Source organism: Odocoileus virginianus, chromosome 25 (assembly GCF_023699985.2).
Source record: "Odocoileus virginianus isolate 20LAN1187 ecotype Illinois chromosome 25, Ovbor_1.2, whole genome shotgun sequence".
Taxonomy (NCBI): Eukaryota; Metazoa; Chordata; class Mammalia; order Artiodactyla; family Cervidae; genus Odocoileus; species Odocoileus virginianus.
The window spans coordinates 46,404,522-46,981,237 of NC_069698.1; the positions used below are offsets into that span (position 1 = coordinate 46,404,522).

At 39.5% G+C, this 576,716-nt stretch overlaps 1 protein-coding gene across 7 annotated transcripts; it reads right to left on the reverse strand.

The window, feature by feature from the left end:
* Positions 1-13,116: 13,116 nt before the first annotated feature.
* GRIK1 (glutamate ionotropic receptor kainate type subunit 1) lies at positions 13,117-458,234 on the reverse strand. 7 transcript variants are annotated; one of them, XM_070455128.1, is made up of 18 exons: positions 456,872-458,226; positions 184,003-184,170; positions 179,682-179,939; positions 167,254-167,435; positions 140,856-140,909; positions 137,647-137,820; positions 124,888-125,031; positions 81,627-81,734; positions 78,893-78,937; positions 73,754-73,867; positions 70,002-70,205; positions 68,812-69,035; positions 62,839-62,957; positions 58,115-58,332; positions 40,259-40,484; positions 32,285-32,535; positions 13,989-14,075; positions 13,117-13,580 (listed from the first exon to the last, which is right to left on the reverse strand). In XM_070455128.1, the coding sequence occupies exons 1-18, from the start codon at positions 456,987-456,989 to the stop codon at positions 13,425-13,427; spliced, it is 2,850 nt and encodes a 949-aa protein (XP_070311229.1). In that variant the 5' UTR covers positions 456,990-458,226; the 3' UTR covers positions 13,117-13,424. The 7 variants fall into 7 exon arrangements, with proteins under 7 accessions (XP_070311229.1, XP_070311230.1, XP_070311231.1 ...); XM_070455129.1 differs by lacking the exon at positions 78,893-78,937 and having other exon boundaries at positions 456,872-458,225; XM_070455130.1 differs by lacking the exon at positions 13,989-14,075 and having other exon boundaries at positions 456,872-458,221.
* Between the last annotated feature and the right edge of the window lie 118,482 nt (positions 458,235-576,716).

Consider the following 576,716-nt stretch of genomic DNA (forward strand, 5'->3'; position numbering starts at 1 on the left):
CACAAACCCTGTGCTGGTTGCTGTCCACCATCCCTGCAGGGCCATTCTGTACACTTTTCTGTCCCACTTTGTGTACTGAAGGAGGCTGACCTCTCAGAGTGCAGCACTCACTTGGGCTCCCTGGCCATGTGCTTGTTCAGTCGTTAAGTCATGTCTGACTCTTTGCAACACTATGCCCTGCAGCACACCAGTCCTTCCTGTCCTTCACCATTTCCTGGAGTTTGCTCAAACTCATCATTAAGTCAGTAATGCTATCTAACCATTTCATCCTCTGCCACCCTCTTCTCCTTTTGCCTTCAGTGTTTCCCATAATCAGAGTCTTTGCCAGTGAGTTGGCTCTTCCTAGTAGGTGGTCAAAGTATTGGGAGCTTCAGCATTAGTCTTTCCAATAAATATTCAGGGTTGATTTCCTTTAGGATTGACTGGTTTGATCTCCCTGCAGTCCAAGGGACTTTCAAGAGTCTTCTCTAGCACTATTAGAAAGCATCAGTTCTTCAGCGCTCAGCCTTCTTTGTGGTCCAGGTTTCATATCCATACATGACTAGTAGGAAAAAACATAGCTTTGACTATACAGGCTTTTGTTGGCAAAGTGATGTCTCTGCTTTTTAATATGCTGTGTAGGTTTGTCATAGCTTTCCTTCCAAGGAGAAAGCGCCTTTTAATTCTATGGCTGCAGTCACTATCTACAGTGATTTTGGATCCGAAGAAAATAAAGTCTGTTTCTAGTTGGATTGTCCCTGTAGAAGGTGTAAGAGGCCATGTTGCATGACATTCCATAGTACCCTACTCCCTAATCATAGCTTATGCTGTCAACAGAGGCTGTGTTCTCTTACCTACAGCCATATCTCCTATTAGGTGGTTTCTCTCCTACGGTTAAAGCTGGCTTCTAGTTGCCTATTTGTCCCCAATGCCCCTTCTGGCTTAAGGGTGACATTGCCAACCCTTATTGGTTTTTCTCCTTCTTGCCCCCAGCCCTGTAAGCAGTCTCTTCAATAACAATTCTTTTAATTCCTTGAATGCACCATTTGTTTCATGCTCAGTTCCTGACTGAAGCACTTGTTGAAAGGCTTATCTGTGCCTCATAGATTGATGCTTTGGGGATGCTATAAGCTTAGGACAAAATCTTTCTATTCTTAGGAATCAGGTTACAACCAACCTGCTTTGATGTGCCCCAGAAATGCATGTTGCAATTTAATAATGACAGTGAACATGTGGAATACCTGCCTGAGCTTGCAGAAGCACCCCTTTATGATTCTGGAGGGGTGCAGATTCTTTGGCTACTGAATACTAGAGTTTAATTTTTGTTTCTATGTGGACCAGTTTTTTTTTTCTTTATTGGTTTTGTTACAATATTGTTCATGTTTCAGGTTTTTGGCCAGGAGGCATATGGGATCTTAGTTCCCCAACCAGTTACTGAGCCTGTACCCCTTGCATTGGGAGGAGAAATCCTAACCACCGGACCACCAGGGAAGTCCCTGAAGTTTAATTTTGAGCTGCATTTTGAACCTCATGGATGCTCATTGTGTTTTTCTGTAATTTTGCTTTGGAGCCAGATAGTGATTCCTTAGTAGAGTTTCATTCTATCCCTGTTAACTTCAGACTTTAATTCTAGTATATAATAATTATTGTTATATAAATAATTATAATAAAATATATAGTGATAATAGCATATTAGATGTCTATGCTGATGGCTCAGTGGGTAAAGAATCCTCCTGCAACGTAAGAGACACAGGAGATGCAGAATTGACCCTTGGAGAAGGAAATGGCAACCCATCCAGTATTCTTGCCTGGGAAATCCCAAGGACAGAGGAGCCTGGCAGGTTACAGTCCAAAGAGTTGTAAAGTGTTGGATACACTTGAGTGACTAAGCAGACAATAAACTAATGCTAATACTTTGTCTCCGGTACGATGTACACAGTCTTAACAGTCACACTGTTGACAGGAGGAGACTGAGGTCCAGGCAGAAGTGAGGTAATTTACACAAGCTCACACGTGTAGTAAGTGTCCCAGGAGAGACTCACCCCAGGTCAATCTAATTCCAGTTCTGCACCTTGAATATGGCTGTCTCCTTTCCCTTCTAGAATTCCCTATATTGATTTTATTCCACTCCTTTTTTCTCTCTAAGAAGCAACTTAAAATATTAGGTGTCTGTATGAGTTAAACTATATTTCAGGTGACATTGGATTTCACTTTGAAATCCCTAATAATCCTCTAGCTTTGAATGGTACTTATTACTTATTGATCCACATAAATCCCAATATAGAAGAAAAAATATTGTGCTGGGAAGTCTCTTTTTGCACCTCCACATCCATTTTTCAGCTTGTTCTCTAGTTTGGGAAATGATCTCTAGAGTCAGAACTAGTGGATTCTCTTGACTAGTGGATCAAATATGGGTACTGGCTGGATTGCGTCAATATGAAGAAATCAGAAAATCAGAGTTGTGAAAAAGTGATATCATGATTCTACTGGGTCCTTTCCACCTGGACCTCAGGTTTACAATGAATGTGTTTCTCTTCCAAAGGCCACAGGTCTTACTGGATGACCTTTCAAGGCAGCCTACAGGTTCCGGTAACTGGTCCTTTAGACTCGGGGATGGGTAACAGCTCTCCATTGTTGCTACTCTTAGTCCTGTCCACAACTCAGGAAATAAACCCTCAGGAAACTGCCTTAATCACCCAGTGGACAGTGTCAGGGAGTTCCTACATAAGATGAGAAAAGTTTATCTTTTATCCAAGCTAAATCATGAACAAATGAAAGCATAAAACCAAGATTCAAGAATCCTTCTGGGCCCTTGAAAGGAAACTGAAATGATCTAGCCAACTTTAAAGAAAGACTTCTATTGGGAAGAATATAAGTAAAAATCCCACCTAAGGACCAAATGTCCTTATGGTGCATCCACCAACTTCTGAAGCATCTCCTGTCCAGCTCTCCTAAAGGGGCTCAGCGGACCACCAACAAAAGTGGAGCTGATCATTTGGACCTCTTTTAGATAGTCACCTATAAAGTTGGCACTAAATATTTGTACAAAAGCAGAGTTTTAATATTCTGTACATATACTGATTCTATCTTTCCTCTGTTATCACTAAAACTCTCTGATGTCCTAATTGTGCTGGCAGTAAAAGGTAATTTTGACTTAACAAAATTGCCATCTTTTCATGATTCATAGCTAAATAAATAATTTTAAACTACAAAAGCAACGTACTTTGGAATGAAAATTTTAGGGCACAACACAAGGAGGGCTAACCATTGTCTTGGGGTCACATTGTAGACCCTGGAATAAGTATGAGGTGAAAAATGTCACTGTGGGTTCTATTGATGTTGGAATTAAAGATAGTAAAGTATCTAAAGATAATAAAGAAATATCTGAAGTGAAGAATAATGTTGTCTTAAAAATGATAGTTTGAGAGAAAATACTCTTTGATGAACACCAGCTTTTTCTCTGATTCAGCTGTTCATTTTGTGTAAATCACCAAACTGCTCTAATGTGTCCCCATACTAAAGTTCAAAGGCCATCTCCTCTGTAATCTTCTCCTTCATCTGTTCAGATGGTCACAGGGTCATCTGAGAAAGTCACCTGCAGAAGTATTTGGTGGGGAATGAAATGCATGTCTTTTCCCACAGAAGGCTCCCCATCTTCTCAGATGGTCTGCTTGGAGCCCCCTTCATGTGACTGGTGATAACAGTGGGGCAGCACAAAGTACCCACTTTCCCAGGTGGATACCCTGAAAAGTCTCTCCCATTTTATCTTTTGCACTCTGCTTTCATAGGCTGAAGAGTAGGAAAGGACAGTGGGAGTATGATTGGAGTGACTGTTAACAAGACCTGAAAAGTATACTTGGCTGCATGTTTTGTGGCATCCATTAGAAGTTTTCAGCCCTCCGTGCTAATTCAAGGGTAAAAAGAACAATCACATTTGATAAAATTAAAATGGCTTTTAAAGCCCCATAGAGCATTAAATCGATGCTTTTGAATTGTGGTGCTGGAGAAGACTCTTAAAAGTCCCTTGGCCTGCAAGGAGATCAAGCCAGTCAATCCTCAAGGAAATCAACCCTGAATATTCAGTGGAAAGACTGAGGCTAAAATTGAAGCTCCAGTACTTTGGCCACCTGATGCAAAGAACTGACTCATTGGAAAACACCCTGATGCTGGGAAAGATTGAGGGCAAGAAGAGAAGGGGACGACAGAGGGTGAGAAGGTTGGATGGCATCACCGACTTAATAGACATGAACTTGAGCAAACTCCAGGAAGTGGAGGACAGGGAGGCCTGGTATGCTGTAGTCCATGGGGCCACAAAGATTTGGACACAACTTAGGGACTGAACAACAACAAAGAGCATTAAAACTGGTTGGGGGTTTGGTTGATCTCATGGCCCATCTTTCTACTTTAAAGAAGCACAACATCAGCCATCTCAGACAAATTAGAGCCCCTGTAATTCTTTGATCACTGATGCTGGCATTTTATCACTACTGTCAGGAGTGTCCAACCCAGTCACCACCCACCTACTTCATCGTTGCTGTTTAGTCGCTAAGTCACGTCTGATTCTCTTGCAGCCCCATGGACTGCGACCCGTCAGTCTCCTCTGTCCATGGATTTTTCCAGACAAGAATACTCGAGTGGGTTCCCGTTTCATTCTCCAGGGGATCATCCTGATCCAGGGATTGAACCCACATCTCCTGTGTCTCCTACATTGGAAGGCAGATTCTTTACCACTGAGCCACCAGAGAAGCCCCTTTCAGTTACAGCTACAGTATAAGCCCCTCTTTTCTCCTTCCTCGGTGGAGAAATGCAACCACCCATCTCCACACCTCCAGTCTAGCATTCTGAAAAATGTGCAGGTAGTTTCTTCTTAGCCAAACCCAGGAAAACTTCCTCCTCCTCTCCTTCCTTGTTTCCCTCTTCCTCCCTTTTAGTCTATTAGTTCTAAACTTTTCTGCTAATACATCCTGTCGGTGTATAGTCACCTTTGCTAACATGTTACATTTTTTAGGGTCTGGGTTGTGCGTGCTACATGCTAAGTTGCTTCAGGCATGTCAGACTCTTTGTGACTCTATGGACTGTGGCCCCCCAGGCTCCTCTGGCCATGGGATTCTCCAGGCAAGGATACTGGAAGGGGTTGCCCTTTCCTCCTCCAGGGAATCTTCCTGACCCAGGGATCAAAGCCCCGTCTCTTACGTCTCCCACATTAGGAGGCAGGTTCTTTACCACTAGTGCCACCAACGTCTGGGTTACTCTGTGTCTGTTAAATTACAGACTACTTTTTTATATTTGTTTATTTTTAATTGGAGGGTAATTGCTTTACACCATTATGTTGGTTCCTGCCATACATCAGCATGAATCAGCCATAGGTATACATGTGCCCCCTCCCTCTTGAAGCTCCCTCCCACCTCCCACCCCATCCCTCCCCCCTAGGTTGTCACAGAGCATGGATTTGAGCTCCCTATACAGATGACTTCTGAAATTACCAAGGCAAATGCAAATGTTTCTTCCCAGGAAGACTCCCATGGACATGGATACTTGCTTGAAAGATTTGATGTGCTTTGTGAGTTTCTGGGCACTTGCAGTATTTTGTTATATCTTTGGGGAGAAAAATAGGACCTAGAAAACATAAAGGAAGAAACAAGGAGGGAAAATATGTATTCAAGTTCTTTCCAAGAAAGTTTAAGAGTGGAGGAGATGAGTCAAGTTTTATATTTGGGCAGTAATTTCATGATCTTGGGTGGATTCATTTACGCATTTAACAGGGCTGGTATCCTGAATTGTGTCAGCTAGTCTTTGGAAGGGGAGGTGGAGAAGCAGATAATAGGACTGAAACAAAATGCTGCACACATTTTGCCGCCGTGGACCAAATGAGTTTAAGGTCAAAGTGCTCCAGTGCAGGTAAAGATCACTGGAGAGGCAGGAGGAAACCAGGGAAGGTTTCAAGCACAGAGCCGGCCTTCCGCACCCGTGGGTTTTGCATGGAAATTTCACTCTGGGGTTGGCTGAATCTGCGGATGCGAAACTGATGTACATGGAAGGTTGACTGTGTTCACTGTTCTTCACCATTTTACAGAAAGGACTTAGCATCTGCAGATTTTAGTATCTGCTGTAGCTCCTGGAAACAGTCTCCTGAAGATACCAAAGAACTGCTGTCATCAGTGGCATTTGACCAGAGTCTTTAAGTCAAGTTTGGATATGGAGAGACAGAAGTGGTGAGACAGAGATGGAAAGAGAAAATTTCCACTGAGGTAGGAAGACAGGCTTCCCAGGTGGTGCTAGTGGTAAAGAATCTACCCTCCAATGCAGGAGACAGAAGAGACGCAGGTTTGCCCCTGGATTGGGAAGATCACCTGGAGGAGGGCATGGCAAGCCACTCCAGTATCCTTGCCTGGAGAATCCCAGGGACAGAGGAGCCTGGCGGGCTACAGTCCGTGGGCTCACAGAGAGTCTTACATAACTGAAACTGAGCACACACACCCAAGTAGGAAGACATGAGCCAGACACAAGCAGCAGATGCTGGCTGGTTCTGGTTCAACGAGATTAACCTGCTCTGTGGATTCTAATAGCATTATTTTCTGAAGGAAGTCCGAAGGAAATCATCCAGGAAATCTATGATGAGATCATTAAACATTTCAGTGAAAGATACCCTGGCAATTAATTTCATTTGCAACGTGCATGCTTATGAATCACTATTTGTTGGAATGTTGTGAAAAGGTCAAAACTAATTATGTTATTTGTTATGATGAGCTTAAAATTCTAGCTGTCATTTGTTATCTTGCTTCCCTTGAGAAAATGTAGACTCAGTCCCATTCCTGCATTGGAGTTCTGAGTGTCAATTTTTAAAGCTTTAATGAAAATGTTTCTTTCATCACTATAATTTGGCTTATTATGCTTAATGCCACTAAATTACTTTTAAATCTTGGCATGGCTTTATTAAAAATGGTCTCGTTTAAATTTGCTGCTTTGGGTACAGAATTCATCATGAAGACAAGAAAAAGGAGCCTGTCTCTTCAGAGATAGTTTGGCAGTAGCTTAATGACAGATATAAAAATACTGAAGACATTATCGACACACTTAAAATTCCTTCTGATGTTGGTTACTTGAAAACCTTTATCTTGTGTGTGTGTGTTTTCTGAGATTGTTACCTTTTTTGGTCTCTTACTGAGGAATTTGCCAGCATATATTCCTTGTGGGTACATTGGAAAGCAAATCCCAGAAAACACAATGGCATTCACAATTACAGTCTTTCAAAATCAAGTAGCCTAACAAAATTTCACCTTTGAAATTTGATCTATTCAATTCTCAGAGACAGGAGACAACATATAAAGGGTTACAGAGAGTTGGACATGACTGAGCTACTACTTAGCATGCACTTTCTTAGTCTTCAAGAGTTAGGAAGGGGGCCCTGTGTTGTGATGATGGAGCAGGATTATGCTGAACCACTTGCCACTTCATGGTTAAGTGACTTTGTGCAAGCAATTTAACCTCTCTGAATTTCTGTAAACAATACTTCCTCAGGGTTGCTGTGCCTATTACATGAGCAGATGTTGTGAAGTACACACCAGGCTCCTGGATTCAGCACACATCTGTTAAGTGAGAGCTGCTATCGCAGTTATTACCATTTGATAACACGACCTTGGTTATTTACTGAGAGCATGGTCCAAGGCAGACCACAGCAACAGGATCTAACTATCTCTACCTGTATTTCCATATATCCATATGTGTACAACTATTCTCATAATGTCCAAATTGAACTGTCAGTCCAACGCCTTCCAGTTCATCCTGGATTACTCTGATGGAGGGTAACAGGCCCTTGCCTTCATCTGGTGCCTTTAGATAAGGCTACTTTTTAACATCAATAGGGGTTTTAGGTTTATTGATGAAACTGTGTGGTTGTCAAGAAGAGAAACTTGAGACCAATAAGCAAAATATCCTATAACTGAGTGTCCAAATTGAGATACTCATATGAAGAGCAGGGGGAACCCAACTTATAGGAGTTCACAATTTCAGGCTTAATGAAGAAACTTCCAGAACAAACTATGATGTCTAGGGATTCTGCTAATGAAGAAAATGAGATAAGAAATGGGTGAAAGGAAGGAAGAAGGATATGAGTGCAAATAAACAAACAAATCAAAAAATATATGTCCATGAATCCATTTGGAGTCCCAGTTAACCTACTAGGTGTGTAAAAAGGGAGGAGTACTAGTCATTCAGTCGCTCAGTCATGTCTGACTCTCTGCGACCTGATGGATGGCAGCACGCCAGGCTTCTCTGTCCAACTCCCAGAGCTTACTCAAACTCACATCCATCGAGGTGGTGATGCCATCCAACTGTCTCATCCTCTGTCATCCCATTCTCCTCCTGCCTTCAATCTTTCCAACCATCAGGGTCTTTTCTAATGAGTTAGTTCTTCCCATCAGGTGGCCAAAGAATTGGAGTTTCAGCTTCAGCATCAGTCCTTCCAATGAATATTCAGGACTGATTTCCTTTAGTATCGACTGGTTGGATCTCCTTGCAGTCCAAGGGACTCTCAAGAGTCTTCTCCAACATCACAGCTCAAAAGCATCAATTCTTTGGCGCTCAGCTTTCTTTATAGTCCAACTCTCACATCCATACATGACTACTGGAAAAACCATAGCTTTGACTAGACGGACCTTTGTTGGCAAAGTAATGTCTCTGTTTTTTAATATGCTGTCTAGGTTGGTCATAGCTTTTCCTTCAAGGAGCAAGCATCTTTTAATTTCATGGCTGCCATCACCATCTGCAGTGATTTTGGAGTAATTTCTCTAATTGGCTATCTTGTGGGCAAAGCTTATAAGCAAGTTCCTCTGGAGCCCCTGTGACTTCCTGTGAGGACACTCACCTATAAAGCCAGTCTGTTTCTGGATTTATAAATGTCAACATGCCAAGATGGTTTATTTAATGTTGGTCATTTCAGTCCCAAGGCTTATGGGACTTTGAGTTATTACTTGTAAATGTAGTATGTATGTCTCCACTCTGGAGAATTTACCATTCCTATTTTGTCCTGCTTCTTTCCTCTCTGTGGTCATTTTTTAAAGAAATGTGACTTGAAAAAAGTTTCCCTTCATATGCAGGACTAGACATGAACAAACCAGAGAACTGGTTCTGCCTTTGATCAACTCTTCTGCACCCCAATAGACAACTTCCCTAAGCACTCCATTACTTCACGTGGAATGGCTTCCTCGCCTCGCCCTGTGCACTTCTGACACTCCTGTGACCATACTTGATCAGTGAACTTCTGTCCTCTCCTGATTTTCAGCTGGAGGATCCAACTCATAAATGACTTGAGCAAGTAGATTGTAACTTAAGCCAGTTTGTTACTTGATGCATTGGGTCTCTGATGATGGAGAAACTCTGGCGGGTTATACATTTCGGAACTGATAGACTTTGTGTTTCTTTTAAAATCACACTGCAGAAGATATTTCTTAGGGATACCTTTCTCAGAAGAGACACTCAACTTTATTTCCTTTTAAAACACATCACAGGAGTTTCCTAATTAAGAAATTATTTAGCCTTATGGACAGAGAAGGCTGGCGTGCTGCAGTCCGTGGGGTCGCACAGAGTCGGACATGACTGAGCGAGCGACTGAACTGAACTGAACTGAGGTCAAGCAAAGAGCTCAGTTAGGGACTTCCCTGGTGGCGCAGTGGATGGAACTCCACCTGCTAATGCAGGGGACGGGAGATCGATCCCTGGTCCAGGAAGATTCCACGTGCTGTGCTGCCCACAGAGCCGCCACAATGAGAGGCCCACACTCTGCAACAAAGAGTAGTCTCCGCTCCCCGCAACTAGAGAGGGCCACACCAAAAAGCAGTAGAGACCCAGCATAGCAAAAACAAACCAAAAAAGAGTTGAATTAAAGTTGTAACTGCCGAGAGACAGTAAAAGTGTTGGTCATGCACACTTTATCTCCATCTAGTTTTCTTGAACCCACTTTCTTCTTATTTCTGTCTCTCTCTCTAGCATCTTTTAAGCTAAGAATGGAAATCTCATGTATCAGCAACCCCATGGGGTCAATCAAGTAGTGGATGGCTTCTCTTCCCTTTTCTCCACGCTAAAGGCAAGAAAGGCCTAGATTTGAAACTTGAAAGGAAAATAAATCTTATCTGTTAACATCATCTTTCAATCAACACTGACTTCCCTCTTTCTTCCTGAATATTTCACCTGAGCCATCTTTTCCTATTAACATCAAGAAATTGCTGAAGGAAAAATGTTGGATCCAGTCTTTAATTAACTTTGCCATTGATTTCTACATAACTGTGTATGAGTCACTGCTTTTTACAGAAAGGGATGAAAATCTCAAAAATTAATAGTTGATCTCAGGGATTTTTTTTTCTGGACCAGCTTCCAGATATTCTGCAATTTCTTTTTTCTCTCCTCTGAACTCATTAGCTTACTTTTTTCTTTGCCCCGACACACAGAGACACATATGGAAACATATGCCTATGTGTGCACATCAAATGAAATTTCAGAATGAAAACATTGGGGGAAAAAGAAGGTGATTATATATTACATTTACTAGTTGACCAAAAAAGCTCTGTTCTGCATTTCTGCCTAGTTCAATATATTATGTGCCTTGAATAAACATTCAGTGATCAATAAGTGATTTTGAGCCTTAAAATATTTGTAAACCATATTGACGCACAATATATTTTACATATTAGAAGTTGCTATATTTCTTTTCCCATAAATTACTGTAACTGTATATAAAAAGATACAGCACTGTAATATTTCCTGAAATTAGAGAAAAATATTATTCTGTTACATTAGAAAATTAAACTAGAATTCCCTTAGTATAAGATTTAGTCAATTGAATAAACTATGTATTTCCCCTGTAATATTTTCACGTCATTCTAATTCATTGCCAGTCAGTTGGATTCATCATTTGTGAGTCTCAAATATAAGAATCTTAATGCATTTTTTTATGAACTACATTGTGTTCTTTTTGTTGTTAATAAAATTCTGATTGATTCCAAATCTGAGTGTTGATTACAAGCACAGAAAAATATATGTCCAGTATCTGTTACTGCTATTTTAAAAGGTCATTTTGTTTCCTCTTCACGTCTGGAACTATTTCTGTACTCAAATTCTACAGGGACTAGATTAAAAGTTTCTTTTAGTTGTAAAATAATCCTACAGAAACCAATGGGATTTAATTATGTGAAATATTGACCCAGTGCTTCCTCCTTTCCTGTTGCTGTTTCCTAATATCTCGACTCCCCAGCTAAACATTCCTTCCTCCACACCCACTCCTCTGCTCCTGAATCCTGATGTTTTCTTGAACTTCCTTTTCCTTCCCTCAAGACCACTCTCTGAACTCTGGCTGTGTGAATTGTGCCTCTAAGTTACCTCTGTCACGCAGAGCTCTCTGGCCTTCCTCTGTTGCTGTTCAGTCACTCAGTCATGTCTGACTCTTTGTGACTCCATGGACTGCAGCATGCCAGGCCTCCCTGTCCTTCACCATCTCCCAGAGTTTGCTCAGATCTCAAATTCACATCCATTGAGTCAGTGATGCCATTTAACCGTCTCATCCTCTGTCGTCCCCTTCTCCCTTGCCCTCAGTCTCTCCCAGCATCAGGGTCTTTTCCAACGAATCATCTCAATTCTTCAAAACAGGTGGCCAAAGTATTGGAGCTTCAGCTTCAGCATCAGTCCTTCCAATGGGTAGTCAAGGTTGATTTCCTATTGGCATTCCTTTAGCCCAAGCTACAGTACCCTTCCTCTGGGTTGCTGATCAAGGGACCCTCTCTCTCTCTTTTCCTCTCTTAGTCTTCTTTCCTTCAATTCTTTCTCTAACCTCAACCAGAGTGGCTATTACCTCTGGGCCCCATTGCACTCTTTGCATTTTAGCCATTAGACTCTTTTTTTAAATTTATTTATTTTTGGTCATTCTGGCCCTATATTTTCTTATGGCAGTGCCTTAGAATACACTGTTTTTTCAGCTGAAACACTTGCCTTCTCTATCTGATGTTTCTCCCTGGAACAGATTAAAATGCCCTTTTTCAGATTTTAGCTATACAGAAAATGCCCTCCATACAGACCTTCCAGTTGCGAACTTTCAAAGATGCAAATGTGCATTCCATCATCAGGCGTGAGTGACATTGCACGCTGCTAATGACCCTTTGGCTCTGCCATCGCCCCCGTGTCCTCTCCCTCCTCCAGTTGGTAACTTTTCTTGTCTGTTCACTCGATGCCAGCCCTTGTATACCAGCTGTTGTACTGTACTACTGTGCTTTACAAGGTACTGCACTGTAAGATTGAAATGCTTTCTTTATTTTTTGTGTTTGCCTTTTTATGTATTATTTGTGTGAAAGGTGTTACAAACCTACTGCAGCACAGTACTTTATAGCTGATTGCGTTAGTTCCGTTCCTAGGCTTCCTTTGTTGACCATATGAGCAGAACTGGACTAACAAATAGACTCTCGGAAGGGAGCACATTCACATGTAGAGGACTTACTGTGCCTTCCTCAAGGAAGACCTCCTTGTTCCATCCCAGGTTAAATGCTCCTGTGTGTTCCCGCAGCTTCTGACCTCCATTGAGGAAGTGCAATCCAGCTTGGGTTGCTTTTTGGAATGCTTTTCTTTTTCATTTTATTATAAACTGTGTGAGGGCAGGGACCATATCTGTTTTCCTCAACATGGTATCCCCAGAACCTAGAAGGGTGCAATCCAGCTTTGGGTTGCTTTTTGGAATGCTTTTCTTTTTCATTTTATTATAAACTGTGTGAGGGCAGGGACCATATCTGTTTTCCTCACCATGGTATCCCCAGAACCTAGAAGGGTGCCTTGAATGTGGTGGACCCTTTTATTTTTTAAATGAATTTTTCCTTTTTAGTATCCTTTTATGTTATAGTCACTGATCCAAGTACCATTCAAACTACTTATAAAATTAGACAATAAAACAAAAAGATGAATGGCTTTACTCTACTAGAAAAACAAGGTACTTGGTACAAACTAAAAAGATTTTTTTTTTTTTAACACAGCCAGAAATGGCTTTTTCAGGCTGAACAGATAAGAAGATTCATCAAAATAGCAAACTTGACAGCTGATAACACTTGGAAACCAAACACTGTGAATCAGAGCAAGTGATGGAAAACAAACCAACACTCAAACTCATTCTGGAAAAAAACCCTGTTGTTTTATTATTATTTAGAAAGCACACACAGCAGTTTATTGGGATGAAAGAGAAAAGGTAAAATAAGTGAGCATACAAATTCATTTCAAAAGAATCCGTGCCACTTCCCAAGTAATCTCAGTCTCTCTGAGCTTTTTAAACTTTTGTATTTCTTGTATCTGCATCCATAATCTGAGTTATGCATATAGACGTATGGAAAACATTGCACCATTGTTAGAAATCCTTTCTCCAAAAACCTGCAGGGAGCGTGCTTTTCTTCCTGAACGCTCACTCCAGGTGTGTTCCCGGCTCACGCCATCGTCTCTTTTCTCTGAGTTCGTCTTTGATGACAAGTAAGGATACTTGTGAAGGATGATTTCCCCTTAGTTCTTGACTTTTTCTTTAACTTTTTCTGATTTTTGAGTGAGATTCCCAGTTCTTCCATGATGGCATTGAAAGAGAGACACTGGAGAACATGAAATAATAGAGCATCAGTTTGATCCACTTGTCTCCAGCCTTCATTGATCTGTTTCCTGTCTAGGCTTTTAGGATTATGAGGTATTGGTTGAAGGTAACTCTGCTACAGGGTGAATCCCCAGCCATTTCCCACACCTCCTCCTCCACCCACTGGCCACCCACCTTTACTACTGGGGGAAACAGATTTGGCAAGTCAGCTGGGCAAACTTTGGGATTTCATTCACAAATGAAGTAGCAGAAAACTACCCAGGTAGGCTCTCAAAATAGAAAACTTACCTTTGCGGAGACACCAAAATAGAGTTAAATTAAGTCATTTCCCCCAGTGAGATGATCCAAACATTGATAGGATTATCAAGGCATACGGACACTTCAGTAATGCTATAGAAAATGAACAAACCTTCTCTACACCAAGGCTTTGTTTTTTTCTCCCATGAAACCTTACTTTGTTCCTAAAATAAAATCTAATTCTTGATGACTTTCCTTTCTGATAAAAAAAAAAAGAAAAAAAAAACAATTTAAAATTGTATATTTTCTCCAAAAAAAAAAAAAAAAGTAAATAAATGAATGAAATAAACAGAGATCTGGCAGCAGCAATGATGCAGCTGTGGTTGAAATGAAAATAATATGATATTGAACTGCACAGCAAAGACGATGGCATAATATGAAAAGAAAATGGAATTATGATTATAAAAAGTTATGCATATGCAGATGGCATATATGTGCATAGATGTGTCTATTATAATTATGCTATATCTGTTCACATGCACAATATATAAATAGCGTAATAAGACATAATTTGCCATCATTTTTTCCAGCCAAGAGAAGATCTTTGAGTGACAAATTTCTGCTTGTATAGGGATTTCTACAAAGTAGTGTTGTTTTTGGAGAGACTGCTCCTAAAATGCTCTCTAAAAACCCAAAGCCTTTGGTAAAGTTTATGGCAGTGCAAGCACTATTCCTTGACCACTAACTCACAAAATGCACAGAGTTGAAAGCCAAATGATCATATGCCACCAGCTGATTTCTAGAGGATGTGCATGTTCCTGACAGGAAGGAAGTGGTGGCCCTTGTGTGCAGAGTACAGAATGTCTTGTGTGGTCCTTCTGTACCAAAGGGCAACACGCTTTTCTGAAAACTGACACCCTACTTTGTTCCATAAAAAGGTGATGCATTTGAAACAAGTAGCATTTTTAATTCTTCTACTTGATTTGAGAATCAGACTTAACAAATTTAGATCCTAGGTGTAAATTACTGGCTTACCAGGCTCACACCTCTAAAAAACTAGCTGTTTGCATATTCGTTCTTGTTTCTTTTACACCTAAGTGTTTATAGGATTTGAATTTCATTTCTACTTTTCTATGGTACTAAAGAAAAAAAAAAGAAAATCCAGGTCAGGCATGTTAATTTTCTTTCACATGGTAAGTTGTGGCTTCAGTGAATTGAGAGGGTGTCACACCACACAAAGAAAAACTCAGAAATGTTTCCCAAGAATTATACTTCAAAAAATGTAACGGCAAGGGTGTCACAAATGGGATATAATTTTTGTGCCATTGTGTGATGTGGAATTTATGTATTGCTACTAAGATAGAATGAATATTTTATAGTGTCGCTGTGTTAGACAGTGCTGTATTGGGGTTTTGCAAGCTTTGTTCAGAAATTTATCTGAACGGAAGAAAGTGTTTTTGCGCAGGACTTTTCTGGTTTCAGAAAGTTCACTAAGATGGAAGGGAGAGAGAGAGAGAGAAGGAAGGAGTGCCAAGGAGTTTACATGCGCTCTGACACATAAACCGCACAACAGCCTTAGAAAGGAGTTACTATGCCCATTGAATAGCCGGGGAAGCTTACTATTAGAGGTATTTATTAGATAACTTGCCCAAGAAATATGATTCATAAGTTAAACAGCTTGTATTTGAACTCAGCTCGTTTGACTTCCCCAAATTAACAGCTTTCACTGGAAATCTCTCACACCATGATGCTTAATCCTTTTAATTAAGTCATTATAAAGCGCATTCTGTGGATTCTCTCCTGATAAAATATGTTAAGAACTATAATCTTTTGTTTCATTTGAATTCTTTAATGTTTGATTTTTTTTTCTCGACTTTTTTTTTTTGGCCACGCTGTGTGGCACGTGCTATCCTAATTCCCAAACCAAGCATTGAACCTGTCCCCCTTGCAGTGGAAGCTGGGTGTCTTAACCACTGGGCCACCAGGGAAGTCCCTCAGATGTTTGATTTTAGACAAATCACTTTGTTTTGCACAGAAAACCACCAAATTGGGCTTCTATTAATAGACATGGCTCATGTAGGAGATGCAACCAGAAAGGGACTCTTAAGTCTTTCCTTTCTTATTTTGGGTAAAGGGGCAATCACAAATCTTATCTTGATAATACCTATCAATCAAATTTTTCTTTAAAAACAAAACAAAATCCCCCTCCAATTTTTTTATTGCCTGAAAGTACAGCAAACATCTTCTTCGTTTTTTGATTAACCCTGGGTATTTATTTCTTCCTGCCTGTGTGAGAAAGCATATAAATATCGTTTTATCAGTGGCCTGGTTTCTCTGTCTTTGGTCATAAACTATGATTTCTTTTTGATTCTTACTCTGTCTCCAACTGTCAAAAGGAAAATGGCAAGATATTGGGGCTGACCTTTCTGCTTCCAAGTTTTTGCTATAGTCACAAAACAAGATGACCTTTAAGGCCCCTCCCAGCCATGAACTTGAGTAAACCACACACTCTCCTATCCACAGGAAAAGAAAGTGTGAAGGTCATCTTTCAATTCAGAGTAGCTTGGGAGAGGCTTGTCTTCATGAGTCAATTTGCCTATTGTAATCTAAGAACTGAAAATACATGTAACATATTAAAGACTGAGCTTCTGAATTAGGATCCAAATTATGGTAGCTTTCCAAGCTTTTACTTCCAGATTTGGTTTTATGAGCCCCTTTATGTTCATACAACCACACAGACACACACACACACACACACACACACACACACTCTACAGGTAAGGCGTGAAAGTGTAAATTTCTAAGCTCTTTTGTTAGAAAATACAAAGCATAAAAATGCCCACTAACTGCCTTGCACTAGAGACAGGAAACTAGAGGTAGGATACCGCAGCAGTGTCCTTCAGTGCTTTGCAGACTGGAAACCCCCTGGTGAGCTTGGATCCTGGGTTTTCCCATTTTTCTCTGGTAGATGGAATTCATGTTTTTAGTGGATCTACATAGATGACCATGAATTATAATTGTGAGTTTGCCCCTGGTGTCAGAACACTGGAGTTGAAGGTTAAGCTTACTGGACAGGTGTTTATTTTCTTTGACTCAGTTTTCTTGTCTGTAAACAGAATAATAGTAGAATACTCTCTTTTTAGCAAATAAAAATATTCCCCTGAGGAATCCTTTTCATAGAGCTAATATGAGACTCATTAACCTGACATATGTTAAACACTTAGGCACAATACCTGGCACATAGTAGTTACTCTCTGTCTTTAAAATAAAATGTGATGTATCACTGAAAATATTTTAAACCTATGGCACTTAGTGATCTATGTATCTATCTATCTATGAAATTATGTAGAGTCTCTTGGACAACAAGGTGATCAAACCCGTCAGTCCTAAAGGAAATCAACCCTGAATATTCACTGGAAGGACTGAGGCTGAAGCTGAAGCACCAGTACTTTGGCCACCTGATGCCAACAGCCGAATCACTAGAAAAGATTCTGACACTGAGTAAGACTGAAGGCAGGAGGAGAAAGGGATGACAGAGGATGGGATGGTTGGATGACATCACCAGTTCAATGGACATGAACTTGGGCAAACTCTGAGAGATGGTGAGGAATAGGGAAGCCTGGTGTGCTGCAGTCCATGGCATCATACAGGACATTACTGAGCCACTGAAGAACAGCAACAATCTATCATCTATCTGTCTATCATCTATTTTGTGTGTGTGTATGGAGCAGAGAAACAGTAAAGAAAGTTGATATTTCTTCAGTTTTAGCCTTTGCATGTCCTCCTTTGCACTAATTCCTTTGAATATTTTATAAACAGTGTTTTAGCTTAAGTAGGTTCTGTGCATGTTTAAAGCATAGAATTTTCAATGCCCATTATTACTTGTTTTACCCAGCCCATAACATGCTTTGGTGTTTATGTAGTAACAGGTTTTTATGACAGCTTGTATCTTGGTCATGATAGGTGCTCCTCTATAAGAAGGAAATGGAAACTAACTGCACTTCTCATCATTTAAATGTGTAATCGTCTTTGTGCCTATGGGCCCCCGTTTACAATGAATCACTATGATGATATGTTTGATGGGAAAATTCACTGATAAATGAATGTGTATAGTAATGAATGATAGTACTGCTCTCATGCTGTTCCTGACTCTATCCAAAGATAAAGTGGTGTGTGTGTGTGTGTGTGTGTGTGTGTGTGTGTGTGTGTGTGATTTCTCTTGTAGAAGAAAGGAAACTGAGAAATAGAAGTTAACCTATTAGAGACTGAAGCTGAAACTTCAACTAGCACTACAGCTTTCTTAGCTTTAAAAGAACAGGGACCCAAAGGTACAGATGAACATATCTGCAGGGCAAGAATAGAGATGCAGAGAACAGACTTGTGGACAAAGGGCGTGATGGGGATGGTGAATGAATTGGGAGAGTAGACTTGGCATATATACACTGCTATGGGTGAGACAGATACTAGTGGGAAACTGCTGCATGGCATAGGGAGCTCAGTTCAGTGCTCTGTGATGACCTAGAGGGGTGGAATGGGGCAGGGTAGGATAGGAGGGAGGCTCAAGAGGGGGAGGATATATGTGTACCTATAGTCGATTTACATTGTTGTAGAGCGGAAATCAATGAAACATTGTGAAGCAACTACATCCCAAGTCTTTTAAAAAGGAGCTATTGCTTCATTCTGCAGGAAGTCATTCCTCTTGTCCACCTCTTCAGTGTAGATGGTGTGTTCCATCAACTCCCCTTTCCTTCCCTTCTGCCTTGTCTTACCTCCTTTTCTGGCTTGTTTCTCTTTATAATTGCTGACTACTGTTAATTAACTGTTAATTAACTATTGTTAATCTTTGGATTAACCCCGATAATTGATTTCTTGGTACAGCTTCCCTGATAGCTCAGTTGGTAAAGAACCTGCTTGCAGTGCACGAGACCCTGGTTTGACTCCTGTGTCTGGAACATCTGCTGGAGGTGGGGAAGGCTACTCACTCCAGTATTCTGGCCTGGAGAATTCCATGGACTGTATAGTCCAAGAGACATAGATGACTGAATGACTTTCATTTCACTTCAGTGAGAATATGAACATAAATTATTCTCTCCTGACACCTTTATCCTATTATTGCAACTCTTTCCCTGGAAGGGTTGGGAGGAGCTAATTAAGTTCTTCGCCTTTTGTAACTAAAATAAAATGCCTCAGGAAAAAAAAAAAATCTAAGGTGGAGAATGTTTTTTACATGATTGAAAAAGTTGTGTGCCTGGATTTGATTTTTGATTACAATATTGAAAGAACCCAGCCTAAGCCATCTGGGACAGGCTTTCATATTGGTTGCAAACTTGGCATCAGGATGTGAATATCAGGTTGATTTCTCATTGTATATTCCATTTTTATGCATTCAGTGCTTTCATTCTTTAGTACTGTTTAGGAGAACTACTTTGAATATATAACTTCAAGGGTTTTTCTGACACATTATTTTTTAGAAGGTCGGGCCTACCCAAGAATATAATACAGGTTTTACATTTTGTATAGTTTTCTCCCTTTAATTTATTAGACTCCTTATTCAAAGACACTTGAAGTGATCTGTAACATTGTGTAATAAATTTTCACCTTATGCTTAGAAGAAGAGAAAGATATAGGTAATAATAAAGTCATTTTACTGCTGCAAAAATCTTTAATTTTATATACAGCCTTTAACTTAAAGGCAAGCTGTGATCTGAAGAAAAATATAGAGTATCAGTAGATATAGTAGGGAATACTTTGCTGAGAAATAATGTGATTATTACAACTATTGTTATTATTTTCTGGGTCAGCAGAGGCAGTGTCTCAGTAATTTTTTTTTTTTTTTAACAAGAAGGACTAAGCATTCACATCCTTTAATACTATTAAACTCTCAGGTCTCATGTGGATGTAAACCTAGTATGTTCAATATGCTCTGGGCCTAGAGTTCAAAAGTTTTTCAAGGAACATGACAGAAGACTCCTGCTCATGTGCTTGCCATCTTAAGGTTTTGGAAAGTCTGGTTGCCTATCTGCACAAGTGTTTTACTTCTCAGGATAATTGATGATCTGAGAACAGAGATCAGGCTTCAATATTCCACACTAATTACAGAAAGGAGAGTCTTAGAGGAACTATACATGCACCATTTTTGTGTGCAGTTCCCGTGTCCTAGAACTCAGAATCCGAGCATCATTTACTCTGGTTTTATCAGTTTTCTGAGTTTGTTCAGAAACCCTGGGTCATCTTTTATGTGACCATCCTTGGAGTTTTTTTAAAAAACGGATCTTTGAGGTTGAGAGTCACCACGGTAGCTTCCATAATAGTGGTTATGATGAACTGTGCCCTGGAGCTCATGAGGAAGTTGGTTCTCCTCTGAGTTTGTACCAAAACTCTCAAGTGGAGGAAATTTCAGCACTGAGTGAAAATGTCAAAGTGTGGTCCCCGCCCTTCTCCTCACCTGTGAACCTGTGACTCAGCAGCTACTGCTTTCATAGACCGCTTCACTGCTTTTTTTATGCTTTAAATGGGCTCTTCATAGGCACCAGCCCCTAGAGCCTGTCTTCTCTCACTTTGGCTGCAGCACATAGATGCCAGTAGCTCATGTTTCCTAGCTGCTTTTAATGCCATCTTTTCACCATCTTTATGTCCTTTTACCCTCTTTCTTCTGTATTTCATTTTTGTCCCCAGACATGAGGTTTCTTGCTGACATATTAGCTCTCTTAGGTTCTAGATTTAAGCTTCTAATTTCTTGCATGAAGGCATGCCCTGGAATTCCTTGTTTCTTATCCAAGGTCTTTAAGCTAAAATAAATATATCTATAGGGGAAGACAGGGTTACTTGATGGCATCAGATACACATGGATCATCTTTCTTGGGTTCATTTTTATTTAAGGATTTTATTTGGAATTTTTTTCCTTCCACTAAATTAAGTATAGTGTGGGATGTCATTTCTTCTCTCTCTCTTTTCACTTGATGTGACTGTCCACAATCCCCAAGCTCTTAGGGCAGCCGTCCCCAACAATTTTTGCATCAGAGACTGGTTTCATGGAAGACAATTTTTTCCAGAAAAATTGGGAGAGGGGAGATTCTAGGGCACACAGCCTAGAGCCCTCACAAGCACAGTTCACAGTAGGCTTCACGCTCCTGTGAGAATCTAATACCACTGCTGATCTGACAGGAGGTGGAACTCAGGTGTCAATGCAAAAGGTAGGGAGTGGCTGTAGATACAGATGGGCTCCGCGAGTGGCTCAGCTTAAAAGAATCCGCCTGCAATACAGGAGACAGACGACGTTTTGCTTGCTCGCCCCCAACTCACATTCTGCGGTGTGGCCCAGGGATTAGGGACCCCTTTCTTAGGATATAGAGAAGTTTATTTCCCTCTAACATTAGAGATGATTTCATAGAAAGTTTTGAAATACGAAGTTAACACCAAGGCAGAACATTTTAATACTAATCTACGTGCTTTTTCCAATTCTATATCTCAACCTCTCTTTTTCTACTTCTAAAGCAAGAGCTTTCATATGCATGGCCCTCAGGGTAGGGTTGACCAAGGGGAAAAAGAAGTCAAATTTGCAGCTTTGAGTTCTGAAATAAACTTGTATGGATCTATAGAAGCCATTGCTGTCTTTGAAGCTAATTAATTACAACAGTCAGGTGTTTGAAAGGAGAAAAAAGAAGGTGCCTGGAATTGTAAATGTTGAGAGCCTTCTGGATCCAGGATATGTGACTGGGCCAAGTGGGGAAGATTGGACTGTTCGGTATCTGCTTTCAAGGAGAAATGTCCAGCCAGGTTGGAGAGCCTAAACCCCAAGGGATACCTGAGAAGGGGCCCCTCACTTGTCACTGCTGGGATAAAACTCCCAAGGGGTGGGAGAAGGCAAAACAGCCTGATAGGTGGCGGGATTCAGAACACAGGGAAACTGTGCCCACTCTCGGGCCCAGACTCTCAGATGAAGCCATCACTTGAGTGGAGAAATGTCACTGGGCTACCAGGGGGTCAACTGGAGACTGTCTTCTGAGTCTCCCATGGCCTCTGACTGTTCTCAAGAGCAGCTGCCCCAGAAGAAGCACAGGAGTGGCAGATGGGTGTGACCCACCAAAGACCGCTGGCCAAAGAACAGAGTTGTTTCTGTAGTGAGAGCAGGCTTCAGGGGGGCTCACGTGGCCAGCCAGAGACGAGCAGTTCTCTTTGCCTAGAAGTGGCAAAAATATGTTTCCCTGCCAACCCAAAAAGTGTTCAACAGGGCCTTTTCCTCTCTGGCATCATTGTCAAAGATCAGTGTGAATTTCATCTCTGACCCTCTAGCTTATCTTTGGCTTCCTTACATCTCTTTGGGCTTCCCGTGTAGCTCAGTCGATAAAGAATCTGCCTACAGTGCAGGAGACCCGGGTTTGATCCCTGGGTTCAGAAGATACCCTGGAGAAGGAAGTGGCAACCCACTCCAGTATCCTTGCCTGGAAAATCTCATGGACAGAGGAGCCTGGTGGCCTGCAGTCCATGGAGTCCCAAAGAGTCGGGCATGACTGTGTGACTAACACTTAACACTTAACATCTCTTGAGTCTGCACCAGCCCCTCTGATAAGCTAGGAGGCTGCCCACTGCCTCTGGATATCAGTCTCATATAAATGTGCCCCGGCTCTGCCTGGCAGCCTGAGTTAATACCATGGAAACTGGCATCCGCTCACTTCACAGAGAAGAGGGCTTGGTCTTTCTGGCAACTCAGAGGCTGTGTTAGGATCATAAAAACAAGCTTCCAATATATTCTTTGCATGCCTCTTTTCATGCAGAGAATGACCCTGCCTTGGGGGTAAATGGACTCTGATGATGGCTATGGATACCATAGGGTCTGTGGGCACAGCACAGCGTGTCTCTGGGGTACTAGCATACACCCACATGTACTGAGTACGCATTTTTCTCAAGCTGCAAACTGGGGTGTGCAAAAAAAGTTGTGTGATGTCATTTAAAAAAAATAGCCACTCATCCTAGCCTAGAGGTCCCCATCTGCCAGTGGATCTTGTCAACTCAAGGTTCACTCACTTTGATTTAAAACCAAGCTTTCATTTGGTTAATGGCTCAGTTAATACAGGCCTCTTTCCACTTGTATTCTCCTTTTCTTTCCCGGGGGTGTCTGGGCTTAGCAGAGTTTGATCGAGGGCCTGGGTGTTGGTGATAGTGGGAGTGGCTGGTCCAAGGCCACTTGTGTCCTTTTGGCTCCCCCAGGGATGTGACATCCTGCCAGACCATGGTTGCTGCTCTCCATCTCTGCTGCATCCTCTGAGATCCCCTGAGGTTCCACTGTGGTCCCCATATCAGGACTATGTATTGAATCGTTTCCATTCCAACTTCAAGTCTCCTGATCCACTGGTTCTCTCAGGCCTTCCACAAGGCTCCTGGTTGGGAAGGGCCATGGATTTTTGGATGCTTGCCCTGGCATGCTCTGAGGTTAAGCAGGACTCTGAATGTGCTTTTAGGCTCACTGACTAGACATTGATATTTTGCCATTTAATAGACAGTTGGATGTATGATTTCTCTACAAGTCTTTCCATCTCCTGGATTACATACTAATAACCCAACAATGATACTTTCTGTTCGGGATTCCCTTGAGATTTTCTGATGTTTCTACTTTTCTGTCCCTCCAAACTGGGGCTTGGCTCAGAGACGGTCATGAGAGCTCCTCTCAGGGATTTGAATAGCACTTAAACTTAATGATTTCCCTCCAGTTGTCTTTCTAGTGGTCGAGAACTGGTCAGGGATTGGAAAAAGAGGTAGAAAATTACGTATTATGCATATTTCCTCAACCTTGACATTGTTCACTTGCTCAGTTGTGTCTCACTCTTTGCAACCCCATGGACCTCAACCTTGACACTCTGGGTTTTAGTTTTTGCTAATAAAGAGCTAGACTTTTTGAATTCAAACAACTAATTTATTCAACAAAACACCTAGATCTTGAGATCAAAAGCCATAGTTTTTAAGATTTTTGTCTGTTCTCCAAATCTGTAAAATCCATGTAAAATTGAAGACGTAAGAGTTTGAGTCATCTCTAGCTTGGGGACAATGCATATAAAAACCTTGATGCTGATGGTGAAGGAAGGAAGGAAGATAAAATCAGTGCAAAAAGAGGCACATCATCTTTTACTTTGTTTCCCTTTGTGTCTCTTTAGCAGAATTACTGAAGTTTCACTTAAAGATTAGAGACTTTCCTGGGCACTGCAGCCCCCTGGACTTCTTTCTAGAATTGGGACTGAGGCTGTAATCAGTTCCATAACTTTGAATAACTCCCTAGGTACATTTCCTTTCTTTTCTTTTCTTTTTCCTTTTTTATGCCTATTCTATAGGCTCACAAAAGAAAAAAATGATTCCACTTATATAATCTTTGCTGTATTTTTAATGATTCATTTATGATTTATTCGATGAGAACCCTCTCACTCTATGATGCCATGATAGCTATTTTTTCTATATCCAGAACCAAGCACTCTACCCCAAGTATTGAAAAGGCAAAGTAATTCTGTTTATGACAAGAATTTAACATGTTCAACATAACTACACCATCTTAATAAATATATATATATATATAAAATATTTATCATACCAAGTCAATCAATCCTAAAAAATAATCCTGAATATTCATTGGAAGGACTGAGGCTGAGGCTGAAGCTCCAATACTTTGGCCACTTGATGCAAAGAATTGACTCTCTAGAAAAGACCCTGATGCTGGGAAATGTTGAAGGCAGGAAGAGAAGGGGATGACAGAGAATGAGATGGTTGAATGGCATCACTGCCTTGATGGACATGAGTTTGAGCTCTGGGAGTTGGTGATCGACAGGGAAGCCAGGCATGTTGCAGTCCATGGGGCTGCAAAGAGTCGGACACAACAGAGTGACTGAACTGATATAGCTCAGTTCAGTCGCTCAGGCGTGTCCAACTCTTTGCGACCCCATGAATCGCAGCACGCCAGGCCTCCCTGTCCATCACCAACTCCCGGAGTTTACTCAAACTCATGCCCATTGAGTCGGTGATGCCTTCCAGCCATCTCATCCTCTGTCATCCCCTTCTCCTCCTGCCCCCAATCCCTTAATATATATTTATATATAAATATGTTAATGTGTATACATATGTGCGTATGTATATACAGGGCTTCCCAGGTGGTGCAAATCATAAAGAATCCAACGTAGGAACTGGAGGAGAGATGGGTTCGAACCCTGAGTTGGGAAGATCCCCTGGAGTAGGAAATGGCAACTCACTACAGTATTGTTGACTGGGAAATCCCATGGGCAGTGGAACTTGGCTGGTTACAGTCCACGGAGTCACAAAGAGTTGAACACGACTGGACACACATGCATGTTTGCACATATATATACACACATATATGTATGCACACACATGTATACACACATATGTATACACACATATACCTACACACAATATATGTATATACACATATATATGTATACACAATATATGTATACATACATATATATGCATACACACACACACACACACACATATATTCTCCAAGCTTTTTTCTCCTCTGCTTCTACACTTTATTTATTTATTTTTTATTTATTTTTTTTCATTTATTTTTATTAGTTGGAGGCTAATTACTTTACAATATTGTAGTGGTTTTTGCCATACATTGACATAAATCAGCCATGGATTTACATGTATTCCCCATCCCGATCCCCTCTCCCACCTCCCTCTTGCGTCTACACTTTAATTTTCTTCCCACTTTCTATGAGAATTTAAAAAATGCCATGGTTGGAAGAGAGTTTTAAGTCCAACCCCCTCATTTCACAGATGACCAAGTTAAGGAGGGAAGTACATACAATGCCTTGCCTAGGGACCTGACTTCTTGGCTCATGGTTCCCGAGTCACCTTCCCATTGGGCCACAGATGTCTTTCAGCGTTTGATTTACATGGTGGTGTCAACCTGTACACTGGAAAAGTTATTTCTAAATGGATGCTAATTGCTTCTTGGCCTCTCCGTTAATTAATGAATGTTTGGGTTTCCAGGCAAAGAAAAGCCTCTTTACACAATTAACAGAAATAACCTGATTAGAGAGACTTCTCCAAATTGCTTGCTAAGTAAGTTAATCAGACTATAGAAGAAATAAAGTCAAGGATGCTTGGAAGCATCTGATAATGTGCCAACTTTCAATGAGAAAACAGAATTACCAAATTGTGTTAGATCATCTCTAGACATCAGTTCTTTTAGCTCTTATGGTTGGTAAAGACTAAGTGATCAGAAAAACATTCTTATTTGAAGTTGAAAAATCTGAGTATTTGCAGTCTGAACACCCCAGTTGAAAAAAAGAAAGAAAATTCTGGCTAAGCTGAATTTAAAATTCTGATCACTAAGGAGAAGACAGTGGCTTCATTGCATCACTCAGGTCCTACTCACGGATTTTGTGCGTGTCTGGACGGATGCATTGTGATGTGGGAATGCATTGCAGTGCAGTATGGCCAATTAGCCATGTTTGGGCTGATGACGATGAAGCTTAGATTCTGCAGGGCGTGGAAACCACACAACACATTTGTATCGTTGGTTTTCTGTCACAAGAATGCCCTTCTCTTTACAAATAGAATTTCTTTGAAAACTTAAGGGAGAATCCCACTTTCCAAGATACCAGTCTCTGTGGAGAGGATTTAGAAAGCAAAAATGATTTTAATGTGCCTGTGCATCTGGACATAAAATTCTATAACTGTGAGAAGCATAATGAGATGGTTCCTAAAGGCAAGTTAAAACTGTAGCATTGAGCAGAGATTTTTCATTATCTATAAGAGTTAATTAATAATGCCATTTGGCACAGTTAGATGTGCAGAAAACAGTACAAGAAGTAAGAATGCTTTGTTTCTCTTTTGCTTTTCAAGGCTGTTCAGGCTGCTTTTAAATTGCTTACTAGGAAATAGACCTTAGAGCATAAGGGTCATGGGTTTGGAAACTAATTGGGATTCATTATTTTGCTGCTTTGCCACAGCTGGCTCACATAGAACATACCATAATGTGAGGCAAATGCCTTGAGGTATTTGGAAATAGTTTTCCTTGGATAGGTTTACAGTCGTATAATCTAGCTGATTTTCATAAAGTCACAGTCTCTATCCACCATATATTCCTTGGGTAGTTCTAATTTTGCTGGAAAAACTTTAAAATAATTCAATTTATAATTTTAGTCTAAAACAAAACAAGCTTTATTCTTTTTTTGCCTTATTGCATGAGGCTATACAAACTTGTTAAGAAATAAATTATACAACATTACATGCTCCACAGTTGCTTTTCAATCTTCTCATAGCCCGCCGCTCTCTTCTCAGGGTATCATGTTTGTGTTCAGTTGTTCAGTCCTGTCTGACTCTTTTGTGACCTGTGGACTGTAGTCCACCAGGCTCCCCTGTGCATGGCATCTTCCAGACAAGAATACTGGAGAGGGTTGCCGTTTCCTGCTCCAGGGGATCTTCCCACCTTGTATCTCCTGCATTGACAGGTGGATTCTTTACTACTAGTGCCCCCTGAGAAGCCCTTCTTAGAATATAATCCACAGATAATCTGCCACTGTTAGTAAAAACTCACATTTCCCATCTAATTTGAAGTCACACTGCTATATTCAAATTAATTTTAATAATAACTCATGCTTACCAACTACCTTTAAGTAGAACAACTGTATTTTGGGTTGTTGGGGAAAAGCTCATAAAAAAAATTAGTTTAAAAAACGATCCTTGTTTTGAAGATGATATCAATGGAAAGTCACATACATGGTCTAATTTTAGAAAAAACTGCTATATTTGAGCTATTTTTATGTAAACTAATGTGCACAACTCCTTTTAAGCATTCATTCTCAGATTTAGTTAAAAATGAGAATTCCTGGGCTATATTCACTGTGGAGGAATCTCTGGAGGTACAAACCATACTCTGTATCTTAAATAATTTCCCCAGGTGATTCTGATGTACAGTGAAGTCTGAAAACCAGAGACATGAAAAATAGAGTTTGAAAATTTTCTTGTATGTTCAAGTTATCTCTCTCTCTCTTATTTTTTCCCTAAATTCACTTAAAATGCAATGGCTCCTGCAGGGGTCATTGTGGCCTTAGTGGTTATTTACTTGATGGCAAGAATTGGTTGTCTGAGAGCACACATGAAATGAGAAAGAGGAGAATGTAAGAAACCAGGGTCTGAAATGAAGGACAGTTTCTCAAGGGAGGAACAAGGCCCGAGACAGAGCAGGAAACGTACCTACCTGAGTATCTCGAGTAGGCCTGCCACTTAGAGCTAAACAGGAAGATCATCATCTGAATATAATGGCTTTTCTACCTCAAAGATATGCATGGTTCCTTCTTCTCTCTAGAGAGGGTTTACTAAATATTTAATGCTAAATATATCTTGCTTGGAATTAACGATCCTGCGTCTAGAATAGAGAAACAGTAATAGCCTGAGTGCCTATTACAGACATAAGAGTATGCTTTAGGTCACTACTACATAGATTCTGTGATCTGACAGGTTCGAGAAGTGCTGGATAGTTTTCCAACTTGTCAGAAATTCTCAATGCATCCTAACATATTAAACACACTGAAATGTTTTGTAGTAAAGGGACATTTTTCCTGGTGTTCCCCTGGTTACTCAACCATGAAAATCTAATTTGAGATTTGGCCAATGAAAGTCATTTTCATAAACACTCCTTTAACTCAACCATGTGACCTAGAAACTATAGCCCCCTATTACATATAAGCAACCAAGGCTCTGAGAAATTCAGTTACTTGTCTACAAACATTTAGTATGTGGCTCCACTAGAACTTGAACCTAAGTTTGGCTGCTTTAGAAAATTCTCTTCTAAGAGACTGTTCTAGGACTCTGGGTCACTGTCTCATGTCTATTTCAGAGTCAACTGTTAGTAAAGCTGGAATAAAATTGTGGAAAGGATTAAACTAACACTACTGTATGTTAAAGCATTTTGAAACCATAAAATAATATATAACTATCAGAATTAGTTATGGACTTCTCCAGGCAAGAATACTGGCGTGGGTTGCCATGTCTTCTTCTAGGGGATCTTCCAGACCCAGGGATCGAACCTGTGTCTCTCATGTCTCCTGCACTGGCAGATGGGTTCTTTACTACTAGCGTCACCTGGGAAGCTACTTACAGTGTAAAGTAGTACATAAATATTAATTTTATCTAAGCCTCTGAATCATACTTTTAAATGATACTCTGTATAGAAAGCAAGTTTTGTTACCATCAATCCTGATCATCTATACCTCATCTATAACCCTTGAACTTTCTGGGTAGCATTTTTGGCTTATTATATACAATCCTTGGGAAAATAAGTTTATGTAATTGGTGCTTTCTATATACAGAATCAATGAATTATAAATTATATAATGTTTATCCAAATATCTGATTTTTTTTTTTATTATTAGGATGTGAGCTCTGACTTAGGGCAAACAGTATGCTGCTTTTACCTAAATAAATGTTAATAAATCTTAGTGTAATTTATAGAAATTTTCTTAAAAGTGTATTTATTTAAAGAAGAAACCAAGACTTAGAATCAGTCAGAGCAAGAGTCAACTTTCCTGAACATGCTTTACTGAAGACATATAATCGAAGAGACTTGCGATTCAAAAACTGGAACCCATTTAAAGCTAAGCAAAGAGAAGGCAAAAAGGTACATGATTGCACAGATGGCCTATGTCTACTTCTGAGAAATATATTTTGGGGGATCACTTCACATGTCAAAAGGTAACCCCATTAAGGAGAACAAAGACAGATGGATCCTGTATTGAGGGAAGATGAAAGGCATCTTCAAATCTCATTGTGAAGAGGAAACAAGCTCAGAGGGACAGCAGGCATCTTTTGTCACAACAAATTAAGTATGTTGCTGGCTTTCTATGTCACCAAGCTCAGTTAGAGTGAAAATTACTTACAGCATTTGAATGCAGGTGGAAAATAAATTTATAGAGATCTGTAACTGATGTATAGTGGAATTTTTTTTCTCTATTTTCTTCTCCTTGTCCTTCTCCCCAGTATACTTGGAAGGAATTGAAAATGGCAAAGGATCCAGAGAAATGAGTGTGAAAGCAGCAAGGCTCAGAAAGATTGCCACAAAAACAACCATTCTATCCTGGATGAGTAGGGTGGGAATGAAATAACATCTTGTGAAAAGATCTTCATCAGTGCAAAGAAAGAGGCCGGGTGAGTGGAAAATACAAGAGGCTGGGCATTAATTTCTAGCTTAGGAATTGGCTCGGAGGTTGCAAAAAATAATCTATAGCTTGAAAAAACACAGTTCCTTAAAGACTGAACATACTATCCATCTGAACCTACAGAAGACTCAATTTCTACAAATAAATGTTACTTGAGAAATCCCTACTCAGGGATCATTTTTGACTATGTTATGTCTTCCTGAGTGATGTTCAATTTAGCTAATGCTCTTCGTCTGTGGTGCCTGAGGTTTCAAGTTCAGTTTTCATTTTCTAGGTCTCTTTTTTGTATCTTTGAATTTCTGTATTAATGATACATTTCAAATAGTACACTCAATTTGAATTAGAAATTAACATTGTTAAGGAGTTATGAAAAGATGGGGCTTCAGATAGTGGGAAAGTGTGGCTTTACAGAGCATATGGTACAGAGAGAAAGAAAGAGAAGAAAAGTTTGACAAAGATGAGAAGACTGCCGCAAAATAACAATTTGTTTTCATGCTTTGCACTTCTGAATGGCTGAACCTACTTTGGTATGAGGAAAAAGTTGCTTAATCTTAATACATGAAAATACAACTAAGATAACCATTCTCTCAATGGTATAGCAAATTGCTGTAAATGCACATGTTTTGGAGTCTGTATACATCTAACATATCTCTGTTTCAACATCAAATGCACGTGTGTTTCTAGTGCATTGAATTCAATGTTCAGAGTACATGAGTTTTGCTATTTTAAAACAAGGGTAGGGGTTATGGCTATTTATGTTTAGTAGACACAGATATCATCAACAACACTAATTAGCAGAAACAGTTTCTACTGAGGTACACCTTTTTTTTTTAAATGATTACATAGTGTGAATTGAGGACTGTGTCCGAATCCCTTTCTCCTCTCGAATTAATTTGCCACATTCTAAATCCGTAGATAAAGTGGTTCCAGAAGTGGAGTTGGTTGGATGGGTTTGTTTACACTGCAGTCCATAAAAGAAACAAAAAGCCTTGCATGCAAAAGAAATGAGAAAAATATAGAAAAATGAATAAATCAGAAGCAAAAAAAATGAGTGTTTAAATGAAAATTTAAATCAAATGACAATTATGAGAAGCACATTAAAGCATAACATATACAAGCTTTTATTTTTCAAATTAGTTGCATAAAACAAGACACCTCAAGAGCAAATTGAAAGTTAAAACAAAGCAGATCAGTCCATTCTCCCTTTTAGTTAAGGACAGTTTTCTCTAACCAGGTCTAGGAAAGTGGTGCTTGATGTTCTCACAATTGCCTTGTAATTTCGGGAAAATTTTCATGATGAAAACTAGGTTATAATCAATCATCCCCATCTTTGGAGATGTTTCCACTTAAAGAAAGTGGGACTCTATGAGATTATTAATCAGAACTGGGTACATTATTTGGAAGCCCTGGAGCAAAACGGAAATGTCGAGCCCTGTGTTCTAAAGTTGTTAAGGGTTTTAAGACATTGATAGCTGAGCCTCAAATTAGCACTGTCATTAATAGTGCACAGTTTCAAAATTCTAACTATTTTTAAATTCACTGGGTACCAGACGCTCCACAATGGGCATGAACTTTGTGTTTAGTTTATTCTCATAGGTTTATGAAGGAGTTATCTTTAATCACCATCCTCTCATTCAGAATAGGGAAAACTCTTGGTGTGATTTTTCATTAAAGCTAAAAGTAGCAGGCAAAAAGGGTTGACTGTTGAAATCAACCATAATCCTAATTTGGAAAAATAAATTTTTTCATATTTTATTGTCATCCTGTGTTGTTCATCATTTTTTTTTTGTGAATTATTCTTTTACAAAACATACTTTGATAGAGGTAATGTTCAGTTTCAAAATATTGCATTTATGTCTTTATATAGACTGCTTTGCATTAGTACACGTGCTCAGTACCTAAACTAAGGAGATGCTAACATTTCTTTCAAAGATTTTTTTATAACGTTTCTAATTTTGGATTTATTTCTTCCTTGCTGTATCTAGGGTTTCTATCTTAAGAGCAAACAACTGTTGAGGAAATTAACTGAGTTTGGAATTTTTGCACTGTCATTTCAAAAAGTGCTAATTGGATTTAGTGTATAAGGTTGTTTCCTTCTTCTCATTAATAAATGATGGGCCTACAGTGCTAGCAGCACCTGGCAGGGATTCAAGAGCTCTTTGCTCTAATTCAAAAATGGCTCTTCTTGGTATCTAATTCAATAGTCTATTACAAAAAGGGCAAGCATCCTAAATACCCCTAAACTTAAGATAGATAACACAAACCCCAAATGAACCCATCTTAGAAAGAGATGACTCACCTGTTCAATGTCGCTGTTCTTTCGGGATTTGTATATAAATTCTCCAATGGCTACAAATACAGAAAGGACCAGTCCAGCAGCCAGAACAATGAAGATGCCCCCAATATTCTCTACTCCCAGAGCACTGGCCTCTTTGTTGTCTTCTTCTGGACAGCCATTTCCCCTCCACCATTTTTCTTTCATCATATGCAGTTTCCCCTCTTCTTGTAATTGAAGAATAGCAATAGTAATTTTATCCCGGTAAGGAGAGCCTGTGAGTGAGGACATTTGGATACTGGTCACCAAAAGGTTGAAGAAGATGCAAAGAAGGGTTATCATCTTAGAGGTTACTTGCAGGTAAATTACAGGTGTCTTAGAGATAACTACTCACAGCTATTGGAAAAACCCCAGTCTACAAATTGGTCAACAAAGGGCATGGAAGCTCAATCCTATATTTTGAAGGATCTAAATAATTGGAAAGGACAAAGCTGACATGCTGAGATGAGCTATTACCCAGATTGTTCCTTTTGAGTAAGGAACAGCTGAGCTGGGAAATCCATGGCATCCTGCTGTTTCTGGTGAGTTCCCTATGAATCCTTACCCACGTTAGAGAATTTCATCATTTCATTTCCATTTTTTCCAGGCTTTTGGATGTCTAATACTGTGACAGCCTGGCTAGATGATCACCTGTGCCATTTCTCCTTCCTATGGGAGTAGCTAGATATTTCCTAGTGTCTTTTACAATGCCTTGTGGTGATTGACCAATTCCTAGCCATTGGGAGCTAAAGCTCTGTATGACTATTCCCAGTCCTGTCTCATTAATCCTCCCAACATGATCCTCTACTCTCCCTCTCTTTCCTCAAATACTCAGCAAGGAGGAAACAATTTTAAGACACTAGGGATAGTGGAACCACTTGTTAGAAAGGGCTTGGGTCCCAGGATGACTGAATGAATCAGAATCCCTCTCTCAATCTGCTACTGGATGAAAACAAAGTCAAGAAATAAGCATTTATTGCCTTGGCCACTACAGACTTGAAGATGTTGATTAGAGTAACTAGTTCATACTGACTAATACACTTATTAAGATACTATTCAGATCACTAGCCCAGGTTGGGTGTATGAGACAAGTGCTCGGGCCTGGTGCACTGGGAAGACCCAGAGGGATCGGGTGGAGAGGGAGGTGGGAGGGGGGACCGGGATGGAGAATACATGTAAATCCATGGCTAATTCATTTCAATGTATGACAAAAACCACTGCAATGATGTAAAGTAATTAGCCTCCAACTAATAAAAATAAATGGAAAAAAAAATAGGTTTTGAATAATTCAAGGGTCTCACAAAATACAGCTAGATTTAGAAAGTTTGCAAGTACTTTATTGATTATTTATATTCTATCTTCTAGCAATGCCATTGGACTTTTAATTCTGTTAAGAGTAGAGAGCATCAACATCATCTTGCTGCAGCCACAGCTTGCCCAATACTGGATCCTTATGTTAATCAGAGCAAAGGAAGAGATAAAAAAAAGTGTAAGATTTCTTTATTCAATTTCTCCTTGAGTGCTAAGAGTTTTTGGAAGCTTTTTATTCTACTCAGTAGGTCTTTCTGTAAACTTTAATATTCTTCTTGGTGGAAAAAGAAAATTGAAAAAAAAAAAAAAGAAAAGAAAAGTAAATGTGGCCTCTTAGAACCAGAAGAGAGCTTCAGTCAGTTCACTTCAGTCACTCAGTCATGTCTGACTCTTTGAAGCGCCATGGACTACAGCACACCAGGCATCCCTGTCCATCACCAACACCCGGAGCTTGCTCAAACTATTGAGTCGGTGATGCCATCCAACCATCTCATCCTCTCTCATCCCCTTCTCCTCCTGCCTTCACTCTTTCCCAGCATCAGGGTCTTTTCCAATGAGTCAGTTCTTTGCACCAGGTGGCCAAAATATTGGAGCTTCAGCTTCAGCATCAGTCCTTCTAATGAATATTCAGGACTGATTTCCTTTAAGATTGACTGGTTAGATCTTCTTGCAGTCCAAGCGTCGTTCAAGAGTCATCTCCAACACCAAGCATCAATTTTTCAGCACTCAGTTTTCTTTATGGTCCAATTCTCACATTCGTACATAACTACTAGAAAAACCATATCTTTGATTAGATGAACCTTTGTTGGCAAAGCAATGTCTCTGCTTTTTAATATGCTGTCTAGGTTGGTCATAGCTTTTCTTCCAGGGAGCAAGCATCTTAATTTCATGGCTGTAGTCACCATCTGCACTGATTTTGGAGCCCAAGAAAATAAAGTCTCTCACTGTTTCCATTATTACCTCATCTATTCACCATGAAATAATGGGACTAGTTGCCATGATCGTAGTTTTCTGAATGTTAAGTTTTAAGTCAGCTTTTTAACTCTCCTGTTTCACCTTCATCAAGAGGCTCTTCAGTTTCTCTTTGCTTTCTGCCATAAGGGTGGTGTCATCTGCGTACATTAGGTTGTTGATATTTCTCCTGACAATCTTGATTCCAGCTTGTGCTTCATTCAGCCTGGCATTTTGCATAATATATTCTGCATATAAGTTCAATGATCAGGGTGACAATATACAGCCTTGACATACTCCTTTCCCAATTTTGAACCATTCTGTCATTCCATGCCCAGTTCTAACTATTGCTTCTTGACCTGCATACAGGTTTCTCGGGAGGCAGGTAAGTTAGTCTGGTATTCCCATCTCTTTCAGAATTTTCCACAGTTTGTTGTGATCCACACAGTCAAAGGCTTTGGCATAGTCAATAATGCAGAAGTAGATGTTTTTCTGGAGCTCTTTTGTTTTATCTATGATTCAACAGATGTTGGCAATTTGATCTCTGGTTCCTCTACCTTTTCTAAATCCAGCTTGAACAATTGGAAGTTCTCAGTTCACGTACTGTTGAAGCCTGGCTTGGAGAATTTTGAGCATAACTTGGCTAGTGTGTGAGAGGAGTGCAATTGTGAGGTAGTTTGAACATTCTTTGGCATTCCCTTTCTTTGGGATTGGAAGAAAAGGTCTTAGGATCCATATTATCCAATCCACTTATTTTTAGAACTGAAGAAAATTAGGATGTGAAAATGTGGGTGAAAATAATAACTACTGGTAGAATCAAGAACTTAACTAAATTCTCCTAACACTTTCTTAGTATTGTATTCATTAATGCTTCTCCCTCCACCCCCACCCCCTACCCCATGTTACCTACCTCTCTCTTGCATGTATCTTATGTTCTAAAGTATGGTTCAAAAAGCAGAAGATTAATATTGTGGCATTTATCACTTATTCCCATCCCTCCCAAGACTTCCTAAATTCATTGTCAGTACCTCAAAATTAAGTTTAAAAGAAGATCAAAATGTAGAGAAGGAGAAATACTATATGACATCCTTTACATATGTAATTTTAAAAGAAATGATATAATTGAACTGACTTACAAACAGAAAGAGACTTACAGGCTTAGAGAATGAATTTACGATTGCTGAGGCGGAAGGATGGTGGGAAGGAAGAGTTAGGGAATTTAGGATGGTGAAAGCAGCCATGAAACTAAAAGATGCTTACTCCTTGGAAGGAAAGTTATGACCAACCTATACAGCACATTAAAAAGCAGAGACATTACTTTGTCAACAAAGGTCTATCTAGTCAAGGCTATGGTTTTTCCAGTAGTCATATATGTATGTGAGAGTTGGACTATAAAGAAAGTTGAGTGCAGAAGAATGGATGCTTTTGAACTGTGGTGTTGGAGAAGACTCTTGAGAGTCCCTTTGACTGCAAGCAGATCCAACCAGTCCATCCTAAAGATCAGTCCTGGGTGTTCACTGGAAGGACTGATGTAGAAGCTGAAACTCCAGTACTTTCACCACCTGATGTGAAGAACTGACTCATTGGAAAAGACCTGGATGCTGGGAAAGAATGAAGGCGGGAGGAGAAGGGGATGACAGAGGATGAGATGGTTGGATGGCATCACCGATTCAATGGACATGGGTTTGGGTGGACTCCAGGAGTTGGTGATGGACAGGGAGGCCTGGCGTGCTGCGATTCATGGGGTCGCAAACAGTCGGACACGACTGAGTGACTGAACTGAACTGAAGTGACACACTGCTATATTTAAAATGGATAACCAAAAGGACCTGCTGTATAGTATGGGGAACTCTGCTCAATGTTATGTAGCAGTCTGGATGGGAGAGGAGTTTGGGGGAGAATGGATGCATATATATGTATGGCTGAGTCCTTTCACTGCTCACCTGAAAATGTCACAAATTGTTAATCAGCTATTCCCCAATGCAAAAGTAAAAGTTTTAAGCAAATGTTAAAAAAAAAAAAGGTCAAAATGATTTGGAGTTAGATTGTGGCTTGTCAGTTAAGACTGTGGATTTCTGGTGAGAAAATGACTCATGAAAGCCACATTAAAAGACATTGGCTACTTGCTTAAACACCTCCAGAATAATGGTTAGTGTCAAACTTAGCACAATTAACATACTCATAGTATGTGAGCATGAGAGCTTTACTTCAGTGTACAGAAAGGAGCTGTAAGAGTGTGAGAATGATCCTAGGGTGACAGTCGCAGCAGTCATCACTGCGGTGTACACGGCGGGCGCCCAGTAAATACTGCCTGCTGCTCCTTCTGCCTTCAGGCTGCATGCTGCCTAAAACAATTCAGACAGATGAGATCGGGTCTCTGTTTAAAGTTGGTCTCCAAGGAAGGTCATTTCCAGCTTCCTGGTAACCTGTTTAAGCCTTAACTGCTCTCATTCTCTGCAAGTTTTATTTTAAATCTCCCAGGAGGAGCATTTCCAGAGCCCTGTCCTGAGAGCCTGTAAGAAACAACGTTTTCAGTTTTGGGTTGTGACTGAGCTGATTTTGCCCGTCATTGACGGTGAGGAGGAACTTGGAGCCTTAAGGGAGCCAGCCAGGGCAAGACCAGCAGCATGTGGGAATTTTTTATATTTGAATGTATTTTAGCTTCAGTTGTTGTTGCTTACATGGGCTGAATGACATTGGAAGTGATTTATGACAAGTCACTTGAAAAAAATATATATGTACACACATGAATCTTCCTGAATAGCAAACTGATCTTTCTTAAAGAGTCAATTCATCATAGAAGAAACATCTCACAAATTTATCCAACAGCTGTATTCCCAATGGATGTATTCTCTTTGAGGTCTGCCATCTGTTCCAATTATTTCCTCATTGTTTTTGTTTTAAAAGTATGACAGGTTTATAACCACTATGAAAAATTCCTGGAGTGTATTTTTTTTTTTTTTTTCATGTAGGGAGGTGGAAAAACTCTTCAATTTTGGAATTTGTATGTCAGACACTGCATGAGGTTGGCAAAAGTTAGACTAAATTGGAACATTTAACTCTCTTTATATCATATTATATAAAATATAGTGATAATTATCACAGGGTCAGCTTCCTTCACATGGACGCATGGTCATTTTCAAAATGCTACATTGGATTTCCTGGTGGTCAGTGGACAAGAATCCACCTGCCAATGCAGGAGACATGGATTCGATCACTGCGCTCAGTCCTGTCTGACTCTTTGTGACCCCATGGAATGTAGCCTGCCAGGCCCCTCTGTCCATGGAATTCTCCAGGCAAGAATATTGAAGTGGGTAAGCCGTTCCCTCCTTTGGGATCTTCCTGACCCAGGGATTGAACACAGGTCTCCTGCAGTGATGGAATATAATATATATATCATATATAACATCTAGCTTCTTCCACCCTATTATCTAAAATGAGGTGACAAGGCTTAGTTAGGGAGATGAGACATTGCTTTTCAAATCAAAAAGAAGCATAGTATCCTTTTAGTTAATGTCTGACTATCCCACTGAGTCCCCTGAAGAGCACAGTTTAAGGAGAGGTAATCACTTGGTAAAAGTGTACACTTCACTTGAATATTGGCATTTTCATCAGGAAAAGTTATTATAAATAAAGGGGCAATAAGGTAGTCACATGTTGCCTATCCCAATCATGCTGCTGATTTATTTAAAGGACACACATAACAATAATAATAACATAGTTAATGTCTTTACTGCATATATTTCTAGCACCAGATGTTATTGCATAGAGTCAAATTGGTTATGTATTGACAGTAAAAGGTGAAGAGAGTTGACCTTTATGTGGTTAATCAAGTTAGTATAGATCAAAATTGAATACAGGCTACTTAGTCTTTTTGAAAAAATAAATTTGCTGCCAATTTAAAGTATCAGGAAAGTTCACCTAATATCTGTTTGTTTTCTCTTCATGAGAAATAGAAGATTTAACAACGTTGTGCCTGAATACCACAACCAACTGACCTGAAAGGCAGCTGATCCCATTATGAGTCATGTAGTCTCTAATTCTTCAAGGTTGCTACTGTTCCCTATTGCTTCTTCACACAAAGATTTATTCAGTTATGCCTGCTTGATCTCTCTAAGCATCTGAGTTTGATCCCTGTATAGTGTTGAGGGAACCAGATAATCCTTTTTGAAAGAGAAAAATAATAATCAACCTTGGGTCCTTAATTATCTGATGTAACTGTAACTTATGATTTCTTATTGGACTAACCCAGTGGTCAAAGACGGCCTCCAATTCCTCCTCTTTGGAATGCTTATCAGAAAATTGCTGCTGACTCACTTGAGAAGAACAGATCGACACCATACCAGAACCTTACACAATACAGTTTCTGTAGTGAGGGAAATAGGGGAGTTTTCTATAGGGAAGTCATTGACCCTTGAATATAGAATATAGTTCTAGATCTTGGACATGCAAGAAGACCTAGCTGTGTGGGTCTGTATGCCTACAAGGTAATAATAACCTTAGACTGTGAAGTGGTACAAAATCAAGAGCAGGACTATTTGGCAAATAGATGGGGAAAAAGTGGAAACAGTGACAGATTTTATTTTCTTGGGCTCCAAAATCACTGTGGACAGTGACAGCAGCCAGAAAATTAAAAGACATTTGATCCTTGGAACGAAAGCTATGACAAACCTAGAGAGCATCTTAAAAACAGAGACATCACTTTGCCGACAAAGGTCCACAACGCTGTGGTTTTTCCAGTAGTAATCTATGAATGTGAGAGTTGGACCATGAAGAAGGCTGAATACTGAAGCAATGATGCTTTTGAACTGTGGTGCTGGAGAAGGCTCTTGAGAGTCCCTTGGACAGCAAGGAGATCAAGTCAGTCAGTCCTAAAGAAAATCAACCCTGAATATTCATTGGAAGGACTGATGCTGAAGCTGAAGCTTCAGTACTTTGGCTATCTGATATGAAGAACTGATTCACTGGAAAAGATCTGAATGCTGGGAAAGATTGAGGACAGAATTAGAAGGGGGCAACAGAGGATGAGATGGTTGGATGGCCTTGCCAACTCAATGGACATGAGTTTGAGCAAACTCTGGGAGACAGTGAAAGACAGGGAAGCCTGGCATGCTGAGGTCCATGGGGTGGCAAAGAGTTGAACACAACTTAGCGACTGAACAACAAGGACTATTTGGAGATTTTAAATAGTTATTAATGATTGAATCTGGCATATTGTCTGAGCAAATTATAATTTAATCTTTGACCTTTTCCTTTTGATAGATAGTTTTGTTTTCGACTTACATGGGACACTAGCTCTTTAACTTTGTCATCTATATGCTTACTGAATTTTGCTGTATTTTAGTAAAATTTAATACAGAAAAAACTATATAGGCATGTATTGGAGAACATAATGTGAAGAGTGTTAATTTGGAAGATATTTTAAAACAATATTTGGGGTAAAATAATAAAATCTATGACAAACATATATGCAGTGGTAGAACTTGAAAGAAATAATGAGTTGAAAGTTTATTAGATTGAAGATCTTGGACTCTATTTCTAACGTGTCTATGATCTGTATGGGCATTGCCCTTTTAATTAGTTCATGGAAGGCATTGTAGACTTCCTCGGAATGTGGAGTTGATATATCTGAGTCCATTCCCTTCTATACTTTGTAATTAACACTCGCCATGTTGGATACTGCCTTGCCTTTCTTACCAATAGGCGTTCCCACTCCATAACCTTTGGAGTCAATGAGGCCCCCGATCTGGGTGAGGTTGCAGTTTCTCTGCGTCACATACTCAATGCTGGTGGATTCCATCAGCAGGGCATAGTCAGTGGTGAGCACTCGATGGATCCCCTCATCACTGTTTCTGACCAGGGCAGTCTGCTGCCTGCTACTCATGAAAGCCCACATCTTCTCATAGGTGGATATCTTCGATTTCTGCAGGGAAAAAAACACACCCACCAGCAGAGTGCTGAGAAAACAGGCCCTAAAGCTACTCAAAGCCCCGGGGATTCAAACTGTGTAGGGAGGGTTCTTCCTCTTTAGGTAGGAAACTAATATTGATGATCCTGGGACTTCAGTTTGGTAGTTGTCAAGGAAAAACACTTGGGGGCACTGAGGCAGCTATGGAGAAAAAAGAGATTCTGCCCCACTGATGTAAGACATTGCCCTAAGATTCTTTTGTTGATTTCAGAATGGAAAAAAGAACATTGATATCAATGACAGCATTTGCCTAATGAACTCTGGCCACTTAAGAATTAGACCTCAGAGCCCCACGGGCCAAAGGGTGACTAGATCACCCCAGGACTCTATTCATTAATTCCATTGCCTTCAACTACTTAACTTCAGTAGGCATTATTTTACTGTTCTGATATGTAAATTTTAACATTCCTTTGCAGGGACAGCCTTGGGATACATCCCAGAGTTTCTCTGCTTTATTTATGAAAGAACTGCTGATTACTCTTATCTTCTCTAGAAAACTTAGAGCAAATGCTCTTTCAGACTGAAATTCAGATCAGAAAACTCTTCTTACTGTCTTCTTATATGTCTTTTTTGTATATACTTAGTTTTAAGTTCCAATTATGCTTTAGATAATGAGGACTAAATATTCATTTGAAACTGTATGATTTTGTTTGCATTTTGTTTTGTAATTTCCATATTGCTTCAATTTTTTTTCCTGTATTTGTCTTCACTTGCATCAGCACTTCCCTCTATTAATTTGAAAGATGAAAGACACTGGGGGAATTACTGATAATTTCGAGCTATCTCCAGCGCACACATTGTATATGGTACACACACACACACACACACACACACACACACACACACACCCACACTAGAGCTTCCTTGTTAGGCACAGGGCTTATCATCTTACCATCTCAAGAGTGTGAAGATGCTTAAAACATGATTTGTGGTCATAAGCAATAAATGAAATACCTGTGGATTCAACGCGAGCGTGGTTACTCAAGTTCTAGTGCTCCTGGGGGCTCACTCAATTCCTAACTCTATTTAAGACCTGGGTTAATGCTGCAGGCTTTATGAGTTGAGGGAGGCCAGATGGCTTTATTCTGGGTTGTTAAGCATTTGAAGAGCCCCTTGAGAAAAGTCTCATGAGACAAATAGCAATTCAATAAACAGTACCTTCTAGATACTGGTGTGTTATGGAAACCATTTTGTCATGATCAGGCCTGTGTGAATTACTCCTCACTTTCAGAGATATCTGAAAGTTGGGGTTCACATCACCATGAAAAAGTGTGTCTTTGAGGTTGGGGGTCAGTGCCTAATTTGTTGGGTCATTTTAACCTAGAAGAGTCTGATGATGCTAAATTTATAATCAAGAGCTACTTGTGCAGGTACAAAGAGGTCAGTCTGTCTTTTGGCAGTGAATACACTGCCGGGGAAATTATTCCTCCATCACGAAACTTCCTTAAGGGAAAATATTTTTTTTCTTTTAGAATCATGAAATTTTAAAGTTGTCAAAAGACTTTAGAAAGTGGCTCATTCAAACCCCTGTTTTCATAAAGGAGGAAATTTTGGTACAGAAGGTTTGGAGACTGTGAAAGTCACAAAACTGGTTAGTACGTACAATAAGTAATACTGGACCTCAGTGTGAGATTAGTCACTAAGTTGTGTCCAAGTCCTTGGTCCTGTGGACCATAGCCCACCAGGCTCCGCTGTCCATGGGATTCTCCAGGCAAGAATACTGGAGTGGGTTGCCATTTCTTTCACCAGGGGATCTTGCTGAGCCAGGGACCGAACCTGAGTCTCCTGTATTGCAAGCAGATTCTTTACCATCTGAGTCACCAGGGGAGCCCCAGACCTCAATCCTGTGCAATCTAGTTCAATGGTCTTTGCATGCTTATTTTGGGTAGGTGAATGTCAATCTAGCTAAATTCTTCTGAGAATGATTTTCACCTTATGTGATATACTTGTGACACTATAGCATATATTCATGAACTCGAATTATGATCTGAAGTTATTTGTGATTTGATATCAAGTTAATGCAAACTAGGAGTTAGCCCCATAAAAAAAATCCCTGAAACATCTATTTTTCCATTACACTTAAATTTTATTCAAGATGAATATTGTAAATAGGTAGAAAACTGGATTTTTTGTGTATGGTCTATGGAAGCTATAGGGCTTTCCAGGTGGAGCTAAGTGATAAAGAACCTTCCTGCCAATGAAGGAGACATAAGAGACTTAGGTTTGATCCCTGGGTCGGGAAGATCCCCTGGAGGAGGGCATGGCAACCCACTCCAGTATTCTGGCCTGGAGAATCCCATGGAAAGAGCAGCCTGGAGGGCTACAATACGTAGAGTTGCAAAGAGTCAGTCATGACTGAAGCGACTTAGCTTGCATGCATGGAAGCTGAGGACAAAACGAAGTAAAAGATCAGGTCATTCATGAGAAATAGACCACCTGGGAGGAGTCCTTCTTGGAGTTTATGTATTGAAGGACATGGAAAAAGATGAGAAGATTCAACTGAGAACATATACACTTGTTATTGATCCCAATCAAGTGTGGTTCTCAAATCATCTGCAGTGAAGGACTGTCTATGTTTTCATTCCAGGCCAGACCTATCTGGGATCCTACTGTGTTATGGTAGGTAGGGTTCATATGCACTCATAACAGGTGTGACTCACCAGATTAAATTTTGACAGGCTTCAAAGTGGTCTATATTCAAGAATAATCCATTAGTCATGTTCTTGATGCCACCACAATATCTGAGAGCTACAGCACTGCTAAACTCTTACTCTCATTTTATTTTTTAATTTTATCACAGGTTGGTAACACAATGTTCCCTGAATCAACACATATCATATCACACTTTGATTGGCACCACTCTATAGAGCTGATGGGACTTCCCTGGCGGCTCAGTGGTAAAGAATCCATCTGCCAATGCAGGAGATATGAGTTGGATTCCTAGATAGGGAAGATGCCCTGGAGAAGGAAATGGCAATCCACTCCAGTATTCTTGCCTGGGGAATCCCATAGATGGAGGAGCCTGGCGGGCTATAGGCCATGGGGTCACAAAGAGTTGGACACAACCTACCGATGGAACGGCAACAACAAATATAGCTGAAGGTCATTAATTAATTTAGGGTCATGACCATGACCTTAAGGTTTATTTACTTCTTCCTTTTTGGAGTAGAAGGTTGATCTTGGCTTCAGTTCCCTGAGGTGCTAGAAGGGAAATCTAGCTGGCATGGACTGTGACTCATTGAGGGCAGAGCTTTTCCTCCATGGCTAATTCATTTCAATGTATGACAAAAACCACTGCAATGTTATAAAGTAATTAGCCTCCAACTAATAAAAATAAATGGAAAAAAAAATAAAAAAAATAAAACAAAAAAAAGAAATTATTTTGTAGGGTTCCTCTAAAAATAAAGCAATATGGAATAATAATATAGGGTCATTTTTCTGGAAAGCCTTGATATGCAAAGTGGCATTTCAACTTCAAAAAAAAAAAAAAAAAAGAAAATAAATGGTCACTTGGTGGAGGACTCGGTCAAGTAGAAGGCATAGGGAACATTCTAAATTTCTCTGGTCCCCTCCTGCTATGTTTGTTCCAGCCTAATGGTGGAAAGCATAATGGGTCAGAGAATAGCATCCTTCTGGTTTCATTTCAAGTTTTCTTTCCTTGTTTAGAAAGTTGTGGGACTGCCTTCTATTCTACATTTGAAAAACTGGGGAGCTTAGATAAAAAGACCCAGAATGTGGCTAAGAAATAATATTTTTAGCAGTTAAAGCTATTTGTAGATGGCTTTAGCACCTGAGGATATAGTGCATTTTCTACCACTGGAAACTTACAAGGAGAATTTCACTGTTGGACAAGTTTCACTTAAGGATCCTTCAACTAACTCCTAGGTACTACTCTTCAGATCAGCCTTCTTGCATTACTTATGCCGGTCCTGCAGTGAAGTGACACCCAAGTGTCATGTAAGGTCTCTTTCCCCCTTATTTTTGAATTCCATCCTCTGTTATACTATGTTTTGCAATATTTATTTTCTGTTTGGTCAGAAAGTACAATTTTAAGAGTAATTAAATTAGGTTTATTTTTTTAATAGACAATTTTTAAGATACAAATCCTAATAATTCTTAAAAATAAATACATGCTTTATGGAACATTGTCATAAATATTAAAAGATCAAGCAAATCATCTGAATGACAGTTTGGATATTTCTGCACTTCTAAATCTTCTATAGTCTCAGCCTGCTAAATTGCTCTAAATAATATATGTTTAAAAAGAAGAAACAGTGATTGCATTTTATTTCACTGAATATGTCAAAGGTTAATTAGAAGATTTGTAAAGTACTCTGAGCTTCTTATCAAAAATCACTAAAACTGAAAAGTCCTCATTTATTAAACCTGAAATTCTTTAGCTTTTCTTTTTTTAAATCATACAGGGGGCATCAAGGTTTAAATACATTTATTTTGTCTAGTTAAACTTGATTATATGGCTATTCTGATGCTGATGAAAAGTTGTTGGCAAAGAGTAAGTGTTTTTTTCATCTAAAATTTGTTTTAAGGGAGTATAACTATCACCATTTGATGACTTGTTTATTTCTCTTTTTTCTCTCATAATTCTTGCAAGTTAAACACTCAGTGGGAAATGATTTACAATTGGTCTCTGTGCGCTTAAAAACTGCTGACTGAAAATGGTAATAATAACCAGGACATGCAGTGTTTACTGTGTGCCCAGGACGATTCTAAGCACTTTGCATTATTAATCCATTGAATCTTCACAGTGTTCAGATGAGAAAGATATTATTATTTCTCGTTTACAGATGAGGAAACAGAATGCTGCACAAAGAAATGGTGAAACTAGGACCCGATCCTAGCAATCTGGCTCTAGGATATATATTCTTAACTAATAGGGAATCAACTATTTGTTTAATACACAGAACATCAAACTTATGACTTGGCTGACATTTTAACGTCATTAACACATTTTCTAAAGAAATAATTGCAGTAAAAAGCTGTGGCATTTTTCTATTATAACTCGGGCTGCTACAATTCTTGCAGTCATCACACAATGCATGGAAACAATTTACATGAATTTAGACAGCTTATATTTGTTTACACAAAAAAATTAGTGTTTTGGGAAGTGCAGCAGTTGTAAGAAATGTAGGTATTTGCAAAGAAATGTAGGTATTGTTTATATTTTTTTCTTTTAACAGCATTTTCTATTTCATATAGTTTCATTGGTTTCAGTTGCAGGATTTTTACTATAATAGGTAAAATATGTGTGAATTCTGGAGTGTAATACAATCTTAAGACTGATAGTATGTGCATTTTATAGACCTAGCCCTCTAATATTTTATTTTTTCTGAAATACACATTATCACATTATTTCTTTAACCAGGTTATAGGACTTCTACAGTAAAGATGTATAATCCCACTATTCAGTTAAGTGAATAACTGCAATTCTACTTCAGGCCAATAACAATAGCCAGGAATAAGAAAGCCTTCCTCAGCGATCAATGCAAAGAAATAGAGGAAAACAACATAATGGGAAAGACTAGAGATCTCTTCAAGAAAATTAGAGATATCAAGGGAATATTTCAGGCAAAGATGGGTTTGATAAAGGACAGAAATGGTATGGACATAACAGAAGCAGAAGATATTAAGAAGAGGTGGCAAGAAAACACAGGAGAACTGTACAAAAAAGATCTTCATGACCCAGATAATCACAATGGTGTGATCACTGACCTAGAGCCAGACATCCTGGAATGTGAAGTCAGTGGGCCTTAGAAAGCATCACTACAAACAAAGCTAGTGGATATAATGGAATTCCAGTTGAGCTATTTCAAATCCTGAAAGATGATGCTGTGAAAGTGCTGCACTCAATATGCCAGCACATTTGGAAAACTCAGCAGTGGCCACAGGACTGGAAAAGGTCAGTTTTCATTTCAATCCCTAAGAAAGGCAATCCCAAAGAATGCTCAAACTACCACACAATTGCACTCATCTCACATGCTAGTAAAAGTAATGCTCAGAATTCTCCAAGCCAGGCTTCAGCAATACATGAACTGAGAATTTCCAAATGTTCAAGCTGAGTTTAGAAAAGGCTGAGGAACCAGAGATCAAATTGCCAATATCCGCTGGATCATCAAAAAAGCAAGAGAGCTCCAGGAAAACATCTATTTCTGCTTTATTGACTATGCCAAAGCCTTTGACTGTGTAGATCACAATAAACTATGAAAAATTCTGAAAGAGATGGGAATACCAGACCACCTAACCTGCCTCTTGAGAAACCTGTATGGAGGTCAGGAAGCAACAGTTAGAACCGGACATGTAACAACAGACTGGTTCCAAATAGGGAAAGGAGTACATCAAGGCTGTATATTGTCACCCTGCTTATTTAACTTATATGCAGAGTACATCATGAGAAATGCTGGGCTGGAAGAAGCACTAGCTGGAATCAAGATTGCCAGAAGAAATATCAATAACCTCAGATATGCAGATGACACCACCCTTATGGCAGAGAGTGAAGAGGAACTAAAAATCTCTTGATGAAGGTGAAAGAGGAGAGTGAAAAAGTTGGCTTAAAGTTTAACATTCAGAAAACTAAGATTATGGCATCTGGTCCCATCACCTCATGGGAAATAGATGGGGAAACAGTGGAAACAGTGTCAGACTTAATTTTTTTGGGCTCCCAAATCACTGCAGATGGTGACTGCAGCCATGAAATTAAAAGACGCTAACTCCTTGGAAGGAAAATTATGACCAACATAGATAGCATATTAAAAAGCAGAGACATTACTTTGCCAACAAAGGTCCGTCTGGTAAAGGCTATGGTTTTTTCCAGTGGTAATGTATGGATGTGAGAGTTGGACTGTGAAGAAAGCTGAGCACTGAAAAATTGATGCTTTTGACCTGTGGTGTTGGAGAGGACTCTTGAGAGTCCCTTGGACTGCAAGGAGATCCAACCAGTCCATCCTGAAGGAGATCAGTCCTGGGTGTTCATTGGAAGGACTGATGCTGAAGCTCAAACTCCAATACTTTGGCCACCTCATGTGAAGAGTTGACTCATTGGAAAAGACCCTGATGCTGGGAGGGATTGGGGGCAGGAGGAGAAGGGGGCAACAGAGGATGAGATGGCTGGATGGCATCACCAACTTGATGGGCATGAGTTTAAGTAAACTCCAGGAGTTGGTGATGGACAGGGAGGCCTGGTATGCTGCGATTCACGCGGTCGCAAAGAGTCGGACTGAGCGACTGAACTGAACTGAACTGACTGATATATATATATACACCTATTTATACACTTATTTTTACATATATCCATAACCCCACACAAATACACTAAGGATAGATTATTGATATTTGATTTTTGTTATCTTATAAACAAATGGTCTTATAAATATGGTAAATACATACTTATAGAACAAATAAAATACCGAAGACAATTACATTTCAAAATGTCATCTCCAACTTACTTTTGTTTTAGATAAACATTGATTAAAAAAAAAAAAAAAGGGACTTCCCTGGTGGTACAATGGATAAGAATCCAGCCACCAATGCGGAGGACACAGGTTTGATCCCTGGTGCAGGAGAATTCCACGTGCTGTAGCGCAACTAAGCCTATGCGGCACAACTACTGAGGCCGTGCGCTGGAGCCGGCGCTCCGCAATGAGACGCCACCGCAGTGAGAAGCCCGTGCACCGCAGGCAGGGAGCAGCCTCGGCTCACCGCAACTAGAGAAAACCCACGCAGCAACAGAGACCCAGTGCAACCACAAATAAATAAATAATAAAATTAAGTTAAGAAAAAAGTAGAAACCTTAAAAATCAATCAGAGACACAGAAATTAGCCATGCAGGCATTCAGACTTATAAAGCAGATATATCAGAGGTGAACCGTTGCCTTAAAAGCAATCATTTCCCTTAACACACAACTGAAGCAAAGTGAAAGTTTCTCAGTCATCTCCACCTCTTTGTCACCCCACGGACTGGAGTCCACTAGACTCCTTTTTCCATGGGATTCTCCAGGCAAGAGTACTGGAGTGGGCAGCCATTCCCTTCTCTAGGGACCTTCCGAACCCAGGGATTGAACTTTGGTCTCTCGCATTGCAGGCAGATTCTTTACCATCTGAGCCACTAGGGAAGTTTAACACATGATTAGATACATTATTTCATTAAATAATAAGTTACCCTGGATTTTTAAAAAATATGATTTAATTTACAAAAGTCACTTTGAAGAAAGCATTCTCAGATGAAAGCATTTATGCTATAGTGAGGGGCCTTTATCTCAAATGTATTAATATATATGATCATTCCAGCTGATTATGCTCTTACCTTGAATTGACAGAAAGTTATGACATTTGCAGAATCTCCTAGGTTTTTAGAAATTCATGTGTTCCCTTTAACAATTTCCTTCAGTGGGATTTAAACACCTTTGCTAAAACATTTTTCATGTTTTTCTCCTGTTCAGAATTAAAAATTGGTCCCTTACAGGCAATGTATCAGGCACTGAAACAGGTTAACTTTAATTGACCTCATGGATTTCTCCCTAAGCAATACATTTTTAAACTATAGGTACTTGGCAGTTTGAACACTGATGGCAGGATTGGCTGGATCTTTCAAACAAGACCTAATAGCTCCTATGTGAAGAGTTCCTTGCTCTGCAGAGAAGTTTGTGAAATGTCTTTCATTTTGTGCTTCCTTACATGACTATTTCTGTCTGAAACCTGTCTGCCCATAATGGCTCATTGCTTCAGGTGCATTGGTGCAGGACTCAGTAACTTTCTTGAAATATCTTTTGAATTAATGAAAGCACCTAGCCACTCTCTGGAAGGAGATTATAAAGGCTAGAGACTCCCTTATTCCCACAGCAGGTCCAAAGTCCCCAGACCATGAAAGCCAGCAATGACAAACCTGTTACGATTTTTTAAAAAAATCTATTTTATTCAAGTCATTTTAGCCTGAACCATGATCTAATCTGTGTAATCCTGTGACTTGGGTCTGAGACGATTTTTACAAGGCTAGCTTCTACTGAGAGTCATTTTTTACATGAGTATTTTCTACTATTCTGGGTTCACAAGGACTTTCTCTATGTTCACACCACTTCCTGTCTGCATAAGGCATGCTACTTAATCACACGCTGTATTATATTTAACAGGTCTATGTGCAGCTTGTCTCTTTGTTGCTATTCAGGTCTTTAAGCCTTGAGCAAAATTTTGTATCCTCCCTTTCCTGTCTCTTACAGTGCCAACTTCAAGTACTGGTCAAAGTGGAGATCGTGGAAAAAAGTCTAAATTGAGCTGAATTGAGTTGAACTACCTCATTCTTCTCAGCTGAATTCCAGGGGCAGCCTCACCATCTGCTGCTTATCTATCATCTGGAAGTGGTTCTTCTGCAAATGCCTGTATGTGCTCAGCAAAGCTTCCAAGGACTAAGTTTTTCATCTGTCTTGGCCTCTGAAAGTCTTTGAGATTTGGGCACTGGCACTGTCTGGAATTTTCTGTCTAGTAGCAGAAGCCACACCACCTAGGGATCACGATGGTGAGGAATCTGAACAAAGACCAAACTGGAGAGGTTTGTTTTTTTTTTTTTAAATTCAGAAAGTTGAAATAGTAGGGCTAATAGCTAGGAATAAGGATTGGATGCTAATGGTGTTGTTGTAGGTGAACATTATAATAATCTTTAGCATTTTTTCTCTTTTTTATTTAACAGTTTTCTTGTTTATAATTTGCCAATTAGTATTACAAGCAGACTACCTCTATTAAGTTATGTATTTCTTAAAATAATATTTTAAGGTATAGAGGATTCAATAAATTATCAAGGTCTGCATAGCTAATGGGGCTTCCCCGGTGACTCAGCAGTAAAGAATCTGCCTGCAATGAAAGAGATGCAGGTTCCATCCCTGGGTCAGGAAGATCCCCTAGAGGAGGGCATGGCAACCCATTCTAGTATTCTTGTTTGGAGAATTCCACTGATAGAGGAGCCTGGCGGGCTACAGACCATAGGGTCACAAAGAGCTGGACATGACTGAAGCAACTGGGCACGTATGCACACATACAGCTAACAAGCAGTAATATCAGAATCTGAACCCAGGCTCTCTTGCTCCAGAACAAAGCTTTACTCTAAGTTTTAATTTTATACTAGTTATATCTCCTGAGAAGACTGGCTGAGATCCCTAATCTCTGAACCTAAATCATTATTTTTGGTTGATGGTTTGCAAGAGGCATTGAGAAAACCCTTGCTTTAGGCCTTAAATGGTTCTTCAACTTTTAATATGACAATTATTTCTTCACCTAGGAAAAAGAAATGAGTTGCTAAACTGTCACTGTGAGACCAAAGTTTGGGCTATTCCATTTGTCCTAAGGTAAATAATAGAATTAATAATTACAAGGATAAAAAGCAATTTGTTCACATGTCCTACTTTTTATGAGACATGGAGAAGATTAAAGATTAGTACCTTAGTGCTCTAACATAAAAGGAGAAGTTGTATTTGGGTGCCACTGCTCTCACCATTGTTGTGTATAAGAGAGGAAATGGCCTTAGGAAATCTACTCTCAGGTTATGTCCATAGATCTTGAACTGACTATTCTTTGTGTCTCCTAAGATGCTGGGTTGGTTTCAGACAGTGGGGAGGGCTGGAAAGTCTATCATTCAGGATTTTGAAACATTTCAAAGGACAAAGCAATTCAACAGCAGAGAACTGAGAAACCAATATAATTAATACCATGTTATCGATTAGTATTCTCCTAAGTAGAAAAATAACAGGAGAATTTGTTTAAAAAGTTCTCTTATATGAAGTCTCTTGAAGCTCTGAATTATTAGCATACTGATTTATAAAGAGATTCCATTTAAAAATTGATAGATAGCCCAACAAGGACAAATAAAAGGTCCCCTTATACTTGGAGAATCTCCTAAAACATCTTCGACAGTCCCTGGACAGTTGATAAAACACTCTGCCTTTCTTTAACTTTGACCTGGTAATTGGTCTACTGGTGACTGACACCCTGTCATCAAATAGGCATTATATCATCCACAGTACTGAAGTCTTTAAGACTCAGGGGCAGATGACCCTGAGGAAGTATAATACTTAATAAGCATCATTAACTAAATGCCCTTGGTTACAAAACTTAAAATTGTTCTTTTTTAATGGGTATTAGCATATAGGTATCTTGAAGTGTCCATCTATAAAACTTTGTGAATATATATGCATTTGAATTTATGATTTAATCCCAGTTCTTTGTGTAAATACAGTCCCTGGTGATCACTGTGATTGTTCCACATACAAATGGCTCTATGGAGGAAAACTATTTTGGCCTCCCTTGTCTTAGACAAGTAGTACCGTGATCCAGCACTTGATTAATAAATGTCAATTTATTCCCTCAGCCTTGTCTAAATTTAGATGATGGATAGCGAAACCTCATCTGAGCTATTTAAAAAAATAACTTTTTTTCATGTTGAAAATCAAATATCCCAAATCTGAAAAATAAGGCCAGGTTGTCTGCAAGAATAGCAGTCTAGATTAAAACACAAAAAATCAAAGACTTTGGATGGAAATTTTAGTGAGCAACTTCCGGTCACACTTTTCAAGCACTGTGCGTGTGTGTGTGTGTGTGTGTGTGTGTGTGTGTGTGGTATGCGTGTGTGCTCAGTCGTGTCTTACTCATTGCAACCCCATGAACTGTAGTCTCTCAGGCTTCTCTGTCCATGGGATTTCCCAGGCTAGAACACTGGAGTGGTTGCCATTTCCTTCTCCAGGGGATCTTCCTGACCCAGGGATCAAACCTGCATCTCCTGAATTGGCAGGCAGATTCTTCACTACTGGTGCCACCTGGGGAGCCCTTTGCCTGCAGAACTTCTACTAAAAGCAAACCCTGCTTGTGTCCCAGAGACCAAATGTGAAGGGTTAGTGCACTTTGTTTATGGATTTTAGTAATTCCATAGTCATTTTCAGCTTCCAACTGCCTATTCTTCAGCTGCGAAACAACTTAGAATCATCTTGAAAGCAAAGAGTCTGCTTCACCATTTGAATGTGCCAAAGGGATATTTTGAGGATATTGAGGGGACAAAAGTGCTTGAAGTTACACTGTGTGATGCAAAAATGCTTCTTATTAGAAATTTCCTTGTGACTGAGTATGAATGGAACCCATGTGAGCAAGGGTCATTACAGCCCCAACAGTAGATCAGAATGCAGGTAAGCTAGACCAGGTAAAGGAAGCTTTCCTTATTGATTCAGCAACCTCAGAGAGGATACGGTCTTTGATTAACAGAGAAGGGGAGGAGGGAGGCCGTAATGGCACAGCAGAGGTACTACGTTAATGCAGAGCCGGGTCAGAACTGAGTCCTTGTGACTTTACCTGCTGCACTCTGTGATGGGGTGGAACTGCCCTGAGAGCTAAAGGCTGGCACAGTGTCTTTCCCTTGCAGAATAATCCAGCTTAAAATCCCCGAGTGTGGATCCCTCTGAAGCTTTCTGACAGCTTGCCTCCCTCAAGGGGAAAATTAAATCGGATTTAGTCCTTGTTCTCTTTTTGCAAATAAATTCCTTCTTGATAGATAGGGTTGCTGGGCTACGAGATAACTTGTAAATCGAGGAACATAGGACGGCTTCTCTTCCTCTGTGGATCTCTCTGTATCCTTCCTGCTGTGGTCTGAATGTTTCCTCCCCCAAATCCATATGCTGAAATCCTGACCCTCCAAGGTTATGCATAAGGAGGCGAGGTGTTGGAAAGGTATTTGAGTCATGAGAATGGAACCATGAATGGGATTAGTATTCTTATAAAAGAGACTCCTAAAAGACCTTTGCCCGTTTTACCACAGGAGGACATAGTAAAAATCTGCAACCTGGAAATGAGCCCTCATTCAACCATGCTGGACCCTGATCTTGACTTTCAGCCTCTGGAATGGTGAGAAATAAATGTCTGTTGTTTATAAACTTCCCAGTCTGATGTTCTGTTATAGCAGCCTGCACAAATACACTTCTTCATCTCCCTCCCTTCTTCTTTTTCTTTTTTCTTTTTCTGATAGAATTCATCTCTCTTAGATTTCATCAGTGCATTTGCTCATTTATTAAAAACAGATTTTCTAAGTGTCTACTATACTTTACTATGTATCTACAATGTTCCAGGTACTGTTTTAGGTTCTGAGGATATAAATGACAAACAAAAGAGACCAATTGTCTATCCTCAAGATGCTTATCTTCTAGAACTCTCTGAAGTTTGACTGAACTCTGGCTCTCCCATCAATAGCTTTATAAATTTGTGGCGAGTTATTTAATGGAGCTATGCCTGATTTCATCCCAATCCCAAAGAAAGGCAGTGCCAAAGAATGTTCAAACTACCACACAATTACACTCATCTCACACACTAGCAAGGTAATGCTCAAAATTCTCCAAGCCAGGCTTCAACAGTACGTGAACCGTGAACTTCCAGATGTTCAAGGTGGATTTAGAAAAGGCAGAGGAACCATAGATCAAATTGCCAACATCCATTGTATCATCAAAAAAGCAGGAGAGTTCCAAAGAAACATCTACTTCTACACTATTGATTACGCCAAAGCCTTTGACTGAGTGGATCACAACAAACTGTGGAAAATTCTGAAAGAGATGGGAGTACCAGACCACCTGACCTGCCTCTTGAGAAATCTGTATGCAGGTCAAGAAGCAATAGTTAGAAATGGATATGAAACAACAGACTGGTTCTAAATTGGGAAAGGTGTACATCAAGGCTATATATTGTCACCCTTCTTATTTAACTTATATGCAGAATATATCATGCGAAATGCTGGACTGGATGAAGCACAAGGTGGAATCAAGATTGCCAGGAGAAATATCAATAACCTCAGGTGCAAAGATGACATCACTCTTATGGCAGAAAGAGAAGAGGAACTAAAGAACCTCTTGATGAAAGTGAAAGAGGAGAGTGAAAAAACTGGCTTAAAACTCAACATTAAGAAAACTAAGATCATGGCATCTGGTTCCATCATCACTTCATGGCAAATGGATGGGGAAACAATGGAAACAGTGAGAGACTTTATTTTGGGGACTCCAAAATCACTGCAGATGGTGACTGCAGCCACGAAATTAAAAACTCTTGTTCCTTGGAAGAAAAGCTATGGCCAACCTAGACAGCATATTAAAAAGCAGAGACATTACTTTGCCAACAAAGGCCTGTATAGTCAAACTATGGTTTTTCCAGTAGTCACATATGGATGTAAGAGTAGGACTATAAAGAAAGCTGAGCACCGAAGAATTGATGCTTTTGAACTGTGGTGTTGGAGAAGACTCTTGAGAGTCCCTTGGACTGCAAGGAGATCCAACCAGTCCATCCTAAAGGATATCAGTCCTGGGTGTTCATTGGAAGGACTGATGCTGAAGCTGAAACTCCATTACTTTGGCCACCTGATGTGAAGAACTGACTCATTGGAAAAGACCCTGGTGCTGGGAAAGATTGAAGGTGAGAGAAGGGGATGACAGAGGATGAGATGGTTGGCTGACATCACTGACTCAATGGACTTGAGTTTGAGCAAGCTCCTGGAGTTGGTGAAGGACAGGGAGGCCTGGTGCACTGCAGTCCATGCGGTTGCAAAGAGTTGGACATGACTGAGTGACTGAACTGATCGACTGAAGTGAACTGAACTGATGCCTCATTTACTTTCCTACTAGTGGCTCAGAAGGTAAAGAATCTGCCTGCAATGCAGGAGACCCAGGTTTGATTCCTGGGTTGGGAAGATCCCTTGGAGAAGGGCATGGCAACCTACTGCCATATTCTTGCTGGAGAATCCCACGGTAGAGGAGCCTGTCAGGCTATCATCCATAGCGTTGCATAGAGTGGGATATGACTTAAGTGACTTAGCATGCATGTATAGATGCCTCGTTTTCCTCTTCATAGAATGGGGATAATATTAGCTTTTCCCTCAGTCGCCCTTTATAAGGATCAAATGAGATAATATCTTTAAAGTGTTTAGGAGCGGAGTGTGTGGCTATGAGCTAGTGTGTAATGCATGCTTCTCGTCTCCCTGTCATTGTTTGTACTCTCATCATGGTGTTTCTCCCTGAGATGCTTATTGTCTCATTTGCCCGGCCACCCGAGAGACTTTTCCTTGTGCCTCAGGACCCGGGAGCAAGCAGGAGCTGGCTCTGAAAATGCCCAGGGAGCAGCTGTTGTGAGATTAGCACTGAATTATTTCAGTGAAAAGCACTATCCAAGAATACTTTAATGTGTTGACCCTAGGATCCTGCCAGGAAGATGTGGGGACCAACACCCTTTATACTTAGAAACACGTGAGCAGAAACAAATCAAAATGAGGTTAAAGGATACTGTGTGAATCCAAAGATTGATTGGACGGTGGCAAGAGTCAGATCTCTGGCTTTTTCAAAGCATAGCCTCTCCCTCTTTTTATATTTATGATGTGCATCTTAGTAAGCAGTATTCTTGCCAGGAAAATCCCATGGACAGTGGAGGCTGGCAGGCTACAGTCCATGGGGTTGCAAAGAGTCGGACATGACTGAGCACACGCTTTATGTATACTATACTATACCCCAGTAGTCATAGAATCTTCTCTGCTTCTGCTTGCCCATGTCCCAATACTTTAAAACTTTTTGATATTGGTGAAAGAGGTAAGTCATTTCAGACATTTTTTCAGATATACTCAATTCTACTTTAGCAGTGTCCCTCAGTCCTATATGCCTTGCAGGTCACTTTCCTGGTTTCTGACAAGTATTGTGATGAATTACTAGCTGGGGGTAGCTTGTGTTTCTTCACACTATTGATTTTAGGAAAATTCAAGCTTTCAGAAAGTTGGAAAGCCAATATTTAATGTCATTTGTCCTGAAAACAACACTTGTCCAAAAAAGAAACAGTCACCACACTTTATACCTTCATTAAATCAATGACATATTTCTTTTAAAAAAAAGTGTTTAAAAATATTTTTTTTAATAGAGGAAAAGAAAATCCTAACATTTTAAGATTACTCTGTTTCTTATAAACCTCTGGGTATAGTGTACTCTTTTTATTAAGATTTTGGTTTTGAAGTGGACCATTTTTAAAAAACTTTATTGAATTTATTAAAATATCCCTTCTGTTTTATATTTTGTATTTTTTTTTTTTTTTTTTGGTTCCGAGGCATATGGTATCTTAGCTCTTTGACCAGGAATCAAACCCACACTCCCTGCATTGGAAGGTGAAGTATCGACCACTGGATTGCCAGGGATGCCCTCTAGTTTACTCTTAAAACAAGTTTTTATTTGTTTATCTATTACTGTTGGTAATTGCTGAACCACATGCACTGCATAAGTAATAGATGGGAGCCTGGTGAGCTATAGTCCATGGGGTTGCGGAGAGTTGGACACAACTGAGCTATTGACATACACACATACACAATACCAATTTTTGTGAACTATTACACCTAGAAGTGTTCACTTCCTTTTACCCTTAATATTTTGTCTCTACATTAATATCCTCCACAAGTCAGAGTAGTCCACTTGGTCTTGGAGTGGTAGCTTCATTTTCATAATTCGGGTGTGAGATGTTGACAAAAGTGTTTTTAGAGTTTATTTTGGTTACAATTGTTGTTTTCCTTCCCCACTCCACCCTGGCCTCCCATGCATAATTACCTCTTACAGAAGGTTCTAGCCTATCTCTGTCTTAAGCCAAGTGTATGATTTTGAGCAGGTAATTTAGCTTCTGAGGGTTTTGTTCTTTTCATGAGTAATGTGAAGGTCTGAATCTTTCTGATCTCTAAGGTTTTTTGTCATCTCTAAAGGTTTCTGGATCTATTAAAATCCATATTTTCGCCCATGGGAGATACAGTATCTGAGATTTGATAATAAAAGTACTACAGTTTATTCTGTATGCAAGGCTGAAATCAGTTTCATTACTCCGGGTAAGTCATTAAAAGACATGAACTACAAAATGTACTTGACACTAAAACTATATTGATTCCAGCTTAAATCTCCTTTGGTGCTTCAGGAAGCTCTCTAGGCTATGGGAAGGCTTCAGGCTGCTCTGGGAGCACTGTCTCTGTTGGTGCAGATGAAATATTAGACTGGAGTCTCCTGGGATATTTTTGGATTTAATTGTCCAAATAAATTCCACTATCAACACATTTACTTGTTATCTGCTCCTGTCTTATCCAGTAGAGAACACAAAGAATCAAACAATGATATTCACATATTTTGATTGTCAGAATTTCAGATTAAGTAAACTTTATTTCGTGAGTTCCATACATGAGTCATTAATTAATGGATATAAAGGTAAGAAAAGATATTGAAGGTACTGATATGTGGAACTGAGTGTACTAAATTGAGGATAGAAGGATTGATATCTAAATGGTCTAAAGGCAAGAGAAAGATGTTGAAGGTCGAGATATGTGGATTGAGTGTACTATATTGGGGATAGAAGGGCTGATATCTAGATGAACTGAAGAAATTGCTTTACACTGACTGCCATGGGCACCTGGGTTCTTTGTAATCAGATTATATCATTAGACATTTTATTTTATAAAAAAATGGCCTAACAATTTTTTTATTTTTTGGACAGACTCCTATTCTACACCCTCTTTCCATTAGTATGAGATGACCATTGAGAATACACTGTTAGTTCCTTACCTTGAAGAAGGTCATTGTTGATCCATCTCTGACAGCCCCATATTCTATCTTGGTTTGTTTTGCCAAATCATCCGCTGAGTCAATGGGGGATTCCATTCGCTCCACTGTCAAGAAGGCAGCCAGATTGGCAGTGTAGGATGAAATGATGATTAGGGTGAAAAACCACCATATCCCTCCAACTATTCTGGTAGAGAGGGCTTTGGGCATCAACTCTGATCCTGTGATGGTATCATCAGAGTAAGAGTGTTAAACAGAGGTGTTAGAAGGGAGGAGACTCAAGATTCAACAGTCGTCTAGAGAGATAATGCATTTTTGTGACTCAAAATCATAAATCTATCAAGCATTTGTTCTCTTGTGTGTAGGTGAATAGATGTATCTTCTAGAAAATGAAGCAAAATCTAAATGATCTTTTATCATTTATCACTGCTGCTGCTTAAATGTGATCTATTTCCATTTGATGGTTTTAATAGTTTTAACCCTGAGATATCTTATGTCTAAAATTTACAAACAGTTTAGTTGCTTAGATTTGAGTTTGTTTGCTTGTTTTTGCTGAAAAATCCTCAGGGTTCTGGCCTTTTTGTACTGTCTAATATGCATCTTACTGTGTGAAATAAAATGTTCTAGGTTGTACAACAGTGAAAGCTTTAAAATATTAATAATATTTTATTTAATATTAAAGAATGGGAGAAACTTTCAAAAGATTTACATAGCACGCTATTTATCACATGCATTTGATAAAACACTATTTTACAAATCAAATGATATTGGATGCAAGTGTACTTGATGGCTGATGAATCATTTTTTTATTGTTTTATGTTATTTTTGAAGTCAAAATTATTTTTTTAATGTTGATTCTTGTTTAACTGAAAATAATATATTCACTGAAAAGGCACAATTTTGTCCTCGAATAAAGTACAATTTAATTATACTTCAAAGACTGGCTGTTTTGCAGGTGGAAAGGGGCCCTTCTTGGTAAAAACACTCATTTTAGGTGTTATCAGATGATTCCTGATTATTTGTATAAAGGTAGTACATACGAGGCATTTAATGTATTTACAAAAAAAAGAAAAAACATCTTTCTCTCTTGAAGAAAGGGTATATGGGCAAAGTTTACTTACACAAAGGACAAGCATCTGTGAAAGCTCTCTAGCTCAAAACTTTTGATCAAGCTGAGCTATGGAAGGCTATAAATACAGCAGCAGAACCGAAAGGGGCAGAAAGGTATATGCAGCCCTTACCCTAATTGTATTGATCCATGGATGGATTTTGGTTAATCTGCTTGCCTGAAATTCACCATTGTTTCTCTCTTGGCATTTTCTCCATAAACTTGGAGAAATGATAGAGTTTATGGGACCACTTAAGAAGTGAAAGGAAAACTGCTACTGCTAAGTCACTTCAGTCGTGTCCGACTCTGTGCGACCCCATCCCTGGGATTCTCCAGGCGAGAACACTGGAGTGGGTTGCCATTTCCTTCTCCAATGCATAAAAGTGAAAAGTCAAAGTGAAGTCGCTCAGACATGTCCAACTCTTCGCGACCCCATGGTCTGCAGCCTACCAGGCTCTTCCGTCCGTGGGATACACCCTAAGTTAAATCTAAAGTGTGAAGTTCAGCAGGTGAATTATATGGTTTAAAGTAGTCTTTCACTGTTCTGATTGTCTTGAAGTTTTGTCGTTAATGACTTAAGATAGGGAAATTGGAGTTTACCAGTCTACAAATACATGAATTTATGCTCAAGGTTAATCTGTAAACAAATGCAAATATTGCTCATGAAATCAGAGTCAGATCCAGGCTCATGATATGCAGATAAATGTTGGCAGAGTTTCTTAGCTTTGAATTAGCTATATTCTTCTAAAGCTATTCTTTGTACTTTATTTTCTTTTAATGAGGTTAATGGCTTCACCGTGGTTTTTATTTCTTTTTTTTTTTTGCTTGTTTGTTTGAATTTGAGTGTGTAATGTTACACAGATTTATAACAGTTTTCATCAAATTGCTTCTAAGGATTTAGTAAGATAGTGTGTTGCTGTTGTAATCTTGCAGTTTAATGGGATTTATATGCCTGTGGGTGTGTATGTTTAATGCCCAAGTTTGTTTCATATCTTCGTGCTGAATTGATCTAGCAGCCTCGTGGCAGTGTGATATTATTTTAGATCTTTAGTTGGCTATCATTAAAACACCATTTATTTCATAAAATACCCATAGGAAATAGGTAATACAGTTAGTAGACATATTTCCTTAGCTTATAGGTATAGATTTTCTGCTGTGAATTTATCCTTATTTTATTTGGTTGCATTTGTGAAAAGATCAGGTTTTAATTTATTATTTGTATAATTGTGTATTATATGGCAGGAAAACTGGGCAGACAGATGGATAACCAACTGTCTACATGCAATAATAAATTCACTTCTATCACACTTCAAAATAAAATGTATTTATACATTTGAATGAAGTTGTCTTGGAAATTAAAAATAATTGATAGGAACCTATTCGTACTACATTTAAAACCCTTGGTAGATGGTATGAATTTCTCAACACTTCATCTTTTGAAAAAATTCACACAGTTTTCTGACTTTCATGACTCTCAGTGTTAACTGATATACCTAGAAATGACTTCACTCAAGTAGAGATGATTTGTTAAAGTTCAGAACTCTAGAGGATGAAATCATGACAGTAATAAAAGTAGAATAAAACATCATCAGAAAATATTTGGGATGAGAGACAATACTTGCTGAAGTCTCTTTAGTGCCTTTTACGGCAGACATGACAGCCAATCCTGATCCAGACTTTGCTCACGCTCTGTAGAAAAGAGAAAGCCTGATCATCACATTAAAAAACAAGTTAAACAAAATGGTTTCCAATTGAGTACAGTGACAAACTTCTGCTAGCAAGAGCACAACAGTCAGTATAGAAGTTAGCTACCCGGTCCAATGCCACATGCTAAGGACAAATGCACCAGAATAGTCACCAGTCCGCAAATTTGTACATTGTAATATTTTTTTCACCTGACAGATACTTTAAACTTCTTGAAAAATAAGCAGAGTCTGGTTGGGGCTGACTGTCATGTACCCAAGGTCGTGGTAACTAGAAGACACTGCATCCCACGGTTTGCTGTGGATGATGGGAAACTCCAAACAGGTAGAGTATCAAAGAGAAATTTAGGGAGAGGGTATTCTCATATGATGGGCTTCCCTTGTGGCTCAGCAGTAAAGAATCTGCCTTCCAGTCCAGGAGACATGGGTTTGATCCCTGGATCGGGAAGATCCATGGAAAAGGATGTGGCAACTCCCTCCAGTATTCTTGCCTGGGAAATCCCAGAGGAGCTGGCAGGCTACAGTCCTAGGGGTCGCAGAGTTGGGCATGACATAGCGACTAAACAACAACAATAACGCTCATATGACAAAAGGCAGTCACAGTCACGTATACCTGCACAGGCGTGCTGCATACTCTAGGAAACCCAAGGCTATATTTCCCTATTCTAATGGCATAGGAAGGCAAGCTACTGGTGAGGAAGGACGTCTCTTTCACTCTTTGAAAGTGATTGCCCACAAGATAAATGCCTTAAAAACTAAATGCACTGGTAAAGCAGTATATGTCATCCAATGAGTTTTCCTGTGGGATTTATAGTTCTGTCTTATGCTTTAAACTCACGCAAGTGATTTCCAGTAAATCAGGTGCTGGGTCTGCACCTACTTTGCACTGCCTGAATAAACTATACTTAACTGCATGTTGAGATGATTTACTCACTTTGCTCAATTATTTGGTATTTCCACACTAGAAACCCTTGTTCTCTCTCCTCGGAATTTTTAAACACAATATAAACACTTTGGGTAGCATGATAACAAGTCCCTCCTGAGAAGCCTTAGGGTTTACCCCTAAGTAACAAACATCTTTAATATATATCCTAGTTGAAATTTCCTTTGCCAATTTATTTTGCAGCTTGTTGTCAAATAAGGAGATATTCCAAACACAACAGCATCTGTGACTGATGATTTTCTTAAATTAATGCATTTAATCTTGAGAAGTATTTTCTAGACCATACGCCTGGAATCAAAGCTGAGGAAAATCCACAGAAATGTTGGATTTCTTCCAAAGGTTAAAACAACTCACTCCTCCCTTCCCCACAAAATCAAAATCCTCCAAATCATAGAAAATGTACAAAATATATTACATTTCTGTGGTTTGAATTTCATTTCCTCCAACATCTCCAGTTTACTGTTGCTATGGTTACTAGCTGAGGGAGATTGTAAAAAGTTACTGGGAAACTAAGATAAATCCCAGTAGGGTTTGTCAGAGTGGTAATTAGGTGCCAGTTTTAGGGACTGTCATCTATTGGAAGTCTGTAAGTCAACCTAATTCTCAAAGGATTCAAATTTTATCCTTTTTCAAATTGTAACTTGTGAGGTAATGACTAAAAAGGAAAAGATAGATGTCTCCATCTATGCCAGTTTGTAAACAATTTCTAAGGTAATTTATCCTTTCCTTCCCTCTAGGAAAATTTGTATTTGTTGCTTGATAGAAGTTTATTTTAGATCTGTAGCAAAGGAATTCTGTTCCTGTCATATTTTTGTCTTTTTTATTTTTAGAACTGTCTAGGAAGCTGGGTTCAATCTTTTTAACTTCTGAGTTGGTTTTTAGCCTACTCCCTATCTTCTTCCTGGAGTTTACCAGCATAAAAGCCTGTCAGCAGACCGTGGGATGCGTGTGACAAAGATGGGCAACCTTGTACCTTGTTGCATGAGAGCTCCAACTCCAAACCAGAAACTATTTAGTAAAGTAAAATTGTTTTCCACCACGTCTGAGTCAGGGTTGCAAGGGTGGGGGTTATACCACTCGTAGGGTGTAAACCTGTGGTAGTTAACAGAAACAGTCTGTAAACATGAGGTAGATACTTGCGGCACCAGCAGAAATCCACTGAATGAGGCACCACACCCAGCAGCTAATGAGGGACGCATCAAACAAAACAGTAGGCCAGATTCATAAACTTATAGCTTTGGTGGGCAAAGTGCAAAGGAGACTCTAGACATTATATATTTACCAGACTTCTGATTTCTAGGCAAAGCCCATTGGTTGGCTGTAACCATATTCCTCAGATCTACGTCTACTGAATTTTTCTGAGTTTTCACTCATTTCCATTTTATTGAACACCTAGATGGACTGCAAAGGGAGGTCCACTCATCCCAAGTATTTACCCCACAGAGCAGCGGTGACAATGATACACACAGTTGCATACCAACTGTAATATCAAGATCCTGTGTCGCTAGGTGCTGAGGAAGACATGCGATACAGGGCTGACTGGACTTCAAGGGTTATTGACTGATAGATCAAAGGAGTCTATGTAGTCTAGTGATTTCATAATGCATCAAAGAAGTTGCAAGTTTCAAACGATTAGTCAACAAAAAGAAGGTCTGGATTGGGGTGTATTTGATGTTTTTATGATAGTATGTGGAGATAAAAATCCCAATCTTTAAATGAAGAGATAAAGTTCAAATTTAGAAGTACCCTGGCCCAGGCATCAGACTTCATTAATGTTAAGGCCAGAGCATGTCTGGACGGACAGTTTTAGATTCAGACTTTCCTCTAAGATTCATTTCGAATTGTTTCTACAACTGTGAACAGTGGTCATTTGATCACCAGCCCTAGTTGGTGAGGAAGTCAACCTTGAACAAGTAATTTAAACTCTCTGGCTTCAGTTTCCTTATTTTTAAAGAAGAAAGAATCCAGATATCTCTAAGTTGTGTTAAAATAAAAATTTGAGGGGCTGAAATGATTTTTGGTTCTTCTTCTATTTTCTAAACATCTGCCTGACCTCTACAAGTCCAAGGAGCTCCCTACTCTGCGGTTCTTTTTTAAGACTATCTTTCCAAGGGGCACTTATTTTTCCAAAAAAGACATTAGCAAGTGCTCTGTGAAGCTATCTGGAAATGATTTAAAATGCAGTAGTCCTTAGCACCGAAAGCTATGCCATTTGCCACTGGGTCTTTTTAATGCAAGCAGGAGTGTAAGAGTAATGTTCAAACCCCATAAAGTCAATGAGAACATATGGAATGCTCTCTGTCCATAAGGTTTCAGCAGTAAACAATAGCAGGTAGCTGACACGTGGTGGGGAGTTGGTGTTAAGGTGAATACATTATCTATAGCGAGAAGCGGGGCACACTTTGAATCAGGCACAAGGAAGTGGGCAGACAGTTCTAAATGAAACACCATGCTCTAAACCTGCAGACACCTTCTGAAAAGTATACAGGGTCTCCTCATCAAGTCTTAAGGAGGCTAAGATAACAGCTTCGTACTTTATCCCATAATAATGGCATCCAACTCATTACTGCGCCTTCTCCACAGCTGCAGGGCAAACAGCGCAGGTTCCTGTGAAGCTTATGAATAAAGCTTTAATTGACAATGCCATGCCAATACATTTTAATTACTGTTTCAACAATATAATTAAGTTTTGAATTTATACTCTCTTATAACCATAGAAGTTTGCTGAGCCGAAGAACCCGATACCAATATTAACGAACCTACTAATTGAAGCAGTATGCAGAGTAAAAATGCCACTACTTAAGCAGTATCATTGGCACTTGTACAATAATTTAAGAAAATTAATTGCAACACATTAGGAGGGCTGTGCCTTCCAAAGCAGAAGTTTTTCTAAACAGATCATAAAACCTGGCCACCACTAGCCCCGTGATATTCTGGCATTTCTCCTGTGTATGTGCTCTGATGAATGAACTCACCACTTCTTTGTTTGGAAAGCTGCATCTCACTCGGTCCTGTTCCAGTATTTCAGACTTTGCAGCTCTAAGTGAACAATTCATCTAGTTTTCTCTGGCAAAAAAGAAAACTGTCCAAACAGCAATGTGATTCTGCCTGCTCTGTGGAGATATTTTAGATTCTTTTTCTCTGGGATTCTGAGTGACTTGGAAAGAGTGTGGACTGAGGAATATTAAATAGTGATTTGATGCTGTACCATAGTACACTGATTTTCATAATGCAATAGATCTACCTGTTGCCTGGATGTAGATATTTCAGTTTGAAATTCCTAACGTTTGCTTAAAGATAGCCAGTGTGACAGCAATGTCATCACCAGGAAGCCTGGTAGAAAGATTAATTCATGGCCTGTACCAATGATATTCTGAAGCTGCTCTGCTCACCTGATTTCAGTTTTAGTCAAATGACAGAGAAAAGGACAAATGTGCTTAGAATTTATGTCAAAACTTGCATCTCGAAGAGTTATACTGAAATACAGAGGCTCATTTTGGTTTTATGTTCATATATGCCAGGCTTTTACTTGAATGGGAGATATAAAATGATGCTCATACTGAAGACTTCTAATTAAGGGATTCTTTTTATGACTGAGAATGGATATCAGGCTACATCAACAAGAGGGAGATCTTTTAATGGAGAAAGCTCTCAATCTTGTAATGTAACTGGCTGGGTTTATAGTATAACCGTAGAGCTACAGTAAAAGGTTTTCTTGATTTTTTCTTTGCCAGAAGCCAAATTAAAAAAATGTCCATTTTAAGAAGATAAACATAAATTGTAAGATGTAAGCAGACATTATTCTGGATATTTGGTCTATCTAAATTGTATGTTCATGATGGACATAATTCCTTGGGATTGAATACTTTACAAAAAGTAATTTATAAAATGTCAACCACAAAGCAAAAACACTGACAGGCATGTTTGTAGAAAGTCATAGTAACTAAAAATTTTTATATGATTTTCCTTAGTTTGTCTAACTTTATAAATCAATTCAGTTCAGCAAATGATTCATAAGCCTCTGTCTAGTGAGGACATAAGCCCCAAAGCAGTGATGAGCTCTATTTTTCCCCTCTAAAAGGACAAGAAAGGGTATACTTCAAAACACAAATTCAAAAGCCTCTCTAGAGCTAACAATGATTAGGAGATTAACTGTTTTTCATTTCTATTTCACTAACTTTGAATGCAAACCACTAAGGTGGTAACAGAAAGTCATTTTCCACCTTAGCTTACTGATGCAGAGTGACCAAGTTCATGGTCTCAGGGTATGATGATGGGAAGTCAAAGAGAATCGGCACACTTATTTAACCAGGATTTGTCTTGGGGAATCACATCCAAGATATATTTAGTGGCTTTATGAACTGGAAGCAGAAATGGATTCAGAGGTATGGAGAAGATGAATATAGTTGCGAATGCAATCCCCATGACATGCACCTGTGCACTGCAGGGAGTTATTTTTAAAATTTTTTATGTTTTACCACCATGCTGCGTGAAAGATTGTGTTTGATGACTGACATTCCACTTCCCCAAGACCCCGAGTGAGGAGAAAGACAGTGAGAAGGGAGTGAGAAGGGTAATAAGCTAAATAAAGAAAAAACTGGTCTACAAAAGGTACTGTTGGTGAGTAGGAATCCTCAGTAAATAGTGTTGATTGGGGGAGAAACAAGGCTGCTTCTTTTAATTTTTTGGCCACACTACACAGCATATGGGACCTTAGTTTCCTGGCCAGGGACTGAACCTGCATCCCTGCATTGGAAGCGTGGAATCTTAACTACTGAACCATCAGGGAAGTCCTGGAGGCTGTTTTCTTCATTGAAAGAGAATCAAGTTAGAAAATGTAGGGCTCTGGATCACCAGGAGCTTACAGATGAACAGATAACATAAGGAAGGGAAAGCTACTGAATGCTACATTGGTTTGGTGGTAAAAATAAGGCAACTTGAAGACACAGTTGGGGTCAGATGTAAACAAATACTTTCAAATCGTGTGTTTGTGAGAACTGCTGGATGCTGTTGACATAGTTTTCTCTTTTGCCAATTTGGGCCAAGTCAGTGTGATAAATAATGTAATTACTTGCTCATCAACATTGTCTTGACTACTCTATTTATCAGCATCACTGCCTAGATTTAAGCAGTGAACTGGGGAATATGGAACTCACTTCTCTGGTACCCTCTGCTGCTTGGATTGCCCCACTAGTCCTAAAATCACCCAGCAGGTGTGGGTCCCAAATAGAGGAACGGAACAACAAGCCAGCACAAGATTTCTTATCTATTGTCAGACGGCACATCACCTTGAGGCAATCATATATTAAATGACCATTTGAAGGGAGTATTTATTTCACTTAGGAGCAAGTAATGAGACATGCACCTCCGAAGGTGAGTGATTCGTCTTTGAAAATTAGACATTCCAAGCAATATCATCTCTAATTATTTAGAGCACAGTTTTTCCAACTTGATGCTATTGACATTTTGGGGATATCTTTTTGTCATAGGAGGCAGGACTGTTCTGCACACTGCAGGATTTCTAGCTACATCCCTGGACTCTATCTACCAGATACCAGTAGCATCCTCCACCCTCAGCTGTAACAATCAAAAGCTATTTCCTGACATTGTCAAATGTTCCCTGGGGGATAAAATCTCTCCTGGTTGAGAACCACTGATTGAGTATTATCAAAGGATAATATCACTCTACACACTGCCATTATATTATTTTCTGAGGTAAGACACATGGAAAGAATGCTTTGGTAATTATTTAAAATTAATATCTGGACAAAACTTGGAAAACAATCTAGGGTTTGGTAATGGTATAGTTTATGAGATATAGAGAACTTCCAAACGTTCATTTCTTATTGAATGTGTCTCATTCATATGAGAAAGTACACATTAATTTGCTTTGACTGTGTCTGCAAAGGATCTGTAAGACCTTTCTAAACTAGGTTATTTTTCTAAGTTTTCTTCATAATTATGCCAGAGAAAGAGTTACTTGGCATTAATCAAAATCATACAGTGAACAATGACAAAGGACTAGGGTGAAGAAATATTTCTTTTAGAAATTCCTAGAGGGAAAACAAAAATTGATTAGGAAAAAGTTCACTGAGTTTTGTTGAAAGATGAAAAAGATTGAAAATGAGTAGAGCACATAAAAATGCAATTATTTTTTTAACATGGTTTGTCCAGGGATATCAACTGTTTAAGCCAACAGAAAGATAAAACAGCTGTGTTTCAAACTCAGTATCAAAGGTATTTAGAAAATATGATCTACTGAATGGTATAAAAATCCTTTGAAAAATTGTGTGGAGCAGAATGGTTAAATGTAGAGTTGTTTCAGAAAATGAAATCTAAACAGAATCACCAGGGTAGCACAAAGATTTCATACCTCCAGATTGTATTTATATTTATTTCTAGAATTCTCTTGTTAACTGATTTTTAAAAAAATGAATTTTATACAATTTTCAAAGTGTTTGTCTTTATTCTGGAAGATTCCATGATCTTTTTTAATCCAGTGTTTCTTAATTGCTACAACAGTTCCTAGCTGACTTCTTTTTTCTATTTTGCTTATTACTTGCGAATATTCCAGGGGTCAAGTACCCGTACACCATTTTCCTCTCCCTGTTGAATCGCTTTAGACTTATTAGCTGAGCTACAGCTTTTGTGGCAATATAATTCATGGAAAATGGGTAAATAACCGTTGTATGTTGCTTTAAATACTGATAAAATTAAATTAGTATAAAACTTAATGATCTTACTATTTTTTAAAAGTACCTTTATAAATAATTAGAAGATATTCATTTACAGAGTGGCTTTTATGAGGGGGAACGTGACAGAATAGAACATCAGGCAAAACTAAATGAATACTTTGACGTTCATGATCTCTGTCTACCTCTAGAGCACACGGGTCAACCTGAGACTGACCTAGATCTGTTGGAAGTTCAGTGATTCTCTAACTTACCTTGCGATCACAAAAAGTACACAACTGACTCCTAAGCAGGCTAAGAGGACATACATCCAAATGTCAGGGGACAGGGGGTTGAGGAAAGAGAAGACCCCCGGATTAGTGCCATTGGGCTTCCGGTAGAGAATGCTGATGCCCAGGGTCATGAAGGGTTTGGAGAAGTCGATGACTTTTTCCCGCACGTAGGTGATGGTTAGAGGAGCCACTGCCAGGTCGGCCTTCTGCAAAAGCAAGTTTGAAATGGTTCCTTTAGCTGGCTAGCTCCTGAGAGAATGTCTAGACTTTCCCTGGGTGTCCTGATTCCCATTCTCAACTCCAAAAACTTCTCACACAAGTAGCTTCTATGATGATTGACTCTGACATAAAAACAGTTGACTACACAGTTATGTTTATGGAATGGTACTTTTTAGCAAAGAGAAAGCAGAAGGTGTGAAACATACACACAAGCACACACACACACGTATATATGTAAGGCAGGTGATATTTAGTTACTAAGTCATGTCTGATTCTTTCAACCCCATGGACTGTAGCCCATCAAGCTCCTATGTCCGCGGGATTCCCCAGGCAAGACTACTGGAGCAGGTTGTCATTTCCTTCTCCAATATATATGCGTTGTTGTTCAGTTGCTAAGTCATGTCCAACTCTTTGTGACCCCATGGACTGCAGCTCACCAGGCTTCTCTGTCCTTCACCATCTCTCAGCCTTTGCTCAAACCCAAATATATATGTGTTAAACTCAAATATATATGTGTTCCACATATACACACATATATGTGTATATTCTGGAACTAAATGGAGGGGGGAAAACTGCAGAAAAATGTCTTTTAAAAAGGACATGTGAGAAAAGTAAGAAATGAGCAACTTGGTCATAAAATTAGTTGATGAGATTTTGCTTCAAGCTGCAAACTTCAGAACTCCTTATCTAATCTAAGAATCACTCAAGTTAACTTCTTCAGTATAAAGGATGAGCCCATAAATTTTTATCCTCAATTTTCATCCCTGTTGCCCTCCTAAGTAAGGAAACTACATTTATAGGTGGCTTTCCCCCACTTTTTAGGTCATTTTTATGATTTAAAAAAAAATATGCCTTCTGACACTGACTCAAACATCTTTCTCTCTTCATGTACTTCTCATCACACATTTTTTAGACATTTAAGACCACGGTGCAGGAGACGCATTTCTGCTTACATGATCTATAAGCTCTTTGACCATTCCGTTCCACTCTCCCTTGTCATTCTGAGCTCCATATTTGCCGTCAGCGACGAGTTTAACATCGTAAATGAAACCCAGGATGTTTGACAATTCCTTCAACAGATCCAGGCAATATCCTTCAAATCTGTCATTCCCATACAGGGGCTTATCTGATTTCCTGTACATCACATAGGGTTCTTCCTATATGAAACAAATCACACGTGAAACCCTGCTGTAATGAAAGGCAGAATTTACTTACATGAGCTCCAACAACAGCCAGAAGATATAAAATATTTGAAAACAGTTTTCAAGATATGAGAATACTAAAGAAAGTCACTTCCTTTTCTGTCTTTACTAAGCTCATCTTTTGTGCATCTTCTATAAATATAGAACACTTCCTATGTTGCTTTCTCTCCCTCTTCTCTCTCTGAGAGTTTTTTCCCCTCCACTGCTGAGGGCAGAGCTGTGAGTAAATGGTGTGATAGAGACAAAATCATGTTTAAACCTTAGGTCCAGCTGAGAAGGCAGTGGAGGATCTGATGTCTGGCTGTCTGGTTTTCAGCCGTGCCTACACCTACGCTTCTAGGGCTAGACCCACCTACCCTCCTGGCTTATATCTATGAGCTTCACCTACTTACTAAAGGAAATCTAAATCAGCAAATATATTCTCTTATTTTTCAAATTTCCTCTCTCCTAAGTACTCGAAATATTTTAATTTTCTCATTTTTCAGCTAAATTGCATTTCAATTTTACTCTTCCCTTAATACTTACATATTTTTCCTGGTTTCCTTCAGGATATCTTATTCAAAGACTGTTTTGATGTCTCCTTTCATCATCAGTTACATTTTCTTATTTAAACTCATCCCAGAGATCCTGTCTTGTAAGTTCTTTGTTTATATGATAAATCCCCTATCCTATGAATAACGGACATTTCCTTACAATTATGTATCTCTAGCCTTATTAATTCTCATTTGACTAAGTAAAATTTTACTTTATTTTATAAAATCAAAATAGTTACTATGTTACTGATCCGTCCTGTATGTTTAGGCTTATTCTCAAACAAACTGATAGAAGTAGAAAACTCTATATTTCCATGAGAAAGTTGCAGAGAAACTAGTCACCAGAAAAAAAGTTTTTGTTTTGGATGAATGATTCTCAGAAACTGTTTCAGAAATAAATTTCACATAATGGAGTGAATCAAAACAGGAATGTCCACAAGTGATTTTAGAGGTGGCCACTCCTATATATTTTTTGGATTGTGTGTGTGCTAAGTTGCTCAGTCACTTTAGTCATGTATGACTCTTTGAGACCCCATGGACTGTCACCCACCAGGCTCCTCTGTCCATGGGATGCTCCAAGACAAGAATACTGGAGTGGGTTGCTATGTCTTCCTCCAGGGGATCTTCCCAACCCAGGGATTGAACCCACAACTCTTAGTTCTTGCATTGGCAGGCGGGTTCCTTACCAGCAGTGCCACCTGGGAAGCATCATTCTTGGATTAGGGAGGAGCAAAGAGGGAGGACCAACAGTTTGTGAGTGAACAGTGGCTGAATGGGGCATGACAGGATTGCCACAGGGAGCAGGAGCTGCCTTTACCTGGGCTTTTAAAGAGCAGTCAAGAAAGGACTTCCCTGGTGGCTTGGACGGTAAAGCATCTCCCTACAATGCAGGAGACCCAGGCTCGATCCCTGGGATCAGGGAGATCCTCTGAAGAAGGAAATGGCAACCCATTCCAGTATTCTTGCCTGGAAAATCCCATGGATGGACAAGCCTGGTAGGCTACAGTCCACGGGGTTGCAAAGAGTCAGACATGACTGAGCGACTTCACTTTCACTTTTCTTTCAAGAAAGGAGTGCAGCTAATAAAGGAGCAGTACAGAGGAATGAGCAGGCCAAGGGGATTTTGGATGCACACAGCAGCAACCAGCAGCTGGAAGAGAAACCTCAGCTCCCTGACCAGGAGTCCTAATTGCTAGACCACAGAGTCCAGCAACTAGGGCCTAAATTCCCAGTCCTCGCTTACCTTGACAAGAAAGAATTCTGATGAGGAGGTGGAAGGCAAAGAGAAAAGTAAAATGTTTATTGGAAAAGCAGAGTGCAAGCAGAAAGACACACGGGTGAGCTCTGCAAAAGAGGTGTGCCTTTGGGAAGTTTATATCCTTTATAAATGGATGGTTTTTCCGAGTCTTTGTCTTCCCACTGGCCAGTTGTGTTCTCCACCTGCCACCCCCCGACACCCGCCAGCTAATTTGTCTCAGGACCTTCCCCTAGGTGCACCTGGAAAAGATGGATTTCCATGCAAAGGCATCTGGGAGTAGAGAAGCAAGATTTATTCAGGCCTGGCATCCCCTGAATTTTGATCCCCAAGGCGCCTCTATGCACAGGTGTACTGTCTCCCTTGCCCAAGGAGAGGGGCTATGTGACCTCTTGATCCTTCGCTCAGGCAAGGTTTAGTCCCTCTCTGTTTCTGCATGATTGCTCTCTTAATATGTCCACAAGAGACAAAGCTGGGGTTTTCATTCCTGCTTCTGTTGTGCCTTCCATTTCAGAGAGCAAACAGGAGGCTGAATGTAAATTCCTAACCTGGAGCCCACTGATCTCCTGTCTCAGGCAATGCAAGCAGGAGGCCAATTTTAAGGGTCAGGCCTAAAGCCCATTTTTCCTGCCCCATGAAATGTAAACAGGGGTGCACATACGGGTACTAACTCGCTTCAGTCATGTCCGACTCTGTGCGACCTTGTGGACTGTAGCCCACCAGGCTCCTCTGTCCATGGGGTTCTCCCAGCAAGCATACTAGAGTGGGTTGACATGCCCTCCTCCAGGGGATCTTCCTGACCCAGGGATCAAACCCAAGTCTCTTCCATGTCCTGCCCTGGAAGGCAGGTTCTTTACCACGAATGCCACCTGGGAAGCCCCGTAAACATGAAGCTGGTTATAAATGTCTACCCTGGAGCCCATCTGTCTCCTGCCTCAAAAGCAACCAGCAGGGATGGTGGTGAAAGTAATAGGGGGATGTCGACCCTCTGTGCTAAATTGCTTCAGTCGCGTCTGACTCTTTGTGACCCTATGGACTGTAGCCCGCCAGCCTCCTCTGTCCATGGGCTTCCCCAGGCAAGAATACTGGAGTGGGTTGACATGCTCTCCTCTAGGCGATCTTCCTGACTCAGGGCTTGAACTCAAATCTCTTATGTTTCCTGCATTGGCAGGTGAGTTTTTTTTACCACTAGTGCCAACTGGGAAGACCCGCGACCAACATAATTAAGAGGCTAGGGCTAAGGCAGGAAGGGAGGAAGGAGTGGTTCAAGAGCACAGTGCAGGTAGAGTGCAGGATCAGTGACAGGAGAGAAGCCGAGGCTGTGAAGGACAGAGGTTCTGACCATGCCATTGGGAAGCAGGGGAAGACATTTCCTTGCATCTCTTTCTCCATCCACATCCCTGGTCTCTTACCAGAATCTCCCCCAGGTTGAAACCACCCACAGTCAGAGAGCAAGGGGAACAAGCTGGGGAGGACTGGGGAGTGGAGCGGAACATAGCTAAACATGGACCAGAGACTGGAGAGCTTCAGAACAAGGTTGGAAGTGGGTAATTCAGTCCACTACAGATATACGTAAATATATGCTTTTAGTGCCCCAATTAAAAATAGACATTTACAGACAGAGGTGTTGGCATGAAAAAGATAGCTGAGGAATCCTTCAAAGTCTAGAGTAAGAGTTTCGATCAGATGCCCTGGATTCCACAGACTCAACTTACCAGAATGGTGGTGACGATGAGCGTTCGGTTGGCAAGAGAGTCGGTGATATTATTGGACCTGTCTTTGTTGCCATCCGTCATGTTAAGCCCGCTGTTGGAGTTCCAAATCCCAATCTACACAGAACACATCACATCAGAGGCTGCTGACTGTCAGTGAGGGTGTTTATGCTAAAGAGAGGCCTCTTCTACACCAGGAATGGGCACAAAAGTCTGGGAAGAGGACAGCAGGCATTGCAGGGGAAGCTACTACATGTGGGAGCGCGAAACAACGGAAGGATGACTGCGTACGTGGAACAGAAAATTTGTGCTGTGTGGGGTGGAGGTAGGGGGAGGTCTTTTTAACTTATTAAGTTCAATGTTCTTTTCTAAATTAAGAATTAGTAAATGAGTATCAAATTTTCTTCCAATATGTATTTGTTGAACACCAACTTATAAACCAGGGATTCTTCTAGGCATTGGAGCACACAGCAATGAGCAAAAGAGACAAAGACTTCTGCTCTGGTGGAGCTCACATTAGACTGAGACAGATCTTATGTTGCCAAAGTATTACCATCAGTGCCTTTAAAATTTATGAGAAATGGGATGGAGGAGGCAGGGTGGACAGTGAAGAAGCTGGGCATCTAAAAGGGAAAGAAAAATGGAACAAAAAGTGTGGATGGGCAGGAGACCAAGTTCTAGGCCCGTCATTGAGGAACTAGTGCCGGGTGAGGGTGTCTCTTGTAGACGCTGGTAGAACCCTCTTCGTACCTCCATTGCACCTCTGTTACGGACCTTCTTCTATTCTTATCATCGGTTTATGTCTTGTTTGTTCACTTGACCATGAATGCCTTTAGTGAAGGTATTGCTTCTGTTGCTAATTGAACTTTCTGTCACAGAACCAACCAGTGGATTGGCAGCCAGTGAAGCCTATTGCTCTTTTAAGAAATGGTAACCGCAATTTCCTCCAGTGGCTTGGGTTATTAGAGTCTGTAGAAGTAGATTGATTTGTTCTGCCTCTAGGGACAATCTAGGAGCAGGGTCTTAGGGAACTGGTTCTTTGTCTGAAGTCTTCTGGAAGCATTTACTGACAGGCTAGTGACGTGGAATGCAAACCTGGTTGCTGGGTGACCTTGGACAAGATGCTAACCTTTCTGAGCTCTGGTTCTCTACCTATAAAATAATGTAAAGGGATGTTGAGAACATCAAATGAGTAGATGTATGTGAAAGTACTAGTATATGTTAAGAGCTGCATGAATGTTAACAATAAAGGGCATCAAAATGATTGCTCCAGTAATTTCTTTAAGCTTGCCCTGTTATGAAAGAACATGGAATCATTAGTGAAATCCTTTTTCCTTGAAATTTTTAAGCTGATAAAGGAGCTATGAAAAACAGGGACAGTTTAGGAAGACCAATACTTGGATGCAGGCTGCAGTGGACAGGGCAGACCCAAGCTTGATCTCTAAATATACTCTTCCACTGGGAGGTCATTGGCTGGCTGGACAAAGCATGAGCTTTTCAGACACTCTTGTCCAGACTCTACTTTTGAGATTTACCAGCAGTGTGACCCTGGGGAAGTTAGTTTTCTTACCAGTGAAATGCAGACAATAGAACTCTTCTGATGATTAAATAAAATTTCACCTGTAGGAAGGTTAGGCTTCTTTCCTTTTCTATTTGTTTAGTTTGATTTACTGCCCAAATGCAGCAGCTGAAAATTCATTTAGCCCAACAAATTTTCTTTTTAGAAATATAAATTCTTTGAGGTAGTTTCAAGGACTATTACAGATTTGTTCATCGGTGTGAACTATTTCAATTTTACTATCTTCTTTCTATGCTTAATAAGGGCTAGTTGGATAGTGAAATCAGGAGACAGGTCTAGGTTAATTGGGTTTGGGGGTAGTTTCTGGATTTGAAAGTATTTCGATCCTGTCTGTAGAGAGAGCGCTAGTGGAAAGATTAAGCTGTAGGATAACACCTTTAATAACCATTCAGTCTTTCCAGGATCAAGTGTCATATGCATCACTTAGAATGCATGAAACACATGCCTGCTGGTTGAAGAACCTTTACCTTTCTTTGGCTTTGAACTCAAGAAAAAGGGAAAATTTTTTTTTCTTCCCTCTCTTCTAAACTCCACCCGTCTTCTCACTTTTGGGGGGCAGGGACCCTTGCTTTCAGGAAATGTATCTCAGACTAACTACAGTAGGGAGTCTATGAATTTTTAGCCAAAACTATGGTTTAGGTTGTAAACAGTTGAATTCTAACTCTACGAAGACTGTGTTTCAATTGGGCCCTTGCTGTGTTTTTAATTAAACCTTGACTTAGGCACTGGGGAGAGGGGAACCTAATTTTTAATTAAATATTGAAAACTGGAGAAAATAACTGCATTTTAGCCAATTTGTTAGGTAGTGAAGTATGTGCTCAGTAACTCTTATTTCTATTAAAGTCAAATGTTTAAAAGACTTACACTAATATTTGAAATGGTAGGGCTGATTGGCCTTGCAACATCACTCTCTTTTAAAATACAAACTTGAAATTGTAGACAAATATATCCCACAGCTTAGCATCTGGATTTGCCTCTTTTACCAGCCTCACTAAAAAGTGTGGAAGGTATGATATCATTGCTGTTGCATTTGTAACCTAATGAGTCCCAAAGTACCCATCAGTGTAGACTTTCCTCCATAAAATAAGAAAAAGAAGAATTTTTCCTACTATTGGTGTAATGGAAGTGTCCTCAAATCTAGACTAAAAGAATATCAAGAAACAGTAAAGATCAAGTGATTCGTGGGAGGTGGACAGTTTACATATGAGGTTTGAATGATCTCAGCCTTGCATTTTCAAACATTTTAATCAGCAAAGCAAGTAGAGTGTGTATGTTTGCATACAAGGGTATGTGCATCTTTTAAACCAAAGTTGTCAATTGGCTTTGCCTTTTGTTTAACTGAAGTAAAATAACATGTTAACAAATGTCTCTTTCTGAAAAAGCAAGCTCCCATGATTCATCCGTGCTGGGAGGTTGTTGTTCAGTCAGGAAGTACTGGTGGGGGTAGTTAACCAGGTGCCTGGATATTTAGCATTTAGCCTTTCAGTCCTGTCCTCTGACCTTGGAGCATTGCCTCTAGGAAGCAGAACCTCAGTTTTCAAACTGTACAGCAAAAGTGGTCAGCAGTAATTTACCGTGAGAAGCAGTGGAAGGTGGATCAATTACTTGTGGGGAGGAACACTCAAAAGCTGAATAGTCTGGTCCTGTCTTCTTTCCCTTTGTAAACTGGCATGAGGGAGCAGTCATTTATCATCTAGGACTACAGAGGGAAGCATTTGAAAATGAGGACTTAAATGCAATTAAGCAGGTCTTTTTTAAAATAGGTAATGTGACAAAGGGATGCTCAGAAAGTGACTAAGATCCATCTCTCAAACCTGGTACGTGATTCACCTAAACTCAAAATCCAAAAGTGCTGAGTGAAGTAATCAAGTATCTAGGGGAAAGAGGTGACTTTGTTTCCCATATGATGAGTTTTATAAACATATATTTTAGTGATGAGCTTTGTAAAGACTGCCATATCCCTTTCTTGGAAAGAACTTCAGGCAGACTGTTCTCAACCGAAAAACGTCAGAGTGCAGAGAAGAGCTTTTGGAATCAGAACGCAAAGGGGGTGAATCCTCCTGCTGTAGGGGGGAATCTTGTAGGGAAAGGACAATGTGTTGGTTGGGTCTCAACAGGTCTCTTGTGCTAGAGCTCTGATTACTGCACATTGTTGATGAGGAGTCATAACATAGAACAGCACACCACAGTATATGCAGCTTGCAACGTGGCAACAATGGGTCAGCAGAAGGAAGAGGCACAAAGGCATGGAGGAAGGCGGAAAGCCAAGAAGTGCATCCTTGGGAAGTGGGGGTGATTATTGCAGTTTAGTGACAAATAAAGGACATTCCCCTCCCTTGAGAATAATTTCAGGGCTTGGATTTCATTCCTGAGGATATTTGGTTTGAATTAATTCAACATTGCAGAAAATGCCTGGAGTCTCAAGCTGGATTAGTGTAATAAGCTTTTTTCTGGGTACCAGTTAGTTTCATCTATGTATTAGCATAGAGGAGATGGGATTGTCTTCCTTGTGCCTTTGGTAGCCTGATTCATCGAAAATTAAAACACAGTTATTAAACCTGTGCTTATTTAAACTTTAAAAGCAAGACATTTTGGAGCTCATCTGAGTATGCTCCCAAAGGGAGACAAGGCTTCTGACTACAGGGAGAAACTGTTTACACTTTCTGTGACTTAACTCATAATTCAAAAGATTAAAGTGAACCTAACTAAACTGTTCAAGTTGAACAACCTGGAGCAATTTAAGGTCCATATGTCAATCAGCAGGTAGTTTAGCAAGTAGTTTGAGGGAGATAGAATGAAAGACCATGTTTGCATATCGCTGGGACATTTTCTTGATCAGAATGTTTGTAATGTCTAACTTTTGCTTCTGTAATAAATCTGTGCACATTCATTGACAACATAATACTGTACAATAAGCTGTGAGATAGTAGGTGTTGTGATTTACAAGACAATCTCATTTCCTTTTCAAAATCTCTAATGTTTTTGTCCTCTGGAAACTGTGGTTCTAAAGCAAATTATGAAACAATATGCACTGACAAGGTTTTGTTTTTCTGCATAAAATGAAGATGGTGTGTAATAAAATGGAATTTCTGAAAATGGTTCATATATTTTGGGGTGGTGACATTGAAGGAGATGTTCTGGCCCCTCAGAGCCTTAGCCTATCTGACTAGTCTGATGGATCAAATCTATTGTATTTTTTTTCCCCTTAGGGAAAAAATATTTAGAGTCAAGAAAGACTATAAATGGACCAGTGTCTGCTTCTGTTGAAGCTACCTGCTTTTAGTCCTAACAGGGACTGATCCTACTCAGGAGAAACAAAAATAATCTAGAGGGAAATATCTAATCCATCATTATTTAATCCATCTCAAGTCTGTTTCAATTCCCAGGCAATGTTGTTGAGAGACAACATATTCAATCACCCGTGTTTTCCCTTCACGTGGAATTTCGCCTCTAAACTGCAATTAGAGAGCTACTGGTCTGACAAAACTGGAAGGATGCAGGCTTTTCCTTTGGTAATCCCACCCCACTCCCAGATTTCCTGCAGGTTTTGTCCATGTACAAACCTTCTTCCACACTTTATATAAGTGCTTAGACACTTCGCCAGCAGCCTTGGTTTTCAGAGGGGAAAAATAAAAATAGCACTTAATTAAAATGGAGCATGGAGGCCAAAAGGCATCATGGCACGTGAGTGCTCACAGTTACATACCCCACCCATTGTTTGGAATCTTGCATGTTCATTCAACAGAAAGCCTGAGAATAGGTACAGTAAAGAAGGGACCAAGTCTTTGAATCCTACAGATTCAAGGACTTGAATCCTACAGAAGTTACTTCTCCTTGGTGGTGGAACCTGATATTCACTTTTGCTTTTGCATGCCAAAAAAAAAAAGGCAAAATTCTTTTGAATATGCACACCTATGCTGCAGAGCTTAAAGTCTCCGTCATTCCTGTTAAAGTCATTTATAACCAGATGGGTCAATCAACCAACACACACATTATTCCTTAGTGAGAAGAAAGTGTGCTTATTATTCTTTGATTAGGTGCTTCTGGGCATTAGAAACTTGAGTGAAAGTGAGAAAATAGGCTTTTTTTTTAAAGCAGTTTTCCTCCTGGACCCCGAAAGAGGCTGACATGAAAAGATGGGCGTTTCCTCCCTTGCCAACTGAGAGCGATAGGATGGCTTCCCTCACTGCCTTAAGGCTCAGTCAGCCTTCTCAGGACCTGAGCCCAAGTGACCTGGAGGAAGAAAAGTTATTGCAAACAATGAAGAGATAAGAAACAAATTGAGAAAACACTTTCATCTAATTCAATTTTGCCTTTGTTAGAAAAACACCACTAGAATCACCACTTTGTTAGAAAAACACGCATAATATTGCCGTGTATACATAGCTGGGAGAGCATAACAATAGCTCCATCTATTTCATCACAAGCCTGAGCCAAAAAGATGTTTCCTTAACAGACTTTCTTCCTGCTGCAGTTTGGTACTGTCAGTGCAGTGGAGAGGGAGAGAGAAAAGCATGTACAGAGAAGCAGACATTTTCTTTTAAAAAGAACTGTTATTGCCTTTTAGTCTGTAACAAGTATTCTTTTCTTTCCTTTTGTTCCCTGCAACCCAACGTCCACATTGCATTACAGAAGTTAGGTGGGTGCCTTGGGCTCTGTCAGAGTGGGCTAAACCAGCAAAAGGGAATCAGGGTGAAGAAATGCGAGAGAGAGAGAGAAAGAAACAGTGAGAGGTGCAGAGAGAGACAGAGAGAAAGAGACAGAGGAAGAGAAGAGATGAAGAAAGCGGGCATTTTTGAAAGGGGAAACCTGTATGACTAATATGGACTCTCAAAGTTGTGGACTCATTCTTCTCAAGCACTTCAACACTAGAGACTACCTTTTCCATTCAGCCTAATTCATCTTTGCTTGTTTTCAGTAAGCTCTTTGGCAGTGGGGCAAATGTGCCTCGGTGGCTTCCCTGGCGGCTCAGACGGTGAAGAGTCTGCCTACAATGCAGGAGACCTGGGTTCAATCCCTAGGTTGGGCAGACCCCCTGGAGGAGGAAGCAGCGACCTGCTCCAGTGTTCTTGCCTGGAGAATCCCATGCAAGGAGAAGCCTGATGGGCTACAGTCCATGGGGTCCCAAAGAGTCGGGCATGACTGAGCCACTTCCACTCTTTTTTTTCTTCCCCAAATGTGTCTCGGTTAACAAAAGCAACAAAACAGAAATGGAAACAGTATCTCATTTTAAAAATCAACCCCAAAGTAAAACATTGTTCCCAGAGATGTTCTTTTACATTAAGCATAACTTTTTGACCACTAAAAGTGGAAAAAAAAAAAAAAAAAGAAAAACAACACTGGATTATAGAGTTTAGGTGTTCAGACAATTGTTTGGGGGGGTTTCAAGATCTTTTATCCCTAAGGTTCTAAAAGTTAAAGTCTTCACTATAAGTGTTAGTTATCCCAATATATAGTGAATTCACATTATATATTGTGAATACTAAATTGGTGTAATAAAGAGAAGGCAAATTCTTTTATTATTATTATTTTTAAAAATCTTTGTATTATTATTATTTTATCTTTTGGCTATGCTGTGTGGCATGTGGGGTCTTAGTTCCCTGACCAGGGACTGAACCCTTGTCCCTGCATTGTGAATGCAGAGTCAACCACTGGACCACCAGAGAAGTCCCTATTATTATTATTAATCAATTAAATAACTTACATTTGCATTGCCCTAAATAGTAAGTTGAAACATTGAGAGGTTGAGAATTACAACTATAATAATCCTAAAATCAAACTCAACATTAAAATACATTGGTAAAGCATATTTCCTCATAAAATTAAGGATGCAAAGTTATTTTGCTTCAGTAAACCTTTTACATTCTACTTCATTCTGTCCTCTGTCACCCATCTCAAAATGGAGTACAATTAAAATTCATTTTTGACCATTGGGTGTCATTCCAAAGATAAATCATTGACAAGCTTCTGATTTTCCAAGTCTGAACTCAATTTCTTAGATCCTGTGAGATAAGGGGCTAATGCTCCCCACCCCTAGACTGTTTGTATGTAATAACAGAATCATGCTTGTAAATATGCCAAGCACTATGTAGCCATTAGCATTGCTATTGATAACACACACGATTTAAGAATCTAGTACATCAACATCAATTTGCAGATCAGAGAGAGGGAGCTAGAAAACTGGACATAAATGAATAGGCTGGAAAAATAGCTTCATCATTCCCCTACTTATTGTGCAAGTAAAATGCATGAGAGGTGTTTCTTTGTAATTTTCAAATTTATCATCAAGGAGGTTACCTTTTCAGTTCCTTCCTCTTTGAGACTAATAATGTCCAGATCAAAATCCTTCCTCAAGCCATCGGTTTTATTGAAAGTGATACGCCCAGTCAAGCCATCCCACTGAGCCTATGGACAAAAGGAACATGGTGTTACTGTTTAACACTTATAATCCTTAACACCATCAAAGTTGTAATACCTCAGATTCATCACAGTATCCAATTATTCAGCTTCATCATGGTGTTATAAACCATTGTGTTAGTTCAGTAACTTGATAGCAGAACACTTCACTATTTTATTAGCACTCATTTATTTCGTCAGTTCTAACATCTTCACATCAGTCAAATCTGTAATAGTCACACTCTAGATGGGGGAGTATAGAAAGATTGACTGTAAAAAGGTCTGCCCATGGACTAAACAAAGTCTGGGAAGCCACAATATTTGGTTTTCCAAGGTCAATCCAAATCCCTTTCAAGGGACTGCCAAGGTGAAGTAATGCCCCTTTTTGTTCTTCGAGAAAAGGATATAATCCATTGACCAAGTTTTTTTTTTTTTTTAAGCAAAGAGAAGCTGAGGAAGTTGGTTACCACTAGACCTGCCTTACAAGATATGTTAAAGGGAGTTTTTTGAGTGGAGGAAAAAGAATACTAAATAACATAAAGACATAAAAAAGACAGATGCTATGTGGTAATCAGCTCATTAAATATGTAAATCAAACCATTAGGCTCTTCATCTTAGACTTCACAGTGATTAGTCGCTAAGTCATGTCCGACTCTTTTGTGATCTCTTGGACAGTGCAGCCAAATAAAATAAAATAAAACAGATAAAACACAGTAGTCTGCTCTTCAGAGGATTCACAATGGAGATCTTAGGTCGTTTCATGAAATAAAAAATAGTGGCCCCAGAGGTTGTGAGTAATCACTAGGTTACTCTTGATAACCTTGCCTAATTTGAGCTGACTTACAAATGAGGATAAAGGAGAACTCAGTCCTTTGTATGCACTTAGCTATTTTCCCTCTCCCAATTTCACCAAATTCATTAGATATATGTAAGATGTGAAAAAGATCCTGAGAGCTATACCATATCCAGAGACTTCATGCCATGTGTGTCTGTTGAATATATTTACCCATTTGACCAAGAGACAGAAGCAATGCAGTGGAAAGAGCATGGGTTTATCACAGAGCTGGTTTTAAATCTCTGAAGTATGACTTCAAGCAAGTTACTTAATCTAAATCTGGGTTATCTCAGGCTTCCATGTTTATCCATACAGGGTTTTTGAGAGATTTAAATGGCACTTAATACAATTCTTACCACATTGAAAGCATTTAACATTTTAACGGAGATTATTTTTACAGCCATCTCTTATTTTTCTTCCCCACATTCAAAACTCGAGAATTTGGCTTTCACTACTGCTAATGTCAGTACTCACAGGTGTAGTCTTTTCTGGTCTCTTCTGCACTTCATTTTACAAATTAACATCAGATTCATTGTTCTGAAATATAATTTTCTATTTATGCAATTTCTCTCAACACATAAAGTACATAATAAATTAATGTCACCTATAAATGAGTCTAACCTTGACTTTACATTTGTAGTTATGCTTAATTTCATGTGTCAACTTTATTGGGTCATAGTATGTTGTTATCTGGTTAAATATCATCTCTAGGTGTGTCTGTGAGGCTGTTTCCATTTGAATTAATAGAGCATATTGCCCTCTCCAATGTGAGTGGGCATTATCTCATCCATCGAGGGCCTGAATAGAACAAGGAACAAACAATCTTTCTGACTGTTGAGAAGGGAGCTTCCACCGTTGGTGTTCCTGGTTCTCAGTTTCTTGGTGCCAAGAAGCATCAGGAAAGAGAACATCTAGTAGTTTACAGTTTAGTAGGAATAAGCATGTTAATGTATTTCAATGAAACACCCCTGTGAGGATAAACAATTTGCACATAGTAACTGAAGAAAGAAGTATGGATCCTACTTAAACCACTGCAAGAATAAAAGGACCAGGGAAACGTATTTTGAGGAAAGTAGGCCTGAACTCTCAAAGGATGAGAAGTGTGCTGTGCTAAGTTGCTCAGTCGTGTCCAACTCTTTGCGACCCTAAGGACTGTAGCCCACCAGGCTCCTCTGTCCATGGGATTCTCCAGGCAAGGATACTGGAGTGGGTTGCCATTTCCTACTCCAGGGGGTCTTCCCGATCCAAGGATCAAACACAGGTCTCCTACATTGCAGGCAGATTCTTTACCGACTGAATCACCTGGGAAGCACTTCATTGAGAAGTTAGTTGACCAAACAAAGATTCACAGCCTGAGTAAAATCTGAAACACAAGACAAGTTGTATCTGCCATGGATCCATCATGCGAGGTAAGGACTGATGAGAAACGAGCCTGGGAAGGAGCGTAGGTGCCTGTTCGTAAAGGTGTCCCAAGTCACGCTCAGCGGCTTGGACTTTGCTTCACAGACATTTGGGAATCACTGGAGTGTTTCAAGTCTATGGGTGTCATGGGCACATGTGCATTACAGCAAGACATTTTGGCAGAACTGAAGGAAAATGACTCAAGATTGTGAGCAGAAGGCTGGTAACAGGTAGTTCTCAAAGAACAAAATGTACGGAAATGTACTCTCACTTCCATGTATGAACACAGGGACAGCACAGGTCCTTCATTTCCCTGTCTCAACAATTGTACACCACAAATACCATCAGGTATTAATAGAAGGAGTTCTACAGCAGGATAGATAGAGTTTCTTGAAGAAAATGTTGCTATTCAAGTTTTACCTAAAGAATATGCTGTAGAATCAACTTGTCCAGAACCAACACAATTTGCACCAAATGTATTTTCTGGCTATCATTCAGATCGAATGGATATCATGAAGAAGTACACTTTATCACTTGATAATGCTGGAAGATAAATCAAATTAATGTCGGGAAATGATGTGTGGACATGAAAAGCCTACACCTCTCATCTAAGCTGCTTATATGGCCAAACTAGATGTGAGTTAAAGTGCTATGACCCATATAGAAAAATGTTTGTTTTTCTTTGGATCCTAGAATTTGGTCTTCAGAGTTCATCACCAAGAGAGACCATAATGTCAAACATTAGCTCCTACTTTAAAAAAGTGATGGTGTATTTTTAAGGTCAATTCTAGCGCCTGTTGTTAGACTCTCTGAGATATAGGTAATCTCATTCTCTGCAGTAGGACAAAAACATCAGTATGGACGACATGTAGGGAGCCTCCTCTTGTGTGTACTTAGACACACCTCCTGACTTTGTAATTTCCCCTTTCACCTCATCACATCCCAATCCTACTTTTTGTACTCAGGTCACTCCTCTGTATTTTGCAAGTCAAAGGCTGGCTTCACAGATTAATGGGTTAACTGAGAGTTGCTAAAATAAGTTATTGCATTAAGGTTATAGCAGTCGTGTGAGAGTAGAGAGCAATTTGTCTATGACTTTGGTTCAGTGCAAATCTCTACTGTGTTAAGGGTTTGGACTAAGTCAGTTTTCAAACCCCTTCTTCATGCTTCTAAAAACCTGCAGTTCTAACCCTCCTCCTGATATGTTTGGAAGGATGTAGTTATCTACATTAAGTTCTGTAGGATTTGCAGAAAGCTTTCTCCTAGAGGCAACTTTTCCTTCATGGGGGTCATGCTGTGAGTTAACTCGATACATTGTCCAGAGTTTATGGAGCTTTCTGAAAATGTACAGAAATTGGTGGCATTTATCTCTTGATGTAGCATATAGTTCATAGCAAGGTCTTAAAACCCCGTTCAGAAATCCAATTTTATTTCCACTAAGTGTGTCTATTGTGTCCTTTTGTTTGGATTCTGTGCTGCTGGTTATATTCCTGAGTTTTGTGCTCCAATCAGTGGTGCAGAGTAATTCCCACTTCTCATTTCTCTTCCCTGCTCATCCAAGTAGTAAAAAGTCCCCTTTTCATGCTCTGACAATGCTCTCTTTCCAGCCTCAATATCTATAAAGACACCCTGCCCAGTCCTTTACTGAACTGAAATATCTTTTGACCTTCAAAGTCCAGTTTCCCTGACTGCCAAAATTACCTATGTGCTTCTGCTTCCTGTCCCTAGATGAATATTTCTTATATATTCTTTTTTTGTTGTTTTTCAAACTAATTGTTGATAAGCATTTACTGAAACACCAATGCATTATTGATCAGGGTGAACAGACAATGACTATGATGAATAAGATCCATGAGGAATCCATTTTCTGAGACAAGCCTGAAGCATATGCAATTTAGATAATGATATATAATTATATTAGACATAATTACAATTTGCTTGCCTTATGTAGAAGCATTTGCACAGAGGACAATTATAGTATACTTAGCTGAAAACAATACTTAAACTATTGTCCCTATTTTAGGAAATCGCTTTAATTTCTACTCTGCGTTAGACCTCTTGATAACAACTGCTGATAGCAAGTGAGTCAAATGTTGTGACTTTCTTTCCTCTTATAAGATACGTTATTTGATGGCCAAGAGACAAAAATCAAGAGATGAAAGAAGAAAAATGAAAGTTTTTCATTTCATTTTCAAATGTTTTCATTAATGCTTTTTCATTTGTATATTCTTTCTCAAGATGATATACATTGTCCAAATAAAATAAAATTTTAGTATTGAGGAAGAAAGTGGCTAGCATTTAACTCTCATAAGAGTCAATTTTTAACTTCACTTGGTTAAAATGATTTCATTCTTTTTTCCTAAAGGGGACTTAAACATGTAAAAGAACATAAAGCCCCATTCCTAGAACTAGAATATTCCCTGACACACCCTGACACAATTTTCTCATTTTGTATATGGAGTAAATAGTTTCCTATTGAAAGACATATGACTTTTTTTTTGAGAACTGGATAGAAAGTTCTTTTCTCTGTTTATGCTTTTTTTCCCTTTCTGTTTCTTTTCTTCTGGTTCTGTTTTGATTCTGATTTTTGCTCAAGTATATCAGACTGAAAATATCATGCCTAACTCGTAGCTTTAGCTATTTCTCTTCCAAAACTGGCTGCCAAGACCAGTGGATCCACATCTGGTTGCAGACCATGAGCCGTCTCTGCAGCTCTCTTTCTGGTGCACAGTTAGGAGAGCTCTTTGTGGCTCAGAAGTGCCTGGTTTGGGCCATGACTAGGTCTCGGGATCAGTGGGTATTTTAAGAATATAGGCAAGCACTTTGTGTGTTTTTCCAGTAGTTGTGTACAGATGTGAGAGTTGGACCATAAAGAAGGCTAATCACCAAATAATTGATGCTTTTGAATTATGGTATTGGAGAAGACTCTTGAGACTCCCTTGGACAGCAATGAGATCAAACCAGTCAATCCTAAAGTAAATCAACCCTGAATATTCATTGGAAGGACTGATGCTGAAGCTCTAATACTGGCCACCTGATACAAAAAGTGATGCTGGGACAGACTAAGGGCAGGAGGAGAAGGGGCTGATTGAGGATGAGCTGTTTCAATAATATCACTGACTCTATGGACATGAGTTTGAGCAAACTCTGGCAGATAGTGAAGGGAGGTAAGCCTGGCATGCTTTGTGATACAATACTTTAAGCAAAATTTCCAAGTTCCTCTCTTAAATTTAAGACGTTGAACTAATGTTAAATCAAATTAATTGATGGGATGGATAATTTCTAGAAATCTAGATAGTTTCTAATAACATAATATAGACATATAGTCACCATTTTGTGTGTATGCACATATATGCATATATACCTTTATTGTTATTTTTATATGTTATAAAAAAAGCTGCACCTTTGGGTCATGCTAATGAATATGTTTATATACTATATTGAAAAGGTGTTTAAAAGATGTATGTGGCCCTATGGCGTTGCTTATATATATAAAGTAATGGAGTATCCTTTTGTTTATAAGGTAGAGAGAAAATATGTACCAAATTATGAGAAAGTATAGTGAACAGAAAAATATCAGTGTGGCTAGTATAGAAGGTTTGAAGGAACTCTTATTTGCACTGAAGTATGTTACTTGCATATAATGAGTCTGGGGGGAAAAAACAAAGAAATGTGTTAAAAATTTGGCAGTTTGCTCAGTTTTGACAGTTTATTAATAAGATACTTATTTTATTATTTTTTTGGCTAAGCTCACAACATGAGGGATCTTAGTTTCCCCCTGCAGGGATTGAACCTGGGCCCTGGCAGTCAACGTGCCAAACCTTAACCCTTGGACCACCAGGGAATTCCCAGGGGACGTATTTTAATTTTGTGACACTTTTATGCCAAATGCTATATGAATGTTAGAGTTTTATTTTAAAATGACAGTTGGTCTCAGAGTACTTAATCTGCTCTTAAAAGAAGGGATAAAAGTTTATAATTTACCTCCTATGTCATCTGCTCACCTGTTCTCATCATCAACAAGTGGTTTCTGCCTTATTCTCATGTTTGTCTGAAGACTTTGCTGGAAGCTATCGGCTGATAACTGGATATTTTTCAAAGAATAGCACTGTCAGAACTTCATGGAAAAATGGCACCCAATACTCTTACCTGTTGGTACTTTAGGAAATAGTCATTGGTACTGGTTTTGGAGCTTAAAGTGATATCATTTTGCCAACTGTGACTTAAGTCTAGAATAGAAGACCTTATGAATGCAGAAAGCTGACACAACATCTGGCTATATAAGACATAAGGAGGATTAAATGAATAGTGGGGGTAAATCTAACTGAGATTATTTGATTTTGAGTATTGCTGATATGTTTTTAAATGCTCTATTAAGGGAGTAAGAGATATCCTTTATCTTTAACCTTCAATGTAATCACCTACAAAAAACACATTCTTTATATGGTAATTTATTTCCCCTTACTCCTCAGAATTCAGTGTTAACTCACTAGTTTTTATGGTAATGTGTTTATTTGCATAAGATCAATAAACATCTGTCTTCTGTTTTCACCAGGGCACAGTTTAACAAACTGGTTCTGTAAGGAAGTTCCTGCCAAGGTTGCCACACCTGAGAACAAATCTTAATTAATTAGGTATAGCAAACCCAACATAAGAAACAAGTGTTGCTCTTCATATTTAAAATCAAGATCTAGTCCTCTTAATAAACCCACCTATTATTTGTTCTATGGTTTATAGAATCCTATGAAGAAGGTCATTTATTGGCAGGATAGGAAATGTACCAGAGTTTGGGCCATTCAAAGAAATTCACCAAAATGTGTAGGTACTGTGGAGATGAGTTTCTTGCGTTTAGTTTTTCATCTGTGCTTGGTAGGGTGAATAATGGTTCCCAAATCCCATGTTTTAATACCTAGAGCCTAGAAGGTAGCAAAAGGGATGTTATTAAGTTAGGGATCTTAAAATGAGGAGGTCATATTGCTTTATCTGGTGGGCCCAGTGTATTCACAAAGGTCTTTATAAGAGAGATCCAGGAGATGTCAGATAGAGAGAGGAGGAGGGAAGAGAGAAAGAGATTGAAAGGTGCTACATTGCCAGCTTTAAAGATGGGGGAAAGGGTCCACAAACCAAAGATTACAGGAGCCCCGTCACCCTCAAAGCTGTAAAAGTCAAGGATACTGATTTTAAGAATCTCCAGAAGAAACCCACCCTGACAACACTTTGATGGTAGCCCAGTGAGATTTGTGTCAGACTTCTGACCTCAGAGCTGTAAGAGAATAAACTTGTATTGTTTTAAACCACCAAGTTTATGGTGGTTTGTTTAAGAAGCAAGAGGAAATTAATATTCCAATAAGAGCCACTGAAACACTTCTGAAACAAGAGAGGCTTATGAAAATACAATCAGAGATTCCTTTTGAAATGTCCATGTAGAAGTCAATTTTCTGACCTTAGTAGCTTCTAAACAGAAGCTCTGAATTTGCTGGTCATACACAAAGAAGCTTATGTAGTTAATCAAAGCTCTTACTACACCACGTATATTAATTAGGTCCAAACACAATGACTTCGGACTCTTTGTAACATGAATAATCTTTAGAGATTATTGATGATACAAGAGGGACTATTGAGAAAATTATCTAAAACTTGGAAATAAAACAAAAGGATGACTGCATGTGCTTTTAAGGTCATTCACGGTCATTGTCTAATAGGCTCACCCAATGATGATTTAATTCTCTAGCGGTTTGTTCTTTTGTTTGTTTTACTATTTCCTATTGTTCAGGGTCAAGACTATGAAATTATATGTTAACTTGTAGACTTTCTGTCCAATAGAGATACAAATAATTTATGTCTGGTACAAGAGATAACTTCAAAGGTTATGGTTTTATTGTTCTGTAGGACAGAAATCAGTTTTGATTCTAACCCAGCATTCTTTTTTCAGTTAGCCTCTCTTGATGGACTGTATAATCAGTGTTTCTTTAACTTCTCTTTGAATCAGCTTCACTGTCCTTTTGGTTCCATCATTAAGGAATTTATTTCCATCACTATTATTCTATCAGTGTTTTCACAGCACATGTTTACATTTGTATGAAAGTCATGTTGATAACTTTACAAAGTTACATATCGACTATTGTTAAATGATATACCTGTATTACCTCCTTTGATTTTCACAGGAGGCAGTCAAGGTAAATAAGATTGTTCCCATTTTAATGAAGAGAAAAGAGATCCTACAGTTGGTAAGATGCATTGGAGGGATTCAAAACCATGTCTCAATCGCATTCTTTCTCCAGCACTATTCTTCATTCCTACAGATAAGGTCATGGGAAAGAAAATGAAGATGGGTGGGCTAATCTCTCTCATTATAAATCTTCATACATGGGTCCAAAGGAGAAGATATTCTCAAGCCAAGAAAATTAAAAAGATTTTTTTAAAAAGGAATTATAGCAGGTATTAAATCAGCATGAAAATTCTGACTTCCCTCTAACTCGGTGGCAGCCTGGGTTGCCCAAATTGACCCAACTTTAATCTGCTAGGTTTAATCAGAAAGACAAAAGCCTAGCTTTTGCCCTAGCTTCTAGGATCCTATTTCTCAGTTTCTGTGCTTCCTCTCTGCAGAGCAGCCTCTCCGGCAAGTTGGTATCATATGGCTAGAGACTGATGACAGCCTGCGTCAAAATAAACCAGCCATCAGCCTCTTCTGTGTAGCTCCCTTCTGGCGCTGGGCTGTGCTTAGTCGCTCAGTGTCTGTTTGCAACCCCATGGACTGTAACCTGCCAGGCTCCTCTGTCCATGGGGAGTCTTCAGACTGGAGTGGGTTGCCATGTCCTCCTCCAGGAGATCTTCCCAACCCAGGAATTTGCATGTAGAATTACTTTGCTTCTCATTTTACTTTTTTCCAAAGTTTTGAAATGTTTACAATGTTGTGCTGGTTTTTGCCATATGGTGCTTAATATTCAGGGCAAGCAGAATGTCTAGAAAATGTCTGAACTCTTGGTTTTATGTTAGTTTGGTTAAAATTCTCCTAATTTTCTCTCTATGACTGCCCACCACTGCTCTTCAGAACCTCATTCTACTTGCTTGCAGTGGGTTAAATGGGTCCCAGGATGGTCCTACTTCCTATGATTTCCATTTTGGATTTCCCTGTGTGTGGCTGTTCATTGACTCTTTATTGAAAATGTTGGTGACTTTTGCTGACTTAAAGCTGAAAAGACAGTGGAACATGTTTTAAAGTCCTTTATCTCCAGTCACAATGAGTCTCCTTCCTTGAAACTTTCTCCCTGGACAACCCTCTCTGATTCCCTTCTCTTTAGCATCTTTGTCTTCCCTATTTTTCATCAAGCATACCTCTTTTTCTTATTCTGGGGTAGCAATAATGCCTTGACTTTTAGAAAGCACATGGCAACATGTGACAGAATCAATTTATGGTCCAGAAAGCTAAGTGGAAAAGAAGTTTTCAAGTAAAGCAGGAAGATTTAATACAATCATAAATTAATATGTTTTCAGCAGCCTAACCAAAAAAAAAATCCCATATTGCATTTAAAAATTTAAAAAATACTGCTAAAATCCACTTCACTGGTCTTCATATACTGTTCATATACAAATTTTAGTCATAAACCCAGCATTATAAACAAGATGCGCTTCAACAGAGTGATAGTTTGTTTTAATTGTTAGCATGTTTTGATGTCTGAGTGTGGTGCATCAGGGAAGGTTTGACTTTGGGATCAAATGATGTGGGATTAGCTGGGTGACTTTGTATGTTGCAAAGAGTAGGGCAAGACTAACAATTTCACTTTCACTATGAGCAGATTACTTAACTTCTTCAACATGCATTTGCAAAAATTAACACTGTCTTTGACTAGTTGTTGTAAAGATTAAAGGAGACAATTCTTCAGAGCTTCTAACCAGGACCATCAGATGGAAGCTCAATAAAATTCCAGTTCCTTTCTTATCTTGACCTAGTTAAAAACTCCCCAACTCTCCCAACAGATACAAGGTCACTCATAGACCATTTTGCAGTTGATCCTTGCTCTGTGTTGGAGCCTGCCTTTACCCTGCTTGTCAGTGAAAAACTAACTGCCTTACTACATCATCAATTACATTAATGCAGTGGCTGTCAAATTCTAATGAGCACAAAACCATTGGGATACTTGGTTGATGTGAGAGCCAGGGATTTGCAATTTTTTTTTTTTTAATAAGCATTCTGCTTGCTTTTGCAGTCATGAAGAAGGTCCTCATACTATACTCTGAGAATTACTGAAACATGGCTCCAAGCTTGTCAACTCTGTGGACCCTATACTACCTGTATTTGTTGAATAATCTCACCAAAAATTACCAGTCACCAAACAATTATTGAGCTTGATTTCAGTGACAGACTTCACAGTCTGATGATTAAGGTACCTGTCTGTTTATCTATCTATCTGTCTGTCTGTCTGTCTAGCAGTCAATCTATTTATCAAAATGGTCAAAAAGTTTGTTTGTAAAATGTTACAGAAAAACCCAAATGAACTTTTTGGAGATCACAGTATCTATCTATTTATCATGTATTTATCTATCATTTATCTATATATAGGGAGTATATATTATATAAAATTGAAAAGTAAATGAGTGGGACTGATAAAATTTTATGGAATTGGGAAAAATTACTAATAAGTGTGGATGGTATAGCCAGTGAAGTTTTTAGAAGATGGAGATGGAACTAGTCATCGAATATAAACAACATTTGAAAAAAGGCATACACTTCAGTCTCTCAGTAAAATATTGAACTAGCAAAATCTGTTATCACACACTTTGGCATATATTGACTTGATCCTGTACTCTTATATCCCAAGAAATTTTGAGAAATAATACAGATGCCTCTGGGAGAAGACACTTGGTGTATTATAGGCAAAGAGATCTACAGAGTCTTTTCAAAGTCTGTGCTCTCCTTGAGAAAATAGATTTGTCCCCAAAGATCCTGATTGCTATAATTGTTCTTGGGGTCACACTGACCTCACAGGTCCTCTTTTGGAATCTAGACTCAATCCCTAGCAGGACCCCAAACCAGTTTGATTGTTGCCAGTGTTGCCTCAGTGGAATACTATCCTGATGAGAGATTAGATTCCTGGTATGGCCGCACAGTCCAAAGCTCATACATTAATGTGAAGCTGAACTAAGCCTGGAAATTTCAGCACTTTGCCCACAGTCCAGGGACTCCTGTGTGTTGCCAGACCTAGAAGAATTTACACTGATTTCTAGGCATTTCCCAGTGCTGCTACAAAACAGCCATTATAACAGTTGGAGGGAAAGCTATGACAAACCTAGACAGTGTATTAAAAAGCAGAGACATCACTTTGTCAACAGAGATCCTTATAGTCAAAGCTATGGTTTTTCCAGCAGTCATGTACAGATTGGAGAGTTGGACCATAAAGAAGGCTTAGTGCCAAAGTATTGATGCTTTTGAATAGTGGTGCTGGAGAAGACTCTTCAGAGTTCCTTGGACAGCAAGGAGAACAAGAGTCAATCCTAAAGGAAATCAACCCTGAATATTTGTTAGAAGGACTGATGCTAAATCTGAAGCTCCAATACTTTGGCCACCTGATGAGAACAGCTGACTCATTGCAAAAGACCCTGATGCTAGGAAAAATGAAGGCAAAAGGAGAAGGGGTCAGCAGAGGATGAAATGGTTAGCATCACCAACTCAATAGACATGAATCTGAGCAAACTCCAAGAGATAGTGAAGGATACTGTAGCCTGACATGCTACAGTCCATGGGGTCACAAAGAGTCAGACAGGACTCAGCGGCTGAAAAACAACAGCAACATACATGCACGGCTGTTTCAGAATCCTCTTTAGAGCACTTCCTTGAAACAATATTTTCAATTGCCTAGAGAATGAACCCCCACCTCTCTAACACAATATTTACTTCTCTTCCCTGCTGTTTCCTTCTTATCCCCATCTCTAGCCATGTTTTACCCCAAGGGTAAAACTCACATTTCAACACAAACTCTGTGCATATTCATAATTTACAAATTTGTTTAGAGTGTAAGCCTCCCATGGACATCTATTTTGCTCCATCCCCATCACCAAAGATAAGGCTTGACACCTAGTAAGCAGTACTCATTACATACTTACTGAAAGAGCAAAAGAATCTATCAAGGTCAGTTCAAATGTCTTTTTTTCTCTGACGCCATCCCCAATCCCTTCAGTTAGAATACTTTTTCTCTTGGATTAAATAGTATTATATTTATATACAATTTTAGCCTGTATTGCAATAGAGCTGTATCGCAATCAGATGTGTATATTTCCCTCCAGCTTATGACTTCCTTAGAGTCAGGGGCAGTGTTGTACTCATCATTTACTATACTTAGTACTGGGAAGGATTGAAGGCAGGAGAAGGGGACAACAGGGGATGAGATGGTTGGATGGCATCTCTGACTCAATGGACATGGGTTTGAGCAAGCTCTGGGAGATGGTGAAAGACAGGGAAGCCTGGCCCGCTGCAGTCCATAGGGTCGCAGTGTCAGACAAGACTGAGTGGCTGCACAATAGCAACTTATGAATTAATTGAATTTCTGAATAAGATCTTCCATAAAAACTTATCTGTAATACTACAACTTTAGAAGGTGTAAAAGTTACATTAATTAGAAATTCTTTGGAAGAGCTCCAGCTCTTCTCTGTTAAATCTTCCAGTGTCAGAGGCTTTTGGGGTTCCGGCTTTCATGTGTGCGCTGTCCTGTCTGACTCTTTGCAACCCCACGGATTGTGGCCAGTCAGGCTCCTCTGTTCATGGGATTTTCCAGGCAAGAATACTGGGGTGGGTTGCCATTTCCTTCTCCAGGGGATCTTCCTGACCCAGGGATCGAACCCCCACCTCCTGCATTGCATTGGCAGGCCAACTCTTTGCCAGTGAGCCACCAGGGATGCCCTCGGTCATAATATGAAAGCCCTATTTTGCTCAAGTTCAGTGCCCTGTAGTTTTGGTTTCCTTGCACATAGCAGGATTTCTGTTCTCTAGGATAATCATTTTACCTCACAGGCCTTCTGTGTCTTGTATAAATGAAGATTTTGAATGGAATAATATCTGAGATTCGACCATTCTAGTCCTTCCTCTGTCTGGTTTGGAAATTCGTGTAAATTCTCAGGCCATGCTTACTTACACAAGCCTGCATGCAACAGTCTTAGGAATCCATCCTGGATCTATTTGAAAATGAACACTGTGCTTCTGAAAGTCAAAGCAGAAAGATGGCCAGTCTAAGGAGGAATATCCAGGTCTCTAACAAATCAATTATAATGTAATGCTTAGAAATCCTTTTAAAATGAACTAAGTCCCCTCTTTCATCTCTCTACTCAACCTACTGCTTTCAGCTCCAGGAGACTTGCTGAATTTACTCTTTTCTTGACAAACATACTGCTTTCTTACCCACCGAGCAAGTAAATGTAGCTTTTTAAAAGATTATTTTTAATTTGAGCTCTAGGGGTCTTTTTCTTATTCTTTGACGGGGTCTTATACTTTAAATCCCAAGTGCTCACCTACCTGCAACTTCTTAACTAACCCTTTTGTGACTGTGCCCACTGGAGCACGAAGTAAATGGGATTTGCCTAAAGCAATATCATGATATTTTGGCAGAACTGCTGAGTAAGTCCTTCAGTTTTGTTTTTCTAACATCACATTAAGCAATACTATTTCAACTCAAATGCTTTGCAGCATTTATTTCCTCAGGATGAGGATTCTGGGGTTTAGATTCATTCAGCATCTCAAGAACTTCCAGTCGAGTGAAGAAATGAGTCAAATAAATCTCATGGCATTTCATGAAACTGCCTCAAAACTACAAGAGACTTAATTAGACTGCGGTTATTTGACTTAATGATGTTTTAAAACAATATTCACAAATTGTGGGTGAGAAGAAAAATTGCTTCATGCCATCCTTCAAAGCTGTCTTTTGCAGAATTGCTTTAAGCAGGAATCAACACACACTGTTCTGCCTATTGTAGAATAATTAAGTTCGAATGGTAAGGAGTCAATTGTTTTGATACCATTACAGTTCAATTGAATCATGTTGATTAGAATAGGTTGGGCATGTTCTCATTTAGATCCTTCTCTCTCTTGGTCTGGAGCAAAATTTATTATCGGCCATCACCGAATAAAGTCTTCTAAAAGAAGAAAAAACCAATTATGAAAGATGGGCTTTTCAGATCTCTAATTAGCCAACTACTTGGAAAGAGCATTAGTGAAAGTACACCTGTGGTTTAATTTTTAATAATGTTATTACTGCCACATTAAAAATACATAAAACCCCTTTCAGGGAAGGGGCACACAGCAACATGGGAGCGATGGAAGGGTCCCTGCTGCTTGATGCAAGGATGCACTTGGTTCTTTTCCAGTGTGAAGCCTCATCCTCAATGATACAGTGGCCAAAAGCCAGTCTCTTTGTTTCATCAGGAATTTGTGACATTATTACTAGTCCCCTTTAAGCTTTTGGCAGATTTATCCCCAGACAAGTTTGAGCAATTGATACTGAATCTGATTGATTCTGGAAGAGATGTGAAAAAAAAAAAATTACACGATCAAATAGTTTATAAAAAGATGCTCTTAAAAGATAGGCACCAGATACTGATGGTTTCACCTCTGTATGGCTTCTACCCTACCATCACCCAGGGTGCAGTGACCCTGGGCAATGCCTTAGAAACCCTCCTGGACAGGCCTGTTGCCAAAAGCTGCTTGCAAAGAGGTCACACTCCAATTACTAAGACAGGCTGCTAATTTCCATTTAATGTAAATTCGGTGAGCGTTGGGAATACACAGTCATGTCACATCTGCCATCAGTATTTTGCTTAGCATTAAAAGAAAATACGTATTGGCAAAGACTTGAAGTGTGGCATCAGATCCACATATCCACGGGTTCTGCATCTGCAGAGTCAACCAACTGTGGATCAAAAGTATCAGGAAAAATTCCTAAAGTTCCAAAAAGCAAAACTTGAATTTGCATGTAATGACAACTTTTTACATAGAGTCCACATTGTATTTACAATGAATTACATAGCATTTACTAAATACTAGGTACTTTAAGTAGCCCAGAGGTGATTTAAAGTATCCATGAGGGTGTGCATAGGTTATATGCAAATGCTACACCATTCACTACACGGTGACAGACTTTATTTCCTTGGGCTCCAAAATCACTGCAAATGGTGACTTCAGCCATGAAATTAAAAGACGCTTGCTCCTTGGAAGAAAAGCTATGGCAAACCTAGACAGTGTATTAAAAAACAGAGACATTATTTTGCCAACAACAGTCTGTATAGTCAAAGCTATGGTTTTTCCAGTAGTCAGGTATGGATGTGAGTTGGACCCTAAAGAAGGAGCACCGAAGGACTGATACTTTTGAACTGTGGGTTAGAGAAGATTCTTGAGAGTCCCTTGGAAAGCAAGAGATCAAACCAGTCAATCCTAAAGGAAATCAGTCCTGAATATCCACTGGAAGGACTGATGCTGAAGCTGAAGCTGAAGCTTCAATACCTTGGCCACCTGATGTGAGAGATGACTCATTGGAAAAGACCCTGATGCTGGGAATGATTGAACCCAGGAGGAGAAGGGGATGACAGAGTACAAGATGGTTAGATGGCATTACCGACTCAACGGATAGGAGTTTGAGCAAGCTCTGGGAGATGGTGAAGGACAGGGAAGCCTAGTGAGCTGCAGTCCATGGGGTCGCAAAGAGTGGGACATGACTGAGCAACTGAACAGCAATACCGTTTAAAGGAGATCAAGCCTGTCAATGCTAAAGGAAGTCAACCCTGAATATTCATTGGAAGGACTGATGCTAAACCTGAAGCTCCAATACTTTGACCGCCAGATATGAAGAGCTGACTCATTTGAAAAGACCTTGATGCTAGGAAAGGTTGAAAGCAAAAAGGAGAAGGGGCAGCAGAGAATGAGATGATTAGATAGCATCACTGGCCCATTGGACGTGAATTTGAGCAAGCTTCGGGAGATAGTGGAAGCCAGAGGAGTCTGGTATGCTGCAGTCCATTGGGGTAGTGAAGAGTTGGACATAGTTTAGGGACTGAACAACAACAACACCAACACCATTTAATATAAAGGAGTAGAGGATACACATATTTTGGTATCCACAAGGGTCCTGGAACTCATGCCTTCTGGATACAGAAGACTGCTGTATTTTTTCCTGTATCCTTGTAACTCAAGCCAAAGTGCCTTTAAAGGCCCCTTTGAGGTTGGTTTTGCATAGCCTAATGTTTGAGGATTTACAGTGGCTTATTTGTTTTAGTATGTTTATTCAAAATCTGTTTCTTCTTTATTGCTTCATGATCATTTGCATTTTCATTCCTTTTCATTATACTATGACATTTGGCTTAATTCTGCCTATATTTATTAACCTCTCCATTTCAGTTGATTGTTTACCCTGTCTGGGATGCTTGGGGTAACCTAGCATTTTGATAAGCTCTAATTGTCCTTTAGATTTTATGTTTTATGTTCCTTCCTCCAAGAAGCCCTAAACCTCAGAGACTGGGTTAGGAATTCTTCCAAAGCTTCCCCATTTGTTTAGTCACCAGGTCAGGTCCAACTCTTTATGATCCCATGGACTGTAACCCCCTAGGCTCCTCCATCCATGGGATTTCCCAGGCAAGAATATTGGACTGGGTTGCCATTTCCTTGTCCAGGGGATCTTCCCGACCCAGAGATCAAATCTGCATCTCCTGCTTGGCAAGTGGATTCTCTACCACTGCACCACCAGGAAGCCCACAGTTTCCATATAGTGCTTTATAATTTTCACTGTGAAAGTGTGCATTGGATTGGATTGCTCGCTTACTTGCCTTCCTCTCCTCTTTTACTGTTGATTCGTTGAAGGCAGTGTATCAATGCTCCATAAGACTTATGTCTTCTTATTGTTTGAAAGGCTGTCAGTTAAGCGTACTGAAGAACATTTCTTTAATGGAGGCAGTTTTGATATAAAACAAAGCAGCATAGATTTTGGCATCACAGAACCCCAGAGTTAACTCTTTCCTACATTTTATCAGTTGATCGAGTGGAGAAGGAAAGGGCAACCCACCCCAGTATTCTTTCCTGGAAAACCCCATGAATGGACGAGCCTGGAGGGCTACAGTTCATGGGGCCACAAAGAGTCAGATATGACTGAGCAAGTAGCACTTTCACTTTTCAAGCTGATCAAACCAACTGAATTTCACTTTTCTCATTTGTCAAATGGTAATACAAAAATCTGCCTTGCAGGAATGTTGTCAGGAAAAGCATTTTCATATCTAAGCATCAAAGGGTGACCAGAGGTGATCTGACTCTTTTTACCCCTCAGAGATTTCCATTAAGTGCAGGACTTGAATTCAATCCCTGTCTCTAGAGATGCTATGCTGTCTATAAAGTAAATCTTAGAAAGACAAACATTATGAAATATGTAGAAAGCATGTATGTTATGAAGTTATTTGCCAATTCATTTAGGATGTGTCCACCTGCAAACATGCTAGCTTGGCTGTGGATAGGAGCCCCAATAATACTGGGTAGTTCATCAGGTAAAAGCAAGCATCAGCTCTGTAGTTGTCAAGTGTTGGATATTTGAGATGTAGCAGGTACTTCAGTTCTGAGTTGGAATTTCTCTCGTAGCAAATCCTTAGGTGATCACATGCAAGGGTTACAGAAGTTTTCATGGGACAAGGGCATCACAGTGAAAGTGTTATAAGGGGAGAATAAAATTGGAATTGGAACCCAATCAAGCAGTTTGTTGAAAGAGATGACTTCCTTTTATCATGGCCCTTCTTTAAACTCCCTTGAAATAGAGGACATGCTCTAGCCTTTTGAGGGCAAGCACTTTATCAGACTTGCTCAAGAGAAAGCATTACTTGTTTTCATTCTTTTGGGGATTGTCTAGCCTTTTCTGAACTTAAATCTTAACTTGTGCTTTACACTGAGGCCAGAAGGTTGCCAGCCGTTCCTTTGGATCAGAAAACGCTGTAAAACAGGAACCTTACAGCATGATCCAGGTCCTCAGCTCTGATCAGAAATGGGCAATGTTCTTGGGAAAGACCTAGAAGTTAGGATAAAGTCAAGTGTTTACCTCCTTGTTTGATTGAAGCATGTCTTACTCACCTTCCCTCACTCCATTGCTGAGAAGGCGCTCTCAATAAACCGTACACATGTCCCCATCTTGGATTGTGCTTATAGGGCAGCGAAACTTTCCTGTAACTTGCGTCAATCTGTAATTTGCTAACATTATATTTAAAATCAGAAAGATCGCTGCCATTTACCTGGCCATTAATGTTAAAGATGATAGTATCTTCAAGATAATATGGAAACTTTTCATTAGGTCAGAGAGAGGGTAGGAGGGTTGGAATTAGCATAATGATTGCCTATGAGTTTATATCATCTCCTTTAATCAAGTTTTATCTCCTTTGTTACCCACAGGAAGCTGAGTCTCCTTAGGTCAAGGTTAACTGTTAGTGGGGAATCCAAGCTTAATTCAAGTTGTCTCATTTCAAAGACTGTTCTTACTGGTTTTTGTTTTTTTATTTTTCTGTCTTCCTTTACTTCTCCTTCCTTTTTCTTCCTCAGTTTATAAGGTCAGCTTAAAAATGATTAAGATACATTTATTTCACTGATAATCAATAATCTCATCAATAGTCAAAAGTCAAAATTGCTGGACTTGAGTTTTTCATAAGCTAGTTTAAAAATTCATCTCAGAAATAGCAAAAATAGAATGAATAAAAAAAGTTGCATAATTTAGTTGGTAAGTTTGACCCTGTGTAATCATCAACATATTATTCACAAAAGTCTGAGGTATGAATTGTAACAAGCTAGACATATGCAGAATCTAATGCTCAGGTAAACTTTCACAGGGAGACTTTCATTTACTGTCTTTATTTTCAAAATGTTTTGTTGGCAAATCTTATTGATAAAATGTGAGAGCTGCAAGGATAATTGCAGTTCTTGGCTAGATGTGTGGCTTTGTGTAAAGACATTCTGTTTCCATTTCTAATAGTAGCAAGATGAAAAGAAAATGTGTAATCTTTGAATGGGGGTTGGGGGGGCAAACTTCCTTCAAGTTCAAACTTAGGTCAACAATTTGCCACGTTTACAAATCTTGTTATTTCTTTAAAAGTAATACCTTGCAATTGTTGGAATTATCTTTTAAAATATTTGACAGTGACCACATTCATCACATATATTGATTCAGGGAAAAAAAAAGTTTATTTTTCAATTCCTTTCCTCAGAATTTTAATCACAAATACTGTCACTCCATGATTAGATTCTTTTATTTTTTGGTCATAAATCATGACTAGATTATTTGAGTAAGTCTAGATTCTTTGGGTAATTAAATGGTGTTGTTACCAGCCTGTTGGACTTTGGTTCAGAATATTTACTTTAAAAGGGTATAGGATATTTAGAATGAATTTTTTTTAAGAGTTTCTCTGAAAAGACATTACATTTACTGTTATTTATCATGCTAACATAAACTTTAAAGCTGTATTTACCATGGAATCAGTGAAAGGAAGGGATGAGTTAAAAACAAAAGCAAAAACAAAAAAACCCTCTAACATTTATACGCAAAAGGTCAGCTTCAGTTATTAGTGTCAAAACCTGACTTTCCAAGGCAAACCTTAGGCTCATCAATTTACATAAAAGCCAACGATGAACGCTGACATCCTTTTCGCCAAGTGTTCTTTCGTAGGCTGCACACCAAGGGAGTCAGTATTCACATGCTATTTTCCAGTGATAATTAGCCTGACATGGAAATCACTGGTTTGTAATTTCGATAATGTTGACAACTAAAGCCTGGTCGTGGGCTGAACTTGCTGTTTGGCCCAGATGGGCCCCGGGAGGAAAGGTGAAAAGATATCGAAAGGGACTTGCCCTCCTCCTCTGCGGCACCCACAGTTTTGCTTTCCTCTTGTCCCCATCTCTCCTGCTGTTCCGAAAATTAGGGGAAAAGAAAGGTTGGATCCAGGCCTTGCTTCTTTCCTTCCTCCCACTTCCTCTTCCTCCGCAGGAGTTCATGGCTGTTTGTGTTGCTTTGTTAGATCTTCACTTAGATCTGACAACTGGAGGGCAAGAGTCCTCGCTTATTTTGGCTTTGGTCTACTAATGTCTCTCTTAGTCTCTTCCCTACCGTGAACACTGGTGAAAATTTGCTTCTGAATAATGGTCCCATATAAAAAGCGTGAATATACCTCATGTCGTCAGTTAGGGGTGATTTATGCAAGATCCGAGGGACAGAGGAAGGGCCATGCAGCTCATGTCATCTTAATAGCTCAAATGCCATCTTTCTCACGCTGGCATAAGAATCATCCACGTCTCTGGAGGTTGAATGTGGGAAGTAGTTGTTCTTTCGGCGACTTCACCGGGTGATTTTGGTGCGTACTGTGAGTGCTGTGTGTTCCGTTGTTTCAGTCGACTCTGCGACTATGGACTGCAGCCCGCCAGGCTCCTCTGTCCACGGGATTCTCCAGGCAAGAATACTGGACTGGGTTGCCATGCCTTTCTTCAGGGGATCTTCCCCACCCAGGGAATGAACCCGCGTCTCTTGTGTGTCCTGCACTGCAGGCCGATTCTTACCCACTGAGCGACCTGGGAAGCTAGAGAACCTCTCACGTACAGAATTGCTCAGAATCATTTGCGCAGCATAGAAGCTACTCTCGTGAACTGGCATCTGCTCATCATTTACTATTCGACCTCCTACCGTAATTCACTCTCAGCCACCAGCAAGTCTCCAATTATATGGAATCAGAGTGCCCCTCCCCACCATGCCTCCAGCCACAGTCCAACTCATTCTCTAAAGCTGAGGCCAACCTTCATTTTCTCTGAGAAAGCTTTGAAAGCAACTCAGTGCTACCCTGTGACCCTCTCTGTTCACTGAAGAAGTCTTCAACCTGTAACTCAGCCCAGACGAAGGCATGTCTTTGCTTTCACGTCTTATCATTATATTGGAATCTGCTTTTATTGAAGTCACAGACCAGCTCTCACCTGTTTATGGAGACAATTCTGGTCAGAGCTCCTAGCCCTTAGCACGTCTTTCTCAACACTGATTACAAAGTAAATGTTTCAGAGCAATCTTTTTTTTTTTTTTTAGAGCAATCTTGATAAATGGTACATATTAGTATTTGGTCTATTAAATGGTTCTACTCTGGAAGAATTTTCAGATACAGGTGCTGAGGCTGATATCCATTTCTTTCACTGTTGTAAAGAAGTCTAACTGTTCACTTTAACTCTCAGCTGATGGTCTTGCTTTTATTTTTTTAACAGAACAAGCAGAAGGGCTACGTTTCTACCGTGTCCACTGACCTAAGAGCATCTATGCTTGTATTCCCTGCTTTCCCTCCTGTAGCTACAAATGAGCTCTCCGTGCGCATATGCACATGTGCACCAGACTTTCTCGCCTCTCACGTACACAGTGAAATTGTTCCAGCAGCTTCTCTCTCTCTCTCATTATCAGCTCGTTCCTGTCTGACTAGGTCATTCCAATCAGCATACAGACATTGCTAGAAAATATTTCATCTTTGGGAAACACTCTCTCCATCTCATGTCAAATGCACTAGACATTTTTACAATTGCTATTTCCTTTCATTCTTGCAACTGTGTGAAGTAAAAATCATTAGCCTTGCCTTATGAGATGAGGGTGTGAGGTTCACAGAGTTACTAAGGAACAAGGCATGGATTCAGACCTTTAATTTCTGACTCCAAATACAGCACTTGGCTGAGAAAATGACCCAGTGTATTAGAATAGTATCCAAGGACCAATATAGAGCCAGTGCCTGAGCATCCAAAATGTTCTTGCTGATCTGTTTTTGATTCTCAGAGACTGCTGTGCCTACTCCTCTATCTCAGTTTCCCCAACTGCAGTATGAGGGAATTGGGAAATTTGCCACATTCCCACTAACCTTGAACATCCTACTCTTCGATGATGCCATTTAGGAAGTATCATATAAAATAATTCTGCCAGAGGGGTCAAGTTGCTGCATCACCTAACTTTCAGGGAAGTTATGAGATACTGTGTTTTCAGTCTAAGGCTTTCTTTTTTTTTGCTATTCTTTAAGTGCAAATGAGAGTAATGAGAACTACAGTGGACACAGTCATATTTTGCATCAAAGAAGTCTGAATCATCACTGGTCCAAGGGAGCCAGATGCAGTAAAAACCCTGATCATATTCTTCAGGGCAGAGCAATACTCTTGGCCATGGGCATCAGGGCCTTCTCAGGCTCCCATGGGGCAGAAGCACAGCTACACCGCAGAGGATTCTGAAGAGCTTTGCTGATGCTGTGAATTCTACAGGATTATTTGAGATATTTCAAATATAAATAAAAGCATAGACATGAATAAAGTACAGTCACGTGTTTGGGGGAGAGTATGCTAGTTGGATACCACGGGGTAGAGACTAAGCCATTTCCTTCTCCCAGAGATCTTCCCAACCCAGGGATTGAACCCGGGTCTCCCGCACTGTAGGCAGATGCTTTACCATCTGAGCCACAAGGGAAGTCCCAAGGCTCTATCTAAGCATCTTCAAATTCTGAAATCTTAGAGAGGCAGTACATATAGAGACTGAGACCATTGACTTGATATTGTTTTAGCTGGATGGACGAAGTTCCATCTAGCAGGCTTCTGCAGTGACTCAGAGATAAAGAATCGGCCTGCAGTGTAGGAGACACAGGTTCGACCCCTGGGTCGGGAAGATTGCCCTGGAGGAGGAAATGGCAACCCACTCCAGCATTCTTGCCTGGAAAATCCCTTGGACTCAGGAGTCTGCGGGCTGCAGTCCGTAGCGTTGCAGGGAATGGGACATGACTGGGCACAGCATATCCACCTTGTAAACTCTGGACAATTATTCAAACTTGTTAAGCCTCTGTTTCTTCATGTAAAATGTAAATAACATTCATAAGGCTGTTGTGAGGATCAAGGAAGCGAATAGATATAAAACTCTTAAAACGTGCATTTCCTAATCATTCTTGTCCAATAGTTACTATTTCCCTGCCAGGCCTCTGAAGGCTCTCTTACCTCTTTCTAAGGTAACTGAGAGAGGTCTGCACCTTAAACCAACACTAAGTTTTGACATTAGTTCCTTTTTCTGATCAGTACATGAACTCTGAGGACAGTCGGCCTCTGGCACCTGGAAGGATGAAACCTACATCCCTCCTGCCCTTTAGGTAGGCAGTTAAACAAGAGGATTCTCTACCATTGAGCTCTAAACAGACCCCGGCTCATCAGAATCCATTTACCGGTCACCAACTGCATGTCTATTTTTTTTTTTTTTTTTGCTTCTGATAACTTCAATTTAACGTAGTCCAAGTGGACAAAGAGCTCCCAATGTGATTGACTTTCAATTCTAAAAGATATCATCTTTGTGCCAGTACCATACTGTCTTGATGACTGTGGCTTTGTAGTAGAGTCTGAAGTCAGGCAGATTGATTCCTCCAGTTCCATTCTTCTTTCTCAGGATTACTTTGGCTATTCGAGGTTTTTTGTATTTCCATACAAATTGTGAAATTATTTGTTCTAGTTCTGTAAAAAATACCGTTGGTAGTTTGATAGGGATTGCATTGAATCTATAGATTGCTTTGGGTAGTATAGCCATTTTGACAATATTGATTCTTCCAATCCATGAACACGGTATATTTCTCCATCTGTTTGTGTCCTCTTTGATTTCTCTCATCAGTGTTTTATAGTTTTCTATGTATAAGGTCTTTTGTTTCTTTAGGTAGATATACTCCTAAGTATTTTATTCTTTTTGTTGCAATGGTGAATGGTATTGTTTCCTTAATTTCTCTTTCTGTTTTCTCATTGTTAGTGTATAGGAATGCAAGAGATTTCTGTGTGTTAATTTTATATCCTGCAACTTTACTGTATTCATTGATTAGCTCTAGTAATTTTCTGGTAGAGTCTTTAGGGTTTTCTATGTAGAGGATCATGTCATCTGCAAACAGAGAGAGTTTCACTTCTTCTTTTCTTATCTGGATTCCTTTTACTTCTTTTTCTGCCCTGATTGCTGTGGCCAAAACTTCCAAAACTATGTTGAATAGTAGTGGTGAGAGTGGGCACCCTTGTCTTGTTCCTGATTTCAGGGGAAATGCTTTCAATTTTTCACCATTGAGGGTGATGCTTGCTGTGGGTTTGTCATATATAGCTTTTATTATGTTGAGGTATGTTCCTTCTATTCCTGCTTTCTGGAGAATTTTAATCATAAATGGATGTTGAATTTTGTCAAAGGCTTTTTCTGCATCTATTGAGATAATCATATGGTTTTTATCTTTCAATTTGTTAATGTGGTGTATGACATTGTTTGACTTGCGGATATTAAAGAATCCTTGCATTCCTGGGATAAAGCCCACTTGGTCATGATGTATGATTTTTTAATATGTTGTTGGATTCTGTTTGCTAGAATTTTGTTAAGGATTTTTGCATCTATGTTCATCAGTGATATTGGCCTGTAGTTTTCTTTTTTTGTGGCATCTTTGTCTGGTTTTGGAATTAGGATGATGGTGGCCTCATAGAATGAGTTTGGGTTAGGGTCACCTTATCTTCGACAAAGGAGGCAAGGATATACAATGGAAAAAAGACAACTTCTTTAACAAGTGGTGCTGGGAAAACTGGTCAACCACCTGTAAAAGAATGAAACTAGAACACTTTCTAACACCATACACAAAAATAAACTCAAAATGGATTAAAGATCTAAATATAAGACCAGAAACTATCAAACTCCTAGAGGAGAACATAGGCAAAACACTCTCCGACATAAATCACAGCAGGATCCTCTATGACCCACATCCCAGAATTTTAGAAATAAAAGCAAAAATAAACAAATGGGACCTAATGAAACTTAAAAGCTTTTGCACAACAAAGGAAACTATAAGCAAGGTGTAAAGACAGCCCTCAGATTGGGAGAAAATAATAGCAAACAAAGCAACAGACAAAGGATTAATCTCAAAAATATACAAGCAACTCCTCCAGCTCAACTCCAGAAAAATAAATGACCCAATCAAAAAATGGGCCAAAGAACTAAACAGACATTTCTCCAAGGAAGACATACAGATGGCTAACAAACACATGAAAAGATGCTCAACATCACTCATTATCAGAGAAATGCAAATCAAAACCACAATGAGGTACCATTATACGCCAGTCAGGATGGCTGCTATCCAAAAGTCTACAAGCAATAAATGCTGGAGAGGGTGTGGAGAAAAGGGAACCCTCTTACACTGTTGGTGGGAATGCAAATTAGTACATCCACTATGGAAAACAGTGTGGAGATTTCTTAAAAAGCTGGAAATAGAACTGCCATATGACCCAGCAATCCCACTTCTGGGCATACACACCAAGGAAACCAGATCTGAAAGAGACACGTGCACCCCAATGTTCATCGCAGCACTGTTTATAATAGCCAGGACATGGAAGCAACCCAGATGCCCATCAGCAGACGAATGGATGAGGAAGCTGTGGTACATATACACTATGGAATATTACTCAGCCATTAAAAAGAATTTATTTGAATCAGTTCTAATGAGATGGATGAAACTGGAGCCCATTATACAGAGCGAAGTAAGCCAGAAAGATAAAGACCATTACAGTATACTAACACATATATATGGACTTTAGAAAGATGGTAACGATAACCCTATATGCAAAACAGAAAAAGAGACTCAGATGTATAGAACAGACTTGTGGACTCTGGGAGAAGGCGAGGGTGGGATGTTTCAAGAGAACAGCATTGAAACATGTATATTATCTAGGGTGAAACAGATCACCAGCCCAGGTTGGATACATGAGACAAGTGCTCGGGCCTGGTGCACTGGGAAGACCCAGAGGGATCGGGTGGAGAGGGAGGTGGGAGGGGGGACTGGGATGGGGAATACATGTAAATCCATGGCTAATTCATTTCAATGTATGACAAAAACTACTGTAATGATGTAAAGTAATTAGCCTCCAACTAATAAAAATAAATGGAAAAAAAATAAAAAAATAAAAGATATCATCACTTGCCTTTGTCCACTTGTGAAAAATTTAAGGGTGTCCTCCTCTACTTTGATGGTCAAGACCACATTATCTCTGCATTCCTCACAAGAAAAGCACATCAAACTATTCGGTTGATAGCTCAGTTGATAAGAATCCGCCTGCAATGCAGGAGACCCCAGTTCGATTCCTGGGTCAGGAGGATCCACTGGAGAAGGGATAGGCTACCCACTTCAGTATTCTTGGGCTTCCTTTGTGGTTCAGTTGGTAAAGAATCCACTTGCAAAGGGAGACTTGGGTTCAATCCTTGGGTTGGGAAGATCCCCTGTAGAAGGGAATGGCTACCCACTCCAGTATTCTGGCCTGGAGAATTCCATGGACTGTATAGTTCATGGGGTCTCAAAGAGGTGGACACAACTGAGTGACTTTCACTTTCACCAGAGAAGAGAAACTTTATATCCTAGTGCTCCAAACTGTAAGCTGAGCTAATAGCTCTTATAACTGAAGGTGAATGGGGTATATCTGACCACCAAGTTTATGTAGACTTTATTTCAGTGGGTTGCCAATAGGTTGTGAGTCTATCACTCTGAACAGTGTTTCTACATTGTCTGACATGAGGCAAAGAAGAGACTTTAGGAGTTGATAAGACTATTAGGGTGAAAAAGTGGTTGATCAACCTCCCTTCTGTTTTTAGGACACTTTAAAGACATAGAATTTTGAACTCACAGAGACAAAATGTTGATGCAATTTGCTCAAAAGTCACATATCTCATCAATGATAGGGCTAAGTTGACACTGAACTGTTTCTTGATTTTTAAGACTCAAGTGTACTGTTGTGCGTGTTTGTGTGTGAATACATACATGTGTTACAAACACATCACCTTAACACATTATGACAGTCAAGAGAGAGTTGATATATATATAAAGCAATGCATATTATTAAGCTTTCTTTTTTAAAATGAGTCATTCTGCTCCAAAGTTATGAAAAGCAATTGACTTGCTAAGTCAAACACACAAATCTAACAAAGGAAAATAGTGCTCCTGACTTCTGGTTGTCTGCATTTAAAAAAAAAAAAATCTTAATTTAAATATTATTGTCAGAAACTTTTTTTTTAAACTATGGCTGCTATAGATTTATGAGCTGTAGGTGTCAGTATTCAACAGACCTGAACACAATTGGAAAACTTCACCTCTCTTTTTATTTGTAACTCCAATAGAGTTGTATTAGTGGGATAGTGTTTGACAATTCTCTCTCTAGGTTTTGTTAATGGATTCATGTACCTTGTTCATAAGTTTATTGATTAATATCAATGTTTCGCACTATCAATTTTTTATGCATTGTTGAGCACATGATTTCTAGTCTGGGATTTCTGAAAAAACAATCAATCAATTATATTAAATGAATCACCCAGCACATTTTCAATATTAACCTTTGGCAAGGAGTCTCCCTTTTTGCCTTGAGTGCCTGAATAATGGGTTCTATTAGCAATGCAGTATTTGAAAACAAAGGCTGCATATTGAAATGGCTGCCTGGTCACATTTCAGAAGTGTTGCCGTCATTAGGGGATTTATTCTCAAATGCTGTTCACATCGAAAGGGTAAAAACCTCAGAGTTATGAGATGTGAGTCTTAAAAAACATATATGGTTATGGTCTGTGCTACCTCTCTGGTATACATTATTAGGTCTTGTATTATGTTAACTATTATCTTAGTTATTGTATATGGTCAACTATTTATTTATTATGCCTTGAAACATAATAATTGTATACTATGCTGATTGTGTCCACCATCTTTTCTCCAATTAATTGTTAATTCCTTGATGGCAAGAAATGGTTTATCATCTTTGAGGTCCAATGCCTGCATTGGATAGACATCCAAAATATCGATAGGAAACACACTTGGATAAAGTAGCACTTCCAAAAGTTACACGCTTTTAAGTAGGAGAAAGGCAGAGGGAAGGTAGCAGGACCTGGGAATTAGGATTTTATTCCTACTGGTTGTGAGATCTGTGTGCCCCACTCCATCCTCCAATCCCCCTTCTCATCCAAGAAAGAGCTGGACAAGGAGACTGCGCAGCCTGCAGCTCAAAGAAGTAAAATCATGTGATCTTCTCAAGGTCATGATGCCTAAGGTCGGGGAACTGGAGGCACAGTCAGATTTAGTTTATTTGTGCCCCCCAAAATCAACTCTTATTTAGCAGTTCAACTCTAAGGAGATATTTCTTTGAATTTTGAGGGCTTTCCTAGTTTAGAAATTGGCCTGTGAATGTGCATGAAGAGAAATGATCCTTTTAAGCATTTACTGACTCCTGAATTAATACATTCATTCTTTTATTTAGAAAACCTTCATTTTGCTAACATTTTATCATGAAATACTAAGAGTAAGATCAAGAAATAAAGATACCTGGGGGGAGATGGTGCAGAGAAAAGAGAACAGAGAAAGAATTTATGTATTTCAAAAACTTGGCTGCACCTGATTCTGTCTCCTGAATTAAAGAATTAACAAACTCTATTCATTGTGGTATTATTTCATTTGTTTTTAATTAAAGGAGGCCCACTCTATATCCATTGTACAAATACAGCCTTGATGGACTAACTGTACACTTACTGTCTTACTCAGGCCCCTGGAGTATGATACAATGACAAATATCTGAAATTCACCCTTCATTTAAGCAATGTGAAATCTGTCCAGTCACCCACAATTTTAAGCCAGTTCTCAGAAAAGCTATTTAAAACAAAATCTAAAGTATACATAATAATGGTGAGGAAAATAAACATTAAGCAAAAGAAGAATTGATAAACATAACCTTTAGACCACATAACTTCTTTGTATGTCAGCTATTTCAGGAACTGAAATGATGCATTTATCATATTCTCATCTGTTCAATATATAATTATTTTAACTATTATGTATGTTGTTTATAACCCATTATCTTGCAATAACAGCTTGCATGGATCACTGCATGATTTAAAAATATAATGGCTTTCCTTGCCAATATTTGATTTCCAACTTTAAATCTGCTGACTTTAACTATATCTTTGCCATGAACTGTTTCTTATCTCCTAAGACTTCACCTCAGAATATGCACCTAGCTCTTCTTTTCTCATAAACTAATTTCCTTTGGCACTGGTTTGTGTGATGGCATGTTTTCCAAAATGGGGTGAATTGGCTTCTGTGCTTGCAAATCAACTAAATGGTCTTTAAACACAAATCTGAGACTCAGTGGGTGGGAAGTGGGTGGGAATAAGGTGCTTGCCTAATTATCTAGATAATGTGATCAATTAAATCTGGAAATCAAATCAGTCTGTCTTAAATTACTTTGGTCATATTAATCAAATTTTGTCTTTATTGGGTATATACTTATTGTAGTTAATCAACATGCTCTTTGTCAATGAAGATAAAAATTTGGATTCCACATGGGTTAGATTCATACCTTTCCCCAGTTAGCCTGATTGGGTGGGATATTGTATTAAGAAAACATATTTATTTAGTTACCAAGCTTATTGAGAACTTGAAATGTGGCTGGTAAAACTGAGGACTATAATTATAAGCTTAAAATTCAAACTGAATTTGAAAGACTTATGAAAATAGTCAAATAATTTATTACATGTTGAAGTAATAATATTTTGGATATATTGGGTTAAATAAAATGCATTATTAAAATTAACTGCATCTGTTTGGTTTTGGTTTTTAATGTGACTACTAGAAAATCCGTGTGATTCACATTGTATTTCTACTGAACAGTGCTATTCTAGAACAAATCTTGCATTTGTGCATAAGAGTATATTCCTTAGGATCCCTAGTAGCTCAGTCATAAAGAATCCACCTGCCAATGTAGGAGATACGGTTTTGATTCCTGGCCTGGGGAAGATCCCCTGGAGAAGGAAATGGCAACACACTCCAATAATTCAATGCTTGGAAAACCCCATGGACAGAGGAGCCTGGTGGGCAGTAGTCCATGGAAATTGCATAAGAGCCAGACACGACTGCGTGACTGAACAGCAATGGCATATTACTTAGATGTCCATCACAGCATTTTTTGAATATGTAAGAGAAAAGGAGGCAGCCAAAATATCCATTCATGGGGAAATGGAGAAATACTCTGAAGTATATTTGCTTGCTTAGTCATGTCTGACTCTTTGCAACCCTTTGGACTGTAGCCCGCCTGACTCTTCTGTCCATGGGATTCTTCAGGCAAGAATACTGGACAGGGTTGTTATTTCCTTCTCCAGGGGATCTTCTTGACCAGTATTCTTAATATGAGTTGTTCCTCTGCTTGGAACCTTTGCTCTCTTAACATTTACATGTCCCACTCCCTCTCTTCTTTTAGGACTTTGAAAGAAACTCAGAAACTTTCAGAAACTCAGGTTTCTCATTATCTATGAAGTGTTGTCTAACTGCCCCATGTAACACAGCAATGCCCATTTCTCTATTCGAGGACCTCTGGAAAGCTTACCCTCTTCAGAACTTTGTTTTTCTGATAGGCCTTATCATCATCTGCAGTAAAATGCCCCCTTTTAAGTATGCCTCATTCCCCCACTAGAGCATGAGAGCAAGGGGTTTGTTTTGCTCACCATGGCAACCATGGTGCCTAAGTGGGTGCCACATGCTTAGTATTGAGTAGATATTAGTTGAATGAATTAATGATGGAATATTAGATTTCAATGAAAGTGAATGAACTGGATAAATAATAAATACACATAACTGAGATATATTCCAAAACTTAAATAAGTTTGATTGGAAAAGCAAATTCCTAAATGAAATCTATATATGCACAAATATATGTAGGCATACACACAAAATATGCACACTATATATACATTATATATACACACAAATATGTACACACACATCCTCATAAAAATAATTATACACACACATATATGTATATACATACATATGCTCACACAATAGACATATATGTGTACATATGTGCATATATATATCTATAAAATGACATTTATTTAAATAAATAAAACACACATGTGCATGTACACATATACACATGTATACACATGCTTAACAGACTGAGGTATAGAAAGCAAATTCTTCAATCAACATTGCAGAACCAGGACATTAGCTGAATGGAAGGAAAGCGATAATTGACATGAGTCTTTGAATGTTATTTCATAGATAAAAATGTTATTTAGAATCACATAAACCAAGGAGAACATGGCAGAACCTCCCATTTTATGCTGACATCCCCTTTCAACTTTTCTGACAGGCGCTGGTTCACCTAGTTACTGACTGAATGTTTTAGGAGTAGGTCTCTTAGCACTTTAATGATAAATGAGATAACACACATAATTGGTTAAAACTGTAAACTTTGAACATTTAGGAACTGGTGTAATTTCTCTGTCCATTTTTACAGAAAACTGAGGCAGGGACCTGAAGAATTCAGTCTTCCTTTAGGTCCAAATGTGCAAAATGTGAAAGGGTGCTGGAGTGAATGGTTTTCATGTATACGGTGCAAGCTAGGAGTGAGAATGTAGGTAATTTTCAGTAGGTGCAGAATGAAGAATACAAATGGGCATTTGTCTGAAAAGTATTTAGAAATTTGACTGAGTTGGCTGCCAGGTCCAATGTCATCTAGTTAATCCAAGGGACAGCTTGTCCTGGCTATCAAACTCAAATGGCATGCAGTAATGGGAAGCATTACTCATTGGAACCACAGTAGGAGAAAATCAAGTCAGAGCTCATGTTTCCCTAGGGACTTCTTTTCCAACTCTGTAATTTTTTATCAGGATCCCATTTAAAAAAAAAAAAAAACCCACTCAATACTGACATTTTAAGTAAAAATCCAAATAAATATCGAAGCAAATATAGGTGCCTCAGTGGAGAATTTTATCTTTTACTCTTTGATTTTTAACAGCTTATCTTGAATATCTTGTTTATGTATTCAAATTTGTAATCTTCATTCCTTCAAAATAAATCAATAAATTGCATTTTCATAGCAAAACAGTGGCAGAAAGCTGCCCTTATTTTATATAGCTCTCAGTGATATCCCATATACTTTGGCATTTGAAATAGTGTTTCACTCTTATGTAGGAAATTTATTTTGGACTAGATCAATTAGGAACTATTCATATAGTTTAAAATTAAGTATCAACTCAGCGAAATTTAATAAAAGTTTGCTAGGTTTTAACTTCCTGGGCTCAGTTCAACAAGCATGTTTTCAATGCCTGTCACATACCACACAGCAATGTGAGGATACAGAGATAAATTGACTTTCTCCTTGTCCAAGGGAAAGATCTTACAGTGTCTGAGTGACGCATGTGAAGTGCTAAAAAAAAGAGACATACACGAACTATGAAATCCATTGGAGGACCTGTCCCCAAATAAAGGCTCAGGGGAGGCTTGTTGGACTAGGAAAATTAATTCTGAGAGAGTGTTAGCCCACGTGCAGAATGGGAGGCAGTGCTTTTCAGATTGAAAGGAGGATGACAAGATGGGTTTGTAAGATCAGTTTTGTCAAGAAAAGAGAAACTCATTTGTCTTCATTGTATGAGAAAAGCATGGCAGACATAGGTAACTGTAAGCAAGTTTGTGTTTCTAGAGGTTAGAACACCTACTACGCATATATGTACATCACTTTGCTTCTACGGGGAAAACAGCTGTAAAAGGGCTGACAGTCAAGATGTGGGACCCAGTCAGAGGCTCTTTTCAGCTTGCCTGGTGGCTCACATGGTAAAGAATCTGCCTGCAATGCAGGAGACCCAGCTTCGATCCCTGGGTCGGAAAGATCCCTTGGAGAAGGGAATGGCAACCCACTCCAGTAATCTTGCCTGGAAAATTCCATGGACAGAGCAGCCTGGTGGGCTACAGTCCGAGGGATCACAAAGAGTTGGACATGACTGAGCATGCCCACAACGTGGCACACACAAGGAGGTCCAACAGCTAAGAGTGTGATGAGGAAGTCTTCGAGGAAAGAAGGAAGACAGCCAACCATCCTTCCATTTCCCCAGAGTCTTCCAGCACAGGTCAGGCAGAGGAGAACTTTGATGTGAAATCAAGTTGTGCATTTGCTTAATGTTTTAACTACATATTCTAATTACTGTGTTGAAATTCAACTTAAACTCTAGGACTTCCATTATCTTAGTAAACAAACAAACAAACAAAAAAAAACAGTCTCTGTCCAATTTTCACCAAACAATTTTAAATGAGCAGTAGGAACAAAATAAATTGATTTTGTTGTCCCACTGGTTGTGTTTGTTTAATATACTGGTTATATCATAATTCACCAACATTGGACCTATTATAGCAATAATAAAGTTAATAGATAAAATGATGGATTCTATTTAGGAATCTGTTGATATGTGGATGGTAGCAGAACATCCAAGTGGATTTTTCCAATAGTGAAGCGACTGAATGAATTTATACCTAAATTCATTTTGGTCTAAATTTTGGAGAGAAATTAGGGCTATACTCAAGAAACATTTGTTTCTCTTGAACATTTTTTTTTTCCTTTTAGCTCTTTATGAGTGATGATTACTTCCAAACCAAGATATCTATATGAACCCACAATTACCGTGGGTTTATCTGTTTCTATGAAAGCTATAGGTGGCTACTAATAAAAGCTATCTAAAATACTATTTTATCTCAAGAACAGTAACTTCTTATCAACGCTTGATCAATTTTGAATTTCTCAGCAGGCAATTTCTACCAGTTGTCTCTCCATATTTATGTAAACTCATAGTTCACCATTTCTACATGGGATGACTCCATCTGAGCCTAACAGAACTCATGTTTCATTTATATTTTTGCTGTTCAACATGTTGAAACATGCTTTCAACAAAATCCCACCTTAAATATCCAGTTAAGATGCTCTTTTTTCTTTCTCACTGAAGTATAGTTGATTGACAAAGCTGGGTTCATTTCTGCTGTGCTGCACAGGGACTCAGTTATACACACACACTCCTTTTCATGTTCTTTTCTATCAAGGTTTCCCGTGGGATACTGAACATAGTTCCCTGGGCAGTAAAGTAGGACTCTGTTGCTTATCTACCCCATATATAATGATTTGCATCTGTTAATCCCAACCTCCCATTTCTTCCCTCCTCCCCTTGGTAACCACAATTCTGTTCTCTATATCTCTGAGTCTGTTTCACAGATATGTTTATTTGTATCTTATTTTAGATTTCACATATAAGTGCTATCATACAGTGTTTGTCTTTCTCTTCCTGACTTCATTTAGCATGGTAATCTCTAGATCCAACCAAGTTGCTGCAAATGGCACTATTTCATTTCTTATGATTTAATGATATTTCATTGTATATGTTTCCCAGTTGGCTCAGTGGTAAAGGACCTACCTGCCAAGTGGGAGATGCCGGTTTGATCCCTGTGTCAGGAAGATCCCCTGGAGAAGGAAATGGCAACCCACTCCAGGATTCGTGTCTTGGAAATCCCATGGACAGAGGAGCCTGGTGGGCTACAGTCCATGGGGTCATAAAAGAGTCAGACACAACTTAGTGACTAAACACAACAACAATATTCCACTGTATGTATATATAAAGGGCTTCCCAGCTTGTGTTAGTGGTAAAGAACCCACCTGATAATGCAGGAGACATAAGAAATGTGTGTTTGATCCCTGGATTGGGAAGATTCCCTGGAGCAGGGCACGGCAACCCACTCCAATGTTCTTGTCTAGAGAATTCCTTGGCCATAGGAGCCTGGCGGGGCTACAGTCTATAGGGTCACAAAGAGTCGGCCACTACTGAAACAACTTGACACACAGACATGTACACACACACACACACACTCATAAAAATATGTATGTATGTATGTGTATGTATATATGTGTGTGTGTATATATATGCCACATTTTCTTTATCCATGAAGCTGTTGATGGACATTTAGGTTGTTCTCAAGTCTAGGCTACCACAAACAGTGCTGCTATGAACATAAAGGTCTGTCTATCAAAGCCTTGGGTTTTGCAATAGTCATGTATGGATGTGAGAGTTGGACTATAAAGAAAGCTGAGTGCCAAAGAATTGATGGTTTTGAACTGTGGTGTTCACAGTTCACAGTCTTCACAGGAGAAAACTCTTGAGAGTCCCGTGAACTGCAAGGAGATCCAACCAACCCATCCTAAAGGAAATCAGTCCTAAATCTTCATTGGAAGGACTGATGCTGAAGCTGAAACTTCAATACTTTGGTCACCTGATGCGAAGAACTGACTCATTAGAAAAGACCCTGATGCTGGGAAAGATTGAGGGCAAGAGGAGAAGGGGACAACAGAGGATGAGATGGCTGGATGGCATCACCGACTCAATGGACATGAGTTTGAGTAGACTCCAGGAGTTGGTGATACACAGGGATACCTGGCGTGCTTCAGTCCATGGGGTCACAAAGAGTCGGATGTGACTGGGCCACTGAACTGAACACCAATTTACATCCGTACCAACAGTGTAGGAGGTTTCCTTTTTCTCCACACCCCCTCCAGCATTTGTTGTTTGTAGACTTTCTAATAACAGTCATCCTGATTGGTGTGAGATGGTAATTCACTGTATAACATGAATTTCAGGGAGCCCATCACACATATAAGATCCCTGAGATTGTAAGCATATTTGTATATCTTCTATGGGAATAATGATCCATGATTTAAATAAGTTTTGATATAGGGTCTATAACACAGAAAATAGCTAAAAACCACTGATTTAACCTAAAATCTGATTCACTTTGCTCTATGTATGCACAGTTTACTGCCCTTTCCAGCATCTGCAATTACTGGAAGACTCTCATCTTCCAGATGTTTTGACATGCTCGCTCCTCTAGAGTTGTTCCCACTGATTTCCGCATGGCTAGCTGGCATTTACTCTGGGTCCAGAGTAGCTCTTGTCACAGGCAGGAGAGTTTCAGCTTCCTCATCCCCCACATTCAGCTATAATTTCCTAGACTGACCTGAGATGTGATTTGCCAGACTTTTCTGTTAGCTCAGCACTCCTGATTGTTACCTAATAATGTCTTTGGGTCCCTCTGGAACAATCACATGTGTTTGATGATTGAAAGCTCCCTCAGTCCCTGGCATCATTGCATTTAGCCTCTGGTGTGCAGCATGCCAGTCTTCACTGAACTCCTGATTTTCCTCTGCCAGGTCCTGTCCTCCTTTATTACAAGCACTGTTACTTCATCTTGACTCAGTAATAACAATGATGACGCCAAATAACAAAAGCAAGACTGAGGCGCTTACATGTGCTAGGCAATATACTTAAGGTTTTAAATGTGTTGCCTCATTTCTTTCTGACAACCACTTTATATGGTATACATTTTTAACAAGTATCTTCAGTTAAATCTGCCTGCAATGCGGGAGACCTCGGTTCAATCTCTGGGTTGGGAAGATCCCCTGGAGAAGGGAAAGGCTACTCACTCCAGTATTCTGGCCTGGAGAATCCCATGGACTGTATAGTCCATGTGGTCGCAAAGAATCAGACACGACTGAGTGACTTTCACTCACACTCTTTTTGAGCAACCACTGTATGGCAGATATTTTGCTATGCTGTCCATATATTAAATGCAATCTTTACAGACATATAAAATGGATATTTTTATCCTCAATTTGTAAAAGAGTGAATTGAGAAAAAAGAGGCTAAGTGGGTCAGTTTACGCAGAAAAGAAACTGATTAAATCTCAGGGTCTGCATTCCCATTTCACGATACTATTGTTGTTTTTAGTGGCTCAGTTGTGACCAACACTTTGTGACCCCATGAACTGCATCACACCAGGCTTCCCTGTCCTTCACTATCTCTCGGTGTTTGCTCAAACTCATGTCCATTGAGTCGGTGATGCCATCCAACCATCTCATCCTCTGTCCTCCCCTTCTCCTGCCCTCAATCTTTCCCAGCATCAGGGTCTTTTCAAATGAGTCAGCTCTTCGCATCAGGTGGCCAAAATATTGGAGTTTCAGCTTCAGATCAGTCCTTCCAATGAATATTCAGGACTGACCTCCTTTAGGATTGACTGGTTTGATCTCCTTGCAGTCCAAGGGACTCTCAAGAGTCTTCTCCAGCACCACAGTTTGAGATCATCATTTCCTTGGTGCTCAGTCTTCTTTGCAATAAGGAGTTTATGATTTGAACTACAGTCAGCACTCAGTCTTGTTTTTGCTGACAGTATAGACCATCTCCATATTCAGTTGCAAGGAATATAATCAATCTTGTTTTGAAATTGGCCTTCAGGTGATGTTCATGTTTGCTATGACCAGTGCATTCTTTTGGAAAAACTCTGTTAGCCTTTCCCCTGCTTCATTTTGTACTCCAAGCCCAAATTTGCCTGTTACTTATCTCTTGACTTCCTACTTTTGAACTCCTGTCTCCTATGAAGAAAAGGACCTCTTTTTTTTTTTTTTTTGATGTTTGTTCTAGAAGGTCATGTAGGCCTGCATAGAACTGTACAACTTCAGCTTCTTGAGCATTAGTGGTTGGGGCATAGACTTGGATTACTATGATATTGAACGGCTTGCCTTGGAAATGAACAGAGATCATTCTGTCATTTTTGAGACTGCACCCAAATACTGCATTTTGGACTTTTTTGTTGACTATGAGGGCTACTCCATTTCTTTTAAGGGATTCTTACCCACAGTAGTAGATATAATGGTCATTAGAATTAAATTTGCCCATTCCTATCCATTTTAGTTCTCTGATCCCTAAAATGTTGATGATCACTCTTGCCATCTCCTGTTTGACCACTTCCAATTTGCCTTGATTCATGGATCTAATATTTCAGGTTCCTATGCAATATTGTATTCATTTCACATGCTAGCAAAGTAATGCTCAAAATTCTCCAAGCTAGACTTCAACAATATATGAACCAAGAATTTCCAGATGTTCAAGTTGGATTTAGAAAAGGCAGAAGAACCAGAGATCAAATTGCCAACATGTGCTGGATTATAGAAGAAGCAAGAGAATTCAAGAAAAAACATCTACTTCTGCTTCATTGACTATGCTAAAGTCTTTGACTATGTGGATCACAGCAAACTGGAAAATTCTTCAAGAGATAGGAGTACCAGACCACCACCTACTTGCCTTCTGAGAAATCTGTATGCAAGTCAAGAAGCAACAGTTAGAATCAGAAATGGAACAATGAACTGGTTCCAAACTGGGAAGAAACATGTCAATGCTATATACTGTCATCCTGCTTATTGAACTAATATGCAGAGTACATCATTCAAAATGCCAGGCTGCATGAAACACAAGCTGGAATCAAGATTTCCAGGAGAAGTATCAATAATTTCAAATATTCAGATGACACCACCCTTATGACAGCAAGTGAAGAGGAACTAAGAAGAGCCTCTTGATGAAGGTGAAAGAGGAGAGTGGTTTTGACATTAAAACTTAATATTAACTTAAAACTCAACATTCAAAAGATGAAAATCATGGCATCTGGTCCCATCACTTCATGGCAAATAGATGGGGAAACAATGGAAGCAGTGACAGGCTTTATTTTCTTGGGCTCCAAAATCACTGCAGATGGTGACTGCAGCCATGAAATTAAAAGATGCTTGCTCCATGGAAGAAAAGCTATGATCAATCTAACAGCATATTAAAAAGCAAAGACATTACTTTGCCAGCAAAGGTCCACCTAGTCAAGGCTATGGTTTTTCTAGGAGTCATGTATGGATGTGAGAGTTGGACTATAAAGAAAGCTGAGTGCTGAAGAATTGATGCTTTTGAACTGTGGTATGGGGAAGACTCTTAAGAGTCCCTTGGAGTGCAAGGAGATCCAACCAGTCCATCCTAAAGGAAATCAGTCCTGGGTGTTCATTGGAAGGACTGATGTTGAAGCTGAAACTCCAATACTTTGGCCACCTGATGGCAAAGAACTGACTCATTTGAAAAGACCCTGTTGCTGGGAAAGATTGAAGGTAGGAGGAGAAGGGGACAACAGAGGATGAGATGGTTGGATGGCAACATCAACTCAATGGACATGAGTTTGAGCAAGTTCCAGGAGATGGTGAAGGACAGGGAAGACTGTTGTGCTGCAGTCCATGGGGTCACAAAGAACTGGACACAATTGAGGGAATGAACAACACCCTCCTTTACAGTCTAACTCTCACATCCGCAGATGTCTAATGTCAAAACCATAGGTTTGACTATATGGACCTTTGTCAGCAAAGTGAAGTCCTGGTCTCTTCCTAAGACCCTGACTCACGGTTCCACTAGAATCTATGACTTCAGTAGATGAGTCTAGTCCAGGCTCTCATTTCTGCCTTACTGAATTGTGTCTGGATATGATATTCATGCATGGGGTGAATGGCTATAATATTGTTCATAGATTGTGTGTGTTCTTCAGGTACTTTGATGTTCATTTGTTCACTTATCCTCTCATCTACTATTTATTGGGTGCTCATTTTATGTTAAGTGTTGTGCAAGTACTAGGGAATCAAGACCAGAAAAGCACAGCTTGGAGACAGACATACAACCCACTATGATGATCTCACAACAGCTGTAATGGAGGAGAGGGGCCTGAATTTATGAGTTGGGGCCACAGTCAGGAGCTAGGGCTTGAATTAGATCATAAAGGGTGATCCAGAGGAGGCACTTCAATCAGAGGCAAGAGAATTTGGAAGGAGTATACGGCAAGTTCGAGGAGTCACAGTGAATTCAGCGAGTGTTGGGATGGAAGCAGGAGATGAGAGAGGCGGCATAGGAGGTCAGGAAGGGATCATTAAGGACCCTGCATATCCTGCTGAAAAGTGAGGGTTCAAATGAATGTGGATGAAATCTGCCATTCCTCCACCGTGTACTGATAGAATTTATATTGGTAGACAGTAGAAACCACATTTTATAATTTCAGAGAGATGTACTAAGTTGTGTGCTAAATCATTTCAGTCATATTTGACTCTTCGCAACCCTATGGACTGTAGCCCACCAGGCTCCTCTGTCCATGGGGATTCTCCAGGCAAGAATACTGGAGTGGGTTGCCATGCCCTCCTCCAGGGGGTCTTCCCGACCCAGGGATCGAACCTGCATCTCTTGTGTCTCCTGCATTGGCAGGTGGGTTCTTTACCACTAGCGTCACCTAAGTTAATATTAGTTGTATAATGGAGTCCTGGTTGTTGAGTGGGGATTATTAATCTCATATGTACTCATTTAGCAAAAACCCAAAGAGAGAACACTATAACCTACACTATCATGTTTAAAATAGTCTTTAACTCTTTCTCTCTTTCTGGTCAGCCTGAAACACTGAAAGGTTGCCAGCTTGAGAGACCAGCCTGAAAGGCTTCCTGACTCTAAACATGTGTGGATTGCCAGGGATTAGTGCACATTGCATATACCTCTCTGCTCCGGAAATTTACCTCCTGCGATTCATTTGATCTTCTCTCATACATGCAATCTGCTGACTTGCTTCTTTACGTTATTTCTGATTACAGTTTTGGAAATAGCTTAGAAAGTAACAGTTACTCAGAGAAAGGACCAAGGGACTTATGTTTCCTAATCAAACCTGATGGGCTTCCCTGGAGGCTCAGTGGTAAAGAATCCACCTGCCAAATCAGGAGATACAGGTTCGATCCCTGGGTTGGGAAGATCCCTTGAAGAAGGAAATGGCAGCCCACTCCAGTATTCTTGCCTGGAAAATCCCATCATCAGAGGAGTCTGGCAGGCTATACAGGCCATGGGGTCACAAGATTCAGACATGACGGAGAGACTAAACAACAACAGATCACATCTGATGGTTGCAAAGTCTTGTTGTATTAGGTGTTCATTGAAAGAAATATCTGCATTTTCTCACTTTTGCATGTTTTAGTTTGTCTTAAAATTCCCTCAGTGCAAGTCTTTCAACAGGCCAGGGCATCACTCTTTATCTGATTTTCCATCTTCTCTGCAGGTGCCTAAACCCTGCCAAAGGCAGTAGAAGACATCGTGACTCAGGAGACAAAAGAAAACATGAACTCGAGCTTTCTAATGCGTCTCCCCTTGTACCCCAGCTGTGGAGCCTGAGGATGGGGAATTTATTCTTTGGAGTAAATGAATGTAAAATGCTGTTTTGCTTTCAATGTGGTTCCTCCTCTTCGAGCTCATTATTTCTTTACACATATCTAAATACGACTTGGTAATTTCATCTTCGTGTGCAACTCAAATATAAGGAAAAAAGGTGCTTGGGGTGCTCCAGAGTGTTTGATACTAAATTGTAATATGGTCTCATGCCTCCTCTTGCTCTGGGATGAGATAAAAGGAAACAAGCTGTTTTGTTGTTAAAGATCAAGGTGGTCTGAATGGGCGATTCAGGACATAGCCATGATCACTATGGGGAAAGGAGAGGCTGTGTGATGTTTTCCTATTAGGCACAGTATGTCAGATTTCTGTAACTGTCAGAAAGGGTATTACATTTCATGCCCAATTGTGATTTCTTTGTTGCTGTTGTTGCTGTTGCCAGTTTTAGATTCCTGGCATCATCCTCAGTAAAACCGAATGAGGGCTGTTGTGAGCAGTCCTTTCCAATGGTAAGAGAATAGCTCATATTTCAGATTCTTATTATGTCCCTGTCCTGTTCTTCCCAAGAATTTTACTCGTTATCCTCATAATACTGATGTGAGATAGAAGGTGTTATTCCCATTTTACAGATGAGAAAACTGAGACACAGGGAGTCTAAATTACTTACCCAGGTTACATTGCTTGTACATGTCAGTGGAGGTGGAATTTAACCCAAATAACCTTGCCAGGAATAGAGTGAGGTAAGAGAGGTGCCCAAGGCACAAAATTCAAAGAAGCAGTCCTTCTCAGTCTTCTGCATGTGCAGGATTCAAACTTGAGAGTGAGTGCCTCCTTAGATTATGTGTCCAAGGCACTTTGTTGCTTGCCACACTTCAGCCTCAGCCTTGTAAATAACCTTGGTTATTTACAAGGAGCCTGGGTAGCCTGTTAACCTTCATACCTCCTGTCTCTCTGCTCCTGACCCTTATGGATCAGAGTCAGACTTCAAAGAAGAAGTAGATAGAGCCTGAAAAGGGGTCTGTAGGTGCACAAGCGACCAGCAAGATGAAGCCCAAAGTAGGCATCTTTCTTTAGATATCTCCCTTCCTCTTGACTGGGCATTATTTTCTTGAACTGTGCTCCCTGCCACTCTTCTCTGTTAAGGCTTTGTCTCACCCCAACCTTCTCCAGTGCAGAAAGGAATAAAGATACTCTTCACTTGAGAGGTAAATCTCTGATCCCATAGAGAAAGCATTAGAACAGCATCATAGCATATGTATCCTCAGTCAGACTCGCCTGCCCCCAAATACCTTATATCATCTTGTCAAGTCCAGACACACTCCGAGGTGTGTGTTGGAGTCAAAGATAATCCAAGAATACATACCTAGAAGGCATCTCAAGATCTTAGAACAGGATCCAGTGAAGAGAAATTAAATTGTCTTTGAGAAAAGGGAAGGGTGCGCAGGGTAAGAGTGAGAACTCACCTCCTCCCTAAACCCTGTACTCTTGAAAATCCTTCAGTACATGGCGTAGGTTTCGAAAGGTACCAGATTTTTCAGTTAGGTGACAATTGGTGACGTAATCAGTGTATCATTAGAACAAAGAGCGCCTTCTGTTCAGTCCTATAGAACCATGACTTAGGGAAACCACTGGGACTAGAGGCTGAGAATGGGGAAACTATCTCTGGTTCTCTTCAATGATGGACCGACCTACCCCATGACTCAACAGGCCATAGAAGAAGCACCTGTGAGTTCTTATGAACACATGTGGAGGGCCAGAAGTAGCTGGGGCCTGAACTGCAATAAAGGAAGGTGCATGTTATAATCCGGTAGCTTTTGAAAGCTTCTCAGCATCACACTAGAAAGTTCCTGGTAGTTCTTCTACACACATTTTTACCCGTGAATTCCCAGCAGACGGGTTGATGATGATGACTTCTCCTTTCTTATAGACTTCATGCCAACAAAGCCAAATGGGAAGGACCTCACCAAAAGACATCATGCCAACAGAGCCAAATTGGAAGACTTCATCATGTGAACAAGGCCAGAAGCACTAAGCCAGAAAAAGAGCTGAACTGTGAACAAGTGTCACTTGCCTCTTTGATCAGATTCATGAATCTGGGCCCAAGGCGCCAGGGCTTGTGTCGGTGGCACTGCAGGGAGCTGACGGTCAGCTGGGAAGCCCGGTGGGAGGCAATGGCCACTATGTACACAGCGTCATACATCAGAGCAGCTTCGGTCTGTGGAGGAAAGCACAAGCCACATCTTCAGCTCCACCTTTGCTCCCTTCCCTTTACCTGCGGCATGACTCTGCCCACTTCCTCATCTCCTATTTGTCTGATCTCAACAACCATTTATTCTCCAGCTGGACATCTTTCCTTCTCCCATAGCTATTTTTCTCTAAAATAATACCTTTGTACCCCAGAGTAAATTGTAGTCATGGCTCTGCTTCATTTCAAGTTCTTAAAAAAAAAAAAAAAGGAAGAAGAAAAGAAAAAAGCAACTTGGATCAGCCACAAAAGACTTCATTCAGAGAACCGGTATGGTTGGAGTGTCCTTTGTTAAACCCAGTGTTAAGATCAACTATCAATGCATTGAGTTAGAAGCTCAATATTTCTTTTCTTTTTTTTTTTTTTGAAAAGTACTAACTGCTTTATTATTTTTTTTCCATTTATTTTTATTAGTTGGAGGCTAATTACTTTACAATATTTCAGTGGTTTTTGTCATACAGTGAAATGAATTAGCGATGGATTTACATGTATTCCCCATCCCGGTCCCCCCTCCCACCTCCCTCTCCACCCGATCCCTCTGGGTCTTCCCAGTGCACCAGGCCTGAGCACTTGTCTCATGCATCCAACCTGGGTGATCTGTTTCACCCTAGATAATACATGTGTTTCGATGTTGTTCTCTTGAAACATCCCACCCTCACCTTCTCCCACAGAGTCCACAAGTCTGTTCTATACATCTGTGCCTCTTTTTCTGTTTTGCATATAGGGTTATCGTTACCATCTTTTTAAATTCCATATATATGTGTTAGTATACTGTAAGGGTCTTTATCTTTCTGGCTTACTTCGCTCTGTATAATGGGCTCCAGTTTCATCCATCTCTTAGAACTGACTCAACTGAATTCTTTTAATGGCTGAGTAATATTCCATGGTGTATATGTACCACAGCTTCCTCATCCATTTGTCTGCTGATGGGCATCTAGGTTGATTCCATGTCCTGGCTATTATAAACAGTGCTGCGATGAACATTGGGGTGCACGTGTCTCTTTCAGATCTGGTATCCTCGGTGTGTATGCCCAGAAGTGGGATTGCTGGGTCATATGGCAGTTCTATTTCCAGAAGCTCAATATTTCAATATCAGATTTTGTCTCTCAGTGTTTACCTATCTCTTGTCTATTTACTTGATTATATTTTGTAGAAAGAGAGTTCTGTGAGCAAAATCAACATGTGATTTCTAGATAAACATACTGATATTGGGCACTTCCATTGACCAGAGTCAAGAAGACTGTAGTCATAGAATGAAATTCAATAGCAGATTGGAAGAGACCCTCAGAAGAAGAGACCTTTGCAGCTTGCTCAGAAAACATGTGTTCTTGTTAGCACTTGCTTTCCTGATAGAAACTGGAACTAGCCATTCCTTTGGGGCCAGGGGGTTGGCTATGTCATTCTTAGACTCATGAGATTTCTCTCATTTGCAAAATTTCACATAATACTCTCAGTATTTTCTGAAGTACTGCCCTGTGCTTTTTTTTAAGGATAAAATCATATAATACCTTTGCATTTTACTTGAGGATTTTCATAGCAACTTCAAATATACTAGTTCATTTGAAATTCTCACCAGCCCCACAAAATAAACAGAACACATGAATCAAGCTATTATTATTTAGGAAACTCACCTCCAGGAAGTATATTGATTTGTGTAGGGTCATACAGATAACCAGTAATTTGTATAGTTAAACCAAAAATCTAGGTCATAGAATGAAGACTATGATGTAGTTTTCCAAAATAAGATGATTTATTCAGCATATATTTATTCAACATTTATTGAACATGTCTTGATGGAGGTAGAAAGAGAAACTAAGGGGAATTACATCTTGTATTCTATCAGTCTTTGAGTCCAGAGAATAAGTCTACTTTGAATACTTATTATTCTGGGCAATCTCTATCATTGCATTTTTCATATAACATATTAATCTTTTTATATCTCTTTCTCGATAAAAGTGCTCAACTTCATCTTTCAGTGGCTAGCACAGTTCTTGACACATGAAAGTTGTTTTAAAAATGTTAGATGAAGGAATTAATGTTATTTCATCCTTAAAATAATTTTTTGTGAAAACTGTATAATTCCAAGGTTTTATGATGTATTTCTAAGATTAATTGCTTCACTCACACTTAATATGAGTGATATGTAGAAGCCATGATGGTGATAATTGTTAAAGCTTAAAAATATTCTGATCATTTCAGTTCAAGGCTGATATAATCAATTTTACAGATCAGAAAACTGAAATTCAGGGAAATTAAGTGATTAGTCTAAGGTCTATCTATTGACAGAATGGGCCTTTTTAAAAGGCAGTCTATTGTAATAGCTGACATTTATAGAGCATTTATATGTCAGGGCTTCCTAAGTGGCCCAGCGGTAAAGAATATGCCTGTAATGCAGGGGATTCAGGCGATATGGGCTCGATCCCTGGGTGGAGAAGATCCCCTAGAGGAGGAAGTGACAGGCCGCTCCAGTATTCTTGCTGGGAAAATCCCATGGACAGAGGAGCCTGGCAGGCTAGCTACAATCCGTAGGGTCACAAAGAGTTAGACACAACTGAGCATGCACATACATTGGTTTATATGTCAGGTACTCTTCCAAATATTTTGCAGTCATTGTGTCTTCACCATAATTTCTACTCCTTTATGGATGAAGAATTGACACAGTTACATGTTGTCCCCAAACTAGTGATGAGAAAGCTAAGATTCAAACACAGGATGCTGGTGTTCGGGTTTATAGTCTCAACCACAAAGCTGAGTTGCATCTAAACCAAGTATTTGTATGGTGATTTAATGGTTTAACTAATAGGTCAACATGATCAATATCCATTGGCGATTAACTACATTCTAGACACTATAAGCATTTTACATGTTGTCTCCTTTAATTACCGAAATTAAACCTTCCAAGTAGGTATTTTCCCCATTTTGAAAGTGAAGAGTGAAAGTGTTAGTCGTTTAATCATGTCCAATTCTTTGTCACCCCATGAACTGTAGTCCACCAAGCTCCTCTGTCCATGGAATTCTCCATGGATGTAAGAAGACTGAAGCGAGCCAAAAGAAAAAAAAAAGAAAAGACATGAATGGGTAGCCATTTCCTTCTCCAGGAGATCTTCCAGACCCAGGGATCAAGCCCACGTCTTCTGCAGTGGCAGGCAGATTCTTTACCGCCTGAGCCACCAGGGAAACCCAAATACAGACAGAGAAACTGAGGCTTGAATGTACCAGACATAACTTTAATAATAAGTTGCCTAAAGTTATATAGCCAGTAAGGGAAGGAGCAAGGATTTCATCTTGGGATGAATGCTGAGTTCAGAGCGTATGCTCTCAACTACCATGCTATGGGGACCTGGGACTTTTGGGCCTTGGAATGTAGCTTTTTAAAATATACATTTGTTTGTATATTCACTAATTGGCTGATTGATGATTGATTTGATAGAGAAGTGTGAGGAGAGGAATTCCAAAGGTCAAACTTTTCTATACACTTAACTTAGTCACTCGGATTTCAACTTTCTTTGTCAAGGTTGTCTCTATACTGAGCTAGCTAATAACAAGATTCAAAACTATAGGCCAGATTGGTGCTTTCCAAATTCAAAGAAGAAAATCATCTATTCTGAAATTATGCTTCCCTTTTTATACAATGTTTTCTTAGATTGAGAAGACATTTAAGTACTTTATAGCACAAATAAACTAGCACTGAATTTCCTCCCCTTTTCAGTTTTATGCTAGAGGCCTGCTTACCAAACAGCAACTCTCAAGCCATTTTAAGTAAATATATACAAAAAAAATGGCCAGTGTTTCAAATTTTATTCTTCCAAATGTGTTTGTTTTCACATTCTATTTACACATAAAGCTTAGAAGACACCACATGCTCAGTGCCTCTAAAAGAATATTTTTACAGCACATGGATCACAAAACAGGCACATTGAAAGTGGGCTTCTACAATGAGGTACCATTACATGCCAGTCAGGATGGCTGCTATCCAAAAGTCTACAAGCAATAAATGCTGGAGAGGGTGTGGAGAAAAGGGAACCCTCTTACACTGTTGGTGGGAATGCAAACTAGTACAGCTGCTATGGAGAACAGTGTGGAGATTTCTTAAAAAATTGGAAATAGAACTGCCATATGACCCAGCAATCCCACTTCTGGGCATACACACCGAGGAAACCAGATCTGAAAGAGACACGTGCACCCCAATGTTCATTGCAGCACTGTTTATAATAGCCAGGACATGGAATCAACCTAGATGCCCATCAGCAGACGAATGGATAAGGAAGCTGTGGTACATATACACTATGGAATATTACTCAGCCATTAAAAAGAATTCATTTGAATCAGTTCTAATGAGATGGATGAGACTGGAGCCCATTATACAGAGTGAAGTAAGCCAGAAAGATAAAGACCAATACAGTATACTAACGCATATATGTGAAATTTAAAAAGATGGTAACGATAACCCTATATGCAAAACAGAAAAAGAGGCACAGATGTATAGAACAGATTTTTGGACTCTGTGGGAGAAGGCGAGGGTGGGATGTTCTGAGAGAATAGCATTGAAACAAGTATACTATCAAGGGTGAAACATATAGCCAGACCAGGTTGGATGCGTGAGACAAGTGCTTAAGGCTGGTGCACTGGGAAGACCCAGAGGAATCCGGTGGAGAGGGAGGTGGGAGGGGGGATCGGGATGGGGAACACATGCAAATCCATGGCCGATTCATGTCAATGTATGGCAAAAACCACTATAGTAAAGAAAAAAATAATAATAAATAAAGACCAGTTCTGCCAGTTTTCTCCTAAAAAAAAAAAAAATGTGGGCTTCTTTGCAGTACACAGTATTTTGGTGATTATAATGATGCGCAATAAAGGATTGACTCAGAGGACTTAGGGTGCTCAAACCCCTCAAATTCCAAAGAAAGGACTCGTCTTTGACTGACTTCTGGGAGATTGCCTCTTTAGAATATTCTGCCTAACCAGAGTGTCTTTGCATCACTGGGGTCGTGGGTAATGCAAATAGTTTATGCTAACAGTGTGACTCATGGTGATTGCTTCTTTTTGTTCACTTGGTTCTCTGGACCTTGTCACATCAGTTTGACCTCTGAAGTCTCTGGAGACTAACTGAAGCCAGCTAGGTAGGTGCTCTATGCCTATGTGACTGACCCCCCATAAAATCCCTGGACATTGAGGCTCAGATGAGTTTCCCCGGTTGGCAACATGTGATACATTTTGTCACACATCTTTGCTGATGTGTGCACTGTCAATTCAGACTTGGTCTTTGTGACTTTTGTTGATGTTACTCTGTATCCTTTCTCTGTAACAAATTGTAACTATGAATATAACACCTTTTCTGATTTCTGAGTCTTCCTAAATGAAAGTGAAAGTTGCTCAGTCGTGTCCGACTCTTTGTGACCCGAGGGACTATACAGTCCATGAAATTCTCCAGGCTAGAATACTGGAGTGGGTAGCCTCTCCCTTCTCCAGGGGATCTTCCCAACCCAGGGACCGAACCCAGGTCTCCCACTTTGCTGGTGGATTCTTTACCATCTGAGTCACCAGGGAAGCTCTTGGGGACCCCAATAAAGTGGCCTTGGGGACTCCAATACAAACCAATGAGATGCTATGTCACCTTAGGGATGAGAGCTAAAAGCCTGAGACAGCCTTATGGAGTCTCTACATTTTGCTCCCTGCCCGGCATGTTGCTGTTGTTGGAAAAACCTAGAGGAGGTCAGGGTGCTGAAGGGAGACCCACCCAGTCTTTGGAGAGCAAATATGTGAAATGTATGGATTTTCCATCTTCTCTCCAAATTTGGAAACATTCACATTACCCTGATATGGATAAACAAGTCATTTCTCTTAACAGTGAAATGCTTTCAAATAGTACCTCATCCCCCTCACTTCCTAGTTTCCTCTATTAAAATGTTAATATCTCACCCACACATAGAGCTAAGAGCAATTTGCCTCTTAGTATGAATTAGCTGGTCCTTCTTTTTTCTGAGACATGCCCCTTGAAACGAGGATTCTGATAAGGGTGAGAAGGCCCATGTTTTCGCTACAAGATCCCTGCAAGGGAGCACAAGCTGGTGGGGTGGATGCTTCTGAGGGAGCCAAAGTGCTAGGAGAGTAGGTGAGCACTCAGGTAAGTAGGGATGAGCAACTTGCAAGTGAGCATGGGTTTGGAAGAAGGTTGTGGAAGGTAGCAAAGATACCACCTTGTACTCACTGTCTAGAAATTGGGTAATTAGGAGAGGAGCTCTAGTGAAGGCTGGCACAGAAGTTGACATACTGAGAATCTCAGTGAGTATTTGCCAGCTTTTGAGAAAGACAAGAATAGGGAAAAGAGGACTTATGTGGAGTTGGGAAACAGAACTGGGTGATGCCATTGGTCATATAAGGTCACACAGATCCCAGGGAAGAGGCCATCTTGGACTAGACTTGAAAACAGAAGAATGTGTGTTTTTGTAGAGAATTGGACCCTGCCTTGAATAAGATAGAATCTCTTCTTTCAGAGAGCCTTTTGTTCTTCTTTCATTGAATACAAATTGGCAAAACAGCAGGTACCATTAAGTAAATTCAATATAATGTCCTAAAGGCTTTGTGTATGTTACCTAACTGAATTTGTAAAGTAACACTGTAAAGCATTATTATACAGAATGCAGATGAGCTAGGCAGTTCAGAGAGGCTACACAATTTAAGATATTTAGTTATTCAGGGACATAGGAAGGACTAAACTAGGTTTCCCTAATCTGGAAAGATCTTGATTTTTCCACTGAATCCCACTGCCTGTTGTATCAGAAGGGTAGACACGACGGCAGCAGACTCTCAGGGTGACTCTCAAGTTGGAGACCCAGAGTTGCCTTCTCTATGGATCATCATTACAGGAAACAGTTGCATGTGAGATGAGGGTACTGACTTAACTTCATATTGTGAATGCACTTGAAGAACTGGGAAGGCAGATGACAGATCAATGCTTTGCTGTTTCCATGGCTCTGTGTCATATTGAATCACACAGAATTTTGGTTCACAATCAGAGAAGAATCCATCTGAGAATGGGCCACTCCATTACCAAAGTCTATCCTCAAAACCCAATAGACTGAATTAGTCCAAGAGAGAAATTTAACCGTAGAGAAAAGAAATGAAGTACATTTTACAAAATCACTCTATTCAGTTAACTAACACTTCAGTTGGTAAAACACTCTTTTTAAATCTCAAGGTGTTTTTAAATAATGAGTTTCACTATTTTTGTACTCTTGACTCAGTAACAGTTTTCTTAATTAACTCAGTTTTGACCCTGTTTTTAATGTCAATTTTTTTATTATTAATATATATATGTCTTACCTCTGAAGTCAAAATTCTTGGATTTACATATTTTCAGGTTTGAATGTGTTCTGACATAATAATATGCTTTGAAGATATTTTTAGTGCATAATGTTCTAAGAAATTCTTGTTAAAACATTGAAAAGTAGATAAGTAGATGGAATGTCAAAATATATAGGTTTTTAAAAATATCCTATATTTTATGTTCATAAGGGCACCTGTACATGTACTTGGCATCCACAAAGATTAAGGACTACAGGGAGATTCACTTTGGAGAACAGTGAGGAAATGGCATGTGATTTTGGAGAAAGCAATTTCATTAAAAGAGTATTACTTAATTATCAATAGTGGTTAGTGTATGACTAATTTTTGAAATAATATTATTACTTTAGGATAACCTCTATTTTTATTAATCGTGCCCATTTCTCATTTATAGAAGCTCTCTTTGGACTTTTGCAGTATTATCTCAGGGCTACGTGCATATTTTTCATTTAATATCTTGAGTCTTAGTAGACCTCAGTTCATACATAGTAGACCTCAATTATTTAGTACATTAATTCTTTTATTAAATGCGTGTTTATTGAAGGTCTGTTTTGTGCCAGCCTCTTCCTAGTGTTGAGAACAGAGCAGAATACGAAAATACAGAATTTCCAGCTTCATGTATTTATATCCTTGCAGGTGATAGCACCAAACAAACAGATCTGAATGTGACCTATCGGCACCAGGGTCACAGAGAAAAGTAACACAGGCTAGCGGAGGAAGAATAAGAGAAAGAGGGGGTTCTAGACTAGGTAGCAGGCTCATAGACAGTGTCTTCAGGGATGTAACCTTTGAGCAAACCTGAATAGGGGAACATTAGCCCTGGAAGCAGCAAATGCTAGAGATGCAGGAATGAAGTAAGTTAGAAAGAGAAAAACAAATCTTTCATATTAGCCCAAAATGTGGAATCTAGAAAAATGGTAAAGATGAACCTATTTGCAAAGCAGAAGCACAGATATAGACTCAGAGAACGAACACATGGACACCAAGTGGGGAAAGGCACTGTGGGATAACTTGGGGGACTGAGACTGACCTATATACTCCATGGACACTGCATAAAGCATAACTAGTGAGAACCTACTGCATAACACAGGGGACTCGGCGCATTGCTCTGAATTAATGTAAATGGGAAGGAAATCCAAAAAAGGGGGCATATATGTATACGTATGCCGGACTCACTCATCTCAACGCCAGTAAAGCAATGCTCAAAATTCTCCAAGTCAGGCTTCAACAAGACATGAACTGTGAACTTCCAGATGTTTAGGCTGGTTTTAGAAAAGGCAGAGGAACCAGAGATCAAATTGTCAACATCCGTTGGATTATTGAAAAAGCAAGAGAGTTCCAGAAAAACTTCTATTTCTGTTTTATTGACTATGCCAAAGCCTTTGACTGTGTGGATGACAACAGACTGTGGAAAATTCTGAAAGAGACGGGCATACTAGACCATCTGACCTGCCTCTTGAGAAATCTGTATGCAGGTCAGGAAGCAACAGTTAGAAGTGGATGTAGAAAAACATTTCCAAATAGGAAAAAGAGTATGTCAAGGCTGTATATTGTTACCCTGCTTATTTAACTTGTGTGCAGAGTACATCATGAGAAATGCTGGGCTGGAAGAAGCACAAGCTGGAATCAAGATTGCTGGGAGAAATATCAGTAAAGCCTTAGGTATGCAGATGACACCACCCTTATGGCATAAAGCAAAGAAGAACTAAAGAGCCTCTTGATGAAAGTGAAAGAGGAGAGTGAAAAAGTTGGCTTAAAATTCAACATTCAGAAAACTAAGATCATGGCATCTGGTCCCATCACTTCATGGCAAATAGATGGGGAAACAGTGGAAATGGTGACAGACTTTATTTTGGGGGGTTCCAAAATCACTGCAGATGGTGATTGCAGCCATGAAATTAAAAGATGCTTATTCCTTGGAAGAAACGTTATGACCAATCTAGACAGCTTATTAAAAAGCAGAGACATTTCTTTGCCAAAAAAAGTCCATCTCGTCAAGGCTATGGTTTTCCCAGTAGTCATGTATGGATATCAGAGTTGGACTATAAAGAAAGCTGAGTGCTGAAGAATTGATGCTTTTGAACTGTGGTGTTGGAGAAGAATCTTGAGAGTCCCTTGGACTGCAAGGAGATCCAACCAATTCATTCTAAAGGAAATCAGTCCTGAATATTCATCGGAAGGACGGATAATGAGGCTGAACCTCCAATCCTTTGGCCACCTGATGAGAAGAACTGATTCATTGGAAAAGACTCTGATTCTGGGAAAGATTGAAGGCGGGAGGAGAAGGGGACGACAGAGGATGAGGTTGTTGGATGGCATCACTGACTCAATGGACATGAGTTTGAGTAAATTCCGGGAGTTGGTGATGGACAGGGAGGCCTGGCATGCTGCAGTCCATGGGGTCGCAAAGAGTCGGACACAACTGAGTGACTGAACTGAACTGATGCCTGACTCACAGCAGGAAATAACACAACATTGTAAAGCAACTATGCTTCAATAAAAATTTAGAAACAAAATAATAATGAATGAAGTATGGACCGGAGATATATAGACACAGTGGAATTGAAACCAAAGGAGTTTTTATCTTTAAGGTAGAGAAGGAGGAGTTTGAGTTCAGAGGCCATTTGAGAACAAAGACTTGTTAACACTGGGCCTGGTCTTGGGGGCCTGGGGTGTGCTCTCTTCACTCAACCATCAGTCCATCAGATGCCCTTATTGTTGCTGTTGTTCAGTTGCTAAGTCGTGTCTGACTCTTTGCAACCCCATGGACTGCAGCAAGCCAGGTTTCCCTGTCCTTCACTGTCTCATAGAGTTTGCTCAAGCTCATGTCCATCAAGTCAGTGATGGGCTATCCAATCATCTCATCCTCTTTTGCCCCCTTTCTCCTCTTGTCCTCCATCTTTCCCAGCATCAGGGTCTTTTCCAATGAGTCAGCTCTTCACATCAAGTGGCCAAAGTATTGGGGCTTCAGCTACAGCATCAGTCCTTCCAGTGAATATTCAGAGTTGGTTTCTCTTATTATACTTGCCCTTTAAGCTTCCTGTGACTGTTTCTATACTCCCAAATTAGCCAAAAGGAAACAGTGAACTGCAAAATGGACTCTTTGAAAAAATACAGGTCAACATATGCTTCACAGGATCAATGGCAAGGCTCTTAGCCAACTGAGAGTTATCACTGTTTTTCACCAGTAATGTCATAATCTAACATAGTTGCTCTGCCCACTTTTATAGCAACCTGCTGAGCCACCTTCTGTTCTAATAAAGGCCTATTTCCTTTTAGAGTTTATAATAATAACAACAACAGCAATGCTAATAACAGTGACTCCTCTGGTTAGATGAGAAGAGTATAGTAAACTCTAGAGAGAGTTTCTCATCCCTGGGGACCTGGGGCTGCCATGCTTCCTGTCCACAGGACTGGTGAGCCTGACTGGGTGGGAACTGCCTCATTCAATGCTTTGTCTCATCTCAGTCAATATGCACAAACTCTTCTGTCAGCTCAGTATAATTGAAGACAATGGGCAATTTTTGTTTTTGATAAATTAAGACATACTTGTGATGAATAATTAATGTCTGGCATGAATTCACATCTGTATTAAAGTAGGTCCAAGCTCTAACTCTTTCAGTGGTGCTCAAGGAACACAGGTAAAAATGACTTGCAATCTCATCCTGTGATAGAGATCTTGTTTGAGAAGTGGGGGTAAAGGGTGGACAGAAGATTTTGAACCGTATTTGAACACATTGGAATTACAACTCCAGGAGGAAAAATATACCAGCAACTGTTTTTTAGTCTCTCTCTCTCCTTCCCTCCCTCCCTTTCTTTCTCTTTCTTTATCTTCCCTTTCAGAAGTCTAGCATTTCCTTGGATATTTTCTACTTCTTATTCAAAGCAATGTTTCAAGTCATCCCAAGGCTCATTTGTACCAAAATGCTTTCCATCATTATCTCTCAGATCACTTTGTATATTTTAAGAGTTATTTCAGATTTGAACAAAAGACAGGGACCTTAAACATGGAATCATCGAGAACCACTTAATTCATTTCTTCTTTTTTTTTTCGTTTGTACCTTGTTCAAAAAAGATAGAAAAAGAAGAGAAATCCCAGGTTTATTTATCTGTGAGATGATGCCTTTCAGTTATCAGTAAATTGCATCTTAAAAGCAAGAGTGTTTCTCCCGATGATGGGAACAGAGAATGAAATACTATGCCAATTTAAAATGCTATTACCTGCCCGCATTCCCAATATCTTTTCCCTTGGATGACACTGTTCTGACATAGAGATTTTTTTTTTTATTTCCTGCAATTTTCTTCCATCACACAGGGAGCTTCATTAGAGAAATAAAGCTAGGGTAGGTGCATTTGACAACAAGAGACAGATGATGTTAGTGAGAAGCTCTCTGATGAGGCAGTTTGCAATTTATGTGTTAGCAGAGTACCTCTCTCTCCGTAGGAGGCAGGCTTGGCATCTGCTTTGAGAGCGACATATGGCTGGTGTAAAGCATTGTGAGTGCCTGCAAAGGTGCGCCTTCCTGCACCCTGGACAAGAAGAATGTGAACACTCCAACCGTATGGAAATCTGGATTTTTCCACGTGTGCCTCTGCTTGCTGAGATGTGGCAGAAGCAAGGAGAGCAAACTGATTCTGAAGGAACATCTACAGGCAGCTTGTTCCTCCTCTTTCCCTCTCTCCTTCCCAAGGCCACGTTCCCAGGGGTAACCCTTTTCCCACTTCCCCTTGTTTTGGTTTAAGCTTTGACCCCATTTAGCTGACAGTGGTGACAGTCTTGCATTTACCTTTTAATCTGAGGCCCTTACTGTCAGGAAGTTGAAAAACGCAGTTTTTGACAGTTGCCATGCCCAAGCTCTCAAAATCCATAAAAATCCTTCCTCCTCCTCGCATACAAGTCTAGGCACAGGTTATAACATGTTTCCTTTGCACGATAGAAAGCATGCTATCTGTGTGCTAAGTCACTTCGGTTGTGTCCGACTCTTTGCAACCCGCAGGACTGTAGCCCGCCAGGCTCCTCTGTCCATAGAAGTCTCCGGGCAAGAATACTGGAGTGGATAGCCATTCTCTTCTCCAGGGGATTTTCCTGACCTAGGGATGGAACCTGGGTCTCCTGCATTGAAGGCAGATTCTTTACCACCTGGGCTACCAGGATAGCCCATAGAAAGCATATGATATTCTTAACCTAACCCCTGAGGAAGTCAAACATCTCAAATAATTTTATTTAAAGCTACTTACTGTCATCATGCCATCCAAAAGGCCAGTCTCAGGCCTGGGTGGGGCCTGCAATCTCTCCATGGACCACTTCTCGATGATGGCAGACACGTGGGGGTTGTCAATATTTAGCAGCCGAAACCCAGTCATGTTTACACCACTGTACCTATAGAGTTCCAGATCTAAAGCAAATAAGTCCTGTGCAGTATTAAAAGTGATAAAAGTAGAAACAGTTAATATTTTCAGTGTTCTTGATGCAAAAGAGAGCTAATGCTTGCAGAAGCAACAAACAGATTAAAATAAGCATGGCAGCCATCATCACACTGGTTCTATGAAATAACATTTCCTGTTGTTCTTCATTAGCATGCTGCCTGGCAAATTCTAAGGCAGCAATAATTTTCATTTTCATCTATTTGTTTTTGCAATACTGTAAGAGTTTGTATAAACTGAGAACAGGAATTAAGCTGCCAATAATTAGCAAGCCCTTGGACACAGGATATGCCATTCTGAGAAGCTAGAGAATTTTAGTCCTAAGGATACAGTCCTCTGGGGAGTTGAAAGGGGCCTTTGTGTCCATTCGTACACTGCCTTTCTTTTCTAGATGAGGAAACTGAGGTTCTGAGTGGTGATGTGACTGGCCTGAGAATGATCCACTTGTAGTGGCAGTACCACCTGTCTCCCTAATAACTTTCTGCCCCACGCTGCAAAGGAGGTGAAGTTTGGATCTTGCATATACATTTGACAGGAAGATCACTCTCAGCAAAAACAAACAAACAAAACAAAACAAAACAAAAAAGAACACAACCATTTCCTGGCTCATGGAAACTAATCTATGTCTCATATAATGAGAGCATGAAAATTGCTCACTGGACACAAGCTTAGAATAAGAACCAAGGGTTCTTTTCAGAGAATAAACTAGAGCCTGTGGTTGTATGGATATGAATATCTTATCAGTAGAACTTGTTCTTTTTAGATAATGTTTCAGGGGAAAGAACTTGAACCCATCCTAGTATTTTCCATTGTATATGAGGGCTGAATTTAAACCAAAAATTTTGTTGGTTTGCATTTAAAATAGACTTAAGTGACCATTTCAACTTTTTTCTATAAAGAAGGGTTAGACTGTAAAGGATGTCATGAAAATATCTCACATTTCGGAATGAACCAAAATTTCAAAATAGTATTTAACAGTTAGTAAAAGAAAAAAAAACTTCCATAAAAATTTTATACCACTGTAACTGCTTTATTGAAAGCACAAGACAGCACATTATCTGTGATGATGGTTGTTACTAAGAGAGAAACTTCAGAAACATTTCATGATTTATATATGTGGAAGATAACTATGCATGTATTATTTTGAATAACTTTTTTCTGTATCACTACTTCCAAGATAACTTTAGATTAGACTGTGGAATCTTAAGAATGCAGTTCTGAATACCTGGCTCATGTGAGAAAAAATGCACTGCATTTTAAATTGCTATGCTTACTTCCCTTGCACTAAGTAACTAATTTTCTTTTTTCTTTAAGTTTCATTAGTACTCATGAACAAAAGTGGTAAGACAAAAAAAGCAAAGCATGGCAGAATGCAGATAAAACCAAAGGAAACTGCTTAAAGAAGTAAATTTAAAGAATAAGATCCAAGGCAGAATGATTCCTTTAGCACACTCAATGAATACAAGGAAAGTTACTCAAGTTACAGGGGGTCAGAGAGAAACTTCCAGGATGCATATTGATTCCCTTATTAATTCAACAGTACAGAAATACAATACACTCATGTGAATATGCTAAATACGTTGAAAATTCATTTGGTCTCCAAATTGTTTCTGTGCAAGACAGAATAAGGAGAGTTCTAGGGCCAATTTTCAACATCCCCTTGTTAGTGGAGGATGAGGCAACAAGTAAGAGTGTGAAGGCAACTGGTCTGTCCTTCCCTTGAAGAGTAGCCTTCTTAGGCTTCATTGTTTATATTTTTCTCAAATTTCAACCAAACTAACTCTTAAAGGCATATACACCAGGGAAGGATAGAAAGTTCAGAGGCAGACGGCCATCTCACCTTGAGTAAGACGTACACGTTCATAGTGGTGGGGATGGGCAATATTTGTGAGCAGAGTAAGACACTTTCTAGTTCTCAGGGTCTCCCTTGGCTCTTCTGACAGAGGACCCCATCAGGATGTCGACGAGGAGATGAAGACCACAGAAACTTCAGTTCAGGAACTTCCACCCTGCGTCCCACTCCCTGACCCCGAGCTCCGGAGCAGTGATGATTTTAACAGCTGCTCCAAAGCATTTGTCTTGTGATATCCCCTGCAGGCCTCCCTGCTCTCAGGAATGGAGTTTACTGCTTCCAGAAGTAGATGCTCGAGACCTGTCTGGTCCTTGTTCCAAAGGCTTTGATTTCCCTAATGCACCAGCTTGCTTTGCCAGATTCCTTTGGGAAAATGATACTCTTTATTGAATCTCACAAATCTGGGCAGATTTTAGCTGACACACTTTTACAGGTGAGAAATGGAGGTTGACCATGTGTCTTCTTATCATGTAAGAGGATGGAGCGTGTGTGCTGGGAGTGGTGCATTGGGTGTGTGGCTGAGAGCTAGCACATCATTCTGATGTGTTAAATGCTTCAATCATTCTTCCTCTATCTGATAATCTCTCAAAAGTTAAGGTTGTATAGCTTCTTTTGAATGTCTCAGGCTTAGAGCCATGGTTTTTCTTATGCTGAAGAATGTTCAATGTGGAAAGCCTCTACCAAGTTCCTTATCTTGATAGTCTTCCAAACACCTGACAGGTGACCCTTGGCTAAACCAGCTGTCCCCTGGACACAGGTTGGGAAATCACATCAGATAGCATGCCAAGATACACTTTAGTGTGTCCTTTAGTACATGTAGAAAATATAGATGAGTCTTCTTTATTAATAGTTTGTACTTTGGCAGCTCCTATTTAATGGAATCTTTATTTTAATTCCTTTCTGGATGCACATGCATTGATGCTAGTTAAGAAAAGAAAGAAGGGAGGGAGGGAGGAAGGAAAGAAAGGAAGAAAGAAAGAAGGAAAGGAAGGAAGGAAGAAGGAAGAAGGAAGGAAGATATTTGCTATTTACCATTTCTAGATTTAGAGGATTCTTAGGAAAATAAAACAAACCTCCATGACAGTATCCTGCCTTTGACACCAGGGCTGACTTTAAAATAAGCAAAGATTTTTTTGATAGTGTAAAATACATTTCCACCAGATATGCTTACCAGGGTTGTGAAAAAGTAATGATAGTATTCAGTCATCATGCCCATGAACAGGATCTGCCAAAAAGAAATAAGGGAAAAGAATCAGAAACAGAATTAGAAGAAGAAATAGATGATTAGTAGGTTGACTGCAGTAGCCTGAAGATGTAGATAGGAAGGAGCTTTGGAAATCCAGAGACTCAGTAGAGAGAAACATGAGACAAAGCAGTGATTAATGTGGAGCTAGGACCCAGGCCACTGACCTCCACCCTATGTGTTTTCATCACGTCATGCTTGACCTTCATGGGAGAAATTGGTCGGCTGATCAAATTTAAAAGTAGTTCATGATCAACATATTTTATATCTGGAGCTGTCCATAATGGCACAGAGTCTTACCTTTTCTGTGCTTGGGTTTCTGAGTAATCCCATGCTGAGATATATATATTTTATTGATCTTCTTAGCTTTAGCACTTATCATAATGCCTCAGAGTAAAACTCATTAAATGTTGAATTGGCAATACTGATATGTAGATATATTTAAATGAAAATCTATACATATTCATATCTCTGAAACTCTCCTCTCTACCTTTTCCCATCTTATCCCACCGAATGAATGTGGGAAAAGAGGGTTGTTTATAAATAGAAAGATGGAACTATTTTTGTACTTCTTCTCACTGCCTGATTAAGTCTGACTCTGTTACCTAACTGGGATCCTGGCAGTTGCAACATTCTCTATGTATGGTTTTTGTTTGGTGGGGAGGAGAAAAAAAGAGGCAAACAGAAAGGACAAAGATTCTAAATAGAGGTAGTTTCTTAGACTGTGGTCTTTCTCTTGGATTCCTGGAAATGTGTCCACTGAGATGAAAATGAAAGAGGAGAGTGACAAAGTTGGCTTAAAGCTCAATGTTCAGAAAACTGACCATGGCATCTGATACTATCACTTCATGGGAAATAGATGGGGAAACAGTGGAAACAGTGGCTGACTTTATTTTTTGGGGCTCCAAAATCACTGCAGATGATGATTGCAGCCATGAAATTAAAAGACACTTGCTCCTTGGAAGTAAAATTATGACCAACCTAGACAGCATATTAAAAAGCAGAGACATTACTTTGTCAACAAATGGCAGTCTAGTCAAGGCTATGGTTTTTCCAGTAGTCATGTATGGATGTGAGAGTTGGACTATAAAGAAAGCTAAGTGCCGAAGAATTGATACTTTTGAACTGTGGTGTTGGAGAAGACTCTTGAGAGTCCCTTGGACTGCAAGGAGATCCAACCAGTCCATCCTAAAGATCAGTCCTGGGTGTTCATTGGGAGGACTGATGTTGAAGCTGAAACTCCAATACTTTGGCCACCTGATGCAACGAGCTGACTCATTGGAAAAGAACTTGATGCTGAGAAAGATTGAAGGTGGGAGGAGAAGGGGACGACAGAGGATGAGATGGTTGGATGGCATCACCAACTCAGTGGACATGAGTTTGGGTAAACTCTGGGAGTTGGTGATGCACAGGGAGGCCTGGCGTGCTGCAGTCCATGGGGTTGCAAAGAGTCGGACACAACTGAGCAACTGAACTGAACTGAACTGAGAAGAAACAGCTCCACGTGCTTTGGAGGTAGGATTGTCATTAATCTTTTAAATCAAGAGTATCACTTTCTTAGGTTTCCCTGATGGCTCAGTGGTAGAGAATCTGCCTGCCAACCCAGGAGACGAGGGTTTGATCCCTGAGTTGGGGAGATTCCCTGGAGAAGGAAATGGCAACCCACTGCAGCATTCTTGCCTGGGAAATCCCATGGACAGAGGAGCCTGGCAGGCTACTGTCCATGGGGTCACAAAAGAGTCCAGTAGGACTTAGTGAGTAAGTGAGGACAGCATCACCTTCCTTGGGGCCGGTCACTGAAAGACTGGGTGCTGTGTTTTGGTTATCTGCATAGAATGAATGGAGAAGACTTGGAAATCAAACTTTCAAGACAGTTATCCCCATCACTCATAAATTCTGGATTCAAATGAGAATCCCCTCCAGAAGCTGTAACATCAGATATTCTTAGACTCCATCCCAGAGACCTCTTGAATTAGAATTTCTAAGAGTGGAGTTTCTGTATTTCACAGCAATGGTTGGGAATCACTGCTCTATGGAAAACATGTCCATTTGCATTATGGAACAAGGGCTTTCATAGCTTCAGTTTGTGAAGAGTGGATTGAAAAGGTCTTCAGAAAAGCAATACAAGTTATCAGAGCTTTTGGAAGGTGCCTAAGATATGCAAACTAGAATGATTTTACATCAAAGGGGAGGGAGCATTTGGAGACAGTGCATAACATACAGATCTGACACTTCCTGTGCTTTCACTGCTAACACAGAAACAAGAGGAATATTTAGTGAAATTGTAATGTCATGAAGGTAAGACAAATGACAGGAAACTCTCCCTATGAATCATAAGCCCACAGTATGTAAGTCACTCCTATGGTGATAACAAGACCAGGGGCACAAAAGGATTTTTAACAGGGTGGAATTGCTTTAGGGCCATCAATAACACTTAAAGGCATGCGTGGTGAGGGCTTGTGAGCTGATCTCTTATATCATTGGAGAATAAAGAGCTAACCTGCTGGGGTCACTCAGAATTCAATTTTTCATTTTGGTCATTAGTGTAATTGCAGCTGAGATTATCTCTTGAAAGGGAATTGGCAAGTTTTATGTCAAGATACAGACCTGGACACTGAGGTTTAAAACATTATTTCTGGAACTGAAAAAAACACGAAGGCACCTAAATTTTCAGCCTTTCATATGGGTGGATTTTTCTTTTTAAACTTTATTATGGAGGCATTTGACCACCAATTGAGATCACAGATTTTTTTTTTTCTTAAAGCAAACCTTCAACTAATTATTATTATTTGTAATTCCTGGAGGCAAATACTCATCTAAAATGTCTCTTATTTAATGTTAGAAAAGAGTTATGCAGATGCAGTGAATAAACAGCTGATGAACCTGCTTTTGTTGGTCCTGACCTTGGGTCTTCCACATATACTTTTTATTTGATATTCCACAAAAATTCCCATTCTTGACTTTCCTACCTAGAGCCTAGGTCAGTGCATCCTAGAATGAAAATTAAGACACAAATACAGTCATGGATTATTGAGCTGTCAACCTCGTGGACTCTCTAAGGCACAGGTGAATGAGAAACTTTTAGGTTGAAATAAAACTAATATCAACTCATTGGAAAAGACCCTGATGCTGGGAATGATAAAAGCAAAAGTAGAAGAGGGCGGCAGAGGATTAGATGGTTATATAGCATCACTGACTCAGTAGATACAAATTTAAGTAAACTCCAGGAGATAGAGAAGGATAGGGAAACCTGGTGTGCCGTAGTCCATGGGGTTGCAAAGAGTCAAACATGACTTAGTGACTGAACAACAACAACAAAATGTCAGTTTCACCAAAGGTGATGTTTTTTAAACAATTGTACTTATAATGATTTGTAGACTGATTAGGACTGGCTGCTCTGTTGTCTAATAGTTGTATACACTGCATTTTATAGCATTCATATAACGATTTTCTTTCTGTGTCAACACTGGTATTTCAACTAAAAGCCAATAAGAGATTATGAAAATGTCACATCAAGAGAAAAGTCGTTTTTTTAAATAAAGAGTGTAATCATGATATGGGGATTTTTAAATGGCTCTTTGCAAAACTGATATTTCCTAACAAACAATACTTTAAATTTTGTTACTGTGCTTTGCTGAATTGACCAGGAGGTGCTGACCTAGGCAGTGTATACTTTATCAAGACAGTATTGCCAGGGACTGTTTTTGGCTCTACTAAAATTAATTTTAATGGTGCAAAGCACATCACATCACACACACTAATAAGTGATAAACATGGCTGTCAATGCTCTTTATACTGATGCCGCATCCCCCTTAATTGCTTCCACCAATATTTTAATAATGGTTGTTTCCTAACAGAATTATTTTTATTAAATAAATCCTTGAGATCATATTATTGATGTAGATTGGTAGACGGTAAAAATCTAGCTCTTTCAATACCATTGTGTATCTTGATTTTGCAAGACCCACAGTGTACACTTCATTAGAGCCACTGCCGATTTTACAAATTGAAAGGCACGTGATAGGATTATATTTCTTGGGTCCTTGAGCTTGGGTGTGGTCATGTGCTGGTTTTGGTCAAGGAAGAGAGAAAGTGATTGATATATGTCACCCTTCTCATCCTGACAGAGATCTCACTCACCCTGATTAACATGTTAGGTGACTAACATGGTTATCAGTGCCAGGCAAACTGAGTTTGTTTTTTTTTTTTCTGAATAAATACAATTTTCTGTTTCATGAATACTGCAGAATATGTCATGTGTGTGTTTTGATTATTAGGGACTTTAGGGTCAAAATTGTGGGTCCTCCATTAGCAACTAATCAGGAAAAAGGATATATATTCTATGTACTAATGTCATTCAGATTTATGGTTTTCTTATCTAATTTTCCCCTTGATGCCAACTCCTCTCCTTTCTTAAAAAATATTTATGACTTTGTTTCAAATTATTTTTCTAGACTACTTTGATTCTTTGTGTAATAAAGACATAACATAAATAATCATGGTTGAGATAAGCTTAATAATTTTCTTTTTCCATAAAGAAAGATGAACTATTCAGATCTGATGTAACTGGGCTGGGTAACAAAAAAGGTCTCCAACAAGATACTATTCATAGTTAATCATACTCTATGTCCATACAGAATCAATTATAAGAACTCAAAGGTTTTCATAAATGGTGACAGTTCATGTTGTGTCAATTTGATTGGGCCAAGGGGTGCCCAGATTAAACATTATTTCTGGATGTATCTTTGAGGGTGTTTCCAGATAAATAAGCTTTTGATAAAGCAGATGATCCTCCCCAGTATGGTAGGCATCATCCAATCCCCTAAGAGCTTGATTAGAACAAAAAGGCAGAGGAAGAAGGAATTCACCCTTTTTCCTTCCTACCTGACTGCCTGAACAGGGACACTGGCTTCCTCCAGGCCTAGGGCTGAGATTTTCACCATTGAACTCTTCTGGTTTTCAGGCCTACAGTTTCAGCCTGTAATTACCCCACAGCTTTCTTGGGTCTCTAGCTTGTAGATGGTGGATTGTGATCCTTCTCTGTCTCCATGGCTCAACTGGTAAAGAATCTACCTGCAATGTGGGAGACCTAGGTTCGATCCCTGGGTTGGGAAGATCCCCTGGAGAAAGCAAAGACTACCCACTCCAGTATCCTGACCTGGAGAATTCCACAGACTGTATAGTCTGTGGGTTTGTTTAGGGGAAGCACACTGACTGAATCCACCTACCCTAGCCAGACACCATAGTGACCATTTCATGAGTTGTTTTATGACAGGAGGTCCTGGTAAGGAACACAGAACTAATAAGCCACCACCAACCAGAAGAGTTCAGGAAAGGTCAAAAGGAGACACCACATGTCCGACCACCTCCCAGAATCCTTCTCTCTGGCGTCCACTTGGCTGAACAAGGCGTGCACCACCAGGAAGGACTCTGAGTCAGAATGATTGGCTAAAGACAACCCGGAAACTAATCCCATCACCATAAAACCCGAGACTGTGAGCCAGGTGGCAGAGCAGTTATGGGTTCCCTCACCCTCCTGCTCTCCACCTGAGTGCCCTTTCCCAATAAAATCTCTTGCTTTGTCAGCACATGTGTCTCCTTGGACAATTCATTTATGAGCATTAAACAAGAGCCCAGTTTCAGGCTCTGGAAGGGATACCCTTTCTTGCAACAGAATTGTAAAGAGTCAGACAGGACTAAGCAACTTTCACTTCACTTCACTCCCATCTCCATAGTTACATGAACAAATTCCTCATAATAAATCTCTTCATGTACATTTCCTATTGGTTCTGTTTCTCTGGAGAACCCTGGCTAATACAGAGAACAATAGAAAAATACTAAAAGTCCTACATAGTCTGCATACTTATGACTCTTCATTCTATCTAGATAACACATTCCTTAAACCAGTGAGGGGAAGGGTGACTGACACGTACATGAAGGCTTTCTCTGTATCAGGCTACTACAGATATGCCACAAGACTATCCTATTGCTTCAGTGGTTAGAAAATAATTATAGTTTTCTTTTTTTGTAGTTAAAATGAATTATTAAGAGGCAGAACAAAACCCATTGCCAGTTGACTCTTGGAAGAACAATTCTAATAACTCCTCTGTTATTAAGATACTCTGAAATATCAGTTCAGTTCAGTTCAGTCGCTCAGTCTTGTCTGACTCTTTACGACCCCATGGACTGCAGCATGCCAGGCCTCCTTGTCCATCACCAACTCCCAGAGTTTACTCAAACTCATTTACATTGAGTTGGTGATGCCATCCAGTCATCTCATCCTATGTCATCTCCTTCTCCTCCCACCTTCAATCTTTCCCAGCAACAGGGTCTTTTCCAATGAGTCAGTTCTTCACATCAAGTGGCCAAAGTATTGGAGTTTCAGCTTCAACATCAGTCCTTCCAATGAACACTTAGGACTTATTTCCTTTAGGATGGACTGGTTGGATCTTCTTGCAGTCCGAGGGACTCTCAAGAGTCTTCTCCAACACCACAGTTCAAAAGCATCAATTCTTCAGCACTCAGCTTTCTTTATAGTACAACCCTCACATCCATACATGACTACTGGAAAAACCATAGCTTTGACTAGATGGACCTTTTTTGGCAAATTAATGTCTCTGCTTTTTAATATGCTATCTAGGTTGGTCATAGATTTTCTTAATAGTTCTTGTCCAATAACGATAATGGCACTACGCTGGCCCAGCTGCTCTCTAGAGTTTTTACAACAGAACCTCATGGCTCTGTTCACAATAGCACTGCCTCTTCTTGATCTAGCTCTGTTGTTCTTCGAAAAGACTACCTCTTGGATTTAGATCAGTAAATGTTATCACATACAGCCTGAGCATCACAAAGGCCATATTTTAGATTGTCTTGACAGCCTTCATTCAAGTCTAGGTGAAGATAGTTTGGGGGTCAAATTCCTGTGATTGGTGAGAGACTTGGTCTATAAGACACTTAGAAAGTCTCTGGGTAAAAGTCTTTCCATAATGTGTTCTGTTATCTTAAGATGCCTATGTTACATTTCAACTGAATTATTTTCCAGAAGGCAATGCAGAGATATGAAGACAGAAACTCAAAAACTCTCAGCATTCATTGCTAAAAGCAATTCATATGTCACAAATAATTGGCATAATGTTGCTACCATAGTAGAAGAACCTTAAAATGGAACCTGAAGTGCTCCTCAGCAATTTTGAGGGATTCTTGTAATATTTATAAGGGTTTTTATTACTGCATCTTTTCATTGAAAAATAGGTGTCTTTGAAGTTTATATTGACTAACCTGAACTGTATTGCTCCTTTTATAACCTTCTCAATATCAGGATAAATTCTAAACCATCAGACATGGTTGCTAGTCAAGAATTTCAAATGAACAGCTTCCAAATGTGTGACATGTGATGTGGCTAAAATAATTGCTTTACCCCAAGATAGAAATAAGTTATTTCAGCAGGAATAATCTTCAGGAAACAGTTGAATAATATCAAGCCTCAGAGAAGCAATTTTGAGAAGAAGGCTTGATCTCTAGGGTGTAGCTCTTTCTCGTTGCCAACTATAGTACTTCTGGCTGCAATTACACTATCCTTTGAGCAAAATGCACCTTGGACAACAAAATTTTTAACCCTGGTTATCAGTGGAACAAGATAGGTATAAGTAGGGCCTTAGATCAGTTTTTATTGATACAAAAAGGAAAAGACACTCATATTAATGTTTCCCTGGTGGCTCAGATGGTAGAGAATCTGCCTGCAGTGCAAGAGGCCCGAGTTCGATCCCTGGGTCGGGAATATTGCCTGGATAAGGAAATAGCAACCCACTCTAGTATTCTTGCCTGGTAAATCCCATGGACAGAGAAACCTGGTGGTCCATGGGGTTGCAAAGAGTCAGACACGACTGAGAGACTAACATTCACACAACACTAACTGACTATGACATATCCACAAAGGGAACAGAGGAATGTAAGAAAAATAGCACTGGATCCCTGAAAACCCTGATATACAGAAAACCACCCATCTCCTTAAAGAGTAGGCTGGATAATGGCCTGTTACACATGACCACATCCTAATTTCCAGAATCTGTTAATGTGTTACTTTACATGACAAAAGAACTTTGAGGATGTGATTAAAGATGTTAATTTATGGGAGATACTCTGGGTTAGGGCTTCCCTTGTGGTTCTGATGGTAAAAATCTGCCTGAAATGTGGGAGATCAGGGTTCAATCCCTTCAACTGAAGCTCCAATACTTTGGCCACCTGATGCGAAGAGCTAACTCATTGGAAAAGATTCTGATGCTGAGAAAGATTGAAGGCGGGAGGAGAAGGGGATGACAGAGGATGAGATGGCTGGATGGCATCACTGACTCAATGGACATGAGTTTGAGCAAACACTGGGAGAAAGTGAAGGACAGGAAAGCCTGGCACTTGGTAGTCCATGGGGTTGCAAAGAGAAGGACAGGACTTAGCAACCAAACAGCAACAACAACCCTGGTTTATTCAGATGGGCCCAGTGTAGTCACAAGGGTTCTTATATATGGAAGCTGATGTTCAGAAGGCAGAGAAGTGATGGGAAGATGGAAACAGAGGGAATACAAGGCAATGTGATGTGGGACCACAAGCCAAGAGACGAAGACAATGTCTAGAACTGGAAAAGGCAGGGAATTAGATTTTTCCCAAATCCTTCAGAAGGGATATAGCCCTGTCAACACCTAGATTTTAGACATGTGACATCCAGAACTGTCGGAGAATAAATTTGCCTTGTTTTAAGCCACTTCATTTGTGATCATTTGTTGCTAGCACAGCAACAGGAAATCAACACACCTCATTTGTTCATCTTTATGGCCTATAAGATTGCACAATTTTGGTGTATTGATATCAAGAGCATGTATTAAAAGGAAAAATGACTTGTTTGAAGTTGAAAACTTTCTGAATTTCTCTGTGCCCCTCCACTCACATTCATATTCTAACCACATGCATGTACACAGATACAAGCTAACCACAGAGAGACTCTAGGGTTTCCTTCCACTGGGAGATTGTGCCATGTGATTTATAAATCCAGGGCACTTTCCCCCTGCCTCCAAGTGAAAACAAAGAAAGTCAAAGATATTCCACCAAGTGTTGGTGAATGGAATACCTGTACTATTTGGGAGTGTCTTTCAGTCTTAAGTACTATATAAGCTTCCCTTTCCAGAGGTATGGTCAGAAGAAGAAAGGAAGCTGATACTAATAGATATTAATAAGTGAATTGGAGACCATGGGGTTTAGTTTAGCTTCAGAAGATCCTACTAGAAGAGCCACATGGCATCATCCATGTGCAGAAAGAAAAGATTATGTAATTTAAGGGGTATATGTTGCTGACAACAGGAGCAGGGGAAAAAAAAAAAAGATTCCCCCTGCCAAAATGAAATAGGCAACCTGGTGAATAGGAAAGAGTAAAACTTTTAGAGGATTACATGAACCCAAAGGATAAACTGTTTGCAACATTTGGGGGAAGTTGGTGGAAACCTGATGTGTAAGAGGACCAGAGCAGAAGAAAAAGTTTTAATAGCAAAGAACATGCAGCTGATTCACTTCATTGTAGGGCAAAAACTAACAACAGTGAAAGCAGTTATATTCCATTTTTTTAACAAAGAGCTGAATGAATCTAGAAGCTGGAAAGTTAACAGAGAATATGCTGCATACATTGCAATCTTTTCACAATAAGTTTCTTTCTTAATGGTGGTAATAAAAACTATACTTCAAATTTGCCTGAGGGTAACATTTTGAGGGAGAAATAGTGATGAAATCACTAAATGATGATCTTCTTGGTCTCATGATATCTTTGTAGCGTACAAAAGTTACGATCTGGGTCCTGTTTCTCTGCCTTTTTGGCTTCTTGGATGACTTTATTTTGTAAATTTATCTAATAGCTATCAGACTTAGAAAATAATTATTTATATCCGTGTTTTTCAGTGCACTAGACTCTCCAAAGAACTTTGTAGAAAACACCAATGCCTGTACCCCGTTACTAAATATTCTGATTTATTTGGTCTAAGGTATGGTCTAGGCATTAATATCTGTGATACTGATACTCTCCAGGTGATACATATAGCCAGAGCTGAGAATCACTCATTTATATCAACCAAGCATATTTTAAAGCTGTAACAATAATGATCAAACCTACTATTTGGTAGGGCTTCCCTGGTGGTTCAGACGGTAAAGAATCTGCCTGCAGTGCAGGAGACCCAGGTTTGATCCTTGGCTCAGGAAGAGTTCCTGGAGAAGGGAACGGCTTACCCACTCCAGCATCATTGCCTGGAGGATTCCACGGATAGAGCAGCCTGGAGGGCTACAGCCCATGGGGTCACAAAGAGTTGGATACGACTGAGCAACCAATACTTTCACTTTATTTCACTTCACCACATGTCCACTGCCATAACACGTTCTTTATCTGCTATTGGGGAGGAAGTGTCATCCTTAATTTACAGATTTGAAGGACAGATCATGGTTATAGTATTTGAACCCAAGTATGATTTCAATCCTGAACTCTTTATGCTCTATTTATAATAGGAGGTCAATGTGGGAACAAAGTCAGTGATTTGTACAAAGTCTTTCTAGACTTCTAGAACCCAAAGAAAAGCCTACGGTCCTTGGGAGAGCAAAGGTAGAAGGACAGGAATAGGATCTTTGTCTTAAGGAATGAATCCATCAAGCCAAGAAAGCTCAATAAGGTTGCCCACCTGATCCTTGTTCAAAGAGCTGCACTTCACTCTACAAGGTTGTACCGTGGGTGATGTTGCAGGTACCATGAGGAGCCTTACTAACTTTTCCTCCTACTGTCAGGAATTCAGACCTACATGGCTCTTCTACCCCAACATCTCTTTACATATTAGAATTAATTTGATCCTAATTTTAAATCCCTTTAGTGATCTATCAGGAACTTTAATCTCTTTAATGTAAGCAGTCTTCATCAAGAAAGGGGAGTTTGTAAAAGGAATAGTAATGAAATTGTTAAAATTGTGTAATACATACAATAATATTTGTGTGTTGTTGTTGTTGTTCAGTCGCTAAGTCATGTCTGACTCTTTGTGACCCCATGGACCGCAGCACTCAAGTTCCCCTATCCTTCATCATCTCCTGGAGCTTGCTCAAACTCATGCCCATTGAGTCAGTGATGCCATTCAACCACCTCATCCTTTGTCACCCCCTTCTCCTGCCTTCAATCTTTCCCAGCATCAGGGTCTTTTCGAAAGAATCAGCTCGTCACATCAGGTGGCCAAAGTATTGGAGCTTCAGCTTCAGCATCAGTCCTTCCAATGAATAATCAGGGTTGATCTCCTTTAGTATTGACTGGTTTGATCTCTTGTGTACTTGTTATAATGGTAATGTACACAAGGTGTGGGGGATTTTGCATGACATGCTAAACAATGTGGCCTTTGTGCTTAAGTCAGTAAGGGGGTGGGAGAGAGTACTCCGGAATTTCAAACATCAGAGGGATAAGATCAGATATTTTATCTAAAATGAACATTTTTTAAGGCTACAAGGAGACTGGATGGAGTCAAAGAGATGGAGGGGACTTGTGACCAAGGGATCAATTGTTCTAGTACAGGAGGAAGATGATGAAAGTGATGGAGAAAAGGAGGTAGAATATGGAACATACTTAGAAGGCAGAATCTTCAGCATTCAGTAACTAATAAATTGGAAAGGTGAGGGAGAGTCAAGGAGATTCCCAGGTTTCTGGCTTGAGTAATTGAATGGTATTTCTAGTCACCAAGACAGGGACCAGAGGAGAAACAGGTTGGTTGGAGGAAGATGTAATGTGTTAAGTTTGGCATGGAGATTGAATGACATTAGATGGGATCTTCATGAGATCACGAAACAGTCATTCAGGCTGAAGGAAGGTTTAGGAACCACTACTGTGATATGATGGGGGAGGTGACAGGGCTAGAATTAGGATTGGGAAGCACTGTATACTCTTGTAGTTTTTTCTACATACCGTACACCTAATAATGCTGATGATGATTATCTGTAACATGTGACATGTGGAATATTTCATGTGTCAGTGATGAGCCACTTAATGCCTTTAAGGCATTGTCACATTTAACTATTCTCAAAACAACATGAGTTACAGGCTGTGACATTCCCATTTTACAGATAAAGCAAATAGCAAGTCACTAAGTCCTCTACTAAACCTCATCTGATACACTGGAATTTTCCATTTTTTTAAAATTCATTTTTAATTGAAGTCTAGTTGATTCTCAATGTTGTGTTGATTTCAGGTGTATACCTGATATGTATATATATTTTATATATATATAAATATATAAAATATGCAATATATAATATATATATTATTTCTCAGATATCTAATCCTCTCCTTTTAAAATAAATTTTTATTGGAGTATACTTGCTTTACAATGTTGTGTTAGTTTCTCTTGTTGTTCAGTCACTAAGTGAGCTTACAGTAGGTTCTCATTATCTATTTTATACATAGTATCAGTAGTGTATATGTGTCAATCTCAAGTATTTTATTCTCCCTCTTTACCCCAGCACAGTCTTCAGCACATTGAAAACATACAACATGTGTTAGCTGAGTAAATGGTGACATTTACATCTTACAGGATCACCCTTAAGACAAAAAAAAAAAAAAAAACACGTGACTAGCAGTCATGGGGAAAGTAGGGTGGAAGGATCTTTTTGGTAGAATCTTGCCTTTATGATTTTGAATTTTGTATTTATGATTCTGGCAGCTTCCCTGGTGGCTCAGATGGTAAAGCGTCTGCCTGCAATGTGGGAGACCTGGGTTTGATCCCTAGGTCGGGAAGATCCTCTGGTGAAGGAAATGGCAATCCACTCCAGTACTCTTGCTTGGAAAATTCCATGGATGGAGGAGCCTGGTAGGCTACAGTCCATGGGGTCACAAAGAGTCAGACATGAGTGAGCAACTTCACTTTCACTTTGACTTTGCATTTATGAACGGTTGAAGAAGCAGATATGGTTTGCCGGGAGCCAACACATGAGACCCTACCCATGACAAGGCCGTAAGGGAGAAAACCTGACTGGCAAGGCGGATCAGGCTTTCAGGGGTTTCGAAAAGGCCAGCTCACGAGATCCCACCCATGACAAGGTCACGAGGAGAAAGCCTGACAGGCAAGGAAGATCAGGTTTTCAGGGATTCCGAAAAGCTGCCCTCAGCACTCACCTTAAAGATGATATCTTTCTGATGCCTGCCTCAATGGACTACTCCCTAATTTCTCTGACACAGGCAGGAAGGCCTTCCCTGATCTCTTCCCAAATAAGAATCAATTTAGAACTTTAATCAATAAGTTTCCCAGGTGGTGGTATTTTATGAGATTATCCAGGGTGAAAGGAGTGATTTAATTTAAACTCCTTTGCTGGTAGTTTGTTAGCCAAATACATTTATGCCCTGGGTACTAATATGCATGATTGCTATTAATATCCTAATCATAAAATAGCATAAAGAACCTTTTATAAAATAGCATATAAAAGCCCTAATAGACATAGAGCCCTTTTAAGGGGTAAAGGAGTCCTATTAGAAAACATAAGAAAAATTATTCTATAGGTGGTTATTGGGTTGAGATTTGCTTGCTGTGTTTTTGCTTTTAATGTGCTAAGGTTGTCTTATAGAAACCATTGTTAATATAGTTAAAGATCTAGAGAAATAAGGACTTAGCCCTAGTGTGGTAACAATGAGATGGTTGTTAATTGCCAGCCAGGAGTGCTAGGCAGAAGCTGCCTCACCAAAGTCGCAGAGTCAGTATGGGGTAAACTTCTTAGATAAATGCAACTGACAACTTTTGCAGAAGGATTAATTTTTGTATTAACAAGAATATAATTCTACTCTGTACTATTTCCCTATGAGACTGTTACCTTTCAGTTAAGGTCACCATAAAAATGGAAAATAGGTTTACATTCACCTGACCTGCATAAAATATTAATAGCCCCAAGGCCAGAAGATCATGTGCCAAGAATTACTATAGAATTAGAAAGCAAAAAACATCCTGCTTTTCCTAAAAAACAAAATTATGTAATACAATCCTGTGTAATCATGAGTAAGCATCTTGTACCTTGAAAACGTTCTGTGAAAGGGTATAAAACCGGTTGTCAAAAAGTAAAAACTTGGGCCTATCAAGGCTGGTCTTACGTGTCCTTTCTCTCTCTCTCTCTCTCTTTCTCGCCAACGCCGTTCATCCTGAGGGTACCCCCTGGATCCTGCCTAGGCTGGACCCCGGCAGTGGTTAACGTAACAAAATGATTTCTAACCTACTTCAGTATTCAGGCCTCTTTACGGAATCTGATAGAAGCTATTGATCCTTTCCTCTGAGAAAGGCATGCTGAGGGACACAGACATCCTTAAAATTTTAAATAGAGCTGAGGTTCATTTGTTGATCATGATGGCTACTCCATTTCTTCTAAGGGATTCCCACCCACAGTAGTAGATATAATAGTCATCTGAGTTAAATTCACCCATTCCAGTCCATTTTAGTTTGCTGATTCCTAGAATGCCAACATTCACTCTTGCCATCTCCTGTTTGACCACTTCCAATTTGCCTTGATTCATGGACCTAACATTCCAGGTTCCTATGCAATATTGCTCTTTACAGCATTGGACCTTGCTTCTATCACCAGTCCCATCCACAACTGGGTATTGTTTTTGCTTTGGCTCCATCCCTTCATTCTTTGTGGAGTTATTTCTCCACTGATGTCCAGCAGCATATTGGACACCTACCGACCTGGGGAGTTCCTCTTTCAGTATCCTATCATTTTGCCTTCTCATACTGTTCATGGGGTTCTCAAGGCAAGAATACTGAAGTGGTTTGCCACTCCCTTCTCCAGTGGACCACATTCTGTCAGACCTCTCCACCATGACCTGACCGTCTTGGGTGGCCCCACATGGCATGGCTTAGATTCATTGAGTTATACATGACTGTGGTCCTGTGACCATTATATCTACTACTGTGGGCAGGAATCCCTTAGAAAAAATGGAGTAGCCATCACGGTCAACAAGAGTTTGAAATGCAGTACTTGGATGCAACCTCAAAGACGACAGAATGATCTCTGTTCGTTTCCAAGGCAAACCATTCAATATCACGGTAATCCAAGCCTATGCCCCAAGCAGTAATGCTGAGGAAGCTGAAGTTTAACGGTTCTATGAAGACCTACAAGACCTTTTAGAATTAACACCCAAAAAAGATGTCCTTTTCATTATAGGGGACTGGAATGCAAAAGTAGGAAGTCAAGAAACACCTGGAGTAACAGGCAAATTTGGCCTTGGAGTATGGAATGAAGCAGGGAAAAGGCTAATAGAGTTTTGCCAAGAGAACACACTGGTCATAGCAAACACCCTCTTCCAACAACACAAGAGAAGACTCTACACATGGACATCACCAGATAGTCAACACCAAAATCAGATTGATTATATTCTTTGCAGCCAAAGATGGAGAAGCTCTATACAGTCAGCAAAAACAAGACTGGGAGCTGACTGTGGCTCAGATCATGAACTTCTTATTGCCAAATTCAGACTTAAACTGAAGAAAGTAGGGAAAACTACTAGACTCTTCAGGTATGACCTAAATCAAATCCCTTATGACTATACAGTGGAAGTGAGAAATAGATTCAAGGGACTAGATCTGATAGACAGAGAGCCTGATGAACTATGGACGGAAGTTCGTGACATTGTACAGGAGACAGGGATCAAGACCAACCCAATGGAAAAGAAATGCAAAAAAGCAAGATGGTTGTGTGAGGGGGCCTTACAAATAGCTGTGAAAAGAAGAGAAGTGAAAAGCAAAGGAGAAAAGGAAAGATATTCCCATTTGAATGCAGAGTTCCAAAGAATAGCAAGGAGAGATAAGAAAGCCTTCCTCAGTGATCGATGAAAAAAATAGAGGAAAACAACAGAATGGAAAAGACTAGAGATCTCTTCAAGAAAATTAGAGATACCAAGGGAACATTTCAGGCAAAGATGGGTTCTATAAAGGACAGAAATGGTATGGACCTAACAGAAGCAGAAAATATTAAGATGTGGCAAGAATACACAGAAGAACTATACAAAAAAGATCTTCATGACCCAGATAATCACAATGGTGTGATCACTGACCTAGAGCCAGACATCCTGGAATGTGAAGTCAAGTGGGCCTTAGAAAGCATTACTATGAACGAAGCTAGTGGAGGTGATGGAATTCCAGTTGAGCTATTTCAAATCCTGAAAGATGATGCTGTGAAAGTGCTGCACTCAATAAGCCAGCAAATTTGGAAAACTCAGCAGTTGCCACAGGACTGGAAAAGGTCCATTTTCATTCCAATCCCTAGGAAAGGCAATCCCAAAGAATGCTCAGACTACCGCACAATTGCACTCATCTCACATGCTACTAAAGTAATGCTCAAAATTCTCCAAGCCAGGCTTCAGCAATACGTGAACCGAGAACTTCCAGATGTTCAAGCTGGTTTTAGAAAAGGCAGAGGAACCAGAGATCAAATTGCCAATATCTGCTGGATCATCAAGAAAGCAAGCGAGCTCCAGAAAAACATCTATTTCTGCTTTATTGACTATACCAAAGCCTTTGACTGTGTGGATCACAATAAACTGTGGAAAATTCTTAAAGAGATGGGAATAACAGACCACCTGACCTGCCTCTTGAGAAACCTGTATGCAGGTCAGGAAGCAACCGTTAGAACTGGACATGGAGCAAGAGACTGGTTCCAAATAGGAAAAGGAGTACCTCAAGGCCATATTGTCACCCTGCTTATTTAACTTATATGCAGAGTACATCATGAGAAATGCAGGGCTGGAAGAAACACAAGCTGGAATCAAGATTGCCGGGAGAAATATCAGTAACCTCAGATATGCAGATGACACCACCCTTATGGCAGAAAGTGAAGAGGAACTAAAAAGCCTCTTGATGAAAGTGAAAGAGGAGAGTGAAAAAGTTGGCTTAATGGTTAACATTCAGAAAAGTAAGATCATGGCATCTGGTCCCATCACCTCATGGGAAATAGATGGGGAGACAGTGGAAACAGTGGCTGACTTTATTTTTTTGGGCTCCAAAATCACTGCAGATAGTGACTGCAGCCATGAAATTAAAAGACGCTTACTCCTTGGAAGGAAAGTTACGACCAACCTAGAGAGCATATTAAAAAGCAGAGACATAACTTTGCCAACAAAGGTCCATCTAGTCAAGGCTATGGTTTTTCCAGTAGTCATGTATGGATGTGAGAGTTGGACTGTGAAGAAAGCTGAGCACTGAAAAATTGATGCTTTTGACTGTGGTGTTGGAGAAGACTCTTGAGAGTCCCTTGGACCGCAAAGAAATCCAACCAGTCCATCCTAAAGGAGATCAGTCCTGGGTGTTCATTGAAAGAACTGATGCTGAAGCTGAAACTCCAGTACTTTGGTCACCTCATTCTAAGGGTTGACTCACTGGAAAAGACCCTGATGCTGGGAGGGATTGGGGGCAGGAGGAGAAGGGGGTGACAGAGGATGAGATGGATGGATGGCATCACTGAATCGATGGGCATGAGTTTGGGTAAACTCCGGGAGTTGGTAATGGAGAGGGAGGCCTGGCGTGCTGCGATTCATGGGGTCTCAAAGACTTGGATACGAATGAGCGACTGAACTGAACTGAACTGAACTGAGATTCATTGATTCTACTTGGGTTTAAGACATGCTTTGATACAGTCTTCAAACTCTTTATATGATTCCTTTTAAATTGCCCCCAATTCCATTGCAAACATAATTTCTCTTATTGCCTAATACAGCCAAATTTTGATATAGCTGGAATTAAGCATTTGAGCATTTTCTGATGCATATATGAGATTTTTATTACCTCTCAGTTCAGATTGAAACAAATCTAAGTCCTTTCCCAAATCTACTTGTTGAAGATTTTAGAGAATTCTCAAAAGGGATCTTGTACACTAAGAATATAAACAAATTGCAAACCGCTTCAGGAAATCATTGATTATTCATAGAGCTCAATTAATTCTTGTGTATATTTAATAACACACTCATATCTATGACTGTTCCTTACAACCCAAACTAACTATGTGCTCAGAAATTGTAAATAGATTTTAATATCAGCCCAAGAGAAACATAATTAGGATAGGAATGTGCTGCCAGAATAATTATATAACATACTACCAATTATCATGTAGTTAGTATAAATTGAGATTCATCACTATTACATTGTCAGAATTTATCAAAGTAATGAACTTATTAACAATTGAGTATCTCAAAGACTACTAAAGGACTCTAAAAAACCTTAAAAAAGAATGAACTGCTTAATTATTTCCCCATTTCTTTGAAAGTCAGCTAAGTACAAGGCCACGTGCAAGTTCTTTATGTCTAGACACTAGTAAGAGGATTCTTGCTCACTTGTGTGCATGGAAGCTCAGAGCCGAAGGGAAGATTAGCAACAATTAGAACAGAATCCAACAATCCTTTTATTACAGATGAGTTGACTGGGTTGAGAGGAATAAACAGACTTGTTCAGAGTAGAACATTAAAACGGTCTAAGAAATTCAGATCAACGGCACTTTAGACCCTGGTTTGAAATTCTAGCCCTAGCCCTGTAACCTCATTTTTCTCATCTGTCACATGGGATATTTTGAGACAGTAAAAAGATGTCATTTTAGTCAATACATAGCCTATTCTGACACACAATGTCTACCCAATAAATGGTGTCTATTTTCTCCTGTTAGGAGAAGACAAGAATTTGCAACTCACGACTTTCAGTCCAAGACTCTAGTCACAGTCCCTTACCACTTTGGAAATTAGCTTCGTGGTCTCCAACCAGTATATTGGCATTGGATAGCTAAACTCTTGTGACATTCAGTTTCAAGCTCTCTTTTTGCCTTAAAGTGGCAAACATTTGGGATTTTGTTATTGTTTTTGCTGTTGTATCTTTATCACCTTCAATCAGTGCTCGACAAATAGGTGTTGGATGAAAGAATGATTTGCTCTATCATGTCCCTGCAATGTTCACTACTGGGCTTCGATAGAAACAGCATTTCTTGCGGCCTTGTGTAAACTAGAAATGATTGGATGTTTGAGAATCAAGGGAAATAGCTGCATTCAAGAAGCAGAAAGCTTAATTAAAATGTGTTCCAGGTGCCATTACTTGGAGAATCATTTGACATCTTGATGTACACAACAGCAGTAGAATAGGATACTTTCTTTTCCTTTTAAATCCTGAGACAAGTTTCAAATCTCAGCCTAGCCACTAGCTAGTTCTGTGACTTTGGGTAAGTCATGAAACTCTGAGCTCTGTCAGCTTCTTGTATGCAGAATTTTCTCACACAAATTAAGTGAATGATTAATTTAACCTGCTTAGCACAGTACCTGGCACATGATATGTGCTGAGTAAAAGGTAGCTTCTCTGATCTTTGACTTATTCTATGAGTTCTGCGACTAGATATAATGGACTTGGGGATCTGACTTAGCGGATGTAAGTTCCAAATACAGGTGTGCAACCTCTCAGCATGTCACAGTGTATACTGATTAAGTTGATGTCTTCTGTCCTAAGACATGAAGACTGGTGGTGTTTCTGTCCTGTGAAAACGTGAAATGAAACCCATCTAAAACATGAAGTCATACCCATCGAACTACTTCCTCTTGCCTTAGTCACAGCTATTAGGCATAGCTTGTATGAGGAAAAAAAATCAACACACAAAATTATTTGATTAATCAGCATTGCCATTGCACTTCCTAGCAGAGGGAAGCTGGGCATTTAAAAAAAAATGCATTTTCTGCCTGGCCTCATTTTTATGTTAATTGAAACAAAAGGAAAAAAATAGCAACAAGAGCACACAAATGTTGACGGGAGAAAATGCAATATAATTCTACAAAATATTTTGGTACTAAAATGTTTTATGGAGACTAATGGCTCAATTATAGCTTAATGCTCATTGCCACGAGTGTTGTAAGGGGGGAAAACATCTCCCCTCTGATATACTTGCTCATGTTATGCAGGTTTCCTGAGTCAGAAACAGTATGTTCTCATTCACCTAGTGGCCACTCTCTGGCTCAGAAAATCGGTCCAGCCCTAAAGCAGTATCCCAGCTGGATGGAACACCATTGCATCCCCTCCCTCCCCATCAGAGGACCATTAAGTTCCCGCTACTATGCTTGAAATAGTGACTTGCTTTCTCAATCCTATTACAGGGTTTGAAAACAACTCTGCTCTTCTCCAAAGAGGCACATTTATTTTCAGGTCGTGAAATGCATTTTATTAGCTGAAACGTATCACAGTTAATAATACAGGACTTTGGGGCTGAATGAAACCTTCCTTTTGAGGAGACTGAGGCACAGAGGACTTGTTCACTGTGCCTGGCAGAGCTGAGAGTTCAGCATACTGAGTGGGGTAGAAGAAAGATTATTTATGAAGAGCCTCAAGCACAGTTCTTGGAACATGCATTTTATTTATTCATTCAATAGAAATGTATTGAGCCCTTATTGTTTGTTAAATAATGTAATTGGTATTGGGGATTTGGGAGAACAAGACAAAGAAGGCGTCTATCCTCTTATATAGAAAAGTATAGTAGGGGATACGGATAACAAATGGATCAATGTCTTTCATTGATTATAGATTTTTATTAGAGTTACAAAGCAACTAAGTAGAGTGCAAGGTCGCAAGGATCGAGAAAAGATTTCCTTCTTTGGGACTTCCCTGGTGACCTGCCTTGCAAGGCGGGGGATGTGAGTCCGATCCCTGGTGTGCTAAGTTGCTTCAGTTATGTCTGAGTCTTTGAGACCCCATGGACTGTAGCTCATCAGGTTCCTTTGTCCATCGGATTCTCCAGGCAAAAATACTGGAGTGGGTTGCCATCTCTTCCCCAAGGGGATCTTCCCAACCCAGGGATCAAACCCATGTCTTACATGTCTCCTGTATGGCAGACTGATCCTTTACCCACTGAGCCACCTGGAAAGCCTGGTGGGGGAACTAAAATCCCACAAGCTGTGTAGCAACCCAGCCTGCACGTTGCAATTGCTGAGCCCATATACTGTGACTAGAGAATCCGTGCACGGCAACAAAAGATCCTGCCTGTCACAACTAAGACCTGTTGCAGCCAAATAAATAAATATTAAAAAAAAAAAGAACGAGTTCTTTCTTCTTTATCTCCCAGTGATTAATCACAATGGCTTAGGTGAGGCCGACTTTGGAAAAAGGTGTCGGCAACAGCAAGTGCAAAATTCATATAGCAGGGAAAGAGGCCACGTTACACATCCAGGCAGAGTGTCCCTGAAATAGGGTATTGGAGGCTAGAGGGGGAGGGTGGGTTACCTTACATAGGTCACAGGAATTTGCATTAAAAGCATGTTCGGTTGATAAAATTAATACTGTCCCTGAGCTTCAATTTTTATTTCCAAAAAGAAAAAAAAAAGATAGTACCAGTTTTATCAACGGCTATAATGTTTATGAAAGGAGAATGTTGCTTATCACCCAGCATGGCACTAGACACATGTTTGGAATTCCCTACCCAGAGTCTCTACACTGTGCCTCATCTTTAAATTTATCTGCCATCAGCTACTCTCTTGGTAGAAGCACACTCAGTGGGAATGAGTGGAGGTGAAAATGTGGCGGACAGTGAGGAGTCATGGGGAGGAGAAAGAAACTGGAGGAGGTGGAAGCCAGGAGGAGCTGGTGACCTGGGATTTCGACATTAAAGGTGGATTAAGTGGCGCTCAGCATCCTCTGAAAGCAGCAGGATGCCTGCTGGGAGGTGGTGGGGGGACAGGGGGCGAAGAAGACTCTTAGTGACCTGATGGGCCCCATGTGTGTGTTGACGTTTGTTGGGGCCACTCTCAGACTGCAGAAATTCACAAAGACAGTGTGTTCACATGGGAGCCCTGCTCCTCTGTAGCCTAATCAAGTCTTGACATTTGAATTTCTTACTAATTTTTGGGAAATAACTTTTCAGATTCTCATCATATAGTACTTGTTCAATATGAATAGAAATAATTACTTTGCTGAAGTGATTAGCATGCCCAAGAATAACTATAGACTTTCTCCCAGTTTTTACTTTTAGATAAATGTCAAATATCTTCCTTAAAGTGCATTGAATTTCTCTTCTCTAAAGAATCATTGAAAAGTGGTAAAATATGATGAAGGTGAAGGGAAGTACCGAAAAATAATGAGAAATGTGCATGAGAAGAAAGCCAAGTCGACCCGGCAGAGAAAACTTTCTCGGCAGTGATTGTAGTCACCACAGAAGTAAAAGCTGACAATACTCATTTCATCTAAAAGAGAAGAGCAGTAAGTGGGTGTGTTTTCCCCAGACAGTGCTGGAAGCCTAGTTCAGAATGGAAGGCTTCTCCATTCTGAAATGGGGGCCCTTTATGGCAAAGTCAACTCACAACTTCTGAGATCAGGTCTGGAGACCCAGCCTGGCAGCTCAGGGAGTGACCTTGTATGAAGCATGTAACCTATCTGAGCGTCAGTGTTGTCAACTCTGAAGTGAGAATGCCAGATTTACCTCAGGATAAACTGTCATAAACCAGGAAAAAGCAGTCCATCCTAAAGGAAATCAACCCCGAATATTCACTGGAAAGACTGATGCTGAGTCTGAATCTCCAATACCTTGACCAACTGATGCAGTGAGCCTACTCATTGGAAAAGGCCTTGATGCTGGGAAAGATTGAGGGCAGGAAAAGAAGGGTATGGCGGAGGAGGAGATGGCTGGATGGCATCACCGACTCAATGGACATGAAATTGAGCAAACTTTGGGAGACAGTGAAGGACAGGGAAACCTGGCATGCTGCAGCCTATGGAGTCTCAAAGAGTTGGACATGACTTAGTGACTAAACAACAATAACAGCAAACTGAGATGACATGAGGTGACATGCAGGGTGTCAGATACCATCTTTGGCATCTCGATGAAGGAGATGAGTCTCTTTCCTTCCGTTCTTTCCCTCAGGAGAAAGAGATAGGGTAAGTGGTGGCTGGAATAGGACCCTAGACTCCTGAACCCTCAGACTCCCTAGATATACTCCGCAGGCATGCAGGAAAGGTCTCAGAAAAATCTTCTACATGTAGTTGCCCAGGGCTAATGGAGCAAGTTCAGCTGAATCACACAGAGTATCCACTCACACAGAGCGCCCCACTTCGATCAGAATAGAAGGTCCTAACGCCTTCTTTATAACTTTTCAAGACATAACTTCCTGGTGGCTCAGACAGTAAAGCTTCTGCCTGCAATACAGGAGACCTGAATTTAATCCCTGGGTTGGGAAGATCTCCTGGAGAAGGAAATGACAACCCATTCCAATATTCTTGCCTGGGAAAGCCCATGGACAGAGGAGCCTGCTACCAGGCTACCCTACAGTCCATGGGGTCGCAAAGAGTCAGACATGATTGAGCAACTTCTCTTCACTTCACTTCAAACCTAACAGCCTCTCAGAGGTTCAAATGAAGCCCATCCAACCAACCTGGGTCCTTTGCTTTGATTTCAAAAATGGGTAATATTTCTACCTGATGCAGTAAGATAAGGGTTTCATGTTGGAACATTTTAAAAAGGTTCCCCTCCCTGCCCAATCTTTTCAGGCCTTTGGTCTAGAACAAAGAGGGGATGAAGTCTCTTGAATTGCTTTCCCTCAGCTCCACAGCCAATTGTACCATTCAGACGAGTAGGGAAAGCAGGTGCAAGATAAAACGTGATGAGAGAGGATGGCGGAAGAAGTGTTTGGGTCAATGGCTTGGGCAAAACTGAACTGATCCTATTTTTCCTTGACCCTACCAGACAGTCCTTGAGAGGGCTTATCTTGGATGATTTTCTGTGTTTTTATTTTCATTTTAAAATTTTCCTTTAAATGATGTAACCTCTATGCTACAAGGAAAGAATCACTTGTATCAAAGGAACTTTATATCCATATTTAGCAAATAGAGAAGAAGCTAGCAGCCCCTTACATGACCACCAGGTGTTTCTCTTGTCTGTTCCAAGCCTGCCCTTTGGGAGAGATATGACCAGTTATGTGAGCCAAATAGATTTCTAACCAAGAGAAGCCTCATCAGCAAATCATCCCCTTAAATGTAACGGAAGTCCCTGGCTTCAGTTATAAAAGACTCTTGGGATAGGATGCTTCTTTGCATTTTGAGGGCTCTGCATAAAATCTGGGTATTTTTCTCAGTTCTGGTCCACACTCCATTACACACTTTAATGACTGCATTAAAATTCTCAAATGAAGCTTTGGGATAAAGGGCAGCTGATTATATTTATTCACCTTTCAGTGCTGACATCACTGCAATATGCTTGCTTTCTTTGCTGAAAGGTACTTATAATATCCAAAGACGTGTTAATGGAACTATAGTTTAGAAGTAAGTAATGGCTAGTCTGCCCAATTGGAGAAGTGTGTCACAGCAGAAAAACCACCAGGTGGGATAAAGGAGGCTGAGTTCTAGTTCCTGGCTGGGTCACTCTGGAAAATCATGTTACCTCTTATCAAGTGAGAGGATTAGCTTTGATGATGTCTATGATTGTTTTCAGTGGCAATTTTAAATGCATCCTGTGACTCAGTGGCTTCCAAGAAATGCCCTTCAGGTATTAGATATAAGACTGGAGAGTCAAGCAGGATGACTGTGTCAAGAGATCTCTTCCAAGTTACTCAGAAACCAAAAGCTCTGCATCTGCATGGAGGGGTTGGTCTACTTGTGAAATCAGTGCGCATTACCAGTCAACCACACAGCTCACCCAATACCTTTTAAACTAGTAAGTAAGTAAATAAGAGTCAGTTACTCAGTCATGTCTGATTGTCTGACTCCATGGACTGTAGCCTGTCAGGCTCCTCTGTCCATGGAATTCTCCAGGCAAGGTTACTGGAGTGGGTAGCTATTTCCTTCTCCAGGGGATCTTCCCTATCCAGGGATGGAACCCAGGTCTCCTGAACTGCAGGCAGATTCTTTACCATCTGAGCCACGTGGGAAGCCTGGACAGTGCAATAACACCTTGTGCCATTTTAGATAAAACATTGCCTTCGGTGAGAGTGACCGCTTGAAAAACACATAGTCACCGATTAGGTCACGCAACTCTAACCTGGCTATTTTTGCCTACTTTCCTCCAGTTCAATTCCCTGACTCTTATTAATGCTTCTATTTTATTATTATTATTTTATTAGCATTTGTTGAGGCAGAGTTGCTTTATAATGTTGTGTCGGTTTGCGTTGTACAACATGAGTCAGCTATATGTATATATATATATCCCCTCCCGCATGCATCCCGATGTTCACTGTAGCACTATTTACAATAGCCAGAGCTATATTCAATCTTAAATTGAATAGATAAAGAAGACGTGGTACATATATACAATTGAACATTACTCAACCATAAAAAGGAACAAAGTTGGGTCATTTGTAGACTTAGAGACTGTCTTACAGAGTGAAGTAAGACATAAAGAGAAAAGCAAAATATCTATATTAACAAACATATGTGGAATGCTTCTATTTTAAACACCTAACTTGCTTTTCCCATTGTCTATGCTAGAGTTTCTCAAGGCATTTTAGGCTAAATAGTCCTTTGTTGAGGATGGGGGAGGGGTGGGGGTTTTGTGCCTTATAGGGTGTTTAGCAGCATCCTTGGAGTCTAATTACTAGCTGTCAGTGGAGTGCCACTGTCCCCAATACGATGACCAGAAATGTCTCCAGACGTCAATAGAAATCCCTGAAGGGTGAAATCACTCTGATTTGAGAGCCACTAGTCTAGGTTTAATCTTTTTTTTTTAGTTCTGAACTTTCTTTCTTGGGCATAAGACCAATGTTATACATCCTGAAATGCCCGGAAAGTATTACTCTGTTGTTATCACTCTTAACATTACTAACATCTTTCATTTATATAAGGTTTCACAATTTATCAAGTGTTTCCACCCACATTATCTATGGAGATCAATGCACGGCAGCTCATTGTCTGGAACAAATGAGGAGAGAGAAGCATCTTTTCTGTGACTTGTCCCTGTTTCCCTTTTACGCTGCACTTGAAATCTTGCATGTTTGACAGAAGAGGTCTTGCCATGAGGGCAAGTCAGGCATTGTATAAATAAAATTTGGCATGTTTCTGAGACATTAAAAACAAAAAGAATGCTTAATCACCTTGAAATGATACTCATCTCATTGTCTGCTGGCAGGATCTATCAATCTCTCAAGAAGGACACAGGACCACACATCTGTAATTACATACCGACAGCTGGTTTCAAAGGAGCCTGAGGCCAATGGCTCTTTAAAAGGGTTCTGAACACTGTGATCTTCAGCCTGACTGAACTGCTGGAGTTTTAGCTTACCGCACTCAGTGATACCGGATGGCATTTTTGAGAAAGAGAAATGAACACATTCCCCTCCTTTTCTCTTCCTCCCTCCCCCTCTTACCTGCTTAAGGATCTCAGCGGCTGTTTCATGTGAGCAATCAAATATCACGTAGAACTCCTTGCCTTTCTTCATTTCCTTGAGTAACGGCTTAGCATCTTTATTCCCAGAGGGCAGCTGGCGGATTTTGATTTTAATATTATATCTGGAGGGAGCTTTGATGAGCTCTTGCAGGCGAATGAGACCTAGAAAATGACATTCAATCAGGCAACAGACTGTTCTGTCCAGAGTATTTGTTTATTGCCATTTAGAGTCAAACTCATATCATTCCCCCAATGTATCAAGAGGCTGCCTACCTAAAGGTTGCATTATTGACTGCTCATTTATCATTCCTCTTTCTATGGTGGTCATGCTATATTTTCCTTTTGTGGGTATGTGTGGCTAGAAACACAATTTTTCCAAGAGGATTTTGAATTTTTTTTAGAATGCAATTGTCCTCTCCAGCTTTTAACACAAATCTTTAGCAAATCAAGTCGATAACTGTAAAACTTTTGTAAACAAAATTTGCTTGATGTTTTCAAAGGTGCTTGAGGTAATGGATATACCGGCTTACTTAAAAACAAACAAACAAACAAACAGTAAAATACTAGAATTTCTTGGGACTATAAACCTCTGCAAACCTTTCATCAAATATTTATATATAACATACTGTTTGCAGTTAATTGCTTGGGCTGTTCTATATCATCCTTCAGTTCCTGCCATATTTATAAATGACTTACTTTTTCTTTCTAATTAATTGAACATTGAATGGGAAAATATTTTCTTGATTAAAAGAAAAGACCACTGAATATTTAAAAAATCATGATAATAAGGGAAGAAGCATATTCTTTAAAAATCTACTATTGGTAGTTATAGGAGTGTATACAGCTAACTAAACTAACTTGAGGAAGTATGTTTAATTCACCACAAAAATGAATCCAGTGAACTGCACCATTGTTTTAAACAGAAGTGTTTTACTAAGGCAAGACCAACAGCTATATAAAGCCTTAGTCTTATTTCCCCTAATGTTAACTGGTATTTGTTACACTGCATGATGTTGGCTCTTACTCAAGAACTCCCACTGGAAAATTGAATTTTTTTTTTTTTTATTACACAGTCTGTGCCTTCAGGATGTGTCAGCTTCAAGTAATCAATAGGAAATGTTAAGTTTTGTCACTATTCAGATAGAAATCATGGTACGCACCACGCAAGATACAGCATATACACGCCAGCTACCTCTGGACATGGGGCACTTCTTTTATTTATTTATTTTTTATTTAGTTATTTGTAAGAATCTGCCTGCAATGCAGGAGACCCAGGTTCTTTCCCTGGGTTGGGAAGATTCCCTGGAGAAGGAAGTGGCAACCTATTCCAATATTCTTGCCTGGGAAATCCCATGGACAGAGGAGCCTGGTGGGCTACACTCCATGGGGTCACAAAGAGTCGGACACGACTGGGCGACTAACATTCTCACTTTTACCCTTTCCCCCAGAAGCTGCATTTTTGTGTCTAAGATGTTATGAGTTCTCTCATACCTTGGGTAGGTGTGGTTCTGAAGTATAGTAAATTTGAGAAAAAGTTACTCTTCAGGGTCAAATGAACCAGGGCAAGGAAAGAAGGAGTTGTAGAATCATATCAAAATTTAGTGCTCATTATCCTTCTTAATTTTTTAACTTCCTGGGAACTTGCTTCTTTTCAAATCAGTGTGATTGAAGGCTCCCAGGTACTGATGTGGTTAAAGGCTCCCTATTACCTCACCTACTTCCTCAGTGGCTCAATGGTTCAGTAGGTAAAGAATCTGCCTGCAATGCAGGAGACCCAGGAGATGCCAGTTCGATCCCCGGGTTGGGAAGATACCTTGGAGGGGAAAGTGGCAAACCAGTCCAGTATTCTTGCCTGAAGAATCCCATGGACAAAGGAGCCACGGGCTATATCCACGGGCTATACGATCTGTGGGCTTGCAAAGAGCGAACACGACTGCGCGCCAGCACACACAGGCACGGATGGGTTACTCGGCCTCTTGCTTCCAGAATCACTTGTCCTGAGCACCTGGTGGGTAGCTAGTAGAAGAAAACGGAGCACGCTGACTGGTATATCTGTTCATCTTCATGCTAACCCTAGGAAGAAAGTGTGATCATCCTCATTATTTTAAGTACAAAAGCCAAGGCTCAGAGCAACGAAGTAACTTACTCATGGTTACAAAGATAGGAGGAGCCATGGATTCAAATTGCCTGTGGGTCCAGCTCTCAGTCTTTCCCTGTCACCATCATGCATTGTGAATACAAATTTGTTGATGCTTGAGGGAACAGGTATAACTTTGGATTATTTGATGGGATGGGGAAAAAGTTGAAAGAGGTACCCACCCTCCTTTCTTCTTTACTCTAGACTGCTTGTGAGTCTCTCCCATAATTTTTTTTCCCCTATTGTCCTCTTGCTTTACAATCAGATTTTTTTTTTTTTAATTTGAGCATGACCACAAGGGAGATCAACATGGGCCTTTAAATAAAATGAGCAAAAATTTTAAGAATTTCATTTCATATGCTGCCATGAGCTGCTCTTTTGTTCTTTGCTAAATGGAATGTCGGTCTTGAAGTGCATCTTCCTATCATGATGACTTAGACACATTAAGAGCCTTTAAAGTCGAATCCTTTCTCTTCCTTCATTCATTCATGTTTATGGGAAAACATTTCCTGGCTGTATGCCAAGTACCACACTAAGAGTTGGAAACACAAGAACACATCTTGCTTTAAGGTCTTCACAGCCCATAGAAGGATTTCATTCCATCAACTCTTGTGATGTACATGGACATCTCTTATTATGTAATTTCATAAACTATGACCCAAGGCTAATTGGGGCTGGACCAGCTTGCTCAACATTGTTTTAAGGCTAGTTATTCAGTCACTAAGTCATGTCCAACTCTTTGCAGCCTCATGGACTGCAGTATGCCAGGCTTCCCCGTCCTCCACTATCTCCCTAAGTTTGCTAAAGTTCATATTCACTGAGTCAGTGATGCAATCTAACCATCTCATCCTCCGCTGCCCTCTTCTCCATTTGCCTTCAATCTTTCCCAGCATCAGGCTCTTTTCTAATGAGCTGGCTGTTTGCATCCGGTGGCCAAAGTACTAAAGCTTCAGCTTCAGCATCAGTCCTTGCAATGAGTATTCAGGGTTGATTTCCTTTAGGATTGGCTGGTTTGGTCTCCCTGCTGTCCAAGGGACTCACAAGAATCCTCTCTAGCACCACAATTCAAAAGCATCAATTCTTAGGCACTCAGTCTTCTCTATGGTCTAACTCTCACATCTGTACATGACTACTGAAAAAATCATAGCTTTGACCATAAGGACTTTGTTGGCAAAGTAATGTCTTTACTTTTTAATGCACCATCTAGGTTTGTCATAGCCTTCCTTCCAAGAAGCAATTGTCCTCTAATTTCATGGCTGCAGTCACCACCTGCAGTGATTCTGGAGCTTAAGAAGAGAAAATCTGTCCCTGCTTCCACTTTTTCCCCTTCTATTTGCCATGAAGTGATGGGACCCGATGGCATGATTTCAGTTTTTTTTTAATGTTGAGTAAGGCTACTGGGTGACAGATTCAGGGCATAAAGCCAGGTCCAGCTCTGACTGCTCAATCCAGGGCTCTTTTCACCCCTCCTGACTATGAAATTTAAGATCAAATATTTAACTGACTGAATGACTAACTAACTATATGAATAAATATCTGTGTAAATAAATAGAGAGAAAGAACTTTAGACCAGCATAAAACCTTCAGTGTTTATTTGTCAAATGCATCCATTATTAAACAGGTTCCCTCCTCCTCCAAAAAAGTAGCTGTTAGCTTTCACAATTGCTTCATAAAATAAAGTTTTTAATACCAATAGAAGAGAAAGGAGAACTCAGTACAAAAGACTAGCTTTTCAGGCCTGGTGCACTGGGAAGACCCAGAGGGATGGGGTGGAGAGGGAGGTGGGAGGGGGGACCGGGATGGGGAATACATGTAAATCCATGGCTAATTCATTTCAATGTATGACAAAAACCACTGCAATGTTGTAAAGTAATTAGCCTCCAACTAATAAAAATAAATGGGAAAAAAAAAAGACTAGCTTTTAATTGGGCTAAATTTATCTTTTGGAGAAACTCACTACTAAACCCTAATTTACTCATTTTGTCCATATACAGGTGAATTTGCCTCAGGAAAGAGAGGATCAGCAGATTTAAAGATTACAGACCCAAGATGTAGAAAGAATAAAGAGCAAGGAAGGGGAGGTTTACATTTCTCTTCCAAAGCAATTGTTTGCTTTCAAAAAAGAAAAAAACAATCTTTCTGCCCTCATTAACAAACAGCAGAATTTACAATTCAAAAGGCTTTTTTAGTTCACAGGAGACAAAAATTTAGAGAAAGCCTTCCCTTTTGTTTGCATTTTGCAGCAATCCATTAATCGTTTACATTTCATTGTAAAGTTAAAACTTGTTTTTAAACTAGTCATTACTTCAGGGAAAGATAATCGATTTGGATTGCTGCTGCTGCTGCTAAGTCTCATCAGTTGTATCCGACTCTGTGCGACCCCATAGACGGCAGCCCACCAGGCTCCCCCATCCCTGGGATTCTCCAGGCAAGAACACTGGAATGGGTTGCCATTTCCTTCTCCAATGCAGGAAACTGAAAAGTGAAAATGAAGTCGCTCAGTCGTGTCTGACTCTTAGCGACCCCATGGACTGCAGCCCACCAGGCTCCTCCATCCACAGGGTTTTCCAGGCAAGAGGACTGGAGTGGGCTGCCATTGCCTTCTCCAGTGATTTGGACACTACTCCTAATTTTGCTGGGCTTCCCTGATAGCGCAGTTGGTAAAGAAGCCACCTGCAATGTAGGAAACCCCGGTTTGATTCCTTGGTCGGTGAGATCTCCTGGAGAAGGGAACAGCTACCAACTCCAGTATTCGGGCTGGGAGAATTCCATGGATTGTATAGTCCATGGGGTCGGAGAGAGTTGAACGTGACTTGACTTGACTTCACTTCCTAATTTTGCTAATGGTCCTCCTCTGTGTGGATGACAGCCCTGCCCAAGTCAGCCCAGTGCTTCCAGGATCGGAGTCCAGTTGGAGAGAATGGTAAGGGTGCATGCAAGCCTGGCACTGGTCATGGGTTTTCTAGCCCACTGCAGTAGTTTGTCATTGTTTAGTCATTCTGTCATGTCTGACTATTTTGGGACCCCATGAACTGTAGCCTGGCGTGCTCCTCTGTCCATGGGATTTTCCAGGCAAGAATACTGGAGTGGGTTGCCATGTCCTTATCCAGGGGATCTGCCTAACCCAGGGATTGAATTGGTGTCTCCTGCACTCCAGGAGGATTCTTTACCACTGAGCCACCTAGGAACCCCAGGGACACTTTAAAAACCTTAACAATGCAGAAATGGAGGCCACTAAACAAACCCAACTAGAGGACATTCTAAGGTAAAATTGGTGTGAACTCTTCCAAAATGTTAAAGTCATGAAAGACAAGGAAAAGTCAAATTGCTTTAGACCAAAGGAGACTAAAAGGACGTGACAAATAAATGCAATGAGGGATCCTGAATTTTTTAGAAATGCAATTGGGATAATTAGGGAAACTGGCATGTCATATATCTGTATTGATATTAATACTGATATAGATGTATAAAAATTGTATCAATGTTAAGTTTCCTGTGTTCAGTCATTGTAGTGTGGTTATAAAAATGGAAAATCCTTGGTCTTAGGAAATATATACTAGTTTATTTAGAAGTAAAATAGTCATGCTATTTGCCACTTACTTTCAAATAATTCAACAACACTACTACTTGTTATTGTTGTTGCTTTTGCACTGAGAGACTCATAGAGTATTAAATCAAATGTGAGCAAATGATGAGGTGAAGTGAAATTGCTCAGTCGCGTCCGACTCTTTGCGATCCCACGGACTGTAGCCTGCCAGGCTCCTCCATCCATGGAATTTTCCAGGCAAGAGTACTGGAGCGGGTTGCCATTTCCTTCTCCAGGGGATCTTCCCAACCCAGGGATCAAACCCTGGTCTCCCGCAATGCAGGCAGACTCCTTACCATCTGAACCACCAGGGAAGCGCAGGGCAAATGATGACAGCTGCTAAACTTGGATGTAGGAGGTATAGGAGTTCACTGTATATTTCCTGCCATTTTTCTCTAAGTTCAAATCATTCTCAATAAAAAGACAAAACATGAGCCTCCTTCCTCCACTCCCACCTCCAGCAATGCAATGATGGTAAACTGCACCTGTAGTTTGAAAAGTGTTTGCTTGAGAGCAAGGAGCTTGTTTATTCCCTATGAGTTTGAGCTGGGCTCTGCACGTAGAGATAAGTTTCAAAAGCGTCCAAGTGGCCAATTCTAAACACTTTCTTGGGCCATCTATCTGCTCTGTGCACTAAGACATGACACAGAAAAATGCTGATTTGCATGCACATCGACTCTGGGAACAGGTGGAGCATATGGAGGAGAAAAAAAGAACCAGCTATTTCCAGGAGAAGTTTAAAAATTCCCGTCTTCTCCTTAAATAATAATAAACTTTGCTATTTGCATTGCCCCTTCCTGTGAAGTATCCTACATGTCTTATAAATAGCTCAGTAAACCTCAGAAGATACCTCTGTGGTGGTTAGGTGTCAGTGCTATTTTGCAGTAAGGAAAGTGAGGTAGAGTGAGGTTAATTGTTTGAATTGGCCCTGAAAATGAGTCACAGATGCCAGGCATTGGAAGAGACTTAAAGGTCAAACCCCTCCTTGATGCATGAATCCCCTCTACACAGCTGCTGCCGAACACCTATTAGTTTGAGAAATTCTCTACCTCACTTTTTGCAGCTCAATCCATTTTTGGACAGCTCCAGTTATATTTAATGAGCAGCAGTTCAAAAGAAAAGTACCTAGGTTTTCTGGAGTCTTAATCCAATTCCCTGTTCATTTATATGTACTACATCAGTGGATTTGATATCATAAAAATTGAATGTGATGGGACCCAAAGATAAGATCACACATTTTAAATATTAATTTCATCTTCATGTGAACTTGGCAACATGCAAAATGGCATTTCACAAACATGTTGGTATATTAATATATCCAAATCTAATAGGATTCTTAAGGGGATCTATATACTCTCCAGAGGGGAGGAAAAAACCAGACTGAGAAACGGAGATGGTTAAGTGAGGGAATTACTTGGGGAAATACAGCACTTTTAAATGCAGATGTTCACACATACAGTTTTTCAAAAGGGCATCAAAAAAGGCTAAAGACTGCCCAAAAGAAAATTTGTGTCTCTTAATGGAAAAGAGCCCCATAGAAGAATCTAGTCAAAATATTCAAGATTAACTTGACTATGTGCAGGTTAGCTCCACCAGTATGTTTTGGTCCTGAATTCTGGTTAATATCAATGGTAGCTAAAAATAATGTCATCATAAAATATCTAAGGATTGGTTTCCTGAGCAGAAATCTGAAAATTTGAATGGGTTCTGGTTAGAGGATTAGAGTGGGTAAACAGAAAGGGTAGAAAGAATAAGGGTAGAAGGAAAAGAACTGTAATATATTATTTTGTTGGTACTGAGTGCCCAGGATTTTCCATTCTCCAACTACTTCAGGTAGGATTGTAGGAGGGTATGTAGCAGAGTGTTTTGGCTAGCACAGGTGATCATAACAACACAGAGATGTAAATTATGATTGCTAAGGTGAAAAATTCACTTATTCCTTTACTTGGTACTGACTGTTCATTTTTTGGCTTGACCACCTATGTCAAAATGTTTAATTTTCTTCAAGTCCAAATTTTAGACCTTTGTCAAGGTCCTTGCTTCTATACAGTATATTTCTATTTTCTTTGGGGAAATGAAGGAAAATATCATAGGCATAATAAACCCAAGTCACTGTTTATATATAGCCAAAGAGTGGCTATTGCACTTACTTACAGGGTGGTTGAGCATATTAAATGAGTTAATTACATTCAATAATTAGAATAGTGCATGGCAATCAGTCAGCACTTCGAGACTTTAGTTATTGTAATTTTTGTGGTCGTCATTTTTCTTGGGTTTTCTATCTGGATTTAGTGTTTCTTTCAATCACTGACATTTTTATACATGTTAGATTATTTCAAATGAATCCTCATTGTAAAACTTTGAGACTATGTTTTAAGTAGGTGACAGATAGTACTTCTTTATTGTAGGCTGAATTTTATAAATTTCATGCTCTGATGTGTTGAAAAAAATGACTTAAGGCAACCATGGATTAAAAGAAAAATCTTAAGTATTATGTTTTATGAACATATCTGGATGGAACTGACTTACCTGATGGCCTCATCTAGTTTCATCAATATCCTGAGGACGCTTGAGTTTGTATCCCGGTGTGCACTGCATTCCTGAACTCCAGACTCGTATATTAACTGCCTACTTGTCAACTACATGAGGAGGTCTACTAGACATTGCAAAATCAAAGAACATATTCATGACTGAAGCCCTGATATCCTTATTTCTCCAAACTATGTCCATGTATACCTTTTCACATCTCAGGAAAAGGAGAACTCCATCCTTTGGCTCAGGCCGAAAAGCTTAGTTATCTTTGAGTTCTCAATTTCTTTCATCCAGCCTATACTCCCTCAGAGCATTATGCTAGCTCAACATCAAATACTTCTAGTATCTGACCATTCCTCTCTCCTCTATTGCTATCACTTTCATCTCTTGCCTTGATTTCTGTAGGAGCCACTGATTTTATGCTTGCCTCTCTATGTCATTTTATTAATACAAAGGCCAGCATGATCTTTTTATGATATAAATTTGATCATGTCACTCCTCTCCTGAAAACTGCTATGGCTGCCCATTTCATGAGGAACCAAAGCTTGTTCCAATAATCTACAAAGCCCCCCATGATCTTTAAGGCCCACAAGTGTGACAGTCACATCTTCCCTCTCACTGCAATCCAACCACACTGGCTTCCTTATTTGCTGTAAATAAAGGTTTATTAGTGCAGTGCAAGTTGCTCAGTTGTGTCTAACTCTTTGGGACCCATGGACTTCACAGTGTATGGAATTCTCCAGGCCAGAATACTGGAGTGGGTAGCCTTTCCCTTCTCCAGGGGATTTTCCCAACCCAGGGATTGAACCCAGGTCTCCTGCATTGCAGGCGGATTCTTTACCAGCTGAGCCACAAGGGAAGCCCAAGAATACTGCAGTGGGTAGCCCATCCCTTCTCCAGTGGATCTTCCTGACCCAGGTATCAAACCGGAGTCTCCTGCATTGCAGGCAGATTCTTTACCAACTGAGCTATTAGGGATTCCAAAAGGTTTATTGGAACACACTATACTTGTCCATTTCCATACTGTCTGTGACTGTTTTCTTGCTACGTCAGCAGAATAGTTGTGACCAAGGCACTAGGGCTCATAAAACCTGAACTACAGGGTATTAATATCTAGCCCCTTTGAGAAAAAAGTTTGCAGGACCTTGTTCTACAGAACTGACAGCGGTTACATTTCACTAACATTGGCCTTGAGAAAGCAGAAACTGCTGAATATTCTCCACACTGCATTTGGTGCTCAGATTCTCAGCTCTTTTTGATGCATGTGGAGGGATGGAAGCCAGGCTTCCACCAGGAGTCTAATGAAACAGAGGGGATGACCCATGAGCAGCAGTTTCCCCCATTGCCTAGGGTAAGTGTGGAAGTCAGAGAGAAGTAGGTGACTGATGGGAAGAACATCCCAGCAACAGAGAGGGAGAGAGGAAGCGAGGCAAAACTTCACTCCCTGTAACTGTTCTCTGGGGTCTTTCTACACTTGCTCTTCTAGAGGACAGAATTCTGCCTACTAGCAGACAGTGATTTGGACTTTGTCCTCAGAGACACACACAGTGTTCCCGTTGACTTCAATGGGAGTCATGGACCATTTAGTCCCAAAGACATCTGTGCTGGCTTCAGGCTATTTAACAAACTCCTAAACCAATCCCAATGAAGAGCTCTGTTTAATGGGTTCTTAATTCTGGTGTAAAGGCGGGTGCTGAGCACACCTAAGTCCTTACTTTTCCTTCAGGTTTAGTAAGTTTTCTCCTTTTTATGGCTTGATAATTACTGCAACCAAATCCCTGAGTCAAGCAGTATTAAACCCACTCAGAGTCAAAAGATGTCTGCTCTTATTGATCTCAGTTGACCTGTTTACTCTCTGGGTTCCAATTTAATGGCTCAATTGATTATTCATTTACATTTTTAATGTCTTTGTGAGCAAAATCATTTTACCATGAATCATCTCTAACTTAATGGGCAAATACAAACTCATTTTGGATTTTTCAATTTTAATAAGCATTTAATGAGCAACTGTGCTCAGGTGAACTCAATAGGAATGAAGAGATTTCAGTTTCTTTTTAAAGGTAAGAGAAATGATAGTTCAAATTCCCTCTATGCAAAATGGCTGTCAGTTTTGAAATCTGAAGGGTGGTTAGGATATCAACTTTTATATCATCCTTTTGCAAATTATAATTTTTCTCAATATAATTTGCAGTCTGCAAGTTATGCCCACACCTTTAGTTAAACTTTCTTAAATTAAATCCAGATGCCTTAATATTATTCATTGATTTGTTTTCCTTTTAGATGGTTTTGTTTCACTGGAAATGGTAGAAATAATGAGAGAGAATTATGCAAAAAGTGTACTACATAATGGGAAATAGCATTTTTTTTATTAATTCATGGAATTCTCTATGTTCAAAGGTAGACAACATGAAAGGCCTTACGATACCTATATACAGTATATAAATCATGAGGCTTTTTAAGTATATGTATGGAGTTCATTTGATAATATATTTTCTTCCTTCACAGCAAGCAGGTGACCCTCTAAGAAGCCAATGCCACTGCCTGTGACTTATCCTTCCTAGTAGGACTGTTTCGAATTTGGTATTTATAAATTATATATACAGTCACCTAGTTCACTTCTTTCTAAAATGAGATGAGGTATAAGAAAATACATAAATGCATATTTCCAACCACAAAAGTCACTTTTATCTGACAGTTGAAAATGGGAACAGAGTTTAGCGCCAAATAGAGGAGGCTCCTTGTTTTTCTTCTGAGGAATAGTATCCATAAATGCTAGTATCTGGTGAGAAAGAGTAGAAAAGCGAGGTACTATTAAAAAGTTTGGAAATGTTTGGTTTGGTTAATTTTTGCTGATAATTTTATTAGCCTTACTACCAAATGTATAGATTAAGGAAAGGAGATAATTTCAATTCTTGAAAAAAAAGTTCAGAAAGAAAATAGTATTATTCTTTCCACACACAATTACTAAGCACTTCCTTATATGCCAGGACTGCGCTAGATAGCAGATTTTAAAAATAAATAAGATAAAATTCCAAGTTTTTGGAACTCCTAGTCTCATAAACATTTAAATAGATCATGGGAGCATGTAATATAATGCTTATATTTATAATGTGCTGTTAACTCCCAGTGTCTCAGAAAGCTTTAGAAAGAAAGGGGAGTTGAGTGTGATCATGGAGAGTGGGGGAACTTACCACCTTGGAGGTTATGTGGAGGACCTTCCAAAGTGAGGGGCCAACCTCAGAAAGAAAGATTTGGGATGGACTTCGGGGTGTTTAAGAAATGATGTGAGAGAACTGGGGATGTAGCTCAGTTAGTACTTGGGTTAGTGAAGATGAAAATGGTTAGATGGTGAAGAGCTTTAAATTAGAAGTACTTGGACTTTCCTATGTGGGAAGAGTTACTGGCAGAATTTAAACCACACAAAAGGGGTCTTTAACTCCAACAAACCTCAAAATGTAGACAGAAGGCAAGGGGGGAAGGTACCAATAAAAGAAACTTCCAATTGGGTAAGGTCAGAGAAATGTCTAGTGAGGCGCTCAGCATGTGTCTGTCCTTCACCTTAAAGTCAGCAGGTGGAACAAAGCAAGTTTCATTAAGGGCTCATTACTGGGGTTCCTAGTCCTTCCCCCACAAAATGATCAGATCTATCGGTACAACCTCTAACTGGATTCTTCTGTTGATGTACTTTATTTTTTATTAATTTTTATTGGAGTACAGTTGCTTTACCTACCTTAGAAACTTTTCAAGACATTTACATAGCTACTTATTGAATTGGAATCATACTTCGAAATGGTAGTTTCCAAACTTTCTCTGTTTTAATTAACAGTGGAGTTGTAGTCATATTTGTAATGGAGCTGGATTCATTAAATTGCACTTTTACTATTCAGATTGGATCACAACATATATCAATAAGGTGATATTTCTTTTTTTTTTAAAGTTTGATGATGAAAGGGTCATCAGAAAGGATCAACTCACCAAAAGGAATAGGAGCTCCCTACACATGGTGCTTCCAAACTAGAATACTCAATTAGCTTCATATAAAAGACCATCTTCATGCACTCTGCCTGATGAGTCGATGCCTAGAGAATACTCTGGTTCCCTTTATGCCAACCACGCACAGCCAGGTGAGGGCTTGTGTGAGTCCCACCCATACCTGTGCTATCTTCATACACCACGGTCACCGTCTTCCAGTTGTAATAGAGGACCAGATCCAAGACCGCCCTGCTGATAGCCGCGTAGTCGGGGTAGAGGTTGATGTAAAACAGGTCTCTGTTGTCGACGGAGGGGTGTTTCCAGCGAGTCTGTATGTGCGGAACCTCGAGAGCGTTGCAGATAGACTGCACAGCACTGACGGAGGAGCTATGGGAAGGACCAAAGAGAGCAGCCACACCAAGAGCCAGCTGGTCACATGCTGACGTCCATAGACAAGGAGGGAGTGGAGAGGGGAAGAGGGGAGGGAGAGAGAAAGAAAGAGAGAGTTCTGTGAATTTCATCTCCCCTTTCATGGTTCCTCCTTATTTTCACTATTGGAAACTTTCCTCCACTCTCCATATGTATGTTGAGGAAACATGCTTAATCCAACTTCCAACATCCCTGAGATATTAAATACTAGAGATGCAAATGTTGAAATGATTAGCAACACATCTCAGGGCCAATGCCTTGCAAACGAAAATGAGTTGTTGGTCTCACTTCATTACTTTTAATCAGATGGAGTTTAAATCTCCTGCCTGGTGTGATGCCACCCAGAAGCACTCAGAGTGACTATAAGCCATTTGCCAAGTGAATGTCATATGAATTCAATTCTGTCATGTGACAGTTTGGCAGTGAAGATAACTAATGTGGTCATTGAATCAGAAGCCTTTCTGGGTGGCTGCAGAATACTTTAGTTCCAGTCCTTCCCAAAATTCAGAAAAGAGGTCCAGGCTATTGAGAAATTGCTAAAGAGTGCTTAGTGATACTGATAATTAATTAATTACAGAATAAAAGAATAGTATAGCTTAAAAGGGTCTTAGAAGATATGTGGTCCAACCCACTAATGTCATGACCAGATACCCAGCTCAAGGGCGGGCCTATATCTACATCAACATTAGCCAACATGTAGTTGAACAAAATAAAGTAGATATGTACATAAAAATTAATTTTAACATTAATTTTTGCATTATAAGATTATATACACTCTTTGAGATAATTTGGAATATTGAAAATTACGAGAAAGTAAAAATGGCCCTGAAATTCCATAAACTTTGAATAATATCAATTCACACTGAGTTGGCTAAAAAGTTTGTTTGGGTTTTTCTGTAGGAGCTTGTAGGAAAATCCAAATGAACTTTTTGGCCAACCTAGTATTTTGGTATTCCAATTTACCTAAAAATTGAACATGATACAGATACAGTTTGATATATTGCTCTCTGTATTCAACACTAAATTTAACAATAAAAACACACTCTTACCCTCAAGTCATTATAAATTTTGCAAAAGTAATATTTTTAGTGGTGTAGAATAGCCTAGTCCATGATGCCGAGTGTCATTACTTATTTAACCAGTCTGGATTCCTGGGTTGGGAAGATTCCCTGGAGAAGCGAATGGCTACCCACTCCTGTATTCTTGACTGGAAAGTTCCATGGACAGAGAAGCCTGGTGGGCCATAGTCCATGGGGTTGCAAAGAGTCAGACATGGCCAACTGAGTGACTGGACATATGGTACTGAAATAAGTTGCTCCTAATTTTTGGTTATTATAAGTAATATTATAAGCATTTATCATAGTTCTTTTATTTTTCTCTAACTTTTACATTACTCTCTTAGAGTAGATTTTCAGCTATAATTAAATGCTATTGATATTTTTAACTTTCTTGATATATATAAACCAAATTCCCTTCCAGAGAGGTTAGGACAGATTAACTTCTATAACCTCATAAAATAAAAGTGTTAGTCATTCAGTTGTGCCTGACTCTCTGAGAACCCATGGACTGTAACCCATCAGGCTCCTCTGTCCATGGGATTCTCCAGGCAAGAATACTGGAGTGGGTTGCCATTCCCTTCTCCAGGGATCTTCCTGACCCAGGGATGGAACCTGGCCCGCCTGCACTGCAGGCAGATACTTTACCGTGGGAACTACCAGGAAATCCCTGTCATAGATATATGCTGGCATCACACATAAGTGTAAAAACATTTTAACTGTATATATTAATGCTCATTTAAAGGAATTTGGAACTGCTGAGAAACAATAGTTAAATATATGAATTAAATAATAGCAACATATATAAATGAAATTGTGTTGATTTTTATCAGAATGCCATTTCACAAGTAAAAGATAAGCAAAAAATAATATATGGCCTTGTCAAGCTTATCTGACTTGATTTAGAGAGAAAAATTAATACATAAAATTTTGAGAACCATATTTCACATATCTGTGAGACAGCAAGTGTACGCAATCATTCACAAGGTATTTTGTGACACTGTGCTCTTCATTACTGAATTATCACATGAGATATAAAGGCATAATTTTCTAATACTATAGGTGAAAACTGTCCTCAGATGCTAATTTTCTTGATTGCTTTCCCTGGTTAGCAAGAAAAAGTGAAGGCATGAGAGTATATGAATTCTTGTTTTGTCTAGCATCGGCAGTGGATTGAGATTTCTGCTAATATTTAGCTCAGGGATTCTAATATTACTTGACAGAAAATCAATCCTTTTGAATTCTGTTTGCCAGAAAATTACCAGTTTTAAGAAGCTTTGGGGGTGTTTAATTTATAAATATGGCAGGTACTTCGGGTCACAAAAATGCTTTGGATTTTATGTGGGTTGAAGTATTATTGTTGAATGTGGTTGGCTTTCTGGGGATATTTATTCAACAGTGTTTTGCATGAGTGTGTATGTGAGTGTGTGTGTCTGAGAGAGACAGAGAGAGGAGACAAAGAGACAGAGAGAGGGAAATACAGAGAGGAAGGGACAGAGAGAGATCTAACTCATAGAGATAATTTATGTGAAGATGCCTTACACACTTTAAAGTTCTGTATAAACATAAAGTTTTATTATTTGTTCACAGACAACTCTGACCTATATAGTATCTGCAACTTTATTGATCTTTAAAAAGGGAAATATTCTTACACTAATATGATGCTATAGATTTTTAAACAAAACCACTATACTATTTGATCTTCATCTGTACTCCCAGGAAAGCAAATTTCACTGTTTTTTTTTTTGGAAAGGACACAAGAATTTGGCAGAAGAGCGTGTTAAGTGAACACATCCTACAGTCCTATCCTAATGAGGTTAACTCTAAGTGGAAACAACCAGTGTTTAGTTACTTGGAAATTAGTGTGAACATGGCATTCATTGTATTCCAGTTAATTGTGTGTGTTTGTAAGTTTTTTTTTTTTTTAATGTGGACCCTTTTTAGTCTTTATTGAATTTGTTACAGTATTGCTTCTGTTTTGTGTTTTGTCTTTTTGACTGTGAGGCTTGTGAAATCTAAGTTCCCCAACTAAGGATAAAACCAGAACCCCCTGCATTGGAAGGCAAAGTCTTCACCACTGTACCACCAGGGAAGTCCCCACTTGTGTGTTTTTGATGGGCAAAGCTTTCCTCTAAAAGAGAAAGAGCCCTTCATATTCTGGGTTGATATTCCCAGACGAACACCTGTAGGGAAACCCAACAACTCTCTAGTTAAGAGTCTATCTTCAAGTATGTCAAATGTGGCTTGAAATGGTCATCTTGGAAGTGTTTGGAGGATTTGTAAATATGTCCCACATCAAAGACTCTTTCCATGAGACAAACCTTGCATCCTACATGCAAATTAGATTATTTTCTAGGAAACTGTCTTCTGTTCAGACAAAAAAGATTTTCTTTGATCCCATAAATTTCCCTGCTTTATTTATTTATTACACAGTTCCATTATTTTTTTTCTATTTTTTCCTTTTTTAAAAATTGAGGTATAATTGACATAAAATATTATATTAGTTTCAGGTGTAAAACATAATGACTCAATATTTATAATCTTCACATTTCTCTGATCTTGTGGAAAGGGAATAAGCTAATATTTGAGAGGACGCTAGGTAAACCCAGTGGCTTACAGCCTCTTAGAATTCAGATTGTGAATTCTGTGTGTTGTGGGCATTTCCACATGCTCAGTAGGTATGACCTTCTGCAAAGTTTTATTTGACTGCACTGTACAATTTCATGGTGGTATCTCAGCCTCAGGAAGGAAAAACAGATCAAGCTTGACATTTTCCATTCACAGCTGAACCAGTTAATCATACAGTGGAGGGCACTGAAGGGTAAGCTAATCAGAAAGGCCCAGAAAACAGAACTAGGCAACATCCATTAGGAGGGTTCAGATGGTGCTGGGCCGAGATCACCTGCAACTCCTTTGCACAGAGATGTCCACTTTGCAAAAGGGCAGGTAGCAAAGAGAAGGTGCTTGTGAAGCAGAAACATCACCCAAAGAAGCTTTTAAAAGTGTGAAAATAGTTACCTCTCCGTGAGGCTTCGAAACTATCAAAAAGGTTAATTTTCTGGATATCGTAGGTTAATGTGGTGTTAGGCATCAGGGTTCGATTTCTGTTAATGCTGGTGACTGCAAACTTGAACGCTAATTCTTCAACGTTAACGGGTTCATTTTCCACAGTTTCAAAAATCCCTCCTGCAGAAGCAAAAGAGATGCATGAAAAGCATTAGTTATATTATCCATGTGCATTCTTTAAAGAGAAGAATATAAGTGGTACAAGCAAAAGATCCAAATGAATCAAAGTAAGAATAATCAAAATAGATCCCAACCCCAGCTAAAAGTTACATTTATCAGCATATCAGATGCAGATAAAACTTCATATATGTGTGCTTAAGATTTCAAATCCAATACTGGACTGTGCAATACCTACCAGATGGTGAATGGATTCCAAATATTTAGTATCATATCAAGTATGATTGCTAATTTGATGGAGGATGATTTTCCACAGTGTGGACATAAATCACTCTGTGGTTGACCTAAGCACAATCTCAGCTGTATCTTGGTAGGACCATCTTTCTTTAGAATGAATCTCATTCTATTTAAAAAAAAAAATAGACATTCTCAACTCCAGAAGGATCATGCAGAGTTGAGTAGGGTCAAAATGAGTCATACGTGCACTTAGATTTATTTCAGAATGAATATACCTCTTCCTTGTGGCTCAGAATTCTGCAGTCATATCCTAGTACTTTCCAAAGGGCGTGGGCATAATTTAGAAATAATAAAACTGTTTTTGTGTTGCTTTGAGAAACTGATCCTGTTGCAGAGCAAACGTACGTTCTGTCTCTGGAGAGTGTTGAGTGTTCCTCCACTCAACAAACACATGCACTAAGTCTTTGCTGTCTTAAACATGAGGACCTCATCACAAGCAACAGTACAAAATATCAGTGCTTAAAGAGTCATCAGAGAATTCAGCTCTGATTTTGATGTTCATAAAGGCAATTTAAGTATTATTAAATATACATTCTAAATGTTCTTTAAAGGCTATCCTTGGATTCTCAACAGTCACAGAACATACAGTAGAGGCTCTTAACTGTTGGCCACTTAACTTGTTCCTTGATTATTCAATAGTCCTCAATTTATTTGGAAAAACATTAATTGGTGCCCATAGAAGGCTGAACACTTGTAACTAGTAGACTGCTATTTGTTTCCTCTCACCATTGAGACTGGTTTGCAAATGCTTCAAGTTTTCCCTCTACTTGAAACACACAGAAAAAACAAAACAAAAATCTGAGCGTGAAAATAACGAACATCACTGGCACAGGTACAACTTATGTTTATTCTTTCTAAGAAAAAGAGCTTCCATTGGCAGATTCTCATTTCAGAAAATGAATTGACTCTAGTTTGAAAGAACAGTAAACGAATACTCATCTGTAATTTTTAAGTTAAAATTATTTAATGAAGAGGCAAATTCTTTCTAAACTGACTTTCTATGTTGAATAATCAACTAGTGCCCATTTTTGAAAGCTAAGATATTTGATTCAAGTATTTTGGCTCCTTAGGAGATGCCTCTGGGTTTTTTAGACTGATGATGTGAGATGTGTATGGAGATTATTTCTCTCTTCTCTGCGGAACCAGAGATGAATAGGACTTGGCTTTGTTAATATTTTCCTATAGAGTCATATTAGATATTTATTCTGAAATTAACCTTAGGAAAAACCCTGCTCTTTTACTTTGCTTTTTTTTTTGTCAGACAATGGTAAACAGGTCCTAGGCTGGAGAGACTTTCAGATTCTCTCATTACTGTCAGTAGATGCTTGAAAATGATGTGATAAGCTCACACAGTAGACGCTTGTTCACCAGAAGATGGACATACAGGGCTTCCTGCCACAGTCCAGATGACCCACAACAGGAAGAGCCCCTTCTTAAGGTCAGAAACTCTTTGATGCTGGAATTTCCACAGTAGTTAATAGCAATTATTTGTTTACTTGTCTATCTCCCCAAGAACATGGTGAGACCCTCAGGAAGATGGACTGAATCAATGTCGTCATAGAGACCAAAGTATCTTAAGATGTTTAACCTGCAATAATAGTTCAGCAGTCCCCAAACTTCTCGGCACCAGGGACATGTTTCATGGAAGATAACTTTTCCACAGACCAAGGGTGAAAGTGGGGGATGATTTGGGGATGATTCAAATGTATTACACTTACTGAGCACTTTATTTCTACATATTGTTACATAAGCTCCACCTCAAGTTATCAGGCATCAGATCCTAAAGGTTGGGGACCACCTGGCTGAGAAAAGTTAACCATTGGCTAAGTCGAGAGGACCTTTAATCTGCTCGAGACAGACTGGTAGGAAAGAACAAATACATGTATTGGAATCAGAAGTTCTGAAGTCTGAACCTTGGTCTACCTATTTTTTCTTTGAGAAAGATTTTTAAGTACCAGGAAGAAAGTTTCTACAAAATAGCTCTTTCACTATGAATATTTCATTTAAAACTTATAACAATACAGGTAAGAGGTAGTATATTTGTGTTCATAAATGAAAACATGAACAGAGATATGACACATTTTGCCCAAATTATTCATAATCAGAAAGCCTTGTCTTTAAATATAAATATATATACTTCATGATGTACGTCATCTCTAAATGAAGTTAATGATGTGATAAGCTCACACAGTAGACGATTGCTTCTGTAAAGGGAATGGTATAATGCAGTGAAAGTAACCTGAACACTTAATCATGCCTCAGAAATGAGAATTATTATACATGGATAGAGTTTCCCTGGTGACTCAGCTGGTAAAGAATCCGCCTGCAATGCGGGAGACATGGGTTTGATCCCTGGTTGGGAAGATCCCCTGGAGAATGGAAAGGCTACCCACTCCAGTATTCTGTCCTGGAGAATCCCATGGACCATAGAGTCCATGGGGTTACAAACAGTCGGACAGGACTGAGTGACTTTCATTTCACACATGGATAATGAGGATAAAGAAAAGACTTGGCACTTGTAGAACTCCCCCTTCACCTCAAAACTGTGTATTGGTATAGAGTTGTGTTTTACATAAAGCTGGCTATACCTGCGTTTAAGAGAATATTAAGTGATTTTGTTATGTGCTTAGGTGGTATGAAGGGTCACTCTGTTTTGTCATTTTTGGGGCAATTTTCCTTCACTCCCTCACCAAGCAAGCATTACTAATGGTGTCTTTGGCTCAGTACCCCTCCACTCTCTCCTTTTTCCTTTAGTGCTAAGTTGCTTCAGTTGTTTCTGACTCTTTTTGACACTATGGACTGTAGCCAGCCAGGGTCCTCTGTCTCTGGGATTCTCCAGGCAAGAATATTGGAGTGCGCCATTCCATTCTCCTGGGGATCTTCCCTACTCAGGGATCGAACCCAAGACTCCAATATCTCCTGCATTGGCAGGTGGGTTCTTTACTACTAGTACCATTGGGGAAGCCCCAACCTTTTCTTTAGAGAAGATCGCAAATACCAAAAACCTACAGAGACATGAGGTACATACAAGACTGGGGAAGCACCAAGAAAGCGGAATATGATAGAAACAGGAGGAATATTAAAAGGTGCCAGACCTCAAACAGAAGCAGACACTTTCAGCATCAGCCAACTTCCTCTTTCCTCCCAAAGCTGCAGATTTTTCAAAACTGAGTTTCAGTGTCTTTGACAGAAGGATTAGAGGGACACATACCTAAAGATATATATGTATTATTACTATTACTATTATTAAACTGCTACTGTTATTTACTACCACTTCTATTATTATTACTATTTTTAGATGTGTAGCTGTGAGCTTGTCAATGAGACCTTTCAAGTGTTTGGGGCTCTCCATTTAGTCAACTTCTGGATGCCTGGGTTCCGTGGTTTCCAGAAGAGGAACCCCGAGCTTGTTCCTTCCGCTGTTTGTCTTCTTTCTGTGTTATTTTATCTCCTTTTGCTGTTCCCCTCCCTTTCCCTTTGTCCTGAGGTCAATGCTTCTCTCTGTTTTTATTATTTAAGCTGAGCTGAGCACGACTTCCCTTAAAAATTCAATGAACCACAGAAGGGTTAGAGAAAGCAAAACTAAGAAAGTAGCTTAGGTTCAAGGGAGAGTTAAGTGGCCACTCTCACCCCTGACTATTTTATTTTCTCTAAATTGTCTCAGTCAAGTCCGTGCATAAAAGAAGAAAGCAGGAATTTAAGAGTTCCTCAATGAAGGTAAGGAACCAAATGGAGTTGAAGAACCAGCTTTCTTTCTTTCTTTCTTTTTTTTTAAACTGTAACTGCTGTGAAGCAGAGCATGGCAGATGGAGTGCAGGAGGGTGATAAACCTCAAAATCCACGTGCCTGGCTTTTCCGTGTTCACTTTCATGACTTACAGTCACACCTCATATGTACCCTAAAGTTAAGAAGTATTGTTTGTACTTTTCACATACACTATTTTTTTTCTGTTTTTATTATGTGAATATATAAAAATATTTTCTGTTATGTGAATCAGACTGAGTACAGATCATAAATCATATCCAGGCATAGCTTGGATATATGTGACATTGTGATTTGCAAGAAAAAGTACAAATTTGGTCTTTGACCTCATTTCTGGCACCAAACGCCTAAAATTGCAGATTTCTTAAGTGATGAGAGCAATAAAGATGTCCTTTATTATATTAATGAAGTGTTTTTGGAAAATACCTAAGGATGGGAACTGATTGTCAGGAGAATCAGCCATATACTAGAAGACTGAAACTTTCAGACCCACTCCCAAGCCCACTCCTGACCTCTGTCTGGGAAGGAGAGTGGGGCTGGAGATTGAGTTCAAAGGACAATGCCTAATGGTTTAAATGACCAATACCTACGTAATGGAGCCTCTATAAAAACTCAAAAAGACAGCACTTAGAGAGCTGCTGGGTTGGTGAACATGGGGATTTGGAGAAAGTGGGGTACTGGGAGAGGGCATGGAGGCTCCATAATTTTTCCCTGTACCTCGTCTTATGTATCTCTGCCATCTGGCTGTTACCCAGGTGCATTCTTTTTAATAAGCCAGTAATCTAGTGCATGGGCTTCCAAGGTGGCTCAGATGGTAAAGAATCCGCTTGCAGTGTGGGAGACCTTGCAATGTGGGAGAATCTGATTCTGATTCTCTCTCCAGAGAGATGGTGTTAGGATTGAGTTGAATTTCAGGACACCAGGTTGGTTATCAGCTTCCCTGGTGGCTGATAGTAAAGAATATGTTTGCGATATAGGAGACCCGGGTTCAGTCCCTGGGTAAGGAAGATCCCCTGGAGAAGGGAATGGCAACCCACTCCAGTGTTCTTGCCTAGAGAATCTCATGGACAGAGGAGTCTGGCTATAGTTCATGCGGCTGCAAAGAGTTGACACGACTGAGTGACTGAGCACTCAGCACAGTTGGTTGGAGATTTGCTTGGAAGTGTGAGGAAATCCTTCCTCTTCCAATGTACATGGTGGAGTTAAAATCAGAATCCTTTTAATATGGTTAGGGATCAGTCTCTGTCTTATCACCAACAGGAAGTTTGGACAAGGGTCAAAGGTCATCATCAATATACAGCTCCCAGCTTCTTCCCAGCTCACCCCTCATTCTCAGCCTGAGGTCATGACAAATGATTATTTAGAATACATTGTCCAAGCAATATGAAAAGGTCAGAAAGTGGAAAAGCTCTTGTTTTATTTCGAGTCAGGTTCTGACTTCGTATGTGAATATTGGTGCCATTTAAAATGATAAAGGTGGGCTTCCCTCCTAGCTCAGGTGGGAAAGTGGTAAAGAATCTGCTGGTAATGCAGGAGACCCGGGTTTTATCCCTGGGTCAGGATGATAAAGGTAGCACATCAAATATTCTACACACAACAAAATTCTTTGTGTTCCAGAAAACATTTTGTTTTTTCTTAATGAATGTGGGTATTTAGGCTTTGTTCATGAGGGTCTAAGGTCTTTGTCTTGGTTTTTACAATTATACTCTGCGGGGAAGAATGGATGTTGATACAAACAAAGCTAATGTGAAAGACTCTGTCCCTTCTGCTCTGGATCTCTCACTTGAGAAAAGTCAACACACGTGCTCACTCGACAAAGAGTGTGAAAAAATATGTTTGTACATATTCTGAAGTAGTTTTAAAATTCAAAAAAACTTTTTTTGGTATGGGGCAACTCGGGCTATGTGGGAGCAGGGCTGTTCAGGGAATTTTGAGAGTGTAACCTCCTTGGACAAAGCTGTGAAGTGGCCTGATCATCACAGTGGGCCACTGAGTGCTCCGTCAAGCCATGTGCTCATTTTTGCTACTGCAGTGGGTCCAAATGGCAGAGCTTTGAGCCAAAGAGGATTATTCCCAAACCTTGGGCTCTCTTGGAATTCACCTTGTTTGCTTTCAGACTTCTTTGGGATCCATCACCTGTTTCTTTCTGATTTCTCCCTTTTGGAGTTGTAATAACTATTTCATGCCTGTCCCAGCATTGTATTTTGTAAATAACTTGTTTGGTTTCACAAGTTCATAGCTGGGGGAGAATTTTGGCTTGGGGTGAATTCTGCCTGGAGCCTCACCCATTTCTAATTTAGATGAAGTTTAGATTAGACTTGGGCTTTAGAGTTAATGCTGGAGCAAGTTAAGACCTCTGGGGCTGTTGGTATGAAAAATGTGCATTTTTATGTGAGAAAGACCTGAATTTTCAAAGAATTAAGGCTAGAATGCTACAGACTGAAAGTTTGTGATTCTCCAAATTCATATTTTGAAGGCCTAATGTGAAAATATTTGGAGGTCAGGACTTTGGGAAATAATGAGATCAGAAGAGTGGAGCCCATTATGGAATGAGCATCTATATAACAAGAAGAAAGAGCAGTCTCCATCATGTGAGGAAAGGAGGAAAGATAACCATCTACAAGCCAGGAAGAATGTTCTCACCAGACACCAGATCTGCTATCATCATCACTTGGACTTCCCAACAGCCAAACTGTGAGAGACAAATGTTTGCTGTTTAAGCCACCAAGTCTATGGTATTTATCACAGCAGCTCTTGCTGACTCAGATACACAGCATCTTCATTTTTTAGCCCAAGAGTTTTGAAACTGAAAATGGACAACTTAAGAGGAGTTACATCTATGCATGTACCATTCTCTTCCAACAGGATTCTGAATTCACGGCATAGTGGTTTACAGTAAGCGAAGAAAAACTGATCTGCAGTTGCCCGAAAACTTAGGTAGCAGTGTTTCTCTCTCTATTGGGTAGACTCCTGCACCGAGTTCACGTTAAGAAGTAGACAGTAGTGTTTTGTGACGATAGACACACAGCTGGAAACCACAGATGGCTACATCCTGCACATAGTAGGTTGCCTTCAGTGGGATATGGTGACGGGGAGACGGAAACCTGGTCAGAACTCATGGCTTTCAATCACATAGCTCCATCTAGACTTCCAAGAGAATTGTTCATAATCACAATGCCTACTGCTGTAGGGTCAACAGCATAAGACTGTAGGCAAAAGGCGGTGCTTTGAGAAGGCCAAGACCAAACGCTGTGCTTCTATAAGAATATCTAAGGTAAACCCAAAACAACAGTTGCCAAACATTCTCTAGACCCTATTTTACATGTAACCCCATAGAATTGTAATGTCAAGGAATGGGGTCCAGAAATTTGTATGTTAAAATGACCCAGCCTTGCTGTAGGTCCCATTGATTAAATATACTTTTTAAAACTTATTTTTACTTTGTTTCCAGGGATACTTAATAACCGCTTCCTAATCTGCTTTCAAATCATTGCTTTCCTTTTTCTCTGAAAGACCTTTTTCTCTGACTTTATGGCTTACAGAAATTTAGTTCAGTTCAACACACATCTGTTAAGTATATGTGTGCTTTCCCTGAAGAAAGCTGTGTTTAGTTATGACAAAAGAGAACTGGTCATTTCCTAGTTTTCTGTGGAGCAGGGAGGTATTCCAGCCAAGCCAGTGTAAGTATAAAATGGTGGAAATTAAGGTCCTTGTCACAGGCACATATTTTATAGAGAAGCTGTTCTATTATTGCCTATTGTTTCCACCCCAGCTCACTCAAGATGGATCCTGTTCTGGATGATGAGTGGGCAGTATGAAATGTACACCATTCTTCCCAAAAGGAATTTGAGAAAAACAATACTCCATTGTTCCAGAAATCCATCTGATTGATGATGAGAAAAAAAACAAAACAAAACACAAAAATAATAGCACTTGATCTTGTTCCTATAAAACAAATACATTGTTTTGATTCTACTTACCTGATAATGGTGAATATATTCCCATAACAACCATTTCAGAAATACAATAAAATTACACCCCACGTATATTTATTTGTTTTGTTGTTTTACTTCAGCTGGTCATTGCTTTATCATGTATATAACTATCGAAGAAGTCATTCATTCATTTGATGATTCATTCACTCATTTATTCATTTATTTATAAAATGCCTACCCTACTTTGAGCCAGAAACTGCTCCAGCCACATGGGATACAACTGTGAACAAAATAGGCAAAAATTTGACTGATGAGGTTTACATTCATCAACAAGAAGGCCATTGACATGTCAAGGTGAGAGACCAGGAAAGATCTCACTGAGGGGGCAACTTCTGAGTAAAAACTTGAAGGAGGTAAGGAAACTTCTCTGAAGATAATGGGAAAGCATTCTTGTTGAAAGGAATAGAATGTTCCACAGTGGGAATCACAGAGGGCCATATAGGCCAAAATAGGACTCTGGGTTTTAAATACTGAGTGAGATGGGAATCATTAGAAGATTTTGAGAAGAATAGTGATATGATATGACATATTTCAAGAGAATCACCCCATGTAATTTTGTAACTTAATAAAAGAAACATATTCTTTGGTCTTCATTATATTCTCTGGCACAGAAAAGGCTCCTAAAGCCTTTAGAATTACCTAAGTGGTGAGAGCAATCAATGTGTCTTTGTTATGTTAATGAGGTGACTTTGGAACCACCTCTAAGGATGGGGGATGGTTGCCAGCAGAACCAACCAAGGGATTAGAGGGTTGGAACTTTCAGTACTACCCTCTGACTTCCCTGGAGGAGAGAGAGGTTAGAGGTAAATCAATCATCACTGGCCAGTGAGCCCATCAATCATGACTATGTAATAAAGCCTGAAGGGTGGGTTTCATAGAGGTTCCAGGTTGGTGAACACATTCGTATAACAGGAAGGTTGTTTGGTTTGTGTTCGTTTAGTTGCTAAGTCACGTCCAACTCCTTGCGACCCCACGGACTGCAGCATGCCAGACCTCCCTGTCCATCAGGGGAAAGAGTTAAATTGCACTTTATCACCCTGGTAAACGTGAGTAAGCATTTCCCTGAGCTCTGTGAGCTGCTCTAACAAACAAATCCATGAGGGAAGAGGTCACGGAACCTCTGATTTGTAGCCAAGTTGAATGGAAGTTGTAGGTAGCCTGGGAACCTACCATTTGAGATTGGCATGTGAACCGGCAGGGAAGTCTCATGAGACTGAGCCCTTATCCCATGAGATCTAACACGATCTCCAGGTTTCATTGAGTTAACCTGTGGGACACCCAGTTGGCATCACAGAGAACTGCTTGGTGTGGGAAAACCTCCACACATTGGATGACCAGAAACGCCAGAAGTGTTATGAATGTGTCAGTAGTGTGAGATTAAAGGGGGTTGGATTTGTCTAACTCCTCCTTGGTTTCTGTATTAAGAATGGACTGAAGGGAAGGGAGACAGGAGCAGAAGGGGATGACAGAGGATGAGATGGTTGAATGGGATCACCGACTAGAGGCACATGAGTTTGAGCAAGCTCCGGGAGTTGGTGATGGACGGGGAAGCCTGGTGTGCTGCAGTCTATGGGGTCGGACATGACTAAGCGACTGAACAGAACTGAAGGGAAGGGAAGGGCAGGAACAGAAGCAGAGAGCTACTCCTGGAGCAGGTGCAGTAGTAGGTCATTTTAATAAGAGGCACTGAGATAATCCAGGTGAGAGATGATAATGGTTGGTACAGGTATTGGGGTTGAGTTCCAAATGGAAAATTGAAGGTAGAGCTGGCAGGATTTGCTGATGACCCCTAAGTAGGGGTGTTTGACTTGGACAGGCAGAGGTGTCAACCAGGAAGTCACAATATGCATCTGAACGTTATGGGAGAGGTCTGGACTGAAGCTAGAAATTTGGGAGTGATCGCCAAAGGTGGTAATTCAAGACTGGTTAGCATTACCCAGGAGCAAGTGAGGACAGAGAGGAGTAGAGAGACGAGTGATGTAGTCACAAGTCAAGGAATACCTGGAGCCATCGGAAGCTGGACAAGACAAGAAACTGAAACATTCCTAGAGTGAGTGGGACCCTACTGACAGCTTGTTTTTGGACTTCTGGGCTCCAGAGCTGTGAGAGAACGCATGACTGTTGTTTTAAACCAATCAGTTTGTGGTAATTTGTTATAGCAGCCACAGGGAACGAACACAGTATCCCCATTGTCTTAGGAGAGTTTTAATAGCACCTGCTTTTAATTACTGTATTCTTTCCCTCTTTGTAAAATGTTAACTTTATTCAGTACTTCAAATGATAATCTCTGGGTTTCCAACTTGATTTTGCCAAGAAAGCTAAATAGACATACCACACAAAGCATCAGGTTTCTTTGTTTATTACATTTTCCTTGAACATGCAATAAACATGGAAAGCAGGTTTTCCTTGAACTCTGCTTATTGTCTCAACTAGCTGCTATGTACCCGTTGTGATAAATTTCGAGGTCATCCAGGAAATAAGGGTAAAACTATTAGCTGACAATCAAGAAATGGAAAGCTTCAGAATTGTTGACTCCTGTTTTACATTCCTGCCGAATAATAGCCATTCCAGAAGCTATCAACGGAAAACAAGATGGAAATTTGATATATTCCTTTGTTGATGGCTGCTCCTTAAATATACAATATTATATTGCCTCTCTTTATTGCCACATCTATAATTCTAGTTTATTACATCATAAGCAATTTACTATAGGCCTATATTTACTGCACCTTTAATTTCAAGGCTACGCATTTAAATTCTAAGGTTCCCTTTGATAAATACTCTCTACCTATTCAGCTTAACCTCTTCTTGTTTACTTTTGGAGAATAAAATATTCTTGATGAAGATTTCGTGGTAGGTGAATTTGGAGGGGTAGCAAGTTTTCTTTACCTAATGGAGACTGAAAGGACAAGGGTATCTGAATTTTTATTTTTCAAGAAGTCCTGCGTGAGGACAGAGCTGTGGGTAAGGATGAGGACAGACTCAATGGTCTGGCTGTTGACCAAATCTGCTACAAGTGTCTTCAGATCTCGGTGTCCTTTGAAAAAGGACAATGGGGTATGGTGTCCCCCTTTGAGACAGTGACCACACCCAAGCCCTCTCCTTGATGTCTCAGAGAGAGCATGAATTCGGTAGGAATGGCCTTTGAGGAAAAAGGAAATATGTCTATGGGGTGAGGAATTTCTTCAAAGGGTAGCCAGTTCTGGGAAAGACTAGTTAAAGAAAGTTAAGATTAAACTAAAGACTAGTTAAGAAAACAGTTATGTTTTATGAACAGTTTAGCAGATGCCGCCAGTATTTTTTCTTAATAAATTCCAATTGCACATAAAAGAAAAAAAAGTACTCAAAGCTGAAAATACTCTTATACTAGTGATATTCAATATTCAATTTAATTCAATTTATTGGCAACATATTCATATCTAAGACCATGCTAGCTAGCCACAAAGATGAAAGTCTTTCCTGATTCTTCTTTGAGAGTTGAACTCTTCCCTCTCTTTTGATAACATATAATCTAGCTCATGGGGTTTCCCAAGCAGTGCTAGTGATGAAGAACCTGCCTGCCAGTGCAGGAGATGTAAGAGATGCAGGTTTGATCCCTGGGTCAGGAAGATCCCCTGGAGGAGGGCACTGGAAACCCACTCCAGTTTTCTTGCCTGGAGAATCCCATGGACAGAGAACCCAGCAGGCTACAGCACATAGGGTCTCAAAGAGTCAGATGTGACTGAAGCAACTTAACACACACACACAAAATCTAGCTCATATTTGAGGACTTCATTTTGGTGTAAAATTATAAGCTGGAGTCTGGGGTAGGGACAGTATTTGTTGATACTTGCCCTCTCTGCCAGGACTCAGTGCAATGATTTGAGCATAGTACATTGTCCCCAACAAAAGATCAATCAATTGAATTGAGTCTCTTTTTGCTTTAACATCTTGCCTGATAAAGGGGTAAATTATGCCAAGACCAAGAGGCTTATGAGAGAGGCAGGAGGTTGCTGAGGCAGTTAGATAAGCATGGCTTTCCCCATCACTGCATTTTTAGCAGTGATGACTCCCTCTCTCTCAACTATTATGGTCCATTGTCTCCAAGCACGTTCAGGGCTCTGACTCTCTCTAAACACTCACTTTCTTCAGGCTGCTAGTACCACCGCATCATTGAAGAATGGCTAATCTCCTATTCAGCTACTGATTTCAGGCCAAACCCAGGAATATTGCCAAAGGATTCATGCCAAAGTTTTATTCTTATGAATGTCTGTGATCATTCCAACATCTCTGGAGAGCAGTTACATTTTTAGCTTTTAACATATTTGAATGCTGAAAAGGCTCAAATTTCATTTATCTACTTATTAATTAAATCAATGAAATATGCCAAGTTCACAACCTGTAGTTCCAGGGAAGCTGTGTTAGACATTTCATCGTACTTTCCTGGTTTTCTTCCCCATCTCTTTCTGCTGTTCCTCAAGATGAAATTTCGTCTTGCTGAGAAGGAAATATTGCTATTATAGATGAGAACTGATGTCTGAAGCCCAAACAAGTGGAAGCTCACAGTTCTGACAGAGCAGTATTTACCAACATATGTCTACAGAAGTCACTCATGAGATGCTGCACACAAAAAGAGCTCAGTGGTCAAGTGTGTTTGGGAAGACAGCTGAATATCATTCCTTTTTGGAAATTCACACTGCATGATAACATATAAAATTCTCTGAGACGCTCTATAGTAAAGAAATCAATTTGATTCTGTTTAATCAAGTGTCCCTCAAATTCATTTGATTACAGAACAGTTTTCTTTGCAATTGGGACATGCAAACACACATCCTGAGAAACACATTTTGAAAAATGTGATACAATGACCTTCTTTCTTTGGGACTGAAATAATTTGCAGTCTTAAGTATTTTACTTTTGTGCTCATTTTAATGAAAAGTTAAAAAATTATTGATCAGAAATAACAAACCTTCTCTATGACATAGCTTTTAGAGAAATTAATATTGGATTTATACCAACAACTTTTATCTCTTTATCCATCTATAAAAATAAGAAGATGGTCTGTGTTTCTATGAAAAAAAAGGCACCTTTTAATTAGTCATTTCAGATATGCTGTAGTCAGGATTCAAGTTCTTGACATTTAATGCAGATATTTAAAAATGCAGAGCCCTCTGCTACATTTTCTTTTTCTTTTCATTCTTTTCCATTGGGTTTTAACATCTCTGCATATTTATTTGAAACATTAATAAAGCCTTTTAATGAAACTTTTCATTCACTGATTTAGAAGTTGTGCAAAATGGTATAACAGGCAATAATTATCATGTAGAACACCTGGAAAGGTTACAGAATCTCAAAATTAAACAACATATTTTACTACTGCCCTCTTCCATTAAAGAATTTCAAGTTGAAATTCTGTATTTGTTATTGTTCAAGTTTCCCAGAGTCTAGCAGGTATTTCTGTTGAACATACACTCCTAGATTGGCTCAGTCATATTCTCAGGTAAGACACTAAAAAAATGAACAGCTTGCCAAAGGAGAAAAATAATAATTTCAAGCTCTACCACTCAGAGAGTTAACAATATCAAGATTTAGGTGTATTTTCTTCCAATTTTTTCCCAATGTTTATATCTGTACTAGAATTATGTTGCATATAAGATGTTGGATTTTTGTGTTTTTCTCTTAATGACATTTTCTATGCTATTTAATATTTAGTAAAATAAAATTTTAATATGTATAATAATTCATCTCAAAAGACAAAGGTTTGTTTAGGTAACTCTGTTGCTAGATTTGTATCTATTTCCAATTCTTGCTATCCAAAATGTTTCAATAGATATATTTTCATGAAAAATATTGTCTATTTATGTCTTCAATTATGTTAATTTTCAAAGATCTTGATGCATATTAATTACCACCAAGAAAGCTTGCATCAATTTACATGCCTACATGAGTTATAAAAGGGTGTAATTGTCTGGATTTCTAAGCATTGTAAATTTAAAAAGAAATCAATTCCCTAGGCAAAATCTTTGCAATTGATGGTTATTTAAATTCACACTTTGTTGGCTATTAATGAAGCTGAACATTTTTCCACAATATCCTATTGTATTTCATTGCAATTGTTCTTTCCTCCATTCTTAATTTCTGGTTTTTGTCCATTTTTAGTGGGGTATCTATATTTATCTTATACATTTATTCATTAAAAAAACAAATTATCTTCCTATAATTGTTTGATATTCTTTCCATTTTACTATGATTTTTAATTTTATTTAACTTTTTTTTTCTGATCATGAAAGTTTTACACATTTTTGTAATTTTATCTATCTTTTTATAGGGAAGATATTTACTTCTTTTCTTCCTGGGAACTGTTCTCCACTCACACTTCCATACCATTCTTGTGGTGAGGCAGCAGTGGCCGTTTTATGCTCTGGTGACAACTGAGTATATGAAGAAATTCTAATCTCTTTTGCTGAACTTCCCAGGTGGCGCAAGTGGTAAAGAACCTGCCTGCCCATGCAGGAGATTAAGAGTTGTGGGTTTGATCCCTGGGTCAGGAAGATCCTTGGAGAAAGCAATGGCAACCCACTCGAGTATTCTTGACCAGAGAACTCGATGGACAAAGGAGCCTGGCCAGCTACAGTCCATGTCCCAAAGAGTTGGACATGACTGAATGACTAATGCATAATGCATTTGTTGGACTTTCATTATGAAGGTCAAGAGAAAGCAAGTCCATCTCTCTTCCTATACCCAAACTACAAAACTGGAAGCTCAACAGTGGTCAACACACTCACTGCCTTTCACCATATTGATAGAGAAACAAAGAGAACACATGCAGTGATTAGAATGAAGGAGTTATACAAAGGACACCAGAGATTAAAAATAGCTTAATGGGGTTCAGGTCTCTGCTTCTAGTTATTTCTGGGGTCCAGCCACATCCTTGCCTTTGCATCTCCATATATTAACACATGAGCTTCCCAGGTGGTGTTAGTGGTAAAGAACCCGTCTGCCAATGCAGGAGATAAGAGATGTGGGTTCAGTACCTGGGTGGGGAAGATCCCCTGATGAAGGAAATGGCAACCCACTCCAGTATTCTTGCCTAGACAATTCCATGGACAGAGGAGCCTGTCCAGCTACAGTCCATGGGGTTGCAAAGAGTTGGATATGACTGAGCGACTAACACATATTAATACATATAATAAGTTCTCCTTTTCAACTTAAACTAATTTCTTATGGATTTTTGTTAAATGCAACCAGAGTTCTAGCTGATATTTTATCTTTATGACATTTGTTTTATTATTGTAATGTTTAAAAACTTCTCTCTATTGTAATATCAGAGAAATATTGCCTACTCTTTTCTGTTGATTTTTGAATATTTAGTGTAATATCTTTAGAATGTATTTTGTGTATGGTGTGAGGTAAGCTTTTTTTATTTTGGTAATACATGAATACATTAATAAATAATATGCTATACTAAAAGAAATTCTAATTATTGTGGAATTTTAGACAAATGAATATTAAATCTAGATTGGGGGTTAAAATGTGTTTCCTGAAACTTTTGGTTTGTTTATGAAAGAGGCATAGAATTTTGAGATGTACAGAAACATAGCTAGAGCATTAGAAAAGACTTAAAATTTGGAAAATATTGGTCAATTTAGGACAATGTTCCTGTAAATAAGTTAAATTTTTCCGCTGCCTTTTTGTCTCCAGCTGTACAGGTTTCAGGTGTGGCTTCTCCTACTCTGTACTGCACTAATTTTAATCCCCTGTTTTGAGCTACAAGCCTGAACTCTCTTGTCTAATCTAGAGTCTCTACAACTGTACATGCATTGCACACACAAAGGTGGTCAGTGAAAGCTTGAGAAATGGATGCATAATGAAATGTGAATTTTACCCAGAAAGAGGAAGTGGGGAGATAACCCAGGGATTTACCTATGATGCTAACATGATCTAACTAGTGTTTAAAGCCCATTATTATACAGCTATAATTTTATAATATATATTTAGAACATCTTTACCTTTTTCTCCATTATATTTTTATGGTACAATTTGCTATGTACGTACTTCTTCCCAAAGTTGTCTTTGGTTTTTCAAAGTTGATCTCTTATCATGAAAAAAGTGAAAGTGAAAGTGTCAGTCGCTTTGTCATGTCCAACTCTTTGTGACTCCATGGACTCTATGTAGCCCGCCAGGCTCCTCTGTCCATGGGATTCTCTAGGCAAGAATACCGAGTGGGTGTCCCTTCTCTTCTACAGATCTCTCATCATAAATCCAAACTATTAGCTAAAAGTAACAGTTGATTCATTTCTGAAAATCAAATTCTGAAATCAAACAAGTGCACCTTATGTGAATCATTACAAATATGAACTAACCAGGAAGAATAATGAGAAAAGAAAAGTCAATGTGCATTTGTAACTTGGAGGATGTTTCTGGTTACCAACTAGGGTGACTAACCACTGTGGTTTTCCTGGGTTGCAGGATTTTCAGTGTTAAGGCCAGGATAGTATGTCACTCTAGATCGTGAACTCCTTATCGCAAAATTCAGGTCACTCTGTAACCTGACCAATATGAGCATCTTTGACTTCACCAAAATTAGGTGAATATCTGTGGGGAGCACTGGAGAGTGTAACTCATGCCATCTGAAAGCAATATGATATATTTTATTCTTCCAACTTTAGAAACTGGGGAGCACCCCAGGAAATGTAATTGCAAGGGCTAGGAAAAGGACTAAAGCAATCTCAGATGTAAAAGTTAACTCTAGCTGTAAATGCTTCTTATAGTTTTGATTCTAATTTCCACTGGGATTCTTTATAAATAAATCTCTCTATCCTTCAACTTTTTAACATATCAAATGGGACTGATAACACAAAATGTCAACAAGTAATGATAACGTGGAATGATCGAAAGCATTCTGTAAGCATCGTGCCAAATTTCTTCTAAAACCTAATCTGTGAGGATGGAATTTGATTAGATATTTTACTATTTTCCTTAGAATTCAGAGTCCAGATTTTCACAGGACAAGGGACAGTGAATTTGAATCTCATTTGGATGAACTCAAATATTCTTGGGTGTTGAAGATCACTGATGATGCTGTCTCTCACAAGCATCCTCTGAAGTTGGGTAGGAGTCCCTTCCCATTGCCATGTAACTGGACAGAATTCAGGATTACACGCCTGAGTGGAGACACTAGTTCATACTTGGGCACCACGAGTGTGTGCTAAGTTGCTTCTCTCAAGCCCGACTCTTTTTGATACTTTGGACTGCAGCCCACCAGGCTCCACTGTCCATGGGATTCTCCAGGCAAGAATACTGGAATGTATTGCCATGCCCTCCTTTAGGGGATGTTCTTGACCCAGGGATCAAAACTGTATCTCTTATGTCTTCTGTGCTGCAGGTGGGTTCTTTATCACTGAGCCAGCTGGGAAGCCACTGGGTACCACACACTGAGCTGAAATTGCACTCAATTTCATAGCACAGGAGGACTCTCTAATAACTGCTGATGGGGGCCTGAGGAATCAACAGTGACCTGGTGAGGGGAGCCCGAGGCCATCACAATCAACAGATGAAAGCTAGCTTCAGGGAAAAAGAACTAAAGAGCCAGGGTTGGAACTAAGGCAGTGGGAACACAAAAGAAGTCAGGAAAGGTAAACAATATTTTAATTCAATATTTTAAACATCTAAAATTAATGCAACAAGTCTCTGATGAATAAACTATCTGAATTGCCAGTAAAGTCAGACTCCTCTGCTGTCCTTGAAGTCTCACTCACTGGCCTCCCCCTGACCCTGACTCTGCTCAGGTCTATACTGGGAGGACCATGGGCTGCAGTCACATCAGAGAGTAGCCTTCTCACCAGCGTGTTCATGATGGTTGTGAATTCAGCCATCTGAACCTGAGTGTGTCTACTGCAGCGAAGTAAGAAAGTTAGAATAACTTTTCAATGTACCTACTTTCTACTAGAGAGTGGCTTGTGTGTGCTTAGTCGCTTAGTGGTGTCCGACTCTTGGCGACTCCATGGACTGTAGCCCGCCAGGCTCCTCTGTCCATGGGATTTCCCAGGCAAGAACACTGGAGCAACTTGCCACTTCCTTCTCCAGGGGATCTTCCTGACCCAGGGTTCGAACCTGTGTCTCCTCTGTCTCCTGCGTTGCAGGCAGATTCTTTACCTGCTGACCCATCAGGGAAGCCCTAGAGAGTGGCTTAGGCACTCAAAATATTGTTTTCATGTAAATTGAACACTCTCAGTGCCAACCACTGTGGTAAGTGCTTTATATTTATTGCAACATGTATATTATTTCCCCTCTGTATATTTTCCCAATATGTGTATTATTACAATCCGTCTAGTTAATTGTCTTCTGAGATTGATGCTGCTGTGCTATGCTTGGTTGTGCAGTGTGTCTGACTGTTTCCAACCCCATGGACTGTAGCTCACCAGGCTCCTCTGTTCATGGGGATTCTCCAGGCAAGAATACTGGAGTAGGTTGCCATGCCCACCTCCAGGGGATCTTCCCAACCCAGAGATTGAACCCAGGTCTCCTGCATTGCAGGTGGATCCTTCACCATCCGAGCCACCAGAAAAGCCCAAGAGTACCAGAGTGGATAGCCTATCCCCTCTCCAGGGGATCTTCCCAACCCAGAAATTGAACTGGGATCTCCTGCATTGCAGGTGGATTCTTTACCAGCTGAGCTACCAGGGAGGCCCTTAAATGCTACTGCCATCTCTAATTTCTAGAAGAGCAGACTAAGGTGATAAACAGCTTTCCACTGCCACATAGCTGGTAATATTAAAGTATGCTTGAAATTGGGCTGATATGGTTACAGAAGGCTTTTTTCCATTTATTACTCATCTGTTGACCCTATAAAGCATAGAATTAAGTGAAGTAGCTAATATCTTATAAGCAAGCACCCACGTGTGACTGAAGCACAAATAACTGAATAAGGAAAGAACCACATATAATAACTGAGATCTCTGGCAAATGTATCCTGAGAATTTTTGAAAGGCAAGAACCGAAATTTCTGCTAGTGTAAATCATTATTCAGAAATTGATAGCAAGAGTGTGTTAGTTGCTCAGGCATGTCCAACTCTTTGCAACCCCACAGACTGTAGCCCACCAGGCTCCTCTGTCCATGGGATTCTCCAGGCAAGAAGACTGGGGTGGGTTGCCATTCCCTTCGCCAGGGGATCTTCCTGACCCAGGGATCAAACCCTGGTCTCCTGCATTGCAGGCAAATTCTTCACAGTCTGAACCACCAGGTACTGTTGATAGCAAGAGGCAGGATTGTTAACAAGATGGTAGTGAGTGAGAGACTGAGTCGGGGTCTCAGCTTTAGAGCCAGTTTTCTGACTCAACAGTCCCTCACAGGGATGCCATAGACCTTGTATCTTGCAAAAAATTTTACCTTCATTATGCACTGGGCAGAGCTTTGAACGCAGTAGCATGGCAAAGTATGATCATATGTGCTGATCACTGACCACATAGACCTAAAGGGGTGAGCTGTTTTGAGAGTGAATATATAGTCTAAGTGCATGGTCAGAAATGTTCTGTTGCTGGGCATTCGGTACTCACAGTCTATAACATTCCTTATCCCATTTCTGGTTATTCAGTGACACTTTTGAATGTTTGCAGGGAGCAGTTAGGAAAGAGAAATGGTGAAACCTGTTTTTATAAAATATTATAATGTACAAAACTCACGGCAATATTTATTTTGCCTTTGCACTTTGCTCCAACTTCTGTTCAAGTCAAAATAGATTTTACTCTGGAAATATAAAAATGGATACAAAATGCATCCCTTTGGGCCAATATTTATAGTATGAAGGTATACAAAAGTGCTTACTTTATCCGGATGGAATATTTTTTCCCCCAGTGATAGTGTATTTTAGTCTTTCAGCTTCATTCACTTAAGACTGGAGGAATTGTCTCTTGAGTCTATTTTAAGAATCACCTGACAAGGCAAGATCTTGAAACTTCTGGGATTTTCTGAAGTTTTCAGCTTTAGGCGTAGCTCTCAGCTTTAGCAGGGCTTCGCAGGTGATGCAGTGGTAACAAAATCTGCCTGCCAATGCAGGAGACAAAAGAGATGCGGATTAGAACCCCTGGGTAGGGAAAATCCCCTAGAGGAGGAAATGGCAATGCATTCCAGTATTCTCACCTGGGAAATTCCACGGATGGGGAGCCTTTAGGGCTAAAGTCCATCATGTCGCAGAGTCGGACACAGCGGACTGAGCTCACTCACACATACACAATGCCTGCTGCCACTTGCTCACTTGCTTGCTTTACTGCTCACCTTTAGAGGAGAGTTTGTACCTTCACGTCCATTAGTTCTTTTATGTTTCTTTGTCAGAGTATAATTTTTGTAAAATTAGGACTTCGTTCTTTCAGAAAAACTTAAAATGTATGTTTTAAGTATTTAACTACATCTCAAAGTAGAAAGATAAGAACATGAGTTCAAAAGATTTTTTTTCCTCTAGTCAGAATGGTCTTCATTCCCTGTCAGAAATCTTAGCTTTAAAAGCTCTGCAGCATGTCCATAGAGCCTTTGACAACAGCTCCTGTACTATATAAAAATCTCATTATGCTTATTAAACAATGAATTTTACTGTTTCCCAAGGGAATCAGTTTGAACTAAGACATATTTCCCAAAGGACCAATTGGCATAATTCACATTTCGAGACTTCTAAGCAATCTGTTCCTCTTCCCTTTTTAACGAAAAAGGTTATTTATCTTGATTTACTTACATAATGTATTGCATAGACCATAGCCAATTTCAGAAATACGGGTTAAAAGCTAATTATATCAAAAATTCATCCTTGAATTTTCTTCTCTTTCATTTAAAAATACTTTTATGTAGAAAAGAAACCTGAGCCACTCAAGAATTCATTAAAATTTGGACACTCTGATTTCTAATTAGATTTCTTCTGATCATATTTCAACATTTTTAAAAAGTATAAAAAAATTATTTATCCAGGTAATAGTGCTCTTACTCTGGTTACCCAATCCCAAGCTACATTGGTCATAATTGTTATGTCATTAGATGTGAATGTGGTTGGGATCTTTTAAAACAGTGTGTGTGTGTGTATGTGTGTGTGTGTGTGTATTTCTCAGATAATTATTTTACTCTTATGTATAAAATACAGCTTCTTTCACTTTGAGTCATTTGAATTCTATGGCCATACTTTCTTGTTTACAAACTGGTGTCAATTATGGCATATGGCCCATTTCAGATTCAGAAAAATCCTCCTATCCCTAAGTGCCTCTACCGACTTGCATGTTTCTGGGGGTACAATTCTTTCCTATCAGAATATGAATTTGGCTTGTTCATTTTAAGTTGACAGAGCAACTGTGGACATGTAAGCTGCAATGGTGTCTGGAACTCGTTCTACTAGAATGAACGGAAGCCCTTGAAACAGTTGGTGGGCTCATGGAACATCAGGGATGCCTCTAAAAGATGAGAATTTGGTACCCACATGGAAAATTCAAGCCAAATAAGAATGTTCCAGAGGAGAGGTGGACAGGGTGACTGTCTGAAAATTCATCTTGCATGCTGATGCTTTCCAAATTAAACATGAGCACCTCAGGACTGTTGTTAGAATTCACATTCCAATGACGAGGATCTATTTTTATTAAGTTGAATATTTACTTTATGGAAGATTATAGTCAGAGGAACCTGGCAATCTGCAGCCTGTAGGGTCGCAAAGAGTAGGACATGACTGAAGAGACTTAGTATACACACATGCATACATGTGTAAATTTATAGCCATTTACCAGATAGCATGCTTGGTAATATTTAAGGCTTTGGGGAACATTTTTTTTATGAGCAGGACAGAGGGACTTGGCATCTTCTCTTAAAATGTTCATAGCAGGTTGCACAAACAGTGTTCAAAGATGTGAAAGGGTTCTAACTATTTATTTCACTCAAAGGGCTTTAGAAAGCTGAGTTGATAATGGGCAAGAGATGTAAGTGACTAAGAATAAATTCATTCATGGTAGATAAAGAATCAAAGAGAGAAGTAGAACATATAAATAAAGAAAGGTGGAGAAGAGCTAGGGAAAAAAAGTCACATTTTATGTTTCCTGAATGAAAAATATACAAACAAGCAAATGAACAAACAAAAACTGCTTTAGAAGCAGGGTGTTCCAGGCTCAAAAACTTGGAAGACTTCTGACTGGACTAAGAAAGAAATAGTCCTTACTCAGGACTAGTGAAATTGTCAAGTGTTTAAGCAGCCATTTGGAATGTTTCCATTTACCCTTGAATGGTTCCTCCAAATGTCTGTGCATTCTGCCTGACTCCCATGCTCATTTGCAAGGAATATAGCAGACAATTCAGGGCTGTATGATATGAGTGGGAAGCATGGAAGAAGCTACCAAATGACCCAATAATCCCACTTCTGGGTGTATGTCAGAACGAAATAAAATCAGCATCCTAAAGAGATATTTACACACCCGTGTTCATTGCAGCATAATTCACTATAGGCAAGATACCGAAACAACTCACAAGTCCTTTGACAGATGAATAGGTATATATTCATACAATTTATCTGATAAAATATTGTTGTTTTTGAATTGCGAAGTCATGTCTGACTTTTTTCGATCCTATGGACTGCAACACACCAGGCTTCTCTATCCTCCACTAGCTCCCAGAGTTTGCTCAAATTCACGTCCCCTGAGTCAGTGATGCTATCTAACTGTCTCATCCTCTACTGCCCCCTTCTCTTTTTGTCTTCAATCTTTCTCAGCATCAGGGAAAAATCCTGCTATTAACATGGATGAATCTGGAGGTCATTATGTTAAGTGAAATAAATCAGACAAAGACAAGTATTGTATAGTGTTGCTCATATGTGAGATATAAAGTTTTAAAAACTGATTTTATAGAAATATAAATAGTGATTGCTAGAGGCTAGGGGAAGAAAAATGTGGGTTGCCATAGTTCAAAGTGTATACATTTTCCACTATAGATGGATAAATTCTGAAGATTTAATGTGTAGCATGTATCCTAATGTGATAAAAGAGTATTGCATACTTGAAAGTTGCTAAGAGTAGATGTTAAACATTCTCACTGCACACATACACACAAATTTAACTATGTAAGATGATGAATGTGTTAGTTACCTTGATCTTGGTAATCATTCTCAATACATATGTATATCAAATCATCACATTTCACACTTTGAATATACACAGCTAGGCATGTGTTAGTCACTCAGTTGTGTCTGACTCTTTGTGATCCCATGGACTGTAGCCTGCCAGGCTTCTCTGTCCATGGAATTCTCCAGGCAAGAATACTGGAGTGGGTTGCTATTCTCTTCTCCAGAGGAACTTCCCAACCCAGGGATTGAACCCTGGTCTCCTGCATCACAGGCAGGTTCTTTACCATTTTTATTGACTATCGTTCAATAAGGGTACTAAAAAAGAGACTTTCCATGGTAAAATGAGTAAAGATAGTTCCCTTTCTTCATAGAAAAGGTGAAAAATACTTATTTTCTAAGCAATTCAGGTTTTTTAGAAGGCTCATCGATATGTTTGATTAAAATAAATCTCAGACCTTAGAAGGACTTGGGTGTGCTTATCCCTTACATAGCAACATATTCTGGGATATGCTGCTCTCTCTGTGGTCCTCACTGATAATGAAAGCTCTCATTAGAAGTAAGGCATTGAGCAAGGCAGAGAGGATCACAGGCAACTTTGTGACTGCTTCATTTCAAACAATAGCCTGGTTGGAGGGTATTGTCAGAAAGCCAAATTAAAAAATCAAGACTCCACATCTCTGCAAACCTAGAGTCTGTCATACAGAATGAAGTCAGACACAGAAGTATAAGCATATTATTTCATATATGTGGAATATGGAAAAGTGGTACAGATGAACCTATTTACAGGGCAGGAAGAGAGATGCGGACATAGAGGTCAGACGGGTGAACTCAGCGGAGGGGAAGAGGTGTGGGATGAATTGGGAGGTTGGGACTGACATCTGTGCACTGCCGTGCATAAAACAAATAGCTAGTGGGAACCTCCTGTATCGCACGGGGGCTCAGCTCACTCTGTGATGACGGAGAGAGACAGGATGAGGAGAGAGAGGCAGGTCCAAGAGGGAAAGGATGTAGGTGTATATGTAGCTGATTCACTTGAACAGCAGAAAATAACACAACATTGTTATGCAATTATGAAGTGAAGTGAAGTGAAAGTCAGTCAGTCATGTCCGACTCTTGGAGACCCCATGAACTGTAATCCATGGAATTCTCCAGGCCAGAATGCTGGAGTGGGTAGCCTTTCCCTTCTCCAGGGGATCGTCCCAACCCAGGGATGGAACCCAGGTCTCCCACAATGCAGGCGAATTCTTTACCAGCTGAGCCACAAGGGAAGCCCCAAAGTGATTATACTTCAATAAAAATTAATGTTTTTTTTTTTTTTAGAAATGAGACTCATCCTCTTATGTTCCTTTTTAGCTGTTGTAAAGACAAACTAAGATTAGCTGGTACTTGAAACAAAGATTTAAAGAATGAAAAGTACATGCTCTTACATACATTGTATGAAAATGATATGAAGGAGGGTTAGACAAAAAAAGTAGCATATTAGTCCTTATTCTGCTAGTTGCCATCATGCCCTTTTCTACGCTCCCACCACATGAGAGAAGAGAAAGGTTGAATTGAGATTTGTTGAGCAACTACATAATTATATTAATATTCCATGACTAAAAAAATGTATAGACATATACTCAATGAAATGCAGCAGTTAATTTTAGGAAATTGAATTATAGGTGATTTTTAATTTATCCTTTAAATGCTAACCTTAAATTTTCTTCAAGTAGAATCAATTATTTGGTAATGAAATATTTTAAAAATCTTTACTTGCTCAAAGCACAATTTGGATATATTTTTTAAATGAAAAATTATATCTGATTCATTCATTTAACTGCTTTTGAAACTTGTGAATGCTAAGGTAATCTTCAACAAATAAGTTGAAATATTAGCTAATGAAAAACTTTATCTTCATTATAGGGATGCCCTATATAGAATATTAACCTTTAAAATTAAAAATTAAGTTTTTAAGAAAAAATGCTATCATTTGATTTTTAATTTTGTTTTTCAGGTTTGGTAAATTATCTAACTTCATTTTCATTATCAGTAGTTTTAGAATATCTTTTCTCAAATTTCTCAGATGAAAAGAATCATGGGCATGGGGAAAAAAGAACTTATTAAGACATAATGGATAGGTTGACAGAATCTCCAAGGGAACCACCCAGAAATGTGCTTCTTGTTTACTTGTTTTAACAAGCTCCCCAGGTGATTCTTATCAAAGAAGTTGGGACGCACTACTTTAGATTGCACATTTCCTAATATTAGATAATTCTGTAAGCATGTTTATGATGAATGTATTACATGGAACAATGGACCAGTTTTTATATATATTTCTGTGACTGGATAGTGCAATGATTGTATTTCAGATATTTTTATTCTTTTCTTTTGTTTTAACTACAATATTGTCTATACTTTCTAGACAGCATATTAAAAAGCAAATATATCACTTTGCCTACAGAGGTTCATATAGTCAAAGCTATGATTTTTCCAGTAGTCATGTACAGCTGTGAATGTTGGTCCATGAGGAAGGTTGAGCACCAAAGAATTGATATTTTTGAATTGTGGTGCTGGAGGAGACTCTCGAGAGTCCTTTGGACTACAAGGAGATCAAGCCAGTCAATCCTAAAGGAAATAAACCCTGAAATATTCATTGGAAGGACTAATGCTGAAGCTGAAGCTCCAATACTTTGGTCACCTGATGTGAAGAGCTGAGTCATTGTAAAAGACCCTGATGCTGGGGAAGATTGAGGGAAAAGATGAAGGGGGTGGCAGAGAATGAGATGGTTAGATAGCACCACCGGTTCAACCAACATGAGCATGAGCAAACTCCAGGAGATCGTGATGGACATGCAGAGAGTCAGACACAACTTAGGGTCTGAACAACAATAAGATATTTTCTAAGGTCTCCCCTGGTGGCTCAGTGGTAAAGAATTTGCCTGCCAGTGCAGGATACACGAGTTCAATTTCTGGGAAAGAAAGATCCCTTGGAAAAGGAAATGGCAACTCACTCAGGTATTCTTGCCTGGGAAATCCCACGGACAGAGGAGTCTGGTAGGCTGTAGTCCATGGGGTCGCAAAGAGTCGGACACAACTTAGTTACTAAACAGCAACAACAACATATTTTCTAAGCTTACATAAGCAACTCTAAGCAAAGAAACTGCCTTTTCTTTCTCTGCATTTGCCTTGTAATTTCACTAGTATGTAAATTAGGCATTAGAATAACAGTTTGATCCATAGGTCTTATCCTTCACTTTCCACACACAAACCAACATAATCAACAAGAATAACCACCCGGAAATATTATGCCTAATTCGCTTGAGGCACCGTACCCTTTTTCAGAGATGTAATTACATAGGTAATTCTCTTGAGAGTCACTTGGCCTATGTATACAGAAGATACCTTTAATGTGAATATAACCTCAACCACCAAATCAATACTTATGGCCAAGGAATTAATCAGATAATTCCACTAGTACAAAATCAGACAAATAGGTTGTTTTAATGCCCCAAATTTTGCAACTGTCTCATTTTTATGATGTGGATAATTACAGTGCAATAATACCCTGTTAAAAAAAAGGTTACTGATATTTCCTATGTTGTAGGAAAGAGTTAGGTCAGTTGCCTGAGATTTGAGTTTTGTTGGGCAATTATCAATCTGGCAGAGATTGATCAATCTGGCAGCTCTCATCCACTGAGAGCTGTTTACATATTTGAAATTCCTCATTCTCTTCTTCATTAGTGAATTCTACAGTGCTGAGTGAAGACAGACTGCACCCCCCTCATTTGCAGCTTTTATGGAAGTGGTAAAATATGCAAGAACTGGGAGTACTTTAGATCCAAGCCAAATGGATTCTACAACCAAACATGGGTGAGATGTTTTTATGATGCATTGACTTCTTTTCAAAGAATACATTATATATTTTTTTAGAAGGCTGCATTTTCTCAGTAATGATTTAAAAATACTTAGCTCACATTGATGAAATAAATACTTTCCCAGCAGTGTGGAACCATTTGATAGAAGACCATATGGGCTCTAATTCCTATGCATAATAAGGCCTGAATTAAGGGGCTACAGAAACCCTAAGTTAAGTGCTTCTTCTTACATTCTTGCTTTGTGGGAACACATAATGTTTTCTTAGTGCATTTTTTTCTCAACTGGATTTTCTTCATTATTTTCTTAAAGGTCATTTAAAGGGGAAATTTGGCATTTAGTATTTAATTCCATTTTCATATTGTCATTTAATTCTTCATTGACTTCAGTGAAATTCAGTGTATTCACAAAACTACTGAAACCTTGGCCACTTTGTCACTTATAATAAAACTCTACTGCCACATGGGATAGTTAACATATATACAATATTCTGTGTATGATAGATACACAGCAGAGACCTACAGTATGACACAGGGAGCTATATTCAATATCTTGTAGCAACCTATAATGGAAAAGAATCTGAAAAAAGAATATATACAAATAACTGAATCACCTTGCTGTACACTTGAAAATACAACATTATAAATCTATATTTCAATAAAAAAATTATTGCACTCATGCATATGCAGTCTTATCCCACTGTGACCCCATGGATTGTAGTCAGCCAGACTCCTCTGTTCTTGGGATTTCCAGGGCAAGAATATTGGAGCAGGTTGCCATATCCTATTCCAGGGGATATACCCGACTCAGGGATGGAACCTGGGTTAATTACACATTATTCAAGAGTCTACTCAGCCAACACCCCAGCTGGAAAATGAGCTTTCACCAAATGCTTCAACTGCAGGAAATTGAGAATAAAGTGACTTTTCAACAGCCTTCGAATAAGAAATAAGAAATCAAAAGCATAATAAATATCATAAATACTGTGAAAAATGGCCCTGGCATACAATAATAGGTAATTTCTAACATGTAGTATCGGAGAGTAAGCAATAACAGGTCAACTCTGCTTTTCCATGTCAAGGGAAAAGGATGAGTGACTCACTTTGGTTTACGTTTTCAAACTTTCAGGTGTCTTCCTTGGCAAAAAGAACTTGAAATCACCAGGGTGAATTTTCTCTTTGATGGTTTTGCTGGCTCAGTGAGGCGAAAGGTATATAAGTTATTTAAATACAAATGGATTGATAAATTTACATGTCCTGCCGGAGCACAGTGTGAGGCAAGCAGCTGAAGTTTTAAATCCCACCCTCCTCCCCCTTCCCCCCACAACGGGTTTATAATAGAAAAACAGAGAGATTGCATACGACCAGGTGTAGACATAATGTAGTACTATTAGAGCGTTAGCTTCATTGTCAGAAACTTCATTTAAATGTCCATAAAAACATCCTGATACAAAGAACGAACTGTAATAGCTTATAATTATGATAGTGCATAAAGTATGCCTCACAGCCCATTACAAAGCCATAATTTTAGCATAAAAACCATAAACCAGGAGAACAAAACTTGAGAACTTCAAAATAAAATTACAGCTTTTGTAAAAGCCCAATAGAGCATACCTTTTTTCTCCACAATAAATGATTCTCATCTGATTCCCATATGCAAAACAGGAGTGGATTTCTGATTTTTCAGACTTTACACTATAACGCTTTCCCTAAAGTCTCTTTCGAACTGGAACATTAATACATTTTCAAAAGAGATTTTAATACCCTTTCGAATGAGATCTAGTTTCAGGTAGAAGGCTGGTTATTATTCACTCATGTCAAGATGGGGAAATTAGGAGGAAAAATCTATTGTGCTTGGTCTGCTTAAAAAGCCCCCTCCTTGTCATGAGGAAAGGGAAATGACAGTCTGGATCATGAAACTAATGCAGTGGGCCTGAATGAGATTTATGAGTGAATAGAGGAAAATGAACATCCAAGAACTGTATTTTATGAAAATAAGCTTGATTTCAATGCCAAAATATTTAACTTTTTGTCAGCTCTCTTGACCATTTTTAGGGTCTGATTTTTCTCATATAAGTGATGACAGTTCGCATGATGTTAACAAGCCAAAACCCTCCTTATACATAATCACATATATATCTGTATGTATATTTTTTATAAAAGTAAAAGTCAAAATATGCATGCTAAAAAATGCTTTTAAAATATACCATTTATTATTACTTTTGAGATAATATTATAATGAAGAGTAAATTAAAATCCCTTATAATTCCATCACTGAGAGAGAAACTTTTTTAATAATTTGAAGTATATATTTTGGATATATATTTTCAAAATACTGTTAAATTCTATATATAACTTTATATAGTTTATTTTTCAAAAAGCATTATATAAATTTATTGCAGTATATCTAATCCTTATGGACAAGTATTTAGATTGTTTATAGTTTTCTGATATGATTTACATATACATACATATTAACAGAGTCTATTTAGAGCTCTAATTATTACCCCAAAATCAATTTTTAGAAGCACAGCAAAAGATGTGTGTGCCTGCTCAGTCGTGACTGACTCTTTGCGAACCCATAGACTGTAGCCTGCCAGGCTCCTCTGTTGATGGGATTTCCCAGGCAAGACTACCGGACTGGGCTGTCATTTCTTCCTCCGGAGGATCCTCCTAACCTAGGGGTCGACCCCCTGTCTCCTGCCTCTCCTGCACTGGCAGGGAGATTCTCTACCACCGCACCACCTGGGGAGTCCCAGAGCAAAAGATAAGAACGTACTTTAGGTCTCAGTATAATTTGCTAAATAATATTGACAGTTTTTGAGGTTATTGTCTATCACATCGATTTTTTTTAAAGCATTTTATTTTGTGTTGGGGTATAGCTGATTAACAGTATTGTGATAGTTTCAGGTGAATAGCAAAAGGACTCAACCATGATATATATACATGTATCCATTCGCCCCCAAACTTCCTTTCCCACCCAACTTGCCACATAGCAGTTTCCTGTGCTACACATATGTCCTTGCTGGTTATTCATTTAAATAGATCAGAGTGTACCTCTCCATCCCAAACTTCCTAAGTATCCCTTCCCTCCTACCCTTTCCCCCGGCAACCATGTTTGCTAAGTCTTATCACATTGGTTTTTGAAAATGAAGTTTCAGGCATAGACAATATTAGAACTTTCCCTAATTGTAAAACATGATGTAGTGGTACTATATGTGGACAAGGACTTTAGAATCCTCTCCATGCGGTCTGGAGTAGAAACTAAAATCTTTGCTCTAACCCCATGGGATCCAACCCTAATAAGGGACATTTGGTCAGAATCTGGGGAACAGACCACCCAATGTGGGAGTGCAAAGGAGGCCCTGGTGTAAGGCATGCCAGGAGAGAGAAGTTGGTAAGTGAAGGCAGATGAAAGTTAACAAAACTCACACCTGATACTTTCCACTTTCTCTTCAAATGAAGAGATTTCTTTCCTTAATGAAAAGTGAGGGGGCCTCCCTCATAGCTTAATCAGTAAAGAATCTGCCTGCAAAGCAGGAGACCTGGGTTCGATCCCTGGGTTGGAAAGATCCCCTGGAGAAGGAAATGACAACCCACTCCAGTATTCTTGCCTGGAGAATCCCATGGGCAGAGGAGCCTGGCAGGCTACCGTCCATGGGGTCGCAAGAGTCGGACACGACTTAGTGACTAAACCACCACCAAGGAAAAGTGAAGGGGGCAGGGAAAGCTGGGAGGCTTGAAGAGTAAATGCCTGTAACTGTCCATGTAGAAGAGTAGACGACAGGAAGTAGAACATGTCAGTAAAAAACCCATCTAAGCACATTGAGGTCCCAGCTGAAGTTCAAAGTTGTAACACTATTAACAGCATGCACACAGTTAAATGTGGTACCATGTGCATTGGTGACTGGCCACTCAGGGATATAAGACATTCAAGGATGTAGGTTTGGGAAACTGCAGGATATTCATGATAGAAGGCCAAAAGGAGCAGGGCTTAGTGAACTGGGAAGTAGAATTTTGACATGGAAAGTGGGGTCTAGATTGAATAAGGAAGAAAGTAAGAATATAATGGCTTATAAACTTGGAGATGAGGGAAGGGCCAAAAGATGTGGACTTAGACAAGATCCACGAGCAAGTGCTGTGAGAGTGAAAAAGGGAGAGTTAGCCCTGTAAATCATATTTCAACGCTGTAAATTATGACCTCACATTGTGGATGAAGATGTATATTATAATAGCTCATAAACAGAGAATGTGATGTCAGTTACATGATTCACTCCTTCAGTCTGTCTGCTCAGTCGTGTCCGACTCTTTGCAAGCCCAGCATGGTAACCCACTCCAGTATTCTTGTCCGGAGAATTCCTATGGACAGAGGAGTCTGGCGGGCTACAGTCCATGGGGTTGCAAAGAGTCAGACATGACCAAAGTGATTTAGCAGGCACGCATGGACTGTAGTCGGCCATTCTCCTCTGTCCATGGAATTTTCCAGGTGAGAGTACTGGAAATATTGCCATTTCCTACTCCAGGGGATCTTCCCAACCCAGGGATTGAACCTGTGTCTCTTGCATCTCCTGCATTGGCAGGTGAATTCTTTACCACAACACCACCTGGGGAGCCCTTCACTCCTTCACTGAACATTCACCATGTGTCAGGCACAACTCTAGGTCCTGTGTAATGAAACAAAGTCCTCAGCATCATGGAGCTAATATTCTAATGGGACAGGAAAGATAAACAATACACAGAATAAATGCATAAAATATGCATCTGACATAAAATATCTCAAATGATGTTAAGGAAATCAGGAGCAGAGAATATCAGATATTGAGATAAGACATGGTATGCAATTTCAAATAACATGGACCCAGGAGAAGTAATTAGAATGATATGGAAGAAGAAGCAACAAGGATGTATAAGTGGAACCCAACTCATAAATGGGTTGAGTATGTTGCTTTACAAATTGTCATCTGTATTTTAATTAGTTGAACATAAGGGCTCCTTTTTCCAAAGAAATGAGGTAATTGATTGTGACTGGGCACTCAGGTGATCCTGACCCTCCCCTCCCTGAAACATTCTCTGATTGGTCATGAGCTATAAATACCATTCTTTGTAGCCCTATATATATTTTTAAATAATTTATTTACTTTTAATTGAAGGATAATTGCTTTACAGAGGAAGGCATGGAAACTCACTCCAGTATCTTGCCTGGAGAATCCCCACGGACAGAGGAGCCTGGTGGGCTACAGTCCGTGGGGTCACAAAGAGCTGGACATGACCGACAGACTAGGCACAATTGCTTTGCAATATTGTGTTGGTCTCTGCCATGTGTCAACATGAATCAGTCATAGATATACATATGTCCCTCCCTCTTGAACATCCCTGGATCTCTTTGTATCTGACTTCTAGTTTGTTTTATTATCTTCTCCTTCGCAGCCTGCCCCATTACCCTGGCTGTCTTGTGAGGTGTGTACCTCGTTTGTTTTACCATTCTTTTTTTCCTGTTCACTATTATTGGGTGATGTCATTTACTGTTATGATTTCACAGCCATTAACTACATCCTGACCTCCCTCTATCTCCTGTGCGATCTGTACTTTACTTTCGTTTTGGATCTCTACTGAGAGTAAGACGGCAACCAGCCGGTTTACTAGAGAGTGTCCTAGTTCAAACACTAAAAATCTGACATCCTAGGAAAGTTCCTCCACAAGGTGGGAAGAGTCAGGTTACAGGAGTTAGAAAAGATTGGGAGAAAGGTACAAAATCCATACGTGTGTGTATGTGTGTGCACGCGCACGCTTTGTTGCTCAGTTGTGTCTGACTCTTTGTGATGCCAAGGACTGTAGCCCACCAGGCTCCTCTGTCCATGGTATTCTCCAGGCAAGGACACTGGGGTGGGTTGCCATTCCCTTCTCCAGGGGATTTTCCCAGCCCAGGGATTGAACCCAGGTCTCCCTCACTGTAGGCAGATTCTTTACCATCTGAGCCACGAGGGAAGCAGACAAAACCCATATAGTACTCCCAAAATTAGGGGCTGAAAACAATACTGTGTTCAGTGTCAAATGAATACAGCACAGATTATCTACTTTTCATTACTGTCACTACTTTGGCTCTGGTCACTGAAGTTGGCAACCATGATTTTCAGTTCATGGTAATGAATCATTAATTGCTGATGCTCTTCAAGTGATGTGTCTTAAGAGGGCATTTAAATGAATTTCAATTAAGAGTGTTAATAATCCATCTTTGACTTTGCCAGTGAATTAACTGTTGCATTTTGTATTAAGAAACAGAGTTTTGATTTATTAAAGGTCAAAGGTGTAAAACATCTTGGAGGACTAGACCACTGGGCTTCCCAGGTGGCTCAGTGGTTAAGAAATCTGCCTGCAAATGCAGGAGATGCGGGTTGCATCCTTGGGTCAGGAAGATCTCCTAGAAAAGGGAATGACAACTCCAGTATTCTTATCTGACAAACCCCATGGGCAGAGGAGCCTGGCCGGCTACAGTCTATGAGGTCACAGAGAGTTGGACATGACTGAGAGACTTCCACTTCCACCTTTATTTTTAACATGACATATTTAATTATAAATTATATAATTTGACATGCCTCCCAGGATCACTGGGTGGTCTCCAGCTCGTCCTTCTGCTTCCCTCCTGCCTGCCACTTCCCTCCACTTCTCAACTAGAGTGATCCTTGTAACAGCCATGGGGAAGGGTAGAGTTCTTGTTTTCAAAGTTCTCCCAAGTCTTTCCCTCTCACTCAGAATTTAACCCAACACTCCATCCACTTCTACTGCCTCTTTGAGCTCCATTGATGATGTTTTGGTCTTGTTTTTCTCGTGACTCTGACGTTGGCTGCCACCTCACCAGCCTTCACGCAGTTCCTCCCACATACCCAGGGCTTCTAACTTAGAACCCTTGGCTCTTGCTTCCTTGACTTGGTATGCTGCCACTCCCTAAATTGCCCTGTCTCTATCTGACAATAAAATGTGTTCCCCTGGTCTGCTTTCTCCTCCATTACCCTACATTTCATTGTTTTTCAGAGCATGTATTGGAAACTATTAATGCTATGTTACATATTCATTCATTTACTTTCCATCTCCCCAGGAAGACATGCATTTCATTTAAAAAGGGACTTTGTTTATTCACTTTTGCATCCTGAAGGCTAGAAAATTGTCACATAATAAACACTGACCAGTATTTTTTGAAAGTATATATGACTCCTAATTGTTGTTGACACTGAAATTTGTTCTTTATGGTGAAGTCCACTACTATTCCACTCAGGATAATTTGTTCAGTGGGTCAAGGGAACAAAAGGGGCCGAGTTCCTCAAGTTACGTACTGCAATGTCCCCTCAGAGAAGGGTTTGTTTCCAGTTCTCAGGAAGGTGCCATATGGGCTAATAAGGGATCTGACTTCATCCCATTGAAAAATCACAACTCCCCTATCTTCAATATATTAAAAATTATTTCATAACCTAAATGTTTCTTTCTTCATTGTACCCACAATCTTCTAATGACTTAGGACAACTTTCATTTGCTAGCCACCTCTCTGGAAGAAAAGAGGATATACGAATATGACAAAGTAACCAGAATATCACATTTTTATTGAAAGGCACTTTTATTGTCTGTGGATAATTAAGAATTGGAAACATCTGTGATGTTAGTTCTTTGGAACTGCTAGTTACAAAGAAAAGATGATGGAGAGGAGTTAAAGAAAGGCTATAATTGTTTATAATATCGCAGGAAGGTTAAGTTAAATATGTAAGGGATCAAGCCAAATATTTTTCATTACTACAGCCCAGAAATGAAGTCTAATGTTCTAGAAAGCAATTAAAACTCATTATGATGAGTGCACTCACATTTATAAACAACATGGCCAGAATTTTGCTGTTGTCTCATTTTTTTGAACACGGTCTTACTTTTCTTATGGACAGAAAATCAAATAGAAGCATAAAAAGAGAGCAAGAGAAAGCTATCACGTTCCTGGTTTATTTTATAATAGCAACATGACCACAATATCAAGGGACAGTTTTCTCCAAAGTCTAAACTCTAAATGGCCGATTGTACATATTTCCTTTAAGATCTTGGTTTATTTATCTGTGAAGTGGACAAAGTAAACTTATCTCCTGTGAAAAAGTTATAAAAATCAGATAATATGTGAAAAAGAACATTATTAGGCTTAAAAATACATTAAATTTTAGTATTTATTAAATGGACATTTTTATGAAAAGGTATGTTTTCATAAAACTTTAATGATGCTTGCATTGCTCACAACAAACATTTATTATCATTCACTTAGAGAAATATGCATTGTTTCAAAGAATACAAGTGTTCATACCTTCAGATGTATTCTTCATTTATGTTTTATTCAATACTTTATAAAAGTCATGGATGCTTACCACTTTCAAAAAGCAGTTCACCTTTGTATTGACATGTACACACTTACTATATTTAAAATAGATAACCAACAACGACTTACTATAGGGAATTCTCACAGGGAACTCTGCTCCATATTCTACAATAACCTAAGTGGGAAAACAACTTGAAAAAAAGATTAGATACAAGGATGTGTATAGGTGGAGCTTCCTTGGTCCCTCAGAAAGTAAACAATCCACCTGCCAATGCAGGAGAGACAGGTTAGACCCCTGGGTTGGGAAGATCCCCTGGAGAAGGGAGTGGCAAACCACTCCAGGATTCTTGCCTGGAGAATCCCATGGACCGAGGAGCCTGGTCGGCTACAGTCCATGGGGTCACAAAGAGCCAGACACGACTGAGTGACTAACACTCTCACTTGTCACAGATAGAGCTGGATCACTTTGCTGTACTCCTAAAACTAACACAACATTGTTAATCAACTATACTCCAATAAGGCATAAATTTTTTTAAAAAAGCAGTTCATCTTTCCAAGAAGGCCCTCTTTAAGTGTGGCCTGCCAGACCTCACCCCGGTGACTTGTGTGAGAGTCTTGACAGAAGACTATGGCCTGGGTGATAATTCCGGCTCTGATTTTGCTGCCTAAAGCACAAGGAAACTGAAATCTTGTTTTCCATAGGATGGGGGGAGTTGTAGCTCTAACAGTCTAAAATTGGATTTTATTGGGTAATGCTTCAAAGCGCTCACTTTGCATTTCTGCTAACAAAGCTGAACATTCAGCCAAAATATTGGAAAGGAAATACTCATGCAGAATGAAATGACAGAGGCAGCTTGGGAAATGGGGAGCCAAGCCAAGAATGACAAAATAAAAGGGGGACATTCCAGAAGGAGAAGTGAAAGAGAAAACTGTTTTTAGTTCATTGGCTAGCATCTCCTCATCCCACAGCCATATCTGAATCTTGGAAATAACAAAATCTATAGCTGTTTTTTTAGCTTTTCCTCTCAAATACTCACTTAAAATCCTAGGGTATTACATTAAAGAAGACTTTAGGAGCCCTTTTGGGTAATCCAAGCTTTTAATACAAATTGGTGTTTACGAGTTAATGGCAGGTGCCACAGATGGAGGTCACAGGAAAGCTTTCTACCCCAACACTGGAAATAAAATGACTTTAGCTTTCATGCAATGAATAAAAGAGGTACTCTGCAAAAAAATTTTTTCTGTCAGAAGCAATCATCTGAAACACCGGTCTGGGAAGTATTTTAAGCCCCATACATGACTCTGAAGGTGAGCATATCTACCTGTTTATCTCCTACTAGGATAACTTTATTCATACTATATTGATTTTGCTGTAAGCTCTTCTGCTTCTTGAAAACCACTGTTTATTTGATCTTGGGAAGCCAATCCCACCCAAACTGCCTGAGTGGCTTATTTAGATCTGGCTGAGAGCAGTCATAGAGACAGCCCAGGAAGCCAGTTACAAAGGACAAATCAGAAAAGAGGACTGAACTAAGCAGATGTATGTGTTGGGTAGAAACAGAGGATTGGATGGATTGATTTCAGGAAGGTTCTGCATTAGTAATTTTGTCAATGATGTCTCTCTCATGCTCATAATCCCCCACCCCGTGTGTGTGTGTGTGTGTGTGTGTGCACTTTTGTTTTAAAAAATCATCTTTATAAATTATAACAGGTACCGCCTTTCCTGGCTTCCCTAGTGGCTCAAATGGTAAAGAATCTGCCAGCAATGCAGGAGACCTGGGTTCAGTCCCTGGGTGGGGAAGATCCCCTGGAAACGAGAATGGCTTCCCACTCCAGTATTATCATCTGCAGAAGTCCACGGATAGAGGAGTCTGGCAGCTACAGTCCATGGATTGCAGAGTCGGACACGACTGAGTGACAAACACCCACCCACGCCCCCACACACACGACTACACGCACACACACGCATGCACACACACACACACACACACGCCACCTTTCCACCTTAGACGAGATCCCAAATTTACATTCGGAACTAATTAACATGGACACTCCACTCCATCATACCTAAGAGGATGGCAATCAAATCTTCCTACAATGACTTGGATACTGTTATACTGTGATTTTTTTTTTTCAAGTCTCTAGCAGTACTAAACAACCCACAAAAATGAAACTGAAATTGCAAAAAAGCAAAAACTGATACTTTGTGCTTAAGACATGAGTTGTGTGAAAATGATTAACGCCAAATTTGAAAAAAATCGCATTAGCTTTTTTCTTTTTCTTTTAGTTTTTATGTCTTTAAGTGGTTTTTGCAGATAAGCTATATTTGAGAGAATAAGAATGTATAGATTATTATCTTTGTATAGGTGATTATTTTTAATGTATGCATTTGTCTTAAATTATCATAAAGTGCAAGGATTTAAAGGGGACTTGGTTATCTAGTAAACTTCTTATTTGAAACTTTGGTTCTTTTAGAAACAAAGCCATTTAGATATATTGCTAAAATATCTTCAGTTAAAGAGACTGGACATTGGCTCTTGTAACAATAACAGACTTTTTGTACTGTTTTCAAGTCAATACATATATATTGCAAATCTAAGCGGTACTGGGGATACAGAATTAAATATGACACTTCTGGTTCACATATGGATCCATTTAAAATGTTTATTGGGTGTCTACAATGTACCACTACTGATTTGAAGCAACATTACACAAGTGTAAAAATAAGTAAGACTAAATAGCTGTTTTGAAACTATAATGTAGTAGAAGAAAAAAAGACATTAAAAATATTTAATATAAGGACAGGCAGTGTAAAGTGCTATGCTAGCAGACAAAGTGGGCAAGGGATCCAGGGTGACAGGGACACGGTGCTCTTTTAGATAGGATGGTCCAGGTAGGCCCCTCTGACAAGGTGATGTTTTAAACATTTAAAACCTGAACGGGATGAGAATGAGAAGGAAGGCATTATAAGGAGAGAAATCCTGATGCCAAAGCTACCATAGTAAGGGAACAGAGCAGGTTGAGAATAGTTCCCTTGGCCAGTGCTCTCTGCTGAAATTGAGGGAAATGGGGAAATTGCAGAAGAGGAAGCAGGAAAGTGATTGGGGAGAGTGTTCGAAGCTCCGATACTTTGGCCACCTGATTCGAAGAGCTGACTCATTGGAAAAGACCCTGATGTTGGGAAAGATCGAAGGCAGGAGGAGAAGGGGATGACAGAGGATGAGAGAGTTGGATGGCATCACTGACTCAATGGGCATGAGTTTGAGCAAGTTCTGGGAGTTGGTGAAGGACAGAAGCCAGGCCTGCTGCAGTCCTTGGGGTCACAAAGAGTCGGACACAACTGAGCAACTGAAGAAAACAAGTCTTTCTGTATTATCTGCAGTGAACATGTACATATATTACTTATGTATAATTATAAATAGTCTAATCATAAGTTATGGTTATATAAATTATAAAATTTATTAGTTATAAAACCCATGTCTACTAAAATTAATACATAAGTATGTTGTCAGGGCTTTCCTGGTGGCTCAGATGGTAAAGAATCTGCCTGCAATGTGGGAGACCCAGGTTCGATTCTTGGGTCAGGAAGATCCCCGGGAGAAGTAAACAAGAACCCACTCCAGGATTCTTGCCTGGAGAATCCCATGGACAGAGGAGCCTGGCAGGCTACAGTTCATGGGGCTGCAAAGAGTCAGACATGACTGAGCAACTAACACACACACACACACACACACACACACACACATAAATATGTTGTGCTATATACCTATACACACACACACACACACACACACATGAATATAGTATAACATATTTCTGTGTGCTTGCATGCAAAGTTGCTCCAATCTTTTCCTACTCTTTGCAATCCTATGCACTGTAGCCCACCAGGTTCCTCTGTCCATAGGATTCTCCAGGCAAAAACACAGGCGTGGGTTACTGTGCCCTCCTCCAAGGGATCTTCCTGGGATCTTCCCAGAGATCAAATCCCCATCTCTTAGGTCTACTTGCATTGGCAGGTGGGTTCTTCACCAGTAGCGCCACCTGGGAAGCCCATAACATATTTATAAACATGTATTGATTTTAGTAAGTAAAATTCAATATAACTAACACATTTTATAATTTATATAATCATAACTTATTTATGATTAGACTATTTATAATTATGCGTAAGTAATTTATTTAGTTAGTATAACAGTAATAATAGCAATCCCTCGGGTGGTACTTGTTATGTATCCACTGCTGTTCCTGGCGAACTTCATATTTTATCTTAATTAGTTTGATCTTCACAACCAACCTATAAGATAGCTCAGGCATATTGTTCAGATAAACAAGGGGTGGAAAGGAGGGACTTTTGTGATAGCAATATCATTCAATTCTTTGAACATCTTCAGTGTCACAGGCCAAGATCAAAGAGTGAGCCACTATTAAAAGGTGCTATCTATTAGTCAATTCAATAAGGTAGTCTAATTTTTGATAGCAGAATATTTGAAAGCACTCAACCTGGAAAACAATCAGTTACTGACTCTCAGAGCCACAATTATCAGTGATAGCAGTTATTACACACCAATTCACTGCAGAAAGGCTAAACAGTAAGTAGGCCAGAGGTTGGCAGAGAAGTTTAATTAACCAAGGGGACACATTGACTGTGTAAGTGATCAGGTAGATTGGTTTTAGGAAAGGTTCTTATGGAAGCTGAACCTCCAGAACTCTACTCTTGGTCAGTTCTGATCGTTTACTTGTCACTTCGGTGAGGCCTTATTGAAGCGATGCTCACATACTCAGTTACTCAGTCGTGCCCAACTCTGTGACCCCATAGATAGTAGCCCGCCAGGCTCCTCTGTCCATGAGATTCTCTAGGCGAGGATACTGGAGTGGGTTGTCATTTTCTCTTCCGGGGGATCTTCCCAACCCAAGGATTGAACCCACGTCTCTGGCATTGGCAGGCGGGTTCTTTACCACTGACCTACCTGGGAAGCCTGGAGGGATGTTTGTTTGATGCACCTCTAAACTATTCTTTTTGTAGGCTTTCTTGTCCTTAAGAAACTTCTTGTCCTTTTCAAAATGTGCTTTTCACAATTTAGGAAAATACATTGTTAAGGTATTAAATGACTATCTCCTGCCATGATTTGAGACTAGAGACCAGATTTTTATTACTTTGATCAGATCTCTTAACAATATTCAGTCCTTGACATATTAATTTATGTCTTATTGGAGTATTGATCCATTTTTTTCTTCCTGTTAAACAGCAAAGTAGTATTTTAAAATTGTGCAGACTGTGAGTAAAAGTGGTTGATAGTGGCAGGGGGAGGGGACAGAGCTGAAAGATTATGGATGCAGCTGCTGTTAAGTATCATTTCACTCAAATAAAATTTTTAAAAATTGCCATAAGGGGAAAAAGCCTTTCCTATTTCTATCCTTGGAATCATTCTGAAGTCATATTGATGAAAAAAAAAAGATTTTTAAAATTTAAGCAGGCTACAGTCCTCCTAAAAGACACATATTTCTTGAAGGATACAGAAGCCATTTTGATGTATTAATCTTACAGCAGAAGTTTTCAAACCTTGCTGGTTGAATGATCTGTTGGAACATGACCATTTTGTATTAAACTGTCATATTTTAACTTATCCAACAGTTACTTTCTTAGTGCAAAATCTCATTAGGGATTTTACATGTCTCTACAGGTAGACTAGTGGAAAATTGATTGCTGTTGTTTCATTTGACAAATTCTTGGATCCTCATATATTTCCTTGCTTTTGCCCATCACCAGGAAATGGACTTTCCAGGCCTTTGCTACTGGAAGGAAACAGAGCCCTTTTGAAAGCTCTGGGTGATGTTTGTGAATATTTAACCATGGGGGTGGCACAATGGCCTCATTGACAGTGGTATGTCAAAATTAATTTCATGGCATTCTGTCAAGGAAAGAATCTTACCATATGCCCTCAAATAAAAATAAATGAGTTAGGAAAACTCTGACAAGTAGTTTGTTAATTCTGCAAAATCTTTGGACGCAAGATTCCCTTAAATGAAAATAGAATCATTCATGCAAACATGATTGAGTTTAATTTATTTCTGTTGTTAAAAAGGAATTAAAAATAAAAGGGGTTTCTATCTTCTTATGCTTCCAAATTCACACTGAATATCTTCAGTACAGAGTCTTACATTTTTATTAGAAACGCATGAAATGCAAAATTACGTGTGAAGACAGAGGAAGAGCAAGAACCTGACAGACATGCTTAGAAGGATGTCAAACACTTGGATTGGGGATACAATGAGCAGATTTTCAAAGTACAACATCCATTCCCTGGAACCAGACAACGTTACATGTCACTGAGTCACCCAAAAGATGTGTCATGGTAATCTCAGAGAAAAGAGCTTACCTCTGCTCGAACCCATGAAAGTGTAGTCACCACTGAATAATAAACCTCAGGGCCTGGTTCAAGAAACACATGCAATGCAAGTGTGTTTATGGATGAGCTTCTTAAAATTTCAGTTTTTGTTATGTGATGCTTTAATGTTTGGGATGCAGGAACATTTATCAGTTTTTGAAACTGTACCTGGATTTTTCTTTTTTACCCTTAGGTTATAAAGAAATTCACTTATTATTATTATTTTTTGGTATTATACTTTTTCACTTTTTGCATGCTGAAATCTAGTGCATTTGAAGTCTCTTTCTATGTATGGAGCGAACCCAAGCTTATATTTTTGAAATAGCTATTTAGTTTGCCCCACACCATAAACAAAGTAGTACATCTTTTCCTTACTGTTTTGAAATGTCACCTTTCTAACTTCTAATTAAAAATATATATATATATATTGGAATATAGTTGCTAAGCAATGTTGTGTTAGTTTCTACTGCACAACAAAGTGAATCAGCTATAAATATACATTTATCCTTTTTTTGAAATTTCCTTTCCATTTGGGTCACAGCAGAGCGTTGAGTGGAGTACCGCATGGTACACAGTATATGTGCATGATCAGTTGTGTCCAGCTCTCTGTGACTCCTGTGGACTGCAGCCCTCCAGTCTCCTCTGCCACGCCAGGCGAGAATCCTGGAGTGGGTTTCCATTTTCTCCCTCAGCAGGTCTTCCCAGCGCAGGAACTGCGCTCACATCTCCCGAGGCGCCTGCAGTGTCAGGCAGACCCTTTACCCCTCAGCCACCTGAGCCATACAATAGGCTCTCATTAGTTATCTCTTTTATATACAGTAGTGGGTAGATGCCAGCCTCAAGCTCCCAATCCATCCCACTCCCACACTTCCTCCCTTGGTATCCATAAATCTTGCTTCTAAATTTTCATTTGTACTACAGTCATTTTTTAGGTATTCTCTTCTCTATCACTGGCACATCTGTCTAGTCCTATTCTAGTACTATGTTGCATTACTTATAGAGGGTTTATTGTATGGTTCAATCCTGGATAAGGCTATACTTTTCTCACTCTCCTCCCTGCTCTTCTTTTCCAATATTTTTCTAGCTGTTTTTGCACGTATATTTAGAAGGACTTAGGGCTAAAGTATTTTAATTCGTGTAACCAACTTTGAAATAAATGTGTGTATATGTACACTTACACAGAGAAAGAGTAAAGCAAACGCAGCAAAATGTTACTGCCTGGTGAATATCGATAAAGGGCGTTTGTGTATTTTTCATAACAATATACTGCACCTTTCCTGGTCTGAAAATTTTCAAAATAAATATTCAATAAATATTTTGAAAAATATTCAAAATAATAATTGTGAGAAAAATCAAGTAAATAATTTTAATGGAAATCAAAGTGGTTTCCCATTAGCCTTTAGGGGAAAGATGGACAGACATGAGGGATCAGAAGGATGCTCAGTATGTACTTTGAAATAATACTTTGTTTTATTTTGCAAAATTGAAGTGTATTAGCAAAACAAAACATCAATAAAATCCAATTTAAAGCAATTCTCTATGAATTTGAGAGTTATGAGGTGGATTTCAAACTTTACAAGTATTTAGCATTGGGAGATTTAACAAGTATCAATGTTCTTGATAGTGGACCAGACCAGAAATCTCTGTGTCACTGGTCTGGCTCTGCCTGTTGTCCAGTAAACCACTGCTTTAGTGGGGCCAGAGATGGCCTCTCCCACCCAGAAAAGATGTTGCCAGAAACTCAGGTCCTATTGACCTCGGGATGATAATTCTGACTTCTCTTCCTACCCTCCTCCTCTCTCTAGACATTTCTGCATTAATTAAAAGCCTTGTGTGACAGTCTCTAGGTTCATCCATGTCTGTATCAATGACCCAATTTCATTCCTTTTAATGACTGAGTGGGTTTCCCAGATGGCACATGTGGTAAAGAGTCTGCCTATGATGCAGGAGACACAGATTTGACCCCTGGGTTGGGAAGATCCCCTGGAGAAGAAAATAGCAACTCACTCCAGTATTCTTTCCTGGGAAATCCCATGGACCGAGGAAACTGGTGGGCTACGGTCCATGGTGTCCCAACGAGTCAGACACCATGAAACGGCTGAGCACAATGGCTGAGTAATATTCCATTGTGTGTGGAGGGTGGGGGGTGGCAGGGACGCCCTGAGATGGAGGGGATATATGTACACATAGAGCTGATTCACTTTGTTGCACAGCAGAAACCAACACAATAGTGCGAAGCAACTACACCCCAATTTAAACAAAAGTCGCATGAGTGCAGCGTCTCTCTGTTGGAACTCGCTGGTGTGTGTGCCTCCAACATTCATTTTGCCTTCTTTCTGTGTCTCACCTTTCAGGCAGGAATGCCCAAGAGGAGAGGGGTGGTCCATCCTGCACAGTTCTCAGTCTAGCTGGTACCATTACTCTTTCTGGGCTTCCCCGGTGGCCCTAGTAAAGAACTTGCCTGCCAATGCAGAAGACATAAGAGAAGTGGGTTCGATCCATGGGTTGGGAAGATCCCCTGGAGGAGGGCAGGGCAATCCACTCCAGTACTCTTGCTTAGAGAATCCCCAGGGACAGAGGAGCCTTGGCGGGTTACGGTCTACAGGTCACATAGAGTTGGACACAAGTGAGGTGACTTAGCACAGCACACATCACTCTCCTGGTCTCTAGGGCTTTCTGTCTTCCTGGAATTCCACTCTCCTGCTTCTTGTCCTTCATCTACTTACTGCTGTCCTGTACCCAAACTTCAGTAGACTTTAGTTGTTATGAAAAGTCTGTCTATACTTTTCAAGACAGTTTTAAATTTTCCTCTCATGTCCTTCCATAGTTCTTTGAATAACCTGGACATAGAACATTTTATGGTTTATTGTAATTATCTAAACTATAACTAACATTTACTTGGTATTCACTATATGCTCAGGGCTTAAATGCGCTATTTGATTTTGAAGTCAATCCCATGACATAGGAGACATTTTGACTTCTATCTTAGAGAAAAAGGAAATAGGCTTAGAGATATTTATTTGCTGTAACAAACAGACTTTAAGATGAGCCCCAGTATGTGTAGACAAATTTGTCTACAGTGCATATTTGTCTATATAGCTAGACATATTTGTCTGCAGTTGTTGTTCAGTTGCTAACCACTCTTTACAATCCCATGGACTATAGTTTGAGAGGCTCCTCTGTCCATGGGGTAGGTGCAGACAAAGACTGTTTGATTCACTTATATGAGGTTCCTAACAGTCAAATTCAAAGAGTCAGAAAGTACACTGGTAGCTGCCAGGGGCCAGGGGAGGGGAGGGGGAGTGGGGGCTTAGTATTTAAAGGGGACAGAGCTTCAGTTTACAAAAGTGAAAAATTTCAGAGATGAATGATACTTACAGTTGCAAAACAATGTGAATGTACTTTTTGCCACTGAAACATACAGTTGAATATGGTTATTAAAATGGTTTGCTTTATATTATCTGACTTTTACAACAATAAAGAAATATTTTAAAAGAAGATGACCCCAATATTCACCACCTCCTGTTACCCACAGTTTTGTGTAATACTTGCCCCTTGCATATGGACTGAACATAGTACATTGTTTCTGAAAAACAGAATCTAGGGAAAGTGATGATAGTTACCTCTGTGACTTGATTTTAAATGACTGTGATACCTAATCTCGATAGTTGTTCATTGTTGTTCAGTCTCTCAGTTGTGTCTGACTCTTTGTGACTCGATAGACTGCAGCATGCCAGGGTTCCTCGTCCTACACAATCTCCCAGAGCTTACTCAAACTCATGTCCATCAAGTCAGTAATGCCATTTAGTCCTCTGTTGTTCCCGTCTCTTCCTGCCTTCAATCTTTCCCAGCATCAGGGTCTTTTCCAGTGAGTCAGCTCTTCTCAGCAGGTGAGCAAAGTATTGGAACTTCAACTTCAGCATCAGTCCTTCCAAAGAATATTCAGGACTGATTTCCTCTAGGATGGACTGGTTGGATCTCCTTGCAGTCCAAACCACTCTCAAGAGTCTTCTCCAACACCACAATTCAAAAGCATTAATTCTTCAGTGCTCAGCTTTCTTTATAGTCCAACTCTCACATCCATACATGACTACTGGAAAAACCATAGCCTTGACAAGACAGACCTTTGTTGTCAAGGTAATGTCTCTGCTTTTTAATAGGTTGTCTAGATTTGTCATAGTTTTTCTTCCAAGGAGCAAGTGTCTTTTAATTTCATGGCTGCAGTCAATATCTGCAGTGATTTTGGAGCCCAAGAAAATAAAGTCTCTCACTGTTTCCATTGTTTCCCCATCTGTTTGCCATGAAGTGATGGGATCAGATGCCATGATCTTTGCTTTTTGAATGTTGAGTTTTAAGCCTACTTTTTCAGTCTCTTCTTTCACCTTCATCAAGAAACTCTTTAGTTCCTCTTAGCTTTCTGCCATAAGGGTGGCATCATCTGCATAGCTGAGATTATTGATATTTCTCCTGGAAATCTTGATTCCAACTTGTGCCTCATCCATCCTGACATTTTGCAAGATGTACTCTGCGTGTAAGTTAAATAACCAATGTAACAATATACAACCTTGAGGTACTCCTTTCCCACTTTGAAAACAGTCCATTGTTGCATGTCTGGTTTTAACTGTTGCTTCTTGACCTGCATACAGATTTCTCAGGAGGCAGGGAATGTGGTCTGGTATTGCCATCTTTTTAACAATTTTCTACAGTTTGTTGTGAGCCACACAGTCAAAGGCTTTAGCATAGTCAATGAAGAAGATGTAGATGTTTTTCTGGAATTCTCTTGCTTTTTTTATGATCCAACAGATGTTGGCAATTTGATATCTGGTTCCTCTGCCTTTTCTAAATCTTGATAGTAGAATCTTTTTATTGATTTTTGGTTTGCACACTTTGATGAAGGAAGTTAGTATGTTTGAAATGTTAACACGGCAAGGAATTGAGAGTGGCCTCCAGCTAATTGCAGCTGAGGTTCTCAGTCCAACAACCCTCAGTGAATTGAATCCTGTCAACACTGCATGGGTACAGTTGGGAGTTGCCTCTTCCAGAGTTGACACTGCAGATGAGACCACAGTCATGGGTATGATCACAGCCTTGTGAAGGACCTTGATGCAGAGGGAGTCCTGACTCACAGACACTGTAGGGTAATAAATTTGTGTTCTATCAAACTATGGGGCTTCCCTGGTGGCTCGGTGGTAAAGAATCTGCCTGCCATGCGGGAGATGCTGGCTCATTCCCTGGGTAGGGAAGATATGCTGGAGAAGAGAATGATAACCCACTCGAGTATTCTTGCCTGGAGAACCTCACGGACAGAGGACACTGGTGGGCTACAGTACATGGGGGTCACAAAGAGTTGGACATGACTTAATGACTAAACCACCACCATGACCAAGTTGCTAAGTTTTGGGGCAAAGATAGACACTACAGATTGCTATCAATAGATAACTAATACACTTGACTGAAGTCCCACAGGTAGTGGGAGTACAGGTTTAAAATCTGGTGATTCTGACTCTATAAAGAATCCTCATGTCACGCTGCTGGGTGACTTCCTAACTGTTTTTTCTTCATTTAAACATATTCTCATCTTCACTCCTAGCATTTAGCCTGGTATTTTGTGTGTCTTTGAATATTTTGGGATGAAATGTGGGTCTATGGAAAACAAAATCTTGCGTGGTGAATCTGCCAGTCAAAGCAAAGTTTTTTCAACTTTGTGTTTCTTAAAACTTGGTAAGGAGAATAGATCCACACAACATAACATGCTGGTTTGAAATTTCTTCATGCAATTCTGCATGCTCCCTGTAACATTTGCAAATTCAATTTTAATATCTTTATGCCATAGAATAAGAGTCAGGGAGCAGGCATAGGCCTTAACTTGAAGTTAATTCCTTTATCAAACATTTTAAAAATACTTTCTGAATTTCTGCCTCTGTTTCAAGTCCTTAGAATACAAAATTTAATAGAACAATGTAAGGGGCAGGACCACATGCAAATAAAAATGTTATTGCGTGACATGAAAAGTGACTGAATTGAGGTTTGAATAAAGAACTGTGGGAATAAAGGATCAACGAAGAAGTGACCAGGGTGACCTTCCTTTGGTGTTTCTCTCTCTAATGCTCTTACTTTTTCTACACACACATGTGCTGAGTCCAGAAAACCATAAATATTCATACAGAAGAGTTAGAATTTTACTCAACGATTTTAATGATAAAGTGATTATGAGAAAAAGTTCAAGTGAAGCTACTTGGCTGATCTGAAGTAGGACACTATTGATTTTAGTGAATCACTGAGCAACAGAGGTTAGAGACTTGACATTAAAGGAGGTGATGCACAAATAAAAACTAGGGAAATGCCAACGAGGGGAGAACAACTGGAGAAGCGATTTCAGGTGTGTGGTTCTTCTGATGTTCAAAGTAACTTCTGATGGTTCTTACACACTCACAAATCTTTTTTCCCCTCCATGTTGAGATGCGTGCATGTGTGCTAAGTCACTTCAGTTGTATCTGACTCTCTGTGACCCCATGGAATGTAGCCCACCAGGCTCCTCTGTCCATGGGTTTCTCCTGGCAAGAAAACTGGTGTGGGTTGCCATGCCCTCCTCCAGGGGATCTTCCCAGCCCAGGGATTGAACCTGTGTCTCCTGTGTTTCCTATATTGGCAGGTGGGTTCTCTACCACTAGCACCACCTGGGCAGCCCCTTTATCAAGATACTACCACACAAAATTATCAAAAGAAAAAATCATCATTTGCAGTTAGCCATCTTCTATACCCCATTCGGACTTCCCAGGTGGCTCAGTGGGTAAAGAGCCTGCCTTCAATGCAGGAGTCACAGGAGATACGTGTTCGATTCCTGGGTCATGAAGATCCTATGGCTTCCCAGTTGGCACTAGTGGTAAAGAACTCCCCTGCCAATGCAGGAGACATAAGAGACATGGGTTCGATTCCTGGGTCAGGAAGATCCCCTGGAGAAGGGCATGGCAACCCGCCCAATATTCTTGCCTGGAAAATCCCATGTACAGAGCAGCCTGGCAGGTTACAGTTCATACGGCAGCACAGAGTCGGACACACTGAAATGACTTAGCACTCATGGATACCCCATTCATGTCACAAATTAATTTATTATTGTGTTTACCTACAAGTGAATTTGGGTGTTCCATCTCAATAAACTATTTTATAATGTTTCTTTTTGTCAGCCTGTATGGGATATCATCAACTGTCTTCCAAGAACTCTGAAAACGATGGAAGTAAATTGCTCCTCTGAGAGTCAAACAAATAATGAATAAAAGTGGAACATTGAAGTTATCTTAGACAGTGCTGCAAGACTTGATTGTGACTTGCCTGAAGGAATGATGGATGAATGAATGTGCTAAAGAAGGACATATTCTCAACAGGTCACCGTTCAGCCATAGCAGGATGAAGGAAGAGTCCCAGAAGCAATGTGGGCCATGCAATTTAAGCACTGTCTCAGCCGGGGAGCAAGAGTATCTTATTGAGCTGGATGCGTTCAGCACCTAGGCATTGGATTAATCACCCCAACTCTTACTATGTCCCTCTTTCATGTGCAGTAAGAAAACTTCCAGTTGCTATCTTACTTCCTGTATAGGTCAAGGTTAGTGAGACAGGCCCTGAGAAGAGGTGAAGGAGGAAACAACTTGTCAGTGAATTGGGGAAAATGACAAAAGTAGGAACAGTGATTGCAGACAACAATTTCAGTAGCTCTCAGCTTTTTTGCACTGTGAACTTTGTTTTTAAACTTTTCATTTTGTATTGAGGTATAGCCTCAATTAACAATGTTATGATAGTTTTAGGTGAACAGTGAAGGGACTCAGTCATACATACACATGTATCCATTCTCCCCCAAACTCCCCTCCCATCCAGGCTGCCACATCACATTGAGCAGAGTTCCCTGTGCTGTACAGTAGGCTCTTGTTGGTTATCCATTTTAAACACAGCAATGTGCACACGTTCATTCCAAACTTACTAACTATCCCTTCTCCCCAAGCTTCCCCCCCACTCCCCCTGGCAACCATAAGCTCCATCTCTAAGTCCGGAAGTCTCTTTCTGTTTTGAAATAAGTTCATTTATATTATTTCCTTTCAGGTTCCAAATACAAGGGAAGCCATATGATATTTCTCCTTTTCTGTCTGACTTACTTCATTCATTAAGACAACCTCTAGATCTATCCATGTCGCTTAAAGTGGCATCATTTCATTCTTTATAATAGCTGTAACTCTGCACTTGGATCAACCCATGAGAATTTAAATATATTTAATCCTCTCTCATTTTAAACAATAAAATGCAATAAACACACAACATCCATTTTTCCAAAAACATTTGCCTTCAGTCCCAGACTGATAATACTGTGAAATCAAGCTACAAGTTTATGAATTTAATTCATTTAACTTGGATTTATTTACCTATTGTTTCTCCCTAGCACTGAGAAAAGTGTTATTTGAATTTCCCAATTACATTTCAGTGGTCCTACACAGAGGACTAGCTTCCAAAGAGTTTATTAAGGAAGAGACTAACATCATCAGTAAAACCTCAGAGAATCACAGGGTAAGGTCAACCCCACAGTGTTCTGCTGCCTCTTGTCATTAAGAAAGTCTCCTTTTATGGCCAACTTTGTTAGTTTGCATGAATCCTTTTAGATTTTCAAGTTTGGAACCTTCCTGAGAAGCTTAAGAAAACATAAGATGCAAAATTTTCAAAATGTAGAAATAATCCAAATGGATAACTCCTTTTATCTTCATAAGTTTGGTCAGAAACATGACCACTTGGGCAACTGTGTGCAATGTTTTACATTTAATGACTTTTATAACTGAAACTCTTCTAGGCAGAATGGTGTAAACACTTGTAATCAATAGAAAAATAATCCACCTGATAAAAAATCCAAATTTCAAAAATCAGGTAAGATTGTATGTCTGAAGCTCATCAACATACTCGAATGCATAAGAGGGTGAAATGCTGGAGTAACCTGTGGAAACAGTGGCTCTTTTCCTTGCTATGAACAGGAGAGTGAGAAGCAGCAAAGAACCATCAATAAATGAGCACCCTTTTCTATATTTCTTGTAGCTACGTAGAATGGGCAGGGAAGAAAAATGCAGATAAGAAAATTAAAACCACAGGCTCCTGAGGTCCAGGGACAACAGCCTTCTGATCCTAATTTGATGTGGAGTTCAGAGTGCAGGGAAGTTCCGCGTTGGTTTCCTTCTCACGGCTGAGAGCTCCGACTTTTCTGGCAACAGCATTTCCCTGGAAGCTACACAAAGTCCCCTTTGATTGCCTGTGATCAAAGCCGTGAAGGAACTCCTGCAACATCTTAGCTTCAGAAAGCCAGGGAAATCAGAATGCTGAGAGAGTATTAATAATTTCTAAGCACGTTTTTAAGGTGAGTGGTGCTTCTGAGAGAACTTCATCATTACTAAAAATGATTTGTTTCTGCCCTTCTTGTTATACACCTGGGAAAAAGCTAGCTTTAACTCTCCGATTAGTAAATTGCATGTCATGGAGGGTATTGACAATACAGTAAGTCCCCTACATACAAACAAGTTCCACTCTGAGAGTGCATTTGCAAGGCCAACAAAGTGATCCTGGATATCCGACCAGCACAATTAATTGGCTCTCTAGCATGTAGTGTAATAGGTTTATAATACTGTTGATGCAAATAATGCACACATAAAAACAAACAAACCATTTTAAATTTTATAATACAGTGGTATAGTACAACAGGTGGCATACAGGGGCTGGCAGGCATGTTAACATCTTTGTAAGTTTGCAACTTGAGGGTTTGTATGTAGGGGGCTTACTGTACATTCAGTTGTTCTTCTCAGAATTTATGCAGCTGACCATGTGGAGACAGATAGGATTCAGTGATGGAAGGCTCTCTAGACTGCAAGTCAGGGCACTCAGCTTTTTCACTGATGAGCAGACTTGTCAAAGAGCCTTGGCCTCAGTATCCCCATCTGTAAAATGGAACTAGAAGATGGAGCTCCACGTTCTTGGCAGCTCCTTTGAAGCAACCTCAGTAATGAGGCTCCTGTTTGATTCCATACATTCTCACTTATGCCATGGATGACCCTTGGCAAGACTTTCTGAACTTTCTCTTTGGTGTTCTTTTTTCCTCTTTTTGTGCCCTTTCTGCCATGTTTGGTGCCTCTGTCTGCAGGAAAGATGTCTCAGTGTGAATTAGTAGGTAGCACCTAGCCAAGAAAGGTTGGTAATTTTTAAAAAGACAGCAAGAGAATGAGAGAGGAAAGAAAGAAAGGAAGGAAGGAAAGAAGGAGGAAGGGAAAGAGAAAGAGAGAAAGAAAGAGAGAAAGAGAGAAAGAAAGAGAGAGAGAGAAAAGAAAGAAAGAAAAGAAAGAAAAAAAGAAAAGAAATATATATGGAAAAGTGAACATGTTTTAAAGTCGGAAAATCTGCTTGTGTATTTCAACCGTGCAATTTATTATTTGTGTGAATTTCAGTAAGTCATTTGACTTTTCTGAGCCTCAGTTTCTTATCTATATAATAAAACCTAGCCCATAAGCTTGAGAGAAAGTGAGAAAGGTAAAGGGTTTAAGTGCAGGATAAGTTTATTACATAAAGTACATAATCTAAATTATGAGGTTTTTATTATGTTTACTATTTATTTAACGATTTCGTGAATTTTGGTAGTAGTGGTAATAGGGGAGTGTGCATAGGGATGGTTGCAGTGACAAGAGCTACCAAAGCGCTTTTTATTTTTTAAAATTGTTGGTGAAGTAGAGTTGATTTACAGTGTAGTGTCAGTTTCTGTTGCACAGCACAGTGATTCCGTTTCAAATTATTTTTTAATGATGGCACGTCATACACAGTGAAGAACCAAGGTGAAGGAATTAACCGGAGAGAAGATAGGACTTGTCCAATGCAATTAAAATATGCATGTCTGTTTCTAGTATAATGTAGAAACCAGATACCTGGAATATTTTTAAATTTTCTTCCCTCTATTCCTCCTTCTCTGCTCTCTCTCCCCTTCTCTTTCTTCCTTCCTTCTTTCCTTCTTTCTTTCTGTGGCACCCACTCTGCATTGACAAACTCCCATCCAACCCCTGATATACTCTAACAGAAAGGTAAGCTGACCGCAGGGTGAAAGCATCACCTTGGACCAGAACTCTGTGTCATGGTGGATTGCAGGGGCATCTGGTGGGGATGAGAGAAGTAGCTTTTCTACATGGAATTTGGAAGACTTGAGGCTCAGAACCAGAGCTGAAATTTGGAGCCCTCACAGAGGTGTACGGACAAAATGTGCTGCCAAAATTGTCCTAAGCAAGTGCTTGCAGAGGCAATTTGTTTTCAAAACATAGGATCCCTGGCAATATGGTTGAAACTCCTGCTCTTCTGATCAGAGTTCGCAGGGAGATAGCAGAGAAAATAGAATAAGAGAATCAAAAGTTGGAGAATGGTGGAAAGTTAGGCTCTCTAATAGGTTTTCAGAAGGAAAAGGAAAGCCCTGTGATAGTAACATAGATTTCAAAGAAAACCAGTATGCAAGAAAGCTTACTCCCCCAACCCAACCATAATCTCAACCTCTTGCACATCACCAGTATTTAAGCCACCTGCCTCTTTTCTGGGGGTTGGCTATTTCTTCCAGCTCTTCTCCTTCAGGCTGGCTCTTGATGCCACCTTTCCTCTCAAGGTGCCATCTGCCCCCTTGAGGCTAAAGGGGTATCATGACTTCATTTCTGTCCAGTGGAGTAGGCAGTGAGCACATGTGCTCTTGTAGCTATTTTTCAGCGATGGGCTTCCCTTGTGGCCCAGCTGGTAAAAAACCTGCCTGCCATGCGGGAGACCTGGGTTCGATCCCTGGGTTAGGAAGATCCCCTGGAGAAGGGAAAGGCTACCCACTCCAGTATTCTGGCCTGGAGAATTCCACGGACTCTATAGTCCATGGGGTGGCAAAGAGTCGGACACGACTGAGCGACTTTCACTAGTGATGGTTGAGGGGCCAGGGAACTCAGCTGCATGCTCCAGAAGCTTTTTATCCCTTCCAGCCACACAGCAGCTCTGCTGATGCCTGTCTGCCTAACAAGGTCAGTGTGTTAACTGCAAGAGGATTTTTACCGTAATGGGAAGGGATCTTTCCACGTTATCTGATTGTACTGGTACATCCAGATTTTTACATTGGTTGCATACCATTGAGTGTTTATTTAATGACCTTCTAAGGAACGTTTGCCTTATGACTCACTCCTTTCCATACCAATTCCCCCTAAGGGTGGTTTTCACTAGAGGAGCTAGCTGCCCGCCTGACCTGCGGGTTCACAAAATTGATGAACTCATGTGCACGTGGCAAGAGTGTCATCCTTTTATTCACTTCCAAACTGACTAGCATAGACTGTCTGACTTACAGAAAGCCTGAATGACAATGGTGAACTTTTACAGTCCCAGCAAGGGATAACAGTCACCACAGCTGTTATGGTTTCTGAGAAACCCATACTGTCTCCAACGTCTCTTTAGAGTTCAAGAATATTTCAATGTTTCTCAATCACTGCATCTTGTTTTTGTGACTCTCATTTGCCACAACCCGAATTAAGTTCTATTAGTATGATATTTCTTTCTATTCAAGCACTGATTATTGTTGCTTTTTAAAACCCCTTTTCTGCCTTTATTTACGGAAAGAATTTAAAAACTTATGAATTTGTGCTGCAGTTGGATTTCAATTGCCAAGGATTCTGGCCTTCAAATGCTCAGTTCTTCCCTCATATACTGGGTAACCTCATTGTGCCAGAACTTTCTTTCAGGGAAATTTAGCTTTATTGTCCTTTTGATCTCCTGGAGCTTTTCATTTTTCAGTAAATAATGATCTAGTGACTGCCATGAGATGAGGTCAAGGCTATAGTGGACTGTTACTTTGCTTTCATTAGCAAGTGTCTAAACACTTAACCTTGGAACCTTATCCTTTCCAATAGCTTTTCCCATTTGTTCATTTTCTTCCTAATTTAACTCTTTATAAGAGTGAAGAACTTTTTTGTCTTGAGGTGGATAATCAGAAAAGTGAAAGTGATAGTTGCTCAGCTGTGTCCAACTCTTTGTGACTCACAGACTGTAGCCTGCAGGCTCCTCTGTCCATGGGATATTCCAGGCAAGAATACTGGAGTGGATTGCCATTCCCTTCTCCAGGGGATCTTCCCAACCAGATCTCCTGAATTACAGGCAGATTCTTTCCCATCTGGGCAACTAGAGATACCCATAATCAGGAAATTGTACTCATTCTTGGGCTTTAGGCTGTGAGCACAGAGGACACATGAACATTTGTAAAAGAAAAAATCTGTTCCTTGCCTTTGAAAAGCTTATCATTGCTTGGAGGAGATCAAATACCCAGAAAAGAAAGGGGACTTAAAAATATTCTACAGAGCAAAATCAAAGAGAAAGTGCATGTGCCAAATGCATCTATGGCTGGGCACTAACAGGGAAGATGGTTGCATGAATGACTGGCGGAGGTGGGACCGGAGGTCTCTGCACAGGACACCCAGAGAGGTTCTTCCTTGATACAACAGGCTGCTCTAGTTCCTATCTGAACTTGGATATAAAGAATATAACACTCTGTGTTCTTATTACAGGATAACATGCCAGAGGCAGGAGCTCTTTCTCTAGCGAATGCTTGTAGTGTGTGTGTGTTTTATAAATTTGCATACTATCTTCTTTCATCCATTTGTAAGGGGAAAAACATATTGGCTCAGTATATGAGCGAATAATTTCATGATATAAATTATCTAGTGAAGTATAAGAAATAGATAACTTTTTCTTCATTAATGATAAAATATACTTTGATTAAAACCAACCAACCAACAAAAAAAACAAGCAATTTTTCATCTGCATTACACAAATAGGTAAGAGGTAATTAATGGGAAGATTTTTTTATCCCTTCAAGAAAAATCAATTGTATACTTGGTTTCCTCAGCTTCCTGTCAAGAAAACATCTTAACTCTCCCTGCACTGAGATGTCTTAGAGGCAGACAGTATGTGTGTGACATGAAGACTATGCGGGAATCAACCGCAGACCCTCCATGGACAGTGGGCCAGCTTCATGATGTCCTCTGGTCTAGACGGTCTTTGTATTACTGACAAGTGCCATAAAATTGTTCCTACAAAACCAGAGTGTTTCACCAAGCCACATATAGCTTCAGGGTAAAAAAAGAAGAGGGAATAAAATATAGAAAACAAATCACTCACTCTGTTCTAGAGTATAAAAACATGCTGTCAGGCTGTTTTTAAAACAAGTACCTTTAAAAACAACTCCTTTGCTTTACTAAACAGACGAGAAATTTTTATTTCATGTTCAGATGTACAGAATTTTTTAGGTCAATGGTATAAAGGTCTGGGGGAATAACCTATGTACCTCTGAAGGGATAATGATGCATACGATTGAATGATAGGATGATCTGTGCACTTGTGTAGAGGTGCATATAGTATCATACATGGACTGTATATATGTGTCCATATATGATACATATATGGATGACAGAGGATAAAATGGATGGATGGCATCACTGACTTGATAGACATGAGTTTGAGCAAGCTCTGGGAGCTGGTGATGGACAGGGAGGCCTGGTGTGCTGCAGTCCATGGGGTCGCAAAGAGTCGGACACAGCTGAGCAACTGAACTGAACTGAACTGATGGACTGTAGCCCCCCAGGCTCCTCTGTCCATGAGGATTCTCCAGGCAAGAATACTGAAGTTTGTTGCCATGCCCTCCTCCAGGGGATCTTCCCAACCCAGGGACTGAACCCCAGGTCTCCTGCATTGCAGGTGGATTCTTTTACCATCTGAGACACCAGTATCATATATATACTGGGTAAAATCCACCTGAATATGGATATACATATACAAATCTAGGTGAACCAGAAATAGGTGTTGGAATCCTTTCTTTTTTCTTTTTTTTTAAGGGGAAAATCCTTCAAAGTCAAATACACTTTCCTGGGTAAGTTGATTCATTACCACAACTGTACCATGTAGATAAGTCTAGGGTGTTCAGAACCTAACTCTGACATGGAGACATCCCCATTTATAAATTTGTCTGCCTAGTAAAATAGTCGCAATTAATCATCTTTCCTGCATAGTAAAATACCAACTGGAAACTCAGATTAAAATTTAAATGACTGGACACTGTTCCCATGGACCACTCCACTCCAACGAATTTAAGTGGAGACTTGGATGTTGTTGTTGTTGTTTAGCTGCTAAGCTATGTCTGACTCTTTCGCGACCCCATGGACTGTAGCCTGCCAGGCTACTCCATCCATAGGATTCTCCAGGCCAGAATACTGGAGTGGGTTGCCATTTCCTTCTCCGGGGGGTCTTCATCTTCCCATCTCAGGGCCTGAACTCACATCTCCTGCCTTGTTAGGTAAGTTCTTTACCATTGAGCTACCGGGGAAGCCCAAAGACGTGGATAGTACAAAACGATGGAGAAGTTCAAAAAAACTGATGTGAGGCTTTGGAATCTACCTGGAGAGAAATACAGGCTTTCCTGGTGGCTCAGCTGGTAAAGAATCCGCCTGCAGTGAGGGAGAGGGGAGAGACATATGGTCAGACATGTGCATCATGTCTACTGAAAGAGCCCAAGGTCCAGAGAAGAGCTCAAGAAAGTGGAAGGAAAAGCTGAATTTCCTACAGAAATTATATGTAAAAAGGGTTTTAGAGCCATGCAAGCAAGGGTTCAAATCCTGGGTTTTTCTACTTAGTCCAGTTACACATTATCTCAGATTGTAGAACGTAGCTTTTTCGCCTATGAAATGGGAATAATCCCTACCCTGTGAGATTTCTATGACGAATAAATACAAAAGCACTTGTATAACCCAGGTTAGTGTGATGGTTAGTTTTGCATGTCAACTTGCCTAGGTTATATTACTCAGTTATTTGATCACATATTAACCAATGTTAACCAGTGTTGCTGTGAAGATATTTTATAAAGTAGGGGAGCAGAATTTGCCAAACCAAAATATATCTCTTTGGTATTATTAATTATTTTAAACTAGTTACTTTTTTTTTTCTTAAAAGAAACATGGGCAACACTCTGAAAATTAGCCAAGAGTTAACATTTTGTAAGACATTTACATTTACATGGAAAATCTCCACTCATAAGGTATCTCCCTGACTATATCACAAAGAGGAGGATGACCGTATCTTTAGCAACTCTTATTCATGGAGAATGCAATGACTTAAATCTGACTAAACAACCTTACCCTTGTTTACTGTGCTTTTCCTGGTCAGCTTCTTAAGTGACAGTCAAGCTCTTTTATCTTTAGCTGAGGGGAGAATTTAAAGTGATGGTTTCTTGATAGGGATTTCATTGAATCTATACATTGCTTTGGGTAGTATAGGTATTTTTCACAGAATTAGAACAAAAAATTTCACAATTTGTATGAAAATACAAAAAACCTCGAATAGCCAAAGTAATCTTGAGAAAGAAGAATGGAACTGGAGGAATCAACCTGCCTGACTTCAGACTATACTACACAGTCGTCAAGCCACAGTCATCAAGACAGTATGGTACTGGAAGAAAGACAGAAACATAGATCAGTGGAACAGAATAGAAAGCCCTGAGATAAACCATGCATCTATGGACACCTTATCTTTGACAAAGGAAGCAAGAATATACAATGGAGAAAAGACAATCTCTTTAACAAGTGGTGCTGGGAAAACTGGTCAACCACCTGTAAAAGAATGAAACTAGAACACTTTCTAACACCATACACAAAAATAAACTCAAAATGGATTAAAGATCTAAATGTAAGACCAGAAACTATAAAACTCCTAGAGGAGAACATAGGCAAAACACTCTCTGACATAAATCACAGCAGGATCCTCTATGACCCACCTCCCAGAATATTGGAAATAAAAGCAAAAATAAACAAATGGGACCTAATTAAACTTAAAAGCTTTTGCACAACAAAGGAAACTATAAGCAAGGTGAAAAGACAGCCCTCAGATTGGGAGAAAATAATAGCAAACGAAGCAACAGACAAAGGATTAATCTCAAAAATATACAAGCAACTCCTGCAGCTCAATTCCAGAAAAATAAATGACCCAATCAAAAAATGGGCCAAAGAACTAAACAGACATTTCTCCAAAGAAAACATACAGATGGCTAACAAACACATGAAAAGATGCTCAACATCACTCATTATCAGAGAAATGCAAATCAAAAGCACAATGAGGTACCATTACATGCCAGTCAGGATGGCTGCTATCCAAAAGTCTACAAGCAATAAATGCTGGAGAGGGTGTGGAGAAAAGGGAACCCTCTTACACTGTTGGTGGGAATGCAAACTAGTACAGCTGCTATGGAGAACAGTGTGGAGATTTCTTAAAAAACTGGAAATAGAACTACCATATGACCCAGCAATCCCACTTCTGGGCATACACACCGAGGAAACCAGATCTGAAAGAGACACGTGCACCCCAATGTTCATCACAGCACTGTTTATAATAGCCAGCACATGGAAGCAACCTAGATGCCCATCAGCAGATGAATGGATAAGGAAGCTGTGGTACATATACACCATGGAATATTACTCAGCCGTTAAAAAGAATTCATTGGAATCAGTTCTAATGAGATGGATGAAACTGGAGCCCATCATACAGAGTGAAGTAAGCCAGAAAGATAAACACCAATACAGTATACTAACACATATATATATGGAATTTAGAAAGATGGTAATGATAACCCTATATGCAAAACAGAAAAAGAGACACAGATGTACAGAACAGAATTTTGGACTCTGTGGGAGAAGGCGAGGGTGGGATGTTTCAAGAGAACAGCATCGAAACATGTATATTATCAAGGGTGAAACAGATCACCAGCTCAGGCTGGATGCATGAGACAAGTGCTCGGGCCTGGTGCACTGGGAAGACCCAGAGGGATCGGGTAGAGGGGGAGGTGTGAGGGGGGATCGGGATGGGGAATACATGTAAATCCATGGCTGATTCATGTCAATGTATGACAAAAACCACTGACAATATTGTAAAGTAATTAGCCTCCAACTAATAAAAATAAATGGGAAAAAAACAAAGGCAACATAATCCCCGAATGTTGCTCCTCAGCACATGGGGTGAGTTGATTATGCTTATGTGATTGCCAAGGGGACTAAGTTCGTTATTTCAAAAGAAATGTCTCTGAACACTTATTTTGTTATAGGCAATTTTATGGGCATCAAAAAAATAATAATAAAGATGAACAACAACAACAAAAAAAGTGAAGGCTTCAGCCATCGTGGTGCATTACTTGGTTTTCCTGGGTTTCTCCCGTGCACACAGGTTATTAAATATTTGTTTTCTCTTGTAAGTCTGTCTCATGTCAGTTTAACTCTTCGATGAGCCACAGGATCCTAGATGGGTCGAGAAAAATTTCTTCCTCGCTGATGGTAGACGTAATTGGCATCCACAGTCAGCTGACTTTAAGTAGAAAGGATTATCTTCTGTAATCTGAGTGAATCGGATCCAACTCGTAGAGAAGATTTAAGAGAAGAACTGAAGTTTTCCTGAGAAAGGAGAAATTCTGCTAACGGAACACAGTGACAGCCCCTGCCTGAGAATTTCTATTCTGTACCTATCATCTGTCTATCTAATCTGTCTACAAAGCTAATATTATGATGGTTAAACTTAGTATTTAATTGTATGAATTAACCAAATTGCCCTATTTCTGTGAATAAAGATGTTTAGTTTATCTTTCTAAATTTGCCAAATGATTAAGTAATGCAACTAATATATTAATTTTTGTTATTGTTCAGTTTCTTTGTCATGTCTAACTTTTTGCCACCCCATGAGCTACAGGCTCCTCTGTCCTCCACTATCTCCCTGAGTTTTCTCAAATTCATGTCCATTGAGTTGGTGATGCTATTATGATAATGTCAATTAATTATTAATATAAAATGAATATATTTCTATATTGCTAAATATAGAAAATTTGAAACATAAATGGTGACTGCTTCTATGGCACTGATTTTTTTGTTAGTAGATTCTACTTTAAAAGACTGTTGGCCTTAGGATAGCATCATTTTTTTTCTTACGTTCTTGTTCAAAGAGTCAGCCAATCAATGAAAGCATATTGAATATTTACTAGATAATCACTCTTTCAGAGGACTTAATTTTAACCAGAGCCTTCCAACTTTGGCTCTAGTGACAGGCTAGATAATTCTTTGTTGTGGGGGTGGTCCTGGGATTTTGGATGTTTATCAACCTTCCTGGCCTCTGCCCACTAACATCACCCCTCTCCCCAGCTATGACCACCAAAAATGTCTCTGGATGGTGCCATAGAACCTCAGGGGAGAAAACTCACTCCCAAGTGAGAAACATTACTTTACATCCATGAAGTAGATTATGTTTGACATGAAATGGATTGCAGGCTGTCTGTGACAAACTCTCCCCAGAGCTTAGTGGCTTGAGACAATTAACTATTTTTTTGTTCAAATTAGAGTGAAGTAAGGGTCATTATACTGAGAAGAGGGAGCATGTCCATATTAGGGAGCCTTCCACCTTGCAATTGTTTGGGTCACTGGCCAGAATTTAATCCTGTGGACCCCCTAAATGCAACAAAGGCTGGGAAATATAGTCTAGCTCCTTTGCAAGGCAGACAAAGTTAAAGGTTAGTAAATAAGAAGTCTCTGCTGAGAAGCAAGAAGTTTTTGCCCATATATATTATACTAAAATGAGGCCAAGAGATTAAAACAAGACAGACAAATTAATGTGATGGCTTTGGAAGGGCTTCTCACAAAACATTATTAGAATTGTTTACTTCCAATCAAGGAAATCAGTAATTGCTCATATGGCTTTCAACCACTGAGTAAAAATATGAATGGATGATTTCAAAGCCAGGGCCTCTGCTTAAGTCGTTAGCAAGCATTTAGTGAGATACTGGAGTCTTTTCCAGTCCGATATTATCTTTGGGTCTTTTAAGACATCTCAGATCTAGGACGGTTACATCAAAAGTGGCGCTTCTGATCCGCTTTCTCTGGATTCACAAGAGGCTCATAAAAGCAACCAGAAAACAGAAAAAAAAAATAATAAACATATGGCTCTAATTTAGGGGAGTCTGCTAGGAAGGCTGCTCCACACCAGCACTCGAAAGGTGATAGATGAGCCCGGATTCAGATTTTGACTTCAGAAACAACTCTCTATGAGACCTTCAAGAATATTCTTAACTGAAAAGAGCTCAGTTTTCTGATTTGTAAAAGGAAAATGCTATGCTTTCAAGATTGTCATTAAGATCAGTTGAATTAACGCACATAAAACACCTAGTGAATAGAGTGCCTGGCAGAGCAGAATTTTTTTTTATTTGCTTCTTGCTTCTCAGCCATCATAGATGATGTATTACCTCCAAGCTGACTGACAGACATGATCAGAAGGAGAATAAAGAGAGGAGACCAGAGGGAGATCAGAAATCAGAAACCGGAACAAAGAAAGCAAGCATAGAAATACACATGGAAAAGTCAACTCAGCTCTAGAAGAGGGTTTAGTAGGAATGGAATATTGGGCTTACCTGTAAGTAGGATGCATTCTTAAGGGTTGAGAAAGAATAATATCATTAGCTTTATCTGGATTGTTCACTAGTGATCACTATGGGATGCCAGTTGCTCTTCCCTCTTTCATCAACTCTTATCCCCCCTTGGAAGACAGACAGTGACAGATGCTAAGACTGATTTGTTCTGGACGATCTTAACAAACACATGTTTTTCCTAGAGTATTTAAAAATTCTGAGTAAGCCAAAACTAAAACTTTTAGCAGTTGCTCAAGCTTTCTCAAATAGTAATAGAGTGGGTATAGAGTCTATATTGTTCAGTTGCTCAGTTGTGTCCAACTCTTTTGCAACCCATGTAACTGCAGCCTGCTCCTCTGTCTATGGGATTTTCCAGGCAAGAATAACTGGAGTGGGTTGCCATTTTCTCTTTCAGGGGATCTTCCTGACCAAGGGATCGAACCCACGTCTCCTGCAAGTCTCCTGAATTGCAAACAGGTTCTTTACTGCTGAGCCTCCAGGGAAGCCCATTTGTGGGAAGTCTCTAATAACAGTTATTATGGGTCTAAAATAATGTTTCCTATGTATCTATTCCACTTTTTACAGCTCCGTGCATGAGAAGGATTTATTGTCTTCCTGTTTTGGGGTGTGGAATAGGAGACCTAAAGAGGTTAAGTGGTTGGTCTTTGATTCTAAATTTTCTGATGTAAAGCCTTCCTTGTTCTCTCTAACATGCTGTCTGCCTGTCCCTGGTGTATGCAGCGTTGCTTAGGTCTGAGGTTGTTCCGGCACATCTTTTCACCTTCCACATGTTCGTATTCATGGCCTGTTTATCAGGTTGCATGCCTTGGAAAACCCTCACTGAGAGACAAGGTGAGTAAAGGTGGCACTTCCCTGGGTGACATGCCCCTTAAAGCATCAGTCCCCAACCTTTGGCACCAGGGACCTGTTTTGTAGAAGACAATTTTTCCACAGAGCTGGTGTGGGGGGTGGAGGTTGATTTGGGGATGATTCAAGTGAATTACTTTTACTGCACACTTTCTTTCGATTATTATTATATCTTTTCCACCTCAGATCATCAGGCATTAGACGTCAGAGGGTGGAGACCCCTGCTTTAAAGCATAAACCAAGATAGTGCCAGGCCTTTAAATAAGAGACAGCTGTTTTCTGTAGCTTAAATACAAGTGAGCTGAGGGATTAGAGAGGGAAGTTATTTTGAGCCTGACAGTGTTTTGAAACTTTCCCGTTTCACCATTAACAGTGGCACATGATCAAGTTAGTATTGAAGAGCAATCAGCGCTCCACGGGGTGGCTCCGTGGTGCATGGAGGTGCCTCATAGAGTTTAATTCTAACAGCTTCCCACAATAAAACTGTTACTGACTTTGAGAGTCATTGGGAGTAATTCCAGTAGGTCATGTTTATACACCATCTTGTGGTGGCATCTCAAAACCCAGTGGCTATAGGTTGAATCATTCTCTGCAGTTAAAGCTGTAAATAGAAGCACAGACAGAAAACTACATCTGTCAGTGGCTCACACTCCACACAACCTCAAGATGCACATTTCTCTTGAAAGAGATTCTAATAATTCAGATACAGAAATGTTCCGGATTCCAAGTGATTGCGCTTGGATATTACAAAGGAGCAGAGTCACCATTTTCATGGACTGACTTAGTTTAACAGCACACAGCCTTCCTGTATGTTGCTTGGAGAGTACAAAGCAATGGCATGCCTTGGAGAATCTACTGTACTATGGGCTAGGCAAGGATTGGTTCCACAGGGAGACCTAGGATTTGTCCAAGTTGTCAGAAACTCTCCTTTTCCCCATAAGCACTTTTCCAGGCTAGTGTCTATCCCTTGGAGCCACACCCCTCTTTCTATCACCCATTTGGTCTTTTTCCATTAGCATCTTACCCACGGCATTTGCATTTAATTCAAGCTTTGTTGTGGACCTCCAAACCAAAAGCCACATTACCAGACTTGTAAGAATCTTCAACAATCCTTGCCACCATACCCAGCTTTCTGGAAAGACCATAGCCCCAGTGTGGCAGAGTTCCAGAAAGATGGAGATGAATGCAATGAAATACTCTTTATTTCTCTGGGGTACTAAGACCAAGCCCACCATCTAGCCTTATTAAAGATGTGCTACATATGCTGAGAAAACATATCAGATAGTATTGTGTCATATAACTTGAAACAGGAAAACCAACCCTGAAATGAAAAAGAAAACAAAACATATGTATCAATGTTTATATATCTACCCTATGTGTGTGTGCATGCTAAGTTGCTTCAGTAATGTCCGACTCTTAGCAACCCTGCAGACTGTAGCCCGACAGGCTCCTCTGTCCATGGAATTCTCCAGGCAAGAATAGTGGAGTGGGTGGCTATGCCCTCTTCCAGGGGGATCTATCTTCCTAACCCAGAAGGGATCCAACCTACTTCTCTTATGTCTCCTTCATTGGCAGGCAGGTTCTTTACCACTAGTGCTGACTGGGAAGCTCATATCTACCATATATATTAGGGTAAATATTCAATTCCCCAAATTCCTTATTTTTGAAGAGGATTCACTATGTGACACCTTCAGTTAAGTCTTTCAAGCTGAATTCTGTTTATGCCTTTATAACTACAGCTAGACTTTTCAAAAAGCTTTTATTACATGAAATAAAGCTATGTAGTTCAACATTTTTCCACAAGGAGATATTTGAAATGTGGAGATCTTTTTTTTTTTTTTTTTTCATCTGTTCACTTCTTTCTCCATTCAGTACTCCATCCCAGTGAAGGGGACATATATGATTTCTCCAGTTAGCAGGCTTTAGAAATTACAACTCTCAGAACCAGTCTTCATATCTTCACTGCAAAGTGACACTATGTGAACCATTCTGAGATTTCCTAAAAGGCTAATTTAAAAGAAAAATCAGACATGTACTAGAGTTAATTTTTAAAATCACAGCCTTTCTTTCATTTTTCAATTATTCATTTATCCAAAAAGACAATGAGTCTGCTGTTTCATTCAGCAAATTGCTGGAAATTACTTTTGAAGGTAAGCAGGTCACCTACAAGTTATCCTTTCTAACCTTCAATTATGACATCTATTTAAGTAATAATTGCTATTTTAATTCCACTACAACTCCAACTGTGATTGGAAAAGAGATGAATAACTTTTCAGGAGTGCATATTCCTATGTGTTTGATTATCTAAGAGTCGGGAAGATAGCACGTGAGTCTGCCTGTGCAGTAAGAATTTGCTTCTAGTGGCCCCAGGAGGAGAGGACCACCTTGCATTCAGTTTGGGAGGCTCTACAAAGTCACCTCTAGACTGCACAGTGCTGCTGTTCTCCCAGAACCAGCCAGTCCCAAGTTTCTTCCTGTGTCCTTTGCTTTTGTTTCAAGGACAAGTCCTTGTCAATGCTCAGTGTCGTATTTGGTGTGTAGGTTCATGATGTATCACAAGGAGAGCGGAGATTTTCTTCTGAAGTTGGAAGATTCTGATTTATAAGGAAAAGATGTAAGACTAGATTTTGCTCCCACTTCCCCCAGACCCATAACTTGACTTTCACTTCTGAAAGGCAACCAACTTTTCTCCTGTAACTTGACATCAGGTTCCTATCTACTAAGGAGTCTGAATAGCCTTTAACATAAGCCCTCAGAATATTGGAGCTCTCTGTCCAATGATGATCAAATTATTTGTGGTAAGTAACTGGAGAGTTTGGGGTCAGTATTGAAGCTCATTAATGGCCCTATCTTGTGCTCTTGTGCTGCCTTTTGCCTTGTCCTAAAAGTGTCAGAGCCAGAAGGGTAAATTGCATCTGATGATGGAATAAGAACCAAATATGCTCCTGCTGCTTCAGGAAAGGGTGACACTTATGTGATTGCAATTTCAATCCTGTAAAACAAGGCCTGATAAGGAGATCAGAACAAGGCTGCGCTGAGCTGGGCTTGAGCCTCCCATGACATTAAATCATTGCCTTTGAATAACTGTTGCTAATAAAACTGAGTAAATAGACTGTATAACTGTGTGCCCCAAGTATGCACATGTGTGCTTGCTAAGTTGCTTCAATCATGTCCAATTCTCTGTGACCTGATGGACACTAGTCTTCCAGTCTCCTCCATGGGATTCTTCTGGCAAGAATACTGGAGTGGGTTGCCACATCCACTTTCAGGGGATCTTCCTGACTCAGGGATCTAACCCATGTGTCTTATGGGTTCTTTACCACTAGTGTCACTTGGGAAGCCCAAAGTAGACACTGCTACTGCTAAATCACTTCAGTCATATCCGACTCTGTGTGACTCCATAGATAGCAGCCCACCAGGTTCCGCCGTCCCTGGGATTCTCCAGGAAAGAACACTGGAGTGGGTTGCCATTTCCTTCTCCAATGCATGAAAGTGAAAAATGAAAGTGAAGCTGCTCAGTCGTGTCTGACTCTTAGCGACCCCATGGACTGCAGCCTACCAGGCTCCTCTGTCCATGGGATTTTCCAAGAGTATGCACAGTTGGATTTAAATTTAATTTCTGGCTCCAGTTAGATTTCTGTTTGGGATAGTCCCTCATTGTGGAAGTTGCCTATGTGAAATGAGATGTTTTAGGACTTATGTATTTCCTGAATGTCAGGTGGATGCCAAATAAAATGTTGGTTAAATGAGTAAATGAGTTAGTTCTCCAAGAAAGACATCAATTACTTTAAGACTCTTCTGCTATCTTTAAGAGATGTGTACAATTTCAGAAGCATAATTGACAGGGAGAAGGGATGGAGGGAAACATGGAGTGCGAGGGGTTCAGCCAGGGACTGAAGATGATACAAGGGGAGTTAGTTGAGAAGGCCATGTCGAGTGTCTGGAAACTGGGAGAAAAAGGCATCCAGGCTTCCTACCAGCAACAAGAAGAATAGAAAAAGAAACATGGATGGTTCAAACATTGTCTAAGATCAAGAACCAATTGCTAGTCTAATAGCCCAGAGAAAACGCTGTTTTTCCACTGAAGCTGAAAAACATTTATTTATTTCCTCCTTTCCCTAAGCATGAAAGCAGGGGCTTTGTAGTATTGTTGTTCAGTCACCAAGTCGTGTCCAACCCTTTACAATCCCATAGACTCAGCACACCAGGCTTCCATGTCCTTCACTATCTCCTTGAGTTTGCTCAAACTCATGTCCATTGAGTCAATGATGCCATCCAACCATCTCATCCTCTGTTGCTGACTTCTCTTCTTGCCCTCAATCATTCCCAACATCAAGGTATTTTCTAATGAGGTGGCTCTTAGCATCAGGTGGCCAAAGTACTGGCGCTTCAGCTTCAGCATCAACCCTTCCAATGAATATTCAGGGTTGATTTCCTTTATGATGGACTGGTTTGATCTCCTTGCTCTCCACGGGACTCTCAAGAGCCTTCCCCAGCACCACAGTTTGAAAGCATCAAATCTTTGGTGCTCAGCCTCCTTTATAGTCCAGCTCTCACATTCATACATGACTACTGGAAAAACCATATCTTAGACTCTACAGACCTTTGTCTGCAAAGTGATATATGGCAATGTGCTAATTTCATACACCTGCTGGGGCTCTTGCTAAGCAGAGTTAATTAGTATTAGGTAATAGCATTAGCTTCCCCATATCCATAAAAAAGTAATTTCTCTATTGCAAAGTCATCTAAAATTTTGTGTCAGCTCAGGCTCTCCTATGAATGTCATTCAAAGGAAACACCACCCCAAAGGGCTAATTAACTTCCAGATGAATGATCCAAAATTTGATGCCTAAATTCCCCAAGTAAGGTCAATATTGAAGCCCCTCAAATAAAACTGATAACCTATATGCTCATGCACTAGTGATCTTAGGGTAAAGGTCCTGAGTTTATTGATTTCTAGATATCTATAGTATCTAGTTAATTTCAGGAAAATACTTGCCCTTGAAGAAAGCATCAGAATTAAAAACATTGCAAATTCACTTTTTGGTGGTTTGGGCATAAAAATTAAATTTATTTTAAGCTTGAATAAACTTCATTTTTCCTAGTTTCACTAGATTAAATAATTTAATCTAGAGATATTAAATGTGGATTCAAAATAATCTAAGGATTTCAATATTCAGTTCCTAGACTATTTGTAAAATGTGTTCCAAACCTTCTTAGAGATATTATACCTTATTACTGGCTTTAAAATGAAAAGCTAATAGGTTGAAATGAAACATTCTTTTCAAACTGGAAAAGAAGTACTAAAATGCATTTCTTTGAGAAGACCATGACCTCTTTGCACTTCTGTCTCCCTTGTAATGACCCCCGCCTCTGGCAAAGACTGAGCTCTTAGAAGAACAGAGGAATATGCTGATGTAATGCCCAAAAGTCAGAGACCTCTATTTATTTTTAAGTTATTTGAGCACCTTGCATGTATTGCACTAGAGTCTAGCATTTTTTCCCTTTCCTATTATTTTATAATAAAATCTAATATGTGTATTTTCTGGCTTGCTTGAGGGTAGAGATTAAACTTTCAAGCAATGTGGAAATCTCACTTCTCCACTGTGCAATTTCCTTCCAATCTTTTATTTTCCCACCTTGAGTGGTCTCCTTACTATCTCCTGTTCTAAGAGATTACTCAGTGCTCCATAGAGACGACCACAGATTTATTTAGGCTATCACATTCCACCTTTCTCCTATCATTCAACTTCACAGTCTGTAAAATTCCTCTCATTCTGGGTCCACATTTAAGATTGTTTCCCCAGTAGTCACAGAGAGGCCCATCGGGGAAAACGATGCTCTCTGGACCACCATCTGCCTGAGGACAGCAACTTGTGCCTTGAAGGGGAATTAAGAGGGAGAAGGAACAACAGGTAGGGATCCTGTTGGCAGACAGAGTAAATTGAGATTAGACTTGTAGTTATACTGTAGTATAATAAGAACTCTGTTTTCTCCACCATTCCTAGCACAGAGCTTCTAAACCCCTGCAGGGAATTCTCTGTGGTCCAGTGGTAAAAGGCTTTGTGCTCCACTGCAGGAGGCACAGGTTTGATCCCTGGTTGGGGAAATAGAATCCCACATGCCACGCAACACAGCCAAAAATTAAAATAAAATGAAACCCCTGTAACTTCCTGAGTGATGGGGCGATAGGGTTATTTTTTGTCATAGTATTTGTTCAGAGTCCCAGTTCTTAACACAATTGATTTGAAGCTAATCTCTGGAGTGATAAGCATGTCTTTTGTGTGCTAATGAGAATTTAGTTGATGGGGGGGGGGGGTTCTAGATGGCTTAGGACTGGCGGTCAGAGAGACAGATGCTGTGTTTATAGGGTTGGAACTTTCAGCCCCATGTGGAACCTGGGAAGATAGATATGCTGAAGATTGAGTTAATCACCAACTGTCGATGATTTAGTCAATCACGCTTATGTAATAGAATGCATTGCGGTGCCAGTAAGGTTCCAGGCCCCTTTCCAGATACCATGCCCTGTATCTCTCTTCCGTCTTGCTGTTCCTGGGCTCTAGTCTTCATAATAAAGCAGCGATAGTAAATGAAGTGCTTTCCTTAGTGTTATGAGTCATTTTAGCAAATTATTATACTTGAGAGGAAATTGATGGGACCCCCAATATATAGTCAGTTGGTTAGAAGAACGGGAGGCCCAGACTTACGATGGGCATCTGAGAGGGGACTGAGCCCAGGAATTCTCTGGTAGTCCAGTGGTTAGGACTCAGCTTTCAGTACCAAGGCTGTGGGTTTGATCCTTGGCTAGGGAACTAAGATCCCACAGATGGCGCAACCAAAAATAAAATAAAATAAGACTGAGCTCATAAAGTATGGGATCTGCATTTACTCTAGTTAGTTAGCGTTAGAATAGGATTATAGGATGCTCAGGTACATTACAGTGTCCAGAGGCTTAGAGACGAGGTGGTGGTTGTTTTTTAGTGGCTCAGTCATGCCCTACTCTTTGCAACGTTATGGACTGTAGCCTGCCAGGCTCCTCTGTCCATGGGATTCTCCAGGCAAGAATACTGGAGTGAGTTTCCATTTTCTTCTCCAGGGGATCTTCCCAACCCAGGGATCAAAACTGTGTTTCTTGCGAATCTCCTGCATTTCAGGTGGAGTTTTAACTGCTGAGTCACTGGCGAAGCCCCAGAGAGATGAGGTTTATGTGGGGAAAAACAAAAACAAAAACAAAAAACCCCTATACATTTGGTGTCAGAAGTGTCATGAGTAAAAAACATTAGATTAGTATATGTGTGTTTGAACCAGAATCAGTGCTTCTCTATTTCCTGTCAATATTTCTTTATTCCTGGTCTGTTCAGTGATAAGAAAATTATTCTTTAGAGAACTCAGTATTCTCATAGCATATCTTATGTCCAGACCCATGACTTAAAACAAAATCCCTCCAAGAAAGATATTACTAACATAAAAGTGTGTGTGTTAGTTGCTCAGTCGTGTCCAACTCTTGGGGATCCCGTGGACCTTAGCCCGCCAGGCCCCTCTGTCCATGGGATTGACCAGGCAAGAACGCTGGAGTGGGTTGCCATTTCCTCCTCCAGAGGATCTTGCTGACCCAGGGATCGAACCTGAGTCTCCTGCACTGTAGGTTGATTCTTCACTGTCTGAACCACCAGGGAAGCCCTGCTCACATAAATATGAGATTTTAATCAAGGGTGATTCTCCTCCCCCCCACCAATCCTACTCCCTCCCTGCCCCCCACCAGAGATATCTGGCAGTGTCTGGAAATGGTTTTGATGATTACACATGGGTCGGTGTTACTGGTATGTAGTGGGAAGGGATGGGGATGTTCTTCCACACCCTGCAATGCACAAGACAGTCCTCACTAGGGATAAACCAACCCTAAATGCAATAGTGCTGAGGTTGAAAAACCATAGCATAGAGGTCTGACTCTCATCTCTGGAAGCCAGAAATTAGATCAGACCTTGTCAAGAGGCATGCAGAGCTTTTGAAATCATCATATTTTATACTTTATTTTACTGACAAAACAGAATTAGAAGTTGAGAGAGTCAATTCCGAGGCAGGTTGATAAGACGTCCAGGGTCTCCAAGGAGGAGAGAGGGGTCTGGGGCTCTCAAAGAGGAGATTGGGGTCTGGAATTCTCAAGGGGGAGGAAAGGACAAACATTTTTCTTTCTCTACATTCCTTAGTCTTAATCACATGAAACTTTTTGGGGGGGGGGGGCTGGAACTGATGATTACACAACAAACAACTCAGTTTAAACTCTGTACTAAGGCAATGTATATACAGTTTAAACTCTGTACTAAGGCAATGTATATACAGTTTAAACTCTGTACTAAGGCAATGTATATACAGTTTAAACTCTGTACTAAGGCAATGTATATACAGTTTAAACTCTGTACTAAGGCAACATAACAGCAATATATCCTGCTTGAGGACAGTTTTTCCTTCCTGAAAACATTTCTGGCTAATCCTGTTATCTTAAAGTGTAAATTATGGTAGTAGATCTAGTGAGATCTTTACAACCTTGAGACATTCTCTTGATTTATTGTAATAACTAATTTAAAAAGTATATAACTCCCTTGCTGAGATTAGCGAGGGGGGCATTCTCCATCCCCCTTCTGATGTCTATGTCAGAAGCTTTCTCTGTACCTTTTTAACTTAATAAAACTTTGCTATACAAAAGCTCTTGAGTGATCAAGTCTGGTCCCTGGTCCCGAAGTTAAATCTTCTTCTTTGGAGATCACAAATCCAACACTGTTCTCCGTAAGCTATTACAATTCATCACGACTTGAGAACACACATTAGCACTGGTACAGTAAGTAGCTACCTGCTTCTAAATATTCTATCTCACACAAGACAACTGTCCACAAGCAAGGTAGGATATGCCTATCATAGGGACACCTCTGAAAACTTATCTTTATAAGAGGAGAGAATAAAGTTTATTTTATCCCCAAGGGAAGTATGTGCTTTGAAAAGAGCTTCCCCCCTTCTAAATCTTCTTGAGGCTACAGTGCAGAGATTTTTCTTCAAAGTTTCTTCCATCTGTCTCTCTTAATGAAATAAGCTCCCCTAATGCGTGAAAGACTGTATTACTGCATTGTTTCCCAAAGACTAAGGATTCTGAGGGCTTAACTAGCTTAATTGTAAATTAGGAGTATACTTTGCAGGGTCAGCCTTTCCACAGCACATTCCATGGCAATATAGAACATGCCAAGGTAGCTAGGCAGCACCTTTCTTCTATGGGGCTGAGTGATATTCACATATACCTTATCCATAGGAGGGATAGAATTCACCCATGGAAATGACAGGAAGAGCATTTGAGAATTACACAGTATATTAAAGTCACCAAACCTTTGATTATTAATGAATCATAAAATCATGGGAAATAGATAAAAATATAGGACATGACTTTTTAAAAACTATTCTGTAATCTTAGGTCTTGTTCTAATTATTTCCAAGATGTCTATGGATGTCAATTGTAGTCAAAAGGTATTATTATCCATATGATAGAACATCTTAATGGAATACACAGCGATAATGGAATTTTTTGAACATCATCTATAATTAATCTAGATGGCAATTCATTCACATGTATAGCTTTTAGTACCACTAAGAGAATGAAGCCTCCCTGCATTATGGAACTTGGAGTGACCTTTGCAGAAAAAGGAGTTGTGCAAAAATAAAAGAATTTCAAAACAAAAATCTTCTATAAATCATAATCTTTTAAAATACAGGGCTCTGGACTTTGTGGGAGGAAGCACCTCATTAATATATTTATTTTTCTGAAGTAGAAATGTCTTCAGCATAATCAGACACAATTTTCAAGGTCTCCAAAGGCTCCATTGTTTAAACTTTTAATTGGATGGTGGCGGAGGCAATCAAGCAGGCCTGTCTTTGAGTCAGATGTCTCTACTCTTCTTTCCTTTCCTTTTGGTTCTAGTTAATTTCTCTTCAGTTGAAATTCTTGTTTTTTCATACAGTGGGAAAACCCTAAGAGACAGAACATTTGCATTTTACTTCCATAACTTGCTGTTTCAGTTTCACTTCAGATAAAATTATTCTTAAGCTCCTCTTAGAGAAAATTGCTCTGTGGTGTTGGCAGCTGGACTCAGCCACCCCTCCTCTGAGGCAGAAGTTAGGGTGTAGAAACGATCAGAACTGCTTTCCTGCATGCAAACTACTGTCAAGGGCTTATACTGGAAATGTGGTAAACGAGAGTTCTTAGGTTGGGTGAGCTCTTTTGTAGGGAAGATCTTCAGGAAGCCAAGAGACTTAGATGCTAATTCTGGGTTTGCTTGAAAGGGTGTGACTTTGGAAATGTGATTTATAAATCAGTTGTTTACATCTCCGGAATTGGAAAAATAACGTCTGATACCAAATGTCTTACACTAGGTACTTTTGAAAGTGAGGCATAAGTTCAAGGCTTGCATGCTAATGGTTTGCTTAGGACTGTGATTTTTGGAAAGCAGCAGCCTAGAACTGGAGTGAAGTCGGAAGAAGGGAAAGACAATAGGATGTATTACTGAATTGACCATCACTGTGGTTAACTGGTGTTTGACTCCTTTGGAACTTCGAAAGCCCCGTGAATGGTGTTTTAGAATTGTCTTTCCAGGAAATGAAAGGGGAAAGCATAATTTATTGGTTGTTATCCCCATGAGTTAAAAATGTCAATGGATCTTGACATCCCTCAAGGGCTTTCCAGGTGGCACAGTGATAAAGAATCCATCTGGCAATGCAGGAGACACAAGAGACACAGGTTTAATCTCTGGGTTGGGAAGATCCCCTGGAGGAGGAAATGGTGGTATTTGTGTCTCTGAAATCCCATGGACAGAGGAGCCTGGCAGGCTACAGTCCATGGGGTCACAAAGAATCAGATGCAACTGAGTGACTGAGCACACACACACACGCACACACTGACATCCCCCCTAGGATACAGAGGCACGAGGCCTCGGCAATGCCTCCTGAATTCCATGCTGCAGATGAGGGAAACCTAAGGAGGAGGTGAGAGATGTATGGCACATGGAAGAACTGTCTGGTTGACTATTTTCATCTCATAAAATCATATTAGATTACTCTCTGTTCCTTATACACACCCTTTCAGACCTCATTTCTGTGACTTTGCTCACACAGTTTTCCTGATATACCTTCTCCTTTGATTGAAGAATTCCTAATCAATTATTCAAGCTCAAGTCAAATTAATCTTTCTTTGAAAGTTGTTCCTAAATGTTGTGGAAAACCGTGCTTACCTCATCAAGTTGTTGTAGGGTTATGGGAAACTGCTTTAAAGCATTTAGAAGAGTCTCAGGCAGAGAGGTATCAATCAACTACTGTTGTTCTCTTAAACATTTTTTATCTCAATGATTATTATGTTTGCTAGATTATGAAACACAATGAGGGCAACAACTGTGTCTTAACCATTTGTGAATGCCTCACATAGCACCTGGTAGCTAGTAGGTGTTTATTATGAGTGTAATTATGTCTCCGACAAATGACATGCTGAAATCCTAACCCCTAGTACCTCAAAAAGTGACCTTACTGGGAAAGAGGGTCTTTACAGAGGTAATCAAGCTAAAATAAAGTCATTACAGTGGGACCTAATGGGATATAACTGGTGTCCTAATAGAAAGAGGAGCTTTGGACACACACAAAGACACATAAAAGGAAAGATTATGTGAAGACACAGGAAGAGTACCATCGACAAGATGAGGAGCAACTGCGAAGCTAGGAGAGACACATGGAATGATCCCCTCTCAAAATGCTTAGAAAGAACCAACCTTCCCTACATTTTGATCTAGGCGTCTAGCCTCCAGGACTTTGAGATAGCACAGTTCTATTATTCCAAGTCACCCAGCTGTGGTTCTTTGTTAGAGCAACCCTAGGAAACTAAGAAAGCACTCAGTGAATATTTGCGTTGATTTGAATGGATAGGTGAATGGCTAAGACCTGAATAGATTTTCCTTCTGTAATAGTTTACCCCACGTATCTTTTGCAATCCAGATAAAAGTGAAATTGTTAATTGCTCAATCGTGTCTGACTCTTTTGTGACCCCATGGGCTGCTGCTCTCCAGGCTCCCTGGCCCATGGAACTCTCCAGGCAAGAAAACTGGAGTGGGGTGCCATTCCCTTCTCCAGGGGATCTTTCCGACCCAGGGATTGAAACCGAGTGTCCTGCATTGTAGGTAGATTCTTTACTTTCTGCACTTTACAATCCAGATAAATTCCCGTAAGTTCCACAGTTCTTCCCTGACTGCATGCAGGGAGAACCCTTCTATGAGTTAATACATAGTCCTTCTTACTCTGCTTGATGCAAATACTGCTGAGTGACCTTCCTAGAATGATTAGATAACTCAGCTTTTTAAGTTTATGCTCCAAGGATAAAGCCGAGTCTTTGTCCTAAATGGAAAACATGCTGGTCAACCAAAGCTTCAGCTAGGGTACAAATGCCCTGAATGTTACTAAATGTCCAGATCTCCTTCTCAGTTAGTATCCATGTCTGGGGATGAGTCTCTGCTCTCTTCCCCATGTAACATTTCCAACAGCACTGTGATGAAGGGAAAGGTCATGACGAGGGCTGCTTATGGCTCTAACCATGACCCTCGTCTGCACTTCTCTTACTGGGACAAATGACTAGTAATATTTATGCATACTTTGTACAAAACAGAGGCTCCTCTGGTGGCTCAGTGATAAAGAATCTGCCTGCCAATGCAGGAGATGCAGGTTCACTCCCTGGGTCGGGAAGATCCACTGGAGAAGGAAATGGTGACCCACTCCAGAATCCTTGCCTTGGAAATCCCATGGACAAAGGAGCCTGGTGGGCTGCAGTCTATGGGGTCACAAAAGAGTTGGACATGCTTTACTGACTAAACAACAACAATATAAAGCATGCACATGTAGTCATTACTGAATCTAGGCAGGCAGCTGACCGCAGAGACACCTGGCCAGCAGAGAAACATGTCCATTTCTTGGACACACACACACATGCCCATAGCTTACAACAGGGTTTCTTAGAACACGTGACTCAAATGTATCTAGTTCCTTACTGCTGTGCACACAGGTTAGCACCCTCATTACCCCCTTCTGTCCTAACTTGTCTCCTTAAGAACAACTAGCAGAAATATTTAATTTCAATATTTGTTCAAGGTTTCTTTAAACATCGTCTTTGAAACAATCATCTCAAAATGTTTTCATGAGAAATTCATAAAGGCAAAATACTTACATGCCTAAGTCTTAGGTAGTGGTTAACGCCAACCTGAACAATTATTACCACTTTATTCCAGCATGAAACAGAAAACAGAGTTATTTTCTTTTTAATAAGCATTCTAAATTAGGAAGTAGGGTGGGTCAGGAGGGAATTACTGACACCAAATCATTAAAGATGATTTAATGAATATGGATGTATTAGAAAAATCTGATTAAATATGGCTTCATATTATAATTTGTTCTGATATTTTATTAACATGTTTCCATGTGTAACCATCAAAATATGCACACAATCATGCCAATGGTTTTTAATCATTTGAAGTTTATTCTAGTAAGTTATTTAAATATTAAAAATGCCAATTTTTAAAAGTTTGAATTAGCATAGCTTCTGTGAAGTATGTACAAAAAACAGAGCTCATGCTGTTCTATTTCCCCCAAAGAGTTACTCATTCAGTTTTCTCCCAGAGGATTTCATACAAATATCTGGTAGAAGAGGGACTCTTTCTTAATTGTCGTAAATATAAGGATCCCAATAACTAGCAGAGTGAAGGAAATGAAAATATAAGCTTTATAGGGGAAAATAAGTCTATAGAGGGACTAATTTTCTTTACTCCTATTTTCATTTAATGGTGATTGAGTTTTGCTGAGGATCAGCAGAGTGATATGCTTGTGTTTTGGACCAGTTATGGTCTTGGTTGGAGCAGAAGTAAAGCTGGTTAGAGAAGTGTTATTATTGAGCCTTGATTTTTTTTTTTTTTTAACAAACGAAGCAGAAGATATTAAGAAGAGGTGGCAAGAATACACAGAAGAACTATACAAAAAAGAACTGCATGACCCAGATAATCACAATGGTGTGATCACATATCCAGAGCCAGACATCCTAGAATGCGAAGTCAAGTGGAACTTAGGAAGCATCACTATGAAAAAGCTAGTGGAGGAGATGGAATTCCAGTTGAGCTATTTTAAATCCTGAGAGATGATGCTGTGACAGTGCTGTACTCAATATGCCAGCAAAATTTGTGAAACAGCAGTGGCCACAAGACTGGAAAAGATCTGTTTTCATTCCAGTCCCAAAGAAAGGCAATGCCAAAGAATGCTCAAACTATCACACAGTTACACTCATCTCACATGCTAACAAAGTAATGCTCAAAATTCTCCAAGCCCGGCTTCAGTATACATGAACCGTGCACTTTCAGATGTTCAAGCTGGTTTTAGAAAAGGCAGAGGAACCAGAGATCAAATTGCCAACATTCATTGGATCATTGAGAAAGCAAGAAAGTTCCAGAAAAACATCTACTTCTGCCTTATTGACTATGCTAAAGACTTTGACTGTGTGGATGACAACAGACTGTGGAAAATTATTAAAGAGATGGGAATACGAGACCACCTTATCTGCCTCCTGAAAAATCTGTGTACAGGTCAAGAAGCAACAGTTAGAACCAGACATGAAACAACAGAATGGTTCCAAATTGGGAAAGGAGTATGTCAAGGCTGTATATTGTCACCCTGCTTATTTAACTTATATGCTGAGTACATCATGTGAAAGGCCAGGCTGGGTGAAACACAAGCTGAAATCAAGATTGCCGGGAGAAATATCAATAACCTCAGATACGCAGATGACACCATCCTTATGGCAGAAAGAGAAGTAGAATTAAATAACCTCTTGATGAAGGTGAAAGAGGAGAGTGAAAAAGTTGGCTTCAGGCTCAACATTCAGAAAACTAAGATCATGGCATCTGGTCCCATCACTTAATGGCAAATAGATGGAGAAATAATGGAAACAGTGAGAAACTTAATTTTCTTGGGCTCCAAAGTCACTGCAGATGGTGACTGCAGTCATAAAATTATGCTTCTCCTTGGAAGAAAAGCTATGATCAACCTAGACACCATACTAAAAAGTAGAGACATTACTTTGCCAACATAGGTCCATCTAGTCAAAGCTATGGTTTTCCAGTAGTCATGTATGGATGTGAGATTGGAATATAAAGAAAGCTGAGTGCCAATGAATTGGTGCTTTTGAACTGTGGTGTTGAAGAAGACTCTTGAGAGTCCCTTAGACTGCAAGGAGATCAAACCAGTCAATCCTAAGGAAAATCAGTCCTGAATATTCATTGGAAATACTGATGCCAAAGCTGAAACTGCAATACTTTGGCCACCTGATGCGAAGAAATGACTTCTTGGCAAAGATCCTGATACTAGGAAAGATTGAAGGTGGGAGAAAAAGGGGATGACAGAGGATGAGATGTTTGGATGGTATCACTGACTTGATCGACATGAGTTTGAGCAAGCTCTGGGAGTCAGTGATGGACAGGGAAGCCTAGGGTGCTGCAGTCCATGGGATCGCCAAGAGTTGGACACAACTGAGTGGCTAAACTGAACTGAGCTGAAACAAATGAACTGCAATAATTGGATTCATGGGAAAAGTGTTCATACACCTGAAGCTACATGGATATGAAAAAGCTGATCTGGTCCCCTACACAACCCAAGTCAGTGGGAGGCTAGACCTCACTGAGGAGTAAATGATATTCCCCTGACGAGAATCACACCAAGGGAAATCAACCAGTGAGCACTTTCTGGCTGTACCAGTAATTAAAATATAAAAGTACTTCTGTACTGGTTGGTAAATAGCTTCTGTCTTAAGCCTGTGGGCACTCCATCAGCATTCCAGCCCCCTAAATCCCTCCTGTGAGGCTACTTACACTTGTTGAGTTTCAGCAAGATAAAGACAAACACTTGAACAGATAGCCTCCTGCTTCAGCTCTGGGACATGCTTGTTAGTTGATGCCAAGCCTCCCAGGTGTCAAAGATTTTGAATATCACTATTGGGGTTATAATATCAAGCTGTTAGTTTGTTAGTTGAGACTCACCTGGTCTCAAAGTGCCAGGGCATATTGTGGCTTAAAAAACTCATTTTGGAAGACTTGTTTCTTTTCATTGGAATATTTCTTTTACTCCACTGACTCTTTCTAAATGGGAATATCCCATAAAGAAGACAGAGCACCAAAGAACTGATGCTTTTGCATCAGCAATCGCAAAACCAATTGCACTGTGGTGCTGGAGTAGATTCTTGAGAATGCCTTGGACTTCAAGGAGATCAAACCAGTCAATCCTAAAGGATATTGATCCAGAATAGTCATTGGAAGGACTGAAGCTGCAATACTTTGGCCACCTGATGCGACTAGCTGACTCATTGGAAAGGACCCTGATTCTGGGAAAGATACAAGGCAAAAGGAGAAGAGGGTGACAGAGGATGAGGTGGTTGGATGGCATCACTAATTCAGTGGACATGACCCTGGACAAACTCTGGGAGATGGTGAGGGACAGGGAGGTTTGACATGCTACACAGAGTCAGACACGACTTGGTGACTGAACAACAACAAAAACACCCTAGATTTTTTTTTTTAATCAAAATATATGTCTTGGTCCATAAGGGAAGAAAATCAATCTCATTCAATTTTGTTTATTACTGAAAAAGACCTCAAGTCATAGTTTAAAAGTGTTTGCTGCCCTTTCATGTTTTAATTACCAAAAAAAAAAGATTTTTATTAAAACTAGTTTTTGAAAGTATATGATAAATTCTAAGAGCATTATCGCTCTTATGAATTAATCTCTCTTGGAGCTATCATGGAGATTATTTATAATTTCATAATAAGCTATTGTATCAGTATCTAATTTTTTACATTTTATTTCAACAAAGTAAAAAGTCAATGGTGAAATGTTTCAGGCTACAAGGACACAGTCTTCCATGTAATCAAGGGCAAAGCTTAAACTTTCCTGTCTTTTAGCAGAGGAATAAAATTAAACTTGTCATTTTTCTTCCCTTTTTTTTTTTTGAGTAAGAGCTAATTGCAGGCATAAAATTTTCCTTATTATAAAAAGGGCACTGCTTAAAACCAGGTTGTAAATTCTCATATTTGAAACCCAAGGAAGAGAGCCTTAAAAGGTTCAAGCACTAAACGTGTACAGAGAGCCACAAACAAATTAAGCAGAAGCAGGTTGCACAGTAGGTGGGCCCATTCACTTCCCAGAGTACAGTTAATTACATGTATTATAAATATTCTATTGCAGAATTTTTTTTTTTAGTTTATGAGAATCTTGACATGATATATTTCATATATTCTTTTGTGTCAAACTTTATGCCTTAGATTTAAATTCCCTAGAGGCCAGTGATTTTGTTTCTTACTCTTTAGTTTAAACTTATATTTCTTCATTCAGGAGTGAGTGCAGGAGAAACGAACAAACACTGTTAATGATGACAGTGGTAATGATGTTGAGAAAGAGGAGGCTGATAAAGATGTAGTACAAAGAAAGTATCATTTATTAATAGTTGAATTCTTCATTAGGAAGCCTGGGAAACCAATGCTTTATAATGTGTTACAAAAATCTCTTTTTGCATTAGCTATATTAAGACAAAGCAGTGGAAATAGGACGCTTGTCGCTCTGCAGCAGTCTATGTTCTGCTTTTGAACATTCTGTAAGCACGAGAACTGGCAAAAGAAAAACGCACAGGGCACAGTGGGTCCTGATTTTCCTTGGTTTCAACTCATTTCAGGCTGGGGCAGTGTATCCTGGAAATATTTCAAAATGAGCCCTGGCAAACATTCATATGAAAGAGCTGGTCTTTCTTTACCTGTATTGGGTAATTATAAAGAGCATCATCTTTGGTATTTCAAGTCTTCTTTCTTGTCTACTGGAACTGTGCAGGCAATTCTTGGCCACCTGTCTTTTGCCAACGTAGAGTCACGAAAAGTTTCCTTCCACCTCTTCGTCACACCCTACACAGAGCACACACTACTTCATCAAACATAGGCTGCAACCAGATTGCCCCACATGGATTCCTTTATATCTCTACATGTCACAGCCAGTGCTTTTCAACCTCTTTGCACACTATAGCTCATTTAGAAAATGATAAAAGTGTGTACAGAACACACCAGGAGAAAAAAATGGAGGACGGAGTGGGGTCAGTATTGCAGTAAGTTTGTAGCATATTCCACAGGTATCCATGCACCTAGTAGGGAATTCCATCATAAAGGAAGGCACTTTGGATTGCTTTCCTTCAGCCTGAAATAATATAAAAGCAACATACTTTTTCAAGCCTTGTCTATCTTTTTTTTCCATTGGAAAAATCACTCATTTATTCAGTCTAACTTGTTAAGTTATATATAGCCAGACTCCATGCTAGATGATGCATGCAAAAATAAGGGTGCACATTTTCTGCTACTTCTTGGATTTACATATTTCTGAATATAAACTCTACCAGCATGACATTCATCTCCCCCCACTTGCTTTCCTCTCCAACTCTATCTTCTGCAGTAAATTATCGTTTCCTCATACCCATTGGTTTCTTGGTTTGTCAACCGAAAGTAATTCTGTTTTCTTTGATTACTGAATAGGCAGCCAGTTTCCCTTTTACAAAATATATTGATATAACTTTAAGATATTATCTGGGCTTTCCAGGTGGCGCTAGTGGTAAAGAATCCACCTGCCAATGCAGGAGACATAAAAGACCTGGGTTTGATCTCTGGGTTGGGAAGATCTCCTGGAGAAGGAAATGGCTACCCACTCCAATATTCCTGCCTGGAGAATCCCGTAGACAGAGGAGCCTGGCAGGCCACAGTCTATGGGGTCACAAAGAGTCGGACACGACTGAAGCGACTTAGCACTCAAGCACACAAATTATTATCCGATATTGTGAGCAACTCAAGCTCTGTTAGGAAAAGAAAATTTTTCTGCACACACTTTTGATCTAATAAAGTATCACAGCTGAAGCAGAAGTTAAAGTAGCCGGACATCTATTGAACGTCAACATATAGAACAGTGTGCTGTTCCTTGACCTTCATGCTTTTCAAAGCTTGACTTCAACCAGGGCTGCCTTCCAAGGTCTTGGATTGCGCAGTTGCACAGGTCCCGTGTTTAGAAGACCCCTGCACTTGGATTCATGCTCTCCTGCTGCCTTCTTTAACAGCTCAATCGTTTTTGGACAATGAGCCTGCATTTTCACTTTGCACTGGGCTTGCGGATTATTAACACATACCAAGTCCCACACCTGATATATTTGCCTTGGGGTTGGTACATTCTCTGTCCTTGCTACTGGACAACCCGTTGAAACCTGTGATGATGGACATTGATGATGGACAGCCATAAACTCTGGAGGAACTGAGAAGTCTGAAATCCTGATACTGAAGTTCTGAGGATGTGCAGCCCACTGAAAGGCTCCTCTTTCAGCCTCCTCTTTTTAGCCATTCAATCAGCCGAAGTGTTTAAAAGGAAAAAATAAATAAATAAAGGTGTCAAGTGCCAAGAGAGGGAATAAGAAAACAGTACTTAAATTAGCCTAAGGAAGAAGAGCTCATCCCTGCCTTTACTTTGGAATCACATTGGAGAACTTAAAGCCAAGAAAATGATCCAATTCTCAGCTCCCAACCTAGACCAAGTAAGATAAGGTCATTTGAGATATCAGTACTTTCAGAAGCTCCCCAGGTGATCCTCACAAGCCAGGGTTCCCTAAACTTGAACCAGCATCAGAATCACCAGGAGCACTTTAATAAGTTAAATATGGTTTAATAAGTTAAATATTAATGTTTAATATGGTTTAATAACCATACATTGTTCAGTCCCATTACCAGAGATTCTGATTCAATAGGTCTTGGATATGGCCCTCGAATTCACATCATTACCAAGTTCCCAAGTGTTTCTGAGGCTAACAGTCATGCGTGCGGGCTTCCTAGGTGGCGCTAGTGATAAAGAACCCACCAGCCAATGCAGGAGACTTAAGAGACAGGGGCTTGATCCCTGCGTTGGGATGATTCCAGCATCAGCAGCCCACTTCAGTATTCTTGCCTGGAGAATTGCATGGACAGAGGGGCCTGGTGTCCTATAGTCCTTAACGATCTGAAAGAGTCGGACACCGGAGCAGCTTAGCATGCATGTAGGACAGGGAAGCAAACTAAATGCCCATCAACAGAAGAATGGATAAAGAAGATGTGATACATATATACTCAGCCATGAAACAGAACAAAATAATATAATCCACAGCAGCATGGGTGGGCATAGAGATTGTCACACTAAGTGACGTAAGTCAGACAGAAAAAGACAGATACATGGGATCGCTTATATGCAGAATCTAAAATATAGTACAAATGAATGTGTTTACACAACAGAAATAGAGTCACATATATAAAAACCAAACATATGGTTGCTGGGGGAGAAAGGGGCAGGATGAATTGGGAGATTGGGATTGACATATATATATATACATATACACTATATATGAAATCTATATACTATTATATAGAAGAATCTGCCTGCAATGCAGGAGATACAGATCCCTGGGTCAGAAAGATTCCCTGGAGAAGGAAATGGCAATCCACTCCAGTATTCTTGCCTGGGAAACCCCATGGACAGAGGAGCCTAGCGGTCTACAGTCCATGGCATTGCAAAGAGTTGGACATGACTGAGTGACTAACACTTCACATATCAGATAGATAACTAATAAGGACCTATTGTAGAGCACAGGGAACTCTGCTCAGTACTCTGGAATGACCTATGTAGGGAAAGAACCTACAGAAGAGTGCATAAATGTATATGCATAACTGATTCACTTTGATGCACAGCACAAACTGACACAACAGATTACATGAACACAATATAAATTATAAAATAAATACCAACAAGATTTCCTAAGGCTAGAAATATGTGTTAGCAAAGGGAGAGCTGGTAACTGGGAGGATCTGGGAGCATGGGGAATGGCTTGTGGAAAGATCCAGGTCAAGAAAGAACACTTGAGAAACTGAAAAATGTTTATTATGTTTGGAGCACAGGGAAATTATGTGAAGAGTATTTAGGGCTAAAGTTGAAGTGGCAAGCAAGGAACAGATCTTGACTGCTGTTGCAAACCACGTTAAAGAGTCTATACTTCATCCTACAGCCAATGGTATCCATTAAAGGACTCTAAGTGGGGAGAGGGCACAACCTGATCCCTGATCCTTAGTTAGAAAGGTGGATACAAGTAACAGAGTCAGACTAGAGGTTATTACACTAAAGCCCATGGCAGAGCAGAAAGAAAGAAACAGATCCAAAGATGAAACCAGAAAACATTAAGACTCATTGAGTGGCGTTGGGTGAAAGGAAGGGTGGGGTCAAGGATGACTCTCCCAAGTGGCAGAGCTTGGTAGAGTGTAGGGCCACTCACCATGGTGAGAAAGAAAAGAAAGTAGGTCAGTGACAAATACCGTCAACTTTGGGCACTTCAGTCATGACTGAGATCCTATGGACTCTAGCCCACTAGGCTCCTCTATCCATGGGATTCTCTAGGCAAGAATACTGGAGTGATTTTCCATGCCCTCCTCCAGGGAATCTGCCTGACCCAGGAATAGAACCCTCGTCTCCGGCATTGCAGATGGGTTCTTTATCACTGAGCACTGGGGAGGGCCCGCTGTAAACTTCAGCAGATCTTATTGTCTTGCTTCAGGATTTTTTTGTGTAGAAGAGAAATAAGCATCTAAATGATAGGTCTAAGATTTCCCTGGTGGTCCAGTGGTTAAGACTCCATGCTTCCAATGCAGAGGGCATGTGTTTGATCCCTGGTTGAGGAATTAAAATCTCACATGTTGTGTGGTGGGACTAAAAAGCTAAAATAATAACAATAAGTCATTGTGGAGATTAAATGTGTTCATGTGCAAAATACCCAACATATAACATGGTATGTAACTTCCACTTCCTGCCTTTCCAACTTAAATACCCATTCTCTGTGTCTGGTGAGGAAAGCTCAGATCTTCAAGCACATAACACTGTGTTTTTAATAATGGTCTACAGAAATGTTATTTTCCCTTTGTCCACTCCAAATATATATGCTTTTTTTAAATTTTATTTTTATTAGTTGGAGGCTAATTATTTTACAATATTGTAGTGGTTTTTGCCATACATTGACATGAATCAGCTGTGGATTTACATGTGTTCCCCATCTTGAACCCCGCTCCCACCTCCCTCCCCATCCCATCCCTCTGAGTCATCCTAGTGCACCAGCCCCGAGCACTTGTCTCATGCACCCAACCTGGAATGGCCATCTGTTTCACACTTGATAATATACATATATGCTCTTAAGGGGCAGGAGGGATTGGGGGCAGGAGGAGAAGGGGACGACAGAGGATGAGATGGCTGGATGGCATCACCGACTCGATGGGCATGAGTTTGAGTTAACTCTGGGAGTTGGTGATGGACAGGGAGGTCTGGCGTGCTGCGATTCATGGGGTGGCAAAGAGTCGGACACGACTGAGCGACTGATCTGAATTGATCTGAACTGAACTGAACCCTAGCAAGGTGACAGAAATCCAAAGTGATGCCACTATCATACTGGAATCAAAATACAGGGTGAAGCCAATTCTTTATTGTCTCATTTTGCCAACTATTGCAAAATAAAATTAAAAATTTAAAAGTCTCAGGTAATATTTGAAGGAACATGCATATTCAGTTCCCTAAAGTCACTCATTGTTTCATGATAGCAGTTTAGTTTTCTGTGTACTCCTGGGATCTCTTTATGAGAGATATTTGATGGACGAGACTAATTCTACTTTACATACCGACCCTTATCAGGACAGGTCTGTGTGTACTTAAGCTTCAGAGGAAATTATCTGGCATAGGATAGAACAAATCTAACCAATAATCAACGATGTTTTAGTAAGGTTTTGCTCTTATTGTTGTTCAGTTGCTAGGTCATGTCCAACTCTTTGCAACCCCATGGACTACACATGCCAGGCTCCTCTGTCCTCCACTATCTCCCAGAATTTGCTCAAATTCACGTCCATTGAGTCAGTGATGCCTCCAACCATCTCACCCTCTGTAATTGCCTTCTCCTCCTGTCTTCAATTTTTCCCAGCATCAGGGTCTCTACCATGAGGGTCTCTTCTCATCAGGTTGCCAAAGTTTTGGAGCTTTAGCTTCAGCATCAGTCCTCCCACTGAATATTCCAGGTTGATTTCCTTTAGGATGGAAGGGTTTGATCTCCTTGAAGTCCAAGAGAGTCTTAAGAGTCTTCTCCAGCCCCACAATTCAAAAGCATCACTTCTTCTTTGCTTAGTCTTCTTTATGGTTCAGCTCTCACATCTTTACATGACTACTGGAAAAACCATAGATTTGACTATATGGACCTTTATTGGTAAAGTGATGTCTCTGCTTTTTAATATGCTGACTAGGTTTATCATAGCTTTTACTCTGCACATGCCCTATTGACTGTGACTCTAGTTTTCGTTCTTCAGAAGCGTGACAAAAATTAAACTTCAGGTTTTCAAGTTAGTTGCTGGTAGGTGAGCAAGTTGTTTTGAAACAGGTATGGCCTCCTAGGTAGAAATCCTTAGAGTCTCAGCATCAATGGAATGCTTGTTGGCTTGACGACTTCTGAGGATATTGACCCTGTGTTATCTCACCCACTCCTCTCCCATTTTTATTTCTTAATTAAGCCAATATTTCAAAATGATTTGGAAAGTATGTTAAGGCCTTCTTCCCTGAGACATTCCCTTGTGAATTATGATATAACAACCCCCCCCCCCAAAAAAAATAAGTCTTTCTGTTTTGTCTGAGGATACAGTGATCTTGCAGGTTCACCATCTGACTGAGCCCAGGGAAAGTTGAGTCCCCAAGAAGAAGCAGAAATATTCCATTTTCCTAATTCATTGAGAATTGCTTTTAGAAAGTGACATATTTGCTTTCAATCTTCAAAGCAACAGCCATTTTTATACTTTACTTATCCTCAGAAAAACATGTCAAATTTCCTTAACTCGGCATGAAATGCATGTGATAAATCAGACAGAAAAACTATTTTCTCCTTTGCCATGAATAAAATATTGTTGGACAGGGAGACAGACAGAGAGACAGAGACAGAAAGAGAGTCAGAGAGCGTGCGCATGTTTTGAGGACTTATATGTGTAAGGGGGCTTATTATTTTCAGTTATACCAAGTTTATTTCTATTACAACTAGACTACAGTTCTATATTTTGCCCATCCATTATTCTGTGTGTGTGTGTATGTGACCTCAACTAAAGTAAGTGTTTCCATTCTGTTTAGACATAATTATCTTTACAGCCATAAAAAGTGAACTTTAAAAAGTATTCAAGAAACTCTGCAAGGGAAATCCTGATGGCCATAAATAAAACATGCAACATAGCCTGGTGTCTCAGACCATAAAGAATCTTCCTGCAATGTGGGAGACCTGGGTTCAATCCCTGGGTCAGGAAGATCCCCTGGAGAAGGGAATGGCAACCCATTCTTGCCTGGGAAGTCCCATGTGTAGATGACCTGGAGGGCTATAGTCCATGGGGTCTCAAAGAGTCAGACACGACAGAGTGACTAACACAGAATACGAGCCCAAATGACTATTCTCTACTCAATATTTTTTTCTCTCAAGCAACTTTCAGACTCAGTGGCTTAGCTGAATTAACTGGATTCTGGAAGTTCCATTAACTTGCCATGCATTGAGTATTTTTTAAGGGTGTAACTTCATAAAAAGCTACATATGTGTAGGAATAACTTTTGCTGCAGATATCCAGTTGACAAAGTAAATGTACTCCAATTGGTAAGTGTTTATTGCTTCCACAGATATGATCTGCACAAGGCAAGTGCAAAGAGAAAGAGAAGTCCACGCTTGGACTTTGTTCTTAGAGTGCTTATATATGTGGAGACATAGTTGAAGTTCAATTCTGGAACTCATTAGTTTTGTAGTCATGCTTAAGTTATCTAACCTCCAGGGCAACAAATTTACTCTGTAAAATTAGGCTAATTATACCTATCTTATAAGTAGATATTACCTTTAATTAGGAAGAGGCAATGAGATACAACTTGCAAAAAGTTTATTAGGTGCTAGCTAGTATCTTTGAAATTAGTAGATGTTACTTGGAATGATTTGAAACTTACCTATGCGGTAAGTAAACTTACTATGGGAAATACCATTTTTAAGCAACATTATTATTTTCAACCATTGTCTATGAGGTTAGGAGGGACCTCCAAGATTTTTCGAATTAAGTGAATGTACTCATCTCGTACTTGGTTATCCACTGTTTTATAAAAACATTATTGGCATGTTTACAAACATCATGACATAGATGATTTCAGGGCATTAAACATTTCAATAAAGAAAGTAGGTGATGTCCCTTCAATTATTCAGTGGTCAGATGCCCCAGGGGTTGCCTAAGGCTTCATTTCACTCTGCTAGGGGTACACTTTTCATACTGTTCATGTGTGAGAATTGGATCATAAAAAAAGCTGAGCTCCAAAGAACTGATCCTTTTGAACTGTGGTGTTGGAGAAGACTCTTGAGAGGCCCTTGGACTGCAAGGAGATCAAAACAGTCAACTGTAAAGGAGATCAGTCTTGAATGTTCATTGGAAGGACTGATGCTGAACCTGAAGCTCCAATTACTTGACCACTTGATGTGAAGAACTGACTCATTGGAAAAGACCCTGATGCTGGGAAAGATTGAACGCAGGAGAAGAGGATGACAGAGGATGAGATGGTCGGATGGCATCACCAACTCGATGGACGTGAGTTTGAGCAAGCTCCGGGAAGCCTGGTGTGCTGCAGGCCATGGGGTCGCAAAGAGGCATGACTTAGAGACAGAACTGACTGACTGAGGGGGTACACTTGCCTGAAACAGTGGAGACTTTGCTAGAATGTCCTGCCTGCAAGAGTGTATGTAGAAATGAATTACTTTGCTGTAGACCTAAAACTAACACAACACTGTTAAACAACTGTGCTTCAATATAAAATTAAAGTGTTTAAAAAAATTTTTTTTAAGAGTAGAAAAAGAAGCAGTTCAATTGAAGCAGTCAGGGGAACAAGCAGCTTCAGGGGAATTGCGGTAAGCATCTTTTATGGACCTCGTATCATTCCGTTGCTTGGTTTCAAGCCAGAAAAATTGTTTCTGATATTGTTTTTAATTACTGAAGAAGCATCCTATGGATTTCCTATCCATCTTAATAGTGCATTTTAATATTTTGTAGCTAAATCACTATTGCTTCTGTCACATCTGCTGTATATTTGACACTTTAGACGGTGAGGGAAAAATGATTAAAGACAATGTTTATAGGAAAGTAATGTCAGGGGATCTGCTATGCCTGGTTGCATTATTTCTTCCTACACTTGAAATTATGCCACCTCCTCACCTCAGACTATTGATATAACACATCCTCATCTGGAATAACCAAACAACACAAAAGAAGTATCAGACAAAAAAACAATCTGCCAGGGTGACACTGATGAGCATTTTTGGTGACCATTGTTTCAGATATCTCATTGCACACCCTTGCGCACATAGATGTACAAGTGTATGTCTGCAAAGTTACGTATAAATGGGATCATACTATACTTCTTTGCAACATACTCCTTTCTCTTTTCCTTCTTTCCTGCCTTCCTCCCTTTCACTCTCTGCGAATCCCTTCCTCTCTTCCATCCTACCTTTCCTCTCTTTCAATATTTTATTTCTCTGTTCAGGAACAGAAAGTTAACTATATACACCCCATCCATTATTGTCATTAATAATTATCCTTATAATCCCTGCTAGACTCCTTGTCATAAGCTGTATGTGTATGTATTTGTCCTTTATATTTCTATTTCCCTCTCTCATTTCTTCTTCATCCAAAACTGACCATTCTATAGGTTAAATGCAGATCTTTTTGTTCATATCTGGAATATGTCTACAGTTGTTATGCTTGCATGCATTTTCACTTACATGAATGCTATTATTTTGTTTTACAGATACTCTTGTTTCGTTTTTTTTCTCAGAATGATCCTTGCTATTATGCATGCACCTAATCCATTGTTTCTAACAGCTGCCTGTCAGGCCATGGATTGCATCTCTATTCATTCCTCTGAGATGGGCATTTGGCTACTGCCAATTCACTACCCTTTATACAATGCTGCAACAAATGCTTTCTTATTTTTTTCTTTTCCAATATGGTTTATTACAGGATATTGAATATAATTTCCTGTGCTGTACAATAGGACCTCACTGTTTATCCATTCCGTATATAATAGTTTGCATCTGCTAGTTCCAAACTCCCAGTCTATCTCTCCCCCACCTCCTTATCCTTTGGAAAACCACGCATCTGTTCTCTGTGTCTGTGGGTCTGTTTCTGGTTTGTAGATAAGTTCGTGTCATATACTAGATTCCACAAATAAGTGATATCATATGGTATTTGTTTTTCTTTCTGACTTATTATGTTTAGTATGATAATCTCCAGGTCCATCCATTTAGCTACAAATGGTATTATTTAATTTTATGGCTGAGTAATATTCCATTGTTGGACCACAAAGAAAGCTCAGGTCTGAAGAATTGATACTTTCAAATTGTGGTGCTGGAGAAGACTCTTGAGAGTCCCTTGGACTGCAAGGAGATCAAACCAGTAAATCCTAAAGAAAATCAACCCTGAATAATCATTGGAAGGATTGATGCTGAAGCTGAAGCTCCACTATTTGGCTACCTGATGTGAAGAGCTGACTCATGGAAGAGACCCTGTTACTTTATTTTTTTTTTCCATTTATTTTTATTAGTTGGAGGCTAATTACTTTACAATATTGTAGTGGTTTTTGTCATACATTGACATGAATCAGCCATGGATTTACATGTATTCCCCATCCCGATCCCCCCTCCCACCTCCCTCTCTACCCGATCCCTCTGGGTCTTCCCAGTGCACCAGGCCCGAGCACTTGTCTCATGCATCCAGCCTGCGCTGGTGATCTGTTTCATCCTTGATAATATACATGCTTCGATGCTGTTCTCTTGAAACTTCCCACCCTCGCCTTCTCCCACAGAGTCCAAAATTCTGTTCTGTACATCTGTGTCTTTTTTTCTGTTTTGCATATAGGGTTATCATTACCATCTTTCTAAATTCCATATACATGCGTTAGTATACTGTATTGGTCTTTATCTTTCTGGCTTACTTCACTCTGCATGATGGGCTCCAGTTTCATCCATCTCATTAGAACTGATTCAAATGAATTCTTTTTAATGGCTGAGTAATAATATTCCATGGTGTATATATACCACAGCTTCCTTATCCATTCGTCTGCTGATGGGCATCTAGGTTGCTTCCATGTCCTGGCTATTATAAACAGTGCTGTGATGAACATTGGGGTGCACGTGTCTCTTTCAGATCTGGTTTCCTCGGTGTGTATGCCCAGAAGTGGGATTGCTGGGTCATATGGCAGTTCTATTTCCAGTGTTTTAAGGAATCTCCACACTGTTCTCCATAGTGGCTGTACTAGTTTGCATTCCCACCAACAGTGTAAGAGGGTTCCCTTTTCTCCACACCCTCTCCAGCATTTATTGCTTGTAGACTTTTGGATAGCAGCCATCCTGACTGGCATGTAATGGTACCTCATTGTGGTTTTGATTTGCATTTGTCTGATAATGAGTGATGTTGAGCATCTTTTCATGTGTTTGTTAGCCATCTATATGAGACCCTGTTACTTTAAAAGATTAATGGCAGGAGGAAAAGGGATGACAGAGGATGAGATAGTTGGATGTCATCACTAACTCAATGGATATGAGTTTGAGCAAACTCTGGGAGATAGTAAAGGACAGGGACGCCTGGCATGCTACAGTCCATGGGGTCAAAGAAGTCAAACATGACTTAGTGACTAAAAAATAATATTAGGATATATGTATATATAATATATATATACCACATCTCCTTTATAATCTCATATAAATATAAATTCATCTCATATATATTCTTATGCACTTAATCACACTTCTAAGTGAAATATACTAGAAGTGAAATTTCTTCAGTAGAAGTCATACACATTTTACTTTTTGATTTGCATTATCAAATTTCTCTATAAAAATGTTGTACATTTTTCTACAGCCTCTGACACGTGTGAGAGTCTCAATTTCCTGCATTCTTAACAATGCTGAATTTATCAATCCTTGGTAATCTGATAATAGTTTTTATAGTCATCCTTTGAGTGAAGATGAAGATTTTAAATAAACTTTTTATCTTCTTTCTATACATGTTATTAGAATATGTGTATTATTTTATTTTATGTGCAGTACATATATTGTATAAATACAAAGTACTTAATTCTGAAAATCAAAGGAAAGCAGACAAAACAATTTTTTTAATGGACCAAAGACTTGAGTGCAGCTCACAAAAAGAGTATAAATAAGGTGATGTGCATATGAAAAAGTGTCCAATATCAATATTCTCAAGGAGATTGCATTAAAACCATAAAGAAATACCAGTAAACATCTACCTAAATAGATAAAATGAACCATAATGGGATAGCTAGTGTTGGTGAGTAACTAGAACTCTCACAAGCTGCTGGTGGGAGAGGAGAATGTACAGAATGCTTGATGGTTGTTCAGTCACTAAGATGTGTCCGACTCTCCATGACCCCATGGGCTGCAGCACACTATGCTTCCCTGTCCTTCAGTGTCTCCTGGAGTGTGCTCAAATTCATGTGCATTGCATTGGTGATGCATCCAACCATCTCGTTCTTTGTCACCCTCCTCTCCTTTTGCCTTCAATCTTTCCCATCATCAGGATCTTTTCCAATGAGTCAACTCTTCACCTCAGGTGGCCAAAATATTAGAGCTTCAGTTTCAGAATCCGTCCTTCCAGTGATCATATGTATTAAAGCTAAGCATATGTAAACCCTACCTATGTATATACTCAACTTGAAATAATTATATATATTTCTTAAAAGAATTTATAAGAGTGTTCTTAATAGCATCATTGCAATCTCCAGGATGGAGAAGAAAATGGCCACCCACTCCAGTATTCTTGCCTGGAGAATCCCATGGACAGAGGAGCCTGGTGGGCTACAGTCCATGGGGTCACAAAGAGTTGGACACAACTGAATGACTAACTTTCATTTTTACTCTTCAATCACCAAAAACTGGAAACAATGCAAACATTCGCCAATAACAGAAGGGATAAATGAAGTGTGATTCATGATATAGTCATATGATGGTGTACTATACAGGAACAAAAGCCAGAAAAACTTTTGTTACTTGTGACAGCGTGGAAATTCAGAAATACAAATAATTAGGGAGTTTGGGATTGAGATGTACACACTGCTATATTTAAAATGGATAAGCAGCAAGCACCTACTGTATAGTACAGGGAACTCTGCTCAATATTATGTAATAGCCTAAATGGAACAGGATTTGAAAAAGAGCAGATGTATGTGTGTGTAGAACTGAATCACTTTGTTGTGCAGCTGAAGCTATCACAACACTGTTAATCAACTATACTCCAGGATAGAATAAAAATAGGAAAGAAATGCAAATGAGTGAAAAACAGACACAAAAGTATAGGACAAATGGTGCTACTACTGCTTTTCTTTTTTAATAGCAAAATTAATTTTTGGTGTCAGAAGTCATAATATAGGTTTCTGTTAATGAAGGGTTAATGGATGGCAGGGGGGTATGAGAAAGATTTTGGGGTTCTTAAAATGATTCATATCTTGACTTGGGTGACATTTAAATGCATATATTCACTTTGTAAAGTTCAAATTGGACACTTATTTGTGCAATTTCTGTCCATAAAGTATAATCTCACTTAAAAAATTAGGGAAAAAAAGATACTTGACAAAATCCAACCAAATAAGACAAGATTCAAAATAAAGAAGCCAATACAAATCTAAGGTATCTTAAATATCTTAGGTAAAATATAATATCTTAGGTATCTAAGGAAAGTGATTCTTAGTTCCCATTGAATTCATTTGGATATAGAACTAAGGCTAAGCTACCATTAAAAACCAGAAAGAAATGTATCAACTGCAACAATCTAAACTCATTTAGCTAAAATACAGTTTCTATTATTCTATTGTGCAAAAACAAATTAAATGGTATATTTGGGGCAATCTGACCTCATCTATAGGCTTCATGGTATGAATTTTAGTTTAAATAAAATCTTCATTTTATATTTTACAGTAGAGTCTTGTTGATTATCTATTTTAAACATAGCAGTATGTTCATGTCAGTATTTGTATCATCATTTCAAAGATCTCAGTGAGTGCAAAGTCTTTACCAATATCATTGACTTCAATTTCTCATTTTTTCATACTTAGCAGCTGTTCAATAAGCAATTTATTGAATAAATATTAATACTTTGCCAGTCATATATTTTTGTGGATTTTATTTGCTTTTAAATTTTATTTTGTTGATTTTTGCTACACATCTCCATATCTATCATCTATCTATCCATGTAATTTTACCTAGTCAGTCCATCTTTTTCCCTGTGATATTCAACTGTCATGTGTATATATTAATCCTCTTATTCCCCAAAGTATAAGAATATTTGATGTCTGTTTTATTATAGCTATTTTGTGGTTTTATTTATTATTATTTTATTCTAGTACTTTTGTGATTCTATTTATTACTATTATCTTATTCTACTATTCTGGGGTTTTATTTATTAACATTAAATTTTTTCCAAACCAGGAGGAGTGAACTTGGTGAGATTAATGAAATAAGGTTTTGATCTACATTTTTCCAACCACTTTTATTGACTAGTATGTTTTTTACAATGTAAATCATATTGATCTTATACTAAATTTCTGTGCATACCTGATTCATTTAAGAATTTTATAATCACTTCTACTGTTACTTAAGCTATATTTATTTTAATTTTTATTATTTTGAATACTTATTATTTTGAATAATTATTATATTTTAAGAAGTAAACAACTGGGCCCCGACCATTCTTTTTGAAAAAATAGTATATTATAGGGATTGTTATGCATCTTACCTTTCCTAAAGTTTAAAAATAAGCCCTACTCTGTCAATATAGAAGGAGTTTCTTCAATTGCTTTATTGCATAAATGAAACATAATATAATCAGTTTCCTACTGATGGATGCTAGTTATTTTTTTCCAAATTTTGCTGCTGTTAAAAATACCGGAATCAATAACCTTGTAGAAACTTTTTTTTTTTTGTATGTGTGAGTATATGTGAAGCATGTTTCTAGAAGTTTGATTACTAGGTCAAAGGCTAAATGTATTTGTATTTCTAACAAACATTGACGAATTGCCCGCCAGGGACCTTGCTCTAATTTTTACATAGTGGTTGTTATATTTTGTAGTATTTTAGTAGTAGTTTTGTTTTGAAGTTGTAAATACCACTAAATAATTAAATTGGACTTCCCAGGTGGTACGGTGGTAAAGAATCTGACTGCCAGTGCAGTAAATACAAGAGACTGGGTTTGACCCTGGGTTGGGAAGATCCCCTGAAGTAGGAAGTAGCAACCCACTCCAGTATTCCTGCCTGGAAAATTCCATGGACAGAGTAGCCTAGTGGGTTACAGTCCACTGGATCTCAAACAGTCAGACATGACAGCAGCAGCAGTTCTTATTTCTTAGGTAAAAAATTAAATACCCGATTTAAAAAAAGGCAATTCAGAGATTTATGGGCTGTGAGATACTTCTATTTAATAAAATATTCCAGATATAGGAAATATCTTGGAATTTTCATCTTATTTTGAGTATACTCTCATTTTAGTATCTGTAGTTTGTTATCTTGTCTATATCTAATATAAAATTTATAGATATAAAGATTAAATGTAGACTGTCTATGGCTTAATTAATATTGTCTAATACATTACTTATCATATATCTAATACATTATTTCTGGTAACACCTTAAATTTTTTAAATTTTGTGAATTTCAATTCTAAAATGTGGGTATGTTTCAGTGGAGTGTAATGCCAAACACTGACAAAGAAAGGTTTTAAGTCAAGGATCTTCCAGGGTTGTCTGATTTTATCTCAAAGCGTGCTTTTATCTTACAAGCAGAATACGGAAAGTGTCATGTAGGAAAAAAGAAGCCAACAAACAAGTCTTCGAATATATCCTGCTCAGGACAAATAGTAATTTGGCTAATGGCTTTAGTAATTATTATCAAACTGCACCAAGACACACATGGAATGTATAGTCAAGCCCCAAACAATTCAGAAAAGATTCCCTCTGACCTGAAGCTTTTCTAGTGCATTTTAAGATGTGTAATTGTATTTTTAAAAATTCCTCCTAACAAAACAACAGTAGCATAAAGACTGGTGTTAGTTTATAGGGTTGTGAGTTGCTCAGTCGTGTCCAACTCTTTGCAACCTGTCAGGCTCCTCTGTCCCTGGACTTCTCTAGGCAAGAATATAGGAGTGGAATGCCATGCCCTCCTCCAGGAGATCTTCTCGACCCGGGGATTGAACCCGGGTCTCCCTAATTGCAGGCAGTATCTTTACTGTCTGAACCACAAAGGAAGCCCTAGAATATATGAACCTCTGGAAGCCGGATACATGGGGGAAACCGCGCTCATTCACAGGTTTTTTACCTTCAGTTTCATTGTGTGTGTGTGCGCATGCGCGCGTGTGTGCACTCAGGTGTCCCAACTCTGTGGCCCCATGGACTATGGCGTACCAGGTTCCTCTGTCCATGGGACTTCCCAGGCAAGAATACCGGAGTGGGTTGTCATTTCCCTCTCCAGGGGATCTTCCCCACCCAGGGATTGAACCCTTGTCTCTTACATCTCCTGCACTGGCAGTCGGATTCTTTACCTCGAGAGACTTGACCTAAATAGTTCTAGCAGAAAATGCTTGATCTACTCAATGGCTCAGAATTAACTTTGGGGATTTATTTTCATTTTTAAAAGACAACTTTGCTTTATACTATTTTACCTGGGTTTCAAGAGATACCATATTCCTGCAAAAACTAAGTTCCAAAATTAAGGCACTGGCTGCACTGGACTCCCTCTGAAGGCTCTAGGGGAGGAAACTTCCTTGCTTCTCCTGGTCAATGGTGGATCCAAGCATTCCTGACTGGTAGCTGCATCACTGCAGTCTCTGCCTCCATCTTCACATGGACTTCTCCAATCTTCTATCCCCTCTGTGCCTCTTCTATCCCCTCTGTGCCTCTTCTATGGACATGTTCTTGCATTTAGAGGCCATTTAGAAAATACAAGTGAAATCTCATTTCAAGATCCTTAATTATATCTGTAAACATCTCTTTTTCAAAAAAAAAAAAAGTAAAATGTCACATTCAGAGATTCTGAGGCTTAGAACGTGAAGAAGTTGTAGGGGGAGAGATCTTCAACCCTCCTACACAATTATTTTTTAGTTAATTTTTATGGGAGCATAGTTGCTGTAAAATGTTCTATTAGTTTCTATTGTACAGCAAAGTGATTCAGCTACACATATACATGTAACCCATCCCCTCTCTTTTGGGTTTCCCTGCCATTTAGGTCCCCAGAGAGCATTGAGTAGAGTTTCTTCTGTTATACAATAGGTTCTCATTAGTTATCTATTTTACTTTATTAGGGCATGTAGTCAATCCCAATCTCCCAATTCATTACATTATCCCTTCCCCCTGGTATCCATACATCCGTTCTCTGTGTCTGTATCTGTATTTCTGCTTTGCAAATAAGTTTATCTGTATCATTTTTCTAGATTCCACATATAAACAATATTATATGATATTGGTTTTTTTCTTTCTGACTTATTGATGCTTCACCCTGTGACAATCTCTAGATCCATCCACATAACTGCAAATTACATAGTTTCATTCCTTTTAATGGCTGGTTAACGTTCCATTGTATAGACACAATACATCTTCTTTATACAGTCTTTTGCTGGTGGACATTTAGGTTGCTTCCATGATCTGGCTACTATAAATAGTATGCAATAAATATTGAGGTGCAGGTATCTTTTCGAATTTTGGTTTTCTGTGAGTATGTGCCCAGGAATGGGATTGCTGGGCCATGTGGTAGCTCTGTTTTCAGTTTTTAAGGAACCTCCATACTGTTCTCCATAGTGGCTGTATCAATTTGCATTCCCATCTATAGACTAAACCCTTATTTTGAATTCTATCCCTATGGTTAACTTCTGCCTGTTCTTGAACTTTATAAAACTGGAACTACACTTGTGCCCGTCTTAGTATCTGAATTCTTTCACTGTTTTCCTTTGAAAAAAAGAAATCTGCAGAAAAGGCTTCTGGGACATCTCTACAGTTAATCTGGGCCCCTGCAAGACCAGAAGGACCTGAAAACAACAGTGATGACTGTCTGTCCACGGATGGCAAAGTCCGGCAGCTTCTGCAAAGCGCTCGCCAGTGCAGACTTCCCATCTAGCATATTTTACAACAAAATACATTTGATCTATGAATTATAACCTGAGACTTCTCAGTTTTAGGAGAATTGGTATACAGAAATTGAACCAACACCCACTAAACACTCTTATATGAGTGCCTCTGAAGGAAGGAATCAATTGAGGTGTAGCCTTACTTTGAATAATAATATCCTCAAAGTCACAAATATAAAAAGACTCTTTAATAGCTCTAGATGCAGCCCTTTTCATTTACCTGAGATTCATTGTAATGCATTTGTTTCCTCCTCTTTAATGAATGGATATTGCTTCCCTAAAATTTAAATTTCATTTCAAATACATATTTATGATATCATTGTCTGTGCTCAAGCAGGCGATTTTAAGATGATCTATAAGTATAACCATGCAAATTCACTGCTCAAATGAATTCTGCCAAGATATTTCTCATTAATCTTGGGAACATTGCAGGTGCGTTTATTAATACAGAGGACTTTGTGTTAGAATGCCATGATCCTTTCTGACATATAAGCCATTTTTAATTTGCTCTTATCACTGAAAGCCTCTCTTTTTCAAAGATATTAGATAACTCTAGGGTGTTAAGCAACATAAAGTTATTTAGGGGTGCAAAGAAGAGCAGTAGGAGTTATTAATCATAGGCAAATACCTATCTAATTTTCAAAGGATCCAGGCACCATGACAAATGAGAAGATCCATGGACTATCTGGGGGGAAGATAATTTCCTGTTTATTTAATTGATCCTCTGTTACTTTTTTTCTTGGCAGGTATAGCTCACTAATGGAATTTGCCCAGTGCCATCATTATTAGAAATGTCAGTGTGACATTTGATTAATCCAGTCTATTTAGACTTGGAACACAAATCATGTCTTTCTTCTAACAACATGATTAATTAGTATTCCCCCTTTTGCTTTCAATACATTTACAGAATCTCTTAACACTTCTATCTTAAGCCTATAGGTACATTATATATTATACCTCTTTGTAGGTTGGGTCCATTCTATGGGTCCTGTCTATGTGATACCAGAGACTAGTTGGTAAAACATCAGGAACTTGAGTCACTGTTGCCACTGGTTTCATTTAAAATTTAATTGGATTTCTTTGGTGATCTCTATGCTAGGAATTGAGCAGAGTTTTCTGGCGCTCTTCCCTTTAGGGCTCCTCATTTTCATTCTCATTTTCCCTAGGTTCCAAAGAGAAAATGATTCTTAAATACTGTTGTTTTTTTCAGCAAAGTTTCCCAGTCTGTGATAATACTGTATAACTTCATTAATTTATTCTTTCAAGATTTTGTTAGGTCATTTAGTAATCTAAGATATGATTATAGCTAATAAGAGTGGAGTAGGGAATAAAAGATACACAATTCCTGTCCGTTTGAGCTTACATTTTAGCGAAGGGTGTGTGTGCGTGCTCGGTCGTGTATGATTCTGCGACTCTATGGACTGCTGTCCGCCAGGCCCCTCTGTCCGTGGGATTCTCCAGGCAAGAATTCTGGAGTGGGGTGCCATGCCTTCCTCCTTAGGCTCTCCCCAACCGGGGGACTGAACCCGAGTCTCCTGTGGTCCTGTGTTGGCAAGAGGATGCTTTATCACTGAGCCACCTGGGAAGCCCCTAGTGAAGGAAGTAGAAGCCAAAATAAGCCAAAGCATACAGTTGTCATAAATGTCATGGACTGAAATGTTATAGGATGAGGAGCTTGGAAGGATGAGTTGTTATGAGGAAGAGTAATTGTCTCATTATATAAAAGCGATCAAGATAGGCTTTGTGAAAAGGTGATATTTGAGTAGACACCTGGAAACAGTAAAGGAGAAAGTTGTGTAAGTGTCTTGGAAGAGTTTAGACAGAGGGTGAACCAGCCCAGAAATCTTGGAGGGGAAACACACCTACATGGAACCCGAGGTGGCCAGTGAACACAGGTGAGACAGATGGAGAAACTCAGATCGTGTAGGACCGTGCGGACCACTGAAAAATACTACATTTTACTTTGGGTGTATTAGAAAGCCTCTGAAAGTGATGATGTTAAATTTAACCTGAGCCCTGTGCTCCTGGAAACCAGAGACAGTTCAAGAAACCCCTCTGCTTTTGTACCCTGGACAATGGCTTACTGCAAAGAACTACCCTTCCACCCATGACTAAGCTAAGATTCAGAGAGAATGTCCTTGTTTACTTCGGGAAAGGCCACACACTGACCCTTCCCACTCTCATCCCTTATCTCATTAATGATCAGGTGAACCATTGGCCCCCTCTGGCCAATCAGATTACAAAATGCCTGTTGACTTGACCAAACTTTAAATTTCTCTCTTCATCACACGATCCTGAACTGGACTCACCCTTACGGTTAAATAAACTTTGGAATTCAGAACAATTCTCCTTAGAGACATCTCATGAAAATTACCCACCAGGAAAGACATCTCCTATTCAATTGTCCCATTAAACCAGTTGCTCATCCCACTTCCGCACTCCTGCCTCCGTTTAGCCTGATTTCCTCCTCATCATAAAAGAAAAGCTGTTTGATTTTGATTTGTTTGCAGACCTCATGGTCTGGACTTTTTCCCTATTGCAATAGCCCTCTTGTTCTATAGCAGTAACACCTTCCTTTGTTGCAATGGTCTTTTTGAAAATTGTTTCTTCTAAAGCCAAGACTTGTTTTTTATTTGATAGAAGTTTTGAGCAGAGGATGGACATGGACAGTGAAGATTTATAAATGAAGGTACCAATCTGGGTGCTGAGTGCAGGAAAGTATATAGAAATGTGTAGAGGAGCAAAGGAGCTAGTGGGGAGACTATTTATTTGCTTGCCAAGGAATTTTGAGAGGTTAATCATATAGCTTCCACATAGGTTGGTAAGAATTGATCCTGCCTACGGGCTATGTTTGGTCCTCAAAAATTAAATCTTTGTGAAGCTCATAGATAAATGAAGATTGCTGGGTAGAGCAGGCAAGCTGAGTGACATGCTCACATATCTGCCACACTTGAGATTGCCGTTTTTCAGTAAAAGGGCTCAGGGAACAATGTAAGTTAAGATGAACAACATGGTAAATGTCCAAATTAGAAGATTCATCTTATTCACCTATTTACTTCCTCAACAAATGTGTAGTAGATGCATCTTTTACAGATTCCAGGTTCTAGGATGCTGCAATGAAAAAGGACCCACCCTTTTGCCTTCCAATTGCAGGATGTGGATTCTAAATAATCAGTTGAAAAGAAGTGCAGATTGGGGTAGGAAGGAAGTACACAGATGGCGGGCAAATTTAAATTGGTTGGTTTGAGAAGGCCTAAGTATATGCCCTTGGAGCTGAGAAACAGCTGAAATAGTTAGGTGAGAGTCCCGAGAGGCCCAGGAGTGAATATAGTCCAGGATTACGATGTAGATCATTGTGGGGATCTGGAGGAAAGTCTGATGTGAATTTCAGTCAAAATGAGGAGCTGGGTCCAGAACCTGTGGAATCCTGTAGGACATGATGAGGAGGTGAAATTTTATTTTAAGTGTGATGGAAATCCAGAAAAATCTGAGAGACACTGATGCTGGAAACTTCTTCCTACTAGGATTTTCCGTGCCTATGTCTGCTCCCAGGGGCAGAGAGAGGGAAAAAAAAGGATGGTGGAGTTTTTCTTGATGCCAGTGACTGGGAAAAGAACATCATTTTACATGAATTGAATAGTTACTGTGGTATGGGTCTAGCCTGTTGAATTCCAGGCATAGATGGATCAGATTCAGTTCCACACACATATGAGAGAGGGATGAAGACAGAAAGGAAAAGGTGAGGGGAGAGAAAACTAGATGGGAAGGGAAAGGGAAAAGTTTCAGTAGCATACTTCAGGTCATTCAATAAACTTGGAAGAGTACATTCATGATGTTGACCCTTTGAAAAGGAGGCATCAAGAATTTTAATGAATTCTCAGCCTTGGCAAAGAAAAGTAATCGATGTAATTCATTCTTCAGGTGGGTAGGTAAGTGATAGTAATAATTTTGTGTTAGTCTACTCAAAGCAGTTGAAAGCCTTAGAGAAATATTAGTTAATAAAAAGATGGAGACCTGATAAAACACCATACAGGAGAGGATGAAGATAACCATAAATAGGAAAAACTGATAAGTTGAAATTTTGAGATATTTGTTGAAATGTTTGAATCAGAAAACACTTAAAATTAATTTTGAATATGTTTTCTCCATAGAATTATATGTTCACAACACTACAAATGTAAAATTTACACATACGTTAAATGACTGGATTATATATTGCAAAACCATATATTTGGGACTTTGGGGTCATTCATGGGATTTTTTTCAACTGACTATAGTTTTTGTTTTATATTTAAATTTAAGAATATAATCTTACTAAATTAGAACTGCTAATTTATAGCATTGTTGACAGAAAAAAATGTTTCAAGGTTTAATAAAATAATTTATATATACATTTTAGAATTTGATTAATTTGTAAATTAGAAACCAACAATATAAGTTATATATATATATGTAACAATATATATTTATTATAAATCTAATATTTATCTATATGTACATATATAAGTTTTTCGGCTTGAGTAGACATAATGTTTGAGTGTATTGTAATAAGAATTTTCCCTTTGTTCCATCTGTATGAGAAGGAAGGGATCCTTATGGGTGCCATGATTACATGAAATGTGGTGGAATTATGGTCGGTGTTGGGTAAGTGCTCATGACCACCATTATTGCAAATTTGTTATGGGGCAAGGTGAAAAAATTATTTCATGAAGGTGCATTTACTCTTGAAGGACACTGATTTGTCATTCCCCAACATTATGAAGTAATTTCCTAAAAGGCATAGCCTTCTCAACATGTGAAATCCTAGAGCATCACTAAAAGCAAGTTTTGTCCTAAGTATGCAGTAGGTGCTCTATAAAGCTATGCTGAATGGGTGCAGTTTGAGAAGCTGGTCCCGATGACTACGATTTGACTATAACCAAAGTGCCCACGATGGTTAACTGAATATGCCCACTCTGAAAGGTTCTCTTCACTTGGCTCAGCGCAACACGATGCACAGACCGCATCACGCAGACTTACTGCTAAGACTGCAGTGCGCGTGGTTGTCCAGCCACTCGGCCGTGTCTCTCTGCAGCCCCAGGCACTATAGCCCACCAGGCTCCTCTGTCCATGGGATTTTTCAGGCAAGAATACTGCAGTCGGTTTCCATTCCCCTCTCCAGGGGATCTTCCCGACCTAGCGATCAAATCCAAGTCTCCTGCATTGGCAGGCTGATTCTTTACAGCTGAGCCACCAGGGAACATATTGCAAAGCAAATCTATTCCTATTTGTGATGTGTCTTGGTATGAAAGTGACAGTGAAGATATAAAGCACCTCATTAGCAGCAGTTACCAAGCTTAAATTTATAGCATAAAGAGTAATTGTTTCACTGGGGAGAAAATAATATGTGCTTTTTAATTTTTAATGTTTCCTTAGGATATGGGTGAAATAATTTCTACTTTTATCTTAGTAGTACTTGGTGTAATCAAACCTGTTTAATGTCACTATTTCTTATTATTCTACATCAAGGAATATACCTCCGTTGCTTGCTTTCTGTGTGTGTGTGAGTTGCTCAGTTGTGTCTGACTCTTTGTGACCCCAAGGATTGTAGCCCACCAGGCTCCTCTGTCCTGGAGTTCTCCAGGCAAGAATGTTGGAGTGGGTAGCCATTTCCTTCTCCAGAGGATCTTCCAGAGCAGGGGCAGAATCCAGGTCTCCTGCATTGCAAAGAGACTTTTTACCATTTAAGACACTAGGGAAGCCCTAGCATGTCCAATTCTGCCCCTGATAGGTTGTAAAGGAGAGCTGGTCTGTGTACATGGTCCAGAAAAGCAACACAGAGAAGCATGCTAGAGGACAGTCATCCTTTATATTAGTATATACACATACCACATCACTGTACTTGGATCTAACATGCAATGCAACATAGGTGATTGGTGAAATTGAGCCAGATGACACGAGCAAAGACTGCTGCCTATGGATATCCCAGATGAGTACATGTCTGTGGGTGTGTGTGATGTGAGTCAGAATTACATTTCTGTTTAGAACTACAGCCTTGGATGACCCCAGGGAGGCAACTGCTCATATTATAGTCCGTGCAAATGGTTTGCCCTGGAGTTCTACAGTGCATCTCCTGGAGCATATATGATAGCCCTGATATATAGAGTTAGCCAAAAGGTTAGTTCAGGTTTTTTTGCAAGATGTTCTGGAAAAACCAGAACGAATTTTTGGTCAACCCAATAGCTTACGCTCTTGTATATCTTGACTAGAAATCGCTCTTCTGTAACTCTCCCCTTTCTAAATCTTCTAGTGTTCCCCTTGGTTCTCTTGCTTTTTTTTTTTTTTTTGCTTTCCCCTCTCTACATAGAGAAAAACAAAATTGACAAACAAAAGAAGCCTTCTTCTACTGGGAGGGACATATCTTACAAATTTAATCATTTGGTGGCTGGATAAATAATTCAGTTTAATTAGAAAAGATTAAGCAAGCATCAGTGAATTAGCTGGATTAAAAAAAAAAAAAGCTTATGTGCTTCCCCTGCGGTCCAGTTGTTGAGAATCTGCCTACCAGTGCAGTGTACATGGGTTTGATCCCTAGTCTGGGAGGATCCCACATGCCGTGGAGCAACTAAGCCTGTGGCCACAGATACTGAAGCCCATTTGCTTAGAGCACGTGTTCCACAAGGGAAGCCGCTGCAATGAGAAGAACATGCACTGCACCACAGAGTAGCCTTTGCTCGCGGAAACCAGAGAACACGTGCGCACAGCAAGGAAAACCCGGCACTGCAAAAGTAAATAAATAACCCTAAAAAAAATCCTTTCAAACCATTGCTTTTAAATAAGTACAACAAATAGAAGCTTAGGAAATTTTGCCTGCAGCTGTCTTCAGCTGACTTGCTTTCATAATACTTGTATATCACACATGATTGTTTGTCTGTTAAAATGAGTGCATTCTTTGGAAATTGAAACAGTTCACACACTTTGCTAATCTTCACAGATTTTATCCTTATGAAAGACGTAAAAGTCCATTTTAGCATGCCTCTGTCCAAATCATAATTATAGGAATTGTTATAAACTCAGTGAGAATAGAAAGGAAATGTTTCTAGTGAGAAAACAACAATAAAACTTCTTTTTCTTCCACAGTGACCTGGATTAATCATTTAACCTTTATACTCATTAAGGTTTGTTTGGTGGAATAGGTATGATTATACACCCTTCTTTTTTAACATTCCAGAAATTTTGTAAGATGCAAATGAGATTTATACATATTTAAATTATTCTTTAAAAACAGCCTGTTTTTAAATCCCTGTCAGAATTTAGTACATAGAAATCATAATTATTATGAAATTAATGGAACATGATGTATTTTTAAAGATCAGCTTTAAAAACCTGACTCAATAGTACATCACATTAAAATTCAGATCTGCATATGTTACTATGTTAAAGAATCTTTACCCAATTTTTTAGAGCCAACAAATGTTTTCACAGACTTGAAATACTTTCACTTGTTGTGGAAATGAGGAAGTCATTTTGGGTTCAGTCACAACTATTATTGTTAAGCTCTCAAACATCCTCATCATCGCTTTTAAACATGGAACCAAAGTGCCCTTAGTTCTTTGTGGATCCATGAATCAACCTTTATGAGGGTTTTCTGGGCAGTTCAGGAACTCATTTAAAAAAAAAAAACTTTTTATTTTGTTTTGGGGCATAGCTAATGAACAATACTGTGATAGTTTCATATGAACAGCGAAGGGGCTCAGCCATTCATATACATGTATCCATTCTCCCCCAAACTCCCCTCCCATCCAGGCAGGAACTCTTTTTTTTTTTTTAGTCAATGTTTTTTCAGAGACAGGAAAATGTGGTGAGTTTACTGGGCTTTTTGGTTCTTTTTTAATGTTTCTTATGGAAAATAAAGAGCTTGAACAAAATGAAGTCTGTGTCTAATGTAACTAACTTGTTTACTGCTAATAATGCCATTCAAGTACCTATTCTGTCCAGAGAAAACAACTGAAAGCTTCCTCTGCATTCAGTTTCTTAGAAGGGTGACCATATAATTAACTTATCATCCAAAAGCAGAGCATTTTTGAGTGCTCAACAGACATAAATTGGGGCATCAATATGTGCATTTTATAACTATGGTCTTAGTTATCAAGGAATTTTATACAAACATACACCCACATATCTAGAGATTTCAGAAATTTGGAAACAAGTATCAGATTTGTTCTAAAGACTCCAGAAGAATTTAACTTTGAGGGTGGACACCATCTCCTAGTCTTCACTATATTTGCAAAGTGTAATATGGATCATTGCAGGTCCCATTAACGTCTATTTAACTGATGGAGAACCAAGTAAAATTTGGAGGATGACTCAGCCTCCTCAGTCAACTTTGTGGTAATGGGTGCAGATCAACTTTATTCTCATGTTGTAAATCGCTACTTTTCATCCTTGAAAGAATTGAAATTTTATATAAAGTCTGCCTGCAATTCAGGAGATGTGAGTTCCATCCTTGGATGGAACTGGAGGAGGGCATGGCAACCCACTCCAATATTCTTGTCTGGAAAAACCCACTCCAATATTCTTGTCTGGAAAATCCCAGGAACAGAGAATCCTGGTGGGCTACAGTCCATAGGGTCGCAAGAGTTAGACAGGACTTAGCGACCAAACAACAAAAACAATACTATAAAGAAATGTTCTAATATATATCATAAACTATTTTATAATTTTAGACATTCAGTGATTGATCTGATTTTGATTGTAATTAATGCAGCTTATGTGTTTTTTTGTTTAAAAAACTGCATCTGAACTAGTATTAAAAAATAATTTAGTTAGATCCTAATGTACTAGTGCAAAAGTAAACATGCCAAATAGCAGGGTAGAAGGGGAAATTTTCCTATTATCAGGAAGTCAGGTAGCCTACTATCAAGCTGCCAGCAAGACAGTGAGTGTTGTTACCTATGTAGAAAGAAAATGGAATAAAGTCCAGAAATACACTAACCCTTCATGCTATGTGGGGAAATGTGAAATCACTTCCTTGTCTGTGTGAAAAATGCTTCCAATAGACTTTATGTCTTTGTCCAAGGGAGGAGGACACGAGAAAGCCACACAGAAAGCATCAGTGGTCCCAGAGTAATTGCTGTCAATCAGGTTTTTCCCACCAGGAGTTCTGAGATGGAGGACTTGTCACACTTATAAATGAATTTCTGATTTGACAGTCTGCCACCAGCTGTGATACTAGGTTTCTGCCTTCTATTGATTTTATTATAAATTTAACTTCTGGAGTGTAGAGGTGGAATGGCATTGAAACCCTATCTAGAAAAAGCTGTGCATTATACATGCACACCTTCATTTTTCACTCATTGATAAATTTCTGCCTGGGCAAAGAATTCCCTCACGTAGACTCAGAAGTCTTTTTAGTTAACCTATGACATCTGTGCAATTAATTACATTTGTCAATACTTTAATAAAGTAGATGGTTGAATTTTCAAGGCTAGTAGGCTAAATTAATCACTAATTTTTGATCAGTTTGAAAAGAACAGTTCCATTTATTAATAAAAGCTGTTGGATTCTTAATGAAAGGCAACACTCTGCTTGTATTTGTTCTCTTTTTCTTAAACAATGCCTTCTTTAGATATCTTCTAGCAAAAAAGTACAAGATTTTCTCTCATTGGATGAAGTTACATCTTTCAAAGTTCACTCAACCCCTTTAATATTATTTTCCCTGAGTAGATGTAGCCTCCCGTAATCTTTAGGAAACCCAAGTCTGTGTGTGTGCATGCTTAGTTGCTCAGTCGTGTCTGACTCTTTGCGACCCCATGGATTGTATAGCTCGCCAGACTCCTCTGTCTATGGGATCCTCCAGGCAAGAATACTGGAGTGGGTAGACATTCCCTTCTCCAAGGGAATCTTCCTGACCCAGGGATTGAACCCAGGTCTCCTGCATTTCAGGCAAATTCTTTACTGCCTGAGCCACCAGGGAAGCCCCATGTCTTTCTTTAGTATAATTCTAATAAAATTTGTTTTAAAGTTGGTTGCTTTTCAGTCCCAACAACTAAAATGTTGTTTTCTTTTGCTTTTGTACTCGAGTTTCCAAAGAATTTTTAAAACAAATTATCAAGAATAGATGGCATCTATACACCATGGAGAGCCTCGAACACAAATTGTAAGAAATTGACTACAATTATTGAGTATCCTTTCTGTCTACTGTCTTTTCTAATAAACTTGGCTCTTTATCTTGTATCGATCCAACCTTATAATAAACTTTATTAGGTCTCCCCTTAGAGGATACTATTGCTAAAGGATACTATTGCTAAAAGTTTTTAGAAAGACATAAAGAAGTGACAACTAGATTCTCAATTTAGGTTTTCCTGGCAACTACAGAAAAAAAACTAACAATAGCATTGATAAAATTTAGCCCTATTAAATTATCAAGAATATCTTTCATTTCTTCAATGTAAGTGATACTAAATAGTTTAGTGAAATTTTATTTATTTATTTTTCCTTACAACTGTATAGGTTAAATCTATAGGATGATTTGGATATTTGGGTTTTTTCCTTCCCTAAATTTCTAGAACTTATATAAATATGAAAACCACAAGAGTCCCAGTTTTACTGTTGCATTACAATAAATTAGAGGGAAAGAAGGACAATAACTCTAATGAATTTTTAAAATTCTTCACTCATTACTTGAAATTCTGGAAGAATTTCAGAGTGATTTCAATGAAGAATCCACAGAAACAATTTCTAAAGTTCACATTCCTCTCACTTGGTCTTTGGAACAATACTGACGTCCCCACAAGTTCTAGAGATGATGTATTCATCTGGTTTAAACATTCATTGGTTAAAAATGTCATCATTCATTCTGAAGTCGTCATGAGACTGCTTTGCTTTATTTGATGATTGGTTTATTTACATGCTGCCTTTGGTGGAGATGAGAATGAGAGTTGGAGAGAAATTGAGAAGGAGAAGTCAGTTCCATTTGTCCATTTCTGACAATCAGCAGATAGAGGTAATCTCTAGAAAATACTGACTCAGAGAATACCTAAGTGTTATGAACATTGCCTGAAATTGCCGTGTTCTAAGAACACCAAAAACCCTAAGGGTATATCCCATCATCTATAATAAAAGTTATCAGGCTTTCCTCTTACATCAGTTACATTACACAAAAATAGTCACATTTTTTTTCCCCATCCTGTCATGGATAGGGATGTGCTATTGAACAACTAGATTTTAGAATCTGTCTTATTTTTATTATTAGAAAAAATAAGGGAAAAATTCTGCAATTGTCTTACAATATCAAATTTGAAATGCACACTGGCCACAAGTAAGCCACATTTTGTGCTGTTCATGCTGCATTTCATTTAAGGTGGAGACTAGAATGTCTTTCATTTAATGGGTGAAGTGAACAAATGTTTAAAGACATTAGGTGACATGGGATTTGAACCCAGATGTATGTGTTTCCAGAGCTCAAGATTTAGGATCCCTTTTCGGGGGAAACATAGTTAATAGGACTTCCCTGGTGGCTCAGTGGTAGAGAATCCACCTGCTAATGCAGGAGATGGGGGTTCAATCTCTGGGTCGGCAAGATGCCCTGGAGAAGAAAATAGCGACCTGCTCCAGTATTCTTGCCTGGAGAATCCCGTGGGTCGAGGGGCCTGGCAGGCTGCAGTCCATGAGGTTGCAAAGAGTTGGACACAACTTAGACACTAAGCAGCAACAAACAAGAGCTAATATTTGGATAAAAATTCTTCCCACGGGACTGACAAACCAGTTATTTTGAAGTTAAGCCATTAGACGCTCTACAGTGAAGTCTGAAGGAGTTTTGTTAAGCGGGAAATGATACGTTTAATCACAAGAAGACTTGAAGAACCTCTTCCACAGATGAGATTTGTTGTACTCATAGGCAGCCTCATAGATCTCTATCGTCTAAAACAGTGCATCACTCTCTTAATGCTATGGTATGAGAATTGAGACAATTCCTTTCTATGTGGGGATGGGAAAGCAAATTCCTTATAAGTTATCTGGGTCACAAAAATAAAATAGAAGACTTGGCTTTCTTAAAGCCTACATCGCCAAAGGCACGGAATCTTTTGCTGTTCTCTCTAGACAAGCAGTGATTCAATACTAGCCGTTGTTTCCTTTCTTCTGTGTCAGAGTTGATCTCCGAGAACAGCAGAGCGTGATTTTACAAATAGAAAGGAAGACAACCTTTCTCCACCATGAGTGCACGCACACAGGCCTGTCCACCCACCCACTTTTCTCACTCCCGCTTAAAAGGTTTTGAAAAGAAGGCATGTTTGCCAGGCAAACATTGCAGGTCAGCACCATTGTATTCTCCTGCATGTGACAGAACCGCGGTCTGGAAACTGTGTGCTCATGTGTTGCAATTTAAAAAAGGGACTATGTTTCCTTTTTCAATGGCTCATATATTGTGTTTGATGAATTCTTGTTGGAATTTCTGTTAGTTCATCAGCACAAAAGTTCTTTGAGAGAAGATAAAGTATAAAATATAACTCACATTCAAGAAGTGCATATAAAGGCTTGGAAATCTATATAATGTTTGTTAGGTAACATATAGTTATAATGTATGTATAATAATATTAACACAGCTCTTTCAGAATTGGAAAGATTTTGTAATTAGTATAATAACATGGATGAATTGAATATAAAAACAAGCTAAATTTTATAAATGTAAAAAGTACATGTAAATACATGGCTAATTCATTTCAATGTATGACAAAAACCACTGCAATGTTGTAAAGTAATTAGCCTCCAACTAATAAAAATAAATGGAAAAAAAAAAAGAAAATTAAGCAAACCTATTTGCTCACCTAGTTTTTGCTGAACACCTGCTATATGTCGAATACTATATCAGATCGTGTAGAGAATACAGCGCGTATAAGACAGGCTCTATACCATGGAGTGGGCTTTCACGTGGCTCAGATGGTAAAGAATCTGCCTGCAGTGCAGGAGACCTGAGTTGAATCCCTGGGTCGGGAAGATCCCCTGGAAAATGGGATGGCTACCCACTCCAGTATTCTTGCCTGGAGAATTCTCTGGACAGAGGAGCTTAGGAGGCTACAGTCCATGGGGTTAAAGAGTCAGACACGGTTGAGAGACTAATACTTTCACTTTCACTTTCATACCATGGAAATCTTATAATATTAATATATTGGGATATAAAAGGCTATCACAAAATAGGGAACAAAAATTATAAAAGACGCTATATGCAGACAGAGGAGGATAAAGTGGCTGGTAGAGTTTGGAGAAGGAGTCACAAATTATGGCTGGAGCTTTTGGAAAAGTGGATTCCATGCAGGGAGGAGGGGAGAGGGATAGTGGGCTTTGTGGAGAGGGTTCTGGGGGGTCAAGCTACAGATGTCAAAGGGCAGAGGACAGTGACGACTTAGGTTTTCTTGTTCCACAGCTCTCAGGCCAACAGTTGGGGAAAAAGGAGGTCCACAATCTTGAATATTATGGGGCATTGACTGTGGCAATCATACTTTAAATTCTCTCCTTTTACAAGGGAGAGAACTGAAGCAGGCTAGCGTGAAGTGCCCAATTCAAGATCACATAGCTGATTAGTGATAGAAATGGACCTAGAGACCCAGGAAAAGTGACCTTTTTTCCTTTTCTTTTTTGCTTTTTAATGTACAATTTCCTTCACACTTCGCCTCAATTCAAGCACTTTTTTTTTACTTACTCTTCAAAGTATTACTTATCTTTTTATAAATTTACTGACCCAGTCTAAGGAGTGGAAAAGTCACTTCTTTTTAGTCAGTCTATTGATCAGGAGCTGAAATCAAGTAGCCAAATTGAATTCAGACTTCACTAATTTGCTGAAGCCTGAAATAGAACAAACTCGTATTTAGTGGTACCTAGATATGATTGTCATTTTACTTGACTACCAGTGTGAACTAGTTGTCTATATATTTAATGCAATTAAGATTAGCCACTTTTTATAAGACTGCATGGAAATATGGGGATATAAAGTTCTGCAACTTTTTGGATATATTTTCAATTGATTTTCTTATATGCATATATACAGCTATTTATTACTAACTATGTATAGACAGAGGCACATTTTTTGAGAAACAATTCTGAACTCAGAAATTATGGTTTAAATAAAATAAATGTTGTTTTCCCACTAATTATAACCCAGCAACAATTTTAACTTAGAATTCAATCAGACATTATTTCACAAAGAATTTTTATCACTTGTCCTTTTTTACTCTGGAGATAACATTCTCTCAGGGTCTTCCCTGGTGGCTCAGTGGTAAAGAACCTGCCCACGAGTACAGAAGACGCAGGTTCGATCCCCGGATCAGGAAGAACCCCTGCAGAAGAAAATGGCAACCCACTGCTGTATTCTTGCCTGGGAGAACCCATGAACAGAGGAGCCTGGTGTGCTGTAATCCATGGGGTAGCAAAAAGTCGAACACGACTTAGTGACGAACAACATTCTCTCAAATCCCACTTTATCAGTCTTTGTGAGAAAATAGAAACCATGTTAAAAGCTGGACATGGCAACTCAAAGGTACATGGGTTTCTTCACATATATCCTGGCATTTGTTTCTCTATGATGCAACAGTGGATGAAACCCTTTCAAAAGCTTAGATTTTTTTTTTTCCCCAATCACACTGATAATGAGCAGAAACAGCTCTCCTCAACCACTGGACACTTGGGAAGAACAAAGAGGTACCCTACGATGAACAGTGAAACCTGAATTTTCAATTGTCTCCCAATCCAAAAACTGTGGAATCAGAGTTTTTCACCCTTTTTATTTCTGTGTCATCAAGCCTTGCTGATGCCTCTTTCCTTCCTGATTATGTCTCCATCATCCCTTTAACATAAGGCTTTATTATGACATACCTGCCATGAGCTCCAGACTGCTTCCTTTTGTCTCTTGACAGCTAACTTGGTTCCTGCACCCCATGTCTCTCTCTATTACACACACAGAGTGGAATAACTTATTCTTCAAAAAAATATTGCTTTCCTGCTTAGCAAACTATTGTATCAAGTGAAAATCTTTTTCTCAGGATTTCCTCATTCCCTACTCACCCTCCAACATGATTCACTGCACAACTTGCTCCCTCTATTCTACAAAGGCCTCTAAGATCGCCTTTGTGGTTTGGTTCCAACTAGTCATGTTGCCTGAAATACAGTTTCAACCTTCCATGCTTATACCAACCATAGACATAGAGATTCTAGAGCATCCTTCTTTGTCTGTCTATCTTCTGAGAACCATTTCAAGCTCTGGGTCTTTCAAGAAATGGATCTTGGCCAGTCTAGCCAACATAAAGTACACATTAACTTATTTTCTTAGTTACGACTTAGAATTTGATCCCTTATCTTTCTTTAACATTTTTATACAACTCCTAATAAGTTTTATGCTCCTTAAGATGGGTACTAAATCATTCAGAGTGTTTAACATTGTTGTTGCTTAGTTGCTAGTCATGTCTGACTCTTTTGAGACCCCATAGAATGTAGCCTGTTAGACTTCACTGTCCATGGGATTTCCCAGGCAAGAATATTGGAGTGGGTTTCCATTTCCTTCTCTAGGGAACCTTCCTGACCCAAGGGTCAAACCTGCATCTCCTGCATTGGCAGGCAGATTCTTTATCACTGAGCCAGACACGTGGGAAACTCACATTTAGCATTTGTTGTTCAGTTGCTAAGTCATGGCTGACTCTTTGCGACTCCACGAACCGTAGCATGTTTGGCTTCTCTGTCCTTTACTGTCTCCCACAGTTTGCTCTAATTCATGTCCATTGAGTTGGTGATTGTTTACTAATTGATCATCAAAGACCGCAAGCAAATAGTACAATTTTATTACATAACTCTATAGTTTTATTCAGGCCCTGAGACTAGATGAGATGTAGATGTTTGAGAACAAATGCAATGGATGAATGAAAACATTAAGAGACAATGCTGTGGTCAGATATAAGATAAGACTAATCCAGGAATCTAGGGCTTTTTCTTGTAAAGTAACCATAACTCCATCCTCCAGCCATTCCATGGTCTTCTAGGTGACGTTAGTCTCCAACTCCGTTACTTATTTATTTAAAAAATGAGTTTATGAAATGCATACAGGGTATTTTGACAAGTCAGAAAATACCATAGTTATGGTGTCTACAGGGCTAACGTATTCATCTTTCACAAGCTAAATGTTAAGGCATACATTTATGTGCCAAACTAATTAGCAATTATGTGCACCTTATAAACAAACGATCATCTCACAACTACAGTATTTCCGCTCCTTGGCTCCACAGGGCACAATTCAGAAAAGCATCAACGAGCTGCAGGGCAATGTTCTGAGTTGAGCTGAGAGATTTGTTCTGAGACTGGGCTGTTCTATAAGCCCTGAAGGTGATGCTGGATGCAGGCTGGTCAAAGGACTCTTGGTCTCTTTCAGGCCTTGGTGCAGTACGTGTCTGGCCCCACCATAGTAATGAGTACTCTGCGGAGCTGTAGAAGGTGGGCTAGCTACCATCCTACTTCGACGAAGATGTTGTTCAGCTCCGTCCACAATGGACTCACTGTTTCAGATAATTGGTAAATTGAGGGAAAAATATCTTTTATCTCTCTGCTAACAAGTTCCCAGCTATGGTTTTTCCTAAACTTAGCATTCTTCTCCACCCCTTTATACAAGCAATAGACCCCACTCCCAGCCACCACGTGACTGAGGTGGACCTGGAGACTCATTCCCATGGAATTTTTCTGATCCAGAAGTGGCAAGAAAGATTTTCTACATCCATCATGGAATGTGAGGAGAGGGGAAAGAACTGACTGCTGCCGTGTGTCCGGTCTCATGTGGGTAAATATCTCGTCTGGGAGAACAAAGCTGATGCATGAAGACAAAGGACTGGAAAACAGACAGAAGGTTTGGATGACATTAGAGCCCCTGATGCTCAAGAAATTCAGTCTTTCCAAAGTTTGGCCACCCAATTCTTCTTTTGAATGTGGAAGTGAATGATCATCACTCAGTGGTGTCTGACTCTTTGACTGTGGGATCTACCCCTTCATCATGAAAATAACTCCATCTGATGGCTTAGTGGGTAAAGAATCTGCCCACAGTTCAGGAGATACAGAAGACATGTGTTCAATCCCTGGGTTGGGAAGATCCTCTAAGGGAGGAAATGGCAACCTGACTGCAGTATTCTTGCCTGAAAAATCCCATGGACAGAGGAGTCTGGCAGGTTATAGTCCATGGGGTCACAAAGAGTAGGACATGACTTCGTGATTAAATAATAACAACTCCATCAAGCATCCATTTTCCCCCTAAGTTGCCTCCCACTCATAATAATAATAATAATAAAACTGTCTAAAATATCAGCCAAGGCCAGTGAGAAGTTTTTTAAGCTAAGCTTTCATCTGAAGAAAGGAAATCCCAAATATTCTTTTCCATCAGCATGTTGAGTTTCCATTGTTGTTGTTGTGTAGTCACTAAGCTGTGTCTGACTCTTTTGTGAGCCCGTGAACTATAGCTTGTCAGGCTCTTCTGTCCATGGAGTTTTCCAGGCAAGAATACTGGAGTGGGTTGTGATTTCCTCCTTCAGGGGAATCTTCTTGACCCAGGGATCAAACCCACATCTCCTGCATACCTACCTTGAAAATACATGCACGAAAGTGCTTCATAAAGAGAAATTGCAGACTTCAAGGAGACAGCCTTAATTAGACAACAGAGTATGACCCATTTTTCAACTCTGATTAAAAGGAAAACAATAAAAGCAGAACACAAAGCTTTCCTCTGTAACTGTAGTATCATTTAAATGGAATGAATATACAATCTGAATCTAATTAAAAAGTCACCCAATGATAGTATCAGGATATTGAGGTTAATGTGTTTAGTATTGTAGGATATTAAGACAAATTACTTTTAGTTTATTTGTTAATCTTTCTCTGCAAAAGAAATGACATATTCAATGTTATCGATTGGTACTAATGAATTCTCAGTATATGAACGGCTACTAGTTTGAGAACTTCCTCATGCTATCATTCTAGCATGTAAATCTTTTGTATGTGTTAAAATAAAGGCATCTGAGGGAATTTAATTATACAGTAAGGCCATCAAAAATAATAATAGCTAAGAATGCTATAGTATTTACTATATACTAGGTAGTACTCTAAATTTTCCACATATATAGTTTCCATTTATTCTTATCACAGACTTAGAAATGCGTATTTATCCCCATTTTACAGATGAGAAAACTGGAGAACTGAAGTAGAGGGAACTTAGCTTGGCCAAGTGTCTGCTTAGAGGAAGAGTAAGTCAGAGGAAGAAGAACTTGAGACACAAGGAGCCTGGCTCCAGAGTCTGCGTTTCTAACTGATTTTACCTCTCAGAGGCAGGTTCAAAGGTCATGGAACAGACCGTTTTAGGTGCTTATCCAGAGTTCTGTTTCCCCTCCTTTGCCTTTCTCAAAGTTCCTAGATTTTGTGAGGGTATGCAGTCCGTGATCTTTCTGGGAAACTCAGCTAATTCACGCTACAGGAGTGAAGAAAGCCTGGGTGGTGAAATCCAGTTAGCACACACTCTCCTCCCAGCCACAGCCATTCGTTTCAGAATGGTCCTGGGACCGAAGAGAGTCACAGCTTTCCTAGGGGCAGATCCCAGCTTTGCTGTCAGAATGCTGGAGCAGACAGACCCTCACTCTTGCGATCACAAGGGAGGGAACTGTGAAGCTGGAGCTGCTGCAGCCGCCGTGCTACCATGAGGAAACTGGATTAGCCTGAAGTTGATGGTGTGGGAGGCAGAGAAAAGGGACAGAGGTATCCACATTCTTCATGACCTCTTTGAGCCACTGATCAAACGGACCATGAAGTCTGACCTCCCATGAGCTTCTAGTGTTGTGTAAGCCATTAAATCCCCTTTAGGAGTTAAAGCTAGCTTGAGCAGAACAAAATATTGACTATTTCCTCTGCCTTTTAACTTAGGAGGACTAAGAAGAAATGCAGTGTTCTTCTAGAGGATAAAGCAACTCCACTAGAGCCTGTAAGAATTAGATACTGTATAAAGCCACATAGGGACGTCCCTGGCAGTCCAGTGGTTAAGGATTTACCTTCCAAAGCAGAGGGTGCTGGTTCAATTCCTGGTTGGGCAACTAAAATCGCACATGCCTTATGGCCAGTAAATCAAAACAAATTCAATAAAATACTTTAAAAATGGTCCACATTATAAAAAAAAAAAAGAACTTAGAAAAAGCAACATTCATTCAGACCAGTAGCATGGTCAGTAATACATGCTTTTGCTTTTTAAATGTTTCCTGATGTAAAATTGAGATAGCAAATACATAAGTGCCAACCTTGCCCATCCTGACATTCATAGCAGACATTGTTGATCAGCCACCATGGGCTTCTGCTGATCCAGCATTCCTTCCTGACATTGTGCTTGAGGTAAACACAATCAAGAGATCAGAGTTCGTAAAGGAAATTCGTGATCACTGATCTAAGTAATCATTGAGCTTTAGCACAACATAAACTTGGCAATTTTGTGAAAGCACTTCACTGTAAATCAGCATTGGTTCATAGGAACACTATTATAACTCTGAGTTACATTGGCATCCAAGGAAGCAAACTTCCTATAAATCACAGAATAATGGGAAATGTGACATAAAAACACAACCTTAATAATAAATAATAAACCTTAAAATAAGTAATAAAATTGTACTCTGAAGCCTATTAAAAGAACCTACATTTATTGTATCCATTTATTTTATGAAGCATACCACTATACTATGAATAATACTTTCAGCTTATAAAATTATAATTCTGTTGTATCATACATTTTACACAAAATGAACCCATAAGATGATATAAATATTACTTGAATTTTTAATTGACACTGATATTTTCATTTAGATAAGCCTTTTTCATGGGATTAGGTGGCCATCAAACAGCTAACTAATCTGTCAGCCAATAACAAACCAAGTATCAAATTAAATTTCAGAGCTTTCAGTAGAAAGACCCTATAGAGGGTAGACAGATTCAGAATCATTCCCCTGGTATTACAGATTAGTACATTTATGCTAATGGTCATCAGATGTTTTCCCATTGAAAATAATTTTTTAAATATAATTTCTTTTGACTCTTTCTTGTCTCATATATGATGGAAGTAGCTATTCTATATCATTCAAATATCAATCTTAAGGGGTTTCATATATGTAGGCAAATCACTATTTAAAAGTCTTTTAACAATTTATCTTGGGAACCATACCAAGAGCCTCCATTAAGTCACTATACCAATCCAGCATTAATTCCTACTTGGGTACCTACTTAGGACTGGGTACTATTTCAGGCACTAGGGACATGTAACAGTAAAGAAAACACACATACTTCCTTCCCATAGAGGACTTAATTTAATATTTGTTCAATTGAACAAAAGTTAATAACAATAAAGGTTTATAATAAATGTCTGTGCATGCTTAGTTGCTTATTCATGTCCAACTTCTTATGACTGTACTGTAGCCCGCCAGTCTCCTCTGTCCATGGGATTTTTCAGGCAAGGATATTGGAGTGGGTTGCCATTTTCCTCCTCTGGGGGCTCTTCTTGACCCAGGGATCAATCTCCTGTAATGTGCTAAGCCATTGGGGAAGCCCGTCATAATTAATATCTGGCCATACTCCATTTGGAGTTTTTGAAGATTTCAGAAAAAAACTATTTTCTGTCACTGTTGGACATGACCACTGATGTATTAAGGTGTATTTTGATATTGACAAATGGTAGTTCTCACCTTTTCTCATTGACTAGCTTCCTCATCTCCTTTCCCAGGTCACTAGATTAAGATACTGGAGAAGGCAGTGGCACCCCACTCCAGTACTCTTACCTGGAAAATCCCATGGATGGAGGAGCCTGGTAGGCTGCAGTCCATGGGGTCGCTAAGAGTCGGACACGACTGAGCGACTTCACTTTCACTTTTCACTTTCATGCATTGGAGAAGGAAATGGCAACCCACTCCAGTGTTCTTGCCTGGAGAATCCCAGGGACGGGGGAGCCTGGTGGGCTACCGTCTATGGGGTCGCACAGAGTCGGACACGGCTGAAGCGACTTAGCAGCAGCAGCAGCAGCAGCAGATTAAGGTACACAGCCCAGTTCTCATAGCCTTCCTGCTCCTGATGTCACTTCAGCAGGGTTTGAACACAACAGAACAATACATGCCCAGTCTCAACAGTTCTTCAAGACATGCACTGAAGCTTCTTTTACCTGCTCTTGTTAGTGATCTGGTGACTAACCACGTTTATAGACATCCCGTGACAGAGAAATATTCTGAGAGCCTGCAAGTGGAGTGTCACTTCCCAGCAGCAGCTGTCGGGGGTGAGAGATACAGACCTGTGTGTACAGTTTTCCAGTGGCAGCACAATGTTGATCTGACGGTCTATCCTGCTAAGGTTGTGATGGATCCAGAGGAAGAGAGAAGTTATCCCAAAGGGAGACCTGAAGCTTGAATGCTACATTCTTCCTCTTGCAAATGTTTCAGTTCAGTTCAGTTCAGTCACTCAGTTGTGTCCAACTCTTTGGGACCCCATGGACTGGCCCACACCAGGCTTCCATGTCCATCAACAACTCCCAGAGCTTAGTCAAACTCATGTCCATCAAGTCAGTGATGCCATCCAACCATCTCATCCTCTGTTGTCCCCTTCTCCTCCTGCCTTCAATCTTTCCCAGCATCAGGGTCTTTTCCAAGGAGTCAGTTCTTCGCATCAGATGGACAAAGAATTGGAGTTTCAGCTTCAACATCAGTCCTTCCAATGAAGATTCAGGACTGATTTCCTTCAGGATGGACTGGTTGGATCTCCTTGCAGTCCAAGAGACTCTCAATAGTCCTCTTCAACACCACAGTTCAAAAGCATCAATTCTTTGGCACTCAGCTTTCTTTATAATCCAACTCTCACATCCATACATGACCACTGGAAAAGTCACAGCTTTGACTAGACAGAACTTTGTTGGCAAAGTAATGCCTCTGCTTTCTAATATGCTGTCTAAGTTGGTCATAGCTTTTCTTCCATGGAGCAAGCATCTTTTAATTTCATGCCACACTCACCACCTGTAGTGATTTTGGAGCCCAGAAAAATAGTCTGTCACTGTCTCCATTGTTTCCCCATCTCCTTGCCATGAAGTGATGGGACCAGATGCCATGATCTTAGTTTTCTGAATGTTGAGTTTTAAGCCAACTTTTTCACTCTCCTCTTTCACTTTCATCAAGAGGCTCTTTAGTGCTTCTTTGCTTTCTGCCGTAAGGATGGTGCCATCTGCATATCTGAGGTTATTGATATTTATCCTGGAAATCTTGATTCCAGCTTGTGCTTCATCCAGCCCAGCATTTCGCATTGTGTACTCTGCATTTAAGTTAAATAAGCAGGGTGACAATACACAGCCCTGACGTACTCCTTTCCTGATTTGGAAGCAGTCTGTAGTTCAATGTATAATTCTCACAGTTGCTTGAATGCTACATTCTTTCTCTTGCAAAGGTTTCTGTGGGGTTAAATTGCTACTACCTCTGTCTTGTTCAGGTAACGATAGTGCTTTCACATAGCTGACCAAGTGACCTGCATAGTTAATCTTGGTGATATTCTAAGGTAGAGGACCTGTTCTATGGTGATATTTCCTTAGCCTCATTTTTTTTTTTTTTAAATTTGAGTACTCCATGAGAAAAGCAGCCAGGAGTTAATTAATGCATCCTTGCCTCCCTCTCTCTTTCAACTGAATCCACGAGTTAGCTATTCTCACCTTTCCGCCCCTGAAACTTAGTTTCACACAGACTTTTTTGTACTTCGAAGATTGATAGAGATTGTACTTTTGTTTAAGGAACTGAGAAAAATGCATAGTATATGTAAAAGCAGAATTATTATGATTAGTTTGTGTCACATGCTGGGCAGTTGTTCGCTGATACCATTTCCTTTTTCATTTCACCAACCTCAGGACACTTAGACTACATGAGTCCTTCCCCTTCTTCCTTTCTAATTAGGTGTGATCATTCGACTGAGTTCTGGAAAACTGTAGTGTGTTGGAAGTGACGTACAGAACTTCTCTCCTTGACTTTAATTAAAGTTTTTCCAACTCATGATCCACCAGCTTAATGAAACATGGCAATAATGGGAGACACATGATAGAAGGCACCAGGATCTGGAAGTCACATTTGGAGGAGAGGTAGATGGCACTTAGGATCACCTGCTTTGGACCTCTGGGAGCTAGGAAAGAAGGGACTTTATTGTAACAGTAATCTTAACTAAGAGTTAGTACCCATGTCTGTGCTAAGTCACTTCAGTTACGTCCGACTCTTTGTGACCCTATGGACTATAGCCAGCAAGGATCCTTTGTCCATGGGCTTCTCCAGAGAAGAATACTAGAGTGGGTTGCCATGCCCTTTTTCAGGGGACCCTCCCGACCCAGAGATCAAGCCTGTGTCTCTTATGTCTCCTGAATTGGCAGGCAGGTTCCTTACCACTAGTGCCACTGATTATGATCACAATCTAAAGAACAAAGGTAGAGGCAATGGGTTGAGTTTCAAGTGGAGATGTTTACTTTTGAAATTATCTTCTACAAATAAGGTTGCAAAAATTGATAATGACAACAAAACACAGCAATAAAGCAGACAATTGGAAAGCTAGTGTGTTGATACATAATTATATACAACAAAACAACTCATTTGCTTTTACATGAGATCTTCAGATCCTTCCAAGGACCAGATCCATCCACTATTTTTTATCTCATGGATTTGGAATAAGTGAGACGTCTGTCATTTTTATTAGTTTCTCAGGCTGAGTCTGGAGTATCGGCACAACAGCAAGTGTCCACATTGAGCTGTGGACTCCTGGGGGCTTTGTCTGTGGCTGGGGCCTCCTTATGGGAAGGCTTAGCCCATTTCCATGGGTACACCTGAGGTCTTCTCACGTGGGGGCTCAGTGAGGGACAGGGTGATTTTACAAAGGGAATGTGTTAAAGTCCTAGGATGAGGAGAAGAAAGGGTCTCTGAGCATTCAGAATTGGCTTCCTCCCCCCTAGGTTTGATGCTACCCTACTAGGAATGACGAATGAGAAAAGGATCACAGAGGAACATGGATTCCCATTATCATAGACATTTCCAGAATGAAGGAAGGAAGTTTGTTTTCGAGCTGCAGTGACTGATAAGAATTTGGGAGGCCCGGCAGGAAGCCAGAGATGGATTGGTCCCACCCTCCAACCTTCATGACATTGAGTCTCAGACGCAAGGCCAGAACCTACTGGTGAGACCCAGTGATCCCCTCCCACACCGAATGGCTGGAAATGAACTGAAATCTGACAAGAGCTGAAAAGCGAGTGGGCATGCCTCGGGCTTACAGGCATAGTATACGGTTTCTGAATACACATAGAGAGTGGCAGCCTCGAGAATGGAACTTGTCACTGTGACCAGCCTTTGCGGGAGATTATTCTCCCACCAATCTGAGACGCTATATATGTGAAAGTAATTATCAGGACATGCAAAGAAGGAGCCTGTTAGCAGCAGATGGGTTGTTTTTCTATCAGCAGCTGAATAGGAGTCACATAAAGCAAGACCAGTTTCCTTTTGAAGTTCTGGCAGCATTAGGTGCCACTGTCCCTCGTCCATGCTTTGGCTCCTTCCGGGAGAACTGCAGGGGATTGTATGCTTGTAATACATAGCACTTATCCATAATTCCTTTTGAAAATATGTCTTTCTGATTTTCAGCTTTCAAAGCTAGCAAGCACATCCAGTGGTCTCTGCCGTCCAAGGTGCAGTTCATAGTTTTCCTCTGCCCACCATTCTCTCGCCCCTGTAAGGTGTTGGATGAGTATAGTGATGTACAAGCTTGAAATACAGAGAGAAAGTCAAGGCTCCTGCAAGTTCAAGGAGCCAAAGGTGCCCTTTGGAACTCTTAGTATTGGCTAAGTATAATTTTCTCCATTGTGTTCCTATTTTATTTTCTTCCTCTCATACCATCTTTCCCTCAACCGCAATTTTCTTAGTTATCCTAATTTATCAAATGGAAGTTTTTCCTCATTAAGTACCTTCTTTTCAGTGCACTCTCCATAAACATAATGGAAAGTGGAAAGAGGCACTGTGAAAAGCATTGTCATTGTATCTAATACTTAAAAGCCACGATTTTGTTACAGGTGAGACAGTGTCATCAGACATAATTAGCTAATTGAGTTCCCATTTTCCTTATTTAAAGTCAGTTGATCTTGCTTAAGGAGGCATGGCAGTTTGCGGGGACACAAGTATCTTACTCCCATTCATGTTTTCTTCTTACACTTATTGAATCCACGAGTGAGAAATACATGAAGTTAGACATCTCAGGAATTTAACACAAGATGGGAGTCATAGCAGGAAAGCTTTGAGAGCAAGTGAAAGAAGAAAGAGAAGTGGCAACAGCTGACTCAAAATTCCATTGCGATGCTTGGTTTCAACCCACCGGCTTGAAGTCTTCATTAAATATCTATTATCTTTCCTGCACAAGGACACCCCCATTGCCAGAGTTATAGTCTTCGACAATAGCAAAGGTGATATGGCAGCTGGCTTATTCTGGGAATGGGAACACAACAGGCTCCCAAAGTAATAACATTTCTTATTAAAAGGGAAGATGTCTTTAACCGACCCTTCATTTCCCCCTGAGACTGACAGGCAATTTCGACTGTTTATTTTTACTTGGCTCCGATGAATGACTCTATTTCATCCAGCTTCACAGTAATTTGGTGGTGCACACTGCTTGCTGGCACCGAGTGGAAGTGTAAGTGAAGGGCATCATTAGAGGCATTCCCGAGCAATCTTGGTGAAATCAGCTTCTTTGGAAACTAAATCAAGCCTTAGTTTCAAGGAGGGGAAAGCGGAATGAGTGAAGAGTAATATGAAATCGACTGAATTATCCTTGGCTTTCAAGGCATTACACAAGGTCAGAAAACCAGAGTTTAAATTCTGTTTCCACTCATGTGTGCATTCTGTCCATAATAACTAGCTAATGAGCATATTTGTGGTAAATAATCCGCCTGCCAGCCCAGGAGATGCAAGAAGTGTGGGTTCAATCTCCGGATTGGGAAGAACCCCTGGAGTAGGGAGTGGCTACCCCCTTCAGTATTCTTGCCTGGAGAATCCCATGGACAGAGGAGCCTGGTGGGCTAGTCTGTGGGGTCACCAAAAGTCAGACAGGACTGAGCATTCATGCACACGTGCAATGAACATACTGATCCATACACCATGTTTGTTTACTTTTAGAAAGCATCTTTTCATTAAATTGTACCATCGTGGGTGCACAAATACATTGCTAGTTGGTGACTTGCTTAATTCTCTTTACCTGAACTATAAGTAGATATTTTATTTTTTTAAAGTTTTTATTGGAGTATAGTTGATTTATAAGGTTGTTAGTTTCAGGAGTACAGCAAAATGAATCAGCTCTACATACACATGTATCCACTCTTCTGTAGATTTCCTTCCCGTTTAGGTCACTACAGGGCACTGAGGAGAGTTTCTCATGCAGTATAATAGGTCCTCATTAGTTATCTGTTTTATGCATTAGTTAGTTAGCATGAATGCTGGTCGTTCAGTCGTGTCTGACTCTTTGTGACCCCAGGGACTGAGGCCCACCAGGCTCCTCTGTCCAAGAGATTCACCAGGCAAGAACACTGGAGTGAGTTGCCATTTCCTCCTCCAATTTTACTGCACACAGTAGTGTGTATACGTCAGCCCCAGTTTATCCCTCTCTTTCCTCTTACCCCCAGTAACCATTTGTTTTCTACATCTGTAGCTCTATAAATACTGCTGTTTTGTAGATAAGTTCATTTGTACCCCCTTTTTAGATTCCACAGGTAAGCAATATCATATAATATTTGTCTTTCTTTGTGTGACTTATCACTCAGTATGATAATCTCTAGGTTCATCCATGTTGTATGTGGATATTAGCATATCTTTATCCATTCCTCTGTTGGTGGACATTTAGATTGCTTTCATGTCTTTGCTATTCCAAAATATACAAACAGCTTACATAGCTCAATATAAAGCAAACAAAAGAGAAAACAACCTAATAAGAAAATGAACAGAAGACTTAAATACATATTTCTTCAAAGAAGATATTCAGGTGGCCAATAGGAACATGAAAAGATGCTCAGCATTGCAAGTCAACACTGCAATGAGGTACCACTTTACACTGGTCAGAGTGGCCATCATCAAAATGTCTACAAATAATAAGTGCCAGAGAGGGTATGGAGAAAAGGGAACTCTCCTACATTGTTGGTGGGTATGTAAACTGGTGTAGCCAATATGGAGAACACTAAGGAGTTTCCTTAAAAAAAGTAAAAATAGAATTACCATATAATCCAGCAATCCCACTTCTAGGCATATATCCAAAAATAGAGGAAAACTAATTTGAAAAAATACATGCATCTCAATGTTCGATTGCTCTTTAATTTTCTACTTCTCCCAATAGAAGATAAGCTATAATGAGACTTTTCCTGTCTTGTTAACTGTTATGACCCCAGTTTCTGGAATAATATCTGATAACATAGTAGAATTCTTCATTTATTCAGGAGCTCAAGGGAAAGAGAGGCATAATGCAGTAGTTGGAAATTTAAAATAATGCTTAACAAATTCCCAGCCCAATAACTCTAACTCTGTCTTTCATCCTCTCATTCAAGAAAACAAAGCAGAACATAGGTGAATAAAATAGAATTTTATTCTATTTTAAGATAACAATGAAAGAATGTCCTTGAATCCTTTGATTTCAAGCTTTAATTTTTAAGTTTCATTGGTAATGGTTTTCCTCTAATAGTAATAACAGTGTGTTCTAACATCTGTCTTAAAAGGCCTACAGTGTGAATGCAGTTGTGACCAGATCAGAGTGACAAACTTTCATTCTCTTCCTCTCTGGACAAGTTAATTTCCTTTGGATTCTCGCAAAGAAAACAGTCAACATCCAGCATCCACCACCAGCTCATCTGTGAAGCCGCTAAGAAATACACAGATGGGTGAATCCGTGGATGCTCAGACACGCTTGGCCAGGCTAGGTCAGCGTGGAAAGGATGCTGTCAGTCGCTGCCCTTGTGTCTCACCCAAAGTCTGCCCAGGTCAGTGTGCGGACATTCCCAAAGGCAGGAAATGGGCAGCGTGGCTGGGTTCAAGCATTTGCCATCTTCTTTACGCATTTCATGCTCAGTGACTGAGGACTTGGACATAAATTCTCAGAGGAAAAAAAAAAAAATTACACGTAGGGAGGGAAGGTATTCTAGGTGGAGGTGATGTCCCAGTCTTTTTTTGTGAACTTGTGTCAGTAAAGTGAATGCAGTGCTCTGATCATCTAGGGCAGCCCAATCTGGGGTTTCTTGAATCAGATCTTTCAGAAGCATACAGTCATTTCTTTTCTCACATGCCTGGCAATCCACGTAGAAGCCAGCATGATTGATACATGTGGTTTCAAGATATGGTGATGATAAGCATGGTGGAATTGCTGATATCACCTACCTTAAGCAGGATAAGTATTAACCTAAGAGTAATTTGGATTGCGCTACTACTAAAAAGCTTGAAGTACAAAAGTGAAGGTGAAAGTTACTCACACAGTCCTGCTGACTCTTTGCAATCCCACGGACTGCAGCTTGCCTGGCTCCTCTGTCCATAAAATTCTCCAGGCAAGAGTACTGGAGTGGGTTGCTATTTCATTCTCCAGGGGACCTTCCCGACCCGGGGTTGGGACCTGAGGATCAAACCCGAGTCTCCTGCATTGTAGGCAGATTCTTTACCAACTGAGCCACCTGGGAACCCCAAGTATTAATTTTTGTCATATGAAGGCATTGTGCACTGTACTCGAGCAGCATGTTAATTCATATCTCTTTACCATTAGGTTGTAAATTAAATTACTGCCTAAATCGGTGGGTGCCCTTAGCTGAGAAGCATCAGAGACCACAGAGGTTCATAATCGTTGAGAAAATTTACTTGTTATGACAGAGGGTGACAATATACTCATGTATCTTGTTGAGGAGTCAGGTTTCATACATATTTTTTTATCAATATATAAAATTAAACTTCTAAATCCAGTAGAGCTGAGTGTAATGGACATTGGGATAAACAAGGGTGTGCAACATTAAGCAAATACAGAAAATGTCTTAAAGAGTTATGTCTAAAGAATAAGACAAGCAATGTAATCTGTAAATTACTATATCTTATTTATTGCAAAGCAGTAATTCCTTCCCAGAGCACAAGGCTAATGATTCAATATAGGTTTTTCTTATTTGATTTGATCTCTTCATAAGATACTATAGTGCAAACCAGATTCATGATCAATCCTTATTCCAAATAAATTGATGGAGACCCAGAGAAGTGAAGTGAATGCCTACCCAACCCATAGTGAACACTGAGGCCACAGGTTGACCTAAGATCTGATATGTAAATGGGTGACATCTCAGGAAATGATGCTTACATGTTTCCACCTGGTGCATATGATGTGTTTTCTTAATAAACAGACCTAACTAACATGAAAAAAAAAAAGTGGTTAGCACATATCCCTTTGTCATGGAGAAACTTCATAAATTAACTTGAAGGAAGATGCTCACTACAAATGGGGGAAATCTTCTTTTAGTTCCTGATTAAACAGTAACGATTCCAAGGACCAGATTGCTTTTGCTAAGTGTTATTTTTCTCTGCTTTGTTTTCCATTCTGGGTAGCACACTGATTTCAGGTTTCTTCATTTGTTCATTTCCTTAAATAAGGAGAAGGGTCATTTCTCCCATTGTTGCAGCAGTTTGCTGTCCCTTCGGGATAAAGGAGATGCAGGCTGATGCCATCCTTGATTTTTCCTTATTTACCTTAAATAATGTTTTTAAATAACTTAGATGCCCTCCCCCCAGTTCTGATTTTGGGATGCGGGGTGGGGTAGAACACACACAGGGATGTGAAATGTCTTACTGGGCTCCCACAAGCCAGGAGTACGCAGAGACAGCTAGACTGTTTACAACCTAATTGGCAGTGTCGTAGATCATAGGATGCCCAAAGTTCACCAGGAGGAGATAAAGATGTCAGAGAGGACCCCTGAAGAGATGCATCAAAAGCTTCTCCCTTCTGCCTCTCTCGATAACGATTCCAACTGTGTATTGCGGGTTGCGGGTTGTTATGGTGACAGGCATGGGGTATAACCTGGGAGGCAAAGAAAGAAAATAATTTGGCCAGGAAATCATCTCTTAAAATCTTTGCCTGTGAGATAGGTTTAAAATACTGCCTCGCCTGCAGATTGTACAGTTGAGCAGCAGAATGTAGAATGTGTGTGGACATTTTTAAGTTAATAAAGCTTTCCATCTTTTCTGTTTTATATATATATATATAAAGGCAATAGTGCACAGGGTCTAAGAATGTAAACTCTGACATTAGAATGCCTTGTTTCAAAACTAGTTGTCACTATGTAACCACTTGTGCAATCTTGGTCTTAGTTACTTTAACTCTCTGAATCTTCACCGTGGGGATGATGATAATATCCATTTTATTAATATAAGCATGTTTTGAGGATTAGGCATGTTAAACACTGAAAATGATGAAAGTGAAATTGTTAGTTCCTCAGCAGTGTCAGCCTCTTTGCAACCCTATGGACTGTAGCCATTCCCTTCTCCAGGGGATCCTCCCAACCCAGGAATCGAACGTGGGTCTCCTGCACTGCAGGCAGACTCTTTACCATCTGAGCCACCAGGAAAGCCCTGTGCAAACAATGCCCTACCGGTAATAAATGATTAACCTGTGTGGCTCGCCTGTGTGTGTTCAGTTGCTCAGTTGTATCCAAGTCTTTGCAACCTCCCAGACTGTAGCCCACCAGGCTCCTCTGTCCATGGAGTTTTCCAGGCAAGAATATTGGAGTGGAGCACCATCTCCTCCTCCAGGGGATCTTCCTGACCCTGGGATTGAACTCGCATCTCTGGTGCCTCCTGCACTGGAGGCAGATTCTTTACTGCTGAGTCAGTGTGGCTTTCTGCAGCTGTCGTAATTGTTCTATATTTTCACAGGGGATAGTATAGTTGAACAACCCCAGTCTGAACTGTGCAGGTTCACTTCTACCTGGATTTTTTTTCAATAAATATACAGGCAGCCCCCTGGGGCTGGGGGTTTCGATACTTCTAGATTCAACCAACCACAGAAGGCAAACTTAATATATGATCCATGGTTTGTTAAAGCTGCCAGTACAGAATCTGCCCATAAGGAGGGTCATTTATGGTACTTGAGCATCCAGGGATTATGATATTGATGCTGGATCCTGGAACCAGTCCGTAGTGGGGATGACATGCATATGGGTGACATGAAGGCTATGCAGTCAACTGCCTGGATTTCAGTTCTTGTTTAATCCCTTCCTAGCTGCATGACTTTGAGCAAATCACTTAACCTCTCTAAACCTCAGCTTTCTCATCTGTAAAATGGAGGGATTTGTAGTGGATACTTCATATGATACTTGTAGAATAAATGAGGAAACTCCTGTAAAATAATAGTGCCTATCAGATTATAAGTGAGCTGTTATTATTTAAAGAAGTTAAGACTAGTGAGGTGATACCAGGAATGGGGTGGTATGGTGGTACCAGCCATAACACTATGGTATAATATGATTCAGGGTTCTGCTTATAGTACCAGGAAAAGAGTTTCCATTGACTAAAGAAATTAAATCCATGAATTTTCTCTTTACAACCTGCAAAGCTTCCTGGGTAAAATCTGAAACTGGCCCATCTACACAGAGGACAGAGGAGAACTGAAGAGGCACACCATTGCAGATTGGTAGGTAGCAAGTTTAATAAGCAAGGGAACTGATATAGGAGGCTTGTCTTGGGCAGCTGCTACACAAGTAGATCTCTGATTCCACCTATCAGGATTTTAAAAGTTTATTTTGTTGTTCAGTTACTCAGTTGTGTTTGACTCTTTGTAACGCCATGGATTGAAGCATGCCAGGCTTCCCTGTCCTTCATCTCCTGGAGCTTGCTCAAACTCTCTCGTCCAACCTTCAGAAATGCCATCCAGCCATCTTATCCTCTGTCATCTGCTTCTCCTCCTGCCTTTAATCTTTCCCAGCATCAGGGTCTTTTAAAGTGAGTCAGCTCTTCGCATCAGGTGGCCAAAGTATTGGCACTTCAGCTCCAGCATCAGTCCTTCTAAGGAACATTCAGAATTGATTTCCTTGACCTCCTTGTAGTCCAAGGGACTTTCAAGAGACTTCTCCAACCCCATGGACTGTAGCCTACCAGGCGCCTCTGTCCATGGAATTTTCCAGGCAAGAGTACTGGAGTGGGTTGCCATTTCCTTCTCCAGGGGATCTTCCCAACCAGGAATCAAACCTGGGTCTCCCGCATTGCAGGCGGACGCTTTACCATCTGAACCACCAGGGAAGCCCCAACAGTTAGAAAACATCAGAGCACTCAGCCTGCTTTGTGGTCCAACTCTCACATCCATATATGACTACTGGAAAAACCATAGCTTTGACTAGACATAAGTTTGACTATCAGATACAAGTTTATCCAGAGGACTTAACTGGATTCAGGCATGTATGCAGTCCAGATGGTCTCAATGATGCTTTGCTCTCTCAAGGCTATGTCCTTGGAATGGCTCGCACTGTGGCGATAGTGGGTGGAACATGCATCCCAAGGATCAGGAGAGGGTGAGGAGCCTCTCATTTCCCCATGTACTGCTCAAGGGTCAAGCATGCATCATGTCCTCCTGATTATCTCTTCCAACAACTCTTCAATGCTATTATAAAAATAGAACATATGAAAGGAGTGTGTTTATAGAAAGAATGTCCTTATCTTTGATCATAAGCAACATTGAATGATTACAATGATTACTGCTATGAGCACCCAACTATTATTGCCCAATATTTATAGAATAAGAAGTACAGATGTTAACATTTTTTCAAGTGAAATACCTCTTAACTCACATGCATGCATGTGTCCTTAATTGTCTCTGACTCTTTTCAACCCCATGGACTGTAGATCACCAGGTTCCTCTGTCCATAAGATTTTCAGGCAAGAATACTGGAGCAAGTTGCCATTGCCTTCTCCACGGGATCTTCCCAGCTCAGGGATCAAAGCCATGTCTCCCAAGTCTCCTGCATTGACAGGCAAATTCTTTACCAGCTGAGCCACCAGGGAATTCCCACCAAATTGAAAATAACTTGAAATTTTAAGACTCCATGATTATCAACCTAATAATACTGAATTATCATATGTATATAATATTATTAATTGTATTATTATTCCTAACTATTTGCTGCCTCCTAAAAGGTAGAGCACACTTTCTTATCTTAATTATTTGGGCCTTGGCCCTAGGTCTTTTTTCGATCAGTGGAAGGTAGATGAAAGTGATGATAAACTGGTTGTGAACAGATGCATCAAGCAGTATCTCAGATTCTTGCCACTCTCTTCAGTTTTTGCATTCCACTAAGCCAGCAGCAGGGTCTAGAGAGTGTCTGCTCATTCAAGAAGTCATGCACAGTCCAATTAAGCTCAGAAGAATCTGGCAAAAATCACAGTAGGTGGCAGGCATCGTGAAATATGAACAATAAATTAAAATTCTGTTTTTATAAGTCACTGGGATTTGACAAGGCTTCCCTGGTGGCTCAGATAGTAAAGAGTCTGCCATCAATGTAGGAGATCTGGGTTTGATCCCTGGGTGGGAAAGATCCCCTGAAGAAGGAAATGAAAACTGTTTGTTGTGGCAGCAAAAACTGAAGAATAAATAGAGAACCATTTACAGAGGACTTACTATGTGTCCACTGCTTGGGTAAGCATTAAACGTATTTTCTTATTTTATTCTCTCCCTATTTCTATGAACTGATGTCCTATTCAGCAGATGAAAGACAGTCAAAAAATGTTGAATAATTTGCTATAGAAATAATTAGGGACCACGCTGAGATTCAACTCAACACTGTCTAACCCCAACAACCAGAATTATAGGCAACAATAGTGTGCTGTATCCTAAGGACAGAAATTATCTGGGTTGGATTTATAGGTGAAATATGTCCAAATCCCAGCCTTTCCATATGGTTAAACCTTGAAGTCCCCCTGGAGAAGGAAAGGGTAACCCACTCCAGTATTCTTACCTGAAGAATCCCATGGACAGGGGAGCCTGGTGGGCTGCAGTTCATGGGGTCACACAGAGTCTGACATGACTGAAGCAATTTAGCACACAGCACAAGAATTCTTAGCATATTTTTTAAAATGAGAAACAATACACACAGCATTTTCCAACCAGACCCAAAAGTAAATAATAAGTATTAAATAACCATGAAAAATTTCTAGGACTAAAACTTTTATGACGCTGGATTTACTTAGGTGACTCAGACACAACCCAAACCACAGTGGATCATATTCAAATGATTTAAATTCTCATGGAAAAAAGAAGCCAGAGTTTTATCCTAACTCTTCTAGACTCTCAGCACAGTCTCCGCTGCCCTTTCTACATAAACTCCGGCCTTGAGAAAAGGCCCCCAGGCCTCTTGGACTTTTTCTCCCTAGTTGAGCTTTGAGGATTCCTCTCCATTTGAAGAATGAATAATTCAGAATTAGAAACTCCACAACATGGGCCTTACCATTCCTTAGCCTCCCAACTTGGTCATATCCTCATTACAGGAAAAGCCATTCCAAAAGGCAAACAGCTTTCCATAATTGTTATTTAATGAATATTGCTCACTCCTGGGATTTCTTTCTCAGGGTGTATTTGTAATTCAAAGGTCACCATAATACCACTGGCATACACAAGGATTCTGAGAGATTTGTTCCTCCTGCTTGAAATTCAGATACAGTGGCACAGTAGATTAGTCCCGGAGCCTTTTCTGTGGCCTGGGTCGCCGTTAGGATGAATCTGACTTCCTCTTCATTTTAGGCCTTCAGCAGTCACTCCGAAAGCTGACCCAGGAACATGGACTCTGACTGGGAGCTTTTGCTCACCAGCCAGGCATAAGGGGGACATCATGACATGAAAAGATTCCACGCTCTGCCTGGTCATTATTCCTCTCCGTAACTGTCCCTCATGGCTCCTAAATCGGTTTCTCTTTGAGATAATTTAAGATGGAAAAGTCGGCCCTAGAGAATAATTTAGGTCTCATGTGTGTACATATTTGCAGGATTTATATGGCAAGCCACCCTTAAATTAGTAATGGCAGTCTCATTTCAAGATATTATAGATTGACATAATATTCCACAAGAATGCTGTTCTTCAAATAGACATGGGTGATGATTATTTATTAGTTTAAAATGCATCCCTTCTTCCCATCACGCCAAACACCGCTTCCACTTCAAATGAGCTGAAGCTCTAACACACTACAGTTTATGCATGAGGACTGACTGCTTAGAAGCACTTGTGGCTTGAGCTAGAGGGGAGACAAATATTCTCTAAAATTCACAGTATTTATGGTAAATACTTGTTTACTTCAAAAAATGCAGAATTAAAAAATCAGAAAGGACAAGTTCGAGGGTAGCCAGCATGGTTTGTGTGTTTGTATATAGATGTCTCTGACTGTGAGAGAGAAATTTTTCATTTTAGTTCTCTCTGCTTTTATTTTATAGACTGTGATATTTGGAGTTCGCTGTTGGGGTTATTTCCAATCAAATTGCATTCAGCCTCAGAACAATGGATAGATTGTCAGCATGGACGATAGTGGGTTGCAGGCCACAGTTCCCCAGGTTTAAATGGAAGATATAAAACTAATGTCTGTAAGGCCAACATTTCTTCTTCCTCCCCTACAAAAATATCTGATGGTAATTTTGAGAATAGAGTCTTGAAGGAAGCAGCCAATAAAAGCTCAGAGAAGAATGAAAACTTTTGAATGCAGAAAGCAAGTTCACGGGTTCAGTTTCCTTATGAGACCCCCCACCAGTGGCAAGGATCAACCTCCAGTGGCATTCTCCTGCCCTCACTGCTCTTTGCCCCCATCAAGTAGTCAACTGCTGATCTTTGTTCAATACTAGCTTACACGCTGAGGCTCAGATGAGCCTGAAACAAAGTGTTTTCTGGAACTTTCTTCAAATTTCAAAACAAATACAAGCTGCCATATAGGGTGCTCACCACATGATAGATGCTGACCTGCAGCTTTAAACACATTATCCCAGAGACAGAGAAGAACTCCAGCGACGTAGTAAGCAGTGGCACACGTGGGCAGGCCACTGTGGGGCTTTTAGTACATGGTATATTCTCGAAAAAGTTGTCTAAGCTTCCTGTTGCCATTCTGCCCTCCTGTTCTCATGTCCAATCCACTAAGATTTTTACCCCTACCATTTCACTCTAATTTCTTTTATCAAGGCCATCAGTGACATCTGTCATAGTAATTCTAGTGGTCATTTTTCAGTATGCACCTTTATTAACCTGTCAGTAGCACTTGATGTACTATTTTTCATAATGATGATGAAAAGTGGAATGTAAGCCAGAGAAAAGACATTTTCTGAGAAATTAGATTTAAAATTGCCTATCTGAAGAATATAGAAAAGATATACTGGCACAAATAGATGGTGGATGGAGGTAAAAAAAAAAAAGACATGATATGTACCTATAGTCGATTCACTTTGCTATACAGCAGAAATTAATGTAACAGTGTAAAGCAACTGTACTCCAATAAAAATCAATTTAAAAAGAAGATATAACACAGAAAGCATGGGCATGACATGTTGAGAAATTCTTTTAGAGTTATTTGTCTATTTGAAGAAAACAAAAAAGCTGGCAAAAATAGATGGTGAAATAGAGATAAATAAGATATGACACAGAAGTTATGGGCGTGAGATACTATGTGGCTAAGTAAGAGCTTCAGTCATATCACTGCAACATAGCAGTGAGTATTGTTCTTATGTTTATGTATTCCATTCATGATCAAAGAAAACTAACCAAACTGATCACATGGATCACGGCCTTATCTAACTCAATGAAACTATGAGCTATGCTGTGTAGGGCCACTCAAGACAGACGGGTCATGGTGGAGAGTTCTGACAAAATGTGGTCCACTGGAGAAGGGAATGGCAAACCACGCCAATATTCTTGCCTTGGGAATCCCATGAACAGTATGAAAATGCAGAAAGATATGACACTGAAAGATGAACTCCCCAGGTCAGTAGGTGCCCAATATGTTACTGGATAAGAGTGGAGAAATAGCTCCAGAAGGAATGAAGAGACTGAGCAAAAGCAGAAATAACACACAGTCGTGGATATGTCTGGTGGTGAGAGTAAAGTCTGATGTTGTAAAAACAGTATTGCATAGGAACCTGGGGAATGTTAGGTCCATGAATCAAAGTGAATTGGAAGTGGTCACACAGGAGATGGTAAGAGTGAACATTGACATTTTAGGAATCAGTGAACTAAAATGGATCAGAATGAGCAAATTTAATTCAGATGGCCATTATATCTACTACTATGAGCAAGAATCCATTAGAAGAAATGGAGCAGCCCTCATAGTCAACAAAAGGTATGAAATGCAGTGCTTGGGTGCATTCTCAAAAATGACAGAATGATCTCTGTTCCTTTCTTAGGGAAACCATTCAATACCACAGTAATCTAAGTCTATGTCCCAACAACTAACGCTGAAGAAGCTGAACAGTTCTATGAGAACTACAAGACCTTCTAGAATAAGCACCAAAAAGAGATGTCCTTTTCATCATAGTGGAGTGGAATGCAAAAGTAGGAAATCAAGATACCTGGAGTAACCTATAAGTTTGGCCTTGGTGTTCAAAATGAAGCGGGGCAAAGGCTAATACAGTTTTGCTAAGAGAAGGCACTGATCATAGCAAACGCCCTCTTCCAATAATGCAAGAGAAGACTCTACACATGGACATCACCAGATAGTCAATACTGAAATCAGACTGATTAGATTCTTTGCAGCCACAAATGGAGAATCTCCAAACAGTCAGCAAAAACAAGACTGGGAACTGACTGTGGCTCAGATCATGAACTCCTTATTGCCAAATTCAGACTTAAATTGAAGAAATAGGGAAAACCACTAGGCCATTCAGGTGTGACCTAAATTGAATCCCTTTCAATTATACAGTGGAAGTGACAAATAAATTCAAGGGATTAGATCTGATACACAGAATCATGAAGAACTATGGGCGGAGGTTCAGAACATTACATAGGACCCGGTGATCAAAACCATTCCCAAGAAAAAGAAATGAAGAAAAGCAAAATGCCTGTCTGAGGAGACCTTACAAATAGCTGAGAAAAGAAGAGAACTGACAAGCAAAGGAGAAAAGGAAAGATATACCCATCTGAATGCAGAGTTCCAAAGAATAGCCAGGAGAGATAAGAAAGCCTTCCTCAGTGATCAATGCAAAGAAATAGAGGAAGACAATAGAATAGGAAAGAATAGAGATCTCTTCAGGAAAATTAGAGATATCAAGGGAACATTTCATGCAAAAATGGGCACAATAAAGGACTGAAACAGTATAGACCTAACAGAAGCAGAAAATATTAAGAAGAGGTGGCAAGAATACACAGAAGAACTGTACAAAAAAGATCTTCACGACCCAGATAACCATGATGGTGTGATCACTCACCTAGAGCCAGACATCCTAGAGTCTGAAGTCAAGTGAGCCTTAGGAAGCATCACTATGAGCAAAGCTAGTGGAGGTGATGGAATTCCAGCTGAGCTATTTCAAATCCTAAAAAGATGATGCTGTTAAAGGGCTGCACTCAATATGCCATCAAATTTGGAAAACTCAGCAGTGGCCACAGGACTGGAAAAGGTCAGTTTTCATTCTAATCCCAAAGAAAGGCAATGTGAAAGAATGCTCAAACTACCACACAATTGCACTCATTTCACATGCTAGCAAAGTAATGTTCAAAATTCTTCAAGCCAGGCTTCAACAGTACATGAACTGAGAGCTTCCAGATGTTCTAGCTGGATTTATAAAACGCAGAGGAATCAGAGATCAAATTGCCAATGTCCACTGGATCAAAAAAGCAGGAGAATTCCAGAAAAATATCTGCTTCATAAACTATGCTAAAGCCTTTGACTGTGTGGATCACAATAAGCTGTGGGAAATTTATAAAGAGATGGGAATACAAGACCATCTTACCTGCCTCCTGAGAAATCTGTATGCAGGTCAAGAAGCAACAGTTAGAACTGGACATGAAACAATGGACTGGTTCCAAATTGGGAAAGGCTGTATATTGTCACCATGCTTATTTAACTTACATGCAGAGTACATCATGAGGGACTCTGGGCTGGCTGATGTACAAGCTGGAATTGAGATCGCCAGGAGAAATATCAATAGCCTCAGATATGCAGATGACTCCACTCTTATGGCAGAAAGTGAAGAGGAACTAAAGAGTCTCTTGATGAAGGTGAAAGAGGACAGTGAAAAAGCTGGCTTAAAACTGAACATTCAAAGAACAAAGATCATAGCATCTGTTCCCCTCACCTCATGGCAGATAGATGGGGAAACAATGGAAATAGTGACAGACTTTACTTTTTGGGGGTTCCAAAATCACTGCAGATGGTGACCAATGCCATGAAATTAAAAGATGCTTTCTCCTTGGAGGAAAAGCTATGACCAAACTAGACAGCATATTAAAAAGCAGAGACATTACTGCCAACAAAGGTCCATCTAGTCAAAGCTACGATTTTCCCAGTAGTCATGTATGGATGTGAGTTTGGACTATAAAGAAAGCTGAACACCAAAGAATTGATGCTTTTGAACTATGGTGTTGGAGAAGACTCTTGAGAGTCCCTCAGATTGCAAGGAGATCCAACCAGTCCATTCTAAAGAAAATCAGTCCTGAATATTCATTGGAAGGATTGTTGCTGAAGCTGAAACTCCAATCCTTTGACCACCAATGCAAAAAACTGACTCCTTGGAAAAGACTATGATGCTGGGAAAGATTGAAGGCAGGAGGAGGAGGGTACAACAGTGGTTTAGATGGATGGCATCACCAACTAGATGAACATGAATTTGAGCAAGCTCTGGGAATTGGTGGTGGACAGGGAAGCCTGGTGTGCTGCACAGGGAAGCCTGGTGTGCTGCAGTCCATGGGGTCACAAAGAGTCAGACACGACTGAGTGACTGAGCTGAACCACATGGCATTTGAAACCACCAGCTAGGCCATTTACATGGGACATTCTGATAAACATCTTGTAAAGTCGAGACACAAGAAGCGTTAAAGAATGATGGTTCCTCTGCTGTACTAGGCAGTGTGCTATAATTTCTAACTGTTTCAAATGTGCTCACCTAATCCTTACAATAGCCACCTTCTCTGGTGGCTCCATCGGTAAAGAATCCACTGGCTATGCAGAAGACCTGGATTTGATCCTGGGTTGGTAAGATCCCCTAGAGAAGGAAATGCCCACACATAGCAGTATTATTGCCTGAGATATCCCATGGACAGAGGAGCCTGGAGAACACAGCCCATGGGGTCACAAGAGTTGAACATGATTTAGCGACTAAACCACCTCTAATCCTGACAATAACACTGCAAGTTTTATATACTATTATGATCACTTCATGGAGAATAGATGGGAAAGCAGTGGAAACAGTGTCAGACTTTATTTTTTGGGCTCCAAAATCACTGCAGAGGGTGATTGCAGCCATGAAATTAAAAGATGCTTACTCCTTGGAAGGAAAGTTATGACCAATCTAGACAGCATATTAAGAAGCAGAGGCATTACATTGCCAACAAAGGTCTGTCTAGTCAAGGCTATGGTTTTTCCAGTGGTCATGTTTGGATGTGAGTTGGACTGTAAGGAAAGCTGAGTGCCGAAAAATTGATGCCTTTGAACTGTGGTGTTGGAGAAGACTCTTGAGAGTCCCTGGACTGCAAGGAGATCCAACCAGTCCATCCTGAAGGAGATCAGTCCTGGGTGTTCATTGGAAGGACTGATGCTGAAGCTGAAACTCCAATACTTTGGCCACCTCCTGCAAAGAGTTGACTCATTGGAAAAGACCCTGATGCTGGGAGGGATTGGGGGCAGGAGGAGAAGGGGACGACAGAGGATGAGATGGCTGGATGGCATCACCAACTCGATGGACATGAGTTTGAGTAAACTCCAGGAGTTGGTGATGGACAGGGAGGCCTGGCGTGCTGCGATTCATGGGGTCACAGAGTCAGACATGACTGAGTGACTGAACTGAAATGAACTGAACTGATGGTCCCTAATTTACAGAACTGAGCATAAGTAATTTTTCTAGTTCTTACAGATAGTTAGTGTAGAGCTGGTTGAAAGGTATATTCTTTTGTATTAATATTATTGCTGTGCATGTACATATTTATTAATTCAAGCAAAATACATGTATTAGTGCTTTCTTATTATGTTAATAGAGTTGGAAAATTTAAAAAAAATGAATCTATTTTAAAAACTTGAGCCCACTGATTTAGAGCAGAGATCAGGAAACTGTTTCTGATTGTTTAAATCAGAATCTGATTTAAATCTGATTGTTTAAATTGTTTAAAATGGCCACATGGTAAATGTAGTGTTTGTGTGCTATGCCCGCTCTATTCTGAATACAGCTCTGCTAAGCAAGTATAGACAATATGTAAATAATTAGGCATGGCTGTATTTCAATAAAACTTTATTCACAAAAGCTGATGATGAACATGATCTGACCCATGTAGTTTCCCGACCTCTCAATATTCTGTTTAATGAAAGCAACCCAAAGTTCTTTCATGACCATAGCAGAGATTGCTACTTGAAATCCAGTACACCTACTATTATTTTCTTTTTTGAAAATAGAATCAGTACTTTCTTTAGCTGGACATATGGCCATCCAGAATAAAAGTTACGCACACTCCCCACCACCTGCTACGGGCTGTGACCATGTGACAAAGTCTAGCCAATGAAAAGTAAGCAAATGTCTTCTAGGAAATATTGGCAAAAGGAGAAACTCTCTGTTTTCTTGTGGGCTGGTATTTGGATGAAATATCTGGAGTTCCAGCAGCTGTTTTAGACCAAGAGGTCACTTTTGGAATAAAACTCTTATGATGGAGCAGAGCAGGAAGATAGAATAAACTTTAGTTCTTTAAGCCATAGGGCACCAAGGCTTTCTATATCCAGACTTCTTTTACATGAAAGAGAAATAAGCCTCTATCTTGATTAACTTCTTACTTGGGTCTTCAGTCACAAGATAGAGGCTTATTTCTCAGCCTAATCTAGCCCTTCCTGGTGCAATAGCCACAAATCTTTCTTATCTATATCAAGAAGATGAACTTGTTCCACGTTACCAGGGAAATGACAGGATGGGAATGTTAGGTGAAATAAGAAATGTGAACTGAGCCAGAAGTCATAAAACCTAGTTGTGCCAGTTATTGTGTGATTCTGGGCAAGATGCTTTAAAATTGCTGCCAGTTTCCTCACTTGTAAAATAGAATTGGCTATACCTAATTCACATGGGTGTTGTGAGGCTAAAATGAAATAAAGTGTGAAGGATACAAGGTAATATTTATCCAATATTTGTAGAATAAGTAAATGTGTATGTGTATAATTTGTGTTAAGATGGAAATAACATACTAAGAAGAGCAAGGATAAACACTAATATAATTAGCATGTTACTTTAGCAGTGAGATGAAAGCTAGTGTTAGGGGAAATTTGATCTTTATACATATATGTATTTATTACAATAAGCATATTTATTTATAAATTAAAATGATACATGGAAGCAAAAAGAATATAAATGCAATATATAATACAAATGCTATATAAACATAATAAATATCAAAACATAAATATAGCCCAATATGACATCAGACATATATGGAATTTATCTTTGTTGAAACTGAATATGACAAACTGCAAAATCCATCAGTTCTGCAAATTTATTATTATTTACAGAGTAGAAGAAAGGAAGCTGAAGGAGGAAAGTGTGAAAGTGTTAGGAATTGACCAAGAAGTATTTTTTCAAACAAGGCTGATCTGAATATATGCCAAACATGCTGCATGACTCACTATTTCCTGAATGTGCTAGACATCTTTAACCTCTGTGTACACTGATCTGTGTTGTTCTTTCTAACATGTATGCCATTTCCTGCTTAATAAACTTTTGCTTATCTTTAAACTCAAATACTTTTCTCTTTCTAAAATCTCTTACAGCTCTCCCAAGCAGAATATATTTTTTTTCTGTAGTTCTTCCACATGCTATAAACATGTTTGCCTAAACATTTCATAACTATTTATTGATATGCTTTTGTTCCAAAGTATAAGAAAATCTCTAAGACATCTTCTGTTTATCATCTATTCACTGGAAACATTTTGGTGGAGTGTTTCCCATACATCATGTACTGTTTACTTTCAGAAATTACAATAATGTACAAGTATACAAACACCCTTTGCGCTTGAAACATATTTCACTGGTGGAAAGAAAAAACTCCAAAAGTTAAATGTATAAGATGTCGGATGGAGATAGGACAAAAAGCATGGTTAGTGGATGGTAAATGGGCCAAGAGGTGCTTTTCAGGTAGAATGTTCAGAGGATTCTCTGACAGATGTCACTTGTTACATGCAAGAAGAATTCAATAAGGAAAGGGGTGAGCTCTACATGTGAGCAGAGACCCTGAGGCAGAAGCCTACTATTCATGCTAAAAGACTGCAAGTAAGCCTGTGGGCATGGAGCAAAGCAAATGTGCAGAGAAGTAATTGCACATCAATTTTCAGAAGAGGGAAAAGATTATGTGATTAAGGGCATGGTAAGTCTTTGATCTTTACTTTTAGGTTAGTGAGAAGACTGTTGAGGGTTGTGAGAAGGTAAATGACAACCAATTTACTTAACAAGATCCCACTGCCTTCTCTGTGGAGAACATATTAAATGTGTAAGGAGGTCAGAAGCACAGTTCAGTTCAGTTCAGTCACTCAGTTGGGTCTCACTCTGCGACCCCATGAACTGCAGCACATGAGGCCTCCCTGTCCATCACCAACTCCCGGAGTTTACTCAAACTTATGTCCATTGAGTTGGTGATGCCACCCAACCATCTCATCCTCTGTCGTCCCCTTCTCCTGCCTTCAATCTTTCCCAGAATCAGGGTCTTTTCCAGTGAGTCAGTTCCTCACATCAGGTGGCCACATTATTGGAATTTCAGCTTCAGCATCAGTCCTTCCAATGAATATTCAGGACTGATTTCCTTTAGGATGAATGGGTTGGATCTCCTTGCAGTCCAAGGGACTCTCAAGAGTCTTCTCCAACACCACAGTTCAAAAGCATCCATTCTTCAGTGCTCAGGGAATAGCTCGTGATGGTAGCTTAGGTGAGGATGGTAGACATGGTAAGAAGTAGTTTGATTATGGATATATGTTGAAGTCAACTGGAAATTAGTATCTCCAATTACAGAACAAATATTTAATATGCATTTGTGGAAAGAGAGAATTATTGAAATCATTGATTCAATATGAGAACTAGAGAATGTTATCATTTAACTGATTATAAAGAGATAATTCAGTTTCAGTTCTCAAATATAAAGTCATCAGAGAAGCAAAAATAATATTGCATTTCTTGGGTCTTTGTTAAAAAGTAGGAAATCTTCTGTAAAACTCCAAAGTTTATAGTTACAAAAGCAATCTCTAAATATTTAAACAGTAAATTATGACCCAGAGGGATCAGGTGGAGAGGGAGGTGGGAGGGGGGACCGGGATGGGGAATACATGTAAATCCATGGCTAATTCATTTCAATATATGACAAAAACCACTGCAATGATGTAAAGTAATTAGCCTCCAACTAATAAAAATAAATGGAAAAAAAAAGAAAAAAAAAATAAACAGTAAATTATGATACTGAGAGCACTATTAGGGTGATTAAAAGGTTAGTGGTGTTAAGAAAGCAAAAGCATTTTTACTTCATACAACCCAAAACATGGCTTAGATTATAAGAAATGATTAAAAAATACTTACAAAATTTCTCATATCTATGGTTTTGAAAAGAAAAAGTATTCTTGTATTTGCATAATGTTCTAGATGACATACTATATCTTTGGGTATTATATAGATATATTAACGTTATACAGAGTGATGTTTACTGACTTCCTGGCTAAAAAAGGATAATGCAGCTAAGTTTAATTGTGATGATATATTTTGCTAGTGAGACTTTAAATTTCCATGAATCATTTTGAAAGATCACATAAAAGAAAAATATGAAAGCTGTAAGAATGATCAAAATCTCACTTTATTCTTGGAGGAAAAAAGTGTTAGGCTAAAGAAAAAAAAAAACTTTAAGAAATGGGTTTGACTTTTCTAAATTACTTCTGATATTATCCTTTACATCATTTTAAAGTTTGGAATGCACATACAGTCATATCCTGAATCATGATTGTTTAAATTTGAAACCAGAATTGCTCTGATACGTTTCGTTTGGACACTATTTTGGGGAATGATCATCTCCTTCTGCACTCAAACCTGTGTGATCTTATGTAATAGGAATTCCACTCCCTCAGAATAGTTTTAATAAGAGAATTGCAGCCTCCTCACTGCCTTCATAATCATTCCTCTCCAAGGGAAGCCAGTGGCATCAGATAGACTGAGAGAAGTGTGATACACATGGATGGAATATTCTTACACTTGGCCTGCGGTCTTGTCTGCTCCTTATGAATCTGTACGTTGGTCACTAATGCGGAAAGGTCTGAGTAGTAGGAAACCTGTTTGGCCATTTGTCTAAGCCATGACCTCTATTCAAACACCACTGTTGCTCATCTCCATCTGATACTTGTACTATCTTTCAGGGCTTCCCAGATGGGAAAATGATAAAGAACCTGTATATCAATGCAGGAGGCATGAGACATTGTTTTAATCCCTGCTGGAGGAGGGCATGGCAACCCACTCCAGGACTCTTGCCTGGAGAATCCCATGGTCAGAGGAACCTTGTAGGCTATAGTCCATAGGGTTGCAGAGTCAGTCACAACTGAATGGACTTAGCACACACACAGTATCTTTTAACTGGCCCAGATCTCAAGGAGTATAGTGGTTCATATTACATGTCAAGATGGTTGGGCCATGGTGTCCAGATATGTGGTCAAACATTATACTGATGTTTCTGTGGGAGTGTTTTTGGATGAGATTAACATTTAAATAGGTGGTCATTGAGTAAAACAGATTGCACACTTTAATATGGGTGTACTTCATCCAATCGGTTGAAGGGCTGAATAGAACAAAAGACTGATCTCTCCTAAGCAAGAAGAAATTCTGTAGTAAAGTCTTTCATACTTAAACTGAAATACTGGCTCTTCCCTGGGTCTCTGACTTTGGACTTGGATCATAGCATCAACCTGCTGGTCCAAGTTGCAGATTTTGGATTTGTTAGCCTCTATAGTTGCTGAACCAATTCCTTAAAATTAAACACACACACACACACACACACACACACACACACATGTAGATACATAGATACAGACATAAATGTAAGATATCTCCTCTTGGTTTTGTTTCTCTGGAGAACCTTCAATTAATAGAAGTATAATAGAAAAGTGAAGTGTTAGTCACTCAGTCGTGTCCGACTCTACCTGTCATGTACAGTCTCTGCCCATAGACTGTACCCCACCAGACTTCTCTGTCCATGGAATTCTCTGGGCAAGAACACTGGAATGGGTTGGCATTTCTCTTCTAACAGACATTCCCAACCCAGGGATCAAACCCTGTCTCCTGCATTGCAGGCAGATTATTTATCATCTGAGCCACCAGGGAAGCCAGTGACAGAGGGAAGTGTAATAGGAGGACTTGAATAATTAGCTCATAATCCAACCGACATTGTTCTAAGATTATCAATTAAGTAGTTGCTTATATTATAACATAATAATTACTTCTGAAGTCTTCTACCTGGTACTAACAGACTTGACAGTAGAGATATTCTTATGGACCGTCATGCCTTCATTTCAAGGGCAAATTAAGAAAATTTTGCCAACCATTTTGTTGCTCTAAAGTGATTCAACTAAATCATGGGGCTAAAGAATTACCCCTTTGATAAACCTTTGTGTTGTCCAAACTCATCCCATACAGCTGGAACTAGCACAACATTGTTAATCAACTCCTGTTGTTCAATCGCTAAATTGGGTCCCACTCTTTGCGACCCCATGAAGTTCAGCACATCTGGCTTCCCTGTCATTCACTGTCTCCCAAAGTTTGCTCAAACTCATGTCCATTGAGTCAGTGATGCCATCCAACTAACTCATCCTCTGCCACACCCTTCTCTTCCTGCCCTTAATCTTTCCCAGCATCAGGATCTTTTATAATGAGTTGGCTCTTCGCATCAAGTGGCCAAAATATTGAAGCTTCAGCATCAGTCCCTTCACTGAATATTCAGGGTTGATTTCCTTTAGGGTTGGCTGGTTTGATCTCCTTCCTGTCCAAGGGGACTCTCAAGAGTCTTCTCCAGTCCCACATTTTAAAAGCATCAATTCTTTGGTGCTCAGCCTTTTTTATGGTCCAACTCTCACATCCGTACCTAACTATTGTAAAAACTATATGTCTTCCCTGGTGGCTTAGATGGTAAAGCGTCTGCTTACAGTGGGGGAGACCTGGATTTGATCCCTGGGTCAGGAAGATCCCCTGGAGAAGGAAATGGCAATCCACTCCTGTACTCTTGCTGGGAAAATTCCATGGACGGAGGAGCCTGGTAGGCTACAGGCCATGCAGTCGCGAAGAGTCAGACACGACTGAGTGACTTCACTTTCTTTCTTTCACACAGACCTTTGTTGGCAAAGTGATGTCTCTCTTTTTAAGCTGCTATCTAGGTTTGTCATAGCTTTTCTTCCAAGGATCAAGCATCTTTTAATTTCATGGCTGCAGTCACCATCTGCTGTGATTTTGAAGCCCCCCAAAATAAAACCTGTCACTGTTTCCACTTTCCTCCAATACTTGCCATGAAGTGATGGGACCAGACGTCATGATCTTAGATTTTTTAACTGTGAAGTGAAGTTGCTCAGTTGTGTCTGACTCTTTGCGACCCCATGGACTGCAGCCTGCCAGGCTCCTCGTCCATGGGGTTTTCTAGGCAAGAATACTGGAGTGGGTTGCCATTTCCTTCCCCAGGGGATCTTCCCAACCCAGCGATTGAACCTTGGTCTCTTGCATTGCAGGCAGACTCTGTACCCTCTGAGCCACCAGAGAAGTCAGTCCATAGAGCTGCAAAGAGTTAGACATGACTGAAGCAACACAGCATACATGCTCACACACACCGCTAAATTAAAATTATTATAAATAAGTCAATATGTCACCAGAAACTCTGACATTATTTGACACTTTATAAAAGGCAACGTGGTGAAAGTACTTTATATAATTTATTTATTCTTATACCACCTCATAAGGTAGACTTTTACTATCACCCCCATTCCATAGATGAGGTATAGGCTTATGAATGGTGAAAACTTGTCTGAGGTCACACAATAGAGCTGGTATTCAAACTTAATCAGTTTTACTCCAGGGCAAGCATTAAAACCAGTTCCCCTTGCTGGAATCTAGTGTAAGAAGTCTGGTTTCCAAAATTCCAGGGTTTGTCATCATGAGGATGATTAGTTGATCAGGGTTGATCATGGTTGATCATGGTTCATCACGAAGTTGATTGGATGAAGCTGATGGGCCTAGACTGAGCCCATTTCCAATATGGCATAATGTCATAAGGGAGAGACAAATAAACTCCATAGCTGTGTAAGTTGCATAGAAACTTCTTTCCTAGGTGAAAAACAGCACAAGTGGGTAAACATCTCACCACATATTGCAATGGACTTACTGAGGCTGATAAAGGTACACCTGGCTGTTTTAGTCACTAATTTTAGAAAATAACCTGTTTCTGGACCATTATGTGGTGGTACTTTCTCCATATACTATTTTGCTCAAATCCTTCTTGAAGTATAGGCAAAGTTTTGCAGCCAACTTGTGGCCTGTGTGTAACACAGATCACACTGAGATGCAATTATCTTATTTCATATATCTCTACTGATGGTGGTAAACTTAAAAGTGTCAGACGTTCTTACAGTATTTTTTTTTTCTTTTTTTTTTTGGAACTTCAGCTTTGTATATCCTGCAGGAACCAAGCAGGAACTCAATCAACATTGGTTGAATGAATGTTTGCTGGTGACAAATACCTACATATTTTTCTATCTGTGTTAGCAAGCAGTGCCACTGAATGTCATTTCACTCATCCTGAATGATCAATTCTGCCACCCAAGCAGAAACACAATGAGCTAATGAGATGAATTTAAGAAGCCTTTGAGGACTTCTCTGCCATGGAACATTGCCTGATAGAACTCGATACCGCACACTGTCTGATATGAATTACTTACTGACTCTTCACTCCTATATCATTATATTTTTCATTCTGCTGTGTCTGCACAGAGAGGATTGATTCACACATCATACCCTGTAACATTTATAATCAGAAAGACTGGAAACATTTCACAGAGAAGAAAAACATAAGAAGACACTTAACTACACTGACAAGTGGTTCACCAAAGTAACTACTGACAATTCCTTCACCAATTCCCATCTAAGCAAGAGAAGTGCTGGAAGAAAGAAAAAGTGTGTTACTTTTTGTCAAAATATTCATTGTTTAAAAAGTCATTTCAAAATAGAAACACCTATTTTCAAAAAGCTTAAAAACTATGAATCAAATGTGAAATCTTACACCACATGGTCCAAAATAGGGTGTTTTGCTGGCAATGATTGGAAAGCACTGGCTTGGAAAATTTACACATAGAATCATTCCAACCATGGAAATGCATGAATTAAAAACACTGTTCTGAATTAATTACAGTGTGTGTGCACGTGCCTGTGTGTTTGTTTAGTCTTTCCCATGGGAAATAAACCATGACTGCTGAATTAGAAACACACACACACATGCTCACCAAAGTGAGGGAAAGCAGCTCAAATCAGAAAGAGGAAAATGTAGACCCAATCTAACTCTCCTTTTAATGTCCTTTATGTTTATGCAAATAAATAATGATTTATTGAAGAATTACTATCTGCTGCACATATTCTGGGGTACTGGGAACAGAGTGGTGAGTGATAGACACAGTGCTTGCTCCATGAAGCTTGGTGGCTCCCTTATAATAGCTTATACATAACCTAGTATATCTCCTTATAATTTAGTCTCATAGAGTTCTAGAAAATGCTACAATTTTTCACATAATAATTACAGAGCAAATACACATCGAACCAATCCGAAGAAAAAAAATCTTAATACTGTAGGAGTAATTTCACTCTTTAAAATTTAGATGTTAATTTACATTTAGAAGTGCTGAAAGGAAGATGATTATTTATGCTATTATGTGATGGGTGCAGTGATCATAGAAATTTCAATAAGGATGCACATGTAAGAAATCAAGGTCCATAAATACTGCCACAGGTGTAATGATACTAACTTGGAGTGAAAACACAGAAAATCATACACATTTGGTTGGGAGGGGATATGTTATAACACAAGCAGAAAAGGGAGCTCCCAGAACAGGTCCATCTATCTGGGCTTTAAAGACAAACAAACACAAACAAAAAACTCAAGGCTTTCCTGGTTGTCCAGTGGTTAAGACTCTGCACTGCCGAGGCAGAGGGCACAGGTCTGCTCCCTGGTTGGGGAATTAAGATCCCACATGCCGAACTTGTGGCCAAGACAGGAAATAAACCACCAAAGAACCCCGTGTGTTTGTGGTGAAAACCTGCTTCTTTAAGGTGTGGGTTGTAATACTCTATTACCACAATTTATCACAGAATATGAGCATAGTGGATCCTGAAGGGATTATCGATTTCACTGAAACACACACTCTTTGCCAGAAGTAAATATTTTGTGCTTCACCTGTGTAAATGAGGAGAGAGAGATAAAGGCAGAAATGCTGACTGCTTGTCCTGCTTGCCCTGGCTTCTTCGCTTCTCCAGTTTTCCTCCCACCATCTCACCCTTCGGCTCCCTCGCCATCTTTCAGGACCCAAAAGCTTTTTACTCTCATCTGCCGAAAGGCCCTTGCAATCGTCATGCCCTCCTCCCCTGGCAGAAATGATCTTTCTATTTTCCCGCTATTTTTTTTTTTTCAGCAAGGTAACTGCCAACCATCCTTCAGATCTCATATTATGCACTATGTCTACTGGTACCCATTTCTTAACCACAGTGATTATGGAGAATCTTCATTAAACACATGCACAGCACCATGAGCTTCTCCATGGCATTTATGGCAGCCTTAATTTTATACACTTAAGTACAATGTTATGTACAAAATTAATTTTATGTACAGTTTTATATATAATTTTATCTACATATTAATATGGGCTTCTCCCACTATACAAGGGTTTGCTACAGTTCGGTCAAATAGTGGGTTCTTAATGTCTATTGAATAAATAAGTGAATGGGAAAGAGAGTGTTGGAATAAGTTAATTGCCTTGTTATAAATTTTGAGGACAAAAATAATTTTGTAGCTTTAATATTTTTAGAACAATGATGTGATAACTTTTGCAACACTGAGTTACACAACTGTATTAATTTTTTTATTGAAGTATAATTGCTTTACAATGTTACCTTCGCTTCTGCTGTGAAGCAAAGTGAATCAGCTGTATGTGGACACTTCTTCCCTTTGTGTTAAGCCTCCCCACACCGCCAATCTCAGCCCTCTAGATCACCACAGGGCACTGCGTTGAGCTCCCTGTGTTATATAACAGCCTCCCACTATCTATTACAGACAGGTACCTCAGCTGGTAAAGAATCCGCCTGCAAGGCAGGAGACCCCAGTTAGATTCCCGGGTTGGGAAGATCCGCTGGAGGAGGGCATACCACCTCACCCTCTCCTTCCCCGTCCCCACAACGTCCAAACCATTCACAACACCCGCGCCTCTCTTCTCGCCTTGCAAATGGCTTCATCAGGACCATTTTTCTAGATTCCATATACATGCATTAATATGCGATATTTGATTTCCTCTTTCTGACTTACTTCATTCTATATGACGGACTCCAGGTTCCCCCACATCACTACACATGACCCAATTCATTTCGTTTTATGCCTTGATAATATTTTACTGTGTATATGTGCCGCATCTTTATCCACTCACCTGTCAATGGACATCTAGGGTGCTTCCATGTCCTAGCTATTGTAAACAGTGCTGCAATGAACACGGGTACTAACACCATGTGTTAGTCACTCAGTTGTGTCTGACTCTTTGCTGCCCCGTGGACTGTAGCCCGCCAGGCTCCTCTGTCCATGGGATTCTCCAGGCAAGAATACTGGAGTGGGTTGCCATTTCCTTCTCCATATCTTTGTGAATTATGGTTTGTTCAGAGTATATACCCATTAGTGAGATTGTTGAGTCATATGGTAGCTCTATTTTTAGTTTTTTAAGAAATCTCCATACTGTTCTCCATGGTGGCTATATCAATTTATATTCCCACCAACAGTGCAAGAGGGTTCCCTTTTCTCCATATTCTCTCCAGTATTTATCATTCATAGATTTTTTTGAAGATGGCCATTCTGACCCATGTGTGGTGATATCTCATTGCGGTTTGACTTATATTTCTCTATTAGTGATGTTGAGCATATTTTCATGTGTTTGTTGGCCATCTGTATATCTTCTTTGGAGAAATGTCTATTTGGTTCTTCTGCCCATTTTTTACTGGATTTTTGTTTTTTTGACATTGAGCTGCATGAACTGCTTGTATATTTTGGAGCTTTGTCAGCTGTTTCATTTGCAAATATTTTCTAACATTCTGAGGGTTCTCTTTTTGTCTTGTTAATGATTTTCTTTGCTCTGCAAAAGCTTTTAAGTTTAATTAGGTCCCATTTATCTATTTTTGTTTTTATTTTCATTACTCTAGGAGGTGGGTCTAAAAGGATCTTACTGGGATTAATGTAGCTGATGTAAGTTGACAACTATATTAATTTCTACCGACATCTAATCAAGCTTCCCTGGCAGCTCAGATGATAAAGCGTCTGCCTGCAATGTGGGAGACTTGGGTTCGATCCCCAGGTTGGGAAGATCCCCTGGAGAAGGAAATGGCAACCCACTCCAGTACTCTTGCCTGAAAAATTCCATGGATGGCAGAGCCTGGTACGCTACAGTCCATGGGATTGCAAAGAGTTGGACACAACTGAGCAACTTCATTGACTGACTGAACATCTAATGAGGTATTCAGAAGAAAATTTATAATTTTTGGAAATTACTTAACAAAAGTAGTAATTTTCTAAAAATTTTTTTCAGCATGATCTGTTACCACTGCTGATGATGGTAGATTTGCTTTCTACACCCCCATTTCGTCTTCACTCCTTGGTTAATTCCTGTGTTTTCTTGGCCCTTCACCTTCAACTTGACCTTCTAATAGTTGTTAAGACAGTAAGCTTGGGACTGTGACATACCTGGGTTTGAATGATGGTTCTACCAGTATAGTCTACCCCATAACTTCTACTTTTCCCTCTCTGCATCCTAATAAATGATAGGAATAAATTTCCTGCTTCACGAATCTTGTGAATGTTTAATGAGGTAATATATGTAGATTGCCTATCAAGCTTTTGGCACTGTGAGGTTTTTTTGTATTATTATTATTATTATTATATTTGTCTTAATTTCTGTTCCTCTCATATTGATTACAGGTTTGACTTTTCCAATTTTCAGTCTTCCTGTGGGCATAGTGTTTCTATGCTCTTTCTGATCACAGATGCTCCAGGTAACATGCCATGCATACTGGCAGAATGCATGTTCAATATAATATTCTTTTTTACTTTGCCTCACTTTTAGCTCATGCTACTGTAGCTCTGGGCTTCCTAAGTGACTCAGTGGTAAAGAATCCACCTGCCAAGCAGGAGACCTGGGTTCGGATCTCTGGGTCAGGAAGAAACCCTGGAGAAGGGAATGGCAACCTTCTGCAGTTTTCTTGTCTGGGAAATCCCATGGACAGAGGAGCTTGGTGAGTATAGTCCATGGGGCCTCCAAAGAGCCAGACACGACTTGGCAACTAAAGAGCAACGGGCAACAAAAACACTGTATCTGTGTTTTGTGTACCTGTCTGAGCGACCTTGCAACCTTCCTGAAACAGTGTGGGTACTTGCCCAAACCACTGACCTACAGCACCTGAAAGTTCATTTGAGCCCACCTGCTGATTGTTGGGGTCCCCTATCCAGGACAAGCGAGAGGGCAAAGATAGCAGACTGCTTTCAGGAGACACTAGCTGTGAGTGAAATCGTGCTACACCAGGCCTTCTTTCTTTGTTTTCGGCCTTTTGTCTTTGCTTCCTATGTGCTTTCATGCTGCTCTGATACTGTCTGTCGAACCCAAACCTCTGATTCATCAAAACCTTGTTGAGAATACAATTATGTTTTGAGAGATCTCTAGGGCCCCCAAATCCCATAATCAGAAAACTAGATGAGGATAATGTGCATCTCCAAACAATTGATCATTTGATGAGGGTATTTTGGCATACAGAACAACCAGGGCAGAGAGGAATTTGGGAAGTCAGAGCCTCTTAGGAATTTTGAACCTAGGTTTTATATTTCATAAATACATTTAGTCCTGGACCCTTAAACACAGGTAATATTTCTTAGCCCTAGGAACAAGACATGAACCCTTAAGAAGTCATATTTCAGAATAGCTTGAAGTAGAAAATGATTATTTCCTTTCTTTTAACTTCTTGTTGCTTTGTTAACATTTCCAGAAAGCTCAGTCGAGAGCTAGTGATTACTAGCAATGTGGATCCTGTCTGGTTTTATAATTCTGTCTCAATAACCTATTCCTCAACCGAAGGTTTTTTTTTTTCCCTCAAACCACATGAATGTTTGTTCCCACCCCACTTCATGGCAGCAGGCACGCTTGTCTGAAGAATGCTGTACCAGAGGCTGATCCACTTGAAAACAATAGCATGTTGACCCTTTCATAACCCTGGCAGGCTGCTGCCTGCTGTTCTGTTATCATAAACATTCATTTCAGGCAATCAACACATTGCCCTTTGCATAGTAGACAGTATCATTTCTTAGAAATAAAAGTAGGAAGTGGATATCAACCAGCAGGAAATTGAACTGAAGCACTGGAAAAATTAAGAGAAAATTGCATTATGTCTTCATTTTTAATATAATGAAAGAATCAATCATGAGAAATAACCAACTAGAAAAAGGATAGCTATGTAAAAATACTAAGTCAGATTACTAATCTCTAGAAATGATGACATATGGACACAGACGGATGTCATCTGGTTTATTTGCAGCTGTTCATTTCAGGTGTTTTATATGTAGTCCAGCCTCTTTTCTTCTTAACCAATTTAATCTGCTTTATGAAAAATCCCTAGGCACAGTGGAACAGTTATGATAACTACAGTAGGACAAATGTCACAGAAAAAAGTCTTTGCTAGATTTAGATTAAACATAAGATCTGCCCTAATCTGTCATGGTTTCACATGAATCATACATTTATAAACATGAAAACCATTAAGTATATGTAAATAGCTAAATAATACATACATACTTAAACATGTGTGTGTGTGTGTGTGTGTGTGTGTGTGTGTATGCATGCTCAGCTGCTAAGTCATATCTGACTCTTTGCGACTCCATGAACTGTAAATCCCACCAGGCTCCTTTGTCCATGGGATTCTCCAGGCAAGAATACTGGAGTGGTTTGCCATTTCCTCCTCCAGGGGATCTTCTCAACTGAGGGATAGAACCTGCGTCTCCTACATTGGCAGGCATGTTCTTTACCGTTGCGCCACCTGGGAAGTCCTACTTGTACCTATATTTATATCTATATTGATAACTATATCTATTAATATAGAGAGCTCTACACAGATGCTAGCAGACACTCACAAACCACATAATATGAGTAATCAGACAGATGTTGAGCTAAACTCCTAGTCATGTGCTCAAATACTTTTCTTATGCTAAAAAAGCAATAATTTTATTGATAACATAGAAGACATGAAGTTTAATTGTCTTCATCTGCCATTCACCTAGGAAAGAGTGATCACTCAGTGTATGTGAAAGACAGGAGAGAGAAAAGAAAATGTGACCTTTATGTACTTTTGTCTCAAGGGTCCCAGAAAATTTTACTTTCAAAACTGCCTGTGGCTTTAGAGAGAAATTCCAAACTCCTAACTTAGATACAAGGTTTTTCATGATCCAGCACCTGGTTTCTCTCCAACCATTTTGGCAAATGTGGGCCATTTGCTCTAAGCATTACCCGCAATCTTCAAAACTTGAAATGCTATTTCATACTCCTCCCATATGTTTTTATGCATGGGATGCTCTTTCCCCAATTTTTTACATAACTGAATTGGAACTGTAATTTAAAATTAACCTCCCGATTTTAATATCCCTCATATGCCCATCTCTTGTATTTTCTGGTATCTTTCTTCCTTATTAAAAGGACAGTTCCTAGAGTTCCTGGGGCTTGGTCTGCAGTGACCTTGTAATTCTGGTCTCAGACTTGGCCCAGCCCATTGAAAATGCCCAATAGGGGTTTGTGGAATGAAGGAGCAAATGAATTATTGACACTGAACTTCTACTAGTCAGCAGTGTTCTCTAACACGGATGTATCCAAGGAAACTAACACCTGGATACTTGTACCCCATTATGAATAAAGAAACGCATATGTGATTGTATTTGGTTCAGAGTCACAGGAGGAAGAACTAAGGGAGGACTGAGAAACTGAAGACCAGGGCAGCCAGGCCCCCACAGAGAGGGGGGAGGTCACAGTGCAGGGAGGGCTGGGACAACCTTCCTATCTATTGCTGCTTTCTTTGAGTCAGACTTACTCCTGGACAAGTATTTCATATTTAAACCTATTTCAGAACCCATGAAGAGTAAGCAAAAAGAAAACCAACTTGTTTATAATTAAGTCAAATTTAAAGGCAGACCTGCTATAGTAATAAGATTTAAAATATCAAAAGTTATGGTGTAAAGAGGGAGATTCAAGAGGGAGGGGACATATGTATACCTATGGCTGATTTGTGTTGAGGTTTGACAGAAAACAACAAAATTCTGTAAAGCAATTATCCCTCAATTAAAAAGTAAATACATTTTTGAAAGTTATGGTTTATGAACAGTTCAACAGTCCAAGTCAGTAGTTCAGTTCAGTTGCTCAGTCGTGTCCGACTCTTTGCGACCCCATGGACTGCACCACACCAGGCCGTCCTGTCAATCACCAACTCCCGGAGTTTACCCAAACTCATGTTCATCGAGTCAGTGAAGCCATCCAGCCATCTCATCCTCTGTCGTCCCCTTCTCCTCCTGCCCCCAATCCCTCCCAGCATCAGGGTCTTTTCCAATGAGTCAGCTCTCCGCATCAGGTGGCCAAAGTATTGGAGCTTCAGCTTCAATATCAGTCCTTCCAATGAACACCCAGGACTGATCTCCTGGGTGGACTGGGTTTATGATGGACTGGTTGGATCTCCTTGCAGTCCAAGGGACTCTCAAGAGTCTTCTCCAACATCACAGTTCAAAAGCATCAATTCTTCAGCGCTCAGCTTTCTTTATAGTCCAACTCTCACATCCATACATGACCACTGGAGAAACCATAGCCTTGACTAGACAGACCGTTGTTGGCAAAGTAATGTCTCTGCTTTTTAATATGCTGTCTAGGTTGGTCATAACTTTCCTTCCAAGGAGCAAGCTTCTTTTAATTTCATGGCTGTAATCACCATCTGCAGTGATTTTGGAGCCCAAAAAATAAAATCTGCCACTGTTTCCACTGTTTCCCCATCTATTTCCCATGAAGTGATGGGACCAGATGCCATTATCTTAGTTTTCTGAATGTTGAGTTTTAAGGCAACTTTTTCACTCTCCTCTTTCACTTTCATCAAGATGCTGTTTAGTTCTTCTTCACTTTCTTCCATAAGGGTGGTGTCATCTGCATAACTGAGGTAACTGATACTTCTACCGGCAATCTTGATTCCAGCTTGTGCTTCTTCCAGCCCAGCATTTCTCATGATGTACTCTGCATATAAGTTAAATAAGCAGGGTGACAATATATAGCCTTGACGTACTCCTTTCCCAATTTGGAACCAGTCTTTTGTTCCATGTCCAGTCCTAACTGCTGCTTCTTGACCTGCATATAGATTTCTCAGGAGACAGATCAGGTGGTCTGGTATTCCCATCTCTTGAAGAATTTTCCACAGTTTGTTGTGATCCACACAGTCAAAGGTTTTGGCATAGCCAATAAAGCAGAAGTAGATGATTTTCTGGAACTCTCTGTCTTTTTCTATGTGGCAATAGTCTGGCCTCCCAGGTTAAATAACAGGGAGGGAACACAGCCCTGCCCATCAACAGAAAATTGGATTAAAGATTTACTGAGCATGGTCTGCCATCAGGAAAAGACCCGGTTTCCCCCTCAGTCAGTCTATCCCATCTGGAAGCTTCCATAAGCCTCTTATCCTTCTCCATGAAAGGGCAGACAGATGGAAAACCACAATCACAGAAAACTAGCCAATCTGGTCACATGGACCACAGCCTTGTCTAACTCAATGAAACTATGAGCTATGCCATGTAGGGCCACCCAAAATGGACGGGTCATGGTGGAGAGTTCTGACAAAATGTGGTCCCCTGGAGAAGGGAATGGCAAACCACTTCAGTATGATGGCCTTGAGAACCCCATGAACAGTATGAAAAGGCAAAAAGATAGGATGCTGAAAGTCAGTAGTAGCTGGAATGAAAAGTACAATAGCTCAAATGGAAGTAACAATAGCCCTATACAATAGCCTCTAATGAACTGAGTATGGTAAAACCCCAATATTCTATACTTTACTCCAACGAATCCCATATTTCTGACCAAACTAAAATTAACTTCCAAATTTCTAACTAGAAATGAAAATTTAAAAACTTCATAGAGGGAGCAGGTTTGATTATATACTCAGACTCTGGAAAGAAAGACTGTTCAAAAGTAGACAAATGAAATTTTGTCTCTGTGCTCCTGAATCTCAATCAAGAAGAGAAGGGGAAACTGCTTTAAAGTAAGACACACGTGTTTGTTAAAGACCCACTCAAAGAGCTCAGAGGTCAAGAGTTCATGTTAGGCATGATAGAAAAACAGGAACCACATGATTCAAGGGTGAATACAGATTGCTAGAGGCCCATGAGTGCCAGAAAGCCAAAGAGAATGTCTAGCCACTAGAGGCTGTGGAAACTGAGTCAGACACCAAGAGGATAGTTCTGTGCTTCAGACTGTGAGGCGCCGTTGCCCTCAGAAGGATGCAGTGGTGGTGCAATAAAGATGGATCCCTCAATGGTCAGGTAGCTTCTCTTTTGTTTTTGTTAGGGAACTGAAATCCAATATGGGTTCAGATATGATAAGTGGACCCTCTCCCTCGACCCACTCAGACACATCTCCACTGCTCACAGGGAGTTTTGGCTCCCAGCTTAACTGGGTTAAATTAGCGATTGCAGAACTGCCAGAATCTTAGAGAAATCACACCAAATAATAAGATATACCAGAATGCTGTGTGCGTGCTCAGTCATGTCCGATTCTTTGAGACCCCATGGACTGTAACCCACTGGGCTCCTCTGTCGTGGGATTCTCCAGGCAAGAATACTGGAGTGGGTTGCCATGCCCTCCTCCAGGGGATCTTCCCGACCCAGGAATCGAACTCGCGTCTCCTATGTCTCCTGCACTGGCAGGTGAAATCTTCACTGCTGTGGCACCTGGAAACCCCATCAGAAGTCTGGTGAAGGGCATAATTGCTATCTAGTTTTCAACAAAATGTGGATTTTACAAACCCAAGCACTAAGTTTGATGATGCTTATAATAAACATTCTAAAATTGTTTATTAAAGGGATGTCCTGTGATATCCTAAGATAAAATAATTATTACAAATATTTAGCATGGTTTGCCTGAGAAAAAAAACAGGCAAATAAGGCTCATCTCTGTTTTGTCAGAAAAAATGAGGTCCTTAGATCATAGAAATTTAGTTGACACAATTTAGGTTGTATAAAGGAATCTGAAACAATTATGATGTGGACAAGGTGGAGAAAAATGTGTTTAGGCCAATCATTAGACAAGTTAAACCACTGCACTTGAAGAATACAAATTCGTGGATCATGCTATACTCTAGGAAATTTTCTGGTAAAGGTTTCACTCAAAACTCTGTGAAGTTACTGAAAACAGTTGTACAGCTTACAGATAGCATGACACAAAAAGATCTGGGTCCCCCAAATTTTGTTAGATTATTTAGATTGTCTATATCTAAAGGTAACTTCAGTGATAATTGTGAGATCCTATTCTTGAATTAAAAAAGCAAAATGACAACTACAGAAGGGGAAAGATGAGATGTTTTGGCAGCATGATAGGCCTTAGGGATTTGAGAGCATGTGTGCTAAGTCACTTCAGTCGTGTCCAACTTTGTGACGCTATGGATTGTATCCTGCCAGACTCCTCTGTCCATGGGATGCTCCAGGCAAGAATACTGGAGTGAATTGCCATGCCCTCCTCCAGGGGATCTTCCCAACCCAGGGATCAAGCCTGCATCTCTTAGGTCTCCTGCATTGGCAGGCAGGTTCTTTACCACTAGCACTAAATGGGAAGCCCATTAGGGATTTGAGTCAACAGTAAATGAATCACCAGTGAGATGTTATGGAGACAAATGTGAAGGTCCCAGTCCAGTATGTGGGAGGGACAGTCCTACTCAACTTTATTTGCTCAGACTGTATCTGGAATAAGGTAACACTCTGTGGGTTCTCCATTTCAGGAAGAATTTAAATTTGTAGGATAGGGTCCTGACTTGGTGGTCCAGTGGTTAAGAATCTGCCTGCTAATGTGGGGGACATGGGTTCAATCCCTGGTCTGGGACAATTCCACATGTTGGGGGACAACTCAGCCAGTGTACCACAAATACTGTAGCCCGCATACTCTGGGACCTGCACACAGCATCATAAGATGCCACAGCAATGAGAAGCTTGCACACTACAAGTAGAGAGTAGCCCCGAGTCGCCGCATCCAGAGAAAGCCCACGCAACAATGAAGATCCTGCACAACCAAAAATAAATAAATAAGCAATTTTTAAAAACTGTAGGACAGGCAACCAGGATAGAACCAAGATAGAACTCAACAGCATATCTTATACGGAATGATTGATGAAACAGAACATATGGCATGGAGAAAACTCATCTCTCTGATGGCAGGGCAGGTTACCATTGGTATCACTTACATGGAAACTTTTCATATCGATGAGATATTAGACCATTCTTTACAGCCCTCCAAGCTTCAAATTAAGACACATTGGTGGAACGTTAAAGAAATCCCTTGATTTTATCAAGAAGACCTTAAATGATAGGCTTAATTTCCTTGGAAGTACATGGCAGACTCCCAAACATTGTGGAGTAAGAACTGAAAACAGATATGCTGAACCTCAGGGATCAATGTCCTTTTTCAACTTTGAGCTCAGATCATTCAAGGATTTGAGGAAATATATCTGCGTTCCCATCCTATTTCTTACTCTAAGTCACAGCTTAAAAGTAGAAAAGAAAGAAAAAAAAAAAAAGAGAGAGAGGGATTAAAGGACATACCAGCAATGCAAACATAACCTTTAGGAAAGAGGGTTAGAAGTCTCAAAGTGTTCAGAAATATTAATATTGCCAGTCAGATCCTTCTGAAAGAAACCACGCCTTGCAGTTTCACCTTCCAGAAAGACATCAGAAGGGACCATTTGAGTTTCATGTCTATAAATAGCCATTTCATTCATGTAGGACTTTTTTCATATTACATCATCTCTGAGTATCTTTGAAATAGAGAGATGATAAGCCACAGCTATTTAACCAACTGGAATTCCTTAAATTCACTTTCTATGGAGATCTCCACCATTGACTTGAGGAATTGCTACCTAACCAGTAGAAACTATCCTTTCGAAATAATCACTCAGAGGATGGAGCAGACTTGACAAGGGGCTAAGAGCAGTGAGATGATGATTTCATGCAGAATAACTTCTGTGATTGTTTTGGCTCAGAATAATTTGTTTTACATTGTGTCTTAATGACGCTTTCTAGTATTCTCAAGCTGAAATATCAAGGTGATTCTCAAAGTAGGAAAAGAAAGCTCAAGGCTGAACCCAAAGCAAATGCATTATGGAAAAAGCAGTTCTCAAATACAACCACCCTGATAGCCACAATTTTATAAAATACACACACCAGCTGGAAAACACATAGATGGGTGATTTGGCTTGGTGAATAAATAGGAAGAGGATATGGCTTAGCAAGTGGCTGATTATATTGGTTGGCTGAATTTAACTTTACATCTGGATGGTTTGGCATAGTTCAGCTAACTAGCAAAACCATATACATTATTTGGCTTCTCATTTTTTCAGTTACTTGCATAAACAAATGAGAAAGTTGATGGCAACTGTGCTTAAACTTTTATGAAATTGTGTGATACACATAGCTACCATGAATTGGACAGTGACTTATATTTAACTTAATGATGATAGCAGTAGTAACTTTCCACTGCCTGTTGAAAATCAGTGCCTTTATTGAATTCAGCAAAAACCCAAACTAACTTGTTAGCTGATGGAATGTTTCCAAATGTGTTAAAGTGTGCATCAAAATTATATAAGCTTGACTATTGCTCTTTCTGCTTTTGACAAACTTGGCAAATTTAGATTCCGTGGCAGACAGGAATTTTTTTTTTTTAACACTTCATAATTAATTTCTGTCTGAGGGCTGGCATGCTACTTCTGATTTGAGGACAATATTTCTGATACCTTCTAATGACTGAAATAGTTACTCTTTCAATAATGATAATATACGTCTTTTCCTCCATCTCCTTCGAAATAGAACAAGGATTCCATCTATGGCTATAATAGAGTTAACAGGTCCACATACGGCCAGGACTCACAAAGGGGTAGAAACTATTCACAAATAAAGCCAAAATAAGCTATGATTTGATATCTCTCCTCTCTGACAACGCAGGTCTATGTGCATGCTTCAACCCACGCTAGGATCGTGCCTCCATTATCGCAAGAAGATAAGTAAGACCTACATTGATTGATACAGTTTCAACAAACTTCCTTTATCTTGCCCAATTACTTTACGGCCCTTTTATCTTAGAAGCTTTTCCTGGAAACAGTGGCAGATGGTTTCCTGGATTGGTTGCCTCATCCCAAATATCCAGCTTTATACTTCTGCTACAGGCAAGCAACACTCAACTCTGTATAAATACATTTCACTCATTCTCAGGCTCAACATTTTATTATTTCTGGGTGAACTGTTACAGGATGCTCTAAACATCTAGTCAATTCCTGTATTTTCTATGCGCTTTTCCTTAGCAAACACAACAGTCTGATCTGCCAAAAACATGTAATGCATTACAAAGCCAATTACAAATAACCTTGATAAATCCTTCGTTTTGAATTACCCAGGCCATTGTTTGCTTCCCAAAGTGACTATTCAAGAGATTACATATCTTTCGGTTTCGGTTGATGGTCCAGAGAGGACATAACCAGAAATGTAATTTAGTTTACCTCCCTATTTCTGTTTATTGTAGGAGGTGATTTGTAAGGGTATTGAGAATGAAAAACAGAATATTTACTGCAAAGGGCACTTATGTTCCTTTTGCTTAGGAACATAGAGTGAAGTTAGAACTGGTGAAATATAGCAAAGCCAAAAAAGAATTACTGTGCTAGATGTGGGTCAGTATACTTTAAATTCTGACAGCTTACTGAAATTTTAAAAGTTTTTGTCTCCATTTTTGGGAGGTCAACTTACGATGGTTAATTTCAGAAGACAGATCTTGTATTCAGTGTATAGCAGAGAAGCACTTAGATTTTAAAATATACGTATTTTGGGACTTCCTTGGTGGTCCAATGGTTAAGAATCTGCCTTGCAACATAGGGGATGCAGTTTCAACCCCTCGTGGGAGAACTAAGATTCCACATGCCTCAGAGAAGCTAAGCCCACGTGCTCCAACAAGAGAGTCTGTGAACTGCAAGGAAGACCCTGCATTTTGCAACTAAGTCTTGCCAGCCAAATAAATAAACATGTAAATAAACATTTAAAAGATGAAAATTAAAAGTATATATATAATTAATCATGATGTTGATGAAGTTCCATCTAGTCAAAGCTATGGTCTTTCCAGGAGTCAGGTATGGATGTGAGAGTTGGACTCTTACATAAAGAAAGCTGAGTGCTGAAGAACTGATACTATTCCTCCCTCCTAAATTTTCCCATCTGCCCTTTCTGGTGAATTATGTCACGTTTCCATTTTTGAAGCTCCAAACATTTACATACTGTTCTGCCAAGTTACTTTCACAGGTTGATAGATCTCTGCTACTCTTGAAATATTCAATACTTATAACTAGCTTTGTGTTGGAGGTGACTCTTGAGAGTCCCTTGGACTGCAAGGAGATAAAACCGGTCCATCCTAAAGGAAATCAGTCCTAAATATTCATTGAAAGGATTGATGCAGAACTGAAACTTCAGTACTTTGGCTACCTGATACAAAGAACTGACTCATTGGAAAAGACTTTGATTCTGGGAAAGGTTGAAGGCAGAAGGAGAAGGAGATGACAGAGGATGAGATGGTTGGATGGCATCTCCGACTTGATGGACATGAGTTTGAGCAGGTTCTGGGAGTTGGTGAAGGACAGGGAAGCCTGGCGTGCTGCAGTCCATGGGGTCACAAAGAGTTGGACATGACTGAGTGACTGAACTGAGCTGATTTAAGCATGATAGGAGTCTATTTCAAAGTAAAATTTCATTCCTTCCTATCATTATAATCCACCTTCCCAGGGAGCACTAGTGGTAAAGAATCCACCTGCCAATGCAGGAGACATAAAGAGAAGTGGGCTTGATCCCTGGGTAGGGTAGATCCACTGGAGGAGGGCACGACAACCCATTCCAGTATTCTTGCCTGGAGAATGCCATGGACAGAGGAGCCTGGTGGGCTACAGTCCAGGGGTCACAAAGTGCCAGACATGACTGAAGGGACTTAACACGCATGCACACGTCATTATAATTAAGAAAAAAAGGACAAAGATTAGGCAGTGATATTTCAAATCTGATGGACAAGTCAACATCAACTTTTCATATCATTATTGTATTAAAGACTTTATCTTTGCTATGTACATTACTACTTTGTGGGCATCTTAACGTCTTGGCATTAAACACAACAAGGATGCTAATAATTTTTCACTTTCTATGACGAACTCTCTCTGTTTCACTCTCAATTTAAGATCTACATAGATTTCTTGGATGACCCTTAGGCTAAAGAGCACATATTCTATATAATGGTTAATTTTAGAACAATAGTGCAGGGAGAAGGTGCAGCATTTCTGACCTACATTCCAAATTATGTGTTTACCTCCTTCTCTTCTCATCTGTATCCCTGGTTCTTAAGCTTCCTTGCTTCATGGATGACATATGCATGGTGGTGGTAGTTTTAGTAGCTAAGTTGTGCCCAACTCTTTGCAACCTCATGGACTGTAGCCCCCCAGGTTCCTCTGTCCATGGGATTCTCCAGGCAGGAATACTGGAGTGGATAGCCATTCACTTCTCCAGGGGATCTTCCCGGCCCAGGGATCAAACCTGCATCTCCAGCTCAACAGGGGGATTCTTTATCACTGAGCCTGCATAGCAAGGTTCAATAAATGCCCACAGAACATGAGAATAAATCCCTGAACAGTTTCTTCTGAGTATACTCGCCTTGTCAAAGCATCACATTTAAAGGATTTGTTGGAGTGGCTCATGGGAGTGGACACTGCAGCTCTCTGGGCATCCTAGGTAATGACTATTGCAGCTCAAAATAGTGATAGACACTCAGAACCTAACTCAGAACTCCTGAGACCAATCTAATCCTGCTTATTGGAACTTGACCTTTTCAGGACATAATTATTTTGGCTTTGTTTTGGTTTTTAATCCCATTTTCTCATAACTGTAGATCAGTAGTATCTAATCCACAGTGAAGATCAAATGGACATTTTTTAAAATATGAAACATTTAACAGATGTTTGTTTTACTGGTGTTTGATGCTTACATAACATCAAACATTACAAACATAAAACATTGACTATTTGTGTCAGGATTTTGAAATTTGTTGAAAGCAAAGTTTGCTTTTTTTTCCCACATGAAAAGCATGAGTCAGTTTTCTTATACCTAAGAGATGTAGACCTGATGCTTTAAAGGATTTCTTCCTTTTTAATATTTATTTTCTGATTCTTTATTATCTTGGAACCTTTAATAGAATGGATAATGTTAGCAACTGATAAACACATGCCATTTAAGATCCCCCAAATGCACCGAGGAATTGATGCTTTCAAATTGTGGTGTTGGAGAAGACTCTTGAGAGTCCCTTGGACTGCAAGGAGATCCAACCAGTTCATCCTAAAGGAGATCAGTCCTGAGTGTTGTTGGAAGGACTGATGCTGAAGCTCAAACTCCAATACTTTGACCACCTGATGCGAAGAGCTGACTCATTGGAAAAGACCCTGATGTTGGGAGACATTGAGGGCAGGAGGAGAAGGGGACGACAGAGGATGAGATGGTTGGATGGCATCACTGACTCAATGGACATGAACTTGGTCAAACTCCAGGAGATAGCGAGGGACAGGGAGGCCTGGCGTGCTGCAGTCCTTGGGGTCACACTGAGCAACTGAACAACAACAAGAAGATGCCAATATACATTTTATATTTCTATTTTTAAAAGAATTCCTTATTTTAGAATTCTGGATCCTTCTGAAAGCTTTAGAGGACAGCTGGGCAAGAGAAACCTTCATTTCTGTAGGAGGAGAAAGTCCCAAGAGAAGAAAGATGGATTTTAATTTAGCAGGAAGAAATCTACAAATTAATTCCTTTGTCAGGGTTGGGAAGGGTGACTAACTAAGGGAGAGAATTTGGAACCAGCTCCTCTTCCTTCAGAGGAAGCTCCACTCTGCTGCTGTTTTAAATTTACAGGCTTACTCCTTATATAGGGAGGATTCTTCCTTTTGACTGACTCAGTCCCCACAGACTCCTGGTTGTAGGGCAGGACGTGGGTCCTGTCACATCCAAGTTTTCCCCCTGTGATCGTCAGCTCACTGGGAGGAGAGCTGATATAGACAGCTGTCGTTTTCTGACCGGAGAGTGACAGTGGGCATTGAATCCAGTCTCATTATGCTGTTTTGAAAGGCACAATGACTCAGGAGTAAATACTAGCGGTTCATTGGTCTTAATTTGGTGTGTGTTTTGATAGATGTGTCTGTCATTCCATTTTTTCCTTTGGTTTAATTGTTTTATTTCCTATAAATATGATTTTTTTTAAAATGTGGAGGATCTCGAGCTTTAATTTGTTTCACCTCTGAATGTAATATATCCTTGCAGTTCTCAGACAGTTTAGCCAATGCTACCAAATATCTGACATCACTTATTATCTTAGAAGCACTAAAATCAGAAGGTCAAAATTAAACATTCACCGGGGGCCTGCAGAGGGTGGTAAGGATATATCCCAGGCCTCAACTTTTGACTCGTGATTTGGCTCATTCATGTATTTTTAATTAAAGAAATCATTTAAATTTAGACGCAGTAAAGAAAAAAGGTGGCTTCCCTGGTGACTCAGAGGGTAAAGAATCCGCTCGGGGTGGCAGAGTGGGACACGACCGGGCGACTAAGCACAGCCCAGCACAAGGAGAAAGGTGCTGAAGTGAGACTAAAAAAATGGTTGGACTTTAGGTACACGCTTTTTCAAAACAAATCAATAATTAAAAATCTCTATGGATTTAAGAAAAATGTAATGAAAAGCATACAAGTTGGGATCATAATGGATTTTTAACTATAAATTTCAACCTCAGAGGGCATCTCCTGCTGCTTTACAGAAGTCTCATTAACAACAGCAACTCTTGTCACTATCCAGAAGAGGCATTAAATGTCCTTCTACGTATTCTTCCCTCCTGGATTTTGCCACCTGCCCTTTCTGGTGAATTACATCATGTTTACACTGCTGATACATACTATTCTGTCAAGTTACTTTCACAGGTTGATAGATCTCTGCTACCCTTAAAAGATTCAATGCTCATAACTAACTTTGTTACTACAAACTTTCTCTTCCCTATGTCTTTATTTTGATATACCTATTCTTTGATTGGATAATATTCTGGCTCCCTTGGTGGCTCAAGTGGTAAAGAATCTGCTTACAATTCAGAAGACTCAGGTTCGATCCCTGGGTCAGAAAGATCCCCCGGAGAAGGGAATGGCAACCCACTCCAGTACTTTAGCCTGCAGAATTCCATGGACAGAGGAGCCTGGTGGGCTACAGTCACATGATATCATATGATATTTGTCTGAATTACTTCACTTAGTATGATAATGTCTAGGTTCATTCATGTTGCTGCAAATGGTATTATTTGATTCTTTTTTGTGACTGATATTCCACTGTATAGATATACCTCACGTTCTGTATTCATTCCTCTATCTCTGAACATTTAGCTTGTTTACATGTCTTGGCTATTGTAAATATTGCTGCAATGAATATTGGGGTGCATGAATCTTTTTCAATTAGAGTTTTTTTTCCAAACATTTGCCCACAAGTGGAATCCCTGGATCATATAGTAGCTCTAAATTTTCTGGAAAGTGCTCAGTTCTTGCATGCTCCAGAATACTTGTGGACCCTTGATGGCCAAAGCCATGAATAATGGTCTTTCTCTTACTCTCAAAACTTTCAGGACTGCCCACTGTCTTCAGACCCAGGGTGTTAGTAAGGAAAAATCAAAGGACCCACATTTTATTACTTCTTTACATTCATGTAAATATTTTTTTTTATCTTTAAAGTTAAGTACCTTCACTAGAATATTTTTAAATTGTTCCATTTTTTTTCAGGTAGTTGGGGGCCTGCCTAGAATGATTGTTGCTTTATTTCAAGAAATTGCTTTCCCTTATATTCCTGGATGTTTGCCCTCCTTTGTTTATTAAGATCTCTTTTTCAGGAATAGATTGAGCAAGAGATATGCGGTATATCTGTCTCTGTTTTCTGTCACCATTTTCGTGTTCATTTTAAAAATCCCTGTTCTTTTTCACCCTAGATAATATACATGTTTCAATGCTGTTCTCTTGAAACATCCCACCCTCGCCTTCTCCCAGAGTCCACAAGTCTGTTCTATACATCTGAGTCTCTTTTTCTGTTTTGCTTATAGGGTTATCATTACCATCTTTCTAAATTCCATATATATGTGTTAGTATACTGTAATGGTTTTTATCTTTCTGGCTTACTTCACTCTGTATAATGGGCTCCAGTTTCATCCATCTCATTAGAACTGATTCAAATGAATTCTTTTTAATGGCTGAGTAATATTCCATGGTGTATATGTACCACAGCTTCCTCATCCATTCGTCTGCTGATGGGCATCTGGGTTGCTTCCATGTCCTGGCTATTATAAACAGTGCTGCGATGAACATTGGGGTGCATGTGTCTCTTTCAGATCTGGTTTCCTTGGTGAAACAGATAACCAGCCCAGGTTGGGTACATGAGACAAGTGCTCGGGCCTGGTGCACTGGGAAGACCCAGAGGGATCGGGTGGAGAGGGAGGTGGGAGGGGGGACTGGGATGGGGAATACATGTAAATCCATGGCTAATTCATTTCAATGTATAACAAAAACTATTGTAATGATGTAAAGTAATTAGCCTCCAACTAAAAAAAAAAAAAAAAAATCCCCGTTCTTTTCCATTTTGTTTTGAGAGATCTCTCAATCCTGTTCACTGCATTTCTCTGGTTCTCATTCCTGTTAACCCTCTTTTGTTTACCCTATTGTGGCTGTTTTTTTTTTTTTTTTTTTCTTTCTCTAAACATTTACGTTACTCTAAGCATTCCTTTGTTAGTGACATTTGCTGCCTTTCCTTATATTTTCTTATCTCTGATTTGTATGCTATCATCTCATCTTTACATCTTCCCATCATCCTGTCTGCAATTTATTTGAGAAAATGGAGCTATCTAATATCTGTTTTGGGTTCCTCTTGAGGTATTGGGTTGGCCAAAAAGGTCGTACGGGTTTTCGGTAAGATGGTACAGAAAAACCCCAATGAACTTTTTGGCCAACCTAATATTTGTTTTCACTTGCCTTTTGCTGATTTTCATTTTTCCCTTTTTGTTTCTCCACATTATGGACACCTATGTTCTGTAATGGATCCTTTCACATTATTTTTTTCTTTTTCCAAAGGGTTAGTAGTTTGCTGAAGAGTTTTGTGGGAAGGGGTTGCAAGATAGGAAGTGAGTGAGCAGACTGCAGTGTGGACACAGTTGAAAGCTGGAGAACCCTGGCTCTAACCTTGTTATATGCTTTGTCTTAGGAGGACCTCTCTGTTTTTGCCTTTCATAAAGGTATTGCTTGGCAGAAAGTCCCTGGATTATCAAAGGACTTGCTTGTGATTTTGATGGTCTCTGCTTTCTTTTCCCTCCTCTGGTCCCTGGGCCGTCTCCTCCCTCGTGGCTGAAACCCCACATGGAACAGATCTCACACGCCTGTCTTCTGCCGCTCTGCAGAGTTATGTACAGATTCATTGAGTATGTTCCCATTTTATTTTTCTGTGACCTACCTTGTACACTACATCAGGGTTTGACTTTTCAGGACAACGACACATATTTTAGGGGGAAATTCTTTTCTTGCTTACAGATCAAAGAGACATTTTTCTTCTTGTAATCCCCCTACATTTTGGTCCAGATTGGATATTTAGTGAATATTCTTTATAATTACTTCCTGTGTATTCTTGTTTCCTTTACATTGAAATGTTTTCCCCACCCGGTCTCCATCTATATGTATGTATGTGTGCACATGTGTGTTTACTATATTTTATTTTTTTTAAATAAAGATGTGGCCTAACAGTGTGATTTTTGTTTAATCAAAGGCCTTCTTTCTACTTAGCACACCTCCTTTTTGGTTTTACTGGCTCTTTTTCATTTTGTCTTTCTCATTTTCCCTTTTCCGTCTCCTTGAGTGAATCATTTTCCTCTTGCTCATGATGTTAGAGATTTCTAGAAGTATAATTCTCAGCCCTCTGCTCCCTCTTCACTATTATTGTCCTTTTCATTATTCTTTGCATCAGTTCTCTCTTCTAGGGTCTTCCTGTCTCCTCTCATCTCTATTTCTTCTCTATATTCTTCCTCAGCACTTCAGCTATGGCTTCTATGCAGAGTACTCCCAAATTTAAATTTCTGGAATGAATCTCTCTGAAGTTCAACATCTGCACCGCAGTGGCCAGTTGCTTTCTAACCTCAAATCAAGCATCTTCAAAAACAGCTTATCGTCTGATATTTTATATTTGCTCTTTAACTGGACTTTCATTTTTTCCATCAGTTTTAATCTATGTAATTGGCTAATGAGTTCAAGAGCATATATGAAAATCTCTAAATTGTATTGCCATGATTCTTCCCAATTACTTGTTTTTTGGTTTTTTTTTGGTTTACTCAGTTCTCAGTATTCATTCTTCCTTCCTTTTTCTCTTGCTCTCTCTCTCAGACATAGAATTTACCATCGCCATAATTAGCTCTTAGTGCATTAACATTTGCAGTTATTCAGGGTTAAACTTGGATTTTCTCAGACATTTCCTTCTATCTTGATTCTCACAACCAATGAGATTCCAATATTTGTGGACTTTGCCTCGGCAATGACCATCCTCTCCGTCTCCTCTTCCCATCCCGCTGTCCTCACCCTCAGACTCTAATCCCCTGTTTACTGGCTATCATTGTAGATTTGTTTTTGGACTCACTCTGAATTCTTTTTCCTTCCATTCCAGCATGCAGCACATGTTGCTGCCAAATTAGACGTGCTGAACTGGAACTACGACGGTATCACTCCTCAGCGGTAATACTGCCTGGGACTTGCCCTCATTCCTGGAATGAGCCCTTAATGTCTTGCTTTCTCCATAATATGTTTCAACCTGTTCATCCAGTCTCCATGTATACCACTTGACTGCCAGGGCACTCTCCTCCACCTGTTAGTGTCCAAATCAGACACAAACTGTCATTTTTGTGTTTAATTTTATGTAGTTGCTTTATTTAGGAGTCCTGCTTTCCACTACCACGCTTACCAAACTCTCATGCATTTTTGTCAAATGGAACCGTCTCCATGAAGCCCTTAGGTCCCTGTGGCCTCTGTGTCTTCCTTTCAGCCCCTCCCATCTTCTGCAAGGCTCTCTCTGACCTGGCCCTCTGCACACCCTCCATTATACTCCAGCCTGGAGGTCTTGCTCTGGTTCCTTTAACATGCTAAGCTCTTCCTCTTTCACTCCTTAGTATAGCTAAAATGTTCTTTTCCTTCTCTTTAGAATGTGTATTTCCTTCTTAAGTGTCAGCTCCCTTAAAAGTCTTTCTTATTCCAGCCTATCTAAATAGATTCTTCAGAACTTCTTCACAAGCCAAAGGATTCTTTACTATATCCCTCTATCACTTTGCCCCAATAGACTGACAACTCCATGAAGAACCCCAATCTGTTCTGTTAACCAATGCTTACATAACATATATAAATGATACATCTTTTATTAAGTAAATGAATGATTAAGTGATTAAGCATTTTGTCCACAAATTCTCTTATCATGTTCTACTCTGTATTATACTTTCTAATACACTTGCCTTGTGGACTGTAGCCCACCAGGCTCCTCCATGCAAAAGGAGATTGCCTGGGACTCTCCAGGCAAGAATACTAGAGTGGGTTGCCATTTTCTTCTCCAGGGGATCTTCCCAACCCAGGGATCAAACCCAGGGCTCCTGCATTGCAGGAAGATGCTTTAACCTCTGAGCCACCAGGGGAGCCCCAGTACACCTGCCTTACTATTCTTATAAGATTTTAGGTCCTCTGAAGTAAAAAAATTGGTACTGTCCATCTTGGCATCCCGTAGCCCCTTGCATGGTGCCAAGCATTCATGAGATTAATAAATGTTTGCTGAATTAAATGGATTTGAATGAAACCTTCAGAACAGTATTATTGCCAGGATATCACAGATGGTAAATGGCAGTCTCCTTTGCTAATAGCTTCCAAGGTTGATGATGAGATAATATCAGTCAAGCATTCATCAATATGGGAAAAACTCCTAAATATGAAATCCTCTTTTTAAAAGTCGTATTATTCTTGCCTCATTGTCACATTAAAATTGTGTCTCATGTACCCATCCTTAGAGCATCAAGGTTATCACTGTGGAGAAGATAGGTGTGGGGTAATGGAAAGAAGGAGAAAAAGTTATTAACAATAGGCTATTTGCTTTTGGCAATATTCTTGACTCAAAACAACTGATCTAATGAGGTTTTGCTCCTTTCTTCTTACTTAACTCCTTGCCTTCAGTTTCTCAAAGAATGAATTAAACTCAAGGTGAGTACCAATGAGGGTTTTTGAAAATGCGTGTTGAGGAGCTTCGCCAGTTTTCTGCAGATGTTAATCATGGCAGGAGCCACCCCAAAAGTGCAGAGAGTGGAGGTGCCCGCACTGCTGGTCTCCATGACGGCTAGTGCCCTCTAGTGCCCGGAAGGGAGAACTGCTGACCCAAACAGGTTGTCCTTTTGCCATATTTTTGGGTGAAATGACAGAATAAAGGCCCCAATAGAGATTATATATATATATATATATATATATATATATATATATATATATATATTAGTGTGAAAAAATCTGTAAATCCTAAAAGAGTGCAATCTTGTGAAGTTCAAGTCTTATCTTTTTGGTTCTCTTTCAATCACCAACCTTCAGAAATACCACTGATTTTCTCTCTTTATTAACTTTAACCAATAGGAAATGCTCAAGAACTATTTCAAATACTTAAATACACTTTCTTTCATAACCAAAATAATCTACTTTTTTGTCATAAAGGTGAATATTCATGTGGATCTTAAGTAAGATTTCTTAATTCCTACAAGTATAAACATAATTCAACAGATCCAGCATTTTTCTTTAGGGATACAAATTCAGCAGGTTGTAGGCTTGAAAATCTCCATTTTTTTCGATGTGTGGTCATGCATGTTACTCATTTTAAAGTATTCAAGGTTAAAGATAATGCTGCTCCTGGTTTTATGTTTTAAATGTGTGCACATGTGCGCACACACACACACACACACACACACACACACCCTAGACCCAATCTCTGGTATCCTCTTTCATAACTACTCCTGTTCAAAGCAACAACAATAAACATAGCAATGAGAACCACGACACACAAACAAATTAACCCCAGGAATGGATAGTGTGGTCACAGGCACCAGGAGGTTATTGATGAGCATAATTTTTGAGTACCTACTTTGGACTTGGGCTTCCCTGGCGGCTCAGCTGGTAAAGAATTGACCTGCAATGCAGGAGACCTAGGTTCGATCCCTGGGTTGGGAATACGCCCTGGAGAAGGGAACGGCCACTCCAGTATTGTGGCCTGGAGAATTCCATGGACTTTTCCATGGGGATGCAAAGAGTCAGATACGCTGAGCAACTTTCATTTTGTACTTATAACTTTTGCTTTCGTTCTCCATCCAGACTCTGACAGTCCTTCGGTCTTACCGCAAACCAACCACATCCATTCTCTTCTTTAAGAACTGGAACTACTGTTCCCATTTTGTGTGAACTCATCAGTCATATCCTCAGCGCATTCTAAGCTGGAAATCACCAGTGCAAGAGGAGAAGTGATACATATTACACGGTGAGTAACAACAAAATTTGTGTAACAGCCAGAGCATTCCCAAACAAAATGTATTATTTTAATAGCGCATGCTCTGCTGAGCTGTGCTGAGTTGCTTCCAGTCGTGCCCGACTCTGTGCGCCCCTATGGACTGTAGCCCGCCAGGCTCCTCTGTCCATGGGATTCTTCAGGCAAGAATACTGGAGTGGGTTGCCATGCCCTCCTCCAGGGGATCTTCCCGACCAGAGATTGAGCCTGGGTCTCCTGCATTGAAGGAGGACCCTTTACAGCCTGAGCCACCAGGGGAGCCTTTAGTAAAGCGTACCTGGTTACAAACTTCAACTTACGATATCAACAAAAGCTAATTTTGAAGATGCCAATAGTATGACCAGACTCCTTACAGCTGTCAGTTTGTACAAACCTTCAGCTTATTTTAGAATCAATGAAAAGACGAGTCTATCGTAATGATTCAACTATAACGATTTTCTGAGACGAGAGGATAGCATTTCTTGTGCCAAGCAGCTTGCTTACAAACACAATAAGAGACAAAAGGTAAACAGATTAATAAACGTGAACAGCATCCTCTTGGCATAGCTGTCATCCCCTAGGATCCCACTTTCAACTTGTTCTTTGCTTTTGATCCTTCCATTAACCAGATAACGTAGAGTTGGACTAGCCTTGGTTTGAATCCCAGGTCTGCCTCTTGCCAGCTGTGTGATTATGCATTTGTGATCAAGCACATTAATTAATGTCTGAGGATGCATTTCTTATTCTGCAAAACAGGGACCTAATAACTCACTTACTGAGCTATGAACTTAACTAAAGAAATCATATGTACAGAACTTAACCCGTCAGGCTTACTAGCCCATCCTGCAACCTCAGCAAATTTAGCAACCAGAGCATTTCCCAAAGCAGTATCTTTAGCGCTGACTGGTCTCTCTCCTTTGTTCCCTCATTGCAGGATTTTTCTTTTTTGCCCTGTGACATGTGGGATCTTAGCTCTCTGGCTAGAGATCGAACCCACACCCTCTGTATTGGAAGCGTGGAGTCTTAACTCTGCACTGCTAGAGAACTCCTGAAGCATCAATTTTGATATCTTCATTTGGGGAAAATGTCCCATCTTCAAATTCACATGTTAAAAAGCAAACATATTTTTGGTTTCCCTAAGTTTGCACTGATTCCTAATAGCCTGGTTTCTCTTAAAGGCAGCAACATCCCCTTTTCTTACTTAGCCATCACAGTGATCTTTGACCCCTCTCCTCAACTTCCCACCTGCATGGAAAAGCTGCCAAGTCTTACTGCTGTTTCTCCTTCCGCAAACTTTATTAGATTTATTTCCTTCCATCCATTCCCATTGTCAGCATCCCAGTTCAGATTGGTTACCCCTTTTCTGAGCTCTTTTGATGCACCGCCAGCCGCTCTCACTGACTTCAGTCTCTGCTGCCATCATCTCATCTATACACTTTCTTTTGAAGGATTTTCTTTAATAGCTCTTGGCAGGTCAGTGCTTTATTCTCTCTTCTCTCTTGCTCTACATGGCAACACCTTGACCTTCAAAGTCTTCAGGAATCTGACTCTACTTAACTTAAATAGCCAATTCTCTCCCTAACACCACTTTTAACATGTTTGTTCCATTAAAAAAAAAATGCAAATAGTCAGTTTCTGAACCATGCCCACACCTCGGGCACCTCCATCCGTTGAGACGTTCATCACTATGTTGCTTCTACCGGGAAGGCCCTCTGCCTATGGCAGTTCTACTCCTGCCCCAACGCTTGGATTGAAAACCACCTGCTCTCTGCAGACTTCCCTCATCCTGCCTCTGTTGGCTGAGCCTCTTTGGCCCTTTATCACTTCCACGTTAGTTCTCTGTGAAAGTCAAAGTGTAAGTCGCTCAGTCGTGTCCAACTCTTTGTGACCCCATGGACTGAATTCTCTAGGCCAGAATACTGGAGTGGGTAGCCTTTTCCTTCTCCAGGTGATCTTCCAAACCCAGGGTTCAAACCCAGGGCTCCTGCATTGCAGCTGGATTCTTTTACCAGCTGAGTCACAAGGGAAGCCCAAGAATACTGGAGTGGGTAGACTATCTCTTCTCCAGGAGATCTTCCCGACTCAAGAATCGAACTGGGGTCTCCTGCACTGCAGGCTGATTCTTTCCCAACTGAATTATCAGGGAAGCCAAATTAAGTGTATGTAGTTCTCTGTACCTACACTTAATCTCTCTCACTAGATTACTGGATACTTGAGAGCACAGTTCATTTCTTCTTTGTCATAGGCACAGAAAAGTCTCTAAAGAGACATTGATTGAAAGTTGATGTGAAAGAAGGCTACTGCTGCTGCTGCTAAGTCGCTTCAGTCGTGTCCGACTCTGTGCGACCCCCTAGACGGCAGCCCACCAGGCTCCGCTGTCCCCAGGATTCTCCAGGCAAGAACACTTGAGCGGGTTGCCATTTCCTTCTCCGATGCATGAAAGTGAAAAGTGAAAGTGAAATCGTTCAGTTGTGTCTGACTCTTAGCGACCCCTTGGACTGCAGCCCACCAGATTCCTCCGTCCATGGGATTCTCCAGGCAGGAGTACTGGAGTGGGGTGCTATTGCCTTCTCCAGTGAATGAAGGCACTACCGCGTAAATATGCAAGTCACTTAGGGAATTTTGCATATGTCAAAATGTGTCTCAGCTGATGAATGTCTCATACAAAGCAAAGTGTTGTGTCACTTTATTATGCTATATTTTCTTCTGTCATCACGAGAACTATTTCTTTAAAAAATCTTAGCACTTACATCAAATTATTGTATTTCAACTGTAGATTTGAGATTGCAGTAGGGATATATTTTTATTTTAGTGCTTCTTAATTTATATAGCTTGTATGATAAATATACCATATTTATCAATAAACTATTTTGAATGTCTAGATAATAACCTTCTTCAGTAACACAATTCATACTGATCATATATCCTAAAGCCTGATGATCTGCATAAAATCAAGCATATCTTCTCACTCTTAAAGTACTATTCTGTGCCATATTAAAGGCAGTAAAAAGATTTTTAAAAAAATATAAAAAGCCTTCTAGCCTCATTGAACAGTTTAAGTAAACTACTTTTTCTCATCCCTCCACTGGCAAAATATTTTACATTATCTTTAAAAACCCTAACAATTCAAAGGAAGTGACTATGAAATTGGTGTCATAATGAATCTTTCCTTCAAATAAGTAAAAGCTCACTATTTAAAACAGGGAAAGCCTTAACATTTATACAGCAATTCAGAATTTCTCAACCTCAGCACAAGTGACATTTTAGTATGAATAATGTTTCATTGTGCGGGCGGTCCTGTGCATTGTAAGAGGCTCAGCAGCATCTGCTCACTAGACTCCGGTAGGACCCGCCGCTGTGAAAACCACAAATGTCTCTTGACATCACCTAATATTCCATGGAGGAAAATCTCCTCTACCAGAGTACCACTGCCTTAGTAGAAGTATTTAGCACTTCTCCTTTTGGAGTTTTCATTAATTCATCTGTCTAGTCCACTTATTAGAGAAACAATAACCTCACCATGTTGTTTTCCTTAGTCGGTTTTTCAGAATTCATGGAAATGTCTGTTTGTCTTCAACTGTTAAGAGTACCGGGGTACCTACATTCAGTAAGTGTCCATTGAGTGACTCTATAGTCTGTGCTCTGCGTTCTTCTAGGCACTGGAGAAATGGATGTAACAAAATTCGGCAAAATTCTCTGAAACTCACATTCTAATGGAAGAAGCAAGACAATAAACAAGTGCATAAAATAAATGGCATATCATGGAGAGACGATAGTAAGGCAAAAATTAAGGAAGCAAAGAAAGGAATCAAGGAATAGATGGTGTTGGGACTTCCCCACTGGTCCAGTGGTTAAGACCCCACTGGTCCACGGTTAAGACCTCCCATGCAGAGGGTGTGGGTTCTATCCCTGCTCAGGGAACTAACCTGACTAAACTAACCTAATCTCACATGCTGCGGAGTCCAGCCATAAATTAAAACAAATAAATAAAACTTTGTTACTGAAAAAAAAAAAAGGAATAGGCAGTGCTGTGAGAGGAGTGGGTGTCTGCAGGTGAGGCTGGGGTATAATTTTAAGTAAAGTGGTCAAGGGCAGCCTCACTGGGAAGGTAGCTTCTGAGCAAAGACCTGGAGGAGGTGAGGAAGTGAGCCCCAGGGCACTTGGAAGAATGGCTTTCCAGGGGAGGGAACAAGCGCAGAGGCCCAGAAGAGAGAGCCTGCTAGAAATGATGAGGGGTAACAGAAATCTTGGGATTGCTGGAGTGGTCTGAGGGAAGGGGAAGAGAAGTGGGAGAATAGAAACACGTGTGGAAACCACAGAAGACCTGTAGGTCATGGTCCAGTGTGGAAAAATGACTGCCAGGGCAAGTCATATATAAAATAGTGGGGAAATGTCTTCTAATTATTTTCAATTGAATTAAGAATCTTGTTCATGATGGCTCAAGTACCCAAGGAGAGAAGTCAGTCTGGTCAGCCTTCTCCAGCAAAGTCCGCACTCCTGATCACACTGTTCCCGCTTCTTAGGTCAAAGTTTCAGGTAACTCAGTGGTAAAGAATCTACCTGCTAATGCAGGAGACACAGGAGATGCAGGTTTGATCCCTGGGTTGGGAACTGAGGAGGAAATGGCAACCTGCTCCAGGATTCTTGCCTGGAAAATTCCATGGACAGAGGAGCCTGGTGGGCTACAGTCCATGGGGTCGCAAATAGTCAGACACAACTGAGCACACATGCACACAGCAAACAGTATAGGGGGTCAGTCCTTTAAGATTTTGCTAACTAACTTGTTTCTTTAACTGATGCAAAAATGCATAGGAAGGTGTTAATGGTTTAATAATGCTTCACCCATGGGTATTTGCATCTTAGAGGAAAGCCTCTTGGAGAATTGACTTTTTAAATTGATTTTTGAAATGAAAAAGTAAATTACTATCTTGAGAACTGAAGTCATTTAAATAGGGCAGGGAATGAACTATTTAAGGTACCCGGGCCTTTTTAAGACTTGAACTTGAATTCTGGATCTAAGGTCACAGACAGTCATCTTGAATTATCAACTAAAGCAGTATTAATTGAAATCTCATTATGTGTTACTCATACTCCTTAGGGCTGAAGAGGCAGTGGTGAGACAGATTAGTCCAGGTTTTCACCAGGCTATTTTCTTATGGAGTGAAACAGACACAAAATAAGGCGGTAAGTTAAAAGAGTAACTAAAAGTGTTAGTTACTGGTAAGCACTATTGAGAGAATTAAAATACAAGGATATACTAGATAGCCTGCCTACAACTTTGGATGAACAGTTTAAAAGCTTCTACCAAGAAGTGATATTTAAGTTAAGATCTGAATGAAGAGAAGGAGCAGGAAAAAGAACTTTCTAGCAGAGTTAATAACTAGACCAAAGGTAACAATAAGTTTGACATGAGAAGGAAAAAAAAAAAAGCCAGTGCTTCAGGAAAAATAAATTATGTAGTCAGTAGAGAAATGCGGTTTGAAAAGTAGGCAGAGGCCAGAGGTCTTGGTAGTCTATGATAAGGTTTTTTATTTTTCTCTCTGTAATGGGTACTTTAAGGATGATTTTAAGAAGGGAAATTGGATGATCTAATTTGTGTCCTTGAAACCTTAAAAGATTGTGGCTCACGGTTCACCTGGGGGAACAGGCATAGGAAAGAGGCTGAGATCCCTGCAAGACAATGGTGGGAGCGAAGGAAACAAGAAGTGGGTTGACTGGGGATAATTTTGGAGACAGAGTCAGCAGGATTTTCTGGTGGATTATATGTGAGAGATAAAGAAATAGAGATGCAGGCTTAGAGAACAGAAGGTGGACACACGGTGGAGGCGGGAAGGGGAGGGTGAGAGGAACTGATAGAGTGGCAGTGACATCTGACACTCCTAGGAAGCTGCTATATAATACAGAGAGCTTAGCCCCAGCTTAGTAAAGACTCAGAGGGCTGGGATGGGGCGGGGAGAAGGTTTAAGAGGGAGGGGATGTATGTAAACACACAGGTGATTCACCATGTGGTCCAGCAGAAACTGACACCACACTGTAATTATATTCCAACAAAAAATTTTAAAAAAAAGAATAGAAAAGAATCAAGAACATTTCCTAAAGTTTCGGCTTGAGCAACTAGATAATTTGGTACACATTTAGTGAAGTAGGAAAGACTGGAGGTGGAGAAAACCACTCAAGTATTCTTGCCTGGAGAATCCCATGGACGGGAGCCTGGAGGGTTTGAATCCACGGGGTTGAAGATTTGGACACAGCTTAAGAGACTTAGGACGCAGCATGCACAAGACTGACCATGATGACGCATTTTTGATAGACTGAGAATTAGTCTTCCTGAAAATCACTTTACTCTGAAATGTTTGCATATTTCATCCTAAGTGCCAGTGTTCAAGCCCTGGTGTAGAAGTCCAGACATGAGGCTTGCTTCTCTGGAGCTCGTGTTCTATTGAAGAAAGTTAGAAAGTCAAGTGGCTCATAATTTATTTTCCTGTAGTGATAAATGCTATGATGAAAATAGAGTAATGGTTTCTAGAGTTCCTCAAGAAAGGGGAGTGACTTGTAGAAATCTCAGAACAGAGGACTTAAGGATGAGGGAGACTCACCTATGGAACCTCCAAAGGGAGTGTTTGAGGCAGAGAGAAGACAAAGTTTAAGGACTGAGGTTGGAGTGAATTTGTGTTTGAGGAAATGCTCAATGTGGATGGATGGGGAGATAAGCGGGGAGAGAATTGCTTAGTATTCTCAATGCAACTGAAGCTAGAGAACTCAGTGGAGGATAAATGGTATAGAACTTACGGTTTGAATTTTATCATTCAAAGTATAGCTGAAGTCATCAAAGGGGTATAAGCCAGGGGATTATACGTATTTAATCTTGTTTCAGTTCCAGAAAACACCAGTGCTCATATAGGCAAAGGATTATAAAGGGTGAGCTGCAATGTAGAAGCAGAAGATTCATGAGCATGCTACTGCAGTGGACGAGGGAAAAAAAAAGATGGTGGCTTGAAGCAGGGTGATAGAAACGAGCAACGTGGCCAGGGGCAGAGTGGGGACTCCAACAGTGGGCCTGAATTCAGAGCTGCGTTCTTTCCCTTTGTTTCACACTGCCTTTCAAGCTCAGCGAGTCATCACAATTTGGCAGTAATTCAGGAGTCAGCCCTATAGATGCATGCCGAGTCACCAGGAAATTTCTCTTAACAATACATAAATGTGAGACGCTTGGCATTTATATAGGGAGTTTACATCAGATCTATCTGGGAAATAAAAATAGAAATGGTGAGTTAAAGCACAAATTGTAAAACTTAAAGGCTCAAGTGGGCATTTATAAACTTTTTGTTAGATTTCTAGAAGAAACAAAGTCTTCCATGGCTAAAAGACATCTATCCAGAAATAAATTATTTTTTTTTTGCTATTAAAAGGGTATACTTTATATTAAAAATGGAAAGAAGGTTCATGTAAAATGATAAAGCATTTCAATTATAAATTGACCAATAAATAATAATCCTATAGTTATATATTACACTGCATTTCTTTCCTTTGGATCTATCTTGGCCACTTGTGGACCTAAGATTTGAGTTATTATGTCAGGACTTTAACCACAACACCAAATTGTTTAGTGTACCTCATCATTTGTGACCTGTAAAGGTAATGATTTTTCAATTCTTAGAACAAATATTCTGTTCCCCCTTAAAGAGGCAGACAATGGAGGATGACTCCATGCCACCCTGGACAGGCAGCATTTTTCAAGAATGGCGCCTTTTGGCCATGATGCCGTCCACAGGTTCTTCCTCTCTCTCATCTGTTTTGCAGCAGCATCTCCCACGTCAGAGGCGCCCTGTGGGTCCTGGAGCCTTTAAGAGAAGCAGCACTCTGCAAATGTCCTTGTCAGCTCTGGTTCCTGGAGGAAGTGACTTCCCAGAGGTTCTTCCCATAGGGCCTCAGGTAGTTCCAATTTCTTCTCCCTGCTAGAAAATTACCCAGGCTTCCTAGTGGTGGTCAGTCTGTTCAATTCTAAATTATCAGGGCAGTTCACAGTGCTGCCCTTCAGAACAGCTTTCACAAAGGTCTGTTAAGGATCTTGTTTAAGGAGCCTCCAAGCTGCAGGTGAGAAACAGCCAGCTTCCTGAGATGCTGCACCGTGCCAAGTCATACTTGCAGCTCCTCTCAGAGGCAGAGTCTGGCCCTTGGTTGGTACAAAGCCTCATTCTGCTTAAGGGAGATTCACTGCTATGCGAAAGCCTGCATATGGAAATTCCATCCTGCAGTAGCAAACTCAAGCAATCAAGGACCCAAACCCACAACTTCTTTGCGTATCTCCCCCCTTGGAATCAGGGGAGGCTAGTTACAGTTTGACTATCCAAAGCTTGCTCAAGAGTGATACAAACAAAACCCTAAAAGAGTCCAAGAACATACTAGTTGGAGGAATATATTTCAAATCATTGGCAGTCCCACTTCTCTCTTCTAGCCACAAGGGATAATAGTAAAATAGATAGATAGATAGATAGATAGATAGAATGGAATATTACTGAGCCATATAAAATAATGAAATATTGTCACTTGCAGAAACATAAGTGGACTTGGAGATATTACACTTAGCATTTGTCAAAGAAAGACAAATATTATATAATAGCAGTTATATGTGCCATCTAAAAATCAAATAAATCTAGAAATAAAATTAAAAGGCAGATATAACACAGAAAAGAAACTTGTGGTTTTAAATAGGGCAAGGAAGAAGGAAGGACAAATTAAGAGTATGAGATTGGCAGATACAAACTACTATACATAAAATAGATAAGCAACAAGGAAATATTGCATAGCACAGGAATTATACCCAATATCTTGTAATAGCTTATAATGAAACATAATTTGAAAAAAAAAAATCGCTATGCCATGTACTCACAACTAATGCAATCTTATAAATCAATTACTCTTAAAAAAAAAAAAACTAATGTAGAAGACTGCATTGGAATTATTTGAATGTAGAGTTCAAGTTCAGTGGTGATGGTCTTGGCTAGCTGACATCAAAGGCAGGGCCTGAAATGAAAAGGATGGTTTTAACTGCTCTGCACTGTTGTAGCATCATCTGAGATCCCAGTTCTCTGATGACAGTAAACTACTTCCTCATCATGCCTTAGAGTTTTAGAATTTCCATGATATTTGAAATTTGTCATCTTAAAGATGAGAGTTTGACTTCTGTCTCTGCTGTTTTCTAACTGGAAGAGCTCGGCCAGGTATTGTTACTTCTGAACTTGGTTTTATGGACTGTGAAAATAATGGCACCTAACCCATAGAGTTGTTGTGAGAAGTAAATGGAATACCACTGAGAAAGTACCCACTGTTCATCAGTATGCAGTGCACTATGAGTATTCAATAGATAGCAGTGATTATTATATGCTTCTCTTCGACACAAAGCAAGAAAATGTGGTGAGGAAAGGAAAGTCACTTGATGTCTCATGAAGGCATGTTGTGAATCAAAGATTGAGTAAGGGTTTCAGGTATTTGCTTCAGGTGAAGGTTCGTGAAGAAACCAAGAGCATACTAGTGAGATGTGCTGGGGTCTAAAAGATCCTTCCAGTCAGCATAGGGCCTCCAGAGGGAAATAAGAAGCTCTTTGCTCAAGTTCTTTGACTGTTGGAAACCTCCCAGCTACACTTTGAGAGCATCGGGTGCATTTACAGTCTGCTGCTGCGGCTGCCAACTCGGGGAAGCAACAGCAGAATTGGATCTGGCTCTTGCTGTCTTTTGGCTCGTGACAAGAGAGATGGAGAATGCCCACCTGCAGGGAGGACAGAGAGTCAAGGAGACAAAGGGTCCGGCTCATAGGGAACCCACATGCCCCTCTCAGCAGCCTGGCTCCTGCCCTCTCACCTGAGCTCCCCTCCTGAATGACTGAAACCACGAGGGACAAATTATGTCCACAAACGTGTCAAGGATGCTGTCTGCTCACAGGTACCAGACAGTACCTGTGGCTCTCGGTATCAAGATTACTCTGAAAAAACCTCTGATGTTCTGTGCTATGCTGTGCTTAGCCGCTCAGTCATGCTAGATTCTTTGTGACCCCATGGACTGTAGCCCACCAGGCTCCTCTGTCCATGGGATTCTCCAAGCAAGAATACTGGAGTGCGTTGCCATGCCATTCTCCAGGGGATCTTCCAAACCCAGATCTCCCACATTGCAGGTGGATTCTTTACCTTCCGAGACACCAGGGATTGCTTTTATTGTAGAGTTTGTAGCTGAAACATGAGTGTGATCTGCAGGAGCAAGAGATGTTGTACTTTAGATCCCTAATTATCTACATATTTCAAAATTTTAAAATGTTAGCATGAGAGAGGGAGTCTCAGAAATTATAAAGACCTGCACTGTCCAATATGGTAGCCACTAGCCTCACATATTTCCTGAGCATTTTAAATGCAGCTAGTCCAGATTGAGTGAAGTGTAAATGGAAGAATGTATTATGAGCACAGTAGAAAAAGGAAAATATTGATTTTTAACATAATTATATGTTGAAAATGGTAATATTTTGGATATCATGGGTTAATGCAACTTACAAAATTTATTTCACCTGTTCCTTTTTACTCCTTTCTACGTGGCTGCCAGAAAACCTAGAATTACATATGTGACTTGCTTGGTGGTTCTTACCACGTTGAACAATGCTGTCCTAGACTAGGGCTTCCTAGGTGTTGCTAGCGGTAAAGAACCCGCCTGCCAATGCCAGAGGCCTAAGAGACAATGGGTTGGATCCCTGGGTCAGGAAGATCCCAGGGAAGAGGGCACAACAACTCACTCCAATATTTTTGCCTGAAGAATCCCCATGGACAGAGGAGCCTTGTGGGCTACGGTCCATAGTGCTGCAAAGAATCAGATGCAACTGAAGCAACTTAGCACGCACACACACACACACACAAACACACACACACACACACACACACGTCCTAGACACAAGCCCATGATGAGGAAACAGAGGCCAGAGAAGTGAATCTGGACTCATATATACGGTATTTCATAAATGTTCTGTCAGGCTAGATGACCACTCCATGTGTGTGTAAACTTGTTAAGTTATTGCATTAGATATTTTCATAATTATTTTAGGTTGTATATATTTATATATTCCGTCATGTTTAAAATTGTTAAGAATGTAAAATGCCATTCACTCCCATCTGATAGCAAGTTGAGACACTAGTATTAAAATTTATATTTTTGCTTTAACTTTTATTCATAATTTTGAACTCACTATTGATTTTTAATTGAAAATGTTATTGAGATCATTGCTGTTTTACATTCAGTTGTAAAGAAACAACGTAGATTTTTTTTGTATGCTTTGTGTGGTTCTCAACAATGGTAAAATTTTACAAGACTACTGTGTAACATCAAAAGCAAGATGTTTATACCAATCTTATTCAGGTTTCCTTAGCTAAGCTTGTATTCAATTTCATGTGCTTATATTATTATTATTATTTTTTTTTACGATTTTATCACCTGGGCAGGTGACCGTCAAGATACTGAAAAGTTGTATCACCCCAAAGATACCTCCTACTGTCCTTTTATAAGCAACTTCCTGCTACCTCCTTTACTTACTTCCCAAACAGCGAAGTGAAGTGAAGTAAGTTGCTCAGTCGTGTCCAAGTCTTTTAGACCCCATGGACTATTCAGTCCATGGAATTCTCCCGGCCAGAATAATGTAATGGGTAGATTTTCCCTTCTCCAGGGGATCTTTCCAACCCAGGGACCGAACCCAGGTCTCCCAAATTCCGGGTGGGTTCTTTACCAACTGAGCTATCATGAAAGTCCTTCTAAACAGTGATTAGAGTAATTGCCCCCACCATATTTTTCTCTGTCAAATTGTTTTAGCAACCCTAGGGCTTGTTCCTTCCCACACGTGCTTTAGAATACACTTGTCTATGTCTAAAAATAAAAGCCATTCTGAAATTTTCACAGGAATTGCACTAAACCTATAGGTCAATCTAGGAAGAATTGACCAATTTATTATGATTTTGAGTCTTCCAATCCATGAGCCTATTATCTCTCCCCATCCCTTATTATCTCTCCCCATTTAGGTCCTCTTTGGTTTCTTCCATCAGCATTTTGTAATGGTCAGCATGCAAACCTTGCAAATATTTTGCTGAAATGTACACCTAAGGATTTCACTTCCTTGGAGCAACTGTAAATGGTGTTATTTTTAATTTTGTTTCTGTATGTCTATTGTTTGTATATTGATATGTGATTGATAGTTCCCTTTTGATATTTTCTCTTTTAACCTTAGTGAACTCATTAATTCTAGGAAGGCTCTTTTTTTTTTTTGTTTTTGGTGGGGGGAAGGTGGGGGGGAATATTTCTTTTGGGAAATTTCTACAGTGACCAGAGTTCTATTTCTTCCTTTCCAATCTGAGTGCCTCTTATTTTTTTTTTTGCTGTATTGCAGCAGCAAGTATCTCCAGCCATATGCCAAACAACAATAATGAAAATAGACCATTCTTCCCTTGTTTTCAATAATAGAGGAAAGACATCTAGTCCTTCATCAAGTAAGATGTCAGCTCAGAGACATTACTTTGCCAACAAAGGTCCATCTAGTCAAAGCTATGGTTTTCCAGCAGTCATGTATGGATGTCAGACTCGGACCATAAAGAAGGTGGAGCAGCAACAATAACAACAATAGGTTTTCTGCGCTTATTCTTTATCAAGTTAAAGTCATTGTTGTTTTTTCCTGACCGAGTTACTGAGAGTTATTATGAAGAATGACTGTTGGTTTTGTCAAATGAATTTTCTGCATCAATTGATCTGATTATATGCCTTTTCACCTTTTAGTCTGTTGTTATCGTGGTTTACATTGTTATTTTATTTTATTTTTCTGTAAATATTGAACCAGCCTTGCACACTTGGAATAAATCCCACTTGATCACATTACATACTTCTTTTTACATATGGTTGGGTTTAGTTTGTTAATATTGTGTTGGGAATTTTTGTATCAAAGTCTTTGAGAGATATTACTGTATAGTTTTTGTTACTATTTTATTTTGTATTTTATGCTATCTTTGGTTTGCTGCCTGGGTAATACTGGCCTCATAATTATTCATTTTTATGTGAAAAAAAAATTCTTCAGCATTTTTCTCTCCAAAATCTTGGTTTTAGGCTATTTTGTAACTCACATTTTATAGTAAAATCTTTTTTTTTTTAATGCTAGGCTTTTATGGAGACCATTTAAAAACCTTTCTAACAGTGTTTTTTTTTTTATCGAGCAGTGTTTATTATTTAATTTATTGCTCATCATTGAACAGTAAATACAATTTATTAGGTCCCCATGACCTAAACAATTTGAAGATCAAAATCCAAGGTATCTAAGGATTGCCCAGCTCCCCGAAGTCTTCAATTGTAAAAGGTGGGTAGCATCACTCATCCTCGACAACCTTCCTCATTTACACTAACACCAGCTGGACTCCAAACACCTGCTTTGTACGTGCACTAATGTGTTTCTTTCTTTTTTTTTTTTTGGTTACTGTATGAAACAAAGAACTGATTGATGGAGAGGTGACAATAAGCAAACATTCAGGGAATGCCTTATACTTTTAATAAACCCCTTGCGTGTAAAGACAGATCAGTCAAATGCCTGCTAGGCAGACTGTTTATGTTTATGATACAGCTATCCAGGGTCTGGAACCAAAATTTATGAGCACAGAGTACAGCTGAGTACCCAGCAGGTAAATTTTTTATGACAGCATAGACCTTAACATTTGGTCTTCTGGCACTATTCCAATGATAATGGACAACTACATAAGGATATATATTCCAGTGATGATGGACATTCTCTTTCTTTCTCTCTCTCCCCATCCCAAATCTATGTATTGAAATATTCTACACATATTGGTCCATAAAACAACTTTGATATTGTTTTTGTAATTAAACCTTGAGAGTTTAATACCTGAACATCATATATAATGATTTCCATACATTAATTTATATATGCATCAGTTGGGGAGCTTTTATCAAAATGTTGATTCTTGGGCTCAAGCACTAGAAATTTTGATTCAGTGAGTCTGAGAGGAAGGTCCAAAATCACACATCATGTTTCATTGCATCCCAAAGACGTTTACTGTGTGCTTGCCCTGAATTGCCCAGACTTTTGGAAAATCAATTTGTGCTTTATGAGTTAAATAAACACGTTCTATAAACTTATTGTAAATAAGAGAAGTTTCCTTTCCACTCTCCAGATTCCGAGATTCTGATCCCTAGGTCAACTGCTCTTAACTTTTAGCTGTTTAATTTGGCACTTACACATATTTCTAAATACATTTACACTACTATGCCTTGTTTTTTTCTTGCCATTGCTTTTATGAAAAAGGGAGGATATAGCTTACTTAGAAACCACTGACATATTTTTTTCATATACTTCTGTGATTCTTCTAATGTTTTATCACAATTTCTTAAAAATGAATAGTCAATATTTCCACCATTACACTTGTTTAAATACTGCTCACCACTGAGGTATGTAACAAAGAATTTCATTTCTTGCACAGCTCTTTGCTTTTACTGCAGGTCATAATTTTTTTTTCATTTGTTTAGTTTTGTACAGACAGCAATGGCACAATCTTCCCCATCTCTCTCACAGAATTGTACAATCTTTTTCAGTAAGGTCAAGTACGTGAAATAATCTATTGGTTCTATTTCTTTCCCTTGGAGATAGCATGATTATATTCTTTCATCCTCCTGTTCCAATATGAATGAGCTGTTCTCTAGGTCTCCTGTGTCATAAAGACTCCCTTCAACATTATTTTAAAGATCTTATTTGCCATTCTCTTTTATTTGGATCTACTCTTGTTTTTGTAAAGTTTATTCAACAGATGTTTCTAAGATGGTGCATCTAAGATGCATTTTTGACATCACATATTTGTGACAATGTCTTTATTTTGCCATAACAGTTGACTGATAGCTAGGCTTATTGCAAATATCTGGATTAATACCATTTTCTATTAAATTTTTAAAGCTAGTATTCCATTATTTTTTATTTTTCTTTGCCACAAGAAGTCTGATTTATTTTGATTCCCAAACTTTCCATGCAGGAAACTTCTCTTGTATTATTACTATATTTGATAATTTCCTCCACTCCATTTTCTCCAAGTTTTTATCTTCTAAATTGATCCCCAAATCTTACAATTTTACTCCATTTTCTATTTATTAACCCTTAGGTTGACTTTCTGAAATAATTCTTACCATTCCCTTTTAGCCCTATTATTTTATCTCAAACATCACAATTTTGATAACCAAAAGTTATTTTTTATTCTTGTATTTTTAAGTAAAAGCCTGTATTGACTTGATATATATAACCTAATCTTTCTGAAGATGTTAATAATGATATAGTTTGAACTTTTATCCTCCTCTTTGTATTGATCTGTTCCCTCCTCTTCTTTTTTCTTTTTTGCTCATTTTGCTCTTTGTCTTTAATGCAGAATTTTCCATAAGTGTCTACTGATCTTACCTGCCTCTTTATGCAGGTCAAGAAGCAACAGTTAAAACCAGACATGGAATAACAGACTGGCTCCAAATCGGGAAAGGTGTATGTCAAGGTTGTATATTGCCACCCTGCTGATTTAACTTATATATAGAGTTAGTCAGTTAGTCAGTTCAGTCGCTCAGTCGTGTCTGACTCTTTGTGACCCCATGAATCGCAGCACACCAGGCCTCTGTCCATCACCAATTCCTGGAGTTTACCCAAATCCATGTCCATCGAGCCGGTGATGCCATCCAGCCATCTCATCCTCTGTTGCCCCCTTCTCCTCCTGCCCCCAATCTTTACCAGCATCAGGCTCTTTTCAAATGAGTCAGTTCTTCGCATCAGGTGGCCAAAGGATTGAAGTTTCAGCTTCAGCATCAGTTCTTCCAATGAATATTCAGGACTGATTTCCTTTAGGATAGACTGGTTGGACCTCCTTGCAGTCTCAAGAGTCTTCTTCAACATCACAGTCCAAAAGCATCAATTCTTCTGTGCTCAGGTTTCTTCACAGTCCAACTCTCACATCCATACATGACCACTGGAAAAACCATAGCCTTAACTAGATGGACCTTTGTTGACAAAGTCATGTCTCTGCTTTTTAATATGCTATCTAGGTTGGTCATAACTTTCCTTCCAAGGAGTAAACATCTTTTAATTTTATGGCTGCAGTCACCATCTGCAGTGATTTTGGAGCCCCCCAAAAATAAAGTTTGACACTGTTTCCACTGTTTCCCCATCTATTTGCCATGAAGTGATGGGACCAGATGCCATGATCTTAGTTTTCTGAATGTTGAGCTTTAAGCTAGCTTTTTCACTCTCCTCTTTCACTTTCATCAAGAGGCTTTTTAGTTCCTCTTCACTTTCTGCCATAAGGGTGGTGTTATCTGCATATCTGAGGTTATTGATATTTCTCCCGGCAATCTTGATTCCAGCTTGTGCTTCTTCCAGCCCAGGGTTTCTCATGATGTATTCTGCATATAAGTTAAATAAGCAGGTGGACAATATATAGCCTTGATGTACTCCTTTTCCTATTTGGAACCAGTCTGTTGTTCCATGTTCAGTTCTAACTGTTGCTTCCTGACCTGCATACAGGTTTCTCAAGAGGCAGGTCAGGTGGTCTGGTATTCCCATCTCTTGGAGAATTTTCCAGAGTTTGTTGTGATCCACACAGTCGAAGGCTTTGGCATAGTCAATAAAGCAGAAATAGATGTTTTTCTGGAACTCTCTTGCTTTTTTGATGGTCCAGTGAATGTTGGCAATTTGATCTCTGGTTCCTCTGCCTTTTCTAAAACCAGCTTGAACATCTGGAATTTCACAGTTCACGTATTGCTGAAGCTTGGCTTGGAGAAGACTCTTGAGAGTCCCTTGGACTGCAAGGGTATCTAACCAGTCCATCCTAAAGGAGATCAGTCCTGAATGTTCACTGGAAGGACTGATGCTGAAGTTGAAACTCCAACACTTCAGCCACCTGATGCAAAGAGCTGACTCACTGGAAAGCATCATTTCCTGATGCAGGGAAAGATTGAAGGTGGGAGGAGAAGGGGACAATAGAGGATGAGATGGTTGGATAGCATCACCGACTCAATGGACATGAGTTTGAGCAAGCTCCAGAAGCTGGTAATGGACAGGGAGGCCTGGCATGCTGCAGTCCATGGGGTTGCAAAGAGACAGACATGACTGAGTGACTGAACTGAACTGTTCATTGATCTTTAACTATTATTCTTCACTTTGTTAGCCTGGGGCTTGGTGAAATTTATTGTAGGGCAGAACTTCTCAGGCCAAGGAGATTTTTTTTTTCCCAAAGAGGACATCCAGTAATATCTGGAGACAATTCCAATTGTCATGGTTGGGTAGGAGTTGCTACTGGCCTCTGGTGTGCAGAAGCCAGTGATGCTGCTGAACATCCTACAGCACATAGGACAGTGCCCACAATAGGGCCTCATCTAGCTCCAGATGTCAACAGTGCCACTGTTGAGTGAGTGAAAGTCTCTCAGTTGTGTCCCACCTCTTTGCGACCCCATGGACTACACAGTCCATGGAATTCTCCAGGTCAGAATACTAGAGTGGGTGGGCTTTCCCTTCTCCAGGAGATCTTCCCAACCCAGGGATCGAACCCAGGTCTCCCGCATTTCAGGCAGATTCTTGACCAGCTGAGTCACAGGAACCCTAATGTAGAGTGATGAGGAGGCAAGGTCCCAAGCATTCTGCTGAGTTCTCCAACATACTAGTGTGCAAAGGACTTCATTTTCTTTGTGTCAGTTCTTTGAGGAAGAAATACCCAGACTCTTGCCTTCCCTAGCTGAGTATAATGCTGCTAATAGTACAACATTCATAAAGTATATTCAGTTCAGTCACTCAGTTAGACTGCAGAACAGTATGAAAAGCATATTATTCTTCTGTTTAAAATTGTATGTGTGTGTGTTATTCGCTCAGTCATGTCTGACTCTCTGCGACCCCATGGACTGTAGTCTGCCAGGCTCCTCTGTCCATGGAAGTCTCCAGGCAAGAATACTGAAGTGGATTGCCATTTCCTTCTCCAGGGAATCTTCCTGACCCGGAGATGGAACCTGGGTTTCCTGCATTGCAGACAGATTCTTTCCGGTCTGAACCACCAGGGAAGCTCCAAATTGTATATGCTACAATTCATTTCAAACAAAACTTTATTGTACATTTCTCTTCTCTGCCCTTCTCCCTTTGTACCTCCAAATAAAGACAACTAAACTCTGGATCTCTTTCACCTACCATTCTGTGTTTCCTAAAAATATTCATAAATTCATTAAATTCAATCTTTTTTTCTGAAAATACTCTCATGCTATTTTCCATAGTAAATGTGTAAAATTCCAGTTTCAACTTGAGAGTTAATAATCAGGCATGTTAATTCTGCCAGAACAAACACACAGACATGCGTCAGCACAATAAAGATGGGCAGATTCCAGCAGAGACACTTGTTTTGCAAACACTGAGAACCTAAAAAATCACATCAATGAGAACACTGTTGAATAAATTATGGGGCATATATGTAAAAATGTTATTCAGCTATTAACAATAAGTTTTTAATGGATGATGTAGGAAATATATGTCATAATATTAAGTGAGAAATGCAGCCTAATTTTGAAAGGTATTTTGATAATGATTTTCAAAATAAGGTAGCTGGATGAATATCCTTTGATATTGATCCTATTCCACTCTTACAAATTGAGGGGTGTGCCTCCTCAACATGCAAGTATACACATATAAATACTCACCATTGAATATGATGGATGGCCAAAGAGGGGAAGCAGTCAAAATGTGCATTATTTGACAACTGGTTACATAAAGCTCAGAAACTGTGATATTTGCATGCAATACTATACTCTCATTTAGAAGAACAAAGAAAATTAACATGTACTGAGAGAGGAACACATTCTATTTTATAAGTACCGGAGAGGTGCCTTTTTTGTGTATTTTTAATTGCTTTTAATTGAATAGATTTTTTTTTAAAGAAGCTCATGAAATTGTACCTGCTTTTATTTGCTGAGGTGTGAGAATGGGAGTTAGGAGGAGACAAAACATTTGCTTTTTTTCTTTTGTCGCTTAGTCATTTTTTATTTAATCCTCATTACACACTTGTAATCTTAAAAATGATTTGTTTTATTTTATTTTTTAAACACTTTATTTTGTATTGGGGGTATAGCCCATTAACAATACTGTGATAGTTTCAGGTGAACAATGAAGGCACCCAGACATGTATATACATGTATCTATTCTCCCCCAAACTTGCCTCCCATCCGGGCTGCCAGGAAACACCGAGTGGAAAACTTCTACTTTTCAATTTCATCCCTTAGGTACTGTTTTCAGTTTTCACAATGAACATTCTTTTTATTGCTCGCAAGGAAAATCACAGCCAGAAAACTTGGCCATGACAGTGGTACAGAAAGCTTGGGGGACTTATGGATCTAAAATCTGTGAGTGGAAACAAAATCAGTGGGAAACACACCTTATAAAGACAGAATATGTACAAATGAAGACATGAAAGATTATGGCATATCATTAGGAAGAATATTCAAGCATTTTTATGGCACATATAATTGAAATGACATTCAAAGTACGATTCTTGAGAAAGAAAAGTTTGAGCTTGGTATTTCAAATCAGTTCTGACGTTTCTTATCACAAGAAGTCAAGGGGTATGTAGAGTGGAAAAAAATAAATTTCTTCAAACAAAATATACTTGAATATCTACATGTTCTTTCAAATCCTGTGTTTACTTGGCCTTTTCAAGTGTCCAATTCATTCCATACATGTGCTTCACATAGCTGTGTGAACCCAGCGAACAGTAAATAGATTTGTACTTTGTTTTTATAATATTAATAAATGACCAACAAAGCATTTGCGAAAAAAAAGTATAATGACATTGTTAGCATATGTCCAATTACCTTTTATAAAATAGTCCCAGTTTCTTGTTTCCGGTGCAAGGAGTGACTTCTAAATCTGTTGGAATTTAGAAGCATTGAGACCCCTTGCTATCTTCTTTGTGTGCAGCTGCCTTGGTGAGTTAGAATAAAAGATCCTTGGGGACAAAAGCTATAAAGCTGTTTCTCACAATGAAAGAAAAAGAAGCAATGCACTAAAGATGAAGAAGTGAGACCTAAACTAAGCTTAAGAAAATAGGACAGAGTGAGGAAAAATAAAGGGAAAAGGAATGAAACGGTGTCATTTGCAGAGATGTTGGAGGGACCTAGAGACTGACATAAGAGTGAAGTAAGTCAGAAAGAGAAAAACAAATACAGTATATGAACACTAATAAGTGGAATCTAGAAAAATGGTGCATGTGACCTTATTCACAAAGTAGGAACAGAGACAAAAACACAGAGAACAAACTTACGGAACCCAAGGATGGGGCAGCGGGTGAGATGAGCTGGGAGACTGGAACTGACAAATGCACAGAGCCATGTATAGAATAGGTAACCGAGGAGGACCTGTTGCGTTGTGCAGGGGACTTTACCAGTGGTCCCTGGCGAGCCAAATGGGAAGGGAATCCAAAAAGGAGTGAACACATGTACACATACAACTGGTTTCCTGTGCTGCATGGCAGAAACTAGCAGAACACTGTAAAGCAAGCATACTCCAATGAAAATGAACAAAAATACAATAAAATGGTAAATATATTTTAAAAAGAAAAAAAGGAGAGAAAAGATGGAAGTGTGTGGGCAGGGGACTGTGAGAAGAGACCAAAGCTCTTGGTACAGATATCATTTATCCCTTTAAAAGTGCTTCTGTAACATCAGTGTCAACTCTCAGGACTTCAAAAAACCTAGAGTAGATACTGAAGGGAAGAGAAAGATGCTTAAAGAAAACCAGGTGTGGGGAAAACAAATGCCCGGGAGACCCCTTTGCATAACACTTGCTTTTTAACAGGTTTCCCACAGAGTTCTACTCAAAGTCAGACCTGAAAAGACAGTGGTTGGTTTGTTTGCTATTGGTTGGTGTAACCTTTATTCTAAGTGTCCAAAAAAGTTAAAAACACAGTGGCATGAAGTGTAAATCTGTTTTAAACAACACAGCTTAGGATATAGCTGTCATTGAAATCACCTTTAGAGAAAAAACACTGAGGTGAAATCTAGAAGCTGTGATATTTTTGAATCTTGTCTTCCAGTTGTGTTGTATTCAGAGATCTCTCCAGACTCCTGAGTCCACTAAAGTTTCTCTACAAACATATCTTTTTACTGATCTTTACTTTTCTTTATTTCCATTTTTATGGATCAGGTATTTCTACTCTAGTGTTTGTCAAAGCAATCCTGGGACGCCATCAAGTTATGCCACTGGGACCTACATATATATCAGGGTACACCTAACGAGAAATGCCAGCCAAAACTCTTATTTCTCTCTTTTATTCGGTTACTATATTTTTTCAGCACATACATACTGAAGCTCTAACTGGTTTGATGGAAAGCAAGCAGCTTGCTCTGGAATAATGGGGAGGTGATAGATGGTGGAAGTGGAGAAGATCTGAGAGAGGGTGAATGGAGAAGGATTTACTAGTGGGATGACACAACCTGAAAACTGAATCACAGTCCTGATTTTATTCCATGAGATCTGGGGGCTTCTTAAGAAAACCTTGTGTCTGAGAGTAATCTGGGAATTAGTGGGTATCCTGACTTATACCAGTCATAAATGTAGACCACTGCCAATGTAAAAAGTGATAGAGAATTATACATGAACATATAAAAGCACATATACATATTTTTCTGCTAATAAAAATAACTCATAGAAAAATATAAGTACAAAAAAAAACCCAAAAGCTGAAAAAAATTATAATCAAGCCCCACTACAGCTAATAACTACTGATTTAATTTTTGTGTGTTTTCATACACTCTTATGGGGTCGCAAAGAGTCAGACATGACTGAGCGACTGAACTGAACTGACTAAAGTTATACCTCTCCACCCTGACCCCTGTAACTCAATATATTTTTATCTCACATTTCCAAATAGTGTAAAATACATTTTTACAGGTCCTTTAAAATTAGGGTTGCCAGATTTAACAAATAGAAATACAAAATACCCAGATCGATTTAAATCTCAGATAAAGACTGAATCACTTTTTTTAAGGTGATAATGTTGTTGCTTCCTTTAGGGTATATTTGCTTCAGGCTCCCCAAGTGGCACTAGTGGTAAAGAATCTGCCTGCCAATGCAGGAGGCCTAAGAGATGCGGGTTTGATCCCTGGGTTGGGAAGATCCTCTGGAGGAGGACAGGGCACCCCACTCCAGTGTTCTTCCCTGAGAATGCCCACGGACAGAGGCACCTGGCAGGCTGTGGTCCATAGCCTCGCACGGAGTTGAACACGCTGGAGCAGCTTGGCATGCGGCATATCTGCTGTATGGTGCTGTGTTAACTTCTGCTGTGTGAGTTTCAGTGAAGTGAATCAGCTATATGTATAGTTCAAGCGTGCTCTATGCAATGTTTGGGACATATTTATACTAAACAAAGTACTCATTGTTCATCTGAAATGCAGATGCAACTGAACATCCTCTTTTATCTGGAATAGCCTCATTTAAAACACATCGTAACTATCATTTTAAAAGTTTTCAAAAGATTAGATTACATTGATATATCATAATTGAGGACTTCACCATTCCCTCTTTGTTGGAAATACATATTTCCAATCTTTTATTCTGCTAAGTGTTGCTGAATTTTATAATATTTCCTAAGAGAGATGCCTAGAAATGAAATTATTAAGCCCAAGGGCAAAAATAAGCTTTTCAATTCATGATAGCCATTATCAAATTATACTTGCTTTCATCTTTCTTTTGCCAACATTATAATTATTTTTAACAATCCTAGCCAATTTAGAAGGTAAACAATAGCACAATTATTTTTACACTAAATAAGCTATAGTTAATGTAATAATTTTAGGTTAAAAGAAACTGTTTCACTATTCACATTTTTAAGAATAATTTCTTTTTAGCTACTCATGCCTGTGTTTCTTTTCTAAAATATGACGTTGTATTTAGCAGACTGCTATACTCCTATTCAGAGCCTCTTTAGATTTCCCTTGTTTCTTCCCTTATCTCTTATCACTTGCCAATTTTTGAAAAAAAAGCTATGACAAACCTATACAGTGTATTAAAAAACACAGAGACTTACTGTGCAGACAAGGTGCATAGAGTCAAAGCTATTCTTTTTCCAGTAGTCACCTATGGATGTGAGAGGTGGACCATAAAGAAGGCTGAGTGCCCCGAAGAATTAATGCTTTCAAACTGATGCTGGAGAAGACTCTTGAGAGTCCTTGGACTGCAAGGAGATCCGACCAGTCCATCCTAAAGGAAATCAGTCCTGAAAATGCATCGGAAGGACTGATGCTGAAGCTGAAGCTCCAATACTTTGGTCAGCTGATGTAAAGAGCCAACTCATTGGAAAAGACCCTGATGCTGGGAAAGATGGAAGGCAGAAGAGAAGGGGATGACAGAGGATGAGGTGGTTGGATGGCATCACCGACTCAATGGACGAGTTTGAGCAAGCTCCAGGAGATTGTGAGGGACAGAGGAGCCTGGGAGTCCATGGGGTCGCAGGGAGTTGGACATGACTAAGCAACTGAACAACAATATAATGTAAATAGAATTACATTTATAGTATAAATCCAATCATATTTCTCTATGCTTTAAATGGGTCATTGACCTATTTCCTCTCATCCCATTAGTAATGGGATTATGTTTAAGTGCCTGAAGACATGTAAGATATTCAGCATCTGCTCATCTAGTTTTCCAACTCACTTGCTACTCATCATGTGTGAAGTTTTACATACTTGGACTAGTCACATGCAGTTTCCCAAGCACCCCAAGCCATGTGACATATCTGGGACCTCTGCAAAAACCTCTCCTTCTTCCAGGAATGCCCTGTATCTCCAGTCTATCCTTCAGGGCTTGGCTCAATAGCTGCCTTGTCTGTGGCCCTTTTCTTACTCTCCTTGGGTGGAGCTGCCAATTTACAACAACAAAAATAATAAATCCACCATTTTTAGAGCAATTACAAATTGTGAGGCACTCTGCAAAGCCTACTTTATCTGTCTTAACTCATTTTATTTCATACTAATCAAGTGAATTAGGTAATACTATTTCTGCTAACTTTACAAGTGAAGAAACTGAGTCCTAGGGAGACTAAACAGCTTATGAATACAGCTTATAACTGAAACAGCCAATTAGCACTAAGTTGTTTATTTTTTCCTTTTTTTTTTTTTTTTAATTGGAGTATAGTTGATTTAGCTCAGTCGGTTAAGAATCTGCCTGCAATGCAGGAGACTTGGGTTTGATTCCTGGGTCAGGAAGATCCCCTGGAGAAAGAGATGGCAAACTGCTCCAGCATTCTTGCCTGTAGAATTCCATGGACAGAGGATCCTGGCGGGCTACAGCCCATGGGTCACAAGAGTTGAACACGACTGACTGACTTTCACGTAGTTGATTTACAATGTTGTGTTAATTTCAGCTGTACAGCAAAGTGAATACATCATTATCCACTTATATTGTCAGTTATATGTCATTATAGGTCTTGGTTGGTCTTTTCAACTATTAATCAATTGTGTAGAGTTTTGAAGATTAAATAATACAAAGCATAGATGCTCTTAGTGTTTGGCACAAAGGCAATCTCTAAGGGATATGAGCTATTTCATGACCATTTATTCAGCATATTCTTAGTTGATCAGGAAGCCTTTTTTTAAAACTAACATTTAGCAGGACAAATATACTAGAATATCTTTGGGAAATATTGCCATAGTTAAGTATTGCCTGTAAGAAATTATTGGACCAATTTTGAAGGGTCTTGAATGTCAAGACAAGAGTTTAGACTTTATTTTATATAGGAAGGAAAGTTTCCAACTGACCAGGGGTATGTATATTGAAGCAGTTTTAGGGCCTGGTGGATTACAGTCCATTGGCTCTCAGAGTCAGACACGACTGAGTGACTAAGCACATAGAATTATCTGAGTGGGAGAAAATTAAATAAGGGCAACAAATTAGCACATAAGTACACTTATTTCTTAAATGATGATAAGAGCCATAACAAGGTGACAAGATTGAATGTGATGGACACCACAGAGCTACAGACAGAACTTGGAAGTTGATTATACATGACTTGTCTGCTTTCCATAATTGCAAAACATAACAGATACACTGATTCATGATCATGTTGTATGATAAAAGCCTGCTATTTCAAAGTTTCAGATAAGATTTTCAAAACTCTATTTAAAGCAGTCATAGTGTTGACTTGGCATTTTTCCTAACACAGGTAATGTGTAATAGTATCAGTTTTTGAAAGAAAAGTGTGTGTCTGCATGTGTATGTATATGTGCATGCTCCGTTGTGGCTGACTCTCTGCGACCCCATGGACTGTAGCCCACCAGATTCCTCTGTTCATTGGGATTCTCCAGGCAAGAATGCTGAAGCAAGTTGCCATTTCCTCCTCCAGAGAATCTTCCCAATCCAGGGATCGAACCCACGTCTTCTGCATCTCCTGCGTTGACAGGTGGATTATTTACCACTGTGCCATGTGTGTGTGTGTGTGTGTGTGTGTGTGTGTATGTACACATAGTTGTCATTTCATTCTTCTTGTTTTCTTCAAATTAATTAGCCTTACAAAGGGTAGATTTATTTTTACCTCTGGACTGCTTTATCAATACCTCTCTCTAATGTTCCCCTGTGTTCCCCAGATGTCTGAGGACCAGCTTACTGTTTAGTGCCTCTGTAATTGACTCAAGAAAAGACTTTGAGTTATAAGTTACCATTCCACCAGATTCCCTCATAGAAATTATTACTGTCTATCGTCATTCAGTGATGCGTTGACATTAATTATCACCACACATTGTCTCCCAGGTGGCGCTAATTGTAAAAACCCACATGCCAACACAGGAGACATAACAGACGTGGGTTGGATCCCTGGATCAACAAGATCCCTTGGAGGAGCGCATGGCAACCCACTCCAGTATTCTTGCCTGGAGGAATCCCATGCACAGAGGAGCCTGGCAGGCTACAGTCCTTGGAGTCGTAAAGAGTTGGACACGACTGAGCAACTAAACTGCAATAACAACATCAACACACTGTCTCATTCTAGGATAGAAATGAGAGCTGGATTTGATTCCAACGTTGCCTTGACTTGACTCACTTTCTGCTGCTCTCAATGGCGCCATTTTCTGTTAGTTGTCACTCATGTTGGTGGATCCCAGACACCTTTGTGCTCAGCTGCATGCCATCTCCTATGGGCTATAGCAACCACCAAGATTTCCATTTTGTCTCATCAAGTGCTTCCTCTTAGAGTAGCTTCTGGAAACAGGGACTCCCAGGAGTTCCTCTTCTCTTAATTCTCCTTTCCTTCTCCACCCCTGCCCCTTCTTTCTCCCCTGCCCTTCTCCTTCATGTCCCCTTGCAGTCTCTGACCGCCTTCTCCTTGCTGCTTCTGTGTTCCTCTCCTTCATTAAGTTACCATATACTTGGAGTCCATCACGACTAAGAAACCATACTGAGCGCTTTGTGTATCCATCTCAATATAATTAGATTACAACCTTTTGAGGCAGGAGTTAATATGTCCATTTTGGATATGAGAAAACAAAACCTCAGAAATAACCACTTTGATTTTGGAGCCTGCTTGGCTCTAAAGCTCACGTATGATTCCTGAAGACAGTGGGGGCAACACCCCATGTGGTGTGTTCCTGTGGCACACGATGGCCTCCCCGTGAGGTGCCCCGACGGTCCCTGCTGGAAAAGCTGGGACAACTGTCAGGACTCTGAGTAATCTGAAGAGCAGGCGGCTGTCCTGGACAGTCACTCAGCACAGACTCCCACCTGTGGGCCCCTGCTGCGTGGAATGGTGAGCGGGTCCCCAAGGGCACGTTTGTCACCTTATGGGCTTTTGTCTTTTCCTTTTTTTTCCCCATTAGTGAAAGACCCTCAGTCATGTCTGACTCTGCGAGCCCATGGACTATATGGTCCATGGAATTCTTCAGGCCAGAATACTGGAGTGGGTAGCTGTTCTTTTCTCCAGGGGATCTTCCCAACCCAAGGATTGAACCCAGATCTCTCACATCGCACAGTCCCCCCAAAAATGGAGAAAAAGGTGGAATTATATGTGGATGCTCAGTCACTAAGTTGTGTCTGACTCTTTGTGAACCCATGGGCTGCTTGCTATCTAACCATCTCATCCTCTGTTGCCTTCTTCTCCTTTTGATATATATGTGTGTGTGTGTGTGTGTGTGTATATAGTTGTTGTTTAGTTACTAAATCAAGTCCAACTCCTTTTGACTCCATGGATTGTAACCTACCAGGATCCTCTGTGCATGGGATTTCCCAGGCATGAATACTGGAATGGGTTACCATTTCCTTTCCTTCGCCAGGGGATCTTCATTGAAACTGTGTCTCCTGCATTGCAAGTGGGTTTTTACACACACACACACACACACACACACACACACACATTATATATATATATATATATATATATATATATATATATATATATATTACTATGATTCTCCAGAAAAAACAGAATCAATAGGATATAAGTAGTGGTGGTGATGCTAAGTCATGTCTGACTCTAGCAACCCCATGGACAACCAGGATGCAAAAGATATATGTAAGAAGAGATTTATTATAGGAATTGACTCCATGGTTATGGAGGCTGAGAAGTCCCACAGTCTGATCTCTGCAAGCTGGAGATTCATGAATGCTGATGATAGAATTTTGTCTGAGTCATCAGGCTGAGAACCAGGGATTCATTGCTATAAACCTCTGGGTCCAAAGTCCGAGAAACAGGAGCTCCAATGTCCAAAGGCAGGAAAGGACCAACATCTCATTTCAAGAGGAAAGTGAGAGGAATACAGCCTTCCTTCACCTTTTTGACCTGATCAGGCCCCCAGTGGATTGGATGATGACACATTGGGAAGGGCGTGTCTTCTTTACTCAGTCCACTACATCAAATGCTAATCTCTTCCAGAAACACCCTCACAGAACACCAAGAAACAAAGTTTTATCAACTATCTGGGCATCCTTTATCCCAGTCAAAATAATCATCAAATATAGAAACTATATATGATAAAAATAAACTATATATGATGAAAATGGTATGTATAAGCTTATATATATAGGATATGAATATGGTTTTATATGTGTGTGTGTGTGTGTGTGTGTCTGTCTGTCTGTGTGTGTGCGCGCACATGTGCATTCAGTCTTGTCCAAATCTTTGCAGCTCCATAGACTGTAGCCTGCCAGGCTTCTCTGTCCATGGAATTTTCCAGGCAAGAATACTGGAGTGGATTGCCATTTCCTACTCCAGGGGAACTTCCTGGCCCAGGGATCGAACCTGAGTCTCTTACTTCTCCTGCATTGGCAGTGGGTTCTTTACTACTAGTGCCACGTGGGAAGCCTACCAATTTTATGTATACATGATTTCATATTTGTGCTCTATATACCTATCTATTAATCTGCCTCCTGGCAGCTGTTACTACCAGGTACATGGATGCTTTGTACAGTCATTAGAATCTAAAAACATGCCTAGTAATACCTACTTTATAAGACCATTGAGCTGTCTCATAAAATACCTTACTGAAAGTGCTCCCTGATACCTGGCATTCACTGAGTAATCACTAGCTGGTAAAACTCTCTCCTTCCTTTCCACTTTTCCTTACATCAAATATATTATTGCCTCACAAACTATAGCAATCTATTTGAATCTTATTGTCTCAAATTTTGAATGCTGTAATTATCTTGATTCCATGGATGCTTCGACGATATCAGAATCTACCTCCTATCAGGGTGAATTTTTCATCAGTTTACTCTTTCTTTGCAAATTACATTCAGTATGCATGCTTTTCATTCTGCCTTTTCTATATTTGCTGGAATTCACATCTTATGATGCTTGTATTGCCCTGGGAAGGGTGATCAGTTGGAATTACACCAATCTTATCCCAGCACTACTAAATCATAGAGTTGTGTTTCTTAAAGGCTAACATCTTCTTTAAAGTTCATTTTGGGATCAGAATTAGAATTTATGTAAGCATGCTTTCTTTTTTTAAAGAATCCATAACATTTTGGAAAATTCTTCACTTTACCACATGCATAAATTGAATAACTAAAGTTTAATCATTTCTTTAGCTTTTGGAAAATAATTATGGTTCATCAAGCATGCTTCCTAGAGGAACCACAGAACCAAGAATGCACTCTACATGATAAATTACAATCTACTTAATAACCTGCAAATTAAGAAGAGCTAGCTCAAAGGAATGTAAATAAACAGGCTCTGAAGATACAGCTTTCTTTAACACAAAATGAGACCTTCTCAAAAGATACACAGTAAAAAGTATACTTTCAACTATATTTAGAATAAAAACTTGTTAAAATATTCCTAAACTGTGTCTTTTAGAAATCTATATCTCCATATGCCATGACAAGCATCAATATTTATTTATGCATTTACAATAAAAGCAGTGTCTTTCTTCTCTGAAGCCTACAGAAATAAATTGCTTTATAGCTCCTTCATATTTTATAAATTTAAAATTTCATTGAAGTGAGCTGAAGAATAGCACAGGGATGTGGTCTTTTTGTTATGGAATTTTCATTCTTAATTAATCATTTTTACAAATTTATTACAGAAATGTCTTTTGAGGATTAATGAAAAAAATATTGCAAAGCATTTTCTCATTAATTCTCAAAATCTTGGATAACAAGCTCTAGATAAAATGAGAAGGATTATATTACTATTATTCACAGTAAGAAACCTAGAGTATCAAGTAATTCCTTAACTAAATTTTATAGGATGAAATATATAAATCACTAAAAGTTGAATTTTTAAGTCTAAATGCCACCCAGTCCACAAAATCATATCTTGTGCTACATTGCAGACTGTGAATTAAATCTTTTCCCAGCTTCATAATGAATCATATTGGAAATATTTTGTGGCAGATGTATCTACTACTATTATTTTATGTGATCAGTGTTGCTTTGTACATCAAGATTTTATTCTTAATATGCAGTATCCAATCCAACGTAAAGCCTATTGTTTTGTGGTTGTGTCTAAATTAGTAGAGAATCATTAAATCAAACTAAGTTAGTTGTTGTTAGTTGCTAAGTTGTGTCTGACTCTGCCACCCTACAGACTGTAGCCTGCCATGAACCTCTGTCCATGGAATTCTCAAGGCAAGAATACTGGAATGGGTTGCCATTTTCTTCTCCAGGGGATCTTCCCGACCCAGGGATCAAACCCGGGTCTCCTGCATTGCAGGCAGATTCTTTACTGTCTGAGACACTGGGGAAGACCCACAAATCAAGCTTAAGAGCAGTTTAGTTGAACCCAAAACATTTTGTGCCTAGTAAGTATGGGAGACAGAGGGATGAGAAAGTCACCTTTTGTACCATCCATGATCAAGTAAGAAAATCAAGCTTAGCAAGATATCTTGAACAAAAACACAATGAAAATGCAATTAAACAGTAGGAAAATGCTTTTTTAAAATTAATTAATTTTTATTGGAGTATAGTCTCTTTACAACGTTGCATTAGTTCAGTACAGCAAAGTGAGTCAACCACACATATACGTATATCCCCTCTTCCTTGACTTTCCTTTCCATTTAGGTCAGCACAGAGCACTGAGGAGAGTTCCCTGGGCTGCAGATGGTTCTCACTAGTTACCTATTTTATGCCCAGCAGTGTCTCCTATGTACATCCTAATCTCACAGTCCATCCCACCACACCTTCCCCCGTGGTGTCCACATGTTTGTTCTCTACATCTGTGTCTCTATTTCTACTCTGCAAATAAGTTCATCTATACTATTTTTCTATATTTCACGTACATGCAAGGTGGGATGTAACGAGATTAATTCTGCCTGAGATATGTCCTGGGGAGTCTTTTTTGGAGAAAACATTTGAAAGATATTAAGCATAGAGGGCACTTCTACGAGAAGATGTGGAAGCAAGTTTTTCATCCTTGGAAAAGTTGAAATCAGAGAGGTAGGGAAGTAAAACTTAGAAGGCCAAATTAGTAGGAGAATGGAAAAGATAACCAAATAATAATAAATAATTAAATAAATGCCTAACAGCTAAATAAATGTCCTTGTTTGCTGGGATTGTTGGTGAGGGATAGCAGGCAAGAGAGGAGCTTTAGTCTCAACAAGGAAGTGAACTTGAGAAGTGACTGGGAAGGTTTGCTCAGCAAGTATTTACTGGGGATGTCATGAATGCTGGGAGATGAGGACAGGAAGATAAAGGAGATTACACTCCAGTGTGATGGAGCCCTGATGAATGGAAGCATAGGGTACCACAGATACATTCAGGAGGAGCTCCTCACCTGGGCAGGGGCTGGAAAAAGCAGTCAAGGTTAAGTGGAGAATGACCGAGAAAGGAACCAGGGTAAGGGGCTTCACAGATGAAGCAACAGAATTCAACCATTGAATGGTTGAAAGAGGATCAGACAAAAAGTTGGCTAAAGATGACTCTGAAGTTCCTGACTTGAGACAGGAGGGTCCAAGAATTCTAAGAAACATGGAAGAAGGAAAAGCTTTGAGTAGAGAACAGAGGGTTCAGCTATGGACATATTGGGTTTGAAACATTTGAGGAAAACCTACCTGAAGGTTTTCAAAACACAGTAGGAATGTGGAGGTCTGGAGTTCACAGGGGAAGCCAGGTATGGAGGCATCTATGTGGGGCCAGCAGCCTAGACAAAGGGCTGAAATCGTGGTACCCAAAGAGGCTGAAGGATGAAGCAAACTGCCAAAGAGGAAGAAGGACTAGTGGAAGCGATCAAGAAGGAACTACGTTACACTAGCCATAGAATTATACAAGTAATACTATGCAAAGTTACCAGTTTGTCTGGTGTTTGGTTGGATGGGCAAAAGCATATCTGACAAATTTAAGAGAAAGGATTTTCTTTTAATTAGGTAGGTTTAAGGTTGGCTTCAGAGTTTTATTCATCTTCTTAAAAACTGACTACCGTAAAGTCGATTTACGGTTTCTGAGCTAGTGCTGATTTTCTTTTTTTGGGGGGGGAATCTTTAAACTAGTAGAAGAATTGGTGGTCCCAATATTCCACCAAGAGACATTTTAGGAATAACAGAAGCTCATTAAAGAGTTATTTTATTTAAAAAAAGAAAACACGATATTAAGATCAGGCATTTTGCAACTGTCCAATTCATTTTCTTTAGATGCAAGGTATTACATAAATACAGTAACAACCTATTCACACAGCTCTAGTTCTTTTATTTATTTTTGGGAAATAAATGCTTCAAGCAAACAGGAGATGAAGGAAACCTCAAGTAAGCAATCTCAAAGACCTATTAGCATTTAACCTGTTAATATTTAGTGGTGAAAAGAATTTACACATACAATTTTTGCAATAATGATTCTCTGAAGCTCTTTGTTGTTGTTGTTCAGTCAGTCACTCAGTCACGTCCAACTCATGGACGTGCAGCACACCAGGCTTCCCTGTCCTTTACTATCTCCTGGAGATTGCTCATACTCATGTCTATTGAGTCAGTGATGCCAACCAACCATCTCATTCTCTGTCGTCCCCTTCTCCTCCTGCCTTCAATTTTTCCCAGCATCAGTGGCTTTTCAAATGAGTTGGCTCTTTGCATCAGGTGGCCAAAGTATTGGAGTTTCAGCTTCAGTATGTCCTTTCAGTGAATATTCAGGGTTAATTCCCTTTGGGATTGACTGGTTTGACCTCCTCACCACCCAAAGGATTCTCAAGAGTTTTCTCTAGCACCACATTTCAAAAGCATCAATTCTGAAGCTCTTGGGGGTCTCCGTATATCACTGGTGCCAGATTTTCAAAATACAATTTTGATAATAACCCAAGCAGGAAACAAAATTATTCAAGCTTCACTGTATTTTAAACATTACATTACTTCACCTCTAATGTAATCAAATATTTTGTTAAATATAATTATAAACTTTATGTCTGTATCATTTCTATCCTTTAAGCATTCACAAGAAAATATTTATTTTTTATTTGTTAGCAAAAAATTTTTTTAAAGAAGCCATTATTAGAAAAATCATTTCCAAGTTACCAAGTTGTTTCATGTTACTTTAAATCAGAATGATTTTATTTCTCTGCCAAGGAAATGTAGCCAACTTCAGCTATGCATTAAGAATAATGGTCTAGCAAGATAGCAAGTTCCAATTTCCTATGATCAGAGAATCTTATTACCTTTATTCTCTCTCTGCCTTCCTGTTCACATAGGAAGTTAAAAGATGTCGGGTTTTTTTTTTTTTTTTTTCTGTTTGAATTTGCTTAGCTCTACATTCTCCTAAGTGGAAGGTGATGTTCTGGGGACTGGCCAAGCACTAACTGCATCTAAGAAATGTAATTCTAAAAACCAAGTTTATTTCCGGTTGCTGTTAAATTTTCCCATTTGTTGTTAAACGCACAGATTGCAAAGTAGCATATTGTGCATGACAACTTTGCACAATGGTGGAGATCTGCAGATGGTGTGTCTTTTCAAATATGATAAATGCCCAATTTAATGCTGATTTGTAGCAATCAGGACAGTGCTGCAGGCTCCTTGGGTTCAGGGATGTCTTGATAGGAGATCCAAGGGCAGCAGATGGGCTGCCTGAGCTTGTAACACAACACAGCAAACGCCACTCCCTCTAAATCTTAAAATTCTCAAGCTAGTAAAGACCACCATTCTTGCAAATGAGCAAACGGAAGTTCAGGAAGGTTAGGTGACAGGTCAAGGTTTTGGGGGTTGGTAGCACCCAGGTCAGGGGCCACTGGGCAGCACCAGTGTGATTTGTTTTGAAAATCACCCAGGTTGACAACAATCTCAAGACTGAATTTCTATAGACAAATCTAAGCCCAGATTTTGTTTTATAACCCAGCAGAGATTCTGAAACACTGTAAATATCAATGTGTTTAAAAAATGGATGTGAATTAAAGTGATTTAAAGTCCGCTGAGCCATCTGTCCCCTTTGCCTATGTCCTCCCCTTACGATGGCTTTGCTGTGCTTCTCCTCTCGTTGTGTGTTTTTGGCTGCTCAGTCCTGGCCGATTCTCTGCGACCCCATGGACTGTAGCGCACAAGGCTCTTCTGTCCATGGGGTTTTTCAGGCAAAATACTGGAGTGGGTTGCCATTTTCCTCCTCCCTGTTTACAATTACTAGGTTCTTGACCCAGGGATTGAACCCACATCTCCTGAGTCTCCTGCATTGGCACATGGATTCTTGGCTTGATGAGCCATCATCATTAATGCCCAATCTATTTGCCCTATCTGAGTACTAGATACCTTCCTCCTGATCCTGAAATGCTATGGGGTGTATATTTACTTCCTCTTGATGAAAGTGAGAGAGGAGAGTGAAAAGATTGCTTAGAACTCAACATTCAGAAAACTAAGATTATGGCATCTGGTCCCATCACTTCATGGCAAATACATGGGGAAACAATGGAAATAGTGACAGACTTTATTTCTTGGGCTCCAAAATCACTGCAGATGACTGCAGCCATGAAATTAAAAGACTCTTGCTCCTTGGAAGACAACCTAGAAAGCATATTAAAAAGCAGAGACATTACTTTGCCAACAAAGGTCCATCTAGTCAAAGCTATATAGTTTTTCCAGTAAACACATATGGATGTGAGAGTTGGACTATAAAAAAAGCTGAATGCTGAAGAATTGATGCTTTTGAACTGTAGTGTTGGAGAATACTCTTGAGAGTCCCTTGGACTACAAGGAGATCCAATCAGTCCATCCTAGAGGAAATCAGTCCTGAATAATCACTGGAAGGACTGATGCTGAAGCTGAAACTCCAGTACTTTGGTCACCTGATGTGAAGAACTGATTCATTTGAAAGCATCATTTCCTGATGGCGGGAAAGACTGAAGGGGGGAGGAGAAGGGGACGACAGAGGATGAGATGGTTGGATGGCATCACTCATCAATGGACATGGGTTTGAGTAAGCTCTAGGAGTTGGTGATGGACAGGGAAGCCTGGCGTGCTGCAGTCCATAAAGTTGCAAAGAGTTGGACATGACTGAGTGACTGAACTGAACTGAAGAGGGCAAAGTTAATTGTATTAAAAGTGGTATTTTATTTTTCTAGGAATTCAACCACAAGGCAGAGTTGATAAAAGAAAGTGAAAACCGAAATCTGAAGATTCTCAGTTTTTCGAAGGAAGAATTAAGGAACATAGAATCTGAGGAGCTTGCTCCAGACCACACAGTGATTGAGTGTCTTGCTCCACATGTGAGTTAACATCATCTAAGGTATGCACCTGGGACTTTGTTGGAAATGTTTACACACAAAATCATGTTTACAATTACTAGGATTCCTCATTTTATAGACTAGAAAGCCAATGTTCAGAGAGGTTAAGGTACTTGTAGAAGATTCCCTCATTAACAAGAGGTGAAACTGGAATAAAAATCAGGCTCCCCGATCCCTGTCCCTTTCTCTTTCTTGTCTATCGTGACTCCTTTGGCTAGAGTGGGAACTTGATCCCCTTAAATGAGTTGAACTCATTCCTTGACATAAAGAACTATATATATTTATTAGCTTTGGTAATAAAGTGTTTCCATTATAATTTTTCATTCAGAAAAAAACCCCATACTCTTCAACTGGTGGTACATTTTGCACGTTCTTTGCACCACCACTCACTCATTTAGTTCTTCCACTCATTATTGAGCCCCCAGGATAAGCCACACATACCAGGGGAGATGGTAGGAATTCAAAAATTAATAAAACTTAGTACCTGGTGTCATATGATTCATAGAATAGAAAAGAGAACAGATGGTTGCAGTAAGGGTGTTTAGGGAAAGTCTTTAGAGATTAAAATAAACAATAGTAACAATATATAATGAAATAAGAAAGAGGGTCTAATAGCCACTTCTAGGTTATTTAGCAAGAGATGGGACATTTAGGCAGTTTTACTGCTTGTAAAAGAATGAAATTATCTTATGTATGATAAAGCTTTGGAAGATATATTGTAAAATATATTTAAGAGACTAGGTTGACTGCCATACAAACTTGGTATGAATTTCACTTTCTTGGCTTCATTTCTGTCCTGCACACTCAACTAATTCCTTAGTTTCCTGGTTTATTTCCTCGATTATTCCCAGGTACTTTTTTGGCTCTCAGATGGTAAAGAATCTGCCAGGAAGATCCCCTGCAGAAGGGAATGGCAACCCACTCCAATATTCTGGTCTGGAGAATCCCATGGACGGAGGAGTCTGGCGGGCTATATATAGTCCATGGGGTCCCCAAGAGTTGGACACGACTGAGCAAATAATACTTTAACTTTCAGCCCACCCTTAATGTTCACCTCAACATCCACCAACATCAAAGCCTTCATTAGCTATTTTCTTGTTTGTTCATCACCCTTCCCCTCCGTCGAGCAAATGTTTTAGTGTTAGAACTGTTTCTTAATTGAGAAGGATGTAGAGTAGAAAAAGGTCACTGGGTAAGAATTGCTTGTTAAGTCTCCTTTCCAATTCTATGCTCTCACAGTGACATTCTAATTTATAGTCTGAATCCTGAGAGGAGAAGCCCATGATGAGGAAGACTCCAAAAGAATGACGTGTCTTTATCATCACATCATCCCATCTATAAACTCTCACCATAAATTAATGCCTAGATACTTGCCTGTCCACCACAGGAATAAGTTTACTACAGGCTTTCCCATTCCTTACTCAAATTGTGAGGACATCTGACATGTCCTTATGACCATCAAAGCATCACTCAAGCCATGAAGGGCCCAAGTCAAATGCTTATTCTCATTGTCTGATCTGAATCGATTGACCTTTCACTTCTACCCACAGAACAGGATGAAAATCAACAATTACTATTTATAATGATATTTTGTAAATTGAAAGAGACCTTAACATTTTATTCAAGTCATATTAGCATTGACCTTATTCTTATCTGTATCTCACAACATACGCTTATATATTTTGTAAGTACACACTACTGTGTGCTGAGTGTTATTTTTAGATTTAAATATAGAGTGATCAAGACAAGATTCCCATTATGCATAGCTTAAGAAAACACAGACATTATCATAACACATCACAATGTGTTATGAACAATGAAAAAAATAAGCAGGGTGGTAGAATAGAGTATACATTTGATGATGAGGAGGAGAGGATATATAGAGTGGAAAGGTAAGTGTTTTCAAGAAATAGCTTTTATATGATGAAGAGGCCAGCTATGCAAACAGCCACCTACAAATCATTTTAGGCAATGAGATGGACTACAGACAGCCACAAATTGCCTCTCCTTTCTCCAGCTTTTGGGCTTCCCTCATAGCTCAGCTGGTAAAGAATCTGCCTGCAATGCAGGAGACCTGGGTTTGATCCCTGGGTTGGGAAGATCCTCTGCAGAAGGGATCGGCTACCCACTCTAGTATTCTTGGGCTTCCCTTGTGGTTCAGCTGGTAAAGAATCTGACTGCAATGTGGGAGACCTGGGTTCAATCACTGGGTTGGGAAGATCCCCTGGAGAAGGGAAAGGCTACCCACTCCAGGATTCTGGCCTGGAGAACTCCAGGGACTGTATAGTCCATGGGCTCTCAAAGAGAGAGACACGACTGAGCGACTTTCACTTCACTTCTCTAGCTCTTAGTTTGGCCTGTGATTTGCTTTGATTGGTAGAATCTGGTGGATGACCCCATGGGGTTTCTGAGTTTAGTCCATAGGGATCAGCAGTTTCCTTTTTCATGAGCTGGTACAGTCCCTCTCAGACCCAACTCATATTCCTTGAGGAGTCCAAGCCACACAGAGTGACCAGAGGGAGGAGGACTGAGGCGCTGTAGTTGACAGCCTCAGGTTAGCTCCCAGACAACAGCCAACACCAACCGCCAGCCGTGTGAATACGGCACCAGCCCCTCTAAGCTGTCAGATGCCTGCAGTCCCAACAATACTACAGGAAGCAAAAGCACCCAGATGAGCTCATAAACACGTAGAGTCAGGGAGAGAATGAAGACGTTTGTTTGTTTGTTTGTTTGTTTAAGCTTGTTTGCTTGAGTACTGGGGTGGTTTTCTAAGCAGTGACAATTAAAACATGTAGTTAAGGAAGCATGTGTAAAAATCTTCTAAAGGGAGAGAGCTTATCAGATTCACAGAACAAAAATGAGGCTCCTTGAGGACAGATAACTATCTTACATGCATATTCCCTGGAAAGTTATAGGTACTAGATTAACATGCAAGAGTAATTGAATGACTCAATGAACATGAGTTTGAGCAAACTCCAGGAGATGTTGAAGTTCAGGGAAACCTGGCATGCTGCAGTCCATGGATGGATTTGCAGAGAGTTGGACACAACTTAGCAAATGAACAACAACAACAACAATTGAATGAACCTGAAAAATTTCTTTCCATTTCTCTGCCAATAAAATTCTTATTTATTCTTTATAACTTAACTAAAAGTTGCCCTCTCCATGAAGCTATTTTCTATCTAACGCAATTTATACAGTTATTTCTTTTTCTTATCCAATTTTATACTGATAACAAATGACATAAGTTGCTATGCTTTTTTGATGTCTATATATATTGTGTGTGCTATTTTTTTCTATTCAACTGGCTCCCAAGGTCCTTCAAGGCCAAGATCTGTTCTTATCCTCAGTCATTACGTTTTTTTGACTCAGACGTGGTGCTGGGCTTAGTAAATCACTACTTGTCTGTTGTTGGTAACTTAGGCTTTGCTAGTGGTTCAATGGTAACGAATCTGCCAGCCAATGCAGGAGATGCAAGACACATGGGTTGGCTCCTTGGGTTAGGAAGATACCCTGGAGTAGGAGGTGGCAACCCACTCCAGTATTGCCTAGAAAATTCCATGGACAGAGGAAACTAGTGGGCTATAGTCCATGGAGTCGCAAAGAGTTGGATATGACTGAGCTACTAAGTACACAAGGAACTCAGTTCAATACTAATTCAAAAACGTGATGCCCACACAGAAGCAATATTTAACATATATGAGAGGTAGCCTGATTCATTTAATGGTTTTCAAATATGGAGGAGGAAGAAAAAATATGTTTGTATATTCTGAATGTGGTTCTACTTATCTTTCAGCAACCTTTTAAATTCACCTCATATAACTCCCAAGGTTCCATGAAGCAGTCTAAACTTAATAAATGAAATAGAAGTCTAGTGAGTCAAGTAAAAATAATAGCTCCACACTCGACCTTTAGCAAGTAAAGAATTCTCAAGCAGATAAACTTGCAATGGTTTTACTTCATTAGGTTACTCAGCAACACATCGACAAATGGTTGTTTCAGGAAAGAAAGTCATAACTAACGAAGCAGGGTCCTTAACACTAGCCTCTAAGGTCCCAGATTTACCACAAAGGCAAGCAGTGCACTTATTCTGCCAAGTGGAAAAAAAGAAAAATAAAACATGAAAATGCTTTTGACTGTCCAAATCCTGGTCTTGTTTAGATACTCTCAAGATACCCAGGAAGGTATTAGCTTAAGTAGGTTTAGCGTTATTAAGCAATCAGAGTGTAATCCTACGACATACCGAATGGAACCAGAAAGACTGGTTCACAATAATTTCAATATTTTTTAATATTTGTGTATTTCTTCATAAAGCACAATTTTCCCCCTTCCTCATTACAAGTAGGTTGGTACAGACACATTTCAAAATCTCTCAGCTTAGCCTAGCTATGTTCTGCAGTGAATGCTAAGGAAATCATGGAATAATTACAAAGGAGATATTTAAACCAAATCAATCAGAACAACCCCTACAGGCTTTCACAGCTTCCTTCAGGCCTGACTCTTCCTAAAACATGGAATGCATTATGAAATCTATTGATAAGAAATCAGATTCCTATTGATTCCCAGATGCTCCTTCATTTCAGACAGGGAAGCACATTGTCTACTATTAAAAAGGAATTTTTCTTTGCAATATGCTTCTATTATCTGTCCATATCACTGCTCTATAAGCTGCTATGAATAAAACTCATTATTTATAATAAAAGTTGAACAGACAGATGGGATGAATTTTCAAAAACGTATGGTTTCAATCAAAGCCATATTCCAACTGTGATGTCATCTTCTAAACCTAAGAGTTTGTTCATTACAAGCCTGTTCTTTCCAGGACACCTTTTAAAGCGAATCTTATGTTACTATCCTATTGTAAGATGCTTTTGGATCAAGAAATTTCTACTTAAACCATTTAGCATTTCTCTTAGTATGGTAGAGAGGCAGAATATACTGGGTATATTTTTTTTCCATCTTAGAGGCTAGTTTTCATCACCCACCACCCTCCCCATCCCATCCTCTGCCCCAAATTCTTATTTTTGCAGTGAGAAAAGCAAGAGGGAAATTGATGGTAGTCAAAGAGGGAATTACTTGGTGACTATTCTGATGATGACATAATAGATGCGAAAACATGAGAGCAGCACTCATTTTTTTTTTTAAATCTACCAAATAAACTTTGCAAACTCCTGAGCTGAAGCTGAAACTCCAATACTTTGGCCACCTGATGAGAAGAGCCAACTCATTAGAAAAGACCCTGATGCTGGGAAAGAATGAAGGCAGGAGGAGACGCCCATGACAGAGGATGAGATGGTTGGATGGCATCGCTGAATCAACGGACATTGGTTTGAGCAAACTCCAGGAGATGGTGAAGGACAAGGAAGCCTGGCATGCCGCAGTCCATGGGGTCACAAAGAGTTACACATGACTGAGCGACTGAACTGAACTGAGCCAATCATTAGGGAGTTCTGAGCCATGTACATTAGTAAGAACGACTATGAACAGAGCATATTAAATGTCAGGTAGTATGCAAGTATGGGGCTTCCCTGATAACTCAGCAGGTAAAGAATCTGCCTACAATGCAGGAGACACAGGAAACGTGGGTTCGATCCCTGGGTCAGGAATATCCCCTGGAGAAGGAAATAGCAACCTGCTCCAGTATTCTTGCCTGGTAAATCCCATGAAGAGAAGCCTGGTGGGCTCCAGTCACGGGGTCGCAAGAGTCAGACACGACTTAGCGATTAAACCACCATGTATGAAAGTTATGAGATGAAAGATAAAAAACCTAATTCAAAAATACATGTGTGTAACAGGTGCAGTTGTAGCTGGAGCAATTAATTAAGGGAAAGTAAGTAATTATCCCCATCTTAAATATGAGACCACTGAGATTTAGAAATTAAGTAACTTGGTTGGTTAAGCCAACACTTGCTTTTCACCATTAAACCACTTGCTTTTCACCATTACCCACTGCTACATCCATAAAGCTATGCTTACTGATTGCTGGAAGGGAAACTTTACTCAACACCTAGGTCTCATCCACAGAGCTATCCAGAAAAAGCCTCTAATCACAGGAAGACCCTGGTTCATTTGGCATCGATATTCCTCAAACCTGTTCCATAAAAAAGAGTAACATCGACTGAATAGTTTCATTATCATTTCCATTCCTGGAAAAATCTCTCTCGTTCGGGTTTTGAGCATAGATTTACTTTCAGGGAACCCAACATCCATGCCAGAAATGCCTGTCAGGACAAGGGGCCTTGTGTGGTTTAAGCAGAGACTTCAGCTTTTTGTTCTGAGCTTTTGCTACCTGGGTTCCAACGAAACACAGCCATATTACATGTGTTTTCCCTATGCCACAACACCAGTCAAGTTATAGTTACTCCAGGTGGAACTCTGATGGGGTTATATTTTTTTTCTCTTATGTTAAAAAAATGCCTTTCTAGAGATCTGAAAAATCATGTGATACAGACTTGGAGTTTGGGGTGCAGAGGGATAGAATTTAGTAGTGGATGAGATGTAATACCCTTTTTTCCATTTAGAGTTTTACTAAATAAGTACGTTGTCTGATGAAACTGGCTTCAAAGGAGATGTTACTGAAAAGGTAGGGTGAAAGCCACATTTTCAACTTGACATCATGGAATACATGAACATATGTACTGAGCTGGTCTGCTGTGAATGACCTCATATCAGCAACCTCTCTTTGACAGGGAGCACTACTGTGCTATCTCATACTAAGCATTAAACTATAAGAAGTAAATGAATGGCCATAATCTATCAAGAGCATTCAAAGCCTTTGTCGTTTTGAACACCACCAATTGTCTACATTTATAACTGATATAAACAGGAAAACCTGAATTAAACCTTTAAATTGCTACCTCTCCACCATTTGGTCTTCTGTATCTTTCCCATTAGAACCATTGTTAGTCTAGCCATCTTAACTAATTCAGAGGAAGCATCAGGAGAAGATCAATGTGTGAATCCCCATGGCCTATTTGATGCTAAAATGTTCCTTCTATGAAACACTCTTCCTATAGACTTACAAAGTGTTATTGTCACATTTTCAGACTGACCTGCATAACACTCAGTAAACAATGCAGTTTTTTCCCTAATGAGAGGAGGCATATACATGACAGACACAATTTTTTTTTGGTGTTAATTACAACATGAGATTAGCTGAACAAAACTTTAATTCAAATAGGAAATGCTTGCAAGTTCTAAGTGGCCATAATTAAATGCATTTTGCTTTTATCTAGAGATAAAAATAAAAGGTCCATTCTCTTTTTGCCTCACCCCCTTCACCTCTTTCTTGGGTTGATTTTGTTCTGTGTGTTTCCACATATTTGCCATGGAAACCAATACTGGAACTTTGGGGGATATAGATTCAGCTGAATACTTCAGTATATTCATTGCAAAGCTTGGCAGTGGGAGTCTAATAAGGAAGAGAAGCATTCCAATGTATTGTAAAGATGGAGGAGTTAGGCAGGCAAATTTCTTTCTATTGAATGCAAAACACCTCACACTCTACAACTTGGTCCTCAAAATCCATCCTTTTTGTACACAACAAGTTCAAGGGAAAATTCAAATACCCAAAATGTCTCCTCTTTTTGCTTTCCTTTCCCATTTACAATGGGTCCTTTCTACCTTCTTTTCTGCCTTATCACATTCTCCCTTATCACCAGGTTAACAGACCTCTAAGCAAGGTTGACAGGAAATATAGAAGTGTATGCATAAACATAAATCTTTATATGTGCGTGTATACTCAGAGACAAAGAGAAAGAACTGCGAGTTATGAGATAAATGATAACAAAGCCTATTTCAAAGATTAGTGTGTGTATCTGAACATAGGTGTAGCCGGAACAGTTAGTTAGGGGAAGGGAAACTTCAAATGAATGTTAAGGAGAAATACTTTATTACATTTATTTCAGGCTATGATTAAGGCAGAGTTCATTAAAATTCCTTGAGTATTTCTTCTCATTTACTGTTTTTCACCATAGGCATGTGAACTTATGCTAACTGTATAGTGGTTTTCCAGATACTGAGAAAGATTTTTCTGGCCAAATAGTCAAAAATACTTTGATTTTAAATTGGACAACTTGGAAGGTTACATTAACTCTTTCATGACACTGAAAGAGTCAGAGAATGATGAGTTTTTAAATCACAGAGCCATCACTTTCACTACATAGTTACTGTTTCTTCCAGAAAATTGCAGGTACTTTTCAATTTATTTCCCAAGAAATGAATTTCACTAATTTACTTCTTGGGAATATTCTGGGCATTTGGAAGTTCTAATTTGGTAATCTAAGTTGTTCGCATATCTGTGACTCCCATAGTCCATTTATGTTTAGGTATCTAAAACAGGTGTTTAACTTCCCGAAGGATCTCATTCAAGTCTTCACTTTCATTAAGTATTCACCCAGGGACTTTAGACACTGATAAGTCAATATGTTAAATAATCGAATAGGCATAGCTCTTTTGACCGAGTCCAGTGGGGTCATTTGAGGCTGTGCTATTGCTATGCTTAGTCGTCCGGTCATGTCTGACTCTTTGTGACCCCGTGGACTGTAGCCCACCAGGCTCCTCTGTCCATGGCATTCTCCAGGCAAGAACACTGGAGAGGCTTGCCATGCCTTCCTCCAGGGTTGCTAGGCTATCAACAACAAAATACATAACCAACTGTGGCTTCAAAACTAATTAAGGGTAACTTTTTTCATATAACAAGGAAACTAGAGGTAAAGGGTTGCTTGCATGACCTCAGCTGCTCACTAATGCCAACCTGGGACCACCTTCTTACTATCATCCCTTCTTTCTTCCTCATCATGTTCATATTTTCTCTTATACTCCAGGTATCACATTCATGTTTGTGGCAGGCACGGCGGGGTGGGGGAGGTGGAGGAAGAAATACCCAGAGAATATTTGCTTATGCTCATTGTCCAGAATTATACAATATGCAAGACTGGAGACATGACTATCTCTCTAAGGCCAGGTCCAGGGCTTTCCTGGACAAAATCAGGCTTCTGTCTGCAGAAGAGGAGAACAGGGCTGGGGTGGAAACTAGGGCTGTCAGGGCAACTATGGTGAAAACCACCCCTTCAAGTGCTGGAAGTGAGATGCCTCAGAGGACAGGGGCATATCGATAAGGAATCTTGTTTCTCCATCTTCATTTACTACCCCTTTCCTTTTTACAGTTGTATTATAGACGAGTCCTTCATTTCTGAGCAAGTGTGGCCCAGCAGCTGAGAAATGCCAGAAGTACTCTTAAATCCACCAACAGGCCTGACAGCTGATGTGTGGTGCTGAGGAGCCTGGAGTCCTTTTTATGCACACTTGCATAAAGGTCTCAGGCTGGAGATGTGTACTCACCGAAGACAACTACCATCTGCTCACCACTGGTGCTGTTTTAGATGAAAGGAGCGTCTTTTCCAACTTCCTTTGAAGAACAGGTGGTTATCTCATCTTCCATCATAGAGGCTTCCCTTTTTACACATGGCGACTTAAATGAACCCATCATAATTTTTGTAACTCTATCCTGAGGTCTCACAAAAGTGTCCAAAATCAGCTAAAGTTTCTGCTTCTCAAAATAGCTCTGAGCAAATTGACTTCTCAAGGTCAAAAATCTGTGCATGGATCTCTTAGCATGTGGCAACTCGACTTCTAAAATCTTACTTGAATCAAAAGTAGACTGACTCTTTAAAAATATATTAGAACTTTTGGACCACACAACACAAAATAAACTGTAGATAATGGCTAAACTGAATAAATATGCATGGATAAGGTCATAAAAAGTGGAAATGTTATGATAGAAGGAGAGTGATTTTTTTCTTTGAAATGTTTTAAGTCATTTCCATTTGTTTTTTGATGAGACAAGCTAATTTAAATTTGGGAAAAGGTAACAGCACAAGCCATGGAAAATTAGAGAAGGCCCCTAAAATAGGGTATGATTCCTATTAGTAATAACTAGTAATTTAGTAATAACCTAGATTATGCATGTTACATAATTTTGTTGAATGAATACAAGATTTATAGAGTATAATGTCATCTGATAGCCTGCTGGAAATGATCTGTTATATAGCTTATATGCATTTTCAACTTAAAAAGGGTAGAAGAGATAGTTACACTTAATCTCTTAAATTATAGAGAGGATCTTAATATCTAAATTAAGTGTGAGTGTTTAGTTCTCCTCTGAATTAGGATAAATACAAAATCATAAGCAAAACATTCCTTCTTCCATAGAAATTTCCTGATTTCTGAAACTTTCATTTTTCCTTTTTCTTCTTGTTTCCCCTTCTCCTCCTCCTCTATTTCCTTTTCCCCTATTCCAGCAAGTGCCCTGCTATATAATAGATATTTTCCAGTGGGCTATCAGATGACATTATGCTCTATATACCTTGTATTCATTCAACAAAATTATGTAACATGCATGATCTAAATTATTACTAAATAAGGAGAATCATACCTGATTTTAGGGGCCTTCTCTAATTTTCCATGGCTTGTGCTGTTACCGTTTCCCCAACTTAAATTAGTTTTTTTCATCAAAGAACAAATAGAGGTGACTTAAAGACTAACTTATATTTTGAGGACCTGGTTTAAGCAATTTCTCAATGCATTTACACACAATTATCACCAAATAAAGGGAAAAAAAAAGAGATCAATGTTAAGTACATAATACATGTAAGTCATAGCTATAGAAAATAAAACTATATATTTTAAATAACTATGTCCTTTTTAGAGTTTTTTTTTTTAAAAAAAACACCACAAGTCCTATTTTAGCTGGGCCTCTTGGGCCAGAGTAATTCTGTCCTTGTTTAAATTCAATATTTGCCTTTTGATAATTAGTCATATTACACCTCTTGTCTAAATTATATTTTAATTTCTAATATCACACATATTTTAATGTATTCCTTATCTCTCTGATTAGACTGAAGAAATCACAAAATATTTTGATTTTACTCAGTCTCCTCCAGGTAGTATGCTCTCTATTGATTATAAATTAGTTTTCCCAAATTAGAAAGTAGACTTCTTCTATAAAAATGATAACCTTGCTTAGTGCATTTGGAAACTACCTAATACAGGAAATCAACATGTAAAGTAAATCATTCTTTGACTCACTTCCTAAAGGATTTTTCTCATAAACCTCCTTTAAAACTTTTGAGTTTTACTTTCTGCTGAGATTTCAACTCTCGGGGTTTTCTGCCTAGAGCTTATTGTGCATTCTCTTCATCAGTGCTCAGTCTGAAGGAATCAAGGCCCCGGCCAATAATTACTACCCCAGCCAGTGGAAACCAGGCCCACACATCCTGATGTCTGTGTAAGAACAGCTGTAGATCTGCATTTCATCCAGAAAATATAATAATACATATTGTGTGATACCAGTATATTTGAAGTACAAAGTGAGATGTTTCTGAAATGTTTCAGAATTAAGATGTTAGTGTTCTAGCAGAAAGTAACCTTAGTTTTTCCAAACTGGTTTTAGTTGTCAGGTTCTCTAGCAATATGCAACCAAGATTCTAAGTGGCAGGCACACAATATAAAGGTCACGCCGCCCCCCCACCACATTCATACATATAAACACTCATAATTACTTATAAACACATAAAACTATAAGATGCCTTTGCCATATAAACTGTCATGAAAAGGTTGGAGATAAAGACAGCGCATTTATATAATCAAGGTTCAGAAAAAATAATACAAATGAAACTAGTTGGTCTACTATTTTCTCCCAAACTATAGCTCACACACCACCATCATCTGTAACATGCATTATCTGTATTGAGAAGCTATTCATTAGTATCTGGTGACCTGAATATCTTAAACTGCTTCACACACATTTCTGATATATCATTTCATTTGACATTTAATTCTAAAATTAACTAAAAGTTCATGCCTCAGTGGACTGTGTAATAATTAATAAGTTCTGTCAGGATGAAACTAATCATTTTAGATCATTTTGATAAAAATGATACTTCCATCATTCTCTTCTATCATCACATTTGTGAAGAAAAAGCAAATGCCAAGCACTTAAATCACTCATAAAAATGGAATGTCTCTAGTATGAATCTAATCATTCAGTATCATTAAGAGTCTTATACAAATGTATGTAAAATAATTTCATTTTGTGAGTCAAACATGGAAAAGGGAATGGGTCTACATTCTGTGTAGGAAGCCAGCCAAGCACTTTATCAATATCCTTTAAAATTTTGATTTTATTCTATTGTAATCATGGTGATAGCCTTTGTGGTCTTCACAATGCCTTCTACATCTACAGAATGGTTATGCTTAAAAATTCCACCCTCTCTCCTTTCTGGGATAAAGATTTGCTTTCAACATTATCAATAGCTGAAGCGATGCTCATCTGTGACCATCTGTTCTTATTATAAAACAGTAGATTTTGGCATAATTTTCAAGCATTGAGCTTGTCCAAACACTGGAACACCTGTTTGATCTTCACGCTTCAGATGGGTTAGTGTGTGTGGGAGGTTAGACATAGGGAAAGAAACATTTCACAATTTCTTTTGAAATGGAAAATATCAAATAAATGAATTATTTTTTTATTTGATGATCATTCATCTACTGTTAGAAAAAGTTGTTGAACTAAGTGTTGAAAACTGGGATTAATATTGAGACATCTATAGTTAAATGTAGAAATGGGGAAAATACACAAATATATGTATGATTCTGTAGTGATAAAGAATCTGCCTGCAAATGCAGGAGATGCAAGAGATGTGGGTTCCACACCTGGGTCAGGAAGACCCCCTGAAATAGGAATTTCCCAGTATTCTTGTCTGGAAAATGCCATGAACAGAGGAGCCTGGCTGGCTGTACTCTACGGGGTCGCAAAGAGTGGCATAAAACTGAGGGAGTGAGCGTGCGCACACACATAAGGAGACTGCATCATCAATTCCTGAACAAGTACCTTATTACCAGAGTAGTGTCAGCACGTGGAGGTTCTCACTATGCATGCACGCATGCCAAGTCCTACAGTCATGTCCAACTCTGCGACCCGATGGACTGTAGCCTGCCAGGCTCTTCTGTCCAGCGGATTCTCGAGGCTAGAATACTGGAACGGGCTGCCATACCCTCCTTCAGGGGATCTTCCCAACCCAGGGATCAAACCCTGTTCTCCTGCGGCTACTGAACTGCTGGCAGATATTTTTCACTACTGAGCCACCAGGGAAGCCCAGGTACTCACTATACACGTGCTTAATAAATAAAAGAGAATGCACTGCTCATAGCAAACACTCTCTTCCAACAACACAAGAGACAACTCTACACATGGATATCATAAGGTGGTCAATACCAAAATCAGATTGATTGTATTCTTTGCAGCCGAAGAGGGAGAATATACAGTCAACAAAAACAAGACTGGGAGCTGACTGTGGCTCAAATCATGAACTCCTTATTGCCAAATTCAGACTTAAATTGAAGAATGTAGGGAAAACCACTAGGAAATTCAGGTATGACCTAAATCAAATCCCTTACAATTATACGGTGGAAGTCACAAATAGATTTAGGAGTGCCTGAAGAACTCTGGATGGAGGTTTGTAACATTGTACAAGAAGAAGTGATCAAAACCATCCCCAAGGAAAAGAAATGCAAAAAGGCAAAATGGTTGCCTGAGGAGGCCTTACAAATAGGTGAGAAAAGAAGAGAAGCAAAAGGCAAAGGAGAAAAGGAAAGATATACCCATCTGAGTGTAGAGTTTCAAAAAATAGCAAGGGAGATAAGAAAGCCTTCCTAAGTGAACAATGCAAAGAAATAGAGGAAAATAATATAATGGGAAAGACAAGAGATCTCCTCAAGAAAATTAGAGATACCAAGGGAACATTTCATGCAAAGATGGGCAAAATAAAGGAAAGAAATGGCATGGACCTAGCAGAAGCAGAAGATATTAAGAAGAGGTGGCAAGAATACACAGAATTATACAAAAAAGATCTTAATGACCCAGATAACTACAATGGTGTGATCATTCACCTAACAATCATATTATTAAGAATACACAAAAGAACTATAGAAATAAGATCTTCATGACCCAGATAACCACAATGGTGTGATCACTCACGTAGAGCCAGATCCCCTGGAATGCAAAGTCAAGTGGGCCTTAGGAAGTATCACAATGAAGAAAGCTAGTGGGAGTCATGGAATTCCACCTGAGCTATTTCAAATCCTAAAGATGATGCTGTTAAAGTGCTGCACTCAATATGCCAGCAGATTTGGAAAATTCAGCAGTGGCCACAGGACTGGAAAAGGTCAGTTTTCATTCCAGTTCCAAAGAAAGGCAATGCCAAAGAATGTTCAAACTACCACACCACTGCACTCATTTCACATGCTAGTAAGTGTATGCTCAAAATTCTCCAAGTAAGGCTTCAACAGTATCTGAACCAAGAACTTCCAGATGTTCAAGCTGGATTTAGAAAAGGTAGAGGAGCCAGAGATCAAATTGCCAACATCCACTGGATCACAGAAAAAGCAAGAGAATTCCAGAAAAAACATCTACTTCTGCTTCATTGATTACACTAAAGCCTTTGACTGTATGGACACAACAAACTGTTGAAAATTCTTAAAGAGATGAGAATATCTGATCATGTTACCTACCTCCTGAGAAACCTGTATGTAGGTCAAGAAGCATCAGTTAAAACTGGAATGGAACAACAGACTGGTTACGTTTTGGGAAAGGAGTGTGTCAAGGCTATATATTGTCACCCTGCTTATTTAACTTATATACAGGGTACGTCATGAGAACTGCTGAGCTGGATGAAGCACAAGCTGGAATCAAGATTGCCAGGAGAAATAGCAATAACCTCAGATACGCAGATGATACCACACTTATGACAGAAAGTGAGGAAGAACTAAAGAGCCTCTTGACAAGAGTCAAAGAGGAGAGTAAAAAGTTGGTTTAAAGCTCAACATTCAGAAAACTAAGATCATGGCATCTGTTCCCATCACTTCATGGCAAATAGATGGGGAAACAGTGGAAATAATGACAGACTTTTTTTTTCTGGGCTTCAAAATCAGTGCAGATGGTGACTGCAGCCATGAAATTCAAAGAAGCTTGCTCCTTGGAAGAAAAGTTATGACCAACCTAGATAGCATATTAAAAAGCAGAGACATTACTTTGCCAACAAAGGTCTGTCTAGTTAAAACTATGGCTTTTCCAGTAGTCATGCATTGATGTGAGAGTTGGACTATAAAGAAAGCTGAGCACCAAGGAACTGATGCTTTTGAACTGTGGTGTTGGAGAAGACTCTTGAAAGTCCCTTGGACTGCAAGGAGATCCAACCAGTCCATCCTGAAGGAGATCAGTCCTGGGTGTTCATTGGAAGGACTGATGCTGAAGCTGAAACTCCAATACTTTGGCCACCTGATGCGAAGAGTTGACTCATTAGAAAAGACTGTGATGCTGGGAGGGATTGGGGGGCAGGAGGAGTAGGGGATGACAGAGGATGAAATAGTTGTATGGCATCATCAACTCAACAGACATGAGTCTGAGTAAAGTCTGGGAGTTAGTGATGGATAGGGAGGCCATGTTGTGCTGCAGTCCATGGGGTCACCAAGAGTAAGACACGACTGAGTGATTGAACTACAACAGCAACAATAATAAATAAAATTTGTTTAAATCACATAAAGGAGTGGCACTTCTATTAACATTTCCCTTTTATAGATGAGTAAGACTGAAGCTAAAGTATAATAATAGGTAGAGTTGAGACTCAGAGGGATTCCCTCAGACTCCTATTTACATAGTTTCCATTAGACAATGTGGGAAACTGTTTCAGATGTATTTCCTCTATTAGTAACATCTCAACAGATGCTAGAAAGGCTTGAAATACCAAAGTCAGAGGGTATCAGGTTGGAAAAGCTAGCCAGAGGAAATGACTTTTAATGAAGTGACTTTTTTGAAAGCAGAAGCAAGAATTTGGAGAAACCAGGAGGTAAGGAAAGGAGGGAACATACATTCTTGGAACAGGTATGTTTACTAGAGCAGTGTCACAAGCAGGCAGGGGAAGGGATGTTTCTATTTATATGGAGGGAAGAATAATTGGTAGGGAGATTTGAAACCTACAATTAGGAGCTTGGAGTTGGTACAAAGCAGAATTGGGAGAGTGACTGATGTGCTTAAAACAACAGTGGTGGGTGAGTACTGCTGCGGGGTGAAGAATGGATTGGCAAGCCTGGGAGGTCTGGCTGCCTGGAAGGCTGGCACAGCAGGACCCTGTCTGGATCAGTTGCTGATGGCACTCGATTGAGCCAAGACAGAGATGCTATCGAGACAGAATCCATGTGTTTCAGCTATGTCTCCAGGCTCCTCTACACCCTTCAAAAAGCTCTTATGAGTGATGAAGCACCTCATTTTGTCTTTTCCCTTAAAACATAGTGTTTTTAGTGTTCTCTTAGAATATCAAATTTGCACACGAGCTGAAACAAAATATTTTGTGTTGTCACTGAAGTACCTCCAAATCAAACAAAAAAGAGTCTGGGGTGATTTGAAAACTAAAGCTAAAACAATAAGTTTGTTAGCTATGTATGGAAATGGGAAGCTTATCTTTTCTGACTGTTCCTCTTTTATTTCAAAAAAGGGAAATTGAGACTTGGAGAGATGAAGTGATTTTATTTGTTTATTCATTTAGCACAAGCTCTGGAGTCATATTCATCTTAAATTTGAGCTTTCCATTTGTTTTCTGAGTCACTTTGGAAAAGTCATTTGACTTTGTTCCTTCTTCTATAAGATAAAGATAAATATAGTGCAATGATCATTATAATCAGTATAAAACATTACTTTTCAAGGAACTATAGAGTGATGGTTAATGGCACATGCTCTGGAAATAGACTCCTTGGATTTAACCCTCAGCTTAACCACTCACACACAGTGAGAACTCGGATCAGCTGCCTAGTCTTCCCAGGTCCATCCTCTGTTAAACAGAACATGCCCATCAATATTTGTGCACAGTCAGAGCTGACTTTGCAGCCCCACGGACTGTGTCCCATGAGGCTCCTCTGTCCATGAGATTCTCCAGGCAAGAATACCAGAGTGGGTTGCCATGCCCTCCTCCAGGGGATCTTCCCGACCAAGGGATCGAACCTGGGTCTCGTGCATTGCAGGCGGACTCTTTACTATCTGCCACCAGGGAAGCCTGCTATTTTATGCAATATTAAGTGAGAAAAGATGGGCTTCCCAGGTGACACCAGTGGTAAAGAATGTACTTGTCAATGCAGGAGACATAAGAGACACAGGTTCGATCCCTGGGTTGGGAAGATCCCCTGGAGGAGGTTATGGCAACCCACTGCAGTATTCTTGCCTGGAGAATCCCATGGACAGAAGAGCCTGGTGGGCTACATACAGTCCACAGGTTTGCAAAGAGTAGGACACAGCTGAAGCAATGGAGCACACACACAGATGAGAAAAGATGTATGTGTGTATATGTACAGATGTATATAAAAGATAATATATATATATATATATATATATATATATTGTACACACAAACCTGTAAATCTTAAAGGCAATCAACCCTGAATATTCATTGGAAGGAATGATGCCTAGCCTTAAACAAGGCTAAGCTCCAAATAATTGATGTTTCCAAACTGTGGTGCTGGAGAAGACTCTTGAGAGTCACTTGAACAGCAAAGAGATCAAACCAGTCAATCCTAAAAGAAATCAACCCTCAATATTCCTTGGGAGGACTTATGCTAAAACTGAAGCTCCAATACTTTGGCCACCTTATGTGAAGGGCCAACTTAATAGAAAAGACTTTGATGCTTGGAAAGATTGAAGGCAGGAGAAGAAGGGGATGACAGAGGATGTGATGGTTGGCTGGCATCACTGACTCAATGGACATGAGTTTGAACAAACTCCAGGAGACGGTTAAGAGAAGCCTGGCGTGCTGGAGTTCATGGGGTCGCAAACAGTCAGACATGACTTGAGACTGAACAACAACGGTATATATACACACACACACACATACACACACACACGCATTACCAGACTTCACCTCCAGCCAATAACACTGGATACATGTCAGCTATAGCTACGATTGTTATTGTCCTCATTCTCATCGCCTTTGGCTAATACCCACGGTGTTTTGGGCAGTGCATCTGATGACGCATAGAGAGGAATGACTGACTCAGTTTCTTCTGTCTAGGAGCTCTAGAGGCTAGGGAGGTGACATAAAGTAACTACAACTACAAGCCAGTGTGAAAAGTGCCACCACGGAGGACTTTCTTTCTTGGAGCTCAGGAGCAAGTGGCTGTAGGTGAGTCATCTGAATTGAAACTTAACAGATAACAGATAGTTCTCAGTAGATCTTGAAGTGACAGGAAGGAAGAATTTGTATGCACTGAGAGCCTTGGGAGCAGAGAGCGGGTCAGTTAGGTAGAAAGCATGTGCTTAAGCTTAGAGAAAATCCAAGTGGTAGTTTTGTATGGTTGGTGGTAGATTGAACATGAGGAATAGGGGGAGGTGAGGCTAAAATGTTACACAATAGCTTGATGAAAAAAGGCCTTGTTAAGAGCACTAAATTGTGTGCACTTTTTCTTGAAGGCGTTGAAGTACAATGAGATGATTTTAAGCAAAAAAAGTTCTTCTTGTCAAATATTACTGGATGCCCCCTGGTCCCACTTCTAACTATATGGATACTGCAGTACCATTACCTGTTGACATGACTGCTTTCATTTCTCCTACCAGGTGGTAACTTCCTTGAGGGCAGTCACCTGTCTTTAAATTCCCTGTATCTCTCACAATGCCAGGAAGAAGTAGGTATTTCATAAATATAGATGAATGAATAAATAAAAGGAGGGGACAGCACAGAAATTCATCTGAGGCTCTTTTCCCCTTAATTCATGTGACTTGATAAGAATCTAATATTATCAGTGGCAGGAGACACAGAAAGCGGGTAGATTCAAGAAACATTTAAGTAAGAACATTGACAAGTCTTAGAGTTAGAGATTTAATTGGAAGCAAGAACTTGTCTAGAATGACCTTTAGATTTCGAATTCAGTTAACTCAGTGGATGATGGTAATATTCACTGAGTGAATATCCAGGAGTAGGTTAGCAGCAGAAGATAAAAAATTTACACTCAGATGGATCAAATTTAAGGATCCTGTGGATTGAATGAAGGGATCTCTAGGAGGCAGGTGGATGGAGCGATCTTGGTGTCTTTTAAGTCAGAACCCACTGCACCTTCCCCTGTGGAATGCTTTAAAAAAAAGCCAAACCAACCAACTACTGACTAGAATGTCAGTTACCAGCTATTAGAATGTTAACACAATTTATATGTATTGACTTTTTAGTGGTTATAAAGTCAAAGAGGATATTATTCTTGACTATTTGTCTGGAATGTTCATAAACCCATCTTTGTTTCTGGAAATGATACTCATTCATGAGGGTCCAGGTTGAACAGCAGCCCCTTCAAAAGAATTCTTGCCACACCCTTCCAGATGCAGTGAACATACACGCAGCATTTCATCTAACTCTGACTTTAGCACTTTTACCAACGGTTACTCAAGCATTTGTGTTCATCTTCCTTTATTACATGCAAGAGAGTGTCACAATTAATACTGTGGATTGTGGAATAAGATAAGGCTTGAAATCTGAACTTTGTCACTTAGCTGAGTGATTTGGCGGAAGCAACTTGCCTTAGCTCAGCCTCAGTTTTTATCACATGTAAAATTCATTGGTAACAGATGAGCCTATTTGCAAAGCAGAGACAGAGACACAGAGACAGAGAGCAAATGCATGGACACCAAGGGGGAAAACAAGGGTGGGATAAACTGAGAAGTTGGGATTAACATATATATACAAGTATGTATGAAATAGATAACTAATGAGAACCTGGCCGTTCAGCTGGTAAAGAATCTGCCTGCAATGTAGGGGACTCCGGTTCGATTCCTGGGTCAGGAAGATCTGCTGGAGAAGGAATAAGCTGCCCACTCCAGGATGCTTGGGCTTCCCTTGTGGCTCAGCTGGTAAAGAATCCACCTGCAATGCAGGAGACCTGGGTTGGGTCCCTGGGTTGGGACGATCCCTGGAGAAAGGAAAGGCTACTCACTCCAGTATTCTGGCCTGGAGAAGTCCATAGACTGTATGGTCCAGGGGGTCACAAAGTGTCAGACACGACTGAGTGACTTTCATGAGTGAGAAGCTGGTGTAAGCACAGGGGGCTCTTGGTGCTCCATGGTGACCGGGATGGGGAGAAAATCCCGAAAAGAGGGGATACATGGATACATGCACCTGATTCACTTTGCTGCACAGCAGGAACTAGCACGTTTTAAAGCACCTATCCTCCAATAACATTGCTTTTTAAAAATTCAAAGGGTAACACATCATGAAGATTTGTAACCCTCCACTGGCTTTTTCATCACGCTCGGTGTAGTATTCCCATCTCATCTCATCCCCTCTGCTCCAGCCACACCTACCTCCTCACTGTCCTGGGATGCCCTTTCCCAACCACCTGCACGGTTATCTCCCTCAGCTTATCAAACATTGTCACAAAAGCCATCCTCTGTCACACACTCAGAATAGAGGAAACTGCTGCCTAGCCTACTACGGAATACATGCATGCATCCTGGCAAAGGCTGCAAGGAGATTCACTCCAAGGAAACTGTACCAGGGAGGAGAATGTTGAGTAAAATGTTCTCCTTTTACATTATCACCTTTGATGTAGTTCCGACATTTGAAATGCAATTAAAAGTTCAATTCCTTCAGCGAGATCTTCCCTGGATCCCTTATGCAAAATTTCGTTTTCACACTACAAGATTTCGTATTTTCCTTCCCTGCTTTATTTTTTCCTCCTTAGCATTCATTACAATCTAATATGCTAACTTATGTTTTATACCAAACAGGAAAGAAAGTATTTTGAGAATGGAAATTTTGATCTGTCTGGTTCACTGTTTTATCTCCAGCGCCTAGAAAAGTGTTTGGCACATAGTAGCCACTCAAAAAATATATTTGGAATGAATGAATTATATACATAGTAGTTTTACATAGTATCTGGTCTGTACCAAGTGCTCATGAAGTGGTGGCTGTTATTGTTGCAAATTTTGGTAATATTTTACAAGATCTTCAGAAGTCATAAAATACACTGCATTCATTATCTTATTCTAATACAGTAGGTACTTTGTGAGCTTCCAAGGTGTCAGCAGCGGTAAAGAACCCATCTGCCAAAGCAGTAGACATGAGATGTGGGTTTGCTCCCTGGGTTGAAAGATCCCCTGGAGGAGGGCATGGCAACCCACTTCAGTATTCTTGCCTGGAGAACCCTATGGGCAAAGTAGCTTGGTTGACTGCAAGGGTCGAAAAGAGTCAGATACTACTGAAGTGACTTAGTGCAGACACAGGTAGTTTGTGGATGAATGAATAGAAGAATCAGCCAAAGGTTAATTACCTGGGTTACTATTGGTGACTTGGTGCTGCTTCCAAAGCGACACTCCAGATCTGGAGACAAACTGCAAAGTAGAGTGGGCTCAGCAAGTCTTAGAAACTCCCACCCAAAAATCCCCTGATTTCTGTGGTTGTTGCCAACTCACTGAGTCATGTCTAACACTTTGCGACCCTATGGACTGTAGCATGACAGGCTTGCCTGTCCTTCACTGTCTCTTGGAATTTGCTAAAACTCATGCTCATTGAGTCAATGATGCCATCCAACCATCTCATCCTCTGTTGTCCCATTCTCCTCCTGACCTTAACCTTTCTCAGCATCAGGGTCTTTTCCAATGAGTCAGCTCTTCGCATAAGGTGGCCAAGGTATTGGAGTTTCAGCTTCAGCATCAATCCTTCCAATGAATATTCAGGGTTGATTTCCAATTTCCTTGGAATTGAGTGGTTTAACCTTGCAATCCAAGAGTCTTCTTCAGACCACAATTCAAAAGCTTCAGTTCTTAGTAGGTTATCATCAAGGAACTTTTGCCTCTCTCACAGCCTCTGAGTCTGTGGGTTTTGAAAACTGAGACAAGAGGTAAAACATTTCACTTATTTAACTTTCTTTTAAAATTAAATTGCCTTCATGGTAACTCAGAAATGGACTTAAAACAATCAGATTGTACAACCCTTTTTTCTTTTACATAGACACATGCATGTGCACACACATAGGATTTAACCTGATAATTTAAAATTTTTTTCATGCCTTTGTCTCAGTGATTTGTGGGAAGTATGCAGATATTTCCAAAGTGTTATTTATGACTTCAGAAAGTGGGAAGTGTGTACATCAAAACCAAGTTTAGTTAGTCTGGTGGCAGGTGGTACCAACAGGCATAATGAACTCCAAGTTTAAATTACAAAGAACTATTGATCCTGACAGTAAGGCATGCCTGAAAGTGAAATTGACATGGAATGAATCTGACATTGAAATATTATCTTAAAATCTGGAAAAGCATAATAGTGAATTCAATTATATAACAAAGGGGAATTGGATAAAATGAATAAATTGGTGGTGATCTTTCCTTCAAACAAGTATTTTTCTCTATAGGTCAAGTTCATATTGCACACAAGCAGTTCTCCTGATTTCTTACTTCTTCACTTAGTTTCAGTAATTATTTAGCTTAATAATTAGAAAGTTTTGAATTCATGTTAAAGTCAACACATTAAAAAAAAAAAACTACAGGAGTAGTTTGAGTCAAATTTGCAAAAAAGAACTTTAATCCAGGACCTGAGGTGAATTAATGGGAGACCTTAAAAGCTCTGGGTGTGAATCTAGATTCTGCAAGAGAGAACCATGAACCATAGGCAAGTTATTTAACCTCTGATTTTAAGTTCTTTGGCTGTAAAGCATGAACACGATGATTCCTACTCCATTGTACCTGTTTTGAAGCATAAAAGAAAGGTATGTAATTGGGTCAGACGTATAAAAAGATAGATAAAATTCATTTTGACATATGTTTGAATAAAACTGTCATAGATCTTTTTTATGGGATCAAACAATTGTGTAAAGTCAAGAAGAGAAATGTTTGCAGTTAGATTTTATAGAAGAGGAAACATGCTCAGATCTGTTAAGTAACTTAGACACCAAACAGGGATTGTAACTCACATCTCTTGGTTCTTAGCCTACTGTTTCTCTTCATTCAATCTCTCACTATATTCCAATAAGCTATGAGGTGAAGATCAAAACTATTCTAACATAATTTTTTTTACTCTTTTCACTTCCAAAGGCTTAACTACACACTTAATAACCTATACATCATATATTTTAGGAGTAGTTCCTATGTGCTAGGCAGGTTCTGCTGGCAGCAAATAGTAGAATAAAAGTATTTGCCCCATGAAGCTTATACGGTGGTAGAATTGATTCATTCAGTCAATGTACATGGATGCTGTTATATCCCAGATAGAGTCTAGGAACTAAAAATGTAGAAGTCCTTATAGTAATGTTGTAGGTAAGGACATATATCAGGAAAGGGTGAGTGAAGATAACAGCATGTAAAGAATTCTGCATGCTCAGGCATGGTAAAGGCTAGGGGGTTAGTTAAACCCTGATTAATCTAGGAAGTCTTTCCAAGGATGCAGACATTGAGCTTGGTCCTGGAGTATAAGATAATAATCCAGTTACCTGAAGCCAATGTGGAAGATACCACCTGGAGGAAGGCTTCACCCTTGCTTTGAAAAGCATTGTGTTTGATTTAATATCTAGGAAATGGCATGCCCCTGAATTATTAACTATACCAGTTTTCTGAAATTGTTGGGTTTCTAAATGGAAAGGAAATTCATTGTAATTTTATATAATGTGCTTTTTAGTGCATTCAGAAAGCTTATTGGGAGATTTATGCATAACTGTTAGGGACTGAATCTTTGTGTCTCCCCCAAATTCATCTAAAGAAAGCTTAAGTCCCATAATATAACATACTTGGGCTCTTTCTAAGGCAATTTCTAGTTGATCCACTTTAAAATGATTTACCAAATGGAAATAAGAATTACATTTTGAAATCAATGGATAGATGCAAATTGCTCAAAATGTCCTAAAATTACTCTGAAGGACTAAGCATTAATAATACTTAAATTTATGATTAAGCCTGGGGTAAATCATGGCTTTGTGTTAGCTCAACACAAAGATATTGATTATTTTTTTAAGACCTACTAGAGTTCAGCTCTAAGTATATAGTCTTGGAGTCCTAGGATTTTCTGATATTTTGTACAGTAATCCTTTCTAAGCCCAGTTATTACAACAGCTTCCTGTGATTATGTAGGTTTTTCAGACTGGTTCAATTTATGTTTTTAACTAGTCCTCAAACTTTTCAATGCATCTTGTCATTCTTGCCCGCCATCCTGACAAAAGTAGTATGCAGTTGTCATTTGAAGAAATATAGTATCTGTCAGCATGAAAAAGCATATTGCTTTGTCTTTTTTGTCTGTTTGTTTGGGCGGGGGGGTGTATGTTTTGTTTTCACTTGCAGCTAGCGTATTTATATACTATCAAGTGAGCACATAAGTCTAGGACATTTTTGTTAATCTCGTAGGATAAAATCTGGCTAACAACCTCAGTGGATGATTACAGATGTGTCACACTCAGGTATAATCAAGGGGACTATTTGTTTGAATTTCTGCAAACCACACAGCGTCTTGAGAAGCAGGAGCCCTAACAGAGCCCTGAAATGAGAAGAGTTAGTTAGAACAGAGTTCAGGACGTCAGCCTCCTGGCTCAAACCAGCTTCTCCGGATGTGGGCAGTCAACAGAGTGTCTCTCCAGGCTGCGCTGTGTGCATCGTTTCCAGCAGTGCAGAAGAGCCCCTCCAGGTGCCCACACAAGATGTGTACCATCCAGTCGGCGAGTCCCCACTATGAAAGGAGAATAGCCACGTAAAATAATGCCAACCCCGTGTAAGTGGACTGTGGTGGTTTTGAGAAGTATGGATCAATGAGCACTGGTCAGTTGGGGAGCACGTGGATCACTCAGTCTATCACTTCATCCCATGAACATGGAGCTCTCATTATTTTGTGCTGGATTGTGCTAAACCAGGAACAGAAAAGTCAGCAGCAGGGTCGCAGTACCTGCTCTTGCTGGTTCTGCAAACAGTATTCCCTCACTTACTTACATGCTCAAAGTAATTCCAATTTCAATTAAAAAAAAAAAAACAGATTTGTACTTGAGTCCTCAGCCCCCCCTTTTTTAGCCAAAAATAAATAAATAAATAAAATGTCCACAATGCTGTGAACTCTCTTAGATATGGAATGTGTCCTGTTAATCTTTGTGTCCCCAGCACCCAGCAGAATGACTAACATATAGTAGGTAGTTAAGGAATATTTGCTAAGTAAATAAATCCTATATTTTGTACTGAGAACATGATAAGCATTTAATTAGATGTGTGATTTGTATATGAGGGAAGGCAGTTTTTCCTTAAACTTCCTTAAACTGCCTAGCCTCTCTAGCCTCAGTCCACCTGAGCAAATCTGGATAGTTTCTTTGTTCTGCTTCACACTGGGGTCCATCTCCTTATTTTTTTGGTTAGTTACATAGGCCTTGAAAACTCAAGTGTGTCCTACCCTAAGAAAGTATAAAGTAAAACTTCCAGATTTACAACAGAGTTCATATTCCAGATTTACACAACAGTATTCAACTTATGAAATAATACCTAGATACTTACCATGCTGAACAAGGTAACAGATACATGCCACAAATCATAATTCAAGGCAGGCTTTTTCAATGTTTTTATAATCATTACTATTAGTAGCTCTGTATGTATATGTATGTATGTATATAAATTTTATACTGCAAAGAAACAATTGAGAATTGAAATTCAGCTAATGCATTTTAAATCAGTTAAAAGATTATCATATATATATTTTTAATGTTTAAAATTCATTATGCAAAAAGAAATAATCAAAATGTATCATAAATGGATGGAAATGAGAGCTAAGCCTGAAAAAGACAGGAAGATAAAAGAGAAGCTCTATCCCGATGGATACTACAGATGGCAAAGACTTCCACTCTGCCCATAACTTGCTACTAAATAAAAGAACACAGATTCAAAAGAGAAGAGCAATGTGAAATATAATAGTGGTAATTTTTAAATTGTTATTTTAATGCTAGAAGCTATGCCAGTCCATTCTGTGCTATAAACCAATAAAATATAGTTATACCCAACACATTGTACAATTATATTTAGGTTTTATTATTGTTTTGATGAAAACTGACTTCTACTCATTAAAAAATAACTCAGTTACATAGAATATTCATTTTATAAATTAAACAAGTTCAAGTAAATGATCCCTTTGGCCTCACTAAATATAATAATAGTTAACATTTACTGGGTACTTACAATACACCAGATACTCTTCTAAGGATTTAACATATATTAAAAGAGTATTAACATTTGTTAATCAAGTTTATATAGGCCAAAAAAAAAAGAAAAAAAAGACACACAGAATAGTTTATATGTCATGGGTTTATACAGATTTTGCTGACATAATTTTACTTAAATCAAACATAAACAAAATAATCATTTTTATCATTTCCCTGTTTCTTAAATAACTACATTTCCTAGGCACAAACCTGCCTTTCCACCATCTTTTATTTTCTGTTGTTTTATGTTTCTTCTCTCAACCCTTTTCTTTCATCACCAGTTTCTTCCTGTCTCATCTTATATCATGTTGGCTGAATCTATCTTGGTCCAAATTTTTGCTGTTGTTCACAAGACTAGCCAAATCTCCAATATCACATGAAGGAAGCTGAACAGCAGAGAGTAGCTTTAGGAAATTTCTTTCTACTCTTTCCACATAAGACACCCTAGAAATCAAAGAATATTGTTTAAATAATTCTCAAAAACATGTTTTTAAAACCAAGTTACTTCACTAGCTTTGCAAAGTTGCCTATTAACATCTGTATTTAATGATAAATTCAGTGTGACTCATTATAATATAAACTTAATTCATATCTTTCTAGGATGTTGCAACTAAGGGAAAGAAAGAAAGGAAGTGAAGTTGTCAGTCGTGTCTGACTCTTTGCAACCCCATGGACTGTAGCCTGCCAGGCTCCCCCGTCCACGGGATTTTCCAAGCAAGAATACTGGAGTGGGTTGGCATTTCCTTCTCCAGAGACTCCACCTGACCCAGGGAACAAACCCAGGTATCCTGCATTGCAGGCAGGCTCTTTTCCGTCTGAGCCGAAAGACACTAGTATTATTTGCCCAATTATTTAATGGAGATAAACACTTACAATTCAATGATTCCATTGTTCAGGTTAATACAGAGCTTTCAGTAATGAATATGATTTCTCTGTTAATAGTGACACATTATTTCATTTCACTAATGGACATGTGGTCTATACTCATAAATTATTCAATGAAATGTTAAAACCTTAAGATTTTCTTCTATATAATGCATTAAGTAAATTGATATTTTTTTCTAGATGCACAAATTATTAAAAAAACTTTCAATTTGGGGTGAAGAAAATCTTTATAAAAATAATTTAAAAGCATTTAATTTTTAGAAATAAAATTTCATTAAGAAAACCTCATCTGAGTTTGTTTTGCACATCCATTTTCAGAGAAATGCTTCTTTAACAAATAATCCAACTTAAAAAGTAACTGTTTCTACTTGATATTTCAGTTCAGTTGCTCAGTCCTGTCCACCTCTGCGACCCCATGGACTGCAACATGCCAGGCTTCCTTGTTCATCACCAACTCCCAGAGCTTTCTCAAACTCATGTCCATCAAATCAGTGATGCCATCCAACCATCTCATCCTCTGTCATCCCCTTCTCCTCCTGTCTTCAATCTTACCCAGCATCAGGGTCTTTTCCAATGAGTCAGCTCTTTGCATCAAGTGCCCAAATCATTGGAGCTTCAGCTTCAGCATCAATCCTTCCAAAGAATATTCAGGACTGATTTCCTTTAGGATTGACCAGTTTGATCTCCTTGTTGTCCAAGGGACTCTCAGGAGTCTTCTCCAACACCACAGTTCCAGCATCAATTCTTCAGCACTCGGCCTTCTTCATGGTCCAACTCTCACATCCATACTCTACTTGATAGACTGTCACTGATTTTTTGAACCAGACTTCTTAAAATGGCACATATAATACTTAGCAGTGATCTTTAAGGGTTGCAAAATATTTAAAGACTTCAAGATGAAATGAAATAATTTTATTAGCTGTTCATCTCATTTTTCTTTATTACTCTATAAAATATTTAATCAAATTATTGACTTTTCTGTGGGGTTTTATAATGGTTATTTTAATAGAAACAGGAGTGAATTTTATGAGATCTCTATAGTTATTAATGTATGATTACATTACTAAAATGTGTGTGTGTTAGTCGCTTAGTTGTGTCTGACTCTTTGCGACCCCAAGGACTGTAGCCTGCCAGGCTCTTCTGTCCATAGGATTCTTTAGGGAAGAATACTGGAGTGGGTTACCATGCCGCCCTTCAGAGGATCTTCCTGATGGAGGGATCGAACCCTCATCTTTTACATCTCCTGCGTTGTCAAGTGGGTTCTTTACCAGTAGTGCCACCTGGGAAGCCCAAACTAAGCAATAATGATTAGAAGAAAGTAAACTAACAGCTACTTTGTTAAATTAAGAGTGGTCTAGTTCTTTAGGCCTAAAAATCCTGAGCAATTGCCAAGGTGGTCCAGAAACTGTTTCCTGAGAAATCATATGGGTTCACAATTCTATTAAGAAATCCCTAGAGGACCAGGGAGATGTCAGCTGAATGGAGACTAACAATAGGCAGCCATGTTTAAATATCTTTATTGAAATAATTGGGGCTTATAGACCTTGTAGCATAACTTTTATCCTTCAAAAGATTCAGGCATGAATCATTTAAAAAACAAACAAAAGACATTCAATTTATAGGCACTTGGAGGAAATAATACTGTAAAGTAGCAGACTAAACAGCTGTCCAGAAAAGACTCCAAAGAATCATGGTGGCCTTCAACAAAACTTTTCAATAAAAGATAATTTTTCAAAAGCACTGTTTAAAAATACTTAGGGATTCTTGAGAATAAAGATAAGTTTTTGCGATATGTAATGATCTTAGTTTTCCTCTTTCAGTTCAGTTCAGTTCAGTTCAGTTCAGTCACTCAGTCGTGTCCGACTCTTTGCGACCCCATGAATCGCAGCACACCAGGCCTCCCTGTCCATCACCAGCTCCCGGAGTTTACTCAAACTCATGTCCATCGAGTCGGTGATGCCATCCAGCCATCTCATCCTCTGTCGTCCCCTTCTCCTCCTGCCCCCAACCCCTCCCAGCATCACGGTCTTTTTCAATGGGTTAACTCTGTGCATGAAGTGGCCAAAGTACTGGAGTTTCAGCTTCAGCATCAGTCCTTCCAATGAACACCCAGGACTGACCTCCTTTAGGATGGACTGGTTGGATCTCCTTGCAGTCCAAGGGACTCTCAAGAGTTTTCTCCAAAACCACAGTTCGAAAGCATCAATTTTTTGGCACGGCTTTCTTCACAGTCCAACTCTCACATCCATATATGACCATTGGAAAAACCACAGGCTTGACCAGACGGACCTTTGTTGGCAAATTAATGTCTCTGCTTTTTAACATGCTATCTAGGTTGTTCATAACTTTCCTTCCAAGGAGTAAGTGTCTTTTAATTTCATGGCTGCAATCACCATCTGCAGTGATTTTGGAGCCCCCCAAAATAAAGTCAGCCACTGTTTCCACTGTCTCCCCATCTATTTCCCATGAGGTGATGGGACCAGATGCCATGATCTTAGTTTTTTGAATGTTGAGTTTTTAGCCAACTTTTTCACTCTCCTCTTTGACTTTCATTTTCCTCTTTAGGTTTGCCTAAATGTGGGCATCCTTACCATCTAGTCTCCTTCTCACTTAAACCTAGTGAAGCCCATCTCTCCATAGAGAAAAACATTAATCTTCAATTGACCTCTGTCATTTGGGGTGTCTGGAGTACAGAAACTACCAACTTGCAAATTTCTCTAAACCAAGAGAGAGATGGCTGAAATTCTCCCCTCCTCAGACAAAGTCATGGTGGACTTCTCCTTGACCTTGTAATAGTGTATAAAACAGAAAGCTGAACTGAGAATATAAGAAGTTGATGTCTAAATAGCTACCGGATTTAATACTGTGAAATATTCAGCTAAATGGGAATTATCTCTTTTGTGGATGTGTAAATGCCTGGTATATAGTATGTCCTTTGCAACTAATTATTGCAATTATTGTATTATATCTGATAGCCATTGTCACATAAAGCTTTTCATCTGGGTTAGTATTTTTATGTAGCTCTATTTATCCTGAGAGTGTGTGGCTATAATCTGATAAAGAATATGGTTCTTCCTTTGCTTACTGAGAAAGCATGAAGCCAGTCAATTTTATTTTTCACAAGAGTAATTTTGTTGGTTACAGGTAGACTCTGTTGGAAATCTGCATTGGCAGAACACAAGAAGCCTCATACCACAAATATGGAAGGCTTTTACATTATTTCAATTATCATTCAGAAACATTACATGAGAAGTGAGTACGGAATAGTAATAATAATGGTAATAGTAATGATAATAATAACAATAATAAATATACCTCAAACTTTCTATATGTCAAATATTGCTCTAAGTGTTTGGAAGAACCTAATTCTGTTGAATCCTTCCAATAATGCTTATGGAAGTTACTATGATTATTTCTGCTATACTTTATGCACGAGGAGACCTAGAGCACCAAGAGATTGAATAACTCGCCCGAGTTCACAGAGATAGGAAGCACCAGGGCCAGGATTTAACACAGGAAATGAGACTTCAGGGTCCATGTCATCAGCTACTACTCATTTGTAAGTATAGAGTCAAAGTGCTTATTAAATCAAAACAGAAGAATATACCATTTAGTTGATACCTCATATTCAAAACTATTACTGTGATGCTGGATAAAGTAAACTGAGGAACAATTTCATATTTAAGTTTAAGACACTTGGTGACCCTCTGCAGTAAGGAGTCCTCAGGAAGACTCTGGACCAGGGAAAATTCCTATAAAGATTATTATTAAGATAGCTAGGAAAATTTGAATAATACCTATCATGTTGACAATATCATTATGTCAATGTTAAAATATACTTTTATAATTGTATTATGATTACTTGCATGAATATTCTTGATTTTAATAAATAACATCAAGTGAGAGTCGCTCAGTCATGTCTGACTCTTTGCGATTCAAGAGTTGATCCAATAATTCTCCAAGCCAGAACACTGGAGTGGGTAGCCTTTCCCTTCCCCAGGGGATCTTCCCAACCCAGGAACTGAACCCAGGTCCCCTGCAATGCAGGCAGATTTTTTACCAGTTGAGTCACAAGGGAAGTCCCAAATAACATCAAAGTGTTTAGGATTTAAGGGACATAGTTTCTTCAGCTGCAGAGATAGGCAGTAAATAATAAAATGAATGTAGCAAAAATGTTAACTATTGGTGAATCTGCTGCTGCTGCTGCTAAGTTGTTTCAGTCGTGTCTGAATCTGTGCGACCCCATAGATGGCAGCCCACCAGGCTCCTCTGTCCCTGGGATTTTCCAGGCAAGAATACTTGAATGGGTTGCCATTTCCTTCTCCAATGCATGCATGCGAGCTAAGTCGCTTCAGTTGTGTCCGACTCTGTGCGACCCCATAGACGGCAGCCCACCAGGCTCCTCTATCCACAGGATTCTCCAGGCAAGAACACTGGAGTGGGCTGCCATTTCCCTCTCCATTGGTGAATCTGAGTAAAAGGTATATGGCAGTTCACAGCAACTTTTTTCCATAAATTAAGTTACATGGTATTGATTGAAAAACCCTGGATATGGAGAAGATGATTTATCCAGGATTTTTAATACATTGCAGTACATTTTTTACAGTACAGACTAACATAAAAAGTGTCCTGTGGGTTGGAATGCCGTTGAAAAACTATTAGCAAGAAGGAGAGATCTTGATGACATAGTGTCCTTGAAAAAGCGTGTAAAAAAGATATTTCCCCAAAGTTACGTTTCAGGCAATAACAAGTATTAGCCACCAGTCTGCCCACCTAAAATAGAGAATTTAAAATATATTTGCTTGTTTAGAATGCTTGATATAATTTCACTTAGCTCACAGCTCAAGTTCAACAAATAACATTCTTCATTTGTATATACTTACAGACATATGTGTTAAAGAAAATATCTTTATGCCAGAAAACAATCATACATGCAGGTTATTTTATGAAAGTGATTTTCTTGTTCTTTCAGCTCTGAATTCTGGTCCAAAGTACCTGTATTGCACTGGCAGTTTGGCAAGAGCATCAACTTGAGAGAAGGACTTGGTTCAAGCCCTACTGCTGTCACCAACTCCCTATGTGACTAGGGAAACTGACTTCACTATTTGACTTTCTGTGACCTCATTTATGAATTGGAATAATGAAATCTACTTTGTTGTGCTAGTGTAAAAATCAAAATGAGTAACTCTGTAAAGCATTTGACACATATTAAAGGCATACTTTTCTGTTTTCAAAATTTTATAAACACACACACATATAGATATATACATACATATGTGTGTGTGTGTGTGTGTGTGTGTGTGTGTATATATATATATATAATGGTAAAGAACCCACTTGCTAACAAGGAAGACATAAGAAAGGGGTTCGATCCCCGAGAAGATCCCCTGGAGGAAGAAATGGAAACCCACGCCAGTATTCTTGCCTGGAGAATTCCATGGACAGAGGAGCCTGGTGGGGTACAGTCATAGAGTTGCAAAGAGTCAGACATGACTGAAGTGACTTTGTGCACACACACACACACACACACACACACATATTAGTGGCCATTAGAAGAAGGAAGTGCTTTGACAGAGAGAGTATAGGGTGGACAAATTATGCACATTTTCATAGTTTTGCAAGAACTAGCCTCTGTGTTAATAATCCTTAATAATATTTAAATTGAAGTACATTCTTCATGATTAAGCATGATACAGGACTATTTTTTTTTTTTTGAGATAATGGAATAAGATATCAGTGTCCTTGTGGTAACTTAGGAAAGATGAACTGTGTAGGATGTAAACTGTCACAGAAAATAATAGATTTCAATTAATGAAACACTGCAATGCTTCCCTTTGGGCATTTGCAGGCAAAATTGCCCTGACTTCCAGCTAAGGAACCACAGGACACAGTTAAATCTTCTGGTAGGTTGAATATCTTTCTCATCATTTTATTCTTTACTTCTCTGTTGTCTTTTCCAAAATACTTACATACATAGAACTCACAGGTGATAGCTGTCATTCAAAGAAGAAAATATATCTTTAGGACTCATAAATATTGACAGACACTATGGATTGTGCCCCCTTGACTTTTCTACTTCGGTTTTTGCTAAAAGAACTAAAACTGTGTTCATGTCCAGGCTCAGGAGATGAGTAATGCTCAGTTGAAAAGAGAACTTCTCAACCTTAGATACTGACACTTCAGTTGAGTCTTTATTGCTGAGGGCTGTCCTGTGGAGTAGAGGATACTTAGAATCAGTAGATGCTAATAGCACCCAGCCCCCAGTTGTGACAACAAAAATGCCTTCACACATTGCCAAGTGTTCCCGGAGAGGCCTGGGGGTTGGTCCAAAATCACTCCCAGTGGGGAGTGAGGTTTAAGCCAATCATGGACACTCCATTCCCACAGGAGAGGATTTACCCTAGGGGGCACTGTGTGAAGAGGACTTCATTCTTTCTCCTCTTTTCCTTTCCTGTTTAGTACAGAATCATGTGTAATCAAACCCCAGCCTTTTCTGACAGAGGATGAGATGGTTAGATAGCATCACCGACTCAATGGATATGCCTTTGAGCAAACTCCTGGAGATGGTGAAGGACAAGGAAGCCTGGCGTGCTGCAGTCCATGGGGTGTCAAAAAGTCAGACATGACTGATGTCTCTGCCTTTTAATACATTGTCTAGTGTTGTCAGAGTTACTCTTCCAAGAAGTAAGTGTCTTTTAATTTTGTGGCTGCAGTCGGTGTCCACATTGATTTTGGAAACCAAGAAAATTAAATCTGACTCTGTTTCTATATTTTCCCCATCTATTTATCATGAAGTGATAGGACCGGATGTTCATTTTCTGAATGTTGAGTTTTAAGCCAGCTTTTTCACTCTGCTCTTTCACCTTCATCAAGAGACTCTTTAGTTCCTCTTCACTTTCTGTCATTAAAGTGGTATCATTTGTATATCTGAGGTTGTTATTTCTACCAGCAATCTTGATTCCATCTTATGATTCATCCAGCTCAGCATTTCACATGAGGTACTCTGCGTATAAATTGATTCTCATTTATTATGTGTGTGTCTTTACTCTCTGAACCACCTTGGAGGTCACATTACATAGTGGTAATGTATTGATTACTCGATAAACTAAAGTATTTCTTCATTCATCAATCATTGAACAATTGTTTACTGAATGCACACTATATAATGTGGCTTCCTTGGTGGCTCAGATGATAAAGAATCTGCCTGCAATGTAGGAGACCAGGGTTCAATCTCTGGGTCGCAAAGATACCCTGGAGAAGGGAATGGCAACCCACTCCAGTATTCTTGCCTGAAGAATTCCACTGAGAGAGGAGCCTGGTAGGCCACAGTCCATGATCTCGCAAAGATTTGGACATTATTGAGCAGCTAACACACACACTGGTAATAGGCAAGTATGTTTTTATGTATACTGGCCAGCTAGTCTAGGTTTAAAGATTAACTTCTCCTCTCACAAAATGTGAACATGTTCTCTGGAGAGCAAGACAGCTAATTCAGATGCTAGTCCTACACCAGTGTATGCTGCCAAAACACCTGAAGGATGTGTTGTAATTTTATACCTTGCTTGGTGTACATTAACAGCAGTGATATAAACAAATGCACCGCCACAGGCTTTGGAGCTAGACCTGCACAAGTTTAGATCCAGGTTTTGTTCCCTATAGCTCAGTTGGTAAAGAATTTGCCTTCAATGCAGGAGGTCCCAATACAATTCCTGTGTAGGGAAGATCCGCTGGAGAAGGGATAGGCTACCTTCTCTAGTATTCGTGGGCCTCCCTTGTGGCTCAGCTGGTAAAGAATTTGTCTTCAATGTGGAAGACCTGGGTTTGATCCTGGGTTGGTAAGATCCCCTGGAGAAGGAAAAGGCTACCCACTCCAGTATTCCAGCCTGGAGAATCCCATGAACTGTATAGCCCATGGGGTCACAAAGAGTTGGACAGGACTGAGTGGCTTTCACTTTTATTCCCTATAAATGAATTACTTGGCCTTTCTAAACTGCAACAGCATCACCTCTAGTGGATCTGTGACAACTACGTGATACGATGTATCTAAACAGCACAAAATGAAGACTTACTCAAGGTTCCTTTCCTCTTTTTCTGTGAATCCTGAAAATCATCTTTTATCCTTCTAGCACTTCTTACTGTTTTCTCATAGAAAGAACACATTCATTAAAAGTTTATGATATACTCCAAATCTACACTTAGATTTTCTAAAACTGAAAAATAACTTTGAGAAAAGTTGTACACTACTGTCACATCTGTAAGAGGTCCTGGTGAACTACAAATTTAGTTAATGTTGGCTTTCGTGTATTTCATATGTTTGTCGTTGCAATTTTCTTACGATTAAGTATGCAATCTCCTCTCTTTGAAACATTAAGATGAGTGCAGAAAGGAAAGTATATGAAAGTGGAGAAACTTGACACTGACATTTTCACAAAAATGTAACAATCAGGAAAGAAAAAACTATGTTTCAGGGTATTAATATCCACATTACAGTGTTGTAAGAATAAGCAAGATTATAATGCAATGTATTACAATCCTAGGGACAGAATCAGCTCTAAGAAAATAGTAGCTTATTGGACTTACCATTAAGAGCTCAAAGTAAGAGCCAGATAAAAGTATGTTTCTATAAAAAATGTATAGATAGAAATATATAAAGATAGCTACATAAGAAAATTTAATCATCTTAATTGGTGCATCAGATAACAGGTGTAACAATCAGTTAATATCCCTACATTTGTTTTGAAGACAGAAGCTATGATCCCCTAAATGTCTATCCATAAACATTGAGAGAGGAGTAGGGGAAAGAATCTTTGAGGAAAGAGACTACTTAATGAAAGCAATGGAATATAAGCACCAAGTGTGTGGAGACAAAGGAACAAACAGCAATCTTTAGAGTAACTCATCTTACTGTGACTGCATCATTTATTAGAGCCCTGTTTGCTCTTCACAATAAGAAAGCCAAAGTAAATTAAGACTTCAAGCCTTAAATATCATTCGTTTAATATAAGTAAGCCACGTATTCCTGGTTTGCAACCTTGCAAAATACATAGACAATTGCAGGCAGTGGAATGATAAAAGAAGGGGAACGCATATTCACAGATATTGGTTTACTGATAACAGAGGATTGAGTGCATGTTTGTGTGTGTGTATAAATTCTACAAAAGAAGCTGGCATTGTAGATTACAGCATCAAGTCTTCCCACAAAAAGTAATAATGTTTGTGCTTTTGCCTCCAAACCAACATGCATCTGAGGTTTTATCATTATCGTCAGCCTAATTAAGACTTTAGACTTTTTGATTTTCTCATATCATTTGGCATGTTTTTGTCTGCACACCAAATACTTCAAAGATGAAGACTGACTTTTACCTTAGGATAGGAAAGAATGTTCTACTTAATGCTTTTGCTATTTACTGTCCACAGAAACCAGAATATCCCAAAGCAGAACAAAATTAAAACATGTTTTCATTGCAATTTGATAATATACTAGATTCTGGGCCTGAATACAAGAAAACTGAATGGCCAAACACATCTAACTTATTGCTCAAGTTTGCACATCAGTGTTTACCCTCTCTACTGCCATTTTCTATGCTGTTCAGGAGAACGCGATGCCAATCTCTGCTCCAGTGACATTTTAAAAATAATGGTGATTTACGCTGTGCTTTCATTTTTACTCAGGTGTTAGAAGAGCGAGTGTGGGAAACAGCACAGTCTACCACCACGACAATTTTCTGTGCAAAGCATTTTCACTTGAACATTCTCTTCTTCCATCTAAAACCTTTCAGCTGCTTCTGATTAAACTGAGAGTAAAACCTATGCTCACATCTTTACTAAAGATAATGATCTTCAAGTATTTTTTTTTTACTTACCACTAAAATAATTTAGAGACCCTAGGACCTACCCCTGCACATTTAAATCAGTATTTAAGATGTTGAATGAGTGTTAAATGGTCTCAAAACATGTAATTTCTGATGCATTATATCTTATATATGTGCTTTATGTATTTCATCAAAGCATTGAAACTGAAGACTTTTATTTGCTTTTGGGAACATATCTGATATGCCACTATTTTTTAGCACTAGTTATTCCTATCAAACCAATCAGCCAGAACAGAATTGTGCAGTGCTTAGTCACTCAGTCATGTCTGACTCTTTGCAACGCCATGGACTGTAACTCACCAGGCTCCTCTGCCCATGGGGATTCTCCAGGCAAGAATACTGGAGTGGGTTGCATGCCCTCCTCCAGGGGATCTTCCCCACCCAGGAATCGAACCCAGGTCTCCCACATTGCAGGGGGATTCCATGCCATCTGAGCCATCAGGGAAGCCCAAAACAGAATTAGTTTATGTTTAAAAGATATGATTTATTTAAAACATACACATGTGTGCACGCACATGCATACACACACACTCACATCTTAATATGTTTCCTCAACTGAGACAGCTTCTGAATTCCAATTCTAAAATAGAGAAAGATGGACTAATGAGGAGATGGGTGGATAGATACAAGATGGATGATCGATGATGATACATAGATGACAGATTAGGGAGAAAGAGAATACTCAGGTTGTTAGGACTGTTTCATTGGATAAAAGGAAGCAAAACCACATTTGGTCTTTCTTACTTTGCTCTCCAGGCTTCCTCCTCAGAAGCACTGTATTGACTTATGCCCTGGGGCACTGCACCAAGGGATGATTCAAGCTTCCTGGCAGGTGCGCCTTTCTTCTCTAAATGGGAAAAGGGCAATTATGGCAAAGGAGGGAAAAGAGAACTGGCAGAACACAGATGCAATCTCAGTGGCATCAATCTTAGCAAAGAGTAAGTGAGAGAATCTAGAGGCAGATTCCCTTTCATCTCTTGGTGAAGCCTGGAAAGTCTTCGTGGACCTGCAGAAGCACACGGACGGTCAGAGGACTGCAGGCTGAGGAGGCAGGTATAGCCTGGCCCGGCCACACCAGCCTTTCTTCTGGTGTCCAAACATGCCAAGAGCTTTTCTCTGCACATGCTGTCCTCTCACATAGAATGTTCTCTCCTTTACCTTTCCCATCTGGATCATCATCTCCCACAGCATGTCAGTTCCACTTGCACCTCCGTGGCTGTGTAACATCTATATCAATATCTCTCCCGCGTAACTCACTTGACCAGTCTCTGTGAAGTTCCTTTGTTTCTTTGGTAACATTAACTCTTCATATTTATTCTCTGTGTTTATTTCTCCATGGTCTCAACCACCAGCATCCTTGCAGGTGGGAATTTCTATCGCTTTACCAGGGAATCCCCAGGGTCTGGTTCAGTGTCTGGACATTGAAAGCTAAATAGATCAATGAAAAGTCTTCAATACATGAGGAAATGTAAAAACCAGATGAATTAAATCTTGGTTTGTTAAGAATATAAAACTATTCTGGTCCTGCCATATTTTTACTGCATTAGTCAAATTTCTACTGAATTTGAAATATAGTCTGGAATTTTCTCAGGTAAATTTAAGTATATAACAAAACTGCATAAAGTTAGACATAAAATCAGTCTTTAACTGCCATAAAAGTTTTACTATGCAAAACATCCAGATTTTATCCATTCAAAATACTGAGAATGGTGGAGTATTGAAAGAACAAGTATCTGATTACCAGAGAATAAAACTGAAGTAAAAGCTGAAAGGACTGATGATGATATAAGAGAAAATAAAAACTAATGATAAAATCTTGGCAGGAGGCAACTGAAAATCACTAGATGCTTAAGATCTACATATAGAAATATTAAAATGTCCTTATCTTTTTGACACTTTAAGTGGAAATCTGAATAGTACACAATGCAATGGAAGTGAGATATTAGGGGAAAAAGAAGTTGACTTAAGTCAAGAAATAATGAAATTGCTGATATGATTGCAAAGAAACTCACCAATATGATGAAAGAGATTACAGAAGTACTTTCAGTCACAAAAGTTGTTGAAATTAGAAAGTAATTGATAATGGAAGAAATTTCTATAAACTTAGTTAATATATCAGTTAGAATAACCTTAAAGTATGGAGATTTTTATTTCTTGCCTGCCTGTGTGCTAAGTCACTTCAATCATTTCTGACTCTTTGAGACTCTATGGACTGGAGCCCACCAGGCTCTTCTGTTCACAGGATTATTTCTTATGAAAATAGAGAGGGAGAGAAAGTATTTACTTATTTGAATTCAGGCCTTTTACCTATTTCAGATTTCTCATACTGATCCAAATAAAACTCTCTTCTTTCAATTTATAAAAATATTTTGGCTCACTCTGTTTACATTGTTCTATGGGTTGATTTGTGTTTTCCTGAACTTTCTCTAAGTCAACATCCCTCTCTGAGTATCTGTAGCAGCCTGTTTCTGCCACAGAACAGAAGCCTGACATGTGTTTCCTGAACATATGACTGATCAGTTCAGTTCAGTTCAGTCGCTCAGTCATGTCCGACACTTTGTGACCCCATGGACTTCAGCATGCCAGGCCTCCCTGTCCATCACCAACTCCCTAAGTTTACTCAAACTCATGTCCATTGAGTCAGTGATGCCATCCAACCATCTCATCCTCTGGTGTCCCCTTCTCCTCCCGCCTTCAATCTTTCCCAGCATCACGGTCTTTTCAAAAGAGTCAGCTCTTCACATCAGGTGACCAAAGTATTGGAGTTTCAGCTTCAACATCCATCCTTCCAATGAACATTCAGGACTGATCTCCTTTAGTATGGACTGGGTGAATCTCCTTGCAGTTCAAGGGACTTTCAAGAGTCTTCTCCAACACCACAGTTCAAAAGCATCAATTCTTCAGTGCTCAAATTTCTTTATAGTCCAACTCTCACATCCATACACAACTACTAGAAAAACCAAAGCTTTGACTAGACATATCTTTGTTGGCAAAGTAATGTCTCTGCTTTTTAATATGCTGTCTAGGTTGGTCATAACTTTCCTTCCAAGGAGCAAGCATCTTTTAATTTCATGGCTGCAGTCACCATCTGCTATGATTTTGGAGCCCCCAAAAATAAAGTCTGCCACTGTTATGACTGATACAGGGAGTAAAATAAAAAAAAAAAATTCACAACTCAACAGCTTCTTGACTAATTATATAGGCAGCATCTATCTCTTGGATGATACTTGCTATCCTACTGCACCACATCGGTAGAACTTCCAAATATCCAGTATTGAACCAAGATTAAAGTGCCAAGGAATTGATGCTTTCTAATTGTAGTGCAGGAGAAGACTCTTGAGAATCCCTTGGACAGCAAGGAGATCAAGCCAGTCAATCTTAAAGGAAATCAACCTTGAGTATTCACCAACAGAGCTGATGCTGAAGCTCCAATACTTTGGCTACCTGATGCAAAGAGCTGACACATTAGAAAAGATCCTGATGCTGGGAAAGATTGAAGGTAGGAGGAGAAAGGGACGACAGAGGATGAGATGGTTGGATGGCATCACTGACTCGATGGACATGAGTTTGAGCAAACTCAGAGAGATGGTAAGGACAGGGAAGCGTGGTGCGCTGCAGTCCATGGGGTTGCAAGGTCGGACATGACTTAGCAACTGAACGATGAACTTATTCAAACTTATTCAAAGTTACTCAAACTTAGCGACTGAACTTATTCAAAGTTACTTTATTTTCAAGTGGCTTCTCAACTTTCTCCCCTAAATTAGGTTCTATGAAAATGAAACACCTTCTAAAATGGAGCTCACATTTCTTAGCCATGAAGAACCTTTTTCTTTAGGTTATCAAAAACAAGAATGAACTTACAGTAAATAAAAAATGGAATCACTCTGACATGAATTTAATATCTATTTCAAATGAACCATGCCTTTCATGATGTACATTCACCATTTTTAGGCATAATATAGCAAGGATTTTCTATAAACTTGTTGCCATAAGGTTGATTTAATGGAACCAAGTCAATATGTGTATGTGGGTGAATGTGCATATTTTTTTTTTTTGAGCATCAGAAATTCATACTTTAACCCTTTAGGTGAATAACTTTCTGAAAATTTCCCACGTCTGTAATTTCCCACATGTATTTTGTGACTACTTTTGAGTAATGTTGTCTATCACAAGATAAAAATTGCCAAAAAAATCGGAAATCTTGTCTTTCTAGTAACTATGTGAAACTCAGTATATCAGTCATTCTCTTAAAGTTTTCTTATCTCAGAAATGAGCATAATGATTGGCAGTGGCTACCACCTACGGTTGCCAAATTTTGTGGACTGAATTTTGGTGACATTTCAAATTTCATATGTGGAAGCTCATAGCCCCGATGAGACTCAGAGGTAGGGCTTTTGGGAGGTAATTCGATTTAGTTAAAATCATGAGGGTCGAGCTGCCGTGACAGTATTCATGGCTTTATTAGAAAAGGGGGAGACCAGGGGTCTCTCTATGTATCGTGTGAGCATACAAGGAGACAGTCATCGGAAAACCAGGAAGTAGGCTCTCACTGAATACCAGCTCTTCTGGACCTTGCTGGACCCTGCTGGGACCTTGATCTTGGGCCTCTTAGCCTCCAAACTGTGAGTAATAAATGTTTATTGTTTAAGCCATCCAGTCTATGGTATTTTGTTTTAGCAGCCTGAACTAACTAACACACCAAGAAGATGAATACAAATTTCTTCACTAACCACAAATAGTTATGTATAAATAAAGCAGTGGTAACAGTAATGACAGTTAACATTTTTAAGCATTAGTCTTGTCCCTGAAGCTGTGCTAATCACTTTTCACATATGAACTCAGTTAACCTCAAAAGCCCAGTGAAGTATACATAATCAATCCCATTTTGTCAAGAAAAATAAAGCAAAGAGAAGCCATACAATTTGCCCTACGTCCCACCCACAGTGAGATGTGAAGCTGAGATTTAGATGTAAAAAATGTTAATAATCAGCCTCTTCTGTCACTTCATATTCACCAATGCATGTTACATCTCTTCTATTTAAGTTGAAAGTACTTGAAGGTAAAAACAAAGTCACATTTTTCTGACATCCTTCATAGCACATAATCATGCCAGGGAGGGGTGTCAATGTTTATTTACCAAACATATTTATTAAAGTGAACTTGTCCTGGAAACTGACTGAAATTAAGCAAATAAATGTCAGGAAGCAATGCATATATCATATTATTAAAATGACATTTCAAGGAAAACCTAGCTGGAATGGTTGTGTATAAATAGAAAATGTCTGATATACATATTAAATGGCACCTCTATTGTATCCTTATGGTTTCATTGTCCTATCCTAGCCCAGTTGCATATGGCACTCTCATAGGATGTGGTGGAAGAGTATTTAATGAAGGTGCTTTTTATAAACATGTGGCAAGTTAAGAGAAAGGTATGGGATAGGAAGTTAACTCCTAGGGTTTATCAAGAGCTGTAGGTCATGACCAGTCTACCAACCCTAGGACTGAAGGGGTAAGGGGGTGGGACACTGAGATGCTCAGGCCTTTAGGAGAGAGACTCCCAAAATGAGCTGAGACGGGTGGAGGAGGGACTTAGGCGCTGACGGTTCGCAGCGAACCAGCAGGGAGGGAGTCTAGGAGACAAAATTTAAGTCACATTCTGTTCCTGTCTTTCCACCTGATGGTACTTTCCATTAGCCAAAAGCAACAGTAAGTCAGAAGGCAAGAGAATCTTTGATCCAACTCCTAAAGTTCAAAGGTGATCAGTGAATGATAAAGAGTGGATCTGCAGAAGCAAACAGAAATTATCCATCATAGCCTTTGGTGAAGATGGTCTCCGATTGGAGGAAATGTGACCATCAGTCTTGGAAGGTTAGTCTATAGGCACACAGAGGACGTAGTCTAGGCTTTCTTCAAGAAATAGCACAGCAATCTATAAGTAGGGGCAAATCTTACAGTATTCCATAAGGACACACTCAGCACACTCAGGATGTGCTATGCCTTCTTGAGCATGGGAATACAAAATGTATATTCTGGGTCCTCTTTGTCTTAATTCCTCACTGAGCAAAGGCAGCCAGCCCTGTCTCAACAGCTTATGGGAGAATCAAGAGTTTTCCAGAATACAGTGCTTGCTGTCTACCTGATTTCACTGTGTAGATTGAATTTAACAAACTTCTACTTGACTAACTCTTAAACTATACTCTTAAATGGCTTCTGTTCTGTTGTTAAACATAAGATGTGTAACCCTATGTAGTGTTCTGCAAAGGTTCAGAGTGCTAAGACTGTCACACTTCAGCAGGACCAAAGTGCTTCAGGGCAGTACACTTAGCAGGTGGCGCTAGTGGAAAAGAACACGCCTGCCAATGCAGGAGATGTAAGAGACCCAGGTTCAGCCCCTGGGTTGGGAAGATCCCCTGGAGGAGGGCATGGCAACCCACTCCAGTATTCTTGCCTGGAGACCCCCCATGAACAAGGGGAGCCTGGCGGGCTACAGCCTATGGGGTTGCAAACAGCTGGACACGACTGAAGTGACTTGGCATGCAGGCATGCACATTAAACACTGATCTCTCTGTGCCTCAGTTGGCTTAATTCATAAAAACATAAAAGTGAGAACCTTCTTGGATCTAAAATTCTTTGATTCCTTGTGTTCTTTGACCAAAGATGGAGGTGGGGAATGGGATAAAAATATTGCAGAGATAAGAGAATTCTCCCAGAGGCAGAATAAGATGAGAGTTAACAAAGATTTAGGCAAAGAGAAAGGGGTGTGTGTGTGTGTGTATTTTTTTTTTTCTTATGAGTTTTGATGAGGCAGAAATTCCCTCCTCTATTCTTTGGTTCAGAGTCCCTCTGAGGATGATCAGAACATTCTACTTCATTTCTCTATGTCATCAAAGAGCAGATTTAAATTTTATCTTTGGGGGAGACAGCTATTGGTTATATAACTGGTTATGCATTGTAATTTTAACTTAAGAATATTCTTATTTTTCCAACTATCTGAAAAGGGTTACTGGAAAGGTATTATTACACACACCCAGCCAAACAAAAAGTAGTGGTAAAAGAGCTAAATTGTCACACTGCTTTCCAAACTTGCACTTCCCCATATGCTGTCCCCCTGCTTAGAATACTCTTTTGTCCTCATCAACACTTATCGTACAGATTTAAACTGTCTCTTGCTCTCTGTATACATACATACACACATACATACATACATACATACATATATATATATACACACACACACACACATATATATATAATTTTTTTTTTACTCTCAGGAAATTTTCCTGGATCTTCTTAAACCTTGTCAGTTTCTCCCATTAAATGATCTCATAAACCATGACCCTCTCCTTCATAATATTTCCTCTTTACGGTTAAATATTTACTTTTGTGATCACTGTATTTGTGTCCATACGCCTTTTCTACACTGCAAGCCCCGTGAAGACAGATCGTCTGTTGTAGTCACGAATGTCTGTACCCAGTGGCCTGCCTGGAGAGTCACCGAGTGGGGGGCAGTAGAGACTGAGATGATTGGACGATGTCACTGAATCACTGGACATGAGTTTGGGCAAACTCCGGAGACAGTGGAGGATAGGGAAGCCTGGCGTGCTGCAGTCCATGGGTTTGCAGAGTCGGACACGACTCAGTGACTGAACACAGTTTGAGAAATGACTGCGGGGTCTGCTTGTGTCTCAGATGGACATGTCCTCAGAAGTGGCACACAGATGGTGGCCAAGGGAAGCGTTATCAAAAGCTAAGTCCCTGATTCATTGCAAAATACGACCATGGTATGTAGCCTCTGCTTATCGTATCTGAGAATGTGTGATTGAATGTTTTATTTATTTTTTTCTGAAATAAGATTTCCAAAGCCTCTAGTAGAAATGTGTTCCAATCTCCATTTTAGAACTGTTCAGCCTCAGTATTGTTGATATTTCTGGGCTGGTTAGTTTTTGTTGTGGGGAGCTATTCTCTGTATTATAGAATGTGAAGCAACATTCCTGACTTCTACCCACGAAATGCCAGTAGCAGGTACCCTCCCGCTAAGTTGAAGTAAAAGCAAAAATGTCTCCAGACATAGCCAAATACCTCCTGGGGAACACAAATCCTACCCAGGACTTTGAATATTACGGTTGTGGAGGAAAAACCTGAAAGATTCAAACAAATATATCCACATGATGGAAAAGGGCTATTGAAATACTAGTATGTAGTTTTTCCAATACACTTCACAATCAAAAAGAATGGTTGGCAAGTTAGTCCTCATTGCATGGCCCACTAAGAGCATTATTCATTCAAATTACTGCCATTCTTAATGGTTTTATTTTCCAGATTCAAAAATATCTTAATCTGTAATCACTCCCTAGGGGTTTTCAAGTAAAAATTGAGTCCTTATAAATCAAATAAATCAAGAAATAATAGGCCAGCATAGGTCAGACTTCTCATATCTAAAATTTCACTCAGGTTCCCTACGCTTTTAATTAAGACTGTTGGATTTGGTTTGGTTTCTTTGGACAGAAACTCACTTTAATACAGTCATGCAAATTAATATACAGGAAAAGCCTGCAAAATAGAATGAGGCAAAGTTCTAAGAGAAATCAGATTGTGGCAAATTGAGAATTTTAAATTAACTATTACTCACAACATGGTCTTGTATTTCTTCTGATACCCGATGCTTATTACCCTACAGTAGGCTAAGATTAATTTTGAAAATAAGTGGATTTATTACCTTTTCTTTTGATGATACACTAGTCTTGCTGGGTGACACTATTGTTCTGAACATAAAAGCAGATGAAGGAAACGGGCAATTATACAAATATAGATGATGCTAGCAATAAATTCAGCAATATACTCACAAAAGTTATTTTCCCTTATTGAGTTAAGTACAAAACTATTTCTCTATTGACTTGACTTTGAGCATGAAATCTGGCCTCAATTTCCACATCAACAAAATGGTTATATTAGGAATAACTACCTTCTACTTTGGAGTAACAATAAACGTATGGTATATAAACATATTTCATACAATTTGTGTCCAAAAAATAATATTTAAATTTTAGGATGAATTGATAAAACCACTAACATGTTTTAATTTTGAAATAAGTTTCTTATATATTTATTTCTTCAACACATGCCAAATACTGTGGGAAAAATAATGTCTGTGATTGAATAGCATCGAGTTCACAATTATTATTTTACAAATGTTTATCTTTGGCTAAGTGCCAAAGAATGGATGCTTTCAAATTGAGGTGGGAGAAGATTCTTGCAAGGCCCTTGGACAGCAAGGAGATCAAACCAGTTAATCCTGGGAGAAATCAACCCTTCTTTATTGAAAGGACTGTTGCTGAAGCTGCAGCTCCAATACTTTGGCCACCTGATTGAAGAGGTGGCTCACTGGAAAAGTGTCTGCTGATGCTGGGAAAGATTAAAGGTAAAAAGAGAAGGGGGTGGCAGAGGATGAGATGGGTGGATGGCATCATCAACTCAATGGACATGAGTTTAAGCAAACTCCAGGAGATAGTGGAGGACAGAAGAGTCTAGTGTGCAGCAGTCCATGAGACTGCAAAGAGTTGGAGGTGACTTCCTGACCGAACAACAAGCATACCCTTCTAGTGTTCTTCGTATCACTGGATAATTTATTTATTTATTTTTAAAAATTTTTTAAAAAAATTTTTTTCCATTTATTTTTATTAGTTGGAGGCTAATTACTTTACATCATTGCAGTGGTTTTTGTCATACATTGAATGAATTAGCCATGGATTTACATGTATTCCCCATCCCGATCCCCCCTCCCACCTCCCTCTCCACCCGATCCCTCTGGGTCTTCCCAGTACACCAGGCCCGAGCACTTGTCTCATGCACCCAACCTGGGCTGGTGATCTGTTTCACCCTAGATAATATACATGTTTCAATGCTGTTCTCTTGAAACATCCCACCCTCGCCTTCTCCCAGAGTCCACAAGTCTGTTCTATACATCTGAGCCTCTTTTTCTGTTTTGCATATAGGGTTATCGTTACCATCTTTCTAAATTCCATATATATGTGTTAGTATACTGTAATGGTCTTTATCTTTCTGGCTTACTTCACTCTGTATAATGGGCTCCAGTTTCATCCATTAGAACTGATTCCAATGAATTCTTTTTAATGGCTGAGTAATATTCCATGGTGTATATGTACCACAGCTTCCTCATCCATTCGTCTGCTGATGGGCATCTAGGTTGCTTCCATGTCCTGGCTATTATAAACAGTGTTGTGATGAACATTGGGGTGCACATGTCTCTTTCAGATCTGGTTTCCTCAGTGTGTATGCCCAGAAGTGGGATTGCTGGGTCATATGGCAGTTCTATTTCCAGCTTTTTAAGAAATCTCCACACTGTTTTCCATAGTGGCTGTACTAATTTGCATTCCCACCAACGGTGTAAGAGGGTTCCCTTTTCTCCACACCCTCTCCAGCATTTATTGCTTGTAGACTTTTGGATAGCAGCCATCCTGACTGGCGTGTAATGGTACCTCATTGTGATTTTGATTTGCATTTCTCTGATGATGAGTGATGTTGAGCATCTTTTCATGTGTTTGTTAGCCATCCGTATGTCTTCCTTGGAGAAATGTCTGTTGAGTTCTTTGGCCCATTTTTTGATTGGGTCATTTATTTTTCTGGAGTTGAGCTGGAGGAGTTGTTTGTATATTTTTGAGATTAATCCTTTATCTGTTGCTTCGTTTGCTATTATTTTCTCCCAATCTGAGGGCTGTCTTTTCACCATGCTTGTAGTTTCCTTTGTTGTGCAAAAGCTTTTAAGTTTCATTAGGTCCCATTTGTTTATTTTTGCTTTTGTGGCACAAAGACAGAAATATAGATCAATGGAACAGAATAGAAAGCCCAGAGATAAATCCACGAACCCATGGTCACCTTATCTTCGACAAAGGAGGCAAGGATATACAATGGAAAAAAGACAACCTCTTTAACAAGTGGTGCTGGGAAAACTGGTCAACCACCTGTAAAAGAATGAAACTAGAACACTTTGTAACACCATACACAAAAATAAACTCAAAATGGATTAAAGATCTAAATGTAAGACCAGAAACTATAAAACTCCTAGAGGAGAACATAGGCAAAACACTCTCCGACATAAATCACAGCAGGATCCTCTATGGATAATTTAATATACACTTAGGCTGTCATTATACAGAAATGGTTCTGTCTTTAATGATGTTGCATGGATCCTATGAATACCAGGGGAAGCAGTCTTAGAGACAATATTGAAAATATGTATTAAGACCAACTCAAATACATGTGTTTTCATTTTCTTCCCCTTTAAGCCAATTTTCTTCATGCCTCCATGTTAAAAGTTATATTTCCTTAAATTATTCTTTAAAATAGGTAGAAACAGCTCTTTGTTTAAAAAAGCAAACAAATAACCTAAGATGCAAGCCCATCACCTTTGCTGCTATATTCCTTATTCCTTTTTTACTTAATTGTGATTTTTGTGTCCTATGTGTGCATGTCCCTAAATGAATCTCCTTGCTGAGTAACTTTTGGCGATAATATGTAGAAAGGATTGAAAAAAATGTTTAATAAGAAAAAATCTTAAATGTTAGGGTTTGGTATGTAAGACCAGACTGCAGGATATAAAATGGTTTCCCCAAATTCATACTAGCCAGAAAGTGACCACTTTTTGGCTATTTCGCCAGACTTTATGTGTTTCTGATTTGCAGTATTCTGTGCCATTTGGGTGTGTTAATTTGTGTGTGTGAATGGGTCTTTCCACCTGTAACTTTCTAACAGTTCCCTTCAACTATGACCTCTGCTGTCTGCAGATTTATAAAGTGTAATGCTAATTTAAATGGTCATAAATGGATACACAATGTGACATTTTTTCTCTTTCAAAGGCCCTGAAGAAGTTCCCCCATCCATTCCTGCATATTACTTTTCAGTAGAAATGCCAGTTTCTAGCTTTTCTTAGACATCTGTAATGGGGAAATTCTACTTCTGTGTAATTTTGTATGTATTGCATTCACATTAATATTTGATGGAGAGGAAACTAGGTAATGATTGCAAAAAACAAAACTTTGGCAATGATAAACATGTGAAATAGAAGGAAGTTACCATTAACTCAATTTGTAGCTCACCTTGTCATTTTACAGAAGTGACAGGAATCTTTAGTTTTATCAAATTATTATGCAGCTCAAAGTATAGTAGTATTGGTTTAGAAATAAAATATATCATGAGGTTTTAATGAGTGTTTCCTTTCTCCCAGAGAAAAAGGTGAGAAATTTTTAAAATTTAAAGTTTTCTACAAGAGTCACAGAGAAAGATCAAAACCTGAAGCCAAAACCAGACAATGTTTCAGGTTTTACTTGCTTGTTTTTAAATTTGAAAATCATCACAGTGCTTCAGCAAATAGAATCTAAAGAAATTTGGACAAATTTGACTTTCAGGACACAGACTGAAAAACAAGATTTGAAGTTGTTTCTTTTCACCCTTGTAGAAACAATGGTCCTATATCATGAAACAGGCTTCTCTAGGAAAAGATGATTAGAATTATAAAGGAGTATTTGAAAGGTTCAGAGAGGAAACGAAACATGTAAACTTTATTCGTGACCAGTAAAGGCCAAGCAGATTCTAATTAAAACCAAAAATAACAAAGAGCACAACAGAATCTAAGAAAATCTAAGAAACAAGATACTCCAAAACAAAATATAAGAAAACAAGATATTCCAAAAATTGGTAAATTATTTTCTGAATATATATATATATATGTATGTAGGTATGTATATTGTCATGAACCAGTGACCTCATGAGACAACAAGTTTTATTCTATGTTTGCTGTGAGAAAAATAAAAGGGGGCTAAGATCAACTGCTCTGAAACCCCAATCATCTTGGTGGACAGATAATACTGGATATATTATTGGCTTATGGATGACTGTATAGGAGGTCAGTGTGTGTACAATTTCTATTAGCCTGAAAAAACACATTATTTACATTTGATGTCTCAAAGAGATTTATGTTTCCTTCCTTACTCCTATTTTTTTTTCCTTTTCGTAACTCCAATCAATGCTTGATGATGTTTGCAGCCTTGTCCTCCAGTGAAGACAAATACATTGTAATTCAATGCGATAAACTCAAAAGGGTTTTCTGAACAAAACTTTGGTCCAGCTGTTTTGGTCTTCTATTCAAGGAGGTATCTTGTTTAGGTTTCTTAATTTCATAGAAGGGTCTCATCCATACCTTCTGATATATATGATCTGCTTTTCACCAGAAACACATACTTGGCCACAATCTGCTATCCCTGCTACTCACCTTCCAATAAAGCTCAGATTTAAAGATCAATAGTAATGAATAATTGTGAAGTGATACGCAGTCCATCCATCCATTCCCCTGATATTACAAATTTCCATCTTGGATCAAACCACACTACTTGAAATTTCCAAAGCAGGATATTTCACAGAATTATTTTTGTTATTATTTAGTGTCTGGTCATGGAGCTATACTGAGCTCTTTATAACAAACAAATGAATGGAATGCACTATTTCCTCATGAGAAAGGTATCAACAACATGATATCATTCCCTTTATTAAGATCATAGGATATATTTCTTTCATGTTTGTAATGCAAAACCCTTTAATTTGTCTAAGCTACTGTACTCTGGGACTTTGTGACTTGTCTTGTTTCCCTTCTTACTACTGCTACAAGAAAGCTCAGATAAAGCATTCTGGGCCAGTTTTGGCATCTTCTCAAGGACATTTCCCTGCTTTAGTTTATTTCAGCTTTACCTCCTCTTCATTATTGTATTTTTATCAGGTTATAATATGTGCATTTCTGTAAGCCTCTGAAATAATTTTATAAGACAAGCTATAAATATGAGAATGAACAAATGAATAAGCAAACAATGGGAAGTGTGAAAAAACATAAATTAAAACTTTATCCTCTGAAAGGAAAAGAAAAGGTCAAATGCTACTCTCAGAATCCAGAAGTCAATGTGAAAGATTACTTTATATGAAACAAAAGGCAGTCTAGATCTCAGGAATAGTACAGCAAATTTATTTTAATATCCTCTCCAGGAATTGTTTCACGAATTTGTTTTTTATAAGCATTGCGTTAATTGCTCATTCCACCTCCCTTTCTGATATCTGATATAGAGCTGGGAAGATGAATCTCAAAGTTCCACACCATAGCCTGCCTTTCTGATTTTTCATGATATTCTCAAAAAGTCAGCAATCGATATTACCCTAGACAGTCATCCCTCGTATGTGCATGCATTAAACCTAACCAAAGGCTAATGTTCACTTAAAGCAGCAAATCATACTAGCACTTCCCTGGTGGCTCAGATGGTAAAGAATCTGCCTGCAATGCAGGAGACCTGAGTTCGATCCTTGGGTCGGGAAGATCCCCTAGAGAAGGGAATGGCTACCCACTTCACTATTCATGCCTGGAAAATTCCATGGACAGAGGAGCCTTGTGGGCTATAGTCCATGGGGTCACAAAGAGGTGGACATGACTGAGCGACTAACATTTTCAACTTTCAATAATGTTAGTAATAATGTTAATTATTCTAAATTTTTATGCTAGAGCTCACTCATTTGTAATTGTTCTTTCTAGTTTTTTTTTTGTAAGAGTCTTATCAGATATGAAGACTCTCCTGTAACTCAAATAAATGTAAGACAAGTTGACCAGAAATGCTTAGATTACACAAAGTTGGGAGAAAAAAATCTAAAGATATGTACATTTAACAGCTTTTTGTTAAGATTTCTCTGTTGATATTTTTCCCACATGTCAGACTTTCTCTGGATTTTACTCTTTCAGTAGTTATCACACCTGGACTGTATACTTCACCTCCATTTCTCTGGCCTACCTTCTCCTTTGATACACGTCTCAAAACATAACTTCTCAGAGCATCCAGATTTAAAGAAACCACACTGATAGTTCTGCGACCCTTCTGGAACTTCTATGGATTTTACTGGTTGATTACAATACCTCATTCATTTAAGCATGGATTTTTAACAAATCTCAAATGAGTTGAATGAGAAAAACAAAGTTGCAACAAAAATATTGAGATTCAGGCTGGGCTGCTTTTATTTCTGGGATCTCAATGCTCTCTTTTACCAAATGAGAAAGTTGGATGTTACGGTCTTTGAAGTCTCTCCCTTGTCTTAAGTACTATTATTTTAAATTTATTTATACATGTATGTATATGAATTTTATTTGTATATATGTCACATGAAAAATACTTTTATATTTATATGCTTTTTATAGCCTGTTGAAAGCGACTTTTGGGTCTGATTTCTGCTTACCTTTTGGCTATGTAGCAGTCCTGGATGCGGATGCTGCTTATATTAACCTAGTAATAACCAATTCTTTACATTTTGTGGTGTTTCCTACTAAATCACTTTCTTCCTTAAGATATTTATTTTGCATCTTAATATGGATTCTTTTCTGACAATGATCCACAGATGTAGCAAAAGCATTATCAGCACTAATATCCTATTAATTGGGCCCTGTACTCAGTGCTGTCCAACTCTTTGCGACCCCGTGGCTGTAGCCTGCCAGGCTTCTCTTTCCATGGGAATTTTCAGGCAAGAATACTGGAATGGGTTGCCATTTCCTACTGCAGGAAAGCTTCCCGACTCAGGGACCAAACCCAAGTCTCTTGTATCTCCTGAATTGGCAGGCAGATTCTTTACCACTAGCACCACCCTGATGTCATTAAATCTTGATGTTCAATCTGACCAATAGAGATATTCCCATAGGTCACTGAACAGATGTTTCCAAAGCCCTTGTAGCCTAAGGACATTTGTCATGGTCGTGATCCCTATGCACCCCCCTACTTTTCTCTCCATCTCCCACCACCACCAGTCATAAACAGGGTTTTTATCACCCCTGGGACTTTCCTGGTAGCTCAGTTGGTAAAGAATCCCCTGAAATGCAGGAAACCCTGGTTCAATTCCTGGGCTGGGATGTTCCCCTGAAGAAGGGATATGTTATCCACACCAGTAATCTTGGGCTTCCCTGGTGACTTAGATGGTAAAGAATTCGCCTGCATTGCAGGAGACCTGGGTTCATCCTTGGATGGGAAGACCCCTTGGAGGAGGGTATGCAACCCACTCTAGTATTCTTGCCTGGAGAATGCCCCTGAACAGAGGAGCCTGGCAGGCTACAGTCCATGGGGTCACAAAGAGTCAGACACGACTGAGCGACTAAGCACATCACCATTACCCTTTCCAAGTTATTTTGAAATGCAATAATTAGCTTCATACATGATACTTCTCCAGGTCGAATAAACAAAGCATAGAGAAAAACATAAACTGGAATTTTATTATATATTTAGGCATTTATACTTTTGAGCTGTGGTGTTGGAGAAGACTCTTGAGAGTCCCTTGGACTGCAAGGAGATCCACCCAGTCCATCCTAAAGGAGATCAGTCCTGGGTGTTCATTGGAAGGACTGATGCTGAAGCTGAAACTCCAGTATGTTGGCCACCCGAGGCAAAGAGTTGACTCATTTGAAAAGACCCTGATGCTGGGAGGGACTGGGGGCAGGAGGAGAAGGGGACGACAGAGGATGAGATGGCTGGATGGCATCACCGACTCGATGGACATGAGTTTGAGTAAACTCCGGAAGTTGGTGATGGACAGGGAGGCCTGGTGTGCTGCGATTCATGGGGTCCCAAAGAGTCGGACACGACTGAGTGACTGAAGTGAACTAAGGCATTTATACATGACTATATGTATATTATATATAGTAATATATATAACATATGTGATAATGTGTGGGCATATATATGCAATACATATAACATATACTAACTATATAATTATGATATAACACATATCATATAATAATTAGAGAGGCCTTAAAAACCTAGACTTTCTTTTTTTTCAGAAAACTGAAATGTATGAAGTTTGCTTCTATTGTTGCTTCTTTTGTTATCTTAATTTTTGAAACAGTTATAAAATATAGTTTAAACATAGTTTTAAAATGTAGTTTAAACATAGTTTTAAAGATAGTTTCAAATCATAGTTTAAACATATTTTAAAAAGTCACCCTAGTGTTTAAAGCTTCAACATTAGAGTTCAGATAAATGTGTGCACTCTAAGAATCTAGATCTGTTTCCCCTCTTTGCAGTATGGAAACCTCACGTTGAGACAGGTGGTCAGGAGAGCCCCTGGGATCTGGGGAGGGCCTAGACCCACATAGAGCTGTGTTTTCTGCAAGTACAATCTGCATGCTTTGCTGTTCAAGGTACATAAATGAATGGAGACGGAGGCACTGTGTACTCGAACAGAAAGGGCCTGAGATAATAATTGGGGCCTGGAGATAACTTGAGGCTGATTGCTGCTGTGTGAACCATGGATTTCTCCTTAATGAGGTGCTGGCTAAGCAGCCCATTTCAGAAAGCAGACAGAGAACGCTGCGTCTCAAAGGGTGAAAGTGAACCACGTGGGCTTTCGGTTGTGGCTGTGGGCAGAGGATGCCTGGAGTTAGAGGTCAATACCTGGGTTCAGACAGAACCATCACATCACAGTGGATGTCTTGGATGAACAACAGCAAATTTGTCTCCCTGAAGGACAGGGAGGGGTCTTCGGTCTATGCAGAGAGAAGGAAGAAAGGAAAGCTCTTGAAATTTGCATTTTAAATGGAAAGTGAAACCTTGATGTGGTCCTCATGGATACAGGGGCTTATGTGCCTAGTCAAGCTTAATTTCAGGGAAATGAAGAAAGTTCCACACTTGTGATGCCGTGGCTGTAAATGTGAAGCACAAAGACGTTGTGTATCCTCATGTGGTTACTCAGTTCAAACCAATGACAGTAAAGCAGAACCAACACTCCAGAGGGACTTGAGGATGAGGACGTGGTTAACCATTGTGCCCATGTACCTGGTTTACCACCAGCTTCCTCAACCATGGAAATGAGCTTTTAAAGGCTAGGAGACATGGCTAAGCTAACAGTCACCAGAACTGGAAATATTCTCATTTCACTGTGCTTCACACTCTGCCAAACTGCATGCAAAGGACTGCTAGAATAATCTAGAATGCACAGGATGGTGACCTTAACCAGTCATTTTTAAATTAGGCAAGGAGGAGTAATAGGAATCTAAATGAAAGAAAAAATTCACCTGTAACTCACCGTATTCACAAAACAAATGGACTTTCTTTTTCCACCTTAATTCTTTTAGTTCTTATCGATAAGCAAGGATGAAATATAAACATTCTCAATCCAAGGTATGTAAAATCATACACTACTTCCTAAGCAGTTTTCATTTTAAGACCTACATTTTACCATAAGGACTGCATTTAATAGATCCTTCTTTCTTGAGTTTTAACTATGCCTTTCTTAACCATTCCTTCCTGTTGATTTAGTCGATTTACAATCATTTATAAAGGTTCTTACCAATTCGGTAGCTTGTATAAAAAACAGCTTGGAGTTCAAATATATCCTGAATGAAAAGAAACACACACTGCTCAGAATTTAAAAGGTAAATGAATATCGCCCTATAGACTCAAAAGATAGAGCTCTCTGACTAGTCTGTTTTTAGGAAATGAAATACAGTAACATCTTATACAGTATAAACATAGGCAGGTCATCAGAATGCAACTTCTGTTTATGGTTCCCCAAAGTATGCAATCCAACAGTTTAGAGGTTTAAATTTTTATAAAAGAACAGCTTTAAAAGTTGTAATTGAGTCTTCACAATGAAAAAGAATGAAAACATTTGATTTTTACCATCCTTTCCTCAATTTGAATGAGAAAGTATTCTACTGGCCCTGGGAATTAAGTATTGATTTTTAAAAACATATTTAGACCATTTTGTGAAGAAAAGGAACCGTGCAAATGGTTTGCTATGAGCATTCATTCTAAGACATCCATACTTAAAGCCTCTAGCAGAGTATGTCACAATGCTTGAATCAATATTCAAAGCTAAATTTTGTTTAATTAAGTACAAAAAGTATATAATTGCTGAAAACCTAGATAGATGCTAATAGATAGAAGCAGCTAATGTCTGATTTTCTATAAACCCATAGCAGAATTCTAAAGAAGAAATATAATTACCACATTTTATCAATAGCAATTTTTATATAAAGTTTATTTCCTTAATGATTTTTCTGATAGTATATGCTGTTGTATTTATTTTAGTGATACTCTAGAAAACCGGAATTGACAATAGGTTTTCTATTTTCCTTGATGCAATTAGTTATAGACTTTTATGTACTACAGAGTAGGTAGGAACAGTTATAGCAGAAGAGATCCCGATAAGGGTTGAGGGTTTGGTTTGTTTTCTTTTTAATAGATTTTATGCATTTATTTTTTAGAACAGTTTTAGACTTACATTCAGAGAAATTCTTACATACTCCACATCTAGTTTTTCCTATTATTCACAACTTTATACGAGTATGGTGCATTTAAAATTAATGCAACAGTATTGATACACTATTATTAATTACAATAGTATGCATTTTTATCCAATGTCCTTCGTTTTCACCTAATATCCTTTTTTCCTTCCAGGATCTCATTCAGAACATCCAATCACATTTATTTATCACGTCTCCTTAGACTTCTCTTGTGATAATTTCTCAGATTTTGTTTATCATGACCTTGAAAGTGTTGGCAAGTATTGGCCATGTATTTTGTAGAATGCCTTCTATTGCTATTGATCTGACGTTTTTCTCATGTTTAGAGTGGGGATCTGAATTTTGGAGATGAACCCCAGATAAGAAAAGTGCCATTTGCCTTATCACATCAAAGGTAGATACTATCAATATGATGGTAACACTGATCTTGATCACTTGGCTCATTTGTTTCAGAGATATGTCTCTTCTTCATTTTTTATTTTAATCATTTATTTATATCAGTATGAACTCAAGGTCATTTGTTTTATACTTTGGTTATAACCCCATACTACTTTAAAAAATTTTTGCTCAAATTATTCCATTTTTGATCTTGGGAGCCCAGTACTTGATGCCTGTGTGCCTTTAACACACTCCCATCAGTGGGATTTTTGGACCACTTATTTTTCTGGTATTACAAGATACTCCATGACCATCTTGTATATTTTTACTTCAGCCCCAAAACTGTCCATATCTACAAGGATGCCTGGGTACCAGTTCTGTTTATTGCTACCAGAGTGTCATTGTTTACAGGCCTTCTCAGCTGACAGAGCTAAAAAACATAGTATGTGAATACCAACCTGTTTGTGAGTTGAGTTTTAATCAATCAAATACATGTTTCACCCTAATGTAGTTTATAATCTTCAACTTGCTCAGTGAAACAAATAATGCATTTTAATATAGTTTTCATTTTGCGTATTTTAAGAAAAATAAGTGGTAGTGAACTGCCAGTCTCCAAATTGACAGCTGATGACAAGAGTAATAATTAATCACTAGATTTCTATTAAATAAAAATAAATTCTAGTATAAAGTATACATTGGTGAGTTCCTTTGAAACATTATTCAGTCAAAATTTCAGTGTTAATAGGCTTTTATATGTTATTTTATTTTGTGTTTTGTTTTTCCCTGATCAGGATAGCAGTTAACTAGCAATTTATCAAATGAGGTAAGATAGGCAAGTCTTTCAAAGGTATTCAGCCAACTAAGGCACCTAATAATATAGCAAAATAATTTAGAGGTTAAAAGAAAGTGCTTTTACTGCTGTATGGTATTTTTGTGAGATTGTTTTGTGGTTAATAGGAATTTACTCTTAATTTAGTCAATGTTATTGTTTCTTAAGTACACCTTGTAACTAATCTTATCTTGTATTTAATAAATATGTTAACATAACATTGTACAAAATTACATTTTAAAAACCTTTAACTTTTGAAAAAGAACAAAAAAGAGAGTGAAATATCACCCAAGTCACACAGGGATTTTTATTTTTTAGTAGCTTACAAGTTACATAAATACAAAATAGCATATTTTTACCCCTTTACTTTTTCCCCTTCAGGATAAATCTGAGCTTTTCATTTGACTTGCAATTACTAATATTAGAATGTTAATGTAATGAGAGTTTAGGTTTTTCCAGTTTGATATGACAACTTGATCTCAGTGGAAAATCAAGATGAGAAACTTATTTAGTCCATGTAGCTGGTGTACATTCCTTTTTATTTAAATGTTTGCATTTCTCTATGAAAATTTATCACTGAAAACATCAAATACACATTTAAAAAATATATAATTTGAAGTTTAAATATAAAAAGAACTTTAACTTACTACAAATTATATTCTTAGAAAATATATTATAAAACTGATATATTTTTTCCATTTAAAACAATGTTAAAAAAGTAAGCCTAGTAAAACCAAAAACAGGAAAATGGCCCCATATCACATTTTAAGCTAATAAAAATGATATACCTTCAGGATAGTCAATGTGGTTTTTAAAAATGTTTTCTTCATAATACAGAACAACCTAAACATTTAAAATCTATTCTTAAAGCTTTTAAAAAAGACATTCTGAAGTAGGGAGTGGGCAGAATTTGGGTAAGACTGAAGAAGCAGTAGGATGTGTGGTCACATGAGTTTTGATGTATTTACTGACAGTGCAATGGTCTTAATGTCCAGTGTTTCCTTAAATATGTTCTGGGCAGCATGGGTTCAGTAGGACCTTAATGGCTGTGGTTTAAGTAAGGGTCTTCTGATGATTAAACTGTGTGAGACACCATATTAAACAACGACAACAAAACAGAATTACAAACCACCTTTAATATATAAACCTGCCCCGTGAATCTCTAAAGGAGAGCATTTCCCCATGCTTACTTAACCAGACAAATCAATTATTCTTCAGTATGAAACTCCTACCCTGTTCATTAATCAAAAGAAAGATCAAGCTGAGGAGGGGTCTGCGTTAACCCTAACACAAGTCATACGTTTCACATATGATGTCACTTTTCTTCTTTGCAATAAATCCATGAGTTTGTTATTATTATGTATCCTTCTATAACTAACACAATACATTAGTAATTTTCTTGAGGCCAATTAGAAAACAGCAGTTAGAAATACGTCTTCCCTTCCACTTGTAGTTCTCCACCATTCTTTCTTTGAGCTGAAATAATTTCTGGAAAATTTTAACATATGGATAAAATATGTTACATTTTCTATGGATAATTATCTGTGAAACAACAAAAAAGGATTAAGAGGCCATAGGGTAACTAACTCACCGCCACTAGTATCTATCTATCAATCTCCCCTGAAAACCATTTCAATTGCTTGTACAGTCTCATTAAAAATAGTGTGTTGGCTAGATACTAGGCAACAAGATTCCCCTCCAACTAGATTATCTTCCTGAACCCCTTCTTATTAAGAAATTATGGGGAGTCCAATGATAATAACAGCTTTCCTTTTTGATAAATGTCTAAAGTATACTCAAATATAAATCACATTAACTTTGCTTTATGTGGTTATTGCTGAATAACTAACAGCAACAGTTCATTTCTCAGATATTTTGACTTCACCTTAGTTTAAACTGTTGTGTAACTGACACACACAAGTCCATCTATAATACAGCATAATTTAATGGAAGAGGCTTGAAACTTGAGATTGGAATGTCTAGCTCCAAAGCCCAGCATTCCTACTAACTAGCACTGGAACTTAGGCAAAGCCACAAAGTCCTGGTCTTCTCAAAACTGGAGATTAAAAGCCATAAAGGAAAAGTACTGCAAGTCAGGTTTACATAATATAAATATCAGACCTGTAAAATCTACTACACCTGTAAAATCAATATTAAGGAAAAAGGTGATTTATGCAGATAAAATAATAAGGCAAAAGATCTGCTCATTTGCAGAAATACATTCACATTATCCAGAGAATTCCTTTTTATCCTCTATCAGATAGCTTCTCCTCCAGATTTTTCTCTCAGGGTCAGTGAAGTTTTAAAGTCAATGATGAGATCAGCATGCTTTCTCAGGGTGAAATCTACCTCAGGGCCAAATAGATCTTCCTAAACAGAGGCAGGGATTTCTGCTCCAGGTTTGGCAGCATGAATCCACTCTGTCCTCCATGCATTTGAAGGCTTGGACTTATTCCACGTGGACTATGCCATGGATATAATAAACTGACGGCAGAAGATGAATGGAGAATTCTCCAAGAATAATATCTGACATGAAAACATTAAAAGTGTCTTCACTGAAGGCCTTGTGAAAATTTTCCATGGTGACATAGATTGTAAACCATTAGAATATAGGAACCAAGGAGGCAGATGCATTTTGTTCACTGCGGCGTGCCCTGCACGCGTCTGGCTCGCAGGGGTATGTACTTAGTCGCTCAGTTGTGTCTGACTCTTTGCAACCCCACAGACTGTAGCCCACCAGGCTCCTCTGTCCATGGGGATTCTCCAGACAAGAATACTGGAGTGGGTTGTCCAGCCCTCCTCCAGGGGATCTTCCCAATCCAGGGATCAAACCCAGGTCTCCCACACTGCAGGCGGATTCTTTACCCTCTGAGCCACGAGGGAAGCCCAGCTCACAGGGGAGGAAGCACTTAATAAATATTTGTCTGTTGAGTGAAGAATGAATATTAAAATGACAAAATAATTCATTTTTTTGATGGCAGAATAAAGTTGTGAGCTTTTGTACACTTCAGCAAAAATATGAATATGCAGTGTTACTTTGAACTTTGGGGATATTTATGATTAAATATTTAAAAAATAATGCTATAGTCAACTTGAAGGTTGAAATAAAATACATCTGGATCTCTCTTAAGGAGATAAAAACATTTGAACAATAATATTGCCATTTAAATTTCTATTCTATTCACGTATTCCACAGTATTTATGTATACTATATTTAATTACATAATAGTTATACACTGTATTTCTATAGTGGTTTGTTTGCAAATAACAACAAACATAGTTTATTTGATCCTCCCCTGTGAAATAGGAAAAGTAGATATCATTACTACAGTTTCACAGATAAAGAGATACGGGCTCAGAAATATTAAATGTCATAAACATACACCACACTACCTGTTAAGTCCCTGTTTAGAAAGCAAATTTCAATGATAATAATAAAAAGTTCAAAAGGACTTCCCTGGTGGCTCAGTGGTAAAGAATCTGCCTGTCAACGCAGGAGACCTGGGTTTGATCCCTGATCTGGGAAGATCCCACATGATGCAGAGCAATTAATCCCATGCACCACAAACTATTGAGCCTGTGTGGGGAAGCCGAAGAGTCACAACCAGAGAAGCCAGAACAATGAGAAGCCCGCACACTGCAACTGGAGAAAAGCTCATGCAGCAGTGAAGACCCAGCACAGCCAAAAATAAGTAAGTAAAAGAAAAAGTTCATCTAACAAATTTAAAAACTAAAAACAGTTACAAAGCAACTAATAAATCCATAGACTGCTTAAATCCCTTCCCTTATTTATTTTCTGTACTTTTACCAATGACATTTTGAGGTTGCAATTGCTTTAATTTGATTTTTCAGATGCAAACAAAAACCTATGAAATAGAATGTCTTGCTGAGACACATTTCTAGTAAGTCTTAGAGGTGGGACCCAAGCCTGTGCTGTCTGACAGCAACCATGTGTCAGAAAGCCTGATGGCCCAACACTTAACTCTTAAATGCTAAGCTTTAACCACCACCTCTGTGATTGTGTATGTTGAGATGATACATTAAAATATACTATGCAAAAATTTAATCCTGTTACTATCATTATTAGAAATATGATACAGCTTTCCCAGAAATTACATATGCATATAGAATTGTTTTTCTTTATTTTTTGTCCACTACTGGTGGTATGCTGCCATCAACTTAGGTCACCTAGATCCAGGTCTAACTATTGGTTATCTGGCTATCTAATAGAGATGTCTGTGACTGAAGCATGTGTGTGTGATTAACTGCCTGTTGACAAACACTGGGGTATGAGACAGAAAGACAGGAAAAACCCCAGCATGCTCTAGAGAACTCCCTGCCTCCAGCCATTATTTCTCTTCCATGCTGGCTGTTGTGGAATCTCTAAAGTATAGTTAGGAGCAATGCTTAGGACCTCTTTGCCCTATAGAACCTCCTTTATATAAATTGTGCTGCAAGATTGTAAACTTTTCAACAGACATCCACAATATGTATGAAAATCATGCATAATACATACTCAAGACCTCTCTAATTCTTAGGATGCATGAATTTTCTGTTAAATTTTATCCTTTTCATTCACTTTTTTTCTCAATGGTTGAAGTTTAAGCAGACACTCTTGCAAGAAAAGTAGATGTGTAATTAATTCATCCAAGATTCAAGTGCTTTCTCACAGTGCAAAGTGCCAGACATCTATGTTTTACTTGGGGATATTTCGAGCTATTGGAACACTTGTAATACTAATGCAAGTTAATGATCAAGTGTTGCTTTTTGTTGACTGGTTGATTGGTGGGTTGGCTGGTTAGATGATTAGTGGGGTATTGGAAAGGGGAAGGAAAGATAAGAAGTGAAAAAGAATGTGTTTTCACTCTTCTCTTTCCTTTTCTCAACACACACACAGTGGCTCAGTCCCCAGCTCCTTTGATATTTCACACTCACTGTTGGACTTGACTGACACAAGAAACTCACTGGAGAGAGGCAGGTTTCCACTGAGCTAAAGCTAGTTTCCATGGTGCTGAGATGTGCGTTTAAAAGTAAGCATGGTCCTTAGGTGCCTACAGGGTAGTGTTCATGACAGCACAGGTCACAAATGAGCCAGAAGAAGTAAGATGTTTGTCCTGCACATAAACAGCACCGGGCTAGCTATTTTACTTTATGCATTTTGGTTCCCATTTAGAAAAAGAAAATCTCATTATCGTGTAGCATATATTTTAAGGTTGGTGAATCACGTTGGGTTGTTTTAACTCTGAAAACTAATTTAAATGGATGAGTGTGATTGCTTGGAGCTTAAATAAATAATCAGATCTGTGAATAGATATGTCCTAAAACATACTTTCACATCCCCCCCTGAAATTCCTTTAGATTTGGGTGATATAAGAGAGGAAAGTTCTATGTTAAGTTTATTGTACAGGAAGGGGGACTGTTAGCTGGCATACCTTATTCTAGTGTGTCTAAATTTGTCTTTTTTAAGATATATAAAATATATGCAAAACACCAATTAAGTTAATGAACACTGGAAATTGTAACACACTCATTGTTTACGCTGCGTTGTTCACAGGAGTGAACAACTCCAGAGTGTGTAGGGTTGATTTCATCCCCCCTCAAAAAATAAATAAAAGAGGGGAAAAAAAAGATTAAAAAATTTAAGATTAAAACATAACTAACTTGAAGAATATTTTAGCTATGAGTGGTACTTTTTGTAGAGGAATCCTATGAGACTTCTTAAATGAACAGTCTAAATCATCCATTAAAATGTGCATTATCATATTTTAGAGAAAGATACCTGTGGTAAAAGTTAGTATTTGAGATCTTTTCTGTCCTTGAAAAGCAGATTCCATGTGCCTAAAGAAAATACATTTCAAAACAGTAAACTTCCTTTTTTTTTTTTTTAAATTTTCAATGGGGATATTCAGTGAGAGGAACTAGGTTCTGACTCTTTGAAAAGAGATGCGTTCATTGCAGGTCAGAATTAATAAAGTTATTGAACAATTTCAGCCACTTTAGTGGCATTATGAGAGAGTCCCCTGGATGGTTCCATGCACGTTCCGTCAGTTCCTGGAAAGGGTATAAGTTAGAAGTCCTCTGAGGTGAAGACCTCAGCGGGAAACTGGAAAAGCTGGGAGCCCCGCGTGGTGTCAAGACTTCACCTGTGGCTCTCTGCTTTCAGCGGGTCTTTAAGAAGCCCAGTGGGCTGGGGGGAGGAGGTGGGGAAGGACTAACTGGGAATTAAAGGAATAGTAATTGGGTTTAGTCTGCCAAGGAGAGCATTAAAGTAGTCACAGGGCTTTTTCAACCCAAAAAGCCGCTCAGAAATCGCTCCGTGCCTTCACAGAGCAGACCTTGGTGGCGGGTACTGTGTGTTTAGGTCCCTGAGTCCACACACTAGCAAAGATCGTTCTCTCCCCGCCTGTGATTATCTCACCCTCCGCAGGCTGCCCCCGGGGGCCCTATCCTCAGCCTTCCAGTCTCCTTTTATCCCCCTTGAGATGGAAGTCCAGAGTCTTCCAGCGAGTCACCCTGACGGGTCTGGATCGTGCACACTGGCAGGCAAATGGGGCAAACTGGGGAGCCGGTGGGAAACTTAGGGGCCGGCTCGCGGCGCTAACTCGACGGTCCTCCTGACTCCTTGAACCCTCAGTCAGAAGTCAGATCCCAACTCCGCCCCACTCGAACGGAACCCTCCAGGCTTGGCGACTCCTCGAGCAAGAACCCAACTTAAGTAAGGAAACTTGCAGGATCGGGGTGAGCAGACTCAGGGAAGTCCCCGCATTCCTGCTGGTCCCCAGGTCGACTCGTGAGATCTGGGCATCCCGCGGGTACCCAGAGACTCGGTTGCCAGGACCCCCCGGGCGTGCATCTGGACAGCGCGATGCCCATCGAGGCGCAGAGGAGAAGCGCATCTCGGGGCTCAAACCAACCGGTTGCAGCCTACACACTCAGAGTAGCGAGCCGGTCCAGGCGAACCTGGATCGCTGGCTCTCTTGCCCGCGTTCCCGGAGCCCGGATTAAAAAAAGAGAGAGAGAAACCTGCCAACTGTACCTCGCGGGGAAGCCCGGTACCGGCCAGGAAGGAAGCTGTGACGCGGCTTCTTCTTTCCCGGAGTCTCGGGTGGGCAATGACCTCCACCAGCCCCCAGCTCCTGCCCCCCGGACCGACGCGCGCTCCCTCGCCCCGGGACCCCGCGGCGCCCGCGCTGGCCGCGGGGAGACACCGTGTCCCCGGAGCGGGCCACCTGGAGCGCTCCCCCGCCCCGCGGGGTCCACTCACCGATCCGGAGTACTTGCGGGGCGGTCTGCGGGAGGACGGAGCCGAGGAAATAGAGAAGCGTCCAGCCGGCGTCCCTGGTCCTCAGCCTGGGCTGGGCGAGGAGTGTGCGGCGCTCCATCTTCTTGGCTTCTTAATTCATGCCGAGACTCAGCCGCCGCCGCTCGCCCTGGAGATGCTGCCCGCTGGGCTCGGGTCCCTGCCTCATCCTCCCTGGGATGCTAACGCAGTGGTACCCAGCGCGCTCCCCTGGCGGAAAGAGCTCGAGGGAACCGGCGTGGGATGGCGGAGCCGGCGGGCGACGCTGGGCTCGCTCTGGGCTACTGGCTTCTGCCGCTAGCCCATCACCGTTCCTCGTCCTCCTCCTCCATGGGCCGCGGGTCTCGGAGAAGCCGAGCGCAACCGCTCCCGGAGCCGAGAGACCAGCCGGGGAAAGTTGCTGCCCCAATTCGCCGGAACGTCTCCCTCATTCGTCCTCGGGTCAGATGAGAAAGTGGGGTGGCGGCAGGGATGGGGGGCAGGTGGAGAGTGCCACGAGACCAAGCGGGGTTGGGGGGGGGGGGTGGGAGGAGAAAGAAGACGGAGGAAGAAGGGGAGAGGGCACGGGGTGAGTTGGTGCAGGGGCTCTCAGCAGGAGGAGCTCCAGCAGGTTAACTGGGATCCGAGCCACGCTGTGGCTTCTCGGTTCTCGCCGCCCGCCTCCCCGCGCTCGCCCCACCCTTTATTTACTGCCCGCCCCAATACACCCATCCAGACACCCCGACGCGCGCACACGCACGCACATTCTCCCTCGCCCTCAACTTTGCGCCCTAAGGCTAGAAAGTGTATTGAGGATTGCCTCCTGAAGGCAGAACATTTAACTTGATGATCAGAGCAGAGGCAACCTCTGCTCTGGGCCGCGAGTGGCCGAGGAGCCCTCCTTGGAAATGTCCCCCGGCTCCTGTGAGAGGGTCTCCGAGAGGAGGTTCTTCCCCATCACTTGATGGAAAAGCGCCATCTCGGGCGCCAGCATTTCGGGGAATAGAAGAGCTCTTATTTTAACTCTGGCAAAGAGGACGGAAAGCAGGAGGAGGAAGAGAAGGAGAGAAATGAAACCTTCGGCGAAGATTAAAGTGGCTTCTCTCCTATTCAGACCCCAGATAATCTCTTGTAAATTGCTTCTGTTTACATGTGCGGAACTGGGAAAGGCAGCTTCCAGAGCGGTTCCTTGTCTTGGTTTTCTTTCGACTGGCACGTTTGAATGCTGGAAGAGAGGCTATTTTAGCACTGTAGGTTTGGAGACTATTTCTCTGTGGAAGGACAAGGACGCTTCCCTGGGGAAATCATCAGCATTTGATTATTTTGGCTTAATTTCCTTTGAGCTTTGTGGAGGAATGTTCTATAAAAATGTTGGCTAGCTTTGCATTAACCTTCATAGACAATTTTTTTTCCCCCCTCAAAGTATGGATTTTGGAGAACTAACCTAAACTGAGTTAATTCATCTGAACAACATGTCCACAGTTTATAGACCTACTATAGGAAAGGATTACAAAAGAAACCTAACATAACTTCAGCTGCATTCATTCACTTTTATATGTAGTGCCAGGCACTATATATATATACATATACATGCATATATATATACATACACATACATATATATATATATATATATATATATATATATATAAAGAGAGAGAGAGACTATATATGTGTGTGTATGTCTTTGTGTGTGTAAATTTGCTCAGTTGTGTCCAACTCTTTGTGACCCCATGGACTGTAGCCTGTCAGGCTCTTATGTCCATAGGATTTCCCAGGCAAGAATCCTGGAGTGGGCAGCCATTTCCTTCTCCAGGGGATCTTCAGGACCCAGGGATCGAACCCGTGTGTCTTATGTCTCCTGTACTGGCAGGTGGGTTCTTTACCACTGCACCACCTGGGAAGCCCACATGTGTCTTAGTCGCTCAGTCCTGTATAACTCTTTGCCACCCCATGAACCATAGGCTGCCAGTCTCCTCTGTCCATGGAATTCTCCAGGCAAGAATACTGGAGTGGGTTGCCATTCCCTTCTCCAAGGGATCTTCCCAACCCAGGGACTGAACCTAGGTCTCCTGCATTGCAGCGGATTCTTTACCATCTGAGCCACCACGGAAACCCATAGATATAGATTAGATATAGATACAGGGTTTCCCTGGTGGCTCAGTGGATAAAGAGTCTGTCTGCAATGTAGGAGAGCCATGTTTGATCCCTGGGTTGGGAAGATCCCTGGAGAAGGAAATGGCAACCCACTCCAGTATTCTTGTCTGGAGAATCCCATGGACAGAGGAGCCCAGTGGACTACAGTCCATGGGGTCACAAAGAGTTGGACACGACTGTGTGACTAACACTTTCACTTTCATAGATAAAGAGAGAGAGATAGATTATAGATATAGATATGAGTCTTTTTTTACTGAAGACCCATCCTCCAAGAGAGGTTATAGCCCCACTGCTGGAAGCTCATCAGTTCATACTTCAAATAGTGTGTCTGGTTCTGATACTTCTGTAAGAGAGTTGATAAAATGGAACATATCCACAGATAAGAAGATGGGTGGATCTGGATTTAAGAATGCATTTTATGCATAGATCAATGAAACCAAGAAAAATTAGGAGCATATGAATCTTATCTTCAGAAATTTGAAGAGCTAAAAGATCTTAGTCATAATATTAGGCAAAGAGAAAAATAAGAAAAATGAGAATATTGGATGGAGATTGTACACTACTAAATTTCACTTATTTAGGTGAGGAACATTTCTAAGTCTGGAAAGTGTCAGCAATGATAGGACCTACTTCAGAAGAGAGACAAACTCCCTTTAATTTATTCATTCATTGGTTCATTCAGTGCATATTTGAGTACCTACTGTGTGGGAGGTGTTGTGCCAAGTCCTGGAGACAGTGGAAATATGGTTTCTGCCATAATGAAACTCATAGGTGTTAAAGAAGTGTGATGCATTTCACAAAATGGTACTCTGGGCATGAGGAAAAGAGAAATATAACCTCTTGAGGAATTTGGGAAGAACTTGATAAGGAAATGATGCTTCAAAATTCCAATGATGGGTACTTTATAAATCCTTAACTAAGTATTTATATTTATTCTTAGTAAGTATCTATACTTATTCTTAATATTTATTTATATTTATAGAAATATAAAGCCTGGTTGGGCTTCTCTAATGGCTCAGAAGGTAAAGAATCCACCTGCAATGCAGGAGACCTGGGTTCGATCCCTGAGTCGCAAAGATCCCCTAGAGGAGAGCATGGCAACAACCCACTCCAGCACCCTTGCCTAGAGACCCCCCATGGACAGAGGAGCCTGGCGGGCTATAGTCCATGGGATCGCAAAGAGTCAAACACAACTAAGAACACACACAAAGCTTGGTAATGGATTTTTTGTAAAATCTAAAGATTTGTGTAAAGCATGTTCAGTTGTCTATTTTTCTTGGTGCATATAGGGCTAGTAGATAATAAATACGAGCGTGACTAGATCTTGAGAATCCAAACTCTAGAATTAGGTCAGCTTTTGAAGAAACTGTTTCAATCCTGGTTTTATCTAAGTCTTGATTTGTAGCCTTGGTTAGATTACTTTATGTTCCTATAGTAAAGGTTGTTGATGCTTACCTAGATCCATTTCTCTTTTACCTGGGCATGTTAAAACCTCTTCTTTTTCAGTGAGGTGTAATAATCTATATTTAGCCAACAAAATGGAAGTAGAAGGAGTATGTGCCATTTCTAGGTAAGAAGGAAAGCAGTGAAAGGCTCTCCCCCATCCCTTGGGGACTGTCTTCTGCCACAGTAATTCTGAAAACCACAAGTTTCAGAGGTCAAGATGGAAGCAGCCTGTATCCCTGAGTCACCTTCTGGGAAGAATTTGCTTGAATAGTTTCAGATTAGCAGCAAACTGGTAACAAATCAGCGAAAACAAAATTTGTGTTATTTGAGATCTGTTTGTTATTACAGCAAAACCTCTTCTATACTGACTGATATACTCTCTAGGATTTGATACTTTCATCTGTAAATTGAGAATGATAACACAGTATGGAGATTGGAGGATTATATGAACTACTGTATGCAAAGTATTTTCCAAGGATTTTATTACTCAATATATATTAGTTCAATTGTGGTAATTTGCTTTTTTGGTTAAATTGATCTGCATATCATTTCTAGTTTAACTATGCCTCAGATGGCAGAGACTAAGATATTTTGCCTGTTAGGAAATGACTCCATTAATAGTATACATATTAGAGCTTCCCTAGTGCAGTGGTAAAGAATCTACCTGCTAATGCAGAACACTCAAGAGACACAGTTTCAATCCCTGGGTCAAGAAGACCTCCTGGAGGAGGAAATGGCAACCCACTCTAGCATTTTTGCCTGGAAAATTCCTTGAACAGAGGATCCTGGTGAGTTACAGTCCGCGGGGTTGCAAAGAGTTGGGCACGGCTGAGAGACTGTGCACGCAGTCTATTAATAGTAATTTGGCCCAGTGCTATTTAAGGACATTTTATCACTTTTACCTGTATTATCTTTTGTCTCTAAGTTCTTTTTTGTTGGTAGAGATATTAGAAATATTGCATTTCCCAAAGTAGGCTTCTTAAAGAATACATGCACACTTAAGTTGCTTTTCTGTATTATCTATAAAACCTGTAAAGCTTAAAATTGAAATTTATTTCCTTGTTAAAATGCTTTCCTCCACTGCTCATGTACACAGGCTCATGGTGTTAAGTTACTCATGAGTGATCAGCAGCTGCTGTTAATTTGTTCTGTGCTTTTTAGAAGCAGTGTATTTTGTATATATATGCCTCTAGTTATTTTTGCCTAAAATGACTATGTTACTCACTCTTGATTCACATTTTCATAGTGCCCCCGTAAGAATAAAAGTGTCCAATTGAATGCATTCAGTCTTTCCCCAGTTTCCCAAACCTTAAGCTTAAATTGATACTCTGAGGTTAATAAGGAAGCAATGTGCAGCCTTGTGAGATCTCGTGACGTTACTTAGATAGCAATTCATTCAAGATTACTTGATTTTAATAATGTAATGAGACATAGGAAAACTAGCTTGGAATAAACTAAGGCACTCAAATGTTGTAAATATGTTTTCAAAGTTTTGAGTAGGCTTGAGTTTACTTATAATGTTACCCAGGACATGGAAAGCAAACAAACAAACAAATAAAAAAAAAATCAGGTGGCTTTTAGAGCTTCCTTAAGAATGTGTATCTGATTTGGAATCAAAATTCTTACTCCTTGACTACTTCTTTATGTCTGATTTTTCCCCTAGGTGATGTCATATGTTTCTAAGACATTAAATATCTTTAAGCAAGGATCTCAAATTTCATCTTTTGCTCAGATCTTGCCTCTGAACTCCAGATTCTCATAGCCAAATCTATTACTATTTCCCACTGACTACACATGTCAGTCTCTTGATTCTGTGTCAAATTATTGTCCCCTCCCTAGCCCCCTTTCAAAGTTTCTCATTTCAATATGTGTACCACCTTCAAGCCAGGTATTAAAACTAAAAACTCAGGACACCATCCTTACTTTCCCCTTACATGCCGTATATTTTCATATGCTATTGGTTTTGTGCCTCAAACATTTATTTAATTTGTTTATCTGCAGTTCCAATGCTATCATCCAGCCTGGAGTTTCTTAGCTTCAAAACTTTTGACATTGGAGCCAGAAGATTATTTATTGAGGAGGCTGTCCTGTGTCCTACAGGACGCTTAGCAACTGCCCTGGACTCTATCCACTAGATGTCAGTACTGTGCTCCTCCCAGGCTGTTAACAACCAGACTATGTCTGTAGACATCCCCGAAATGTCCTCTGAAACACGCATCACTCCAGCTGAGAACCGCTACACTCACCCAAATCACTGGTCTTCCATCTGGTCTATTACAGTAAGTTCTTAATTATTCCTCTCCTCATTGCCTCTCTCTGTCCATTCTATTGTCTGATCTAAATTTGCTTCTCCCATTGATTTCTTTCACAGTGCCCTGTTCTGTTTCCTCATGGTCATTATCAATTCTATAAATATCAGTTTACTTTGTTAGAGACTCAGTGATGGCAGACTGAAACCTCAGCATTTAGCGCTTTGCCTAGCAATTAGTGGAAACTTGATAAATGCTCACTGAATGAATGAATGAATGAAGTCATAACCCACACAACCTACAATTGGTAAGTGTATATTTGCAGGACTATTATACACCAGATTTCTCTTTTGATTTCATTCAAAGCTCCTACATAGATCAGTTTATATTTAAATGTCATACTCAGGACATTATTAATACAATATTAACAGTCCACTGAGTCTAGAAAATCTGCAGCATAATCTTAGATGTCAAATGTCAGCAAAATGCTATAGAGAGTAGGGATTTCTCCTCACATTTTTCATTTTTCAGCACCATGGCTACCATCCCACATGCCTTAACATTTTTACTGTAATTTTTATGCTAACACTGGTCCATTTGCTAAAGCACTGCAAAAAGCAATTGTAGTAAAATCTTCAAAAGAAAAAAAAAGTCTTTATTTACTCATATCTTTATATGCTAGTGTTACAACCTGGGTGTGTAAAAAAGAACTCCATCATGTGCAAAGTCTGAACCCAATTGGTATGTAGCTACATCCACACATAAGTAAGGGGCGTAAAGAAGAAAAGAGCCGATCAGGCAGTTGGGATGTCAGGAGACCTGGGTCCTCACCCTGGTCTGAGCACTCACCGTGGCTCCCTGTTCCCAGTCAGGTCCCACCCTCTCCTAAGACCCAACGTGACAGCAAGTGGGCAGACTGATGTCTTAAAGCCAACGGGGGCTAAGGTTCTCCACTTCTCCTTCCAACTCCAAAAGCCGTTTTTATAGAGGAGGGACCCACAACTAACTTCTGTGCTTCTGGTTAAGCTTTTCCTTAAAATACTGAGTTTATTCTGTGTTTTATTATATATTCCAAGCACCCTTCTTAGTGCTCATGTCTGAATGGACTCAATACTGAGAGCCACCCTGAAAGGTAAGGACTCTCAGTTCAGCTCAGTTCAGTTGCTTAGTCATTTCCAACTCTTTGTGACCCGATGGACTGCAGCACACCAGGCCTCCCTGTCCATCACCAACACCCAGAGTTTTCTCAAACTCATGTCCATCGAGTCAGTGATGCCATCCAACCATCTCATCCTCTGTCATCCCCTTCTCCTCCTGCCTTCAATCTTTCCCAGCATCAGGGTCTTTTCGAATGAGTCAGTTCTTTGCCATCAGGTGGCCAAAGTTTTGGAGTTTCAGCTTCAACATCAGTCCTTCCAGTGAATATTCAGGACGGATTTCCTTTAGGATGGACTGGTTTGATCTCCTTGCTGTCCAAGGGACTCTCAAGAGTCTTCTCCAACACCACAGTTCAAAAGCATCAGTTCTTCAGTGCTCAGCTTACTTTATAGTCCAACCTCACACCCATACATGACTAGTAGAAAAACAATAGCCTTGACTAGATGGACCTTTGTTGACAACGTGATGTCTCTTCTTTTTAATATGCTGTCTAGGTTAGTCATAGCTTCTCTTCCAAGGAACAAGCATCTTTTAATTTCATGGCTGCAGTCACCATCTGCAGTGATTTTGGAGCCCCCCAAAATAAAGTCTGTCACTGTTTGCATTGTTTCCCCATCTACTTGCCATGAAGTGATGGGACCAGATGCCATGATCTTAGTTTTCTCAATGTTGAGCTTTAAGCCAAGTTTTTCAGTTTCCTCTTTCACTTTCATCAAGAGGCTCTTTAGTTCTTCTTCACTTTCTACCTTAAGAGTGGTGTCATCTGCATATCTGAGGTTATTGATATTTCTCCCTGCAATCTTGATTCCAGCTTGTACTTCTTCCAGCCCAGTGTTTCTCATGAGGTACTCTGCACATAAGTTTAATAAGCAGGATGACAATACACAGCCTTGACATACTCCTTTCCCGATTTGGAACCAGTCTGTTGTTCCATGTCCAGTTCTAACTGTTGCTTCCTGAGATGCATACATATTTCTCAAGAGGCAGGTCAGGTGGTCTGGTATTCTCATCTCTTTCAGAATTTTCCACAGTTTATTGTGATCCACACAGTCAAAGGCTTTGGCATAGTCAATAAGGCAGAAATAGATGTTTTTCTGGAACTCTCTTGCTTTTTCAATGATCCAGCAGATGTTGGCAATTTGATCTCTGGTTCCTCTGCCTTTTCTAAATCTAGATTGAACATCTGGAAGTTCACTGTTCACATACTGTTGAAGCCTGGCTTAGAGAATTTTGAGCATTACTTTACTAGTGTGTGTGATGAGTGCAATCGTGCGGTAGTTTGAGCATTCTTTTGGATTGCCTTTCTTTGGGATTGGAATGAAAACTGACCTTTTCCAGTCCTGTGGCCACTGCTGAGTTTTCCAAATTTGCTGGTATATTGAGTGCAGCACTTTCACAGCATCATCTTTTAGGATTTGCAATAGCTCAGCTGGAATTCCATCACCTCCACTAGCTTTGTTCGTAGTGATGCTTCCTAAGGCCCACTTGACTTCACATTCTAGGATGTCTGGCTCTAGGTGAGTGATCACACCATTGTGATTATCTGGGTCATGAAGATCTTTCTTGTACAGTTCTTCTGTGTATTCTTGACACCTTTTCTGCTTCTGTTAGATCCATACCATTTCTATCCTTTATTGTGCCCATCTTTGCATGGAATGTTCCCTTGGTATCTCTAATTTTCTTGAACAGATCTCTATTCTTTCCCATTCTATTTTTTTCCTCTATTTCTTTGCATTGATCACTGAGGAAGGCTTTCTTATCTCTCCTTGCTATTCTTTGGAACTCTGCATTCAAATGGGTGTATCTTTTCTTTTCTCCTTTGCCTTTTGCTTCTCTTTTTTTCACAGATATGTGTAAGGTCTCCTCAGACAAACATTTTGCCTTTTTGCATTTATTTTCTTGGGGATTGTCTTGACCACTGCCTCCTGTACAATGTCACAAACCTCCATCCATAGTTCTTCAGGCCCTCTGTCTATGAGATCTAATCCCTTGAATCTATTTCTCACTTCCACTGTATAATAGTAAAGGATTTGCTTTGGGTCATACCTGAATGGTCTATTGTTTTTCCCTACTTTTGCACAGAGAGGAGAAGCAACATGTCAGAAATCACACAAGTAACTGACAGAGTCAGAATTTGAACTTGGTCTGGCTCTAGAGCTCTTATGGTTTTTAAAATTGAGGTGAAATCACAAAACCTAAGATTTGCACCCTTACAGGAATCATTCCATGGCATTCAGTACATGCATGATATTGTGCAAACACTGGCCCACTCCGGTGTGCCTGGATCTTCCTGAGTGATTCAGAAGCAGCAAGAGTGACTCAGAGAGACAGCTAAGGACTCGTGGTCTGCTGGAAAGACTCTGACTTCTAATCTGGATGATACAGGGAGTCACCAAATATTTTGAATAGAAGAATGACGAAATCAGACTTATGTTTTCTTATCTTTTGTTTTGGAGATTATACTAAGTATTAGAGACAGAGTTCATAGAGTTTGTTCTTGCTTTCATGGAGGCTAGAGTCAAGGAAATAGTTCTACAATTAAATAAAGACTTTCAAATTATGTTAATGATAATAAATTGGCTTTTTAAAGTGCAAAATTAATCCAAAGTTAGAGCACAAAGATGAATTATCACAAAGTGACCACTGTCATGCAACCAACCACACAGACAAGAGACAGAATGCATCAGAACCTCTGTGTTTTTCCTCAGCTGCACCCTCCAAACATTGCCAGTATTTTCACTTTCAACAGCAGATATTAGTTTTGCCTGCTTTGAGACTTAATATAATGATAATATATATCCTGTTCCTGGCTTCTGCCAAATGATAGCTAACATTACAGAGCCTCTGCCACAGGTCAGGCACTATCTTTTGTGGTTTATATTGGGTTGTCATGACCCTCTGAGGTGGTCACTAATATTACTACACCCATTTTGCAGAAGAGCACGTTGAGGCACAGAGACAGAATGCAGGCTCCATAAAGGAAAGCAGAAGGATGTGATAGATTTGAAAAGTGGAACTCACTTTGGGGTAGGAGCTTAGGAAAGAGTACTCTGAAGAAGTAGCCTTTATGGCTTGACTGAAAGGGTAGTTGGGGCTTCCTGGGTTAGCTCATGTGCTAAAGAATCCACCTGCAATGCAGAAGACCCCGGTTCGATTCCTGGGTCAGGAAGATCCCCTGGAGAAGGGATGGGCTTCCCATTCCAGTATTCTTGGGCTTCCCTGGTGGCTCAGATGGTAAAGAAACCACCTGCAGTGGTGGAGACCTGGGTTCAATTGCGGGGTCGGGAAGATCCCCTGGAGGAGGACACAGCAACCCACTCCAGTATTCCTGCCTGGAGAGTCTCCATGTGCAGAGAAGCCTGGAAGGCTACAGTCCATGGGCTCAGAAAGAGTCAGACATGCCTGAGTGACTCAGCACAAATCAAAGGGTAGCTGGGAGTTACTGAAGGGGGACAAAGAATAAGATTCCAGGCAGAGGAAGGTTCTGTTGTGGGAAGCTCCCTACTACGTAAATCCGATAGAGCTTGAGTGGCTGATGTCAGCTGGAGAGAAGGAACTACCAGAGGAGCCTCATCCCTGTCTCAGATGCCCAGATCCTCCAAGGTCCTTACCAGGCTTCCTGAACAGCTGAGAGCTGATTCTAAAGGTGAGCCTGGCCCCATCTTTCCAACCTGTAGTCACTCGCTCACCCATCTACGTGCTTTATAAGGCAAAGTCTTCACGACCCAGGCCACAAGAAGGTCAACATCTCCACCTCGCATTTGCTTCTCATGTTCCTCTTCATTCAGCCACATGGCAGGGAGCTCTCTTTTCAGTTGGATCCTGTCAAACTGGTCCCCTTCTGGTCCTCGATCGTGGCCAACGCTGTGTGTCAGGACATTTTTCCAAGCTGCCTTTAGCATCTTGAATGTTCCCTTCCTCACACTTTTCCTAATGAAGCATTATTCTTGCCTCCTATCTCATTACTCAGAAAGACTTTCTTTGGATCTGCAATGAAAAATATGTCCACCCAATTTTACCCTTCCACTGTGTCCTGCACTTTTCTTGCTCAGCAATTATTAACAATTTTAACTATTTGTTCATTTGTTGCATATTTCTTTCTCCTTTTAGATCGCAAGCAGCAGGAAAGCAGGGTCTTCATTTGGGGTTGAGTCTCTGGATGCATTCAAAGCCTTGCCCAACTCCTGATACATAGTTGCAGCTCAGTTTACTGAGTTTATCAATTGCTGTTTATTTACTAAATAATATATTTGTTGGCTTATTGAGTTTGAAAGGGAGGAGTAAAATGGCATATCTTGCACACATACCTATGAGCTTCCCAGGTGGTGCTAGTGGCAAAAACCTACCTGCCAATGCAGGAGATGTAGGTTTGATCCCTGAGTCTGGAAGGCCCCTGGAAAAGGATATAACAACCCACTCCAGTGTTCTTACCTGGAGAATCCCATGGACAGAGGAGCCTGGTGGGTTACAGTCCACAGGATTACAAAGAGCTGGACACCACTGAAGCAATTTAGCATACACATATACATACCTAATGTATTCAAAGTTTGCTTTGGTACATATTTTAATAATCATTATTTTCAGTAATTGTATAAGCTCAAGTTACTTCAGTTTTGGGATGATTAAATAAGTGAGCAGAAACCTTAAAGAACCTGTGTTAAAAAGCTAGTAATTGCCTTTAAAAAGCCAAAAACTGAAGTTCACAGCCATTACAACCTTCTAATTTTTATTCAGCCCACCTTGCCTTATAGATTCCAAAGTCAACCTCCTGATAACAATAAATACTAAGCTTCTTCATATTCAAATTATGCAAATTAATCCAGGTTTCTAATTATTACATCTTGGTTTAATTTCTTTCCTCACAATCCCTTCTTGGAGCATCCCGTGTTTTTCAAACTATTGTGTTTATTTATCAAAGAAATACATGCATATAATTAAATACATGCATATAATACAGAAGTTAGTACTAAATAAAAATGTAACATAACACCATCATTTCACCTTGTTCCTCCAGGGCTTCTTCTGCAACTCTTTCAGATATTGTGCCCAGCATTGACACATCCCATGTCTCTACATTTGTTGTTGTTCAGTCACTTCTACGTAATATACATAAATAGTTCTTGTTGGCTTCATGAGTTGGTGGTATTATCCATCATGCTGTCATGGTATATGAGATTTTCACTCTCTAACACCTTCGTCCTACTGGCTTCCCTTTCTCCTCTTAATAAACTGAACTTTCAAGTGCAGTCACTATTCAGGGTTTACACTTGACCTTGATGCACAGTGCTGCATGCCTGTGTGTGTGCTAAGTTGTGTCTGACTTTGTGATCCCATGGACTGTAGCCAGCTAGGCTCCTCTGTCCAGGGGCTTCTCCCAGACAAGAATACTGGAGTGGGTTGCCATTTCATCCTCCAGGGTATCTTCTCAACCCAGGGATCAAATCTGGGTCTTCTGTGTCTCCTACATTGGCAGGCAGATTCTTTATCACTGAGACACCAGGGTAGCCCCACTTGTTATCACTAAAAGCTGTCGAACTTGTGGTTATGGTTTACTATAAGGGAAGGATAACGATGAAAACCAGCCAAAGAAGAGAGTCTGAAAGGGTTTGAAATGCAGAGCTTCTGCTAGTCTCTCCTTATGGAGTTAGGACATGATACCCTCCTGGCACTGACTTGGGAAAACATGCATGAAATACTGCCAGCCAAGAAAGATCACCTCAGCTCAAATATCCACAGCTGCTACTGGGGCTCCATTCCATAGTCTTGATTGACCACTTGATTTCCACATGATTTAACTCACTCTCCAGAGCAAGTGGCACTTGTGACTCAAATCTCACCCCTGTCCCAGTCATATGGTTGGTCTTTCTGCTGTGGTTAGCTTCTAACTTAAGACAATCAAGTATGGCTAGTCCCTGCCCTAAAAGCAAAGACATTTGTATCGGATGTGACATAGATTACCTCCCCAAAACCCAGTGTAAAGATCAGATCTCTTTTTTGGGGTGTGTGTGTGTGTGTACATGTGTATGCATGTGCACACGCTCAGTTGTGTCCAACTCTTTGCAGCTCCACAAACTATAGCCTGCCAGGCTCCTCTGTACATGGGATACTCTAGATAAGAATACTGGAGTGGGTTGCCATTTCCTCCTCCAAGGGATCTTCCCAACCCAAGGATTGAACCCTCCTCTCCTGCGTCTCCTTGGCAGGCAGGCTCTTTACCACTGAGCCGCCTGGGAAGCCCGATCTCTCCTTAGGCAAGGCCCAAATTATTACTCCTTACATGTGGTCCTTGGTTTTCCCTCTTGCTTCGCTAGAACAAGTACTCAAGAAGCTCTTTTTCATGTTTAAAAAAAAAGAGCATCATAAGTGATGCTAGTGATAAGCTTTGATTCGTCTTTCACTTGAATTAATGCTGCTTTATTCGGGACAGGTGGCTGTCTACAAGAAGGTCAGTTTCTCTCCTGGAATACTACCTTTACCTGGGGATCCTCTTCCTTTTCTGTATATCTAGTGTCTGATGCTTTTCGTTTTGCTTTAGCTTTGAATCCTATCTCTTTTGCTCCTCTTCCTCCTCCTTATTTCTTTCTCTATGTCTCCCTGTCTTTGTATCTCCATCTAGCTCATTCTTCCCTCTTCGTTTCTCTCAACACATATTAGAGTAATTTCCTAAGCAAACGTGTCTCAAAAATTTCTCTTTCTCTAGTTTGGTTTATTCAGATTGTGTACCTGTTGCATGAGAACCTCTCTTTGTCAACTTGTGTAACCCCTTGGGGCATTTTCTCAACTTTATGTCTTAAGACTTTGATGATTTTTTTTCCTTTAGGCTATTATGTTTTTATTTTATGAGTTATTTTTTCCCTCTCAATGTTAAATATTTTATTTTTGTTTCATAGCTGTAATGTCTGTTTTTAAGCCTTTGAGGATATTTTGGAGGGATTTTCCTCCCCTAAATACTTTCTGTTAGTTTCAAGGTGCTTTTCTTGTGTGTTCTTTGGTCTCCAACTTTCATGGTGGGAACTTTCTCAAATATCCTACAACCTTCTGTTGTCTGTTCATGTTTAAGGCGAAAGGTCTGGAAGGCTGATTGCAAGTATGGAGTAAAATTAGGCAGGATGTGTGGACTCTTAGCTTTGCAAATGGCTCAGCAGGTAAAGAATCTCCCTGCAGTGCAGGAGACACAGCAGATGCAGATTCGATCCCTGAGTTGGGAAAATCCCCTGGAGGAGGAAATGGCAACCTGCTCCAGTATTCTTGCCTGGAGAATCCCAAGGACAGAGGAGCCTGAAAGGCTACAGTCCAAAGGGTTGCCAAGAGTGGGACATGACTGAGGGACTAAACACACACACACGCACACACACACATGTACACACATGGCAGTGACATGGGGCCACCTCTGATGTCAGTATTTTCAAAAGTAGGTTTAAGAGTTTGCTACAACAAACCAGTCAATATAACAAAAATGAAGCAAACTCACAGCTGTAGGGAAAAAACTAGTGATAGGGGGGCAGAATGGAGGAGGGACTATATAAAGATGGTGGGGTAAGAGATACAAACTATTAGGTAGAAAATAAGCTACTAGGATATATTCTACAACATGCAGAATATAAACAATATTTTATAATAACTATTGATGGAGTATAACCTTTAAAAATTGTGAATCACTCTACTGTACACCTATAACTTGTGTAATGGTGTACAGCAACTAATACTTCCATAAACAAACAAAGAAAACAGAATCAAAATCCAACACTCAACAAAAGGATAGTATGTAGGTAATGTAAACTCATGACAAAGAAATATCACAATGTTGGCTGCTCACCCTGTTTACTTAACTTATATGCAGAGTACATCATGAGAAACACTGGGCTGGAGGAAGCATAAGCTGGAATCAAGATTGCTGGGAGAAATATCAATAACCTCAGATATGCAGATGACACCACCCTTATGGCAGAAAGTGAAGAAGAACTAAAGAGCCTCTTGATGAAAGTGAAAGAGGAGAGTTAACAAGTTGGCTTAAAGCTCAACATTCAGAAAACTAAGATCATGACATCTGGTCCCATCACCTCATGGGAAATAGATGGGGAAACAGTGGAAACAGTGGCTAACTTTATTTTGGGGGGACTCCAAAATCACTGCAGATGGTGACTGCAGCCATGAAATTAAAAAGACGCTTACTCTTTGGTAGGAAATTTATGACCAACCTAGACAGCATATTAAAAAGCAGAGATATTACTTTGTCAACAAAGGTCCATCTAGTCAAGGCTATGGTTTTTCCAGTCAGGTATGGATGTGAGAGCTGGACTATAAAGAAAGCTGAGCACTGAAGAATTGATGCTTTTGAACTGTGATATTGGAGAAGACTCTTGAGAGTCCCTTGGACTGCAAGGAGATCCAACCAGTCCATCCTGAAGGAAATCAGTCCTGAATATTCACTGGAAGGACTGATGCTGAGGCTGAAACTCCAACACTTTGGCCACCTGATGGGAAGAGCTGACTCATTGGAAAAGACCCTGATGCTGGGAAAGATTGACAGCAGGAGGAGAAGGGGACGACAGAGGATGAGATGGATGGATGGCATCACCGACTCGATGGACATGGGTTTGGGTGGACTCCAGGAGTTGGTGATGGACAGGGAGGCCTGGTGTGCTGCAATTCGTGGGGTCACAAAGAGTCGGACATGACTGAATGACTGAATTGAACTGCATGTCTTGTGAATGAAAATATCCACAAGACTCAGCTTCCATTTACACCTGTGTTGACTTAATCCCCCAGTTCAGACTGTTATTTATGCCTTTCCTTAAGTCTGAATCCTGCTGTCCAGAAAGCCTCAGTTGTACCCTATTCAGAGAAATGCCCCCACTTTTATGTGGAGGTCATAGGGAGAGGAAGTTATCTAGTGGTGTGGATGTAATTCCTTCTTAAAGAGCTTTCCAGCAGTCCTTTCTACATCAGGTCATCATGTCCCCCTGGGCCTAGAGGCCCTGCAGGCTGCTAGCTCTTAACCAATGAGACTTTTCTGCCTTGAAGAGCAGGTTGGCGCTTGCCTTTTAGCGGTGATGGTTTAATACTGAGTGTTCTCTAGATGGCCAGGAGAATTTCCACTCCTCAATGATTGCGTCTTCTCCCGGTCCCTGTAGTGTCATTTCAGTGCGTTTTCTGGACGAAACGTCTGCAGTCCTGCACCTTTACCCAGAGCACTTATTTTGTAACTTTCAGTCCAAACTGCAGTAGCAGGTGTTCACGGTGGCCTGCCCATGTGCTCTCAGCACTTACCTCTGCGTGTGAATCTGGCTTCCTGAAAACAGCTGGGACTCTTCTTTAGGACTTTTTTCTTTTTCTTTCTTTTCCTTCCTTCCTCCTTTACTTTCTTTCTCTCTCTCTCTCTTTCTTTCTTTATTTTTTTTCCATTGGGGTACAGTTTCTGGCAACCCACTCTAATATTCTTGCCTGAAGAATTTCATGGACAGAGGAGCCTGGCGGGCTACAGTCCATGGGGTCGCAAAGAGTGGACACGACTGAGCAGCTAACACACACACAGTGTCTTTACAGGGTTCTGTTAGCTTCTGCGGTACCGTGAGGTGGGTCAGCTGTATGGACACACATACTCCCTCCCTCTTGAGCCTCCCTCCCGCCCCTCACCCCCGTCCCATCCGTCTAGGTCATCGCCGAGCCCCGAGCTGAGCTCCCTGGACTGTACAGAGAGTTCCCACTTGCTGTCTGTCTTACATGCGACAGTGCACGTACATCAGCGCTCATCTCCGGTTCATCCCACCCCTTCTCCCACCCCAGAACCTGTGTCCAAATGTCTGTTCCCTACCTCTGTGTCTCTGCTCCTGCCCTGCACATTCTCTTCTCTTCCTCCTTCACATTCACTTCCTCTTGCTTCTTCTTTTTCACTGTGGGAGTTGGGAGCTTCAATCTAGGTCCAGTATCTCGGAATCTGCTCCTTACCTGGCAGAACCCTGAGCTGTGTTCTTTCCTTTCTCCCAGAGTTTCCCAAAGGAATTCTGTTCCAGTTGCCTGTGGAACCCTTGCTGGGTAATGCATCTTTTATCAGCTTTCTTCTCTTTTCCTGCCTCTTACCTTCACTCTTACTGGCCCTTCTTTGAATGAACTCCCAAATTCACTTATAATAATCGAATTCTCAACTCTGCCTGCTTCTGAGGGGACCTGGAAATTTATTTCCCTAGTTATTTCTCTGTATCTTTAATATACTTTACCTACCTTTAATATACTACCTACCTAGTTTTTAGCTAGCCCAGGCTTCCCTGGTGGCTCAGATGGTAAAGAATCTGCCCGCAATGTAGGTCACCTGGGTTCAGTGAAGATCCCCTGGAGAAGGGAAAGGCTACCCACTCCAGTATTCTGGCCTGGAGAATTCCATGGACAAGGAGGAGCCTGGTGGACTTCAGTCCACGGGATCACAAAGAGTGGACACAACTGAGCGACTAACATGTATCCATGTATCCTGTTATTTTTTAGCTAGCTCATACTTATTTGGTATTTATTACTTTTCAAGCTTGGATGGTTAATCTTATCCTTACTGTGTTGGTCACAACAATGTAGACCGGAGTTACAAGAAACACATTTGATAGCCCTTTTCTTTATGGCAAGCGATTTCCTGCTTCAAGAAGATGGCATAGCTCCTCATTTAGGAAGCAGACGTGTTGCAAGACATCACTTGATTAAAATGTCCTGAGTTTGTCCATGGCCAGCCAATTTTAAAAGTATTTCCAAGTCTCAGACTAATTGCTTTTGAATCATCTGTAGCACAACAGCAAGATGAGAGCAGGGGGATCACAGTCACAAAAAGCCACTAGCTCCTAAATGAGTAAGGACAGAAAGGCCTTACTCTGTGCAGCTCAGATATTTGGGGCACGTGACATGATCTCTAAAAGCTCATGACGTAATAAGGAAAGAACAGATAAAAGCCCAGTTAGATAGATATTTGTCCCAGGGCTAGGTAAACAAATTTCTTCCCACCACAGTACAGATTATTGACCTGAAAAATTCACACTGGAAACCATGCCAGTGTATCAATTGATTTTATTTATCTTTTAAAATCCTCAAAGAGAAACTCCTCTGTAAAGTATTATTACAAAATACCTGTGTTCTATAAAATTACTTAGACAAGCAACCAATATTCCTAGAGTAATACTGATTTTTGTCATTGAATAGCTCTACGATAAGCAATGAGAGCATTTTTAATCACAGCAGTAGACAATATCAATGTTTTCACTCTCTCTACATTTCTTTCCCTCTGACAGCCATAATAGGCAACTTGAAGTATTGAAGGTCTTGGATCTTCAGTGGCCACTTCATTGCTCCCCAGATTTCTCCTTTTTATTTCCAACATAAAACAACTCTTTCTGTTGTGTCCTCTACACAACTGCCACAGACATTTGGAACCATATGTTCCTGTCTGGTGCACACCATGAACAAGTACAGAATGTCAAAAATACGGCTTACAGAAAATCCTCCATGACGTGGCGCTGCACCCTAGACAGCGGTGAGATGGAAATCTACCCAGGAAGTTGGGGAACGAGCTCACAGCGGCCTTTTCTCTTTTGGAGTCACCTTGATGATGCTTCTACCGTCTCTGCTCCTGCCTGCGCCTGTCAGGCCTCTTCAGAACCTGACATCAACACTTCAGTGATAAAAACCAAACGATTGATATGCAGTGTAGAACCAGATACTTATGGCTTACCACTCTGCCCAGCCCTATACAAATGATATAAAATCTCTGCTGTACCAACACAACCATCGGCCATGATTAAAACAAATTTTCAAAGGGATAATGTTCTTGCTAGTGAGTACCAGAGGAAACCAAATGACTAAGCAGCTTCAGTGTTTTTGTTCTACATCACAAAGCAGCTTTAGTCTTCCTATGCATGACTTCACCCACTGCATTGTGCCACTTCTAAATGTAGTTTTATTTATTAATCTGTTAATTTACCAGTGCTTGTTCTATTCATAACAAGACATGATCACTCTTCTGGGGAACTGAGGAGATGCATGATGATTCAAATATGAACTCAGCATTTTAAGGTCATAAGCTACATTGTTAAATCAGCTTCATGCATTATTTTAAAGCAGAATCAAAACTAACAATTTATTCTTTGTATTTATTCATGCCTTTACAGCCTTGGTTTCCCTGTTCTCTCTCTGTTTCACTCCTGAAACCATATGCTGCGCTCAGTCGTTCAGTTGTGTCTGACTCTTTGTGACCCCATGGACTGTAGCCCACCAGGCTCCTCTGTCCATGGGGATTCTCCAGGCAAGAATGCTGGAGTGGGTTCCCATGCCCTCCTCCAGGGGATCTTCTCAACTCAGGGATGAAACCCAGGTCTCCTGCATTTCAGGCAGATTATTTATTGTCTGAACCACCAGGGAAGCCCAAGATTACTGGAGTGGGTAGCCTATCCCTTCTCCAGGGGATCTTCCCCACCCAGGAATTAAACTGGGGTCTCCTGCATTGCAGGCAGATTCTTTACCAGTGGAGCTACCAAGAAAGCCTCCTGAAACCATATATGACCCTATAAATTCAGATGTTCCTGCCTGTCTCCTTCATGTTTGATTTTCAAGTCATATTTATTCTACTTATATAAATGGTTCTGGTTGGCTTTAAGAAGATATAGCGTGCATCCCTAAAAATAAAATGGCTGTTGTTCTATTACCATTATTTCCCATTTTTATGCATCTAGAGAAAAGAAGGAGTGAGAGAGAGGCAGAAAGATCCAAGCATTCAGTAAAAGAAAAATATTATATATAACAATGTGTGAATTTAGGCCATAAAAATACACAATGGAGATTTCTTATTTAGTAGCAGCAAGCTGTGGGCCCTGGAGAGTGCAATAATAAAACTGTCCAAAGTCACAAATACTGTATATAGTTAGTCATGGGTGGTGTCACTTGCTTCAAAATAGACTTTTATTTTGCCTTTCTTTTCCTTAACCACATTCAAAATTAGAGAGGAATGATGAGAACCAGCAGGAAGACAGAGCAAACAGCTAACAGAATCAGGGGAGTTTTCAAACAGCCAGCTAAATTCATTGCACATCTCAACCACAGAAATATTTCAGGTGACTCTGTTTTTGACAAAACGTGGGAACCACAGGATCCACAACACGTACAAGCAAAACTCAACAACTCTAATAATAGTTACAGAAGTGAAAACCAATTTGGATAAAATAAGACATTGACTCAAGTCCTCTGAGAGAGGATTTTTGAAAACAAAGTTTACAAAAATCTCATTTTGCCTTCTGGGAATTGCCTTTCTGTCTACACCTTGACTCTTTTGCTGGATTTCCTTGTTAAGGGGAGAATTCTCTTGCACCATTTCTTCCCCATCTGACATCATGAAATGTGATATATATTTTTTTTCTTTTTTTTATCGTAAGGTGACTAAAAGGCTATTTCATACTCTAGCTATTGACTGAGCATGTACTTTGTAGCCCACCTTCCCTGAGAATTACATGGATCACTTTGGTACGAGTGAATTCAGGAATCCATGGTCTTTACTGTCTCAGTGTGTGTGTGTCTGTGTGTGTTAATCACTCATCATGTCTGACTATTTGCGACCCCATGAACTATATAACCTGCCAGGATCTCTGTCCATGAAATTCTAAAGGCAAGAATATTGGAGTGGGTTGCCATGCCATCCTCCAGGGAATCTTCCTGACTCAGGGACTGAACTCAGGTCTCCTGCATTGCAGGCAGATTCTTTACTGTCTGAGCCACAAAGGAAGCCCCTCAATGCCTATACTTGCTCTAATAATATATCCAGAAGGTGGCAAATAAAAATAACAACCTTAGCGTCTAGCAGCCCATTCTTTAAGGCAGGAGAAATCTGTATGAAATTAGTTTAAGTATTCTTTTATATTATATAGGCCTCTTATACTATGGTTGAAGTCCATCAATTTAGGAGACTGCTTTGTGCTAACGTTATTTTCAGAATGCATTTGATGGTTCTCCTCCATGGGTGCCAACTACCTGTTTCTTTACTGAACTTAATATTTGAATCATGTTTGTGCCTCTTGTTTTTCTCAGGCTACATGAAAAGTGAAACTGTTAGTCATGTTAGTCATGTCCGAGTCTTTGCAACCCCATGGGCTATATGTAGCCCACCAGGCTCCTCTGTCCATGGAATTCTCCCGGAAAGAATATTGGAGTGGGTTGCCATTCCTTTCTCAAATAAATTTTCTTGACCCAAGGAGCAAACCTGGATCTCCTGCACTGCAGGCAGATTCTTTATCATCTGAGCCACCAGGGAAACCTGTGCTTTGTTAATTTGGAAAATAATAAAATGAGCAAACAATTATTTTTCGAGAGCCAATAAAAAAAATGACCACATAGTTGTAGACATCAAGACTTGTGGAGCATGGCCAGGAAAGCAGGTTACAGAATGAAGTCCCTTTGTTCTGTGCCTGTGTATCTGCTGGGCACATTGTGTTCGTTGGCTGCCTGGACGTAGGCCTTCTCTTGTTAAATGAAGCAGCTGACGTCAGTGTTCTTTAAGGTCTTTTTGTTTCCAACTTTCTATCTAGACTCTCTGGTTTCCTTGTCTTACCAATTCGCTCCTTCTGCTCATCAGGTGCTACAAATCTGACATGGTCAATTTTGGGCAACAGTAAGTTCACTGTGGTTGCAATGTGGGAAACAGCCTGAAAGGGCGGTTGAGGTTGGGGAAGATACAAGTAAGAGACGAATGCAGTAATACTTGAGTACATTGATGGGGGCATGATTTCATGATGTGGGATAGAGGTGAATGGAGTTAGAGGGTTTATATCCTATTAAGCTGCCTGGAAGCAGCTTTACTGATTTGGATTTAGTGAGTGAGGAGAGAAGAGATGTCAAGGTAATACTCAAGCTTTTGGTTTCTGTAATCAGTTCAGCATGGGCACCCTTCACTTGGATGGGGAACACTGCAAGAGTATCAGCTTTGGGGAACAAAGATACAGCTCGTTTTTGAATGTGGTAATTTGAAATCTCTTTGGGACATAGTTACCTGTACACTTGAAGATTATAACCTTCACCCAATACATAGCTGGGGCCTATCTCACAGCACCTAGAAAAAATTCAAATCCAAAAATAATTTTGAGGGACTTCCATGGTGGTCCAGTGGTTAAGACTCTGTGCTGCCATTTTGAGGGGCACAGGTTCAATTCCTGGTTGGGGATCTAAGAGCCCACATGTTGTAGAGCATGGTTGATTTTTTTTAATGGTAATAATAAATAAAGATCTAGTATAAAAAAACAACAAAAATAATTTTAATAATTTTGAAAAGCAATTTAAATTTTTTGGAGATTTCATTGGAAAGATAAGGTAATGGAGTTACATTGTATTTCATATATTAAAATTTCTTATTTTAATATACTTAACTTGTTAGTAAACTTTAACAGCAAAGTCATCTCTTGGTGGTGGTGTTCAACTGCTCAGTCGTGTCTGACTCTTTGTGACCCCATGGACTGGAGCATGCCAGGCCTCCCTGTCCATCACCACTTCCTGAAGTTTGCCCAAGTTCATGTCCATTGAGTCGGGGATGCCATCCAGCCATCTCATCCTGATTTCCTCTTCTCCTTTCACCCTCAATCTTTCCCAGCATTAGGGTCTTTACTAGTGAGTCAGCTTTTTGCATCAGGTGGTCAAAGCAGTGGAGCTTCAGCATCAGTCTGTCCAATGAATGATCAGGGTTGATTTCTCTTAGGATTGACTAGTTTAATCATCCTTACTATACCCCTTTCTTTGAATCTCAACTCCCTGTAACAATTCTAACCATGTTCTTTTCCTCTCTTTTAAAAAAAATTCTCCCTTTTTCCTCTTAGTACCATCTTCTAAATTGCAAAATTTTGCATTCTTCATTCAATTAGGCATGAAGGACAGGAGCCAGTCATGGTCTTGGTGTTTCAATGCATCTTGTCACACTTCTCAATTTTATTAGTAAGCACATCATGTTCTTATTAATTATATATCAGTCTTCTCTATTCCTCTATTTGTTGTTAAGCCCCTTACGGACATGTCTAATATTTTGGGTTTTTTATGTAATCCTATTTGGGTTAGGCTTATATTAGGTAGGAAAAACATATTTATTTGTTAAAAATATATTTAGGCATTAGCTAATATTTTCTGGGAGGGATTGGGGGCAGGAGGAGAAGGGTATGACAGAGGATGAGATGGCTGGATGGCATCACCGGCTCGATGGACATGAGTTTGAGTAAACTCCGGGAGTTGGTGATGGACAGGGAGGCCTGGCGTGCTGCGATTCATGGGGTCGCAAAGAGTCGGACGTGACTGAGTGACTGAACTGAACTGACCTGAATATTTTCAAACCATACTTTTTTCATGAAATATCCCTGAACTTCCCAGATTGAAATAATCTCTCCCATACAGGTTCCCAAAATGCACTGCTTTTACATCTGTTTTTTGAATTCCACTTATCACAGGCTATACCATATTAAGGTAATTTCAAATATATTGTATCTCTATTATAGTAATTGAAGTTTATTAGTCTTTGTATTACCAACATGCATACTATGATTTAACTATATCAGGTGTTCAAGAAGTAGTTTTTAAGTGCACTTGAGAAGAGATAAATGAATGCATAATTGGGGTTTTAGATGTATGGCTATGTGCTGTCTATGATATCAATCTTTTCTCTCTCTGTATATGAAACACATCAGGGCTTCCCTGGTGTCTCAGTGATAAAGAATTGATCCGCCAATGCACGAGACGTGGGTTCAATCCCGGGGTCAGAAGATCCCCTGGAAAGGGAAAGGGCAACCCACTCCAGTATTCTTGCCTGGGAAATCCCATGGAAAGAGGAGTCTGGTGGGCTACAGTGCATGGGGCTGCAGAAGAGTCAGACACGACATAGACATTGCTGCTGCTGCTAAGTCGCTTCAGTAAAACACAATTGATTCTCATCGTTAATCTGTACTATGTCCACTCTGTTTTATTTTGGTTAAAAACAGGGAATGTTTCTTTTTGTGGGTTATATCCTTGAATTACATTTCCTACTTACATATTTTGCTAATGCTAACTGCTTAAAATATATCTATTGAACAAAACCATACAATCACACTCTATAAGCTATTCAGTCCACGATCACAGAAGGTCATCCTCAAATTTGAGAAATAAGCATGTGTAAGTAGTTGAGCTTAAAATAGGAAATCCTTCCTAAGTGAACAATGCAAAGAAATAGAGGAAAACAATAGAATGGGAAAGACTAGAGATCTCTTCAAGAAAATTAGAGATACCAAGGGAATATTTCATGCAAAGATGGGCAGAATAAAGGACAGAAATGGTATGGACCTAATAGAAGCAGAAGATATCAAGAAGAGGTGGCAAGAAAACACAGAGGAATAAACTAAACAAAAAAGATCTTAATGACCCAGATAACCATGATGGTGTGATCACTCACCTAGAGCCAGACATTCTGGAGTGCAAAGTCAAGTGGGCCTAATACGAACAAAGCTAGTGCAGGTGATAAAATTCCAGACGAGCTATTTCAAACCGTAAAAGATGATGCTGTGAAAGTGCTGTACTCAATATGCCACAAATTTAGAAAGCTCAGCAGTGGCCATGGGACTGGAAAAAATCAGTTTTCATTCTAATCCCAAAGAAAAGCAAGGCCAAAGAATGTTCAAACTACCGCACAATTGCATTCATCTCACACGCTATTGCAACTGAGTGTTATACATGCAATATTTTTATTTTTATGAAGGATATACCTGAAGAAGATACCTTGAAAAGTAATCACTCTTTTATTCATTCACGTTATGGAAGATACTGAGAACTATAAAGAAAAGAGCCATAACCTAGAATCTCACCACCCAGAGGCCAACTTTGGGAAGTTTTCATTTTGTAAGAATAGTTAACATAGTAAAAAGCTTTCCTTGATTTTTCTTTGAAATTCTAGTATATAAATTATATCCATTGAGAGTGTAGATGTGCTAATATCCTTATACAATTGGTTTTAAACATGTGCTCAAATCTAAATTAGTATTTATAATTTTGCTTAAACTTACACTGGAGAAGTAAATGGCAACCCACTCCAGTATTCTTGCCTGGAAAATCCCATGGACAGAGGAGCCTGGTGGGCTATGGTCCATGGGGTTGCAAAGAGCGGGACACGATTGAGCGACTTCACTTCACACGCTAGCAAAGTAATGCTCAAAATTCTCCAAGCTAGGCTTCAACAGTACATAAACTGAGAATTTCCAGATGTTCAAGCTGGATTTAGAAAACACAGAGGAACCAGAGATCAAATTTCCAACATCCGTTGGATCATAGAAAAAGCAAGATAATTCCAGAAAGACATCTACTTCTGCTTCATTGACCACGTTAAAGCCTTCGACTGTGTGGATCACAATAAACTGTGGAAAATTCTTAAAGAGATGGGAATATCAGACCATCTACTTGCCTCCTGAGAAATCTGTATGCAGATCAAGAAGCAACAGTTAGAACTGGACATGGAACAACACACTGGTTCCAAATCAGGAAAGGAGTACATCAAGGCTGTATATTGTCACCCTGCTTATTTAACTTTTATGTAGAGTACATCATGAGAAATGCTGGGCTGGACGAAGCACAAGCTCAAAATGAGATTGTCAGAAGAAATATCAATAACCTCAGATATGTAGATGATGAGGTTGTCAGAAGAAATATCAATAACCTCAGATATGTAGATGACACCACCCTTATGGCAGAAAGTGAAGAAGAACCAAAGAGCCTCTTGATGAAAGTGAAAGAGGAGAGAGAAAAAGCTGGCTTAAAACTCAACATTCAAAAAATGAAGATCATGGCATCTGGTCCCATCACTTCATGGCAAATAGATGGGGAAACAATGGAAACAGTGAAAGACTTAATTTTCTTGGGCCCCAAAAGAAACTGCAGATAGTTACTGCAGCCATGAAATTAAAAGACACTCACTCCTTGGAAGAAAAACTATGACCAACTTTGACAGCATATTAAAAATCAGAGACATTACTTTGCCAACAAAGGTCTGTCTAGTCAAAGCTGTGGTTTTTCCAGTCGTCATGTATGGCTGTGAGGTGGACTATAAAGAAACTGAGAACTGAAGAATTGATGCTTTTGAACTGTGGTGTTGGAGAAGACCCTTGAGAGTCCCTTGGACTGCAAGGAGATCCAACCAGTCTATTCTGAAGAAAATCAGTCCTGAATATTCATTGGAAGGACCGATGCTAGAGCTGAAACCAACACTTTGGCCACCTGATGCGAGGAACTGACTCATTCGAAAAGACCCTGATGCTGGGAAAGATTAAAGGCAGAAAGAGAAGGGGACAACAGGGAACATGATTGTTGGATGGCATCAGTGACTCCACGGACATGAGTTTAAGCAAGCTCCAGGAGTTGGTGATGGACAGGGAAGCCTGGTGTGCTGAAGTCTGTGGGATCATGGAGTTGGATGCGACTGAGCAACTGAACTGAATTGAAGTAGTTGAACAAAGTTTGTAACATCTTTGAGGAATAAGGGGCAAAAGCTACTAGGAGAACCAGGGATGGTGTCTTGCTCTACCGGATGTTGCTTATTCTCAAGAACATGTTTAATTCTTGCCCTGCCACAGGTACCATTTTTCTAGCTCCCACATAAATGCATTAATATGTGATATTTATTTTTCTCTTTCTGATTTCACTTTCACTCTGTTTAAAAGTCTCTAGGTCACCCACGTCTCTTTAGAAAACAGACTTTTGGACACAGTGGGGAGAAGGGGAGAATAGGGAATAGGACAAATTGGGAGCATAACATTGACATATATGTCAATCAATCAATCTATCTATCTTTCTATCTATCTATCTATCTATATACTATCATGTGTAAAATAGATAGCTAGTGGGAACCACAGGAAGCTCAGTTCAGTCCTCTGTCATGACCTAAATTGGTGCACTGGGGCAGTGAGACTCAAGAGGAAGAGTATATATGTATACATTTAGCTGATATATGTATACATATACACTTCCTCGTATTACAGAAGCTAACACAACATTTTAAAGTGATTATGTATGCTAAGTTGCTTCAGTAGAGTCCAACTCTGTGTGATCCCATGGATGACAGACTAGAAAAAGGGTACCTGTGGCAGGGCAAGAATTAAACATGTTCTTGAGAATAAGCAACATCCTGTAGAGCAAGACACCATCCCTGGTTCTCCTAGTAGCTTTTGCCCCTTATTCTTCAAAGATGTTACAAACTTTGTTCAACTACTTCAGTTCAGTTCAGTTGCTCAGTCGCATCCAACTCCATGATCCCACAGACTTCAGCACACCAGGCTTCCCTGTCCATCACCAACTCCTGGAGCTTGCTCCTCTGTCCGTGGGGATTCTCCATGCAAGATTACTGGAGTGGTTTGACATGCCCTCCTCCAAAAGCAATTATACTTCAGTAAAAAAAAAGCAAAGAATGTGTCTAAGACTTTGGATCTGTTCACAAAGAATTTTTAAAAAATAAATATCAATACTTGGTTGCACTAACTTGCGTGTTTATTTATTTTTTTACAATATGTACATTTGACTTTTTTTCTCATTGGGTTAAGTGCTGTAGCAAGTATACAAGCCTTATCTTACATAGCACCTGCAAGGAATTTTAAGCATTTTAATCTTTCATTGAAGAAAAAAAAAACCACATTACCAGCTTTAAAGTGTAAAATACCTCTGGAACATTATATGGAAATGGTTTAACTGTACCAAAACAAACCTTCACAGAAAATGAGAAATTTTCCTTTAATTAGAATGACAGCGGGAATTTGGGAAGATAGAATTTAATGTAATTAAAATTGGAAAATCATTATTTAACAAGAATCATGCTACATTTCTTGAAGAAAATACAATGAGGATCTTTTAATTTCAGATGAGTCAATAATTTTATTTTTATGTCTCTCCTGAGTCTCTTCTAATTAAACGAGTATGGAAGATAAATTTAAGGAAGCATTCTACACTTTCCTAGTCTCAATTGCAGTCATTTGCTTGAGAAGTGTTTTCATAACATTAAGGTAAATTTTTTAAAAAAAGAAAAATACTTGAAGAACACATGAATATGGGGAACCAAGACTATTGAAGAAGCAATAGAGCTTCCAGGAATGAGGAATTCATTCACTAAAGAATGAAAAATGTAGCTGCACCAACTCATTATATATTTATTGCTGCTTATTCACTTATTGGCATTTTTAAGTTATCAAATAAAGTTTATCATGAGCTTATCCTGAACTTACACACTGTATTCACATGGTGAATTTAAAGTTACGTGGTGTATTTTGCTATTGTATGTTAGGTTTTACAGCTTCAATTCTCCTAATCAAACATAAATTTAAGGAGCTCAGATTATTAAGCAGAGAAAAAGCTCATATAACAGTTGTTCTACTCCATGTCAGGAAGGGAAAAGTGCTATGAAATAAACTGTTCTTTATCACATATTAAATGACAAAAAAACATTTCTGAGGAGAATGAATTAGTTGGGTACCAGTGTTAAGAAGGGAGTTTTTAATTTGTTGCAATAATTACACCTTGTGCTTCCCAGGTGGCATAAGGGTAAAGAATCTGCACAATGGTAAAGAATCCTTCTGCCAATGCAGGAAACTCAGGAGACACAGGTTTGATCCCTGGGTTGTGAGGATCCTCTGGAGGAGAAAATCGCAATCCACTTCAGTATTCTTGCCTGGAAAATTTCATGGACAGGGGAGCCTGGCAGGCTAGAGCCCATAGGATCACAAAGAGTTGGAGGTGACTGAGCATGCACACAGGCAATTACACCATAGATATGGATTTAAATGTTAATTTCCATCATTACTGATGGGGTATGATGCATGATAGGGAGAGTTTTGAACCTGGAATTTCTCCTCTGGAGCTACTTTGCCAGAAGTCATAATGGAAATTAATGTTTAATGAGTTTAGTCTGCACTGGTTATTTTATATGTATTATCCTTTTAAATCCTCTGAACTAGATTATATCATTTTATCATCATCTCCATTTTTTAGAGGAGGGTTTGGCAGCAAGGAAAGGTTAAGCAAACTACCCAGGATCACTTAGCCAATAAGATGCAGAGTCAGGATTCAAATGAAATGGTCTAACTCATGAGCTTGTGCTCTCTAGAATGTAACATTCTGCACTCTAGATGTATGTTTGTATACTGTTATTGATGATTTCTGTATTGTCTCTATATAAAACCCTCTCTTCCTCTGATTATGCATCTGGTGCTAATTCAGTTTTGTTTTACTAGAAATCAAGAACCATTTCTTTTTTCACATTTTCCATCCTTTAGATACACCTCCTACTTCCACATTTATCTAATGCTAATGCTTACTCCTTGGAAAGAAAATTATGACCAACCCAGACAGCATATTAAAAAGCAGAGACATTACTTTGCCAACAAAGGTCTGACTACTCAAGGCTATGATTTTTCCAGTAGTCATGTATGGATGTGAGAGTTGGACTATAAAGAAAGCTGAGTGCTGAAGAATTGATGCTTTTGAACTGTGGTGTTGGAGAAGACTCTTGAGAGTCCCTTGGACTGAAGGGAGATCCAACCAGTCCATCCTAAAGGAAATCAGTCCTGAATATTCACTGGAAGGACTGATGTTGAAGCTGAAACTCCAATATTTTGGCTGCCTGATGTGAAGAACTGATTCACTTGAAAAGACCCTGATGCTGGGAAAGATTGAAGGCTGGAGGAGAAGGGGATGACAGAGAATGAGTTGGTTGGATGGCATCACCGACTCAATGGACATGAGTTTGAGTAAACTCTGGAAGTTGGTGATGGACAGGGAGGCCTGGTGTGCTGCAGTCCATGGGGTCGCAAAAGAGTCAGACACGACTGAGCAACTGAACTGAACTGAATGCATGCTAATAAATAGGTAGAGACAAAATTTAAGCCAAGTAATCCAACTCACATGACCCTGTGTTCTTCAGCACTAGGCACCACCACCTAAAAGAAATAATTTATCTCTCTGCTTCAGTTTCCTTATCTGTAAAACAAAACAGGGAGAGTTAGGTGGTATTTAAGGACTTAGTCATCGTGATAGCTTCGTCATCACATGTAGTAGATATGCTGAGCTAACACAGGGCTAAGGAAAACAGATCTCTGTATGGGGCTTCCCTGGTGGCTCAGAAGGTAAAGAATCCACTTACAATGAAGAAGATTTGTGTTACATCCCTGGATCAGAAAGATCCCCTGGAGAAGGGAATGGCTACCCATTCCAGTATTCTTGTCTGGAGAATTCCGTGGATAGAGGAGCCTGACGGTCTACAGTCCATGGGGTTGCAAAGAGTCAGACACAACTGAGTGACTAATGCTTTCACTTTTATGGAAAGGAATAATAAATATTGATTTACCAGAATGCTCAGTGGTTGGGGTTGGTCTTGGTTTCCATTCTCACAGATTCTTACCCTGGGTCAAGGATTAGGATGTAAGAAGTTTGGGAGATTATTCCAGTTGTGCTAGTAGTAAAATGGAGTGATAAGAAGGAGATATGGATTGTTAATATGATGCATATTAGGAAGCAAGTCACTCAATCTTTCCGACGAACTCTCAGAAAAGCACAGAACACAACTAGAGAGTTCTATTACCAACAGGGTTGCTGCTGGGAGACTTATTTGTGTCCACATGAACTTGCTTACCGCAGAGGCTAGTTTGGCTTTGCCTGTAGATAGAATCTGCTCAGGAGACCACAGGAAATACCCAGGGAAAGCAGTGTAGGAGCTCTGGCCATTCAAAGTTAGACCTGCTCACAGTGAAGAAGAAGGGCAAATAGATATACCTGAAATGTTTCCCACAAGAGTATGCTGACATTTCCAGTGGTCATGTACAGATGTGAGAGTTGGACTATAAAGAAGGCTGAGCACTGAAGAATTGATTCTATTGAACTGTGGTGCTGGAGAAGACGCTTGAGAGTCCCTTAGACTGCAAGGAGATCAAACCAGTCAATCCTAAAGGAAACGAGGCCTGAATATTCACTAGAAGGACTGATGTCGAAGCTGAAGCTCCAATGCTTTGGGCACCTGATGGGAAGAGCCAGCTCATTGAAAAGGTCCCTGATGCTGGGAAAGATTGAAGGCAGGAGGAGAAGGGGATGACAGAGGATGAGATGGTTAGATGAACATCAGTGGACATGAGTTTGAGCAATTTCCAGGAGATACTGGAGGACAGAATGGAAAGGCATGCTGTGGTCCACAGGGTCACAAAGAATCAGACAAGACTCAGTGACTAAACACAACCTGCTGACTAACTTAAATTTTAGATGAAGAGTTATCCCAAAACATTTGTTTATTTGATTTCAGGTTTGGTCTTGGTAGAGTTAATTTTATTTTCTGAAACAGTACAATTGTCTTCCTTATTTCAGCAAAGAGAGTGTAAAGGACACAATTGAACCTCTTTGATAAAAAGTTTCTTGTCATCACTCATTGCCATTACTACGACAAGTTTGAGTGTTTTCGTTCTACTTGAGGAAATGGTTTCACACAGTGTGATGTCTCAGAGAAATACTTTATGATGAGTTCTCTGCAAGTACAATGGAAGAATTTAGAAGCCCAAATGATGGCTGTTATCTTTTTCTGCCTGGGCTTGGAGAAATGCACTGAACACAACTGCAACCGTAACTCTTTGAGAGCAATGATTTCCAACCTCTTTCTGTTCTGTCCCAGAGTACCTAGGAACACCATAAATAACTCAGGTGGAAAGCAACACGTAAAAACAACTGCTAACAAAATCCAGAATCAATACAAATTTAATTTGATTTCCAAAATGTAGATATAGCAGGAAACACTTTTTAGGAAGCTGTTTGTCTAATGAAATAAAACCAAAATAATAGGTGCTATAATTTGCAAAGCTGGCTAGCAACTGCTTTATTGAGCCAAGAAAGAATGAAAAACATGGACCCAGAAACTTCATGAGGGGAATATATATGTAGTAATCAAAACTGGTGTAGAGCCAAAAGAGAAATTCACTGAGGGTGCAGGAGGAAACAGGCAACAGGCTCCATCTTCAAAGCAGGACTCCCATCTTGGGCTGGACTGTGGACTTTGAGCTCTATGCCCAGTATCTATGGAAACAACATGCCAGCTGGAAAACCAGGCCCCCAGAAGGAAGAGCCCCAAGACTCTCCATCGCCTAAAAGGATACCCTAATTATCTGTGCAACCGAACAGAATCAGGCATTCTATTATGCTTGTTGGGGTATGACCACAGGCCTGTTGATACTTGTCCACTGTTAACTACCTAGGCTTAAGGCGTAGGAATCACGGGTTAACTTTGATTGCATCTTTCTTTTCCTTTGTTCAGACTAGTTTCAGGGAATTTGGGGAGGTGGGTTTGGGCATGTACAATTAGGGTATATAAGGGTTTCAGAAAACCTGGTCAGAGTCCTTGGCTAAGAGGAGTCGGTGTAATGAACCGCACTCCACGGTCTGCATTGTCCTCCTGAGGGAGTGTGTTTCCAGAACACATGGCCACAGCAAGGGGAGCGAGAAGAGGAATCATTACAAACAAGAACTGTTTTCTTCTGTGACCTCCACATTTATTTCTCTAGAAAATCAGTGTCCTTGTTCTTGCACCTCTCCACTGATTAATAAATTCATTTTGTTTTATGAGGAGCTCTCTCTCCCCATATCCCTCTTTCCTTCCTAACCGGAATAGGGGGAGAAGACAACTATTATTACAGAAGTTTCTCTCTCTTGCACTCCTAAACATTTTCTAATGTTCTGGGAAAAGCCATAGACTTCTCTCCATACTTCCTGCTTTGGTCCTTTCAATGAATTTATGAAATGCTACCTAATTTTCTTGCCATATTATTTTTTAGGATCCTTCCAGGTGGAAACTAATTGAATCTTAAAGTTGGAGATAAAATTTTGTTTTGAAAATGCTTGAAGGATATGAAATATATTGATAAGGGATAGTATGGCATCTTTAATGCCAGTATTATTTTAACTTGAAATTGTTTCAGTTTGTCTTTGCAGGCCTCTATAGACTAAGTCATTTAAATTCCTAACGGAAAACAAATATTTCAGTTTATATTGGTAGCATCTCTTCGGAAGAGATGGCTACTGTTCACTGAAACCTTTTCTCACTTTCCTTTGTATGAAATTTGTAAGTAGAAATATGCCTGCCCAGGGAAAATTTATGTTTCATGGGCCCTCTTGAAACTACTTTAGTCATACAGGTCATATAGTCAAGTTCTTGCCAGCAGAATTTAAGCAGATGTGATGAGTTCTAATTCTAGTTCTAAAGGTTAGAAAATCGGGCATCCCTGTCTCTGCCCCTTGTAAGAAGCATAGCTTTGGACATTTAGATGAGGAAAATGTCTAAGAGCAAGAAAATTTTAAAAACTGGAACTTAAGTGACTGCCTGGGCCAAAATTTTCTGCGGATCTACAATGTTTACTGCTGGAAGTTATGCGAGGGAAAAATAAACTTACTTTCTTTAACTCTGTATTTTAGGGCCACATTGTTATAACAGCTTTGTCTTCACACTAACGACAGCATTCCTCAATCTGGAGAAATGTTTAACCCCTGAAACCACAGCAATTATCTCAAAAAGACCTGATTCTGCTCGTCAGACAAAGGCCGTCAGTGAGCACAGAGCCGGTTGGAGCAGCTCTATACATTAAACTTTTGCTGCTGACACTTAAGAAAACAGCATAAAGGATTTTTTTTCCCTACCAAATGAAAAACATCACTGATTTGAAAGTAACTTAAGATGAGCTTTAAATCTCAAAAGTAAATGATAGTATTTCCATAATTTGTGTGCTTATGGATTGTCCTACAAATATTACAGTGGTAAGAGTGGGAAATTAATATCATATATATATATATATATATATAAAATGAAGTGAAAGTGTTAGTCACTCAGTTGTGCCTGACTCTGCCATCCCATGGACTGTAGTCCACCTGGCTCCTCTGTTTATGGAATTCTCCAGGCAAGAATACTGGAATCCCCTTCTCCAGGGGATCTTCCCTACCCAGAAATCGAAGCTGAGTCTCCTGCACTGCAGGCAGATTCTTTATTATGTGAACCATGAGGGATTGAATCTCATTTAATGTCATGATGACCATATGATTTTGAAGTTATCAGTCTAACATAGGCTTGGCAAAGATGAGACAGTTTTGTGAGGATGAGGAGGATAATAGTGGCAGATAAGGAAGAAAGGTATCAAGAAATAAATGAAGAGGAAAAAAATGTGTTTGCAGGTATGATTACTTGCAAAGCAGAAGGAAAACAAAGAGAATGAAGATAAACAATTGCTTACCTGATAAGTGAGGATTTGCTTAAGCCATAGACTTGCTTGAGGCTGGAAAAGAGGGCAATGGCTGGTGGCTGTGTGTCCTTGGGCTGGCATGTCAGATCTACAAGGAATGTCTTCTTTTTTTTTTTCATTTATTTTTATTAGTTGGAGGCTAATTACTTTACAATATTGTAGTGGTTTTTGCCATACATTGACATGAATCAGCCATGGATTTACATGTGTTCCCCATCCCGATCCCCCCTCCCACCTCCCTCCCCATCCCATCCCTCTGGGTCATCCCAGTGCACCAGCCCTGAGCACTTGTCTCTGCATCCAACCTGGACTGGCAATCTGTTTCACACTTGATAGTATACTTGTTTCGATGCTATTCTCTCAGATCATCCCACCCTCGCCTTCTATAGAACAGACTTTTGGACTCTATGGAATGTCTTCTTGAATGGCTGTAGTCATAAAATTTGAATGCTTGTCAGATCTATTGTATTAGTTTCCTAGGTAACTGTAACAAATGACCTCAACCTAGGTGGCTTAAAACAACTGAAATTTATTGTCTCACAACTCTGGGCTTCCCAGGTGGCGCTAATGGCAAAGAATCCATAGAATCCATCTGCTAATGCAGAAGACGCAGCAGCCACGAGTTTGATCTCTGGGTTGGGGAGATCCCCTGAAGAGGAAATGACAACCCACTCCAGTATTCTTGCCTGGAGAATCCCAGGGAAAGAGGAGCCTGGTGGGCTACCGGTCATGGGGTCGCAGAGTCAGACAGGACTGAGTGACACCCACAAATCTGGAGGTTGGAAATCTGAAATCAAGATGCTTGCAGGCATGTACACTTCAGATCTAGAAGAGGGTCATTCCTTGTCTCTTCCAGCTACCGGTAGTACCAAGTGAGTTGTAAATCCTTGGCATATGGCAGCACAACCCCAATCCTTGCCTCTGACTTCGCATGACCATCTTCTCTTGGGGTCAGTCTGTCCCTGTATCTTCACACACACTTCTCTACTCTTCTTTGTAAGGCCACATCCCCTCTGTGTCTCCTGCCTGTGTGTCTTTCCTTTTATGGGGACACCAGTCTTATTGGGCTAACTCATATTAAATTAATCAATTACACCTTCAATTAACTAATTGCATCTTCGATGACCCTATTTTCAAATAAGGTCACCATCTGAGGTACTGGGACTTACCCACATATCTTTTTACTGGAGACACAGTTTAACATATACACTCATAATAGGGACTGAAGTTTCCAAAATGGAAAATAATACTCTACTAAAGTTGGTTTATTTTTAGTTCTCCTTTTTCATATATTAAAGAACTAAAAATCTAACTTTATAGCACACTAAAAATAAGTTAAAATACATTACTAAGAGCTAGTCATTTTTACTTTTAGATAAAAGCAAAAAGGGGCCAAAATTCTAAAAGATTGTTTTCACTGTCAATGCAGTGAATTCTTTATGTTCAGCCTCTCTTCCTTTCTTAGAAATGGCACTGAAGACTGAGTGAACCCAGTGAAAAACGATTTGGACCCTCTGCAATCAAATTGTACGTGGCAAATAAAAGAACATCAATGTACTTTCTAAAAATACTGTGTGTAAAGAATCATATCCATAGCATATAGACATCAAAGCTGCCAAGGCCACAAATAAAAATCCAACTGTAATAGGTTAAACCTTTTATTTCTTAATGACTCCTTAACTGATTTCTAAATAAAGCAATCTAAAATATCTCATAAGTTTTTCCAACATTTACAAATATCAAAGGCTAATAGCAGCAGATTATTTCATCTTTTTGGCCTTCATGTATTCTATTTGACTTTTTTTTTAAGTGCTTTAAATCTTTACAGGTGCTTTGAAATAAAAAGATCTTCCATTTATTCTCTGTTTCCCAAAACAGCTTTATTTATGTGGGAACCAGTGAGAATTTGGGCAAACCTTCCTTTTCATGAAACTGGGGAGAGTTTTGACAATCTGGCTGCTAGCCTGAATTTTGTGGCACATCTGTAGTTATAAATATAGAATTTCAATTATGTAAATCACCTTGGCAATGTGTTTTTAAAAGTTAAAACAGAACACTGTAGTTTATCTCCTGTATACTTTAGTAATACTCTTATGATTTAGCTTCGTGCTATCAAAATCATATTAAAAGTACATTACATACCAGTTTTTTTTTTAAATTATTTTTAGAGAGAAGTTTCATAAAATCTTTGAGTTTCTTCAGATTAAAGAAAAAAAAGGAAAGAGACTACCTCATTGAGTTAAAGGTTTAGGAAAAAAAGAAAGGAAAAAAATCCTTATCTCTATCTTGCTACTTTCTTTAATATTATAATCTAAGACCCAAACAATAGCATAAAAACAAGATTAACTGTTTCACTGTGCTAAGTCACTTCAGTCATGTCTGACTCCCCCTGTGGACTGTAACCTGCCAGGTTCCTCTGTCCATGAGACTCTCCAGGCAAGAATATTGGAGTGGGTTGCCATGCCCTTCTCCAGGGGATGGATCTTCCCGACCCAGGGATTGAGCTGGAGTCTTTTATGTCTCCTGCAATGGCAACTGGTTCTTTACCTCTTGGTGTCACTTGGGAAGCCCACAGCTTCAGTATAGAATCACAATTCACCATAAGCAAATTAATTTTTTTCTCTTTACAACTTACGTCAGCAGTTACCAATGCATTATCTACTTGAGAACAGTGATAGGATTTCATTTCCTCCCATTTCTCTTTGAAATTACCTATGGGGAGAGGTGTCTTCCAAATTTGAATCCCCAGCAAAGATCCTGGTATATATCAGATGCCCATAAATGTGTAAATTAGAGGCCGTGGAGAATAAATGGGGAATAAACAACCATTAAAGGCATTTTCATCGAAGTGAACCGAACACTGGCATCTCCCGAAATCAAGCTTGCTGGTGTTGCCCTATTGACCTTTGCCTTATGTCGTGGCTTTGTACTGCCAAGCTGCATGGGTCTTAGGGAAGATCTCTCTCTTTATGATCTCATAAATTTTTTTGCAAGAATTGAAGGTAAAGGGCATTCTTTGCATTTTTCAAAAACCCTTCAGAAATCATCAAGTTTTCTCTAAGGAAAATAATTAAAGTATAGTGACCTCCTCTAGCAGGATGGATGGTTCTGAATCAGTCTGTGCTAGGATATTAATATCTTCTTTTGTGATGTGGCCGTGAACACAGGACCCTAGTCCTTCCAGTTTGGTGTGGCTGTTGTGGCTGGTTTTTTTTCTTATTTGTATTCCTTGACTTCAGCCTAATTCACATTCTGTCCACCCTGTTCTGTTGCTGCCTGAGCACCTTGCCTTCCACTACCTGATGACTTTTCTCTTACTTGACCCCGCAGAAACACTTTATTGCCTTTTTGCTACAAAGCAGGACAGGATAATATATCTCAGCCAAAATATCTCATTTCTCTCTGTGAATGTATCTGAAAATTCATGTTTCTATCAACAGTTGCTGAAACACCCACTTGAAGAAAACGCTGAAAATGTCCTCGCTGAGAATACACTGGTGGCTCCAGCTGTGCCCTTCCTTTTACACGCATGTGTCACCGTGGAGTCTTCAAGACCAGGAGAATTCAGACAGCCCACATGCCTCTTAATGAGGTCAGTGAGTTTCAAAACTCCTTGGATTACCCCTGAATTGTGACAATAACTAAATCAATCATTTACCACTGAGTAACTTTCACAACTTCAACTTAGATACATAAGGCAGTGCTTTTAATGATAATAAAGTATTTTTAGCACTGAGAAATTAGATAATCAGCATAGATATGTCATCTTTCACATCCACAGTATACATTTTTCTCCTGAACCCTGATATCAAGAAGCCTTAATTCATGCCATAGAGCATAATGAAAGCAAAAAGGGAAAGTACTATTTTATTAGTTTTAATGAGTGCATCATTTCCTCTAATTATGCTTTGTGGGATTTTTTTGAAATGGTGAATGTACTTTTGATTTTATGTCATCAAGAAATAGGTTTAATTTGACATTTAAAGAAGTATTCAGATGATTTTGTTATTTATTATTCGTTTTTCCTTGAATTATAAAATTGCTTAAAATCAATTAATTATCCCCCTTTCTTTGAAATGAAAATTTGTGATGCTCAAAACATTTCCAATTACCTTGAAATGATTTCTTGTATCACAGTATAAAATTGTGTTTTCATAAATTCCCTGGAGGAAAATATTAAGCACTTTAAAGAAAGCTTAGTGCCAAAGAATTAATGCTTCTGAACTGTGGTGTTGAAGAAGACTCTTGAGAGTCCCTTAGACTGCAAGGAGATCCAACCAGTTAATCCTAACAGAAATTAGTCCTGAATATTCATTGGAAGGACTGATGCTGAAGATGAAACTCCAACACTTTGGCCACCTGATGTGAAGAACTGACTCACTGGAAAAGACTCTGATGCTGAGAAAGGCTGAAGGTGGGAGGAGAAGGTGACAACAAAGGATGAGGTGGTTGGATGGCATCACAGATGCGATGGACTTGAGTTTGAGTAGGCTCTGGGAGTTGGTGATGGACAGGGAAGCCTGGCGTGCTGCAGTCCATGGGGTTGCAAAGAGTTGGACATGACTGAACTAAACTGAGCCCGTTTGAAAAAAAAAATTACTTTTGATCAAAATTCAATTATGTCTGTTTTTAATTTAGAGTTTTTTTTTTGAAATAGAGTTAGTTTTTAATTACTTTAGTGGCAGATATTAAGAAAGCAATAATGCTATGAAATATTTTGAAAGTATAATTGTGCATACCCTCCATTCAAGAATAATGAAATCTTGGTGCTAAACCAAAATTGCTCAATTTCTACTCTATGATGTCTTTTAGCAGGTAATACACTTCCAGTGCCTAAAAACCTTGGCTTCAAATGAACCAATGGAGATATAGTTCTATGTCAACTTATTTTAATGAGTAGTGTTTACATTTTTATCTTGTTATATCCCTTATGCAACTTTGACAATGATCAATAACTGAAAATTGAAATAGCTCTAAGGTATGACTTAATAACCTACAATGGGCCATCCCCATCAAGCATGAAGATCCTAACCGAAATCATTTCAGTGCCTTAGAGCAGTGTGTGGCCCCAAGAGGCCCAGTTCTCTGCAGTTTGAACTCCCCACCTCTGCCCAACATGACACAAATGCTCTTCCTCAGGCCTCTTCAGTCCTTGAGCTTGCCTATGGCCTGAGACAAGATTAATAATCATTTGAGTGACGCTTCATATAGTAGTTATCAAGCAGCAGACTCTGAACTGAATACTTCCGATAGATGATCTTTCATTCTCTCAACAATCTGATGAGGTAGATGTCATCCCATGTTAGGAAAAAAAAAAATGGTTTGGAAAACTAAAGTAATGGCCCTAAAATCATCTCTCAAGTACGTGTGCATGCATGTGTGCTAAGTTGCTTCAGTCATGTCCAACCCTTTGCAACCTATGGACTGTAGCCCGCCAGGCTCCTCTGTCCATGGGATTCACCAGTCAAGAACACTGGAGTGGGGTGCCATGTCCGCCTCTAAGGGATCTTCCAGGGGCAGGGATTGAACCCAGGCCTCCTGTGTCTCCTGCATTGGCAGGCAGGATCTTTACTAATAGTGCCACCTGGGGGAAGGTTCAGCTCAGTTCTGTGGCTCAGTTGTGTTTGACTCTTTGCGACCCAGTGGACTGCAGCACGCCAGGCTTCCCTGTCCAACACCAGCTCCAGGAGTTTGCATAGAATTATGTCCATCGAGTTGGTGATGCCATCCACCCATCTCATCCTCTGTCATCCCCTTTTCTGCCTGTGTTCGATCTTTCCCAGCATCGGGATCTTTTCTAATGAGTCAGCTCTTTGCATCAGGTGCCCAAAGTATTGGAGTTGCTGCTGCTGCTGCTGCTTAATCGCTTCAGTCGTGTCCAACTCTGTGCGACTCCACAGATGGCAGCCCACCAGGCTCCTCTGTCCCTGGGATTCTCCAGGCAAGAATACTGGAGTGGGTTGCCATTTCCTTCTCCAAGTATTGGAGTTCAGTTCAGTTCAGTTCAATTCAGTTGCTCAGTCATGTCCGACTCTTTGCAACCCCATGTATCACAGCACACCAGGCCTCCCTGTCCATCACCAACTCCTGGAATTTACTCAGACTCATGTCCATTGAGTCAGTGATGCCATCCAGCCATCTCATCCTCTGTTGTCCCCTTCTCCTCCTGCCCCCAATCCCTCCTAGCATCAGGGTCTTTTCCAATGAGTCAACTCTTCGCATCAGGTGGCCAAAGTATTGGAGTTTCAGCTTCAGCATCAGTCCTTCCAATGAACACCCAGGACTGACCTCCTTTAGGATGGACTGGTTGGATCTCCTTGCAGTCCAAGGGACCCTCAAGAGTCTTCTCCAACACCACAGTTCAAAACCATCAATTTTTCAGTGGTCAGCTTTCTTCTCAGTCCAACTCTCACATCCATACATATAGGCCATTAATTGATTCCAGAACTATTTTTAAAATATGTGAGTCCCAGCTCAACTTTGGAGGAACCAGCTGCTGTGAGCTTGCCACTGGATGGGAAATACTCTGTAGTCTAGGTTCTGAGAAGTGTGGTCCTGTCTTGTTTCTTCATCTTCCTTCATCTTCCTCCAAGGTCCTGTCGTGTGTTGTCCTAGTTTTGACCTCCTGCACAGATCCAAGTGGCCTCCAGAGAGATGTCCTGGATGCTTCCTCACTGCCTGCCCCTCAGAACATGTTGATGTCACTCCCTCAATGCCCGTGTTCTCCATTTGCTTATAACTTTGTGTCAGGACAACATAAGACCACATGCTTTGTGGTACTATAATTTATTTTCTGAACCTGTATCACCTAAATACTGCTTCCAGATGGCCCAAACAGACTTATATCTAAGATTCATGACTCAGTCCTTCCCATCCAATCACCCTAATTGTCCAGTTTATAAAGCTAAATATTATCACAACTCATAAAGACAAGTCTAATTGACTGTTGTGATTAATTTTCACATACAGTCATAAGTTGACTCCTGAAAAATGCACTAAAAGCACAGTGTGTGTGCTCAGTGGTGTGTGATTCTTTTGTAACCTCATGGCCTATAGCCTGCCAGGCTTCTCTGTCCATGGAAATTTCCAGGCAAGAATACTGGAGTGGGTTGCCATATTCTACCCCAGGAGATCTTTCCAAACCCAGCGATCAAACTCACTTCTCTTGCATCTCCTGCATTGGCCGGCAGATTCTTTAACACTAGTGCTATCTGGGAATATATAGAAAAGAAAAATAACGATTACTACCATTGTTCAAATCCTCTTTGTACACTGTGTATGAGATGGAACTCACCTCCACTATTATTTCCCTAATAACCATCTTTTATCGATTTCACAATTGACAAATAGTTATTGAGTCTTTTCCTCTTGTCATGGACTGTTCAAGATGTCAGGGATATATAAGTGAACAAAAGATAAAGATTCGGCCTTCAAATATCTAATATTTCACTTGAATATTCTTATGAACTGAGGACTGGCAACTACATAAGTGAGTAAGGAAATGAGCAAAATTGTTGGATAATGATATATTCCATGCAGAAAGTTAACATGAAGAGATGTTACAAAGAATGACTGTTTAGTTTGGCAGCTTGAAAAAACTCTTTCTGGAGAAGTCACATTTAAGCTGATTTCTGAATGACAAAAAGAAGCCAGTTGAACAAACATCATGGCATTCCATTGCCATAGTGCAACTGGATGTTTATCAAGAATATTAGTGAGTCAGTCAAAGAGGTCTTTATATAATTAAAATAGTATCTATGGCTTTCATTTTAAAAGGGGGCTTTTTCTATTTAAGGTTGATGACAATAATGTTTTACCATTTCTGTGGCAATAAAATTACACAGAAAGTTCACAACTTGTTGAATGCCTTATAATTAAAGAATCACAACACTGGAAAACATCCTCTGCTTTTAGGTAAATGAACATTTCAAGCATTTGACATTTATTTTTCATGTTAAGGATTCAAAGGAAAGCTGACCTCAAGGTTTGGGTAGAAGAGAACTTTAATACTTTCTCATCTGAAAGGTAGGAAGTAGTCTTTTTGTTAAATCTCTGTTTGTGGCCGTCTGGTGGGAATTTCAGGGGATTAAAGCACACGTCATTAAATAATTTACAAAAGTTCAGGAATGATTAAAAGATCTGTTAGCTCTTGCTTCTCTAGGTGCAAAAATATGTTTTACCATTTTCTCAGAATATGTTTCATGAAATGCTTATGGATTATTCTGTGGAATGCATACACTTGCATTGCAAAGAGGATATGACATGAATTACATTATTAAACATCGTATAACTAAAGAAAGTAAAATAATACTAAGCAACCACTGACTTCCGTTCTGCCATGACAGAGAGACTGGTGTGGACTTGCCCTCCAGCTGAAGAGCAACTAGAAAACTAGACAAATTATATGAAATGACTGTTTTCAGATATTCTTCAACAGGCAGCACAGGGCTGTGGACCCCACGAAAAGAGTAACCAACTTGGTACGCTGCACAATACCCCGACTTGCTGCCTGGAAGCATGTTTTGGTTCACAGAGGAAGGAGGGGAACAGGAACAAAACATGAGCTGTGAGTCAGGAAGACAGAACTTAATGTGTAGGAAGCTGAAGCAGCTGGAATTTGTCAAGCGAGGTAAGAGGGAGCTACACAGAAATAGCGCCCCAGAAACCTGCATCTGTTTCTGAGTCTGCTGCTGAATACTAACCCACACATAGGCATTGAGTGGATCATCATGAGACCAGACAAAGAGCTACTGGGAGAGGCAAATGGAATGAATTCCAGAGTTTTTATAGGACGAAGTGACATGCAAGTTCTGACTAGCCAGAGCAGACCAACTCTGTTCAATACCATGGTTATTTAGCAAAGGTCCCAGAAACATTGTCATAGTATCACCCAGCCCTGGAATGGAGAGTAAGCTAGCCCCACACTAACTAAAAACAGGTTTTAAAATGGTCAAAGTGAACATCAAGTGATTTAACTGAGCCAGAACAGTATTCAACATTCTTTTAAGGAAGAAAGCAAAATACAAACACTCCACAGTTTACTGTATACAATATTGAGACTTGAATATAAAACTTAAAGAAAACGAAAAAATATAAATGTTAACCAAGAGAAAAATTTGTCAGTTACTGTTTTCTTAGAAATGACAGAGGTGATGAAACTACCAGGTAAGAACAGGCAAACTGCCAAGAATTTAAAGGAAGACATGAACGAAATAAAGAGCAGAGGGGAACTGCTCTAAAAACAGAGGAGGAAGAAATGAAATTTCTGAAGGAGAAGGTTACCATATCTGAGCTGAAAATTTGTTCTGAGTGGGATTAGCAGCAGACTAGAGAGGGCAGAAGAAAAGATCAGTGAACTTTTAACCATATCAATAAAATCTGGGGAAACTGAAGCACACACAGAGAGAAAAAAAGACTTAAAAAAAGTTTAATTGAGTTTTAGTAATGTGATCTGTGAGATAATAACATACAGAAAAAAATGTCCATGAAGCACAGTTTAAAAAAATATTTAAAGAAATAATAACCATGTTTTCTTTATTCTTCTCTTTTTTTTTAACCATAAACTTACAGAACCAAGATCAATAAACCCAAGTAAACTAAAAGGCAAAGAAAATCATGCCAAGGAATATTAAGTCAAATTTATGGAAGCAAGAAATGAAGATAAATTATAAAAAAAGCCAAAGAGAAGAGAATTGTTACCTACAGGGAAATCCATTTAAGAATTACCACAGATATTTCATTAAAAATAATAAAAGTAATATGGGTGAAAATTTTAAAATATTATTCTAAGCAAAAGAATTCAGACACAAAGAAACTATGGTATATTTCCATGTATTTGAAATTCTAGAATGAGCAAAAATGAATTCTAGTGAAAGGTAACAGATTAATGTTTGCCCCTGAGGTAGGACAACTGAAAATGAAGGTACACAAACAAAATTCTTGAGGTAATGCTGATGTTCTGTATCTTGGTTGTGATCCCGTGGTTGTATATATTTGTCAGAAAAATATCAAAGTATTCACTTAAAATGGGTCCATTTTATTGTACATAGATCATTCCTTAATGCATTGATTTCAAAACCAAAAGCAGAATACAGGTAATTTTAAAAGGAACAGAGATTAGATGCAAACATGTGCTTGGCCTGAGCAGGTTACTACAATGGATCGCTAAATTTGCTTATAATTCTTTTGGAATACAGGGTAAAAGAGAACACACAGGTCTATGCTGTTTTCTTTGACAACAGAAATCATAAAAATTCATCACTGAGATATAGTTGCTTCTTCCCCTTGTCCCTCAAGAAACTAACCAAGGGAAGGAAGGGGGTGTTTATCTAAAAGAAACTTTTGATAACGCAGTGAATATTTTCCATTCCTGTTTTAGCAAAAACACAAGTGCTGTTCAAATAAATAATGCATGGACCAAACATCTTTACACAAAGTACAGAGTACTTTGCAACATTTCAGACAATATGGCTCAGAAACATTTTGACTTCTACATAGCCACTGTAATTCATTAATGGAATTTATGGGATCTAGGTGTTTAATTAATATGATAATTAGACTAACTCTTGAATATCTAACTTCTTAAATTAATCAGTGAGAAAATGTACATAATAGTTAATAATTAAATATTTTGAGAAGAGTTTTTAGTACTGATATTCTAAATTGTTGGCTGTAGAGAAAGCCTTATATGTTAAATACCACATATATGGACAACTAAGTTGCATCCTGTGTGAACTTTAAAAAGTGAACTTGCATCAGTATTTCCGCACAACCAGAAGGCAGTCAACATTTAAGCAAATGAAGCTGGTAAAAGTAATTAAAACTGACTTTTCACTTCTGAAAAAGAAAAAGAAACTGATTTTCTTCAATGTTTTAAGCCATAATTGATTAATATCCCCATATTCTGTACCACGTGACTGGAACAGAAAGTTATTTATTTTTTAAACTCTTGACATCTCCATGTGCTCCCTAGAACTTTGAATTTTATTGTCTTTTAAAAAAAAGGAGCTGAGTCTTCAGGTACAAGCCGAGGTGGAGTAATTGCAAACAAGCCTGTCTCTCCCACAGATTACAGTAAAATCTCAGAATAAAAGCATGGAAGGGGTACATACCTGAAAACATACTCAATAATGGGCTCTCTGGATAATTTTCACAGGAAACATTCTGGAATAACTGCTTCCTAATTTCACTTTCTGTCACATAATTCTCCTTCAGGACCAGCAGCTCAGTTCATTGCATCTCTGATGACACCCAGGGTTTTAGCCTTCATCTTTGTCTGATTAGTATGCAGAGAACATACTCAAAGGAAAAAAAAAACAATTCAATACATTGATTTTAAAAATAGCATTTTAAACATTCAAAACCACTTGAATGTCATTTGGCTGAAAAACAATTATCTAATGTATCTCACACCTAAATAATAATTATTTTTTATATTTGGCAATGTTAATATTTTCTAAAGCTGTCATTCTCTAGTAGAATATAAAGCTAAAATTTGACTTTTATTTCTTTATTATTTTCCTTTTTTTTTTTTTTAAAGGAAATTGTTCCTTTGTCTCTTGAGTAGCTCATCAAGATTAAAGCATTGAATTGCCTCAGGACATTTCTTTCATCACTAGAGAAAAATGCTCAGGACTCACTCAATCACTTCCCACACAATGCCTTAATATTTATTTCTAAGGCTAATATTTTTGACATGACCCTGTGATTAATCAAGTTTTTACTAGAAATACGCCACATTTTTTCAAGTTTCGTTAGCCTCATTTTCATGTGTCCTGATACAGGCAGACCTCAGAGATAGTGTGAGTTCAATTCCAGACCATGATAAAGTGAATATCACAATAAGGCAAATCACACAAACTTTTAGTTTCCCAGTGCATGTAAGAGTTATGCTTACACTATTTAGCAGGCTATGAAATGTGCAACAACATTGTGTCTAAAAAGTCATACACACACCTTAAAAAATTACTCTATTGCTAAAATATGCTAACTATCACATGAGTCTTCACTGAATCAAAATCTTTGCTGGTGGAGGGTATTGCCTTAGCGTTGATGTCTGCTCACTGGTCGGCATGGTGGTTGCTGAAGGTTGGGGTGACTGTGGCCATTTCTTCAAATAAGACAATGAAGCTTGCATTGATGACTCTTTGTTTCAGGAATGATTTCTCTGTAGCATCCAATGCTGTTTGATAGAATTTTACATACTGTAGAAGAACTTCTTTCAAAATTGGACTCAACCCTAACAAATCCTGCTGCTGTTTTATCAACTAAGTTTGTGTAATAGTCTAAATCCTTCATTGTCATTTAAGCAGTTTATATCAGGAGTAGATGCCATCTCAAGAAATCAATTCCTTTGCTCATAAATAAGAAGTGACTCCTCATCTTGAAGTATTTTCATGAGATTGTGGCAATTCAGCCACTTCTTCGGGCTCCACTTCTAATTCTATTTCTCTTACTATTTCCACTGTATTGCCAGTTACTTCCTCCACTGAAATTTTGAGCCTGTCAAAGTTATTCATGAGACTTGGAATCGGTTTCTTCCAAACTCTTGTAAACGCAGATATTTTGACCTCTCCCCATGAGCCATGAGTGTGCTTAATGAAAACTAGAATGGTGAATCCTTTTCAGAAGCTTTTCAATTTACTTTTCCCAGACCCAACAGAGGAACTCTTACAAACATATCTCTTAGAGAATAATAACTCTTCTCAATACTCTGTAATGACCTATATGGGAAAAAGTGAAAGTCGCACAGTCCTGTCCTAGTCCTTGGTGACTCCAAGGGCTATACAGTCCATGGGATTCTCCAGGCCAGGATACTGGAGTGGGTAGCCTTTCCCTTCTCCAGGGGATCTTCCCAACCTAGGGATTGAACCCAGGTCTGCTGCAATGTAGGTGGATTCTTTACCAGCTGAGCCACAAGGAAAGCCCAAGAATTCTGGAGTGAGTAGCCTATCCCTTCTCCAGTGGATCTTCCCAACCCAGGAATTGAACCGAGGTCTCCTTCATTGCAGGCGGATTCTTTACAAACTGAGCTATCAGATAGGCCCATATGTGAAAAGAATCTTGCCAAAAAGAAGTGGATATATGTATATGTATAACTGATACATTTTGCTGTACAGCAGGAACTAATGGAATATTATAAATCAACTATGCTCTAACATAAACTTAAAAAAAAAAGACATGAAAATTAAAATTACTCCTTAATCCATGTTCTTTAGATAGGAAGTTGTGTTAGAAGGTATGAAAACAACATCAATCTTGTTTTACATCTCCATCAGAGTTCTTAAAAGACCAAGTGCATTGTCAATGAAAAGTAGCATTTTCAAAGGAATCTTTTTTTCTGAGCAGTAGATCTTAAAATATTCAATAAACTTTGATGTTAACAGATGTGCTGTCATTTAAGCTTTGTTGTTTCATTTACAGCACATGGGCAGAGTAGATTTAACATATTTTTAAGGATTCTAGGATTTTCAGAGTGGTTGAGAGACTCTTGAGAGTTCCCTTCAATTGCAAGGAGATCAAACCAGTTAATCCTAAAGGAAGTCAATCCTGAAGATCCATTGGATTGACTGATGCTGAAACTGAAGCCCCAATACTTTGGCCAACTGACACAAAGAGCTAACTCACTGAAAAAGACCCTGATGCTGGGAAAGATTGAAGGCAAAAGAAGAAGGGAGTGGCAGAGGATGCGATGATTAGATAGCATCACCAACTCAATTTGACATAAATTTGAGCAAACTCTGGGAGATAGTAGAGGACAAAGGAGTCTGGCATGCTACGATCCATGGAGTTGCAAAGTCGGACATGACTTAGTGACTGAATGTCAACAACAAATGAGCATTGGCTTCCCCTTGAAGTCACCAGCTGTGTTAGATCTAACAGATCCTAACAGGATAGTCACCTTGTCTTTTTAAACTTAAGTCAGCCATTGACTTCTCCTCTCCAGCTATGAAAGCTCTAGATGATGTCTTATTTCAGTATCAGCCTGTATGATCTACATAAAAAAATCTGTTGTTTAGTGTAGCCACCTTTACTGATGAACTTAGCCAGATCTGGATAACTTACTGTAGTGTCTGGGTCAGCCCTTGCTTCTTCACCTTGTACTCTCAGGTTTTAGAGATCATTTCTCCCCTTAAACTTCAGGAAGCAATCCCTGCTTAGCTTCAAACTTTTCTTCTAATGCTTCCTCTCCTCTCTGTCTTCATAGAATTGAAGAGAATTTGTGCCTTGTTCTGAATTAGGCTTTGGCTTAAGGGAAGATTGTGCTTGATTGGATCTACCCAGAGCACTAAAGCTTTATACATACCAGCAAAAAGGCTGTTTTACTTTTTTACCATTTGCGTGTTCTCCAGAGTAGAACTTTTAATTTCCTTCAAGAACTTATCCTTTACATTTACAACTTGACTAACCATTTGGCACAAGAGGTCTCGTTTTCAGCCTGTCTTGGCTATAAACATGCCTTCTTCACTAAACTTAGTCATGTTTAGGGCTTGATATAAAGTAAAACATGGAGGGTCCTTCCTGTCATGTCAGCACTTGGAGGTCATTGTAGAATTATTTATTGACCTAATTTCAATATTGCTGCTTATTAAGGAATAAGGAGACCAAGGAGAGGTAGAGAGATGGTGAAATGGCCAGTCAGAGGCGTGTTCAGTACACACACAATATTTATCAATGAAGTTTGTAGTTTATTTGGGTGTGATTATGGGTGTGGTTCAAGGTGCTCCCTCTGCACTGTTGCAAAAGTCACATTAAAGATTAGTGTTCACAGACCACTGTAACAAATATAATAATAATGAAAAAGTTTAAAACATTGTGAGGATTACCAAAACGTGACAAGAAGACACAACCTGAGCAAACACTTTTGGAAAAATGGAGCCATCAGATTTTCTTGGGGCAGGGTTGCCAAAAGCCTTCAATTTGTAATAACATAATACATATGAAGTGTAATAAAGCAAAGTGCAACAAAGTGAAATAGTCAAATTGCGTAGTTGGCCTCTTTGTGGGAGGTATCACGTTTTAACGCAACTCTCCAATCTGTTTTGTCAGATTATACCGAGGAAGGTCAAAGGAAGATCTACCATTTTTCTCTTTCATTTTAATTGTTTTCTTTCTGCTCTGAAGGCAAGGGAATGTTTCAAACTTACATGTTGCAAAGCTCATCAAAGGAATTGGTGATGCTGAGATAAATAGGCTTCAACACACCACCAACAAAAAAAGTGGTTCATAAAAAGCCAAATGTTAGCTAGGTTTTGCATATGGCTCTAACGGTCTTTGCTTTTAATACAAGTAATGTGCTTTAGCGTGACTGTCTTTATAGCGACATGAAGGCGCCTTTCTCACGGAAAGAACTTGTTCCAAGGCAAGCAGCTAATTAGTTTTTGTACAGCTACCAAAAGAGCAAAGGAGATTGAACAGTAACTTCACTTTCTTCCTCTGGAAGGGGTAACTTGCTTACTTGATGAGAATTGGAGATGAGTGGAGACTTTTACTTTGTCAGCTAAAATTAATTCATCCTGTAGGGGGAACATATTTGGATGGTGTTTGGAATTGCTTTGAATAAATACAAGAAGGCTGAAGTGCTTATGAGGAACTTTTGTCAGGGGGCAGTTGGCAATTTTATACTGATTCCTCTACTATTTTTTTTTCATCCTCTAGAAATCTCCTGTATTTACTTTGCTTGGCAAGATTGTGTGGCTGAAGTAATGTGCACTCTCTTTGCACGTACCTTGCTGGAGAGGTGGAGAAGGATAAGGGAGGTGACAGGACAAATAAAACATGTAGGGTTATGATACTGCAATCCTACACAATAAAAATAGTTTCAGCAAATGAATAAAACTCTTTCTTTAAATATACAGAGACATAACTATTTAATAAGGCTCCTCAAATGCAGAGGCTGAGGTAATTTAAGCAAAGTAGCTCTGGTTGCATAATTAATGTGACTATTCTGGCCTTGAAAGCAGTATTTTTTTAATAAAAGCTCCTTTTCTTTCCCCAGTTTTTGGGATTTTTCCCACATTCAGTACAGTGTTTCACATTGAACTTGGGGTGAATGGATTCATCAGGATTGGAATAATTTCATCTGTTAGAGTGTTTATATTTCTAGGCAACCCATAAGAATGCCTGACGAGTAGTATAATGGATATTAAGTTAAAGTATATGACTCCCAGTTTAGTCCCTTATTTTTGTCGGGGTCTGTAACCATATGGGCCATCAACTGAAGAATGAACACTTTCATAGCAAACAGATTGCTGTATGTACTGGATACAACAGAATTTAAACAACAGTCCTAAGCTTTGTCCTTCAGCCAAGTAAGAACAAAAATGATTTGTTCTCTCACTGTGAATTTCCTTAATGATTTTGACTGCAGCAAATGACAAAATTGCTTTCCCTTTAAAAGAAGAGGAAGCCTTGAAAACTCTGTAAGGGACTTGATATTGTGCTATTCTTCCTGGACTGGAGAAGGCTAAGGTGTGGGAATGACAAGGATCAAACTGTCCTTTTACAATTTATTTGTTTATAGCAGTACCATTGATCCATAATATCATGTTAGTTTTAGGTGTACATCATATCAATTTAATTTTATAAATAAATACATATATATATTATTATATATATAAATTATTATATATAATAGTATATATGTGTATTTTATATATATTATATATGTAAATTTTTCAGATTCTCTTCTCTTATAGGTTGTTATAAAATATTGAGCAAAATATTGAGCATAGTTCGCGGTGTTATGTTACAACATAGGTCTTTGTTTGTTATCAAGGATCAAGCCACTTTAAGCCCTCACTGCAAACGTGCTGAGGCGGAGGGCAAGTTTAGAGCGTGCCTGAAGCTCGCTCCTTTCGTCTCCCACAAAGACATGAAGGTGATGCTGCGTGCCATTCTGCCCTCCTGAGTAAACTGGCATGTACCTGGCAGGAGGCTTGAAAGGGCGTGGCCAGCCCGCCCGCGTGCAGAGACACCAGCAGCCACAGACGGCTTTGTGTCGCTTCGGTTAGATCCTTGTGTTGCTGGCGGGTCAGTGAGGCTTCTAGAATTCCTGTGTAGGGAGACTTCAACCTGGTTTGAGAAGCGACTAGGAAACGCGCTACTTTGAACTTGCGTGATGTTTTCACTCTGAGTTTATTTAATTTGGAGTTGCCTTTAGTGACTCTAGTGGTGCATGTGAGAGGTTGTACCCGAGAGTCAATTTACACAAAAGAAGTTATTTGTGCAGGTGAGGGTGTTCGCTGGGCACGGGTGTGTGGGACTGTTGCTTCCTGGTTACCCCCCAGGCTCATCCCTGGCGAGGTCACTGAGGTGAATATAACTTTTCTCTGTACCTTGTAGTTAAGAGGTATGTTGAGTTAGTGCTCACATGATTCTAATTTCCATCTTTGCTCTCATATCACTAAATAATAAGCTATATGGCCATCTATGCTGTTCAATTCCTTGACAATGTTTTAGTGCTTTCTGAAATACCCCTGAGAGAGAGTCAATTTCCGTCACTTTTATTTAACCAATGAGGAAACTGAAGCACCAGTGAAACTGTTTACCGAAAGAACTCACACCCACAAGCTTGCAGCTGAACCTACTAAATTCAATTAATTCATTCTTGAGAGAAAACTGTATATTTCTTCTGAGGAATTTTTAAAAGAAGTAAATGTTTATCATTTATTTATAGATATGAAAAGCTTAAAATTATTTTGTATAAACAATTCATCTTTATTACTCTCCCTAATGTGAACTTCAGGACTTCCCTGTAGCTCAGATGTAAAGAATCTGTCTGCAATGCAGGAGACCTGGGTTCGATCCCTGGATCAGGAAGATTCCCTGGAGAAGGAAATGGCAACCCATTCCAGTATTCTTGCCTGGAAAATCCCCTGGACAGAAGAGCTATAGTCCATGGGCTATAGTCCATGGGATCTCGAAGAGTCAGACATGACTGAGCAACTAACATACACACAATAAGAACCTTAGATCTTATTAATGTAAATGGCTACAAGGGAACTTTACAGAGTCTAAAATATTTAAATGCTATTCAACAACATAGTAAAGTCTTGAATGTGAACATTTATTTTTGCTATGAGGATATGTATGTTGGTAGCTGAACTTACTGTTAGGAAATTCTCATTAGGTTTTCTGCAAGGTAAGATTTCTTTTTTGACACTTTAATTTCTTAAAGGCTGAAGATTTAATATTACATTTGAGGGAAAGGTTTGTGAGTTGGTGGTTATCACTGAAGCATAGCATCAGAATACTTTTGTCTGCTTTGTATATTTCAATTACTTTAGTTTATAGTTGGAAGGTGGAGGAACCTATGCTATCATTACTGAGATGTCGCTAAAAAAGCTAGCTAATCAGTGCCGTACATTAAAAGCAAACAATGAACTCTCATCTGTTAAAACATGTTTTTATCTGTCGCATTTTCTCCCCCTTTTATTTCAGTAATCACCTTCTTCACATAGTAAAACAGGCCCTTGTGTGGAGCACTGTGGAGCACTTGTGATCTATGCCAACAATATGACACTTGTGAAATGACTTTAAGAGGGATATATTTCTTTTAGATTCTGACTGGGAATGGTGTTACTTATCTGGTCCATATAATCATATCTCACACTTGAGATTTATAATCGTCGACTTCAACAATGAGTAATGTATCATAGAGATCATGTAGGAGTGTATCAGTGTTATGTGATCATTTCACACAGTTTTAATGGGGAAGCTCTCAACCTCAGTGCTTTGGAAGTTTTGGAACATATGAGTCTGTGTTGGGGTGTGGAGGCTGTCTTGTGCACCAGACCTTAGAAACTAGTAACGCCTGTCCACTTGTGACAATGAAAAGTATCTCCAGACATTAATGAATGTTTCCTGGGACTCAGAATCAATCCTGGAATAAAGAGTGCTACAGGACTGTGCATTCCTGAGAAGGTGTGCTGACCTTGATCCATCCTCTAGAAGGCAGAATTCTATAGGCACTCTGGGGCCCTCAGATGAAGTTGAGATTCCAAGGACAGAAAATCTCTTGCCTTGCTTCTGGGGTAGAACCTGGGGTGGCAACAACTTCACAGAGAACCCTGACCCAGCCTGGTTCTAGAGCAATAGACCGGAGATGCCTAGACACTATCTGAGTCAAGGGTGGTTCAAACCAGCTGCAGGATCCCTGAGCAGTTTAGCAAAGTCTTGAAAGAGAATGACATTTTCCTGAGGTCTCAGAGTATGCAAGTGGATACTGAAAATGGGCAGTCATGTGGGGTCAGGAGAAGATGGGTCTAGCAGGAATCTGTAGGGATCTAGACTGTCTTAGTAGAGGCCAAAGGCAGTAGATAATGAAGTCAAGACTAGTTTACATCCATTCTTCCCATACAGCTGATACACTATGAACAACTCCTAAACACATATTAAATCTGCTACCCTAAAGTGAAGTGAAGTTGCTCAGTCGTGTCCGACCCTTTGCGACCCCATGGACTGAAGCCTACCACTTTCCTCCATCCATGGGATTTTCCAGGCAAGAGTTCTGGAGTGGGGTGCCATTTCCTTCTCCAGAAAGGAAAGGAAAGCAAATGATTGTTAATTATCCTGAATTAGATGAGATTTTATTTTAACTAACCCTGTAGAGTGGGGATTCCAGATAACATAAATTGGGTTATAGCCAAAAGTCATACCTTTGCATAATTTATGCTTTAAGGTTCATATCCACTGTTTTGCTAATATGGTACCTAGAGATGCTGAGATACCCTCCCAGGGTCAGTATAAATGTCTTCTTTCCCTGTGACCCTTTTCCAGCAACTCAAATTAGGAGATTCTTTTTTGTTTTTGGTATCTGCATAGTTTCAATCCCTTTCATGGGTCACAGCCCTGTGGAGGAGGGGCTTGCATAACTCGGTGAAGCTGTGAGTCTTGCTGTGCGCGGCCACCCAAGATGAATGGGTCGTAGTGAAGAGTTCTGGCAAAATGTGTTCTCCTGGACGAGAAAATGGCCACCCACTCCAATACTCTTGCCTGGAGAGCTCCATGGACAGTACGAAAAGGAAAAAAATATAATACCAGAAGATGAACCCCCTACCCCAGCCCTGAACACTCATTGGAAGTACTGTTGCTGAAGCTGAAGCTCAAAAAATGTGGCCATCGGATGCATAGATTTGACTCACTGGAAAAGACCCTGATGCTGGGAAAGACTGAGGACAAGAGGAGAAGAGGGTGGAAGAGGATGAGATGGCTAGATAGCATCACCGACTCAATGGATATGAATCTGAGCAAACTCCAGGAGATGGTGAGGGACAGAGGAGCCTGCTGCTGCAGTCTTGGGGTCTCAGGGAGTCAGACAGGACTTAGCAAGTGAACAACAGCAACATGCTCTTTCAAAAGAATTGTTTAATCCTTGAGCCAATCAGGGTTTCAAAAGCCAAGGTTTTGGCTACTTTGATATCTCATATCTTTTTTACAACCTGAGATAATATTTCCTTAGTGGAGGAAAGGACAAAGAAATAGAAAGAAGATATACACAAGGAACGAAAAACATCTAAGATTACATAATATATATGCCATGCCACTCTTTGCCCTTATAAGCCTTTTAGCAGGGGATGGGAGTTTTAGAAGGAAGGGACTCAAGATATAAAACTTCCTCAAAACACTAGGCACTACGCATTGGACCTAGGTCAGGCAGTAACTCCAATAGAGGTGGAGCCTTAGAGCAGGACTGACAGATTTAGAAAATAAAAATAGAGCACCCAGTTAAGCTTGAATTTCAGATGAACACCACAAAATTTTTGGTGTGACCAAGACTCAAGACGTGTTTGAGACATACTAGGAAAAAATGGTCTTTACCTAAATTTCAAATTTAACTGAATATTCTGTATTTTATCTAGCCTCAGAGACTGAGGTGGATTCAGAAGCATTGGGAAACTTGGTCTTTTGCCCAAAATAAATCAGAGAGCCTTTTTCACTCTATCTCTTCTCTTTCTCTCTCTCTCTTTCCCCCTCTCTTCTTCCCTTCCTTTAACTTCTGCCGCTGCTGCTGCTAAGTCGCTGCAGTCGTGTCTGGATGTGCGACCCCAGAGACGGCAGCCCACCAGGCTCCTCTGTCCCTGGGATTCTCCAGGCAAGAATATTGGGGTGGGTTGCCGTTTCCTTCTCCAATGCATGCATGTGTGCTAAGTTGCTTCAGTCGTGTCCGACTCTGTGTGACCCCAGAGACGGCAGCCCACCAGGCTCCTCCGTCCCTGGGATTCTCCAGGCAAGAATACTGGGGTGGGTTGCCATTTCCTTCTTCAGTGGATCTTCCTGATCCAGGGATCGAACCCAGGTCTCCCACACCATAGGCAGACTCTTTACCATCTGAGCCACCGGGGAAGCCCTATACAAAAAAGATAAATAGGCAAGAAATTCTCTCTCTCTTTCTCCTCTGTTTCTCTCTTTCTCTTTCTCCCCCTCTTTCTCTCCTCACAAAGACTTTAGAAAAGACAAGGCTGAACAGGCTATAATGGCCAATATATTCTGAATATATTTTATTCATATTTTTGTAGAAAAGGTCGGGATCTCTAGTAGCTCAGATGGTAAAGAATCTGCCTGCAATGCAGGCCACCTGAGTTTGATCCCTGGGTTGGGAAGATCCCCTGAAGAAGGAAATGGCAACCCTCTCCAGTTTTCTTGCCTGGAGACTCCCACGGACAGGGGAGCCTGGGGAACTACAGTCTAAGTGGTTGGAAAGAGTCAGGCACGACTGAGTGACTAACACAGTAGAAAAAGTGGACTCTAGGAATCTTCTCTGTGAGTTCAGTGATTTTAGAAGAAGAATTCCACAGGGTTGAAATAAGGTGAACAGGATACAGAAACTCAATCAGGATAAGTGGTACTGTCTGTGCCTTTGGGAGGAGGAACAAATAAGGGGGAAAAGATAAAAATAAAAGATAAGAGATGAGGCCCTGTCCTCTGCCCCACCTCTTCTTCCCTGCATCAACGGGAGAGAAGAGACAGGGTTGGAGTCTGTAGAAGTAGGTGGTTCCAGATGGAAGAAAAGCTAGGAGTAGGTAGCGTGGGCAAAGCGAATTTTCAGCAGGAAAAGAAGTGACATCTCTGCGTCTCCACAATTGCTATTCCTTGGTAGCATTTGTAGGAAGGAATGCAAGACTCCTGCCCATGCAGGAGATATAAGAGATGCAGGTTCCATTACTGCGTCAGGAAGATCCCCTGGAGGAGGACATGGCAACTCACTCCAGTATTCTTGCCTGGGAAATGCTATGGACAGAAGAGTCTGGTGGGCTACTGTCTATGGGATGGACACTACTGAAATGACTTAGCATGCACACACACAAAGCACATGTATGTAAATTTGGAACTCTCAAAATGAGCTTAAATGCTAAGTCTGGGCAGAGTTGGGAAATAACAGAAGGACTAAAATGGGAGATAATAAAAGATCAATATCCATATACTTAGGGTTAGTGAGTACTGCATTTGTTCTATCAGTACTCAAGGTACCTCATTATATAGACACAAAAAAAGACACTATATTTCATTCCCATTTTTATTTCATAATATATTCTAGGCTTTTCTTTTCTGTAAAATTTATCTTCTGTATTGGAACTTGCCCTCCCTTCTTGCTATTTGTATCTATTTTTACTCACTAGATGCACCTCCCATCCTTAAACTGTTTTACTTTTCTCTCGAGTTCAAAAGAATGGAAAATACTTCAAGGAAAATAAAAATCTTATTTTAATCACTTCAACAACAACAAAAGCACAATTACTAAATGCCAACTTCCCTGACTATGTAAGATATTATCCTAGGCAGTAAGGCTTGAGGGGACTTAGAAAAGTTTTTCTAAAATGCAGTGAAAGTGAAAAGAATGAGTGTCACCAGAGAGACTTACCTCTCTGCCTAACTTACAGTTTCAGTTAGCTGGCTAAATCACAGCTTTCTCTTGTCTCTATGATGATTTCATACCCACCATGAATGCTCATGTTCAATTCTCCTTTACAAACTTTAAATGAACAAAAGTTCACACAGGCTAAAGTTAATGGAAGAAATTAAGTTAAAGAGGAAAAAAAGGAAGGCATTTTCTTAAGCGACAAAGAGGACAGCAGATTTGCAGATAGCATTTGGTGTTTCAGCCCCTATAGATTCTTGTCAGACCAATGCCAAAATAAAGACAGCTCTTGGAGGGCTTCGAGTTATGTCAACTCTCCATGAAACAGAGAAAATTGCTTACTTTGCACTTGTGTCAGGAATGGAGATACAAGTTTACAAAATGTATTAAGGGAGGCAGTTGAATTCTGGGGCAGAATACAAAATTTCAAGTTTAATTGGAAGGTCAGAGAGAAGAAAAGAAACAAATAAGCTCAGAATGTACACTTACTGAGCTACACTGAGCACCTTACAGATATCATCTGTTCATCTCAGGCTTTCATTAAGGTAACATAAAATACATTGGTTAAATTAATGAGAAATATTGAGCAGTTACATCGAACATCTATGAAAGACAAAAGCATAAAAAATACACAATTCTTGTAGCCCAGCTGTAAATTGTTTTCAGTACTCACAAAGGAGGATGTGTAACAAGATGTCAGAAGAACCAGTTCAAGTAAATAGAAATTCAATTAGGAAAGAAAAAGAATCAAAGATTCTCAGAGAAGCAGAAGAAACAAGAATGCATATAGCAGTGTTCAGTGAGGCCTCTCTTCTCATCAAAGCAATTGGTTTACTGTCCCCATAGAACTATACACCCGTGCCCTTTGCAGAATACCTTGCTCACACAGTGAATCACTGAGCATCAGCCCTTTAAATGTGTGAGCTCTTTCATTTTAAAATGAGTAGGAAATAAATAATTTAAAAAATGAAATGACTAGTATGATCAGTATATTCTATCCCACCTTTTTTTTTCTCTATCCCACCTTTTAAAAAAAGGTATCCATGAAGAACTTGCCTCACTTGCAAGCAACACCACAAACTAGGATTGTAAATTAACCCATTGCCAGGATTTCAAAAAAATTTCATATCTTAAGTAGTCTACTACTGAATTAATTAAGAGGAATGGAAGTGAATGTAAAACACAAGAGTGGACTACGCCCATTCTAATTCTCCGTCCCCTCCCCCCAAACTCTCCTCTGGATTAGAAAATCAGACAGTAAACCAAGGCTTTGTGGCTGCTAGTACTGAGTGAATCAGAGTATTTCTTCTGCCCTTTCACAGTACCCTTTCTCATAAATGGAGAAAGCATGTTCTGATAACTAACTGAGCCAGAAATAAGGATTAGACATTGGGAGGGAAAGGGTGAATGACAGAATAGAAGCTGGAAAGCAAAGGCTTGTTGGTGGGAGTGGGATAGAAAAAGTGTAGCCACACTGCAGTCTGAAGACTGTAGTTTTACAAGTACTTGTATTAGATACCATTTCAGCCAAAGGGATTCATATTAAACAAAAGCCTAGTAGACACTGGGAATTATGAATGCAGATTAACATTCAAATAGAAAGTAGTGTCAACACGAACCACACAATCTGCTTATTGGAAAATACTAGTATAAATGCATCGCCCCTTTGCTTGATAGTGAAGATGTAAAGAGTTTGAAGTAAAACCTTTGTAGTTCTAAGTTGAAGCCTAGGAAACAATACAGCAGAACAAGTGAAAACATTTGAGCATTTAAAGGACGCATTTGACATCTTCAATAAGATGCACTGAAATGGAGGTAGAATGAATCTCTAGGCTTGTCATCGTGCTGTAAGATCAAAATCAGTTAGCAATGGTTGAGAACAAAGCTCCTATAGTTAAGTCTTTCTTGAACGATTTCCATGCAAGACACGGATGTGGACAAGAGCCTGAAGCTGGCTCTAGAAAGTGCTCTGCTACCCCTGTGAGGACACGGAAAGAAAATCAGGCTTCTGTTGGCTGCACATATAGTTTTATTGGATACTTTGGGCTTGAGGAAATGGAAAGACAAAGGAAGAGTCTCCCAACAATGAACTCACTTGATTTTCCATATCACCTATGCCACCGTATAGCTGGAGGCCAAATAGGAAGTCAAGCAGAGCCCGAAGAGGAGGAACACAATTTCTAAAATCTTTGGCTCAAGATAATCTTCAAGGCAAAGAAAATCCATCACCAAGAATAGATTTTCACCAACAAAATGAAGACTCAAAATATTAATTGACTCAAGATAAAATTGACTTTTTGCAAACAGATTGAAGTAGACTTTCAGGTAAGTTAGTTTAGGATGCACAATGAAGAAAAAAATGTATTTTATGTGAATAAGAAAGTATGAAGACATATAGGTAAGTATGAGTGAAACAAATACCAACATAAAAAAAGAATGACTTTAAAACTGTTGTTGAAATAAAAGAGATTTACTGAATAACTGAAAACAATAAAAACACAGAGAACAGACTGAGAATTTCCAAGACGCACCAAGAGAAATTCCAGAAAAAGAAAATGGAAGGAATGGCCGGAAGGGTAGACTTCAAAATAAAAAAGCAGTTTGGCTTCTCATTTTTGAAATGAAGGACCACTGGCATCTTCAGATGTAATTACCACAATGAGTATTGAGCTATAAAGAAAAATATGTTACAATGTTCATGGGCAGGAAGATTTTAAATAATAAAATACAGTCTTCCCAAACATATCTTTAGATTGAATGGAATTCCAACAGAAATCCCAGCCAGTTTTCTCTTAGAACTCAATAAGATGATTATCAAGCTTCTATGAGTGCTGAATTTTTACCATTAACTTGTTTACAGCATTCGCCAGTGGCCTCTTGTCCATGTGATTCTGTGTTAGAGTTGGCCAAGAGAGAAGCTTGTGCAAAATATAAGAAGCAGAAGTAAACTCACAGCCATTATTTTCTGAAGGTCACCATGGTTAGATATGGTCATAGGCAAACATAGAAGTTCTTGTCCTTATTCTCCTAGGCTTTGCCTTCAGCTTTTTTTTTTTTTGCTAACTGGTAACCCTGGTGACCAGATGTGACTCCAGACCTGTTATCATGCATTTAATGTGACCTAAAGAGTTGACAGCTTCTTGTAGAATTTTCTGCATGCTTCCCCTTTACATTCTAATTTTGGAAGCTAGACTTGCTTGGCTTCTGGACAAACAAACTGGAAATTTCTCTCATTCTTCACTTTCCCCTGTTCTAGTTATCTATTGGTGCTTAACTAGTTATTCCAAAAGAACAATTTCATTTTGCTCACATTGTGTGGGCAAGAATTCAGGAAGGACTTTGCTATACAACTTTACTGTCATTTTCATGCTAGAGGACCCACTTTTGAGTTGGTCTCACTTATTCACATGTCTTGTGCCTTAGACTTCTTGACTTCTTTCTTTATTTATCCTCATGAGTCCTCATCATTTAAGGATTTCCCATGGGAATGGGGCTCTGCTAGCCTGAGTATTTCATGACAGTCACTTTATACATTGCAGCTCAATTCTAAAACCCAGGAAACAGAAGCTCCCAAGCTCTTTTGGTTCCTTCCATGTTTTCTCTTACGGGCATTTCCCCTGACACTGTCTCTATATCTGTTCAGTCCCGTCTCCATATCTGCTCCAAGGAGGTCGAGGGCTGATGCAGACTACGCTGAAAGATTCAACAACATAGATAAAATGGACATATTCCTTGAAATACACTAACAAAGCAGATACAAAACACAGATGAGAACTTTAAAGGATTTTTAAAAGTTAAAATTTGTAGTTATAAATCTTCTATGGAAAGACATGGGGTTCCCCTGGTGGTCCAGTAATTACAACTCCTCATTTCCAATGTGAAGGGTGTGGGATTGACCCCTAGTTGGAGAAATAAAGTCCCACAGGACATGTAGCCAAAAAAGATATTTAAAAAAGAACAATATATAAGTTTAAAAAATTGAAAAGTGACATGGATGGATTCACTGGTGAATTCTACCCAACACTGAAGTCATAATAATACTGATTCACACATAGGAGGAGAGACTGATTTCCAACTCACTTGATAAGGCCAGCATTACCGTGTTACTAAAAACATACAAAACCAGACCAATTCCCAATGAACATATACATAAATGTTGTTAACAAATTTTTAGCAAATAGAATCTGGAAATAATACCTGTGATAGTTAATTTTATGATTTTATATATCAATTTGACTGGGTCATAAGGTATCCAGATATTTGGTCAAACATTTTTCTGGGTGTTTCTGTGAGGGTGTTTTTGAAAAAGATTAACCTTTATATTGGTCAACTGTTGGACATCAAATTCAATGGTTCATTTTTATTCCTTCTATCATTAAGAGCATAGTAAACTTTCAAAAATAAGGAAAAATGTAAGACACTAAGCTTCCAACATTTATCATTTTCAGTAGAGATAAGTAATGTGAAAAATGAAACATTTTTACTCATAATTTTAACATTGTTGAAATAAGTGCTCATTTTCTCAATTCAGATATTCAGTCTGATAAAAATAATGAGTCACCTATTCAAGGTACTGTTATTTTGACTCTTCTAGAATGTGGTGCTCTGGACACCTGTGAATTTAATTTCATGATTCTCCTACCTTTCAAATTAGTTGCTGAGATTGAACAGCTTGATTTTAAAATGATGTTTAGAGTATTATCCCATTTTATAATTATAATGTTATCTCCCACTTTGACTCCTTAAAGAAAGCACAGCTTTAGAGAAGCATAAGTGAAAGGCTGTAAGGTGAAATACTGAGCTTCCTAGGTGGCCCTCGTGGTAAAGAACCCACCAACCAATGCAGGAGACACAAGCCACACAGGTTCCATCCCTGAGTCTAACAGGGGAGATCCCCTGGAGTAGGATATGGCACCCCACTCCAATATTCTTGCTTGGAAAATTCCATGGGCAGAGGAGCCTGGTGGACTACAATTCATGGAGCTACAAAGAGTCGGATGTGACTGAGCACATGTGTAGCAGACTGAATAGAGATAATCAATTCATCAAAATTAGCATAAGGACCTATGTGCATATGCATATACCTCAGTCATGTCTGACTCTTTGCGATCCAATAGAGTGTAACCCGCCAGTCTCTTCCCTCCATGGAATTCTCCAAGTAAGAATACTGGAGTGGGTTGCCATGCCTTCCTCCAGAGGATCTTCCCAACCCAGAGATCAAACCCAGGTCTCCTGCATTGCAGGTGATTCTTTACAGTCCGAGCCACCAGAGAAGCCCATTAAGACCCATATTAATGTTAATTTTGGAGTTGTTGACATCAGTGAAAATATTTGCATGATAGGGCCAACTTTCAAATTAATAAATAAAAATCACTGAGTTTAATTGTCATCTATTCATCAGGTGCCCTGTTGTGGATAACCCAACTTTTTATTTTTTTTCCATTAGTTCTAGGAATCACTCACATCTGGACATGTTTTAGTAGCTAAAATAATTGCCAGAAGTTCCACTCTCCTGAAATCATCGTGGTTGTGAAACAGAGTGGCAGTGATCACTGATCATCCTTGCAGTGAATAGCTGTCCAATTTGTATTTTCTCTTAGTGTACATGGAGTATGCAATGTACTCATAAGTGGTAGAGTGGCTGTTTGGATACTGATAATATCCAAAGTGTTTTTATTTTTACTTTTTGTATCTTTGTTGTTCATATAGCTGTAGTAGTCTTTTGTCAATTTTGTTTTTCATCACTGGACATAAAAGCTATGTTTCTAATTTCTCCTACTGAGTGTAAAAGTTTATGATGTATGCAATAGTGTGATATTGATAAAGGATTTCATGTTTTACAAAGATAATTTGAGATCACTATTATACATATGTCATACAATGCTTCAATCATTTTCTTTTATGATGTTTAAATATAGAAGTTTCATATTACATGGTTTCTGCCCAAGAAATTGTATGTATCTAAAACTAAAACAGCAACCAGCTCAGGTGTTTAGAGTAAGGATTTATTAATTTTTCTCTCATGGCTATGATTTCCAAAAAGCTACCTGACATGTATACCAATACCTTTGTTACTATCATTTTCTGTTCTTATTTGAATACAAGCAATTTAAACTGCTCAAATTTCAGTAACATATTCTTCTGTGAAATAGTGCCTGTAATCTATTTTTACATCTTAAGAAAACATAAACTCGTTGCGCCCTCTTGTCACTCTGAAGTTGTTCCTCTGCTACATGTGAATTGCATCTAAGTATTGTGAAATATTCAATTTAACATTGAATATTTATGAAACACACAAAATCCATATTTATGATGAGCATATTCATTCAGATCAAAGGGAAGCTTTAGAAGAATTGATAACGAGGTATAGTGATCACATTTGTCAGGGTCTGAAAGTCCAGTGGTAAGGTTGCTATTTGTGTTTGAAGTTCAGCTCTCAATCTAGTACCACAGAAAACTGAAATTTCTTTCGGAAACTATTACACAGTTTAATCTGGTTTGTCCATATAATGTAGTTAAACTCGAGCCTATATCGTGGTGGGGCAAATAGACTATGGAAACCACTCTCTTCTTCCAGAAAGACTACCAAGCCACTACCTTCCAGGGGCAGGATCAGATTTTTGAAATGAATGCTTAAAAAGTATTAGGACTCTAAACTAGTTCTTTGCAGGGCTGGTTCCTTTGGCTTGCAATGGCAACTGGGAACATGTCTCAAGTCCTTGTTCAGTGTCGCCATTGTTGGTAACTGTAAACCAGTCATGGTGGGACCAGTGAACTCAGAAACATTATAAATCAGGGCTTTAAAAAAAAAAACAAACTAGTGGCAAAGAACCTGCCAGCCAATGCAGGAGACATGAGACACGGGTTTGATTCCTGCATCAGGAAGATCCCCTGGAGGAGGGCATGGTGATCCACTCCATTACTCTTGCCTGGAGAATTCCAAGAACAGAGGAACCTGGTGGGCTACAGTTCGCAGGGTTGCTGATAGTCAGACACAACTGAAGTGGCTTAGCATGCACGCACATACATCACTACCCTAATTGAAACTTGGGATAGTTTTCAAAGTTGGACCATTCATGAAAAATGAAGAGCATTTATAAATGATTAATCATACAGAGCAGGTACAATCAACTTTATAAAGATAAATGATATATGATCACAGAGAATTAGTTCTTTAAGGCATACCCTTGCCTATGTGGAGATTTAAGGAGTTGATTTTATAGAGGTTTGTATTCTTTAGAATAGTTAAATGCCCTATACAACATGATGGAGTTCAGTGATTTTCCAGTAGAATGGACCACATAACAGATTTCTGTAGCTAAAATTTAAAAACTTAAGGAATACTAGCCAAAGAAACTTCTTACTAACACCCAGGGACTTATGGGGAGATGGGTAGTAATTTAGTTACAATTAACTGATTTAAAAAATTCAGATATCCATGAACATGCATTTTTCTCCGATGGAAGCTTTTGAGCATAGTCTTGTTCACAGGAAAAACTTTTGCTTTATACTATCTATAGTACATGCCAGTCATATTCTGTTGCTTTAAAAAGACAAAAGTGAGCCAGTGCAATGTTCACCAACGAGGCATTTGAAATCTTTTCATCTGAAAAACAGATATGTCATCATTGTCTGGCCACTCATATACATGTCATGGGGACCATACTTGCTTCTTGCCCACTTTGAACACCATTTCCTTTATCTGCTAGTCCAAGAACTGACATTTTCTGTAAAGTGTCAGGTGGTGAATGTGCTAAGGTACATAACTCCCATAACATGTTTGCCACACGAGTATTTTCCTGTTCTGTTTTTCTTTCCTTGTATCTGTGTCTGTGTGTGTGTGTTTCAACTTTCACAGTCTTGGCTTTTGTCCAGGCTTTGGGCAAATCAACTCTCTTCTGCCAATTTTCACTCTCTCATATGTATTTTCCCAACAACATACTGCCAAACCTCCCATGAATTCTGTTCACTAATCTTGCTCTCATTATCAGAGATGCCAATATTATCCTCTCTTATAAACATTGTACCTCTCATATTTTTTCAAAGTCACATGTTAATTTTCTCTTTTGTTTTTAGTTTTTCTTTCATGGCTGTTTTTATTTTATTTTTTCTAATTCTCTGCCACCCTGTCTTTTAGGTGTTAAATACTTTAGATTTTATAAAGTATCCTAGTTATCCTAATTTCCATGAGTGACTCATTCTTGTTTATTCGGTGGTGGTGTCATTCAGTTGCTCAGTCATGTCCGACTCTCCGCAACCCCATACACTGCAGCATGCCAGGACTCCCTGTCCTGCACAATCTCCCGAAACTTGCTCAGACTCATGTGCATTGAGTCAGTGAGGCCATCCAACCATCTCATCCTCTGTCATCCCCTTCTCCTCCTGCCTTCAGTCTTTCCCAGCATCAGAGTCTTTTCCAATGAGTCAGTTCTTTGCATCAGGTGGCCAAAGTATTGGAACTTCAACTTCAGCATCAGCCCTTCCAATAAATATTCAAGGATTGATTTCCTTTAGGATGGACTGGCTGGATCTCTTTGTGGTCCAAGGGACTCTCAAGAGTCTTCTCCAATACCACAGTTCAAAAGCATCAATTTTTTTGGAGCTCAGCTTTCTTTATAGTCCAACTCTCACATTCATACATGACCACTGGAAAAACCATAGCCTTGACTAGATGGACCTTTGTTGGCAAAGTAATATCTCTGCTTTTTAATATGCTGTCTAGGTTGGTTATAACTTTCCTTCCAAGGAGTAAGCATCTTTTAATTTCATGGCTGCAATCACCATCTGCAGTGATTTTGGAGCCCCCAAAATAAAGTCTGACACTGTTTCCACTATTTCCCCATCTATTTCCAATGAAGTGATGGGACCAGATGCCATGATCTTAGTTTTCTGAATGTTGAGCTTTAAGCCAACTTTTTCACTCTCCTCTTTCACTTTCATCAAGAGATTTTTAGTTCCTCTACACTTTCTGCCATAAGTGTGGTGTCATCTGCATATCTGATGTTACTGATATTTCTCCCGGCAGTCTTGATTCCAGCTTGTGCTTCCTCCAGCCCAGCGTTTCTCATGATGTACTCTGCAAATAAGTTAAATAAGCAGGGTGACAATATACAGCCTTGACGTACTCCTTTTCCTATTTGGAACCAATCTTTTGGTCCATGTCCAGTTCTAACTGTTGCTTCCTGACCTGCATATAGCTTAGATTAGATGGACCTTTGTCAGCAAAGTAATGTCTCTGCTTTTCAATATTCTGTCTTAGGTTGGTCATAGCCCTTCTTCCAAAGAGCAAATGTCTTTTAATTTCATGGCTGCAGTCACCATCTGCTAGTGATTTTGGAGCCCAAGAAAATAAAGTCTCTCACTGTTTCCATTGTTTCTCTATCTATTTGCCATGAAGTAATGGGACTTGATGCCATGATCTTTGTTTTTTGAATGTTGAGTGTTAAGCCAACTTTTTCACTCTCCTCTTTCACTTTCATCAAGAGGCTCTTTAGTTCTTCTTCACTTTCTGCCATAAGGGTGGTGTCATCTGCAAATCTGAGGTTATTGATATTTCTTCCAGCAATCTTGATTTCAGCTTGTGCTTAAACTAGCCTGTCATTTCACATGATGTACTGTGCATATAAGTTAAATAAGCAGGGTGACCATTTACAGTCTTGACATACTCCTTTCCCAGTTTGAGACCAGTCCATTGTCCCATGTCTGGTTCTAACTGTTGCTTCTTAACCTACATTCAGGTTACTCAGGAGGTAGATAAGGTGTCCTGGTATTCTCATCTCTTTAAGAATTTTCCACATTTTGTTGTGATCCACACAGTCAAAGTCTTTAGCAAAGTCAGTGAAGCAGAAGTAGATGTTTTTCTGGAATCCTCTTGCTTTTTCTATGATCCAAAGGATGTTGGCAATTTGATCTGGTTCCTCTGCTCTTTTCTAAATCCAGCTTGAACATCTGGAAGTTCTCAGTTCATATACTGTTGAAGTATGACTTGGAGAATTTTGAGCATTACTTTGCTAGCGTGTGAAATGAGTGCAATTGTGTGGTAGTTTGAACATTCTTTGGCATTGCCTTTCTTTGGGATTGGAATGAACACTGACATTTTCCAGTCCTGTGGCCACTGCTGAGTTTTCCAAATTTGCTGGCATATTGAGTGCAGCCCTTTCACAGCATCATCTTTGAGAATTTGAAGTAGCTCAGCTGGAATTCCATCACCTCCACTAGCTTTGTTCATAATGATGCTTCCTAAGGCCCAGTGACTTATAGCCACAATATCTGGCTCTAGGTGATATTGAAATGGAGCAGGACTCTATGATCCTTGCCCCCCCCCACCCCCCACCATGTCCTCTGCATGCCTTTTGCCTGTGGAAAGCTTTAGTCAAAGAATAAGTTTAATCAGAGAAGTGAGAAATGCTGAAACACAGGAAAACAGCCAAAGGAGACTAAATCATAATAATGTAGTCATCAAACATAGTCAAGGACCTTTAGTTCTTTCTCAAGGGTTATAGATAATATTCTAAGCCATATCCTATAAGCTGTCTTATAGATACCAGAACAACAGGTGGAAAAGTTGGCTACATAGTGACCAGACTGTACCGAGGACTTAAGCTGCCACAATTCTGAGAATTGACCACAAAGAAATGGGAACAAGTACACCTTGCAACTGAAGATTAACTGTACCTAAGACAACCAAGGTGCTGCTAGTCAGACCACTGATGACCAGTTTGAAGATGACTGTTAGAGATGACTGAGCTGTTTCTACATGTTGCCTCCCACCCCTGCGACAGCCTATAAGTGCTCTCACCCACTGCTTGTCGGAGAGGGGAGGGAGTCAGCCTTTGGACACAAGTCCACAACCCTCCCCGCCAGTTGCTGGCATCTGAAATAAAGCAAACTCTCCTTTCCACCAGCCTGGCCTGTTTACTGGCTTTTGAGTGGTGAGCAGCTGGATGCCCCCCACTCATACCTTTTTCACCACTGTGGCTATCTGGGTCATTAAGATCTTTTTTGTATAGTTCTGTGTATTCTTGCCACCTCTTCTTAATATGTTCTGCTCCTCTTAGGTCCATACTGTTTCTGTCCTTTATTATGCCCATCTTTGAATGAAATATTCCAGTGGTAGATCTAATTTTTTTAAAGAGATCTCACTTCTTGGAATAGTCAGTCTTGTTTTCTCTCCCTTTATCCAGTTGTATATTTTTGTTTACCCTACTCACACCACATACAGTGTATTTTCTGAAAGCTATATAATAGTTCATTCAAAAGAAAAGTAAGAGAATTTTCCATAAAAGCTTCATCTATTGTCAATGCTTTGCACCTGATAACTTTCATCATTTACACTTTTCTATTTGTGCAAAGAAAACAAACAACCCTATTTAAATGCTTCCCTCTTTACACTAAATGCATTAATTTTTTGTCTTATGAGCATGCAGAACTTTGATAAATATTTAGAAAATGATAAAATTAAATTTACAAATGGAAATGTACTATTCAATGCTCATATTTCTCTTTGAAGATATTTTCCTGGAAGGACTTTGACATTTATTTTAAAGGGAAACTATTATTTTAAAAAAATGAAGACCATCTAATAAAAAAGAGAAAATGAAAACAGTTATTTCCCTACATTAAGAAATTAAAAAAACTAATTTTCTAAATGTGAATAGTCAGTATATGTTTAAAATTCCCCACTTTATTCTAGATATATTGACATAGATTAAAACGATATTACACAATAGTCTTATATTAGAAAAATTATAAAAAGTGAAAAACAATTTTGGTTTACATCTTTTTTCATTTTTTACTAATTATTTGTATATGTGCCTTTAAGATGACTTATTTAGTAAATGTTTCCCTTCAATTTAATGCATTTTTACTAAGTAGATCAAATTGGTTTTACTTCATAGACATTACTTTCAGTTAATTTCAGCAAATTCAAGACCATTTTTTAATGAAATGCTTTCAAGTAGGAATCCATTATGTTATCACAATGCCCTTTGAGCTTATTTTAAAGTTTCTGAAAAGTAGCCATGTTACCATTTCTTTCCTTTTCAAGTCTTTGAGGAAGCATTTAATCTGATATATTTTGAGAAGTAATAATCAGAAGATAAAGTGTTGAAGAATTGCCTGCTTTTCAACACAGCATTTTATTGGTCTGGATTTTAAGCTTAGGAAATTAATATATAACTTTCTTATTAGAGTTCTAGTTTTTATCAGAGTAGTTGATGTGAAATTTTTGTTAAACATGATTGCATGGTAAATCTCCAAGTGGCACATCTTTTGAAAATAAATTTTAATTTGGAAACCCAAATTCTCTTTTCTCTAATAACTAAATTAAAGTGTATATTTTAAGTTTTCTTAACTGTTTTTATGTAAGGGAACTCTTCTGGATATTATAAAGGCCATATGTTATAAAATGTCTACTTCAAAGAAGATTAACAGATTATGTAATGCATAGGTCTAAATCACATTGATTTTAATTATTTTAACTTAATAAAGGTTTCCAATTTTAATATTTTAATATTTCCTATTAAAGTTAAATATTAACTTATAGTCACTTGTTTTTCTATTATAGTCAAAATATTTTAAAATAAGCTGTACCAAATAATTTCCTTAAATAATTTAATTTGTTTCAATCTCTTCCGTTAAGCAACTTTATCCAAAGTAATTTCCTAAGTCCCTTCTGAATAAAGTTGTCTACTTAGGCTTATTTTGGATTTATAGAAAACTGCAGATGGAAGCAAATTAAAAAAAGAAGATTAAAAGATTAAACTGGGGAAGGTCTGGAAAGAGGGGAGGATAAGATATGATAATGGTAGTAATACTGTATGATATTAACATTGGGATTCAGGGATATGAGTTTTGAAGCTATAGATCCTACTTGAGCACAAGAGACTATTCAGACCTCAGAGGAGAGATACAGACCTTTGCCGTGCAGAAGCTTCTTAGTTCCATGAGGTCCCACTTGTTCATTTTAGCTTGTGTTGCCCTTGCTTTCAGTCAGATTAAAAGAAATCATCACCAAGGACAATGTCAGGGAGCTTACCACTAATGTTCCCATCCAGGAGTTCTGTGTTTTCTGGTCTTATTTTCAAGTCTGTAATCTAGCTGAGTTGATTTTTGTGTGTGGTATATGATGGCAGTTTAGTTTCATTCTTTTGCATGTGTCTGTCCAGTTTTTCCAAAACCCTTCTATTTAAAAGACTATCCTTTCCCTGTTGTACGTTGTTTGCTTCCTTGGTTGGAAAGCAATTGACCATATATACATGGTCTTATTTCTGGGTTCTCTATTCTGTCCCATGGTGCTATGTGTCTGTTTTTGTACCAATACTGTACTGATTTACTGTAGCTTTGTGAGATAGTTTGAAATCAGGCAGCCTGATGCCTCCAACTTTGTACTTCTTCCCTAAAAGTGTTTTTGGTCTTTTATGGTTTCGTGCAATCTTAAGGGAAAAAAAAGAAAATGAAAGATAATTTTTGTTACTAAGTATGATGATGGATGGTAACTAGACTTATTGTGATAATCATTTCATAGTGTATACAAGTATTGACTCATTGTGGTGCACACCTGAAACTAATAAAATTTTTATGTCAATTATACGTCAATAATAAAAATAAAAATACAAACCATTGACCATTACAGGGCAACATCGAATGAAACATACATTGAGTAGTTTTCCTTAGAGATATGATTGAGATACTAATGCACTTCTAAGTGTTTTTCCCCGTAAGTTTTACTAAAATACAGCTTTACCATTACCTAAGATAGATACCGGAGTAGGCAATGGCACCCCGCTCCAGTACTCTTGCCTGGAGAATTCCGTGGATGGAGGGGCCTGGTAGGCTATACAGTCCATGGGGTCGCTAAGAGTCAGTCATGACTGAGCGACTTCACTTTCACTTTTCACCTTCATGCATTGGGGAAGGAAATGGCAAGCCACTCCAGTGTTCTCGCCTGCAGCAGCAGCAAGATAGACGCTTTCCCTCGAAGAAGAGAGGGCCTGATTACTAGTAATATCTTCAAGGTAAACCACACTCACTACTGTCTAACTACATACTCTTTTCATAAAGCACAATCATAAATGTGAGCAGTAGAACATAACAGATCATCCATACACAGCACTTAATGAAGAGTGCCACCAAACTGAGTGTCTTTTTTTCCCCGATGTAGAAAATCAAACAGGTATAAAGACACAAATGCAGCAATCATTCTCTTCTACATAGACATAAAATAACTCACATTAATGTCATTTTAGGCTTCTCCTATAGTCCCCAAAGTGCAGAATTAATCTGTAAATTAGCACTAACACATGAGATTTTAATAGGACTAAAATGCTGGTTATATGTATTTAGGCAAAAAAAAAAATCCTTTAGTTTATTTTTACCTTTTTCGGTTGCTATTTATATTAAACACTTGTAATACTGTTCTCAGAATACATTATCAGGACTTTAAACTGTTTCTCTACTTATAAGAAGAATGCATAAGTGTCTTGTTATTTAGTTGCTAAGTAGCGTCTGACTTTTTGGTGACATCCTGGACTATAGCCTGCCAGGCTCCTCTGTCCATGGGATTTCCCAGGAAAGAATCCTAGAGTGGGTTGCTGTTTCCTTCTCCAGGAGACCTTCCTGCTCCAGGGATCTACCCCACATCTCCTGCACTGCTGGTGGATTCTCTACCACTGAGCCACTTGGGAAGTCCAAACAGGTGTCTACCATGTTAATTATTAATTAACAATGGCTTGTTTAACATAATTTTTGAGTACTTAGCATATTCTCCTTCTTTTCTATTGCCAAATTGCCACAAGAGTAATTTGTACCTGCATTTGAATTTTTTAACCATCAACTTATTTGAAAAAGTTTCCTTTTTAGTAACTTCTACTATTCCTAAATGTTAACAGCTCATCCAATACTTGAGGTCTTAAATTCTCATTTCCTAAAATGGACAGTTATGGATGTTCTCAATTTGATTGAAAGTAGGTATTCTTCATTTTCTTCTGTGATCTCTCTAAGTAAATGACTATGCATCATCAACCTAATTTTTATTGAATAGCCTCTGTCCAAATTTTGTGCTTTATTCATGTCATTTCCCATGCCTGGGAATGCTTCTATAGGTGATTCTGTTCCAACTCTACACAGAAAAAAGGGCCAGCTTGAGTCACACTTAACTCTTATGTGTCTTTCCAAGTTTGTTTTTTCATCTATAATGTCTCATATCTAATCTATATTATCAAAGCAGCTATCATATGTTGCTTTGTGGAATTAGTTAACTACTTTGTTGTCGGTTGGGCATATTTTGATGTATTTATACAAGGGCTTGCAAATTTAAATGTCTTTGATGGTCAGAGCAATCAGCTGGTGAGTCAGTGCAGTGTGAGTGTAGAAGGTGTACGTTGTAGCAGTTAAAAGCATCTGTTGTGACTTGCAAAATGGGCCACCCCTTTCAAGGAGGCAGCCCTTTCTCAGCTCCGGTTAACTGGTTCTCTATAGAGATACAAGGCTTGTTTTGCTATATCTTTATGTTACAAATAAATAAAGTTTAATTACTACATTGGAACATTGAATTTTTATGTAATTTTTTTTAATTTTTAGATGTTGGCTTCAAATTTTGAAAAATATAGTGTGAATGTTATTTAGCCATAGATTACAATGTAGATACAAACTCTTACTTATAGCACTATTAAATCCACCCATCCACACATTTAACAAGTATATTTCTATGCATCAGGCCCTATGTTAATCACTAGAAATAGTGATGAATAACAGAGAAAAAAAGCCCTTACTCTCAAAAGATTACAGTCAAATGAGCACACATTGTAACATTTTACAGGCAGACATGTCCTGAATCATACTAAGTATTTTGATTTGATTGAATGATAGATCCTTTGATCAATAATAAATATTTCCCATGCTACAATAAAAATAGAACAAGATAGCAAAAGAAAAATTTCATATACACCAACAAAGATAAAAACAGTAATAGCAGCCTACTTCTCTTCACACACATACACATGCTGCACACATCACATGTGGATATGGGTGAAATAGACCAGACAATGCTATGTTCTGACACTACGGCATTTCTGTCATGCTCACTTGCACCTGAGGAATATATATACATATATACATAGATGTGTGTGTGTGTGCATGTGTATATGTGTGTGTGCATGTGTATATGTGTGTGTTCATGTGTATGTGTGTGGGCATGTGTATATATGTGTGCACATGTGTATATATATTTGTGTATATATGTGTGCGTGCATGTGTATATGTGTGTGTGCATGTGTGTATGTGTGTGTGCATATGTGTGCATGTGTATATATGTGTGTGCACATGTGTGTATATGTGTGTGTGCATGTGTATATGTGTGTATATGCAGGTGTATATATGTGTATGTGTGTGTATATATGTGTGTGTGTGTGCATGTGTATACATGTGTGTGGATGTGTATATATGTGTGTGAGTGCATGTGTAAATATATGTGTATGTGCCTGTGTATATATGTGTATGTGTGTGCATGTGTATGTGTGTGTGCATGTGTATACATGTGTGTGCATGTGTCTATGTGTGTAAGTGCAGGTGTATATATATTTGTGTATATCTGTGTGTGTGCATGTGTATATATGTGTATGTGTGTGTGCATGTGTATATATGTGTGTGTATGTTTGTTTATATATGTGTATGTGTGTGCAGGTGTATATATGTGTGTGTGTGCAGGTGTATATATGTGTGTGTGTGCAGGTGTATACATGTGTGTGTGCAGGTATATATATATTTGTGTATATGTGTGTGTGTGTATGTATATGTGTGTGTGTGTGTGTGTATGTTATGGTTGTTATTTAGTCAGTAAGTTGTCTCCTACTCTTTTGTAACCCCATTGACTATAGCCTGCCAGGCTCCTCTGTCCATGGGATTTCCCAAGCAAGAATACTGAAGTAGGCTGCCATTTCCTTCTCCAGAGGATTTTCTCAACCTAAAGGTTGAACTCAAGTCTCTTGTATATGCAGGTAGATTCTTTACCACTGAGCCCCCATGGAAATCCCCATATGAGTATATATATGCCAGTGCGTATATGTGTGTATATGAACACTGGGATTAAAAGCAATAATCTGTAGTAATATTATAGAACTCTGTCAGTGTAGCACTGATTTCAACAAGCAGTATCTTTATGACAGTCATAGACATAGTCTGTGATCTTTTTCAAACTCTCAGATACATTGAAACATGGTTTCTTCGCTAAAGAGATAAAAAATAGTGTGCAATAAAAAGCAACCAGTAATTCTAAATTTGGTTATATTTTTTAAAAACAAAAGCAGAACCAGTCACCTACAGGGTATAGAAGTGACAGAATACTCCAAAGTTCTAAATCTCGACCTGTCCTTTATGAAAATAAGGCACATATTTATGAGATATTTATAAACCTCATGCTTCCACAAAACTATGGAATCTATTTTAAAATTTCTTTCTCTGTTTATTTATTTATTTATTCTTATTTTAAAATGTCGTGTGAAGTAGCCAAAAGAAATGGAACAGCAAAGAGAATGGAAAATTATGACAGTGGGGAAAAAAAAAGAAACACAGTGTTTATCTCATACTGTAGAAATTTCCTTTTGAAAAATTTTCTTCATCCTTGGCCTCCTTCTCATATTTGTTGTTGTCTTCCCCTTCTTATTCTGTTCCAAATATGTTGTAAAAAACAAAATAGGGATTATGTGGAAAAGTACAATGTATCTCTCACATTTAAGTTCTGGAAGCAAAACGGTTTGTGGTTTGATTGACACAGAATATTTAAAAAAGTAGTCAATAACTGAGCAGTTTCTTTCATAGATAGTTATAAAATCAAAGGTAAAATGCAACAAATTATATATAAGGACTGTATTTATCACACAACAAATTATGAAAAGGGAAAAATTATTTTCCTCCTTTAGAGCAGCTCCATGCAATTGGATTACAGCTAGAAGGTCAATGCGTCCTCCCAGTGGACACAAATCAGTTCTGATATGAGGAACTGGAAACAGACAAGATTAAACTCTGATTACTTCTTTGAGGATGAGATGTTTTTAAATCAGAGTTGGCAAATCCTGCCACAAGTGCATCTGTCAGGGATCAAACTCCATTGACATTAGTGGTTCATTCGAAAATCCAAAATGCACTTCATTAAACATTTTTATTTAAAATAATCATATGGACTTCCATTCAAAGTGAGTGCATAAGGTTTTGAAGGGCTTTAATAATAAATTTTTAAAAATTTCTTTGATGTCTAGAAATTTCTTGAAATAAAATCAATTAAAATTAATTGAAAGTGAAATTTACCAAAGGCAAATGTTCACACAAGTCAATTAGTTCAGCCTTGATCCAAAAAGCCAAATCCACAAATTTCTAAATGGAGTCTAAAGTTTGAAAATGAGTTTGCCTTTCCCTCTGTAGAATGAGTAATTTGGGACAGAAATGTAAAAATAGAATGTTGTAATTAGAGGTAAAATTCCATGGGGTATTTACTAAATTCATCTGGCATATGACTTATAAATGTTCATCAAAAGTGAAATTGATGTGCATACACAAGATTTTCAAAAATCTTGAAGCAAAAATGATCACATGAAGAAGTTCAGGCTGAAAACAAATGGAAACCACCCACTACTCTGGTTTAGAGCATTCTGTAATAGAGGACACCCATTTATGCTCCAGGAGGTCTGCTGGTGAAGAGAATCTTCTGGTGAAAAAATCTGCTAACTTGAGAAAGTACAAGATTAGAAAAAGAGGAGGATGTGGTGGAGGGCTGAAGAAGAAGCATTTATACAGGCCTGAGGTTGCTCGGCAGTTCGAATTATTAGAAACTGTAGAAAGACATGGGGCTTCCCAGGGGGCATGGGAAGAACCCATTTGCAAATGCAGGAGACATAAGAGATGCGGGTTCTATCCCTGAGTCGGGAAGACCCCCCTGGAGGAGGGTATGGCAACCCACTCCAGTAGTTTTGCCTGGAGAATCCCATGGATGGAGGAGTCTGGCGGGCTAAGGTTCATAGGACTGCACAGAGTCGGACACGACTGAAGCGGCTTAGCTGGGATTACTAGTTCATATCATAGCTCTATTCTTAGTTAAACCTCATGTTCTCCATAATTATTACACCAATTCACATCTCCACTAACAGTAAAGGAGGGTTCCCATTTCTCCATACCCTCTCTAGCACTTATTGTTATAACTTTTGTGGTGATGGCCATTCTAGATGGTGTGAGGTGATACCTCATTGCAGCTTTGATTTCAGTTCAGCTCAGTCACGCAGTCATGTCTGACTTTGCAACCCCATGGACAGCAGCACACCCTGTCCATCACCATCTCCCAGAGTTTACTCAAACTCATGTCCATTGAGTTGGTGATGTCGTCCAACCATCTCATCCTCTCATCCTCTTCACCTCCCACCATCAACCAGTCTTTCTCAGCATCAGTATCTTTTCCAATGAGATGGTTCTTCTCATCAGGTGGCTAAAGGATTGGAGTTTCAGCTTCAGCACCAGTCATTCCAGTGAATATTCAGGACTGATTTCCTTTAGGATTGACTGGTTGGATCTCCTTGCAGTCCAAGGGACTCTCAGGAGTCTTCTCCAACACCGCAGTTCAAAAGCATTCTTCAGTGCTCAGGTTTTATTTGCATTTCTCTAATAATTAGTGATGTTGAGCACCTTTTCATGTGCCTCTATGCCTCCTCTTTAGACTGCTCTAACCAGAGTAATGTGTGCCTCTTGAAAATAATTTTATCATAACAATTATTAAAAAAATGAATCCAGGTGTTCAAGGCCATTGATAAAGAAGTTAACCCCTGACCCTATGTTGTAGAGACAACCCCTCCAATTCTGTTGTTGTGTCTGTTGATCGAAGTACTCCTTTGCAAACCTCTGCCTGCAGCCTACAGAGTAGCTGTCAGTAAGTATCAGGAATCACCAGTATTTTCTATGGCTAACCATAAAGTTATAATTAATTATAATTTTAGTTCTTAACTCGTAAGAAAAGTATAAAGGTGTGAGTGACAATTCAGCAAACCCCAAATGTTGCAACATGACCACTGAGAACTTATTTCTTCCTAGAATGAAATGTCAAATAAGACCTCTCCTTCAGTGGGAAAGATGACACAAACAGAAGCCAGCATAAACTCTTTACCTATGCTGATGTCCTTACTGGAGATTCAGTTTACTTTGGAAGAAAATAACTTGCTAAAAAATGACATCATAACTAAGTAATAAGAAATATTTAAGGGCATGTAAACCATTGTTAATATTTAGCTCACTAAAAGATAGATGTAACTGAAAACTTACCTATGTAACTAAAAGATAAAAAATTTAAAAAATAGGTATCCAAAGTATGATTTTTCTCTCTTAAACTGATGTTTGGAAACGCCAACTACTTTTATAAATGATTTGAGTTATGATGGAAAATATGGACCCTGAATTTTGAAATGACTTGATGGTTTACTAAGAAACTGATTTTGGAAAAAAGAGAAATACAACTCGAAAGCAGACAGCTTCAAATTCTTCAATTTCTTGACACATCAAAGTTACAGTCTTCCTTTTATACAGGAACATAACCTAAGATCTTAAGAATTTGTGGTCAGCAGGGGTGGGAAGATTTGCAACACTCTAGGTCTGTGAGACTTTATGACACTCAGATAAGGGAAATCTTGAAGCATTATCAATGGGAATAGCAGGAGAGAAAACTATTAGTCTGCTGAAATTTTAACTGTTTCTCTAACTAGTAACTTAGACGATGTGTAACTGCATCTATTGTGCAAACCACTTTCTTTTCTGTATCACCTCATCTCCTTTCTAGCTTCTGGTAGTTTCAGAAAGAAAACAAGCAATGCTAGGACCCCATTTCCCACAGATGCTTTGAGATCTCTCATTCGTCCCTTCTGCACAGCTGGAGATAAAATTCTCTGAAAAATAGCCAACATGTATTGATGGATTGTAAGTTATTTATGCTAAGCAGGCAAACAAAGAAATGTGTGTCAAGGGCCATTGAATCAAATTGTGTGCATTCGCAGCTTCCATTTCACAAAGGCTTTTGATTTACATTGCTTATTTGGTTGTGTTATTTTTTCCTTTCAAACATGAGACACATAATTTCTGTGGCTCTGCCTCAGTGTATGTTCATGTACTGTCTTTGCCTTGCTCCAAATAGATGTAGACTCTCTTTAATTGATGCTTAATCCATCTGTTAAAACTGAAATGCAGAAAGCTCATGACTGGTATAAACGCCTTGCTTCTCAACATCCTAAATGAAGGGCCATAAATTAACCCACTCTGTTTCTCTGTTGTGAATTATCTGTAGCATGGGCAACATTGTCCGAATACTTCATAAATTTCCCCTACAATATAATAATGCAAACAGAGAATATATGCCTTAATTTAAACAGGGACGGCTGTTTGCTAATTCACGTTGAGCCGCGTTCTCATGCGCGGGTGCTTCCATCATTCAGTCGTGCACCCGACTCTTTGTGACTCCACAGACTGTAGTCCGCCAGCTTCCTCTGTCCGTGGGATCTTTACAGGCAAGAATGCTGGAGTGGGTTACCATTTCCTTCCCCAGGGGATCTTTCTGACCCAGGGACTGAACCCACATTTCCTGTGTCTCCTGCATTGGCAGGTAGATTCTTTACCACTGTGCAACCTGGCATTCTCATGGTTTATTTTAAAGAAGAATAATGCCAATAGTTATCAATTTTACTGGAATTTGCTTTCCTATTGCTGAGATCTGACCTACAGGGCATGGAGGTGGAGGGTGGGGTGAGGATGTTGTATTTGGGTAATTTGTAAGTATTGGGACAGATTGGATTTTGATAAACTTAGAAATAATTGATTATTAATTTCTGTAAATTGCCACATTGAAGACAAGGAGACATCTTAAAGTTGCTTCAGGACAGTATGGATTCTTGGCCAAAAATTATGAAGGTTGCAAATAATCCTTCTCTCTCCGCATCAGAACAGTGGTTTAAAGAAATTTTAGCAAGAAAGGTGAGATCAATCAGCTTGCTCTATTCTTTGTCCCTAGAGAAAAACTTCTAGCATCTTTGATGCTAGGCCTCTTGAGGTTATCTGCCCAGAATCACTGATGGATAAAACTTTTTTTATCCTTTTAGCTCCTTACCATGTCTGACAGCAATATGTTAACTAAAATACTCAAATTTACATAGACCTCATTTAGCTATTTAGGAACATATAAATAACTCAAAGCAAAGAATGGCTAACACTAATTGGTTTCTTTAATTGATCATAAAATATGGTCTGTTAAACTATTTTATTCATTGGTCTTGGGGTGAAATTAAATCTGGAAACTTGATACCTAAGTGGAGAACTCACAATATTTATCCAATTCCTACTAAAACTATCTTTACAGTTAATCAAATATTTTGTTTGTTTCAGGCACCTGACTAGAATAAACACAAAAGTTCTATTTTCTGTGGAAGAAAGTAAATTTGAATTTACCAAATATACAAGCAATAAACTTACTTGTATTTTATTATTTCCAGAACTTAGATACATCAAATAATAACAATAATAAAAAATTAAAAAAAATAATAATAATGATACTGAGTGGGGGAAAATGTTTGCAAATCTATATCTGATAAGTGACTAATATGCAAACTATAAAAAGAACTCATATTACTCAAAAATCAAGCAAGCAAACAAGAAGCAATTATCATTAAAAATGGGTGAATATCCGAATAGACACTTTTCCAAAGAAGAAATAGAGATGCCTAACAGTTATGTAAAAATAAGATCTATATCATTAATCATGAGAGAAATACAAATAGAAACAACAGTGACGTTATACCTGTTAGACTATTGTCAAAAAGTCTAGAAATGCAAGTGTTGAGGAGAAAAGGGAACCCTGTACACTACTGGTAGGAATATATATGCTATGGAAAACAGTATGAAGCTTCCTCAAAAAGTTAAGAACAAAACTATCTATATGATAGACTGCTGGATTATATGATCCAGCAATTCTATTTCTAGGTATTTATCCAAAGAAAATAAAAACAATAATTTGTACCCCTGTTTGTTGCAAAATCATTTACAATAGTCAAGATATGAGTGAGATCTTGCCATTTATAACAGCATAGATAAATATCTAGGGCATTATGCTAAATGAAATAACTAGACAGAGAAAGACAAATATCATATGATCTTTCTTATATGTAGAACTGGTCTTCCCTGGTGGCTCATTAGTAAAGAATCCATCTGCCAATGCAGGAGACACAGGTTTGATCCCTGAATCAGCAATATACCCTAGAAAAGAAAATAGCAACCTACCCTAGTAGCCTTGCCTGGGAAATCCCATGGACAGAGGAGCCTGGTGGGATATAGTCTACGAGGTCGCAGAAGAATTAGACATGACTTACCTAGCGACTAAACAACAACAATACATGCAACTACATATATATATATATATATATATATATGTATAATGTCACCCCTCATATCCATGGATTGATTCCAAAATCCTCTGGGTATACAAAATCTACGGACATTCACATTCCATAGCAGGCAGTCTGTATCCATGAGTTCTGCACCCATTAACTCGGCCAACTTCAGATGAAAATTATAATCCACTGTTGGTTGAATCAGAAGATGAAAAACATGCACATATGGAGGCTTGAATATATATTTAGTGAAAAAAAAATCTGTGTGTAAGTGGATCAGACCAGCACAGGAGTTCAATCTCATGATTTCCTGCATTCATTGTATATAAATAATTAAATAAACAAACAAAACCAAATTTATAGGTACAGAGAACTGATTGGTAGTTGCAAGAACTGGAGGGGGATGATGGGAGAAAGGGGTAAACTGCTTTTATTTTTTAGTTTAAATAAATATAAAACAAAAAACAAATGCCCATTCCTTTTAAGCATTGATTGAAACAGTCACTAGGCAACCCACATTCAGGGGAGGGGAGATAGAGTTCCTCTTCATGAGGTAAGTTAAATGAATTATGACACGCTAAGGCTCTATTTTGAATCCAGAGCAAAGGGCAGGAATGAACGTTCTAAACATAGCAAAATCAAGTCTATATGAGAACTTTCCTGAAGGAAATATGCCTAGTTTTTATTAATTTCTCAAAGATGCAATTAAAAAAAAATAGCATCACCCTTAGGATTTCAAAATTATTTGTATTCACCCCATCAAAAGGAGGGTCTCTGTTCCCTCCCCTGGAGTCTGAACTAACTTGAACTGCTTCACCCAAGAGTATTGGGGTGATGATGCGATACTCCTTTAGAGGCTGTTGTAAGAGATGATGTGCCTCCGCCTTGTTCGCTGCAGCAGTCAAGCTGGGAGCCTCAGTTGCATTGTAGACAGCCTGACTACCCAGTGAGTGCTGTTCTGTGAAGAAGCCAAGTCCTTTGGAGAGTCTACTTGAAGATACTACAGTAAGGAGACACAGCTTTGGAGTCATCTCGCCATGGGCACCAGGCTTATGAGTGAATAAGCCTTCAGATAGTTCCAGCCTCTATCTTTTGGATTCTTCTTGACTAATGGCCTCAGACATCATACCCCCTCAATTATTTTTTTCTCAATTATTAATTTCTGAATTTCTGACTCAATCCATAAGAATAATATTATTATTTTAATTATAATATTGTGTGGGACTTTATTATCAGAAGAAGCAAAATATGTGAACAAAATCACAAAGAATGGGAAAATGAAATTACACACTTCTAAGGTTTTAACATTGTATGTAAAGTGGTATGAAGTGAAAGTTGCTCAGTCGTGTCAGACTCTTTGCAACACCTTGGACTATAGAGTCCATGGAATTCTCTAGGCCAGAATTCTGGACTGGGAAGCCTTTTCCTTCTCCAGGGGATCAAACCCTGGTCTCCTGAATTGCAAGTGGATTCCTTACCAGCTGAGCCATAAGGGGAGCCCAGTATTAATTTAAGGTAAGCTGGGATCAAGTGAAGATGTGTCATGAAATCCCTAAAACAATCATTTTCTTAAAAATATTGTTGTTGCTGTTCAGTTGCCAAGTTGTGTCTGAATCTGTGACCCCATGGACTGCAGCATGCCAGGCTTCCCTGCTCCTCACCATGTCCGGGAGTTTACCTAAGTTCATGTCCATTGAGTCAGTGATGCCATCCAACCATCTCATCCTCTGTTGCCCTCTTCTCCTTCTACCTTCAATCTTTCCCAGAATCAGGGTCTTTTCCAATGAGTCAGCTCCTTGTATCAGGCGGCCAAAGTATTAGAGTTTCAGCTTCAGCCTCAGTCCTTCCAATGAATATTCAGGGTTGATTACCTTTAAGATGGACTGGTTTGACCTCCTTGGTATCCAAGGGACTCTCAAGGGTCTTATCCAGCACCACAATTCAAAAGCATCGTATGTATGAAGAAAAGCCCAAGGAATGAGTAATCGACGAGTTAAATAGAAAACGAGCAATTTGGTAGACTTCAACCAACCATATCAATAATTACATTAAACACAAATGGACTAAACAGCCAATTAAAAGGCAGAGATCATTGAACTGGATTAAAAACAAATTAAGACTCAAATTTTTATCCTAGGCTGTCTGTGGTCTGGGATAGGCAGTTTAGTGATATTTTTTGACTCTCAGTTTCTTATCTGCTATAAAGGGAAACCAAAAATGTCTCATAGTATATGGGAAAGTGGGATAAAATAGGTAACTAATAAACTTGTTGAATGAGTGAAAATAAATGTAAACATGCAAACACAGTTATTATGTATATAAAAATTAAAGTCGACATCTTGGTGAGTGTTGTTGTTTTTTTTTTTCCCCCTTGCAGACAGACAGGTTTTAACCCCAAGAGATATATCCAGGGAGATTTCAGCAATGACAGATGGGAAATAACCAAGAGAGAAAAAGGTCTCTCTGTAGTGGTTGCAAGTCTTGATGCTGGACTTGGTGGAGAAGAGATCATTTTCTCAGCAAGCTCCAAAGAGGACAATAAAATTCTCCTGCTGTGGCATTCATAGGCACAGGCATATGTGTAGTCAGACTCTATTCAGGGAAAGCAGTGCTTCCAGCAGGGCACATATTTGTGATGCAGAAGAAAATCACAGTGTCCCCAGAAGAAGAGAAGTTGACACAATGGACTTAACCTGCAAGGTTCAGTAGTTATTATTGGAGGTAACTGTGCTTATTTAAGTCACCACTTGCTACTTGGATAGCCAAATTCCGTAGATAGACAACAAAGAGCTAATCTGAAATGCTCAAAAAACTTGAATAATATCTTTGCACAAACATTCTTAGAAAGACATTTCTAAACATTTTTAGAAAGACCATTATACCTATAGGACTTCCCTTGTAGCTCAGTCGGTAAAGAATCTGCTTGCAGTGCAGGAGACCCAGATAATTATCAGCTTAGAAATGTGAAAAAATATTCTTTGTTTTTCAATTACTGCATTTTTGGCAGTTGATAGCAATAATTTTATCAAGCTTTTTCTTTAAGTATTTGTCCTCCATAAACTTTGAACTACTTGGAAATATCCTTTTAAACTATTCTTATAGACACTGGTAAAACCCAGAAATTGGATCAGTGAGAATAAAATGTATTTTGATACTTCAGTTATTTTTATTCTACTTTCTTCTTTTCTTAAAAGATTTAAGATTAAAATTTAATATTAAAGATTTTTAAATTCTTTATGTGTTTAGTGACATTTATCTAAAAGATGATGCATCATGAATGATACTTTATTATCATTTTTGAGGTTTTTTTCATCTTGTAAAACTTTTAAATAGCAAAGTTGATATTATACTTCTAGTATATCCTCCTAGGGTGTGAAAATTTTTCTATAGGGCTTTTAAGATTCACAATGTAAATAACAAAAAATAAATTTGGCACATTAAAGAGACAAAGAATCTTTAAAGTTTATTTTGCTTAACATTATGAATAGTAGTATAATAAACAAGTTTATAAGACTAGAATATGCATTTATACTTAGTTTTGATTATTCTGTTTCATATTAGTATTTTTCATGTATATTTTTATATTTGATATATTTTTAATACAGCCCTATATATTTGCTATATTTGTTTCCAGTCATATATGGATGTGAGGGTTGGACTATAAAGAAAGCTGAGTGCCAAGGAACTGATGCTTTTAAACTGTCATATTGGAGAAGACTCTTGAGAGTCCCTTAGAATGAAAGGAGACCAAACCAGTCAAAATTAAAGGAAATAAGTCCTGAATATTCATTTGAAGGACTGATGCTAAAGCTGAAGCTCCAGTACTTTGGCCAACTGATGGGAAGAACTGACTCACTGGAAAAGACCCAAATGCTGGGAAAGATTGAAGACAGGAGAAGAAAGGGACAACATAGGATGAGGTAGTTGGATGGCATCACTGACTCGATGGACATGAGTTTGAGTACCTCTGGGAGTTGGTGATGGACAGGGAAGCCTGGCATGCTGCAGTCCATGAGATCACAAAGAGTTGGACATGACTGAATGACTGAATTGACGTGACTGAGTGACTGAACTGCTATATTTTTAACAATAAAGTATTCTTAAAATAGCTTAGCTAATGTATTATTCTTAGTTATTTAGAGCTGTCTTTCCCAACATCGAGGTCTTTTCAAGTGAGTCAGCTCTTCGCATCAGGTGGCCAAATTATTGGAGCTTCAGCTTCAGCCGCAGTCCTTCCAATGAATATTCAGGACTGATTTCCTTTAGGATTGACTGGTTTGATCTATTCATCAGTACCATCTTTCTAGATTCCATATATATGTGCTAGTATACAATATTTATATTACTCCTCTGATTGACTTCATTCTGTATAATAGGCTTGACATTCATCTACCACATTAGAACTGTGAAAGTTTTATATTTTTCAATGCAAAAGCAAATAATGAGATATTTAGTCTAGGCTATCTAAAATGCTACTAAACTTTGCATGAGAATTGTCAACTATTACAAGTAAATTTAAATACACTGCTTTGTTTGAGTCAATGTAACATAAAATTCACATTTTATAGCAAAACAGGAAAAAAAATTAAGCATAAAAAATTCTTTTCTCTTTGACCTCCTCCCTGCCACTGTGCATTGTGTATCTACATAATGCATCAGCTAGACCTCCCTCATCAACAGAAATACCTGCTCAAAAATAAAAAGCAACATTCTCCTCACATCAAGATGAAACCTTAAACAATCATATTTTTCTTGATCTCATGGCCTGTGCACCAGTACCGCAGTACCTCACGGGGGCCACATGACCCACCACAATGATACTTAGACCTGAATTATGGAAACTGTCAATAACATATCATTTGATGTATAGCCTTCTGTCTCAAAAAACTTATATTAACTATGCCTTGACTTCTTCTTTTTTTGTCATTTATTTTTATTAGTTGGAGGCTAATTACTTCACAACATAGCAGTGGGTTTTGTCATACATTGACATGAATCAGCCATGGAGTTACATGTATTCCCCATCCTGATCCCCCCTCCCACCTCCCTCTCCATCCGATCCCTCTGGGTCTTCCCAGTGCACCAGGCCCGAGCACTTGTCTCATGCATCCCACTTGGGCTGGTGATCTGTTGCACTATAGATAATATACATGCTGTTCTCTTGAAACATCCCACCCTCGCCTTCTCTCACAAAGTCCAAAAGTCTGTTCTGTACATCTGTGTCTCTTTTTCTGTTTTGCATATAGGGTTATCATTACCATCTTTCTAAATTCCATATATATGTGTTAGTATGCTGTAATGATCTTTATCTTTCTGGCTTACTTCACTCTGTATAATGGGCTCCAGTTTCATCCATCTCATTAGAACTGATTCAAATGAATTCTTTTTAATGGCTGAGTAATATTCCATGGTGTATATACACAGCTTCCTTATCCATTCATCTGCTGATGGGCATCTAGGTTGCTTCCATGTCCTGGCTATTATGAACAGTGCTGCGATGAACATTGGGGTGCACGTGTCTCTTTCAGATCTGGTTTCCTCGGTGTGTATGCCCAAAAGTCATATTGCTGGGTCATATGGCAGTTCTATTTCCATTTTTTTTAAAAATCTCCACACTGTTTTCCATAGTGTATGCCTTGACTTCAAACGGGTGGAACGGTTCTCAGATTTTCGATATGGTTTTCCCAGATAGTAATTCTCAAATTTGCCTCAAAGAAAACTTCCTATTTCTTCCTTAGATTGATTCATTATCTACATTACTTATGCTTTTTTCTGATATAGATTTGGTGATCACATGTGCTATGCACACATGCTAAGTTGCTTCAATCGTATCTGACTCTTTGCAATCCTATAGACTGTAGCCCTCCAGGCTTTTCTGTCCTTGAGATTCTCTAGACAAGAATGCTGGAGTAGGTTGCCACGTCCTGCTCCAGAGAATCTTACCAACCCAGGGATCAAACCCATGTCTCTTACATCTGGTGCTTTGGCAGGTGGGGTCTTACCCACTCCGGTATTCTTGGGCGTCCCTTGTGGCTAAGCTGGTAAAGAATCCACCTGCAATGCCTGGGTTCGATCCCTGGGTTGGGAAGATCCCCTGGAGAAGGGAAAGGCTACCCACTCCAGTATTCTGGCCTGGAGAATTCCATGAACTGAATAGTCCCTGGGGTTGCAGAGAGTTGGACATGACTGAGTGACTCTCACTTTTACTTTCAGACCTATATGCTGCAATTAACCTTGGAAAGGTCAGTTAGGTAGGCCAGAAATGGCATTGAAAAACACTTCCAGATCTTCAAACTTCTGAAGACTGGGACTGAAACTGAAGGTGAAGAGCAGATTTTGGCCAAATCTGTGACTGAAGTCCAGTTCTGTGCATCTCTAATGTAAACTATATTAACAAAGCAAAACACTACTGAAAAATGTACTTTGAGTTGTATTCAAAAACTTTCAATTTAACCTTGTAACTAAAGCATGTGCTCTAATACTGGAATTTTTGCAAAACTGGTAACTCTTGGGTCCAAATCTAGTATATCTCAGGATATACTAGGCCTGTGTACCACTATCTCAGCTGTCTGTACCAGTAAGGCTTTTTGCCTTATTGAAAGTAGTTTGAGTTAAATCTTCTGCTACTTGTATAACCAGAAAATTCATAATAGAAGGGAAGATATTGCAAATGTACAGCTTTGTAGTAATAAAAATAATATAAAAAGCAGAGCCTCAAATTAAAGCCAGATTTGTTCTTTAACGAGACTTTTATTTATAAAATTACAGGCACATGAAGAAAGTAAAGTTAAATGGACATGCTAACCTAGTAGTAGCTTTTCTTAGGAGCTGGGAAATGGTGAGGGCAAATTCTAGATTACTGATTGACTAATTGGTATGCAGATTTTTAAAAAAAGAATTTAAATTAGGTTGGGCTTCCCAGATGGCTCAGTGGGTAAAGAATCCACCTACAGTGGAGGAGCCGCGGATTAGATGCCTGAGTCAGGGAGATCCTGCGGAGGAGGAAATGACAACCCACTCCAGTATTCTTGCCTGGAGAATCCCATGGACAGAGGAGCCTAGTGGGCTACAGTCCAAAGGGTCACAAAAAGTTGGACATAACTGAGTGACTAAGCACGCACAATGATTTTATAATGTATGAGCAGGGTTAAGGGAAATTATCAAAGAATGGTAAAATGTCCCATTTTACTAGCAGGAATGAGAAACCACCATTACCACAGGATCTGAAGGTAGGAGTTGCTATTAGAACCTAGAGAAACATACAGGCTAAAAGAGTCTAATGGGAGTTGAAGTTTTAGTTCGAGGAATGTAGGTGGTGAGAATCTAAAAAGGGGTTTAGGCGTATAGGTACATGAAGCTGTCCAGCTAAGTGGCTAGTTCCTATTAGCCAGGTCCAATCAGCATGGCCAATGTGATGGGTTACAGTGATGTCCAGTGGAAGAGAAAGACAATCAAGTTGCCTGGACACTAAGACTGTCACAGAAGTCTAGGGAGTTGCCTTAGATAGGATTGTGAAGAATTATTGCTAGTCCTGTTAGAAGAAAGCAAACTGATCCAAGGATTTTTAACTAGAACAATTATCATTCATGGACTCAATAGGCTCCTATCAAATGGTTGGGGGTGTGTTCATTTTCCCTTTCAACAAGACCACATCTGGAACATCAGCTGCATTAGAATCATCACCAGATAGAGCTTGCACTCCATCTTATTCTGCAGGATCTGTGTGTCTTATGCCTAGGCCAAATAGAAAAGTTGAATAAATATGTCCAGGGAATCACCATCCCTGGACACTTCAAGTTGTTGATGGTGGCCTTAATCATGACAACCCCTCCTTTAGTGCAGTGTTGCTTTTAGTTAGCTCTCTTGGTAGATAGAGGCAGTTCTAATGGCTTCCACTTGGCCTTCCTCATCTTAAAAGACCTCACAACTCAGATCAAGATGTAAGTGTGGGCATTCGGCCAGTTGCTGAGTATGTCATTTCTAACCAGGCGTTCCATAGTTGGGAAATACCAGCTGGGTTGAGTTTTGGGATCCATTTGGCCTCCTGAAAGATGTAATTAAACCTGAACTTCATCATCAGTTCATTTCCATGTTTTTCCATTCTGACTGGTAGACCACAAAGATGTAGATCTCAAGGAAATAGTTGGTTTGGAGCCAGTAACCAGTAGTCACCCAAAAGGTAGCTAGTTTCTCTTCCCTTATTCATAGTGACCCTGATAAACATCTGCAGTTCTCTTTATAGAATGTTAATAGGAAGACCCATAGAACAATATTTTGGTAATATAGCAGGGTCCTTCCTTAGGATAACCTAGTTTTTCCTTCATTCAAGGAACTCTGGAACTATGAACTAACTCAAGATGGGGAATGGTTTGAAGGCCTATCAGTCTCTATTGTAGTGATTTAAATCAATCTTCTGTTTCTCAGACCTACTCTCCCCTTATACAAATCAAATAAATTTTTACAAACTGACCACCTAATTCCTTATGGACACAATGACAAATGAACTAACATCAGTATTCTGTGTAAGTCAAATCATTCTGATTACTGATTTTGCTCTGCTGTTCAATACAAAAACCAGGAACACATTGACCCTAGCAATTGAGTGTCAACAGTTGACCCATAGTCCAAGATACATTATTTCTGTTTAATTTAGAAAGCTTAGTTTGGTGGCAGCAATTTACACTCTCATTCCTGGCTAGCAGAGAATAATCACTACAGACCTCTTCAAAGAGGTGGTGCTCCCTCACCAAGTTTTCTCAAAGCTAGCAAATTATTTCTGAAATATGTTACTTTCTGGAATCTCCTGCAGAACTCCATTAGAGGCAAAGTGAGCAGATATTATAATAAACCAACTTCAGTATTTTAGTTTTCCTAAGCTTATGATACCCTAGGATCCTGAAATTTCTTTCCTAGGTACAACCCAAGAGAAATGAAAACATACATCCACACAGACACTTGTACACAAATGTTTACAGCAGCATTATTTCATAATAGCTGATAAATTGTGTGTGTGTGTGTGTGTGTGTGTGTGTGTGTGTGTGTGTGTGTGTGCTCAGTCATGTCCAACTCTTTGCAACACCATGGACAGTAGCCTGCCAGGTTCCTCTGTCCATGGGATTCTCCAGGCAAGAGTACTGGAGTGGGTTGCCAGTTCCTCCACCAGGGGATGTTCCTGACTCAGGGATTGAACCTGTGTCTCTTGCATTGGCAGGTGGAAACCATTATACTAACTGAAAGAAGTCAATCAAGAAGGATCACACATCCTATGGTTCCATTTAGATGAAATGCCCAGAATAGGTTAATCTATAAAGATAGAGGATAGATTGGTGGCTGCCTAGTAGTGGGGGTGTGGGAAAGAGGAATGGAGGAATTGGAAGGATGATAACTAAGCGGTAATGTGAAAGTGAAAGTCACTCAGTTGTGTCTGACTCTTTGCGACTCCAGGGACTATACAGTCCAAGGAATTCTCCAGGCCAGAATACTGGAGTAGGTAGCCTTTCCCTTCTCCAGGGGATCTTCCCAACCCAGGAATTGAACCCAGGTCTGCTGCATTGCAGGTGGCTTCTTTACCAGCTGAGCCACCAGGGAAGTCCAGCTAAGGGTAAAGGCTTCTTTTGTAGTCATGAAAATATTTTACTGTTGATTGTAGCGTTTGCTGCTCAACTCTGGGAATACACTAAAAATCACTGAAGTACACTTTGAGTGAATTATAGATATGTGAACTACATCTCAATTGAACTGTTAGGCAAAACATATGATGAGAGTGGGTCAAAGGAAGATTTTCGCTGAAAGGAAACTACCTCATGGGAGGGAAGAAAAGATTGCTTCCACTGACAAAAGAAGGGCAAAAAGCAAAATTGGGGGTTAAGATCCTCAACCACATCAGAAACTACCTACAGGTCTCCATTCCCTTTTTTAAGGTCCCACTCCCTTCCAATCAACACCTTAACTTTAATATAAAAGATTATATGATACTTTGAAAAAAAAACTTTGTTTTCAAAAATCTTGGCCTTACAGCTTCAGGAAATAGGGATTTCTTTTAGGGATAATCATAGAAGTTTTATGGTTTATAATTTGACCTTAATCTAGGCAATTAAAGCCCTGTATTCATCATTTTCTTCTTCTTAGTTTTCAGGATATTTAAAAGCAACCAACCAAATCCACATTCTTTACACTTTTTAGTTTCCTATAATATTCTATGTCAGCAGTTACTTGGTCTTGCATAGTCCTGCCTTCTAAAGGCTCTTGGTCCTATGTGACTGCTGATGATAATTTAAGTGTTGTTTGCCACTGTACACCTTGGACTAAGAGTTTACTACTTACCATGGAAATAAAATTATCAAGGCCTTTGTATCTATGTTGTTCCATCACTGTCATGCCTAACTGTGACCCCATGGACTGTAGCATGCCAAGCTTCCTTCACTATCTCCTTGAATTTGCTCCAGTTCATGTCCATTGAGTCAATGATGCCATCCAACCATCTCAACCTTTGTTGCCTCCTTCTTCTCGTGCCTTCAATCTTCCTCAGCATTAGGGCCTTTCTCAGTGAATCAGCTCTTTGCAACAGGTGGCCAAATTATTGGAGTTTCAGCTTCATCAGCAGTCCTTCCAAGGGATATTCAAGATTAATTTCCTTTAGGATGGACTGGTTTGCTCTCCTTGCTGCTCAAGGGACTCTCAAAAGTCTTCTCCAACACCACCATCTGAAACCATCAATTCTTCAGTGCTCAGCCTTCTTGATGGTCCAACTCTCACATCCATACATGATTGCCAGAAAAACCATAGCTTTGACTATCATTTTTGACTATGACTTTTCTCATCTAGGAAGATGAGAAAACCAATTCCAGATTCTCATCTTTAAAGTTTTATGTTCTTGGAACCACTTCTGGGACTAATCACTCTATCTGTTAGAATTCAAGGAGGAATTCAGAGCCATTATTAGTGTTACAGGATAGAGATTTATTAGATGAGCTAGTCTCCCACAATTGTGAGCAGAGTCAATAAAAGTGAAATTTTGGAGAGGGAATTTGTAGTATCAGATAAAAGCCACCAGCCATTCCTCCTGAAGCTCTGATGAGAGATAAGTTAGAAGGGATGATAAAACACCAAGAATGTACAGTGACCCAAGTGGAATGGCCCAGGCTGAGTTGTAGCATTTTATGGAAAGTTGTTGCATCTGTGTCATAGCAAAAATGTCATAACCGACCTGAGAATACAGTTATTCAGTTTGAAGACAGCAGTTGGAACAAATATCTGAAAATATTACATACCATAGGGAAAAAAGAGAAAACAAACAGAAATTGGAGAAGGTAATTCCATGAACGGAGGAGCCTGGTAGGCTGCAGTCCATGGGGTCGTGAAGAGTCAGACATGACTGAACGACTGCACTTTCACTTTTCACTTTCATGCACTGGAGAAGGAAATGGCAACCCACTCCAGTGTTCTTGCCTGGAGAATCCCAGCGATGGGAGAGCCTGGTGGGCTGCCGTCTATGGGGTCGCACAGAGTCAAACACGACTGAAGCGACTTAGCAGCAGCAGCAGTTCCAAGATTGCCCAAGTTGACTTTATTTGTTTTTTAGTTTTATTTATTTGCTTTTGTTCGCACTGGGTCTTCACTGCTGCACATAGGTTTTCTCCAGCTGTGGTCAGCAGGGGCTACTCTTCCTTGTGGTGTGCAGGCTTCTCATTTTGATGACTTCTCCTGATGTGGAGGTTTTAGGGCATATGGATTTCAGTAGTTGAGGCATGTCATCTCAGAAGCTGTGGCTCCCAGCTCTAGAGCACAGTCTCAGTAGCTATGATGCATGGACTTAGTTGCTCCACTCCATGTGTGATCTTCCCAGACCAGGGGTGCAACCCATTTTCCCCTGCACTGGCAGGCGAATTCCTATCCACTGCACCATCAGAGAAGTCCCCTGAGTTGACTTTAACATAATGCAGCCAATTACCATCCTGAGGCATGGGTCACAATGACCTCTAGAGGAGCCGGGTCGGCAGGTAATGAGGAGAAAGAAACAGAGAACAGCAGACTTTTTGGTTTCACTTCCACCAAATCACACCAGGCCGGTTGTTCAACGTCCAGCACCTCCGCAGACGTTGGTTCCTATCGCCAAATCTTGAACATTTGTTATATTTGTTGAACCCTTGAAGCTATATTTGGTTTTCTCACATCTCCTATAGATAAGATCTATAAGAGGCCCTCAACATATATATATATATATATACATATATACATATATATATATATATGTTAGTTGTATGAATACATTTGTGACTGAATAAGGATTTGGTTTTCAAAGTCCTCTTACTGCTTTTTGGCTTCACACTCATTGTTTTTGCATCCTTTACTGATAACAGGCACTTGTCCTGGAGGTAAGGGACTCAGGGACCCTGTGGCTGATGCACAATGAAAGAAGAGAGTCAAGCGTTTCGTGATGGAGGTGGAGATTCAGCAGACCATACAGATTAAAGATAGTGCTTTCATCCAAGTGGAAATATCATAACCTTCCTTATTAAAGAAAAACATGCTGTCTCCTGAGCTATTGTAAAAAAGGGGTCACGAGAGCCATGGTTGTGTCTACTGGAGGAGAAAATTAAGGAGCAGACCATCTGTAAATTAACCTCATTTCTTTTTTCTTTGTGAAGCACCTTTGAAGAAGCCTCATGTCCTGAAAACTATTTTCCCTACAATCACAGGCTAAAATGGGTAAGTCTGAAATGCCCAAAATATGGACAGAGGAGCTACAATCCATAGGGTCAAAAAGGGTCAGACATGACTGAGCACACACACATCTTCCCTTCTTCTACCCAAACTCATAAAATCGGGACAGGATCCAGGTTTCTGTAGCTACTGAACATGTAATTAATATAAGAAGCTCTATTTAAGAAAACTAATACAATTTTATAAGGAAAATTAAATGCTTTCTTAGAATAATACTATCAACAAATTACAAATAAAAAAAAAATTAGTACATACGTATGTGTGTGTGCTCAGTTGTGTCCGGCTCTTTGCGACCCCGTGGACTATAGCCCATCCATCTCCTCTGTCCATGGGATTTCCCGGGTAAGAATACTGGAGTGGGTTGCCATTTGCTTCTCCAGGGTTTCTTCCCAGCCCAGGGATCAATCCCACATCTTCTGTGTTTTCCTGCATTGCAGGTGGAGTCTTAACCACTTGAACCATCAGGGAAGCTGCCAAAGATACAAGAAATCCCTTTCTCAAAAAATATGATATCTTTTATTAATTAACTTCCAATTCACCTGTTTAATACTTTCTCCTACATAATGTGGCTGCTTAACCTTTTAATTTTTCCTTTGTCTGGCAATTATCTTAGCATATAATTTTCTATTGAGAAAATAGAGAATTCTGTCTCTTGCATGATTGATTGAAATTTGTATTACTGATGATTTAGACAACTTTCTTTCCGCAATTTGTTATTGGTAACAGATTTAAATGTTTTGAAATTTTGTCATGTTTTCAGAAGGCCCTGTCAAAGCCCTATTCATATTTTCTTCTTATATGAGCTGTATAATTTCAGGGCATTGTACATGTTCTTCTGCATTGACTGGTATTTTGAATTGATGACATACACAAAACAGTTTCTATCAAAGTCCTCATTGCAGTGCCACTGACATTGTCAATATTTCATGTCAAATCAATCTTCATTAATTGACTTATCAAGCAATTTAGGAGCTACTCATTACTTCCATTTAAAACTTTTCATTATCTTAATTATGTCATTGATATGATCTAAACATTTTTTGCTCAGTTCTTTCATTATATCAGTGTAATTTATATTAATTACATCTTAGCTCTTCCACTTCACATTTAATTCACTTTACTTCAATCTTCCCCAAAGCTTAAATAAACACATTTTAAAAAGACAGAAGAAGAGACTCTTCATATGCATCAAAATTGTCAAACTATCTCACTTATTTTATCAAAAGATTCAAAAATAACTTTTCAAGTTATTTTCAAGTTTATATTTATAAATAATATATTCATTTATCAACTTTTGAATAAAACCTTGCATCTTGGTTTTTCAAGCTTATTTCAAGTATTCAAAACATATTGTAGGGTCCTTTAAGTTTTGCAACAGTGTCATAAAGAGTAAGCCATATTACACGTGACTCTTTAAAATTTGAAAAGCTGGCAAGGATTTTAAAGTGCCACTGGAAAAACCTGCAGCAAAAACACACAAAGTTTACAAAATAGTAAAATAGCCAACAATTTCAAGCACCATGGAGATGGATCTTTTCCAAAGATTAAATGCGATAAATATTTAAAAGTTGTTCAAGGGTTATAATTGTCCAGAGCTGGTTTCATTTTGTTGAATAACATCACAATATACGTGGTCTTCAGTTATTAAAAAAGTTTAAATTACTTAACAGGATATTCTGCTATAACAGAAACACATAAAAATTACCAATAATCTGTGTTTATATCACCTACTGTGGAGTCTACCTCAACGCCATGATAATGGATGTCTGATTTATTTTATCTGCTCCTTCAGTTGTGTGTGTATGTGTGTGTGCACATGTGTGTATGTGTGTGTGCTTAGTCACTCAGTCATGTCCAACTCCTTGTGACCTCGTGGACTGTAGCATGCCAGGCGCCTCTGTCCATGGGATTTCTCAAGCAAGAAATACTGGAGTGGGGTGTCATTCCTCCTCCAGAGGACCTTCCTGAGTCAGGGATTGAACCCAGGCCTCCTGCATTGCAGGCAGATTCTTCATCTGTTGAGACATTAGGAAAGTCTCATTATTTAATTTTGTGGAGACCTCCAGTTATTTTGATTAATTCTTGTGGGCAAATGAGTTGTCCCATTTTGTCCACTTTTATATTTTCCCAAGAGCTTGTGCAAAGATCAATCAATTCAGCAATTAATTTGGAGTTATTTGTGAAGTTTACATTATATTAAGGTTGTGAAATTTTGTAACAATCACTAAAGGGCAAATCTCTTTCATTTAAAAATGCAGTAGCTGCACTGCCTCAAATAAGGACAGTACTGTTCTTCCTTGTGATTAAGACATTGTCCTGGTATAGTTTTACTTATTTACATGAAATCCAAGTAAACACTTACTTAATCTTTGGGAGGTATGTTGAGAGCTTTTACCCATTCATCCAGAGAATCTGAGTTGTTTTAGCATTGGTCTTCATAAAAGTAGTTTCCAATTATAATAATACATGCCACCTCCAGTCTTGTATTCAGATAACCAGGATTATAACAGGCTGTGCACTTTTAATTTTCTTAATTTTTTATTTGAAAAGGAACTCTTTTGATCATTATAAGTTCTGTTTGATTCACTGAAAATACTATTAACATCTAGATTTTGAAAATAATCTGATTTCCTTTAAACAGTGTTGAATGAAAGTTTTTCTCCTTGTAACAGGGCACATAGTACTAATCTATTGAAGTCAGCAGATTCATCAAAAAGAAGGAGGCTTCTCCCCTCTTGAATGATCTGGTGATGTTCATACCAATTGACTTATAACAATTTTATCTTTCTTTCTAGTTTGTTTCCTGTTGATGGTGTCTTGATTCAATTAGATACATTAAATATTCTAAACTACAACTCAAGACTCTTAGGATGAATAGAACATGCTCATTTCTGTTCAAATAAGAAAAACAAAATATGGTGCATTTGTAATTGTATTAATACATATTTGCCAACATAGGTCCGTCTAGTCAAGGCTATGGTTTTTCCAGTAGTCCTGTATGGATGTGAGAGTTGGACTATAAAGAATGCTGAGCATCGAAGAATTTGATCCTTTTGAACTGTGGTGTTGGAAAAGACTCTTGAGAGTCCCTTGGATTGCAAGGAGATCCAACCAGTCCAACCGAAAGGAGATTAGTCCTGGGTGTTCATTGGAACGACTGATGTTGAAGCTGAAACTCCAATGTTTTGACCACGTGATTCGAAGAACTGACTCATTTGTAAAAACCCTGATGCTGGGAAAGATTGTAGGTGGGAGGAGAAGGGGATGACAGAGGATGAGACGGTTGGATGGCATCACCGACTCAGTGGACATGAGTTTGAGTAAACTCTGGGAGTTGGTGATGGACAGGGAGGCCTGGCGTGCTGTAGTCCATGTGGTCGCAAAGAGTCGGACACGATTGAGCGACTGAACTGAATTGAACTAATACATGTTACCATGCTTTTTGAGAATAATTCTGATAGAAGAGAACTTCTATTTTAACTAACTACCAATGAGAAACAAATCCTAAACTTGCAGTCTTATATTAACTTGTTTGGTGTGAAACAATTGTCCACAGACTGCCTTCTAGCTCTGCGCATTTCAAAACCTTGTCTTTCCTGTGCTTACCCATATACTACAAGGGGCATATGCCATAGAACATATTAGTATCATGAAATAACTTGTTGTTCTGATCTTCCTGAAGGGATGCTAGGAGAATTATTGCAGTGGGTGGATGAAACATTTGCAGAAACCTTCCTTCACTAAGTTCACTAGCAATAATGTAATTGTTCATGCATGTGACTGTAATCCACAAAAATATATCCTACTAACACAAACTAAATGTATTCTCAAAGGAATGCCCCTTTGTAGAGTAACTATGAAAACATTAATTGCTATTCCAATGTCACTAAACACAAGGGGTAAGCATGAGTTGGAATGGAGAAATTTAGCAAACTGGAGCGACTGTAGTTGACATCTTTACTTTTGCAAATTACAGGAAGACCTGTGACCAAGAGGTTCATGGTGAGGGCTTCTCCCAGGGCCTAGCTGGATTTAGTGTAAGTGAAGGGTCCTGCAGTTTAAGTTTATTTGGCTTCATGATAGATCATATATATAAATTTGCACCTTTGTTGAAAATTCTTTCATCTTTTAGCTTTTAACTTTCATCTGAGTAATACGATAGATAATGTCTCATGAAACAATGTGGACCAATTCTAATCAGACAGATCAGAGGGGACTGTAACGACAACAGTTGCAGGAATAATATTCTGGTCAGAGGACTATTTGAGGTTAAAACAAAGTGCCACTTCTTTCATGACACCATCTCCTTCTGACAACTCTATACCTTTATTTTCTTTTCACCACATTATAAGCAAGAGTATGGGTCCTGGGCTGCTTTTGCCCCTAGCAAGAGTACATTTTTTTTCATCTTTATTTTGTTTTACTCTTTTTGAAGTTTGTGGGATCAAATTTTTTATTTAAATAACACTTGGAATTTATTTTCATGTATGGCCTGATTTTTATTGAGAAGTATATTATACACAGGTACAAAGATAATAAAACTGTGTAATAAAATAAAACATACTCACCATCCACCTTCAGTAAAAGAAATATTCTAAATCGTCTGTGTATCTCAACCCTTTGACATTTCCTTGTTTATTTTAGAGATTCCCATATGCATATGAATTCCTGAATAATACTTTGGCTTTTCTGAGAAAGAGCATGTTTTAAATGAACAAATTTATACCTCTTCACAGTCAGTGCTTTGAAACTGGGAAATGGGAGAATAAGAAAAAAAAAAAAAAAGAATTCTGGGGAAAAGAGAACAAATGATTATATGTTTTCTTTAGAGAAACTAACCTACTATACCTGTTTACCTACTCAGTTTACGTGTATTTTCCTTTGCCCATTTCTTTGGAAGGCCTGCCTCTTTGGGGATAAGGCACAGTTCCAAACACCAGGTCATAGCGACAGGGCATAGACTAGGTAGTGGACCGAAGCCTCTTGCTGCAATTCTAAGAGCTGACATAGCCTCACTGGTAATTTCTACCAGGAATGTGATTCCTTGGCGCTAAGATTTAGTTCTTCTAGAACATTCTCACTGAAGCATTCTTCCAAAAGCAGAGGAGAGAGACTGATACTGTGCATAAAATAGATAACTAACGAGCACCTCACTGCACAGCTTGGGGATCTCTACCCAGTGCTCTGTGGTGATATAAATGGGAAGAAAATCCAAGAAAGAGGAGATATATGTATATGTACAGTGGATTCACTTTTCTGTACAGTAGAATCTAATGTAACTACAATTAAAGCAACTAAACTCCAATAAAAATTAATTTTAAAAATCCCGTGCAGACACTGCATGCCTGGCAGCTGTAAGGACTGGGACCTTTGTGTAAAGCAGGTCCACTCCAATTATGATTCTTCTTGTAGCTCTAAATTTTACATTATATTGAGTAAATTTTATATTGACAATGTTTGCTTGCACATCTGCATCTAATGTTATTGCAGTCTTGTGCTCAGTCGCTTCAGTTGTGTCTGACTCTTTGCGACCCCATGCGCTGCATTGCCCACCAGGCTCCTCTGTCCACGGGATTCTCCAGGCACGAATACTGGAGTCGGTTGCCATGCCCTCCTTCAGGGGATCTTTTGGTCCCAGGGATCGAAGCTGAGTCTCCTGAGTTTCCTGCACCGAAGGCAGATTCTTTACCACTGAGTCACCAGTGAAGTTATTAAACATTATTGTTTCTAATAACCATTATTAGAAACAATAATATCTAATATTATTAAATATTCAGTCTAATATTATTATTTCTCCATCTCCAAGTAGACATGGGAAAGGATGTGGATCAGGGTTTGTGAGAGGCATACCAAGTACCCAAACCAGTCCCTGAGTCAGAGCCGGCATTTTGCAGAGGAAATACAATGTTCAAGTAAAGTTCATGCTCCAAAGAGATGGATTATGTTTACTCTGTGGACTGGCAGACCTATGATTCTAACCCCCTATATCTGTGCAAGCCTAGGGAAGCTAAGTCAAGTCCTCAGAAGGCATCAATTAAAATTTTTTTTTCTGTTTCTAGTGAGATAAGATTTTAATACAGATTAACCTAAGCTAGCTGTCAACTAGCAGGACCTTGAGGGCATATGACACAGAGAAGCTATTATCTGGAGGTCAGGAATGTGAGAATGGAGTATCTGTATTACTGGGACCCAAAGGGGGATCGAGGTGCTAAAACAAATTAGGGTGATCTCCCATTTGCTTGTCTAAACGTTTCAGGCAATGGTGCTTTGGTACTATTACAGCATTTTCCTCAATTCATAATTTTATTTTGGAGGCTTGGGAGACTATCTGCTTGAATCCACCCAGATTATCTTTGAAGCTTAAATTGGAAATTCTGACTGATATCTGAGCAAAGTTCCACAGTTGATTTGCCTTTTTTTTTTTTTTCCCCCGGGAAGCAAAAGCCAGTTGAGAAATTCTGCACTGCAGACCTTGTCCGTTCTCCATGATGTGCTATTTTGACTCCATCTGCAAGAGTTTACTGTGCAATTTGTCCCCAATATTTTCAAAGTTATGAGTCCACGAAAACTTTAAGCATCTGCTTCAAAAGAAAGCCAAGTCAAATTTTAAACTATGGTTCTCAATGACACTAATTCTTAAACAGTCAGCTTCTAGATACAGAGCTGCTGTACCCAAAAGACTTCTCCTCTTAATTGAAGATCAAATACCATCATGGTCTGACCTCAACATGCATAAGAATTTCTGCTATTTGTCCAAATGGTGAGCAGGGCAGGCACCTGGAATCTCCTATACTATTAGTTAAATTTTACCCACATGTAAGCATTGCATTTCAAATTTTGTGTGCTTCTGAGAGATGGCAATGACATTTCTTTATGTTCCAACTTGTTTATCAGTTTGCTGATTTTAAGGTTAAACATATCAGTAATTATAGAGAGGGCTAAGGCTGTATATTGTCACTCTACTTATTTAACTTATATGTCGAGTTCATCATGAGAAATGCTGGGCTGGATGAAGCACAAGCTGGAATCAAGATTGCCGGGAGAAATATCAATTACCTCAGATATGCAGATGACACCACCCTTATGACAGAAAGTAAAGATGAACTAAAGAGCCTCTTGATGAAAGTGAAAGAGGAGAGTGAAAAAGTTGGCTTAAAGCTCAACATTCAGTAAACTAAGATTATGGCATCCAATCCCATCGCTTCATGGCAAATAGATGGGGAAACAGTGGAAACAGTGGCTGACTTTACTTTGGGGGCTCCAAAATCATTGCAGATTGTGACTGCAGCCATGAAATTAAAAGACCCTTACTCCTTGGAAGGAAAGTTATGACCAACCTAGACAGCATATTAAAAAGCAGAGACAGTACTTTGCCAACAAAGGTCCATCTAGTCAAGGCTATGGTTTTTCCAGTAGTCACGTATGGATGTGAGAGTTGGACTGTGAAGAAAGCTGAGCGCCGAAAATTTGATGCTTTTGAACTGTGGTGTTGGAGAAGACTCTTGAGAGTCCCTTGGACTGCAAGGAGATCCAACCAGTCCATCCTAAAGGAAATCAGTCCTGGGTGTTCATTGGAAGGACTGATGCTGAAGCTGAAACTCCAATACTTTGGCCACCTGATGTGAAGAGCTGACTCATTTGAAAAGACCCTGATGCTGGGAAAGATTGAAGGCAGGAGGAGAAGGGGACAACAGAGGATGAGATGGTTGGATGGCATCACCGACTCAATGGACATGAGTTTGGGTGGACTCCGGGACTTGGTGATGGACAGGGAGGCCTGGTGTGCTGAGGTTCATGGGGTCTCAAAGAGTCGGATGCTACTGAGCATTTGAACTGAACAATTGAATTTGTCCAATGTGGAGAAATGCTAATAATCAAATTGGTATACTTTTTGTACTATAAATGACATTTTGAAACAGTTTCCAGCCTTTAATTATGGTGAGCTTGCATTTCAAAAAACTAATTAAGGTTCCTTATTGTTTCCTTTGTAACCAAAAATTTTACCCCAAGGCTACCTAGGAAAAAAAGACAAAGGCAGAGAGTAGCACATTTTTTTCTTTTTAAGTTTATGATTCCTTTTTTCTTTCTCTGTTTGCCAGAAAAAAGGTTATATGTTCAGAATGGAGTGGATGGGCTGGGCTGGGGGTAGTACAAGACCACTCCTTGAATTCTTGGCACTCCAACATGATTTAGTTGTGGTATGATAATTCCCAATAGATTTCTTTGGTAAATGAGTGAACTATAAGAAAGAATACTCATTCATTCATTCATTCAAGAAAAGTTTGTTGAATGCTAACCAGAGGTTAGGCAATGTTCTATGCACTGGGAGTAGCAATACACAAATGAAGTCTTTGCCTTTCTGGGACCTACAAAATTATGGAGGAGATAGAAAATATATATGTAGATAAACGCCTAGAAAGCATACAGATGTTGAAAAGATATATATAGATACATGTTATACATATAGATAAATGTGTATACATATAGATAAAAATATACAGGGAAGCCTATTTATTATCACGCAATACCAGAATTGTGAGATGAGAGTAATTCATCACTTGCTCAGAAATGAATGCCTTCCATGGAGGAGGCCTGAACAGGAAAGAGCCGTCCAGCCCTACACTATAGAAACAGTGTGAGCTCTGAACCTGAGACACACATGAGATATTAAGTTTCCCAGGAGTCACATCAAAAGAAGTAAGAACAGGTAGAATTAATTTGAACATTGATGCTGCTCAGTGGCTAAGTCATGTCTGATGCTTTGCAACCGCATGGATTGTAGCACACTTGGCTTCCATGTCCCTCACTGTCTCCTGGAGTTTGCTCCAACTCAAGTCCATTGAGTTGGTGACGCCATCCAACCATCTCATTCTCTGTCACCCCCTTTTCCTCCTGCCCTCAATCTTTCCCAGCATCAGGGTCTTATCCAACGAGTCAGGTCTTTTCCAATGAGTTGGCTCTTTGCATAGGTGGCCAAAGTATTGGAGCTTCAGTTTCAGCATCAGTCTAATTTTAAGATTAGGTTTTATTCAACTCAATATATCCAAAATAGCACTTAAGTTGACCTAATAAAATGAATTAAATGTTTTAGATTCTGTTTTAGTACTGTCTTCAAAATCATGAATGTATGCTTCACTTATAACACATCTCATTTTAGGTTAATTACAGTTCAAATACTCAGCTACCATGTGCATTTACTGACTGCTATACTATACAGCATAGGTCACTCTCTCTAGACTGTTGATTCTGGTTGTCAGAACCTATTCTAGTTAGTCTATATATTTTCTCTGTACTATGGACTGTTGTCTAGACAGATACTTGCTATTTATTATTAACTCACTGCATATTTAATATGTATTTATTGAGCAACTACTAGCTGTTGGGTGTAATTTTAGATGCTAGGATTTTGTAATGAATAAAAGCAACAAAAATCCCTGCCCTAGTGGCTTCTATATTCTAGTGGGTATTGCTATCTAGGACAACTCCTGATCCCAGATAATGTTGAAGAGTGTTAGTCCTTCTCAGCTAGTATATTACATAGTTTTCAGAAAGTGAACCTAAGATGCATATTCTTACTAAAACCAGAACCTCACTTTGCAGTGCTAGTGGTAAAGAATTGCAGGAGATGCAAGAGATGAGGGTTCAATCTCCTGGAGGAGGAAATGGCAACCCATACCAGTATTCTTGTCTGGAAAACTCCAGGGACAGAGGAGCCTGGCTGGCTACAGTCCGTGGGGCTGCTAAGAGCTAGTCCTGCCTGAGAAACTTAGCACTTACATAAAGACCCAGTGTATACTATCCCCATTCCATACCAAACTGAACCAGAAGTGCAGCTTCTGTGAGGGGTGTTGAGTGGAAAAGAGTGGCAGGAAGGTTGAAAAAAGCGATTCCCAGTGCCCCAAACTTTTGGTGTCATTCTTTTAGTGAATGGTATTTTCAGTGTATTGTAATTTGTCTTTTCTTGATTAGAAAATCAGGTGAGCAAACTGTGGGTGGAGATCTTGCTCTGAGAGACTGGTTTTAATTTTCTTCCCCACTCTCTATCACCTTTGCTATCTTTAGCAGTCAAACAAACAAACAAAGAAAAAAATTCAAAACTACTCGACTAGCAGCTATCCACTAATGGAGGGAAAACACATGGGTTCAAGCATTTTTTTTCAGTCTGCTTTTGTTTATTTGAAAGGAGTCCTTCTTTAATAAAAAGTGTGCTAATATCACTTGCATACAATCTATTAGCCAGGGCTTGTTCTGTTTCTCGTGATTCTCAACTTTGGGTGAACTTGAGAATCACCTGATTGTATTTGAAAAATTCTGAAACTATTTTAAAAGGTAGATTTTTCTTATTACTTACATACGACAAGGTTAACAGATCAGAATATAACCAACATTGAAAAGATAGTTTTTATACTCACAGATCCTAAGAGATGCCCTCTCGGCATGCCATGCCATGGGAAGGGCACGTGGAGAAGCACCAGTGTTGGTAAGAGGAAGAGAGAGCCAAAAAAGTGGGCAAGAATCTTTATGGCAGTTTCTTTATCATGGTTGCTTATTTCGGAAAAGAATGGGTGAGGCAGGGTAAGCAGGCTTGGCACTGACTAGTTTGAAAAATTTCGGTGTGCTCTAGGACACAGGGGATCTTCCTAGCTGGTCCTGGGTGATTAGGACAGGTGGCCCACTGTGAACCACCACCTAGTAATTAGCTAGTCTTAGGAGGGGCAATTCTTCCAGAGTTATCAAATCCTGAAGAGGTCAAAGCATGAACGTAAAATGCATGGTAACAAGAATGCCATGGCTAAACTCCAGAGAAATGAAATCAGCATGCCTGGAGTGGGGTCAAGGTATCAGTATTTTTAAACCTACCCAGGTTATTTTAATGTCCAGAAAAGGCTGAACATGACTGCTTCAGGCATTTGGTATTTTATTTGGCACTGACTGCTCTAGTTTTTTTTCTGACTCTTTCCGGGGAAGTGTATCTAAGAACTTAACTCTTTGGTATGAACCTCAATGTCAGTTGATTTTCTTCTTTCATTTGAGAGTCATCTTCCCAATTCCTGAAAAGTCCTTCAAGCACAATCAGATATCACTTCAAAATAGACTTGAGTGTTACTCTCATAACACTGATGTCAGTGATCTGTTCATTTTGATATGGCATTTAATTATGATGCAAACCTCTTGGGAAATTGGAGAGATAGCCCTAAAATTAGTTACAAAATACACTGGCTTTCTGAAACCTACTCAAAGCATGGCCAGGAGACTGGCAACATCAGGATTCTTTGGACAGGCATTGCTGTCGTTACTGTTGTTCAATTGCTAAGTCATGTCCAGCTCTTTTGCAACCCCATGGGCTGTAGCCCATCAGGCTCCTCTGTCCATCAGATTTCCCAGGCAAGAGTACTGGAGCATGTTGCCATTGCCTTCTCCAGGGGATCTTCCCAACCCAGTGATCTAACCCCCTGTCTCCTGCATTAGCTTGCAGATTCTTTACTGCTGAGCTACGAGGGAAGCCCAGACACTCATTACAAACGTATATTCTCAAGCAATGCCTTCGACCCATCAAATTAGATTCTGCATTTGAATAAGATCCCTAGGTGACTAGTGTGCACATTAAAGTTAGAGAGGCCCAAGTTTAGTGTCAATTAGGGAAAGGGTGTCACAGACTTAATTGGACATATTCAGTGCCCATACTTATTTCAAGTGGTCCCTCCATTTCCATGTATTTCTGCTTAGACAAGCCAGAGACTGTGGCACACACCTTGCAGACCTCCAACGGTGTTTCTGCTAAAGAATTTCCATTCTGAAGCAACTAACAAAAGGGATTTTTTTCCTTAAAGAGCAAAGGAGGTCAAAACATCTCAGTGTGAGCTTACCAGTGAGTAAGGGCTCTTTATACTAGTCTTCAGGTCTGTTCTAATTCATTCCCGAAGCCTTCTTTGATAAAAAATTTTCCCCCACTTCCATTTTCCTTTTTGTCCAGATTTTGCAACCAAATATACTTCTCACTGAAAGGCTGGCAATTATAGTTCTCTTTCCTTCCATATGGGCCTGAAATTCAGTAAGGCTCATCTTAACCTTGCTTCCAGGCAGAGCTTCTCCCATTTATCAGCCCCTCCATTTTAGAGCTAATATCTTCATTTTATTTTCTTTGCAATCATTTATGTGAACTTGTGAAACACAGAAAAGCATTAGAAATAGAGTTGCAATTCCATATCCCAAATAACAAAATATAAGATCATTTCTAAGACCATTTTCTCCTTCTTATTGTGCTTCACTTCTTAGAAAGATTACTTAGCCTCTTCCTGAATTAATACTTCTTTTCTGACTCTAAAACTATCCAGGGAAAAGGTGTGATGAGTCAGATTTGTCAGTTGGAGTGGAGGGAGGGGAGAAACAGAACTCTAAATTCCAACTGTCTGTCCTTGCCCACGGAGAAGGCAATGGAAACCCGCTCCAGTGTTCTTGCCTGGAGAACCCCAGGGACGGGGGAGCCTGGTGGGCTGCCATCTATGGGGACGCACAGAGTCGGACACGACTGAAGCGACTTAGCAGCAGCAGCAGTCCTTGCCCACACCCCACAGGGTGATGGAGCGGTCCTTGTCTCAGTAATTTTGATTTCTTTCTTTTTCTGACCATCATGCTAATGTGTTCCAAGTTCTCTGGTTTTAGACTCTGGGCCCTTGTTTCAGCTGAAGGTGGTCAGGCTTCACCATGCCTCACACTCTTCACCATCCGGGCAAGACCGTCTGGGTAATGGCAGTCATGTGACTTAAGCAGAGCCAATCAGAGACCCCCCCAACCCCCGCCCAGGGCTGGAATTCTTTCCCCATGGAGGATTCCAAGAGGAGATTTGCCACAGTGATAGCTCTCACCTTGTGAAGAGGGTCTATGGGCAACATGAAGGAAGAACTGGGTGTGTTGTACTGTGCCTACTAATTCAGTCGTGCCGACTCTATGTAACCCCGTGGACCGCAGCCCCCCACGCTCCTCCTAGGAGTCTCCAGGCAAGAATACTGCAGTGGGCGGCCATGGCCGCCTCCAGAAGGTCTTCCCGACCCAGGGATGGAATCTGCACCTCTCGTGTCTCCTGCACTGGCAGGTGGGTTTTTTACTACTGTTGTCACCTGGGAAGAATCAAATAATCGGGAACAAAGTCAGGCAGAAATGAAAGAGTGCTGAGAATCCCTGAGAGGCACACGCCCACAGCGCCCGCCCTCTGGCATTTTCCTCTCAGATGTGGGCCAACAATTCAGTCTGTTGCTTAAGCTGACTTGAGTGGGACTTTATTACTTGCCTTTGAAAGAGCCCCAACCAATCCTAATGTATTTACCATTTGAGCTTCCCTCTAGCTCAGTCCATAATCTGCCCGCAATTCTGGAGACCTGGGTTCAATTCCTGGCTTGGGAAGATCGCCTGGAGAAGGAAATGGTAACCCACTCCAGTATTCTTGTCTGGAAAATCCTATGGACAGAGGAGCCAGGCAGGCTACAGTCCGTGGGGTCACAAGAGTCGGACACGGTTCAATGACTAAACCATTCTATTGGTGTCCCCTTTGCCCAAAGCTTAGCTTGTGTGTAGTGAATTAGACTTAAATTCACAGGCAAGTACTCAAGGCAATCCCATGTTAGGCAAAGTGTGAAAACTGTTATTGGACCAGGTCAGGAAATGAGCTGTTTTGTGATGAAAATACAGATTTAATTGTGGACTCACAACAAGCTTCCTGCAACCTCAGAGAGCAGTGAAACTGCCATAGTGAAATCCTGCAAAGGGGCCAATGGCCCTATTAAAACTCAGCTAACTCTGCTGTCAGACTGTCTGGGTTCAGATCCTTTCCCCACTCCCACATGGCGGCATCTGCACGACTTCTAACTGTCTGTTTCCTTATCTGTATATGAAATGATAAGGTACTTATGAGGATTAAGCAAATATTTGTAAAGCATTAAGGACAGTGCTCTGTGCAAAGTAAACATAATATAATATTTGCCAAAAACAATTGGGTGGACCACTTTTCAGCCTGAATGTCACCCACTGTTGAAGAAGATAAAACACCTTGTCCTAAGTGTTACTTGCTCCGTTGTATCCGACTCTGAGACCCCGTGGACTGTAGCCCGCCAGGCGCCTCTGTCCATGGGGATTCTCCAGGCAAGAATACTGGAGGGGGTTGTCGTTCCCTTCTCCATGGGATCTTCCTAACCCAGGGATCGAATCCCCATCTCCTGCATTGCAGGCAGATTCTTTACTGACTGAGTCACCATAATAATCCCATGATATTCCCAGCCTTAGTGTTTCTTGAAAGCCGTCAGGTGGGAATGACCTTGAAGAATGGAGGGATTAGAGGAAATCAGAGAGTCTTTAGCTAATGCCAGTGAATTCTCAATAGATAGAATGTCATAGCCATTTCTAGTCTTCCTTTGAACACAGACAATACTTCAGAATTCCTATGTGGGAAAAGAAAGATAATATGAACATATAGGGAGAAATGCAATTTTAAAAAGAAAAGAAAAGCAATTTCAGTGTTCTTTTGTGAAATGCTCTTTCTAAATCCTTCTAGAAAATACAAACAATCCTCAAATATATATGCCAAGGACTCAGCTGGCACATGGACAATATGCAATCCTAACAGTGATTCGCCCCTCTTGTTTAAATTATTGACTTCACTGGAGCCCAACCCCATGTTCCACAGTAGGTAGAATTTTTGAATTCTCAATATATTCAGCCCAAATTCTAACTGAGATTAAATGACAGAGGAAATTTTCTATTAAGTATTAAACAGTTCTATTTTCTTTCTGAATTGCTGTGAGTATACTAGCTCACTGCCTACTCATTGCTATTCAAAGTTGTGCCTACTGAAAGCAGCGCCACCTGAAAGTGAAAGTATCAGTCGGTCAGTTGTGTCCAACTCTTTGCAGCCCTGGACTGTGGCCCGCCAGGCTCCTCTGTCCATGGGATTCTCCTGGCAAGAATACTGGAAGGGGTTGCTATGCCCTTCTCCAGGGGATCTTCCCAATCCAGGAATCAAACCCGGGTCTTCTTCATTGCAGGCAGATTCTCTACCATCTGAGCCACCTGCGAAGCCCAACATCACCTGGGAGCCTGTTAATCGTGTAAATCCCTGAACCTCCATACTAAGATGACCATTGTATTGGTTTGCTCAGGTCTATCCTAGCTTTCAAAGTAAAATTCATGCATCCTGGAAACTCCTATTGTCCTGGGCAAACCAGCTTTCTGGTCATCTTACCCTGATGAATCTGAGGCTCTAGCGGTGGACCTAAAGTTCTCCAGGTCATTTTCATGTGTACTGAAGTTTGACAAATACCACTTTAGGTTATCTCCTCAACGCACAGAAGAATGATCCTTTATAGACACAGTAGTCCCCTAATTTCTCTCGGGGCTCTATTTTCTAGTTTAGGCAGCTTATCTACCTGAAAAGACTAACTAAATCCCACTCACCAGCATCTGCTGTGCATCTAAAAACACTGCCTTCCTCTGCAGAGCCTGTACAGTGGTCCAGCCCCCAGCCCCACACTGCATTTTAGACCCACTGTCTGCATTGTTTAAGAAAACGAATCTACTTGCTGCATGCCGGCAGGGCCAGATGCCAGGCCACTTCTCCATTCTTTCATGAATTCACCTTCATTGTTCTCATAGAATCACTTAGAGGAACATCCACGCTGGTGGAACTGGATGCCTTTCCTTTGGCTTTCTTCATTTTTATGCATTTTTATTAGTGAGTTGTGGATGTGTCCCATGGCTCAATAACTTCCCACACAGTTTCTCAACCATCCTCTTTGTCTTGAATGTGTGCCTTCAGGTCTATTGCTTCTCCCTTGCTCTGGACGTTCCCCAGTGTTGAGTCAAGCCAAGCCCTGGCAGTCTTCAGCAAATGATGGTGGCTTTTGGTCACACTACCAGGGTCACCCTCCACATAAAATGGTGCGCTGAGCCACGATTGACTTTGTCACCTACCAGCTTACTTTCTTTCCTTCCTGAAGATTTTCTCACCCCAGTCTCCATTGTGTTCACTTTGTCTTTGTTGTCTTTCTTAACTGATTATCAAGGTTCTAACTAATAGATGAGGTGTTCCTTCCGAGTAAAAACTATGATGCTCCTTCTTCCGACTCAAATGGAAAACAACATGGAAATCTCAAGAAAAGTGACAGTTACTGAGGGATTAGTGAGCCAGCATATTTTTGGTAGGTATCAACTCTGTACTGCTCTCAGGATGGCCCTGAGCCTGTTGGCTCTGACTGCAGAAAAAGATGCCCAAGAGCTTTACTCAGAGAGAAAACTCTGGTCAAATACTTTCCTGTGCTAACCTGGATATTGGCTCTCAAAAATGTCTACGTCTGAGTCCCTGGAAGCCGTGAATGCTACCTTATATAGCCAAAGAGACTTTACACAGTTAAAGATCTTGAGATAGGGAGATTATTCTGAATTATTCAGGGGATTCCTAAACATAATCACAAATGTCTGTGTAAAATGGAGGTTGTGATGACCCAGATGGGTAGAATGGAGGAGTGGGGTGGGAGGGAAGGGGTATATGTATACACATGGCTGATTCATGATGGTGTACAGCACACACTCATAGCACTGTAAAGCAATTATATTCCAATAAAATTAATTTATTCAAAAAGAGGGAGGCAGAGGGAGATTTGGCAGCAGACTAAGAAGGTGATTGGATACCAAAGCAACATGCTCTATTGATGTTTTTGAAGATGGAGGAAAGACCACAAGCTATGACATGAAACACATGCAATTCTAGATGCTGGGAAAGAAAGAAATGGACTTCGCCCTAGGGCCTGCAGAGAAAAATAGCACCTTAATTTTGGCCTAGTGAAACCAACATATGTAAGTAAAGTTTATATAGTTGTATACACTAATAACTAAAAGATAATAGATTGTATTATTTTGGGTCACTGAGTTTGTGGTATTGGGTTTGGGTTTTTCTGTAAGATTTTGTGTTTGGTTTTTTCCATAATATCTTGTGGAAAAAACCCGAAAGAATTTTTTGGCTAACTTAATAATTTTTTATGTCAGCAATAGGAAACTACTACACTCACCAACTATATGGCCTGATGCTCAGATGTCAAAAGAGAATGACCTTGCAGTGTTGCTTCTTTTGTTTCTCCAGTAAGTCTGGCCAGGACACTTTCTCCTACAATAACGCTACAGTAACACCTGCTGAACAACCACATGAAGACTCAGCTCTCTGTGTCTGAGAAGCAGAAAATTCCTGATGTTCAGCAGTGTCTTGAGCCTCTGACTTTTTCTCTCTTAAGTTCCATGCAAAATAGAAAAATGGATTTCACTATTAGCTTCAGCTCCTTGTCTCCTTTGCCAGACTCTCTGCTTTGATTCTTGGTCATGTGCCATCAGGCCCCACATACCCACGTTACTGGCCACTGTTTATTTGTGACAATTGGCTGCAGCTTCCACCCTGGGAATAAATCTTGAATCTAGTAATAAGGTCTTTTTCTTCTTTACAACAATGGTTCTCAACGTACCCCAAATTGAGAAAGCTCTATCCTATATACCATTGTCCTGGTAGTTTTTTTTTTTTTTTTAGTTTTCTGTTTATTTGTTTACTTATTCACATATTCATACTATTTATGAGACACTAAAGGAAATCAACCCTGAATATTCATTGAAAGGACTGATGCTGAAGCTGAGGCTCCAATAAGAGCCAACTCATCAGAAAAGACTCTGATGCTGGGAAAGATTGAGGGTAGGAGAAGGGGACAACAGAGGATGAGGTGGTTGGATGGCATCAGCTACTCAATGGACATGAGTTTAAACAAATTCCAGGAGATAGTAAAGGATATGGAAGCCTGGTGTGCTACAGTCCATGGGGTCACAAAGAATCAGACACAACTTAGTGGCTGAACAACAACAAAGAAACAAAAATGAATAATATGTGCTCCTTGACCTATGTCCTGGTAGATCTGAAAAAGAAAGAGATTTGGGAATCATAAGCTGGATTTGCATCTGGATTCTGCCAGAGTAGCACTCTGTTGCAGGATACTAGACAAGTTTCACTTCTCTGAATCACAGATTTTCTTTCTTTTTTTAAATTGTCCACCTGCAAGAAAAGGATAATAAGGCTACCTCTTTGGAGGAATGTAAGGACTAACTTCCTGAGCTAATACACACTGTATTTTCAGGATCCTCCAGAGAAACAAAATTGATAGATATATGTGTGTATACCCAGACACACACACATGTAAATGCACCTAAACATATATATATATATATATACATATATATGTGTGTGTGTATATATATATGTGTGTGTGTGTGTGTGAGAGATTTATAATACACAATAAAAATGAAAGTTGTTCAGTTGTGTCTGACTCTTTGTGATCCCATGGACTATGTAGTCAATGGAATTCTCCAAGGTAGAACACTGGAATGGGTAGCCTTTCCCTTCTCCAGGGGATCTTCTTCACCCAGGGATTGAACCCAAGTCTCCTGCATTGCAGGTGGATTCTTTACCAGCTGAGCCACCAGGGAAGCCCATTATGCACAATAGGTCACGTTATTATGGAGGCTAGAAATTCCATAATCTTCAATCTGCAAACTGGAGAACAAAGAACGCTAGTGGTGTAATTTTCAGTCTGAGTGCAGGAGAATGCCAATGTCCCAGCTTGAAAGCAGAGAGTGGATTCTCCCTCATTTTTCCTTTTTTTTTTTTTCCTATTCAGGCCTTCAAGGGATTGGATAAGGCCCACCCAAATTGGGGATGGCAATCTGCTTTGCTTATTCTATCCATTTAAACACTAATCTCGTCCAGTAATGCACTCACAGAGACATTGATAATCACATGTGACCAAATACCTGGGCGCCTTCTGTCCCAGTCAATTTGACATGTAAAATTAACCATCACACACACAAATCATCTGATAACCAGGGCTCAACAAATGCCAGTTTTCTGGCTTAACAGCATTACTTGAACTCAGTCAGTAAGAGGGAAGGAAAGAAGGAAGGAGGGAAGGGTTGGAAGGAGGGAGGAAAGGAAGAAAGGAGGGAAGGAGGAAAATAGAATAGAAAACAGTGAAAACTCACCTAAACTTCCTTAAAAGACTAGGCATTGGGTACCAGGTAAAGTAGTGAAAACAAAAACAGTTCCTTGGTGGACATATGTCATGACATATTTATCAAAGCCAATATAGTGTATAACATCAAGAGGGACCCCTGATGTAAACAATGGACTCAGATGACGATGCCGTGTCAGTGGAGGCGCATCAGTTGTAACAAATGTCCCTTTCTGTGTGTGTGTGTATGGGGTTGTTGATAGTGGGGAGAGTGTTGGGGGAGAAGAAGGGAGCATATTATGTCTGTACTTTCTGCTCACTGTGAACCTATAATTATCCCAAGAAATAAAGTCTATACAAAACCATAAGCAGTAAACATCAAACAAAAATACAATTCTCCTAAGTGGAAGAAAGGGATTTCAACATAGCGAGTGTCTTTTATGGCCAGTGGGGTAAATAGCATCGTAGAGAAAGCTGAAGAACTTTTTGTCTCCTAGTGTCTTTTCCTGCAGCAATGTTTGTCCCTTCACAATTCCTTAAAATATGTTTTTTGTTTGTTTGTTTGTTTGCTGAAAACCAGCAGCATACAACTACCAAGTTCACTGAAGGGCTCGTGATCAAGACAACTTTTCAACTCAGTCTATGTTGCTTCAGCCCCTGACCTGGAATATTTGCTCTGCCCTAAAGTGAAAATTGCTCAGTCATGTCTGACTCTGCAACCCCATGGACTGTACAGTCCTTGGATTTCTCCAGGTCAGAATACTGGAGTGGGCAGCATTTCCCTTCTCCAGGGAATCTTCCCAACCCAGGGATGGAACCCAGGTCTCCTGCATGCAGGCAGATTCTTTACCACTGAGCCACCAAGGAGTAATCTGCTCTACCCTAAGAACATTGTTAGACATGTTTGGGCTTCCCTGATAGCTCAGTCAGTAAAAAATCCACCTAAAATGCAGGAGATTCAGGTTCGATCCCTGTGTTGGAAAGATCCCCTGAAGGAGGGAATGGCTACCCACTCCAGTATTCTGGCCTGGAGAAATTCCAGGGATGGAACAACCTGGTGAGCTACAGTCCATGGGGCCCCAAAGAGTGGAGCACTACTGAATGACCAACACTCTCCCTTCACTTTCAAGAACATCGTTTAATCTGTTTAGTATGTTTAAAAAATCACAGGACCTTAAAGTCTCACTTTCTTAAGAAAATTAACCCAATGTTCATTCTTATTAATATTCAACCACAAGGAAATGATGTATATATGCAGAGAGCATATTTCCTCATACTATTAGGGAAAATTAAATGTCTAAAGGAGAGTTTTTAATATTGAGCTCACCTCAAAAACCTCCCTTTCAAGCAGATAATTTAGTTGTTAAGGGCCAGAGAGTAAATATTTTAGGTTTAATGGGCCATATGATCTCTATCACAGCTATTGAACTCTGCTATTGTAGCCCAAAAGCTGTCACAGACAAAACATTAATAACTGATCCTGTCTGTCCTGTGTGGCAGTAATCCTCTGCTCACAAGAGCAGGTGTACGGACCAGATTTGGTCTAGGGACCATAGTCTGCATACCTTTAATTAGTGCTCTGGGGTGACCTCAATGGGAAGGAAATCCAAAACAGAGCGGATAAATGGATCAGTTCAGTTCAGTTGCTCAGTCATGTCTGACTCTTTGCAACCCCATGGACTGCAACATGCCAGGCTTCCCTGTCCATCACCAACTCCCAGAGCTTGCTCAAACTCATGTCCATCGAGTCGGTGATGCCATCCAACCATCTCATCCTCTGTCATCTCCTTCTCCTCCTGCCTTCAATCTTTCCCAGCATCAGGGTCTTTTCTAATGAGTCAGCTCTTCACATCAGGTGGCCAAAGTATTGGAGTTTCAGCTTCAGCATCAATCCTTCCAATGCACACACAGGACTGATCTCCCCTAGGATGGACTGGCTGGATCCATAGAGTTAACTCACTTTGCTGTGCAGTAGAAACTAAAACAGTGATGTAAAGCAGCTTGATGTCAATAAATATCAATTTAAAAGGGAAAGCCTCGTACCATCCATGCCACATGCTTTGCCACTTCATCAAAGCAAACAAACATGCAAGCAACACCCCATAACCTAAACATCTCTGTTACTGCACAGTCCCTCAGTTCAGTTCAGTTCAGTTCAGTTCATTTCAGTTGCTCAGTCGTGTCCAACTCTTTGCGACCCCATGAATCACAGCACACCAGGCCTCCCTGTCCATCACCAGCTCCCGGAGTTTACTCAAACTCATGCCCATCGAGTCGGTGATGCCATCCAACCATCTCATCCTCTGTCGTCCCCCCTCCTCCTGCCCCAACCCCTCCCAGCATCAGGGTCTTTTCCAGTAAGTCAACTCTTCGCCTGATGTGGCCAAACTATTGGAGTTTCAGCTTCAGCAGCAGTCCTTCCAATGAACACCCAAGACTGATCTCCTTCAGGATGGACTGGTTGGATCTCCTTGCAGTCCAAGGGACTCTCAAGAGTCTTCTCCAACACCACAGTTCAAAAGCATCAATTTTTCGGTGCTCAGCTTTCTTCACAGTCCAAATCTCACATCCATACATGACCACTGGAAAAACCATAGCCTTGACCAGATGGACCTTTGTTGGCAAAGTAATGTCTCTGCTTTTTAATATGCTGTCTAGGTTGGTCATAACTTTCCTTCCAAGAGTAAGCATCTTTTAATTTCATGGCTGCAATCAACATCTGCAATGATTTTGGATCCCCCCAAAATAAAGTCTGACACTGTTTCCACTGTTTCCCCATCTATTTCCCATGAGGTGATGGGACCAGATGCCATGATCTTAGTTTTCTGAATGTTGAGCTTTAAGCCAACTTTTTCACTCTCCTCTTTCACTTTAGTGAAAGAGGCTCTTTAGTTTTTCTTCACTTTCTGCCATAAGCGTGGTGTCATCTGCATATCTGAGGTTATTGATATTTCTCCCAGCAATCTTGATTCCAGCTTGTGCTTCTTCCAGCCCAGCATTTCTCATGATGTACTCTGCATATAAGTTAAATAAGCAGGGTGACAATATACAGCCTTTCCTATTTGGAACCAGTCTGTTGTTCCATGTCCAGTTCTAACTGTTGCTTCCTGACCTGCATACAGGTTTCTCAAGAGGCAGGTCAGGTGGTCTGGTATTCCCATCTCTTTCAGAATTTTCCACAGTTTATTGAGATCCACACAGTCGAAGGCTTTGGCATAGTCAATAAAGCAGAAATAGATGTTTTTCTGGAACTCTCTTGCTTTTTCAATGATCCAGTGGATATTGGCAATTTGATCTCTGGTTCCTCTGCCTTTTCTAAAACCAGCTTGAACAGCTGGAAGTTCATGGTTCACGTATTGCTGAAGCCTGGCTTGGAGAATTTTGAGCATTACTTTACTAGCATGTGAGATGAGTGCAGTTGTGCGGTAGTTTGAACATTCTTTGGGATTGCCTTTCTTAGGGATTGGAATGAAAACTGACCTTTTCTAGTCCTGTGGCCACTGCTGAGTTTTCCAAATTTGCTGGCATATTGAGTGCAGCACTTTCACAGCATCATCTTTCAGGATTTGAAATAGCACAGTCCCTAGACATAACCAAATGCTTCTTCAAGGCCCTGTAGCTTCTTGGCATCATGGTAGATATTTAAATCAATGGAGTTCAACAGCAGTCATTAATTCCCAGCTATACACAGAACTGTGAAGAGTGTTTTTTCTTTCCCTCTTTTTGTCCAGTCGTTGCCATCGCTGCCAATAATGGTCATTTGAGTGACAACGTGTCTCTTCCTAAATTTCTTCAGACCCTCTCAGCAGCCCTCAAATGCTGTCGCAGTCTTTTTTCAAAGACTTTTTCTGATGTAGACGGTTTTTAAAGTCCTTATTGAATCTGTTACAATATCACTCCTGTTTTATGTTTCAGTTTGGCCAGGAGGCGTCTCAGATCTTAGCTCCCTGACCAGGCATTGAATCAGCACCCCCTACACTGGAGGAAGGTAAAGTCTTAACCACTGGAAGACCAGCGAAGCCCCTCAATCTTTTTAGCTAAAGGCTTACTACCTAAGAAAATAAATTGTAAAAGCTTTTCAGAATGCTTTTGGTTCTCTGTAGAGAATGTAGCTCTCTCTTTTTGTTCCATACATGGTGGGTCAGAGGTTAAAGCCTGCAATGCGGGAGACCTGGGTTCGATCCCTGGGTCTGGAAGATCCCCTGGAGAAGGAAATGGCAACCCACTCCAGTATTCTTGCCTGGGAAATCCCATGGACAGATGAGCCTGGTAGGCTACAGTCCATGGTGTCACAAAGAGTTGGAAATGACTGAGCGACTTCACTTCACTCCACTTCATAAATAACAGAATAAAAAAGGTCCAAAATTAAAAAAAAAAAAGCAATGTGTGATGAGGATAGATAACATCGTCTATAAAATGATTCTAAATATAGCTTATATTTTGGAACTTTCCTAGTTGAAACTAGTGAGAGGAATATTGACACTGCATCTCAGCTATTAGAAGAATAAATATCTGTAACTATTTGAGAAATTGAAGTAGTGCAGCCCCTTCCTAATTTTTTATCCTCAAAGGAGAGCACAGATTGTGTTAGTCTACTAGGAGGTTGGTATGTGGTCAAGCATCTCTCATACCTGAGGTAAGCAAAATGCGGTGGGGGAAGCCCTCTTTCTACTCAGAAAGGCATTCAGATCTTGCGATAAAACTTGCGATAAAACTGTTTCTGATATGCCCTCCAAGCATCTTTATCCTGTCCCTTTAAAATCAATTCTAAGACCAAGACCACATGATGAATTTGTCAGGTTAGTTAGACCAGAACATATGAGAGGTGTCAGAACAATTTATTTCACTTGGAAAAACAACATGTTAAAATGAACAAAATTCAAAATCTATTATGTCCAGGAAAGCTTTTGGTGACTTTCCAAGATCAGATGAATTTGGAATAATTGATAAATGGAACCTGTTTTCCCATGGAGTGCAGTAGCATGGCTGATTTAATAAATCTCCAGACTGAAATGTATTTTCATAAACAGCTTCCTAATTCAATTCAGCATTTTAATGTCTTGTTGCTTTCTTTGATTTGAGATTTGAAACATCTAAATCCTTTTCAAGTGTTTCACAGAAACAATCTTCCCTTGTGTAAGTCACTCTAAGCTTCATTAATTAACTCTCCTGTGGTCAAAAGGCAAAAAGAATTGACTGCTGGCAATTCTCACACATGGACCAGAAGGTACCAATTATCTTGGGTTAACCAATCAAAAGATCAAAGACAGGATGACAGGGATGAAGGATACAAAGTGATGGAAGCTGGACAAAAAAATACCATTTAGTGGACTAACTAGTGGAATTGATGAATGTTTCTTCCTTTTCTCCTGATGGTAGATAAGCATAATTCAGAACCCTCTTCCTGCACCTACTCACCTACTTCCAAATATGATTTGGAAACAAGGTGCTAGCTGATCTACATCTCCATTTGTCTTGTGTACATAACACTTGTAATTCTGCCACCCCCTGATCCTTACAAGATTGAGGAAGTCTACTCGAGACGACAGAGAAAGGAATTCTACTGTGAAACAAAATTAAATTTTAAAAAAAGCAAGCAAGGCTCTCCTCAATAGAATTTATAGGACAAAGCTAAGATAGGGCAAATTAACTTTTTCTTGGAAGTTGCTATTTTCTACTTTGACAGGGATAATGTAATTTATAGGTTGCTTGGTTTTCAATTTTCCAAATACTGTTAATAATCTTAATTTTTCTTATCCATGTGCTTCCCCCTCAACATGTTGTGACTTGCTTTTTCAATTTATAAACAAAAGTTAGTCTTCATTCTTTGGATGACAATAGACGATCAGCTTAGAGGGGTCATATTAATAGACGATCAGCTTAGAGGAGTCACACCCACTAGAAGCAGAGATAGTCTTTTCTTGCTGGAAGGTAAAGAAGAGGAAGGTAGGTTAGGATCCTATCATAAATGCTTGTTGATGTAAAATGATCCCCTCTCCCTCCCACCCTTTATCTTTCTGCCCCTCTCCTTTTTTCCCTTCCTCCACATGTCTCTTCTTTTATTTATCCCTCTGTATTTCAGTCCAAGCCGTTGCATGGGAATATGTGCAAGAGACCTCCGCACAGGTAGAAGCTTGCAGCAGTGTACTGGACGTGTCAGAGTGACACGGAGGGCATCTTGGCGGTTAGAGTGCAGAATATGGGTCACTGCAGTGAAGAAGGAGCCTGGGTACACGAGAGCGTATCTATGGAAAGGCGAGGAGCAGCGTGGCTTTGGTCCAGAGTGGGGCACATGGCCAAAGAAATCTGTGGACGGCAGGTGAACAGAGGGGTCACGATCACTCGGTCACAGTCGATTCAGCTCAGCTGTGATGAGCAGGACATCTGAGCAGAGGGCATTGCAGATTGCATGGCTAGCATTAGCAGAGGAGGATGAGGGGGTCTATACTGGGGGAAGGCAGCCAGAGACAGAAGCTTGGACACTGGCAGCGAAACCTCACAGGGTAAGGAGGGGCCCCAATGCTTAGATCACGGTAAAGACCCTAAGGCTATGCAACTGGTGTTGGTCCAGAGGTGTCAGAACCTGAACAAAAGCTACAGGGCCTCTTTGGTGGCAGAGGGAGGGCATGACCAATTGCTGGTAAAATGGTTACATACAAACATGACTGATGCAAAAAATTGGTATTTTAAGGTGATGGGAGCCAGTTTGTCACAGCTGAGAGAGGTAGATTTAAATACATGGAAAGAAAGAAAATCAGAATGAATCGTTTGTAGCTAATTCAGCATTGGAGTTACCAGTGTTAACTCAGTGTTCAATAATATAGAAATAAATAGTGATTGTAAATGGTGCTCCTTTTTTAAAATTGAGTTGCCTTTTTAGTTTTGAGTTGTGTGAGTTCTTCATATATGCTAGACAGAGGTCTCTTATTCAGTTATATCACGTGTAGCTATTTCCTCCCATTTTTGTAAGATTGTCTTCTCTTTCTTGGTTATGTCACAAAACACAGTGTTAAAACACAGTGTTTATTTGTTTGTTTTATTTTGATGAATTCTTTTTTTATACTGATGTATATTTGATTTTGATGGTAAAGCGTCTGCCTACAATGCGGGAGACCTGGGTTTGATCCCTGGGTCAGGAAGATCCCCTGGAGGAGGAAATAGCAACCCACTGCAGTATTCTTGCCTGGAAAATCCCATGGACTGAGGAACCTGGTAAGCTACAGTCCACGGGGTCACAAAGAGTCGGACACGACTGAACCATTTCTTTATATTTGATTTATTATATTACTTTCAGGTGTACAACATTGTGATACAAAATTTTATAGATTACACTTCCTTTAAAGTTATTATGTAATATTGGCTGTATTTCCTATACTGTGCCATATATCCTGAGAGCTTATTTATTTTGTACATAGTAGCTTGCATTTCTTAATCCCCTACTCCTAACTGTGATGAATTCTTATTTACCTATGTCCCTTGGGGTTTTGGGTTAAATCTGAGAAACCACTGCCTGGTCCAAGATCACAAAAATTTGCTCCTTTCTTTCTTTAAGAGTTCTGTA

Excerpts from the sequence above, each read along its gene's own strand:
- GRIK1 (XM_070455128.1), bottom strand. The coding sequence starts at position 456,989 with ATGGAGCGCCGCACACTCCTCGCCCAGCCCAGGCTGAGGACCAGGGAC. Across the intron at positions 40,485-58,114 it reads CAACAATGACCTTCTTCAAG|AAATCGAAGATATCCACCTA; the intron begins GTAAGGAACTAA and ends TTTTCCCTGCAG. Across the intron at positions 14,076-32,284 it reads AGAACAGCGACATTGAACAG|AAAGGAAAGTCATCAAGAAT; the intron begins GTGAGTCATCTC and ends TTTTTTTATCAG.